The 572,500-nt window shown below is 37.6% G+C and overlaps 17 protein-coding genes across 37 annotated transcripts in view; 7 read left to right on the forward strand and 10 right to left on the reverse strand.

Moving 5' to 3' along the window:
* The window catches only part of pik3r3b (phosphoinositide-3-kinase, regulatory subunit 3b (gamma)), a 171,961-nt gene extending 88,962 nt beyond the window's left edge, over positions 1–82,999 (forward strand). The window contains exons 6-16 of one of the 3 annotated variants that reach the window (XM_039647714.2): positions 4,701–4,902; positions 9,006–9,091; positions 72,503–72,614; positions 75,902–76,000; positions 76,137–76,317; positions 76,869–76,994; positions 77,181–77,323; positions 77,408–77,584; positions 77,678–77,752; positions 77,858–78,028; positions 78,732–82,999. In XM_039647714.2, the coding sequence (XP_039503648.2) occupies positions 4,701–4,902; positions 9,006–9,091; positions 72,503–72,614; positions 75,902–76,000; positions 76,137–76,317; positions 76,869–76,994; positions 77,181–77,323; positions 77,408–77,584; positions 77,678–77,752; positions 77,858–78,028; positions 78,732–78,933 (1,574 nt within the window). In that variant the 3' untranslated portion in view covers positions 78,934–82,999. Of the gene's footprint in view, positions 1–4,700; positions 4,903–9,005; positions 9,092–64,819; positions 65,243–68,409; positions 68,548–72,502; positions 72,615–75,901; positions 76,001–76,136; positions 76,318–76,868; positions 76,995–77,180; positions 77,324–77,407; positions 77,585–77,677; positions 77,753–77,857; positions 78,029–78,731 lie in introns of those variants that run through there. The other 2 variants (XM_089134224.1, XM_089134225.1) reach the window with 2 other exon arrangements.
* An 80,652-nt stretch (positions 83,000–163,651) lies between these two features.
* On the reverse strand, positions 163,652–300,227 carry mast2 (microtubule associated serine/threonine kinase 2). 8 transcript variants are annotated; one of them, XM_089134227.1, is made up of 31 exons: positions 299,313–300,225; positions 299,118–299,225; positions 271,462–271,609; positions 268,709–268,854; positions 217,174–217,205; positions 193,314–193,405; positions 188,058–188,133; positions 187,396–187,416; positions 186,146–186,224; positions 185,056–185,210; positions 180,005–180,080; positions 179,308–179,517; positions 176,369–176,470; positions 175,363–175,495; positions 174,998–175,068; positions 174,806–174,915; positions 174,465–174,673; positions 174,221–174,359; positions 173,751–173,883; positions 173,485–173,650; positions 173,141–173,242; positions 172,814–172,936; positions 172,569–172,678; positions 171,899–172,053; positions 171,515–171,807; positions 171,046–171,255; positions 169,800–170,026; positions 169,589–169,711; positions 169,370–169,506; positions 169,075–169,259; positions 163,652–168,800 (listed from the first exon to the last, which is right to left on the reverse strand). In XM_089134227.1, exons 2-31 carry the CDS (start codon positions 299,196–299,198, stop codon positions 166,849–166,851), a joined length of 5,796 nt encoding a protein of 1,931 aa, XP_088990353.1. In that variant the 5' UTR covers positions 299,199–299,225; positions 299,313–300,225; the 3' UTR covers positions 163,652–166,848. The 8 variants fall into 8 exon arrangements, with proteins under 8 accessions (XP_088990353.1, XP_088990354.1, XP_039503616.2 ...); XM_089134228.1 differs by having other exon boundaries at positions 185,056–185,192; positions 299,118–300,227; XM_039647682.2 differs by having other exon boundaries at positions 271,462–271,606; positions 299,118–300,225.
* Positions 300,228–302,663: 2,436 nt separating this feature from the next.
* tmem69 (transmembrane protein 69) lies at positions 302,664–304,022 on the reverse strand. The gene is made up of 3 exons (XM_039647782.2): positions 303,894–304,022; positions 303,665–303,714; positions 302,664–303,449 (listed from the first exon to the last, which is right to left on the reverse strand). Exons 2-3 carry the CDS (start codon positions 303,707–303,709, stop codon positions 302,766–302,768), a joined length of 729 nt encoding a protein of 242 aa, XP_039503716.2. The 5' UTR covers positions 303,710–303,714; positions 303,894–304,022; the 3' UTR covers positions 302,664–302,765.
* A 727-nt stretch (positions 304,023–304,749) lies between these two features.
* gpbp1l1 (GC-rich promoter binding protein 1-like 1) lies at positions 304,750–317,931 on the forward strand. The gene is made up of 12 exons (XM_039647705.2): positions 304,750–305,126; positions 306,275–307,372; positions 309,172–309,285; positions 309,462–309,591; positions 309,682–309,998; positions 310,168–310,243; positions 311,168–311,364; positions 311,533–311,673; positions 313,389–313,544; positions 314,265–314,383; positions 314,964–315,066; positions 315,975–317,931. Exons 3-12 carry the CDS (start codon positions 309,226–309,228, stop codon positions 316,128–316,130), a joined length of 1,455 nt encoding a protein of 484 aa, XP_039503639.2. The 5' UTR covers positions 304,750–305,126; positions 306,275–307,372; positions 309,172–309,225; the 3' UTR covers positions 316,131–317,931.
* Positions 317,932–318,015: 84 nt separating this feature from the next.
* Positions 318,016–326,218, forward strand: ccdc17 (coiled-coil domain containing 17). Its single transcript, XM_039647704.2, has 14 exons — positions 318,016–318,448; positions 319,489–319,569; positions 319,648–319,701; positions 319,786–319,915; positions 320,608–320,749; positions 320,832–320,927; positions 321,680–321,813; positions 323,164–323,286; positions 323,471–323,631; positions 324,498–324,583; positions 324,687–324,887; positions 324,961–325,183; positions 325,311–325,421; positions 326,058–326,218. Exons 1-14 carry the CDS (start codon positions 318,236–318,238, stop codon positions 326,181–326,183), a joined length of 1,881 nt encoding a protein of 626 aa, XP_039503638.2. The 5' UTR covers positions 318,016–318,235; the 3' UTR covers positions 326,184–326,218.
* Positions 326,219–328,186: 1,968 nt separating this feature from the next.
* nasp (nuclear autoantigenic sperm protein (histone-binding)) lies at positions 328,187–334,196 on the reverse strand. 2 transcript variants are annotated; one of them, XM_039647731.2, is made up of 15 exons: positions 334,031–334,196; positions 333,283–333,321; positions 333,076–333,189; positions 332,882–332,962; positions 332,701–332,810; positions 331,837–332,445; positions 331,591–331,646; positions 331,433–331,509; positions 331,285–331,358; positions 330,974–331,162; positions 330,674–330,843; positions 330,351–330,419; positions 329,564–329,638; positions 329,103–329,231; positions 328,187–328,375 (listed from the first exon to the last, which is right to left on the reverse strand). In XM_039647731.2, exons 1-15 carry the CDS (start codon positions 334,066–334,068, stop codon positions 328,340–328,342), a joined length of 1,866 nt encoding a protein of 621 aa, XP_039503665.2. In that variant the 5' UTR covers positions 334,069–334,196; the 3' UTR covers positions 328,187–328,339. The 2 variants fall into 2 exon arrangements, with proteins under 2 accessions (XP_039503665.2, XP_039503666.2); XM_039647732.2 differs by lacking the exon at positions 329,103–329,231.
* Positions 334,197–335,093: 897 nt separating this feature from the next.
* On the reverse strand, positions 335,094–338,308 carry akr1a1b (aldo-keto reductase family 1, member A1b (aldehyde reductase)). Of its 3 annotated transcripts, none has more exons than XM_039647734.2 (9): positions 338,170–338,308; positions 337,427–337,522; positions 337,084–337,203; positions 336,834–336,985; positions 336,044–336,239; positions 335,769–335,968; positions 335,612–335,684; positions 335,442–335,528; positions 335,094–335,249 (listed from the first exon to the last, which is right to left on the reverse strand). In XM_039647734.2, exons 2-9 carry the CDS (start codon positions 337,511–337,513, stop codon positions 335,184–335,186), a joined length of 981 nt encoding a protein of 326 aa, XP_039503668.2. In that variant the 5' UTR covers positions 337,514–337,522; positions 338,170–338,308; the 3' UTR covers positions 335,094–335,183. The 3 variants fall into 3 exon arrangements, with proteins under 3 accessions (XP_039503668.2, XP_039503667.2, XP_039503670.2); XM_039647733.2 differs by lacking the exon at positions 338,170–338,308 and adding an exon at positions 338,001–338,146; XM_039647736.2 differs by lacking the exon at positions 338,170–338,308 and adding an exon at positions 337,653–337,774.
* Positions 338,309–338,808: 500 nt separating this feature from the next.
* On the reverse strand, positions 338,809–342,921 carry prpf38a (pre-mRNA processing factor 38A). Its single transcript, XM_039647737.2, has 10 exons — positions 342,708–342,921; positions 341,914–342,073; positions 341,706–341,827; positions 341,515–341,600; positions 339,887–339,997; positions 339,698–339,804; positions 339,566–339,592; positions 339,332–339,444; positions 339,162–339,210; positions 338,809–339,073 (listed from the first exon to the last, which is right to left on the reverse strand). The coding sequence occupies exons 1-10, from the start codon at positions 342,835–342,837 to the stop codon at positions 339,028–339,030; spliced, it is 951 nt and encodes a 316-aa protein (XP_039503671.1). The 5' UTR covers positions 342,838–342,921; the 3' UTR covers positions 338,809–339,027.
* A 75-nt stretch (positions 342,922–342,996) lies between these two features.
* On the forward strand, positions 342,997–355,198 carry orc1 (origin recognition complex, subunit 1). Its single transcript, XM_039647740.2, has 19 exons — positions 342,997–343,198; positions 343,842–343,960; positions 344,288–344,415; positions 344,513–344,685; positions 346,116–346,494; positions 346,582–346,813; positions 346,995–347,111; positions 347,226–347,288; positions 349,580–349,681; positions 350,050–350,284; positions 350,412–350,518; positions 350,917–351,018; positions 351,098–351,269; positions 351,351–351,458; positions 352,121–352,270; positions 352,381–352,500; positions 354,003–354,163; positions 354,300–354,387; positions 354,524–355,198. Exons 2-19 carry the CDS (start codon positions 343,863–343,865, stop codon positions 354,716–354,718), a joined length of 2,730 nt encoding a protein of 909 aa, XP_039503674.2. The 5' UTR covers positions 342,997–343,198; positions 343,842–343,862; the 3' UTR covers positions 354,719–355,198.
* Positions 355,096–365,130, reverse strand: mpl (MPL proto-oncogene, thrombopoietin receptor). Its single transcript, XM_039647742.2, has 12 exons — positions 364,446–365,130; positions 362,544–362,664; positions 362,148–362,317; positions 361,913–362,052; positions 361,691–361,832; positions 358,529–358,640; positions 358,272–358,435; positions 357,242–357,384; positions 356,963–357,122; positions 356,802–356,883; positions 356,609–356,696; positions 355,096–356,413 (listed from the first exon to the last, which is right to left on the reverse strand). Exons 1-12 carry the CDS (start codon positions 364,525–364,527, stop codon positions 355,964–355,966), a joined length of 1,854 nt encoding a protein of 617 aa, XP_039503676.2. The 5' UTR covers positions 364,528–365,130; the 3' UTR covers positions 355,096–355,963.
* Positions 365,131–365,236: 106 nt separating this feature from the next.
* tie1 (tyrosine kinase with immunoglobulin-like and EGF-like domains 1) lies at positions 365,237–382,551 on the reverse strand. Of its 2 annotated transcripts, XM_039647738.2 has the most exons (23): positions 382,288–382,551; positions 380,531–380,824; positions 379,841–379,951; positions 379,252–379,407; positions 379,041–379,172; positions 378,796–378,948; positions 377,898–378,026; positions 377,661–377,806; positions 375,889–376,033; positions 375,610–375,768; positions 375,349–375,486; positions 373,867–374,151; positions 373,406–373,696; positions 372,377–372,570; positions 370,300–370,510; positions 370,106–370,216; positions 368,492–368,682; positions 368,159–368,272; positions 367,876–367,946; positions 366,957–366,997; positions 366,762–366,858; positions 366,555–366,654; positions 365,237–365,906 (listed from the first exon to the last, which is right to left on the reverse strand). In XM_039647738.2, exons 1-23 carry the CDS (start codon positions 382,328–382,330, stop codon positions 365,835–365,837), a joined length of 3,384 nt encoding a protein of 1,127 aa, XP_039503672.2. In that variant the 5' UTR covers positions 382,331–382,551; the 3' UTR covers positions 365,237–365,834. The 2 variants fall into 2 exon arrangements, with proteins under 2 accessions (XP_039503672.2, XP_039503673.2); XM_039647739.2 differs by lacking the exon at positions 373,867–374,151.
* A 12,428-nt stretch (positions 382,552–394,979) lies between these two features.
* On the forward strand, positions 394,980–405,448 carry c8h1orf210 (chromosome 8 C1orf210 homolog). The gene is made up of 5 exons (XM_039647758.2): positions 394,980–395,116; positions 401,900–402,017; positions 402,363–402,813; positions 404,074–404,154; positions 404,261–405,448. The coding sequence occupies exons 2-5, from the start codon at positions 401,913–401,915 to the stop codon at positions 404,650–404,652; spliced, it is 1,029 nt and encodes a 342-aa protein (XP_039503692.2). The 5' UTR covers positions 394,980–395,116; positions 401,900–401,912; the 3' UTR covers positions 404,653–405,448.
* Positions 405,449–405,666: 218 nt separating this feature from the next.
* On the forward strand, positions 405,667–420,659 carry ap1m3 (adaptor related protein complex 1 subunit mu 3). Its single transcript, XM_039647760.2, has 12 exons — positions 405,667–405,917; positions 407,727–407,883; positions 408,013–408,080; positions 408,230–408,360; positions 410,273–410,420; positions 412,157–412,283; positions 416,933–417,075; positions 418,304–418,375; positions 418,644–418,802; positions 419,450–419,575; positions 419,656–419,731; positions 420,133–420,659. The coding sequence occupies exons 1-12, from the start codon at positions 405,876–405,878 to the stop codon at positions 420,153–420,155; spliced, it is 1,272 nt and encodes a 423-aa protein (XP_039503694.2). The 5' UTR covers positions 405,667–405,875; the 3' UTR covers positions 420,156–420,659.
* Positions 420,660–425,077: 4,418 nt separating this feature from the next.
* tmem125a (transmembrane protein 125a) lies at positions 425,078–436,628 on the reverse strand. 2 transcript variants are annotated; one of them, XM_089134233.1, is made up of 3 exons: positions 436,336–436,628; positions 429,306–430,091; positions 425,078–426,375 (listed from the first exon to the last, which is right to left on the reverse strand). In XM_089134233.1, exon 3 carries the CDS (start codon positions 426,309–426,311, stop codon positions 425,640–425,642), a length of 672 nt encoding a protein of 223 aa, XP_088990359.1. In that variant the 5' UTR covers positions 426,312–426,375; positions 429,306–430,091; positions 436,336–436,628; the 3' UTR covers positions 425,078–425,639. The 2 variants fall into 2 exon arrangements, with proteins under 2 accessions (XP_088990359.1, XP_039503711.1); XM_039647777.2 differs by lacking the exon at positions 429,306–430,091 and having other exon boundaries at positions 436,336–436,627.
* A 17,142-nt stretch (positions 436,629–453,770) lies between these two features.
* Positions 453,771–455,740, reverse strand: cfap144 (cilia and flagella associated protein 144). The gene is made up of 4 exons (XM_039647756.2): positions 455,536–455,740; positions 455,402–455,461; positions 454,899–455,002; positions 453,771–454,011 (listed from the first exon to the last, which is right to left on the reverse strand). Exons 1-4 carry the CDS (start codon positions 455,663–455,665, stop codon positions 453,898–453,900), a joined length of 408 nt encoding a protein of 135 aa, XP_039503690.2. The 5' UTR covers positions 455,666–455,740; the 3' UTR covers positions 453,771–453,897.
* Positions 455,741–483,615: 27,875 nt separating this feature from the next.
* Positions 483,616–487,833, reverse strand: dmrt2b (doublesex and mab-3 related transcription factor 2b). Its single transcript, XM_039647755.2, has 3 exons — positions 487,247–487,833; positions 486,342–486,438; positions 483,616–485,331 (listed from the first exon to the last, which is right to left on the reverse strand). The coding sequence occupies exons 1-3, from the start codon at positions 487,538–487,540 to the stop codon at positions 484,652–484,654; spliced, it is 1,071 nt and encodes a 356-aa protein (XP_039503689.2). The 5' UTR covers positions 487,541–487,833; the 3' UTR covers positions 483,616–484,651.
* A 53,150-nt stretch (positions 487,834–540,983) lies between these two features.
* The window catches only part of lrp8 (low density lipoprotein receptor-related protein 8, apolipoprotein e receptor), a 166,878-nt gene continuing 135,361 nt past the window's right edge, over positions 540,984–572,500 (forward strand). For all 7 annotated transcript variants that reach the window (XM_039647706.2, XM_039647711.2, XM_039647708.2 and 4 more), the window contains exons 1-2: positions 540,984–541,167; positions 541,999–542,118. In XM_039647706.2, the coding sequence (XP_039503640.2) occupies positions 541,074–541,167; positions 541,999–542,118 (214 nt within the window). In that variant the 5' untranslated portion in view covers positions 540,984–541,073. The remainder of the gene's footprint in view (positions 541,168–541,998; positions 542,119–572,500) is intronic.

Below are 572,500 nucleotides of genomic sequence, written 5' to 3' on the forward strand. Positions count from 1 at the left end.
GAGTGGAAAGTCGAATTGCAGTTTAATTAGTTCCATTTAGATTATGCAATAGTAACATGTTTGATTGATTGTTTTATACACCTAGTAGTTACATTTTCCGTCTTCAGATATACTGGCGCTGTTATGTGAGTTACTTAAACAAATTGCAAAATCTCAAGTGAAATATTACATCATACTAACTAATTTTAAATATATATATATATATATATATATATATATATGTGTGTGTGTGTGTGTGTGTGTGTGTGTGTGTGTGTGTGTGTTTAGTGATGCAGTGAACAAAAATCAAGACAATGACTCACTATAATGTACTTGGGACATTAATACATTTTGTATCGGGTCAGTGTGTCTTCAAATCTTATAATGCTAAGTCTCTGTAGGATTTGCCATATGGCATATTCAGCATTTTTGTATTAACCATTCTAAAAAAATCAATGGGCTATTATGGCAAATAAGCTTTTCTGGAAAGTCCCTTTGTCATGGGGTGCTATTAACAATGCCAAATCCTACCTCCCTCTTTCCTGGATACAATCCATTTAATTGTGAAATCAGGCATGCTTTTGTTTGATATCCGTGATTTAATCAACAAACCAATTCAAGATCCATCCATTTTTTAAATACCATGTTATCCAAAGCTCCATGAGTTTCATGATGCATGACTTAAGGGTAGAAAAATACAATTCATTTCAAGCTTTAAATATAACATGAAACAGCAAAGTATTGCTTCCTAAAGCATGACAATTTTACTTAGTAGAAGAAAAGTGCAAAAGGTCCTTTTTCGGCTAGATCTGACACCATTTAGTGTTTTTAAGTACCGTTGAGTGTCTAAGTCTCATTTTAAGAACATTACTCAGTGGTATCTCTCATGCCTTCAGCACTGGTTCCAATCTGGCTGGCCAGTAGCCAGTGTGCCCTCTTCCAGGAATGTGATTGGCTGTCTGCAGGGCTCCCCTTCCCTCGGTTGTGTCGTGCTGAGTCCAGATGGACTCGGCCAAGTTCCCAGCCGTGGCCTACAGCCCATGACGCTGGCCTTTATTGAACAGGGGTCAGTCTCTATTGGTAATCTCCAGGAGGCAGCACGGTGTGGGACCGTCCGGCTCCAGATTGGGGGGCATGGGTGTCTGTGTCTGTGCATGTATTACTGAGTGCATGCATATAACTTGCCGATAGAAGCCCTCTTGTATCAATGGTCAGTGAGTCCCAGGCCCAGGCCAAGGTCAAAGTAATGACCCGTTTTCTGATCGGCAGATTGTCAGACATTCATCACTCGACCCCCTGCCACCTGCCACCCACTGCTCATAACCTTTGGCCTCTCTGCACTTATCTTCTATAAGCACTATGGCAGAAGCGCCTTAACCAGCCAACACCTTAATGGCTTTGTTCATGGTCATAATTCATGCAGGAAATACATTTGGCAGGGTACTCAGTCTGTGTGAAAGCAGCTTTTAGGCAGTAATCATTGAATGTGTTGTGATTTACTGAATGTTTTGCAGGACTGGCCTATCTGCAAGCTGACACCCTTGACATAGAATGATGACTGTTACTATTACTTCAAAAATGAAAGGGAAATGAGAAAATAATGTGTACATCTTAAGGATAAATAAAGCTGACTGACTATACAATAATATGATTTATAGTCAATGTATGTGTTGATTTTTACTAGTTGTGATTTGTTGTATGACACTTTTTTGTTGTCAATGAGCACAAAAACAAAAATATAAAAAACATTTGTTTTATGTATTTAAACATATACATTTGTATTTATTTAAATGTAATATAAAATAAAATCATAAAATATGTACTTGTTTTTGGCTTAGAATTATAGTTGACAATGCTTTTTTCTTTTATTTATTTAAACATTATAACATAATATATTTATCATTAAATCTATTACATATACATCATATATACTTTGGTGGCTTATAATCATAGGTAAAACTTTACAATAAGGTTTCATAAGTTAACATTAGTTAATTATTTTAGTTAACATGAAATAAGAATTAAAGGATTAGTTCACTTTAAAAAAAAAAACTTTGCTGATAATGTAATCCAACATGTCCATGTCTTTCTTTCTTCAGTCGTAAAGAAATTAAGGTTTTTGATGAAAACATTACAGGATTTTTCTCCATATAATGGACTTCAATGGACCCCAACAGTTTCAACTCTACTGTTCGAGCTCGTTCATCAAAATGAACAAATCTTTTTTCAAGTCATTTCGTTCATTCAATGAACAAAATGAACGAAACGACTGAGATGGTCCTCACTGCTGGACATGAAATCCACAGGGAGGAGTCGGCTCCAGATCCAACTCCTCCCACCTTATATATACCTAAACCTAGCCCTGATCCCTAAACCTACTCCGTCCCCTGGATCTTGTGTACTGCAATGAGGTGCTACTGAAATGACTCGAAAAAAAGATTTGTTCATTTTGATGAACGAGTTCGAACAGGAGAGTCACAAACGCGCATCACAGAACAGAGCAAGGCGAGCATTTGTGCATATAAAACTTAAACTTTTTTATTTATTTTGAAATGACTGATCATTTCGCTAGATACCCTTATTCATCGTCTGGTGTCGTTTAAAGCCATTTAAAGCTGCACTGAAACTGTCATTTGGACCTTGAAACGGTTAGGGACCATTGAAGTCCATTATATGGAGAAAAATCCTGTGATGTTTTCATCAAAAACCTTCATTTGTTTTTGACTGAAGAAAGAAAGATATGGACATCTTGGATGACATGGGGGTGTGTAAATTATCAGCATAGTTTTTTTTTTTTTTTAAAGTGAACTAATCCTTTAGCAATACATGATTAAAATCAAATGTTATATTTGTTTGGTGACAAATGCTGTATTGTTAGTTCATGTCATTCATAATAGAATACGTGGCTTAGAATCAACATATCACGTATTGCATCTCTATAAATTCAATTCCTTCATGTTTGGAGTATTTGAACATTGCATGTAAGCAGGTAGTAAAGAAAATTTTGTTTAAAAGAGATGTAGTGTACCTTTTCTCTCAGTCATGGTGGCAGTTATTTGTCAAATGATTGTGACAAGAGTTATTGCCAGGCATGTATTATGAATAGCCGAGGTATCATCATTTTATTCTTAGTGAATTCCCCCTTATTTCTTTCTAGACTGGCTTATGTTTTTGTATTGATATCCAGATACCTGTTCCTTTGGCTGATGAAGACAAATATTCATTGAGTGTGAGGGACTTGGGGATGAAATGTTCATATCTTTGGTGTGCCACCAGGGTCCACTTTAGCTTAAATAAGCCTGAATCACAGATGCTAGCCTCTTTGCTGTGGGAAACCCCATCTCAAAGGAGCTCATCAATATGTTGGAAGCTGTCGAAACAACTGCATTGTCCTTGTGGGCGCTCATAGACAATATACTCGAGGGCAATGTTTGGCTAGCACTTTAACTCCTGCTTAGCTGACTTTTCAGTCCCAGGACATGGGTTTTGTGTTTTTATGTGCCCTATAATGTCCTTTGGTGCTGTTTGAGTTCCACCTATATTATTAGAAACACAGGATGATTAGCCTGTTTCTCCCTGCTGGTAGATTTTGTTACTGCATCATCTCATGCAGTGACGACTGTTCAAACGGATTAGTGCATTTCAATCTCAAATATTTTATGTTATTGTAAATAATTTACCAGAATTCGTTCTGTTCTCTGTCTGCTGCCTTTCCCATCACAGATCAAGATTTTCAGTAAGGGCTTTGGTTTGTTTTGGTGCTATCAGATCATAACCATTTGAATACCTCTATAAAAGTGGTCAACCAGGGGACCGGGGTCCGCTAGGGGGGCTCAGCAATCTTCCAAGGAGGCCCCAGGATTACTTAAAAGTATTTGAATTATTAAATTATTATTATTATTACATTGGCATAATCTAATTCTAATCACATCAGCACTTGAAATCCCTCCCTTTTCTTGAAGAAATTATTTATTGAAAGGGAATCTTCAAATGGAATCAGAAAAAGAAACATTAATATAGCCTTACTCCCAAAATATTTGAGATTCAAATGCACTGATACCTTTGAATAGCTTTTGATGGACTGGTGAAGGATTTTATGACATGGTGTGACAGTGCCTTTTTGCAAGGAAACGTAAAAAAAAAAAAAAAAGTTTGGCTCCTCAACCAACTAGAGTGAAAGGTCAAATGGTGGAATGGGCTGGGAGTTATATGTATCTTGGACTTTTCATTGAAAAAAGTTGTGTTTCAATACTTATAGTGAAGCAGTATGAAAGAAAGGCCAGGTTACACTGTCTTCGGAGGCTCTCTACTTAATCTACTTAATATCAGTATGACTCTTATGACCATGTGCAATAAATCTTATATTGAATCTGTACTTGGCTTTTCTACATACTGTTGGTATGGTGATGTAAATGTTAATCATCCAAACTTATCGAGTGTCCATGTCAACCAAGATAGTAAGATGTTCCAATGCTTCCTTTTCTATTCGTTATAGTATGCCTAAATTTAAAAGCAAACAGTATAGGCATTATTTTGTTTCAACTGTTGTAAGTCTTTTAAACTTGTAAGATGCCAGAATGTTGTGTATGCTGTTTGTTTTGTTTGTGTTTTTTGAATGATATGGTAAAAAAAAAATGCACTAAAAATTGCCCTTTAGGCTTATAATATACTTTGAAGTACTGAAAATAACTTATCAATATTCATCTTGTCAATTCTTTCAGAGACCCAAAGCATAGAGGAGTGTGGACAGCAGCTGAAAAGAATCCTTGACTCCCCCAGTGTGCCTCAGGCTAACCACCAGCTCCTGGTTCATCTGACCCGACACCTAAGCAAGGTGGCTGAAAGTCGGGGAGCAGCTCAGGCAAGCCCCAGGCTTCTGGCTCTGGCCTACAGCGAGGTCATCTTCAAAAACAACCACTTCAGGTACTGTCAATAACTTGTAGTAAACTGAAATCTACAAGTCTTTAAGCTACACTATCGCTTGAATGTTTTGAGTCGGTATATGTTTTAAATGTTTTTGAACGAAGTCTGTAATTCCAAGACAGTATTTATTTCATCAAAATACAGTAAACAGTAATATTGTGAAATATTATTACAATTTACAATTGTTTTCTATTTTAATTTAAGTTTCTATTTAAAAATGTTATATATTCCTATGATGGCAAACCTGATTTCAGTTCTGTTACTTCAATTTTCCATATCACAATACTTATTATTATCATCAATGTCAAAAACTGTTTTGCTGCTGCTTTTTTGACATGCATTTAAATGAGGATCCCATGATGAATAGAATGCTCAAGTAACAACATTTATATGAAATATTTTTGTAACATGTATTTCTGTCAGTTTAAAAAAAAAAAAAAATTTGGATTTAGTTGAATAAAAAATCGATTGAATGGTAGTATATATCCAGAATAAGGGGCTTTATTTGTTTGAGTGTTATGTGTAAACGTATTCATAACAAATTATCGAACTTTAATTACTGACTTGGCTCTGAGATAAGTCATTACTTTTCTGGGCTAGCTGCATTACAATTGAAAAAGGTTTGAGGCCGGAAAATAATGTATTATCATCTTCAATTTTGTGGTTGCTCTTGTGGCAAAAAAAAAACAGACACGGTACTATAAAAATGACCAAAGACATACATGCTCACATTTTACACGTGCATGTCCATACATGTTCTTTGTTTCAGCAGAAAGCCAAGTTGAACATATGTCAAAGCCTATCTTTATTCCCCTAGTTTAATTAAAGTGGAGCAGAAAGAGATGAGGGAGCTGTTATTTCTGATCTGTTCCTCAGCCCACTGTAAGGCAGCTCTTAATGGCTGCAGCTCCAGTACATCTCCTGAGAGGGACAGAACATTACATATAACAGATGGGAATGCTTATTAAAATGTGTTGCACTATGTTTCAATACCTTGTACTTGCCGTTTGAAGAGTACCAGGAGTGAATGTTGATAACTCATTATTTATGTAACCTGGCTGTTATTATGTACCAAACCTATCTAATCAGACTATAATAATACATGATGATATTTTTGACAATGGAACTGATGTTTGCCTATTTCCTCATGCTACAGGTTAAATTAAGCATTATTTGGATCCCTGTCATTCTTGACTATGGAAAAGAGGTTACCGAGGCCCCATAGAGACCCCTAAAAGTTACTGTGTAGAAACCATGGTAAAGCGAATATACAGTAGATGTTGGGTGTTCTGTACTAATCCTGCTTAATTAATTACTACATAAATAATCAGATTATGATTATGTTTGATGCAATTAAATAAGTATGAATAGTGACGATTGCAGCAATAATTTATGTGTATTCCGTTTACATCAAAATGTACTATTTACATATGTTTTCCTGTGTATTTTGTTTTAATGATGTCACATATTTTCACTCACTTTATGAGTACAGTTTGTTCAAAATATAAATTAGAGTTTGTTTTTCACACATATATGTAATTAATAATAATCTATAATTCTTCCAAAAAGTATGCCAATAGTAATTCTGTAATTATTATAATGACAATAATAATTATATCAGTATGGTTGTTGTCTATAATCATGGATCCTTAGGTAAAACCATATTGTATTTAATTATGGTAGAACTTTTATTTGGCAAGGACACATTCTTTTGATCAAAAGGGACAGTAAATACTGTTACAAAAGATTTCTATTTCAAATAAATGCTGTTCCTTTGAACTCTGTATTTATTAATGGATCCTGAGGGAAAGGATTTCCTCAAAATTATTTAGCAGCACAACTGTTTGTTTTAAATGTTTTAATTTTTCTTGAGTTCCAAATCGCGACTGAAGTAATAATGCTGAAAAATTCAGCTTCGCCATCACAGGAATATAAAAAGATTTTAAATTTATAAAAATAGAAAACTTAATTTGAATTGTAATAATACTACATAATGTTATAACATTTTGTTTTTACTGTATTTATGTTCAGATAAATTCAGCCTTGGTGAGCATGAGAAACTTCTTTTTTAGAAACATAAAAAAAGTCTTACTAACTCTAAACTTTTGAATGGAAGTGCATAGTACAGTGGTACCGAATAAATACCACTTTGATCTACTATGGCCTTTTCTTTTATGGACATTGTGATATCGGTATGGTACATGTCCAAATCCCATGATACTTTTTGGCTAGTATAACGTTAAATAGCTGGTGACATCACACCGTCTATGAAGTGTCCTCCTGAATGAAGGACTTTAGTCAGTGCACATAATAACGAGTAGTGTGCAAGTGAATAACTCAGTCAGCACATTGTAGTCCATTAAGTCGCCTCGCTCTTATTCGATTGTGAGCTGCTTTCTTGTTCCTCTGCCAATAGACTCCAGTGGGACTTTCCTTGCTGTTAGCGGCCTGTCAATTGTCTTATGGCTCTGGGGCAGGCAAAGGGAGAGGGGGAATGTGGAAGTGGAAGAAGGAGAGAGAATCCATTATGTCTCAAACAATCATTTTTGGTTTGTCATTAGCTTCACTCTCTACCTGAGGTCATTGAGGCATTACAAGACCTGGATTACATCTGAATACATAAGCAAATTAACATTCTCCTCTAAAAATCCAATCGAGTTCCCACCGTAAATAAAGTTCACCAGTTCGCCAAGTAGATCAGCTGCTGCATCTTATTACATGACCTATGTGTGTGAGCGATTATGACTGACTTGGTTCTGGATTTAAGTTTCACTTGTTTTTGATCTGACCTTTCCATGTTTCATGACTTAGTTGTATATCAGAGCATTTGTTTAGGTTTAACAACACTTTTAACCTTAACATGGCAATAGGGCTTTTCACACTGTGCTTAACCCCAGGTTATCGTCGTCCTAAATACCGATTTTTACCCTGGGTAAAGGAACGTTCCACACTTGTTATTTACATTTACGTTTATTCACTTAGCTGACGCTTTTATCCAAAGCCACTTATAATTGCTATATATGTCAGAGGTCACACGCCTCTGGAGCAACTAAGGGTTAAGTGTCTTGCTCAGGGACGCATTGGTGTCTCGCAGTGGATTCGAACCCAGGTCTCTCACACCAAAGGCATGTGTCTTATCCACTGGGCCATCGAAGCAGGTTAAAAGTTAACACTTTTTCAGTGTTAACCCCGCATTGCTGTGCCAAACTTGTACAGTGTGAAATGATGTGGTGTTCAGCCTGTTCTCATCCTTTAACGTCATATAGAACGCTATATGCAAAAACGGCGCTATACTACGCACATGGCACCCTTTATCGTTAATATAACACGCGAACCCAAGACGTTATAAATCCTTTAGCGTGAATATGACACACACACCCTACCCCACACCTAAACTTAGCCCTTACAGCGCGTGTTATATTAACGATAACGGGTGCCATGTGCGTAGTATAGCGCCGTTTTGTCATATAGCGTTCTATATGACGTTAAAGGATGAGAATGCGTTGTGGTGTTAGAATGTTAAACCTAGACGTTTAGCAACAGACAACCAACTGCGGGCTCATATTGCACCACCCATGGACACATACACATATTTATGGGTCTGGTGTGACACATTGTATATAAACAGTAAAGGAAAAATGTCAAATGCTGAAAGGAAACTTGACAATTTGAGTGAAGAAGAGACCATTTCACTCTTACCTTTGTAGACTGAAGTATCCATTCAGTTAACTTGAAAGTACAGTCGGCAATATAAGTTTGCAGCAATGTTAGAGCTTTTATGTAAACAGGTCACATGCTGCGTTCATCCAATCAATGACACTGACCCCGCAAATATGCAAATAAGAAAGTTAACCCAGGGTTTAGGAATGTACGATGTGAAATGTCAGCTAATGAATACCCAGGGATAAATTGTTAACCCCCGGGTACATATTATGAGCAGTGTGAAACATGAAGCAAGATAACCCAGGAATCAGTTTACCCGGGGTTTAGAATGACCCAGGGTTAAATATTTCAAGTGTGAAAAGCCCTAATATATACTTTCTTATTTACTTTCTCTCTCTCTCCCACTCTCTCTCTCTCTCTTTCTCGCTCTCTCGCTCCAGTGCGGATGTAAACCCAGAACACCATGTGAAGATTCTTGAGGCACTTATCACGGTTGGAGGCCTAGTGGAGATACAAGCTGCTCCAGGTAGGCCATTAGAGGTTCTCATTCCCTTTATCTTCTGGATTTTTGCTTTCTTGGATGACCTTTTATTTGTATACCTTGCATTTTAGTAACTCAACTTTGGAATTGTGTGATTGATTCTTATTTTTCTTGAATTATTTAAATTTAGATTTTGCTCAGAAAGAGTCATGCTTTTATGTCTTTGAGGATGGACATATCTGGAAGTAGTTGTGATGTAGTGTTGTCTGTGGATGTAGGGCAATAAATTGTGTGTGTGTGAAAGTGAGGTTGAGAAAAGTGATTAGTTGATGTGGGCTTAGTAAATGTTCATACTTGCACCCTTAGGCCCCATCCACACTACTGCGTTTTCGTTTAAAAACGGAGACCTTTTGCTACGTTTGCACCTCCCGTCCACACTAAAACGGGAAAAACGAAGACCTAAAACGGAGAAGTTTAGAAACGCTGCAGCTCCGTTTTGCGTTTTGAATCTCCGGTGGGCGTTTTAGTATGGACGGGACAAAACGGAGGTGTTTATAAACAATGACGCAGAGGCTCCCGCTCAGCTCTATGATTGGGTGTTATCAGTCATGACGTATCCTTCCCTGATTCGTCATTCACTGTTTACACCGGCACACGCATGCCCAGTGTTGGTGAAAGGTCACGTGATCCGCGTTTTCAGTCGTTTTAATGTGGACGGAGATCATTTCTAATACCCAGATAAAACGCTGGTGTGGACGGAGATCGTATTCGTTTTAATTCTCCGTTTTTAAACGAAAACGCAGTAGTGTGGACGGGGCCTTAGATTGCTGCTTCTTTACTCCACTCAGGCCTGACTAAAACTTTGTTGTTATGGATCTTCTGGCTCAACATGCCCTTTATGTTCCTTATGCTGTGAGGGTGGTTTCACTACAGTGAAACTATAGGCTGCAGAATCGCCAAATGACTAAAGAAACGTTACCAGTATGATGGTGTAAAACCAACCCGATCTCACGGGAATTCGTACGAATTTTACGAGGTGGCTAATTCGTAACAATTTGTACGACCTCACTCGTACGAATTAGTACGATTTAGCTAAATCGTACATATTTTACGAATTAGCCAATTCGTATGAATTCGTACGAATGACCTACCCCTGACCCCGCCCCTAAACATAACCGTCACGTGGGTTTAGACAAATCGTACAAATTTGTACGAGTGAGGTCATATGAATTAGTACGAATTAGCCACTTTTGAATCACTCGTACGAATTCGTACGAATTGGTCGTGAGATAGGGTAGTGTAAAACTGTACATTTCTTCCCTATTACCAACCACTGTGACTTATACCAACGACGGAAATAGGAGAGAGAGAGAAAATCCAGGGAGAAAAAGGGAGATGGAAGGCTGTGCTCAAGTACAGGAAGAGCAAAGCCCCCAAGAAGAAGAGACAATGAAAAGAGAGAAAAGCCCAGAGAAAAGAAGAGGCAGAGCAACAGATACAGTCTTCTTATATCCCTTGCTTGAACCCACAGTGAGACATTCAAACTGACCAATCAGCAGCAGACATCTTCCCCTCCGGCCCTGCCATACTACATGTGCCATACATACGTGTGATGAAAAACAGACCCCCGATGTACACATCTTGGCCTACGAGCCCTGATCATTTATCAGCACTTCTTGTGCCTTTAGGAATTCCAAATGGCCCTTCTGGTAAGGAAAAGGGGGTTGGAACAGGACAGCAAGTGTCATTGTTGATTTTCAACCTTACAGTACAATCCAAACATTGACTTTCAGTCATTGAACTTCCTGTAATAGGATTTAATGAATATAGACCTATTGGAAGTCTATAAATATTCTGGAGTAGACTATCCTGGGAGGTTAACATCAGCCTTTTATACAGTAATAAAGGAATAGAATAAATATGAATTAAACTATTTGGATGTTTTTTGGTTTGTTGGTCAGAATTCATTTTAAGAGGTAACTTTGCTCAACAAAATCTCTGACACAGAGGCTCAGTTTGGGATGAGGTATTACTTGGAGCTAATAAATGGACCACCCATGGACACATACACATATTTATGGGTCTGGTGTGACCTCTTGCTGTTGTGGAGACATAACTTTAGCTCTAAGGCAAAACGGGGGTAATGATATGGGTGGCAAGCCAAAGCTGAGTGTTACTTAGAGCTAATAGTCATGGTCAGACTTTTACCCCTAAACTATATTCAGTGATTTAATTTGATTGATTGTTATATACAATACCATTCAAAGTTTGGGGTCGGTAATGATTTTGAAAGACATGTCTTGTTTTCACCAAGGCTGTGTTTATTTACATATTTTATTCATTTACAAACATAAAAACTGTAACATAATGAAATATTATGGTTACACTTATTTTGATAGTCCACTTTGAACATTCTATAAACTATGTAACTTTTCAACTACATGTCAACTAACTCTTCTGTAGCAGACTGTCAGTAGACTGTTAGGTTATGGTTTGGTGTTGGGTGTATGTGGACTTGTTGTTGCCAAGTTACTTATAGTCAGTTGAATGTCTGTTGTCTAATAATTTTCTATTATAATATATTGAAAAAAAAATGTAGTCCTGGTAAAGCTGAATTATCAGCAGCCATTACTTTAGTCATGATCCTTCAGAAATCATTCTAACATGCTGAATAGATGCTCAAAAACATTTCTATTATTATCACTGTTGAAAACAGCTGTGCTGCTTAATATTTTTGTTGAAACCATGATATTTTTAAAAGAACAGCATTTATTTATTGATATTACAACATAATGGGTATTTGATGAATACAAATGGCCTATTACTTTCTTTTCTTATACCTTTTGAATGGTAGTATAATAACATTCTGTTTGAAATTGAAATATTAAAAACAATAAACATTTTTATTTCACATGCCCAGTACTACTAGCCCTCGAGCATCCTTTTAGATTTTTTGTGGATAAATAAACTCAGAATCTGCAGAGACTACAAAGCTCAGACTCTCCTTTCTAATGGTTTCATCATCTCTATGACTAAAGGCTACATTAACAGGGGTCAGAAGGCACAGAAGGCTAGATGGATGGCCTATGAGCAGAGTGAACCTCTTCACTGCTCAAAATTAGATTTTATGTAAAATGCAAAAGAGCAACCAGAGCAAAAATAAAAAGGTTAGAACACATCTATTCACATCATAACCCATCAACTTATGTATGACTTCTTTTTGGAGGCAGGCAGTAATGGACTTGGAGTGCTTTAGCAAACAACTGACTCCTCCTGTGCCTCCAGCTCTCCAGTTTGGCCTTAATGTGTTCCAGCTTGGTAAAGTTTGTTGGCAAAACATTGCGTTTAAAGAGCAATCTTTTGGGGGCCACGTCAGGCTCACTCTCTCTTGGATGGCTGCACTTGTCAAATGTTGATGGATTCACTGTGACTGTTAGCATGAGCTCTGGAGTGAAAGTGAGGGAGGAAAAGAAACGGAAAGTAGGCAAATTCAAGGAAGAGAGTATGACGAATACAGTTTAGGAAAGGTCACGTCCACACTCAAGTTTGTTTCTGTCATTGTCGGAGACTTCTGTTATTTTTTCTTATGGAGAAACAACAGAAGAAATGCAACTTTTTGAGTATTTTTAACGTGTACATAATGCATTTTATAATGCACAGTACTGTTCTTGCTCACCAAAGCTGCATTTATTTGATCGAACATACAGTAAAAACAGGAATATTGTAAAATGTTATTGCTGTATATGGCAAAACAAGCCAAGGATGAAATAAATAAACCAGTGATGAGGTTATTCACTTTAAAAGTTTAGTGTTTTATTTGTAATTTATTTAGGCAAAGTTGGACATAATTTTATTTTAGGCCATTTATTGGTTATAGACCATGACATAATAGTTATCAGCCAGACATGTAATATTGTTGCATTAATAAAATAAATGTGCATTTCATTTAATATTGAACAATGTATTCATTAAATTTATATCAGTGTGATTCAAAATTGAGGTAACACTTTAAGGTTAGTTTACGAATGCATTAACTAAGATTAACTAACATGCAGTGTTGGGGAAGCTACTCTGAAACTGTAGTTTGACAAGCTACAAGCTACAAGCTACTCGTACGTTAAAGTAGTTAAACTACAGTCAAGTTACCCTTTTGGAAAAGTAGCTAGCTACACTACAAGTTACTATCAAAAAATAGCTAGCTACGTTGAAACTACTTTTGCTTTTTGAACAACATATTATAAATATTATATTACATATTATTATTATAACATGCTATAAATTATATATTATAAATAACTGAATAAGTGTCTGATGAATGTTTTAATTAAAATATTTAGTGTTTAAAACAATGCAATACAATTATGATTTCATAGAGTATTGTTTTATTACACACAACACTCAAATATCGCAGACTGTTTGCCAAAAGTGCAAAATTGCAACAAATAGCCTACAACATTGCAAGAACTAAATATACATTCAACATAAATTGCATTTAGAACATTTTCTCAAAAATACCGATTGAACTTGGACAAATAAGGCCATGGGTAATTAACTTTAGTTGTTTCTCCATCATCCAAGTCTGCCGTCACCTCTGGCTCCATCATAATCATAATATGGGTGTGTCACTGTCAATCCACTTCTTTACGTCAGTGAACCGTTAGCCGCAAGACGCGTGATTAAACAACAGGTGGCGGTAATGGCAAAAAATGAGTTTGTAATCTAACAAGATGAAGAATATCCTTGCATCGGGCTGATTCGCGCAGGCTCGACAAACGCAATGTAGCTTTTGCTCGCGCTACACCGCTACTTGCTGCAAAAAGTAGTTAGCTACTGGAAAAGCTACACTGTTTAAAAAGCAACTGAGCCAAGCTACTGAAAAATGTAGTTAAGTTAGTAGTGTCGCTACTTGTAGTTAACTACTCCCCAACACTGCTAACATGAGTAATATATTTCTCACAATATTTATTCATCTTTGTTAACATTAGTTCAATGTTACTTCATGTCAGCTCAGGTCCATTAAAAATATTTTAAATACAATTACTATGTATTAGTAAATGTTGAAATTAACATGAACTAGGAAAAAATGCTTTGGAAGTATTTTTCATAGTTATTTCATGTTAACTAATTAATTAAATAATGTTAGGAAATTGTAAAGGCCTAAAGGGTCCCCATTGAGGATTATTACAACTTAGAGTTGTGTATACTAAACAGATCGACTGAGTTGCTTTTGTTTTTTACTCAACCACCTTCTTACCAGCTCTTTCATTTTTTTCTCATTTAGTAATGTGCTAAGTTTACACATTTAAATAAATATAAAAATAAATAAAATGTCTTTGTTTTGGCCGAGGGAGTGCTCATTGATGTTGTGCTGAAAAGTCCAATCTATATCTGTCTCTCTTTCTGACTATATGTTTCTCTGTCCCTCCTATGGCTTTCGTTTCCCATCACTCAAAGCTGTTCTCGGTCATGCCCTCAAGCACTGACTTTAACCTCCATATATACACGAGCACACATGCACACGTTCTCTCTTGAGGTCATGTTGCAGCCTCATGGAATTCCCCACTGGCTGACCCGGTGTCCCAGATGACCCTGTGAAAATGACCAGTGCTTTCTTCCGCAGCCTCTCAGCTGCACACAATCACATGCTTCAATGTACCATGTAATAATCTTTGAGCTGCTCACTCTGTGGCCTTTGTTCCGCAGCCCTTTTTTTTTCCTTGCTCTTTCTTCATCCATCTAGGGTCATTTGCAAGCACAAGCTCAAATTTGGCATTCTGCTTGGTCATACAAGCCTCAAGCCTGGTCATTATGGGCAGTCATAGAGCTGAAGTCTTAAGAGTAGGCAGTTAACATAGGAATAGATGAGATATTTTATAATGGATTACTTATAAAATAACTCTATATTTCATGTGGTATTAGCGTCAAGTCCTCATACACCGTGGACTGATTCTTTAAGCTTTGATGCTTAAAGGGATAGTTCACTTTGAAATTATTTTTTTATATGTTTTAGCTTACCTCAAGGCCATCCAAGATGTAGGTGTCTTTGTTTCCACAGTATTTTCAATTTTGACATTTTGACATCAGTTATACACTGGAGGCTAAGGTGGTCCACCAAAAAGCATGCTGAGCGAAGTCAAAATTAAACATGATTTAATGACTCGTAAATGTAAGTACACATTGATGACCTAAGACACGAAACGAGCTGTTTGTGTGAGAAAACGAACAGTATTTATATCGTTTTTACCTCTTGTAATCATAGCCATGACAAAATGATCTGACGGCACAGGCGCTTCGGTCTGCGCATGCGCCGGAACTGATCGCTTGCGCGCCTACGTCACTCTTTGTTTATACAGAGATTTCGGAAGTTTTACCTTTCACTAAACATATTTATATATACGGGAAACCGCAATGGAAGACGATTTCGATAATACGTTTAGTAAAAGGTAAAACTTCTGAAATCTGACGTCACACGCAAGCAATCACTTCCGGCGTAACATTGAATTGATTCAGTTTGGTTCAGTTGGACATTGAACAACTGATTCAGATCACTTGGACGTCACTGTGATTACACAAGGTAAAAACGATATAAATACTGTTCGTTTTTGCACAAAAAACGCTCGTTTCGTGTCTTAGGCCATAAATGTGTACTTACATTTACGAGTCATTAAATCATGTTTAATTTTGACTTCTCTGTGCATGCTTTTTGGTGGACCCCCTTAGCCTCCAGTGTATGACTGATAGACAACAACGGTTTGACTGAAAAATGTCAAAATTGAAAATACTGTGGAAACAAAGACACCTACATCTTGGATGCCCTTGAGGTAAGCTAAAACATCCAATGCAATACCGAGAATATAAATTGAATTTTATACTCCATGGTTATACTAAAGAAACGTTAGTCACAAAAACAGATAAAACAGACACCCCTCGTTGTGTTTATGCTTCTTTTTAACATTATATTTTATAAACATAACTATATATAAAAATACATCTAAACATATGAAAGTTTCGTTTCAAAGATGGGAGGACAGTAAATATTAAAGACTCTGCAGTAATCCCATTTTCCCTGGTTTTCCTCCGCTTTAATCTCCCCAACCGGAAACTGACGAGCATCCTTGCGTCAAATGCGTAACTTGTGCGTGCATATAGCCCATAGTAGCCTAGACTTGTTGTTTAACTACTGCGCTCTGTTACCGGTAGGCGTGGCCTCCTAGGTCAGCAAAGCAAGTGCATTCTGGGAGTTGTTGTTTTTCATCCACATAAGCCAAAAATACATTTTCTGGCTTTTCTCAGTCTAGAAAGCTCCAAATTCAAAAATAATTTCACATTTCTTCTACATAAATGACCCATTTTAAATACACATTCATCTTTCCAGAGGTGAAGTAATCCTTTAAGATGCCCTCTCTACCCCCCTTTCTCTCTCTCTCATTCCCTGGCTTTCTCTCTCTCTCTCTCTCTCTCTCTCTCTCTCTCTCTCTCTCTCTCTCTCTCTCTCTCTCTCTCTCTCTCTCTGATTACACCATTTCTTCATTAAAGAGATAGCAATCTCATTAAGGTTGCCTCAGTTGCACTCTAAAACACATTAATCTTCCTTAAAGGATCCCCTGCCTTCCCTTAGCACAGGGCAAATCAAGCACTGATTAATATGACGTGGCCAATCTTAAGCTGTTTAGCTAGTTTCCCTGCTGTTGATAAGGTGATCCGGAGAAAAAATTAGTCACAGCTGATGTGTGACGTTGTACTAGATTCTTTGCACATTTGCACTGTAAAAAACAGAAAAATTGCTTTATTTATTAATTGTTTTTTTCCCCCTGAATATCCCCAGGGAAGGTTGTATCAGATAGCTAACATCTGAGGATAAATTGCTCCCTAAAGTTTTGCAAAGTAAGCCCCCATAGACACACGCACAATCACACATTGTGAATCATTTCCTCTGGCGATATGCCACCTAATCTTACTCAAATATTTGATATGAAATGGCCAGTGTGGAAAGAACAGGCATGAAGCCAGGAGACTCATTACTGTCCATCTAATATTTTACACACATTAGGAATGATGGAATAACTTCTACACAAAGATAAAAATCCTGACACTGTCATGTTCTACACTAACTAACCATCCAACACAGACAAAAGAGACATTTTTACATTTTTAAAGTGCTATACTGCAAAAATTATGTATCTAGTTTGCTATACTGCAAAAGAGAAATATGTATCTAGTACATCTGCATGAATGCCTCATTTGAACGGGGAAAATGCACTTACTGCTAGTTCAAAATAGCCTAAATTTCCATTTAAATGTTTATTTTACACACATTTTTTTGGATGAGAACACTTTTTGGCACTGCACTACACAGGGTGCAGTTGTTCACCATCACTTTATGAGAACCCTAGAACATACTTCCTGGTACAACACTGCCAAGGGCACAAATACTTTACTGTTTATGTTTGTCTTGTTATCGGTAGCTGTGAATTAGCCGTTCTTATTTCCCCCTAGGTCGGTTTCATGTGTTTTTCTCCACCACCAAGTCTTTTTTTTTTTTTAAATGAGCAGATGATTTTAATAACAATAACTTTGTTTTCATGCAAAACAAATCATTTTACAGTGGCCTGATAGTTCTTTCTGTTATTCTGAGGCAGTGATTCTCCTTATGTATCTTGCTTACACACACATGAACTTTTCTCTGCCCGCTTAGCTCCTCTCATAAATGTGGTTGTGAATGAGAGGTTTTCCATAAAAAAGTTTCTCTAAAAAATGCAATATGTGTGTTAGGTATACACATTGTTAGGAATGGATAAAACCAGTGAGTCTGCTGATTAAAGAACTGACTGTGTAAACGGTGACTGACCCCAGGTCAGTATTAGTGTTAGGGCAACGTCAGGGTTTGTCTCTTTTAGAAATGCAAAGCTCATTACCATGCAGACTGCTTAGCATGTACGTACTTGATTCGATTGAGTATGGTTACGTTGAAATGTTGTGTGCGCACTTAATGAACTAAGAATTTACATTGCTTCCGCAGTCGTCAGCTTACTGCTTACTTCATTGCCTCTCATCCAATTATGTGTTTGCTCAGCCATGACATCATATGCTGTACGCACGTGGGTTTATTCGGTCAGAATTACAGAAAGAAACGATTTCCTAACATTCTGGTTGCGAACAACTGCGCATACCGACTTAGAAAAGGCCCAGTGGACAGTAGTGCATGAAAAGAGTAAGCGTGTGTTTGTGCATTTGCGAATGTGAGTAAGTGCATGTCACTGAAGAATTTATGCCACCATAAAAAGCATATAAATCCTAACACACAGCTATTCGACCTTGACTTTTTCTCTCCCCTCATCTCCCCCTCCTCTTTTTTTTTTATTTTCTCTGTGTCTTGCTGTCTCTTGAGGGGCAGAGTTGGAGAGACAATCCGGACCAATTAATATAACAAATTACTCACACACATGCATAAATGTCATATGCAGATACACTGGCACTTTGCCAACAAAGGGAATTGGCTGAAAATAAATGAGAAAAAACATCCTGGTTTCAACTTGGCAAAGAGAATTCTCTGTGCCTGAGGAAATTATGATTTTGGGGATGCAAGGGACATAGTGATTATTGTCCCCAATCAAATGTCTTTTGTGTTGAGACTATGATTATATATATATATATATATATATATATATATATATATATATATATATACGTGTAGTGTATTCCACTATAATGGACATACTAGGCACTTTTTGTATAGTCTGAGAAATTCACTGGGCCCTATTTTGCACCCGGCGCAAATGACTTTGTACACTGACACATGTATCATAAACTAGGAAATAAACTTGCACTCCCTGGGCGGGTCGGCGCAAAAAGGAGGCGTGTTTTTTGGCGCAAAAATTCGCTAGTGCTATTTTGCAGTTCAAGAAAACAATTGCGCCACTGACCAGAAAAAAAAAAAACCTAGTCTAAAGTCAGTGGCGCATTGTTCATAATGCTATTTTAAGGGCGCATGCTTGGCCATAATGTAGCAGGGCATACACTTTGATTCTCTCATCAACACAGATGCATCAGTTTTTTTTTTATATTTGGAAATAGTACATTATAACAAGGAAAAAATATTAACATGAGGGAAATTATTGTGGTGTCCATGAAGATGTAAAAAAAATCTTTTTTTTTTTCCCCCACCCACGTTTGTTTAACCGACGCTGATTTGGGTGGGTTTCTCCCATACCCATACAACGTCACTTCTCTGTCTTTCACTGCCCTGACAAGAACGTTGTTCTCCTTGGCTGTGAACCGCTCCTGGTGCGTGCCTCGTAAAATCGCCATAATAATAACAATCTGCCATGCAACATGCCAGCCCGTTTTCATCCTTTAACGTCATATAGAACGCTATATGCAAAAACGGCGCTATACTACGCACATGGCACCCTTTATCGTTAATATAACACACAAACCCAAGACGTCATAAATCCTTTAGCGTGAATATGACACGCAGACCCTACCCCAAACCTAAACTTAGCCCTCACAGCGCGTGTTATATTAACGATAACGAGTGCCATGTGCGTAGTATAGCGCCGTTTTTGCATATAGCGTTCTATATGACGTTAAAGGATGAGAATGTGTTGAACATGCGCACCTGCTGTTAAAGGGTATATTGGATGATGCTCTCATTGGTTTATTTCATGTTATGCCCAAACCACACCTTTGAATAATAAAGCTATTTTATACCAACCCCTTTTAAACTTGCGTCGGGCGCAAGAGTCATTTATCCCGCCAGTAAAATAGCAACAGCGCCCAAGACCCGCCCACAAAGTTACTTGAGTTTTGCGCTTGATACTTGCATTTCATATCGTTAAAATAGGGCCTACTATCTTATAGTGCTATATTTTACCATTTTTATCACTTACATGCATTTAATATCTTGTAAACTAACTTAAACATTTGACATTTTGTTGTGAAATTATTTTTTAATAACTTTTTTAACTGGTCTGCTAGGTAAATTGATCTGACTGACCAACATACATTAGGTTTTTGGTTGATAATTACAAAACAATCTGTAATGTTTTGCATTAAATGCCATCAGTCCTCCATTTCTGTAAAGGTTTAATAACTATTTATAATTTTATAATTATATACATAATTATAATTATATACATATATATAACTATTTATATTATTATAATTTATAATATATTATAATATATTTGTATTGGGAGATTTAAAATAAAATGGCTTTGCAAATAAAATCGTCAGAATATAAGCTAATACCATGGTACTTTATTGTAATTGTATCCATGCATGTGTTATTAGATTTAATAAATAAAATAAAATAAAAATACTCCAAGCCTTTCGGTCAGTCATAAATGAGGGTGTATGCTCCATTCCAAATTTCCAAGCCATCTGCGGCTTTCAGGGTGTTTCCAGTCAGTTTCATCAGCATGTGTCAACTCTAATGCTTATATTTGTTGCATCTGTTGGTTTTGCCTCGCTTCCAGTTTTAGCTCTGCCTTTTGAAGTATAAGGCCTTGTATAACTCTTTTCCACTGGGAATGTGTGGATGATCGAGAAAATGGGAGAAAGAGAAAGAGAGAGAGAGACTTCAGAGATAAGTGCAAAGGTGTCAAGCTCAAATTGAGTATAGATTCGGTTTGAATTTCCCGTACTCACTGGGGGAAAACATAAAATACATACTCTTTTATGTTTCAACAAGTTAACTTTGTTGCATTATATTTTAATAACTGCTGGGAAAATTTGGAATTCCTTTAAACACAAAGCAAAAGTTAGATTTTAGCATAATTCCGTTTTAGTTAGCAATAATAAGCCTGGCCTGTAGTAGCTTACATAGAATAACACTGAAGCCTGAAATATAAATGACAGGAAGTTGCCTTAAAACCCATGAGCCTTAGGTTTGACATCATCACGTGAGCGTGTCAGAAACTGGCATGTGAAGAGATGAAGGGTGAGATGGGAGCAAGCTGTCAAAAGATGTTTGCCGTGACATACATGTGTTACCTGAGAGGCAGGGGGGCAAGAGAGGGAAGAGATAAAAGACAAACTAGCAAGATTGGCACGCAAACTTCAGATCAGCATCGCGTAATGAGAAGCGGAGACTTTGTCCACTGTGACTGAGGCCCTAATGTGGCGTGATTTATGAGGCTCAGCCTCGGGCTGGGGTTTTATGGCTTTTATGTGGTTGAGCAGTGTGTGCAGCGCAGTTTATCAGGTCATCTGCACTGTCGCCGATATCATCTCACTCTAGCCCGCAGAGAATAATGGCGTGACATTATGGGCCTTTAGCAATCCCTTAGAGCAGGGGGTCAAGGTTAGCCCGTGTGAAGATGTGAAATGAGCCCTGATATTGTCCTGAGCTGAGATGTGTAGAAACAGCTCTAATTTCTGTTCACATTTCAATAAAATAGCTTCCTCACCTTTTCTCTCAAGGGGGTAAAGGTTTATAGGCAGCCGAGGGATCGTATTGGTCAGGGTGGCAAGATGGAAGCAGGCACACAATGACATATCAGCCTCACACACGCATGCATGCACACATAGAGCCCCTGAGACCTCGCTCACACAACCTCATAAACACCCATACACAAACACATATACGCGTGCATATATCCTCAAGTGTGGTCTGTATATATTTCCCTGACCCCTAGTGAAGGAGCATGGATAATGAAATTTGCTCTCAAAGGAGTAGTAATACTGGTTTTTATGCTGGTTGAGTATTTGGTATTGATTACTTTTTTCTTTTTATAAATTGTTGATATCATATTTTGGTTATACCTTAGGGAAATAAGTATATTAAATGTCGATCAGTCAAAAAAAAGTTAAAACACCAAAAAGAACCAGTTGCACTTCCATAGTTTTTTAGACATGATTCCATGGTTGTAGTAAAACTACTCACCTTTCATATGCTCAAATGTTAAAAAAAAAAAAAAACTTATTTAAGATGAATGTATTTTCTTTGCTTACTTTATTTTGATTTTGTTTGTTTTTTTAGTTAGTTAAAAAAACAAAAATGTGTAAATTTGTATAGACTAGAGGATAAATAAAACCTAACATGTAGAAAATGATGGGTATACATTCAGGGGAATTTATATGCACATCTCATCCTGGTTATGGAGCGAGGCCATGAGGTCATATCTGGCAGACTGGCATACAGCCCTTAGCTTAGACCAGCTGTCTGTTTCATACCTGCTGTCCTCAGACACACACACACACACACCAATAGCATGGATATGACCAAATGACCATTACTCTGCTCAGAGGTTTTCACCTCAGTGCCAAAGGTCAAAAAGATTTGACCCATGAGTTTCATGCACAGCCACTTAGTATCTATTTCTGACAACCTATAAAGCCTACCGGTATTTTCTCTCACCAGGGGTTTCTCTCTCTTTTATTCTATTGCTTTCCCACTCTTTTTTTTATCCTACTTGCAATGACAATCCAGCTGGGTTGAAATCAGTTGAAAGTTGGATTGTAAAATGTCTGAAAATGTTGCTTAAGATGAACATTTTGTGTGGGATCATTTTAAACCTATAACAAACTTTTTATGAAATACATTTCTTAAAGGGATACTCCACTTTTTTTTGGAAATAGGCTCATTTTACCACTCCCCCAGAGTTAAACAGTCGAGTTTTACCGTTTTCAAATCCATTCAGCCGATTTTCTGATATTTAGAAGAATATTAGTAAAAATTATGAGATTATGAGACCAGAAACTTTCTGGTTACTGATATTCTTCTAAATATCAGGAAATCGCCTGAATGGATTCGAAAACGGTAAAACTCAACTGTTTAACTCTAGGAGAGTTGTAAAATGAGCCTTTTTCCCAAAAAAGTGGAGTATCCCTTTAAAGTGTTTGAGCTGTAGTTTTTATTTATTTATTTTATAGCCTCACCTTGATTTTCTATTTCTCCGAATAATTCAAAGACATGCTAAAAAAAACATGCATTTAATGTGCGGTTTACTTGGGCCACTGTAGTACTGTTAATATGCAACACAGTAGTGCTTTTATATTCAAACACATTTCACACAGAAGTTGTGTTTCCCAGCTTCCTCATCTGTGGAAGTATTGAAAGCATCGCATCTGTTCTGCTGATGTGTGATTATGTAAGAACTGTAAGATCTTCTCATCTGATGTGGACTAAGCACAAAGGCCTTGGGAGGCAGTGTGCTGATATAGCATCACAGAGGCAGTTGAGCTCAAAATAAAAACGTCTCCCTGTGGGGTCTGAATGTGCAACATGATACTCTTTATTGAATGGCTTATTGCTGATGTAACAGAGACACTTTATCCCCAGCAGGCTTCACTTCACGAGGAGCCTAGAAGAATGTCCTGTCCATTATTTTGTTGTACAGTGCGTAGCACACCCAGCCATAATATCAATTATGTACTGCTCTGTTTATTGTATAAGCCTGTTGAGGACAGGGTGGATTAGGCCAGTGGCCTAAATAAACTGGCCTAAATTGTTTATTGATTATTGTTTGTTCATTGGTTTATTTAACCAGGGACAATATACATCAATAATACAAGGACCAGATTTAGCCGGATTGGCTAATTTTCATCCCTTCTCCCCTTAAATTTTCACAATATAAAAGTTTCATTAGCCATTAACTGTACCTGCAAAATTTCACACTTATCATTATATTACATTTACAAAAGCAATAAATGTGCTGTTAAACAATTTAATATGAAGTTAAATCTTACTGTAATTAATTTACATTTAAACTTAGTTTATTCAATCACTGTAATATAGCCTTCAAATATATTAAATGTTTTTTTGTTTTCTCATACGTCATAATCAAAAACAAAGATACAAATATTTGTTTCTCTTCTTTCTTGTGATGATTTTTTAATTAAAAGAAGCTGCCTGTTGCCTGTATGTACTTTATATATGAAATATATAATGTGTGCGTGTGTGTGTGTGTGTGTGTGTGTGTGTGTGTGTGTGTGTGTATAGTACTGTATATGAGAGAGTTTAACTTACTGCCAGGATTTTACTGTAAATTTGTTACAGTTAAATTGCTATATATATATATATATATATATATATATATATACACACACACACACACACACATTTTTTTCCAGTTTATTGATTCAAATTATGCTTATCTCAGTATTTCAACATTCACATGCACGTGAATATAGATTTGGAGGTTTCATTAAATGGCTGTTTCTCTGGACATCATTGTAATGCAAATCCAAATGCAGTTAGAGTTGGAAAAGGCTACAGATGTAGGAGCTCAAGGCTCTCTTATTGAATTAGCAAGGCAGCGCTGGAGCTCCATGGTGCATGGTCTTAGGCCTGCTCTAGGGTCTTAATCGGACTGGCTGTTACAGGGGAATTCTGCATGGCTGGCTAAAGGGATTCTCCTTGTGCTAATGAGTTTGGATTTTATTTCTAAGAAATTGAAAGAGGCTCCTTCTGAATCCAATCAGGGCTTCTGTCTGGCTTCCATAGCAGGTGGACAGGGTTTGTGCTAGGCATGGGTTTAAATCTGATAGGTTTTTGAAGGTGAGTGGCGTGTTGAAATGTATATTTAAATGCCATTTTCCGTCTTTTCATGAATTTTTGGTTCTTTTCATCTAAATTTCATGAATCTTTAGTTCGTTAGAGTTAGTTGATAGTTATTAGAAGAAGGTCCAGAACCGTATATCATGATGAAGTATAGGTTCATAATTAAAATGCTGGGACATTGTCTAATGACTATTATGTCTTTAGGCCAGACTAACATATTAGAGTGGCTGTAGTATTGCCAGCAAGTACAGATGTTGCACCAGCACCTGATATTCTTGTTTTACTGCACAAATTTGGGCAATTAACAATAATATTGTATATTCATAATTATGACAAATCATAATTTATCTGTTCCAGGCATCCAATCGTTAGAATCTTATTTTTATCATTTGCATAGATATTATTTTATTTTATTTTCATTTTTTTTATTGTTTTTTATTTCATTTTTTTTTTTACTATTTTATTTTATTTTGCAGTTCTACACACTTTTAGCTTATACTGTACACCATCTAGAGGAAAAACATTTTCCCCGTCATGTAAATCAAGAATTTAAAACTTTTTGGAAAGCACAGTAGCCAGTAATCTTAATATTGACCTGGTTTTCAGTAAATCAGTTATGACTACTGACTGAGCATAATATCATCATTCCAATTGATATTCAGATAAAGTTTATAATAGGCCTATGTAATGTTCCTATAATACAGTATGTGTGTATATATATTACAGGTTTTTTTTTTTTTTTTTTTTTTGACGCAATCTGTCAGAAAACAGCTGCATGTTGTTGATTGACTGTAGCCTTGCTTGACTGCCTCTTCATAAATCATGTTTCATTAAATTGTACAAATTACCTTTGAAACCGCTTTGCTTCAGAGACCTGCTGGCTGAAGACAATTGCTCAATTCAATTAAAGATGTCTCAGTCTTTAGCCTCTGATCTAGACCTGACAGACCAAGAGCAGATGTCAAGTCAAGATGGCAGGACAACCTTGAATGTCCCTAGATCCAAAGCTAAAGATATATAATCATTTTGGTTGGCTCATAGGCATTTAGGTTAGCAAAAGCCTTTGTGGATGCTATAGCTCTTTGTTTGGATAGATTTAAAAGTCGCATTTACTTGAGAAGATATGAGATTCAAGATAGCATTGCGCCTCATTTGCACTATGGCTTGTTTGAAGATTCTGATGCAATTTTAAAATCGAACACAAATGAAAGAATATCATTAAAGGAATATTTTGAGTTGCATTGCTTGGGTGATTGCATTTCATTACACTGATTTTCCTGTCTCTCGCCCAAAACTCTAGTAATGAATAATCTGACTCATGTTACTATCAAGGCTGATTACAAATTGTCAATATTGTCCCCTGGTAAAATTTATGAGCTTTTATAACTAGTGATTGTCAGGCAAAGTGAACTCAGATAAGACTTTAAGACAGTATTTCACTTTTGTCATGTCCATGCTTTCCATCTATTTGTCTTTAAGTCACTCCGTTTACACAAAAATTTAAATGATATTTTCCATGTTATCACCCACACATCATTCCAAACCCCTATGATTCTCCTTCTTTTATATATTTATAAAAGTGGTAACTGGCCACACGTCTCTTTCGCTTAGTCTTCTGTAGCCATGCCTTTGCTTGAGAAACGGATAAAAGGGCCTACGTGCGTGTATGGAACAACAATACATTTTCATTTGGGGTGACTAATCTTTTAATTTCAACACACAAACTGAATAAATAATTAAATGTAATACAGTACTACACCCATCTTTAATCTGAACTGAAATTAAATGTACTTCATGAGTGGTGAGTTTGGCTAACCAATTATTAGCCTCTGAGATCTCATAAAGGGATCCCTTAGGCCCCCCTCACTAAGCCCCAAGACCACAAGAAGAAAAAAAAAAAAAGATTAGAAAGCTAAAGAGAAAATTTGCCTCTCATCACATGACTGCTTATTTACATTAATTGATGGAGAGACGCATGTTGATATATGATTAATTACTGTAAATCCCGATTAGCACCCGAATAATTACTGAAACGATAACATGGTGGTGGAGAAACTGATTACGGTGGTAATTATGATAACCCTAGCTGCAAAGGTCCCAGTCCTCCCAGTCACAAATGTGTGTGTGTCATTAAAATGAAAGTTCAGAAGGGCTGAGAGTTAAAGAATTACTGTACTCTAATGAGTGCCAATTACATCAATGACATTACCTGATAATTATCAAACGAAGAACCCCAAGGCCGATTTGTCGAGTGTTATCAAAGATATGCCCTTTTGGAAACCCACATGAGTCAAGACAGAGACAAAGATTGTGTCTTCCCTGAGAAAGCAGATATAATTTATTCCCAAGCTTTGGGACATTTGAGTGTTGGCATTTTGGGAGTTATCTGCAGTCAAGATTCTTGCAGAATGTTGTGGATGGATTGGATTTTGTTTTAATTTATCTGAATTCCCAAAGAGGATCTTAACCATACATATGTTTTCCATACATTGGGGCATCTCTAAAAAACTAGGACTGATGGAAGTGATGATTTTTATATTAAAAAGTTTATGGTCTGTATTAATGATTTTGAAATAATTCTCCAGATCAATTTAATGCATTCTTGCAAAAGACAATTACTGATCCCAAACTTGTGAACGATAGTGTTTCACAATTAGTTATTAATATATTTTTTTTACATTCAATGTCATTTTTATTACTGATGATGGACTGTCAAGACAGTACTTTAAGCCTGCACAGCTCCAGTTCCTTTTTCACTGAATCTGCATATTGGTTAGGGGGCATTCTGAATTGTTAATTGTTTTATTGTGATATTTAATAGAACTAAATGAATGTGTCAGATTGATAGCCCTAGGGATAACTATTCAAATTTGCCACAGATGCAGGGCAGAACTTTCCAGTGGCTTCTTCATTATCATCTAGTGTAGTAGATGATTTAATGTATCTGGCTTTTCTGAAACCCGAGGCCCTTGAGCTGAAGGACTGTAATGCAGTTAAAGTGAACGAAAAGGCGAGCGCAATGCTTAGGGCTTTGTTAGTGTGGTTAAAACACGTGAAAAAAAAAAAAAAAGGACAGTCCCAGACTTTATAATGAGAGTAGTACCTATTCCATGAAACAGCATGGGGATTGTGATGGTCCTGACCCTCAGGACCAGATGAGATCGGTGGAAGGATAGAGGAATAGATGAGGGAAAGACGGCATTAGATGGCCCCCAGGCAGATCTCAGACTGGGGCTGCTTTCCTCAGCAGATTCTCACGCCATCTCTTTGCTCCACTTTTTCTCAGTTTCAGAGTCTGAGCTAACTTTCAGCAAAGTCTAATTTACCTCCCCCTCCTCCTCCTCCTCCACCATTCTCCAGCAGAGTTATATAAGCATGGAAAAATACGATCTCTATTCTCTTTCTACTGTGCTGCCAAGTAGCTGTATATAACTGATTATAAAATTTGTTCTTGTTGTTCTGTGCACAGTCTCCAGACTAGAGTCTGTCTGTGTGTCGAAATTTCTGCCTTTAGGCAAGAGTGTTTGTGCGCGTGTGTTTATTAGCTGAATAGGGATGAGTTCAACAAACACTGACAATCAATAGAAAAGTCCATAGGATATTTTTTTGTTTTGTTTTTTTTACTTTTCAAAGGTCTCGTTTGAACATTTTTATAGAGAATGATGCACTGAAATACAGGATTTCAGACAATGAAAAAATAAAATAACAAAAAAACATTAGAGAGAGCTATAGGAAAGTTTTAATGATGTTTTCCAAACTGTATATGTTTCTATTTTCTGTGGAACACAAAATAAAAAAAAATTTCTTACAATGAAAAAGTCAACGGTGTCGAATGTTATTGTTTTGGACCCCATTGACTTTAATTGTATAGGGGGGAACGGGTCTTCGCAATATTTTATTTGGTATTACACAGAAGAACGGAAGTCAGGTTTGAACGACGTGAGGGGAATACTGTAAATTATGACAGCATTTTCATTGTTAAGAGAACTATCCATTTCCTCTTTCACATTATATTTATACAAGGTGTGCATTTTGCCAGCATGTGTATTTCCTTTTAATTGAACCCATGACCATGGCGTTTCAAGTGCCATGCTCAACTAGTTGAGCAACAGTATGTGTGTTAGTAAAGGGACACATGATGCACCTTATGCACATATTGCGAAATGACAGTGCACTGAATTGCCTCCTTTTCAGATCATTTTTTAGAGGGAAATTATTTCTTTTATGATCACCTACAGCTGCACCCTTTTGGCATATATCATCCACGCTTTGATTTTTTTAGACGTTTTTTGGAACTTTGAGGGACTTCTGTGGTCGGCTTTGCAGTGGCTGTAGCTGAGTTTGCTTTTAGATTAATGGAAATTTACTCTGTGGTCTGTCATCAAAGCTGCTCTCTCACGCTGCTTGAACAGCAATGAGCAGACTGCCAGCAGCTCCTCGAAGCCAGAAGAACATCTTTCATGAAGGCCTCTTCAGACCTTCACTCCTCACTTCACTACTTGATGTTATGTTGTTTTGTTGTCATCCTGTCACCTCGCTATGCTGTTTATATGTGTTTTCAGCACATGTTCGGTGGTTAAAACCAAACTGTGGTTTGCCTAGTGGTACTATAAACATATCTTGGAGAATTCTGCTTGTACATCTATACGGTTGAGTCATAAAGAGAGGAAGGAGTAAGGAAATGTGAGGCCGCGAGAGCCGGGTGTGTTTCCAGGCGAACCCCCCTGGGATGCATCTATCGGCCAGCCTCCAGCCACTGCTTGCACCCACAGCTCAGCCACTCTCTTTGGGCAAGCTTTGGCAGTCTGCCTCTTGTCTCTGGTACTTTATTGATAGAACGCGTCTCCCAGGCCACACTCGTTTTGCCTAATGATGCTGTCAGAGAAGAATGCACTCCCAAGAAGCCACCAGTTCTCGACGTTGCACGCAATCTAACCAAAAGCTTTTTCATGCTGTGTTCTTCTTTTCTGGAACTTGTTTTAGCATATAGTGCTTGAGAACATTAACAAAAATTGATCATCAATTTTTAATTAAAAAAAAAAACTTAACTTGAGTACTGCTGGCTACCATCTACTCTGCAGAAGTTAACTACTGTAAAAAAAAAAATGTTTTCATGATTTGTAATCACAACATTTTTTCTTTTGTCAAATCAACTTAAATCATTTATGTAGTTCAGATAACAGAATATTTTGAGTTTCTGATGCTTAAATCAATCTCGTTTATTGTATTAACTCAATTTTTCCAGTTCAATGAACTTAAAATTTTAAGGCAACCAGGTTACTTCATTTTTTAAGTTAAACCAACAATATCTCAATAGGCTGTCAATTTTTTTTTTTTTTTTACAGTCAGCTAAGATAGTAACTATACTACCAGCTACATGGCAGAAGTAGTTTGCTACATTTAATCGTCTTCATATTTTTTATAAATATGAAATGTAATAAATTCTATTTATAATTAAACTCAGTAGTTTATGCAACCGCAGAGAGCTAAATGATTCAGTCTGGAATGATTTGAACCCAGTAGTGATTTGATAAAGTTATTCATAACAAAATGGACATTGCTACTTCTGATTCTGAACAGCCGTCAGAAAATATGACACATGGCATGGTTGTATTGTGCACTTTATCGTATTGATATATTGTTCAGGTTAAATGTAATAACAAGTGAGAATGCTAAAGCTATTAAAAATGTCTTGCTTTGTGTGTTTGTCTAGCCTGGCTAACGTCAGACCACATCTCATTGAGATCTGGGGAACACATTTTCGTATTTGAGGCGTGGTTTACGAATGCCCTGAGCCGTTTTTTTGGGTGCTACCAATGTCTATCAAATGTGCCTGTACGTAGCTCATAGCCAATCATTTCATACCAGATGATGTAGAGTGAAAGAAATTAGACAAGGAAGAAGACGATGGGTAAGAGATTTATGTGTACACGATGCCATATGTATCGAAAGGTAACTTCATATCTGCTGCCATGTTTGATCCATGTATAAACAAACTGCTTCGGTGTGTCGCATAGACGTCGTCATCGTCTTGCTGCTCCCTCCCCGTTCTGTGATTGGTCACCTCGCTGAGGCGAAAATCTGGTCCATAGTATCCAGGCTGCCTAGCAGCGTGAATAAAATCACGCTGTGCGAAGGCAGCATGGGGAAACCCAGGCTGGTGTTAGTCTTGATTTTTTTTAGTGGCAAAAATATCTACATATTTATTTGAAAAGCAAAATGACAAGAATAAATCTGAAAAATTGATCGAAATTACAGTAAGTGGCATTACTCTCAGAACAACAAGAAATATCTACCAATGGGTGAAAAAAAAATGGTTTGTCATTTAAATTAAAGGGATAGTTCACCTAAAAGTTTTGTCATCACTTACTCACTCTTAAGTTGTTTCAAAACTGTATGAATTTATTTCTTCTGTTGAACACAATAGAACATATTTTAAAGAATGTTGGTAAACCAGAGAGTTGAGGGCACCCAGAGACTTCTATACTATTTTATATCATACTGTGGAAGTGAATAGGTGCCATCAACTCTCTGGTTACCAACATACTTTATAATATCTTCTTTTATGTTCAACAGAAGAAAGAAACTCATACAGGTTTGGAACAACCTGAGGGTGAGTAAATGATGTGATGAGAGTTTTTATTTATTTATTTATTTATTTTGGTTGAACTATCCCTATAAGTTTATTATCCCAGTGTGAGATTTAAAATCTAATGTTGCTTTTTTATGTAAATGTGCCTAGATTTAAGCATATTTAGATATTGGTACTGGAAACAGTATAAATAATACTGATAAAGAAAAGAAATCAGTGTTGCAATGCTACCAATGAATTAGCAATGTATTAACTTTTAACTAATAACTATTACCACTGCTATTTGATATTACTGAAAAATATGCTAGTTTGGTAAAGCAAATCTAAAGTCATGCATGCATGTTAACAACTGGAAAGAGCAAGTCCTTTGCTTCCCAACCCCAAAATGTCCTGTAACAAGTTTTAGCCTTCCTTTCACCACACTGTTAGTATTTGAGATGTCTCGTCAGGGTGAGGCCTGGTCGGGAGTTAGACTTTTTGAAAAAAAAGGAAAAAAAGGAAAAAAAAAATCCCCTCAACCTCAGACTATTCAATCCTGGGGCCACTGTTCCACCAGCTCTTTCCCAGGCTGCACCCTCAATGACGTATTGCATTCACAGCAAGTGCTACAGGAATAGAATGTGGTGTTGCTTGTACTGTATACTTACAGAAACATACAGCTCAGTGCGTGGCTAGTGGTGTGCCAAGCTTTTCACTGTATCTCCCCACATTTATCTGGCTTGTTTGTTTACTTGTGGATTACACTGCTGAGGTCACCCAAGTTTGCATTGCATAAATACACCTGAAGGAAGAGGAAAAATCAACATTGGTGGTCAGTGTGAAACGCCTTATCTGTATTTAAGGCTTCCCCTGTTGGGAAAATCAAGCTTAAGCTGTGTTTTGGAACATGGTATATGGATTATATCTGTTCTAAACTTATTAAACATGCTGACCAGTCAGTTGTTAAAGGCACACTATGCAAGAATACCTTAATATAACAGCTTCAAAGTCATTTTGGTGGTTAACAAACTCATAGTAGTGGAGTGGAGACTGCACGCGCGCTGCCACGTAGCTGTTCACCTGAATCCGCCGAAATCTAAGCTGTTGTCCCGAATCCGTCCCTAATTGTCCCCAAAATTATACTAAAACAAAACCTTGTAGTTATTGTCTGATAAAATATAAAAAATGTCCGTGGAGGTTGAGTCGGCCTTCTAAAGATGTAGGCGCGCAATTTAGATATACATTGATAAACAAATTTCCATTCATTCGTTTCGTTGACATGGCTGGTGTACCAGAACCACAACACGCCATTTTTTAGTGGCAGACTAAAGACAGACTGTTGATCTTTGAAAAAAAAAAAAAAAAGTTTGGTTCAGGTTTGAAATTCATTATCTTTTATTATAGGCTATGTAGTCTAATATCAAAGTAGACCTACCCATAAACGTAGATCTCTTATTTAAAGGCACACTATGCAAGATTTGTACCTTAATTTTTTTAACAGCTTCAAAAGGCTATCAGGCCGTGAGTGCAGAGACGCTCTGTGTGAGTGGTATTTACGACAGTAGAGTTAAATACAAGTACTCCACAGCGACTCTAGGGGCAGCTGTTTGACAAAAATGGAATTCCTGCATAGTGTGCCTTTAAATGCCACGGTTTTGTCTACGGACTGTTCTTGTCCACCCACCAACTGTGACAGCTGTCGTTAATGAGTGACCTTAATATTTGTACTAGACTTTTTTTTTAAAGTTATATTAAACTGTCTGAAAAGTACACAGAGTTTCACAAACCAAGTATGTTTACCATGGTCCATTTCTGTATATAATAAGGAGTATGAACTATACATAATCGCTTTGTAGTAAGATGTCAGCATTTGAACCGCTTTAACGTTTTTTTGGTTTTTTTTATTTTTTTTATTTTTTTTATTTTACATTTAAGAAAGCTGAAATCCATTACTTATGTTTAAAAGTTTAATTCAACAATTTCTCTCCACATTTGAAGGAGACTTCGAATTGGGACATCCTCCATCCTCCGTTGAATGCTCCCTTCGTAAGGATGCACCCTCTGAATTGGAACTTAGCTTATGTTTCAAAACCAGCTTGAATATTTTAAGCACAACCTGATTGCTGTTTTTTTTTGCATATCTGAGGTGTTCTGCCTGCTGATAACCAGTCCAGATAAGTTGGAAATTCACAAAACTTTTTTTTTTCATTCCCAGTAGATTTGTGTACTGTTTACAGTGTTCACCTCAACTCTTTTGAAGTCTAACTTAGACCTGGTAATCGCCATGTGATATCTGCATTTTTTAAGTTACTAAATATTTAAATGTAAATTCTTTTTTTTTTTTTAAATAAAGAAACAAAATAACATTTGACATTGTGTTGAGGATAATTATTTGATTTTCTTCTTATCACCAAAGGAGATGAAGATGGCCTGGCCTCCTTATACAATTAACAATGTCCCTTCTTAATACCAAATCCATAGACCTTAAGTCAAATGGGCTTACCATACCAAAGCCGGCTGACATTTTCTATTACTGAGGATCGCTAAGATGGCAAATTACTTAATTCCATTCAGTCACAATGAACGATAATGTTAATCCATCAAGATCCAACTATTAATGGTGGAAGCCAACTTAACTACTAATGATCTTTACTTCTACATGTCTTGTTGGTGCAGATATCCAAAGACAATAAGAGGCTCAGTTTGAGACCTCTTTAATACCTTACCTTGAATACCATGAGAGAATTACTAAGTGCTAGCACTAGTCAATACAATTAAAGAAAGGGAGTGAGACAGCACACCTGCTGTGCATGCAAAAACATGCGCACACCTTTGCATTTGCAGTCCTGAAATACCCTCACAAGATTTCTCTCATTTTAACCTACCTAGCTTGGCTCTGGAAAATCCAGAATCTCACAATCTGATTATCCTCAAATGACCTTACAGGTAACTGATTTATGTTTGATGTTCCTTGAAGTAGTTCTGGGACAACAGGCACACACAAAAAATACTGCCTACTGATTCTGACTGTGACATTCAAAGTGAAATCCAGCCAATACTGACGTCTCTAGTATATCACACCACAAATTCTTCAACCAAGTCAGATCAAGAGCCTTAGATCTGAGAAACTTAAAGCGCCTGGATTTCTTTAGGTTCTGAAGTACTTACTCTTTTTATCTTTTTATGGCCTTTCTATTACCCAGGGGGTTTATTGTTAAGATGTGTTTACACAAGAGGGGAGCTGAAATGTTTTATGGCCCTGATAAAGGTTTATTACTAAAAAGCAAGGATATTTGCTGGCCAAACCTCTTACCATTGTAGGGTGTAGATATGTTTTATAGATAATATTCATTACATCCAACAAACTAATAAAAAATAAATCATAATTGTTTCCACTTGGAAATATTCATTCTTGTCCTTGTTTCATGCTCTTCATACACTTGTGCTATTACAAAATGCTATGCCTCTGAAAGGGAAAAAATACAAATTACAATTAAAATACAGTCCATAACTTTTTTGGGTTAACAATTATACAAAATCATTTTTGAGCTTGTACATAAACAGCCAGTGTTCAAAACTATCTGCTCGCCTTAGCTTGATTCAAAACGGTAAAATAATGTTTTTAATTCCAGTTGTACTGGTTGATTTCCATGGGAGATTTGAGCATGTCTTTGCATCATTACGTCACATCTGTACACATAAAGAAGGAGTCTCGGCTAGTATAGCTATATTGCAGGTGAGGATGTTGTAGGTGGGGATTTATAGCCATTTCTCACAGCACTTGATATAATCAGCAGTGACAACATTCATTCGCTGTAAAATGCAAATTTGGACTTTGATTTGGAATACTAGGATAATTTTAACCAAGGATAAATATCTCAAGGGCTTTAAATGTAGTCATGCAATGCTGATGTTGTTAACATAAAGGGCCCTATTTTAATTTTCTAATGTCAAGCGCAAAGTGCAAGTAACTTTGTGGGCGGATCTCGACGCTGTTGCTATTTGCTATATCGCTGTTGCTATAACCAGCGCCATAAAGGACTCTTGCGCTCGACGCAAATCTAAAAGGGTTTGGTCTGAAGTAGTTTCATTATTTATAGGTGTGGTTTGGGCATAACGGAAAACAAACCAATATGAGAGCATGATGAACAAGGTGTGCTCATTCCATGGCGCAATACTTTTATATCGGTGCACAAACCACCCAAATTAGCTTTGGTTAAACATGCATATAATAATTTGGGTAAAAGTATAAGCTTTATGCCTATTTTTCCCATCGTTATAGACACAACAATGATTTCCCTCGTGTTTTAATATTTTTCATTATAATAATGTATCATTTGCAAAAAGGAAAATGCATCTGTGTATATGAGAGAATCATCTACAGTGTATGTGCGTTGTTCACACTCTGTATTATAGTCAAGCATGCACACTTAAAATAACCTCTGAATGTACGCGGGACTTTAGACTACGTTTTTTTTCTGGTCAGTAGCGCAGTTGTTTTCTGGAAATGCAAAATAGCACCAGGGATTGTTTGCGCCAAAACACGCCCCCTTTTTTTGCGCTAAACCGCCCAGGGATCGCAAGTTCATTCCCTAGTTTGCCAAAGTGCGTCTGTTGAGGGAAAAGTCCACTTTGCACAGATTAAAAATATGAATGATGTATGCACCGGTGTACAAAGTCAATTGCGCTGGGTGCAATTTGAGAACAAAGTATAATTTGCTCGGTTTGCCGGGATATGATAAAGGATCGTTAGATTTATACAGCGCAATTTTTTTCAGTTAGTTGGTCAGAAGAACAAAAGTGGATGTTACTTGTTCGGATGACATTTTCCGGTAAAAATCGTATGTTGGTCATACTTCTAAAACCCCACCGGTGCGGTGATTGACAGCTGCACATTCTACTCAAAACATTGGATTCATCCACGCTGTGCCATGCCGAGGTACAACTCGCGTAAAGTTGATTATTCCGCGAATGACTGTAATTGCAGATTTCAAACAGAGATGGCGGCAAAGAGGAAAATGATGCAATAAACATGATGCAATTTTTTTTTCTTCATGCAATTTTTTTAAAGAGGCTGACAGTCTGTACACAGCTAACATGGGTCAACCACTAGATTGTCTGTCTAGACAAGGCTTAGCGGTAATGTACACTTGGCTTAGATGTGTCACATGGACCTATTTAATAGCTTCCCCATCTAATTTTCATTCAGTTGTCAAGTCAAAGCAAGCCGTTTAGATTTTATAAGGGAAGTTGAAGCATTTTCTATATTTATAATAGTATGTTACTTGTTTCTATAGTCTTGTCCCTTGACAGACCACATTCGATAGACACTGTCTCTGGACATTTTCTGACACTATCCTCACTGTAGAGAAAACATATGAAGAGTTCAGATGCAAAAGCCTCTAAATGCCATTTGAAATTTTCTTCTTTAATGATGATTTTTATCAAACTTGTATATTTAAGTTCAGTAATTTCACTTAAATGGCAATGATAATTACCTATTAATTGTTATTTAAGTGAAATTACTGAACTTAAATATACAAGTTTGATAAAAATCATCATTAAAGATGAAAATTTCAAATGGCTTTTAGAGGCTTTTGCATCTGAACTCTTCATATGCATTTCCTGCTTCACTGGAGCGTCTGTCTTTTACCACAGCTTGCGTGCATGTTCAACACCCCTCTACAGCAGAGCTGAGAGGGGTTCAGGACCATAAGGATTCATTGGACAGGAGATCCCAGAGCGGCAGCCATCATGCCAAAGTGACAAGCAAAGCCACTGCTTCTGACAAGCTGCACTGTGAACCAGCACAACTTGTCCTTGCCATGCAGTGTGTAAAAATATGTTCATGTGTGTCTGTGTGTGTGTGTGTGTGTGTGAGAGAGAGAGAGAGAGAGAGAGAGAGAGAGAGAGAGAGAGAGAGAGAGAGAGAGAGAGAGAGAGAGAGAGAGAGAGAGAGAGAGAGAGAGAGAGAGAGAGAGAGAGAGAGAGAGAGAAGGAGATGTTGTGAGTGGTTGCACTTCAGGCGAGGGATTCCATCGCGTGCTTTCTGTCCCAACCTCTCACGCGAGCCCAGACGTCTGGCTGAGAGCTATGGCTCCCCTCCTCCCTCTTTCCATCCATCTGACCTCCAGCTCTCTCTCTTCAGAGACTTCAAGCAGATACAGACAGGGCTCTTCATTTGATAGAAGGCTTTTATTGATCTATTCACCTGGTGGCACATGAATACCAAACACAGCAGATGCAACAAAAACAAATAATCTGAGTCTGCTTATATCAGAGTTATGTCTTACATATATCACATCTTTAACACGCCTTTAAATATTTTAATGTAGGTGCAATCTATGGAAAAAAGACAACTCTGTCCACAAGTTTCCAAGACAACGGAGATACTCTGAATTGATAGAACCTGGCCAAAGGTCAGAGGTTAGCCTGGGTTTTATTGCTGGCTTTTATCTTGGCTCTGAAGTAGATAATATTTACTACACCCAGCTGTTCTGTGTTGTGTGTTGTGTTGTGTTGTGTTGTGCTGTGTTTTCATGTTTTTATTTTAACTTTTAATTTTAGAAACACACACACAAGCATCGCCGTACTATTGACCAGACCACGTCTCAGATTCTAATACATTTTATGAATTAAACAATAGACAATATTGAGGATTCACAATGTTTTTAATATTAGGCAGTTCCTTTTTCAAACTTTATATTATAAAGATTGACCAGATAGCTGCGTCGTTATGTTGTCTGAGAGTCTTTGGATTGTGTGTGCAAAAAAAAAAGGCTTTTGTATAACATTCTCTCTGCTTAGAATTAAATGAAGAGTATCAGGTAACATTACTAAGGTTCATCTTCAGTACAGTATCCATTCATTGTGCTATTGTGGTGGATATCTCAGTCACTTTCCCAAGAATGGATTTACATTGCAAAATTATACCCATGGAGCCTTGTGGGTAATCCAAGCCTCGCTAAAAGACGTTGTCCTCCCTCTGAACCAGGCACAGAGGAAAACCCCGTCTTTTCGACTTAATTCCTGCATCCTAGGCGAAGGCTTTGGTTTGTGTGGGAAACAAAAGCGACCTACCATGTTAACATTCTTTTCAAATGCACCGAGATGTTTCTGAGGTATAAGCGAACAGGGAATCTAAAGACTTGTTTCACAATAGCGCATCTGAATTTCCTCCTCTGGCCTTGATCCTTGAGTGAGCTCTGTATAATACCTTTATACGCTACAAGACATATCATGTAATAGGCTATACTTTGAATGCGTGTGTGTGTGTGTGTGTGTGTGTGTGTGTGTGTGTGTGTGTGTGTGTGTGTGTGTGTGTGTGTGTGTGTGTGTGTGTGTGTGTGTGTGTGTGTGTGCGTGTGTGTGTGTGTGAAATGCAGGAGTCTTGTCCTTGTCACTGAACATCAGTAAAGCTGACTATGACATACAGATGTGTAACATGCGCTTTTATCAGTCCACTCTGTGTAATATTTTGAATAATATTTCAACTTCATAATGAATAATTTATCATTGTCCAGACCATGATTCCAGTTCCTGAGGGTGAAGTGTGTAATTTTGTTAATGTTACAATACTTTTTTTTATTCCAGCTATGGCATATGGCAAATATGACAGCTGTCAGAAAGACGTTTTTATGGTATTTCCCTTACTTAGCATCATAGAAACATTTACTGAAGTTTATTATATTTCTGCTTGTCGATCAATGAGAGACAGGGAAACTACTCTTAAAAGATTCATTACTTTTGCATTTCTATTCTGTGATACTAATGACACAGAAACGACAGACTTTAGCTTTATTAATGAAACATTTTGCAATCAATGTCATTTCCTCCATGACTTTGATAAGTTCTGCAAACATTAACTAGCACTTGTGTGATATTCGTCTTGATAAACTTGTTTTGTGTAAGAAAATTGGCTTGGGTAACGCTGTGCTTAACAGAACAGAAACAATCTTTTTCATTCAGTTAATTTGACCATGTTTAGCCCTCACTGTAAACCCAGATTTTATTTCTAATTAAACTTACGAGTGATCATTACTTGTTCTTTTATGTTTGGTAAAAACTTGCGGTAACACTTTATTTGAAGGGGTGTGCATAAGACTGACATGACACTGTCATAAACATGACATAACACCTGTCATGAACTTGTAGGAGTATTTTTGAATGTTTATGACTGTGGTCATTAAGTGTCATTCGGTAAATTCTGACACTTTTGATGCAAAGTTGACATTGTTTAAAATGTCTTTGTTATGACAACTTGACATTAACCAAGACAAAAATGTCTTTTTTATGACAACTTGACAACCAACCAAGAAATCATAACCTGTCAACAGTGCATGTAGCATTATATGACCCCTTTAAGGCCAATGAAAACATTCTTTGTCTATGAAATGTTTAAGCAACATATGATATCTTCTCTTGTGTTTCCTCGAACGCTAGTTATGGATTTTGGAGCAAACTTCAAAATCCATGAATTGTCTTGCTGTTATCCCCTGCACCACTCATTCCTCTCATTGGAAGGAGTCTTTTTTATTAACATAGTCCTTGATGGGGTGTTCAATCATGTAGCGCAACCCTGAAAACTCCTGCGAAGAGGCCCAGGGAGGTCTTACCGCTACGCCCTAACCAGTAGCCAGTAGCTCCTCTTTTTCCCCCCTTTCATTTGGAGCTGGAAGCAAGCAGAGAGCTTGATTAAGTCGATATAGCCTTGATGTTTTGGTTCCAGACGTCTAGCTTGCTCTCTTTTCCGTCTGCCTCCTACATGCTGTGGTATTATGTTGTTCAGGAGTCCCTATAGTCCCTCATTCTGATTCATCACTGCTTACCTACTAAATGAAACCTGTCATCATTCACTCAACTTAATATAATTCCAAACCAGTGTGATTTCTCTTTTTCCCTCGAACACAAAAAGGAGATAATTTGAAGAATGTTTTTGTCCATATCATGAAAGTCAGTCGAGTCCAAAACAACATTAGACTCTCATTTTATGGACAAAAAAAGAAAGACTGAAAGAAAAACAGAAGAAGAAAGGTTTGGAACAAGATGAGAGTGAGTAAATGATGGGTGAACTACCCCTTTAAGGCAGAACAGTTTAGAACTATTATGTGTTGTGTGAAAAATGTTCAGAGCTGTGGCAGAGTGGGGTTTTACTACACCTGCCAATGGTGTGTGAATTGGGAAATTTTACCAGCCAAAGATATTTCTTGCCAGCCCTTCAACAAACTATAATTCTGAACCATGGGGTCAGTTTAATTCCTAATAAAGATACAGGCCAAATTTTGGTCCCATATTTTTAGTATTGCACATGATCATCACAGACTTTTGCATCCGGGCCTAAATGTACCGACATCTACTGATACCATCCATCATCATTCCCCCGTCTCTCGCTCTCTTTCCAGAAACATTAAAGGCATAAAGCCTAGAAAATCATTCTACCTAATTACTTTTCTCTGAACAGAGGATACAGCGGGTCTTTCATTGCTCTCAGCGAAGGCTTTTAATGCATTCCAGGGGTCTAATTCCTCTGTACGAGGGGGCTTTGGGGAAGAATTGCCCTGTTATGTAAGATTCAGACTCTTGCTCTGAGGGGGGAGAAAGGGGCCGTGAGATTGAGGTCTGCGCTGGCTGTGAGCTTTACATCGGGTGAGTGGTAAAGTAAGGCTGACGCCCTTTAAGCTGATTAAGTGTTAGTCAGGCCAGTGTCCTGGTTTGAACCAGAGATGTAGGGTAGGGTGGGGGTGGGGGGATGGGGGGATGGGGGCTAACATCAGCTGTTCCCCCTAGGCGGTAAATGAGCACTGCTTCGTCCTACCAGACCACAAGACTATCAGGCCAAAGGGATGTGACCCACATGGAGTACTGACGCCAAAGACATAATGAGCTTGGTAGGTTGTGTGTCAGAAAGACAGTGAATTATGGCTAGTGCGTATGTATGTAAGCTTTTAAATTTAAGTTAATGTACGTCAAGACCCGTTTGAGTAAGATGGAGTCTGTATATGAAGGAACAGAAAGTCCATTTTCCATTACTGTTTCTTTTTTTAATAGTCTCTGTTGCAATACAACCCATGCTATCACTTATTCTGTGTGTGTGGGGGTGTAAACCCTACATTATGGGGACAAAATTTCTAGTCAAGTCACCACTTATATGGGGCTTTTTACAGTACAGATTATTTCAAAGCAGCTTTACTGTGGTAATAGGAAATTAATGCAACAAAGTTTTTTTGGCTGTAGGCTACAGCAACTCTAGAAGAAAGTCATTGTCTAGCATAAGTATGCTTTTGATTGATTCATTTCCGTTGTAAAAACCATTAGTTATTAACTTAGGGTCTGCTTACATGACACCGTTTTCAACTGAAAACAGAAACATTTGAATGCGTTCTGTCCATAATTTACACAACAAAGCGTTTTGGTAGTCTGAGAACGCAAACTCTGTGTATCCTTTTCCATCTGTACTGAGGAAAAATGTCCCCACAAAGATGGCAATATCCGAAATCCTTGTCCTTTTGGGGACATGTGTTGGTGTGTGAGAGAGAGTATCCATAGCTGCTCTTCTCATTTCCCCTGGGTGCTGGACAAACACTCAATAGTTAAGCCTGCTCACTGTATAAACCTCTTACTCTAAATGCTGTAATACACTTAAACGTATCGGTCACCTAATGTAACCTCTGTTCTCTCTAGAATAGGGAACGAGTTTTGTGTAAGTTAGCTTACGCTACGGGAAGGATTCATCTTTTCGAGATATTAAAGCCAAAAAATGATCAAAATTTTTGTATCCATTGTCAACACAGTGCAAATGTGTCAGATCTAAAATAAGTCTGAGTGTCCTGTCCTTCTTTGATACGAGAAAATAATGGCTGTAAAAGACTGACTCGCTCAGAGAAGGTGTGAACGCAGCATCAGAACCTGTGATCATTTTGATCGATGTGATAGTTTTGATACCGTTAAATGCCTTTCTGTTTTACAATTAGCAGTACTTCGTTTTTTTTTTTTTTTTTGTTTTTTTTGGAGCCCCAGTTTATCAGATCTTCTATCTTGTGTATATTGTCATTATTATTTCTATGTGGTCAATTCCTCAGCTTTCATTCCCAAATTGTATCATCTAGTTGCAGGACAATGCGAGATGATTAGTGAGTCCTCTCCAGGGTCAAGGCAACAGCCAGTCTTTATAGACTATATTGATGAGGTTATTTCCCATTTTAAATGCCTGTGATCCACCTGATAGGATATCAGTTACCACTATATAAACTAAGGTCTAAGGTAATTTATCTTGAGTTTCATGACATCCATAAACAGCATCCTGACAATCTCCTCATACTTGATGAGTTTGATAACGAAAAAAAAAGACATTTTGAAATGATACTTGAAACCAAAGCTATTCAAAGATTAAGTGTCACCTTGAGACAATTCATCCTCAGACCACCCCCTGTGTGTTTCCTGCCATTCTGATGCATGTCGCACACAAAAAATGGTTAGTGCTGACTGAAATCAGGATTTGAAAATGTGATGCTTGTTTTGTAGTTTTGTACCACAAAACTCATATATTGAGAGGTTAAAACAGTGAATTAAGGCAGGCGTCAGCTGCTCTGCACATGTTTGTGGAGCACGTGATGTGACGCCATCAGGGACAGCTGCCTCACACCATATAGAACTGTAGCCCCATAGAGCCAATTACCCTCATAACCTGAATGGCAGGATGAGTGTTTTTATCTTCAGACAACTTGAGGTCATTCATCTGATCTGATTGTGAAATGTCAGTGATTGCTTGTGTATTGTTATGATGTGTGTTCTGCAGCACACATGTTATTTGTATACATGTCATTTTTAGTGAAGGGAAACTCAGTTTACACAATGCTTAATGTAATGTCTTTCAAGTCCTTTTAAGGGTTTACATATAATTCAGATACTAGTTTAAAACAGCCTCTAAGTTTCTTGACAGCTCAGACGAGCACTACCCAGGTTTATTATAGGCTTGAGGGTTTTAAAGATGGCAATAGTAAACAAGACCTGGAAATAGTAAAAAAATAAAAAAATAAAAATAAATAAATATATATATATATATATTTTTTCCCCGAGTATCTCAGAGAAATATATATATATATATATATATATATACACACTGTGTTTTTGTTGTATTTCGAATAAATGCAGACTAATGCAAGAGATCCAAGAAGTCATACTTACATACATACAAAACAGAACTCACGCTACCAGCCTCGCGCCACTCTCATGTCCCTGTCCCTCAGCCTTGTCCTACTTGCCACAATATTACTTCAGCCACATGACAAGCTAGTGAATTAGCAGGTTTCAATTGTTGCTTTGCACAGTGTGTGACATTTATCTACATGTCACGCGGCTAGAGTTTTGACACAGAGTATAAACTCTGTCTAATTCTTTCTTTTTCGTTTGTTTGTGGTCTTTTTTTCCTATGGGCAGGTGCCTTTTGACTTTTGCCTCAAACTACTAATTACTGCTTATTAAGAGTTAGTTTGGTGCAGTAGTTGTTAAGTTTGGGGATACGGTAGGATTAAAGGATGTAGAATATGGTCATGCAGAATAATGCATTAATAAACAGCCAATATCATAGTAATAGGCATGCTAATAAGTAACTTGTAAATAGTGAGAATTGGACCCTAAACTAAAATGTTGCCAAGCACTTCTTGATGGATTGGAGTAGTGAAACCAGGGATATTAGAGAGAAGAAGGTGTTTTTGTGTTCAACACCCACTTTGCTGGAAGGCCTGTAGCACATCAAATAAACCGTCAAGCGATGTTGTTCGTGTGTGCCCAAGGTTTACTGCTTTCAACTTGCTTTTCTCTCTGTTTGAATCTCAGCCCTCATTCAAGCTTTTATTCTGTGGTTCCCTGGATTGAATAGCATGAAATGTCAGGCTGTGATGTCTGTGTGTGTGTGCACTCTTTGTAAGGGCCATAGTTGAGTCTCAAAAATCAATGTAGAATTTACATTCTGATGTCAGTCACTTTATCCTCCTGGCTCAAATGCAACATTTTCTCCCCCCTCTATTGAATAATATAATTTGAAATGGGTCCTCGTAGAAATATCTCATTGAATTGGCCTGTCGTGTGTGAAATCGCTGTAAATGAATGCCAAAGAGAAACAATAAAGTAGGCTCACATGATTCATTATATTTTTTCCAGTCCAGTCTGCTTTTTTGGACTTTAGGCGAGACAAGAAATGCTAATTAACTCTACTAGATATGAAGGATATTCATTTAAGTTTGGTTACTCCTCTCTCACGAAAGGAGGAGGGTTTAAATGAGGTCAAGAAGAGACATGGGACGCTTTCCACCTGCATATAACCAGCGGTGTTGTTTTGTGTGGGAGACAATGATGACTGAGCTGAGTATTATATGTAAAATGAGGAAAATTAGAGAAATGTAAGTTTGGAAGAGATTGAGGTATAATAGAACTTCTGGTGGATGAAAATGCTACCATGAAAGATTCCCAGATTTTCTATCGGTGCTGCCTGAGAGTTGGATGTTTTTGCAGAAACTGCTTGTGTTTTGAGTTTTACTTCAATTTGAAATGAAAAATCAGTTTTGCCTCTAAACGCGCAGCAACCAAAATGTGGAGGTAGAAAATACTCACTTTAAATGCTTTCTCTTGCTTTCACAAGTTGTGATGTTGGTCAAGGTTAAATATCAGTTTTAAAACAGCTGAACACACCTTAAATCATATGAAATGTATACATTTTAATTAGGGTCTGTCAAACCCAATTTCACGGCAATTCATACGAATTTTACGAAGTGGTAAATAAATCCTAATAGGTTTAGGCGTGGGCTCAGGGGTAGGTCATTCATACCAATTCATATGAATTGGGCAACTCGTATATGTAGCCTACGATTTAGCAAAAATCATACGAATTCATACAAAAACGGTTGTATGAATTCCTGCGATTTTTGCTAAATCGTACATACAAGTTTCCCAATTCGAATGAATTTGTATGAATGACCTACCCCTCACCCCAAACCACTGGGGTTTAGACAAATCATACAAATGTGTATGAGTGGAGTCGTACGAGTTCGTACGAATTAGCCACTTTTTACTCACTCGTACAAATTTGTACGAATTGGTTGTGAGATAGCGTTGGTCTGTCAGAGAGTTGACAGAACCTGAAAGAAATGTTTGATTAAATGCAAGTGAGCAGAATTATTTTTGACTCAAGCCTCCACATGCACATAAAGTACCAGCAAAATGTGTTATTCATTATTCTCTCAATATGTCCATATTGTGGTCCTACTTATTTTAGAAAAGATAAGGATAATGTATGAAAAGAACCTTTTAAGTGTTGTGGTAATTTAATGGTACAGTAATGATATCAGATGATACCATTACATCAGATGATGATAACACTTATACCATATTAATATGTAATTTACATGATACCCCAAGATAAACATGGTAATACCACGGTAAATGTAAAAAAAAAAAAATTCATGTTACCATCATGTTTGCGTTAGAGTAAGGTTGGATTTAGGGTTTGACTGATTTAGATTATGGGTTTTCAAATGCTAGAAATGTAAAACAAAATAAAATAAAATAAAAAATGGGAGAGTTAATAAGTATTTTATTGAATGTTAGTACAGTCTAATATTTTGATTATTTGTTTTGGCTGGATTAAAAGGACATCAAACACCAATTACTTTTTTTTTTTAAACAAATTTTTCTTTACAATAGCAAACATACTATTTTGTAAAAGCTATAAATGTGTCTTAAAATATAGCTGCCTTATATAAGTTATCATATTTGTGGGTCCTTTAACTGACTATGAAGTTGGGGAAATATTCATGTACTTCGAGCGTACCAGCATTGTTTCTATAGTTTCTAGGATTGAATGCAAAGAAATAGATTACTTTTACAGCGTTGCAATGAAAATAATGGCAGGGATGACAAGGCAGAATTGGTTTATCCTACACTGCCAGATCTGCTGCTCTTGCATTTGGTTTTAGTTTGCAGCAAAGTGTCCAAAGCAGCAATTATCCATTGACAGAAATCTGTGGCAATACACCAAGGCAGATGTAATCAGCCTGTTCACATGAATCCAAAAATAAGCTGTCCTGAAATATAAAAAAAAAAGTACTTATTGTGTCTAGTATGTCTTGCTCTTGAATAATGTATCTCCTTAATCCAAATTACCATTCACTAATCAAAATACCTGTTTTTTTTTTCTTTCTAAAGAACTCCACCACACTAACTCCTCTTATCAGCAGGCTTTCAATGTTTGAGATTAATCAAATATAGCTATAATCTGACTGTTTTCGGTGTTTGAATGCGTGGTGCAATCACTTGTCGGATTTGCATTATTGACCCTAGATCTCCATTGTATGCGTTTGATTGGGTGGATTACTCTGGCTATTACATAGAAAGATGGCCTTGTCCATCAAGACAGCCAGGTGAGCATATCAGCAGCTACAGTGACCCAGGAGATTTACCTGGTTAAGAAGTATCCCTTTTTTTCCACAGGAATGGAATCATCAAATGGTTCCTTTGATTTAGAATCCCATTGATAAAACGCTGGAATATGAATGGAGGAACAGATGAGAATTGAGATATAGTTGGTGAGGTGAGTGAAAAGCTTGAGGTGTCAGGGAAAGTGGAGAGAATGGGATGACTGGGATTCTTCTTCATAAACTGTGAATCTTTCATGGACTGTGGGTCTTATTGTAGTAGATACCTGGGTGAGTTGGGGAAAGTGAGTAGATGCATGAGGTTATTTATTGTCAATTAGACAACCAACGTCAGATAGGGCCTGTTTCTAGGCTTCATCTTTTGAGCATGAAGACCTGCTACATGAACGCTTCCCTGTAACAAATCAATTCCATGAAAGTCAATGTTTTGGACTCCACTGGCTTTCATTGTATGTGTAAACAACATTTGAAACATTATTTGGGGTTCTGAAGAAGTCATAATTTTGATTTTGGGGTGAACTATCCCTTTATGAGGATGTTATTGATCCCTCATTCTAAAGAATGCATAACCTTTTGCTAGTGTCATACTCTTTACAGGTTACAATAGTCATGATGTATAGTCTGAAATAATACAAAGACATCACCACACTAAAGCAGAGGTCATTTCCTACTCAGCTGTCACAGATAAACCTCATTCTCTTTTCACCCTCCCCCAGAGGCTCTTTTCCTGTGCCTTGGTCGGCCATTGTTGGCCTAGTGCATCTCGATATCAATTCCCCTCTCAGGGACAGATGAGAGAAGGTCAGGGGTGTAGGTCAACCCTCCTCACGCTCACTGCATAAATCCACCTCTGCCTATCAATTGGCCTCTCCATCTGGTTGTAAATAATGACGCTATTGTTGGACCAAATCATGTCCTGTGTCCGAGCGATAAGCCAAATATAGTTGTTGCGGCTTCCCAATGCCGGGTTTGAAGAAGTGCTACTTCCACTGGCCTCAGGATTTCTCATAAACTGATCAATCACCATGTAATAGTCATTTTTCAATAGTCAATCCTTTGTATGTGCTTCTGGTTAATCGAAGTTGTGCATTATTCAATTTTATTTGGCGGAGAATAAAAGCTATGTGCCTTTCTGCACATTGGCATATTTGAAGATCTGCTGACCTTACATGTTAAACCATGTATGTGATGCTCATAATTTCCATTGAAAGGGATGTTTGACCTTTTCTTTGATGCACAGATGTCTTGATGTGTGCATGACTGCGTGAGTGTATTACTGTAATGAGATTTATCCCAGGCTTCAGTTACAGACTTTGATCATTGTGAATGTTGCAAATATTGAATATCAAATGCATGTCCACCAAATAATATCTTTCATAACACTCAGAAAAAAGAAAAAAAAAACATAAGCATGCATTATCATATATATTAATAGCTAACTTTAAGATTTTATATATAGCCACATTCATTTCATTTCATTTTTCTTGATTTTCTCTCTCTTTTAGTCATCGCCCGCCCATCCCCCCCAACTCCCTTCCCACTACCACTCACTGCTCTGATGTCTGTCACTCACTCTTGAGATTTTCTACATTTTATATACTTGTACATCTGACTAATGCCACACTGAAAGATGTCACTTCTGCATAATTGTCATGTGTGTCGGCTGATATGGCCCCTCTGAGCGCACAAGCTCTTTTGATGGGGTGACGATAGGGAGAATGGGTTAAAGACTGGGTCATAGAGATGGAGGGTCACTGGGACAAAGACAGATGAGGAGGAGACCCTGCTGGCTCATCTTTCTGATGGATGCATAAAAAATAAAATGGAGTGAGCCTAAGCAATGCTCAAAATTCAAGATTCAAGAACTGTGAGTGTCATTAGCGTCAACAAATTCGGTAGACTATGTAATTAAGTTAGCCATGAGATACTCTGGTTAAAATACACATTTAAAAGATGTTGAGCCAACCACCTCTTGTTAACCTACGCTATCTCACGACCAATTCGTACGAATTCGTACGAGTGATTAAAAAGTGGCTAATTCGTACTAATTCATACGACCTCACTCGTACGAATTCGTACGATTTGTCCAAACCCACGTGATGGGTAGGTTTAGGGGCGGGGTCAGGGTTAGGTCATTCGTACGAATTCATACGAATTGGCCGATTCGTAAAATATGTACGATTTAGCAAAAACGTACTAATTCGTACGAGTGAGGTCGTGCGAATTGTTACGAATTAGCCACCTCATAAAATTCGTACGAATTCTTGTGAGATCGGGTTGTATTAACCCACACACAAGCCCCATTCTCAGAATCTTCTTCTTCTTTTTTTTTTTTTTAGCCAAGTGCAATAATGCACCATAGAACAATTTTTAATGCAATATAAACACATAACATAGCACCTTAAACATCTTTATTATCTTTGTCCCTCTCCCAGTGAATAAGCACTTCTGTTTGTATTGAAGTACAGTTCAAGTATATCCTGCAATTGTGTCTTAATGCATCTATCTAAAACTGTGTTCACAAAGTGCATTTAGAGTTTACCACTAGTATCTGCGCTTTCTTTTACAGTACAGTTACCCATGTAAATACTATGTACTTATTTTAGTAACTACAATTAATGGGTAATAACTAACCTTGAACCTACCCCTAAACCTAACCCTGCTCCATGTACTTACCTTATATTAGCCAGTACTTTCTAGGTAAGTACACTGTAAGTACTGTACTGTAAAAGGAAGCGTTAGTGTTCTGGTCCTTGTTTAAGTTTCAGGACAGCATCTCTCCAGATGTCTGCTCTGCGCCAATGCTATTTGTCAGTGGTGATCTTCAAGTCCCTTTTCTCCTGCCAGGTACTCTCCATGGCAGCCTCTTCCTCTTGCTTTGTAAGCACTTGGAAATCACACTTGTTCCATGATCTGTACCATAATCTAAACCAGGTGTTGAATTTTATATCTAAGTTAAAAGTAGACCATTCTTAAAACTGTGCTGAAGGAAGACAAACTTTCAGATTTTTTTTTTTTTTTTTTTTTTTTTGGTAGGCCATTGACATATAGGCCATTGATAGTAGGCCACTGATATTGTATTGTATTAACAGACAAGTCTGGTATATATGTATTAATAACAGCTATATAGAGATTTATACTGAGGCTAAATGGTATTGAAAAAAATTAAAAATATTTTACCCTTTGCACTATGCAGTGGCAGTTACAGAGATGATGTAATAAAATGTATTGATCACTTCAACAATGGAATCAAGTGAGTTTATATGTTCACACAGTGTAGTCTACAACATATATCAAGACGTTTGTATACTAGTACCTGTTTTTCTTTAACTGTACATAATAGAATCAACATTTATTTAAACATTTATGCATACTTATCACTTCAGTCACAGTTAATTATCCAGATAATCAGTCACGTGTTGACATATTAACAAACAATCAGTCTGTTATTTGGTGTTCAAATGCGGGTGAGAGATACAAAGGGCAAAGAGACCATTATATAAAGAAAATGTATTGCGTCTGATTTTGCATCTTACACATGCAACACATGGGCCACATGTCCTTGCTAAGTGTTAAAAGAGTCCGTTGACATGCAGATGTCAAGCACTCCAACACACAACGCACATGTATTGACTTGCACGCGAACAAAGGGGGCACAACAAACGTTAAGTGGCTTCCCAGCTGGACTAAGAAGGCCTTATTGGGGGTACTGCTTTACAAGTAAAGCAAGTATTATTACTTTTATCAAGTAACTAGTTAAGTAACGCATTACTTTTAAATTTACAACAAAACATCTGATTTAATTTTTAGAATAAGTAATGCAAGTTACTTTGTTTTCCCATTTTTCGACTGACACCTAATTCAGGAGTAAGTGCAGAGACGTTGAATACGCCTAGTAAACATGATGGTTATTTTAGTTCTAGACTAAATCTTAGCATTTACTCATCTCACTTGCACAAAAACAGATTCAGTATTCCTCAAAACTGTGAAATCAAACTCAGAATAAAATATAATACATATAATTTATGTATTTAATCTCACTTTATTAACCATACAGATGTGAATTTGCACCTACTTGAGGCTTATTCATTTTACTTTTGGTGTGATAGGGCCTTTACATTTGCCAAAAATAGAACTTGTTTTGTTATAAAAACATTTAAACAAAAAAAACAAGAAAAAAAAAAAAAAGAAAGCCCGGCCCAGAAGATAAAAAGAAATGCAAAAGTAACATAATGCATTACTTTCCATAAAAAGTTGCAATTTTGTAAAAATAAAATAAAAATAAAAATACTTTTAAAATTAACTTTTCCCAACACTGCTTTGATTTATGTACATCATAATCAGCTTTTTAGACCCTCAATTTACTGTATAAAACAGTGGAGGTAAAGCAACTTTGAAGCTACTCATAATTTGAAATGGTTCAACTACAAAAAAGTTGACAAAAAAAGAGAAAACTTAGATCCTTTTCAAGCTGTAAAAAAAACGGTAAACTACTGTGAAGTTACATATTTAAATATTAGGTTTTAATGAACCAAGTTAAATTACAAAGTTAAATTATTCAACATTTGAGAACTATATCTTTGACAGGATTTATACTTTTCACCTGGGCTGATTAGAAAACTGTTAAAAGGATGGTTTGGAACCAAACATTGGGGTTTGAGTTGAAAGGTGTGTTCTCAGCAGTGTGTTGGAGTGTGTGCATGTGTACGTACTTTTGTGCATGAGTGTGCATGTGAATGTTTACCATGCAGCAGATGCTGGTTGTTCCTACCCACTGGGCAGAGAGCAGATGACACCATAGGCCATCTCACCAGACGAGATCCCCCAAGGTAGGGTGTGGTATTTTTGTGTCCAGTCATACATGCATAAACATATGTATGTAGCCAAAGGAAGAGCATGACCCAGATCATTTTCAGTGTTAAAGCAAAATGATAAAATGGAGGGGAAATGTATATAATTAGTTCAGTTAATGCCACAGCAACTGAAAAAGCTGTGCATTTCCAAACTATTGGTTGAAACTTAATTTTTGTCTATGTTTTAAAGCAATCCTAATATGCCTTTTTTACAAAGTCTTGATTTACCGGTAAGTTTTGGGGTGTGCTTTCATGCTTGATTTCGATAAAGCCCCTCCTTCCGTGATACGAAATGTGCTGTGATTGGTTAACTGGCTCTGTGTGTTATTGTGTAGGAAATATCATCCCCCTTATCGTATCGGCGAGCTCCAGATTTAAATATCAATTTCAAACCAATTCTAGCCTTATTCAGAATTAAGAATGTTAACACACAAGAGGATCATGCAGATATTTGCAAGCATGGCTTTAATGTTTAGGAGTGGTATGTTTTTTTATTATTATTATTATTATTATTATTATTATTATTATTATTATTATTATTATTATTATTATTATTATACATTTTAGATTCAAAGTTATACACCATTTAATCATGATACTTGTTGGAAAACTTGCAAATAGAAATGCAAATAGAAATAATAAGGCATACAGAACTTACAATTTGTGACCCACAAACAACAGATTGCTCTGACAAAGTGGGTCATATTCTGAATTTATTTAATTGAAATGCAGACAAAAAATGTATAAATTTGCCCATAGTTAGGCTACTATGAAAATGTGCAGTCATTTGAGTCGTTGCCAATCAATTCCATATTTGAGTTAGTTTAGTTGAATAAAACTAAAATATCCCACACATACTGTAACAAGTTGACTGGTGGTTCCTGACTCTCTATTCCTCACCCATTGGAAGAGTTCAGTGAATTGAAAAGTGCTGCAATCAGCTGGCAGCTGGATAAGGAGTACAGTACATCTTTCAGCTTCCCTCTTCGTTAGGCCAGATTAATTCACACAGATTTTCCTCCATTAATCCCATTATGGCTAAAGCCTGAACACCCAAGCTTACGCATACACCCTCGGATCTTTAGTGATCCTTCTGTCTCAATTTCTCCCTTGCAACATTTCCTAATTATCTATCTGTCTTATGGTGTATTATTTTGATATTATTTAGTTCACAGTTGTCTAGGTTCACAAAGACCCCAAATGGAATTAATTCTATTATGCTTCCATCTATACAGTTTAAAATAAGGTTTAATAACGTTTTATGCATTGAAATATTTAAATCATAAACAAATGCTGTGTCTCACATGATCCTTCAAAAATCAATCGAATATGCTGATTTGCATATTAGTGAGAGAGACGCATCTTATTTTTTAATGATTTTTATTATTTTTGTGAAAACTCTCAAATTTTTCAGGATTATTTGATTGTGGCTGAGATGTGAGAGGCCATCTGGTTTGTGATCTGCTCTGTCTGACTGATATATTTTTTATGCATCATGCTTAAACCAGGATAATCATAGCCCAGATACTCTAGCAGATATTTATGCAGATTTTTTTCAAAATTATTTACATGATGGTTTTCATGATGGTTCCACGTGTAAATGCCAGACCCTGTACTTCACGAGGCTTGTTGGTTGGTTGGTTGGTTGGTTGGTTGGTTGGTTTATTTGCACAGGTCCAAGTGCTGTATATATCATAGTGTATCATGCTTGGATTTTCTTTATTGTCAAATCACAGAGGACACTTAAAAATTCTCAGCGCATGAGTACATCTCTTTAGCACTTGATGTCAGACCTCGGCAGACCCCAGTGTCATCTTGTACCATATATCCACGGTCCAATTTATCTTCATCAGGGAGGGTAAGTGACATGGCAGAACCTTGAATAATTGACGATGTGCTCTAATGATTGGCTGCCCAGTCAACAAAGCCGAGAGTGCACTGGGTCAATGAGAGCTGCGGTGTCAGTTGTCATGCTCTGAGGTGATGTCATTGCACCAGACACAGTACCCTGTAACTCTCAACAGAAAAAAAGACTGAGAGGTCAAACCAAATTGACTCTTGAAACAACACTTTGATAGGAAGCCTATAGTGCTTGAAGCATATCTTGTCCTACTACGCTTGTTAAAAACAACTTAAAAAGAAAGTTGTAACATGTTTCATGTATGTCATTTTCTCACTATCTTTTATATTTTTTGTGTGTGTCTGTGTCAATAGGGTATTTTATTCAGTTTACTCCCCATATGGATTCATGCCCAGGCATTATGGATGAAGTTACACTTCACATTTCCCATCTCATAAAAAAAAACACAATTTGATTAAATGCAGACATAAATCTGATATCATGTACCTCTAATTACGAATCCATGTGAGGTGAATGCAAGAGTTCCCACAGCTGGTTTGGGAACATTCACCAAAATGTCTCACAGATGCTCTGTGTTTGTGAATAATGGCGAAGCATATTAGCATGCTTTTTTCAATTTTAGACACATAATGTCATTTGTACTCAGTAAGATGCATGGACTGCTTGTCTTTTGACCAGAATAAATCTGTCCATGCACAAAAGCGAACCTTTCATTCTGTTATTTGTCTTCCTCCATTCCCTTTTTTTTCATTCAATAGCGATCACAAGTAAATCACTCTGCTTTTCTGGACCTGGAGAACAAATACAACTCCAAATCAGAAAAATTGGGACATTTTGTAAAATGCTGTAAAATCAAGAATATGTGATTTGTTCAGTCTATTTAACCTTAAAATAGCTGACAAAAAGTGCAAAGAAACGTTTTCCAATGTTTTCACTGACCAACATAATTGTATTTTGTAAATATGAACAAATTTTGATTTTGATGGCTGCAACACCCCCCCAAAATGTAGGCAATGATGACCACAGACTACTGTCTTGTATCAGACGAGATTGGGCAAATATTCCACCAGTAAAACTCCAACAATTAGTGTCCTCAACTCCCAATTGATTAAAAAGTGTAATTAAAAGGAAAGGTGGTGTGACATAGTGGTAAATATGTCTCTGTCCCAACTTTTTTGGGGGGTGTTGTAGCCACAAAATCAAAATTAGTTCATATTTACAAAATACAATCATGTTGGTCATTGAAAACATTGGAAAACTTTTCTTTGTACTTTAGTAAGTTAAAAAAAAAAATTAAATAAAATTAACAAATCAACCACCCACTTTTGGAAAAATAACCATTATATTTTAATTAAAGGAAATAAAAACCTGCTGCTTTAAGACAAAGCAAGTGCCAAATGATTGTCTTGGTTACCATATGTGCATATTGTAAGCCTCTATCCTTGGATTGCACCTGTCTTTACCAGAGTCTGCATTTCTGCCAACCATCTATGGCTACTGGGCAAACTTCATGTTGTATAATTAAAATTCATGATCAAAGCTAAAGTTTTATATAATGCCTTGTCTCCCATACAAATATATTTATGCTTCTGGCCCTTTCCATGTTGTTTTGATGAGTTAAATATTTTCGCTTTTATAGTTTAGACTTAGTATACTTGTTATGTTTTTCCACCCTATTTTTATTAATAAATATTCAGTGTGACATAACTTTCACTTAACTAACAGGATTTGTGACGTTTGGCGTTTTCTACATTCTTCTGTTATCCTTGTTATTCATCATCCCTGTTTTTTCCTGGACTTTTTTTTTCTTTTTATATTTAATATATGTGTTAATATAATATATATATATTTTTTTTTTATATTTAATACATGTGTTAATATAAACACATAAATATATGTGTTAATATATTTATTAATAAACTGTATATCAATACATATATATATACAGTACATACACACACATACACCATGACACAACAACTTTACTCCCATTCTCTGTATTTTCATACTTTTATAGTGCAGCAAATAGAATGGAACATTCTGTGATCCATTGTACTATTGAAACTTTGATCTCTTAAACTTTTGTTTATAAGTTATCTCTTCCATTTCTTTTGAAGTGTGTTATTGTATTAAGTGTGAATCTAGTGGGATTACATAATTTCAGGACCCCGACCCTTATCTAGGGTTTTAACGTGTCCGTTGATTGTAACAAGTTGTGTGCGTAATTAATTTTTCTGATAAACTTCAGTTCCAATGAGATTTCTTGCTAAAGTGAACAAACTATCCATCTATCCTTCTCTCCCCCTGGATCTTAGTTATAATTATAACCAGCACCTGATGTCTGTTTCATCCCTTGATAGAAGACTGAAATCAGTGACACACGCATATCAATGTATCAACTGCTGTGCTGATTGCCTTCAACTCCCACGGTTGTGTTGCTAGGCATTTGAATTGCATCCAAACTAAGAATGGAAAGATGCAAATGAGACTCCCCTTTTTGAATCAACAGAAGGATGCATTATAACTTGGACACACAATATTTCACACCAAAATAAAAACAATTCAGTGCTATCAAAATTTGCTATACCAAATTTAATCGACATTTATGAATCAGATTTTTACTGAATTATTTGTTTGTTTGTTTGTTTTCTTGCAGTTAAGTCACACATTTTCATGCCTCGTAGACATGGCTCTAAATATAAAAATATGGATTTACTAGATATAAACGCAGTGAAGTTGTTAATACAAGTGTTATAGGGTAACCCCTTCTTTTCCTCTGAAGAAATGTGCGGCCAACAGTTATTAAAGATTTGCGTGTTCTTTTGAAATTAAAGCCATCATTGAAGATTTTTTTCCTGTCCATTTTTCATTCTCAAAACATTTTTTTATCCAGAGTGGCTTACAAAGCTTGTTTCAGAATTGCTTGGAAAATGACAAAAGTATGAGCTAGTAGAATGATGTACTGTAGACACTATAAGGCAACAGAAAGGATTTTTCATCTTTCTAGACCTCAATCCACCTCTGAAGAGGCACACCCAGGTTCAGCCTCTAATCTTTTGATGGAGTCCATTCATTACTTGGATTCCAACTACAGCCTTGCCATTTTGGCAAAGGGTTAATTTATTTGCTTCTCAAGTTGACACCGTTTCATTGCAGACCTTGTTCAGCCACTTTTGTCTCATGACAGAATGCAAAGATCTCTGTTAAGGTTTCTCCTGTGTCGTACCAGAAAACAATGGCCTTGTTTATTGCATTGTTTTAAAACGCTGCTGCTAGGCGAATTGCAACTTTGAGTACACAGCTAATTTACATCTAAGTTTTTCATTTGTACTGCAACTATTCTTCAAGAAAACTTACAGGTATAGTGATAGTTTTCCAATCAAATACTTGTAGCACATTATTTAGTTTATGAAAGTACACTTTGATGTATATTCTCAGTAAACTAGTTAAGTAGTTCTCTTATGAGAATACTCTCGTGTTGCGTAAGCTAGTTTACGCTACGGGACAATCCCTTTTTCTCGAGAATACTGAAGCCAAAAATTATCCTTTAATTTTTTATAAAATACATTTTTGCAAGGCAGCTTGTGCACCTATTGGTCACTCTGTGAAAAATGCTGCAACCTATCGGTGTACTTGTCATGACATAAGCACCAATGAGGGTGCGGGCACCCTTGTGCGTCATGTCCTGCCGAAATAGTGTAATCATTCAAAATGCTCACGACCAGACAAATCCTTGCACAAAGGACTGGTTTATTTCACTGCATCTGAAAGACGCCTATTTTCAGATTCAAATAACCCCTCGCCACAGGCCTTTCTTGCGATTCACTTATTCAGACTTATCAGTACTGTCCTGCCGTTCAGACTTAAGCCAAGTTCACACTACAGGATTTTAAGCCCGATTTGCAAATCGTTGAGCTCGCCGACAGGTCAGGGTGTTATCGCGTGCAAATTGCGGGGGATTAGCGGGCGATGAACACTTGCCAATCTGTTAGTATGAAAGAGCCAACAACGCAGCGAAGACGCTCGCAGAAGCGTCGCTGAGCTCAGAAAAATATCTAGCATGCTAGATATCCAGAGCAGTCACGCGACTCAACCTCAGTGATGTCATGAGCTACAGCCAATCATCAGGTCACCGGGTAAATCTTATTTTTTCTTTTTTTGCATTTTTTTTTCTCAGAGCAAATCATCGCACAAACAGTGTGCAGCACTAGTTTCTGTCTGACATCCATATTGGCGTGTTCTTCTCTTCTTCGCTGGGTATTGGCGCGCGTGCTGTTTCACGTCATTTCTGGTTCGTTTTATTGCGTGATTTTTCGTGACAGAGCAGAGCAGAGGCATTTACACATAAACTTTCTAGAAATTATAGTGGTGATGAACGCCCTGGAGCGTTTTCTACCATTCTTAAAAGGCCATGATATTCTAGTCCGCAAGGGCAACATGGCGGTAGTGTCTTACATAAATCGCCATGGCGATCTCAGATCAGGGTGCCTTCATGCTCTGGCAGAATGCCTCCTGGAATGGACCCAGGCCAATCTGCCCTCGCTCAGAGCAACGCACATGCCGGGCCACCGGAATGTGGGCCTGGACAGAGTGCCCAGAGACAACGTCCCTACAGGGGAATGGTCTCTGCACCCATTGACAGTCCAGTTACTGTGGGACATGTCTGGCAGAGCAGACAGCGATCTCTTTGCATCAGCAGAGAACGTGCACTGTCCAATATTCTTCACAAAGAACAGGGACACGCTGGCCCTCAATTGGCCCAGCCACCCGCTTTACGCATTTCCCCCAATCGCACTGTTACCACGGGTGATCAAGCAAATCAAGGAAAGCAAGCAAGAATAGTACTAATAGCACTCTTGAATAAACGTATTTTACTTAAAAGAACACTCTAATATTCTGTTTGTTGAGTGTTTTCATCTTATCACCCCTGATATTTAGTTTTATACTGTTTAAACGTATACTGTTTACTGTATACTGTTTACGGTTAAACTGTTTAACTACTATTCACAACTCATCCATTCAAATTCTTCCAACGCTCGCACCCTATTCTCCACATTTGCAAAACTGACCAAACCTAAGGATAGTATAACCTCCACTTTCACTACAGACAAATTCCTGTCATCCTACCATACCAAAATCCATACCATACATTGTTCATTAACATCAACTTCCTCCGTTTCTCCCCTCCCTGAACATCAACTTACTCCCCTCACACTTGACAGTTTTTCCTCTTTCTCTCCTCTGTCTCCCTCTGACACCTCCAAACTCCTTTCAACTATGAAATTCTCCAACTGCCAGCTTGACCCGATCCCCTCACAGCTCTTTAAAGCCTGTCAACCAATCCTCATCCCTCTTATCACCAACATCATTAACACTTCCTTCATGTCTGGATCCGTTCCATCCCCACTAAAACTTGCGTCCATCACACCCCTCCTGAAAAAACCTGGCCTGGACCCTGACAATCTGGACAACTTCAGACCCATCTCCAATCTCCCACTATTATCAAAAATTCTGGAACGTGCCGTCATCACACAACTCCACCAATATCTCCTCCTCCTCGACCTCTCCGCTGCATTTGACTCTATTGACCATTCAGTCATCGGCTTAGATCTATTGGCGTCTCTGGCACAGCACTTCTTTGGCTAACCTCCTACCCGTCACCATTTTGTCTCTATTAATAACTGCAACTTCCACACCTCCCCTGCCAACTATGGTGTTCCCCAAGGTTCCGTGCTTGGCCCCCTCCTCTTCACCATCTATATGCTTCCCCTCGGTAAGATCATCCGTCACCATGGACTCCATTTTCATTGCTACGCCGATGATACCCAACTCTACATATCCACCAAATCCATCACCCCGGCTATCCTCTCCACCATCACTGATTGCATTTCTGACTTAAAGACCTGCAGGACGATAACTTTCTCAAACTAAACAGCAATAAAACTGAACTCCTTATCACCGGCCCAAAATCACTCCTTTCTACACTACAGAACTTCAGTCTTCTTATCGACGGACATATTGTATCCCCCTCCCACTCCGTTCGAAACCTTGGTATCATAATGGACTCCACCCTCTCTTACCGAACACACATCAACCATGTCACTAAACTATCCTTTTTCCACCTCCGCAACATCGCCCGTCTTCGCCCCTCCCTAACCCTGTCAACAGCTGAAATCCTCATCCATGCCTTCATAACTTCAAAACTCGACTACTGCAATAGCCTTCTCTATGGACTACCTACTAATCAATTACAAAAGCTACAATACATCCAGAACCCAGCCGCCCGCTTGCTCACCCACACCAAGGAACACATTATCCCGGTTCTTCAGCAGCTCCACTGGCTTCCTGTACGCTATCGTATTTAATATAAGCTCCTCCTCCTCACCTACAAGTCCCTCCATAGCCTGGCCCTGTCCTACCTCACTGAACTCCTGGTACAGCACCAACCCACCCGTCACCTGCGCTCATATGGCACAAACCGCCTCACTCAGATCACCCGCACAAATCGCCGGACATTGGGGGATCGATCTTTTGCCATTGCTGCCCCCACCCTTTGGAACTCACTCCCTACATCCATTAGAAACTCTGTTTCACTATCAAATTTCAAAACAGCACTCAAAACCCACCTGTTCAAACTAGCATTTCCTTAGAACACCTTTATTTATTTATTTATTTATTTATTTTATTTTATTTTTTTGCTTTATTTTGTCTTTGTCCCATGTGAAGCGTCTTTGAGTGTCCAAAAAAGCGCTATACAAGTGTGATGTAGTATTATTATTATTATTATTATTTAAACGGCCGTCTCAGTCAGTCTCAGTCGTGAACAGTCGGTATAAATAAACTATACTACTTAGTGCGGATTAGAACCCAGAACCTCTAACACGCTTGGCAAAAGTTCAGTAATAGTCAGATCTATGTATTTAATCACGTGAAAATTCTTACCACTAACAACATATATTAGATCTGATTAAACGACAAATTAAATAAACGTACTATTGTATACTATGTAACACGTCATGCTCTGCGTGAGTGGTATTTACGATGGTAACGTTAAAAACAAGTACTCCACAGCGACTCTAGGGGTCGCTGTTTGACAATAACCGAATTCTTGCATAGTTTCCCTTTAATCATCATCATAGCTTTTAATTTGTCTAGGGTATGTGGATTATGCCTGATGATACGATATACTATCTTTGTGTCTTGCAAACCGCTCTGGCTCAGGCGGGTAAGAGTTAAACAGCCCATCCTTTATCTGCTAAACTGGAGAATGCTGAGCAATGGTGCCTGATACCATGACAACCAGAGGGCCGTTCAGAGAGAAGGATAGCTGGGGGAGTAGGCGTGTGGAAAGAAAGGGATGACAAGAAAAGTAGACAGAGGAGAGAGAGAAAGGTAGAAAGGTGAAAGAGAGGCTGATTAAAACTTGAGAAGACTCTAGAAAGAGTGGCCATGAGGTGGAGAGTGACAGAGAAAGACAATGAGACAGAGGAAGAGGGCATGGGGGCGGGGATTGGCAGACGCAGGCTGCTTGTTACCGAGTGTCACCGGAGTATTGCATCAGTCCAAGTGGGATGCTCACATTGCAGGATGACATCACAGGAGCGCAGACTGCCTGCCACCCAGAAATGGAGACCGAGCGAGGCTGCCTCTGCCTTTACTAGCTAATAAGCCAGAGGGCTGGGTGGTGTGTGCTGCTCTTTTTTTGCAGAGTCATTAACACTTCGTTGTCATTTTTGGGCCTTTCTGTTGCACATGTGCGTGCACAGCCATACTAGTGATTTATGCATATATGGACCCCTGAGAATCCTTCCAAATCAGCATGAGGAAAAGCGGAGAACAAATACCAGACAGTATGCCTAATCGTTTAGCTTACATCATCCAAGACACATGACTCCTTCTGAAGAGTGCGCCCATTAGTGCATCCTTGTGGATAAAAGAGACTGATATCTAGTCATGCTTGAAGGTGTATCCGATAATAAAGAACTACAGTGTCTGTAATGTGCGTCCGGACGGTAATGAGCTTTGTGAATTACTCATATTTAGTCTATATTTATCATTGCGGACTGCAGCACTAAAAGGATAGTTCACCGAATGAAATTTTGCTTGTTGCTCACCATCATGTTGCTCCTTTTTTCGTGTGTGGAACGCAAGATCTGAAATTATCATAATATCCTGGACCACTTTAATGATAATTTAATTGTACTTTTTCATTATTTTTGAAAGCTTCAGTTCCCATGGAGACTAACTGCATGGAAAAGAGTGACCACTATAACTCTTTTTGTGTTCAATCAATGGAAGAACTAAAGTCATAGCGGGGTTTGGAATGACGCGAGGGAGTAAATGACAGAATTTTCATTTTTAGATGAGCTATTCCTTTAAAGAAACATCTCTAGTTGTTTTCTTCTCTTTTCTTTCAGTTGGCTTATGGCTTATTCAGAGAGACAGTGAGAGAGAGCCGCCTGATTCTCATGAGCTCAGCAGAAAAAAAAAAAACTAAAAAGGTGATCGCTCTCACTGTGTGTAATTTACAGTGGATTGAAATTAATTTCCCCTCCATGATATCAGCTGTGGAACAATGATATTGCTGCTTTCATCTCCTTTATGAATAATGTATAATGCACACCAGTGGTCACAACAGCTATGGGTATTGTGTGCCTCTCCAGTGCCGCCCTTATGTCTGTGTTAAATATGGAACAAAGAAGCCGTCTATTTGCATCTGAACTGAAAATGTACTTTCCACTCTAGTTGTTACAGTCACAGATAAAATATGATATGCTCAAAGCTAGTCAATACAGACACCGCACAGTCATATTATTGTCCCTCAGCAAGCAGGCCCTTTTATTTCAGCATGTCGTCAAAATGTCCTTCAGTTCACCATCCTCAAATCTCCAGGTCATCGATATAGCTTTACAACTCCTCTAGCTTTTCATTTTTGCTTCATTCTTTCATCGGGATTTGGCATTGTTTAGTTGGGTCTTGTAGTCAGGCAGATTAGAATATCTTTCTGCTAGTCATGCCTGCCTTTAGGATCACATGCACAAACCTACATGTGGAAAATCATTTCTACTAAGTAATCAGAGAAAAGAGTTAGAAGTAATAAATCCTTCTGGTAAATCGAATTACAAAAGCTAAATACCTGAACTTTTGGCATTAGAAACCAAGCCAAGCTTTTAAAACAAATAAGTAAATTTTGAGTTATTTGGCATCTAATCCATGTGTTAACTTTGAAGCAAACTACTGTATATGGGATTCTAATCATAAACAGTGACAAAATAAACTTTTAGCACAAATGCAAAATGGACAAATATTGATGACTCATCCTACACTACAAAGATAGTCCTGTTTGTCCAATCAAATGCTCTCGGTCTACACTTTCAAATGTATTGAAACCAGGTAGGCCTAATGAAGGAAACTCAGTATTGTATCATTTTTTATGTGTGTGAATTTTACTTTAATGCAATTTAATTAATACTTTAGGACTTATCAAACATTTGATTTTATGTTGCCATTCACCATGTCTAAGTTCATAAGTAATTAATTAAAGTTGCAGTGCACATAGTTGGCTATTTCTTTTCCTTTGTAACTCACACATTGGACCAGCTAAATCTGAATCCCCTGCAGTCTGCAGACATACCATAGAAACACTGTTAGTGTTTAGCTCACTGTCCAATAAGGGAGGCAATAGCAAGCCGCAGTTGGTTGTGTATTAAATTTTCTAAGGCATACACACTTTTCTGACACTCAAATCCGCATGGTCACGAGTGTCTTTCTCTGGTGTTGCAGAGGCAGATAGCAATACACTTTAATCCAAACCAGACATTGCAGTCTCTGAAACAGAGTGACCTCAAATAAATGCATCAGTCTTAAAGAGTTAGTTCACCCAAAAAATGAAAATTATGCCATTAAAGAATTACCCTCATGTTGTTCCAAGCCAGTATGACCTCCGTTCATATTCGGAACAGATTATAAGATATTTTAGATTTACTTAGTCTGAGAGCTTTCTATCCCTCCAAAATATATACACGGTATACTGTCCTTGTCCAGAAAGGAAATAAAGACATTTTCAAAGTAGTCCATGTGACACCAGTGGGTTAGTTAGAATGTTTTCAAGCATCGAAAATACATTTTGGTCCAAAAATAACAAAAACTATGACTTTATTCAGCATTGTAGGCTATTCTCTTCCGGTTCTGTTGTCAAGCCGTGTTCACCCCATTTTTGGGTGAACTAACCCTTTAAATTTACAGCTGGTATGGATGTAATTTAAATAGTACTGGCATTTATTACTCGTTTATTATGCATTAGGTGTAAATGATTAATATTTTCCCACAGTTTTATGGATTACTGTGGCTTTTCGGTTGCTTGTCATTGTTTTGGATCCATCTGCTCATACTGAACTGAATCATGGACAGTGACAATTAAGCAAGTTTGACATAGTTGACAAGGACAGCCTTTGTCAGGCACGAGCCATCTGGAGGGCCCTCTCTGTCCTTCATTAAAGAGATGCAAACATTGTGATCCTTTTTTTCCACTCTGGCCATAGAGAGGCATTCTCTCATTCTTTTTGATGGATAGATCACACATATGTGAACAGGGGCGGGGGTCGGCAGATTGCTACCCCCAAAATAATTGTTCCTAAAGCAGACCACCAAACATTGATGATATTTACATCCAGAAGTAAACATCCTTACCCAAAGGCAACAATTAGTAAAAATATTCAGGTTACATTTTGCATGTCTGGAGGAAGTTCACTTTTATTCTTAATATTGCATATTTTAAATGTATTAGGAGTGAGTGATAAATCAAAACATATATACACAACTGTGTTTGTGTCTGACTGAAAAAAAAATATTTGGTTAGTTGTTTTTATTTATTGTTAGAATTTTATTTTATTTTATTAATCAAAAATACAAAGTCAAAAAGATTTATTCCAGTTTGTATTTCCAAACACATGACTGTTGTTTCACCTGTGCACGGTGTCAATATCTCTAATAAACACGCTGCTATATTTTACATAGGCATATTAAAGCCTAATAATATCAAAATCTTTACTTCCTCCAGCAACCGTTCTCTCCATCAGTTTTGCGCCTCATAGTAACGGTTCGACCAATAGGATGTCGACTTCCGCTCTTTGAACAAGTTCATTGGATCACGAGAAATAGGCGGCTGCAAATAATGTACAAACTCTGACTTTGGCAACTAGTTGGAAGAGAAGCGCATTCTGATTGGCTCCCAAATCTGGAGTGTGCGTGCTCCACAGCACCTACAGTGCCAGTGATTCGTTTTGAGGAGAGTCCATTTCGTACCGGAGAAGGGGTTCCAAAAAATGATGTCACTTGTGAATGAAACGACACCGTTACAAACTTCGAAATGAGGAAAAATAATTATAAACTCGAACTTCTTTTCGTGTTTTTAATGATTTTTCATATTAATTACCCATTAAAACGTAAGCACGAGGAGAGTAATTTGCTCCACTCGTTTCCGTTTGAACCGGTTCCCCCCATGCTGTGTTTGCAACGAATGGACTCTTCCTCATGAAGTGAAAGGGCCGGTAGACCCGGTGAGCTGATTGAAAAGAAGACTACCGTTTCGTCATGGTAGGACGGAGTGGATTGTAGAGCTGGTATCTACTTTCTGTTCTGTCGGACTGTAAAGAGGTCTTTTATAAAACAAAATGCTATATCAAGTGATATTGGATGAGTGAAGCCTGGTGCTTTGACAGCTTTCATGACACGCAGTTACTCTGAAGCAGGCATTCAGACTGTAAAAGTTGAGCTCTCCGTTCAGTCAGAAGAGCTTTTTATGTTTCCTTCATTCGTGTTGAAAATTTGATTTTATGAGAACCTAGTCGATCACCAGAGGACTCAGAACATGTACAATACAGTGTGGACTACGGAGAAAGAAGATGACGACTGGAGGGACGTGATGATGCCCTATTCCACTGAATTAATATTTTACATTGAAATGGACCAGCCGCCAGGTACAGATATAGCATAATTAAGTTAAACTAACAGCACGCTTGGTTCACTCCAATAATGTAAAATCGTATTTCCTCACTCTGATATTGTTACAAACCTATAAGACGTTTTCCTCCATGAAGCACAAAAGGAAATGTTTGGTACTGACAGCCTCAGTCACCATTTAATTTCATTGTATCTTTTACCATACAGCGAAAATGAATGGTGACTTGGATGTCATTCTGCGTTTCTCCTTTTGTGTTCCATAAATGAATGTTGTTTAGCGTATGTAACATACTCAAATTATCTGACATTTCACTCGTCTATCTGCTTAGACAATTGGAGCTTGCATCTCTTCATTTTTGTATTATATTTTAATGTTATGTAAAATGAGTCGTGTATGGCTGACATTTACAATCCCCACTAGCTGCTAGTTCTTCCACAAAGAACAATTTCGCCATCTTAAAACCGTTGTTTCCTTGTCAGGTTCTCAGATTGTGTCTTAATCGTATTTGCGATTTGAGGATATGAATTACCATTGGCGTGTGCGTTTTAAATGCACGATAAACGAATTCTCATTCAGACAAGGAGGCCATATTAAATCGGTCTCCCTGCAACAGTGAACATCCCTCTATACATTTATTTTTAAATAACATTTCATCTGAATACGAAAGTTCTATCATTTTTTTTCCACACTTGTTGTTTCAAATCTTTTGCTTTTTTTAAGTAGAGCACAAAATAAGGAATGAGAATGAGTTTCAGTCCCCATTAACTTTTTTTCTTTTCATGCAATGAAAAGTAGTGAATGATGACTGTCGTCATTTTGCATATCTCCAGATTCTCCTTTTAGTTTAAAGAACTGTTATCCCTAGAACTTGTGTAAAGCTCTCTGTATATCCAGTAATATTGGTTCTGTAGATGATTTAGCCACGTAAATGGTTAAATGAGATGTTTATAGAGAGATTGTGTTACAGGTCCTGCTATAGGCTGTCAGTTTTTCCTCAGGAGATTTGTACGTTTTGCATGGCTCACCATAAATTGCATTGATATGCAAAATGTGGAGAGATCGAAATGCATTCTCTGAATTTGTTTGTCACCTTAATTGGTGTTATACAGGATTTTTCTGTGCTCTTCTCCCCAGCCTTTAAAGCAGAGAGGGGCTTAGACCAGTGAAGTTACAGAATTATATACAGAGTCCTTGTGGAAGCTTTTTAGGGGATCTTTTGGAATAAGTTTTCTCGCTTTCTGATTGTTAGTTTTGGTGTTCGGCCTTTCTTATTCACAGCCAGTGCCATTCATGTGTCATTTGTTAAGCGCTGACACCATTTTATTGCCATTAACAATGATGTCATAGACTGGAAACTGGATCCTATTCAGAAGTCACAGGCATAATTGACAATGGGTCGTTAATTCGCGTCGTTAATTCCTGCAATAAAGAGACGGATGACACTTTGGAGGCGTGAAATGGGAATGGGAAAAAGAGACGAAGATTTTGCATGAGGTTGTACTTCCGTGAGACCATTGTGAATGGTTTTAAGGTAGGCTGCATTAGATTTAAAAGCACAAAACACATTTTGTGGATTTTTTTTCTTAACCGTCTGTTCATGTGTAACATTTGTAGTTTGATTGTGAACATGGTGCTGTCTTTACCCACATGCAGTTAACTGTGTCTTGGTCCAAATGCAGCCTAATTCCAACAGTGAGCAGAATTTATCTTTTTTTTTTTCTTTTTTTTTTTTTTACAACATTCTCTGCGCTGTTCAAAGGAACAAAGCCTAACGCTCTGTTCTAACCTTCTCATTTCATAGAAAATGAGCTGTGGTGAACTGAACAGGTCTGGCAAGCAGGATTGTGGGTTGAATAGCCCTTCGATTGCTCTGCCATGGGGATGAATGAGCACAGCACTGTGTGATCAACCCACACATTAATCTTATCTTTCATTCTGTGCCACTGAACACAGGTTTATCAGATCTCTCCTTATTTCTATCAGTCCGTATGTCCCCGTGTACTGTCAATAGCCCCTCATTGACTTGTTATCTGCTTCTTCCTCAACTCGCGGCTCTTCATCTCTGAGACGCCGTTACAGAAGCACTTCAGGACTCTAAAATCGCATGGCCCGGGAGAAGATGGATATATAAGTAAGAGTGGGAAAGAAACGGGACATAGTTCCCCTGCAGATGTTCAGTAGAATATTTATTACAGCTGAATTGAGATGTGGAAGGCTCAGAGGTAGAGCCCAGTTATGTGCGTGCGTCTGCAAACAAGCAAGCAACTGCTTTGTTCCGTTGCAGTATCCACTGAGCACAGGTGCCATGCTGCCCCCAGGGGAAAGTTGGCCCCTGTCTCTTAGGGCCAGTGATGTGTGAGTGTAATAAAGGCTAGCGGAGCCGTGTGCTCTGGGTGGACAACAAAAGTGCAGCGACACCAAAGGGAAAGTCAGCTTCTGACATCCCTTAATGGCATTCGTATGACATAAGGGATGGAAATGTCACCGTATCTCTGTTGATACATGGTTCTTTCTTTGTTCTGTGCTGTTTCAGCTGGTTCAGTCCTGCATTTATTTGAGCCTGTTCATTCATAAAAGTGTACATAAAATAGAGTTTCTCTTTCTCTTTACATGCATGCACATAAAATATCTATATATATGTGTGTGTGTGTGTAATATATATATATATATATATATATGTGTGTGTGTGTGTGTGTGTGTGTGTGTGTACATATATATATATATATATATATATATATATATATATATATATATATATATATTGTATATATGATTAGAGTGGAGCAGAATGTGAAAACAATTCTCTATCTGTATATATTTTTATGTAGTCATAATGAAAAATTATACAGATGCATGCATACATTCACATATAACATGCACTAAAAAAATATTTTTAATCTGATGTTTGAAACGATGCAGCCGTGAAGTGGTTCAGTGTATGTGTCATATTTCCTGTTCGTTTCAGCGTGTGTTAGCGTCTTTGCCTTGTCTTTCTCTGGGAGGAGTGCTCTCCCACCCCCCTCCTTCCTATATCATTCCCTAGAGCTTTCGCTCTCTCTTTCTCCATCTCATATGGTTGTGTCCTGTCCACCTCCCCTCCTGCTTTCTCATTGGCTGCTGCCGATTTCTTCATTGAGAGCAGCATCTGAATTTAGGAGCAGGGATTTTCCCTCTGGCTTTAGTCTGAAAGGCAGTGCGAGGGTGGAGAGAGAGCGCGAGTGGGGGAGAGGGAGAGGGAGAGAGAGAATAAGAGGACTTGTGTCACAGACAGCTGAGTGCAGGCTGTATACATGCAGCTCAAAAAGGATCCCGAGGAGGACGGTAAGGGAGACACCATTCTTCTTTTCTTCTGCTTTTTCACACTCGCTGTCTTTGCTTTTGTCTCTCTTTTTTTTTTCTGTCTGTTCATGCTCTGAACAGACTGTCAGGGGAGCGCAATGACAATTAGTGTTTGTTCTATTGTGTGGGAAGTGTCCTGGATCTTGCATGAATGGAAATGTGCTTTTGTCAACATGAATTAACATAAGAATTATGCTTTTTCCATAACGTGTCATCCTTGATAGCTGTACTCCATTTTCATGTTTTGTGTTTTTTTTTGTGTTAGGTTGTTATAAGAGTTCAACTGCAGGGATTGTCTTTTAGTTATTTATTAGGAATGAACAGAATTAGCGGATCATAATATGTGCACAAAGCGTACCCGACGGACTATTTAAACCACCCATGTGCTTGGTGACACTTTTAATTCATTCCCCCTTGGATCGGGACGTGGCAGCCCACGCCTGCTGCTCTCTTCAGTGGCACTGTCATCACTCTCTGCCACACTTCTTTTATCATGCTAATGTACCCCTTAATTTGTATGTACAATTACCAAACTAAACTGTTTATGTGTGTGGTGCTGTCAATCCATGTTTGTGTTCTTTCAAAGTTTGGGTACGGTTGCTCCATCAGATGTCACCTGTAGAACCAGAAGTTTGAATGTATATTTTTGTTTCTGTGCAAAAAACACAACTGCAGTACAATGACCCCCTGAGATGATGTTTTGAGCCGCACGTTGCCATTTATGTTTGTGTCCTAAACAATGGATTGCTCGTCGTCGATTGCCATAGGTTTCACCTATGGATGTATAGTTTTCTTTGTTCAGACTTCCGCAGCGTTGCATTGCCACTCACTCCCCCTCCTTCTTTCTCATCCTTTCCATCCTCTGTCCTGGTCACATTCTTTTTCGCACATTGGCATTTTCATCTTTCATTACAAGTTTAGAAAATAAAATGATTAAAAAAAACTGTTTAACCAAGTTTGTTTTGCATTCATAGTGAAGCATGATGGGCTAGTTTAATCTTATATAAATTTGAAAGAAATACTTAAGCCTTTGTCATTTAAATTGACCCCTTTGTTCAGTTTTGCCGTAAATCATGATCGTAACTTGTTTGGATTGGTGAATGGTAGCTCTAAAAAACGACTGCAAGCTGCGAGTATGTGGGCTTTCCAGTTTGTGCCCTGCAGTTATGATATCTCTGACACTAACACACATGAGGTGGCTGCCATAATAAGATCACCTAGCCACATCTGTCTTTTGTCTTGCTTTCTTTATTCCATTTGCCATGTTTTCTTTCATGCTCACACACCAACAGTAGCTCACAAAGATGTGTGTGTAGTACAAAGATGGTCACACACTTGCGGAAAGAGCTGACAGTGAGAAAACTGGTAGGCATGAATTTGAGGTTTCAGACGGGCTTGTGCACCTGCCTTTTGGCTTTTGCAGAAAGTGAACGAGAAAAAGAGGGGTCACTTCCCGTTCTGGTCACTGTATCCCTGAAAGGAGCTTTGTGACGAAATTAATTATATAAACCTAAGGCAGACATACACTTCAGACATATTCATAGAAATGTTTGTGCTTCAGCTCACACGTTAGTCTTCAATAGTGAGATATTGAATCTCAGTTTATTGTTTCTCTAAATTACATTAGAGAATGGAGAAGGAGAGCCACGTGTGTATTTGCAAATGTAATATTAATATGGTGATTATTGTTGTGTTGGTGTAGAGGGAACAGAAGGTTATAGATTGTCAAATGACTGTTTATAAGATGCTATGCTGCACAAACGATCCCCTAACATACGGTGAGATTTTGTTACGCCATGTTTTTTTTTAGCTTCCAAAAATAGTTCTCACTTTTTCTATCAAGGCATTTGGCCAATCTCTTCGCAGACCAACTGAAATGTAGGAATGGTGTGTTTGTGTGCACACCTGCAGGAGCAGAGTTTGGGTGGGGATGTGTCTGTTGAGCTGGCTTTGCTTTGACTGGTTAAAGCTCCTCACCCCACCAGACTAAGGTGTTTCCTGTGGGCCAATGGAGGGAGGAGTTTACACAGTGTCTACTTTAACTCTTGACTACACTTATGCTCTCTTACTCCATAAACCTCCACTGCTTTTAATTAATGATGCTCTCAAAGAAAACCATACAAACCCCTCTTTCTTCGTCGACTGAAACTTTGGGGGGGGGGATACTATAAAGAACTTCACTCTGCAAATGTTATGAAGTAATGAATCTTAAAGGAGAACTTTTCGGATAAAGGAGAACTTTTTCTCTCTCTCTGATCTTTAACGATTTTATTTCTCATATATTATTTTTTTTTTCTTTTTCTTTATAGAAGGGGCCAGTTATGTGCAGAGCAGTGGGTCATTCCACATTGTGCCAGCAGTAGTGATTCATTAATTTGCTGGAGTGTGTGTTGCATGTCCCTGTGGGCTTTTATATCTGTGACTCACCTCCGGTCTATTGGACTTAAGTCTTGCCTCTTTTCATTCACATGCCAGATAGAAGTTTCCTCAGCTAGAAGGCCCCAGGGAATTCTAGAATCTGCTCTGACTTTTATGACATCCGTAGGTTCTCTTGCTCCGTGCCTTTCCGTTTTGCTAAATGGAATAGACCCCTCCCCTGTCCTGGCATAGATATACACCCGCTCTCACGCAGCCTTGTCTGTGCCAGGCCAATGACAGGTGGGTGACTCTTAACAGAAAGTTGACTGTTATAATGATGTGACCATATTTAAATTTATCATGGGAATATTCTTCATGAGCCATGTCTTCCTTAAGCAGTCAACTAGTATTTTAAATTATGTCTTTGGTTTCACTTAAAATCCTCCTGAATAAACCTGTGAATTGAGAAGAGAGTGGTGCATTGCTGTTTCAAGGCCACTGTTGCAAGTTTCAACTAGGTCAGGGGGAGGTTAGTTTGGCTTGGCGGTAGATGCAGGTCTTGAACACTGCTTCTTTGTGCATTTTAGACAGACTTGCAGCCTTTCTTTTTTTTTGTCTCAAGCTAGTAAGCCTTTGCCAGCTGCACCTGGCTGAGCATTTGCAGGTTTCACTGTAGCACTTGTGCACAAAAAACACGCAAGCACCTTTAGAACAGATTTAGTTCTCAAAGAAATCCATTAGGTTCATCCAGTTTTGCATTATTGGCTTTCTTTATTTAACTTGGAGCCAAAACTAAACTTACTAAGGTTGAAAGATTTACATCAGGAGATTAGCCTAGATGTGAGAAAGTATTCTGTGAAGATGTTGCACAGCACATACTTTCAGCAATATTTCTGAGTGAGGGCATCTTGATGCACTGCGTGGCTGAGCAGCACATTCTGGTGACGCCTGACCCACAAGATAGCAAGAGCAACATCAGCGTTAGCTTTCCAGCGTGCTGTTGCGGCAGCTGTTTGCTTTTGCAGTCAACAAAGAAGCATTTCACTCAAAAGGAGAGGAACCTGTTTACTATAGATTCAGTGAGTAGTACAAATGCACCACTGGCTAAGAAGGTCATTTGTTTTTTGTTTATACTTTCGTATGGGCCTAATGGAATATGATGTTGTTGCATTTTCCGTGAAAACTGATCTTTTGCGTTTTCAGTGGAAATGATCGCGTTTTCCGAAACAAACTTGTCCTACTGCAGATAATGTTAATGAGAATTAAAGGCATTCTATGGGAATATTGAGTGGTTCAATGAAGTAGTCTGTTTTTTGTGTACTCTGTGGCAAAATTTTGGATAAAGAGTGAGACTAGGATTATTGTATTACCGTTTTGCTCCAATTTGGGTTTTTTTGGTTGTACAAACTTATTAATGGGGATTCATTTTTTTGTGTTCAACCCAATGAACTAAGGACAGCCATACTTTAGCACAGACTTTTCATCTGTTAGGTCACAACTTTTTGATCTTATTCTTATCTTAAGGATTGATTATGACAAGATTTTCCTCTAAGATACATCTCTCTCATTTCTTCTGCAGCACTTCCTCCCAAGCCTACAAAACCCATGACACCCGTAAACGGCAACGGTGTGAAAGAAGCCGCCAGCGGCTCATTGCACGAAGCAGAATGGTACTGGGGAGACATATCAAGGTAAGAGTCACTTGATACTAGACTTCATTTCTCACTTGTTTGCATTTCTGTCTGTTCTGTCGATTAGCTCATAGTTGAACACATATGGCAGTGTGGATGTCAGGTGATATTTGGTCTGTGAAGTCATGAGACGGCATGCAGATCAGATGAAAATCTCTCTGGGTTCTCAGGGTGTTTCTTGCTCCTCTGGAAATGTCAGATTCTTTTCTTCCATTCCCTCCACCTGATGGCTTCCTTGTTGGTAGCCTGAGGTGAAGTCTCACATGTAGCTCTGGCATGTCATGTTGCTCATTCAGCAGTCTGCACTCTGCTGCTGGATCTCTAACAAGGCCTCTGTGCACAGCTCTGCAAACTTTTTTCTGTTCTTTCTTTTATGTGAGCTGGTGAACTTATTTTGATCTCTCCTTCTTTTGGCTCACTTATCTTGGTGGCATGTACGCTTTGCTGCAGCTGTACAAAATCAAAAAGGCAATGAAATGGGGGAGAGATGCAGGCTGCAGTGGTTTTGTTGCCATTACTTAAGGCGAGGGATTGAAGAGCCCAAATCTCCAAAATGTCTGGCCAGTTTCCAAAACAATCCATAAAACTCAGGTTTTTGCAGAATAGCCTGCTGCTTAGTGACCAGCTTTAGGCTCTTTTGATGTTGGGAGAGTTGAAATTCTGCTGAGATGCTCACAGATCTTTGAAGCCTTGCTATCCTTTGACTCACACAGTCCCTAACGCAGATAAACTTGAGCTGGTTTTAGCTCTATTCTCAGTGCTTTACTAGTTTAAGAATCAAAGACTAACTAGGCCCAGTCACTCTAGGCATCAAATAAAGTAGAATTCCAAAGCAAAGTGATACTGACCAAGTAAATTTCAAATGTGTACAGCCATTATGACGCATTTGAATAATGTATGCATCAAAATCTGTTATCCTGCACAGCTATACAAGTTTTTGGTTAAAGCAGTTGTTTTTGTTTTTTGTTTTATCCTGTAAAATGTCTTTAACTGATAATTTGCGGTGCAGTGGTAGTGTGTTGGAAGATTTGAGTTGGCAGATCATCAGATTTAGAACTACTGGACATGTTTCAGTTGAGTATGTAGTAATGGTTCTTAGCCATGTTAGTCTTGGTTTTGTTTTCTTCTATTTTTGACTTTAAAGGGATAGTTCACCCAAAAATGAAAATTAGCCCATGGTTTACTCACCCTCAAGTCATTCTAGATGTATATGGCATTCTTCTGTCAGACGAATACAATCGGAGTGCAGTCATGTCAGTTTTTGCTTTGAAGTCCGTATAAAAGTGCATCCATCCATCATAAAAGAGCTCCACACAGCTCCGGAGGTTTAATAAAGGCCTTCTGAAGCGATGCGTTTGTGTAAGAAAAGTATCCATATTTAAAACCTTAACCGTACAGATTTCACTTAAGTCTAAAGCACAACTTACTGTTATTTACTCTACGCTGTGACGCGCTACATCACAAGTTGCGTCAGTAGACTGCCTATGGCCAGAAGCTAGAATTTTACTTTGTAACGTGTTAAATATGAATATTTTTCTGGCATAAACTCATCGCTTTGCTTCAGGAGGCCTTTAACACTGGAGCCGTGTGGAGCACTTTTATGAAGGATGGATGGACTTGAAAGATTGTATAAATCTTGAAAGATTGTATTCGTCTGAAAGAAGAATGTCATATATACCTAGGATGACTTGAGAGTGAGAAAATTATGGGGTAATCTTTCATTTTTTGGGTGAACTATTCCTTTAAAGGAACTTTTGCTGATAATTTACTCACCACCATATCAGCCAAGATGTCCATGTCTTTCTTTCTTCAGTTGAAAAGAAATTCATGTTTTTGATGAAAACATTCCAGGAATTTTCTCCACTGGGTACCAAACGGTTCAAGGTCCAAATGAGAGTTTCAGTGCAGCTTCAAAGGGCTTTAAACGACACCAGACGATGAATAATGGTCTTATCTAGCGGAGCAATCAGTCATTTAAAAAATAAATACAAAAGTTTAAGTTTTATAAGAACGCATGCTCGCCTTGCTCGACTCTCCCGTTCGAACTCGTTCATCAAAATGAACAAATCTTTTTTTGAGTCATTTGGTTCATTCAACGAACAAAATAACATGTGACTATTAAATGGACCTTTTTCTTCCTTATCCTATTTTGCACAATTCATCTGTGCATTTTTATTTTGAAGATGTTTTTCTAAACAGTTGCTTGATCATAGGTGTTTATCGAAATTAAGGCTACATAACATGTTAAAAAATAAAAATAATTTTGTTGAATTATAGTGTCAAATATAATTGTGCTTTGCCCAGCACATCTAATTCATTGTCCAAATATCTCCTCCATCCAGCTGTTTTTAAATGCAAAAACACTTCCCAGGTTCTCCACTTTACTCTGGCATCACTACTGCTTGCTCATACGTTCAATGTCATTGGTGAACGGTCGCTAACCTAGTCCTTCATCTTTCCCCTGCATCTCCATACACTTTAATATATTGAAATCATATTGTAATACTTTTTGCACTAATGTGTTTCTCATGACAAGTGAAATTTCTTGTGAATGTTGATCTGATTGCTAAAATTATTGGAAGCTTCTCTTATCCAAACATGTTACTAAAATAGGGCATCTCCCCTTAATCGTGAACTTGCTGATACAGTGCAGCCTAAAAATGTTCCTGATTCCCACAGCTCCCAGTGTAGGAGGTTAGAGATGACTCCTCCCCCAGAAAGGTGGGAGCATTGCTTAGTCAAAGGCTCCTTACCTCAGCAGCCCATAATAGGCTAAATATACCCCCTCTCGAGAGCCAGGGTCAGCTGAGCTCCAGCATGACTAGGTTGTTGGCCGTCAGGAGAATGGGAGGAGAACTGAAAGTCGAGTGGTGTGACATTCCTCCCAGACCACCTAAAATAGAGAAGGGGGCAAAAAAGCAGGAAAGTCTTTGAAGCATGACAGCTCCTCCGCTGGTCGTCTGGAGGCATGTTTAAAGCGGCGGACTGTCTGATTTCAAGACAAGAGCTAGAGGCATCAGTGTACATGTGGGCGTGCAGGATGGGGTCAACAGTTAAACTGTTCAAAGATGTCTCGCTCTCTCCCAGACAGCATGGTCACACACTGTGCCTTTGCCCTCTGCCAGACCAAATACAGCCAGGCAAAGAGAATATTTTGTGTGTGCGTGTGTGTCATCACTTTCCAAAGAGTGAAGTACAAGCTCAAATTACTAATTGCCAAGAGCAAGATTTGATGTGTGGAGTATTTGCACCACTCACTCTTTTCTTTCGCCATCATTTCTGTGCAGGGAAGAGGTGAATGACAAACTGAGAGACATGCCCGATGGTACTTTCTTAGTACGGGATGCTTCGACCAAGATGCAGGGAGATTACACGCTAACACTAAGGTAACTCATATATTTTTTTATATATATACTGTAAGACTATATATAATTTTTTATAATATTTTTGAGACTACCTTCAGAACCTCTCATTCTGACTTTATTGATCCGTGGTCCAACGCAATCCCCTTTTTCCCTGCAGGAAAGGTGGAAACAATAAGCTAATAAAGATCTACCACCGAGACGGGAAGTACGGTTTTTCTGACCCGCTCACATTCGGTTCAGTGGTGGAGCTCATCAGTCACTACAGGCATGAGTCACTGGCCCAGTACAACACCAAACTGGACGTTAAGCTCATGTATCCGGTCTCCCGCTTCCAGCAGGTAAATGGGTTTTGGTTGTGGGTGGGGGTATCATATTTACAGCCTCCCTGCCTTTCCTTTTACCTCTTTGTCCTCCCACCTCACCCTCCCTCACTCCGGCCCTAAAGAGCGTGTTTGCTGAATGAATTGTGCTGCTTGTTGTGAGTGAAACTGCAGAGGCAGCAGATGCTTTTGGCATGAAATATTACTTTGTTTATTGCCACAGCAGCGCACCTCCTAAATAATTGCACACATCCACAATGTCGAAAGGCCATCCAGGCATTTATTTGTTTCCCCCTTTCTCCCTTGCCCTCCCTGTATCTTTCTCATACACACAGGTGCTCATTATTTAGGGGGTTCCACAAATGTAAGCCCTTGAGAGGCACTTACAGATTCCAAGATTTTTATAAATGATTCCTGGGAAAAAAATTCCTGAGAAATGGCTTTCACTTTGTAAGCAAAACCTACAGTATGTTTCTGCGAGCAGTCCTTTTTTTTTTCTTTCCCCCACCTCACTTTTCTCCTCTCAGCAATTCATATCAATAACAATGCATTTACTCTCGCTCTCTCAGGATCAGCTGGTAAAAGAGGACAACATTGATGCAGTGGGGAGGAAACTCCAGGAATATCACAATCAATATCAAGAGAAAAGTAAAGAATATGACAGACTCTATGAGGAGCACACAAAAACCTCACAGGTACGCCTCTTAGAACATTGTTATATGATCAATTGACAACCAACCAATTTTCTTCGGCATGTATGACATGGACACAATTTAGTTTGTTGCAGAAGCCCATTGATCAATTAACCAACTCTATTAAGAGCCACAGCCCTTTTGAGGTCGCATCACATACTATGATTTCTTTTTTTATTTGATTTGCAGGAGATCCAGATGAAACGTACTGCAATAGAGGCCTTCAATGAGACCATTAAAATTTTTGAAGAACAGTGTCACACACAGGAACGCTACAGTAAAGAATACATTGAGAGATTCCGCAGAGAGGGCAACGACAAAGAGATTGAGAGGTACGCAAAGAGTCCACAGTTAAGAGCTCTCTGTTTGTCAGCCTTGATCTGTGGGTTTACAAACTGTTCTTGTTTCTTTCTCAGGATCATGATGAACTACGAGAAGCTCAAATCACGTTTGGGTGAGATTCACGACAGTAAGACCAGGCTTGAACAGGACCTGAAAACGCAAGCTATGGACAACAGGGAGACGGACAAGAAAATGAACAGCTTAAAACCAGATCTTATTCAGCTCAGAAAGATAAGAGATCAGTACCTTGTGTAAGAAACCTTCCCTTTGTCAGCATTGTTGTTATGTTTGAGTGAACAGTTTTACTCCATGTATTAACACTCCTTTGCTGCTTTTCCATGCAGTTGGCTCAATCATAAAGGTGTTCGACAGAAACGAATAAACGATTGGCTGGGGATCAAAAACGAGAACACTGATGAGTAAGTTAAATTATCAAGTATTACTTTAAATAAATTTGAGATCACAGGTTTAGTGAATATCTGGCTCCATCACAGCATCTAACACATTTCCTCTCATAATCACAGCACCTATTTTGTAAGCGAGGAGGATGAGAATCTGCCACATTACGATGAGAAGAGCTGGTTTGTTGGTGACCTGAACCGAACGCAGGCGGAAGACTTGCTACTCGGCAAACCTGATGGAGCCTTCCTCATCCGCGAGAGCAGCAAGAAGGGCTGTTACGCCTGCTCTGTTGTGTGAGTATCATAAGATGAAGTATACACAGTGACGGGAGAGTTATTGCAATGAAACAGGAGAAACATTATTTATTCATGCATCTACAAAATGTGATCTTACCTCCCTGTCAGGTTTTTCTTTTAAAACATTTGTTGTTGTTTTTTGTCATTATGTGTCATGTTTTAGTTTATTTTACACACTAAAATGGCATATAGTTTTAGAAGACAATAAGGCTTTATTTCAATATAATATACAACAAACTTTTATTAAGGCCGTTTCAGTCTATAAAAGGTTTTTGGGTTTTTTTTTGTTCCTCCACATAAAGGTATACAAATCTTTTCAGCTTATTCGTTTAGGCTATTTTGTTGTTATAGTACTGACCTAGCATGTGAGAGGTACAGGTTAAAATCTGGTCTCCTATGTCTGGTCCCCAATAACTTGCCATCTTATCTCCACAATAAAAAGTTAGCATAAATAAAGTTAGATCTATTTTTCTCTGTCTGTCTTAACATTTAAGGCTGTACCTTTTCCCAGTTACGCTATACGCAACACATCAATGTATTGATCCCATTTGATTGTTCTGCAAGACCGAATCAGTCACATTTAGCGCTTTATTTACTTTGCTTGTCATTGAGCAAACGGATTGCTTTTTATCTTTGTCTGAGGTCAGATTCTGGTTCCGAATCACCTTGATAATGGGATCTCTCATGTTTCTGTCTGTAGTGTGGAAGGCGAGGTGAAGCACTGCGTCATCTACAGCACACCCCGCGGATATGGTTTCGCAGAGCCCTACAACTTGTACAGCACTCTGAAAGACTTGGTTCTGCACTACCACCAGACCTCACTGGTCCAGCACAACGACTCGCTTAATGTGCGGCTGGCGTACCCAGTGTATGCACAGATGTCCTCAGGCCCCCGGAGATGAAGACTTGCCCCCCGCCCAAAAAAAAACCAACAACTCTAGACTCATGGGAGGGTGTTCTGAACAAAAAAAAAACATACTAACAAAAAAGAGAGAAACACTTGCTGCAACACACACGTCAGCCACCTTGGAGTTATATATTTTTACAAGAACAATTTGGAGGGCATTCTTTCTAAAGACTGCTTGATTTGCACAAGGAAGTTTTAAATGTTTGTGAATGTGAAAAAAAAACAGAAGGAAGCAGAGGAGGCGAGTTTCAGGTGACCTGCGCTGCTACCTAAACTCCAGCTGGGACTTTTTTTACATGCTCCATTTTAGCTTAAGCTTCTTTTATTTTTCTTCCTGCCTTTATTTTCTCACATCCTTCCATTTTTCATTCAGTGTTTTTTTTTTTTTTTTGGTCTTTTTTTGTCTCCTTCTGTATTATATTTGGTTTGCATACTAAACTAAATAAGGCAGGAAAAATATTTAGTTTGTTTAAATTTCTTCATTTCTCTCTCTTTCGCTCTACGTTTAAAAAAGGCAAAAACTATGTAGCAAACAGACGACTGACACTTTCCAGAGTGTCCTCACAGTGACTGCTGCTGAATGAGGGATTGTGGGATGGTTTGGGAGGGCACAAGTGAAAATGTGTTGTAGTCTTAAAAAGAAAAGCTTGTTTTAAACTAACCTTTGAGGTGATTATTTTTTGTCCTCGCTTTCTGTTTGACTGGATTAGGTTGTCCTTTCTAAGCAGTTAAGATTGTTACAGTTCAGTACAGAGACCAATGTTGGCATGGGGAGGACTTTTTTTTTTTTTTTAATTTTGGCTTATATTAATCAAGTGGAAAGATGCGCAACACAAATTTTTTTACAAACCAAAATCGCATGCATAGACACATTCGACATAAAGCACTTATATAGAAATATGACCGCTGCACGTGTGTACACCAAATTTGAAATAAAAATTATTAATGTGTGGTTTTTAACTAATGTGGCATCTTAATGCTTAATGTCTGGTCTAGAGCAATTGGATTTGTGTAACTGTCAGACATATGTGCAAGAAAATGTTCTTTAGTAAGCGGGAGCAGCGTTATATCAGATGTGCTTTTGTACGTAACTTGGAAAAAAAGTGCAATCCAGCTTTTGATCGTAGAGATGTGGTCTGTCGGAGAGATACACAAACTGCTCTCAGTTGCATCAAAGGCGATAATCACTTGAACCTTTTGAAGAATTTCCTTTGAGAAAAAAAAAATTCCCCTTTATTGCCTAGTGCTTCTTTTTTTTTTTTTTTTTTAGCAGGTTGACTCGTTCTGTATCAGAAAAGAGAAAGTACACTTTTCATTGTTTGGCTGCCTGTTGGTTTTAATGTCGCACAATAAAACCTTTATGAAAATATATTCACAGTTAAATGCACAATATTCACTGTCGGTACGTCAGTTATGTCAATTCCATTTACTTTTTGGTCTTCTGGCATGCATATGTCCAGTTGAGAATTTCAGTTCACATTTTCTTTTGCTCTCATAGTTTCCCCACATTTTACAGTTTGGTCTTATGTTGCAAGCAGACTGTTACAGTTTTACAGGCCATTGACCAGCACAGACCCAACTCACCTCTCAATAAAAATGAAACAAAACTGAATAAATCTGAATGACATTATTTGTCAAAACACTCATGGCTTTTCATAACTATTTTATGTTTTGACGCATTGCAGCGAATTTGTGCAATCTCCTTTGTACGTTTTCGTATATTTGCTTGAGGCCAATTTGATGGTTGGTTTCTTTTTCTACATGAATGGTACAAATTCACATGAAATCGCCAAAGCAAGAAATGGTTATATTTTATCATGAGACCAGGTTGTTATTTGTTTCTGAAGTGTTCACTGTGTTATTTGAGAAGGAAAACTTGGTTAGTGGGTGAATTTTATGGTGATTGGCCCAAATAGAAAGAGCATTCTGTCAGATCAGCTGTTGAGATGAACATACAACCTAATGGAAACCACATGCAGACAGGGCAACGGATGGAGGTTTTTTTCCCATCCGCTATTTATTTAGTTGCCCTTCCTTTTTGCTTTTGCAAGTGAAGGGTTGATTTGGGATTATTGACAGGAGTCTGTGTTCTAGTCTTGTGTACTGAACCATCGCTGTGGCACGACCTGAACGCACTAACCTCGGCAGATCAGCTGCTTGATTTTGGTTTGGCTGTTTCCAAATACGTCTTTGGTGTTGCCATCATTTCTATGGACAGTTTTGGGTTTCTGTGTTCTATAGCATAGGTCCAGCTTTATTATCTTCATTTTATTCTATCCCCTAAATGTTTCTGAGGGTCAAATTTATGTTTTTGTTGTTGTTTGTTTATTTGTTTGTTTGTTTGAAGCTGGGGCCTTGAGCGGGTCCCTGTTTATTACTTGAACTCTTGCATCACTCACCATTGAATGTCTTTAATACATAGATACATTTATTAAAACACAGGAAATCCCTATTATGGCATGAATGGATTGAGTATAAAACGTGTGAACATTTACTCTTTAAGACTGGAACTCATCTTGTGTGTTTTGTTGAAAGTAAAGGGGTTTATTTATGTTCACAGAGCTCAAATATGATTATTGGAGTCCAATATAGCACACATCATATTTGAAAGTATTAGAGTTATTTACTAGGCTGGTCACAAGCTTATTTTATGTTAGACAATTCACGCCATGTTCATACCTGACATTGTTTGAAGAGCTGTTTGGAAAAAGAAAAATGTTTTGATCACCTTTTTTGCTATTTTTATTTTTTCCCAGGCATTGAGACCAAAGATTTAAGTTTGATTTGTTTTATTTTCTTGCGTTGTACTAGTTTTGAAGAGATGCATAATCTTTTTTCTTGTATTTCAATTGCCTTGCTTCCATGAAAACTTAATTTTGTGTCTTAGGTTTTGGTTTGCTATCGCTAGCCCTCGCTTGTCTGCTAATAACAATGTTTGTATTACTGTCCATGTATTTAAGGGTTCACTGTGGATTGGCTGGGGTGAATTTTTTGCCATTTTAAAACTGATGACAATTTGTTTACTGAAATTTCTCAAAGTGAACAGACTGGCCTAAAGCAATTTTTTTTTTTCACTCACTATTTGTAAAAGGTATACTTTTTTTTGTGTGTGTGTGCCATCATAGTTTTTCCTTGTCATGTAAACCACCTTTAAAGTCACCAAAATCAAGTGTTTCTATGCCTCTTTTATTTTAGTCTCGCATGCACAGACTCCAGCCATTTCTTTTTCTTTCTGTTTTGTAAAATTCATATAAAGAAAACAGACAACCCTATACCATAGAAATGTTTTGTTTGTTTTTTTAAGAGAAAAAAAAAAGTGATTTTCATTGTCTTCAGGGCAAAAAAAGAATGGGGTTTGTTGGCTTTTTTGTTCCTATACTATAAAAAGCAAGAATTCTTCGGGTTTTCGTTTTCCTTTCGGAAGATTTCAGGGACACAAAGCATTGCATTGGGAAATCGTATGAGAGACATACTTTTTTTGTATTGAAGTGGGAATGAGGGAAGCTCACACATTAGAACAAGCTTACAAAATCAACAGTGCATTGCTTCAAAAGCTCAGAGGGTTTAGACATGTACCAAAACAACCTTATTTGACTCGTAACTGCTCGAGTTTTCAGTTAAACTCGATACAAAGCAGGTGCTATGATTAGACAAGCTGGTTATGTTTTTTGTTTGTTTGTTTTTTTTTTCCAGACTGTTAACTAGCACTGGCTATTGCCCATATGTGCAGTTCTGCAAAGTTTTATTTGCAGTCAGGTTTGAATATGTTGTGATTCTCATTGGGAGTCTTTTGTGTTCTGACCACAGCTGTCCCACCATGATATCCAGCACATTTCTTATATATATAGGTATATCTATTAAGAAAAAAATAAATTAAAAAAAAGTTTTTCACAAAAAAAATGAAAAAGAAAAAAACACTCGCCTTCCCACTTTGACATACGTAAAACCCAGCATGCTTCTTTTGGTACTCTTGACTGTTGTTGTGTAAAAAATTTATAAATAAACAAACAAAAAAAGTAAAACTAAAAAAAAAAAAAAGATGTGGAACAAAAACTGTTAATTGTCTGTTTATGGTGTAGTCAAATATAAATTTTAATATAGCTTATGAGAAAAGACTGCTTTTTTACCTGACATAATTTGGAGCCCTTTGTTGCAGTGACTAAAAGCAAGATGATGTTTACAAAAACTGAGACAGAGGAGCTGAAGCAATAGACAACAGCGTGTTCAGTATCGTTTGCACAACCTGTACCGACTCCGTAACGTATAAATGCATCTCATCGATACCTTTAAACTCAAATGTTTGCTTTATGTCACGCTCGGATCATCTTATTGACCAAATACACTTTATTCTGCATAAAACTAAATATTTCCTTAAAACACCAGTAGTGTTTTTTTTTTTGTTTGTTTCTCTGGACTTTTATAGACTCAGCTTGAGCAATAAGCCATGGGCCCTCGATGTCCAAGTATACTGCAATGAAAATAAACATGTTGCTGCAGCTCCGCTTGAAACATCCTTCTATAACCAGTGTTTCATGTCTTATTCAGACAAGTTATGGCACAAAAGGACATGAGACACTGTAATCTATTATAGATGTCAGAAATCCTCTCTCTCAGTGTTTGAATATTATTGTTGCTTCACACTTATCAGTATTATTCAGTTACGATTTCCACCACAAAGCATTTTCTTGTATCTGTTTCAATAGTTTGTATTGGTTGTAGACTCTCCATTGTTATGAGGTGAACTCATGTATATATTCAATGGAACTCCACATTATTCAGTTCTCTTGCAGAATAAAGAAAATATTTTGTTCAAAATCTCTATCTCTGCACATTTTTTCTTTGGGATCAAAATATGGTAGTAATAGTAATACAATTGTAAATGTCTTATCATTATTTTAAATATGTGTAAATCCTTAAACTCTCTTCAGGTTTTAAGGATGCAAATTTGCTGGTAATGTACCAACTATTTTAGCTACAGTCAATATGAAACATTCTGCAAACTATTCATTTAAATTTGGTGCAATCTCTTAATTTAGTAATACAGTTTTTTCACAATTGCTAAGGCTATGTTTACACTTAAACAATTCTGAAGAGAAAACGCAAAAGCCTCATCACTTTTTATTCTGCGTTTAGATGAGCGTTTTGTGTGGGAAATCCGTGTGCAATTGGTGACGCAAAAGTGTGTGAAATTCAATGTAGTATGCACTTCAGGCGGCTAGGAGTGCATACTACAACAACTGCAAGTCCACGCGCCTGCGTACAACCTTCACTGTCAAGCAGACTTTGCGTTTTTACCGTTTACACGGGAACGCGGCGGTGGAGCGTTTTTAAGATTTCCACTCTGGAGGGTGGTTTCACTTTTTTGCGTTTTTAAGCCTCAAAAACGCAGTCGCCGTGTAAAAGAAATTGGGCACATCCGATAAAATATTTTTACATTTTCACCCGCGAGCGTTCTCGTGTAAACAGGGCCTAAGATACATTTCTTGAAACATTCACTCTTTTTCTCAGAACATTAAACCAGGGCTCTCAAGTGTCGCGCATTGATAGTGACAGTCACTCATTTCGATCTTTTGTTACTCACTCTTGCCACACAATGTATTTCTTACTCGGAAAAAAAAAATGTATAACATATTTATAATATATGTAATATGCCGCAGCGTCCAAACTGTATCTGTCAGCGCCGCTCTCATGTAACCATAAAGAGGAATCAAGCACGTCTCCCCTGGAGTTCTTAGTCGAGCCTGCCCAATCAAAAGAAAGAAAGGGGCTTCACAATTGCCCATCAGAAAAGAGCACTATTGTATCTGGGTAAGATTTAACGCAACAACCAATGGAAAAAAAAGTATATCTTGGAATTGTTCACGTGATTCTGTTCCAACATCTTCCGAAAGTTTCGTTTTACTTTCGTTTTACCCACAGAGGAAAGTACGGTGGCCGAGAGAGCTCAACACGCTGCAACTGAAGCAAACACATGCAAATAGAAAAAAAAACATGCAAATAAAAAAAAACATTAGTTTCACAACCCGTGTGTCCAAATACAGAAACGTGCTGCAAAAGTTCACAACACAACCAAATACAGAAACGCATTGCAAATAACACGGACCACAATGGAAATGTTTCCAGGGGAACCAAATAAGTGACGAACCCGGTTGGGACGTGCTTATTACTCGTGAGTACACATGTCAACCCTCACGATTTTTCCGGGAGACTCCCGAATTTCAAAGGCCCTCCCGAAAATCTCCCAGACCGACCTTTCTCCCGAATTTCTCCCGATTTCCACCCAGACAACAACCATCCGTCACTGAGCGCCGTTTAAGACCGAACAATAATAGGGGGAAAGGAAGAAAGAAGAGACCATGGCAAATAAAAAGAGAAAATATGCCTGCAAATTCCTAACTGAAAGAAAAAATTATTCACGTTCATCCAGGACAGCTCGAAGGGATTTCCCAGACCCCTGCCGATTTAACTTTCCCGGGAAACTCCCGTAATTTGCATGACCGAAAGTCCTTTATGAATAACCCAACCAATATGTTTGTCTAATGTTGACCAGTTGCCAAATGCATTATATTCACACAATCCACAGACCATAGCACACAACTGAAGTTATTGCATGCAGAGGCCAGACAGACTCACTGAGGCGATTGGCATGTTCTGCACATGGCACATACAATACAGTACTGCCAACAGTTCAACAAGGAGTGCACAGCTCTTAAAGGGGCCTATTCTTTATTCCTTTTTTTCTTTTTTCGACTATTCCTTTTCTTCCTTGTAGGCCAGAAACGAGAGTTCCTTAGATTTCCACGACGCATGCGCGAGAATTGCTATCTTTTTCAACTACTTCAGATCAGATCTCGCGCAAGCGTCGTGGAAATCTAAGGAACTCTCGTTTCTGGCCTACAAGGAAGAAAAGGAATAGTCGAATAAACTCGTTATTTTTGTTTGTTTTTTCGCACAAAAAGTATTCTCGTCGCTTGATAAACATATAGTTGAGCCACGGTAGTCACTTGGGATATTTAAACATTTTCTTCATTGACTTTCTGGGCCGCCAAGAGGCAGTCCCTTAGGAGCCAATGTGGTACTTATACAGCTCTCAAATTGAATCAAAAATATCTTCATTTGTGTTCTGAAGACGAATGAAGGTCTTACGGGGTTGGTACAGCATGGGGGTGAGTAATTAATGACTTAATTTTCATTTTTGGGTGAACTAACCCTTTAAAATAAAGTGTAACTGAATCATATCTGATTAATTTTAATATGCCTATTTTCAAAAATAATGCCAGGTAAAACCGGTTTGTCGCATGTCTGTGTCAGTATCAGTGGGCTGTGGAAAGCTGAATTTGTTTTGGTAGAGAAAGTTTGATATTATTCCTGGATTCCTGGATATTATTCATTTGGCCTTCATGCATGTCCAGACTGTTCTGACCTGCTTATGACTCTGGATCAAGGGCTAAGCTTTGGCTAAGTCCTCTGAGCCAAGTCTTTATCAGTCAGCACCGTGATACACTTTGTACTAAGATGTGTATCACATTAAACACAGCTGTAATTAATGATAAACGTAAACATCAAATTCAAGGTATCCGTCCAGCTGCATGGATGGTCTTTGTGATCTGATACAATCTCTGGATTTGTTCAGAAGCTACTTGAAATACTATGAAAACAAGAGGCTTTGTTGGCTTTTTCTCTGCATATTGTCCAACCTCAAAATTTAAATATAGTACATTATATGTAATAATGTACTATATTTAACCAGACGCTCTTATCTTAAGCTGCAATGCCTTACACAATATATATTTATATTTTTATGACTATTATTATAAAAGCAGCCTAACTCTCTTTAAGTGATTTTGCACATGAGCAAAGCTGCTGGAATAGACAGTGTTCATAATGTATACAGCATACCCAGAAGCAGTGGTGGAGGAAGTACTGAACCTCAGTACTTAAGTAAAAATACAAATAACCAGATAAATATTTACTTTAGTAAAAGTAGAAGTAACACAATGACAACCATACTTAAGTAAAAAGTAAAAAGTACCTGATTTTAAATGTACTTTAAGTATTAAAAGTAAAAGTACTTGCATAATTTATTTTCTTAATGTCTATTTTCTAATGATTAATAAAACATTCAATTCTAACTCATTCAACCTAATACTCCTATAATGATGTTCAATAATGATGGAAAAAAAATGTCACCATTTCTGAAACAAGCTTGCAATTAAGCAATATACACATCCTGCTTATCCTTACTATATGTTAATAACTATGGCAGTTAACACGATTAATTTATGGTGTAATTCTGAACCTCTTGGCTTTCCATAATCCTACCCAAACGTATATTTATTTATTTATTTATTTATTTATTTCAGGTTTATTTAACAGGGACAATGCACACTAATGATACATGATTAAATGTACAGTGTGCCAGAATTAGCCAGTAGGCTATTTTACATCTGCTGTCCCTGGACAGATCTTGATGTCACACCTAAAAAAAAAAAAAAAAAACAACAAAAAAACCATAAAAACAATATATCTAGGACAATAACTAAGGCCAAAGGTTTCCCCTATCTAAACACAATATAAAACAATGAGCCAGCCAACCACATTGGCATAGCACAGGAGACACAAACAAGCAAACAGATATTACACACGGTGTATATTACACACGGTGCGTTTCCTATGCATGTAAAAACTAATTTTCGCGTATAAATTGCACTATAAACGCACTGCGTGCGAGACGCATTTAGTGTGACCGGGTGGATATATCTAGAGCCTCCATTTTTGCACTCAGGTCTAAGGCCCATGCCCCTCTATCAGAATCCAGAGTTTCAAAAAGATTGGAGAAATTCAAAATTTCGACCCAAAAAAAAAAAAAAAACACAATGTTACCCCTGTCGCTCTAGCCCCTTCCAGAGCTGAGATATCGAAACTCAAAAATTCGGCCCGAAAAAAAAACGACAGTGGTACCCCTTACGTTTTGTTTTTTTTTTCTGGTGAAAAATTAAGTTTCTCCAATCTTCCCAAAACTCTGGATTCTGATAGAGGGCCATGAGACTTAGACCTGAGTGCAAAAATGGAGGCTCTAGCCCCTTCCAGAGCTGAGATATCGAAACTCAAAAATTCGGCCCGAAAAAAAAACGACAGTGGTACCCCTTAGGTTTTTTTTTTCAGGTGAAAAATTAAGTTTCTCCAATCTTCCCAAAACTCTGGATTCTGATAGAGGGCCATGAGACTTAGACCTGGGTGCAAAAATGGAGGCTCTAGCCCCTTCCAGAGCTGAGATATTGAAACTCAAAAAGTCGGCCCGAAAAAAAAAACGACAGTGGTACCCCTTACGTTTTTTTTTTTTCTGGTGAAAAATTAAGTTTCTCCAATCTTCCCAAAACTCTGGATTCTGATAGAGGGCCATGAGACTTAGACCTGAGTGCAAAAATGGAGGCTCTAGCCCCTTCCAGAGCTGAGATATCGAAACTCAAAAATTCGGCCCGAAAAAAAAAAACGACAGTGGTACCCCTTACGGTTTTTTTTTTTTCGGGTGAAAAATTAAGTTTCTCCAATCTTCCCAAAACTCTGGATTCTGATAGAGGGCCATGAGACTTAGACCTGAGTGCAAAAATGGAGGCTCTAGCCCCTTCCAGAGCTGAGATATCGAAACTCAAAAATTCGGCCCGAAAAAAAAAAAAAAACGACAGTGGTACCCCTTACGTTTTTTTTTTTCGGGTGAAAAATTAAGTTTCTCCAATCTTCCCAAAACTCTGGATTCTGATAGAGGGCCATGAGACTTAGACCTGAGTGCAAAAATGGAGGCTCTAGCCCCTTCCAGAGCTGAGATATCAAAACTCAAAAATTCGGCCCGAAAAAAAAAAAAACGACAGTGGTACCCCTTACGTTTTTTTTTTTTCGGGTGAAAAATTAAGTTTCTCCAATCTTCTCAAAACTCTGGATTCTGATAGAGGGCCATGATACTTAGACCTGAGTGCAAAAATGGAGGCTCTAGCCCCTTCCAGAGCTGAGATATCGAAACTCAAAAATTCGGCCCGAAAAAAAAAACGACAGTGGTACCCCTTACGTTTTTTTTTTTTTTGGGGTGAAAAATTAAGTTTCTCCAATCTTCCCAAAACTCTGGATTCTGATAGAGGGCCATGATACTTAGACCTGAGTGCAAAAATTGAGGCTCTAGCCCCTTCCAGAGCTGAGATATCGAAACTCAAAAATTCGGCCCGAAAAAAAAAACGACAGTGGTACCCCTTACGTTTTTTTTTTTTCGGGTGAAAAATTAAGTTTCTCCAATCTTCCCAAAACTCTGGATTCTGATAGAGGGCCATGAGACTTAGACCTGAGTGCAAAAATGGAGGCTCTAGCCCCTTCCAGAGCTGAGATATTGAAACTCAAAAATTCGGCCCGAAAAAAAAACGACAGTGGTACCCCTTACGTTTTTTTTTTTCAGGTGAAAAATTAAGTTTCTCCAATCTTCCTAAAACTCTGGATTCTGATAGAGGGCCATGAGACTTAGACCTGGGTGCAAAAATGGAGGCTCTAGCCCCTTCCAGAGCTGAGATATTGAAACTCAAAAATTCGGCCCGAAAAAAAAAAAACGACAGTGGTACCCCTTACGTTTTTTTTTTTTCGGGTGAAAAATTAAGTTTCTCCAATCTTCCCAAAACTCTGGATTCTGATAGAGGGCCATGAGACTTAGACCTGAGTGCAAAAATGGAGGCTCTAGCCCCTTCCAGAGCTGAGATATCGAAACTCAACAATTCGGCCCGGAAAAAAAACGTCAGTGGTACCCCTTACGTTTTTTTTTTTTTCAGGTGAAAAATTAAGTTTCTCCAATCTTCGGAAAACTCTGGATTCTGATAGAGGGCCATGAGACTTAGACCTGAGTGCAAAAATGGAGGCTCTGGCCCCTTCCAGAGCTGAGATATCGAAACTCAAAAATTCGGCCCGAAAAAAAACGACAGTGGTACCCCTTACGTTTTTTTTTTTTCTTGTGAAAAATTAAGTTTCTCCAATCTTCCCAAAACTCTGGATTCTGATAGAGGGCCATGAGACTTAGACCTGAGTGCAAAAATGGAGGCTCTGGCCCCTTCCAGAGCTGAGAAATCGAAACTCAAAAATTCGGCCCGAAAAAAAAACGACAGTGGTACCCCTTACGTTTTTTTTTTTTGGGTGAAAAATTACGTTTCTCCAATCTTCCCAAAACTCTGGATTCTGATAGAGGGCCATGAGACTTAGACATGAGTGCAAAAATGGAGGCTCTAGCCCCTTCCAGAGCTGAGATATCGAAACTCAAAAATTCGGCCCGAAAAAAAACGACAGTGGTACCCTTACGTTTTTTTTTTTTTCGGGCGAAAAATTAAGTTTCTCCAATCTTCCCAAAACTCTGGATTCTGATAGAGGGCCATGAGACTTAGACCTGAGTGCAAAAATGGAGGCTCTAGCCCCTTCCAGAGCTGAGATATCGAAACTCAAAAATTCGGCCGGAAAAAAAAACGACAGTGGTACCCCTTAAGTTTTTTTTTTTCGGGTGAAAAATTAAGTTTCTCCAATCTTCCCAAAACTCTGGATTCTGATAGAGGGCCATGAGACTTAGACCCGAGTGCAAAAATGGAGGCTCTAGCCCCTTTCAGAGCTGAGAAATCGAAACTCAAAAATTCGGCCCGAAAAAAAAACGACAGTGGTACCCCTTACGTTTTTTTTTTTTCGGGTGAAAAATTAAGTTTCTCCAATCTTCCCAAAACTCTGGATTCTGATAGAGGGCCATGAGACTTAGACCTGAGTGCAAAAATGGAGGCTCTAGCCCCTTCCAGAGCTGAGATATCGAAACTCAAAAATTCGGCCCGAAAAAAAAAACGACAGTGGTACCCCTTACGTTTTTTTTTTTTCGGGTGAAAAATTAAGTTTCTCCAATCTTCCCAAAACTCTGGATTCTGATAGAGGGCCATGAGACTTAGACCTGAGTGCAAAAATGGAGGCTCTAGCGCCTTCCAGAGCTGAGATATCGAAACTCAAAAATGCGTCCCGAAAAAAAAACGACAGTGGTACGTACCCCTTACGTTTTTTTTTTTTCGGGTGAAAAATTTAGTTTCTCCAATCTTCCCAAAACTCTGTATTCTGATAGAGGGCCATGAGACTTAGACCTGAGTGCAAAAATGGAGGCTCTGGCCCCTTCCAGAGCTGAGATATCGAAGCTCAAAAATTCGGCCCGAAAAAAAAAACGACAGTGGTACCCCTTACGTTTTTTTTTTCGGGTGAAAAATTAAGTTTCTCCAATCTTCCCAAAACTCTGGATTCTGATAGAGGGCCATGAGACTTAGACCTGAGTGCAAAAATGGAGGCTCTAGCCCCTTCCAGAGCTGTGATATCAAAACTCAAAAATTCGGTTAGAAAAAAAAAACGAGAGTGGTACCCCTTACGTTTTTTTTTTTTCGGGTGAAAAATTACGTTTCTCCAATCTTCCCAAAACTCTGGATTCTGATAGAGGGCCATGAGACTTAGACCTGAGTGCAAAAATGGAGGCTCTAGCCCCTTCCAGGGCTGAGATATCGAAACTTAAAAATTCGGCCCGAAAAAAAACGACAGTGGTACCCCTTACGTTTTTTTTTTTCGGGCGAAAAATTAAGTTTCTCCAATCTTCCCAAAACTCTGGATTCTGATAGAGGGCCATGAGACTTAGACCTGAGTGCAAAAATGGAGGCTCTGGCCCCTTCCAGAGCTGAGATATCGAAACTCAAAAATTCGGCCCGAAAAAAACAACAACAGTGGTACCCCTTACGTTTTTTTTTTTTTCGGGTGAAAAATTAAGTTTCTCCAATCTTCCCAAAACTCTGGATTCTGATAGAGGGCCATGAGACTTAGACCGGAGTGCAAAAATGGAGGCTCTGGCCCCTTCCAGAGCTGAGATATCGAAACTCAAAAATTCGGCCCGAAAAAAAAAACGACAGTGGTACCCCTTACGGTTTTTTTTTTTCGGGTGAAAAATTAAGTTTCTCCAATCTTCCCAAAACTCTGGATTCTGATAGAGGGCCATGAGACTTAGACCTGAGTGCAAAAATGGAGGCTCTGGCCCCTTCCAGAGCTGAGATATCGAAACTCAAAAATTCGGCCCGAAAAAAACAACAACAGTGGTACCCCTTACGTTTTTTTTTTTTCGGGTGAAAAATTAAGTTTCTCCAATCTTCCCAAAACTCTGGATTCTGATAGAGGGCCATGAGACTTAGACCTGAGTGCAAAAATGGAGGCTCTGGCCCCTTCCAGAGCTGAGATATCGAAACTCAAAAATTCGGCCCGAAAAAAAAAACGACAGTGGTACCCCTTACGTTTTTGTTTTTTTTCGGGTGAAAAATTAAGTTTCTCCAATCTTCCCAAAACTCTGGATTCTGATAGAGGGCCATGAGACTTAGACCTGAGTGCAAAAATGGAGGCTCTAGCCCCTTCCAGAGCTGAGATATCGAAACTCAAAAATTCGGCCCGAAAAAAAAAAAAAAACGACAGTGGTACCCCTTACGTTTTTTTTTTTCGGGTGAAAAATTAAGTTTCTCCAATCTTCCCAAAACTCTGGATTCTGATAGAGGGCCATGAGACTTAGACCTGAGTGCAAAAATGGAGGCTCTAGCCCCTTCCAGAGCTGAGATATCAAAACTCAAAAATTCGGCCCGAAAAAAAAAAAAACGACAGTGGTACCCCTTACGTTTTTTTTTTTCGGGTGAAAAATTAAGTTTCTCCAATCTTCTCAAAACTCTGGATTCTGATAGAGGGCCATGATACTTAGACCTGAGTGCAAAAATGGAGGCTCTAGCCCCTTCCAGAGCTGAGATATCGAAACTCAAAAATTCGGCCCGAAAAAAAAAACGACAGTGGTACCCCTTACGTTTTTTTTTTTTTTTGGGGTGAAAAATTAAGTTTCTCCAATCTTCCCAAAACTCTGGATTCTGATAGAGGGCCATGATACTTAGACCTGAGTGCAAAAATTGAGGCTCTAGCCCCTTCCAGAGCTGAGATATCGAAACTCAAAAATTCGGCCCGAAAAAAAAAACGACAGTGGTACCCCTTACGTTTTTTTTTTTTCGGGTGAAAAATTAAGTTTCTCCAATCTTCCCAAAACTCTGGATTCTGATAGAGGGCCATGAGACTTAGACCTGAGTGCAAAAATGGAGGCTCTAGCCCCTTCCAGAGCTGAGATATCGAAACTCAAAAATTCGGCCCGAAAAAAAAAAAAAAACGACAGTGGTACCCCTTACGTTTTTTTTTTTCGGGTGAAAAATTAAGTTTCTCCAATCTTCCCAAAACTATGGATTCTGATAGAGGGCCATGAGACTTAGACCTGAGTGCAAAAATGGAGGCTCTAGCCCCTTCCAGAGCTGAGATATCAAAACTCAAAAATTCGGCCCGAAAAAAAAAAAACGACAGTGGTACCCCTTACGTTTTTTTTTTTCGGGTGAAAAATTAAGTTTCTCCAATCTTCTCAAAACTCTGGATTCTGATAGAGGGCCATGATACTTAGACCTGAGTGCAAAAATGGAGGCTCTAGCCCCTTCCAGAGCTGAGATATCGAAACTCAAAAATTCGGCCCGAAAAAAAAAACGACAGTGGTACCCCTTACGTTTTTTTTTTTTTCGGGTGAAAAATTAAGTTTCTCCAATCTTCCCAAAACTCTGGATTCTGATAGAGGGCCATGATACTTAGACCTGAGTGCAAAAATTGAGGCTCTAGCCCCTTCCAGAGCTGAGATATCGAAACTCAAAAATTCGGCCCGAAAAAAAAAACGACAGTGGTACCCCTTACGTTTTTTTTTTTTCGGGTGAAAAATTAAGTTTCTCCAATCTTCCCAAAACTCTGGATTCTGATAGAGGGCCATGAGACTTAGACCTGAGTGCAAAAATGGAGGCTCTAGCCCCTTCCAGAGCTGAGATATCGAAACTCAAAAATTCGGCCCGAAAAAAAAAAAAAACGACAGTGGTACCCCTTACGTTTTTTTTTTCGGGTGAAAAATTAAGTTTCTCCAATCTTCCCAAAACTATGGATTCTGATAGAGGGCCATGAGACTTAGACCTGAGTGCAAAAATGGAGGCTCTAGCCCCTTCCAGAGCTGAGATATCAAAACTCAAAAATTCGGCCCGAAAAAAAAAAAACGACAGTGGTACCCCTTACGTTTTTTTTTTTTTTGGGGTGAAAAATTAAGTTTCTCCAATCTTCCCAAAACTCTGGATTCTGATAGAGGGCCATGATACTTAGACCTGAGTGCAAAAATTGAGGCTCTAGCCCCTTCCAGAGCTGAGATATCGAAACTCAAAAATTCGGCCCGAAAAAAAAAACGACAGTGGTACCCCTTACGTTTTTTTTTTTTTTTCGGGTGAAAAATTAAGTTTCTCCAATCTTCCCAAAACTCTGGATTCTGATAGAGGGCCATGAGACTTAGACCTGAGTGCAAAAATGGAGGCTCTAGCCCCTTCCAGAGCTGAGATATTGAAACTCAAAAATTCGGCCCGAAAAAAAAACGACAGTGGTACCCCTTACGTTTTTTTTTTTCAGGTGAAAAATTAAGTTTCTCCAATCTTCCCAAAACTCTGGATTCTGATAGAGGGCCATGAGACTTAGACCTGAGTGCAAAAATGGAGGCTCTAGCCCCTTCCAGAGCTGAGATATCGAAACTCAAAAATTCGGCCCGAAAAAAAAAAAAAAACGACAGTGGTACCCCTTACGTTTTTTTTTTTCGGGTGAAAAATTAAGTTTCTCCAATCTTCCCAAAACTCTGGATTCTGATAGAGGGCCATGAGACTTAGACCTGAGTGCAAAAATGGAGGCTCTAGCCCCTTCCAGAGCTGAGATATCAAAACTCAAAAATTCGGCCCGAAAAAAAAAAAAAACGACAGTGGTACCCCTTACGTTTTTTTTTTTCGGGTGAAAAATTAAGTTTCTCCAATCTTCTCAAAACTCTGGATTCTGATAGAGGGCCATGATACTTAGACCTGAGTGCAAAAATGGAGGCTCTAGCCCCTTCCATAGCTGAGATATCGAAACTCAAAAATTCGGCCCGAAAAAAAAAACGACAGTGGTACCCCTTACGTTTTTTTTTTTTTGGGGGTGAAAAATTAAGTTTCTCCGATCTTCCCAAAACTCTGGATTCTGATAGAGGGCCATGATACTTAGACCTGAGTGCAAAAATTGAGGCTCTAGCCCCTTCCAGAGCTGAGATATCGAAACTCAAAAATTCGGCCCGAAAAAAAAAAAACGACAGTGGTACCCCTTACGTTTTTTTTTTTTTTTCGGGTGAAAAATTAAGTTTCTCCAATCTTCCCAAAACTCTGGATTCTGATAGAGGGCCATGAGACTTAGACCTGAGTGCAAAAATGGAGGCTCTAGCCCCTTCCAGAGCTGAGATATTGAAACTCAAAAATTCGGCCCGAAAAAAAAACGACAGTGGTACCCCTTACGTTTTTTTTTTTTCAGGTGAAAAATTAAGTTTCTCCAATCTTCCCAAAACTCTGGATTCTGATAGAGGGCCATGAGACTTAGACCTGGGTGCAAAAATGGAGGCTCTAGCCCCTTCCAGAGCTGAGATATTGAAACTCAAAAATTCGGCCCGAAAAAAAAAAAACGACAGTGGTACCCCTTACGTTTTTTTTTTTTCGGGTGAAAAATTAAGTTTCTCCAATCTTCCCAAAACTCTGGATTCTGATAGAGGGCCATGAGACTTAGACCTGAGTGCAAAAATGGAGGCTCTAGCCCCTTCCAGAGCTGAGATATTGAAACTCAAAAATTCGGCACGAAAAAAAAACGACAGTGGTACCCCTTACGTTTTTTTTTTTGGGTGAAAAATTACGTTTCTCCAATCTTCCCAAAACTCTGGATTCTGATAGAGGGCCATGAGACTTAGACCTGAGTGCAAAAATGGAGGCTCTAGCCCCTTCCAGAGCTGAGATATCGAAACTCAACAATTCGGCCCGGAAAAAAAACGTCAGTGGTACCCCTTACGTTTTTTTTTTTTCAGGTGAAAAATTAAGTTTCTCCAATCTTCGGAAAACTCTGGATTCTGATAGAGGGCCATGAGACTTAGACCTGAGTGCAAAAATGGAGGCTCTGGCCCCTTCCAGAGCTGAGATATCGAAACTCAAAAATTCGGCCCGAAAAAAAACGACAGTGGTACCCCTTACGTTTTTTTTTTTCGGGTGAAAAATTAAGTTTCTCCAATCTTCCCAAAACTCTGGATTCTGATAGAGGGCCATGAGACTTAGACCTGAGTGCAAAAATGGAGGCTCTGGCCCCTTCCAGAGCTGAGAAATCGAAACTCAAAAATTCGGCCCGAAAAAAAAACGACAGTGGTACCCCTTACGTTTTTTTTTTTTCAGGTGAAAAATTAAGTTTCTCCAATCTTCCCAAAACTCTGGATTCTGATAGAGGGCCATGAGACTTAGACCTGAGTGCAAAAATGGAGGCTCTAGCCCCTTCCAGAGCTGAGATATTGAAACTCAAAAATTCGGCACGAAAAAAAAACGACAGTGGTACCCCTTACGTTTTTTTTTTTTGGGTGAAAAATTACGTTTCTCCAATCTTCCCAAAACTCTGGATTCTGATAGAGGGCCATGAGACTTAGACATGAGTGCAAAAATGGAGGCTCTAGCCCCTTCTAGAGCTGAGATATCGAAACTCAAAAATTCGGCCCGAAAAAAAACGACAGTGGTACCCTTACGTTTTTTTTTTTTCGGGCGAAAAATTAAGTTTCTCCAATCTTCCCAAAACTCTGGATTCTGATAGAGGGCCATGAGACTTAGACCTGAGTGCAAAAATGGAGGCTCTAGCCCCTTCCAGAGCTGAGATATCGAAACTCAAAAATTCGGCCCGAAAAAAAAACGACAGTGGTACCCCTTAAGTTTTTTTTTTTCGGGTGAAAAATTAAGTTTTTCCAATCTTCCCAAAACTCTGGATTCTGATAGAGGGCCATGAGACTTAGACCCGAGTGCAAAAATGGAGGCTCTAGCCCCTTTCAGAGCTGAGAAATCGAAACTCAAAAATTCGGCCCGAAAAAAAAACGACAGTGGTACCCCTTACGTTTTTTTTTTTTCGGGTGAAAAATTAAGTTTCTCCAATCTTCCCAAAACTCTGGATTCTGATAGAGGGCCATGAGACTTAGACCTGAGTGCAAAAATGGAGGCTCTAGCCCCTTCCAGAGCTGAGATATCGAAACTCAAAAATTCGGCCCGAAAAAAAAAACGACAGTGGTACCCCTTACGTTTTTTTTTTTTTCGGGTGAAAAATTAAGTTTCTCCAATCTTCCCAAAACTCTGGATTCTGATAGAGGGCCATGAGACTTAGACCTGAGTGCAAAAATGGAGGCTCTAGCGCCTTCCAGAGCTGAGATATCGAAACTCAAAAATGCGTCCCGAAAAAAAAACGACAGTGGTACGTACCCCTTACGTTTTTTTTTTTTCGGGTGAAAAATTTAGTTTCTCCAATCTTCCCAAAACTCTGTATTCTGATAGAGGGCCATGAGACTTAGACCTGAGTGCAAAAATGGAGGCTCTGGCCCCTTCCAGAGCTGAGATATCGAAGCTCAAAAATTCGGCCCGAAAAAAAAAACGACAGTGGTACCCCTTACGTTTTTTTTTTTCGGGTGAAAAATTAAGTTTCTCCAATCTTCCCAAATCTCTGGATTCTGATAGAGGGCCATGAGACTTAGACCTGAGTGCAAAAATGGAGGCTCTAGCGCCTTCCAGAGCTGAGATATCGAAATTCAAAAATTCGTCCCGAAAAAAAAACGACAGTGGTACCCCTTACATTTTTTTTTTTTTTTGGGTGAAAAATTAAGTTTCTCCAATCTTCCCAAAACTCTGGATTCTGATAGAGGGCCATGAGACTTAGACCTGAGTGCAAAAATGGAGGCTCTGGCCCCTTCCAGAGCTGAGATATCGAAACTCAAAAATTCGGCCCGAAAAAAAAAAACGACAGTGGTACCCCTTACGTTTTTTTTTCGGGTGACAAATTAAGTTTCTCAAATCTTCCCAAAACTCTGGATTCTGATAGAGGGCCATGAGACTTAGACCTGAGTGCAAAAATGGAGGCTCTAGCCCCTTCCAGAGCTGTGATATCAAAACTCAAAAATTCGGTTCGAAAAAAAAAACGAGAGTGGTACCCCTTACGTTTTTTTTTTTTCGGGTGAAAAATTAAGTTTCTCCAATCTTCCCAAAACTCTGGATTCTGATAGAGGGCCATGAGACTTAGACCTGAGTGCAAAAATGGAGGCTCTGGCCCCTTCCAGAGCTGAGATATCGAAACTCAAAAATTCGGCCCGAAAAAAAAAACGACAGTGGTACCCCTTACGTTTTTTTTTTCGGGTGAAAAATTAAGTTTCTCAAATCTTCCCAAAACTCTGGATTCTGATAGAGGGCCATGAGACTTAGACCTGAGTGCAAAAATGGAGGCTCTAGCCCCTTCCAGAGCTGTGATATCAAAACTCAAAAATTCGGTTCGAAAAAAAAAACGAGAGTGTTACCCCTTACGTTTTTTTTTTTCGGGTGAAAAATTAAGTTTCTCCAATATTCCCAAAACTCTGAATTCTGATAGAGGGCCATGAGACTTAGACCTGAGTGCAAAAATGGAGGCTCTAGCCCCTTCCAGAGCTGAGATATCGAAACTTAAAAATTCGGCCCGAAAAAAACGACAGTGGTACCCCTTACGTTTTTTTTTTCGGGCGAAAAATTACGTTTCTCCAATCTTCCCAAAACTCTGGATTCTGATAGAGGGCCATGAGACTTAGACCTGAGTGCAAAAATGGAGGCTCTGGCCCCTTCCAGAGCTGAGATATCGAAACTCAAAAATTCGGCCCGAAAAAAAAAACAACAGTGGTACCCCTTACGTTTTTTTTTTTTTTTCGGGTGAAAAATTAAGTTTCTCCAATCTTCCCAAAACTCTGGATTCTGATAGAGGGACATGAGACTTAGACCTGAGTGCAAAAATGGAGGCTCTGGCCCCTTCCAGAGCTGAGATATCGAAACTCAAAAATTCGGCCCGAAAAAAAAAACGACAGTGGTACCCCTTAAGTTTTTTTTTTTTCGGGTGAAAAATTAAGTTTCTCCAATCTTCCCAAAACTCTGGATTCTGATAGAGGGCCATGAGACTTAGACCTGAGTGCAAAAATGGAGGCTCTTGCCCCTTCCAGAGCTGAGATATCGAAACTCAAAAATTCGGCCCGAAAAAAAAACGACAGTGGTACCCCTTACGTTTTTTTTTTTCGGGTGAAAAATTAAGTTTCTCCAATCTTCCCAAAACTCTGGATTCTGATAGAGGGCCATGAGACTTAGACCTGAGTGCAAAAATGGAGGCTCTGGCCCCTTCCAGAGCTGAGATATCGAAACTCAAAAATTCGGCCCGAAAAAAAAACGACAGTGGTACCCCTTACGTTTTTTTTTTTCGGGCGAAAAATTAAGTTTCTCCAATCTTCCCAAAACTCTGGATTCTGATAGAGGGCCATGAGACTTAGACCTGAGTGCAAAAATGGAGGCTCTAGCCCCTTCCAGAGCTGAGATATCGAAACTCAAAAATTCGGCCCGAAAAAAAAAAACGACAGTGGTACCCCTTACGTTTTTTTTTTTCGGGTGAAAAATTAAGTTTCTCTAATCTTCCCAAAACTCTGGATTCTGATAGAGGGCCATGAGACTTAGACCTGAGTGCAAAAATGGAGGCTCTAGCCCCTTCCAGAGCTGAGATATCGAAACTCAAAAATTCGGCCCGAAAAAAAAAAACGACAGTGGTACCCCTTACGTTTTTTTTTTTCTGGCGAAAAATTAAGTTTCTCCAATCTTCCCAAAACTCTGGATTCTGATAGAGGGCCATGAGACTTAGACCTGAGTGCAAAAATGGAGGCTCTAGCCCCTTCCAGAGCTGAGATATCGAAACTCAAAAATTCGGCCCGAAAAAAAAAAACGACAGTGGTACCCCTTACGTTTTTTTTTTTTTTCGGGTGAAAAATTAAGTTTCTCCAATCTTCCCAAAACTCTGGATTCTGATAGAGGGCCATGAGACTTAGACCTGAGTGCAAAAATGGAGGCTCTAGCCCCTTCCAGAGCTGAGATATCGAAACTCAAAAATTCGGCCCGAAAAAAAAAAAAAAAACGACAGTGGTACCCCTTACGTTTTTTTTTTTCGGGTGAAAAATTAAGTTTCTCCAATCTTCCCAAAACTCTGGATTCTGATAGAGGGCCATGAGACTTAGACCTGAGTGCAAAAATGGAGGCTCTAGCCCCTTCCAGAGCTGAGATATCAAAACTCAAAAATTCGGCCCGAAAAAAAAAAAAACGACAGTGGTACCCCTTACGTTTTTTTTTTTTCGGGTGAAAAATTAAGTTTCTCCAATCTTCTCAAAACTCTGGATTCTGATAGAGGGCCATGATACTTAGACCTGAGTGCAAAAATGGAGGCTCTAGCCCCTTCCAGAGCTGAGATATCGAAACTCAAAAATTCGGCCCGAAAAAAAAAACGACAGTGGTACCCCTTACGTTTTTTTTTTTTTTGGGGTGAAAAATTACGTTTCTCCAATCTTCCCAAAACTCTGGATTCTGATAGAGGGACATGAGACTTAGACCTGAGTGCAAAAATGGAGGCTCTGGCCCCTTCCAGAGCTGAGATATCGAAACTCAAAAATTCGGCCCGAAAAAAAAAACGACAGTGGTACCCCTTACGTTTTTTTTTTTTCGGGTGAAAAATTAAGTTTCTCCAATCTTCCCAAAACTCTGGATTCTGATAGAGGGCCATGAGACTTAGACCTGAGTGCAAAAATGGAGGCTCTTGCCCCTTCCAGAGCTGAGATATCGAAACTCAAAAATTCGGCCCGAAAAAAAAACGACAGTGGTACCCCTTACGTTTTTTTTTTTTCGGGTGAAAAATTAAGTTTCTCCAATCTTCCCAAAACTCTGGATTCTGATAGAGGGCCATGAGACTTAGACCTGAGTGCAAAAATGGAGGCTCTGGCCCCTTCCAGAGCTGAGATATCGAAACTCAAAAATTCGGCCCGAAAAAAAAACGACAGTGGTACCCCTTACGTTTTTTTTTTTCGGGCGAAAAATTAAGTTTCTCCAATCTTCCCAAAACTCTGGATTCTGATAGAGGGCCATGAGACTTAGACCTGAGTGCAAAAATGGAGGCTCTAGCCCCTTCCAGAGCTGAGATATCGAAACTCAAAAATTCGGCCCGAAAAAAAAAACGACAGTGGTACCCCTTACGTTTTTTTTTTTCGGGTGAAAAATTAAGTTTCTCTAATCTTCCGAAAACTCTGGATTCTGATAGAGGGCCATGAGACTTAGACCTGAGTGCAAAAATGGAGGCTCTAGCCCCTTCCAGAGCTGAGATATCGAAACTCAAAAATTCGGCCCGAAAAAAAAAAACGACAGTGGTACCCCTTACGTTTTTTTTTTTCTGGCGAAAAATTAAGTTTCTCCAATCTTCCCAAAACTCTGGATTCTGATAGAGGGCCATGAGACTTAGACCTGAGTGCAAAAATGGAGGCTCTAGCCCCTTCCAGAGCTGAGATATTGAAACTCAAAAATTCGGCCCGAAAAAAAAACGACAGTGGTACCCCTTAGGTTTTTTTTTTCAGGTGAAAAATTAAGTTTCTCCAATCTTCCCAAAACTCTGGATTCTGATAGAGGGCCATGAGACTTAGACCTGGGTGCAAAAATGGAGGCTCTAGCCCCTTCAAGAGCTGAGATATTGAAACTCAAAAAGTCGGCCCGAAAAAAAAAACGACAGTGGTACCCCTTACGTTTTTTTTTTTTCTGGTGAAAAATTAAGTTTCTCCAATCTTCCCAAAACTCTGGATTCTGATAGAGGGCCATGAGACTTAGACCTGAGTGCAAAAATGGAGGCTCTAGCCCCTTCCAGAGCTGAGATATCGAAACTCAAAAATTCGGCCCGAAAAAAAAAAACGACAGTGGTACCCCTTACGTTTTTTTTTTTTCGGGTGAAAAATTAAGTTTCTCCAATCTTCCCAAAACTCTGGATTCTGATAGAGGGCCATGAGACTTAGACCTGAGTGCAAAAATGGAGGCTCTAGCCCCTTCCAGAGCTGAGATATCGAAACTCAAAAATTCGGCCCGAAAAAAAAAAAAAAACGACAGTGGTACCCCTTACGTTTTTTTTTTTCGGGTGAAAAATTAAGTTTCTCCAATCTTCCCAAAACTCTGGATTCTGATAGAGGGCCATGAGACTTAGACCTGAGTGCAAAAATGGAGGCTCTAGCCCCTTCCAGAGCTGAGATATCAAAACTCAAAAATTCGGCCCGAAAAAAAAAAAAACGACAGTGGTACCCCTTACGTTTTTTTTTTTTCGGGTGAAAAATTAAGTTTCTCCAATCTTCTCAAAACTCTGGATTCTGATAGAGGGCCATGATACTTAGACCTGAGTGCAAAAATGGAGGCTCTAGCCCCTTCCAGAGCTGAGATATCGAAACTCAAAAATTCGGCCCGAAAAAAAAAACGACAGTGGTATCCCTTACGTTTTTTTTTTTTTTGGGGTGAAAAATTACGTTTCTCCAATCTTCCCAAAACTCTGGATTCTGATAGAGGGCCATGATACTTAGACCTGAGTGCAAAAATTGAGGCTCTAGCCCCTTCCAGAGCTGAGATATCGAAACTCAAAAATTCGGCCCGAAAAAAAAAACGACAGTGGTACCCCTTACGTTTTTTTTTTTTTTCGGGTGAAAAATTAAGTTTCTCCAATCTTCCCAAAACTCTGGATTCTGATAGAGGGCCATGAGACTTAGACCTGAGTGCAAAAATGGAGGCTCTAGCCCCTTCCAGAGCTGAGATATTGAAACTCAAAAATTCGGCCCGAAAAAAAAACGACAGTGGTACCCCTTACGTTTTTTTTTTTTCAGGTGAAAAATTAAGTTTCTCCAATCTTCCCAAAACTCTGGATTCTGATAGAGGGCCATGAGACTTAGACCTGGGTGCAAAAATGGAGGCTCTAGCCCCTTCCAGAGCTGAGATATTGAAACTCAAAAATTCGGCCCGAAAAAAATAAAACGACAGTGGTACCCCTTACGTTTTTTTTTTTTTCGGGTGAAAAATTAAGTTTCTCCAATCTTCCCAAAACTCTGGATTCTGATAGAGGGCCATGAGACTTAGACCTGAGTGCAAAAATGGAGGCTCTAGCCCCTTCCAGAGCTGAGATATTGAAACTCAAAAATTCGGCACGAAAAAAAAACGACAGTGGTACCCCTTACGTTTTTTTTTTTTCAGGTGAAAAATTAAGTTTCTCCAATCTTCGGAAAACTCTGGATTCTGATAGAGGGCCATGAGACTTAGACCTGAGTGCAAAAATGGAGGCTCTGGCCCCTTCCAGAGCTGAGATATCGAAACTCAAAAATTCGGCCCGAAAAAAAACGACAGTGGTACCCCTTACGTTTTTTTTTCGGGTGAAAAATTAAGTTTCTCCAATCTTCCCAAAACTCTGGATTCTGATAGAGGGCCATGAGACTTAGACCTGAGTGCAAAAATGGAGGCTCTGGCCCCTTCCAGAGCTGAGAAATCGAAACTCAAAAATTCGGCCCGAAAAAAAAACGACAGTGGTACCCCTTACGTTTTTTTTTTTCAGGTGAAAAATTAAGTTTCTCCAATCTTCCCAAAACTCTGGATTCTGATAGAGGGCCATGAGACTTAGACCTGAGTGCAAAAATGGAGGCTCTAGCCCCTTCCAGAGCTGAGATATTGAAACTCAAAAATTCGGCACGAAAAAAAAACGACAGTGGTACCCCTTACGTTTTTTTTTTTGGGTGAAAAATTACGTTTCTCCAATCTTCCCAAAACTCTGGATTCTGATAGAGGGCCATGAGACTTAGACATGAGTGCAAAAATGGAGGCTCTAGCCCCTTCCAGAGCTGAGATATCGAAACTCAAAAATTCGGCCCGAAAAAAAACGACAGTGGTACCCTTACGTTTTTTTTTTTTCGGGCGAAAAATTAAGTTTCTCCAATCTTCCCAAAACTCTGGATTCTGATAGAGGGCCATGAGACTTAGACCTGAGTGCAAAAATGGAGGCTCTAGCCCCTTCCAGAGCTGAGATATCGAAATTCAAAAATTCGGCCCGAAAAAAAAACGACAGTGGTACCCCTTACATTTTTTTTTTTTTTCGGGTGAAAAATTAAGTTTCTCCAATCTTCCCAAAACTCTGGATTCTGATAGAGGGCCATGAGACTTAGACCTGAGTGCAAAAATGGAGGCTCTGGCCCCTTCCAGAGCTGAGATATCGAAACTCAAAAATTCGGCCCGAAAAAAAAAACGACAGTGGTACCCCTTACGTTTTTTTTTTCGGGTGAAAAATTAAGTTTCTCCAATCTTCCCAAAACTCTGGATTCTGATAGAGGGCCATGAGACTTAGACCTGAGTGCAAAAATGGAGGCTCTAGCCCCTTCCAGAGCTGAGATATCGAAACTCAAAAATTCGGCCCGAAAAAAAAAAAAAAACGACAGTGGTACCCCTTACGTTTTTTTTTTTCGGGTGAAAAATTAAGTTTCTCCAATCTTCCCAAAACTCTGGATTCTGATAGAGGGCCATGAGACTTAGACCTGAGTGCAAAAATGGAGGCTCTAGCCCCTTCCAGAGCTGAGATATCAAAACTCAAAAATTCGGCCCGAAAAAAAAAAAAAAACGACAGTGGTACCCCTTACGTTTTTTTTTTTTCGGGTGAAAAATTAAGTTTCTCCAATCTTCTCAAAACTCTGGATTCTGATAGAGGGCCATGATACTTAGACCTGAGTGCAAAAATGGAGGCTCTAGCCCCTTCCAGAGCTGAGATATCGAAACTCAAAAATTCGGCCCGAAAAAAAAAACGACAGTGGTACCACTTACGTTTTTTTTTTTTTTGGGGTGAAAAATTACGTTTCTCCAATCTTCCCAAAACTCTGGATTCTGATAGAGGGCCATGATACTTAGACCTGAGTGCAAAAATTGAGGCTCTAGCCCCTTCCAGAGCTGAGATATCGAAACTCAAAAATTCGGCCCGAAAAAAAAAACGACAGTGGTACCCCTTACGTTTTTTTTTTTTTTTCGGGTGAAAAATTAAGTTTCTCCAATCTTCCCAAAACTCTGGATTCTGATAGAGGGCCATGAGACTTAGACCTGAGTGCAAAAATGGAGGCTCTAGCCCCTTCCAGAGCTGAGATATTGAAACTCAAAAATTCGGCCCGAAAAAAAAACGACAGTGGTACCCCTTACGTTTTTTTTTTTTCAGGTGAAAAATTAAGTTTCTCCAATCTTCCCAAAACTCTGGATTCTGATAGAGGGCCATGAGACTTAGACCTGGGTGCAAAAATGGAGGCTCTAGCCCCTTCCAGAGCTGAGATATTGAAACTCAAAAATTCGGCCCGAAAAAAATAAAACGACAGTGGTACCCCTTACGTTTTTTTTTTTTTCGGGTGAAAAATTAAGTTTCTCCAATCTTCCCAAAACTCTGGATTCTGATAGAGGGCCATGAGACTTAGACCTGAGTGCAAAAATGGAGGCTCTAGCCCCTTCCAGAGCTGAGATATTGAAACTCAAAAATTCGGCACGAAAAAAAAACGACAGTGGTACCCCTTACGTTTTTTTTTTTTCAGGTGAAAAATTAAGTTTCTCCAATCTTCGGAAAACTCTGGATTCTGATAGAGGGCCATGAGACTTAGACCTGAGTGCAAAAATGGAGGCTCTGGCCCCTTCCAGAGCTGAGATATCGAAACTCAAAAATTCGGCCCGAAAAAAAACGACAGTGGTACCCCTTACGTTTTTTTTTTTTCGGGTGAAAAATTAAGTTTCTCCAATCTTCCCAAAACTCTGGATTCTGATAGAGGGCCATGAGACTTAGACCTGAGTGCAAAAATGGAGGCTCTGGCCCCTTCCAGAGCTGAGAAATCGAAACTCAAAAATTCGGCCCGAAAAAAAAACGACAGTGGTACCCCTTACGTTTTTTTTTTTCAGGTGAAAAATTAAGTTTCTCCAATCTTCCCAAAACTCTGGATTCTGATAGAGGGCCATGAGACTTAGACCTGAGTGCAAAAATGGAGGCTCTAGCCCCTTCCAGAGCTGAGATATTGAAACTCAAAAATTCGGCACGAAAAAAAAACGACAGTGGTACCCCTTACGTTTTTTTTTTTGGGTGAAAAATTACGTTTCTCCAATCTTCCCAAAACTCTGGATTCTGATAGAGGGCCATGAGACTTAGACATGAGTGCAAAAATGGAGGCTCTAGCCCCTTCCAGAGCTGAGATATCGAAACTCAAAAATTCGGCCCGAAAAAAAACGACAGTGGTACCCTTACGTTTTTTTTTTTTCGGGCGAAAAATTAAGTTTCTCCAATCTTCCCAAAACTCTGGATTCTGATAGAGGGCCATGAGACTTAGACCTGAGTGCAAAAATGGAGGCTCTAGCCCCTTCCAGAGCTGAGATATCGAAATTCAAAAATTCGGCCCGAAAAAAAAACGACAGTGGTACCCCTTACATTTTTTTTTTTTTTCGGGTGAAAAATTAAGTTTCTCCAATCTTCCCAAAACTCTGGATTCTGATAGAGGGCCATGAGACTTAGACCTGAGTGCAAAAATGGAGGCTCTGGCCCCTTCCAGAGCTGAGATATCGAAACTCAAAAATTCGGCCCGAAAAAAAAAACGACAGTGGTACCCCTTACGTTTTTTTTTTCGGGTGAAAAATTAAGTTTCTCCAATCTTCCCAAAACTCTGGATTCTGATAGAGGGCCATGAGACTTAGACCTGAGTGCAAAAATGGAGGCTCTAGCCCCTTCCAGAGCTGAGATATCGAAACTCAAAAATTCGGCCCGAAAAAAAAAAAAAAAACGACAGTGGTACCCCTTACGTTTTTTTTTTTTTTTGGGGTGAAAAATTACGTTTCTCCAATCTTCCCAAAACTCTGGATTCTGATAGAGGGCCATGAGACTTAGACCTGAGTGCAAAAATGGAGGCTCTAGCCCCTTCCAGAGCTGAGATATCAAAACTCAAAAATTCGGCCCGAAAAAAAAAAAAACGACAGTGGTACCCCTTACGTTTTTTTTTTTTTCGGGTGAAAAATTAAGTTTCTCCAATCTTCTCAAAACTCTGGATTCTGATAGAGGGCCATGATACTTAGACCTGAGTGCAAAAATGGAGGCTCTAGCCCCTTCCAGAGCTGAGATATCGAAACTCAAAAATTCGGCCCGAAAAAAAAAACGACAGTGGTACCCCTTACGTTTTTTTTTTTCGGGTGAAAAATTAAGTTTCTCTAATCTTCCCAAAACTCTGGAGTCTGATAGAGGGCCATGAGACTTAGACCTGGGTGCAAAAATGGAGGCTCTAGCCCCTTCCAGAGCTGAGATATTGAAACTCAAAAAGTCGGCCCGAAAAAAATAACGACAGTGGTACCCCTTACGTTTTTTTTTTTTCTGGTGAAAAATTAAGTTTCTCCAATCTTCCCAAAACTCTGGATTCTGATAGAGGGCCATGAGACTTAGACCCGAGTGCAAAAATGGAGGCTCTGGCCCCTTCCAGAGCTGAGAAATCGAAACTCAAAAATTCGGCCCGAAAAAAAAACGACAGTGGTACCCCTTACGTTTTTTTTTTTCGGGTGAAAAATTAAGTTTCTCCAATCTTCCCAAAACTCTGGATTCTGATAGAGGGCCATGAGACTTAGACCTGAGTGCAAAAATGGAGGCTCTGGCCCCTTCCAGAGCTGAGAAATCGAAACTCAAAAATTCGGCCCGAAAAAAAAACGACAGTGGTACCCCTTACGTTTTTTTTTTTCAGGTGAAAAATTAAGTTTCTCCAATCTTCCCAAAACTCTGGATTCTGATAGAGGGCCATGAGACTTAGACCTGAGTGCAAAAATGGAGGCTCTAGCCCCTTCCAGAGCTGAGATATTGAAACTCAAAAATTCGGCACGAAAAAAAAACGACAGTGGTACCCCTTACGTTTTTTTTTTTGGGTGAAAAATTACGTTTCTCCAATCTTCCCAAAACTCTGGATTCTGATAGAGGGCCATGAGACTTAGACATGAGTGCAAAAATGGAGGCTCTAGCCCCTTCCAGAGCTGAGATATCGAAACTCAAAAATTCGGCCCGAAAAAAAACGACAGTGGTACCCTTACGTTTTTTTTTTTTCGGGCGAAAAATTAAGTTTCTCCAATCTTCCCAAAACTCTGGATTCTGATAGAGGGCCATGAGACTTAGACCTGAGTGCAAAAATGGAGGCTCTAGCCCCTTCCAGAGCTGAGAAATCGAAATTCAAAAATTCGGCCCGAAAAAAAAACGACAGTGGTACCCCTTACATTTTTTTTTTTTCGGGTGAAAAATTAAGTTTCTCCAATCTTCCCAAAACTCTGGATTCTGATAGAGGGCCATGAGACTTAGACCTGAGTGCAAAAATGGAGGCTCTGGCCCCTTCCAGAGCTGAGATATCGAAACTCAAAAATTCGGCCCGAAAAAAAAAACGACAGTGGTACCCCTTACGTTTTTTTTTTCGGGTGAAAAATTAAGTTTCTCCAATCTTCCCAAAACTCTGGATTCTGATAGAGGGCCATGAGACTTAGACCTGAGTGCAAAAATGGAGGCTCTAGCCCCTTCCAGAGCTGAGATATCGAAACTCAAAAATTCGGCCCGAAAAAAAACGACAGTGGTACCCTTACGTTTTTTTTTTTTCGGGCGAAAAATTAAGTTTCTCCAATCTTCCCAAAACTCTGGATTCTGATAGAGGGCCATGAGACTTAGACCTGAGTGCAAAAATGGAGGCTCTAGCCCCTTCCAGAGCTGAGATATCGAAATTCAAAAATTCGGCCCGAAAAAAAAACGACAGTGGTACCCCTTACATTTTTTTTTTTTTTCGGGTGAAAAATTAAGTTTCTCCAATCTTCCCAAAACTCTGGATTCTGATAGAGGGCCATGAGACTTAGACCTGAGTGCAAAAATGGAGGCTCTGGCCCCTTCCAGAGCTGAGATATCGAAACTCAAAAATTCGGCCCGAAAAAAAAAACGACAGTGGTACCCCTTACGTTTTTTTTTTCGGGTGAAAAATTAAGTTTCTCCAATCTTCCCAAAACTCTGGATTCTGATAGAGGGCCATGAGACTTAGACCTGAGTGCAAAAATGGAGGCTCTAGCCCCTTCCAGAGCTGAGATATCGAAACTCAAAAATTCGGCCCGAAAAAAAAAAAAAAAAACGACAGTGGTACCCCTTACGTTTTTTTTTTTCGGGTGAAAAATTAAGTTTCTCCAATCTTCCCAAAACTCTGGATTCTGATAGAGGGCCATGAGACTTAGACCTGAGTGCAAAAATGGAGGCTCTAGCCCCTTCCAGAGCTGAGATATCAAAACTCAAAAATTCGGCCCGAAAAAAAAAAAACGACAGTGGTACCCCTTACGTTTTTTTTTTTTTCGGGTGAAAAATTAAGTTTCTCCAATCTTCTCAAAACTCTGGATTCTGATAGAGGGCCATGATACTTAGACCTGAGTGCAAAAATGGAGGCTCTAGCCCCTTCCAGAGCTGAGATATCGAAACTCAAAAATTCGGCCCGAAAAAAAAAACGACAGTGGTACCCCTTACGTTTTTTTTTTTCGGGTGAAAAATTAAGTTTCTCTAATCTTCCCAAAACTCTGGATTCTGATAGAGGGCCATGAGACTTAGACCTGGGTGCAAAAATGGAGGCTCTAGCCCCTTCCAGAGCTGAGATATTGAAACTCAAAAAGTCGGCCCGAAAAAAAAAACGACAGTGGTACCCCTTACGTTTTTTTTTTTTCTGGTGAAAAATTAAGTTTCTCCAATCTTCCCAAAACTCTGGATTCTGATAGAGGGCCATGAGACTTAGACCCGAGTGCAAAAATGGAGGCTCTGGCCCCTTCCAGAGCTGAGAAATCGAAACTCAAAAATTCGGCCCGAAAAAAAAACGACAGTGGTACCCCTTACGTTTTTTTTTTTCGGGTGAAAAATTAAGTTTCTCCAATCTTCCCAAAACTCTGGATTCTGATAGAGGGCCATGAGACTTAGACCTGAGTGCAAAAATGGAGGCTCTAGCCCCTTCCAGAGCTGAGATATCGAAACTCAAAAATTCGGCCCGAAAAAAAAAACGACAGTGGTACCCCTTACGTTTTTTTTTTTTTTCGGGTGAAAAATTAAGTTTCTCCAATCTTCCCGAAACTCTGGATTCTGATAGAGGGCCATGAGACTTAGACCTGAGTGCAAAAATGGAGGCTCTAGCGCCTTCCAGAGCTGAGATATCGAAACTCAAAAATGCGTCCCGAAAAAAAAACGACAGTGGTACGTACCCCTTACGTTTTTTTTTTTTTCGGGTGAAAAATTTAGTTTCTCCAATCTTCCCAAAACTCTGTATTCTGATAGAGGGCCATGAGACTTAGACCTGAGTGCAAAAATGGAGGTTCTGGCCCCTTCCAGAGCTGAGATATCGAAGCTCAAAAATTCGGCCCGAAAAAAAAAACGACAGTGGTACCCCTTACGTTTTTTTTTTCGGGTGAAAAATTAAGTTTCTCCAATCTTCCCAAAACTCTGGATTCTGATAGAGGGCCATGAGACTTAGACCTGAGTGCAAAAATGGAGGCTCTAGCGCCTTCCAGAGCTGAGATATCGAAATTCAAAAATTCGGCCCGAAAAAAAAACGACAGTGGTACCCCTTACATTTTTTTTTTTTTCGGGTGAAAAATTAAGTTTCTCCAATCTTCCCAAAACTCTGGATTCTGATAGAGGGCCATGAGACTTAGACCTGAGTGCAAAAATGGAGGCTCTGGCCCCTTCCAGAGCTGAGATATCGAAACTCAAAAATTCGGCCCGAAAAAAAAAAACGACAGTGGTACCCCTTACGTTTTTTTTTTCGGGTGAAAAATTAAGTTTCTCCAATCTTCCCAAAACTCTGGATTCTGATAGAGGGCCATGAGACTTAGACCTGAGTGCAAAAATGGAGGCTCTAGCCCCTTCCAGAGCTGAGATATCAAAACTCAAAAATTCGGTTCTAAAAAAAAAACGAGAGTGGTACCCCTTACGTTTTTTTTTTTCGGGTGAAAAATTAAGTTTCTCCAATCTTCCCAAAACTCTGGATTCTGATAGAGGGCCATGAGACTTAGACCTGAGTGCAAAAATGGAGGCTCTAGCCCCTTCCAGAGCTGAGATATCGAAACGTAAAAATTCGGCCCGAAAAAAAACGACAGTGGTACCCCTTACGTTTTTTTTTTTCGGGCGAAAAATTAAGTTTCTCCAATCTTCCCAAAACTCTGGATTCTGATAGAGGGCCATGAGACTTAGACCTGAGTGCAAAAATGGAGGCTCTGGCCCCTTCCAGAGCTGAGATATCGAAACTCAAAAATTCGGCCCGAAAAAAAAAACGACAGTGGTACCCCTTACGTTTTTTTTTTTTTCGGGTGAAAAATTAAGTTTCTCCAATCTTCCCAAAACTCTGGATTCTGATAGAGGGCCATGAGACTTAGACCTGAGTGCAAAAATGGAGGCTCTGTCCCCTTCCAGAGCTGAGATATCGAAACTCAAAAATTCGGCTCGAAAAAAAAAACGACAGTGGTACCCATTACGTTTTTTTTTTTTCGGGTGAAAAATTAAGTTTCTCCAATCTTCCCAAAACTCTGGATTCTGATAGAGGGCCATGAGACTTAGACCTGAGTGCAAAAATGGAGGCTCTTGCCCCTTCCAGAGCTGAGATATCGAAACTCAAAAATTCGGCCCGAAAAAAAAACGACAGTGGTACCCCTTACGTTTTTTTTTTTCGGGTGAAAAATTAAGTTTCTCCAATCTTCCCAAAACTCTGGATTCTGATAGAGGGCCATGAGACTTAGACCTGAGTGCAAAAATGGAGGCTCTGGCCCCTTCCAGAGCTGAGATATCGAAACTCAAAAATTCGGCCCGAAAAAAAAACGACAGTGGTACCCCTTACGTTTTTTTTTTTCGGGCGAATAATTTAGTTTCTCCAATCTTCCCAAAACTCTGGATTCTGATAGAGGGCCATGAGACTTAGACCTGAGTGCAAAAATGGAGGCTCTAGCCCCTTCCAGAGCTGAGATATCGAAACTCAAAAATTCGGCCCGAAAAAAAAAACGACAGTGGTACCCCTTACGTTTTTTTTTTTCGGGTGAAAAATTAAGTTTCTCTAATCTTCCCAAAACTCTGGATTCTGATAGAGGGCCATGAGACTTAGACCTGGGTGCAAAAATGGAGGCTCTAGCCCCTTCCAGAGCTGAGATATTGAAACTCAAAAAGTCGGCCCGAAAAAAAAAACGACAGTGGTACCCCTTACGTTTTTTTTTTTTCTGGTGAAAAATTAAGTTTCTCCAATCTTCCCAAAACTCTGGATTCTGATAGAGGGCCATGAGACTTAGACCCGAGTGCAAAAATGGAGGCTCTAGCCCCTTCCAGAGCTGAGAAATCGAAACTCAAAAATTCGGCCCGAAAAAAAAAACGACAGTGGTACCCCTTACGTTTTTTTTTTTCGGGTGAAAAATTAAGTTTCTCCAATCTTCCCAAAACTCTGGATTCTGATAGAGGGCCATGAGACTTAGACCTGAGTGCAAAAATGGAGGCTCTAGCCCCTTCCAGAGCTGAGATATCGAAACTCAAAAATTCGGCCCGAAAAAAAAAACGACAGTGGTACCCCTTACGTTTTTTTTTTTTTTTCGGGTGAAAAATTAAGTTTCTCCAATCTTCCCGAAACTCTGGATTCTGATAGAGGGCCATGAGACTTAGACCTGAGTGCAAAAATGGAGGCTCTAGCGCCTTCCAGAGCTGAGATATCGAAACTCAAAAATGCGTCCCGAAAAAAAAACGACAGTGGTACGTACCCCTTACGTTTTTTTTTTTTTTCGGGTGAAAAATTAAGTTTCTCCAATCTTCCCGAAACTCTGGATTCTGATAGAGGGCCATGAGACTTAGACCTGAGTGCAAAAATGGAGGCTCTGGCCCCTTCCAGAGCTGAGATATCGAAGCTCAAAAATTCGGCCCGAAAAAAAAAACGACAGTGGTACCCCTTACGTTTTTTTTTTCGGGTGAAAAATTAAGTTTCTCCAATCTTCCCAAAACTCTGGATTCTGATAGAGGGCCATGAGACTTAGACCTGAGTGCAAAAATGGAGGCTCTAGCGCCTTCCAGAGCTGAGATATCGAAATTCAAAAATTCGGCCCGAAAAAAAAACGACAGTGGTACCCCTTACATTTTTTTTTTTTTTCGGGTGAAAAATTAAGTTTCTCCAATCTTCCCAAAACTCTGGATTCTGATAGAGGGCCATGAGACTTAGACCTGAGTGCAAAAATGGAGGCTCTGGCCCCTTCCAGAGCTGAGATATCGAAACTCAAAAATTCGGCCCGAAAAAAAAAAACGACAGTGGTACCCCTTACGTTTTTTTTTTCGGGTGAAAAATTAAGTTTCTCCAATCTTCCCAAAACTCTGGATTCTGATAGAGGGCCATGAGACTTAGACCTGAGTGCAAAAATGGAGGCTCTAGCCCCTTCCAGAGCTGAGATATCAAAACTCAAAAATTCGGTTCTAAAAAAAAAACGAGAGTGGTACCCCTTACGTTTTTTTTTTTCGGGTGAAAAATTAAGTTTCTCCAATCTTCCCAAAACTCTGGATTCTGATAGAGGGCCATGAGACTTAGACCTGAGTGCAAAAATGGAGGCTCTAGCCCCTTCCAGAGCTGAGATATCGAAACGTAAAAATTCGGCCCGAAAAAAAACGACAGTGGTACCCCTTACGTTTTTTTTTTTCGGGCGAAAAATTAAGTTTCTCCAATCTTCCCAAAACTCTGGATTCTGATAGAGGGCCATGAGACTTAGACCTGAGTGCAAAAATGGAGGCTCTGGCCCCTTCCAGAGCTGAGATATCGAAACTCAAAAATTCGGCCCGAAAAAAAAAACGACAGTGGTACCCCTTACGTTTTTTTTTTTTTTTCGGGTGAAAAATTAAGTTTCTCCAATCTTCCCAAAACTCTGGATTCTGATAGAGGGCCATGAGACTTAGACCTGAGTGCAAAAATGGAGGCTCTGTCCCCTTCCAGAGCTGAGATATCGAAACTCAAAAATTCGGCCCGAAAAAAAAAACGACAGTGGTACCCCTTACGTTTTTTTTTTTTCGGGTGAAAAATTAAGTTTCTCCAATCTTCCCAAAACTCTGGATTCTGATAGAGGGCCATGAGACTTAGACCTGAGTGCAAAAATGGAGGCTCTTGCCCCTTCCAGAGCTGAGATATCGAAACTCAAAAATTCGGCCCGAAAAAAAAACGACAGTGGTACCCCTTACGTTTTTTTTTTTTCGGGTGAAAAATTAAGTTTCTCCAATCTTCCCAAAACTCTGGATTCTGATAGAGGGCCATGAGACTTAGACCTGAGTGCAAAAATGGAGGCTCTGGCCCCTTCCAGAGCTGAGATATCGAAACTCAAAAATTCGGCCCGAAAAAAAAACGACAGTGGTACCCCTTACGTTTTTTTTTTTTCGGGCGAAAAATTTAGTTTCTCCAATCTTCCCAAAACTCTGGATTCTGATAGAGGGCCATGAGACTTAGACCTGAGTGCAAAAATGGAGGCTCTAGCCCCTTCCAGAGCTGAGATATCGAAACTCAAAAATTCGGCCCGAAAAAAAAACGACAGTGGTACCCCTTACGTTTTTTTTTTTTCGGGCGAAAAATTAAGTTTCTCCAATCTTCCCAAAACTCTGGATTCTGATAGAGGGCCATGAGACTTAGACCTGAGTGCAAAAATGGAGGCTCTAGCCCCTTCCAGAGCTGAGATATTGAAACTCAAAAATTCGGCCCGAAAAAAAACCGACAGTGGTACCCCTTAGGTTTTTTTTTTCAGGTGAAAAATTAAGTTTCTCCAATCTTCCCAAAACTCTGGATTCTGATAGAGGGCCATGAGACTTAGACCTGGGTGCAAAAATGGAGGCTCTAGCCCCTTCCAGAGCTGAGATATTGAAACTCAAAAAGTCGGCCCGAAAAAAAAAACGACAGTGGTACCCCTTACGTTTTTTTTTTTTCTGGTGAAAAATTAAGTTTCTCCAATCTTCCCAAAACTCTGGATTCTGATAGAGGGCCATGAGACTTAGACCTGAGTGCAAAAATGGAGGCTCTAGCCCCTTCCAGAGCTGAGATATCGAAACTCAAAAATTCGGCCCGAAAAAAAAAAACGACAGTGGTACCCCTTACGTTTTTTTTTTTCGGGTGAAAAATTAAGTTTCTCCAATCTTCCCAAAACTCTGGATTCTGATAGAGGGCCATGAGACTTAGACCTGAGTGCAAAAATGGAGGCTCTAGCCCCTTCCAGAGCTGAGATATCGAAACTCAAAAATTCGGCCCGAAAAAAAAAACGACAGTGGTACCCCTTACGTTTTTTTTTTTCGGGTGAAAAATTAAGTTTCTCCAATCTTCCCAAAACTCTGGATTCTGATAGAGGGCCATGAGACTTAGACCTGAGTGCAAAAATGGAGGCTCTAGCCCCTTCCAGAGCTGAGATATTGAAACTCAAAAATTCGGCCCGAAAAAAAAACGACAGTGGTACCCCTTAGGTTTTTTTTTTCAGGTGAAAAATTAAGTTTCTCCAATCTTCCCAAAACTCTGGATTCTGATAGATGGCCATGAGACTTAGACCTGGGTGCAAAAATGGAGGCTCTAGCCCCTTCCAGAGCTGAGATATTGAAACTCAAAAAGTCGGCCCGAAAAAAAAAACGACAGTGGTACCCCTTACGTTTTTTTTTTTTCTGGTGAAAAATTAAGTTTCTCCAATCTTCCCAAAACTCTGGATTCTGATAGAGGGCCATGAGACTTAGACCCGAGTGCAAAAATGGAGGCTCTAGCCCCTTCCAGAGCTGAGAAATCGAAACTCAAAAATTCGGCCCGAAAAAAAAAACGACAGTGGTACCCCTTACGGTTTTTTTTTTTCGGGTGAAAAATTAAGTTTCTCCAATCTTCCCAAAACTCTGGATTCTGATAGAGGGCCATGAGACTTAGACCTGAGTGCAAAAATGGAGGCTCTAGCCCCTTCCAGAGCTGAGATATCGAAACTCAAAAATTCGGCCCGAAAAAAAAAAACGACAGTGGTACCCCTTACGTTTTTTTTTTTTTTCGGGTGAAAAATTAAGTTTCTCCAATCTTCCCAAAACTCTGGATTCTGATAGAGGGCCATGAGACTTAGACCTGAGTGCAAAAATGGAGGCTCTTGCCCCTTCCAGAGCTGAGATATCGAAACTCAAAAATTCGGCCCGAAAAAAAAACGACAGTGGTACCCCTTACGTTTTTTTTTTTTCGGGTGAAAAATTAAGTTTCTCCAATCTTCCCAAAACTCTGGATTCTGATAGAGGGCCATGAGACTTAGACCTGAGTGCAAAAATGGAGGCTCTGGCCCCTTCCAGAGCTGAGATATCGAAACTCAAAAATTCGGCCCGAAAAAAAAACGACAGTGGTACCCCTTACGTTTTTTTTTTTCGGGCGAAAAATTTAGTTTCTCCAATCTTCCCAAAACTCTGGATTCTGATAGAGGGCCATGAGACTTAGACCTGAGTGCAAAAATGGAGGCTCTAGCCCCTTCCAGAGCTGAGATATCGAAACTCAAAAATTCGGCCCGAAAAAAAAAACGACAGTGGTACCCCTTACGTTTTTTTTTTTCGGGTGAAAAATTAAGTTTCTCTAATCTTCCCAAAACTCTGGATTCTGATAGAGGGCCATGAGACTTAGACCTGAGTGCAAAAATGGAGGCTCTAGCCCCTTCCAGAGCTGAGATATCGAAACTCAAAAATTCGGCCCGAAAAAAAAAAACGACAGTGGTACCCCTTACGTTTTTTTTTTCGGGCGAAAAATTAAGTTTCTCCAATCTTCCCAAAACTCTGGATTCTGATAGAGGGCCATGAGACTTAGACCTGAGTGCAAAAATGGAGGCTCTAGCCCCTTCCAGAGCTGAGATATTGAAACTCAAAAATTCGGCCCGAAAAAAAAACGACAGTGGTACCCCTTAGGTTTTTTTTTTCAGGTGAAAAATTAAGCTTCTCCAATCTTCCCAAAACTCTGGATTCTGATAGAGGGCCATGAGACTTAGACCTGGGTGCAAAAATGGAGGCTCTAGCCCCTTCAAGAGCTGAGATATTGAAACTCAAAAAGTCGGCCCGAAAAAAAAAACGACAGTGGTACCCCTTACGTTTTTTTTTTTTCTGGTGAAAAATTAAGTTTCTCCAATCTTCCCAAAACTCTGGATTCTGATAGAGGGCCATGAGACTTAGACCTGAGTGCAAAAATGGAGGCTCTAGCCCCTTCCAGAGCTGAGATATCGAAACTCAAAAATTCGGCCCGAAAAAAAAAACGACAGTGGTACCCCTTACGTTTTTTTTTTTTTCGGGTGAAAAATTAAGTTTCTCCAATCTTCCCAAAACTCTGGATTCTGATAGAGGGCCATGAGACTTAGACCTGAGTGCAAAAATGGAGGCTCTAGCCCCTTCCAGAGCTGAGATATTGAAACTCAAAAATTCGGCCCGAAAAAAAAACGACAGTGGTACCCCTTAGGGTTATTTTTTCAGGTGAAAAATTAAGTTTCTCCAATCTTCCCAAAACTCTGGATTCTGATAGAGGGCCATGAGACTTAGACCTGGGTGCAAAAATGGAGGCTCTAGCCCCTTCCAGAGCTGAGATATTGAAACTCAAAAAGTCGGCCCGAAAAAAAAAACGACAGTGGTACCCCTTACGTTTTTTTTTTTCTGGTGAAAAATTAAGTTTCTCCAATCTTCCCAAAACTCTGGATTCTGATAGAGGGCCATGAGACTTAGACCCGAGTGCAAAAATGGAGGCTCTAGCCCCTTCCAGAGCTGAGATATCGAAACTCAAAAATTCGGCCCGAAAAAAAAAACGACAGTGGTACCCCTTACGTTTTTTTTTTTTCGGGTGAAAAATTAAGTTTCTCCAATCTTCCCAAAACTCTGGATTCTGATAGAGGGCCATGAGACTTAGACCTGAGTGCAAAAATGGAGGCTCTAGCGCCTTCCAGAGCTGAGATATCGAAACTCAAAAATGCGTCCCGAAAAAAAAACGACAGTGGTACGTACCCCTCACGTTTTTTTTTTTTTCGGGTGAAAAATTTAGTTTCTCCAATCTTCCCAAAACTCTGTATTCTGATAGAGGGCCATGAGACTTAGACCTGAGTGCAAAAATGGAGGCTCTGGCCCCTTCCAGAGCTGAGATATCGAAGCTCAAAAATTCGGCCCGAAAAAAAAAACGACAGTGGTACCCCTTACGTTTTTTTTTTTCGGGTGAAAAATTAAGTTTCTCCAATCTTCCCAAAACTCTGGATTCTGATAGAGGGCCATGAGACTTAGACCTGAGTGCAAAAATGGAGGCTCTAGCGCCTTCCAGAGCTGAGATATCGAAATTCAAAAATTCGGCCCGAAAAAAAAACAACAGTGGTACCCCTTACATTTTTTTTTTTTTTTCGGGTGAAAAATTAAGTTTCTCCAATCTTCCCAAAACTCTGGATTCTGATAGAGGGCCATGAGACTTAGACCTGAGTGCAAAAATGGAGGCTCTGGCCCCTTCCAGAGCTGAGATATCGAAACTCAAAAATTCGGCCCGAAAAAAAAAAACGACAGTGGTACCCCTTACGTTTTTTTTTTTCGGGTGAAAAATTAAGTTTCTCCAATCTTCCCAAAACTCTGGATTCTGATAGAGGGCCATGAGACTTAGACCTGAGTGCAAAAATGGAGGCTCTAGCCCCTTCCAGAGCTGAGATATCGAAACTTAAAAATTCGGCCCGAAAAAAAACGACAGTGGTACCCCTTACGTTTTTTTTTTCGGGCGAAAAATTAAGTTTCTCCAATCTTCCCAAAACTCTGGATTCTGATAGAGGGCCATGAGACTTAGACCTGAGTGCAAAAATGGAGGCTCTGGCCCCTTCCAGAGCTGAGATATCGAAACTCAAAAATTCGGCCCGAAAAAAAAAACGACAGTGGTACCCCTTACGTTTTTTTTTTTTTCGGGTGAAAAATTAAGTTTCTCCAATCTTCCCAAAACTCTGGATTCTGATAGAGGGCCATGAGACTTAGACCTGAGTGCAAAAATGGAGGCTCTTGCCCCTTCCAGAGCTGAGATATCGAAACTCAAAAATTCGGCCCGAAAAAAAAACGACAGTGGTACCCCTTACGTTTTTTTTTTTCGGGTGAAAAATTAAGTTTCTCCAATCTTCCCAAAACTCTGGATTCTGATAGAGGGCCATGAGACTTAGACCTGAGTGCAAAAATGGAGGCTCTGGCCCCTTCCAGAGCTGAGATATCGAAACTCAAAAATTCGGCCCGAAAAAAAAAACGACAGTGGTACCCCTTACGGTTTTTTTTTTTCGGGTGAAAAATTAAGTTTCTCCAATCTCCCCAAAACTCTGGATTCTGATAGAGGACCATGAGACTTAGACCTGAGTGCAAAAATGGAGGCTCTAGCCCCTTCCAGAGCTGAGATATCGAAACTCAAAAATTCGGCCCGAAAAAAAAACGACAGTGGTACCCCTTACGTTTTTTTTTTTTCGGGTGAAAAATTAAGTTTCTCCAATCTTCCCAAAACTCTGGATTCTGATAGAGGGCCATGAGACTTAGACCTGAGTGCAAAAATGGAGGCTCTAGCCCCTTCCAGAGCTGAGATATCGAAACTCAAAAATTCGGCCCGAAAAAAAAACGACAGTGGTACCCCTTACGTTTTTTTTTTTTCGGGCGAAAAATTAAGTTTCTCCAATCTTCCCAAAACTTTGGATTCTGATAGAGGGCCATGAGACTTAGACCTGAGTGCAAAAATGGAGGCTCTAGCCCCTTCCAGAGCTGAGATATCGAAACTCAGAAATTCGGCCCGAAAAAAAAACACAGTGGTACCCCTTACGTTTTTTTTTTTCGGGCGAAAAATTAAGTTTCTCCAATCTTCCCAAAACTCTGGATTCTGATAGAGGGCCATGAGACTTAGACCTGAGTGCAAAAATTGAGGCTCTAGCCCCTTCCAGAGCTGAGATATCGAAACTCAAAAATTCGGCCCGAAAAAAAAAACGACAGTGGTACCCCTTACGTTTTTTTTTTGGGGCGAAAAATTACGTTTCTCCAATCTTCCCAAAACTCTCGATTCTGATAGAGGGCCATGAGACTTAGACCTGAGTGCAAAAATGGAGGCTCTAGCCCCTTCCAGAGCTGAGATATCAAAACTCAAAAATTCGGCCCGAAAAAAAAACGACAGTGGTACCCCTTACGTTTTTTTTTTTCGGGCGAAAAATTACGTTTCTCCAATCTTCCCAAAACTCTGGATTCTGATAGAGGGCCATGAGACTTAGACCTGAGTGCAAAAATTGAGACTCTAGCCCCTTCCAGAGCTGAGATATCGAAACTCAAAAATTTGGCCCGAAAAAAAAACGACAGTGGTACCCCTTACGTTTTTTTTTTCGGGTGAAAAATTAAGTTTCTCCAATCTTCCCAAAACTCTAGATTCTGATAGAGGGCCATGAGACTTAGACCTGAGTGCAAAAATGGAGGCTCTAGCCCCTTCCAGAGCTGAGATATCAAAACTCAAAAATTCGACCCAAAAAAAAAAACGACAGTGGTACCCCTTTCGGGTTTTTTTTTCGGGCGAAAAATTAAGTTTCTCCAATCTTCTCAAAACTCTGGATTCCGATAGAGGGCCATGAGACTTAAACCTGAGTGCAAAAATGGAGGCTCTAGACCCTTCCAGAGCTGAGATATCGAAACTCAAAAATTCGACCCAAAAAAAAAAAACGACTTGGTACCCCTTACGTTTTTTTTTTCAGGCGAAAAATTACGTTTCTCCAATCTTCTCAAAACTCTGGATTCTGATAGAGGGCCATGAGACTTAAACCTGAGTGCTAAAATGGAGGCTCTAGACCCTTCCAGAGCTGAGATATCGAAACTCAAAATTTTGACCCGAAAAAAAAAAACGACAGTGGTACCCCTTTCGTTTTTTTTTTTTTCAGGCGAAAAATTAAGTTTCTCCAATCTTCTTGAAACTCTGGATTCTGATAGAGGGCCATGGGACTTAGACCTGAGTGCAAAAATGGAGGCTCTATGGCGACCAAACGTCACTGGTGAGACAAACGTGCAACGGACAGACTGTCAGATTATGTTTTGGCAGGGGAAAAACTGATCAGAAAATGTAATGAAAATGTAACCGAAGTTGTAGAAATGTAGTGGAGTAGAAAGTATAATAATTGCTGCAAAATGTAACGAAGTAAAAGTAAAAAGTATGCGCTAAGTAAAAAAGTAAGTATATTTATTCTACTTAAGTAAAGTAAAGATACGTGAAAAATGTACTTAAGTAAAGTAACAAAGTATTTGTACTTCGTTACATTCCACCACTGCTCAGAAGTTATTGTTATCTGGGCCTGGCAGGCAGGCTCATTAAACTTGACATAAATCATTGGAAATGGAGATGAGATGTGCTGACAGCTCATATTCGTTAATCTATAAAGGCCAAGGGGCAGCTGATCTTTACGTCCTTTATCAACTGCACTCGTCCAGTGGGAGCGTGGGGTCATTGGGAGGGATGGAGTTTGTGTCACCTTGCTAGAACTTCAGTAAACACAATAATAGCAAAATCAATAGCCTCTGTTCGATAATATCATGAGTTGATAGTTTCAGTTATTAAAAGGTGAAGTTTCCCTCAGACCTTATCCCAGATATTAATCTGTGATTTGATTGTTTTGCTGAACTCATGAAGTTTTTTTTTTTTTTTTTTTTTTTCCAGTGCTGCCTTAGCTGTGTAAATTTGATCGCTTTAAAGAAATGATCGCCTTTCAAAACTGTAACCTTTGAAAACTGCTACCAAGGCATTTTTTTCAGTTCTGTCAGAAATCATGCCGAGACACATTTGAGTCATCTCATTTCTCAACAGGCTATCGCTTTGGGCATGTACCCTGCCTTCAAGTCCTCTTTGGACGTTATCAAGTTAAAAAGTATCATCTTATTCACATGTGGTCGCCTGATTAAATGGCTGAGTCAGCTGAGGATCCAACAAAAATCACAGCACTATATAAATGAACTGCAAGAGAAAGAGCCCCTGGTGATATTGTATTGATCAAAATTGTCAATTTGCCTTTGTCCCATTACATATAAACTACATATAAACATGGAAGCATTTCAGCCAGTATTCAGAATCTATTTCCGAAAATTCCGGAAATAACAGAATCATATTATTTTCATGTTTCATTTTATTTTATTTTATTTATTTTTTTTGGTGCTTTTATTGATGTTGATTCAATAAACTACATTAAAGTCACTACATTAAAGCCACTACAAAAAAAAAAAAAAAAAACAGTATCAATGCAACAATTACAGTCTTATGGGGATGACTTCACAAAGGTAGTCTAAGATGTTCTAAGTCAGCACAGTCAAGACGTCATACAACTGACTCTTTTGACCATACGTCAACATCTGCCATTTTAGGGTAGCCTACCCTTAAACATCAGTTAGATGACGTTATTGAATCCTAACCCTACCCCAGACCTAAACCTACCCCGTCACCTAACTGACGGTAAAGGTAAAGCGTCAGTTGGATGACGCCCCAGGATTGTCATCTAACCGACGTTTAAGGGTACCCTAAAAAGGCGGATGTTGACGTATGGTCAAAGCGTCAGTTATATGACGTCTTGGGATGAGACTGTGTTATCTAAGTGCATGTAGACTGTTTATAGACCAGGTTAATATTTTATTACAGTCCATAATGTGATGGATTTTTAAACTATCTTTTAGAACTAACCATGTTTCTGACTCTAAATATCTGACCTTTAGATTATCTAACATTATGACAAACTCTTACCTGACTTCCCCTTTTAACCTCAAGACAAACTTTGAAACACAATGTACTAAAACGTTCTGTCCTGTGTTTTTGAATTGTTGTATGTTGTGTAGCCATACCTCTTTGACTGTGGTTGCATGAGTGTAAAAATAACAAATATGGGAAATGAAACTAGACAGACACATGAGACTTGAAACCAAAACCAGAGTTTGGTTCTACCTGGTAAGGGCTTGCATATGAATAACTAATCAAATTGTGGAGAAATTATGTAATGGTTCATGTCATTTTTACCTCATTATTCTATAAAAACTGTTGTATTTGTGTTGGAATTTGTCTGAGATCCTCCGGCCGCTTCTTCTTGGGGGAGATTGTTTAAGAAATTCTCTAGATCCTCCGGCCGTGATTAAAGCATTTAAGGGACATTTGCTGAAGTCTTCGTTTTGGGGCCACCAAAAGGCCATTGTCGTGTAAATGAACCTCCAAAATGCATAAAAAAACATTTATGCTTTTAGTTGAAAACTGTTGCATAATCTGCCCCTAAATTCTGACTTTACGTTCATCAGCAATTTCCCAGTGGGATAGCGCTTCAAAAGCATTTTGTCCTTGGTTTGCTGATTGGAGGTGAGCATGTTCAGAATGTTCAGTTGAAGAGGAGGGAGACATCCTTTAAAATTTGACAGTGATTAAATTGGATCAGAATGGTGCAGATAACCAGTTTAGTCACATTGAAATATCCATTTTATTTTATTTTTTTACAAAGTGATCATCTATTAAGCCTTCCAAATAGCTTCCTGCTGATTGCAATCAAATAACTCAATTATCTAATTAGTGATTGCATCATCCTTTTACCTAATGGGCGCACATTAGATCTCTCTCTTTCTCTCCATGGACAAGCAACATTCAGTCCTAATGAAAAAAATAACTTCATAGTTTTCCATTTCTTGATCCTTCCATTATTTCATAGTCATACAAAGTTTCCTTCCTTTTAAATAAAATGTTGACTTTGTTTTGGTGCCCGGCCGAGGCAGATGTGGACTGTATAAAGACAGTGTGTGAAGCTGCTATGACCATTCAATGACTTCCTTTCACTGACAGGTTATGGGTTTGGGAATTTGCTGCCAATCCTATCATATTTCCCTGCGAGTGCTTCAAATATCTGGCACAGGAGACTGACATAGAGAAACTGTATTTCTCCACATCCCTCCTTTGGTTGTGCTGACTCGTTTACTTAAAATATTGCAGATAAAATGCATGGAAAAGGGATGAGAATATCAATGTAGGAGACTAGCCTAACTAACTATAAGCAGCAGACGCTACTGACTTAATTATATCAAAACAGTGGTTATTGTTAACTAAAACTTAAACCAAAAATTCAATAATCGAAAAGTTAAAGTAAAATATAAATATCAGTTAACAAAAATTACAAATGTTGTCTAAAACTACAAAATTACAAATACTGGAGGAAACAATAAAAGCTTTAAAGAATAATATGTATTCATATATCTATAAAAAAAATCTTTAAAATGACAAAAGCACATAACAAAATTACTTAAACTTATACTAAAATTAAAAGAAGATACCGTTAAAATATTTTTTTTCCCAGTAAAAGGCCATTGTTATTGCACAACTAATGCTACATTGCTGTTTAATCTCTCTCTCTCCTTTCCTCATTTTAGAAAGTTCAATATTCTAATCCAGTCATAAAGCCATAAATGCATTGTTCATAAAAGTACCAAATGTAGTGTATCTAACTTTTTCATCAAACTAGTGAGTCTGCGCTTTTCCCGCTGAGAGGTTGGATGCTAGTTTCTATAATGATAGTGGACAGTTTTCGTTTTGACTGTATTTTTGGCTTCCACACAGATGATCCATTCAGTCTGCTTCCCCAGAAGTGAGTTCCACTGAGGGGGAGCTGCTGACTCTGCAGCCAGGAAGTACAGGTGACATGTGTCAGACTGTTCTGGCAGCCCAAGGCCTCCACTCCCAGCTAAGAGAGAAGACACAGTCTGCCAGATAGCAGCAATCATCTGAAGCCTCTTCACCTATAGCTCTCATATCTCTCAAACATCATGACAAGGATCTTTCCAGCTCCAGACAGACAACCTTCAGAGAAAGGTCTGTACTGAGCCTTGCTTGATGGGATGCAGACCCCCGTGTCCTGTCTGCTATCACAAACAAGGCCTGAGTTCTGATTAATGTGTGTTCATAAAACGAAAATGACTCACTGGTGATGTGACCGAGGGCAGTCAAAGCTTACACACATATCAGCACTTAGGGTATACACATTTTCCATTAAAGACATTACACAGAGTAGTTCACTCAAAAAAAAAAAAAAAAAAAAATTACACACTTTTATGTCATTCTAAACCTATAACACTTTCTTTCTTTTGTGGAAAATAATAAAAAGAATTTATGAAGAATATCCAGGTTGCTCTTTTCCATGTAACGAAAGGCAATGGGGATTTCACTGCTTGTTAGGAAGTGCTGAAAAAACTTTACTTTTAAAAACTATTCTTATAATTCTGCTGACTAGTATTCATCATCCTTGCAGCAATGTTTGTTCAGGCACACGTTTGATCTCATCTACACTTCATCAGGTTCTGGAGTTGGATGTTGTTGAGCCAAAAATCCACAGAAAAGAGCCTAGTTAACAAAAAACAGAGAAAGAGAGTGTGTAAAGGGGGGTGTAGAAAGCGAAGGGAAAGTTGGATGTTTATGTTGAGGGGCTACAGGTGTTGACAGCAGTGGATGAAGATGGTTGGAAAGCAGAGAAGAGAGCCAAGCTTTGCATATATCACCAATAAAAGGAAGAATAATCACACACTTACGGTTAAGACCTATGGGTGATACTGTGGAGGTCTGCTAATGGTAATTATTATTAACTTAAATGTGTTTACTTTTACATGATGTATTAATTATATCAAGTTGAGCCATATTTCAGCTAAAACAAAAAGTGTAATGTACGTTCACTTTTCTCTTGTGCTCATCAAAGATCCATTCAAAAATACAGTAAAAGTGTAATCTTGTGAAATATTACAGCAGTTTGAAATAACTGTTTTCTATGTTAGGCCTATGTTATTTAGCTTTGCGTGTAATGCGTGAATCGGTGGGCGGAAGGGGTTGATCTACTGCGGCGGGGGTGATGTTTTATCCTCTTTGATGCATACTTCCCCACTTTTAAAAACAAGTCGTTTGCTGGGGCTGGTGTCAATAAAAGCTTATAATGGACTAACAAGTTTTCAGTTCTAAAACTTACAGGATATAATATGATAACCTCTTAGATGTCAAAAGCTCAAAGAAAATGTGATTTCTCAGTTCATCGCCCCTTTAAATATATATATATATATACTTGCCCCAAAATTTTGAATGGTGGTGTATGACTGACAGAAGATTCTATTACTTCTGATTAATAAAAACATGTAAATGCATTGGTACTATAAAATGCTGCACTCCGTTTTATACAAAATGTAACAGGAAGTCTCTGCGGCATAAATTGAGAACCAGGAGGATGTTTAGAATGCTTTCTTAAGAGCTATTTTGAGAAAGCAGTATACGTTTGTTCTCAAGACTGAACCTGTCACCTGACTCTTGGGTGGAAAGTGGAGTACTATCCTCTGTGACAGTGTTTACATTAGGGTGGTGCTGGGTGTGTGAAAGAGGGTTAAATTACAGGATATGTGGTCAGGCCACTAAAAAAATCTGCAAAGTAATGTTTATAAATATAGCAGTGACCTACAGGTCCCTTTCAATGGCCTCCTTTTAACCCTGTGTTTATTTCAGGTCTATGATGTTGGCTTGCGGTGCAGTGGGCAGTTTCTGAATGAGGGCTAGTGTTCTTCTGGGCCGGGGGAAGGACTGTTACACTCTAACGGCTATGTTTGCCCACCCTGTGCTCAGGTTAAAGAAACTCTGGAGTATTTGTTCAAGCCATGGCCTTGTTTTTTTGATGCTACGACCTAGACCGCATGTTTGAAATAAGCTCTAGTTTCTCTGGCGGTGGCTGAAGTGGACAGGAAAGCCACAACATTATGAGAACTCGGCAGCAGATGTGCAGCTCCCATTTCAATGGTTTAATGAATGTTTATTTAATGTTAAGACCGGGCTGTCTATTCTTTCACTAGCTGGATTGCAGCAATGTGAAAGGATGTGCGAACAGTGTAACTGATTAGTTCAGGCATTTACGAGTGCTGTACATTGACACAAAAAACAGAATATGTGAACTTTTGCAAAGCTGAAAACAAACACAAAAAAAGCCACAAAACCCCTTTAATCTATTAGATTCTACATGTGACATTAAATTGTGGTTTTGAGTAACCAGTACACAAACTGACCTCACTATAAAGGAAAAATTGACTTTAGAATTAACATTGCACAACATTGCACTTTAAAGACTTAACGACAGTTACACAAACTTTCCTGTGATACACTAATGGAAGACACAAAGATGTCACTTTAGGAATTTTCCTTAGACCAAAATGTCAAAATCAGGGAAAGATTGAAGAGTGAAGGAATGGAACAATAAATAGAGGCAGGTTTAGACAAACACAACAGAAAGGGGAAATTTACCTGAAATATCCTGTCATGCTAAATGAAAGAGTTTTACATTTAGAAGGATGTGTACATCTACTCAGACAGACAAATAATATCTTTTTTTTTTTTTCTCAGAACTTGACACAAGGCATTAAGTTAGACCAGGAAATCAGAAAAAGAGAGAAGACAGACACTAAGGTGGGGCAGTCTCAATGTGTTAATTAATCAAATAAACACATTTTATTATTAGTAGTAGTATAAGTGTTATTTAAAAGTCGGACATATGAATAATAGTTTATTTGCAGTTTAATGAATCTATAGACATAATGTATGTATAAATGCTTAGTTTTATGACACTCTGTTTGAATACTCTGCATTGTGGGCTGCAACACATATAATGCAATACACTGATCATTGAGAGAAGTACAAATTAGCATTCCCCAAAAATACACTGATGTATCATATTGGCAAACTCACATTTTAACAAAGTTGCTTCAGTAAGTGTTCATCTCGAAATATTACTAACAATATAAAATTCCTTTACATTTAATTTATAAAAATCAGAAAAGTTTTTAATGCAAAAATATGTGTGTACCACAATCTGAAGGTGGGCATCTTTAGAATTATTATATTTATTAGGCATTTTATACTTGCTAAAAAGTATAAACTATCAACCATATGACAGAAGGCATGTAGAAGATTGTGAACAACAGCAAGTTTTTCATTAAAAAATTCAATTTGCTGATAATTTGGAGGCCTTAGAAATGTGCATATTAATATGATCAGTATGTGAAATTGATGGTAAGTGCATAAAGGATTAATAATTTACTATTAAATAAAAGTTTAAATTATGATACATATGCACAGTTTAAATTATAAAACTACAGTACATTCAAAATTCAAAAACATTCAAAAACATAGATCAGTAATATTGTACAGTGAGTATTTACAAAGACTCAATTGTTATTTTAAAGAATTCAGACAGCTGATTGTATTAAAACATTTGGATGTGTGTTTTGCAATATATCACTGTGTAAATGTATTTAAGAGCATCCATGGAAGCATGTTTGATAAGATATGACTCCATAGGGCACACATACTGTATATGCAAGTGAGTGTGTGCGTGTCAATCGTCAGCTCTTTCAAGCTCTCCCACTCCATCACTCCCTAATGGTGGACCCCACCCCATCAAGTAACACTACCTTTCCTTCACTCACAGTAATTATAGCTTGCGTGTACACACATACAGAATACACGCACAGCCCGCCACACTACTTCTCTGCCCTGAAGGAGAGAGGGAAAAAGCCAGACTTCCATGAGTATTTTTAGAATCTCCGGTTAGCAGGCCTAACTTCTGATGAAATGCATAGAGAAATAGAAGAGGGAGACTTTTCTTCAGCTAGTTTTAGAGTTCTTCTGAAAACAAGGAGCAGGATAGAGGAGAAACAGACTAAATATCAGTTTCATCAACAAAGACACACATTGTGCAAATACATAATGCAAACATCATCAAACAAGAGGCAATGGACAGAGTGGTTTACGAGGTTTTTTTCTTTGTCACAGTGTTTGCAGTCTGGGCCATATGACTGGATCACTATTGTGTGTCTCTGTGAGAGTGAGAGAAACGCAGAAAGGGAATGCAAACAGAGACAAAAGGCTCCACTGTCCCCGCCTGCTGAATCACCGGTTACACATCTCCGGATGAACCCGGACCGATCCTCTGGGCCAGAAGCCCAGCACAGGGGTCTGGAAGTGGAGCGGGGTGAGCTGAAAGGCTCCATACAGCAGTGGAGAGTGGCTGTGTTGGTTGGAGCCGGAGCCCATTGAAGAGCTCAGCTGACCCCACATATTCAGTCAGCCGGGCAGTCCTGCCCTCATCACACGCCTAGGTCACGACAACACCTGATACCAGCACAATGCCACTCTGTTACTGCCAGATTGGGTCCTCTATTTGTCTGTCTGTGTGTGTGTGTGCGTGCTCATGTCTGTTATAGCACAGCCATTTCCTAAATTTGCCCAATCATATGTGTCTGAATGATAGCATGTGTAAATGGAAATGTGCTGAATTGATAATTGATGGTATAGATCAGTGGTGTGAAACACATGGCTTGCAAGGTGGTAAGGGAAAAAAATTAAAGGTGTAGTGTGTAATGTATTGAATGTAAAAACAACGCTTGAACTGAGGTTCTAGAGCGATCTGTCAAGTCACATTTCAGAAAATCAAAACACCATTTATCATTTAACCCTTTCTCACCTAAGTTTAAAATATTCTAACTGACCCCCCACTATGAGTTTTTCAAGGCGACCGTTATTTAGATGTGTCCACGGTGACGCATCATTGCTTATCAAGTGACACAACGCAACCACAACACAGCGCTGAATGATTTTTTTCTTTTTTATTCCAAATATTCACAAATGTATTAGCTATAGCATGAAACACTGATATTCCGATTGTCAAATATGTGCAAATGGATGGGTTTTGTTGTTTAAACATAGTTGTAAAATTTACAACACGTCAATTCCTCCACTTCTCACGAAATACATGAAAGTAAGTGGCCGGTGAACGGGGAGAAAAAGTGAACAAATGTAAAGCTACTTACACAATGTGTATCTGATATGAATAGTCTTCTTATTATAATAGAAAGGATAATTATTGCCACTTCCATAGACATAAGTGTGTATTTTACAAACTTAAAATCGTTGTTTTGCTAGTACTTGTGTGTATTTAAATGTTTGAAACCTAAACTAAACATAATGTGGTTGAAAACACTCAATAGTTATGATATATGACAGGACTGAGTGCATCCATCTCTGGCTCAGCGCCAGCCAACTCCCGAAAGCACGTTTGAATTTAGCAGTTGATCATGTGATGCACTGACATTTCTAATCACACTGGTGTGATCGTACGCTCCGGGGACCAGCCAAGACTGTGTGAAAGGGTTAAATAAACAGAATTTCTTTATAAACAGAAAGATTTTTTGAGAATTTGTTTCTTATCAGAAGTAACAAAGCACAAAGCTCTTTGAGAGTATTGGATGGAAGGCCAGCTACAAATAATGTTAGGTGTAGGTAGGGATGCACCGATACCACTTTTTTGGAAAACGAGTACGAGTACGAGTACTTGCATTTCAGTACTCGCCGATACCGATACCGAGTACTTAATAAAAAATAAAAAAAAACATGATTTAAATATTTTTATATATGGGTTTTTAGGTCCTTGATTAAATTACTTGGGTAACACTTTATTTCGATAGTCCACTTTACTAACTATAAGTAACTTTTCAATTACATGTCAACTAACTGTCATTAGAGTATTAGTAGACTAGAGTATTAGTACGATCAGCTTAATATCTGATGACACTTTATTTATTTGGTCCCCCAACAGACATTCAACAGACTATAAGTAACTTGGCGACTACAAGTAAACTTATTCTCCTAATCCAAAGCCATTCACTTTGAAATTGTTCCACACCAGTGATGCACGGGTTGATCCAAAATGAGCGGGTGCCTGCGCCGCGGTCACCCGCGGTTACCCGCAGTTACGGGTCATCCAAAAATATTTTTAATGATATTCGGGTCGCGGTCGGTCAGGTCGTTTGGAAAAAGATGCCAATTAAACCTTTGTATTTATATAGTACTAGATACAATTTTCTATGAAATATATAGGCCGAATTTATTACTTACTGCGCATCATTCGTTACTACGCGGATGCGCAGTATCAGCTGCTCGTGCTCATCACTTCTCTCAGCTGTGGCAACAACATGTCTCAGTTCAGTGAACTGTTAGAGTTACTGGAGTAAAATATAATTCGGGATATTGGTTTATTTCAACTCGGAGGGACTGTCAGGCATGTCTGAAAGTGAGTAACTTTAGTAACTCGTGGATCAGCATTGACGCAAGACGTGAACTGATGCGAATGATTCAGTTCGATTTAGCGTACTGGTTCGACCGGTTCATTAAAAAGAACCGATTCGTTCACGAACCGGCCATGTCTATGATCACTAGTCTGCAGAGAGATGGAGGCGGCAAGAGAAAAGGTGAAGACTGGGGAGTGGAAGCTCCGCAAATACACAAATAGAAAGAGTAAGTGTGGGAGACATTTACCGAAATAATGAAAGATGATGACCAAAGTGCTGCCTTTGTTATATGTAGGCTACGTCTTCTTGCGATGCTGTGTTGTTACACGTTTATGACCCAATGACGCTACGATGAGCATGTACTACTTTTAAAAAATACGGTCAGGGTCGGGTACAATATTTTCTTACTTTTTTTGAGGTCCGAGTAGCGGGCGGGTAGTTGAAAACGTTGGTAGTGTGCGGGTTGTTTATACATTGACCCGCGCATCACTGTTCCACACGGCTGACATGTCTCCCCATCTCCCCGCTCTGAGCTGCAGCCGGAGCCTAGGGGTGGGCACTCGGCACCTGTGATTAACCCATTTCTCAGAACATGGTATCGGTCCCCGGTATCGGGGGACTTTTAACGAGTACGAGTACTTTAGAAAATGTGGTATCGAGGCCGATACCAGATACCGGTATCGGTATCGGTGCATCCCTAGGTGTAGGGAAAAAACACAGATCTGGCAACCCTGGCTTAAACTACAGGTGACTCACACACCTCTGGGGTTAAATCTTGCTCGGGGACACATTGGTGTCTCACAATGGATTCGAACCTGGGTCTCTCACACCAAAGGCATGTATCTTATCAATTGCGCCATCACCTCCCTAATGTAAACAAATTGTTCTTTTGAGTCAGGAATTTAGTTAACAAAACTAGTGTTAATAATTCATTCACGAATCAGACTTATCTAGTTCTCGACTCAATACAAGACCAAACAGATCATAAAAACCATTGACATCTTTGACATCTATGTTCTCTATGATGCTTTTGGGAAATTCCATCCTTTTTGGGAAATTCCATTCCATCCCATGTCACAAGCAGATAACAGCTCACTGATCATGCTTTTGAAGTTCATATTAATTGTGACTGCATAAAAAAAACACATCCTTATATTTTTTTTCAATCTGTGTTTTAAAACAGACAGAAAGTCCATTTGAAAGTAATGAAAATATCATGAGAGAAAAAGAACAATTAGGATAAATGAAATGGTCACAAAGCAAATGTATGATAGACACGCTTCTAATGGACTATTTTGTAAAGTTAGCACAAAACTAAGACTAGAATCAGTGTTTTTATACCCGCCCCATGTTTGTTGTGTTGGCAGACACTGACAGTGAAAGCCGTGATGCTTTCATTTAAAATTAGCAACAACATGTAGCAAGGTAAAAGGTGCATGGCCCCTTTAAGAACGTTTCTTCATGGGCGGAGTTGTGAAAGCGATTAGATTTTTGTTTGCTTTATAAGACCGGAAGCGCAGTTGTTCGCATGGGCTACGGGCTTTGTTCGCCGGTCGAGACTTCAAAGAAGGCTGTTTCCCCTAGGTTTCCCCTATCTAGATCCAACTCCTCCCACCTTACATATACCTAAACCCACCCAGGTCCACCCCCTGATCCCTAAACCTACCCAACTCCATTCCTCAGATCGGGATCTGACTCCACCCCCTGGATCTTGTGTACTGCAATGAGATGCTACTGATTGAAAGCGATGCCGTTCAACCCATTGGAGCATTGGATTTCCAGTTTTTTTTGCCACTGCTGTCTTTCCCCCCCTTGTTTTTTTTTTTTTTTTTTTTTTTTTTTTTTTTTTGGGGGGGGGGGGGTGTTATGTAACCCTTTTCTTTTTTTTTTCTTTTTTTTGTCTTCTCGGTTAAGGTCGAGTTATTAATTTTTATATTTAATATTGTGACACAGTAATTGTATGGCTGGGTATTGCTGCTGTTATTAGTCTGCATTGGGGCTGTTTAAACTATAATGGTAAGTTTCCTGAGCATCATTTTTTACTCTGAGAATCAACTAATTTGTTTAAGTCTTTTTTTTTTAAGCGGATCACTGAGGGGTGCTGGTTAGAATGTGGTAGTTGTCTCTTTTGGTGGATATTCTCTGAGGGTCCTGCATGTTCACTGTGTGGTGCACATTGTTTATTTTGTGTGTGTGTGTGTGTGTGTGTGTGTGTGTGAGAGAGAGAGAGAGAGAGAGAGAGAGAGAGAGAGAGGGTGGTGTGTGTATTTTCTTTTTTTAAGTCCCTGTACTGGTGAATGTCGCGGGTAATAGTGTGGGCTAACACCAGTGGCTGGTCAGTCCTCCTCGAGTGTCTGCTAGTTTTCTTTGGGTTTATTTTTGTTTCTTGTAGTTGGGATTCTCTATTTTAAGATTACCTCTCCGGTGTGAATACCCAGATGAAGAATTAAGGCCCACAATTGGGTGCGTAATTATTTTTGTATAATGCCTGTTAATAAATTGTGAATTCCGTTATTTGAGAAACATGTTTCTTTTGTTGATAATGTACACAAGGAATCTGTGTCTATAATTTAACTTAACTCTCCCTGAGAGCGATTTAGGGTGGCGTTGTCAATCTATGCTGGATTGGGCACCTCCATTTCCCATAGAGTTTATAGTGTCCCTTGCACCACTACATTTGGCGTAGTCGGCAGGGCTTGTGTGGCACAGAGATGTCACCCTTCTCTTGCAGTTTGTAAAAGGGTTTTTTTCTGTAGGGGAGTGAAAGACAGCAGTTGGCCAGCCAGTCCCTGGACAGGGCCCCATTGGACAATGCACGTTAATTCTTCCACCAGTGGTCATTGGGAAAGATTTTTTTTCACCAAGATGGATGATTAATTACAGGGATTGCAAGATCTGGTGATACAACTGAGGGTGGACAATGAGAGACTAATACAAGAACAGACTGAGGCAGTGGTACCTCCATGGTCAATTCTGTTTTATCTGATAGACCTGTTACTCCCACAGTTACTGAGCATATGTTGTATGTGCCAAGAGAATGAAAATGTTCATTATTTCGAGGGAGCCTGGGTATTGATGTTGCTGAGTGGATTGAGGATGTACATGCAAGTTTACGGGCTAGGCATCTAGCCCCAGTAGATCAAGCACATTTCAAGCTAAGAATGAGATACGGTTCAGATCTAGAGGGGAAAGGGAAGATCCAGAAAAGATTTTTTCCATTCTGCAAGAATTGTATGCTTGTTCTCAATCTTATGTTGCCTTGCAGGAGGACTTTTTCTGCAGAAAGCAGTTAGAGGGGGAATCCCTTAAGGAATATTCACATTCCCTGTTCAGTTTAATGGAATGGGTGGTCAAGTGTGCTCCCAATACCTAATTCTGCTGTTCTACTTGGGGATCAATTTGTTGAACATGTTAATGCCAATCTTTGTAGGACCTTTAAGCGGGTGGTTCGGGATAAACCAGTTTGCACCTTGCTTGATGTAAGAGCTGAAGCTATCTGTTGGGAACAGGAAGGTAGACCAGTAACTGATAGAACTAGGAGTTATTCAGTGCCATCTATTTATGCTTTGCAGATTTGAACCCTTTCATGTCAATATAACAAGCTTCGGTTATGGGTAGGTTTAGGTCTGGGGTAGTGTTAGGGTTAGACCACTAGGAGGCACCTTCTGGCCCATCTATATCTGCATTTCATATTGACGTTATATGGGTGCCATCTGCGTCGGATGTAGACGCAATTTCAAAAGCATCACCTATATGACGCCTTGAGATGAGACCGGGCTGAGAATTAAGTCCCATAATTTTTTTTGTTTTGTTTTGGGGTTTTTTTGTATGAAGCCTGTTTTTTTGTTTATATATATATATATATATATATATATATATATATATATACACATGTCGTATAAAGCCTGTTAATAAATTGTGAAATTTGTTATTTGAGAAACACGTCTCTGTTCCTTTTTTTGATAAGTTACACAAGGAATCTGTGTCTATAATTTAACTTAAATCTCCCTGAGAGGGATTCAGGGTGGCATAGTCAGGCTATGTTGGATTGGGCATCTCCATTTCCCATAGAATTTATAGTGCCCCTCACACCACTTCAAACAGGACACAATTTCATTTAAATTGTTCTGCTGCTGAGGCGACTGTCAGGCGCACAGTCATCTGTTCCTTTTTACATGAGGTCTTGACCCAGGTTTGCACACAGTATTGAGCCACTTGAATTATATAAACACACTCAGCAATAACACAAACACACATTTACTGTATTTCTCCAAACCATGTCAACTACACACACATAAATATATACATACTGTTCATACACACAGCTGTCCATCACACACTTCCAAATACTTCCACCCGTATAGTCAACTTTACAATCATTATGGCCTTATGTCCTAATGTCGTATCTTTGTGCCCTTGCCTATATCTTCCTATCTCACACCAGCACAGCCAACTAATACGGTGACTCGGACAGTCTGCGTCCTAACCAATTAGCTTTCCGTTGCTATGTTAGAGTCACATCTATATCCTGTCCATGAATTTCTGTACATCAGAGCTCAATCCTAAAGAGAGAGAAAGGAGAAATTGAAGTGCATCACAATAACAAAAAAGAGGGAAATGGAATATGAGGATGATTATTTATATTAGAAAGAAGTTAATTACATTTTTTCTCATCTCGATCAACGAATCAAATTATTTATAAATCAGTCTCCATGAATCACAGATTTTTTCCTCAATGTCCTGTTCACAGAAGGACTATGACCTAATTTATGTTATACTAATGCTAAAAAATAAATAAATTTTTAAAAAAAAGTTTTAAAAAAACTCATCAAACTTTTTGGATTTTGTTTTTGCCAATCTTTGTGGTAATATTTTAACATATAAATTAGCTTTGCATATATTTTAAAGGACATTTTACAAACGATTGGTTGTTTTTTCATTTATTACCAACGCATTCTCATCCTTTAACGGCATATAGAACGCTATATGACAAAATGGCGCTATACTACGCACATGGCACCCGTTATCGTTAATATAACAAGTGCTGTGAGGGCTAAGTTTAGGTGTGGGGTAGGGTGTGCGTGTCATATTCACGCTAAAGGAATTATAACGTCTTGGGTTCGCGTGTTATATTAACGATAAAGGGTGCCATGTGCGTAGTATAGCGCCGTTTTGTCATATAGCGTTCTATATGACGTTAAAGGATGAGAACGGGCTGTTATTACACAGGTCAAAAAGGTTATTTAAACAATGTGCACTATTCCCAATATATGTTTATTAACAAACAACAACAAAAATCAACAATTCACATATTCACATTCACATTACAATTCACATACAAAAAAAAGAACACAAGGTATAATGAAAAGCGTTGAGCAACAAACAAAAACGGGTGAAGGATAATGGTGGGAAGATCTGTGCCATTTCAGTCCACAGAAAGTTACAGGCAGGTGATTTTTTTTTTCAGGGATGGAGCTAAACTCTGTAATAAAGTGACCATCCAGGCCTGAAGTTGCCCATCTCTGACCTATAGTATAATTCAAAGCCAGAGGACAATGTTAGTTTGTCATAACTCGTGTTTCAAGGGATTCGTACCAGAGCTCTCCTCATCACAAGTACAATTCTGTACCAGCTGAGCTACCGAGCAAACTAGGTCAGAAAAACCGAATGTATGGAGCTGGTTATGAGATGCAAACACCTAACTATTCGTTGACAAATCATGCACTATGGAAACAAGTGTTTTGAGGTCATAACATAATATTTTGCAAGGAGCTGCATGAAAATAAGTCTTTATTAATCCATAATCTGGTTTGTATGAATTAAATGTGTTTACTGTTTTGCAACCTCTAGTGTTTATTTCTGTTTAAACTGCAGTGATATAGGCTATGTATTGGTATGTATTTTGCATTTTTCACTAATCAGACCCAAGGAACAGTTGTTATGTTTCTTCATAGCGTCAAAGGGAATAGTAGATTTGGCCGGTGAAATTCAGCCAACTTTATAATGCTCTTTTAACTTTTCTAGAAGAGAGTGATCTTGGAAGGACCTTTTATGGATTAAGACAGAAGAAAAAAGGGGGGAAAGTCACAAAATGGTAAAGATATACTTGTTGAATGCATATACAGTGATCCATTTTCCACAATTCATAGCAATATTATTGAAAAAAAAGAGGCTGTCAGTTCACTGAATTAGAAATTAGGTACTCATTAATATTCTCATCAAATGAGGCCTTTGATCAGGGTTCATGTAGAGGACATCCAGACCTCCTTTACAGAAGGGCAATTAGTTTAGTAATGCCCCTGGTGGGACGAGTGCGGAAGGCCTCTCTACACGGGGTCCTCTTCATTAGTGCGGTTATGCTAACTGACACTGGGTCAGCTCAACCAAGAGAATTTAAAAGATTCATGAGGCTGTTATGAGTAAGAATAGCTGACACTGGCAACAAGCCAGACTGTTTCTCTGCTGTCTCTTGTCGATCTCCCTTCGCCCTGCTCACCTTTCTGCCCTCTCTGAAAGTGTTTTGAAATAATTGAAGGTAAGTAACCCCTCAGTGCTTTCTACCTGAATATACGTGGAAGTACAGTAGGTGGACAGCAGCTCTTATGCTGTTGCACCATGGCTTCAAGGGCTCCCCCCCCCCAAAGCCTGACAGCCAGTCGTCTGGGCCACAGTCAACCAGAGTTCAGCCTTTTGAAACATACTGGCAAGGGATTGGACAACTTCCTGCCACACAGAGATGAATCAGGCCAGTGTGTCTCTTTGGCTCTGCTCTGAGAGATGGGGAGAGTGAAGAGAGAAGCGCAGAGGACCTCATGGGCAACACCTGGCAGTAGTGTAGTGTCAGTCTGACCAAAATGTGGTCAGACCTAATGGAAAACTGAGCGAGTTAGAGAGGCGAGAGAGTAAGAGGAGGAGCCTGTGACTTGACTTGAGCCTAACCTAGACAATTAAGTTTTTAGTTTTATCTACTTTGTGGAGTTGGTGTTTTAATCATGGTAATGCTGTAAATATTACAGATACTAATAATGATCAGCTCATTGCAAGACATTTAAAAAAGAATGGTTAGACTCAGTGGTGTAGGTAGTTTTTATTTATTTATTTAGGTGGAGCACTTTCACGTAGGGTTCTTCACTTTCCTATATATTCCCTATAGCAAACAGCCTTACCTGTGGATACAATTAAAGCCCGTCTTGGATCTTCATCTTCTTTGTCGTGTGTTAATACAGCCAGTTTGTGACAAAAATGTATATTAAAATCAATGAGACAACCATACTGTAGTGTTAAAAATGTATTAAAATTTTTTAATTTAGATTCCAATACAATAGTATTTTATATTGAGCATAAATTATGAAATCAGTAAATCTCTGCAAACAGCAAAGCTGTCCTGACCAAAACGATCTCATGAAAGAGTGAATCTATAGCACAAATTTAATTTCTTGTGCTAAATACGCCAAAAATGTTGTTTTTTTTTAACGTTTTTATATGATATTTTTTATATGATACACACTGTAAATCTCTTGGGTATGATTAGGGGTGGGGAGTGCTTCGCCCAATATCATATGCACGTGAAAACTGTGTGTCATATAAACACAAAAACTATTTTTAAATTAACTTTGTGGTATAGATAAACACTTTAATGAGATTGGGCTGTCCTGACTGCCCTGGGCAGGGAAGATTAGCATTACGTGTTAATATTTGGTGATGCTCTGTTCACAGCGAAGGTTAGCGTTACATGCTAATATTCTGTTCAATTCTCTGCTTTATCATGGAAGATGATATATCCTCTGTTTCTGTCAGAGAAGATTAGCGTAAAGTGATAGTAATTTGTGTTATCCTTTTCTCTGCCAAGGAAGGTTAACAATAGTTGATCTGTGTTAACAAGTGTTCCCTCTGTTGATCAGAGAACTTTTAGTGTTTTAGAGGTAATGCTTTAGATTACAGCCCGGAAACTATTTCGTAATTAAATCGATTTAACAGCGTAACCTTCGGTAATTATAGTGTACCTATAACATACTTACAAAATAAGTATAAGAGAACAATATTTTAAGTTTGGGGAATAAAGGGGTAACAACCTAGCCTGGCTAACGCCAGACCCAATTCTCGTTGAGACTTGGGTCTGGGAACCACATGTTCATTTTCTCGTATTTTAGGCGTGGTTTACGAATGCCCGGTGCCGTTTATTGGGTGCTAAGAATGTCTATCAAATGCGCCTGTCATAGCTCATATAGCCAAATGTTTCAATTAGAAAAAACACAAGTATTAAGAACAGTTTAGCATAGCGCTTGTACTTCACAAGTTTAAAAATTTAAAAAATTGAATTTAATGACTAAAGTGTCAACAACTTTAATCGGGTACGTGTGCATAGCTGAAAGTTATGCTATTAAAGCGGTAGCTGTATATTGATATTGAAAAGCAACACAACTTAGTGGCACTGTGACAACCACAGTAGGTAGTCTACAGGCATAATGACAATATGATATTAATAAATACCACTTACCATAAGTTAAATGGACTTTGTCGACGAAGATGCCTAGCAGGTTGGTACTATACAACTCCGTGGCTAGCATTTCTTGCCACTTTGCGCTCATCTAGGCCTCGGGACTGCCGAACAGAAGTTAGTATCGACAATTCTTTATCACATGTTCTTTCTCAGGACACAGATGAGCAGCAGATATTCCAAGGTTGACCGACTCCTGTACCTGGTCCTCCATTAGGACGATTAATGGCGAGACAGCAGTAACGACTGGGGTCTCACGAAGTTTAACGCCAAAAGCTGCTCTTTTTTCAAAATAAACTTGCATTCTAAACTACTTAATGAGCATTTCACCCATTTCAACATTAATCTTTATTGAAAGTGGATCATATATGTAGTCGAAATGTAAAATAATTTTTTGAATTTGGTGCCCTCTTAACCGAGAAAAAACATAAAATAACTGGCGCATTTTTATATAAAACAACAACTAACACAATGCACCACTTTGCACAGCTCCGCAAGCCACACCCACTAATCCAGAACCAATGCCAAAACATCAGAGAAATCACTCTTGTGTCTACAAGGCTAACGTTAGCTGCCAGCAGAGTTTGAAATTCATTTCAGACAACATTTCAAGTTAGTTGGCTGTGGCAAGCAGGATGAGGGATGTGAGAGCAGCGCGAGAGGACGGCGCGAGGCCGGTGGCGTGAGTGATAATGAAAGACCGACCGGTCTCATGTCTCTCACAGGGGAGCGAAAGTTCAGACTGTTGCCTCCGTTCAGGATATCCATTCCACAGTTTGCAGCTAGCTAGCAGACTAGCCAGCCCGGCGGGAATTACTTTTGGAGTCATTTCAGCAGACAACGTTAAAGCGCAGACATGGCTCATGAATTTCGGATATCTCCGCAGGTTGGATTGGGGAAATCCGATACGTGAATTACACTGCTATCGGTGCCGATACCGATACTGAATCGGATCGGCCCCATCCCTAAAAATAATGCAATAAACACTGAGAAACAAGACTGATTGTTGACATTGAGAAGTTTGGCTTAGAACATTTAGCATTAGTATTGAACAAACACATCAATTGTTATTTTTGCATTGCTTTGATATGTCTCCTCTGGTGAAAAATCCCTCCCCAAAAAAACTGCACAGGAATTTAGCTCTGTGCAGACACACAATACACTCATGCATGCTATTGTTGCCAGTTTGTGCGTCCATTGTGTCACATAATAAGACAATGTGTTCTCAATTATGCCTTTTTGGTTGATCATATCCATGCATTTCACAAACTGCCTCTCATAAATCATACCACATAAAAAACTCATTACCATGTTTCCGATTCATTGCATGGCTCACTGATCATAAAAATTCCATTCAAAGGACACTCAAAATCTGCCATTTCAACACATTGTCACCTTTAATTGGTGCTTTATGAATTGTTGAAAGAGTGGCATTATTTTGTAAGGTCACTAACAGCCTATAAAATGACTAAAGCTGTTGTCTGTGTCAACTTGAAAAGAAGTAAGGGCTTTGGGGCCTTTTCACAGACTAGATTATGCATTTCTACAATAATTAATACTATAAATCTAATATTTATTCATTTCTATCATTCATTGTTACATCGCCCTAGCTAGCATTAATATAAAAAAAATGCCGTTTAGACAACGTTTCGAATACATTTTTCTCTTTCTCTCTTCTAATTGCCTTAATCCATCTCTAAATCGTGTGCCCTCTTTTGTAAACAAATAGAAACACAATAGTGGACTTTTTGCTGTTGTAGCAAATAGGAAGGTCAAAGTTATATGCTATGGTCACCCTTTCCCATGCACCTCTATAGAAGTTGTGGTATGGGTCCAGATGGTGCTTCCTCAACCTCTAATTTTAGAGTGAAACATTTCCCTAAACTTACTGTACACAACTAATACCACTCTGTGACGCATTTGAACTAGTTTGAGATAGAAATGGCTGTACACTGAGCGGAATGTCATGGATTTAAAAGCCCATTACTTCAGCCATGAAATAAGGTGACTTGCCTCAAGGCCAATTAATACTTCTGCGTAGGGTGCGCGCAGTAGGTACGGCGTAGCATACGCAGAGACGCGTCCCATACCGCCTACCCTTCGCCGTAGCCTGACGCGCACCTCCTCAAAAATGTAACTACATGTCGTGACGACGTGGACCGCAAGATCGGTGATTGGTCAGCTTGGTAGCATCGCATTTCCTCCTACACATTTCCGCACGTACCTTCTCACGCATTTCCGTGCGTAGTGCGTACCATCTCCTCCGACGTCTTCTCTCTTTTCTGCCTTTCAGTTTTAGTAATTTCACTAAAATTAACTGTTTTTCCACCTCAATAAGCTCCAACTCCAACATGATCTGCTCTCTTTCAGGCTTGTAGTAACCTAGCCGCAACTCGAGGAATCTAAACAGGGGAACATTAAAACCCTCCGCCGCCAACTAGTGTTTCGGAGCAGAACTGCAAAGCAAGACCTGAACGCAGAAGTATAAATGCTCACAAAGGCGTCGCCTACGTGCGTAGCCAACGCCGTACACTACGGCGTACCCTCGACGCAGAAGTATAAATTGGCCTTCAGAGTTGGCTACACTTCAGAGGAAGCCATATCTCTTGTTGTAGTGATTCATACCCCACCTTTCACTTTGGGTTAACCACAAATTAGGAATCTTCGGGAGAGCATGCAAGAGGCCAGAAAGATCCATAAAGGGGAATTAAGTAAAAGGTAATTATTTCTCCATCAGATGCACAGGTAGTCAAGCTGCTGGAGCCATGGGGCGTAGTGGCACCGTTCCAACATTATCACAACTCACATGGGAAACACTTGAGAAATAAGGGAAGAGGCTGGTTCTTTATCTCTAGAGAGGAAGAGAGGAAAAAAAGTGGGGTCAAAGTGAGAAAGGAAAATAAAATAACGAAAACTTTTGGCTGTAGATATTTTCTGTCTTACTGTAGACCCTACCCCGCAATATCTTTAGTTACATTTCCCGTAGCTTTTTACGGAGCCCCATGTGTTTCCATTTAAATCCAGACTGTAATTGCTACTGAATAATTAGTTTGGGGTGTTGACAGAAAAGCAATACATACCACAGCAATAAGACTAGGTTGTAAAGCAAGGTTGCGGTTAGGAGAGACTAGATACGTCTAACCCTGTAATCACAAAGACTGCTTTTCAGCGAGTGATAATACAGAGAGGGTCAACCGAGGGATTAATTAAAATGGATACGGAGAGCTTTAAATTATACTTTTCTTTTATGGGCAATAAAAGCACATACATGCTGAGCTAAGAAAACCAGTTGCAATTACAACTTGAAATATTTGTGTTTTCGCAGCAGAGGGATTTATTTGCATGAGAGCAAACCGCAAACTGTCGATGTTAACACTCTGAGAAAGCAGCAAATGCACCATTCTGAGGTCTATGTATAAGCCAAAATCCTCCTGTACAGTCAGAGGTCTGTTCTTTTATCATTTCCAGCCAATGCTCTATATCTGCAGCGCACCCAGATTTTGTCTTCAGGGGATTTGATGAAATAAGATGGTTATTAAAATGATATCTAGCAAGGCTAAGAGTTCATCTGTCACACGCTAAAAACTCACAGAAGCTCATGAAGATGATATTCTGACTGGTCGGACCGCTAAACAACTCTGATCATTATATCGCAATCATTAGACAGCCAGGGGAGCGTTGCACACTTAACAACACTTAACTGTGTGTGTGTTTTATAATGGTTGTCTATTCTAATTTAAGCAGTAGACAGATGCCCCCATTATGAGACATGTTAGTGAAGTCAGATGGGAAGTGAACATCATGTCTATCAAGTCAGCCCTTTCTAGGTCATCTCCCCAAAAACTGCTTTCTTATCAAAGTTTCACACAAATCTTTGTCTTTTATCTGCAAACCCATTATTCTGGCGTGCACAGTCTTCATCATGGCAACCGCGTCTATCTTATTTCATGATTTTAATTATCCCCTAAGAGACTAAAGCAGTTTGTCGCAAGCTCATTATCAATTCCGCAGAGGGATCAGATAACCCCCTCGTTCACCGTCTCTCGCGTTCTCACTCACCCTGCCCAACTCCAACTGCTTTTCTCTGCCCTGTCACATTTTCCCCTCTCTAAATCTCAAATCAATGTCATGCACAGGCAGACAACTCAGGAGTCAAACTGCGGTCACCACACTCAAATGCATAATTTGAAACTGAAGGGGGTTGAAACTTCCAGTGCATTTCATATCCCAGCTTCTCAACTTCTAAACTTCATGAACTGGTAAAGAGAGGGAGGTGGATTTTTTTTTTTTTTTTTTAAAGTGAAGACATCTTGAGGAGAAAAGATTATCAAAACTGTTTTACTTAAACTTTCATGAAGTTAACTTTACACCATGATGTTCACACATCATTTTAAGAGCAGAAAATACGCTACCCAGATAGCAAACTGACATTGAATCAACGTGGAAATATGACATCGAAACAACGTTGATCTGACATTGTTTTGCTCATCGAATTAACGTTGAACCAACGTCAGACGCGTCATTCTTTAAAAACTAACGGAAAATCAACTTAAAATCAACGTGTTGTTTCAACGTTATGAAAGCAAACCAATTTTCGATTTTCATTTAGCTTTGAAGAATGCCGCGTCTGACGTTGGTTCAACGTTAATTCGATGAGCAAAATCAACGTTGTTTCAATGTCATCAGAGACGTCGTTTCCACGTTGATTCAATGTCAGTTTGCTGTCTGGGTAATGTTGTCCGGTATTTAACTTCTAATAATAATAATTGTATTTATATTTAATTTATTTATGTTTTGAGGCAGAATGTTGCTTTGTTTGACATTTTTGACAAAGGTTTTCAATGTGGTACCAGACTTCTGGATCCCACTGTAAATAAAAATATTAAGACTTGTGAATGTGTGATGGCAGACCACTCATAGCTGGGACGCATTGGTTAACTTCTTTGACAAGCTATCCAATGCAAAGAAACTTGAATTGTACCTTTTTTTTGTGGTGGATGAGATGAAATTCCAGCAGGTAGGTAAGTAGGTTGTAAGCTGAGCAAGGCAGGCTGCTGGTAGTTTTGTAGGTTGGTAGTATCAAACAAAGGATGGATTCCAGTAATCCAACAAACGATTGGTAGTAGATTGAAGAAAGGTGGTAAAAGGCACAACTTAAATGTCAAAACTAATGTCCAAGTAGTGTTCAATTGTGATTCAATAGCGTTTTGATAGCGAAGTAAAGAACTGTATGCTTTTACGTTCCAACAGCTTCCCTTGTTCTTTTCTTGTGTTTGAAAAAGTGAGAGGGGGCCATCTTTTTATTCAAACATTCTCACCAACTGTCAAAATAAAAGTCCCTGCAAAATAAACGATCCTAAATCTAACAAAACATACCAGTGCTCCAATAGCACAACAATTTAGAATAAACTAAACTCAAAATAGCTCCTACAAAAGTATTATTTATATTTCTGCGTCGGACCTATACGCCGGAGCCTCTATGCTATAGACTGCGTGTTGGTTTTTATTTATACTTAAGCGTTGGACCTACGCCGGAGACTCTATGCTATAGACTACGTGTTACATGTAGAGGGAGCTTGTGAAACCCGGGGAGCAGTTCTAGTAGACCAATCACAGCGCTTGCGTCTGCGTAGAATTGATGCATTGTGACATTTTTGAGGAGGTGTACTTCAGGATACGCCGAAGTATAAGCGCACTACACACAGTCTAGGCCTACTACGACGTAGCTACGGTGTGAGTTTGACGCAGAAGTATAAAATGGGCTTATGGGTACATAACTAACCTGGATTCCAGCCCGAACCCCGCCCACAACATTTTTTGGTCGGTAACTTCGGTCTGGACTCTATCCGGAGTAATTATGATCGGTTCAGAAATCGCCGGGCCAATCAAATTACCAGGGCGGGCTTTATACGGTGATGGACAGATGATCTGCAGTTACGTAATCATCCCGTTATTAAAGAGCGCTTGGGTTGAAATGGTTTCCCTCAAAGATGACTGCAGCTGAAGAATTGAGATGTATAGATTCCACTATTGCATCTGTTGTAAAAGAAATCGACAACTCTGTCAAAACGATCTCCATTCACACGGATTCACGAAAAATAACTAAAAACAACTTTACAAAGAAACAGCATGCGCCTACCTACAGTATAGACTGTTATACGCATGACATTACCTTTTACAAATTTGTGTTTTTGTTGTCTAAGTGGGGACAATGACAGTATAATATTCAAAAACTTCCACTTTGAAACTTGCCAAAATCCATAAAAAGTTTTATATTTTTTATTTGTTGTTGAAAACGGTGTAGTGTAAATGGCCCCTAATTCTATATCACTGGCTCAATATTAGAACACAAAGAAAAAAAGAATCAATGCAGTCCTCTAATAATATTTAGCTTAGTGTGACTATAAATACACCTTTGTGTTCAGAGTCCTGGCATGTTGACATTTGCATGAATCATTTGATTACTTATATTCAATACAAAAACACAGGCATTATGTATCTAACATGACAAAAGAATCAATGGAGATGGATGCTAGTGAGCTGCAGTGGGACATTAAGGATAATCTTACACACAGACTGTTCATAAATCACAGATGGAATTGCTAATCAAATCAAAGTGTGATGCACTAATCAAATCAAACTCTGTTTTAACTAACAGTGTCTCAAAGGCATCTCAAAATCATCTTAAAGGAGTCTTTATCGAACAATAAATGGGTAAAGAAGTGACAAATTTTGTGTACAAGCACCCCAAATGTTTTCAGTTCAGGCAATTTAGACATTATTCACCATCCTCCTCTGACTCCCACCGACAGAGAGAGCGGTTGTATTATTAAATGAGATTTATCCCTCCCGTCAGTCTGCAGAAACCCTGCTGCTGTTCAGGCTTGTGAGGGTCCAAACACTGGCACTGATGGCAGTAAAGTAAGCCGTTCCTGGCCTGCTCTGTGACAGGTCTCATGGTTCTGGGTCACTCTCCTGGGAGGAGCAGGAACCTCAAAGGAGGAAACATCAACAAAAATGTGTCATGAAAGCATTGACACCGTCTTAACTATACAAGGAGTCATCTTAATTACACAAACTGTTAAGACAGTCATCATAAATCTTCTTCAATGATTAATTAAGATACTCGCAATTAACACAGACTGACATCACAACCAGAAGAACCAGCAAATATATTTTTTCACTCAGTTCTGTGAATATAATTTTAAAAAGTTTTGAAAATATTCATGCATTTCTAATGAAAGAAAAAGAAAAAAAGCAAATGAATGCTGTCTTCCAGCTCTCTTCTCTTACTCTTTGTCTCGCTTTGCTCTTCCAGTGCTGATTGAAGAGGTGTGCCTGTGTATTCTCAGCCTCCATAAACATCCTCTCTGAGATGGTTTACTGGCAGCATACAGTATGCACACACAGCAGTAACACACAGCAGAGCCCTGAGCTGGAGCACAGATAGTTTAGAGAACAGGACACATGTCTGTGGAAATTATCAGAAGATTAATGCAAGACAAGTGTGTGCCACTTATATTCTAAGATATTATACGTGTTGTTTAGTCTGATGTTGGATAAAGGCGGTATGCTACAATGTCTATTTCCATCGTTTGCCTTTTATTCCAGGAGCTCCAGAGGTATACATACACTGCTGTTCATAGGTGTGGGGTGGGATTTTCTAAAGTATTAAGAAATTAATACTTTAGATGCTTTCAATTAATTAAAAGTAATAGTAAATACTTTGAATGTTGCAGTTTATAATAACTACATGCTAATAATCAGTAGTTAACAACAAATAGTTAGTTCATCATTTATATAGCATTAGACATCATCAGTAATTGTAATAGATTTCAGCAAGATACACTGTATGCAATGACATGATACCATAATTATGATTTCATTCTCACGAAAAGGTGCCACCACTGTTAAAAACATAGTGGTGACACCACAGTAATTTTTCTTTGCACTGTGTATTTAAATGTCAAGTATTCAAAGATGTCTTTACTTTCAAAGGAAGTATACTATAAGCAACAACATTAGACCTATTGGCAACAATTCTGAAAAAAACAAACTGATTTAAGATCTAGGGCTCTATCTTGCACCCGGCGCAAATGACAAATGGCTTTTCCCTCCACAGACGCATGTTGGTAAAGTAGGGAATGAACTTGCGCTCCCTGATAGCTGATAGAAGAGCAAATTTGACTGAAATAACTTGTTACAACCGAGGTATGCAGCAAAGCATTTGTGAAGCCATAACACGCACAACCTTGAGGCGGATGAGCTACAACAGCAGAAGACCTCACCAGGTACCACTCATCTCCACTACAAATAGGAAAAAGAGGCTACAATTTGCAAGAGCTCAACAAAATTGGACAGTTGAAAACTGGAAAAATGTTGCCTAGTCTGATGAGTCTCCATTTCTGTTGAGACATTCAGATGGTAGAGTCAGAATTTGGTGTAAACAGAATGAGAACATGGATCCATCATGCCTTGTTACCCCTTTGCAGGCTGGTGGTGGTGGTGTAATGGTGTGGGGGATGTTTTCTTGGCACACTTTAGGCCCCTTAGCATTGTTTCTGACCATGTCCACCCCTTTATGGCCACCATGTACCTATCTTCTGATGGCTATTTCCAGCAGGATAATGCACCATGTCACAAAGCTTGTGTCATTTCAAATTGAACATGACAATGAGCATCTTTGGGATGTGGTGGAAATGGAGCTTTGTGCCCTGGATGTCCATCCCACAAATCTCCATCAACTGCTAGATGCTATCCTATCAGTATGGGCCAACATTTCTCAAGAATGCTTTCAGTAACTTGTTAAATCAATGCCACATAGAATTAAGGCAGTTCTGAAGCCGAAAGGGGGACAAACACAGTATTAGTATGGTGTTCCTAATAATCCTTTAGGTGAGTGTAAATGAACTACTGCCATTATTCCATTTGGCCGGATGCTCCAGAGTGCTCCAAAGACTCTCTCTGCCATGATGTATGGAAAGTTGCTTTGGATAAAAGCATGGGCTACATGCCAAATCAGAGTCATATAGTAAATTTATATGGGGCACCAGACCAGAGTCACATGCTTGTGTAAATTTCACCTCACATGGGATATTCTCAGACTCCAGAAATCCTCTCTCTAATGCTAACCTTACATTAACCCTGATGAATCAGAGCAAACACGTCTTTATGTTAAAACTAAAGTGTTGATCTATAACCCTACTTTCTGACATGTAAACAGACTGGCTTAGAGATGAGCGTTCTGTCCTCAGCTGACTAGACTGTAGAAGCTCACTAACGTGCTAACGTATTGCTAAAGCCAAGAAATTCCAAAGCAAAAGGAAATTACGGTGGGGACTGGGGAGCACCGTTTAAGAGAAGAATAAATATCAGTCAGTTTCTTCAAGGGTATTGAGACTTGTCTAGCAATAGAAGTGATTGGAATGAAAGAACCATAATGGCCATCTTAAACTCTGACCTTCAGGTGTCAGCTTTCTCAGACAGCTCTGGCTCATCCTCAGACCCTAAGCCGCCCTGTTGGCATGCTACAGATTTAACTCCAGCCGATTAGCCTCTTACCTTGTCAGTTCTGTTAACTTATACCGTGTCAAAGACCATTAGTGGGATTTTGATTGTTCCAATGTACCAGTAATGCAGTGATTATAGTAATTAAAAAACAAGATTTGTGTAGCTTGTCACAGGTGATCTTTGCTTTTTCATATTCTACGTCATTTAGTATTTTTAGAGAGACAACTTTGTGCTTTGAATAGAAATCATTTCCACTACCTAACAACACAGACATAAAGGAAACGAACCTAAAGAAACTAACAAATCCATTTGTGAATAATTAAAAATTGAATTTTTGTTTGTTTGTTTACAAAAAAAATTCTGAAATGATTCTGATTGTTAAAAAAAAAATTCTGCACCATAAAAAGGTTGCATTAACTGAACATTTTCCATCATTTACTGATTTTTTTTTAAGTAGTGACAGAAAAATCTGACGGCCGACCGTCATTTTGTCAGATCACACAGAGGATGATCTGTAGTAACTAGTAACTGTAATTTCCACCCATGTCCAGTTTGAGGCGAGTGTGCTCCAGTTTAGACTCCAGAACAAAATTAAAACTGCCACGAGAATTTGTCTGTCCGAGGCAAAAATGCAAAATCTAATGACAGTTACCTCTGCGTCAGTCTCCCTAAATGCATTTGATTACGCAATATGCACAGATGAACACACAGATTAAATCCATGTTATAAAGTTAGAATGTTATAGCTGTCACAGAACGCTTTATAACACCTTGTTCTGGTGTCATTCGATCACTTTCTCCAGAGTACTAAGGCCCTGTTTACACGAGAACGCTCGCGGGAGAAAACGTAAAAATATTTTATCGGATGTGCCTTTCGTTTACACGGCGACGGCGTTTTTGAGGCTTAAAAACGCAAAAAAGTGAAACCACCCTCCAGAGTGGAAATCTTAAAAACGCTCCACCGCCGCGTTCCCGTGTAAACAGTAAAAACGCAAAAGTTTGCTTGACAGTGAAGGTTGCACGCAGGCACGTGGTGTTGTTGTAGTATGCACTCCTAGCCACCTGAAGTGCATACTACATTGAATTTCACACACTTTTGCATCACCATTTGCACGTGGATTTCCCACACAAAACGCTCGTCTAAACGCAGAATAAAAAGTGATGACGCAACGCCGTTTTCTCTTCAGAATCGTTTCCGTGTAAACATAGCCTAAGACTTCCTTTCCCTTCTTCCCTCTCTGCACTCATCACGACCCAGCCCTGCTGAATTCCCTCGTCATCTTCAGCATTATCACCTGTTTCTCCTTATCCTCCCTTTATATGGACTGCTAACCATTTTGTTCTCTGTGAAGTATTGATCTGCCAATCCGTCTGTGTCGCACATTTCTCTATTATTGTCACGAAACTGCTCAGAGACACGGCGGTTAAGATCCAAATGCAGCTTTAATAGGGACAATCCAGACACGTAATCCAATAAACAGGCAAAGGTCAAATACACAGGTGGGCAGTCCATACAAACAAACAAACTAAACAGGCAAAGGTCAGACGCAGAAGAATAATCCAAGAACAGACAGGCAAGAACTTCAAAAACCGGGAAACAGGAAACCAGGGAGAAACGCTCAGGAATGCAGTGTAACAACATACAAAACTTTGCAGTGAGTGAATGTGAAAACCGAAAACTGTCTTATAAGGGGTGAGCTAAACAAGGTAATGAGATACAGGTGCAATCAGTGATGAGTCTGGGCAGTGAGTTATGAGAAATGTAGTTTGTGAGGGAGTGATAATAGTCTGTGTGGTGTGCCCTCTGGTGGCTCTCAAGGGTACTCCAGCTAATGACCGTTACAGTTATCTCCATACCTTCGATCTCTGACCTGGACTGTTTGATGAACTCTCGAAACTTCGCTGCCTGTCCTGACCTTAGCATGTGTTTCACATTGAATATTGGATCGGTCCCCTACTAATGCCAGCCTGAGTATTATACTTATGCCTGCCTGAGTTCTTTTCTATTTCCAGTTTGAGTTTATGTCAGCTTTCCTCGTTTTTGTTACCTGTATTAATAAACTTCTGCAAGTGGCTCTTACTGCCTCAGCCTCTACATCACAGAATTCTTCACCATCACAAGATCCAGCAGACTTTCACCGCTTCCCCAACGAGGATTCCTCTCAAGCATCTGGCCACACATCACTCTCTCACCGAGGAGCATGTGAGGTCCATTCAGGCGTTATCCCCGCAGATCGCGGCCACTAATCAGGCTCAGGCTACCGCTGCACCTTCTCAGCCATTTGTGAGTACCTCTTCCAACAATCCTAGATTGTCACTTCCCAAAAAGTACAATGAATCACCCACCACGTGTAAAGGTTTTCTCATGTGATGTGAAATTTATTTCAACCAGTCCCGGGAGCACGTCACCAAGCAGAGCCGTATCTGTCAAAGAACGCTTTACAACACCTCCTTCTGGCTTTTGAAACCAACTGTTACTCTGTTTATTTTTTCCCCCTGTATATATGGTATATAGACATACTTGGAAGTTCTAAGGAGTGGGTGCCTTTTTATTTATTTACTGTTAGTGTGACAACCCTGACCAAAATCGAGTTGTTTCTGGGCAGCTAGTGAGACGTCAGCCTTGGGCAATAAAATAGCCAGAAAGAGAAACAACCCTTCTCCACTTTGGATAACTTTAGTGTGTGTGTAAGAGGATTGTTCACAGCTAGTTTCTACAATAAACAGGCCTATAACCAGCTGACAACCACAGGGCTGAATACAATGTATGATGACCTGAACAGAAACATAAAAATACAGCTGCTAAACAAAGAAAGGTCATAAAACAATATGGTTGTCAAGAAACTATAGGTGAACAGAAGGCCAATTACAGACTATACAGCTAAATAATGTTGAGTGCTTAAATAATGTTTATCGGCCATTCAGAGTTCAGAATTGTCAGTATATTTGCTAATGTTATAAAAAACCAAATCAAACAACTAATTGTTAATGTATTGACACAAGATTCTTGGACAATATTGCCAGCCACTAATTGATTTGGATCTATTTGATTAAATAATATGTCTTGTTCTATAATTATTCACCCCAGTGTTTCTCACAAAGAGTCTATAAACCTGTGACGTCATGAGTTGCTATTGAGAATGAGGAGTTGACGTCATTGCACAGAGCCCCTCCCCTTTCCGCCATGTTGGTTGGATTCCCACGCCAAAACAGTATTGTTTACGAGTGTTTTTAGCTTGGTAGTAGAGGAGGTTCACTGTTTTACCATGCCTGGAATTCACTGCTGCGTTAAAAAACTACTCCAGTACCTCACACGATTTATATGGAAAACATAGGAACAATGGAATACAGTTTTTTAGGTTACCGAAATGGACAGAGCATCAGGGAGAGTCTCTGACCTGACGAGGAGACACCGGATTGCTTGGTTTGCTTTTTTTTTTTTTTTTTTTTTTGCTTGGTATTGCTTGGATTGCTTTAGCCTTTAGTATACGATTTTCACTGTTTGCTGTGCATTAACGAACATATGCAAAAGTGTTGTTTGAGTGCCTGTTCATTACTTTTTTATTTCATTGAAATAAATGTTTGGAACAACTTGATATGGCTTAACAATATTTATTGAGAATTGAAATATATAGGCTACATATATATTTGGACAACATAAGTTTCAATGACAACATAAGTAATAATAATAAAATAATAATAATACTGTTATTAGTGCAAAAGAACAAATATATTGATGCTGCTTCTCCAAATACAGCTGTTTGTTCCTGTAAGGTCCCTTTTCTTTCGCCTTATCTTTTTGCATTGCTTTACTTTCTTCCTTTTATTCTCGTATTCTTAGATCCGTCTCTGTCCTGCCAAAATAATAAATGCGCAAAAATTTAAGAGCTCTGGAATGTTTAGTCGTGTCTATGGGTTCTTAATTGCCTTGCCTTGCCTTGGGGCGTCTTTTGACCATACATCCAACATCCGCCTTTTTAGGGTACCCTTAAACTTTGGTTACATGACGATCCCGGGCCGTCATACAACTGACGCTTTACCTTTAACGTCGGTTAGGTGACGGGGTAGGTTTAGGGGTAGGTTTAGGTCTGGGGTAGGGTTGGGATCCGAGAACGTCATCTAACCGACGTTTAAGGGTACCCTAAAAAGGTGGATGTTGACATATGGTCACAAGACCATGTCTATATTGCCACTACCTAGTCTAAATTAATGTGGTAATAAAAAGGGTAAAATTTCTATTAGGTCTACTATGATTGCCAAGACAGTGATAAACCTTAGAGCAGGGTGAAAAAAAAAGATATGAAAAGATAAAGAAAGATGATTGTAAACTGTGATAGATACGAGGAGGCTTCAATCAAAATTCGAAACCTGACAAGACAAATATACTGTATGCACTGCACACACACACACAATATACCATTTAAATCCATGCCGTAACACTCTGCCTTAAGAAGTTTGACGGTAGTAACTGCAGTGCTGACTGCTGATCGAAAGCTACTGCAATTTAACACGTACTGTAGCACATAATACACTGTTACAGGGACCCGTAATAACAACAATATGAATAAATCCCAAGTCCTGTCCATTTTGATTTATGGACAAGTCCTTTATTAGTCCAGAATAAACATTTACATATATGAATAACATATGAACCTATGAATAATTAACATATGAATAATTAACAGACTCATTTATTGCGGCCTTCTAAAGATGGTCAGGGTACTTGCATCTCTAACCTTCCTAGTGCTCAGTGGAACATTTGGGCAGCATATAATACATGACTTTCAGCACAGCATTCATCAAAAACACCTTTTCTGCATTTTAATTTCTTAGAATCAGTGACACATTGGATGAGGTGATCTATCTTGTTCGATGGAGGGAGGCAAAGAGACGAAGACATGAATTCTGATGAGTGGCGGTACGGGCTCAGAGGAGGGTGTGTGGATATGCGTGGAGAGGCCGAGGTAATTAGAGGTCTTTTAGAGTAATTATTCAGTCATAACAGAGGGGATCTGAGAGGAGATGTTTAGTCCAGACCTCTCGCGTGAAAACACTAAGGGACATACACTGATTATACACCATTACTGGGGACAACTCGCGCTGCAAATAACCTACAGATGTTTATGCTGATTTCTGTCTGTCCATGCGTGGATTTATGGCCATTCGTTTGAAAGCGTTTCACACTGGACATACAATGGATTTATAGATTTTACAATAGATTTCAAGCACAACCCAGAGCAAAGCTAAACAAAAAAGTTCACTAAGGCTGCATTTATTTGATCATATTTTGTTTTTGTTTTTGTAAATACAGAAAAAACAGTATTATTTTGAAATATTATTACAATTTGAAATAACTTTTACAAATAACAACTCGTCCATGTTGGCAAATCTACATAGTTTGGCTGCTGCTACCAAGAGAAAGATTTTGTGTCCAAAATACTACATTAAAAAAAAACATGTGATAAGATTGTCCCCTAACTTTTAATATTTTTGTACATATTATACAATTTTGCTATATGCATGATTATGTTGTTAGTTCAGAATTTTTATTCCGCATGAGTTTAGTCTGCATAGTGATAATCCTAAACCATTTAACTGCGCTAACTTCATTCACGGTGACGATCAGACAAACCTCTCTGCCCCACCTAAGAATGATAAGTGGATATGGGGAGGAAGTTAATTCACGGGGGCAGTAGGGTAAAGACATCACAGGGCAGAATGAACGGAAGGAACACGATGAAAAAGTAAGTTTTTAAAAAAAGAACTTTGCTGGCAGTTTCACAAATTTACAATAACAACAAAAACTCTCCTTTTGGAGATACGTACAGGCCACAATAATGAATGATTGAGAGTCAATGCAAAAAATAAAATTAAAAAAAAAACTAAAATTTAAATGCATTTCATTTCCCCTTCAAGTGCTTACATTGTGACATGGGTATGCCATACTGTAGCCTGTTACAGATGATTAGCACCACAGCTTTTGTTTTTATACGGCAGAGAGAATCCTGTGGAAGCCTTTCGTCTGCCATCTGCTGGTTAGGGCTAAGTGGATGAGGTGATAATCCATTCACAGTCAATGCATTTAAGAAGAGCACAACAAGAGTAGATTTCCATATTACAGCTAAATGTGTTACTGGTGTCCTACAAGATCCTTCACAATATTAAAGTGGTGAGTTAATGGAAAGAGAGGGGGATTTAAGAGAGATTATGACAAATGAATGATAAAAGGAGAGTAAAGGACAAGTAAAGTTTGAAATGAGGAATGAAAAAGTGAAAATAGATGATGCAGAAGTGGGAGGGTGCATTGAGAATGATGATGCACCAGAAAAAGGCAAGAAATGCCCAACGCATTCTCACCCCAAGGCGTCACCTTTGACCATGCTTCAATATTTGACGTTTTAGGCGCCCTTTAGCGTCACTTACATGACGCGATCCTACGGCGTCATCTAACTGACGCTAAAGGAAACCGTCAGTTAGAGGACGCGGTTAGGTTTAGGTGTGGGGTGGGTGTAGGGTACACGCGATCCTAGGGCGTCATCTTATTGACGCTAAAGGGCGCCTAAAGCGTCAGATATTGAAGCATGTCCAAATGCTTCCCAATGCGTCAGTTAGGTGACGCCTTGGGAATGAGAATGGGCTGAAATGCCAGTGTTTTTAAAAAAAAAACTAGTTACGTTTCAATGAGATGCCTTGATCCAAGCTTAGTCTCTTTTTTCTTCTGAAATTACAAATAACACTTTAGAATACAGTTCCATCAACAGAATTAAAGTGAAAAGCATGATAACTTTCTAGAAGTGACTGACATCATTGTAAGTTTAGAGTTTAGAGTTCTGATAAGAGTTACGTCCTAGTACTAATTATTCAGTATTACTCAGGATCATTGTTAAGATAAGAGTAACAGTAATGACTCAAGAGTTACCAAATCCATGGAGGAAATTACTATCTTAAACCTTACAAAATCTCTAAAGCTTACAATGATGACTCAGACTTCAGTTATTACAGCTTTTCACTTCAGAATACCGTTCAAAATAATGAGTAATTCCTTCTGAATGATTTCGTAATACTTGAGTCATTACTAGAGGTTTACCATGACCTTCACTTTAGAAATAATTGCATTATGCATTAGTCACATTAATTATGAACCTGTAGTCAATTGGAGATGAGAAAACAAATAGTAGTTACTGATTAGCTTATAGTAAACTATACCACATTTAATTAGTACTTACTAATCATTAATCAGAGTTTAGTAAATTGTAGTTACTAGCATGTTAATATTGAATTACTCATTTTTCCCTGTGTATTATTCTTTAATGACAGAACAGTAAAGTGTTACCAAATTATGTATTATAAGAGTTGTTCGGCTCTCATGAGCTTGAGAAGCAAATCAAATATTCTGTGTAATCTGTTTGAATCAAGAGACATCTTCTAACTAGAGAAAAACATTGAAAAAATAAAACTGTAAAATGTTCTTTTATTAAATACTTGCAACCTATTCAAAGTGATCTTCACACACACACCCCTCATATGTTGTGTAACTATGTGAGAAAAAAAATCACATAACACTTTTTTTCTGTTTGTGAGAAAATATTGATTGCCCCTTTCATTTTAACCCGGGGCAAAATTGAATTCTCTGCTTTGAAAATATTTGCCTCCCTTAAACAAATCAATTAATCTGTCCCTCCTGACTTACTCTCTGACTCACTGAAATTTTCACTCTGTTGTATGAAGTGGCCAGCACTTAAGAAAGCAGCTTTCTAACCCTATTAAGTTCTTCTGCAAAAGCCTGTTATTTGGACTCCATTCAACTATATAAAAATGTTGGGATATATCCAGCAAACTCCTCCCTGACATCTTTACATTACATTATGTAATGATCTGGGCACCATGACTGCTCCAATTACAAATCAGAACAGCGGTTTATACTCACTTAAACAAGCTCTACCTAAGCTTTAGAAGATACAAGAAATAAAGGGTGGGGTATTGGGGTAAAGAAGGGAATACTGGACACTCAGAATGCAGGGTCTTTGTTCTTACATATGCAGTTACATGTGTTTCCACAGGGGGTCAGCAAAACAGCCACACAAATATTGTCTAATACTAACGCCGAAGTATGTTTAGCCTTTAATTTTAATTCTGTTTCATTTATATTGTTCTCTACCTCAGTTAAACGGCATTTGTGTGGATGGATGGATGTTTAAATAACACAATGAAGGTAAATACTATATCTAAAATAGGCTAATTAAATAAAAAGGAGACTGGAGACTGAATCAAATGTTACTGATCTGTCACTGAATGAGAAGTACGGAGTCTGTCTTTGTATGTCACATGACTCAATCAAATACTGCCCTCCCATGGCTTAACTGTGTAACCATCAATACAATGCAAAGGGGATTATTATTCTTTGTTGATGACATAGTTTGACACTAAAGGGCACTGTGGTGTCTCTCTCTCTTTCAAAACCAAAGCACTGAAAAGACTGCTGTGTATACAGCATGCTTAAAGGCTGCACTAATGCTGTTTTCACATATAGATGAATAGATGGAGAAAAGACAAGAACTTAAACTTTCTTTTTCAGTACTGAAGTCTGAACTTAGACCTTCATTATAGATATGCAGCAAGTGGGGATTTTCAAAAACATAGAACCTTGATTAATTATTAATAATCTCGAGACTGCAGTCTCGGCCCAAACACTGTTGATTCTCTGCCATCAAATTTTAATGTTCTACCAGCCCTGTAATGTAGAAGATGTTGTGACCAGAGAGAAAATAAAATAAGAGAGAGAGAGAGAGAGAGAGAGAGAGAGAGAGAGAGAGAGAGAGAGAGAGAGAGAGAGAGAGAGAGAGAGGGAGGAAAGAGAAGGGTTGACTGTTAGAGGCCACTGCAAATCTCAAGAGATACAAGAGCAGGAGCATCTGTGTTTCTGGGGCCAAGAAGTGAAAGCGAGTAGGGAGACCACCTGCAGGTGTGTTTGAGCATATGTACCTGCAGGTGTGTATGTTTTAGAGGGGTTCCTCTCTCACCTTTCCCCAGGGAGCTGGGCTCTCGTGCAGGGAAGACAGGATCTTTTATCTTGGCTGATGTCCCAATCAATCAGAGTGACAGTGATGGAGACCCCAGTGGCCAGACCCTCATACAGACCCAACTCTCCCATCTGTCATTATTAACCCCTACTGAGGGAGAGTTTTGAGACTTAACCACAACTATTTATTCATTCAACATGAAAGAAAAACAAAGGCATTTCATGAAGATTATCTGCACAGTTGTTCAAAGGAGAAAGTCAGAAAAAAACAGAATGTTCATCTAATAATGACGTACAACTGCTTACTGTGTAACCAAAGAAGTGTAGAAAAAAATCTGAAACAATTTTAGAATTATAGATATTTTTACATCTCAATTCTGATTGGTCAATGTTGGGATTCCTGCTGTCAAAAATGACCTCTGGCACTGAGTAGGCTAACAGTCGTCACGCACTCCCTCAAACCCACACTCTATTTCCTGCATTTGGCCCGTGTCCAAGTAGTGAAGACGGCAAATGCATTAGAACATTTGATTATCAGATGAGACACACTAGTGTTGCAAAAATACAATTGCTTACATAGCTTTATTTTGATTTTCAATACTTTGCATTTTAAAATAAACTTATAATTGTCTGTTCAGTAATGTTCAAAATTGTGGTGCTAATTAAGTGATAAAAAGCCGTTGCAAATGTTGTACAAAATACACATAGCGTACTCGTCTTTGCACCAATAAAATGTGCAACACTTTATTTTTTACAACCAAATTATGTGTTGTATCTAATTAATTTAACTTATACAGTGGAATGTTTTTTTCTCGAAATCTCGCAATTCCAGCCCGTTCTCATCCCAAGGCGTCATATACTGACGCTTTTGCCAATGCACATCCTTTAGCGTCAATATGAGATGCAGATATATATGGGCTAGAAGGCGTCTCCTAGTGGTCTAACCCTAACACTACCCCAGACCTAAACCTACATAACCGAAGCGTGTTATATTGATGCTAAAGGGTGCCGTGTGCATTGGATGTATGCATTGGCAAAAGAATCAGTATATGACGCCTTGGGAATGCGTTGGCAATTACATAAGAATTCTCACTGAACATAATGCACAATGGGATACTCTTTGCCTCAAATACCACTCCGAATCAGTATTCGAGATTTTAGTTTAGTGTGAGTTCAGGGCACAGCACTTTGGCATTTTTTGCGCACTTCCTTCCTCCAAAGTCCATTTTTGTGTATACCACTTTTTGAAAATCAGTGAAAAATTAGTATCTCTAATCTGAATGCATTCGGTCTGAATGCAAGGATGTTCTCCCTGCAGTATGTATTTCCATACCTCCTTGCACCCAGCTCACGCAGACATCACACATCATAAGCGTGTTCAATGAGGCTATGCAGACAGGACTAGACACACCGTCACTGAGCAATGCAAACAAACAGCACCTTTCACAGTTCCTCCTGAACCAAAACAATGAGCATTGCTGCATTCACGCCATAACTACCTTAATTAAGAGATGGCAACCATTGGCGTTCTACTTATAGCAGCCATATCACCCTATAGCCCAAGACTGGTTGCCCACTGAAGCTAAGCAGGGTTGAGCCTGGTTAGTACCTGGATGGGAGACCTTCTGAGAAAACCGGGTTGCTGTTGGAATAGGTGTTAGTGAGGCCAGCAGGGGGGCGCTCACCCTGTGTTCTGTGTGGGTTCCAACGCCCCAGTATAGTAATGACCAAGGGGGTAATCCATCGACCGGAAGTTGAAGCCTCTCTTGGGAGCTGACATCTTGTAGCAGAAGTTCACTTGCGTTAGCATTCCCATTGACTCCCATTCATTTTGGCATCACTTTGACAGCGAATAACTTTACATCTGAGGTGTTTGAAGACCCATTTGTCCTTTATTTATTTCTAAAGAAACACGACAATGTATAAATAGCTACATTACCTTGTAGCTTATGGCCCGTGGAAAGCAGTTTTAGTGAAAGTAGGCTAATGATTGCGTCATACCCACGTGACTCTCTGTCGCACAGTAGAGAGATTACCTTATGGACATGAGAAGAAGCTCGCGCGCAATCGGGGAAACATGGAGGCAAAATGATAAAATAATTAATCAGAATACCTAGCAAAATTGTCTCCTTCTCCTAGCTCATGGACAGCTCCCATTCACACTCTCCGCCTCTGCATGTTTCGGAAGGGAATGATTCAGATTTCTCATGCCACAGCACTAGAAGACAGACGGGTCACTCACGTCACATCTACGTGGTCAAGCTCTGTTTGAGTCTGCGCGTCAGGGACGGAAGTGCTAAAAAATTGCCAAAAACAGGCTTCAATCATCTCAACGGAGTTCCAATGAGATCGCTCTCATTGAGATGTTAAACCTTCGGATGAGATGTTAAACTGAGGTCCTGACTCTCTGTGGTCACAAAAAATCCCAGGATGTCTTTTGAAAGAGTAGGGGTGTAACCCCGGCATCCTGGCCAAATTTGCCAAGTGGCCTGTACATCATGGCCTCCTAATAATCCCCATAGATATACCAATTGGCTTCATCACTATGTCTCCTCTCCACCAGTAAGCTGGTGTGTGGTGAGCGTTCTGGCGCACTATGGCTGCCGTCGCATCATCCAGGTGGATGCTGCACATCGGTGGTGGTTGAGGATTCCCCCTTTTATGTAAAGCTCTTTTAGTGCAGAGAAAAGCGCAATATAAATGTAATGAATTATTATTATTATAGCAGTTCACATCCTCTGGCTCGGATTTATGCATTTCTATTGAAAACTATCAACGATAAAATTAATCTGCATCAGTCAAGTAGTACAAGTCAACGGTCTTTGAGTTATATTCATTATTATTGTTACGTTATGTGCTTTAAAACATGGGGTAATTTAACGCCTCCTCTCATGACATTTTGCAGAATCTGCTCTGCCTGTGCTCGTTCGTGTGTTTTGGAGGAGGTGTGGCTTTAGTGAGATAGCTCTCGAGGGAGGGTGAGATCTTGTGCTTTCAAAGTCTCCAAAATGACCTACCCAACCATTAACTATTGAATCATTCATGTTCACAGTCTGCAATATATTTCGTTTATTTTAGGTTCAAGTCTTTTTAATGACCCTCCAGCCACAGTTCACTCACAATTTCTTTCAGATCCTTCCTTTCGCCATTTCCTTGGCATGCAGTTTTAGCCGAGCTGAAATCCCAATGCAATGCCCCAGTCTATTTCTCTTCTCCATGAGCTAATTTACTGCTCTCAGCAACTGAAATTTCACACTATTTGCCTGGCAGGCAACATCAAGTCTGCACACTGTACAAATTATGTTGTACATTCATCACACAGAATAAGGCTCATTAAACGTGGCACGTGGTACCGCAGAGAGCAATTACCCCATAATGCAGCTTCCACCTGCCATTCTTCTATGCCATACTATAAGCAGGTACAACTAATTGCTGACATCTAATATCAGGTTGAACTTATCCAAGCATTTATTATATCCTATTATCTAGAGGAGGCAAGTAAGTTTGGAGGGTAAACGCTAAACGTGGCTCATGCTCGTAAATAAGACACAATGATTCATGTATCTGCATTTTAACTTGTCACATTTAAATTTAATCAATAGGTAGTGAAACCTCTCCTTTCCATTTCTTCAAGAAATTGGAAAAAATTAATTCTGAAATAGGGGAGAATTATTGCCCCCCCTGAGGCCTTGCCCTCCTTCGCTTTTCTTCTGAAATCCATTTGGCCTGGTCCCCCCATTAGGCTGGCTGTCAGGCAGTGGATGCTGGGATGGGCGGCTGCGTAGAGAGAGGCAGGAATGGAATGAATTTACCCGGTCATGTAGAGCGGGTGTCAGAGAGCGACTCAGGCAGCAATCCATCAGTGGCACCAGCGTCCTGTCAGGGGAGGGGTGGAGGAAGCGACACATTGGGTCATCAGAGGATCTTCATTCTCCAGCGGTTTACATGCCAAAGGGACGTGATAAGCCAGGGGTCTGAGGAGCATGGTTGAAGTGTGCACATTTTAAGCCTCCTTATGGAAAACTGGTAAATGAAGGCAAGACAGGGTCCAATTATCTTCTATGGTGGGCAGCTTTTAAGCAAGCCAGCACCTTTGACCTACTTGTCTTTGGCCTCAGTGCATACAACCCATCTGAGAGGCCTGAAAACACATTATTGCCGCCTTGTCAGTGCTTAGGCATGGCACACTATGTCTATTAACATGGTGTATTCATCCTGTGAGGACTGATTCATTAAGGCAATGAATTCCCTGAAACAAGCTTATGACTGGTGGGTGAGCAAATACCTATAATAACTGTCCATAGGGATCCAATCAACATGCTTAAATGAAGGGGAAATGGAGCTGGGAGTGAATTCCTCGATTCTAAAAGCTAAAATATGTCCCGATTTCTTACTCCACATTTAACGGATTCAAATACAACTGCCTGATGGAAAATGCCACCTTTCTAATGGATAGACTACATTTTTTAATGAGCCAAAAAATATCCAGATAAAATTTCATAGAACTATAAACAAACCAACTACTTTAAATATTATTCTTTACTCAATATATATTGTAATAATATGACAAGGACAAATACATATTTTTTCTATATTTCTTCAAGTTCCGCTAATGCTGATGATTATACTTGATATTCATTATTGCAGTACTGCTGACCATACTGCAATGTTTGAGTAGCCTGACACTAAATCAGTTTGGACGGGAGTGTGTTAAAAACTAGCTTGAATACCCCCATTATTTTTTGCAATTCTATTTGGTGCTAACAGTTAGTTATGCTCATTTAACAAGCATGACAACATTGTTTAAACCCTTTCCAATAAATATCTGCAAAGCTTATGTGAATTTTACAAATGTATCTTTAAAAACCAACGCATTCTCACCCCACCTTTGACCATGCTTCAATATTTGATGCTTTAGGCCGGATTCACATATAGCGCCTAAAAACGCGTAGAAAACGCTGGGCGCGCCGCATTCTCTATTTTGCAAAGCGCCAGGGCGGTTGCGCTTCAGTTGGTTCTTGTCACATGACCTATTGTGTGCGTATGGTATTCTGAAAAGTTGAGATGTTTTTATCTCGACGCGGTGCGGACGCGCATGGAAAAAAGGAGCGCGTCGCACCGCGACCGCACCGTTTCCATTATGAGCGCGCATACCGCGCGTCTACATTTGAAATAACGAACTTGAGCGCGCAAAAGACGCGATATGTGAACCGGCCCTTAGGCGCCCTTTAGCGTCACTTACATGACGCGATCACACGGCGTCATCTCATTGACGAGTTAGATGACGCGGGTAGGTTTAGGTTTGGGGTAGGGTTACACGCGATCCTAGGGCGTCATCTAACTGACGCTAAAGGGCGCCTTAAGCGTCAGATATTGAAGCATGGTCAAAATGTTAGGTGACGCCTTGGGGGTGAGAATGGGATGTTTCATTTTTTTTGCTAAGTTTATATACTGTAAATAGAAAGTATACATTTGTTGTTAATTGCAACATCCATTAGGCAAACCCATTTGCATCAACCTAATGCTCTATATCTGTGAATAAATGCAAACCAGAGTTAAGTTACTTAAAAAAAGCTTTATTATTCATAAGGTAGGATTAACAACAAACATGCGTCTTGCCACAATAGAAAATTGTAAGATATTGCACTGGTTTAACTATAGAAGTTTTTTTCTTTGCCCATTTCTTTTCACTTCTGTCTGTACAAGCACACTGTCTCCTTTAGTCTTGGACAAAGCGAGACTGACACATCGACAGTGCCCTAAATACATACCACTGTGTAACCATAATTGAGTGTCAAGTCTTAAAATACAAATAATATTTAGTCATCATCCCATTCATCTATGCGTCATGTCTAAGGCAATGGCCATTGCACACCAAATAACTTCTTTTCATAATAAAGACACTCAGAACACTAGACTTAAAAATATTTACATTAAAGTGAACCATCTCATCTGTGCTGGTCAAACACAAAGACACACAGACATATTGAGAGGGCAGTGGTTGGATATGGAGTCTATATGGTCAGATGCAAGTCGTGTGTGTATGTGTGCTCCAAAGGTTTTCGTTCATATAGAGCCGAGCTATACCACAGGTGAGAGGTGGCGGGTGAATTTGCTCTAGACGGTGTGTGAGATTACATTTCACTATCGCGTGCATGGTGGTATGTGGCTGCGGGACATTGATGGATGACCACCGCAGGCATTCTGATACCTGACTTTACCTCACCAAATAGCCCAACCATCATCATTATCCACATCACGTACACGAGAAGGCAGTTAGCGCTCACTTTCACAGCCCTCAGCAGCTCACAAACCCAGGGGGCAGAGATGAATTTGACGTATTTTCACACGTAAGAAAATTACAATGCTTTCTTTTTCGTGAAAAGCACATATATAAATGTAAAGCAGGTCGTCAGAAACTACATGTAAAAAAATAAGATACTAGGAGTGAATGGAACAGTTACTTAATGTCTTCACACCCTGTAAAATCTCAAACGCAGTGCAGCCAGAAAGTAAATCACTAGTGGTCTGCTTTCATCCAAGGAACAAAACATGCCTGAGCACTTGCGCTTTACGACACATTATGTAGACATAATACACTAGTGTGCCATTTACAAACGTTCTCTCAAGGTTTAACACATGTAAACATTTAAGGACAGTTTCTTTAAGCCCAACAAACTTAGTTTAAATGGAGATTTAAGTTCTCTGGGTATGAGAATGTAACTTTGAAGTGGGATTGAGTTGTAATTCATCTGTTTTGGATATAATGGTTAAGGCCTTGGTCTTTTTTAATAACAGTGTATTTATGCCTTGGCCACTAGTGTGTAAGATTGATCAGTGCTCTCTAGACGCAGCAGGGCAAACATGACTGGTGTTAAACCGGACTGCCCACAGATGCATTTTCAACTTGATCCAAATGCCATTCTCGCTACAAGTGCATTTTTGTCACTGATCATGGTGATTTAGGTTCATCAGGAATTAAGCTTCAGGCAGCAATGCGATCAACAGCTCCATTCCCTGAAGAAGCATAAATGTGCAAGACATCCATTCACATTTTATGTGGACAAAACATGAAAAAGGTTAAAGTGTAATTGTACTGTACATACCATCATCAAGTGACTTCAATCACAATCAGTCATAAAGTCTAATTTTCCATATGGGCAGGTACAGAGTAGCACAGTAGATTGGAAATAGCCTAACTTTTGGAACTGACTTTCTGAGTAACGAGACCCCTATTATATTAGTGGCAAGTGTTGAACTTTAAACATGTGGTAAACTGAGCAGAAACACAATACAGATGATTGGTTTCGATTAGAAATGCAAAATGTGGTTAAAACAATTATAGTTCCACAGGTTAAGCTTTGAATACAATATGGTGTTAACACATTGTATTGTCAAGATAATATGAAAGCGTACCACTGTCTCATTCACTGGTCAAACCCCTTAAGACCCAAATCGAGTCTGGGATCTAACTGGATACTGTATTTATTGGTTTTCATATTAATTACACACAAAATAAAAAGGGTTTGTGCAAATACATCTTTGCCTGGTATATTTCAAATAGCCGAGTCAGACAGAGCTGATATGGCAAAGACAGGACACCAATTAAAAACAAACTCCCATTATTTAGGGCATAAAACTAACAAAGAAGACTTTTTTAAATATACATTATATAAGAACTCACACACAAACATACTCTATACATAGGAGAGCACGCGCACACAGACACGCACACACACAAAGTCTGAAAGGAAAGGGAAAAAAAATCAGGAAAAAAAATTAGGCAAACAAATATACAGACAGCAAATTGGTCCAAATATTAAAATGAGAGAAAATAAAAATCACGCTGAGAAAGAAATAAAATGGTCCGCTTGGAATTTTGAACAAGGAATAAATGATATAATGATGTGCAAGTTACTTGGTCTTGCAGTAATGTCTTTAGCTACGATATGTAGCTTTATTGGGATGTGAATGATGGCCAAAAATCACATGATTCATTACACATAGTAATTCTAACATCTTTAATTCTGATAAGAAACAAAGTGACATGTAAAGATGTAATTCATGCCATTAATGACCATCATTCTTCCACAATGTATATCCAAATTTCAGTTACCATGTACAACATTAATAATGGCAGTGCCTTGGGAAAATCTCAGGTCGATTTTTATAGACCTACATCTCACAGCTGAAAAATTAAATGAGCGAGAAAGATGGGAATCGCAGTTTGGTTTTTCTTACATACTACACGTGTGATGAAATCAACCTGGTGTTTGTAAAAATTGCTCGGGATACGCTACTCTTATTGCTGCTATGTGTCTTCCTTCAAAGATGAACAGGCAGAAAGAAATACAAGTGAAATGTTGAGGTGCTTCTTTAAGGCACAACTATATCTACTACAACAGAATATTCTTAACGTAATATGAAGAGGTAATACACTAAGTGGATAGGGTTTCTAGCTCTCAGGGTGCAGAACCACACATTTTTTCCAAGTTTTCTAGCTGCTGAGAAAAATTCTCAAAAAGGAGGAACAAGAAAAGCACAACCTAACAATTATTTTGTGAATGACAGAGCATAAAACTCTCTGAATTTAAGCTTTTGGGCTCATCTGTAAACACCTCTATCTCTCCCTTTGTCTTGCCTTTTCAAAATCTTTTTACAGGGATACTGAGATTAAACAGGACAACTACTGTGTGTTAAAATGTCTGTTAATAGGCAAGTTAAATTAAAGCTGGAGAAAATCTTTATGCAGGGCTGCTACGTTGTCTTGTTAGATTTATCTCGTGAAGTAGTGGAATTGGGCTTTCCCTGGGCCCGTGATTGTGCTTCAGACCTAGGCCTTGGTGTGGTGCCACTTTGTGAAGTCCCTGGTCTTTCCTGATTCTCTTCCCCTGCTTGGGAGTTTGGAGGACCTGGCCTTTTTGAAGTCTCTTGGACCTCTAAAGACCTTTGAGAAGTTGAGGCTGGCTCAGATTTGGATAATGTTTGTTTAGAGGGAGACTCAGTCAGCCTTGGAGGCTGGGAGCCAGAAGCAGCAGAGGGACTCAAGCGGTCAGGAGAATCAGGACGCTCCAGACGACATTCTTTTATCTTTGGGTGGTTGGCATCTACCTGGGGACGCTGGTCCTTTGTTCGCTCTAAGGCCTCTTTAGTACCTCCGATGTTGAGTTTGACAGGGCCAAGTACACTCTTAGCAACAGTGGCCAGTTGAGACACAACTTTGTCCATTCCGCTCTCACAGGCAGTGGATGCAGAGGCGGTAGCAGCAGCAGTGGCTGCAGCCTGTCTGCGGTTGTCGGCCTCCTTCATCTCCTTAGTGATGCCTCCGGTTGGTGTGGTAGCTACAGGGGTATCCCAGGCTACTCCAGAAGCAGTGCTAGAATCCATTCTACCACTGGTTTTGGACCTGGGCTCAGAAGTTTTGAAGGTCCTCCGGGGATCCAATGGAGGTGTGGTAGGTTTGACAAAGGGGTCTTTGCTGACAGAGGTAAAGGCGCTGCCGTGGGTGGAAAAGGTGCTGGACAGAGGGCTGGGTTGGAGTGGAGAAGGCCTAACACTACAGTTGTGTACCTTTGACTCTTTCTTTATTGAGTCCTCCGCTAGCCTTGAACTGGGGTCTTGGGCCATAGTAGAGGTTGTGGGATTCTGTTCTGGGGGCTTGGCTGGAGCTTGCATTGGCGGTGAGGTTGAAGTTTGTGTCTGAGATTGAGTGGTACTTTGGCTTTGTATCTGCAGTCCTTGACCAGGCTGAGGTGAGCCTGGTGGTGCAACTGTTGAGGGCAACAGCCCCAGTGTTGGTGGAGCTGCTGGTCCATTCCTGATGGTATGGGGAGAGGCCATTACAGTAGTAGGCCTCAAGATATGGCTAGGAGGAACGTAGCTTGGCCTGCGTCCATCCTGGCTGTCTTCTGACCCTTCATCTTCCTCATCCTCTGAGGAATCCACCTCGTGGATGGCATCTTGCTTTTGAAGAGACTCGCGGCGCTCAGCACGGTCCTGGCGTATAGCAGACAGCTTGTCTTTCAATTTACTCTTCCCAGGAACAAGTCCCAGAGTTCCAGATTCAGGACCTTCTTGACGACCCAGTTTTCGAACTGAACTCTTCTGCAGGCTGCCCTTTTCTGCAGGAGACACTCTTCCTCCCATTAGAGTCTCACTGGCTGATTCCTGCAGGCTCTGTAGACTAGGGTCTCGCTGTAGCATCTCCTTTTTAAACTCTGAATGTGAAGTATCAAGACTATGTTTGCGGCTGGCCCCAACTGGCAGTTTTTTATCAGCAGCAGAGGAAGGAGAAGGAGAAGAGGATGAAGAAGAAAGAGAAGCTGCAAGTTTCTCAGCCGACTGGACACGTTTGAGCAGAGGAGAGCGAGGAGGATCCGCACTCTTAGGGCGGGATATCTGTCTTACTAAGGGAGGCGAAGAGTGGAGTTTGACAGGGAAAGACTGGCCAATTGAAGAAGTGAGAAGTGCGTGGCTTGGAAGAGGTGAAGGAGAACGCTGGGGGGAAGTGTTCTGAGGGGTGGGCGATGGTGTACGAGCCAGAGGGGATAAGGGGATGTTGCCTGCGGACTTCCGGCGGGGGGAGCGGTACTGGCGCTGCAGTTTGGGGGCTAGACCATGCAAAGAGCTTGGTCTGATCTGACCAGAACTGGCAGGAGAGTTTGGCACACTGGAGCTAGGTGAGCTACTTTGAGATGAGTTCCCACCAACTGCATTAGAGAAAGAGAGGGTTTGAGATTACAGATTAACTATAAACAAAACAAATATGGAGATGAATTAAATTATTTTAGAAATGATATTGATGACGTCATGGGGAACTAATACAAAATATTTTAAGATGCTGCAATTTAAAATTAAATGACAGGCATGGCGGTATGTCTATCAAAATTGCAATGACAGTAGTAGGTCTGTATGATGTATGTAATACTTAAAATGCTGTTTGCTATCTTCATTACAGTATGTATATAAAGATAAAGGCTTTACCTGAGTGGGCAGAGTCGGGTGTGGAACGACAGCCCTGTGTAGGTGAACGAGGGGACATGTGAGTGGGAGACCCCGGGACACTGTCGCCAGATGAGACCGAGCGGTTTAGAGAGGACAAGCTGCGACTGGTGTGGAGAAGAGTAGCCTGCTTGGTGATCTTACGAAACAGGGAGTTTTTCTTTTTACTGTAACGGATAACCATATAAAAACCATTACTGGGACAGTAAATGAAAGCCTGAGTTATTTAAATCATTGGGACAGAAGTATTTTCAGGATGGTAAATCTTATACATCACCTTTCTTGTCCTTCTCTGGTTTTAGTTCTTTTGTTGCGGCGGGCCATTTTGGACTTGTAGCTGGTTTTACGTGCAGGGCCAACCTTAATAGATGTATTCTCAAAAGGTGTAGCAGAGATGGACACCTTACTACCACTCTGCAAAAAAAAAAAAAAAATATTCTGAATACCAATAAATTCAAAAGCAACAAGGCTCATCAGATTATGGCTTCCAATGTACCTTGAGAATGAGCTCTACAACTTCTGTGTGCACAAGTCCATGGACAGGCTCTCCATTAACATGCGTAATAAGATCTCCCTCTCTTAGTCCAGCCTCATGGGCAGGTCCTCCAACCTCCACGTGCTGCAAAGCAATATGTTAGAGCACTCAAAACCACAAATTGGTACGGTCTAACTCCATCATGGAGAACAATTGTAACTGCCGTACTCACCCAGACCATGTGGTGCACAGTATAAATGTCTGTGTCTCCCATGTAAACCCTGATGGCACGCAGGGTAAAACCATATTTCTTGCCTGCTCTGTGAATGACTATGGCAGGTTTAACACTGCAGACAGCTGGGGACAGGTCTCGGCTGGGAGAGGAGTCACGTGACGAGGGGTTGGAAGAAAGAGAGTGAGGGGACATGGGACTGGCAAGAGGAGAGGCACCATGGTGATCTGAAAGAGAAGAAAAAAAAAGACTTTGAACATTAGTGAAAGTGTGATAGCCAATCCAGTCAAAAAACTGTGAATTTGACTAGTAGGACATGTTCCATGTTGGTGTCAGCAAAAGGGTTTGGGGTTTTTCAAAAGGGGATATGATCATGTTTGCTCTAGTGCTGTCAATTTAACGTGTTAATTTAATTTATTTGTTATGGAAAAAATAACGTGCTAATATTATTAATGCATTTAATGCACCAGCATAGTTCATCTTACATTTTTATAGTTGATTGGTGATGAACATAATGCAGGGCAACAACTCACAGTGTGATGTAGCCTATAGAATGCAGGTAATGCCTCTAAAATTCAAGATTTCAGGGCAAAAATACTCCTATATATATACTCCTTTGCTCAATTTTGCCAACAAAATATTAACTATAAAGGCAGAGCAGAACTGTTGTGCGTCCTTGAGCAAAACACACAATTGTTTCGTTTCTGAATTATGTTTTAAACAAATCAATCGGGTAAACCAATGTTTCAATGGCCCATTCATAAAGAGAGCCATTTACTTAATTCCTGAATGAATCCGTTTGGACGAATCGAATGAATGACTCAATGACTTTAGAATTTAGACATTTACCACAACACACTGGCAGTTTTAGTTTCTTTAGGGTATAATTTCACTAAAATGTTTTTTTTTTTCATACTTACATATTAATAAAAACCCATTAAAGGAAATTGTCATCATTTACTCACCCTTACAGTTGTTGAAGCCTAAAAGGTTATGTGTAATACATTCTATGTTGAATCAAATCAAATATTTGTTTATTTTTTGTAATGTCTATTCGATGCTTTTCTCATTGAACACAATTACGGCTTTAACTTTTGGGGGTAATTTCTCAGCCAAAATTGATTTGCGATTAATGAGATTAAATTATTAATAGCATGACAGCCCTGGTTTGATCAAGGACCAACAACATGTTGATCTAGAGAAGTCATGTATGGCAAAATCATGAAGACCAATCATATTGACTTACCAGAAGGAATCATTAGTGAGAGGGTAGTTGCAGAGGCTGATTTGATGACTTTGTTAAGTGGACGTGATGCGTGTTTCTCTGTATCTCCTGATAGCAGTCTGTGGCGAGCTCTTCGAGCCGCCAAATCACTGATGGCTTTAGGAGTAGAGTTTTCATAACTTTCAGCACTGTAGCGAGAAGCTCGATCCAACACATCAGCAGAACTACCAGCTGAAATCACATGCATGCACATAAATAAAAAATGAGAGATGTCAGAGATATGTATACAGAAAATGGCAAACTATCAGAATGATTGAATATGGCGTTACTTGAAATCATAAACCCCAGTCAATTTTGCACCTTTTTACGAGACATTTTTATGCCTCATTAAATCTTTGACTTGTCTTGAAAATCTTTTGAACATTTTATTATTCTTTTTTTTTGGTAAAGCTAGAACATTTACTCCCAAGAGTAATTTATAAAGACTGACGTGTGAGAGTGGATTGGCTGATCTGGCTGGAAGTGGAGCCTGGTGTGGTGGGTGATTCATCTAGCCTGAGCTCTCTCTCCACAGGGAGCTCTGGTATGGCCTGAGGCAGATCTTCCACACGAGGGCCCCTCACAGGGGTCTTCCTGCCCCCAACACCGCCATCCTCTTCACTGGAAATGGCGAATCGAGGCATTTCGATGATAGCTGAGCAGCAGCGGCGACGTACAGTCAGAGGTGGGCTGGAATCACTCTCAGTGTGAGATGACTCGGAAACAGAGAGACGCTTCCTTAAGCTGCATAAAAACCAAACATGTTTATGACACAATGTTGGACAAATAGGTTTTGTTATTTATTTATCAAATTGATTTGAGGTGTTTCACTCACATCTCAGGCGAGCCAACCAGCCAACTCCGGTCTCTAGACTTTAGGCCACTGAGACTGTCGATCCGCTCTCCTCCTTCTTCACTCAGACTGCGCTTAGTTGGAGGAGGGGTGCGCTTCTCCTCATGCAAGGAAAGACGCTCCATACTACTATATACCTGAGATAGGGAGATCGTTGGGGAGAGATGAAGTTAAAAAAGAAAGAAAAGAGAGAAACAGAAGCAAGACTCAACTTTAAAAACACTATAAACTGTTTAAGCCATTAGACTGAACGTATAATTAAGCAGAACAGATACCAACACTAGATTATGATTACAGAAGCCATAAGTTGTTTTATAGCAGATACAAAAACTGTAAACTGTACTGGCAACCACAAACAGTCCACATTTAATAAAGGTAATGAAGAATTTCAGTTGTCCTCTACAGGTTATTATTCAGGAAGTGACTGAAATGGCACCCCTATCGCAGTACTAACATTGTTAAAGTGCAAAATTATGTTTCTTTCCATGCTGTCCCATTTTTCTTTATTTTCATATGCCCTATATTCCACCCTGCTTTTAAAGTACCTTACTTAGCAGAATAATTGTTAATTTTTATTATTATTAATGAATAAACTATTAATTGAACATCTTATATCATTTTGTAATGAGTGTTAGCATGTGTTGCTTCACACCTTGCTAAATCGTGGTGAACAGGAGGAGAACTGACGGATCTCCAGATGGTCATCATCATTAGTGTCATCCTCTTCCTCCGAGTCTACATGATGATACCGATCTGAACGTGCTAGAGGGTTAAAGAAAGAGATCTCAGATTGTGTTTTAGAGAACATAAGTCCATGTGGTGTGTGCTGCAGGTATGGAAGAGAGTAAAGTATCTTGTTATAAATTTTACTCCATTCCCTGCTGCCTGAAGACGTACTGTCAAAGTAGCTAGTGTCATCCTCCGACTCCAGCTGAGGAATGAACTCAGCCTTCTGCCTCAGGAGACTGTTCCAGTCCAGATCAGTAAAAAAGCGGTGCTGTTTCACCTCAAACGCACTCCCTGTGAGACAGAGAGAGAGACGATATCTTCAAATATTTTTCAGAGAACAGAGATGTGGGATTCTTCTCAAGATTTTCTGCTCAGGTTTATTCATGCACTATTAATCAGCACATCAGTCAAGTCACTCCTCTAAGACTATACCAGGGAATAGATTAAGGAGAAGTCAGTCTGTTTAAGTAAGTGTGAGTTTGTGCGCTAGAACACCTGTGCCCAGACGCTCCAGAGGGTTTTGCCGCAGTAGTTTGGAGATGAGATCTTGAGCCTCAGGAGGCAAAGCTTCATCACCTTCTGGCCAGATTATCTCATCTATTGAACAAAACATACAAAAATCATCAACAACACAAATAGGTTCACAGGTCATATTTCAAATAACACAGACTGATTTAAGGATTTTATGAAGTTTTATTTTTCAAAATGAACTATTGGGCTGACTAGAGAAAAGTAGTCTAGAAACTGATAATTGATATCACATGCCATACCAGTCTGTATAATGTAATGTTTCTCATGATTACATATTTTTTTAACTTTCTTCTAGAAACGATACTTACCACTGATGACTTGTCCAAACAGTTCCTCAGGGGTATCCCCAAAGAAGGGAGCACAGCCCACAAGAAACTCATACAAGATGACTCCCATGGCCCACCAGTCCACTGGTTTACCATAGCCTTGCCTCAGAATGACCTCAGGAGCAATGTATTCAGGAGTACCACACACCTGAAAAAGAAAGAGTTTTGAGAGCTGCAGTTCCTTTTAAATATATAAATAAAAAAACTGAAACAACTCGACAAATCACAGTCCCAGAGGACAGTTGTACCTGTTTATCAAGGAATTCACGGGCATCTTTTTCAATGTGGCCCTCATATAGATTGGTTGTTAAGCTCATTAAACCAATTTTGGACAGGCCGAAGTCTGTCAGTTTGACGTGTCCCATTGAAGTAATCAGGAGACTGTAGAAAAACAGGAAAAAAAATTTCTGACATGAATGAATGTGAAAGTCCATCCATCCATCAATCCATCCATCCATCTAAAACAAATGCTGTCTAAATCAAAGCCAACTGATCTGTTACAGCCTAAGGAAACAAGCATGCCAAACGAACATGTTTTTTATATTCTCCGAGAGTTAAATAATAAAAACAACCCTGAAGGAGGTCTTTGACTGAATAATAGTGATACTTAAAGATTTTCAAGCTTCAATAGTGTGTGAGATGTTTATTTTTTTCCCCAATACAATTTAGAATAGAAAGTCAACAACAAACAGGGTGGTTTGGTGTTGCATTTTCTTACTTGTCAGGTTTGAGGTCTCGGTGCACAATGCCATAGTTGTGAAGGTATTCCAGTGCTAGAACGGTCTCAGCAAAGTACATACGTGCCATGTCCACAGGCAGAGCTCCAATGTGCTTCAGCAAAGTGGCACAGTCCCCACCTGTAGACACACACAAACAATTTCAACTACAGCATCCCTTTGGGGTGTATCCCATATTGAAGTCATCCATGAACATAGTCACCCTCCACAAAGAGTACTTCTTACCCTCCACATACTCCATAACCATGCAAAGATGTCTCCTTGTCTCAAAGGAGCAGAACATGCTGACAACAAAAGGGTTCTCTGCAAATGTCAGGATGTCTCTTTCCACAAAGGCCTGCTGGATCTGGTTTCTCAGGATCAGGTTCTGCTTGTTGATCTTCTTCATGGCAAATCGCTGACGGGTCTCCTTATGCCTCACCAAAAACACAGCCCTGAGTGGAGGGAGGCATGCATCACTTCTAACTGCCTCCTTACCCAACGACTATTAAAGAGATGACATTCTAAAAGTGTAACACCTTACACCTTTTAAAATCCTTTCTGTAGCTGAGAAATTAAACTCTTACCCATAAGCTCCATTACTGATGAGTTTAATGGTCTCAAAGTCTTCCTCACGAGGAGGTTTAGTTTTGGACTGAGGCTGAAGCTGGTGTGGCTGTACGGTGGCTCCTCGACTCTGCATATAAACACAAGCATTTGGTCTTAGTTGAATGCTAGTATACAAAGTCGATAGAGTTATTGAATATATTTTTACTTACGTCTGTGGAATCTGTCTCTGTCTCGGGGGTTTCAGGGTTACCACTATCATAGCTACTCAGCTGGGCCATTTCTAGAGAGCAAGAGTGAAAAGAGGGAATGAAACGAAAAAGGTGTCATTGAGAAACAACACAAATGTTATTGTAGCTCCTGATAAAAGACTGCAAAACCAATAACATCAGATTTGCTTCATACAGTCCCTAAAAAGCATTTGAACACTTACGCCACACTTTAAAATATATGAATGACAATTCATTAGACAATTATATGACTTAGACAATTCATTAGGGGGTGGGTCTCTCATAACATTTTTAAGTGTAGCTTAGTGTTCAAATGCTTTTAGGGTGATTGTATGTAGCATTCTTACCCTCAAGGGGGTCCCTGGTGAGGCCCAGCTGGCTGATGATGTACCTCGGGATGTCAGACTTGATGCCTTGACCTTCTTTAGCATGACCTTCAGCAGCCTCTAACAGGTGGTAGAACTCCTCTGGATTAAATTCCTAGACACATAACACAGGGAGAAATAAGTCCCACTCAATCATTATATTTATTTGAGAGATCTGGAGTAGATCGGATATCAAATACTTCAGGACAAACATTTCAAATCATGATGAGCTTATTACTGTAATATCACTTTTTTATTATGTATTAATAACAGTCAAATATCTATAAATCACCATATTTATAACTCTTTTTTTCTACAAACATTTTGGTCAAAAATGTCTTCTTATTCAGGGATATTCACACAAAAAGATGAAACAATGTTACATACAGTATGTTAACAAAACATAATTTTGAAATTAAAGAATGTAAGGAAAAAAAGAGCCAAATTAAGTGCCAAAATCAATGTTATTTATTTAAGGAACAGTTTGGATATTTTGTGTGTGTTTATTCAGGCAGGTTTGTCTCCAGGTGTCACACTGAGATATTTGGATGCATTGTGCGTACATGAAGCAGAACAGGTTAACAGCTCATTTACTCTCTCAGCTGCAGGTCCTCTATCAGTGCTGAGCTGTACTGTATATGTTGTCATACCACTGAATGCACCAGATTACTCAAAATACACATGTGACCACAACAATGCAGCTCCATGTGGAAGTCAGAGGAGCTTTTATGTTTGCATGTGTGCAATTTTTTGTTTTTATAATGCACTGCAGCCTGCCATGATTCTTTAAACAAAACAATGAATATCACACATCATTGTGCATTTTGAAGCTTTGTAGTTTGGTCTTTATTCACAAAGTAAATTTTAATTAATTATGCGGTACTGGGCATGTGCTTCATTAGTTATGGAAAAGCAGTTTCCTCTAAAGCCTCGCTAAAACTTATCTCAAAGATTCCCGATTAGAATCCTTTCAAACATCAGTGCTTACCAAACACTCCAGCAGACGGGCAGGCCGGGCGATGACTATCATCAGTTTCTTTACCAGCTGGGTGACAAACGTCACCTCCCCACTTTCTGAACGCTCGTGAGCCTGGCAGTAGACAGAGAAGACAATAGTTTTGGAATAGCATACTAGCACACTGTTCAGTTTGCAGCATGTATACTGTGTACTACATGACTAGAGCACCTAGTAAATCTGTCAGAATTAGCAGTATGCAAATTACAGAACACAATGCAATGTTAAAATTGACCATCCATTTCCACTGAGACAATTAAGCCAGAAGCGATATCAATCACTCAGTACTAGAATAAAAGATATTTTATTCTAGTACTGAGTGATTGATATCGCTTCTGGCTTCTGATATCGCTTCTATTGATTCTAGAATAAAATATATTTTATCCTACAGAGAGAGTGCATAAAAAGTAAAAGCGTAAAAGGAGCGGAAGCAAGATCATCAATTGGGTAGAGAATAGCTGTTTAGAGTCGATGGTTAAACAGTCGGCTGATGATAATAGAGCCATCTCTGACAGACAGCACAGTCACCTCAGGGGATGTCTAATCAACCTCTGAATTATTTATACAGGTAATGAAACCGCCAGTGAATCACACACACTCAGGATAATAAAGGGTCTCTGCACTGAGTAAATACACTATAGAGTGTCATAAGTAACAGAAGTGAGAGCTGTAGGATGAGGGAGGGATTTAGTTTAGCTCACCCTAAACTAGATGCTCTATACTCAGCTATATATAAGGTCAATAGAAGATTCCCATGGTTCCTTTAGGGCCAGACGTCATGGTGACAGCCAGGTCACTAAAGTGACCCTAACTTGAAATTGGCTCCTGTGGTTTTTAATGATGCAACCATGGGAGACTGAATGTTATAGACTGATCATTTAAAAAGGTACAACTAATCTGACCTTAAGACAAATGTCCATTTAAATAAATAAAGCCTATTCTTGAGGACAAAGAAGAAAATGCATTTGAAAAAATTCTGGTCAATAGTCCAAGAACAAAAATGAGAAGATGAATGAATAAAACTGTTACTATAACATCTTTCAATAGGAATTGGGGAAGCATGATAGATAGCATGAGCCAATATTTTGTTGAAATGTCACAATTGGTCTAAATGAGATATTAGCAAATATTTAATTGTGCACACTAATTTCATCCTATTTTTGCATTTAGATTACCTCTGCTGTCATTTAGATAATACTGATAATTATTAATTGACATTATTAAATTTGACGTATCACAAAATGAACATTTATTATATTAATATATTTATTTCTTATATACATGATTTCATATCTTTTAAGTAGAATGTTGTGATGCCAAGCAATAAACAATATGGATTTTATTTTTTGCTTTTTTCATTTCCTTTAAAAAAAAAAAAAAAAAAATACAAAATAGCATTACATTTTTAATTCTGGCCATAATATCAAAAACATTATTGTTGTGTTGGTATCAGTCAGAATTTTAGGTAACATTTTTTTTTTTGTATTACAGTGTCCTTATTACATTTGTTACATGTACTTACCATAATAATAACAGTAAATTATGCATAATTAAATGCAACTAACCCTCAACCAAATCCTAATCTTACCCAAACCCTGTAGTTGATTAATATTACTTATATGCATAATTACACTGTAATGACAACTTTAAATAAAGTGTAAGCGAATTTTAAAATCAGTGCATTCCTTATATGGGTAACTAAAGTCATTACAAATAAAATAAAAAAAAATACTATGATTCAGAATTCAAATTTGAATAAAATAAACCCAAGCAGGTTAATTATACACATTAAAATAGTCTAGTTACAGTGCATGTTTTGAGTGCTAAACTGTCAACAAGTCTTAATATCAACAACATAAAACAGCATCTGAGACTATGACCTTGACTCAATGCAAACCTGGAAAGTAAAAACAATCATAAACTCAACTGTTTGATCCACATGGTTTCTGAGCGTGCTCTGTTCCCAACGCTCTAAAACGCGCTGAAGAACCTCCTCTTCCTCCAGCCGCCTCTGCCACGAAACGCAGGACATCCTTTGAGCGAGCGAGGAAGCGTTAAATGGAGAATTTGGGAATGCTTTTCTGAATTCACCTGCTGAAGATGCGATTTATACCGCGTCCCTGTCTGGCCCACCTGTCACCATTGGCTCCCAAACTAAACCAGCCAATTAGCAGGGGCTGGATGATGTCATCCCTACTCGCCTGAATGCCAAGTATGTCTGCGGCGATAGCGCGGCGACTTGCATGAGATCACGATGTGCGCATTTTTGATTCTGGCAGGCAACAGCAACTGGATGGTTATGGACAACCAACCGAAAGAGGGGAAAACCCGACCTAACCCCTCCTTCCAATCTCACTCTCTCCCTTTCTCTCTCTCTCTCTCCCGCCTTGTCTCTCACTCCCCGCACCCCCTTCTTGGGTGCCTGGAATACTCATCCGTCACCAGTGGTGGTTACTGGGGTGTGAAATTAAATTCAGGAAGGTGCTGCACCCCCCATTCCAATACACAACAAACACACACACACTCTTGCACATTCCTGCACACATACGGTTTGTGGGATCAGTATGGGACCTCTGGGAGTCATAACGCTGGCCCTGTGGCACTGTAACTGAGCTAATCAAGTCATCAATGACATCTCCTGACTAATGCAGATGTGACAGGTGACCACAGACTCAACAGAATAACGAACAAACATCAGGAAACACACATGTGATGGAGTTCTTTATGACTACCCAGCAGTATAGAGATGACCTCTGGCCTGCTGTGATGACATCATACTTAGGCAGACATGGATTTATGGCTAAGGAACAACAGAAAGGACCTCACTGAAGCTGTGCATGACAAGGAGTCAATACTCTTGAAATACATGCTTCCAACATATTCTCCACATGTGGCTGTCTTTGCATACTCACATCCTGGTGTAGCTTCTCAAGGTTCTCCTGTAGCTCGTAGAAGTAGCGGGAGGAGATGAGACCCTCGCGGGATTTGTCCAGACAGTCCCGAGACAGTTCGATGACCTGGTGGTGGATGAAGCTCAGGACACCGTCAGCTAAAGGCATGACTTTGTCAGGGGCTGATGAGGATATGAAATCAGCCAACCGTTCCTCCATCTGAGCAGTAGCCTGTGGGACAGACAAATCCTAGTTCAGCAAAGGCCAAGCAAAGGAGAAACAGAGGCATCCAGCCACCCATAATGCCCTAAATCCTTTAATTAACAAAATAAAAAAGAAAGTCAGTTTTGCCATTATACTTTTTTCTACAGTTATAAAGCAACAGTGAGTGATTTACATATTTATTTATTCTTTGTCTGTACACATTTATGCTAATTAATGTCTTATTGTCTAATGTTTATTTCATATATTGCTCATTTATTAATAGCACCCTTATCAATTCATTTGTAATTATTATTACTATATCATTAATATTTTTTTATTACACTTATTATTCAATTAACATTCTGGCACCAGTAAATATATTTGTTCTCTTTTCTGTCACTGTGTGTATTAGTGCTTTAGCAAATGTCATGTCAATAGTAGTTTAATGTGCGACAATGAGACTCTATCAAGTGTATTTGAGTTGTGCAATTTCTGCGTCGGTTTTAGACCTCACCTTAGGGAAACGCTCCTTGTAAACATGGTTCATCATGATGATCTCATGGTCAAATGATATGGGTGAGCGTCCAGGGCTGAAGAACAGAAGAAAGAAATACAAATGAGTGGAGAAAAGAATTAACAAATGGGACTTACCTTACCTTTCTTTTTCTTGTTGATCATATAGTTTCAACCCAAATGCTCTCTCTCTCTCTCTCTCTCTCTATATATATATATATATATATATTTGTAATCTTATGTGGATGTTGCACTGGAGCACCTGTATTTTCTGACATAGCCAACCTCATTCATGTCAAAGGATCATCTTCAATGAGAGACGCTCCACAGGGAATATTGAGTGATATGGCTTGTGTAGATATACTAGTATGTGTGCGTGCGTGCATTTTATTCAGGGACACAGATTACAGATGCAGCTGGGACCACATGAGTCACTCCGGTTAGTAAAGGTAAGCTGGTCATGTGACCCGAGGATGAGGTAATGCTGTCGTCATTCGAAAGCTTGCTCTCCCTATTAGCCCACCTGATTGAATAAAAACATACTGACCATCGCACATCTGGTTCACCTCCAGGGTGCTGTTGAGAAATGCACCAAACACACACTTGCACACTAAATTGGCTCGTCATCTACAGATGTGTCAATAACAATATGAGACAGGTGAAAAATATTCTAGTCAAATCTTCAACTTACTTGAGAGCCATTTCAATCAAAAATTACGATCTGACCATGACTGCGGTAAAGGTTAACTCTGACAGAGATTGATTCGCAGCTGAAGGGAGCTGCATTAACAATCACACTGAGAATATTTCTCCTGCTGAGTGACGTAGAGAGAAAAGACGAGGGAAAACGAACATGCCTTGGAGCGATCCTCTTCTTTTATTAAATAAAGAATTTACTGTTTGCACAGAATCAATGTGAACCTCCTGCGGCGCAATAACATTCTGCATTCAGACAGATGATAATTAGTGAATGTAATTATTTTTCTCTGATGGATGCAAAAACACCCTTGCAGCCCCAAAAAATCATGTTTTTGAGAAATGACCTTGAAAAAAAAAAAGATTCTAGTTATAGTTTTGAGCCACATTGATTTAACTGAAGTAATGTTCTGTGCAGGAACATAATGAAAAAAATAGAGGAAATAAAGAAAGGACAGCTATTCATATACGATTTGTTATGGGAGAAAAGAATGTAGCATTTGGGTTAGAAATAATAAAAAAAAGAGTGATAAAAGGAGAGGAACCAATTCCTAAGTATGCACTTTGACATGCCAACAATTTCTTTTAAAGGGACAATGTGTACTTTATGTATTTTATTATTTAAAATCAATATTTTTATTCATATATATGTCTTCAATGGTGTATAAATACCTCTGCCAATTATCTGACTTATCCCCGTAAATGAAGAAATTATTATCTTTATATACATGGGACGGGTAGGTCCACGGACGCTTCCATGTATTTCCACCATCTTGAAAAACTATAACAGCAGAGAGGGACAAAAAGTATTAGCCCAATGCGTTTCCACAACGCATTTTCGTTCAGAGCCAGCGTGACATAACTGAAAGCAGCAGAAACGGAGGAGCAGAGCAGCGAGATGTGCTTGTCACTGCCCCTTTAAAAGGCTGCATTGCAAATCGTTGTCACAAGAAAAGTCCAAAATAGATCGTAAAAGGAAACGTGACCGGAGATTACAAAACACACAAGTTAATTTCGGGATAGCTTTTTCCAGGTGGATAGAGCTAATGCAGGAGAAAGATTTCAAAAGAGACGCCAAAGTCCTGCTTTCTTCTCAACAGGTCAATGTTACAGTCTTAATTACAAGCTTTTTTCATTGTTTGGTTGTGTACTTCGACAAATGAACAATTATAGTTAAAAGTTGATGAAATCTAACAATGCACATACTTCAACGAAAATACAACGAATAAAGGCATAACTACTTACTACAATAGTTCATGTTTTTCACAGTCAGTAATTCATATTGTAACATTCGTTTGTTCGTTGTGGCAAGTTGCTGTTTGAAATAGCAAACCTGTTCACCCGAACACTCGACCAAGTGCTATTAGAAGACATCCTGTCATAGCTTTTTGGTACATAATGGCTACCGTAGATGCAACGCACATTTGAAAAAGCGAGGTGCTGGAGAGCACAATTCGTTTGAATGCAAAATACATTTTCACCGCTAGATGGGAGAAATTCCTACACATTGTGCCTTTAAAGCTCTTTGAGGATTGAGGTGTTCTTACTTTTCCAAGAAATTTGGGCTTTATTGCTTCAGAATATGCAGGAGTCCTAATATATTCTACATGAAAGCAAGTATGTCGTATGTCAAAAAATTCAGTATTTACAAAATAGAAAGCAGACAATACCTGGATAACCTACTACTTCTGTTATAGATTCTGATGTGCACTTTACCATCCCAAAGGTGGAGAACAGTGAAGTGACGTCAAAGGTTACATGACAATACCAACACGGCAGATTTAAATGTTTTTGAAACGATTTTATGCTCAGCAAGGCTGATGCAAAATACAGTAAAATTGTAATATATTTTTACAATTTAAAATAAACACTTTTTATTATTATTTATGTACAAATATATTGAAATAAAAGTAATGTAAAATTCTTAATGAAATTCATAAATGTTCAAGAACTTTGTTTTGCCTGTTATTTGTCACTCGCATCACCCTAGTTGGGACACAGGTTTACAATAAAGGACAAAATATCAATATTGGTTTGAGTAATGGTAAAAAATTAAATTTATCTGAAAAGAATGTGAAGATTAACTGAGAGAGATGCTATCACATGGAACAAAAGAGAAACAAAGGAAGGGAGAGCCAGAGAGAGAGGGGAGAGGATGAGTGTGAGTAAATGTGTCACAGTTGAGCACAGAAATGACCTCTAAATCCCTCCGAGGTGCTGGAAACCAGGGAAATCAGCTAGTTAATTGGCCGTGACAGAATGGTCTGCGCTACACACACAATCAGATGACATCACCAACAAAGCCATAGATGCCGCCATAGTCATTTTGAACACATTCTGATATATTATGCATGTTAATTAAAAAAAAAGAAAAAAGAAGAAGAAGAAGAAAAAAAAAAAAAAAAAGAAATGGCTTGGCTAGCCGGAAGGAATCCAGAATGTGTCCGTTGTATTTTGGCACTGAGCCCTTTATTAAAATAATATTCCAATTTTTTTAGCTACTGCTACCAAACCATTTGACATATGGATGATGGATGGTGACCACTGCACATTGAGCTCATTACTCATCGACTGTGTGTTTGAGTGAGTTAAAAGATGTAAAGAGGAAGAATGATGGAGAACCGTAAGTGAACTCTGCATGAAGAAGCGTCGCTGTCAATTCTCTCTGCATGTCTGCTGTCCAGGGCGTGAAATTAGCATAACATTGCTACGTTCCCTCGTCTCTAATTAACCAGTTTGAGCTTGACTGCAAATCCCCTCAACCTCTTCCCTCATCCAGTCTTTTCATCCTTCTCTCCCTTCTTTCAACAGTAGAAATGGATAATCCTGGGAAGCGATAATCTGTAAAATGTGGCAACAGCAACCCTCACTATCTCATCCAATATTTATGGATCTAATTCTGGCGTGCTGAACCCCCTGCTGAGTGTGTCTAGATACTAAAAGAGGCAAGGCCAGTGTTCCCTGAATAAGTCATCTTAACAGAAAAAAGAGAAAGAGCCAAAGGGGAAGGAGAGCGAGGAAGAGAGATGTGTTTACAGATGAGAAGTTCATGAAGGAGGTCTCTTTTTTAGCATTCAGGAGGAAATGATTTAGTCTCTCAGTTCCTGAGCAGAAGTTTGAATAACTACTAGAGTCATCATTCAATTAGAGAATAATTCAGGTCACATTACACAAGAAAAAGAGAAAACATTTCAAAAATGTTTTACATACATACATATACAGAGGTTAACATATTTATTAAACCACCACCCAATGCAAGGTTTGTGCAACAGCTGCCCTAAACTAACAGTATTAGTGATCACAAAAATCAATATTTATGTTTCTGTAATGGTTAATCCACCAGTATGTGTAAGCTCTTTAGTCACAGTTGGTCAAGTCAAAGTCCGGAATTGAATCCTATTAAACAAATTTTTGATTTAATGGATTCAAAAAAGATTGCACAAAAGTTTCTTCAAAAGCAAATCTTTGAGAACTAGAAACTATTTGGAATAATTCCAATAACATCAGAGACTGTGGAAAAGTACAGAACATAAACCAAGGCCAAAAGACAGCATACACAATATTTTAATATTAAAAATATTAAAATATTTTCTATTTCACATATTATGTAATAATACAAGTTTTGTGGTTATTATGTGTGAATAAAGACATTTTTAGGAAAATAAGTTCGACAGATTCATAATTATATTTATCTTTATAATGACAGGCGGTCTAATAAATTGGTTAAGCACTGTTTATTTTTGATATTTTTTGGGTATTATTTTCATGACAACTGTGGACATTTCTCCTCTATCATGCTCATCAACCATGGTTGTAATTTTCATTATTGTGGTGACTCCTATTACTCATTACTGTTATACAGTTTTTTTATTTAATCAGAACAAAGGCAGTAAAACAAATACTACATATACAATTATAATTATTCTTTTACAGTTATATGATTTTGTTTTCTTTTTGCTTTACAGTAATGAGAATTGGTGGAAATAATGGTCATTTAATTAAATTTTCATTTCATTTCAAATTTACAATTTGCATTATTCTGGGGTTAAATATGACATGGAAATTTTATTGACGGGCAGAGAGAGGGATGAAGAAGATGTGAAGGCAGAGGGGTAAAGAGGCATCAATGTGAAGGACACAAAGGCTGAATTATTTGTCTTATAGAGGATGGAGTTAAGAGTCTAGAGAATGAGGTGGCAGAGTCCTGTCAGATCTGAACATTTGGCCTTTAAGAGTGAGTGAGTGAGTGAGTGAGAGCCTGAGGGCCCAACTGACATCACACACACTCACAACATCATAACCACTTGAAAGGCAACTTTTGATTGCTGTGAAATGGGAATCTGTACGTGTTTGTACCTGAGACTGCGGGAGCGCGGTCGCATGGCCGGCGATCTTCTCCCGTCCTCATCCGTGATGCTCTCTGAGCTGAAGTGTTTGGTGAGGAAATGCAACTCGTCTGCAGTGGGCTGGAAGGGCAACTGGTGCAGCTTCTCCTGAGATGAACATGATGACTGTGAGAAGCAGAGAGGGAGGGATTACAAGGACAGAAGGCATTGCATAGGCTGCCCTGACTCTCGTTTGCCGAAAAGTTGTTGATTGTTAGTCTTTGCAAATAATTTTTCCTCAAAATATTCAGGCCAAAAAAAGGGAAAAATATTGCAAATAAATAAATACATTTAACTATAATATATAGTTTTTTCTAATATATATATATAAATAAATATCTATCAATACAAATATTAAAACTAAGAGAAAATGTCCAGGTTATATTTCAAGTTAAATAAAACAAAAAAAGTTACTAGTGATATTATTTAACTTCTTGTTAATTTAATACAAAAACAAACAAAAAAAATCTTATAACTATATTACATGATGATAATTGCTATTAAAATAATATGGCACAGCAACAAAATCTTAATGACCCTAACAGTAGGCTTTATTTTCATTATAATATATATATATTTTTTTATTTCTGGACATTTCTTATTAAGAGTTTTTTGTGGATTTTGACATTTAGTTCTTAATCAGAATTTTTTCCCCTTATGTTTGGAGTTGAATAAAATCTCTGCAGCCTTCGGAATAAAAATTTGGCCTGAACTAGAAAATGTATTTTTATCTTTCTGCAGAGACTTTAATGGGGCTTGTGCGGTTTGAACTGATTCCCCAATGAAAGCAGCAGCCAGACTGAGTTACAGTCAATTTTGGGGACAGAACACTTTTGAAGAGAATGCATTGATATGAAGCTACAGGCTTTACTTCAGGCTAAGGGGACCTGCTTTGTGCCAAAAGTTTATCCCACTGTAGGGTCAATAGGATAAACCTTCCGGGCAAGTTAAGGCTTGGGATCAAATGCAATACCAAACAGTGAGGTATTTATCTGGGGGTTGGTACAACACGAATGGACTACAGAAAGAACATGAGCACAAACACAAACACAGATACTCACCGAGACTGTTGAGCTGGGGGTGTTGGTTCCATAGCCAGAGGATGGCAGAGAGGCGAGAGACCAGCGACGACCATCCGTCCTAAAAGTGTGGATGAGGGGAAAGGTGAAAATCTGATCTTGACTAATCACTTCTAAGATTCTTGCAAGTATCAGGACCAGTAAGTGGAATGATGGCTTTTAGCACACAACAGCAACACGTTTGATATATCATTCAAGCACAAACATCGATGAATGATATTAGGAATTTAGCAGAGAGTAAGGGTCCCTTCACTTGGACACAATGAATTTTGCATGATCTATTTGACCCCTGATTACAATGTGCAAAATATATACAAGACATAATGATTTTAATAATCACAGGTACAACTGTAGCAAATAAGACATTAAAAAATACAGTAACATTTAAAAGTTTGGGGTCAGTAAGATGTTTTTAAAGAAATTAATTTAGCAAGGATGCATTCAATTGACCAAATGTGACACTTAAGACATTGCTTATTCATCAAAGAATCCATCAATATGAAGAGTTGTTCATGTCAAGTTCATATCAAATTCATGTAATGTTTGGTTTTCACAAAAATATTAATTAAAACAATGTTTTTCAAGATTGATAATAATAAGAAATATTTCTTGGGCTGTTAAATCATATTCGAATGATTTCTGAAAAAGCATGCGATACTAAAGACGTGTTGAAAATTCCCTTTTTGCCATAACAGTAATATAATATGCATATTCAAATATAAAACAGTTATTTTAAATTGCAATGATCTTTCACAATATATCTATTTTTTATGCAGAGACTTTCAAAAACATGATCTTACCAATCCCAAACTTTTGAATGGCAGTGTACATCTTGAATTTAAATAATTTTGATATGAAAATATTGCACAAGAAAACATGTAGCCAACATTTACATCTTTGAATATATATATATATATATATATATATATATATATATATATATATATATAGAGAGAGAGAGAGAGAGAGAGAGAGAGAGAGAGAGATGGTATATTTATAATTTAACTTATGCCAAGAAACTTGTGAAATATTTTTGAAGATTGTATATCAGATCTAAGCACACAGTCAAGCTGAACTAGTTGGGGGATGATTAATCATTTATCATTCCAATACATAAATTAAATTGTCTGAGATCAGCTCTAATGAAATGGAAACATGTTGTTTGATGTAAACAGCCATGTTGAAAGCAGACACAGGAAATGATGTTGTAAGGGAAGCGGTGTAATTATTACCTGTCAGCCCTGTGTCCATGGCTGTATGGAAGAAAGTACAGCATTAAAAAGAGATGCTACTGTAAAGGCATCAAATCTAATGTGCATCTTTTACTTTCTCATGACCATCACTCACACTAGCAGATTCAGCTCTGCCTTTCGGTAAATGTGGAATTTGTGGTGGACTTGTGTCTTTAAAGTTATTTTGTAACATTATTGTGCTGTACTTTGTCCATTAGGTGGCACTGTTGGTCCATGAGCATTCTGGACTGGATGACACAATGGTCTTTGCTCTATGGCTGAAATTCAAACGAATCCTTTTAATTAAGCCTAGGGTCATCAGGCCTATGTGTTCTCTCCCAGTCGTTAAAGCATTACCATCTTTTGCTGCTCAATTACCAATGCAGATTTACTCATTACCATTCTTGGTGTCATTATTCAGAGCCACAGTGAAGGATTATGGGATATTACAAATGAATTGAAAGTGGGGTGCTTAATAACCAGCAGATGAGAGGCAAACTAGAAACACAATATTTGCAAGATGAACAAAGAGATTACTTGCTCAGTACTTGCTCAAACATGATAAAGACTGCATATTTTTTATTAGAACTTACCTCACAGAATGTGAAATATTTTACAATTAAATGTTTTGTTCTATAAGATGCTGATAAACTGTGACTCACCTGCGAGCTGGCACAAAAGAGAAGTGGGCCGCAGTGTTTGGGGAGAAATTGCGAGGACTGTCCAATGGGCTGGATCCTGAAAAAGACCAAAAACTTTACATTTAGGGAATTATTCACAACAATTAAGCTCAACTACCTATTATCACTGGTACAAATAAATACCGGAAAAAAGTGCAGACTTCATACTTCAGACCATTAGGCGACATATCATGCCCATCATAAGTAAACATAATTGACCTATGGTTCTTAACCCTTTTTCATCAAAGCCCTTTAAAGATAACAAAACCCTTTAGAAGAGTGGGCTTCCTATGTAGGCTGTGTTGAGACCAGAGGTACAGGGATAAAACACACTTTGATCACAGGTCTTTTCTTTTCTCCTGCACAGCTCTCTGAGAATAGATTAATGAGTAGAATGTACAAGCACTGTGTTTAAGTGCTTTAGAAAACAGGACCCCTTAAAAAGGCCTCAAGTAGAGTGATTTCAAAATGAATGTTATAAAATGATTTGCAGACCACGAGCAAATGATCCTTTATTGATGAATTGATTCATTGATTAGCTCAAATTCATATTTAGGCACTTTTGCTAAAACATACTTTATTTCTATTCCAGTGGTATTTAAATGGCAAGAAGATTTCATAGCCTGGGCTCACAGTATGATGTATTTTTAAGTCACAATTTAGGATAGATTATATTCAGTAGAGCAAAGCTTATAGATTAAGACATGCATAACTGCTATGACTAATACTACTAGAAAAAAAGCTGATCTAAAAACCACTATTCCTAGTCATGTGTGAATTAAGAAGCACAGATCCAGGCATCATCAATCAATCCAGTCAATCCGAGCAATGGGGTGTTCCTATCTGGACTGTCTACAGCTCGAGCCACAATCCCCTGTGCATTAATCATGCATTAATGCATTCGTCAAGCGGCCTGTGCCAAATATTAAATATTAATGAGAGCATAATTCTTTGTCAGGAAGTGACTGTAGGAACAGCTGCGCACAGCTGGACTGGGACAAGGAGCAGTGTGGATCTGTCACGGAGATGCATTCATTTAAAGGAAAATCCCATCACAGACAGTGTAGGAGAAGGCAAGGCATAATGGTGTGCTACACAGCAAAACATCTGCTTATTTTTTATCACGAAAACTGAAGAGGATGAAGGGTTAGCTGAAGAGAAGCAGACTCTTTCTCATACGACACACAGCTGAGAGAAGAAGACCAATCCGCACCCTGTTGAGTTACACATGCTACGTTCACACCACAGATAGATGTGTACAGATCAGTTTTTTGGATGATAGTGTGAAAATCACAGAATCCTGTGTGAAAATCTTGTTTTCATGTGTGAAAATAAACAGCATACTAACAGATTTTTAAAAAATGTGACTTTATGAACACAGAGGAATAAAGGCAACGTTTTCATCAATCTAGCTCGACATCCTTCATAACGGCATGCTTATGTTATCCTTAGATCATTCATTATATCAATGTATATATTGCACAATATTAAGTACTGCGCAGAAAAATAAAATAAAAAAACGAAATAAAAATACAATTAAAAATGATATATAGATCAAATATTATTACACTTTGATAAATATTAAAATACTAATGCCAATGAATATAGTAAATAAATGTATTAAAATAAATAATAATAATAAAGGAAATCACATAAAATTATACAATAACATTTATGGATAAAAATAATTCATTTTTATTAAATATACAAATGAATAATGTTTAAAACTTACAGAGAGGAAAATTAAGAGCTGGAATTTACAAATAAAATGATGCTGGATAAATGCCATGACACCAGGCTTTGCTTATAACCTGGTAACAGGAAACCAAAAACAGTGCTGCTACATATCTAGTTAAACATATATTTAAAAATAAGATGTTTTGTAAACTTCATCTCTTTCACACAGCGATCAATTATGTTCTATACAGATGAATCTAATATGCTTACTGAAACAATAGTGAGTGCTTTCCAGTTCTTTCAGATCTATTTGTCTTAAGTGTAATGATTCACAAAGCACTGAGTGCAGTATTTAATTCTTGTGCTGCTGGTGTCATAACCTGGCAAACAGCTTCCTGAAACAGACTGTAATGTGTGCAGTGTGCAGTGCATACCCCCTGTTGATTGTGCTCAGTTGAGTTTGAAATAATTTAGCCTCCGCCGCTTTTGTTGGCAATCACATTAAAATGCTGCTAATGGCTTTGAAGTGCTTAAAATGAAGCAGTCTTTGGGTTTATGTTCCCTTTTAGATTTAAATATTGCAAGCACACGACTGCAATTGATGCAGTATGGACAAAAACAAACAATGATTCCTCATGTGATTTATATCAGGACAGAGCACTTCAAAGTACAATATTAATATAAAAACCAGAATCTTTATTCTACGATGCTAGTGTGGTGACAAACTAAGAAATGTTTTGTCTCTTTACGCACTGTACTGTGTGTGATGATGGTTTAATCCAGTAATTCAGTGAGAAGATGGAGTTGACAAGCTGACGTCAATGATTAGGACTGCAGCACTATTTACCATTTTAAGAGCCTGGCGGAATAGTGTGAGCATGATCTGAGCGCTTTATGTGTGCTCATGACTGGAGATCAGTTATAAACACACAATCAGTCAACTCTTTAATCTCTCTCTCCACACACGCAAGAGAGAGAGAGAGAGAGAGAGAGAGAGAGAGAGAGAGAGAGAGAGAGAGAGAGAGAGAGAGAGAGAGAGAGAGAGAGAGAGAGAGAGAGAGAGAGAGAGAGAAATACCAACTGGCTTTGACAGCTGATCTCTCCATTTCTCTTTCATGAGGGGATACACCCACCAGAGCAGCAGCACCTTTACTAAGTGTTTTTTCACTAGCTCCAGCTTACTGTGACAACTGCTGTGACACCAAGGCTCGAAATTGCAACCATTTTGGCCGCATATGCTCCCCGGAAGTAATTGCTGAGGTGAGACGTGTTTTAATTTCTCGACAAAACATCCGCTAATTACTGCACAAAATGTGCCTGCTGTGAGCTGACACAGTGGCCGGTCCACAGTTCTATCCCAAAACCAATTAAACTTAATCTTTACTTTCTTAACTTTAAAGCCGATTTTAGGTTGGTTAATATTAGTCGTCAATCACTCCCTTTCACTGCACTCCGCTGTCATGTGACAAGTAGCTAAATAGCATGCAAAATGTGATGAGCTGAAGAGATAAGATAAAAAGAACAGTTAAATATCTCATAGCCAGCACTTGATTCATCTTGTTTAACTACTAAAACACTCCTAACATTTTAGGTGTGGTGCTCCTAGCCTTTTAGTAAATATAAACAAAGCAGGAAACTATACCATAACTATAATTCACTGTAGATATGGTCTTTTGTAGCCTGTGTTAGATTTTGCAAAAATAAATAAATAAATAAATAAATCATATCGTTTTTCAGTTAAAAGCTATATCTTGGTTTATTCTGACCACAAAATACCTTTCCTACATTATAAAAAGGTCACTATTTGGTTATTACTGGCAAATCCTTGAAGTGTTTTAAAATGAAGTTTCTTGACTGATGGCTTCTTTTGGCCGCCCATAGACTCTTATGAAATATTCTTTAGCATTCTTACATAGCATTCTTTGAAATTACTATTTAAATCATGATATTTTAACTTTGGGGTTACATAGAGTGCTGGCTATTTTAATGATCCTTCTAACACATCTAATATACTTAGAGTGCTGGCTATTTTAATGAACCTAACATATCTAGTACTTCATTTTATTTTTGATTCTAAACTGTTTTAATTATTTTTATTTCTTTTGATTATTTTAATTTCTTCTATGTAAAGCACTTTGAATGACCATTGTGTATGAAATGTGCTATATAAATAAACTTGCCTTGCCTAATGTCCAATTTTTGCTAACTGCGTTCTCCTCATTTGCAATTATGTATAATGAAAATATCTGCTTACAAAGTCAATGACACCACAAAGGCAAATGAGAATCACTCATCAGCATGAAAACATAAAACAATCTTCTCCTTACATAAACACTCCTTACATTTAATTTGTGCACATGTATAACACATGGATTTGATTATGCCTCATGTTTTACAGGCAAAGGTTAATAAAAAACAAAACAAAAAAACATCTCAAACAAGAATGACATAATTCCGACAAGACGAAAGGCAAAAATCTTCCAATCCACAAGGAGGCATCCAGAAGAGAAATTGCATTACAAAATGTCAACTGTCAATCTATTCATGATGCAGATGAATTAGATGAGAAATCCCTGGCCCACATTAGAATTACTCCATGGCAAACTGAGATGGTTGCTATGGAGATATAATGTAATATTTTGTGAACAGCTGCCACACAGCTTTCCATTTGTATGTGACAGGATGAACAGCATGTGTGTCTTACTTGTCAAGTGTGTACAATTTGTATGGCTCTGGTCCAGACTCTAGTAAAGTGCCTACTGTCTTATGTGGCCAGTATTATATATATATATATATATTAAAGGGACACTTCACCTCTGGATAGATGAATGTGTATATAAAATGGGTCATTTATGTAGAAGAAATGTTAAATAATTTTTGAATTTTGAGCTTTCTAGACTGAAAAAAGCTAGAAAATTTATTTTTGACTTATGTGTGATGAAAGACAACAATGAATGAATTCAGTTAGATTGAAACAAAAGTTGTGCATGTAAACAATGAATGGTGACTGCAGAAAGCAAAAGCTGAATCCCGGACATCAACGGCCGGACATGTCCGGGACTTTACTACTCAGCTTTCTCCACAGAACAAGAGCCTGCTAGCTTAGCTTCCAAAAAAAGATGCCTGACACTATTGTGTACATTCTGTGAGATCCCACCCGCTATGGGTGTGTTGAAAACATGCGGAAGAGCCCCTTCTACTGACTGTAGTCTTTAGCCTCTAACCAAAAAGTACATAAATCTCTCATCTCAGGGGGATATGAGGGTGGAATGCATGGTAATTTAAAAATACTACAGATTTTCTACTAATACAAAGCCTAATGTTAAATCCTGAAGTCTCCCTTTAAGCTACAGTACTTGCAAAGAATTCTGCGATCTGTGGAGGATGCAACTGCTGTCTTAGATTTTAGTCAAAAAAGTTATCTTATTCTTACCTATTGTTTGGAACAGACTTTACATTGGGAACTTAAAAGGCCTAAACATGTATTTTTTGGGTAAACAGCTCAAAATGGTTTAAAACACATCTCATATAAGGAAGAGAAAGGTACAGTATATCTTTTACCTGGGTGTCCATGCAGTGGAGAATGGGGTCGAGGCAGAGTGGGAGAGGTGCTGGATGTCACTATCAAACTCTTTCTGTTGCTGGTCCGACAGCTGTAAAAAAAGAACCAAAAATACACTTATTCTCGTTCACTTATGCATAATAATGACTAAATAGATTAATTGTGCCATTGTGCCAAAACATTAATTAAGAGGACAATCTTTAGATCAAATAAATTGTAAAAACAGACATTGTAAATTATTGAGTTTGAGAGTATGCCCATTAAAAAAGATAACAGACAACAAAGAACAGAATTGCATCCCCTTTGAAATGGCAGTGGTTTCAGACAGTTACTCTCTTATTCAGGTCACACAAACCTGTCTCATTTTATGAGGCTGAGAGTGCACAGAATTATCTGTTCTTTTTTAGTCTAACGTAAATGCTAAAAGCCCCCGGCTCAAGCTGACAGGGGGAAAACAGCCACCTACAGCTCAAATGAACCTTGAGACCTCCAGCTAGGACTACACAGCCTTACGCTCCATTGAAGAGAGGAGAAATGACCGGCTGAGCCTTCAGAACCGCAAGACGGAGAGCAGTGTGGTGAAAAGTAAAGGATGAGTGTTCTTTAATTCAATGTGAGCAAAATGTTGACACAAAGGGAACGATCAAAAAGGCAATCTATCAGAGAAATCATGATACTGCTTTTGTGTGTGTGTGTGTGTGTGTTCATATTAATTGAAACTCAAATTTATGCAAGCGTGTTTGATATATGGATCAAAGTTTCAGACCCCGTTACCAGTGCCCGAGTACCAGCTTCAGCCCGGCCCTGATGGCTGTGGGTGCTGACCTGTGTGCAAAGATTCAAGAGTTTGAGCAGGTTAACGCCCCCAAAAAAGTCACACAAAGAAAGGGTTAAAATAAACCTGACAAGCCCCCCCCCCCTTTTATACAGATGAAGTTTGAAGCAAATCAGGTAAAAATAAGAGGGTGATTTTAAAGCATTTTTAAAGTGACAGTTGACACAGAAGTGACACCTGCTGCCAGTTGGTGGCACTATAACTTTGACTCATAATAGTCCAATCAAGTGATCAGTCTCTTACATGAGACTGTTTCATTAAGAAACAATGAAACTGATGTTTCATTAAGATCAGTTAATGTATTCTGAAGTTATAACACACTTCCTGTTTCATGTTTCTTGCCATTATTTAGTTTCCTCACCACGGCAACCCGTTCGGGATACCAAAAATCCGCTGGCAATTTTTCATCCTCAATGTCTTGACTTCATGCTAACAGAGTTTCGTGGCATTTGGATCAATTCTCTAGGAGGAGTACTTTAAATTCCATTGCATGCGTTTTCCAAACAACCCTTAATAGACGACTTCCTGTTGGGCCGGGGTAAAAAGTAAAAGTACGAACTGGGTACCCACTGGGTGTGTGCGTTTATAAAAACAGAAATTTGCAACACACACTGCAGGAGATGGTCCATAGCTGTGAGCTTTTCACACATTGTACAGTATGTTACCACTGTTATGTGACTTTACAGACCATGACAATGACATTAAAATTGTTTGGTAATTTTCTGGCATGAATGCATCTTGGTCCAAACAGTGTTGCAGAAAGAGTAACTATGACAGCAGAGACCTGCACCACTTTCACAGTGGCAGCCATCATTCAGTGTGTAATGGAGGTTCAGAAGTGAGTTGAGTCACAGCAGGAGACACGGAGAGAAAGTGAGGGGTGGGATAAAGAAGAAAAGCGAAAAAGCAGGAGAAAATCAATGACTCACAAGCTAACGCTGGCACATTAATACTTAAAGAAAGGCCTTTCTTAATGCCTGATAAGAAAGGCTTTCTTTTGGTGCTGGCTTAAAGATATATTTTTTTGAGAAGGATGTTAGGTAAAAGATAATTAGAAAAGCACGTTGATTTTGTCTGCCAAGACATGCATGCTGACTGCAAAGTGCTTAAAAAATGTTTACGATAAAAAAACTCACATCTCCTACTCACAGAGGGGCTTATACTGCATCAATTTACTCTACAATAAAGACCTAACAGCAGCATACTCTGAGTTGAGCATTGATAGACTGTGTGTGTGTGTGTATGTGTTGGGGGGGGGGGTCTACAGAAGATAATTTATGCCATGAAACTCTTGCAAAGTAAAAGACACTGACTTGCGATCCATAAACACGTCTCTCAACTACTGTATGTGATCTCTCAGTTTGAAGCGTCTGTAATAGGAAAGTGATGCATGCTGTCGTGAATCATTTAGTGACCCGCCTTATCATAAAACAAGAACGCCCAGTCTCATGAATAATTATGAGACACTGTTGAGTCATAGATGTACTATAATGTGAGAAATTATGCAGATTTTAAACCTGGTAGACGACAAAGATTTTAAACCCAGAGACAAAAATATTGCAAAAAGCTCAAAATTGACCAGTTGTGAAATTCAACTGAACAAATTCTTACACTGTACACATGAAAATATAGTACGGCTGGGCAACGATTAATTGCATCCAAAATAAAAGTTTGTGTTTACATAATATATATGTGTGTGGTGTGTATAGCTATTTTGTATATATAAATACACACTCATGCATGTATATATTTAAGAAATATTTGCATGTATATACTTTATACAGTGGTGTGAATAAGTGTTTGCCCCCATGCTAAAGTTGCCTTAAAAGAGGAATAAAAAAAATCATCTTTTGGATATTGATCTTAATGCCTTAATTAGAAAAATGAGGAAAACTCCAACCTTTAAGGACACAAATTTTCTTTGTGAATGAATAATGTATCAAATAAATAAATGTTTTTCCTTAAAATACAGGGTGCATAAGTCATTGCCCCCATATGTTAAATTCCCATAGAGTCAGGCAGATTTTTATTTTTAAAAGCCAGTTATTTCATGGATCCAGGATAATATGCATCCTGATAAAGTTCCCTTGGCCTTTGGAATTAAAATATCCCCACATCATCACACACCTTCCACCACACCTAGAGATTGGCATGGGTTACTTTCCATAAGATCATCTTTCAATGCAAATCAAACCAGCTATTAGGCTAACTGAAGTAAAACCATGCCAATCTCTAGGTGACAACACTTATTCACACCGCTGTATATATTTATACAGAATTAATATTATATATAAATATAAATATTTGATATATTAACAACACATTTTTCTTAAATATATTGTCGGGATGTGGTTTCAACTACAGCCGCCTGATGTTAGAATGCCACACTGATTTGTTGTCAGAGGTCTAGTTGAATACCATTACCCTGAGTCGTTGCGTCAATTTATCTGCAGATAGGCCCGGGAAAGGATGGAATAACTGGAGTACCATGCAGGAAATCGTTGAAGGTGAATTTATTGAGGACAGCTGTCTCAGCACACGTGCTCCAAATCAAGTTCAAAAATAAACAAAAGAAATCATCAAAAAATAATCAAAATAAACATTACAAAACATAAATAAAACATGCTGAAAGCAGCAAAAACATGGCATCAAATCCAGCCTCGAGGAACAAACCTCTGACAATCACGACACATCCTACAGCATTGGACTGTACTAGTACTGGCACATGGCCCGTCTCTCCCCACTCAATTAGCCTCACTCCTTTATATATGCTATTTTCCCGCCAAAACTAGTGGGTCATACCAACTGTAGGGGTCGAATAACTCCCCTGACAATGGAAACATTCAATATCAGTGTTCTTGCATATAAATCCAAACAGATACATAATCACAAATAATATCCTTAATCAAAGATAAACAATATGAAAACAATTATAACATTAAACAAAAAGACAATGTAAACAACAACACTGTGAACGGATGTTCACATGGTGATAACCTACAGGTTCATCATCACACACCCCCCTTCCTCTAAACAGTCACGACCTCAGGAGTGACGTGACAAAAAGTCAGCCATAACATTAAGCACTCCTGGTCTATATTGGATTTCAAATTTAAAAGGTTGCAGGGATAAATACCATCGTGTTATTCTTGCGTTAGTGTCTCTCATTCTCTTGAGCCATTGCAATGCTCTGTGATCGGTCTCAAGCACAAAGTCTTTACCAATCAGATAGTACTTTAACGTGTCCAAGGCCCATTTGATGGCTAGGGCCTCCTTCTCCACTGTGGAATACTTAGTCTCTCGGGGAAAAAGTTTTCTGCTTATGTACTGAACTGGACGACGGTTTTCTCCTTCCCCCTGTAACAGTACTGCCCCCAGTCCCAACTCAGATGCATCCGTTTGTACCACAAATGGCAACTCAAAGTTCGGACTTTGTAACACAGGGTCTTTACATAAACAGGACTTAAGATCTTGAAAGGCACGTTCACATTCAGGTGTCCACTTGACTTTAGTGGAACTGCTTTTCTTTGTAAGTTCAGTCAGTGGTGCTGCTCTGCTGGCAAAGTTAGGTATAAACCTTCTGTACCAGCCGATCAAACCTAAAAAGGATCTGACACTTTTCTTCGACGATGGAGGTGCACATGACAAAATTGCTTGTAGCTTGTCCACTTGAGGTCTCACTGAACCTCCTCCAGCAATGTATCCCAAGAAAGAAACTTCCTGTCTGGCTATCTGGCATTTCTTGGCATTTACCACCAGACCTGCCCGCTGAATTCTGCATGTGTATGTATTTATATTTACAAAATAGCTATACACACTACAGACACATATATTATTTAAACACAAACTTTTATTTTGGATGCGATTAATCGTGATTAATTGTTGCCCAGCCCTAAAATATAGTTTAGAGATTCAAAACTTTTCAGGGATTTACAATAAGGACTTGCCCGGGGCCAGTGTGAAAGACACTTGGACAAGTTGACGGAACGGTCATTTGACCGACCAGGCCAGTGCTGCCTGAATAACTGTAATAAGGGTTGATCTATATTATACAGTTATTTTTGTTCTGTTGTATTTATTATAGGCGAGTGTGTGAGTGGATATCAACATTATTTGGCAAAAATGAACACAAATTAAAATACATTTTGCCATAAATTGAGCTTGAATGTGAAACTCCATGAGGTATGCTACTGAAAAGAGCTGCACGTTCTCATTAAAATATCATTCAATCAATAGATAGTTGGGGTGGGGAAACATGGCAGCAAAAATCCCTGGTGCAATTTACATGCTAATAACATGTGCCGCTGTGCAGGATTCATGCATGCGAAAAGAAAGTTATCCCTTAATTACAGCAATTGGAGAGAGAATTGCTTCCTCCTAACATCAAGAAATGTCAATTCTATTTGCGAGCAAACTTGCTTGTTTTCATTCCCATCTGAATTCATTTGCATCTGTTTGCACTGATTAAGCTACTTTTGGACTTATTTGAGTGAAACCGGATTTGTTTTGGGCTGTTTTGAATGACATAATGTTTGGTAGAATTTGTTTAGGTTTGGATACAATTAACGACTATGAATCAGGTGTCTCCAAGCTTGTGTCAATAGATTTGTTTTACCATCTGTTTAACAACAAATGTTGTGCATTTTTTAATGCATCTTAGTGAATAGAGGCACTGCTTGTTTGAAATATTTGTTCACTTTACATCAGTTTAAATGGACATTGTATCTCTCTGAAAGTGGGCCACCTGAACTCAGCAAAAGATAATCCACTCACACACTCACTTATCCTGGATTAGATTTAAAAAATATTCCAGTAAACAGCTACCATATAAGAAAACACTTCTGCACACATAGCCTTAAATGAGAGATGCTATATTAAGATGTTTTTGAGAGACTGTCAGACCTCTTCCACTCTATTCATCCGATCTTGATTACAGAAAAGCCTCGGTAGAAGAGTCTCGGTAGATAACAGGAAATTACACTCCCCTACACTGCTGGGTAAGATAATGCCAGCTGAGCTGCCTTTACTTTGCCCTGCACACCAGGCAACAGAATAACACTGTCCAGACACATCCTGACAGTTTTCCAGCAACGACAATTCATTTTTCCATTCTTGCTAAAAGCAAAAAGAAATGATTACAGCCACAGGGTCTGCAGAGTGCTTCAATCAAATTTAAGACTTTTTTAAGACTTGCACAAATATGATTAATACTAGAGCCGACCGATAAAGGATTTTGAAGGCCGATACCGATACAAATATTTTTGGGTTTTAAAATCCGATATTCCGATATATCGGCCGATATTTTATTTATTTATTTTTTTAAACTGGACATGATAGTCACAAATTTTGTCATGCTTATTTGAGTTAAGAGAACTGATGGGGATGTTCTTTTAATTGTTATTCAAGCAATGTATGTATCGTGACCAACTCAACGAGTGTTGCCAACAGGAACGGTGTAGAGTGCCCTCTGGTGGACACTATACAACTCCAACACTCAACATGACATGGTTCAAGCGTGTTTCGTCCGTTTTTTTATTTTATTTTTGAAATATTCATTTATCAGCCATTATAACTGCCGATACAGATAGTTTGGAAAATGCCTAATATCGGCCGATAATATCGGTCTGCCGATATATCGGTCTGGCTCTAATTAATACTGAATGTCCATGCAGAACAAACCTACTTACAAACCTAAAAAAGAAAGAAAGAAAGAAAGATAGATAGATAGATAGATAGATAGATAGATAGATAGATAGATAGATAGATAGATAGATAGATAGATATAAAGAAACAAATAACATTGGACTTGTAATTATAAATAAGCCTGAATTGCACAATCTTACAACCATTTACAACATGTAACAATACTATAAACACCATGATGTAGATACTGTCATAATTTATCAACAGTAAATATTAAACAATACATTTGCATATATGATTGATATTCATTATTTGTGAACTGTTCTGCAACCGCAAGCATATAGCCTAGAACCTCACCACGTTTTGACTTTGAACATGTACGGTAGTTTATACATTTATTTGATTCAAATTAAGGTTAATAATGAAGTTTAATAAGACTTGTTTTATGTGATTTAAAACAAAGACTTGAAAATTCATTACATTTCATTTAAGACATTTTAAGACAAACGAGGGACCCTCCAGCTAATCATAATTTGGGGACTTTACTGTGAGTGGAACAGAAATCAATGACTTACAAAATGTCTTGTCGGATAGATAGGAGACAAAATTAGATTTAACATAGACGAGATGGCATTTATCCCTTGTCACTTTTTCACTTGTCGCTTAATCACATTGTGACAGTGCTATTTCACATCTGCACATAAAAGCATTGAGGACTATGACTTAAATTCTCTTTGAAATGACAGGTATTTAAATGTTCTTCTAATTGCATTGAAAATTCTAAACACACCTAAGTAGTTTGATACGCATCAACAGATGGTGAGTAATATACTTAGATATGCACAAACAAAATAAGTATAACATAAAATATAAATATAAAACATTATTAAAGACAAGTAAATGGTCTATAATACAATACGAACAAATAATCAAACTACAAGCACACATAAACAATAGAACTAAGATACAAATAAAATAAACAATCCAGGTTTTTCAGGTAGATCTAACAGTAGTTAGATACAGATTATAGGTAGGCTACAGAAATTTAAAGTAATCAAATGTAAAATAAAACTGCAAAGTCTTTAATGTATAAATTACAGATTAATCCTTACAAAAGTTATGCGGTCAAATGTGAGATGTTTGAATGAACGAAGAAATGTGAATGTTTCTCACTAGATCTCGCAGCGATGTTATTACTTAGGTGGCGAATTCAAATGTTTTCTTTACTGGATTTGGCTATGTAGTAACAGTGCTGATGATTAATGCTGTTTAGCATTTTAAAGGTTTATCCACCTTATAGACTGAAGAAAACAGAGTGGTTTTCGGTCTAAGGCTCACACTGCGAAATGTCATGAGCTGAATGGTGTAATTGCCATGAGCAGATGCAACGAGCCAATTAATACTGAACACTGCAATTATGAGCAAACACCTGCTAACCAAGTGCTTGAGAGAGGGAAAATAATCAAATACACAAATGCATTGCCTCTTTTAAAACAAGCTTGACCCGATGAGGTTTGGCAAGCATAATATAATGGAAACAATGGGAATAGCATGTTTCAAGAGAAGCAAAAGGGTAAGACAGAATCAATGCTGGCCAGAAAGCCAATTACGACACTGATCGTTTCTGCCTTGAGTTTCCTTCCTGTAATCAAGGTACTATCAATATTGTGCACAGTCATTTTCGTTTTAAATTAGACCAATTTTCTTCTCGAAAGATGGGAACATGGTGGCCCCAAAGCTGCCACATGTATACATATTACATTGCCTGTAGCTTGTCCGATGTGGATAATTAAAATGAATACAACTGTCTAAAATACAATGAATCATTGACTTCAACCTTCTCAGATGTGCCTATGAAGGCTTTCCACAGGCTAAGTGGCTATATTTAATGCTGAAAATTGTGAGAGAGAAATCAATCGAGCATTCTATATCATCAAGGAAGAGTACAATTTAACAGTCTGAACATTCTGAAATTGGTTCTGCTGAATGTTTCATGAGATTCATGTGACTATAATGAGAATGCTGAAGGGAGCCTGGGCAATATGAGACAACAGAGCGAGATAATCAAGGGATAGAATGATGAATAGAAAATAAGAAAGTGTAAAGAGAGATAGAATTAAAGGTCCTATTCTTCGTGATTCCATTTTTCAAACTTTAGATAGTTTGTAATGTTGCTGTTAGAACATAAATAATACCTGTACAATTATAAAGCTCAAATTTCAATGCCTATACGAGATATTTTATTTAACAGATGTCCCATTTCAAAGCCTACAGTGAACGTCCGCTACTTTTGACAGACGTCAAACATCTACTTTTGACAGAACATCGGAATAGACAAAAAAGGGGGCGTGGTCTTGTTGAGCTCCCACGGAGAAGAGGAAGAGTATCGTTTGTAGAGTGTGTTTGTCGCCATGTTGTCGAGAGGCATTTTCATGCCACAAGGCAGTAATAATTTCATGTACAGTCACATAACAATCAACTTTTAATAAATAAATTATTGTAATGCACGGCAATGATTTCTTTTACACAACATGGCAGCTTGTAAGGCTATTTTCATGGTAAAAATTAAGTATATTTATATTAAGTTGTTTGGATGAAAACAATTTAGAAAGAACTAAACAACAAAAAATTATTTAATTAGGAGGTGTTACAGTACGTTTTGTATTTCTTTGCAGCAGATGTTTTCAACCTCCGTTGGCATTTTGTTGCAGTTACCACATGTACACTTATAAAACATATCTTACTAATCAAAACCCATGCACATGTGTAACTAAGGTAGAAATAAACAATGGACTTTTTAAAAAAATTCAACAACACCATTGTTAATTCGACAGATGGAAAAAGAACATATGCCACAAGTTTATATATATATATATATATATATATAAACTTTATAAACTGTTTATAACAGTTTATAACATTTAACATTACAATTTAACTAATTAAAAGTATGACAACTGCTAAACTTACCACTATGAAACATCCTGCAAAAGTCGTGTTTGAACAGGTTCTAAACGATTCTCTTCATCTCTGTTCTCCGGATCTGATTCAGGCTCAAATTAATGTGGTTATACGTAGAGCCAGACCGATAAAGGATTTTGAAGGCCGATACCGATACAAATATTTGTTGGTTTTAAAATCCGATATTCCGATATATCGGCCAATATTATTATTATTATTCTTATTTCAGAAACGCACAACAAAATATTAACAGATTTCCCTAACATTAGTTATTTGTAGTTATTTATGAGTTTTAACTAAAATAATATGATAATGCATTTTAAAAAGAAACTTGTTTCTATTGTCTCAACAGAACAGAGGAACATCAAAATATATTAAAGTTCTGATAAATAAAATAATAATTACTCCCTACATTGCCTTATAATTATAAGCTACCTTATAATTACAATGTCAGCTTGCTTATCCCTTTACCTGCACTTTGACAACACTCATGACATGGTTGAAGCGTGATTCGTCCTTTTTTATTTTATTTTTGAAATATTCATTTATCGGCCATTATAACTGCCGATACCGATATTTTAGAAAATGCCTAATATCGGCCTGCCGATATATCGGTCTGGCTCTATTTATACGTTTGACATTTTTACAATAACAATCAGCGCATGCATCTCCAATTTATGATAAGAGGTGTGACCTTTCCGGGCAACGTGCGATAAGCTGCTGTCGAATCACAACACAGGAACAATCAGAACTCGTAACGAATTTCTGAAGCAGGGACTTCATAGAACAAGGAAGTCATCTGTTATGAACTGCTCCGAGACTGGGAGATGTAGATCCAAATGCAGCTTTATTAAGAATAGTCGTACAGGCAGGGTCGAGAATTGGCAGACAGGACAATGGAGAATAAACAAAGGGAATCCAAGAAACAGGCAGAGGTCAGGGCAGGCAGCAATAATCAGAATCCAAGAACAATCCAAAAATCAAAAACCAGAAAACAAACACGGAAAACGCTCAGAAATGCAGACACACAGTACAACAAGACTTCGCAAACACTGAACGTGAACACAAGGTATATATAGACACACTAACAGGATGAGACACAGGTGAATGCAATCAGTGAATGAGGTACAGGTGAATGTGATCAGTGATGATGAGTCCGGGCAGTGAGTTCTGGGAAATGTAGTTTGTGTGAAACATAGTCTTATCTGGAGTGCCCTCTGGTGGCTCAATAGGGCACTCCAGCTGGTAACCGTTACATCATCAGCCCATTTATTGGACAGTGAAAACAGCGGTATACAGATAAGTAAATTGTAAAGCACAATCAAAGATTAAAAAAAAAACATGAAGAACGGAAGCTTTAAAGATTTAGTTATTACATTCCAAAGTGGCTGTGACAGCATCACATGGGCACAACAACTTACTGTTGAAGGACAACTCCGGCGCAAAATGAACCTTTAGTCTAACATTGTTACCAAGTCAACCGTTATCTGAGATTTATTTTCATGATTGCCGATTGTAAATAGTTTTATCTCTAAAAACAGTTTAGCCTATAACGCTAGTATAATGCTAGTATATGGGGCATAGAGTAATGACAAATAAAAATCGCTTGCTATACCACTAAAAAGGCTCAAAATAGCCCCACACTAACACGACAGCATAACAAGGGTCCCTACATTCAAACCGAAGCATTGAGAACTTTGTCAGTGTCCATACAGTTTAATAAGCAGATATTTTATACACACAGTAAACTTCGCGAATACAGGAAGAAGCCATCTTGGAAAAATAGTCTCTACCAGTCGATCTACGAACGCCGATCCAAGTGCGCTGGTGAGATGTGAATAAGGTGATAAGGTGAGCGCGAACAGTAGGCTACGTGTACATATTTAAGAGAAGTAAACGGTTTGTGTTTGTGTTTCTTCTGGAAACAACGGACCATATGAGATTCTGCACAGTTCAGCACACTTGCATCGGCGCTCGTAGATCGACTGATTGAGACTATTTTTCAAAGATGGCCTAATCCTGTATTCGCGAAGTTGATTGTGTGTATAAAATATCTTCTTATTAAACTGTATGGACACTGACAAAGTTCTCAATGCTTCGGTTTGAATGTAGGGACCCTTATTATGCTGTCGTGTTAGTGTGGGGCTATTTTGAGCCTTGTTAGTGGTAATAACAAGCGATTTTTATTTGTCATTACTCTATGCCCTATATACTAGCATTATACTAGCGTTTTAGGCTAAACTGTTTTTAGAGATAAAACTATTTACATTCGGCAATCATGAAAACAAATCTCAGATAACGGTTGACTAGGTAGCAATGTGTAATTAGACCAAAGGTTCATTTTGCGCCGGAGTTGTCCTTTGAGAGGCAGCGTGAACATCCTGCTTAACTTTAGATTTCCACTGTGTAACATGTTACCTCTGGGAAATTCCATAGTGGAGTCATGTGAGTTGATGCATGTTGACAAGTGAAGTGTCAAGACTGCAGCTAGTTCGGCATGACCCCAGAGACAGAGGAAGAGGAGACTGGTGAGTTCTAATAGCTTCTCGCACACGCAAGAACGTTTGTATGAGCGGTCAAATGCACTTCTTGGTCAAAATGTTCATGTTAGCAGAAAAATGTGTAAACAGTCCTTTTTCTTGTGGTTGCAAACAGGCAAATTTGGACCAAGCTGTTCAAAAGTTTAGAAAGATTTTTATTTAATGTTTTTAAAAAGAAGTAGCTGAAGAATATAGCTGTGAGCAGCGATTGCGGGCCCAAGCCGCAATACATTTACTATATATTATACCATATATACTACACACACACACACACATATATACAAATATATATAAATACAGAAAAAAATATTGTAAAATATTATTGAAACTTTAAATAAATGTTTAATTTTTAATATATTTGAAAATTAAATGTTTTGTTTCATGGTAAAGCTGAATTTTCAGGACCTTTTACTCCCGTCAATGTCACATGATTTTTTTTACAAATCGTTCATTATTCTGGCAATACTTTACACTAACGTTCATTATTAAACATTAGTTAACATCAACTAAAAAATAACAACACTTCTACAGCATTTAACTAATCTAACATTAACTAATGTTATTAAAATCAAAAGTTGTATTTGTTAACATAACATTAGGTAATGCACTGTGAACTAACACGAATAAACAATGATGACCAATTGAATTTTTATTAACTAACATTAACAAAGATTAATAAATACTGTAATAAATATATCGCTCATGGTTAGTTCAAGAATCATTTCTCTTCAGTCATGGAAAATGTTGTGCTGCTTAAAATTTGAAACAGAATTCTTTAGTAACATTATAAATGTCTTTACTGTCACTTTTGATCAATGCATCCTTGCAGAATAATGGTAAAGTATGGAAGTATATGCAAGTCTATTTGATTTTTAAAATGTATTCTCTGCTACACAAAATTCTGATTGCTTAGAAAGTAACAAGACACCTCTCGTCTATAAGATACATGATTCAAAGTCTCATTCATCCTTTCATACATCATTCACACCATGACTCTATACAGCACACAGTGCACAGCTCCAACCTCATGGCCACTAAATAAGTCAGACTTTTAGCATCATTGTGAGAATGACACTATTCACAGAGATAGACGAAGAGCGGTCTCACAGTAGCAGCACTGTTGCTATGCAAGCACAGTGCCCTCCCCTACATCTGTCTCTCCAGGCTACAGGAAGACAGGAAGAACACAAGCAGGGAAGGATGGAACGCAATTATAGGTGATATCTATCTAACTCAACCACAAATTTGAGCACATCTGCGTGAAAGTTCACTCCGACATGGTAGGTCAGAGCATAACTGCCCAGTCCCATGCATCATTTTATGAATGACCAACCTTTCCTCGCCTGCGTGTTTGGGTGCATGTCTGGCCACGTCATAATTTGCACTCCTGGTTGACGGGCGGGCGTTACTTTTACGCACATTGACGAAGAGGAAGGAACATTGTACGATGTGCATGTAGAGTGGCTGAAATGAGCGTGATCACCAGAATGCACAACAACAACAGTGAGAAAAATCACAGAGCACACATACATAAGCAAAACCACAAGACTGCCTGCAGCATGCCATCAATTACAGCTCATATGACTAAAAGAACAAGTTACCTGACTAACATGTTAAGAACAAACAGCAAGTACAGAGACAGAAAAAATGGAAATGGAGAGCTGTACCTCTTGGATCGGCGGAGCATGCTTCTCTCTGGCAGAGAGAAATTGGAGAGAACGGTCCAGAAGGAGTCAGACATGATATCGGTGCGCTAACATGGCTGTCATCCAAAGATCAAATGTCATAAAGCGGCAGAGAAGCGAGAACAGCAAGCTAAATGAGCATGCACTAGATGATGTTCCTATAACTGCTGCTGCCGGCAACCTGTGAAACATCTACAGCTGAGATGCTGTCATGTGCTTTCTCTCTCTCTCTCTTCTCTCTCCTCAACACCCTCCCCTCCTCTCTCTCTCTCTCTGTAACTTAAATACACAGCAGCACATGTATAAAAATGCAGCCAACTCCAAATACAACCTCCAGATTACCTCCAGAAGAGTTAGAGTGTGAGACTGCAAGTAAAAATAGAAATTTTGAGAGAAATAGTTACATTTTTTTATTGCTAGATGATCTGTCAACCAGAACTGGCTGAATCTGAGTATTCAATACAGCATCCCTGGAAAATGTGACAGGGGATTGAAGTGAAATGACAGGGGATTAAAGTGCACACACACACACGCACACACACATATGCAGAATTATTCGGTCAAATGGTGCAAGCATATAAGTCAGATTTTCTGTACTGTTCACGCGGTTTAGTCATTAGTCCAGTAGGTCAAAGGACTCAACTCAAGTGAAAAATGAGGAATCAAAAAGATAAACAAGGCTGTTGTAAATCATAAGTAATGCAGTTTTGCAGCAGGCTAGATGCAGACAGGCATGGGAGCACTGTGTCACCTTGAGCTGACCGACACCATGGGCTCAATCGCTTCAGACACACATCAAAGAACAAACAGCTAGGGGGAGAAAACATCTCCACCCAACACCGGTGGAGGCAGGCAGTAGACAGTGCTAACATTGGTAATACAGCGATACCATACTGTACTGTATATGAGGGGGTTTTCTCTGTGGAAGCAAGGAATTTTTTTGGCTTCCTCAAAAAACAGAAATTAAAAGAGAAAATGACAGTGTGCAAAAACAAAGAAATAACAAATAGGCTACTAATAAATTTGTGCACAAAAAAAAGTCCAAAAGTGACTCATAAGGATTAAGGGTTAGGGTTAGAGTTCACCCCAAAAATGAAAATTCTGTTATTATTCACTCACCCTCATGTTGTTTGAAACCAATACGTATTTTGTTCATCTTCGAAACAAAAATGAAGCAGTATAAAATAAAAGAATAAAGATAAGATAAAGATAATCAAAATCTCAACCTTTTTGAACTACCTTAGTTTATAACGAGATTGTAAAACTTATTGTTTTGCCTTTTTTAAACCATATACAGTATATACATACAGTACATACATTCATACATCAAGTTATATTTAGTTTTACTGCTCAAGGTGCCCCCCGTCTGTGGCCTGTAATGCAAAAAATAAAAATAAATAAACAAATCAATAAATAATGGCTAATACTAATATGGGCACCAAAATGTAGTTCATCTGTAATGGTACATTTACATTTTTAGAAGATTGTAGTTCTTATAGTGTATATCTATGGTTGATCATGACAATGAAAATATTATTCGAACTGATCAGAGTCAGACGATAGTAACAGAATTGGGTTTAATTTACGATATTGGGCAGCTAGTCAGAGTATCAGAAGAGAGAAACAAAGTCTAGACAAAACAAAAAGGAGCTTTCATTCACATAAAAAGTGGAATGAAGAAAACTGAGTGTGATGTGCAGTGAGAGGAAAGACCCAGTGATGGAGAAAGGGAATAAGCAGCAGTCTTTGGAACAGTCCCCTGCCTTTCTCTTGAATGACCTGTTGAGTTGAGCTCTTAAAGGTTTTAAGACTTGATTTCCTGCAGCTTCACTGTTGGTCTAAACCTGTGGGAAACAGTAAAAAATAGCCTTTCCACTCATACGATTACATCTTTTAGAAATGGGAAATGATGTCTGGTCAAGCCAATACACATGGAAAATTAGGCTTCACAAACATTCATTTAGAACATTTTCTATTATTGTGACCATGATCAAGAGGATGGACAGTGCAAAGTAAAAAAAAGAAAAATGCTGCCTTTAAAATAAAAGCAGACTGTAGTGATTTCCTCAAGATATACTGAATGTGAATGGAGTTTCCACACAGCTCCTGATCGCTGTGCCCTCTAAATAACCTAAAACGTGTCCTTACAACGCAAAAAAAGCAAAAAAAAACATGCACACGTTGTGTTCCAACATTGTGAACGCAGATATTCTTAACTGAAAGTTTGAAGAAAACCCGATAGCAGACTGTGCTCAGCAATTTGTCAAACAAGAGATCAGTGATGAATCAAGGTGAACACACAAACACTTGTAGTCAAATGGGAGAGAACATGGAGTTCTGACATTCCAGAGCAACTCATTAGTGCAAAATCACTCTCTTTCTTCTCCACAGGCATTCAACACACACACACACACACACACACACACACACACACACACACACACACACACACACACACACACACACACACACACACGTTAATGAGCAGGGCTTAAACAAACCATATCAAAGCTTTGGCAACCATATTTGCTCAAAATAATCGGCACAATAAGGCTGGGCGATAACGCAAAAAAAAAAAAGAAAGAAAATCAAGGTGAACACACATGAGGATGGCAAAATTGGAATATCACATAAAACATAAAGCATCATTTACTGTACATCCATGCCCACAAAAATGCCACTTCCTGAGAAATTGGTGCAAAATATCAGTGAAAAAAAGCTGCTGCAATCGAAGAAGCCAATGTGGCTCTTTTTTTATACAACATAAATGACTTGTATCTCAGAGCACTTTCGGAACAAAATAAACGTTATCTTGCATTCGGATGTGTTTGAGAAAGCAATCATGTGAGACACTTCTGGAAGGGAATATAACCAAATCATTTTTGATGTAAGACTTTGGCTCAGGCATTTCAGAATGATCAAACCAACATTTGAGATGCTGTTCAATGAAATTGGTCTGCTGGTTAGTCCAGTTATCGAATCGCATCCACTGTTGAAGCAAAGTCAGTTTACACACAAAGAAAATTTTAAGCTTTTAAAAAATATAAATGTTTAATAAACTTAAAATGTAAAATTTAATTTACAGAGTGAAACACTTTTTGTGCTGTTTGGACTTACATAATAAAGAGAGAAAACACTTTTCACTGACATTTTGCTCACAGATATCGTGATGTATTACAAGATTGTCTAGCAATATCGATTATCGCAGAATTACTGTATCATGTTATCTTATCGTGATTCGTGAGCCATGTATCATGTATCGTATCGTGACGTACATTGCCACCCCTACTGTACAGCCAAATAGATTTTTTACTAAACAAATCCAGTTAAAAATCAATGTACTGCATGTTTTCCACTAACTTCTTTACTAAATTAACACAAGGAAGCTTAATGGCAAATTTAAAAGAACATTGAAATCACTTCAATGATGCTTAAAGCTGCAGTCCGCAGTTTTTTCCTCTTTGTCGCCAACTCTGTTCGAAATCTGCAATTGCAGTGATTCGCGGAATTATCAACTTTACGCGAGTTGCGGTTCGACACAGCACAGTGCGGATGAACACACTGTCATCAATCTCTGCTGGCATTCAGAATCACAGATTATTCTTTTTGGAAGTATAATCAACATAATAATTTTTACCGGGAAATGTCATCCAGTAATATCCACTTTTGTTCTGGTTCTGACATCGCGCTGATTAAATCTAAAAATCAGTTATCGCGCAAAACCATGCAAATTATACTTTGTTCTCAAATTGTTGATGTTAACAACATCAGTATTGCGTGACTACATGTAATATCTTTCTGATATTTATCATTGTTTTATTTATCATTGTGTGAGTGAGTGAGACAGACTATTCACCCGCCCAAACTCATTTTTGCCCGCAAAATAGATTGCAAAACCGCTCAATCTGCAGGCTGCGCCGCTTAACTGGATGTCGCAACAAGGGAAATGCTAATATTCAAGCATTGTTGGATAGGAATTGGATCATATTTTTTTTCTCCCCTTCAATCAAGCGTTCTGGGCCAGTACGGGCACGATACCGATGCTGTGGATTGGATCGGGACATCGCTAGTAACCTGGGGTTAAGTGCATTGCTTAAGGGCACAGTGCTGAAGGCACCAGTACATGCAGCCTTCCAGTTACCCACCTTGAGCATTTAGCCACTAAACCACACCACCCCATTACAAAAACAGATCAGACAAAATAAGAACCACATGATGCCTAGTTTTCCAGCATGCTGCTGTAAAGGAGGTTGGATCAGGAGCAAGTTCAAGGGCAAGGGCACTCTTACCTCCAGAAGAAGGGGTTGGCGCTGGGGGCAAGGACAGGGGCAGACGAAGGCCCCTCGGGTCCGCCCGGGGACGGAGGGAAGAGAGCAGAGGGGGATGAGGTAGGGGAGAGGAGATGCTGCAGGAGGCTGCTGTTGCCATGACAACGGTACTGAGCAGTTGGCCAGATTCTTTTAAGTGAATACAGCAAGAGAGGAAAGCAAGGAGTAATGTGAATGCGTGTTTGACCTTATGAGTCTGTGAAGGGCATGGAAAGGTAGGATTGTCCTACGGCAGTTTATAAACATGACCAAGGCAAAGGCTTAATATCACACTGTCACAGTTTCTGCCTCAGTGTATATGTCCACACTTTAACAATCCGTGAATTGAACACTCCCTGCCTCTCAATTCCACTAAGACATGTCTACGAGCTTGAGTTAAACACATGGCAAAACAAGATCCTGTTTTGAGTTGATTGCATGACAGTCAGTTGCCCTGATATTCCTGAGAGAAGCTGCTGACAGGCTGTTCCAGCAGTTCAGCACACGCACACTGAAGTTGAAGCTGGTTGGCACTAGGATAGGATAACAGTTCTGTCAGACTCTACTACCACCCATTGCTTTGGGCAAGTTGTCAAAAAGAGAGAAAGGGGAGAATCCATTCACATTTATTCTTGCTACATCAAGATGTTGAATATATATTTGTTTTGTTTACAACCTACAAAATGAGGAATACGTGGTTGGGGTACAGGTTCTTCCTTTTGAAATGGCTAGACAGAGCATAACATAATGGAAAAGACTGCAGGTACATTGGAACAGGCTCCAGCACCCCTGAGACCCTACAGACAAGCAGTTTGGAAAATGGATGGATGAAAAGATTTTTTCTGGAATCCATACAGATGCATTTTGTTTTGTTTTGACATCTCAATGTTAACAGAGCTTAAAGTTAGAAAAAATAAAGAGATCAAAAATAAGTTATAAGTATTAAGGGGTCACTCTACAGTTGTAAGTGTATAGACCAGGTGTGCCCAACCCTGCTCCTGCCGATCGACTGTCCTGCACAGTTTATCTCCAAACCTAATCAAACACACCAATTAAGGTCTTTAGGATCACTTGAAAATTAAAAGCAGGTGTGTTTGATTAGAGTTGGAGATGAACTGTGCAGGACAGTCGATCGACAGGAGCAGGGTTGGGCATCCCTGGTATATACCATCTAATTTTTTTTTTTTTTTTTATCACCATGCTAGACTAAAACTTGGTTTTCATGCAACAGAGAGCTGCTTCAGCCAGCCAAGACACAGATGTTCTCTCGGAATGAAGTAAGAGAAGCTGACTGGGCATAAGCTGGCATTTGACATGACTAAATCATGCACAAACGTGCACACTCTCTGCTGAGTGAAGACTTCTCTTCACTTATATTTCCCTGGGTCTTTCTGGTGTTCTGCTGGGTTGTGTTTTTGAGGCTGCAAACTGAGCTACGCACTGTGGCTGTCAATCAACGAGATGAGAGCTAGAAATTCAGCCACCACTCAGAGCATGAGGGGAAAAGCAGGTATCAGGTTCCCAGACAGACTAGCCAAGGAGGTCAGATCCTGCGGTCTGTTTGTGCAAAGCTAATGCTGTGGTCATGTTTAGAAACCTCAACCGATGGAGTTCATTCATTGCAAAAATGAGTGACAGTCAGCTGAACTCAAGTAAAAGTTTGAAACCAAGGAAATAATAAAAGTTATATAAACAAATACAAACAACATTTATTGGCTCATACTAGGGCTGCACGATTATTCAAAATAAAACCAAAATCGGGAAATATCGATTTTCAAATTGCAAATGCTACAATTTAATAAAAAAATAAATAATAATAAAAAAATGTATATGCACTCATTGCGCCAATATGTTTCAGAGGCAAGCACAGCACTGTTCCTCTACAAGTGAGCAGCTCATGATCCAGTGTTTCATTATTTCAGAGCGGGTCGGTTTGCGGTAAATGATGCTCAACATGAACTCATCTCTGCATCTGCTGTGGTAACACAGTCTCAACCCAAGAAGTCATATAACTGACGTCTTGGGACGTCTTTTGACCATACGTCAACATCCGCCTTTTTAGGGTACCCTTAAACGCCGGTTACATGACGATCCCGGGCCGTCATACAACTGACGCTTTACCTTTAACGTTGGTTAGGTGACGAGGTAGGTTTAGGGGTAGGTTTAGGTCTGGGGTAGGGTTAGGATCCTATAATGTCATCTAACCAACCCTAAAAGGGTACCATAAAAAGGCGGATGTTGACGTATGGTCACAAGACGTCCCAAGACTGCGCTGGCTGTGGAGCACTTATTAACAAAAGAAAAGCTTAAAGGTCTCCTGAAATAAATAGGGTTGGGTATCGTTTGAATTTTAACGATTCCTATTCCAATTTTGCTTGTCAATTCTTTTCAATTCCAAATTTCAATTTCAATTTGGTCTTTCAATTTCAAGGAATTTTGCCTGTGGTTTAAAAATACCACAGAAAAAAACTAGCCTAACTTCATAAATATATATATATATATATATATATTGCAAGCATTATTAAAAGGCAAGTAAACACTCAGTAAGTAAAAAAGAAAGAGTAAAAAAAAAATTGCAATCGCAAAAGTGTTTTAAGATTTGCAAGTACAGAAACTGTACATCAAATGTAAAATAACACTGCACTTTATAAGTAAAATATACATTACAAATACAGTTAAAAAAAAGTTATTCAGTCAAAAACTAGTGAATCTGTCTTTTGTTGTTTGATTATTGTTATTATAGAGACGCAGCAAGAATAATAGGCTGCTGTCACTTTAAGAGCTGCACGGATCCAATATACTGTTACACATGAAAACAGAAAACAGAGTCGTCTCACGCTTGAATTATTTAAAGTAAAATTGAAATACTCACAAAGGAAATTGATAAGAGGAATCAAAGTTTTATTTTTTGGGGGAATCAAAGCTTTTTTCAAAGCACTATTAATATATTATAGTCATATTGATATAAAATCGCAATGCTTTGCCAAATTACATTCACAATTTTTTATCAGCAAAAAAAAAAAAAAAAAAAAAACCCGTTAATTTTTGTTTCTCAAATCGTGCAGCCTTAGCTCATACTTGTGATCTAAATAAACTCTTACTGTAAATGCAGGTTAGGGGCTCCAAGTCTTTCCTTTCTTTTCTTCATGTTCATGAGTATAATAGATGGACAAGCAAAAAAAAAAAGCCTTTACTCAGAAGTGCAACTGGGAACAGTCCAGCGACAGGTCGCAAAAGAACTACATTGCGTGGTGTAAAAGTCTGTTACCAAACTACCAACTCTGATTGTGAAAGTTTCAGCAATTCCAGCCATACTTCCTTTATCTCCTTATCACAAACATCAACTGTCAAATCACAATGTGCCTTCAAGTCTTAGCTAGTCCGCGGCCAGAGCGAGTATCCACTTCAATCATGACGTTATTTGTTGTTAAACGACAGTCCTCTGGATGTGTAGTGTCTAGGAGCGTTCTGTCTTTCTGAGCACTGTAAGGTACCATAACATCAGTCTGAAAAGAGAATGTTAAGACTGTAACAATCCAAATCCTAAACAAATTAGAAGCGTCACTCTCCTCTGAGCTCTACTTTTAGTGGGTACATATGCTGGCAAGACAGTCAGAGACACGGAGACACATCGAGTAATGGGGGAGAGGGCATTCTTATGATATCACAAGACCCTGGGGGAGGTGCAGCTGTTGCCTCTACCTCACACCGGTCCATCTCTGTATACACATACACAGTTCTGAGAAGCGAGAGAACAGCAATGACCTATCAACTGTTCCCAGACAAATGCTTCTGGCTAAATGTAGCCTCAAGGAGACAATAGGCAGGATCAAAGAGCAGAGGATCACCTGCACGAGAGTTAAGCCTGACCGGTTCAACACTGACACACACCGCTAAAGGAAAGCAAATTACACTGACACATGATCCACAGCTCTGTGTGAGTATGCTCAAAAGGGATAGATCACTTAAACATGAAACTTTACTTATGCTTTACCATAATTTCTCTCTAAATCCATATGACTTGCTATTTTCTGTGGAACACAAAAGGAGACATTTGCACAATACCAGCTCCAAAAATGACATAAATAAATACTACGGTCATAAAACTACCATAAAAGTAGGGAGGCACTGATACTACATTTTTGGTACCAATATCAATGAATCATTTTACATATTAAACTCTACAACATTTTAACTAAATAAATTAAAAAAACTTAAACTTAAAATTCTAATAAAAAAAAAATCTGCATATTAAAGTGAATTTAGACATCACATTCACAACATTATATTGTACATGCATGAAGTATAAAAAAATAATTTTGAGATATGTTTCATTTCATTTCATTTGAGATATTTCATTCAACAGTGTTAAACGTTTGTATCGTTTATTAAAGTATTTTTAATATGCATGTATAGTTTAGATTTGTTTAATGTTTTTATAGTGAAAGGGTAATCTTATGGTGCTTGTCTGCTTTGTTTTTTTCTGAGATTGACACATTTTTGCAAAAAGTTGCTTTATTGTACAGTATGAACTAAAGCAGCATGAACATTTTGTTAAACATCTCCTTTTGGGTTCCACTTAAAAAAGTAAGTAATACAGGTTTTGATTGACATGAAGGTGAGATTTGAATTTTCATTTCCCCATTACAGGGTTTCCACATCAGAAAGTGAAAAGGTGAGATGAAAAGTAAGGAGATACGAGGGGGGAGTCAGAAAGTACCACAACCCTAAATGAATGAGGGCTAAAATGAGATTTCACGGACAAACAGTGTGGCTGAATAGAAGGCTTGATTTGATTAAGTCCTGTAATCCCGTGGCGGGTGGAACAAACTCGGTGAACCCTCACAATAGCCAACATTCTTCCTGCCCCTGCCAGTCACTCTGAGCAATACAAAGATGAGAAAAACAAAACCCTTGGCCTGTGTGCATAAGAAAGAACACAACAACAGTATGCCCACACACAACCTATGCAGCACTCTATATTGCATCAACATTTTTATCTGCTCACCCCTATTCTCATGATGCTGATAATGCACCTTTGTATGATTGGCTGTATAAAGAGCACATTCTTTGCAGGCAGTGGGTTAAAAATAAATACAAAGAGAGATATAGATAGGTGTGCTGGAAAAGGAGCCGAAATGCCCAGCTGTCGGAAAAAGCCTCTAGTAATCTGTCTGTCACTGCCCTACCAGTCACCTACGACCCCCATGACCCAGTCTATGTGCAAAAAAAAAACAGTGTTGACACTGTGATCTAAGAATGCTAACCCAACAGATACAGCAGTGTCTGAAATATTAAACACACTGCCTTATCAGCCAATATCCACACACGTAGGATAAATGACTGCATAACATCCTGACTACTAAGATGCAGCCATCTGGTCTATTTTTGAAGGCAAAATAGATGTATCCTTTACTCTGTCGGATAATCCACAATCCTGTACATGTGGTTCAGTGATCAATTTAAAAAAAAAATTGTGGTTCAGTGATCAATTTAAAAAAAAAAAATGTGATCTCACAATATTGGAAGTGTTTGTACTGAACATACGTCATATTTAATAATTTGAATTTATCAGAATTATCTGGAGTATCTGCAACATCATTAATACACAATAACTAAATGAGTTGGTATGTAGAACAACGAAGACTTCCGCAGAGTCTTCCCTGTATTCTTTAAGCGAGAGATTTACGTAACTTACAGAACATACTAAAGTGCAATTAAAAGATAACTACACACCTCTTTGTTTAATGGGCATAGCATCCTGTTCAATTTTCACTGTTCATTTTTTTTTTTTTTGTACAATTTCCCAAGGTCAGACTATTCACAATAGACCAGGTTTTGCTATCCTCATTCAGAAAAAAAAAAAAAAGACATTCTCAAGTACTCACAAACTGCCTCTTCTGGGAAGACTCAGCTCCTTCTGAAATAAAGAAAGAGAAGAACACAAGATTAACTGTAAATCAAATGAATGTGTCTTTGTCACAAAGCAAAGAGCAGAGATAGTGAACTTGAGCACAAGATGTCATGGAAAACTAAATTGCATACAGACACTAAACCATCCACCAGGTGGCACAATTCAACTTGGGTCACAATGAAACAGGCATATTTAATTCTTAACAGACTTTTCTTTAAATATTTGGCTGTGTTATATTATAGTATATATATAATTCAAATAATTATTGAGTGGAATAATGGCTTGCATCCAACAATATGAGTTTTGTTTTCTCCCATATTGAAGATAAATAAATTAATTAATTAAAAACCACTAGATGGCAAAAGTGAACCATTATTACACACAGCCAGATTTTCCTTAGAGCACTTGCATGCCTACTGATAGCTGGACTAAGAAAAGATAACTGATATCTGGTCAGAGAGGACAGACACAGAATAAGGCCATACCATCTTTCATAGTTAAATATTAATGTTAAATATATAATATAAATATTTTTAATTATATTCGATTCAATTCAGATTTTTTATTTATTTGTAAAGAGCTTTTCACAATAAGCATTGCTTCAGAGGAATTCTCTCTGATTTTCAACAGACCCCCCTAGAATCCTCTTGTGGTCCCTGGACCCCTTTTCAAAACCTCATTTGATGTGTGGAGAGTTAAATCTTTCTATAAAAACCAACTCTGAACATTGTATTAGCACTCTTACCAGATAAAGAGCCACCCCAAACAATAGCTTTTAGATAAGTCGTTACATTTAATTAAGGGCTGTGTTAGCAACACGCAACATCCATTAAAAATGTGGGTGTATGGGCAGAGGCCACATGCGTACTGATCCACTGCGATTACTGATTCAACTCATCCAGTTACGCAACACAAGCGTTTGGTAGTGAGTACTTTCTCTTGACACCATATTTCCTTTCATTTGGCTTAGCTGTCACTTTAAAAAACAGCAGTCTTCAAGTCAGAAGTATACTGTATGCATATACAACTAAATATAGCACATCATATTAGGACTAGGAGCAACTTGAAGTGATGATTTCCATGTTTCTCATGATCATCTAGAAAAAAATATATGAAAAAGAAACATAGGGGTGGGTGACACATCAGCTGAAACTATAAACTGGCAGAAATTTGGCAACTAATAGAACTTTTCCAAGTACGCTGTAAGAAAAAAAAAATAACCCAGAAAAACAGATTATGTCCTGCCAGAAAATTACCAGTACCTTTTCAGTTCAGCCCTAAACCATGACAAAATGCAATTCATACATTAAAATGTGTATACGACCAGTAAAAAATCAATACAGAAAATTCCTTTAAAATTTTCACGGTATATTTGGCTGGCTGTGGCTGTGTGTGTGTAATATTTATTATTCAAATAAAACTATAACATGTATATTATGCATAATTATCTATTATCTTTTTTTTCCAAAAATGTAATCTCAAAATCTTTATTAAAAAATAAATAAATAAAGATTTAAAAATATAATATATATATATATATATATATATATATATATATATGTGTGATATATAAATATATACTATACTATTACTATATATATATATATATATATATATATATATATATAATTAAGTCTTGTCAAGATCAAAATAAATGTTTTGAATTAGTTTATATATCATGATACATATCATTTTCTCAAATATGATAGCTATGATTTCAATTGCGGCTGTCAATGGAATGCTAAAGACATGTTCGTTCAGAGAATGAGTCTCTTCTTAGTACAATCTCTGGTGAAAGAGCATTTCAAGTGCACTAATAAAAAAAAAATCCTTCAGCCTCACACTGAAACCAGCTCTTATTACTGCAGGGATATTTGACAGAAGTGGAGAAAGAATAGACCAGACAAATGCAATATTGTACCGACCAGAGGAGAAACAGCATGTAAAATTCGTAGAGGATAGAGAATATGAGAGAGTGATCGAGCTGTAACTGTATTCAGAGCGTGTCTATAAGACATCTGTCTCCCCACACCGGTGGAGGACTGAGCCAGGGAACCTTAACGCCCCCCTGACCCATCTGCAGAATATGAATAAAGCAACTTCTCAAAGTGCAGCCTTAGCAAAACATGAGCCTACTTTTTAATTACCAACTCCACCGATACAAACCTGATATGCCTAGAGGGTTCATGGCAGCTTTTCCTGCTTTTCATGTCAACTTGAAATCACTTTCCCTCTGTGCTGTCAGAAAAAGTGCATCTCTCCCTCTCTCTTGACCTCTGTAGCCTCTCCTCTCCCTCTCTCTCTCTCTCTCTCTCTCTCCATAACAAGCCTGAAGTGCTCATCAGTGCATTTCCACTGCTCTGACCCAACTCAGGTATGGAAGCATCAGCCTTCAAGCACTGTAGATGGACTAAACCTTGTTAGCTTGGGTGTAAGATGAAGTGAGAATCTACACTCGTTGCCAAATCTGATTAGTTGTGGAGCAAACCAGTCCTGCCTGATATCTGGATGGTATGTATGTGTGATAGTGTTCAGGAGAACTGTGACAGGAGTGAGAGCGTGCCATAGAAATGTTCATGCCTATTATCTACAGATCCGCTCTGAACGTAGAAAAAAATACGACAAAGCCAGACTAAGGCTGGGTTTCAAAACTTTGTAAGCTGTCTACCGAGCATAAGCAGTACTTTTTGAACTACTTTCGGGACATCAGTGTACAGCCTAAGTTTTGTTTGTCTCTAAAACAGAAGCGAGAAGTTTGGAGTTCACTCTTCTTACAGTATAATCACCGAAGTTGTCTTTGGATCCCTTACGGATGCCCTTTTCCTATTTCCTAATTGTTGTTGTGGTTGTTTATTTAATGACAGGTTAATCGACATTTAATGTGTCATTTTTATCAATTAGATATGGAAAAATAATGCAAATAAAATTATTTAAGGCATTTAATGCACACGTCCCACCCCAGATCTGCGTAGGTCATTTTACATTTTATACAGTTAATTGGTGGAAGACGCAGTTAGAATGCCCCTTAAATTCAAGATATCAAGGGGAAAATATACCCTATATGATTAAAGTTAATAAGTTAATACTGTGTTATATTTTATACACAATATTGTCTGTTTTTGCTTGATTTTGCCAACAAAAATATGCCTTTAAAGCCAGAGAAGAGGAATTGCTGTGAATCTCCAAACACACAGTGGTGTTTAGTTTTTGAATTAATCCGCATTTTGAGCGAATCAATTGGGTGAACGGATTATATGGCACATTCATAAAGAGAGCCATTTACTTCATCCATGAAAGAATCAGTCGTTTGAACGAATCGAATGAATGAATGAATGAACGAATGAGTCAATTACTTTAGACATTTACCGCCACCACTGGCAGTTTTAGTTTCTTATTTAGAGTATCACTTCATTCAAGAAAAATTATTTCATATTTTGTGGATAGTCTCTTTTCAAACCTGTCTGACTTTCTTTTTGAGAACATAAAATACATTTTAAGGAATGTTGGTTACCATTTTTTTCTGTAAACATATCTAAATACCAATTCAGATTATTATAAAAAAAAAAAAAAAAAAAAAAAAACTTGGCCAAACCGTGTGTGTAATAAATGCTATGCTGAATCTAATAAAACATTACTTTCTTAAACTACTTTTTATAATATATATTTGATGCCTTCTCATTTCACACAATAATAACATTATCTTTTGGGGGTAATTTCTCAGCCAAGTTTGATGTGCCATTAATTTGCGATGAATTAGATCGGAATTAATCGGCACATCATGTAATTAGATAAAAAATGTGAATTGCTTGTCAGCCCGAATTATTGATTGCTATGAATTGTATTATATATGACTAAAATGTTTGAATAACTGTGATATGAAAGCCAATTTGTGATGTTACTTGTAATTCTAAAAACAGAAACATCAACATATTCAGACAAGTATTTCATTTTTTTAAATACAATCTGAAACGAATGAACTCTGTTCTGGCAGACTGATTCCATTAAGGCATATGGAGGGTGGGGTCTGAGGGAGACCAGGGAGCAGTTGCTCTGCTACACAAAGCTACACAACAACAGCATTCTGGCCAAGGCTCTGTCATTGCCATGGGCTAAAAGGCCAGGCAATGAAATTAGCCAGAGTGACAGTTTGGAGCAGACCCCCTGCTCTCCCACAAAAGCAATCTACCCAATGGAGCCCATTAATATTTCTTAAGTCCGTCCAGCATGACAGGAAGCCGTACTGCAGGGAAATGTAATCAGTGAGATGGGCCGAAAGCAGCACCACAGTGCTTAAATGGACTCCTGGAGACAGTTAAAGCCATCAGTAGCAGCAGCGAGATAAGCATCTCTGTGTTTACACTGTTATAAGAGCTTACCAGAGGTGGCCGATTTCAGGGGTTAAACAGTGTGTCGCATCAAAACCCGCACAATTTTATTGTGACCTTGGGTAGAGTTGAACCTGACGGAATCCAGTTATCCTGGGCAACAGTTTTGAGTTTGACTGACAGCTATACATCTCTCCCCGATTAGTGCAGACTTGTGGTGTGCCCTCCAGGATAGATTTCAAGCTAGCAGAGCTTATTACAAAAGCCTCAGAGCTCTTGAGGCTAAGCAGCCATACATTAAGACAAAACACACACTGAACATTCGTTTAACATCATTATGATTTGTTACAGGCAGAGTCAGGCTCCACTCATATCAATCTGACCCAGCAAGAGCACAGTACTCAATAATAATGTAATGGCAGTGCTAGAGCACTGAAAGCACTTTCATAGTCTCTTATGAAACTGCAGTAAAAACATAATTATTGTGAAATAATTACAACTTAAAATATTTTATTTAATTTTTATAACATTTAAAATGTAATGTATTCCTGTGGTGATGCAGCTGAATGTTTAGCAGTTGCTACTTTAGTCTCCAGTGTCACATGATCCTTCAGAAATTATTTTAATATGCTCATTTGATTCTCAAGAAAAAAAAATTCTTATTAGTATCAATTTTGAAAACAGTTGTGCTGCTTAATATTTTTGTGAGACCCCATCCATTACAATACTTTTTTTCAGGATTATTTGATTAATAGAAAGTTCAAAAACAGCATTTATTTGTAACATTACTTATTTGTAACATTCAAAATGTTGTTAAATGTAACTTTTGAACAATTAAATGCATCCTTGCAGAATAAAAGTATTAATTTATTTTTAAAGAATCTTTTGAACGGTAGTTAAAGAAAATATTACTTATTTTCCTTATAATCGGTATCGGCTACAAAAATCCCGATTAGAGCAAACCTAGTATGTTTGCCTTGGTGAGCACTGCAAAAGAAAAAAAAAGATACAGCACATGTGAGGTTCACGCTGACACTTAAAGCATAAAGAATTGTTGACAGCTGTCAAAGTGCTGCCCTGTCCCAAGCCAAGTACAGTGTCCAAAAGCTTCCACGATGGAAACAGACAGCTCTGGTCAAAAAGTCAGAGTTCACTAGTTCCCTTGAGACCAAACCAGGGACACTGGACAGCCTCTGACAGGCTGTGTGTGGGACATCAAGACAGGACAGGCACTCAACATGTCAATCATGCCAGCTTTTGTCATGCCAGTGAATGGCTGGCATATTCCCTCAAAGGAATATTACAGATGCAGGAAGATAATCCAGCTGTGTACCAATGGCGCACGGTTTTAAGATCAGTTAGCATAAAAAATGGTGGTTCACAGCTTCTTAAGCATTTAGGAAGTGCATGAAACTGGTGCAAATTCAAGCAATCAGACAATATTTCATGTTTAATGCACTGTTGTTGGGAGCAGACCAAAAAAAATTCACTGTGAGCAGAAATTGAAACTATATAAAATTACCAAAATACCCCGTTGCTTTTTGCTCGAGAAGCAAGAAAGTGATTTATTTTATTGTGTGCGGCTTTATTAAGTCACACCTGGTTAGGACAAGGTGTTAGAGAGAAAGATACTAGCACGCTGCCACCCCTGGACACGTTGGCGCAGCCTTGGCCGATTTCATTACGCAGGACTAATGAACTAATTACAGTGGACCCAAGAGATGCCTTGCTCGTTGAGTTTCTGGGGAAAGGACAGAGTTACAGAGCTCCTAAAAGCTTAGCAACTATAACCAAAAGCTTTGCTGCCAAGAATACAACTTAGAAACCAACAAGTCCTCCATTGCTTCCTCCCACTATATTTAAACAATAAAAGTTCAAGAAGGGTATAGTATAGTGATTGCATGAAGCAGGTCTGAGGCTGTTTGATTGTTTTATGGAGTAAATGGGGCGTCGCACTGCCTGTCGAGACTAATTGCTTGCAATGAACAAGCAAATGAAACTGATGGGGGTGAGAAAGGGAAAGACAAATCAAAGAGTTTATATGTAGCCTACTAGGAGGATATTAATTAACTGGGTCATTGTAACAGATAGAACAATATACATAAGAAGGAGAGTGTGACGCCTGTGGCACAGCAGACATCATTATAATGAGTGACTGAAAACTGTTGGGCTATAACAGAGGATGATGGCCAACTGCGCCAAACAACATGGGGAAAACATCTATTGAATGATATTGATACATTTAGATTCATAATTTACAAGTTCAGAATATGAGAGTTGTTTGTCCATGTAAAGCTCGCCATCATGATGCTAGAGTGTTGTAGGCGGTAACTGGAAATTTGCTAACATCTTGGTTTACCATAGTCAACATTTACCTTAAGATGCATGGAATAGACTGAAGCCAGTTGCATGTGAGAGAACTCGGTGTTTTCCGGATGTAACTCATTCATATTAATTGAAGCTGTTGCTTGGAGTATGTAGGGCAAGGAGATGGCTGAGGCGGGGCCACAGGGGAAGACAGGATGCGCATCAGCTTAGGTACAGGATAGGAAAAAAGTAAATAAAAGAACAGAGGGAGGCCAAGCGGAAGGATGCGGAGAAAAATGCTGTGAAATACTTCTGTTAGACGCAGCTGCAGGTTTTAAGAGATGCCACATCATCATCATCATTACATACAAAGACAACTTGGCCAGCCTCCCGTCATACTACATGAGGCCTAAACTGGCGCAATTAGCAGTCGTAATATACAAGGATCTCCTCGTGTTGTTGGAAGGAAGCACCAAGTAATTATCCCTACTATTGTGGTGCGCCTTTGGCAGAAGAGGACGTCTAACCCTTAATTCACTCATTCTGTCTTTTCCTGCGCTCCCTTCACTCAGATGCTAATCTAGCGATCAGTCAAGCTATTCACACTGACTATCAAACTGTGGAAATAAAAAAAAAAGAACATGAAAAACCCCCACTAATCCTAATTAGAATTTGCATATTCAAATTAAATCTACATTCCTAAGTGAAGATTATGGAGAGTAAAGAAAAACACAATGCTGGTGTGGAGATTGGCAGATGTGTTTTTCTTTTTTTCTTCTATGAAGAATTAAAATGCAGTAATGATGTAGCCTGCCAAGTGGGAAGCGTATTTGCCGCTTCTGTTTGACAGCTATGTTGCTTTTACCTTTATTTGGACTTTAACGCTTTAAGCCATCGCCAGCACTGTTTTTTTTTTCTACAGATCATTATACATTAGCATCGAGCTAACATGACAGTGCTGGAGCTACATTCTGTCAGATCTCTCCACAAACATGTAGCAGCAGGCTGTCTCATTGGTATATATTGCCGGCTGCGATATTCAAAGAGAGCTCATCGGTCTCCTACATACATGGTGACAGTAGTCACCCCCCCACCCCCACCCCCACCCCACAATGAAGACGATGGAGCTTCAAAACACAATGTTGAAAGGATTATTCGCAACCATGCATTACCCTCACCACGCTGGGGTTTGAACAATACAGTGCTGCATGTGGTTTGATCATGCTAATATTCAGTACTGTTTTGCTCTAAGTGACAGTTGCAGGAATAGAACATTGCATTCGTGAGTGAGAAAGTAATAATAAAAAAAAAAACTTTTGAGGTGCTCAAACATATTAATGAAACCATAAGGCAGCAGGAAGAAAACTGTAAAGCCTGACCCATTTATGAATCACTGACAAGTCAGTGCTGCACTGATAAACTACAAAGCAATCAGTTATTTGTTGCATTATATGCCTGTCATTTTTTGGCCGAAAAAGAAAAACTGACAAAAATAGGCTATATGACGCCCTGCCCCTCAGTACCCTCATATATATATATATATATATATATATGAAGAGTTCAGATGCAAATGCCTCTAAGTGCCATTTGAAATTTTCTTCTAGAATGATAATTTTTATCAAGCTTGTATAGTTCAGTGATTTCACTTAAATGGCAATGATAATTACCTATTAATTGTTATTTAAGTGAAATTACTGAACTTAAATATACAAGTTTGACAAAAATCATCATTAAAGAAGAAAATTTCAAATGGCATTTAGAGGCTTTTGCATCTGAACTCTTCATATATACATATATATATATATATATATATATATATATATATATATATATATATACACACTCACCTAAAGGATTATTAGGAACAGCTGTTCAATTTCTCATTAATGCAATTATTTAATCAACCAATCACATGGCAGTTGTTTCACTGCATTTAGGGGTGTGGTCCTGGTCAAGACAATCGCCTGAACTCCTAACTGAATGTCAAAATGGGAAATAAAGGTGACTGAAGCAATTTTGGGCATGGCATGGTTGTTGGTGCCTGAGTCTATTCACAATCTGCTCAGCTACTGGGATTTTCTAGGGTCTACAAAGAATGGAGTGAAAAGGGAAAAACAAAGGAGAATGTGCCAACTGATTCAAGCTGATAGAAGAGCAACTTTGACTGAAATAAACACTCATTACAACCGAGGCATGCAGCAAAGCATTTGTGAAGCCACAACACACACAACCTTGAGGCAGATGGGCTACAACAGCAGAAGACCCCATCGGGTACCACTCGTCTCCACTACAAATAGGAAAAAGAGGCTCCAATTTGCAAGAGAACCAAAATTGGACAGTTGAATACTGGAAAAATGTTGCCTGGTCTGATGAGTCTTGATTTCTGTTGAGACATTCAGATGGTAGAGTCAGAATTTGCCGTCACAGAATGAAAACATGGATCCATCATGCCTTGTTACCACTGTGCAGTCTGGTGGTGGTGGTGTAATGGTGCGGGGTAGGGCTGGGCGATATGGAGCAAAAAAAAAATCTCTCAATATATTTTGCTATATCTCGATATTCAATATATATATATCTCGATATCTTTACAAGAAAAACAACCCCCCCAAAAACTACTGCAAAAACAAATATGCCAAATACCACAGTCTTTTTTTATTGAATTGCAAGGAGATAGACAGTTCATGTAGGAACAAAGTGCTTCTGTAAAATAAATAAATAAAAACATTTATAATTTATTAGAAATAATATATAATAATTTATATAAATATATAAATTTTTCCACTTGCTACAAAACAGTTTCCCTTCTCCTCTGGGAGAGAAATGAAGTCATATTTGTCCCATCTTTATCTCTGACATTCTCCCACTATTCCTCCTGTCCCCCATGACTAAGAGTCTGAGTTCATTACTGGTACGCGAACAGACACTTCTCCGGTCGTCAGTACTCGACTCCCAGGTGCTATCAAACTCCCTGACACAAAAACATCTTCAATTCACACTTCTGGGATATCCGACACCCCCCATAAACCATGAACACAATCCACACACACACTCAGCACAAGCGTCTACGCACTAGCGAAGGAACCTCATTTGTCTTGGTCAAAGAAAACAGCTACAGAATTTTCCTGAATAATACAACAATTACTAAAATGCGCCTCTCAGGAAGACAATGAATGAGCGCTTGTAGTAGAAAATGAACACAAGAAATGAAAATAAATCTCACAGAACATAAAGAAAATCAAAATATAATGAGAAGAGAAAATAGACTGGGAAAACAATAGAAGATGGAACCACGCCACACCCAGACAAATAAAAGAGCCAATGTAGAGAAAGAGCAATCAAGGCATGGAGCCCGTATGTGTTATGGATGGCAGAAAAGACGCCAGATACACAGAGACAAAAGGAGCAATGGTGCTCATTACTAGCTGAAGGAGAAACGGCTGTGTGAGGGTAGACTGAGGTCTGGCTCCCCAGAGAGGACACCACACGAGAGGCAGACGATCAAAAAACGCCCCCAACTGTGCGAACAGACAGACAAGCAACCAACATACTGCTATTTTGCTGTGCATTTGATTAATGCCTACTGAGAGAGGTGCTACAGCAGAGACGACTTCAAGTGCCAGACAAAAGGAAAAAAGAGGGATAGAAGCCAATGGAAGCAGAAAGAAGAAAAAAAAACAGAGAAAGAGAAGTGACAGTAAAGGTATTATAGTTATCATCAAGAGAGAATTGTTAGTTCTAAGTGTACTGTAGGAAAGGAGTACATTTTCCTCATTTTGTCCAAACATGTTGTTTTTGTGAAACTGAGTTTGGAAACAATATTTAGCCTACAGCCAAGTATAGAGAGGGGGGTGTCCAGACACTATTCTGGAAAGTTACTCTATTCTTCACCCACAAACCAATAAAAACTGATTTAGATGCACTAACTAAATATCTGTGGCAGGCTTTTAATAAAGGCAAGTTTTTTTGTGCAGCATGACTTTGATGAAGTGTCTAAAAAGCAAAAGCTTCAGTAGAGGACACACTTTATTTACAACATCTCAATTTAACTCTTAAGTCAAAATAAAATAAAAATGTACACTATTTACTTTCTTAACACATGTCCCTGATCTTATTGTTAATGATTCATTAGAGCATATCATTCCAAATAAATTTTGTGAAAAATAAATGTTTGTGTACGTAATCTTTCATAAAAATGCAATGCTTCACTCGGGCTCTGAAATGACCTTCCTTTTTAGTTGACGTCATCTAGGTTGGCAGATATAGAAAATTATGTTAATCAATAGCCATATAGATAACACATTTTGAGACTAGTATTGTAGCTGATGCAAAACATAAAAGTTATGGCAATAGTAAATCATTTATTTAACAAATCTTCCTCAATTGACTGTAACCTTGATCAGAATCCATTTTGATACTGTATATGGACCACCCACTTTTCACAATTCAATCAATTCCTGATGAACAAAAATCAAGCCATTTACTTCTTATTGAATATATTGTTACACTGTAAAATGTCACATGACATAAAATTTGCTAATGTTAAATATTTTATACTGTTTGTGATTTGTGATTATGATAGTAACCCATTTGTCATTGATTTAATGTCTTTTAGTGTCTATCTTACTGTTTTATCTCTAAGACAAGGGGGACAAAACAGATTAAGCCTGAATTCATTACTGCTAAGTAATACTGTCTGCCGTGAAGCCACCAATCCAAGTCTGGGTTTGTGTGCATGTTTCAATCTCTGGCAGCTGAGTCCACTCTCTTTCTGGCACTTTCCCCTTCACCCCCCTCCCCCCTCTCTCCTCTATTCCGTCTAAAACGATGAGCTCATGCTCTCATGTTGGTCTCAAAATGAGCTTATTGCTGTGCCCGTAATGCATGTATCCCAAGTAGAAGCATGGTGAAATGCATATTTTAGACAACATTGTCTGAAATCACAGCCATAGAGCTTTAAAGTACAGGTCTCAACCATCTTGGAATAAGACGTGGCTTTACTGTACTGACAGAGCCGCCAAAAGTATACAGCACAACAAATGGATGGAAAGTTAACGGAATCTGATTGCAAAAATTTATGATCTCTCGATTAGTCTTTCATATTTATTCTCTGCCTTTATTTGTTAAATCAATATCCATTATTTTCCTTCCTTCTTCCTTCATTCAAACACAGGCCTTGTTTGTCTTGGTTAGGAAAAATCAACCACAAAAAAACGTCACAAACTCAAATGTCCTCTTTTGCTATTTTTTCCCCACTGGACGCTGATAATCAGTTTATCATAAAACAGCCTGATCATATTACAAAAACATGCTAAACAAGTTTCAGTGAAGAACTTATTTTCAGGGAAACAGGTACTAGAAAAATACAGTGAAAAGTGTTTAGAATGCACTGTACTGTTATGAGGATAGACAAAACTAGGACACAGGGATCTCTGCAGTCTGAACGACCTTAAAGAGTGAGCTTTCTTCAATCAAAGTATGGTGCAGTAGAATAATATGACTTCCACAGTGCTGGTGTTCATTCGAGCATATCTCATTCAGGCCGAAAAGAGGCTTAGGACAACGTCTACAATGGGAAACGTACATCCATTTTAAACAGCTATTCTTAGTGTATACTAAGTGACTGATGTGCTGAAACCGACAGGCTTTTAACCTTAATTATGATATCAACCTATTCTTTGGGGTAATTCAGTATTAAAAGAGGAATATTAATAGTAATGTAAATCTCTGGGGAAACTAGACTAATGCCCATTCTAATACATTGCTGAGTCATCAGAAACTATCCCTTTAGCTTCTTGGTAAGCGGCTGTTCTGGTCAGAGTGCGGTCATGAGTTATTTAGCTGCTCAATAGCCATGACTGTGATTTTTACGGTGAGAAAATACAGTGCTGCATCAGTATTTATTCACAGAGTGTCAGTAATGCCTCCAGTCAGGATCTGACAGAGACAATAAGAAACACAATGATGAGATTGTTTTGAAAATTAAAGATTAGTTCACTTTAAAAAAAAAAAAAAACTTTTGCTGATAATTTACTCACCCCCGTGTCATCCAAGATGTCCATGTCTTTCTTTCTTCAGTCGAAAAGAAATTAATTTTTTTCATGAAAACATTCCAGGATTTTTCTCCACATAATGGACTTCAATGGACCCCAAGGATCAAATGACCGTTTCAGTGCAGCTTCAAAGGGCTAATTTCAAAAATAAATAAATATGTTTAATTTTTATATGCACAAATGCTCGCCTTGGTCTGTTCTGTGTCTGTGATGCGCGTTCGTGACTCTCCTGTTCGAACTCGTTCATCAAAATGAATCTTTTCGAGAGTCATTTCGTTTGTTGAATGAACCAAATGACTCGAAAAAAGATTTGTTCATTTTGATGAACAAGTTCGAACAGGATAGTTGCAAAGCGCATCAAAGAACAGAGCAAGGCGAGCATTTGTGCATATAAAACTTTAACTTTTTTATTAATTGTTTAAATGACCGATCGTTCCGCTAGATACGACTCTTATTCATCGTCTGGTGTGGTCTAAAGCACTTTGAAGCTGCACTGAAATGGTCATTTGGACCTGAAAAGGTTGGGGACCATTGAAGTCCACCTTAATTTCTTTTCGACTGAAGAAAGAAAGACATGGACATCTTGGATGACATGGGGGTGAGTAAATTATCAGCAAAAGTTTTTTTTTATAGTAAACTAATGCTTTGATTTTGTGATGAATTTTACCTTCTAAGCTTAAGGTTTGAAGAGCACATTTATAAAAGAGAGCAGCAATAATTGGGGTCCAATTAACATGACCACAACTGCCAAATTTCAATGAATTGATAATGTGGATGATTTTTGGTGGATTTTGGTGCCAAATTTCATGTAAATTGCACAAATGACCTCAGAATTTGTTGCATTACTCTAGTGCAGGGGTTCCCAAAATTTTCCATTCCAGGACACACATAGACCAGAATAATCTATGACCAAAATAATTTTAAAGCATGAATGTAGGGTAGGAGGCATTAATTCTCTTTAGAGAAGTTTTTTTTCCTTTGCCATAGTATGACATAAGTTTATTTGCAATACAAACTTATGGTTCATTTTCAAAAAGTTTGAGAATTTAAAATAGCAGCCTAACGGCTGTTGAAATAATGTGCAGAATACCGAGTAGTTTTTTTTCTGCTGCCTCAACTGATTTACCCAAAACAAATTTAAAGAAATGAAAAAGATTAAGAAAGCTTAATCTTAACCAAAGTTTTAATATCCCACAAAAAAAAATCAGAATATAAAAAAAAATAGATTAATTGTGTTATTTGACAGTATGCCCAGGACCTAGAATTTCAATAGTAATATTTATGCTGCGAGTGTTGTTAAACTCATTGTGTTGTTCAGCGCAGAAAACGCATTCATCCTCATGTGTATACATTTTAAATACTTTTTATATATATTTTTTCCTTATTCATTGGTAGGTATCAAAATGCATGCAAGGGAACACAAAAAAACGCACTCTTACGATGACCTTATCTCTGAAAGGCAACAGCGCTGTGTTGAACAGACAACAGAGATTAATGCGTTTCCCAAATTCATCGTATGCCTAAGTAGATCGTAGAACCATTGCAATGGTCTCTACAATCAACTTAGCTCACGATGCTTCTGGCAAATGCAGCCCAGACCTGAATCAGCCTTTCGTGACATTTGAGAATTCTCCGGCGTAATGCAATCTCATGCAGAATGCAGTGCAGTGACTGGAGTAAACGAGTTTCTTCTCGTTAATAATGCGCAACAAACTGCTTAATGAACTGAAGCCGCTCTGAGACGGTGAAAATTGTTCTCACAACAAGTTGCACGCACGAAACACAATAATGAAAAATGTATCTAACTTTAAATCGCTCTAAGCAATATAGCGATTTCTATTTAACGTTGGTTCATCGTGTCACTCATGAAACATAAATTCAGCTGCAGCCAATATAGTGATTGTGCGAACCAACTCTTTCCAATCTGCGAATCGCAGTATGAAAACCCCTGGTCCAGTGTGAAGATCATTCATATCAATTAAATACTGTACATCACATCAAGCAGACAAAAGAGAAGCACCGCTTTTTAAAAAAGTTTTATGCTAAATATGGCTGTAAATGTTGAAAAACAATGGGAGAATTTCATAAAATATTGAAAAATGTAACATTGAAATATACTGGCAAAAGGGTACTTTTTAGATGGCCCTAAAAAAAAAACTAAGAAACTATATTTTTTCTAAGGAATAAGCACTGTTTACAAACCTTAAATGTTAGATTTTTTTTTTCTCTTACCTGCCCAGCTAGAGATGCAGCCAGTATCGATTCCTTGAGAATGCACATTCTGACTCCATACCAGCTCACTGACCGCCTGCAGGCTAATGGCTTTCTGTTCTCATCACTGTCCATTGGAAGCATCCTAGAGCAGGCCATGGCCATAAGTGACCAGCATGCTCTCCAAACACCAGCCCTTCACCATTCGCTTTAGAACAACTGTGCCTGATTAAAACACCTTGAAACCTTTTTGACCACTTTAATTCTGCTAAAGTAAAAGCAGATTACTTGATATGCCGCTGTTTTTTCTAACACAGCCCCAATACCATAATTCCTTGCTGAATTAGAACAATTTCCTTCAATAGGCCTATTGGTAGTCTGCCAGTAAACAGATTAAAAACACAGACAAAAAGAGTAAAAGTAAGTGGGAACCAGGCGGCTGAGTTTTTTTTTTTTCTTTATTATTATATTTCACTGGTATTGATTTTAGTACTGACATTTTTTGAACAACAACTCTAGAAAACATAAAAATAAGTTGATCCAGTTTGAAGAAAGGTGGGACAACTATTTATCAGTGCCAGCAGTTGAAAATGAATAAGCATACAAAAGTGGGTCATTGCGTCAGGCCATTGTGGTTGATTAAAAGCAATAGGAGTCAAAATGTGTCATTACAAAACTGAACTACCACCTAAAGAGCTCACCCCCCAAAAGCTGCACCATCTCCATCACCTTCTTTTCAGATTCAATACAGCCCACAGGTACAATCTCCAGATGTCCGAGATCCTCGCCTATAAACGCACCAGGGCATAAGAACAATTTAACACTCTAACCTGTCAGGAAATAAGAGAAACATAAAGATATGCCAGCGGCATATCTACGCTCCACTCCTCCAGATCTCATCTGCACCTGAAGACCAAAAACCCTGACACCATCACCTCTATCTCTAGCTCATCAACACAAACAAAAGAGTTAGAGAACAAAGACCTGCATTCTTAGTGCTAATACCTTGACAAAGGGTACAGTTCACCGATTAATGGCCTGAAACGGCGAGGTTCAAATTAGGTAATGTCTTCACAACACATATTAAGCAATATAGTGGGATCTACCAGTTTGTTAAGTCACACAAGAGCATGTAACACGCAAAACTGAATTCCTGTGGATACATTCACCCGAGTAATCATGAGGAAAAAATCAAGCCTGCAACATCACCACAGATAAGAGTGAAGAGCAAAACAAAGCATAATCAGATTTTCCCACTCACAAAAAGGTTATTTATTTCACTTCAAATGAAAATCCACTTCTAAGCTGGATGGACATATTAATTCTAAAGGTGAATTTCCAAAAGAAAAAATTTATAAATAAAAGGGAGCACAAAACCTGGCATTATGTAACAGGACAATATCTACTTAACCTTTTAAAATGATTGAAATTCTAAGCTAAGTGTTTAAAAAGGCTATATGGTTTCATTTATTTACAGTCACAGCAAAAAATATTCAGATAACAGATATTTTTTTACTAATGAGTGCAGAAGTTCATTTATGTAAGTGAGGATAGCAAATTAAGGTAAATTATGACAAAGTATATTCCAAAATTCTTCATACAGTCAAATTATTCAGACACTTTGTCCTGAACATGTTTTGCTTTTATTTTTTCCTTATTGCTTTTTACCTGAGAGACTGAACAAAATTAAGCTATAACTGTGTACTTAAATTGAACAGATGACCGCTATTAAACCCAATTCATTTGTGAGAGTCTAACAGAAGAATGGCCAAAACCAGTGAAATATCAACTGATTTGATAACTATGAGTTCGTCATATTTTATTACCATTTTCTAAACTATAGTGAATAAACTGTGATAATGTGAGAAATGTTGAAGGTGTCTGAATAAATTTTGGTTTTACTGTATGTGTAGGTTCATTTATAATGCTAGACAAGGTTTCTTGCATAAAAAAAAATCATCATTTAGTTTTACATGAACATTTAAGCCATTGACCAACAACATTTTTGTTATAACTTCTTTACATTGTGGTTTACAATCTGATATAATCACAATGGTAGGGCCGATACCATTTATTTCAATAAATGTTTTTTTTTGTTCTTATTTAAATAAATATATACACTTTTACAAAATACAATTTATGTAAACTATAGGGATCCCAAATAATACATTGTAATGCACAACAATTAAATACATTGTGAACAAAGAGCTAGTTAGAAATAAACATCAGCCAACGCAATACAATATTTATCTATGAATTGTTTTGAGCAATAAATTGCTAATAAATCACACACATGTGACTCCATATCCCAATATGCTACATTGTATGCCAAATATGAACAGCCTACATAGAGTATAAGCTACATTGTCAGAAAAAAAAAATTATTCTTATTCATTAACAATTGATGACGTGTTACACGTCATGCCTAAGTGCCTAATGAACAATTTAAATCTGTGACCAAAGAGTGTTTGATTGTCAGGGGCATGTGGATGACCACTGACATTGAGGAAAAAAATGTAATAGGTCTGGGGACCTCAGGAGACCACTTAGAAGCATTACGGAGGATCTCATCCCATAAACACTGCCAAATGCGGCTTTCCTGGGCATTGCGTCTCTCACTGGCCAGCCATACTGGGCTCGGTCCCCATGTGACTAACTGCCCAGACCACTTAAGAGCATTAAGGGAATGCATGGCTTAAAGCCATAATGACCTATTCATCAGCAATCAGTCAATAAGTTCGTAAAAAAATATGGATTTCAAGGAGCCCCAGAGAAAAATGTGCATACATTATTATCGTTCAAAAGTGTGGGGTGAGAAAATGTTTGAAAGAATTGTTCAAAAGTGACAGTACGGTTTTAGACAGTAAAGACTTTTAAAACAGGTTGTTACGAAAAAAATCTATTACAATTATACGCTGTTCTTTCAAACTTTGGATTTAAAGTACAGGCCTACTGAAACAAAAATGTATCATTTGAGTAATGTCTGTAAGTAATGTCTGCTAAAAACTCAGATTTGCCATCACAGAAATAAATTAAATATTTAAATACATTAAAAATAGAAAACGGCGATTTTAAATTATAATAATATTTCACAATATTAAAATTTTTACTGTGATTTTTAAACAAATAAACAGAACCTTGGTGAAGATAAGACTTTTTAAAAACATTTAAAAAAAAAATTACTAACCACTTTTGAATGATATTATTTGTGTTTCTAGTGGTGTTGTTCAGATTCTGCTGATCCACTCAGAGTAATTGTAGGAACAGGATATGAAGTTAAATGAGATGTTACAGTAGATAGCGGAATAAGGCCGCTGCTTCATCTCACTGTCCGGTTCTGGCAGACAGAAATCCCTACAGTGGATTTATCGAGACAAACCCTCCCGCTGCACAGCTGAGTGAACAGACACAACACAGAGTTCAACTCAACCACATCCAGCCCCACAGCCAACGGGCAAAAACACAGACACCCTAGCACAAAAGACAGCATTGAGCGCAAGAACTGCCAAGTGCCTTAAAACCTCCGCTATTACCCACAATGGAAGCAAACTGTGCCTGTGCTGCTCTTCAAAAGCAAAACGCATTTCCAGTGAATGACACTTCAGTGCAATCCTGCACCACTCCATTTCACAAGTGTCATTTAAATATTATCCAAATTATAGCCGGACATTGTCATTTCTCTTTTTATCTTGTTTACAAACATCTTATCTTGCCCACTGAAAACCCCTGCGGACAAGGAGCTAAATTATACAATCAAATAGTTTCTCAAATAGCAGTCTGAATCCTGCACTGCATTGTGTAGCTAACACTGAGTTTAAATTAGAGTTGATACTAAATATATGTATATGAGATATGAAAAACACTCTTATACACCTCTTGACATGTACTTAGAATTAATAGGCTATGTTCTCAAATTCAGCAGAGCAGTCGTCATCTACTTGGGTTAACTAGCAGATGGACTTACTGAATGCAGTTACACAACACACTCTTAAACTGTTCCAATATTACAAAAAAAAAAAAAAAAAAAAACAACTGAAGGGTGTAAAAGAGGTGGGTGGGTGTGCAAAAAGCCAGGAATATTTGTTGATGTGTGCGATTACATCCCAGTTTAGCATCTGCGTCAGATGGTTAAGTGTTGATGTGTCTTTTATATATATATATATATATATATATATATATATATATATATATATATATATATATATACACACACAAGCTTGTTTTTTATTGGTTCACATTCTAGCTCAGTCTAATTCAATCATTGTTCAGCTGTCCAAACAAAAAGTTTGTACCCATATAAAACACTGAGTCATGATGATGACTATTGACAGTTCCTGTAATTCAAATAAGAAAGGAGACTAAGCTAGTAAGCAAATTATTTGAAAAATAGGGGACAGAACAGCAGATAAGGAAAATGCTGAATTTAGCCATGAATTAATTTGAAATCCCTCCCTGAGCATGGTAATATGTTATCACCGAAACACATTCGAAAGGTGCTTGACAAAACTGGATAATTTGATCCCAAGGCAGAGTTTTCTTGCTTTCTGCAGTGCTTTTTTTAAAATGTGCTGACACGGCAGTAGTGAAAAATAAGAAATGAAGCAAACCTAAAGGATAAAATGTGACTAGTCACATATATGAAACTCGGATAAACTGGAGAAATACTTTCAAACAAGTTTTTAAATAATGTTAGAAGTATCATTCATCCTTACCTGAAGGCCTCTCCGCCTTAATATACTGGAATCATCCATTTTAACTGTCTTGTAGCTGGATCTTGACTTTAGTGAAGTTGTCTCACTTTCCTAATCAAGGATAAAGTCTTCTACCCAAGAATTATCAGAAGTCCATGAGACACAAATGATCTGACAGAGACCAGGCTTTGGATATTAGTGCTGAAAATTTGCTCTTTGTTGATGTCATGCTCATCCACAGCAAAAACAGATGCGATCATCCTATAAGATTAGCAAATGACATTTGTACAACTTTTCCCACTTGCCACAAGTCTTGTTTGTATTTTTTTCTCACCGAATAGCATCTGCTATTCATGAAAATAACAATGCACTCAATTTGACAGTATATATTTTCAACAGGTATTTAAAAAAATGGAAAAAAATTGAAGAATTTGATTCAACATGAGGACACTGAAATAGTCACTTGAGAGTAGTAGAGCATTTTAGCACATGGCTAACAGTCTTTTTCTCCGTTCACTGTTTGCTTCAGGCAGTTCAGAGAAAGAAGTGCTTTGAGAACAGCGTGTTTTTGTGCCTCTCTGTATCTTCACTTCCTCAGAGTGAGGAATGGCTGGAAAATAAGCATCTCCCGGAAAATCTTCCTTCACTCATCCAGTCAGTGATCTCCACTATCATCCAAACATCTTTTCATCCCAAGCTAAAGGAAACACAACAAATGTATTTTCCTGTACCTCTCCTTCACCTTACTCGGACACTCTCAGTCTCCAGAGATTCGCAGATATCTTCATATCTATGGAAACTACAGCCTCTGCATAACCGGGTAACGGTTAATGATAAAAATGGCACCTCGAGGGATGAAAATAGAAAAATATTCAGGCCAGCGCAATCCTCCAGAGATGCAGAGTAAGTTTAAGGGGCAAAAGACTCCATTAAATCAACCAAGTTAAGTTTAAGCCCCAGTGCATCCAGTAATCAAGTAGGTTTATTCAAATCATCAAGTTAGTTGTTTATCACTTGTTTATCACCCAAGAGTGGCTAAAAGTGGAAGGGCGGAAGCAAGCAGAGAATATTTTCAGCCTACACTCTTGAGATAATCTGGAAACAGTCAGTAGCAGCAGCAGGAGGAACGCAGGCACTGTCTGCCCACTGACAGCACAAGGCAAACAACAACTCCAGTCAGAGCCGCATGGCTGAATCCCATTCCATTCGGCCGAGAGGCCTCGGTCTCTCATTCGCCAGGAAGGCAGGCGGATGACAAAAGCCGTGCTGGCAGAGCTGTCTTTTCAGTGGCAGGTGCAAACAGATGCTCCACTCACGCTGATTTTTCTTCGCATATCTTCCCGGCTTTATTCAGCTTCCTTGGCTCAGCCTGATGAACTGGACTAGAGCCAAGATTGGTCTCCTGAAAATCACTGAGACCGAGAACAAGATAAAAATTCCATGCAGGAGGAGTGTCAGTCAGAATTTCCTCATCTTCACCCCGGTCAAAGCACTTGAAGCGGTCCGCTGTTTGTGAATGGGCTGCCTGCCGGAGGGGCTGCAACGGTAGAGTCACAATCCAGTCACATTCAATCTTGTCATTTAAATCTTCTGTTTGTACCGTCTTCTATCAGTGCACATGCAGGTGGTTAAAGAAATTAAATAGCTGTATTTCTTTTCTTTGCTTGTGCTGTACATTAAAGCACAAGCTTCCGTTTCTCTTTCTCTGTTCCTTGTAAGCTGTCCTCCTCCTCCTCCTCTTCTCAGCGCCTCACCGCTGAATGCTGCTTTATCTGTCCTATCAGCCAGCAACACATCCAGCCAGCCAATCAGACGCACACAGGCTCAGAGCTATTTACATAATATGAATGGGGGAGCCAAAAGGCTCCACCCCTTCACTCCCTTCTCTGCCATTCTGCTCACAACACTCTGCTTTACCCCAAAACATAAAAGTACACATGCACAAAAATAATATTTCTCTACTTTTATTATTCTGCCAACAAGCACAAAATGATCTATTCTTTGTGCCTCTCCTTCCTGTTCAAATAGGAAGAAAAATAAGGGAGGCTAATATCAGTATATTCGGTAATGACAGTCTAATGAGATTGTGCAGGGCTTTCCTTCAGTACAGTGATACATTAGCAGAGGCTGTGTTCATCTCAAGGGACTGCAGGAACAAAAGCAAGAGGGATTATCGTCCATAGGCAGAACATCGCCATTGCCAACACCATACATATATATATTAATCACCCACCTCTCCTCTCTCTCCTTGACGTCATAGAAACATAACAGGCAAGATAACAAACGTGAGCATAGGAGAAAATGTATGTGTAGTGGAGAGAAAAAGAAAGAGAGAGAGAGAGAGAGTAAAAGAGAGAGAAGCTGTCCTCCTACGCACACAGTGAAGAGCGGACAGAGAGTCATTATATGATCAGGTGAGTGCCAGAGGGAAAGCAAATTATGTGTTTGGGTATTCTGTGTGAGTAGTCTTTGTAGTAAGATCACTCACAAAACCATGGCAACTAAGTATGCATGCAGGCACTAAATACAATGAATAATCTGAACTCTTCATTCACAAGTAGATTTGCAAAATATATATATATATAATTATTACTAGCTTTGTAATTTGTAATGATTAATTCTGTAATTACTGTACTAGGACTGTCAATTTAGTATGATTAAATACAATAAATAAATAAAACTATTATTAAATCATTTAATCATGCTCCCTTAGCTACACACAAATCACAGAAAGAATTTTCTTAAATGACTTTAAAAAAAGAAAGACAGAGGGCAGCAACAGCCAGTGAAGCTGTGGAGTTATTTTCCACTAGCCTGGCTAACGTCAGACGTAGTCTGGGAACCACGTTAATTTTCCCATATTTGAGGCGTGGTTTACGAATGCCCAGAGCCGTTTATTGGGTGCTACGAATGTCTATCAAATGCGCCTGTACGTAGCTCATATAGCCAAAACGTTTCAATTATACCAGATGATGAATGTAGAGCGAAAGAAATTCGATGAGGAAGAGGACGATGGGTCAGAGATTTATGTGTACACGATCGTGTATGTATCCAAGGCTGCATCGAAAGGTAACTTCACGTCTGGTGCCATGTTTGATCCATAGATATAAACAAACTGCTTCGGTGTGTTGCATAGACGTCGTCATCATCTTGCTGCACCCTCCCCTTTCTGTGATTGGTCCCCTCGAAAATGTGATCTATGGTACCCAGACTGCCTAGCAGCGTGAATAAAATTGCGCTGTCCAAAGGCAGCATGGGGAAACCCAGGCTAATTTTCCACAGCAACAATTAATCACTAATATTACTTTGTTGTTCTTCTTTAAACTCAAAATTTAAGAAAACACATGCAAAAGGTCATGTGATTCACCTTTTCTTTTTCTTTTTTTTAACAATATGTTTTCACAGGACTTATGTCTATACATGGATGTAAACACAGATGGTGATGGCCCTGAATCTATGAGAGGAGAAAGAATGAATGGTGATTAGGTGAATCACAAAAAACAAGTCAATGACTGACTGTCCATTAAAAAAACAATTTTATATCTCTTGAAGAACTATTCCCATTTTTATATCTCCAGGCACCATCCAGTCTAGTTCACTATAAACTCCAGAAACCTCTTTGCAGAATTGCTTGGAATAAACTGTCCAGCTAAATAAGCAAGATAAAGCAGCCAAAGTGACCTCATTGCGCCATTTACATGCACTTGTATATGAAGAGTTCAGATGCAAAAGCCTCTAAATGCCATTTGAAATTTTCTTCTTCAATGATGATTTTTGTCAAACTTGTATATATAAGTTCAGTAATTTCACTTAAATAACAATTAATAGGTAATTATCATTGCCATTTAAGTGAAATCACTGAACTTAAATATGCAAGCTTGATAAAAATGATCATTCTAGAAGAAAATTTAAAATGGCACTTAGAGGCTTTTGCATCTGAACTCTTCATATACAGTCTGATTTATCACATTTAAGTTCAAGGGTTAAAGGTCAAGTCATGGACTAGAAAGGTAACATAGCCCATTGCCACAAGTCTTATCAATGAACTGTTCTCTGAAAAGTGGGCACTATCTCATGTTTAGTTACTCAGTAACTGAAATTTTGCCAGTTAGCCAAAGGTGTGAGAAATGAGGCATCTGCTGGAGGCAGTTTACATTATAAACATCTTCAGGAACATCTGAAGGGCAGTGTGAGACATTGGGTCAAGTATTTTTAGCCAATGTTAGCATAGCACAAGCTGATTTATGCATCTAAATCCAGATAGTGTAAGTCAATCCATACAGGTCTGTAAACATTTTATGGAGCTCCTTAACATGCCACTTAAATACAAATGACAGATTTATTATAACACATATGTTCTAAATGTGATGATGGTAAAGTCAGAAAAGAGGGGGGCTGGATCTAAATGCAGATAAACTCATTTTAACAAATATAAACCCAAAACATACAAGAAAAAAGCCAACAAGAACCAGAACTGAGAACTAAAACCTAACAAAGAACAATGAAAGGGCTATATTGCTGCATTCACACCATGTTGTAATTACGAGATGACATGTGACTTTCTACACTGAGCCGTTCACATCCTCAGACTCAGAATTAAGCATATCTACGGCAACACTATCAACGGCAAAATGAATCTGCAACATTTCGGTGGTAGAGCGGTCACATGGTTAAAGTCAGAGCTCTCCGAAAATTATGAGTTCTATAAGGACGTAAATGCCGTACAAGTCGAAATCTTTTTTACGCAATTGCAGTAATTCCGATAATTCCAGTATGGAGTCAACGTACCCTATATATATATATAGGGAATAATGGGAAATAGGGAAAACCTGGGGATGATCAAGGAATTAATCAAAAAGATACTACTACTATGGTGCAAAAGAAAAACAGTAAACAGGAAAATAAACATCCAAACAAGACATTAGATAGGTTTCCATCCAGGCATTTTTATGCAAAGTTTGGAATTGGGAGTGTATCCCACAATTTGGAATCAAAGACTCGATCCACATCTCACCTAGGTCACCACTGAGACAGAAGAGTCGTTTTACCTTATTATTGTCAGGAAAGGAGGATTCAAATGAATTGCTGTAAATATACATTACTAATGAGCCCGCTTTATTGCAACATCCTGTGAGGCTTCAAGTAACTGTATTATATTACGAATGTGATTCTGGCTCAGTTACACTCACTAGATCATGGCATGAAAAGCTGATGTATGACAAATATCCAGACTGTTCATGTAATAAGATAGTCCTGACCTAGCACACACTCCACAACACTGCTCCTGTTTCAAATCTGAAGCTACAGGAATGTTCAAAAAAAGCATACAGCCATAAGGCCCTGTGGTAACTGAGAATGATAACTATTTTATCATGCACACAAAGGGATAATAGCATTATGTTTATTATAAGCATGCACTGCATATAAAAGCGAGATGGAATAATCAATGTGCTATCAATGTGTTTATTGTTGATCAGCTGGATATTATTCTTATTTATTTATTTTTTTTTATCTCAAATTGACTAATCTTTTCCACAATTAATGTGTATGGCCCACATTTATCTGAAAATAACTTCGGAAGGCATGGGGTCCGGGTAGTTAAACCGCTTCATGATCACTGTGAAAACTGCTTCCCTAAATTAGTAGATTGGGATAAAACTGGTATAAAAGCATAATTATTTCACACTGAACTGAACTGACATTCTGATTGCTATGGAAACATTAAATCATGGTTCAATTCTACATGCAATAATACAGTACAAAATTGTGTTTATGTATACAGTATTGAATATATGGAATAAACTACATTTTTATACAAACACAAACAGATGTATTAATAAACTAAGTTTAGTTGTAGCAGTTCCGTTCTGTCACACATAAAATTACATGTGAACAAGTCAGCATGTTTGTAGACTACAGTTCTCATTGAGGTGAGAAGTGATGTTCCTGCGCCATTCGCTGGGCACATAATGAGGGAGTCGGGAAGGGCTAAAAGCAAACTTGACAGCAGAAATGGATGCCATTAATCTAGTGCGCCATTACAAATATGTGATATATACCACAAACAAAATCATTTAGACCGACCGCAGGGAGAGAGGAAACCAAAAAATAATTGAATTCAAAATATAGCAACAGGAAAACATTCTGTAAAAGCAAATCTTATTCTGGAACCCTCAGGGTTATAATGTGTGTGCCTATTGAGAACTAAACCCCAAATTAATGATGAACACACACATTAGCATTTAAGAAAGTAAGAGCGTTATAAAATAATAATTTAAAGACATATAACATGGCAAAGATGTCATCTGCCTCATTTATAAGCAAAAAGGTAAATGTGAACTTGAGCTGTAACGTTAGGTAAAATGTAATTGTTTAACTATATAGATTAAACAGTGCACTGAATTGCACAGTTTGAATTACCAGCCCAATGAATCTCAAATGAATGTTCAAACAAAACCAGATGTCATCTGATGCCACTTAGCGGTCTCATGGTGATGAGGGACTTGCTGAGGGCAGGTTCTGATTAGAGAGCTGATCAGACTGCGGTAGAGAGTGTTATCAAGGGCTCAAAAAAGAGGGGGATGTCACAAAGTTATCTGTGGAGAGCAGGCACAGGCTGCTTCCAAGAAATGGGATCATCAGGGGCACTAAATAATGAGTGCTGAACAAGCTTCAGGCTAAAAAAAAACCAACAACTCCTAAACCATCTTTTTAACTTGGTCTTAGTTTTGGTAGTCATGGGTGAGTGTGTGTGAAGAACAGGTGTACTATCTGGAAAATCATATTCTACAGTCTTAAAATTACTGAAATAACCATCACATGTCCTGTAAACCTCATTGAAAAATTCATGGATTTAATGCAATGTGGGGTGGGGCATGGCTGCTAAATCCAAAGACAATGTGTGATGCAGAATGAGGGCTTTGAATGCTCAAGAATTACTCTAATAAACACAGACGATAACACAACTACCATAGTTTATCTTCAGACAATGAACAAAAGGAACAGAGGGCTTAAATACAGAGGGGAAAATAATTAACGGAACATTAAACAAGTGAGAACAAATTAGAAATCATGACAACTAATGAATGAACAAGAACACAGGCAAAACAGGAGTAATTAAAAATAATCGTTGAGATTATTTCCCCAGGAATTATTTGTCCTGAAAACTTTTTTTTATTATTATTTAGACATTTACGTAACCTTGTATTACTTAATCCTCTCAATCTGGGAGTGCTAATCTGACGACACCGGTAAACATGTACAGTGGAGTTTAGTGATGTCAGAGACTATTTATATAGAGACATGCCACTTCCTCAATCCTTAATACAAGTGTATAGGGAAAACCTGTAACACCAAAGATGGCGGTTGTATGCAAATGCTGTTCTGACTCTCTGCCCATTCATTTAGATAGAGCCTGGTCTTGTTAAGTCTGAAATAGCTGCCCGGAGGCATTGCCAAGATGGCGGTGAGTGGCATGACTTGCCTAAAAGGACTTTGGTGATGTTAATTGTGAAAATTTGCTCTGATTAAGGTGTCATACAGCCAGTCTATGTTCCTTCACGGGGCTGGCTGTGACTCTGTGACGAACTGTAATAAATCGAAACATGATTCTAGATCATATTGTTTGCGATCCTAGTTGGTGAATAAAATGTGGTGCAACCTCTGTGCTACTATACAAAGTACAAATTAAACATAATTTTGAATTCTTAAAAAGGAATTTCGAATATCGTTCCTTACGGTCTGCATGTTTTAATTTGTAAGTATTGATTTTTCGCTTAATGTTTATAAATACTGCATATTTGGACATACACACTTAACCTTTAATAACCTCCTTCCTTCAAGTGCGCAACTCAGGAATGTTATTGAGCAAGACTTAAACAAACAAACAATCAATAGTTTCACAATGATGTAAGCATTTTGACAAACAGAGAGAACATCCAGATAAAAGCTTATGTGATAAACTTTATCTCATCACCATTGAAAAGCTTGTCATTAAATTCAAAAGCTGTCAGTCAGCTTCCACAGGCAAGCAGTAAAAAGTAGGGAAGATGTTTAACAGCACCAATAGCATCTCTCCTCAACACATGCACAGTAATGAACATTTAGCCTACTTTTGCATGACTATTTACAAAGAACAATTCTGTTTCAACAAAACATTCTCATAAGGGGAGAGATTATCATGTTTGTGAGACGAAGGCCAGCAGGACACTCTTCTTAAAAAACCCATTAAAGGAGAACTCTGGCGCAAAATGAACCTTTGGTCTAATAAAACATCGGTACCTAGTCAACCGTTCTCTGAGATTTGTGTTCATGATAATTGAATGTAAAGAGTTTTATCTCTAAAAACTGTTTATATTATAAAGCTAGTATATGGGTGCATATAAGTAGTAAGTTAATACCACTAACAAGGCTCAAAATAGCCCCACACTAACACAGTAACTTAATGAGAGTCCCTACATGCAAAACGAAGCATTGAGAACTTTGTAAGTGTACAGACAGTTTAATAAGAGGATACTTTATAAAGACAGTCCACTTTGTGTATACAGGCAGAAAGCCATCTTTGGAACACCATCTCGATAAGTCGAACCTCGAACGACGTGCCAAGTGAGCTGAACTGTATGAAGTTCAGTGAACTTCTGAACTGTATGAACGGCGTTCGTGATTCTACAAGTCGAGACTGTTTTCCAAACATTAACGAGTGATTTCTTTTTACTTATTAAATGCCCCTATATCTTAGTGTTATATGCTAAACAGTTTTAAGAGAAAAAAAAGCTTTCTATGCCGAGAAAAAACAAATGAAGAGAGAGGTGCAGGGATGACGTTTTCAATCAGACATTTTCAGTGGTGGAGGAAGTACTGAATCTCAGTACTTAAGTAAAAGTACAAATAACCAGATAAATATTTACTTTAGTAAAAGTAGAAGTAACACAATGACAACCATACTTAAGTAAAAAGTAAAAAGTACCTGATTTTTAAATGTACTTAAGTATTAAAAGTAAAAGTACTTGCATAACAATTTATTCTCTTAATGTCTATTTTTTCTAATGATTAATAAAACATTTAATTCTAACTCATTCCACCAAACACTCCTATAATGATATTCAATAATTATGGGGAAAAAAAAATTGTTGTCACCATTTGTGAAACAAGCTTGCAATTAGGCAATATGTACATCATGCTTATCCTTACTAATTATATATTAATAACTATGTTTGGCAGTAAACGCGATTCATTTATGGTGTAATTCTGAACCTCTTGGCTTGCCATAATCCTAACCAAACGTATATTACACACGGTGTGTTTCCTATGCACATAAAAACAAATTTTCGCGAAATCTCGTATAAATTGCACGATAAACACACTGCGTGCGAGACGCATTTAGTGTGACCGGGTTGATATATCTATGGCAATCAAATGTCACTGGTGAGACAAACATGCAACGGACGGATGGTCAGATTACGTTTTGGCAGGGGAAAAACTGATCAGAACAGGTAATGAAAAAGTAACAGAAGTTGTAGAAATCTAGTGGAGTAGAAAGTAGAATAATTGCTGCAAAATGTAACGAAGTAAAAGTAAAAAGTATGCACTATTTATTCTACTTAAGTAAAGTAAAGATACGTGAAAAATGTACTTAAGTAAAGTAACAAAGTATGTGTACTTCGTTACATTCCACCACTGGACATTTTATTTTTCATGGGCCGAAACCCAGAAACGAGCCTTTTAGTACGATTTCTTCATCCTGAAGTCAATGTTTTTTTGTTTGTTTTTTTTAAACAGGTTTTTGGTTAAATATTTGAAAAAAGGACTGTGATTAACACAAGCTCAAGATATTTTCACATTTTATTCTATGACATCAGTATTTTATCACCCCTTGTGATTTTTGAAAGCTTTTACTTGTCTTGAAAAAGGCAGTTGCTAACAATTTGCTAAATGGGTCATCAGGCAGGACAGGTCAACTTTTTTTTAACAGCCTCACTGTCTTTCTAATTCAGGTCTTACAAACTATTAACTACTCAGATATAAACATCTTTTTAAATAAAGACATGGTGGTGACGCTGAAGTCTTGCAGTCATAGTGTAGTTTGTTTATAGCCTGTGTTTAGCTTTTTATTTCTGACAATTGTATTCAAACTTCAAAATTCATAGTTGTCTTCATTAGTGAAGATTATCATAATGAACAAACCATGTAAGATTCATAAACTTTTGTTGGTCACAGAGCTCATTTTCAACAATAATCTAAAAGCCAATTGAAAAAACTCTATTGTGTCTGATAAGGAAACTAGGGTGATGCTAACTTCAATGTTGTCCTACAAAAATAGCACTGCAACACTCTATAACTATCCACTTCAGCTGCCTATTTATCTACATAAAAAAAAAAATCAACCACATACATATTGTAACATCTGCTTCACACTGATGTTAAAGCATGGTGAGTTTATCTGCAAAGTATATGCTCAGGGAGTGCATGTTGCAAGTTTTCAGTTACTTGCAAAATTGTTCCAATCTAGTACCTAAACAAAGATCGTTTTACTGCTCTCAAACCTGCACTGGGAGTTGTATCACTAGCTAAACACTTTCTTCAAGGATGTTCTTGGGGTTGGTAAGCATCCAGTCAGAACATCAATGCCAGACTTCATCCACCATAAGAAAGGCTCATCTTATCATTGCTCACAACATAAAGACAACTTATTCATCTACCGAATGCAGTGGGGCAGTAGCCTGGTTAAAACCAAAGCATTCTCAGTTGTAACTGAGTTATGGTCTGGCAAAGCTTCATAGACAAATTATTTCCAAAGGGATGTCACCAACGAACGTAGCTCAAAAGCCTCTGGGCGCAATTGGATAGACCTAAAACCAATCAGAGTGATGAAGGAGATGACGTATGCAGAGCGACGTTCATCTGTTATATAACAAGAAGTTTGAATAAATGAACAGACACTGATTAGCAACTTGCTCCATGTTTATTTAAAATGAATAGGATGAGAACTAGAAGTGAATGTGCTTTTCATTAAATAAAGCACACACAGTAAACAAAACCTTAACAAAACAAAAAAAACAAAAAAACATACATGAGGCGTACATGCTCGGGCAGATTCGGCTTGAAGTCGTTCATCTTTGGATGCGGAGCCACGCGTGCTGTTACAAAAAACCTTTGTTTCTTGCGCACCGAATGCCTCATTTTTGCCACGCACACACCTTCACCTGTCGCATTGAGTATAAACAAGGCTTTACTCCATGTCAGCGCATGCTGACTTATGTTCCACAGAAGAAAGTAAGTCAGACATACAGGCTTGAAACAACACGAGGAAAAAAATCAGGACTCATATCCACAAATTTCATATTCCAAGAAATTGGTCATTATAATCATATACAAGAATCCCATTTAGATACTTTATCCTTAACAACATGTGTATGATAATTTGAGTTCAGGCTAAAAGTTATAAAAAAAGAAAATCAGACTTGATCAGAATCAACTAATACTGCATAATAAACAACTATGATTGTTTACATTTTTATATATTTCTTTCCCTAACCTTTTTTACAAATAAATATAGCATTCAACTCAAGTAAACTCCAGAGCTGAGCTCTTAGGTTAAGCAAAAGCACAAGAATGTGTATCAGAGCCTAAAAAAACAACTCAACTGGAGAGCTTACTAGTGTCTCAGGGTGTTAGCCAAAGAGAGGACCGAAAACCTTACTGGCAGGAAAATGCATCCACATTAAATTTGTAGCAGAGGTGAAAATGCAATAATTATTAATGGCTTAGAGCGTGAGTCAATAGCAGCCTGTAGGACACTGATAGATTGGCAGAGAACAGTTTATCTAATGCACACACACACGGTAATACGATGCAATATTACATATATGCACACACAGTGTAGCATCTTATTACCTCCAATGCCTTTATATATATATATATATATATATATATATATATATATATATATATATATATATATATATATATAAGTGTAGCATCGTATTACCTCCAATGCCTTTATTTATATATATATATATATATATATTATATATATATATATATAAAGCATTGCAGGTAATAAGATCTCAGAGGATGAATGGATCAATACAGCTCAAATAACCACACTGGAAACTGTGCTGGGTCAAAAAGATTTCAGGAAAGGGAAGAAAGACGGAGAAAGGAAATACATCTGATGTACAAATAATACTGAGTCTACAAAGCAATCAATAAAGTATAGATTATTCTCTAGGTATCAATTCTATACACAGACTGAAAATAAGGAAAAGAATACAAATCGAACCAGCCACCTCAACTGAACTCAACTAATCAATTCATCTTCAATCGATTTCAGCCCAAATTCCGGTAGGTATGGCACCCGACAAGAAATGAAAAATGAAATGAAATGAAAAATCTAATTATTTGGCAATATTAATGAATATTTACAGAAAAATGGCCCTGGGACAGAATCTGCTGAAAACATTGAGATTTCTATCTAGGCAACAACAAAAAAGATCTGTCTGTGCATTTATGGGAAGTTTGTGGGGGTTCGCATTCACCATCATTGTATTAAATGAGATGCCTTTTAGCACAAGAACAATCCTTACAGACAAGCAATGGAAGTGACAAGACAAAGTATGAAGTCATTTTATTGGAATGCCTAATAACTCTCAATTAATTAAAACTCATCTATGTATAAATCATGTCTATAGATAAATCACAGTGCAAACTAAACTTTCACATGTGCAACATTGAAGACACAGAGTCTGTGCTCATATTGTACAAGATCCACTGAATAGCCAACCTAAATTAAATGTTGACCCAATGGGCTTGAAACAAAAATTCTATTCTAGAATATTCATAAAAAATATTCTATTAGAGTCACAAAAACATAATCACTCATATTTCCTTAATATAATGCAGCCTGAGCGATGAGTCTCTTTCATCATCCTGCCGCATAGAAAATAGAGCAACTCAACCAACACTCGTTATGGTTCTCCAGTGAAAAGCATCACAGAGATGCTTTTATTCCGTACTGCAACATTGTAATAATGTAGCAATTTTCCTACAACTGAAAAGCCTAATAGGAGAATTATGTTTGTGCATAAGCATCCAGGGGGATGTAAATGAAAAAGTGGAGGTTGTTTTTCTCATTGTCTGATTTTTATTTAATGCTTAGACGTTGGGCGGGCTCATAAATGGTGTGAAATCTCAACTTTAAACTTTAAGCGCCTCTACAATTCTGGATGGTAGTTCATTTGACGAGACTTTTCAGGAGCCAACTCTACATTGAACCAACCGCAGCTCTTGTTCCATAAAACTAAATTAAACCAGCAGCGAGTAACATGGCCAAAACTGACACGGCACTGTTTATTGTGCAGATTACAAGAGAATCAAACAAACTGTCCCAATGGGGTGAGCTAATATACACAGTCTCACAGTGACAATGAGGCACAGGGCTGGCTGCTGTATTGACAGACAGTCTGAAGCTACAAGCGGGTTAATTAAAAGGGAGACATCAGTTCCTCCCTGGCTGATCCAGACTTGACTCAATCAATCACTGTACAAACTCAATAACTGTTTTTTTTTCCAGCCCATCATATCCTGTTTAAGAGCATATGATCAAATAGGAAAGGAGCTGGACACTGCCTCAGTATATTTAAAACCATATTTAGATCTAGCATCCAAAAGCGATAATGAATAATGAATGAGGGTGTCTCAGCTGAAAGTAGAAAACCACAGGGTCAGGCCATCCTTAAAAATATTTTGGTTTGCAGTAACAGCAATTTTTTTTAAAAAAAGGGTCGGTAGGTAGGTCTATATTTTTTTTCCAAGATTCAGTGTAAAAAAAAAAGGTAGAATTTTGGAGATGGTGATCGTGAATTTAAAAAAAATGCATATTGTGACGTCACTGACTGGGTCTTCAAACTGTGCATCCACCGCTAGGTGTTAATGCAAAATACGACCAGTTACATTTTAGGCTAGTCACAAAATGTATAAAATATCTATTTGTTATGCATATATACATGAGATAAGCAAAAACAAGTACAAACACATGGTCAAACAAAGAATACAATTAAACAAAGATACAAATTAGCCTATATACACAGTGCTTTAATTTCAGGAAGGTCTAAAATTAGCTACTTTTCAGTTAAGTCTGTCGCTCTCTCTGAAAAGAAATTTAATTTAGCTAGTAATCAAATGTAAAATGACACTGCATAGTTTATCATAGTTACATTAATGCTTATTAAAGTTTAAGTTATTCATTCAAGAGCTGTGAGTGATTTGTATCTGCCTTTTGTTGTTTGATTCGCATTGGCTCAATCGTCACGTTTATTAGACTACTGCCCCTTTAAGACCGAATGCAGAACTCTACTGTAATAGATGACTCATCATTTGAGATGACAGATGACATCATTTTCTCCCAACTATTTACGTCCAATTAAGACATAAACTGTGTTTAAATGAATCTCAGAGCAGGTCATTTTATATTTTATGTATATTTGATGGTTTAGATGCGCACATGAAGCCCAAAATGAGGCAATAGCCTACTTTTCTTGTCTCGTTTTAGTGCATTTCGGAGCGCGCGTCGTGAACAACGTGACGTCTCTTGCGCAGACTTTTGTGCTTTTAGTAGCTCTTTTAATGATTGAACGCGTCCGCAGTTTAGCAACAGTACAGACTGCATTTTACAACAATCACCGATCGTGCTGATTCTGACGGTACGTTTGGGTTTTAGGAAGAAATGACAGCACAACGCTGTGAAGGGAAGGAAGTTGCGCTAGACAGAATGCGTCTGTAATGGTTTCATCTCAAATGTCTTCTTTTTATAATCTTTGGAAGCGGAAATCTAAAATATAATTAGAATAATATCCCAGATCTAAAGTGTAACCACGTTTTGTCCTCATTGTCACTCATTAAGCAGGGCTGTCGTGCTGCGCGCGCTGTGGCTCCGGGTGAGAGATCGCTCTCTTCTGGACTGCGAATAGCAAAATTGCATCACAGACAAATTGTTTAATATTTTTATTATAGAAATGGTTGATATTCAGCCCCGTTGCCCTTTTAATACCGGGTACCAAGCGGGAACACTGAAACGAGCGAACGTAAGCCATATAGTGACACGCGTAACGTTAAACCAATGGTGTAGACATAATCTGATGACTATGACGCCACGGGTTTTTATTTAAGAAAGAACGTAGCCTACGTTTGTAGGCTATGTAGACACAAGCAACTTTCACAATACTAGGCTAACTAAAATATAATACATATTATTTTATTGAATTTGAATTAGTCGTTTGAAGAGTAAAAAAAAAAATCGGTCGGTCTGAACGCAGGTTACAACCGGCAAGTCGGTCGGACTAAAAGGAAAAAAAAATAAAAAATGGGTCGGCCCTAAATTGACAGGGTCGGTCGGGTTACGGCAAACAAGAATATTTTTAAGGGTGGCCTCAGCAGGATGTTTAGAAACCTTGCTTTTGTCTTCAATAAGAATCAGAAAAGCATAACAAATATTACATTATATATTCTATTATATATAAACAACTACAGATCTTTCATTTTTCCCATTGCAAATTATATTATCAGCATCATTATATTATAACTCAAATTTGTTGAATTTCAAATTTGCTAGTCTCAGAAACTGATATCCAATTCTCCTATTTGATGCGACTACCTAGAACTATGTAAATCCATAAAAGGTCAAGGCTGGATGCGACCAGACACGCAGAGGATTCAATCCGTTTAAATAAATAAATAAATCTCAACCACCAAATATTGCAACTGATTGTAAGTGAGAGTGACACAAAGAGCAACAGAGAGAGGGGGAAAAAAAACTAAATGTGAATCAATTCACAAAGAGACAACATTCACAACAGCCCTGACAGTTTCCAGGGCAACCTTCACATGGCTTTTATACATGGCTGTGTTGGTTGAAAAAATAGATCTGATATATGAGTGAAATGGCATTCAGGTAGAGCTGACCTCCAATAACCACCTGATGCCAAAGCACAGACAGCAACCAACAAATATAAATGACATGCAGTAGAAAGAGAAAGTGTATGTGCTGCTGATACAAGTGGGAATCAAAAGGATACAGTAGTTCACCCAAAAATGAAAAGTATCCCATGATTTACCCACCCTCACTTTAACATTATTGGTTTGTGTTAATATGGGTGTATCAATGGGTATGGGAATATAAGTTTGGCTACATTGTGATCTTGTTGCACATTGAAGAAGGCACGCGCCGAATCACGTCTGTGCAAATAAAAATAAAAAGAATATACTGTATGCTTAGAGCGGGCTCTCTCTTATTTTTCATATTCTAATCATTCAGGCCAGCACTCTTAAAGTTTATTAGTGTATACTGAATGAAGCCTGCTCCTATCCTCACTTACTTGGTATTCACCCTCAAGCCATCCTAGGTGTATATTGCCAATCTTCTTTCAGACAAACACAATTATTAGTTATATTAAAAAATATCATTGCTCTTCCAAGCTTGATAATGGTAGTGAATGGCGATCCTGATTTTGAAGAACAAAAAAGTGCATCCACCCATAATAAAGTTATTCCATTTATTCCAACTCCAGGGGGTTAATAAATGCCTTCTGAAATGAAGCGATGCAATTGTAAGAAAAAATATTCATATTTAAAACTTTATAAACTAAAATAACAAGCTTCCGGCAGACGGCATACGCAAGTCGACTTGCACCAAAAGAGTCACTTCTTATGCAATGTATGACATAGGATCTAAGAGTGTCCGAAGCTTTGACGCCTCTCGCGGTTCAAACAAACAGGATTGGTCAACAAACTCCAGCTCCTCTTCTCTTATATCGAAATCCTCAAACGTTACTCTTTAAAAATGATCATTTTAGACTACTAATTCATGAACAGTTATATGTTTTGCTCTATTTTATGCGCTTTTCTTGCACAAACACATCCGTTAGCTTCAGAAGGCCTTTACTAACCCCCTGGAGTCGGATGGATTACTTTTATGATGGATGGATGCACTTTTCTCGGCTTCGAAATCAGGACTGCCTCAGTGTTCAATGCTATCTGCTTGCCGTAGCTCGATTCAAAGCGGTAAGTTTGTAATAATGTTTTTAATTCTAGTGGTACTGGTAGAATTCCGTGGGAGATTCGAGCATGTTTGCGTCATTACATCCCATCTGTACACCTAAAGGAGTCTCGGCTAGTAAGCTATATTGCGTGTGAGGATGTTGGAGGTGGAGATTATAGCCTATTCTCACAGCAATTGATATAATTAAACTTATCACTTTGATGGAGGATCCAGAAAGGTTCAAATGACAATCAGTGACAACAGATTCACCTGCTGTAAAATGCAAAAGACTTCCTTTTGGACTTCGGAATGGCGACAGAAAAAAAAGAGACTGCAAACCGGACCCATGCAAAAACAAGGATACATATCGGAAGGACATTACATGTAGTCACGCAACGCTGATGTTGTTAACATTAACAATTTGAGAACAACGCATAATTTGCACGCTTTTGCGTGAAGCTATTTTTAGATTTAATCAGCACAATTTACAGCAATGTCAGAACCAGAACAAAAGTGGATGTTACTTGTTCAGATGACATTTTCCAGTGAAAATTAATTAATTCATTCATTTCATTTTATTTGGTTTATCATTAACAAATATACAGCAACAAATATTCAACTCATCATAAACATAACTTTTGATTAAACCAAAGGGTATAGGCTGAAGCTCAAGGCTTATTGACGCCTATCCCTCTCAATTTTTTACAACAGTCAAACAGTGCTCAGTTTTCTTCTTGCAACACTTGAAACAACAAAGTCATAGATTTTAATTACCCACACCTATCTATATGTAAATATCATCTTGTTTCTTAGGAGCCGTTTAAATCCACTTATTGTTTGTGTCAATTTTAGATCTGTATGCAAACAATTCTATAAATTCACTCCTCTTACAGAGATAGTTCTACATCTAGTATTTGTTTGTAACTTCAGTTTTTTAAACAAACATATTCCTTTCAACTCATACCTACAATAACGTTTCTCAAACATACTCAAAATTTTATCAGGCAGCATTTTATAATACACTTTATACATTATCAATGTAACCTTGTAATCTACTAAATCATAAAATTTTAGAATGTTTAATTTTAAAAATAAATCATTGGTATGATCCCTATTTTGTGATTTTGTAATAATACGTAAAGCTCTCTTTTGTAAAATAAAAAGTGGTTGGGTGTATGTCTTAAACGTATTACCCCAAATCTCCAGACAATATGTTAAGTATGGAACAAATAATGATGCATATAACATAAATAATGCCTTCTTATTTAACAAATTCCCAATCTTATTTAATATCGCAACTGTCTTTGAATTTTTTGATTTTACAAAATCAATATGCTTTTTCCACCCCAATTTACAATCTAATATAACACCTAAAAATTTTATTTCATTTACTCTTTCTATTTCCTCCACCCCTATTCTTACTTTCACGTCAGTTACACTATTTTCACCCCAAATCATAAATTTTGTTTTACTCATATTCAGTGACAGCCTATTAATATCAAACCATTTCTTAACCTGTTCCATCTCCCTTTCCACATTTCTCACAATGTTTTTTAAATCTTTCCCAGAATAAAAAAAATTGGTATCATCTGCATCTGCATCTAATTCAGTATGTTGGTCATACTTCCCAAAAGAATAATCTGTGATTCTGAATGCCAGTATCAACACCGGCGCAGTGATTGACAGCCTTACACTCTCCTCAAATATCGTGTTCATCCATGCCGTGTCAAACTACAACTCACATAAAGTTGATAATTCTGCGAATCACTGCAATTGCAGGTTTCGAACAGACATGGCGACAAATAGTAAAAACTGCAGACTGCAGCTTTCATACAACTCTGATTGTATTTGTCTAATAGAAGAATGTCAAATACACCTAGGGTGAGTATATCATGGGATCATTTTCATTTTTGGGTGAAAGCAACAAAATCATTAAAGCAACCAAGACAAAAAAAGCCTACTATAGAGACCCTTTAATAACGGTTAACAGTTTAATTTGGCAATAGATTGATGTCAATATTAAGATTAAGAGATCTAGTTATATCAGTGCTCAATACATCTGTCTTAACCCCAAATTACCTGCAGATATATTGAATATTAACAACATACTGTTAACTCCTGAAGATTTTGCTGCCAATTTAACAACTCACAAGTATGAGAATGTTAAGACTGATGTTGTACTAGTGTGTCTGTAATCAACTTGAGCAACATAAATGGTGTTAGATTATAAATTTCAATTAACCTCAACTCAACCTGTCTGTTTTGTACAAATTAATTTGGAACTCTGATTCAATGATATTTGCATCACATTTACACAAGGTTTTCAAAACAGTCATTTATATAAATCTCCTTTTAATCCATTAATAAATAGTACCACTAATAGGGGTGTAACGGTACATGTATTCGTATTGAACCGTTTCGGTTCGAGGCTTCCGGTTCGGTACGCATACAAACCGAACGATTGCTTGGACCATTTTTCTTGCCGGCAAAATTCGTGCTGACGCGGCCAACACAACGTTGCGCAACATCCAAATGGCAAGGGTAATGAAAGCAGAACGAAACTGCGCTCCTCGTTATGTGCTTCACGGATCGTTTATCAGTTCGGACCAGCCACATCTGTGCAGCGCGAGCCGATCTCGATCAAGCAACACTGTTACTACACCGCGCTAAGAGATCCGGTAAAGAAAACATTTGAATTCGCCACTGAGGTAATAACATCGCTGCGAGATCTAGTGAGATGCATTCATCTCTGTCATGGAAACCAGGAGAAACATTGTGCCGCGAATGAACTAGTACTTTACGTCCACAGACCAGCAACATTCACCATGGATTTAATATAGTAACACTAACTGTAACCAGTTTGGCTGGAATGGTGAAATGCTTTCAAGTACTTCACACATCTTTTTCCAGCACTTCAAAATTCAAATATTATATAAATAAATATATATTTAAATGTTATTTTTAATGTGATGACCAAAACATTATTTGTTCATCCTTCAAAGATGACCCCTATTTATAAACCTGAAAGTTTCAAGATCTAATATTTTTTCTTTAAACAAATAGGAAATTTCTCTGGCATTTCTTTCTTTTTGCTGTATCGAAAACGTTCCGAACCGTGACTTTAAAACCGAGGTACGTACCGAACCGTGATTTTTGTGTACCGTTACACCCCTAACCACTACTACTAATTACATTCATTTTTAAGCCACACTACAAGCATAACTGACAGAAAATTGTATTTCTAGAACAGCTGTCTTAAGATTTGACATATCAGTTACCTGCTAAATAAAATGTTTCAAGCTCAGGGTCTGCTGAAAAGAAAAGTGAAACCTATCAAATCAGTGTCAATAACTAATAAAACTGAAATAAAGATGCAGACAAACAGAACGCCAACGGGTTCATACATGTACAGTGATATCATTCACCCAGCCAAAGGTTGCCACAACCCAGTCAAGACAAAGCCTTAGGCTCAGACATTAATCATCTGCCAACATCGACTGCTTTGTGCAAGGAAACCAATTCTAAGAAAGCCTGTTTAACAAATGCTAATTGAATAGATATTTCCAAGACAGCTGCATTTTTTGCCATATAGTCAAGCCTTTTATCACAAGAAAGCAAACAGTGTACATATTATAGCACATTGTACATGAAGTAAATACACAGATCCTTGAACAGATGGGTAGTGAGATCAGCAGGTGAGCTGAAACAGACATTGGTTCTTGCCTTAAGGCAGAAACACAGTCCACCACTGACAGCAATTAAACACCCTCCCTGAGCACCCAGCTAATGCATTTCAAATCAAGCTCTCACAAAAACCATATCAAGCATGCTATTAAAATACATAAACACTTTACACAACACTTATTTTAATTGAACCACACACTAATTGAGCCTCATGCATTAAATGGATGAATGCAAAGAAACAAGGTTGCAATGGGGCAAAATAAAAACATCTCAAAAGCAAGGCAAATGTAAGACAACAATCCTAGAGATAAGGAAAGAGAGAATACTACTATACTATGTCAGTCCAGCTCATAGCACTTGTTACGCCTCTTGAGAGGTATGAAACGAATTTCAAAACTGACAAAACAAGATACCCCAAGACCTAACGGCTCGTTGGAGCAGAGGGATGAAGAGTGTATGATATTTATTTAGGCTGGTGTTAAACCAGTAGGGAATAAAGAGGTGTCAATTGTCATGGATAACAAACGCTGTAAAGAATAGAATCAACAGTTTTCTATTATTATTCTACAGACCACTGAATATTTCCCAAAAAAACTATTTTCTATTTGAAAATATTGTAAAAATGTCATTAATTCCTGTGACGGCAAGTTGAATTTCAGCAGCCATTACTCCAGTCTTCAGTGCGTCACATGACACTTCAGAAATCATTCTAATATGCTATTGCACAAGAAACATTTCTTCTAATCATTAATTTTGAAAACAGTTCAGTAATAATCTAAAAGGTGCTCTAAATGATGGTGGGTGACGTGACGTCACTTCAAGACCTTCTCTCCCACCCCCAAATCCTCATTGTCAGTTTTTAGCTGGAATACTGTTTGCCATTTTTCGTGGTGCACGTTGGACCAGTTTGTGCGAAGATGTTTGCTATATGTTTTGGCCTAAAAAAAAAAATAGCTTAGAGAAGCTTTAATATTTTTGTCGAAACACTAATACATGTATTTCAGGATTCTTCAAATATTAAAAAGTTCAAAAGAATAGCATATACTTGAAATCGAAATATTTTGTAAGATGGCATTTAATCCTTACAATCACTTGATCTAGTTAATTCATCCTTGCTAATTAGTATTAATTTTGTAAACAAATTTTACTGACCCCAAACTTTTGACTGACTGTGACACATATATACACAGGTTTTTTTGTGTTTTTTTTTTGTTTTGTTTTTTTTAAATATGCTTCACCTTTCTGTTATTTGAAGTGTAAAAACTACATAACACACACAAAAAAAGTGTTGTGCCTTATTTTTTGTACCTGTCAATCTCAGAGTCTGTCAGTAACACATGATCAAAGAGCATGAATGCAAACCCTTGCTACAGTATGTTGTCAAGTATAGCACCTGCTAATAATATGTAGAAAATGCACAGCACAAACCATCAAATCCTCTGGCGCGCTTGCTTAGCATTAAACACAAAGAGGAAAAGGAATTCATTTAGCAATGTGACTTGTTTAAGTCCTCCAACAGCACTGGAGCTCATAGTCCTTAAAGAACATACATGGGAATAAGCAGAACAGGAACAAGAGAGCTTGCAAAAAAAAAATGAAAACATTGACAGACTATTATTTTTGGAAAATGAGTTCCCGGGAGCCAAGAGTGATGTTGTGCTGAGCTTATTGACTCTGTGCTCCAAATGTGCACTGATCTCAAGCAGACATGTTTAATTTTTCATATGCATCTTAATTGCTATCTGGACTCAGTCAACCAGAATCTCACCGTGGGCAGGAAGAAAGACAAAAGGGCTGTGTGAGTCCTGTGGAGACCTGGGTAATTAACTAAATTTGGATCAACTCGTTTGAAAAGAAAACAAGTCTCAATCAAAATGAATTCAAAAAAATAACTGCAACTAAAACAGACATATAAGCTTGCATTGGTAAAGCTTGGATGTTAAAGACTAACATAGTATTCAGAACTGGCCCATATGAGGTCGATAGCAGTCATTTCAGCTAAAGAACTTGTCATATTCAGACCAATTAAAGTATGATTCCTGCCCAGAGAGTCCTGAGTTTTAAAAGGTCACAGCTTTGACAAATGAGGATAAGAACATGTTAGAACTAAAATATAAAATACAGCAAAAGGAGGTTATGACAGAGAGTGGGAAGAAAGAAGAGGACTGAGGAGGTTAGAAATTAAGCGTATTTTCAAAAAAAAAAAAAAAAATTTTTTCAAAGTATTAGCTTAAAACGAGGTCTGTTCTTGGGCCTTTAAATCTTTTAAAAAGATTTTAAGAACATGATGGTAAAAAAAATGAACAAATACTTTTTGAGAGATGCAAAAATGAAACATTAATAATGAATCAGATGGTCTGTTATATAAAAAGTAACAGTCTGCTTAAAAGAGTTTAAATAAAGAACACCAAAAACAAGAACTACAGCACCTATAAAAGCAAAAGGCATGATGCAAATTACAGAAATTACAGTAGAGCATGGCAATAGAGTATATTACACATGGGTTTGATACCCAGGGAATGTATGAACTGCTAAATGTATAATGTGCAATTCATTTATTGGTGATTGCACTGTACTGGCATATGTTACTGAATTTTAAGAAGAAAACATTACTATGAATTGTCTCTTTTTCAGTATATGGATAATGTTTAGTTGGGCAGGTTGTTTTTTTGGGACTATAAAGAATATGTAGCCGATAGCCTATGTAAATATACGTGTGTGTGTGTGTGTGTGTGTGTGTGTTTGTAATATACACATATATACAATATACAGATATTAATTATTTAACATTAATTTAAAATTAAATTTAAAATTAAAACATTGGAACTAGATTATCTGTAAAATAAACATTTGTAAAGTTTTGATTCTGTAGTCCTATTATGGCTTTTTTTTTAAATAAATTGTTAAAAACATGAATAAGAAAGTAAATACTGTAACCAACAGTGCACTTAATAATATCCTTAGTCTATGGGAATCATATTTTGTCCAATAAATGTCAATTAAATCTAATTTTACACACAGTGAATATAACAAACCTGGATATAGAACAGCATAGTTTGTGTCAGTGCTCAGGCAGCACTGTAAAAATAGAAGTCCTGCTTTATCAGTCAAAGAAAAACATGCCTGATTTTCTCCTCTCTTATGAATATACATGATTTTTGACATTTTGCTAAAGCACTACTATTCAATTCATCAAGGATAAAACTGCACTTATGCATTATGTAAAGATGCACAGTACTTTCTCATTAAATATTGACTGACTAACATTTAGTGAGGCTAACATAATTAACATTTCACAAAAAGCAAAAAAAGATGCTTATCTACTGTAAATGACAGTTAATCTGTCAAAAATGAAAATGTACACTCGCCTAAATGATTATTAGGAACACCTGTTCAATTTCTCATTAATGCAATTATCTAATCAACCAATCACATGGCAGTTGCTTCAATGCATTTAGGGGTGTGGTCCTGGTCAAGACAATCTCATTAACTCCAAACGGAATGTCAGAATGGGAAAGAAAAGTTATTTAAGTAATTTTGAGCGTGGCATGATTGTTGGTGCCAGACGTGCCGGTCTTCATAATCTTACTGGTATTTTCAGAGAAGATAGAAGAGCAACTTTGACTGAAATAACCACTCATTACAACCGAGGTGTGCACCAAAGCATTTGTGAAGCCACAACATGCACAAACTTGAGGCGGATGGGCTACAACAGCAAAAGACCCCATCGGGTACAACTCGTCTCCACTACAAATAGGAAAAAGAGGCTACAATTTGCAAGAGCTCACCAAAAGTGGACAGTTGAAGACTGGAAAAATGTTGTCTGGTCTGATGAGTCTCGATTTCTGTTGAGACATTCAGATGGTAGTGTCAGGATTGGGCGTAAACAGAATGAAAACATGGATCCATCATGCCTTGTTACCACTGTGCAGGCTGGTGGTAGTGGTGTAATGGTGTGGGGGATGTTTTCTTGGCACACTTTAGGCCCCTTAGTCCCAATTGGACATCGTTTAAATGCCACGGCCTACCTGAGCATTGTTTCTGACCATGTCCATCCCTTAATGGCCACCATGTACTCATCCTCTGAGGGCTACTTCCAGCAGGATAATGCACCATGTCACAAAGCTCAAATCATTTCAAATTGGTTTCTTGAACATGACAATGAGTTCACTGTACTAAAATGGCCCACACAGTCACCAGATCTCAACCCAATAGAGCATCTTTGGGATGTGGTGGAACGAGAGCTTCGTGCCCTGGATGCGCATCCCACAAATCTCCATCAACTGCAAGATGCTATCCTATCAATATGGGCCAACATTTCTAAAGAATGCTTTCAGCACCTTGTTGAATCAATGCCATACAGAATTAAGGCAGTTCTGAGGGCGAAAGGGGTCAAACACAGTATTAGTATGGTGTTCCTAATAATCCTTTAGATATGTGCACTTTCTGCCCATAAGACATTCTCAAATGACATTGGCGTGATTTAGATCAGATATTTAAAAAGCGTTAAAGGTGTTTTTTCCCTCCAGGTACACAATGAAATCTTGTTTTATTGTTTTGCGTCATAGATCACAATCTGGGCCAAATGCAAGGAACATCAGATTAAAAGCCTGAAGATAGAAACAGAAGGTGTGTAGCAAAAACAACTGCCAGACCCAGACCCAGCAGGGAGAGTTTACAGTAAAAAAGCTAGCAGCACAGAAACAAAACAAACAGATCCCAGCAGCTCTATACCGCTGCCATGAGTGTCGTCACATTGGGTAAGTTGGCAGCACAGTGAAGGGCCTTTCAAGAAATTATTCATAATTGCCTTTTGAATATTTAAACCTGTAGTCACTCACTTCAGTTGTTTGTGACCTCAATAGACGCGTTTCTATTACCCTTCAAATTGTGCAAATTGAAATTGCGAATTGAAAATACGCACAATGGAAACAATTTATTGCAAAAAAAAATGTTACGCTCGCATGAGGAGGTTTTTCAGGCAAATCGAAAAAGGAATATTACGCAAAACTGCAATGGAAACATTTACAGTCACCTGTGTTTGGGATCCGTGTAGCCAACGCAAATAATAATAATAATTATCCTTATATTAATATAACATTTATTAGGCTACATATTCAAGTCAAATGTCATTCATAATACAGGTTACACAATAATAATACAGGGCTAAGATGATCAGAAATAAACAAGATTTTGATGCATATCAAGTTTTTGCGGTGTGTGGAGCGCGCATGGCAGGGAGGCACGGGCGCGAACACTTGCATTTTCCTATCAACAGTGGAAACAACTTAAAATACTCTAGCATTTCTGGTCATAGGGAAAATAATAATGCATTATTCGCAACTACATTTATTTGTGTAAACTCAAAATAACAAGAAAACGTGCTTTTGAAACATAAAATAAAACAATCAGGCGCGGTTTCATGGTCTCTGTGAACTGGAGCGTGAGAACTGAAACAAAATATAGCCTATGTAAAATAAAGCTTGAAATGTCCACTTTAAAATTAACAAATTCGAATCGAAAGCTAATAGCCTACATGTACCTTCTGCTTATGTAAACCGTATGAAAGGTGCATTTCTCTCATTAGCGTAAATGGAGATATGTTTTAGTCGACAATGATTTAGAAAATAGTTTATTAATAAACAATTAAAATGCATTGTTATTTTTTCATTATTTATTTGCACATTTATCATTAGCTTATAACTCACCTATAAATCACCTTTCGGTAGGCTGTGGTTCCAGAGACATATATGGCTCTTCTCATTCAGCACTGCAGGAAAAATATCATTTCCAGGTTCTAATTTGGCTTTAGAAAACCAGTAATTTAAATATATATATTTGATTTGACTTGTGAATCATTTTAATTTTTATTAAAGGGGCAAAAAGTCATGAACAAAAATCTGAAAATCCGTCAATTATTTATTTTTTTATTTTTTTTGCGCAGCATTTGGTTTGTACAGTTGATTTTTTTTTTTTGTTGTAAATACAACAACTGTTCATTCTTCATTTTGCAAAATTGATTAAAAAGAAAGAAATTAAAAAAGGAAACTCAAAAGGACACAAAAGTACACCATATGGACAGAATACGAGACAGTTCTTATTAAATTCATAAAAAAGAAACAATAATTACAGGAATAGGCTACTGGATTCTAAACCTTAAAGAAATACCACAATCAAGACGTTGGAGCAGAAATGAGGGAGAAACATCTAGAAACTTCTTAGGCCATATGTGCTGTTCGCAGTACAAGGGTCTTTCCCTGCCATTAAGCTAATGCATGGATAACATACCTCGTCTCCTTTCATTAATAATAATAATAATGTCTAGAGCAGTGGGTGTGATATAGTCTATAAACAGAGCTGCCAACTCTCAAGCATTCGCCGTCAGACTCACACAATTGACCCTTTTCACACGCTCTCACACCACACATCCATTTTTTCACGCAGAGAAAAAAATTAAAATAAATAAATAAATAAATAAATCGAGGACAAAGAGACAAGAGAATTTCTGACAGAGAAGGTAACTTTTGATATGGAACAAATTCTAAGCTCTCAGATTCTGTCCATATTTTTACAGTATTCAAACAATAAATATCGTTTTGGTGTTTTAAATGTGACATCGCTGCAGCGCCTCAGTTCAAATGGCACGTGATACAGTAGCCTACAGCTTAGTTTCTTTTGTTTTCACCCCAAAAAGAGGTAGAGATGACAGCAAAAAATAAATAAATAAAGCATGGAAACGGATTTCAAAAACCCATTAAAAGATTTAAGTGATAAAGGATTGACTGTGTATTCATGAGGGCCGCAGCTACTTATGTGGCCCTCTGAACACTTATAAAAGCTCCATTAACCACACTAAAGACCAGATTCCATGGCAAGAGAAAAACAAAACCCCATTTAAAATATACACAAGCACGGCACAATTTAAGTCTGGTATCCTCTGTAGAAATGTCTTTTCAACATCTATATCTGTTCTTCTTTAACTGATAAAACACAATTTTAGATTTCCATGGCAGACCAGCTCTTTATATCTTAATATAATATTTGAACAAAAAACTAGAACAGACAAAAAAGAAATGGCAGGCATGAATTACAATATCTCCTACAGCACTAGAACAACCCTCCCTGCCTTTTTCCCCTGCCTATATGCAAATATTATGCAAATATCACGGTATGTCAAAAGGATCTCTGGCTAGTTTGCCAAATTGGTCTAGATATGATGTAATTACCCCTCCTAATTATGGCGCTTGGTTAAAAATACCTGAAACACTTCCATGATTAAGTAAAGTAGAACTAAACTAAAAAGAACACGTGAGAGGAGCATTCGCGGTCAGTTTGACACACTCTTTATTTTACTATTTGTTTAAGGTACAAAGTAATGGAGCATTTTATACACTGTTGTGTTTCTTTAGAAACAAATAATGGACAAACAAAGTCTTTGGACGCATCAGATGTAAAGTTATTCGCTGTCAAAGTGACACCAAAATGAATGGGAGTCAATGGAATGCTAACAGCAGGTGAAGTTCTGCTACAATGGCGGCTCCCGTGAGGCTTCAACTTCCGGCTGATACATTACCCCCTTGGTTTTCCCAGGATGTTTTCACGTCCTGTCCTGGCTGTTTTTTTATAAAGTGATGAAAATGTCATTCCCTGTAAAGTATAGCTTTGGTCGAAAGAATCGGATTTCCAACAAGGAGCATTCATATGGACTAATACAGATCTATTAAAATTCAACAATTATGTTTTTTTTTTAACAATTATATATTAATGTGTATATTTGCTATGTGGTTGCTAAATAGTTGATTTTGATTGCTAGGGTATACTGGCTGTTTGTTTCCAACTCCAAGTCAAAAAAAAAACATTCTCAAATCTATTTGTGGTCTCTAGAAATGACTCGGGTCCTCTTTCAATGTAAATGTATTTTAAATACTTGCTGTTTTTTCAAATCACTAAGCACAATGAGTAATGGAAATTCCTGCACCTTGTCTGCCCCTTGGGGTAAACTTAATGGCAGAAAGAAACATCTTTTGAAAACTGATCAGATGAATCAATTTGCATAATCAGTAATGCTTTATGTCAGACCCCCCAAACCTGTGCTTGCCCAACACACACACACACACACATCATTCCATATTAGAAGATAAACACCATCTGCCTGTCCTGCATGGTTCCCTTTAAGTCATTCCATCCCTGTGTCTTTCCCACACCTCTCACAATAAAGCCCCACAGTAGCAGCCTGGACCTGAGGATTACGCACAACATCACCACAGGATAAAACAACCCTGGGTCATTTCCTTCACCACACTGTCATTCCTATGAATAAGTAATAAGAATAACATCTCACTTGCATGGCTGCGAAACTATAGAGATTTATATGCGAAAATATACAAGTCAAAGACGAGATACACAATGCAAATTTTATTTTGCACCATCATACCTTTTAATGTATGAATAATTAAATATTTGCATCAATGATCCATCAAGTTCCAAATAAAAAGAGAAAGTAAATGGATACAATAAAGTATCTTTCATATATTAAATATGCAATTTACTGCATTATCCAAAAGGTAATTTGTATAATTTATTTTTACATCAAAAATAAGTACTATTGATGTATACCGCGACAGGTATATAAAATACTGATATGGTTTAAGATTTTGGTTAAACTGTACTGGCCATTCCTACTTACCTTTATGGTCAACGCCAAAATATACGTTTAGAACACAATTTCCTAATAACCAAGTATGCATAGCTATGAAGAGTGAGACAGAGTCCACAATAGTCAAAAAAAACATATAATTATTTATTAGGGATTCACTGATACCACTTTTTCCCGAACGAGTCCGATACTGATAATTTAATTTTTGGTACTTGGCGATACAGAGTACCGATACCTGTATTTTCATTGGATTTGTCATTTTTTAATTTATTGGGTAGAAAATCCAAAATAATACAAAGGCTTAGTTGGCTTAATTTGTTCAGGAAATATATATTTCCTTCAGTTACTTTCATGCTAAATTAAGCCTGCTGAAATGTATTGAGCTTCTGTTACTTTCACTGTTCATTGTTTTGCTCTATCATATTTTACATGATAGAGCAATACAATGATTATCAATACAATTATCATATATACACGTCATCAGTGTCTAACGTCACCTGCGTCACTGAACGCGGATTGACAACACAACCGGAAGAGAATACAATGCTGGATAAAGTCGTAGTTTTTGTTATTTTGGGGCCAAAATGTATTTTCGATGCTTCAAAACATTCTAAATAACCCACTGGTGTCACATGGACTACTTTGATGATGTCTTTATTTCCTTTCTGGACAAGCACAGTATACCGTGTATACATTTTCAATGGAGGGACAGAAAGCTCTCAGACTAAATCTAAAACATCTTAAACTGTGTTCCGAAGACGAACGGAGATCTTACAGGCTTGGAATGATATGAGGGTGAGTCATTAATGACATAATTTTCATTTTTGGGTAAACTAAACCTTTAATAGCACAGTGCATATTTAGAGCTGCTCCAGCAGGGCTCAGAGTGAAATACCACAATTCTCTATTCCAATTTTGATACCACAGCAAAACTACTAGCCTAATTAATGTAAATTTAAAACATTAAAGACAAGTTAACAGTCTGTAATAATATAAGAACAAATAATCAAATTACAAATAGAATAGAACAAAGCAAGATCTAAAAGTCGCATAGATGTTTATAAAGTTACAAAAGATATTTAATATTTATGCAAAAAGGTTATATTTCCTCTAGCAATTTCCTAGAAGCTGCTTTATATATTGCACGTCATTTGTCAAATAGTTTGCAAACATAACAAAATTTCCTTTTAAAAACTCAATCTACTGCTGCCTCATGAATGATATTATCCTCATGATGCTGCTTGCTTGATGCATATATGAATTTATCATCCAATGGTTATTTGTCAAAACAAAACAGTGATGAATTCGATTCACATCAACAGGCCTTCCAATTATGTTTGAGATATGTTGATGCGCAAACAAACTATATTATCCTTCATATCGCAACACAGTTCAAAAGAAGTTTCCTAGCAACTTCAAATAACCGTGAACTATTACAACTTAACATCAGCATGCTACTATTTGCTGCTGGCATATAAATCCTAATAAGCAGCAATTAGTGTGTCCATGGGTTCTCTTTCAAAAGACAAGGCCTTTAAAGAGGACCAGCTGAAGCACAGGCATATTAATTACCACTTTATTAGGACACTCCGCAACACTGCAGTGCTGAGTATATTTTCATCCATAAACATAAGGGCTGAGATAATAACACCGCCCATGTGAAGCACTTTACCCATTCAAGATTTGTACCATTTAGTTCTACATCAGTGGGCAGTCAGTGCCTCTGTGTGTTCAGGACGTGGGCAATGCTGCCACCTGAAGGTTAGAAACAACCATGAGCATGACAGAATTGTCTGCATTATGTCAAAGGCTAGATTTCTAGATGTTCAGAAGCAGTGAGTAAAAACTACTGAAACACTGTGACTTAAAGTCCCCCGTGTAGTAAAGATCAAGCTTTTAATGTTGTTTGTCTATGTGGTGTTTTTAATATGCTTTGAGACAAACCATTTTAAAAATTCATAAGTCAACACCATTGCTGATGAAACAGTGAACCGAAGGCCATAAAAAACGCATGAACAATAGATCCAAGATGGGTTTTAACTTAAGGGATAAAATTATTGACTACATAATATATATATTGACTTAATAAATAAGCATGCCTTTTAGTATTAGTATTGCCCACTTTCATTGGTGTAGTACCAACCACAGACAGCAGATGTAGCTATGGCACTAGGCTTTAGACTGCATGACAACTTCATGGTAAATCCATCTTCTGCACATACAGCAGGTACAAGATCGTTTCAGATAAATGGTTATATTGCTGTAATTCATACACACAGTTTCTTCACTTCTAAACCTTCATAAACAAACACAATATAGTATGCCAGATAAAACTTATGATGGCAAATTTGCCACTGAGAGTCAGACTATCATTCTTAGAAATCGATTTAAACCAAGTATTATGTGACAATGCCTTGTAAAATTATTTACAAACTCAACATTTTTTAAATCATCAAATCAACACATTTTCACTTGCATTTGGGTAATTGTGGACCCTTTGTTTGTTTGTGTTGGATGGAAACAGATAAGAGGGTGTGCTGCATGTGCACTTACCAGTCCCGCAGTGAGAGAGGGGGCAGACTGGCCAAAGGACTGACTCCTCATGCGGACCAAGTTATTGGGTTCTCCTGCGTGCTGCTGCCAGGCCAGCTGACTCACTCCTCCATGCATGCTGCTGGACAGAGGCAGAAGCTGCTTTCCTGTGGCACATCAGAGAAACACAGAATCAGGACATGGTCTGTACTATATACACATGTCTGCATTCTGTGGTTAAGAACCAAATCAAAGCCAAGCTACAGATCGCTCATCAATTTAAATCTACATCTTTTATATAATGTGAACAACGTTCTGCAGTATTTCTAATCACTTATTAAATGTAAACAAATTTGTGGTATTGATCCACTTAAATGTACCTAATGGTTATCTCCTAAAGATTCTTGAATCTTGATTGTGTTTTGAAGGTGTCGTACAGTAGGTTTACATGCATCCAAGGTCAGAAAATATTATTTTTCTCATAATTGCAATCACCTCTTTTCTCAGTGTCTGAAACAGTTCCATCAAGAATGTTCCATCAAGAAAGTCTCTCTAAACCCCTCACTTCCAAGAGTGTACAATCTACTCTGCTCTGATTGGTCAGATGGCCCAGTCTGTTGTGTTTGGTATATTGCTTACAGCGCCTCGAAAATAAAATGACCACGTGAAAGTAGACATTTGCTGCGTCCCAATTTACCTACTTATACTACGTCCTAAAAGTACGTACTCTTTTTGTGAAGAAAAAGTATACTTTTGAGTGTGTAGCAAAGACGTAGGCAAGCTTTAAAACATACTACTTCGTCATCTTAAAACGGACAGCTCCGTCGCGTGTATCCAGTCAATGTAAACTCCCGTCAATCATCTTGTCACAGTTAAAATCCTCCATTCAATCTGATATAATGTCTTACCATTTCAGAGAGAAATGTTGCACGTTGATCTGCCAGTCGTGGGTCTTTCATGCAGAGACTCTCCTCGTGTGTTTGCAATTTGAATGTAATGATGCATTAAAAAGTTATTGGCTATAAACATATCATGCCAGACTTGCATGTCTGCATGTCTATAAGTCTACAACACTTGTTCAACACTTTTCACTCGTGTTTGTAGCTCTAACCGTATCCTCGTCCAACGTGCGATGGGTTGTGGGTAATATCAGCCGTTAGAGTGTGCATCGATCTGCACTTCGGATTCTGATTGGAAATAGTAGACCACCCAGGTCTCTTTTGAACACTCATTTCAACATACTATGATTTGGGAGGTACTAATTCTATTTTCGAATACTATTTAGGACGGATAATATGCAAATTGGGACACAGCAGAATTGAGGGCAGCCAATGAAGACCATAGGTGACATTATACATATTTGTTACAAACCTGTTTGAGCAGGGAGTAAAACTGGAATTATAATGACACGTTTCAGGGAGTTCAGAATCGGTTCTTTCTTTTGTGAGACAATAACTCCCTTTGTTATGTACTCTGATCTTTGAAGAACTTTTACATTCACAAACAGCTATATTTTCATACTAATTAAAAAGGTAATATCCAAAAAAGACAAATAGAAGCAGTAAAGGCCAGATGTTCTTTCTTCTATTGAGCAACAAGATGTTCTTTGGATCATTCTCAAACATGCTGGAGAACATGATCATAAGCTTTGTATCTTTAGAAACCCAGTCATATTTTGTAATGGTGATGGTTTATTCCCTTATTTTCTGCTGCTCGAATCCGATGTTCGTGGCTATCTTTACGAGCCGCAATATAGTGAAGAGCAGCTGAGGCTGATGGAGGAACAGGAGGCGGCTGCCTGTCGCGGTCGAGGATCCCGAACTGGCTCGAGCTGGGCGGACTGCTGGTGCATGTGTAAACTATGAACACAGATAGAGTCCGTCTGCTGCAGAAAATTTCAACAATGGCAATTTCTCCTGAACGAAATCTCTGAATCAAACAGGCACACGGACATTTGTGTTGTGATGCGAACAATTCTAGTTTCGCCTGACTGAACATCCAGGTATCATGCAGTAATACACCATATAGACATAAATACAAACAAGGAGTAATTTACTAATGAGTTTGCCAATGTAACATTAACAGGGTTTGTTGTAGTGGGAAGGAGGAGGCGGGAACCAGCGAACATTTAAACATTTTCATAGTAAAATTAACAAATAGAAAACAAAACTATAAGCCATCAGCCCCTCATTGACGACTGCTGTAATGTTACACACAACAGAAACAAAACACATTATAAAATCAGGTCTGTTTCTCTCTCGATCTGCCGTCGTCGCTCCTCATTTTATGCTTTTGTTCTCCTCCGTGAGAGACGCGAGACCAGTGTGTCTCACCAGTGTCTTTCATTATCACTCATGCCAATATTTTGTCCTCAAATTATTGTCCTCTTACGTCCCTCGCCCTCGATCGTCCTGATGGCCACAGCCAACTAACTAGAAATTTTGTGTGAAATGAATTTCAAACTCTGGTGAAAGCTAACGTTAGCCTTGTAGACGGAAGAGTGATTTTTCTGTTTTTGTCTATTAGTGGGTGTGGCTTGCGGAGCTGTGCAATGTGGTGCATTGTGGGAGTTGTGGTCTTGCATACAAATGCAACCTTCGGTAATTTTCTGTCTTTTCTTGGTCAAGAGGGCACCAAATTCAAAAATTATTTTACATTTCGACTACATATATGATCCACTTTCAATAAAGATTAATGTTGAAATGGGTGAAATGCTCCTTTAAGCCAAAGGGGGACATACAAACTACTAGGTAAAGTCATTTGAGGTGTCTCACCAGTGAGGACGCCGGCCATACTGCTGCGTCGGGCTCTGCTTTCATCCTGACTGAGCTGCCGCTGCAGTTTGGTCTTTCCTGCAGCAGGAGACAGGTCGGGGTTACTCAGCTTCCTGAACAGCAGGGGAGGCGGTGCTGGTAGCTCCTGCTGAAACACATATAGATTTGTTTTTTTCCTCTTTTCAATGACAAACAAGCACATGCAAGCATTTTAACATGCCACAAGTGACTATTGAACTTCAGAATATATGAATAGAAAAAAGATGCTGCAGTACAGTTGTATAGTTACACCCAATACTTTCACAGAGTCAACTCAAAAGCGATAAATTGATTTAAAAAGCTGCTTCTTCCACACTGTGGTACTGCATCACAGTCACACGGTAAATAATAAATCTCAAAACAAGGGCTTGCTGCCAAGATGCCAAGATGCAAGTGGGGGGAAATAATCCATTCAATAGCGATTCTTTAACGATTCTGAATCAATCCAAATTCAGAAATTCAGAATAAATTTACAAGCACATACTAAATAGACTGCTTATTCATTCGAGATTTACAAATCTATGTCTTGCAAAATGCAAACAAGCACCATCCAGGAGTGAATGTTGTTAAGTTTATTCAATTTATAGACATTCTACACATTTTTTTCAAATGCAACTGTGAGATAGAATGCAAAAGGGCGACATCATAATATAATAAAAAAATTCAAGGAAATAAATTGTGTTTTTCATTTTTAAAGTTCAAGGCAACATGGAATAATAACAAAAAATATATACAACACATGTATTTTGCCTTTGCAAAGCAGAATAATTAATCAGAAAAAACCCATAGGTGTATCAGAAATTAAATTGTGACTCCCAGAATCGTATTGAATCATAAGGTGCCTAAAATAATTAAATTAAAAACCACTAAAACTACAACAACAAAGTGAAGCGGTCATCAACACAAGAATTATGATGACAAAAACAATCAAATTTAAAAGGTGAAAAAGACGCCTGCAAATTCATTCAAACTCGCTGTGTTCTTCATCAGGATGGGAAACAGACGTTGCCATGGAAATCTGGCAAGAACTCTGCACTGGTCACATCCTCTCTGTGGTGTCACGAAATTCCAGAAACATCTGGAAGGCCTGTTTGTATTAAATACGCAGTGCTCATAAAGTCACACCACAACGTTCAAAAGTAAAAAGCCTCAAAGCAAACAGTGTTGTCACTAGCTCACACACACACAGAGAGTGAAAAAACAAACCAAACCCAATCCAACCAGTGACCACTGGAGACGCACACAAAAAATGACCCTGAAAGAAAACAAAGGGCAACAAACAAGTTTCACAATCACACTCAAAGTAATTCACCACCACTCGAAGGTTTGTCAGTCATTTAAAAAAGTGAGAGAAATTAATACTTTTATTCAATTAATACTTTTATGTCAAGTGACATGTTTTCAATACTGATAACAAGAAATGTTACTTGAGCACCAAATCACCACAATAGAATGATTTCTGAAGGATCATGTGCCACTAAAGACTGGAGTTATCGATGCAACACAATCGATGCAGAAAATCAATCCCGAAACTTTTGAATGGTAGTGTACATTAACTCACATTCAGAAGCAACACAATTCTTGCTTCACAACACAAACACAATCCTCTGCATCGCTTACCTTGTGCATGTTTAAGCGTTCTTTCTTTTCTTTTAATTTATAGCAACAAAGGTTCAGACAAAGCTACATCTTTAATATGCTTTAAGCCCCTGAAGTGCAGCAAAATTTACAGCAAAAAAAAAACATACATTTACTCCACACTGCTTTAACCCTCATCAAGCAAGTGCACACTTAATCAAATGACAGGCTAGATGATGAAGCCGTTGAGAAGTCCTCCCTGAGATGACAGTATCGGGGGGGTGACCATGACGTCAGTCTGGAGTCCCAGGGCTAATCAGATGAGGATCAGGGACACCGGTGAACACACGTGAGACTCTCACCTGCCTCTGTTGCAGCTTAAACATTAGCCACTTTTCTAACAACGTGCCGGGTAGGGCCAATAGCCTCGGAGTCGGACCTCAACTAGGGCTGTCGGCTGTCACGATAACCGCAATATTGTAATACCGCATCATTGAGAAGTCAACCGCAGAGGAAGCAAGCAAGCACAGAAACCGTGATATTCAAGTGTTTTCTTTTTTTCCACAAAGCTACGCCCTTCTTGTTTTACACTTTGCGCATGTGTATTGAATGTTAAATAAGTTATTGATAATAAAATTCGGTTTACCTTGGTTATTTGTACAGAGGCTCCTTGGATTTGCACATAAAAGCCCAAAAAGTGACAGAGTATGAGAGAGAGATCGACTGAGCGTGTGCACTTGCCTGAGTCTGTCTTTCAAGTCATATAGATATAGCTGTCAACATTGAACAATGAAAATAAGGGAGATTTCCCAGAATCCATCGCCAAAATAAGGGATTTTTTTTACATTATAAAGAGCATAAGAAACAAATGAAAAAAATATTTTATTCCTATGTTATGCTATGACCTCTGTAGCGGACACCAGGACTCGATTGTTTAAAAAATGACATGAAAATATAAAAAATAATGGAAATTTTTTACATAAACATCGTTTTTTTTCTTTCTTTTTTACTTTTTTTTTGCCTGGAAACGCTTCCAACACGCTTGCGTGTCGCGTGAAAAATAAGCATCTCTGGTTCTATTTCTAGCATGCACGCGTTTGTGCGTGTCACGCAGGCAGTGTACAAGCTCTATTCTGTTAACATGGGAGCCGAAATAAAAACCATAGACAGTAAAATAAAAACAGGTCACGCCACGCAGCTGAGACGCACGCAGCCAGTTTGTCTCTGGCCAGCATGCGCGGCGCTGCATCCGAGTATGAACGACTTCAAGCCGAATATGTCCGAGCTTGTACGTCTCACACAATCAGAGCGTAAAAATACGGGATGTTTTACGGGACAATACTAAAACGGGAAGACAGCGGGAACAGAGATAAAATACGTGAGAAACCCGTTTCAACACCTTCATTACATCTTTAAATGAATCAGCGTTTTTTTTAACGGGTTTGTTGAATTAACCAGTTATTGACCCACTCAAAAACAGTCCCTTGTAACAATGTTACTGTGCTGAGTGACAGCCTGTCTAGAATGTACAGAGATGAGCAATGCTAAAAACTAGTGAAATATCAGCAGAAAGCCTCTCGCCAAGAGAGATTTGAGGATCAGAACTAACAGTTATACATACAACAATAGCCAAATGAGCTTATTGTCAGGTTTATGTTCTGTTATGTGGCCCCTTATTTTGACATGCTCTTCTGTTTAATTCACTTCCTGTTTCAGCACTCTGTTTAGTTTCGGTTTCATTGGTTACTGAATATATCCTCGTTTTTGTGCCCGCAGACCACACTGTAACACTTATTTGGATAGCAAAATTAAATATATGTAAATAAATTACAATAAATAAATAAATAAATGGTGATAATAGCACATATTAAGGGAAATTCCTTCCTCTTATGCTTTACCAAGGCTTCATTTACTTTATCAAAAATACCATCATTCATATTGTGAAATATTATCACAATTAAAAAATAACTGCTTTATGTTTGAATATTTTTTTATATATAATTTGTTCCAGTGATGGCAAAGCTGAATTAGCAGTAGCCATTACTCCAGTCTTCACTTCTGTCATAATATGATTTTTTACAAATCATTCTAATATACTGATTTGGTGCTCAAGAAATATGTATAAAACAGTTGTGCTGCTAAATATTTTTGTGGAAACTGAGATACAAAATTCGTTGGTAAATAGAAAGTCCAAAAGAACTTTTCGGTCAAATGTTTTGACAGAGTATGAAAGGGAAAACCACACAGTTAACTCATGACCTCAGAATCTAGAGGCCCTAATGACTCTCTAGTGAACGTTGAATGTTTATACCCAGCTCACGTTGTACACTTGTGGTTGGGCTAATTTCACTTCCCCAGATGTTTTTCCACAGGTCTCCTCTAATCAATCTCTCTCACCCACTCTCACATCTAGGCATCCCTATCCATTTAGACCCAATCAGACTGACTGATGGCAGCTCACTGCTCATGCCTCAGGATGGATCTAGTAAAGAAAGCTCACTGATCACTGATAAAGACAAAGGAAAAGCATTGGCTTACCACTGGAGATGCCGGATTGGTGATTGGGTTCAGTCTGATCAACACAAAGTTTAAGAATGGACTTGTATTGCATTGTATTGTTTTGTATTGTAAATTGTGAATTTGTGACCACCATCAATAAATAATAGCAATTATCACAGAATAAACTCCGACAGGGTAATCTCTGACGCAAAGCATGGGGGTCTTGCATCAGCCTGAAGGGGTTTATTCTGCGATAACAACCGGCTCAAAGTACATTACCCCGCTTATTACACTGCTACTTACCACATAAGTTAAAGGGACACTCCACCGTTTTTTTTTTTTAAATTGGGGTTATACACTTTCTACCCTACTGCCAGAATACTGCCAGACTAAGACGATCCACTGAGACAAAAATTCATTTGCCCACCTATCTAAATGTAAGCGAGACAGTGAATAAACCCAATTTCAAAAAACGGCGGAGTGTTCCTTTAATAATTACACAAAATATTGACATGAGAAATATTTCTAGCAAGCGGCAGGTTCAAACTAGATAGACATTTAAAGGATACGGTACAGTCATAACACTTATTACACAGCATTTCGCCACATAAATAATTATGGTGATGAGAGATATTGATTTGAGATTAAACTGTTTACTAAAATGTGTTATATTTAAACCATCAACATTATACAGCCATTCACATGCAGACAGAAGTGTGAAATGCAACTGTGTGGATGTGATTGATAAGAGTTGTCAGTGCTAAGCACAGTAAAAAAATGAGCGAGTTTCAACTGAATCTAAACATGTCATAGGCTATGTAGCACACCGATTTTGTTTATTGCACAAAGCATCATTAAATGCTAAATATTAATAGTAAAAAATGGCTAAATCCCTGCTAACGGAACTGTTGATTTGATAGCGAGCAAAAGGATGGTAAGTCATTTCTTAGCTGCCGAGTCTGATGAGAAAACAAAACATGCCACACGCAAACATGCCAACCGCAGACCTAACAAAACTAATTGGTTAGTTTCTACGATGTCACACTCTATTGCCATGCCACCAGCAGGACCTTTGCCCCGGAGAAACTGTGATTACAGAGCAGTGATGACTTCACTTCAGAGTCCAAGTGTAATGTTGCCTTGCCATGCTTCTGTTGGTTTATATAAAACCCTGAACTAATCCACAGACAGAGTAGCATTAATGCAAGAGTAACACCATCAGGATCAAGTAGAAGCCCAGAGCGATTACTTAATACCAGATCTCTTTGATTTCCATTCAACAGTTAAGTTTTATCTTAGTGTTAAAAACTGCTTTGTAGCCATGACTGCAGACAAAACAATGCACTACACTACACAAACACTAATGCTCATTAAGATTAATTCAAGGCCATAGCAAGGGAATAAAATTAAATTTAAAAAAAATTAAAATCAATCCCTGTCTTAAAAAGAGACTGGCTTTGTACTCATATGTAAATCGTGTAAAGCAGTTTTGTCCACTGATGCACTAATATCTACTGTCACACAGTATACATTATACCAGCAGGTCCCTACACACATTTTTGGTTGTGAGGTTTTCATGTCTGACTTTCTAATCAAAAAGAGGATTAGTTTGAAAGTGCCACAATGGAAGTCAGCCTACAAATGTCTTGCCGTCTGAAAAAGAGAAAATATTTCAGCACAGAAAACATTAAAACCATTAACCTTGACAAATAAATAAAAAAAATATTTAAGTTGGCATGGTGGATAAATAGATAAGTAATTTAAGATTTAAATAAATAACAGGATGAGAGAAAATGTCATGCACTTTGATTTCAGTACAGATATAACAATACAGGTAATTACAACAACACATGAGAAACATGCAGTTTTCAGCATTAGCCTTTCTTGTGCTCCCCAGTGCTTCATCTATGTATTTTGCTTGGGTTTACCAATTACTCATAAACTGCAATGAAATGCACATCTTTTTCTGTAATCCATCAGCTCTGGAAAAGCATTTTCAAACCTAACAATGTTTGTCTATCCGTGATTCACTCTTGGTTTTCTCTTTCCACCCACTCCCCTATCTAACTCCTGGCCACACCCTGTTCCCCACAACACTGTTCCCATGAATGCCAATGACAAAACATTGCTCTAAGACACACAGGTGACACTTACAAAATGTCCTTAGGCAAACAGTGACAAACAATGGATGACATAACACTGATGGAGGCTAAATGATTATTTGAATATGAACACTTATGTACATTTAATTAAAAAAATATGTACTCCAATTTTTTTAAATATTTATTTTTTGCCCCAAAATTTAAGGCAACACATTTTTTTAAAAATCTGTAAAAAAAAATAATAATAAATAAATAAAAAAAATAATAAATAAATAATTTCCCTGACACAGCTGATATAGTCAAACAGCCTTCAGCTATATCCATGAAGCAGAGCAGAATCCGCTGCGGTACAGAAAATAGCTCGTAAAACCAGTCAATCCCTCAGGAATACCAACATAAACACTCTCACTGCCTGGAAGCCTGCCATCCTGTGATCTAAGAGCTACTGGCCTTTCTGTTTGCCCAAGCAGGTGAGGTGTGCTATATAACCAATCTGAGTCCACAGACACAGCTTAAACATTTCAAAAATGAGATAGCTGGTTTTTATTTTCCACACAATGTCAGTAGCAATTCACATCAAGCAGAATAGATTTTATTGTAGATCAACTGCTTTTTTCTCATTTATTTCCATTTTTACATTCAGTTAAATCTATTGTTCTGACCTCCATCCTTATATAACACGCCCCATTGCTTTATATAAGAGACACCATGAAATAAACAATTACTATGGCATGGTTATTTGGAAAATTTGGATTTCTGACATCATAAACTCGCAGCCAATGAATAAAAGTTGCTGAGTAAAAAGGGCAATTTATTTTCGAGAGGGTGGAAAATGGTCATGTAAAACTACATTAAAAATGTTTTTGGTGCAAGAACCTTCAAAAATATTATAAATGGACCTAAAAGGAGTGATAAAACCTCTTTGTGACACTAATCATTTAATTTTTAAACTCAGCAGAAATTGAAAACGGTACTAATGCATAGTGTCCTTTACAGTGAAAGATGATCGGGAACAATCCAAGCTGCCATGCTGCTGAAAATTAAACCTTTATGGAAGGAACTAAAACCAAAGCATCTTCCTGAAAAAAGACAGAACTTCTGCTAACAAAAACAGCTTTAGACAGTTCATCTATTTGTTACTCTCCATTTCTTCACTTATCCAGGCAAAAAATTGAAAAGAAAAATAAAATAACTGATGGCCTGAACGAACCTTAATCATCTCCAGTAGACCTAAGTAATCCTCAAATCCTCAATCTAATCCTCCCTGCCTCAACTTCCAAATGAGATTTGACTTCTCAACGTATGTGCGTGCCCACGCTTCAAATGTAATGCCTACTGTACATGTGAACGCAGCCAGAAACACAATGTCCCATTAGTCAGTATGAAGGCTGTATGCTGATGTCTTCCAGATGTGCTGTAGGTATTCAAGCTCTGCTGAATGAAAGGTTGGACGTTTGTGCAGTAACTCCATGGAAATGACAGGACGATGTTCTCATTCGCTGGGGCTGTGCCAGGGTGTCGGCCCGCCTAGCCAGCTGGGATGGCCTTAAGAAGTCATTCAAGAAAAAAGTGATACTAGCATTAAAATGGAAATGCGAGAAAATGCAAGGCCAAATTGCACTTGAAAGAGGCCTAGTTTTTGACCGCTATAAAAGTGTACTATACAACATACACCAGTTTATAAAATATTTTTTTTTATATTTTAAGAAATAATACTTTTATTCAGCAAAAAAAAATGCATTATATTGATCAAAAGTGACGGTAAGGAAAAATTCAATTTTACAAAAGATTTCTGCTTCTCCACCATTGACGGAAATTTCCGGCTTTTTACTGTTATACAGTAGGGGACATTTTATACTATGACACATCTTCTGAAAGAGTACAGAATCTCCACATCAAAAGACATGTGAAGAAGAAGCAGAAACAAGCAATAGCATATGTAAAATAATGCGATCATCAACATTAAACAGCATTTAAATCAATGAATAGTCGACCCAGGACGAGGTATAGCACTGTGAAGCTTTGGGAGGTGTTGATGGACTTGATCTATTCTACTCCTTCTGTGTTTTGATCATCGTTCTGAAACTGATCTGGATAAAGTCTTTGACAAAAACTTGAATTTCTCAACTTTTAGCTCAAATTGTTGCTTTTTTATTAAACTTACCCACATTCAATTTAGGGCTGAGCGATAAAACGATATCAACCATACAATATCAAGAGTTCGATATATGTACGATAATGTTTATGTTCCAAAAGCAGAACGCAACTCATTTGAACTGCACGTGCCTCGCGGACTGTTTATCAGCTCGGCTCAAAGTCCAAACGGCAGCGCAGCGAGAGCTCACTAGAGCAGATGCGTTTAATCTGATCGGCCTCGGGAGATCCAGTTAGAAGCGATTGAATTCAGCGATGAAATGTCTCAGTGATTTAAACCAGTAAAGGCAGATGAAACAGCGCTGACGAACAGGAACAATACCATAGAAACCATAGAAACCATGCCTGGGGATGGGGAAATCCATTCCCTCGAATTACTGAAGCCTGATTTGAATAACTCTTTGCTTGCAAAAGTCAATGGCGCCCACGCCCTCACCTGATTGGCTGACAGTCCTCAATATAGGTAATGCAGGGCGCCAAAACCATCACCTATATTAATCTGGAGCCTATACACCGTGGATTCACGCAATCAAGAGTTGGCAACGTGCAATATCCTCTCTTGCGTTCCAGCGGATTCTTTGCGAGAATTAATGAATTTGCCGCATGTGAGGTGGTCCCATCGACTTCCCGGACACACACGAGCCGTGTGTGCTGTGTCTGGGGCGGGCTCACACGGAGGCGGCGCTCAAAGGATCAGGTTGTCGGGCCTGTGAGGAACTACCGATCAAGATCCTTCGCTCGAGGCTGACTGTTACCCGTAACGGTAGCCTATTACTCCTGCCTCTCCCCCGCCCACCGCCTTAGAGCGGCAGCCCGGGAGACTGCAGAAAGCTCTGTCTATGGACTCTGTCGAGGAGTTCGACCCAACGCCCATGCCGCCCTCACGTGTAAAAACCCCTCACCTACGTTGAGGCCGGTTTCTGTGGCTGATGTTGACTGAGATGCGCGATGCTGAGAAGCAGCTGCTCCTGGATGCACAGGTAAACCCGTTGAGTCTTTTCGGCGTTGCGATCAAGGCCTTTTCTTAAATAGTATGTTGAGACCTTGAAACAGTCAAAGATGATGCCTAGATGGTCTACCAATTGTTTGGTCTACCAACCAATCTGAGCCCATTGCGTATTTTTGAGGGACTGGCTTCATAGAACCCGGAAACCATCAGACCTTTTTTACAAAGACGGGACAGAGCAGTGTAGAATAAAGGTAAAATATATTAAAAAAAAAATTTATATAAATTTTCGTTTTTTTTTAAAAAAAAACGAAGCATGAATACATGTTACAGTGCACCCCACAAACACAATCAAGCCTTTGAAAAAAAATTGTTTTACCACGCCTTTAAGAAGTACTGATAGGTTTTCAAGCAACTGTCTGCTCCCATTTTCACAAAATGTCTATGGTTGCACCCACAGCTTTTATGCATCTATGAGAAGTAATATGTACTTTTAAATAAAAGTAAGAAATACTTTTTTTCACCCCTTTAAGAAGTACTGCCAGGTTTTCAAGCTACTGTCTGCTCCCATTTTCACAAAATGTATATTTTCACAGCTTTTATGCATCTGTATCTTCACTAACTAGTGATAGACATGTCGTTATCATATTAGCACGTCAAAGCTAGACACATAATGCACTCATGAAGCAATTTAACTAATGACAAAATATTTGAACGTGTAGTTGGAACAAAATTCCAAATCAAATTATTAATGGAACTGTAGCTACTAACTATAGCACCATCAAAACAAATCTAGTTTGTCTTTAAAATAATAAAAGAGAATTCCCAAAGAGAGCTGAATTCAATGCAGCTCTTCAGTCACATAGCATTTTTAACATTTGTCTTCTAAGCCGTTTCTCACACAAAGTGTATTTCCTTCACACACACACACACACACACACAAAAAAAAAATGGTTGTCAAAGAAAGCTTACTGCATAAAACTTGTCAAATATGACTGAATCACCCAGGGCTTTACCTCTGAACTGTGAAAGAACTCTCATCAGAGCTCAAACTGTCAAGCACACGAGTAATGGTTCAGCAATGCTTCTCCTGGCTTATGTAATTTGGTGTTACACAGTGTAACATGACTCTGCCAGTTCTCCAGTTGAACCCCACCACCCTCTAACTTTCCAAGCCAAGACAAACCAATAATGCTGCGTGCAATGGAGAAGTGAGAAGACAGACATTGAGCCAAGACCTGAATGTGAACTGCAAAAGACTGGAATTAACTTATTCAAAACTAGAACCAGGCTTATCACGCCACTGCCTTGTAACACATGCCAAGTTTTTTGGACCAGTTCTCTGTGAGAGGAGGTCTTGAATGATGAGAGTTTATGAAATTGTTAATGACTATTACTTAAATGTTTTTTTTTAAAACAAAACAGTAAAAAAAAAACAGTAAAATTGTTAATGGGTGTTTTATTGTTATACTGTATAAAAATACACAGTAAACCATATTACATCCATTACATTTGACCATTTATACTGTACGAACCAGAATAGGCTACGTGCACAAGCGTAGTCACGAACTTCCGTTATGGGCTCTATGCACGGCGGTATTTCCGGTGAAGGATTAGGGATGCTCGATAACTTCCGCCGATCGTAGAGTCCAATGCAATACAGAGAATTTATATTGAATTTTATACTCCATGGTTATACTAAAGAAACGTTAGTCACAAAAACATTTAAAACAGACACCCCTCGTTGTGTTTATGCTTCTTTTTAAAATTATATTAAATAAACATAACTATATATAAAAATACATCTAAACGTATGTACGTTTCGTTTCAAAGACGGGAGGACAGTAAATTTTGAAGACTCTGCCATAATCCTGTTTTCCTCGGTTCTCCTCCGCTTTAATCTCCACAACCGGAAATGGACGAGCATCCTTGCGTCAAATGCGGAATTTATGCGTGCATATAGCCCATTGTCAGAAATCGGCATATCAGTTTCCGGTCTATGACTGTTCATCCGCATCCGCTAATAAACATATGAGATTAGTGCTGTTGTACGGGGGGAAAAAAGAGTTCTTAAACACATCTCATTTTCTAAGAACTGTAGGTGGATCTAACGCCCGTTTCACACATACCCTATATTCACATTAAATTTGAAATGCAAAAAAAAAAGGCAAGTCGGCTGCTTTTGTCAATTTTTTGTCAATTTAAATTGTTTGCGATTTTAATATAGTAAATATTTCACCACTTGCTTGAGCAACTTATAAGTATAAGTAATTAATGGAAAAATAGCCCTAACTTATGTTGTTTAAATTGTGTTTAAACATGCGTACAAAGAATCGCAATGCTGACACAACTTAAAAAAAAAAAAAAAAAAGTTGCATCATGACTTCTGGATTTTAAATGAAAATAGTAAGTATGTGTTTGTGGTACAGCCGCGGATCAGTTATTCACTGCAAATGTATCACTGTATCCACCTACAGTTCTTAGAAACTTAAATGTGTTTAAGAACTCTTTTTTCGTACAACAGCAGCACTCATCTTGTTTGTTTAATCGCGGATGAGGATGAACAGACGTAGACCAGAAACTGATATGCCGACTTCTAATAATCTGACAAAAGTTTGTGACTACGCTTGTGCACATATTGGAACATAAAGAACGGTTCACTCTTCATGTATTCATCTTATTTTTTATATGTTAATGTGTTAAGTTAAAGCTGCTTTCTGTTTCAGAGGAAAAGGATTACTCTTCTGACAGAAGTCTGGACAGATGAGGAGATGAAAGATGAGAAAAGAGATTGAGAATGATTATTCTTCAACAGGATGTTTTAAGAGACAAAAATCAGATTTACTATAGTTCTTCCAAATAGACTTGACATGCCAAAGTAATAAGCACAAGGTTTATTCCACACATGTCTGTGAGAACTGATTACTGGAGAGGATTACATAGAAAACAAATTCAAGTCACTGTATAGCCGAGATCTGAGTTTAAGGCTTAGTACACCCAAAAATGAAAATTCTGTCAGTATTTACTCACCCTCATGTTGTTCCAAACCTAACAGGTCTCATTCCCCATTGACTACCATAGGAAAAAATACATACTATGGTAGTCAATGGGGAATGAGATCTGTTTGATTAAAACATTCTTCCAAATATCTTCCTTTGTGTTCAGCAGAACAAATAAACACAGAGAGGTTTGGAACAACATGAGGGTGAGTAAATACTTACAGAATTTTCAATTTTGGGTGAACTAACCCTTTATACCATAAACAGCCCCTGGTGGAATCTGCACACTTGTTCAGCACTCTTGGAACTGATTTCTGCAGAATAGATTTATAATAGGGATGCTAACTTCAGGCAATGATCAGTTACTTGTCGATAACTTATATCAATAAAACGTATTGATGGTCGATTAGGCAAGGTCATCAGAGTCTCTGTAGTTTTAAAGTGCATTCACTTTATCTCATACGCAAAATGAGCAGCAGACACAAGGAAATATAAAGCACACCATTACATATTTTAAATGTGTAATGTATTATTAATGTCATAGGTAGGCTAGCCATTTATTTCCAAGCATTATTAACCAAGGGTCCAAAGAACCTGCAAACAAGTTGTTTTACATATTGTGTAAACACCGCACTAACAGTACATATAATAAACAACAAAATGTAATATGATCCTGGTTGACGACGTGTGATGAATGATCTAAGGCTGTTTCAGGCCCCGTCCACACTACTGCGTTTTCGTTTAAAAACGGAGAATTAAAACGAATAGGATCTCCGTCCACACCAGCGTTTTATCTGTGTATTAGAAATGATCTGCGTCCACATTAAAAACGGCTGAAAACGCGGATCACGTGACCATTCACCAACACTGGGCATGCGCGTGCCGGTGTAAACAGTGAATGACGAATCAGGGATGGATACGTCATGACTGATACACCCAATCATAGAGCCAAGCGTCAGCCTCTGCGTCAGCGTTTCTGAAGTTCTCCGTTTTGTATGGTTTTGTCTCGTCCACACTAAAACGCCCTCCGGAGATTCAAAACGCAAAACGCAGCTGCAGCGTTTCTAAACTTCTCCGTTTTAGGTCTTCGTTTTTCCTGTTTTAGTGTGGACGGGATGTGCAAACGTAGCAAAAGGTCTCCGTTTTTAAACGAAAACGCAGTAGTGTGGACGGGGCCTCAGTAGAACCTCATTGCAGTACATGAGATCCAGGGGGCGGAGTTGGATCTAGATCTAAGGGGTGGAGATGGATAAAATAAGGGTTAGGGATAAGGGGGTGGAAATGGGTAGGATTAGGGGTGGGGTTAGGGATCAGGGGGCGGAGATGGGTAAGTTTAGGTATATCTAAGCACTTCACCACACTGGACAAATAATTCTATTTGACACTGTCGCAAAACATGCACAAACGCAACGTGTTTTGCAAACATGTTGACACTCGTACGTTTTTCAATGAGCCTGGGTTGCGTTTACCAATGTTTTGCAAAGTTACAAGCAAAAACGTGGCGCAAACATAACTGTTTACATGTGTATCTTCTCATACAAATATTTGGTATAGTTTGGTTGTTGTATTCTGCTAGTTAAAACACTTTCAACGATATCTGTTATGTACAGTGATTTTACAGTCCACATTTTCATGCAAAGCAGTTATTTTTTCATGCTATAAAAATACAGCACAAATATGTCAGAAAATTTAAAAGCACTTATTAAGGAATAGTCATATTCCCTATATTAACTGTAAAACCAAGCTACTACACTTTAAAACAACACCTAGGCTATTTGTCTTGGTTAACCATGCGGTACAACTTAGTCACCATCCCCATTTAAAACATTGTAAAATATGTAAAAGGGAGCTGAGACTGGCTACTTATTAATAGCTGGAAACATCAAATTAGTCACAATATTTATTGTACAAACACGCAAGGAATTTTAGGAACATTGGACTGTTCCAATTCAGTCGTAAACCGTGTCGTTCTGTAAGCACAGATTCTGTGTGGGCCTGTTCATAAGCACAACTGCAGCTCCAGTGTTTAGAGAGGAGCTCTGTGAGGACAATACAGTTATTAGATGCTCCATATGTGAATAAATAAGTACCAGAAGAATTAAGCTGGGACACTGCAATGATTTGTGCAACATTACAGGTTTATGATTACCCGGAAGGCAAGTCTCAAGTTTAGCCACATTACCCACATCTGAAACTCTCTGAGGAGTGAAACACAACTGGGAAACAGGGCATTTGTGCTCAGAGGTTATTTAAAGGAGATTATAAAGATTGGGCCACATATACAGTACAGGGGATCAGAAATTATCTCTGGGACCAGAGAAGAATGGAAAGCATGATGGTAAACTGGCATTCATTTCTATACAAAACGACATTAACACAGAAATATTTGCTAAGTACTACTATAAGTAAAACTACTACTAGTAGTAGTAGTGTGGACTTAATAAATTAATTATTATTATTCATTAATAATAATAATTATATAATCACCCTAGGGCCATCCACCACATTTCAAAAAGGTGAAGCCATATATTTAGAGCACAGCCACTAATCTGTCTTTTGCAGCTGTGAAAAGAAGCACTAAATTCAGACCAACAAGCACCCGCCCATTCTGTCCCAAATACAGCGTTGTAAGGTATAAGCCTATAGGACCTAAAGGGGGAGATAAGGTCACACTCAGACATCCTGTTACATGCCCACTGTATTATCCATAATATTGAGTGATGGGCTAGTCAATGTTACCTGCAAACTTAAAGCAGCAGTCCACATTTTTTCCTCTGTCGCCATCACTGTTAGAAATCTGCAATTGCAGTCATTTGTGGAATTATCAACTTTACGTGATTTGTAGTTCGACACAGCGCGGATGAACACATTGAGCAGAGTGTGCAGCTGTCAATCACCACGCCAGAGTCGATACTGGCCAGTTCCAATATTCTTTTTGGAAGTATGACCAACATAATCATTTTCATCTGAACAAGTAAGTAACATCCACTTTTGTTCTGGTTATGACAAAAATCACTTATAAGTTATCATATCACGCAAATTAATGTTAATGTTAACAACGACAGCATTTCGTGACTACATGTCATGTCCTTCTGATATGTATCCTCGTTTTTGCTTGGGTCTGGTTGCAGTCTCTTTTTTTCTGTCGCCACTCCGACGTCCGAAAGGAAGTCTTTTACAAGTCTACATTTTACAACGGGTGGATCTGTTGTCACTGGTGATTGTCGTTTGAAACTTTCTGGATCTTCAATCAAATTGATATGTTTAATTATTTAAAGTGCTGTAAGCAAAGGCTATAAATCTCCACCTCCAACATCCTCACACACAACATAGCTAACTAGCCGAGAATCCTCCTTTCTGTGTACAGATGTGACAAAGACATGCTCGAATCTCCCGCGGACATCCACAAGTACCACTGGAACTAAAAATATTACTACAAGCTTGCCGCTTTGAATCGAGCTACAGCAAGCAGATAGCAGAGGTCAAAGAGTTTAAATTAATGTTTCTGCCAGAGGCGTGCTCTGACCATGATCTAAAGAAACGGGGTTAAGTGCAACAAAATGTCACAAGCTATCAGTTCTGAATAAAAGAACAAAGTTCATTGGGCTTCAATGGAGTTCATAGAGTAGTAAATAAATGAACAATAGGATTACTAATAGGATTACTATCCTAAAAGTGATCATCTGTTTAATTTCAATTTCAAACATGCAATCATCAATCAACCAATAATAATTTTATTTGGCCAATGTTAAATAACAAATCCAGATCAAGTGGCTATTTGCAAATAATGCTGCATTTAAATTAAAACTAATATTGCTAGGGAGCATACAAAAAAAATTAATACAATTAAAAAGACAAAACAAACACAATAAACCACAAATATATGTAATAGTAACTGTAATGTCCAATGTTTTTGTTAGTAATATTAAAATAATTCTAGTTCTTACCATGTTTCTTTGTCTGGAATAGTTTACTTGTATCTTTGGTGAGAAAAAAACACACACACACACACACACACACCAACAACCAGCTCCTCAGATAATATCAGAATTGGATGATCCTACTTTGGGAAATTGAAAAATTGGAATTGGCACAGATTGACTTATCTTTCTCAAGAAAATGTAATCCCCAGTCCAGTGTACTGTTAAAAGTATAGGAAAACAATGAGTATTTATTTATAGAGCTAGCTGGAGGGGTCATCACTTTCACACCAATCAAAACACTTGGCCCAGAGCATCACCCCCCAACGTGTGATGGGTCATTACCAGGAGAAAAAAAACCTTTGGATGGTCCACTCCCCACTGTGCTCGACTGCAATGCCCTTTCACTGAGCTAATCAAGGGAAAGTTCATAGGCTGACTAAGCCAGAAGCACAGCATCACTGTCTACAACAGATTCATTACAGTGGGAACTGGACACAACAGTTCCAAACACTGGACAATGAACAAACTAGTGCTGTCAAAATATTCGGTACCAAGTCAGTACTAAAAAATTTTAAACGTCACGGCGTCACTACTGCCTCACGATATCATGACATAATTCATGATACAATTCATCTCCGAGAATCACTTCGTGAGCATTTTAGAGTTTTATTTGAGAGAAAAACTATTGTCATATCATACATGCACAGAAACCCAAAGGTCTTCACGGCAATCCGTCAAAATAAAAGTTTGGTTTAACTTTGGGTAAATTGACAGAAATAATTATATTAGGCTACTGTACAATAGATTTAACAATGTCTCGATTAATTAAAAATACTACTACTACTACTACTAACAATAATAATGTGTGCATAGAAGGTTGCTTATTTTTCACTTGATTGTTTTATAAGCAATATTTCTCAATAACATCAATATTTTCATTTAAACAGCATGTAGCCTTCGAAGCTTTCATAAATTCATAATTTTCATAAATTTCATAAATGAAGTCCAAGTTAGGACATGGAGCTCTTGCATCTCAAAAACACCACACTAATATTGATCCCCATTTTAGTTCTCCTTGTTTGTCCCAAAGTCTGCTTGCCATGGTCTATGTTTGAAAGAAACAAGATCTGCGTGCCACTAAACAGTTGTCCACTTCTGACGCCATGGTTACGTCATGGCTACGGTAGTATGAACGGAAACCGAGGATAGCGCAGACATTACGTCATTGACAGGCGACATTTTATTCCAGGACAGCCACTTATTTAAAATTGGAATTTCTCTGAAATAAAAAAAAAAAACTGAAATTGTAAATACACAACAGCAGGAAATATATCACACTGTGCAAGTGATTTTTGGATATTTTATTACAACATTCTTACATATAGTACCTTTAAGGCAGCGGCCTTTGAATCTGGAGAGAAGAACATTTTTGCCTCTGGATTGTTACTTGACTTCAACATGAGTCTGCAAGTAATACACAGACATTCTATTATATTTTTGCAAAAAAAAAATTGAAAAGAGTCAGTGCGGTTGTCTACAAAGCCGACCACTGTTAATCACATAAAGCCAGGCAAACAATTAAAGCAGAGAACTGCATGTTTCTATTCATATTTGCTGTAATTGTAGTTTTCCACAGGACTGAATTAATGCTAAACTAAGTGCACTGAAAGTGCTAAACTAGACAACTGAACTGACATGTAAAAAGAAAAGGTCTCCCTCTGAAGGATTTTGCTACCCGTCCATCAGAATCTGTGACAATAGATAATAGGTCATGTCTTTTCTCATTAACATCAAAGTGTCTGAGGTTCTAGCCTAAATGATCATCAAACTTAAGTAGGAATCAGAAATGAGATGGCTTTGCAGCTCTGCCAGCTGAGCCCCATGAATACTGACACATATCAGCATTTTAAATGTCTTTAATGCTGCTTTTCACTATGGAAGGCACTCAAATTAACCCTGACATTTTAATAGCTATTCTTGTGTTACAAATATTTAAATTATCACAGAAGTACTGGGATATAACTTAAGTTTATAGTTCGGTTATAAACACTGATGTCTATGGAAGCGATCAAAACACTTTACTTTCTCTTTCAGATTGATGACAAATACACTTTTAACAGTTACATTTGTAGCCAGGTGGTGCAACTATGTAATCGAAACAACTGGTATTAGAAGCGCCAAGTTAATTTAAAATGGTGTATTCTCTTCCGGTTCTGTTGTCAATCCACGTTTACAAGTCTGCTGTGACGCTGCTGAGGTGCATCTGGTGTGTCTGTGTATTCGGGTTCAAATAAATTTGAAAAAAAAATTTTAATTCCCTCCATTCAATCTCTGTCCACCAGCAGGATTAAAAAGAAGGGCAACTTCAAAACCTCCACAGAAATTAGAGGGCGATGGAGCATGACACTCCAGACTCTCTCAAAATCTAGTGCCTCATTGAAAACCCCAGCCATTAAATTGGATTTTACTTTGCATAAACTGATTAAAAAAACAGCCTGTGATCATTTTCCATTCTATTTCTACATAAATTATGCCCACTGGTGATAAGACTTCACCATTCTCATCTCATTAGTATGAGCTGCTGTATGACCCTCATATCATAAATTGGAGCCATGAACTTGTGAAGAGTTTTGCATATGTTATATATATATATATATATATATATATATATATATATATATATATATATATATATATATGGTGAAGTCTCTTCCATTAAATGATTCAGAGCTAAATCTCACACCCATTTGCTTCACCATGCATGCCTCCAGATATTAAATGTAAGGAGCACACAAAGCAAATAGAAAAGCCAATAATCTGGAACAAATTCTTACTGCAATCATTAACTGAATAGCTGAAGTATAGGGTGGGATTTATAGCCTTGGTTATAAAATTAAAATAAATTAAACTGGTTTATTTAGTTCTCGTATTGAAATAAAAATAATATGTAATATGAGGCCTAAAAAAATCATTGCAATGTATTTTGGTGGCTGTCAAAATATTTTCAATGCAGCAAAAAACAAAACAACAATGCAGACTGTGTGTGTGAATACTGTGTAAAACAATGCAGTTTTGGTTATAGTACATTAGTAAATTGAGTTCAAACACAAGCTCACTAAATCTGGGCCCTGTTTGTAGCTTATCTCTTTTCTACGACCCTTAGTACATTTTTATCATTCAACAAACAAATACTATCAATAAAATTGTATCTCAGCCTTGATTCTTTTAGTTTAGCCTATTCCCTTTAGTCATCAACAACTACTCAGATTAGAGTCAGGTAAGATTGATGAGCACGGGGGAATGTTTTCCATGTAAATGTGTGTGGTTTTCCCAGTTCTCAAACAGAACATTTAACTGATTTGTATACAAACTACCCAAATCCATCTGTGTGGCCAAACAAAATGTGTAAGAATATGGGTATGTGAGCCTGTGTGCTTGTTGTTAACATACAAAATTCAAACAGGAGGAGGCTATTAGTCTAACATCTACATAAACTAACATTGACAATGAAGCAGTACTCTACAATCCAACTCTAAATGCAAGTTTAGAGTCACCCAGCATTGTTTTGATTTGTGATACACATTCCAGCATCTTATGCTTGATAAATCTTGATATTTATTTTAAAGATTTATATATATCAAAAATTATAATAGGTGGGAAAAAGATACACTGTCAATGTAATATTTTAGTAATTTGCTTTACAACAATGACAGGACAACAGCACAACAAGAGTTGTGTTTGTGTTGAGGTGCACAGGAACTCTTTGCGCAGTACAGAGTCGGTCAGTCAGTTAATTGTTTCTGCATCATTACATTCTGCCTGTGGACATCATCAATTCCAGCCTTGCCAGAACCACATAACATAGAGAATCACAACCAATACCGATTTGCACACATAAACATGGCGAGGACACACAATAATGAACACTGGATGTACAGTTGTGGTCAGAATTAATGGCACCCCTGCTAAATATGATCAAAAATGGCTGTAAAAAATAAATCTGCATTAATTATCCCTTTGATCTTTCATTGAAGTAAAAGAATTGAAAGTAAATCACATTTACTTCTCTCCTGCTTTTCTCAAAAACACGCTGGCCATAATTATTGGCTCCCTGTTATTAAAGGGTTTGTTCACCCAAAAATGAAAATTCAGTGGCTCAATCTTAAGTTTATCAAGCAACGAGAATACTTTTTGTGCACAAAAAAAATAAGGACTTCATTCAACTATTCATTTCCTTCCCCATGGGTTCCCTTGAGATTTCACATAGTGCAAAGCTTCTAGGTTGTCCGTCACACGTAGGCTCATTATTGGCTGACGCTGGTCGTGTGTGATGCATGACGTACAACCTTCATAATCAGAACCTCATCATCAAGTCAGCTGTCACTTTAGCATGAGGCCCTGTGTGGTCACACACTTGGCACAGCCTTTGAGACGGTAAGTAGCATTAGCTCCTTAGCCTGAGCAAACTTGATCAGATTCAGCAACCACGCAATGCCCTGCCTCTTTGTCCATTTTTGGTTATCCGGGAGTGACGCACGGTGCCAAGATGGTGACAGCCGGCTCCGTCCACTTTAGGCTTAAAAAATGCTCTTCAGAAACCTACGGGGTGACGCCACGGACACTATGTCCATATTTTTTTACAGTCTATGATGTAGACCTGCATCTCAAAAGAATTATTCTCTCCAGTCTGTCTGTGTTTGGCTTATTATAGAACGGATTAAGCAATCCCAAGTGCTGTAATCTAGAAGATTTTTTTAATTACACATGGTGTGCATATTCAGGGATAAAGGAAGCTGTCGAGTAGCTGTGCCTCGGAGTGGTTTTCATCTGTGCCACCAGCTCAAACAATGTGTGCTCAGCCATGATAATGATGGTGCTGGAGAGCTTTTCATTTTGAGAAATGACTGATAACAGAAGAAGGGGAATGCTTCACGCAGGACTAATTTAGAGAAGCGTAAAATGTAGGAATAGAAGTAAAACAAAGAAAGAAACATGTGAAAACATTTATTTGGCACCTTGATTAGTGTATGAGGTAACTGTAGGCTTTGCTATAAAATGATTAAAGGTTTATATATTGATTTATATATTTTTTCGAAGACGTCTCCATAGTTCTAAGAAGTCTTTGAATGGCATTGCTCAATGTGCTAAGAGGGAAGAAGGGCAGGTTAGGTAACCCTAGGAAACGAAACACTTTGGCTGTCTACAGTCTAAAAGAAGCAAAGACAAATCCTTATAACACCAAGTAACAGAGCACTTTACAGGGAATGCAGACAAAATCCTCCGAAAAACAATAACTTTGTTGAAAACTTGATTCCAGAAACAATATTTAAACTGACCATCTAAGAGTAAATTTGGCATGTTATTATCTGGCCTATTTTATTTAAAGCTGTTTTATTTAATAAATAAAACCTGCAATTATATAAATAAAATAAAACAGAAAAGTGAATCCTTCATCAGTGAACAGTTGTAAATGATAGAAAAGTGTAGATGAAAGAATGTCAAAAGTGCAGGGACTCACTTTAGGTGATATTAAAATAAGCTCTAAGTTTCGATAGCACCATGTGCTAACTTGCGTCATATTGTCTAAATGATATCTGGCTATTACTAAATGCTAGCTTGATTCTCAAATAGTTGAGAAATAAATGCTACACACAAAATATGAATGCATTATTAAAATTAAAAATTAAAGAAAGATGCACCGATACTAAATTTCTCAGCTGATATGATTCAGAAGAATATCTGCAAATACTGAGAGTTTAAATTTTCTTAAGGAAAAAAACCTCTCCCAACTAACTTGACAACACTATTATGTGGATTTTAACTGTGCTACGAATGATCTAAAATTACTGGAACAAAGTAGATTGTTCAACAGGAAAGCAAAGAACGCCAGGATGTTTTTTCCAAATATTGATGGTCCTATACACCCATTAAGAAGGTAAAAAGTATCAATGGAAAAGACACTCACTTTTTTGTCTTTATTTCTTACAATAAAGTGGTTTCTTTAAAGAGCCCCTATCATGGATTTTTGAAAATGACTGTTCATATAGTGTGGAATATAGCTCTAAGGGAATGAAAACGTCCTGCAAAGATTTATATCTGAAAGTGCACGGTATATAAAGTTATTGTCTTTTAAAAGTGAGAGTCGACTCTGAGTCTATGAAATGAATTGTTTTTGAAACGAGTCGTTAGCTGTTACATCGTGACGTATAGAGGTCATTGGCCGCGCCTAGTTACTGCACGCGCAGACGGAAGTGTAAACTTAAAGCCTACACATTCAAATACTTCATCATAGCATCATGTCGAGAAGACGCTGTGTTCTACAATGCAAAGATAGTTCAGCCACTTTGTTTTCATTTACCAGGGACGAGCATGTGAAGAATCGGTCGTTAGAGTTCATATTTGCAAAGATACCACAAAAGTATAGCCCGATTGTGTTCTCATTTTAATGACGAATCATTCAAAAACATAAATTAATTCAAATTTGGATTCGCAAGCAGTTGTTCCTGAAGGAGGGCTCAGCTGTAGATGGTTAAGCTTCCTCCTCCGAATCACAACCTGTAAGTATTATTAATAATTGTTGCTTTTATGGGTTTTGAACGGTTTTGTAGCATCGGGGCGCGAGCAGGGAAGGCGCAATAAGTATGTGTGTGCGCAAGTTACGCTCAGTGCAGCTTCTAGGTCTCCAATGTCAATTTTTTTTAAATATGTGAAATGTTTGTCGCTGTTATTGGAGTTGTGATAAAGAATAGAGCGTCTAGTAGTACTGCAGTGCTTTATCAATATGTTTATGCGTTATGCTAACAAACAATAACTTACTGGGTCTGTCATCTGACCAATCACCGCCGATTAGCGTCACGCAAAGGAGTGGTTTGGAAAAATAAATCGTTGTACGAATCATTTGGGAGTCGGTGAGCAAATCAGTTAAAAATAAATGCATATTAAGTGTTTTTTATCCTTGCATGCATGTTAAACTGTTTTTGGGAACTCCTAAAACAAAAATAGGAACATTTCAAATGCTATGATAGGGGCTCTTTAAGACAAGGAAAAATCTGAAAATTCACAAAAGCGCTCTTTGCCCTTTCCACAACAAAAAGATTGAACCACTCCCCTCTCTAGTGACTGGTAGAACAGTCAGTGAGTCAGAGTGCTTTCTACTGCAATAAAGCGCCAGTCCACAGTTTTTCCTCTTTGTCGCCATCTCTGTTCGAAATCTACAATTACAGACATTCGCAGAATTATCAACTTGTATCAAGTTGTATTTCGACACCACACAGCGACAGCGCAGGTGAACACAATGTTTGAGGACTGCTGAAGAGACAATTTCGCATGGGTCCGGTAGCAGTCTCTTTTTCTGTAGCCACTTGTTCGGTTGAAGTCTGAATAAAGTGTTGTGCATTTTATAGTAGGTGAATCTGTTGTCACTGGTGATTGTCGTTTGAACCTTTCTGGATCCGCCATCAAATTGATACGTTTATTTTTATCGAGTGTTGTGAGAAAAGGTTATAAATCTCCACCAACATGCTCGAATCTCACGCAGAAATCCACCAGTACCACTGGAATTAAAAACATTACAAACTTACCGCTTTGAATCGAGATAAGGCAAGCAGATCGTTTTGAATACTGGCTGGTTATGTATTTTCTCAAATATGTATTTTGGATAATTTTTAACCCGCAAAAAGCTACGGACTGCAGCTTTAAAACAGCTCTTTTTATGACCTGTTGTCCTACAAACACAGGCTCCTGCTTGTAGCATTCTTCTTCCTTGTCTGATCTACCTCATAATACAGTGCAAATCTCAGTTGATCCCAGTTGTGAGCCTTGATAAGACCTCAGACCGGCCAGTTAATAACACTACCATCAAACAGCACCGCCACAAGCAATAACAAAGCACACATTTAACTATTTTCTATTTATATAACATGTTATGGCTGACATGTTAAGCTTCAGTTATATTCTGGAGAAAAAAAGACATATCTTTTGTTTATTAATCACATTCACACAGCATCTGCACATAACAGAAAGGTGTTTGTGATGCATTTTGAACTGGTTGGTGGAACTAAGGCTGTGCCATAAATTTTCAGAGCTTGTGAATGGATCAGTAATTTCATGTCATTTATGATTGCAGAGTGAATTGGTATGTTGTGCTCCATAAATCCTGGCATGCACCACTCTTTTAAAGCCATGCTAATTTTGAATTTGATTAGGGACAACTGGACTAATCACCCCAAGTCTAATCACCCCAAAATCATCTGGTCCTCATAACTAAATATTTTGGGCCAATATTTGAAAATATATATTAAATGTATTAGGATTATAACAGTATTCACACCAGTAAGCACAATATTAGTCATCAATATTTTCCTGGAAGAGGAAGTCTGTGAATTTTAAATGTTTATAACTTCTAAACGTTTTGTCAACTAATAAAAGTGCACGGTATCTTTGATGGCCTCAAAGATAGACCTATACTAAAAGACCACAGAACTTCAAACTTCTATTTTCATTTCACAGAGTTTTAAATGATCCAATTCAGTTGAGACCAATGAACACCCCTAAAATAAAGGCTGAGCACAGCAGAGTGAGAAAACGCCCTGCTGTGTGACTAACAGCACACAGCGAAGGGACAATGTTCCTACTTTCTTTGACTCTCAGCACCATCTCTACATTTATTATGTGCATGTCTCCATTTTTCCTATGAGAACAACAATTTATCACTGCTTCTAAACTCAATGCTAGCAGTGTTTTTGGCCATGACACATTAGTGTTAAATACACATTGAATGTGTTCACACTGTCAAACATGATTTGCTTATCAAGGTAAAACTACCAGTGCCATTTTTACATCTAATTATGAAATCACCAACTGAGCAGAGTCTGTGTGGAAACAGTGGGGAGAGAGTGAGTGAAAATGAGTGAATATGAAAGATCTGGTTTTAATTGGACAATTTACTTTAATTGGAAACCACACAAACGCACTTGATCAGATGGCATGGCATTTTAAATGATAGTTCTGCATATTCCAATGTCTAGTGAGTGACAGCATATTTTCCTTTTGCTTCACTGTCTATTGCAGCTCCATATTAAACCCTTCACTGACTCATTAAATGCACAGAAGCAATTTACCAGTTATAGATTCACCATGTCATAAAGGTTAGTTAAAGGATAATCCAAATGCTCTCTAATGAACTACGACAAAACTATTCAAGGCTATGTCTACTGACGCCACTCTCCATAACCTCATTAGCAGACTGCAGAACACTGCAATTGATTGAGGAGCATCTAGCACCATCCTTATTGATGCAGATGCTACACCGATCAGACAGAAAGCTCTCAACAGCAATGTTAAGGCTCACAGTACAGCACTGGCCTATTTTAGCCCTCATGTCACGTCAGTATAAGAGTTAAGAGCTTACATGCCAAAAGGGAATTAGTATTCAGCAACATCAACAACATGTTGTAACCCCATTTTCCATTATCTAACCAAGTCCGGTTATGTCAGTGCATCTCTCAAATTATCAAAAATATTTATTCAAGTAAATGCGAGGATGAAAAGCTGATTTGGGCTGGGATTTGCTTATGTAACAGCTTTTTGCACCAGCACAAGCCATCTGTGCTGCTTGTCAAAGAGCTCTTAAAACATAGTTCATGTCTACCAGGGAGAGGAACTCTTAAAACAAAGCTGAATACCACAGATGTTTAGCTCACCACTGAAAGGTTATAAGAAAAAAACTGAGCCCATGAAGTCAAGAAACAGGAGCCAAACCTTATAAGATGTGCATTCCAATTCTGAATTACAGTAGGACTGGACAAAATATTTTACTGCACAAGGAAGGAGAGCATTCAAAAGAAAGAATCGAAAGGGTGCTGTGGAGTTCATAGCAATATCAATAGTTTGAACAGTGCACCTTCTTGATAAGTGCACTGTTTTGCATTGCAACTGCACAATTTATAATCCAGTTGAAAACTTCCATAAACCTAAAGCATGGACTATGGTAATTTCTTCTTTTTTTTCCAATATGTTGGAAGATATTTTCTTTCAGGTGTTATTTTCACATTCTGTCATGTTGGAAATGAATCGTTTACTGTAGGCTGATTACTAAGCATACATTTTCCCTCAAAAATCTGAAACTTGCATGTCAGAATACTTGTCAGGTGGTTTTATTGTTTACTCTACACCATGTCTTGCAAACTAAGCACCTGCACTTTTGGACAAAAAGCCATGCAGCACGTTAAAGGGGCAAAAAGCATGGAAATACAGGATTTTACGTCTCAGAAAGTGCAACAAAAAAGAGATGATCTCTGCACTCTAGGTCACTGTGCCATCCAGGTCAGGTTAGAAAGAAAACTAATGGCTCACCTGACCTGTGCCACTCCCTTTACTGTATGTCATCAGGCAGAACAGTGAATAACATTAAATACAAAAACAAAACAGTCACATAGTGACTAAATTTGACTTCCTCTTAGCTACAACAATGTGACTGGTATAAAAAACGTGCCAAAAGATCAATAGGAGCCAAACATTTTAATAGTTCAAAAACAAAATAATGCTTGACCAGACTGATGCTGTTCAAAGACTGTTCAATGTATGTTCAAGAAATTTGGATATATGAGAAACTCATGTTCACAAACAACTTTAAGATCTCACTATTTCTTACTTAAATCTAGTCGGTACTTCTCTGAACAATCTTGGAACAATGTCTTGCATCATTTCTCATTGTATGCCCTCACTAAGGATTTTTTTTTTTTTTTTTTAATTACAGCCACTTTGAATTTCCTTCCAGTGTCACTCTGTCCTATCACCGTCAATGATAACACAAGACTCACATTGTCAGAAAACAAGGAGCCAATAAAACTCTTGCAAAACAAATATGATGTGGGTAATAAACTTGAGCAAGTCCCATAAACTTACTCGAATAAGTGTACAAAGCTAATAACAGACAATAGAAACACACATAAAACCCATTGTGCATTGATGATGTCCTGGGTGTGTATTGTTTTTAATAATATTCCATCACTCTGAAATATAATGCAATGGAACAAACTAGTCTTAGCTATATAAAATAATTTAAACAAAATAAAAAAGACAGTTAATTCATCATCAGCTGAAGTAAGTACTACACACAAGCAGGCGACCTTACACTTTTTATCTGTATACTACTCCTGCTTTCACTATATCCTTGATTAGGGATTTTAGTAGCTAAGAAATGGTTCAATGCCATAATGCACTTGACCTGTAAGCAGATTCTTCACGGATGGTCTGAATGAATGCACTGCGCTCATTATGCATGGCAGCTGCGTCACATGCACCACTATCTAAAAGGACTGCATTTGTATTGTGTTACGTTTACCGTGCATTTTAAAATAAACATGCAATGTATCTGTGTTAAAACGGGTCCACTTTTCAGTGCAAGATCACTCACCTCGTCTTTCCCTTCAGTGCTGCTCTCCCGCTGCTCAGAGGTGCAGAGTTTCCTTTTGTTTTTGCTCTCGGTTCCCTTCATTCTGATGGATGGGGGTTGAGAGATAATCTACAATAGTAATGTATCGATGAATCCGATGGTCAGTGCATTATATGGTGAAACAGGTCTAGTTCTGATACATGATGGTGACCAAACCTCTCCTCAACGTTGGTCCACAAACACAAAGACAGTGACAGCAGGTTCGACACCGTGGCTTTTGTGTTGATCTCTCGTCTCGACCTTAAGTAACAATCCAAGTTGCCATGACAGCCCATCAGTTTTCGCTTCCAATAAGCTACTGTCTTCAGTTTTATGCAACTAAACTATGCGAGTTTAGCGCGGCAAATCAGCCGGCGGAACTCGCTAACTTAGCTCGCTAACTGTCTGATGATAAAGTTTGACAACATCCGCAAAATAACAAAAACAAAATGGACTGTTTATAAACATTACGTTATGTAAATAAACTCGCCGGTCTCGTGTCTGTCAATGTGAGACTATTACGACAGGTCACCATTTCGTTAAAAAAAAGCCGCGTTTCCAACGTGGTTGTTGCAGTTTCCAATGACCCAGCTGATTTGTCTTCACTGAAAACTGATAGTTTAGCATTCCATAGTTACCTCGGGCATTAAAAAAACCTTAGGCACCGCGTTTTGTTTTTTGTTTTTCATTCAGCCAACCGCCAGACTGACGACTGACGAGATAGTTTTCCGCGAAGCCACAACACAGCGCGAGCTCAACTGTTCATCGTGTCTCTCGTGAGTCAGGTCTAGAGCCGCTCGCGAGCTCTGTTTTGATAAGGATCATTATATCATGCGGGCACGAAGCTCCGCTTTTCTCCTCCAACTTCACTCTTCAAACCAGGCCGTAGCAGGTAAACGGCTCGGAGGCAGAAATAATTGCTAATTAAAGCCGGTCCATGTCGTTGCTTTTCTCCGGGGAGGAAACCTAGCAGCTTCCTGAAGCTCGCATCGAGTGAACGACGGTGGGTGCGCGCCAAATGCTGATCTGAGTTCAGTCTGTACGAGCAGAGTCTAAGTGGGGTGTCTCGCAAATACACTAGAGCGCTGATCTCAGTTCAGTCTGTATGAGCAGAGTCAAGTGGGGGAGTCTTGCATTGCACACCGGAGGGCTGATCCTCCAATGGTTAAGAGGGCAAGAAAAAAAAAGAGATGGAGAAAATATCGTTTTTTGGTGAAATACGACTTTACTTAGTATTTGCTGCCATCTGCTGAGACTAGTGGTGCTTTTTCGATAACAATTATTACATTGTAATTCTGCATTACACGTCTTTGATTGAGAGGGGGGATTTTTTCTTATTATTAAATATATTACATTATACTCAATGACAAGTTCGCCATGTGTGATTTATGTGGACTGAATGTGTCACAATAGGGAGCACTGAATTCTGTATTGATGAACGAAGCAATATGGCAGGTTTTTGGCTTGTATTATAAAAATTGTGATGTTGGAGGAGCGTGGGGCACCTCAAAAAGAAACATGAGAGAAACAATCATTTTAAATGTGCAACAGTGTATTTTGGTAGATTCTCGAAAGGTGGATCTCTTAGAAATCTTAGTTTTTTTGTTGTATAGTTGCCAACAAATAGTGTACACTACAGTAAAAAAAAAATAGATAAAGCACTGAAAAACTTTCAGCAGTATACACTGTAAAACAAAACGAGCTAGGGCAACTCAAAGCTTTTAAGGAAACCAATTGCCTTAAAATCTGAAACCTTTAAATTAACGATATTGTATTTAATTAATTACTAATTGTCAAAAACGCAAGCACTTCTGCATGTACTAAAGAAATAAGCAAATAGCTGTGTCCCATTTCAAAGGCCACCTTCGAAGGCCGATTGCGTCATTGAGTCACGACGAAGGCTGTCCCATTTTGAAGGTTCCTTAAAATGTGGCCTCCAAATGCATCCTTCATTGAATAAACAGATGGATCCTTTGTGGCCTTGTCTGCCCCAGAATTCATTGCATTCCAGTGACAACATTATTATTTATTTATTTTTATTTTTTTTTGAGAGAGAGAGAGAGAGAGAGAGAGAGAGAGAGAGAGAGAGAGAGAGAGAGAGAGAGAGAAATTAACAAATTTCTCTTTTACTAAGTATTGGGTTTCAACTGACTCGAAAATCTAATGATACAAATGTAAATAATAATAATAATAATAAAATAAATAAACTTTAAAGCGGTTTAAATGTTGACTCATTATATATAACTTTCATTTAACATAACTTTCAAACATGTCCAATAGCCTACAAACATTACTGCCACTCATCAACTGCACAAGGTAGCTGTCACAGTTTCTAGGCAACAAGAACACTCCTCATAGGCGAGACCATCCCATTTGACAATTCTCAGTCAGATCTTCGCGCCCTTCAAAGAATTACAGCCAGAGATGGGCAGAATTTTAATTACAAGTGTACGGCCGTCTGCTGGAAGCTATTGTTTTAGTCGATAAAGTTTTAAATATGGATATTTTTCTTACACAAATGCATCGCTTCACTTAAGAAGGCCTTTAGTAAACCCTGGAGATGCATGGAGCACTTTAATCATGAATGGATGCACTTTGATGGACTTAAAAAGACATTCAGCCATTGACTCCCATTATAAAGCATGGAAGAGCCAGGACATTTTTTAAAAATTCTGAATGTATTCTTCTGAAAGAATAATGTCATATACACCTAGGATGGCTTCAGGATGAATAAATCATGGGCTAATTTTCATGTGTGGATGAACTAATCTTTTTAAATCAATGTAAAGCCGCCTTTCCACTGCACACGAAATTCGGACTCTCGGAATTCGCCACCTGGTGGCAGACTGGCAGTCGTAATGATCTTTTATTATGACAGCATGCGGCAACATGTACGTTACAATCACATCAACACTAAACAGTGATATTCTGCTATTCTATACTTACATGTAAGGAATGGAACAGATGGAACCTGATAATATTCTGATCTGACCTATAATGTTGCCTGAATCGTAATCATAAGCTGTTCGTTCGTTGGTCAGGGAACTGCTTTTGTTTGTATTTTCAAATTACTTTTATTTTAATAAAATATTTTGTTTTAACAGTATTTTGTATTGTATTTAAATACAATTGATTACTCTAATTAAGTATTAGGATTTTTTTATGTATTTGTGCCCACCTGTGATCACAGCCTTTGCTAAATCCTCACCCTAACCACATCTACTCTTTAGCACTACCACCCGCCCCTGACATAACAGAAACTCCTATAAATTCCAACAAAACAGAACATTAAACACTAATTCTAATCTATAAACATACAATTCTAATTTTATTTTACATAATTTTAAATATTGACATTTCACAATCTAACTGGCAGTGTGCAAAGTTATATTAAATGTCAGGAAAAACTGTCCATTGTCATTTGAATTCATTACTGGAATTTGGCCAACCCGTCAAAAATAGAAAGCCAAATGGATATTTTATCAAAAAAAGTGAGAGAATGGAGTCAGAAATGAAAACAAAGAAAGATTCAGTGATTCAACATGGTGTAGATTTGATGCAAAACATTATTAGTCACTTTTAACATGTTTTATAACGATGGACTGACATTAGCCAACAGTTATGCCTAAATCATTTATCAGGGAGATACTTTTTCTCAGGATAAAACTGCTTAATGACAACAGTGCCTATCAAGGAGAAAAAGGCAACAGCTGTGAGGATTGTCCTCAGTGCTTTAAACCAGCTGGGGTATGTAGGCATGAGGGACAGGTCATAATGCAATGATATCCCGAGCCCCATTACCACAAGCACAGCAGACTGTGTAATGTCATGGGAAAAAAGGAGTGCTGTCCAAGCAATCAGACAAGGAACCACGCTGTTGGCTAAATTGAGCCAGTCAGGTTTTGCTGGACTTCCAGAAGGTAAGGCGAAACCCCAGCGTACCCCACCAAGAAAGGAAACAATGGACGCTCCGTATGCAACTTGAGCAAATGCAACTTCGGGAAGATACTGTTCCGTGACAGCCATAAGTAGAGGAGCGGATACAAAAGGTATTAGACCAGAAAATCCAAGAAAGAGGGCCGGCTTTGGAGCTTTCTTTAGGTCTCTCATGTCATAACGAAGCAAATCCAGTTCTCTTGGTGGACTCTCTTCCTGTGGCCGTTTTTTCGGTCTCTGACCAGACCAGTGAAATGACTGAACTCCCAGAACGGCACCAGCAACATGTCTTGGGGGCAACTGTCCATGTAAACCTCTAGTGAACCGTGTTGAACAATGAGTGGTCCATTGCCCTAAACAGGCAAACTTTCTGGACACCTGAACAAAGAACAAATGTGAATTAAAACAATTTCTTCCATCTTGATAAGGATTCTCTTTAAACAAAATTCAAATAAAATACATAACATGTAAGAGATATTACATTTAGATAACACGGAGTGTTATTCCTGACGGAAACACGCATAAATATATAAACAAAATTAGAAAAATTATAGGATAAAAAGAAAATTAGACGGGTGAAATGTTTCACTCACCCCAAAGTTGCCAAGGATGTGACGTCCGATTATACTGGCCAACATTTTACCTGCAAATCAAATAAATAAATGACAATATTAATCAGTCGTTTACGGACAGTTGCTGTCTGGAATCACATCGGATGCCAAGTTGGAACTGAATTATACATTATAAAAGCTAAAAGCGCACAAGCAGTGGTTTAATATCTTATGTCAGTAACAGTATTCGATTAAACGTATTAAAACATACCTTGATTTCATACTATAACGTCCTAAAATTATAAAACATAGATTTAGACAGCAGAAGGTCATTACAAAGCGTGTGGAAATGTGAAGCCAGACACATCCGAACACGCAAAATGACTGGAAAGTTCTTATAAAAGTCCTACGGAAAGAGTCCGGATTGTATTTAAATTCCAATTAAATGCATTAATGTGATGGAGTCTCATGAGAATGGAGTGTAAAACAAATGGAGTTTCATGTACACTTAACTAAATTTAATTAAGTATTGCATTTAAAAATGTATATTATTTTTGGTCAAGTGTGACTGAAAATTAATTCAGGAAGGGGGGGGGGGCAGTGGAAGACAGATCAAGAGAAGAAAACTGGCACAGAGCATTGCACAGAAGGATTTTTATGTGTAATATAAAGAACAAGACAGCGACGTGTTGGACATTATCATAGCCATTCACAGTTCGAATTTATTTATTTATTTATTTATTTATGATGTTTGTATGAATTTACCTTATTTAAATCCACTAGATATCAGATGTTATTATTTAAAATATATGCAAGAAAAGTACAAATATAAAGGCTTGTTTACGTATTATTATATATCAAATTATTATTTTCCAAATTAATATATATATGTGTGTGTGTTACATTAGCCTTATTTACTGAACGACATACTGTTTGTGCAACAAAAAAGGAATGTGCTGTTTACCTTATTTGGTATGTTGTGCACATCACATTTTGGTTATTTTTTTAATTATTATTATTAAATAGTTTTACATTACTTCACGTGTACAAATGCCTGTGAACTCAGACACCGTGGACTCAAATGCTTTCTGGTAGAGCTCATTTGCATTTCCGCCCATTTTGCCATGTTGTTTACATAAGTTTTTGTAACCATTTAACTCCAAAATATATTTCACGAGTACAATTGCAACTTGCAAACCTAAAAAAGTCCGCGCACTGTGTGTTTCAAGCCCTCTCAAGAGACTATTTCCATCAGCTGGCTTGAGCTGGGGCAGAAATGTTATGACGCGTCGAGCGCTCTGTGCTCTGAGATCGATTAGCTCGTCTGTGCAGAAGTAGACAGGAACAAGCTAGAGACGGATTGGCAAAGTCGGAACGAGTGTGATTAAAAACACAAACAAAATACATAATCAGATATACGACAACCTCCAAATGTCAAATTGGCTTGACAAGCGGCGCATCGTTGTCTTTGATTAAGTTATTGGGATAGACAAGGGATCAAAAGGTAAGCGTATAACGAAATGTTTATTTGGTTGGTTTGGTGTCGAGAGGGAGCCATTTTACAACACTTTATTCCTGCTCGGGATGCTAGCTTAGCCTAGTTCGCGCCGTGGCTAAAACAACACGTATTTCGTCACAACACAAGTCGGAGTCGTTAGAATTCCCCCCCTATGTAACGTTAGCCGTCTGATGAAGCCTAAAAGTTTCTTTGCTTTGAAAAGTTTAAATTTAACCAGTCACCGTGGGCTAAAATGTTTATGCACACATCGAATGGCCTACTATGCTAGCTGTGCCGTGCTAGCGAGTGTTCAGCAAGTAGTAAAACGAATGACTATTTACTCGTAATTTGCGAAATTGTCTTGGTATGTTGAACTAACGTTACTGTATGCGCCAGAACGTTTGGGCGAGCATAGTAAGTAACGTTATTGGTTTGCTATTATCACAAATATTTATCCTCAAAGTCATTTCTACTTCATATCCTGCAGCTAACTCTTAACCCTGCTTTTAGTTTCCCTCACTTTATTTTGTTTTGCATTACACAAACTAATTGTTTATCTTACTGTAATGTTAGCTAGAAAATGTATGGCCATATGTCATATAAAGGGTATGATTAGCCACGTTAAAAGGGTAGCTCACTCAAAAATGACATTTATTTTCATAATTCTCTCTCTCTCTCTCTCTCTCTCTCTCTCTCTCTCTCTCTCTCTCTCTCTCTCTCTCTCTCTCTCTCTCTCTCTCTCTCTCTCTCTCGTTTCAAACATGTATGGTTTTCAGATGAGCAAAAGAGATGTTTGTCAGAATAGTAGACTCACAGCCTCAGTCTTCACTCTTCAACACGCTCTTTTTCCATGTAGTATAATAAGTCAGTTGTTACAAAATATGTCATTCTGCCTATTATCATACATTTTCTTCTAAGGGAGAAAAACATGCATGTTTGAAACAACATGTTGATTATGGATGAGTAAATAATGAGCAGAATGCTTATTCCCTTTAAAGTAGCACATTTGTAACCTGTCAAGGCAGCATATTGCCCTGCCAAACTTTTTTATGCTTTGGTGGTTGTTTCAAAGACAGCATTTGGGACATATGAACATGAATTTTGGTCTATTTATATGACATAAATTGATCTAAATATTGCTTGCTATTTTACAGAATTGGTCTGCAGATTATTTGTGAAGATCTGGAGGAAGAAAGACCTGTTGGATTTGTGACTGCAGGATTTTAAGAGACCCAAGATTTCCCAAGATGAAATAATACAATCTGGAGTACACCTGTTATTTCACAGTGAATGTTTAAGGTTTGCTTGCACCTGGACGCTTGTGTTTTGTCATTGAGTTTCATTTGAATCACCAATGCACGGTACATCGTGTTTAACCAGAATCTGTGCAAATTGGCTTCAAGTTACTCGCCTGTGGAAGTTTCTTCTGATTTGATGATCTGGAAGATTGGAAGTGTTGTTAGGAGGCAAATCATATTTACTTCCAATTTTTTCGGTAGCCTAACGTGATATTGGTTCACCAGCCATTTATCAGCTATGTGGGCCGATAATTAAAGATGTCAAGTTTTCATTGTTTGGTTCACTGAAGCATCCAAAGTATGAGCTGTTGAAGGCTAAAGCAATTCTCATGACTTTATAACATAAAGCACTTCTAGCTATTGTGATGTGACAAATCAGCCCCCCTCCCCTTTTCGCCCTGACGTAGCACCTTCGCTGTTTTGATGAGGTGAATATATTCAGATCACCACTTTCCGCAAACCAGCATTGTGTGGTACAAACCCACTCTCCGTTTTTTTTGTCGCTGTGTGTCTTCAGCCGAAAATGAGTTCGTAAAGGAGTTTTTGAGTGTCCGAGCAGGCACACCGTGCTGCCACCACAAGCCCCCAGAATAAGAGACTGGACTTGTATCCGGTCGCCCTGAATGCACACTGTCATCGTCGGTGAACTAAGGGTGTCGTGGAGGGTCACTCTGGCATTACAGATCAAACGCATACGCTACTCGTCCACAACTACACGCCATTGATCAAAAACAACACGTCACCATCTTGTCCATCACCTAACAATTTTACCTTGGGCTGCACAAGTTTCACTTCCATCCCCTTCTTTGCACTTTCCTGGAAACTGGAGTTTGCCTGTGGCAGGAGCTGTGGTTGTCCTGAGGCTTCAAAGCCTGTGAAAGTGCGTCGGTTGGGCCCTCTACACAGACACAGCCAAGGACAGGGCCATCGAACTACAGAGCCTTTGTCTCTGGGGTAAGAAGCCACAACATTTAGCCAGAACGTTCCTTGATATTGTTTATTTTGCACTCTGAATTAGTTCCCTCCATTCAGTACAATTAGTTGTTTTCAAGTTTGTTTGTGATAAATCTAAACAAATACTGTTGTTCACATCAAGGCCAAGAGAAAAGAAACTGCTAGCTTGTCTTTAAAAAGACATGGAATATAAAAATGTAAAAAAATGTGATGACACTTTACAATAAGTTTTCATTTGTTAAAATTAGTAAAAGTTTTAACTTGCATAACCTAACCATGAGCAATACATTTGTTACTGTAAATGTTGAACTTATCATTAACAAAGATTAATAAAGTTTAAGTGCAGTTTAATATTAGTTCATTAACTAATGAAAACTTATTGTCAAGTGGTACCCATTTTTTCACCTCAATGTTTAAATCAAAATGTTTTTACTTCATCATGTTATTCCACTTAAACCCTACCCGTCCACTCAAGTGATTTTCTTATAGGTTCAAATATGTTGGCCAGCTCCCTCACTCTGTCTGTATATGCTGATTTCACGCAGCCGCAATTTTTAAATGGCTTCGGTGGGGAAAAAACGTAAATGGTGCCTTTAATCATAGAGAGATGTGAATGCAATGGCGTATTGTTGTGTTTAATGTAGAAATGAGTTATTCTAAAAATGTACACACATTTCTTTCGTACTTTAGATAATATACAGTGAAAGTCATTAATAAATAAAATAATTTTAATATATATAATTCAGAACGTGAAAAAAAGCATGAACGAACTGTATACATATCCTATATTGGATATTAACATCCAATATTATAAATCGCGGCAGCAGCTTCAGGTTGGTTGTCCAAGGCATTGTTGTCTATCTGTACCTCAGGGGTTCTTCCCACCGGAGCCTCGCTTTAGATTTCAAAATGGCACCTGCGTGAAATCATCGTATAGAGCCAAGGGACATCACAGTTGTGATTTCTAAAGACACATTTTTCAGTAATATCTTTCAAATTGTTTGGCATATTTTATACATGGTATTCCAAACATATTTTTTACATTTAAAGCATTTTAAAGGTAAAAAATATGTTTGGAATACCATGCATGAAATATATAATGCAAGATATATAACTGCAAGCAAGCCATTTGTGGGTTGATTTCTCTGAAATGTGGAAACACTGGCCCTGTCATGTTTTCAAAACATAGCCTATTCTCTTCAGCCTGACTTCCCAACATTGGCTCAACCAGTGACATGAGTTTCAGGTGAAGACTTATCTGTTTTCCTGACCTTTGGCTGATTGGGGTTACATTCCAAAATTGTTTGAAAACCATCATTTTGCTGCTTTATTGCTGCTAATATTTTACTTTTTTCACTTTATGGAATATTGCAGTACTATAAATATTGCAGCTTACTATAAATGATTTATCCATGCATATCATTATCATTTCATATGCCCTTGTAATCTTTTATCAAAAACATTAATGTCCTCGCAACAACATCAAGAATGATGATGTTTACACTGACCCAAATGCTGGGCAATTAATGGCCAGATGAGTTTTAATACTTCCCCTCCACCAACCTGTCACTCACATGCAGAAATTAGCAAAGGACAAGTATCCAGTCAAAATAAAATTCCACCCTGCATTTTTAAGGTAAAAAAGCTGTTTCGATCAGATATAATAATACTTAATAAAAACACAGTTGCAATTTCCATGTCATGCTGACTTTAAATGTGTTTGCATTAATGGGATATGGGAGGTATTTGTAGTAGATTATGGTGATTGGTGACGTGATGTTTGTTGCTTGCATTGTCAGTTCAGGCCATGAGGTTTGATGCCTCCATCCACTGACGGGAGACACTGGACCTAAATGGCGCAGCATGACTTTGTTCCTGCCTGGCTTAACTTCTCCACGCCTCAGCCCGCCAAGGTATTGTAATGGATTGTTGACTTTGCATTGACTGTGGATAAAAAAAAAAAAAATCAGTACAGCTTTACTCAAAGGACTCTCTTAGCTCTCTTGACCCTAATCATTCTTTTCTAAAATAAGCATTTTAAAGTAAAAACTGTCTGTTAATTTTTATTTATTTATTTATTTATTTCCAGTCCCCTGCTGCCCCCCTTGAGAAGCATGGAGAGCACTTTCCCCGCGGAGACAGCCGGCCGGGAGTTAACCGTCGCAGACACAACTCCTCTGATGGCTTCTTCAACAATGACCCACTAAGAGCCCCTGGAGGTTGCTGAACACACATCTAACTTCCTCCACATGTAGAGTTAACCTGCTTTTTGACCTGCCCTGTGTAATGGCTATTCATTTTCTCTTCAGGTGATGGGTGGCAGCAGCCATCTCTATTGAGGCATGACTCTGTAGACTCTGGTGTTGCGAAGGGGAGTCAGGGGGGATTGGGAGGCGGACCAGGGTGGAAGGAGACCCCCAGCTGGCATGGGGTACCGAGGGGCCAGGAAGGTCCTCACCACCACCATGCTAGGCATATCAAACGTGGTGGAGGTGAAAGGGACCGACAGGGAGGCCACCGACAACGTAATGGAAACTTTCATCCACGCAAAGGTGGCTCATATCAGGACAGATATTCTGATGAGGAGCGTAATGATGACAAACTCAAGTTTGTTGATGAGGATTTTGTAAGTATTTGCTTACTTGCGTAGTGACTGAAGTCACACCCATACCAGGCATGAGTTCACTGCTTATGTCATTAAAGCGGTTTACTTATGTCATTCTTTAAATGCCTTTTAATGAGTTGACTGCATAGTTAGTTTGCATTCATGCCTTCTGTTTTCATATGAATTTTAGCCCTCCTTGAACCCAGAGACGACTGGAAAGCCAGCAAGTCAGCCTCGTGCTGTCGGAACTCCAGCAGGAGTATGGGGTAAAGTTGCTTTTGTTTATCGAGTCACCATGTTCCAGTTGCATAGAGTTAAAATTAAGGATGTGCACGAATATTTGAATTTTCGATCTGTAATTATTATTCGAAAAATAAAATACTATTCAAATTTTACTACATTCCTTTGCTGGCCGTAAATGCGTAAATCCATGATACATCCCAAGCACTAACTCACAGTTATAATTAAATGCACTGGGTGGCGCTGTGAAGTGTGTTTGGAATTACTTAAATTATCTTACTAAATGTAATTACTTATGATCAAGTTAATTAATTTGAGTTATAATAACATCACCACAATGAGAAATCACATGAAATTCAGATGGTGGACAGCTGTCCATCACGACTGCAGGTAAGCACAGTTGGACCCTGCGTGATGCAAGATGATAACTTATCTAATAGAGACTTATACTTCCTTTAAGTTTCGTTGAGGGAAACTGGTTTAAAAACAGAAAACGCAAACTTAGAAGTTAGAACACTGTTATTTTGTCTCTAAAACGTCTGTCAACAAAGCTCCAGATATTCTGTACGATATCTGGCGCAATCTGCTTTATTAGGCTTTTTTTTTTTCTGTTCGTGCTACTTGAGCATGCTTTTGTTCTTTAGATTTTTTGTTTACATATAGGCCTACTGTTTAATGTTTTCAACTAAAAGAAAACTTTTAACATATATTGTAAGCTTGTTGTGTATATTGCCTAATAATCAGCTTGTTCAGAAATGGTGACAAACGTAAAAAAAAATAATAAACTTAAAATAACGTCTTCATTAAACGTTATTTAAATAAACGAATGTTACATTTTTATGAGCCCGAACATTCGAATGCAATATTTTTGAAAAATGCCCATCCCTAATTAAAATATTGTTATTTGTTATTGGTTTGTTTTTAACATTTTTTTGCAACTTCTTTTACAGAGAACCCCCCTAGTGCTAAGCAGGCTATGTCTAAGATGCTGGTCATTAAGAAAGTGTCTAAGGAGGACCCCAGTGCTGCTTTCTCTGCTGGCTTCGCCAGTGCCGGCCCTCTGTCCGCCAATGGTTCTAAAGTCCCCATCACTGGACCCAGTGTCTACAAGAATCTGGTGCCCAAACCTGCCACTGCCCCCACCAAGGTACTGAGCTAGGGGATTTGAAAATAGTACTTGCATGAAGTTTGTAATCTGTTAGACGAGCTTATTGAATCACATTACTTATGGTGAAGTTTTTTTCTAATGTTGTTTCTATTATATTAGGGCAATTGTCTTTTTTCGTTTAAATAAAACCTTTGTCTTTTTTTATAGTCTGGACCATGGAAACCCAATGGAAGGGAAACTAAAGTGGGTTTGCATTTCTCTGGACGGGATTCAGCCTTCACCAGCCCTGTGTCTGTGACCAAACCTCTGACACCCGTCAGTGCACCTGCCCATGGCACTTCTAAAGAGGTAAAGGCTGTTTTTTTTTATTAGTAGGTTGTAGGGCTGAACAATTATGGAAAATAATCAAATTTTTTAGGATTGCGATTTAATATGCGATTACTTTTTAAGTTCTTTACCTTATGTATTAGTCGACAAAGACACGCAATAAATCATTGTAAAGTAGGGAATCTTTAGGCAGCTCATGATCCAATCTACTTTTTTTCTAATTAATTAATCTTATTAACACTTAAAATATTATTACACGTATTTAATTTCATGTGTAAAAATACATACTTTAAAACTATATATATAAAAACATTTAATTAATCCAATTACATGTTCAGAATTTTAAATAGGCTTTATAAACTAATATAGCTTTAAAATATAAAAGCTAGTAAATAAAGAGGAACAAAAAAAGCATTACAAGCGATAAACAAAGAGTGCTTTCATTATTTAAAAGTAGGCTGGCTGAATGTTTTTCATTTAAGAGCTGGAGAGATTTTCCCCATCAGTTTAGATACGATAAGCTGCATTCACACTAATGCATATATCTCTTTTGAAATTGTAGATGTGGTTTGTCTTGTTGGTTTAAGATATGACTGACCGTGTTTACATTGATTTCGTGTCATAAAAGCATTTTGAGATGCAAGTACATTTAACCAATGAGTAACTCACAGCCACATGCGCGAGCGCTCTTTACAAAGTGCGCGTAAGTATTTTAAAATGAAAGCAGCCTCAGTGATTTTCATATTTTTAATATATAAGCCAACTGCATTCCAAAATACATACATAATGCCTTCGTGGAGCATTTATAAGGAAAATTATGGCGGCCAAGACTGCACACTGCAAGCGTAACGTTATATCACCAAGTAAAGCGGCAAAACCTGTGCAATGAAGCACGCGAATGTAATTCGGTTAACGTAAACCCCGAACTTTATGAAATATTATGTGCATATGTGATATTATCACAAGTGCAATTAATTAATTGGGATCCTACACACAGTTTTATAAATGAGACCCCAGGATTGGACAAAGAGGACAGTATGGAGTATTGTTGCCATAGCTCCAAGAAGGTGTCCTCCATTGCATAGTTCCAGCAGGCAGCACCAATACCATCATCTCTCTTTCGTTTTGCCATGTTTAAAAGCTGTGTACGAAAGAGCTTCTATGCTCCTATTGGTCAATGTCATTTACTGTTCAATAAACACCTTTTACCAAATCAATAGAAGTCTGATTTTATAGGTTTAATGTGTTCAGTCCATTTACTCCATATTCTAAAAGATTCTTCTGTCTGGATCTTTATAGATTCCATCACTAAGGTGGCTCTGTTTTCTTGTAGCCTTTGCTAGTTTCATGGAGAATCAACATCAGTTTCTTATCTTTGTTGTTCCACCCATCAAGTGAAATATTATCAACATTGGAAAGTTTTTTGTGTGGTAAATTCTCCCTATAAAAAGTTCCCTTTAATCTCTTGCCAATAAGGAACTGTTACCTGATATTCCTAAATATGATAGTGGTTGGCTTTATGTCAACAATTTCTTTCCTTGTATCATTGTACAATTGTGGACATATGCCAAATACACAAATAGATAGTGATTGAACGAAAAATGTTTACTACATAATCTCTGCATTCTCCAATATTCGTTAAACACCAGAATGTTATCTTGTTTATCCATAGGAGAATATCAATAATCAACATGTCTGCTTACCCAGCATTTATATTTATCTCTCTCTCTCCATAGCCACCCTCCAGCACCACCCCTCCCATAGACATCACCCCCTCAAGGCTAAAACTGATGCGCCGCAGCACAGACCGTAAGAGTGAGTTCCTGCGTGGACTAAAGGATGAGAGAAATGGGGATATGAGTGACTGCCACAGCCCAGGAGCTCCAGCAGAGGTGCAGATGTTTTCATCTCTGATCTGCTGTCTGTTATTTTATGATTGGCGCAGATATTCATGCTTACATCAGTTACATTTTTTTTTTTTTTTGCTATTATTTTAGCCATTTTTCACATCAGCTATTCAATATGAATGATTATAGTGTTTCTCTGCTTGAACATGATGCATTAGTTATTGCTGATTTTCATGGTTTCAATTTGTATTCATTAAGCCAGTGTAATATTGATATTATATATATTTTTTTATGTATTAATATATTTTGAATTATCTTGTTTTTATGTTTCTAGTTCTCGTTTTAGTTTAAAAAACAAGAATAAATATATATATATTTCATTTAGGTTTTAGTTTTACATCTAAATTTTAAACTTTATTTTATTTCAATTAACAAAAACACTTTAATAGTGCAGGAAAAAAAATCCAAGAACACATCTAGTACTCAAAAAAGAAAAACTATGGGTGCTCTGGAAATATTTAGTGGATATTTCCTTGCAAAATAAGAGCTTACATCCAGGCACTGTCATAGATTTTGGTATTAAAAGCCTTAATTAGAGGGGCTACTTTTTTAGAAACACTAACGCAAACAGGCCTTTATCAGGGTGTAATAGAAATAGTTGTAGTTAACAATAACAACACTTCACTAAGCAGTTGATGGATTTTGTCCTGCCTCAAATTTGTGTTTGCTAAAGCCTTTGTTTGTGATTTTTATCTTTGTGTTTAGGGAGAGGGAAGCACCCCTGAACTAAAAGAGTTTGGCCAGAGTCATGAGAATGGCATCTCCCACTCTCTCAGTGACTCAGACCCAGAGCACTTGTCCAGCTCTCTGGAGGCGGAGCACAGGTCAGAGCAATCTCATACACAAACACTTCAACACACTGGACACATATAAGCTCAGTTCCAAAACCTAGTGTTCCGTCTACATATGCAAATGACTTCTAATTGCTTAAATGGTATGTCAGAAGTGATGGATTTGGAATGCTTTACATGGGCAACTACATATACAAATAGCATTTCCCATGCATGTTGCCAAGCTAGCACTGCAAAATTCAAAGCATAGAAATACAGTTTTCATTTTATGATAATATAATGCATTTTTACTTTTTGATAATGGAATACATTTTTTTTTAATCTTAATGCATTTAATTAATTTTAAAAAAAGCAATTAGCTTATTTGCAAGCAAATTTCCCTTGGTTCAACCACAATAATTTGTTTTCATTCAGTTCATTGCAGTTTATTTGAGATTTGATTTCCTCTTGAAGGATACTTTCAATGCCATCTTTGATAATTTGGAAGCACACATAAGATGTAATGCTGCCTCCATAGGCAGCACGCTAGGTTTTTAAACAGAGCCACAAATTTATCTGCGCAACAAGACAACATCCGTAATCCATGTATTCACACGTGGATCCTCTCTGACAGGTTGTTGAAGGCTATGGGATGGCAAGAATACCCAGAAAATGATGACAACTTCCAGCCCCTCACTGAAGACGAACTCAAAGAGTTTCAAGCTAAAACTGAAAAGGTATGAGAAATGCATATGTGATGCGATCTGGGAAAACCCACCACATGGTGAAATTTGACATATTACAGGGTTTGAGACCATATGAATGCTGGGTTCAAGCCCTTTCCAAATCTGTTTTTATTTCTCTTATCGTTTGTCTGTAACAAAAGTTATGGTTATCTGAAGTCGGCTGATCGCTATGATTTTCAGAAATTAAATTTTGAGAAAAACAGGTTTAATTAACGGTCACGTCGTCAGACAACTGCCGCTCCCTTTTTTTATTGCCTTTTTTTTTTTATATCACATAGTAATCATCATAGATTATGCATCATTCGAAAGCTTACGAACTTAAAATTCAACCGTTTTGAAATTGGACAATTGAGAGGCAGAGGCAAATGAGCAGCTTCAAACTCTGTTGTTCTGGCTCCGCATCACACCACATGATAACGCTGGATAAAAAAATAAATAAATTAAAACTTAATGTTGTAGTTCACCCATGACTGGACTTTATTCTGTTATGTGGTTTATTTTGATAGGTGAACTGTCTTTGTAGTGTTAAGAGAAGGAGAGCTCCGATCCGCCTGCGTGTTCTTAAAGAGAAACACAGTCTTTTCGGCTGGCCATTATAAATCGCTATTTTTCTGCACTAAACTAGTGAATTTTCCCAAGATATATTCAGAGATGATAAACAAGATGTTATAGAATAATAATTTAATAAAAACCCAATTTTGACAAAAAACTGACATTCAACCAGCGGGTTTGACATCCGACGGGTTTTCCCAGATCGCATCACATATAGTGTCACTTTTATTTTTATTTAATTCTTTGCTTAATTAAGTGCATCATGGACATTTTATAGTTAACGTCCTCAGTGACTGACTATATATATATTTATATATGTATAATTATGTGTGTGTGTTTTGTGTCAGATGAAGAAGATTGGTTTTGGGCGTAATGGTGTGCTCTTGAAGCCACGTAATGTGGCCTTGCTAACCTGGAGGAACACCCCAAACCCTGGCCTGGAAGAGGGCTCCGAATCTGAGACAAGCAGTAGCAGCCAGACCTCTGATGATGATGATACCTGAAGTGGCTTTAACCACCACTCCCACATTTCCCTTTCTCTCAATCTGTCTCGTCCATCACACCCAGTTATTTCAAACTAAAAGAAGAAAGAAAAGATTATTTTCATGGACAAGGAACATCGGTCATATCCCAGGCGGAGAGAAAAAGGAATCACTTGTCACCTCATAGGCGATATATTTGTTTGATCCCCCCCATCCCCCTCTTTTCTCTCCTCGTCTGCTTTTTGTTCTTTATCCTGAACTAGAAATGTCAAAGAAAGCCACATGCACCCCTCCACCAGATCTTTTTTTGTTTTGCTTGGGAAAAAGACTAATTCATAATAATAACACCAATTATAACCGTGATTTAACGTGAAATATGACATCATTCTGAATGTTCTATAAAATGGCTTTGACACCTTTCTAAAAGCTTTTTTTTTTCCTTTTCGCGAAAACAATTCGTAGCATTAGTGTTAAGATGAAACAATCATTGTGAGCCGCTGACTGTCCCTCATAGAAATGAACTCAAGCCAGTCATCCCTGCAGCAAGGAAGAACTAAAGCAACACTGAATGGACTGTCACATGCAGTCTGGCAGCTAGAACATCAGTCCATTTCTGGCTCCAGTTTCAGCGAACCCTGCTCATTTTCACGCTTCTCATTCTGCAGAATCATACTAATATACCTGATTTCATATGTCTGCCAACTACACATGTGAGAAAAAAACCTTAAAGCTTGTTTAAAAGTTAGTTGCAGAAGAGATTGTTGGGAACTGGTTTTTGAATAAAGGTAAAGTTTGGATGGAAGGGTCTATGTTAATGTTGCATTCTGGTACGCCAGATGAATATACAGATGTTCAGTTCACTAAGGTTCGGTTTTGTTTTGGAAAAATTCGAAAAATCATAAACCGACTGTCTTTCTGGCCCATATATGGTATAAAGGTTGTTTTTTTTTTTTCCAGAATAACCTAAAAGCTGTTTTATTTAAACCATATTGAAATCCTGAACATTTCCGAGTTCTATAAAAAGCGTTCTCGTGCTTCTAGAAATAATGCTGTGGCAATCATTTTCAAAGCTTTACATTCATTGCATGTGGATTGATAGGGGTATTGATAAGGTATTCAATAAACACAAGAAAGGTTTGATTATCTTATTCCCTCACAAATCCCAAATAAATAAAACAAATCTACCCAATGGAATAGAAGGCATTAAACATTTTTGAGCTTATGTAATGTTTACAATGCAGGAATTAATCCGATGTCTGGTTTGTAATGACTGTGAACTTTCTTCGAGCGATTCAGTAAGATGGCTTGCACTTTTTGTTCTGCTATGTGTTGTTTTCTTAAAGCGTTCATTTTGGGAGCTGAGTTCTATCCCTGCTGCTGGCAGTGAAGTAGAGATCCATCTTTAAAAGTTCTTTGTTTCATGAGGGACTGCTGGTGTAAATTGTGCATCTCCTTTTTTTGTACCTTGTTTTTTCTGATAGGGTATAAAATTGCTTTATCACAGATTTAAGTTTCTTTTTTAATTTTGGTACAGCTGTAAAAATTCCCACATAAATAGTTTTTTTTTCTTCTTCTTTTGTTTGCATTATATTGTTTCTGCAGCCTTGATATTCAGGGTGGATTGTAAAAAAATATAAGAATAAAAAAATGTGAGTTTTGGAAGATTAAGATTATTTTGATAACATTATTTACAGATTTGAGAAGGTGAAAGGTGTCCTGTATGGGTTTATCTGTATGAGACGAAGCAGGCATAAACTACTGCACCACAATGAAAAGATCAGAGAAAAGAATTGTAATAAATATTTTGCATCAGTTTGCCAAACATGTCCAGCCTTTCGTTTTCTGCTGAAACACTTGAGAATTTTTTTTATATGTTTTAGAAGAGCAAGTTAATGTTAAAATATGCATGAAAAAAAAAATATTCAAGGGTTTGATTCCTCTTGCTCTTTTCTTCACCACTCCCCTTTCTCCAAGGTGATTGTAACCAACAAACAAAACTTCAGTCAACAAATACAGTACATGTAACTTGAGGCAGACGTTCCAGGTTCCAATACAAGTATATTCCTATTTTATTTTATTTTTTTACATTTTGTTTTAAGTTTAAATAGGGAGTAATTGTTGGAGGGATGGAAGGTTTGGGGCAGTTAATTTGTCAGAATTGTAACATGGCATTTCATTCTGCTGGACTCTTGGATAAACACAAAGCCAAATTCTGCATTGGCACAGACTTAAAAGATCCAATAGCTCTGTGGAGAGGACAAAGGAGATCCACACAAACAGAAAACACAGCTCTGAAGACGGTGCATCCCAAAAGGGCAAGGACACCTGATTTGATTGTTGTAAGTTGAATATTACGTGATTATTCCAACAACAAAAAACGTTTAGTTAATTTATTTACAATATATATAATTTGAATAAACAATTCTATATTGTTTTCCATTTTTAAGTCCCTTTACACACTAATGTTCAAAAGTTTTGGGTCAAGATTTTTATGAAAGTAATCTAAAAGGATGCGTTAAATTGATTGATAGATTGATAAGACATTTTTCTTGAGCACCAAATAGCATGTTAGAATGATTTCTGAAGAATCATGTGACACTGAAAACTATGTAGTAATGACAATTTAATTATTTTTTTAATCAGAACAGTTAAAGGAGTAGTTAAAAAAAAAAAAACTTTTTCTGATAATTTACTCACCCCCATGTCATCCAAGATATCCATGTCATTCTTTCTTCAGTCGACAAGAGATTAAAGTTTTTGATGAAAACATTCCAGGATTTTCTCCATATAATGGACTTCAATGGGAACCAAATGGTTCAAGGTCCAAAAGACAGATTTAGTGCAAACTGTTCAAAGGGCTTTAAACGATTTCAGACGTTGAATAAGGGTCTTATCAAGCGAAATGATCACTCATTTAAAAAAAAAAAAAGTTTTATAAGGTCAAATGGTCACCTTGCTGAGAATGGTCAAAATGAACAAACCTTTTCCCGAGTCAGCTCGTTCATTTTGTTCGTTGAATCAACCAAATGACACACAAAAAAAGATTTGTTCATTTTGATAAACGAGTTCGAACAGGTGAGTCACAAACACGCATCACAGAACAGAGCAAGATGACCATTTGACCTTGGACCGTTTGGTTCCCATTGAAGCCCATTATATGTAGAAAAATCCTGGAATGTTTTCATCAAAAAACCTTAATTTCTTTTCAACTGAAGAAAGAATGACATGGATATCTTGGATGACATGGGGATGAGTAAATTATCAGCAAAAGTTTTTTTAAAAGTGAACTAGGCCTACTCCTTTAAAAACAACTCTTACCTACTCCAAAATTTAGAACAGTAACGCAATAATACTGTATGTTTGCTTGTTCCATTGGCAGTTGAAAGAACAGAGAAAGTGCCCAGTGGATCAGAGAAAGAGTTCACAGGAAAATACTGCTCTAAACAAACTCACTGAAGAGGTACAGGACCACATACAAAGATGCTAAATCTCACGTTCAAAGAGGTTTTACGCAGCATCTGATGATCTTCTGTTTTAGTTTCAAAAACTCAGGATCTCATTTGAACACAACCAGCCCAGAAGACAGACAGAGGTTAGTTTAATATTCTTTAAATCTTTTTAGATTGGGAATAGTGTTCGTATTATCGGTATTGGACATTGTGTAAGTGTTCTTCAGGTCTCTGAGGAGCAGGGCTCACTCCAGCAGAAAGCTGATGAACAGAGGGCCCTTGACTTATATAAAGATCATGAGCAGAAACTGGCTGAGATCAGGGCGCGCAACCATCAGCTGGAGAAGGAGAGAAAGGGTAAGCTGTGGAATGTTAGGAAGTAGCTATAGTTAAAAGAAAGCACCACTCTTAAAATAAAGATTCTTATGCTTTCACAAAGAACCTCTTACATCAATGGAACCATCACATTGCACAAGGTTCTTTATGAATAAAAAGTTCTTTAGTTTATTAATGTTCTCCACAGTAACGCAAAAATGGTACTTTTCAAAACTGTTAACTGAAAGATACCAGCAAATTCTCATCCAAGGGCGTCATATATGAGACGCTTTTGACATTGCGTCTAAATCCGATGCACACGGCATGCTTTATTGTCAATATAACGCTTCAGTTATGGGTAGGTTTATGTCTGGGGTAGTGTTAGGGGCTTAGACCACTAGGAGGCGCCTTCTGGCCCATATATATCTGCGTCTCATATTGACGCAAAAGGGTGCCATCAGTGCGTCGGATGTAGACGAAATGTCAAAAGCGAGCCCCTAGTGGGGAAAAAAAATCTTTTTTGTAAACGTTTTCACAAGGGAACGCAAAAGCATTGACAAATATTTAAACATAATTAATATGTGATAATGACACCTTAAAATAAAGTGTTGGCTAAGCAAAGTTTTTTTTAAATTGTTAACCGACTTTGCCATCCCCGTGTTCTATTTTTAATAAATGTGTTCATAATGTTAATGTTCATTTGTTCTGCACTATTGATGATGTGTTTATCCCAGATATTGAACAGAGGCTTGCCGAGCTCGGTGGGCGGGAGAGGACGGCTCATCTAGAGGAAGCACTGCAGGAGCTGAGGAGTCAGGAACAGAGGAACGAGGAGGTGCTGCATCAGCTCAACTCTCATATCAACTCAATGAAAGGGTACGAGAGAGTGGAGGGGAACCAAGTGTTCCAAGAAGCTAGCAATCACTTTATGCATGTTTATACTGTGCTGATATTGTAGGTTTAATCCAAATGAAGTCCAATCTAACCCACCAGAGGAGAAGAAGACCCATGTCTTGGTCTGTTCTTTGGATGGCCCCCTTTCCGCTCAGATAAGGTCTTTTTTTAACTCAAGGTTTTTGCATAATAAAAGAAGTGAGAAAAACGGTAACACTTTATTTTGATGGTCCATTTTGAACATCCTGTTGACAATAATTAACTTTGCAACTCATTAGAGTATTACTGTAGACCAGGGGTGCCCAACCCTGTTCCTGCCGATCGACTGTCCGCGGTTCCAGAGAATGTCACGGTTCATCTCCAACCCTAATTAAACACACCTGCCTTTAATTTCCAAGTGACCCTTTCCAAGTGAAGACCTTAATTGGTTGCTTCAGGTGTGTTTGATTAGGATTGGAGATAAACTGTGTAGGACAGTCGATTGGCAGGAGCAGGGTTGGACACCCCTGCTGTAGACTGTCTGCTTAATATCTGCTAAATTAATGTCGGCTTAATAACTCTTTATTGCTCCTCCAACAGACAATCTACTGACTATAAGTAACTTTGCAACAACATGACAACTTATTCTATCCCTATCCCTAACCCTAGTACTCTACTAACACTCAGAGTTAGTAGACCTGTAGGTGCAACGTTTCTGAATGTGTTAAAGGGACCATCCAAATAAAATGAAACCAGAAAAAAAACATGTACTTACATTGAAAGAAGTAAGGGGACAATAATATTGACTGTGGCCAGTTATGAACTGAAAAACCCTAAGCAACATAATCACTTAAGTGCCTAGCAGTCACCCAATACAAGCACCATACCAACCATTCCGAATAAGACACTGTGGTGGATTTCTTTTTGTAACAGAGCTTTGCGTCTGGCATACATGCAGTCTGGTGGTTCTGATCCAGAGGTTCTGGCACACATGCACGACCTTCAAGCAGAAGCTCTTACACTGGAGCAGGCAAGACCTAGAGCTGACGGCAAGACAAAAGGAAGAAGTGAGCAGTAAAGACAATGAACTGTGGCTGCAAATAGTAATACACTACCGTTCATAAGTATTCTTAGTTTTTTGTAAGAAATGAATACTTTTATTTAGCAGGGATGCATTATGCATTATCAGAATTGATCAGTAAGACAGTTACATGGTTAAAAAAGATTTCTATTTTAAATAAATAATGTTCTTTTGAACTTTCTATTCATCAAAGAATCCTAAAAAAAAGCGATCACATTTCCAACATGAAATATAAATCAGAACAGCTGTGTTCAACATTGATAGTAATATTAAATGTTTATTGAGCACCAAATCAGCATATTAGAATGATTTACAGTGAAAACTGGAGTAATGGCTGCCAACCACAGGAATAAATTACATTTATATAATAAAATAGAAGATAGTTCTGTTAAATCGTAATAGGTAATATTTCACAATATTATTATTTTACTGTATTTTAGATCAAATAAATGCAGTGTTGGTAAGCATGAGACTAATTTCAAGAACACTAAAAAAATCTTACCAACTCCAAACTTTTGAATGCCAATGTCGGTTTGTCAACTGTTAAGAGTGCAAGTAGTTTTCACAAGCTCGCCGGCCCATTCAGTCTGTGTAACTCTTTTAGTTTATTCTTAGCTAAAAACAATTAGTTCTTTCAAAAATATGTGCTCATTAATGTATTTTTACTTTGTTCAAGTAGTAAAGTATTCTTGTGAGTGTATAATATGCCATTGAAAATACATACAGGTAAGGGGTTAATGGCGTAGACATATACGCATACACGCAGATACACGCGGATAGCTCAAATGCGTAGAGATAACACGCCACCTGACTCGAAAGTGGCGTATATGTTTACGCAAAAGTCATGATGTCATGTTGCATGACAATATGCTGGCTGGACTACTGTTGTCAGTGATATAAGTATTTGAAATTAACGTGATTTCTTAATGTCTAGTGACATATTAGGGTCATTTTATAATTATTTGAAATACATTTCTTACATGCAGCTCCTTTATGAGTTAATAGTAAACAAACTTGGCTTGTTGTCCTCAAAGGAGGCTCAATCCCTGAGCTTATGTGCAGAGGAAGAATAAGAGAAATATAGGAGGAGATGGGGAGGAGGTGCAGAGACCACTGCTTATATATGTTCATGATTGACAGGACTGAATGTTTAGCCTCCTCCTGAACCTTCTCTTGGTACTTCATTTCATTTTTAACAGTGATATTTTATCATTTAATGCACTTACATACATATATTTTTAAGTGTGCGGCTTAAGCGTCTGCATACTTTGTTGTACAGTTACAATACACTATTCTTTCAAGCCCAAGGGTCATTACTCGTTTCTGTCCCAACCAGGGATGAAGTCTCCTCACAGAGTGTTGGACCCTGATGTTCTTGCTGTGGAGCAGGGGAACCAAAAGCTTGAGGAGGAAATCTTCAGAATCCAGCTGGCAAGGGAGAGGCACAAAGGAGAACACGGTACCTCTGTACCTCACATGATAATAAAAATAAAGTGATGTGAAACTTTTCATAGAAAAGTGTTCTAATTTGTACTCTTATACTATAGACTAAAAGTATATAAATATTTGATATTGCTTGAATATTTTAAACATATCTGAATACTTAAATACATTATTTGAATATTTGATATTATATTGATCAGGGCTCATTGATACCCAGAAGGACCACATCCATCAAATGGCTAGCCTCCAAGCTGATATCTCCTTTCTAAAAAGAGAAATAGACAAGGGGCGAGACAGAAGACCACCCCATCCTATGTTACCTGGATCTTCTATGGCCCACTCACACTCTGCTCTGACACTGGTGGGCTGACAGTTAGCCAAAGCTTAATTCATTGTGTTACTTGTATGTTGAGTGAATGTGATATTTACGGATCCACAGAATTCTGTCTAATACTATTTTAATGGAATGTCTATAACCGATGAATGGCTGATATTAAAATTCTATATTGTATTAAATAAAGCTAAATAAGTAAATGAGCTGTTTTAAATGCTGTAAGTAAATTTAGGCATCACAACAGTAAATATAGACTGAAAAATGGATATTCATTTTGAAATTTGCTAAAGATTCCATTTAGCAATGCTATCAATATTAGTGTTTTTAAAGATTAAATTTAGGTGAGTGGTAGATGATGGCAGTATCCAATAATACAAATATTTCATATCAGCCAATAACCAATGTGGTACCAATATATTATTCATTCCTAATGATATGAAAACGTTCAAAAGTTTGGGGTCAGTAGATTTTTTTTGTTTTGTTTTTGAAAGATCTGTTATGCTTATTGACGACTGCATTTATTTGATCAAAAATACAGTAAAAACAGTGGAATTATCGTAATATTGTGAAACATTTTAACATATTAGTGTAATGTACTGTATATTACATGTAGTTATTTACATGTATATTATGTTATATGGTTTATTCTAGTGTCACATGCTCCTTTAAAAACCATTCAAATGAACTAATATAATCAATGTTTACATTTTTCTGACACCATAATTTTTTATCAATAGAAAGGTCAAAAGAATAGCAATTATTTAAAATTTTGAAACATTTTGTTTACTTTAATTTTGTTATTAATTTAATCATTGCTGAAGAATTATAAAATCTTACAGGCCCCAAACTTTTAAACTGTAGTGTGTGTATATTTTGTTTTTACCAATTTGCAGGATCAGAGTTCAAAACATCATTCATTGATGGGTTTCCATGCAACTGATCCGATGCAACCTCTTGGTCCAGCTCCTTATGATCCTGTGTAAGACAAATTTTCTCTCGGGTTACTTTTCTTTTTCTTACTTAGTCCCTATAGATGAATACACATAACACTAAATGCATTACAATTGTCTGAATGTGTTTAGGGCTGGCTTTGTGATCTTCTATGACCTGGTGATAGGTTTAGAAGCTACTTTGACATCAGTGCGCTTGTTGGAAGGGTTATACTGTAATGGGGAGAAGTTGGGACAGACCACCCTGATGCCGCCAGTGCAGTGCCAACCATTACTCTCCACCAAGAGTCCTGGAAACTATGCCATACTGGCTGTTAAACAGCCTGTGCCAAGGTAGTTTGGTTCAGACATAAATATGGACAGAGTGGATATACGTTTACATGAATGAATTTGTGCTTCATTTCAGAGTGCAACCATCTCCAAATCTCGCTTTGGTCTTGGAGATTCAGACTTCTAGAAGTCTCCAATTGTACAACTATGAAACTAAGGACTTGGTTACTTGTGGCTGGGCTAAACTTGAACTTTTTAATGAGCACAACCAGGTGCACAGCGGTCACTGGAGGCTTCCCTTCCGCTCTCTCCCAGTTCAAGCGTCCCTAAGTCCAGTTCAACTGAATTCTGTGTCACGAGTATGTTCACCAAATATTAAGAGATTGAGAGACTCATTAGACGTTAGAAGTTTTTGGTCTAGATTAAATGCCCATAAAACTCTAATTTAAATCAGACTAAACTGTTTTTTTTTTTTCTTTCTAAAAGCTGGGTAACGTGGAACTCTGTCTTCGGGTTGCAAACGCTTGTCATGGAGATGTACAGACTCTTGCAAAGATTGACATCAACAACACCAACCAATACAAGTACCCATCAATGGTATGCAAAATGTTTGTCAAGATATTTCATCTTTTTAATAGCAAAGCTTACAAAGGTTTTAATGAGCCTATACAGCAGGGGTGTCCAATTCTGCTCCTGGAGGGCCACTGTCCTGCAGAGTTTAGGTTCAACTCCAATTAAACACACCTGGACAGCCAATCAATGTCTTACTAGGCATACTAGAAACTTCCAGGCAGGTGTGTTGAGGAAATTTGGAACTAACCTCTGCAGGACAGTGGCCCTCCAGGACCGAGTTTGGGCCTACAGCTTAAAGGGTAACTAAACCCCTGGTCAGAGCCTGACTCCACCCACTGGCAATATTTGGAGGAGGGGGGGCGTGCACCTGAGACGCATCTCTTTGTATGGAACTTGCCTACGTCACCAACAACCGCTGTGTCAGTACCACCGCAAACATCCAATAGGAAAATTCAACTGCAGTAGCCACCGTTCAACCTGAAGAGGGCAGCACTAAGACGTTTTTACGCCATATATTGTAGAAATAGAACACTTTATAAACAAATGCCAAAAAAGTTACTCGAATCAATGACTGGTATTAATAAAGATCCATTCTTACAGATCATTAAGTAAAAAATGTTGGTTAAGTGTTTAGTTACTCAATAAATGTGTCTTGTTTAGGTGGTCTCAAACACATCTGCAACCCTGGCAACGCAAGAACCATCTCACACATTACAACCCTCAACCAATCCTTTACCTTCATCACTGCCACAGACAGATCATGTCGAGGAGTCCAATTATATTTGAATGACTTGAATTGATTACTGTACAAATAAAGTCTGCTGTAACTTCACACAAATTGTATTTCAAATGACTATAAACAGATCACACATCTGTTATGAATTATTGCATTTTTTTAATGACATTTCATTTACTTGTTTACATTTGTGCGTTTTGGCATCACACTGATCTAGAAACAATTATGCATACCCAGAGGTTGGACAATGAAACTGAAACACCTGGTTTTAGACCACAATCATTGTTTTAGTATGGTGTTGGCTCCTTTTACAGCCAATACAGCTTCAATTTATCTTGGGAATGACAGACAGTCCGTCACAGTGGCCAGAGGGATTTTGAGCCACTCTTCTTCCAGAACTGTGGCCAGGTCATTATGGGATGCTGATGGAGAAAACATTTCCTGACTTGCTCCTCCAAAACACCCCAAAGTGGCTCGATAATATCAACATTTGGTGACTGTGCAGGCCATGGAAGAACCTCACTTTCAAGTTCATCAAACCTTTCTGGCACAAGTCTTGCTGGGTCTATTGGTGCATTTTCATGCTGATTCATGGCACCCCCCTTTTAGGGTACAATGTTTGAACCACTATGTGCACATGGTCCTCCAGAATGGTTCTTGTCAGTGACGCGACCATCAAGGATAGTGGCGAATGCCATGATACTCCAGCCCAAGTAACCAAAGGATTGGCTATAGCAGCCCGGCTATGAATATCGACTCCGTTGAGCTCCCGATCAACAGGATTGGTGGAAATAGGGGAATCAATGTGAATGTGTGCAATTAATTCTGCAGTGAGTTGGGCAGCAGTGGTTTTGCTTTTTGGATACAATCCGGGCTAGTACCTGGACACCCCTTTCAGACAGCTTCTTCTTGTTGGATGTGGTTCATCCTACTTGGGGGCATGCAGACATTATCCTGGATACCATAGTCTCAATACACCACAAAGATGTGCTGTCCTCGTCTCAGATGAGCCAGCAAGTCGTGCACCAACAATTTGCCTTCTTTTGAACTCTATATCTCCCATTATATTGTGTTGATTGCATTATTTTATTTACAGCTGTGCTAATCTAAATCTCCAACACTATATTGGCCAGTTTCATTGTCTAACCCCTGTAAGCAGGGTTTGAAATTAACACCAGTAAACACACCAAATAAGGGTGAAAATCCTGTGGCAGATAATGCATGAACAGCAGTTCAAAATCATCAAACCACTTACATAGCCATTCATTAAAATGCAATGATTAAAGACAAAGACTTACATACTGACATCACCCTACAAGATTGAGTGTTTCTCAGTAACAGGCTTTTAGGACTTAAATATGCTTCATACAGAAATAAGAGATTGCACTTTTTTTTCTCTTAAAGACCTTAATTCAAACTCATTGACACTACTTTGTTCAGTCTTGAAGTGAACTTTTTCCTATTGAAATTCTTGAAGTTTCACTGTTTGACTGTTGCCTTCAACTTACAAGTGCAGAATGGTGACATGTCCACAGCCCGAGACCAGTTAGCCTAGACCAGTTTTAGCCACCAGAGCCCTACAGTATAGGAGACATTAAAAGGGCATTTTTTCCAACCCATACAAATGCATCATGTCGAAGAAACCCTAGCGTTTATATTGTACGCATGCATGCAAGTAAACTTAATAAGTTAGGATAATTTAATTACTCTTTTGATTGGCATCCACTCAGTAAATGCAATTGAAAGTAAAAAAATATTTCAGAATCCAAGATGTGACTGATTTGGTTTATTTTGGCTGGTATAAGTTCTGAATGGCTTAAATTAAGCTGGTGAAGGAAAGTTAACTGCAAACCCTTGTATGTGAAGACTAAAGTATTTATTTAAAAAAAAAAAAAAAAAAAAAAAAATGAACAGCACATCCTATACCTAATAATTTAACTATTGAGGAGTTTGTCCAATTAGTTGGTTCCATTGGAACTCTGGTTGCATTGAGCAGAACATTCTTTACAAAAGAAACAGGGGGAGGGGTGGAGATGGAGGAAGAGCCCACATGTTCACATATGCAAATATCCTTTATTGAAAGTTTACTACAATTATACAAAAATTGGACAAAGAAAACAGGTTATTTACAGAACAGACAAGTTGTTCATGAGTATGATGCAGGCATGCTCTGCTGGTTGGAAGGTAAGAGGTCAGAGGAAGTCCATCACGCTGAGGTCTCCACAGAGGAAGAATTGGCTGACTACAAGAGAGAGAGAGAAAAAAAAAGGCACTAAATTGATGTTGCTCAAACCCTAGACAATTCTCCAACCAACAGATTAAATGTAAGATCAAGAATTGAACATCCTCAGACGCAGGACTTCACTAGTATAAGTACATGAGTAAATATGCACTCAGATGAAGTCCTGAAGTTGTCTCTTTGACAAGATTACAACTCCATTTTAGTTTTAGAAACTTCACAATTCCAATCTTGATACTACAGTAAAAATTAAGCCTAGCCTACCTAAAATAAATGCTCACATTTTTAAAGCAATGACAACACAAATAATAAAAACGAGATCTTTTAAAGTTTTTCCTGGTAGGTAGTAGTATACAGGTAAGAAACAGACTACTACAGAATGTTTAATCAGTGTACAAACAAACACTGCAGTCTTCACTGTATTAGACCTACACAGACTCTTAATGCTACAGTAAGCAGTCAAGAGCAGAGCACAAGATGCAAAGGAGAACTTGCATTTGTTGTGCATGTGCACAGACAAACCATTACACTGAGTAAAGAATAGTTCTTTCACGTCTCAAGTATGAATAGTTTAAACTCACTTAAAATAAAAATTGACAAGGCTTAAGTGTGAAAATTATCAACTTTCGATGCAGTAGTGACAGTTTCTGTCCACTGTCCAGAGCATCTTTCACACTTATGGTCAAGCCCTGTGGCCCTATTAGAGGAAACAGCAAGCCTATCAACTCGCCTCCTGCTCCATTTTCTCCTGGACTCCATTGCCGTTGTGGGCGGAGTCATCACTGCCATTAACTGAGGTCTCCTGTTTTGTCTTTTTAGCATCACTGTCCTTTTTTGGACTCTCCTCGTCTGGTTTCCTCTGTGCAGGAACAAAGCAGGACAGAACACGTACTTTATTTTTTGCGCTGAACACCTATTCTCTACATGCTACTCAAGCAGACATTGCCACTTCACAACCATGCCAGATCTACAATATGCCAAGCCACAATATTGAAGCAGTCACCACAGAAACACCGAGCAACACCAAATCTCATCTAGTTGGAAAATTCAGCTCATGATCCAACATGCGTAATTGCAATCAGCAAAGCAGATGCTCCTTCAAGGGCAGACTACTCATGCAATCCAGTTAATGCTAGTTTATCCACCTCTACTGCAAAAGGTTAAAGCAAATTGCAGTGGATGGATACCAACCTTTTTGCGGACAAGGTGGGAAATATCAGATGCAGATTTTGAGGAAGACGCACCATCAGCTGGCTTCACAGGAATCTGAAATAAAACGGGCATTTTAAGGTTGTGCAATATTGGTGGTTGACTGATATATCAGCCAATATTTGACACTTAAGTTATCAGCACTGGCAAATAAGTGTCCAAATCAGCTAAGAAAACCAAATCTTTATAATCTTGATATCAAATTTCTTACATCATATGCATGTATATGTCCCTGGCTGTGTCTGAATAGCCCCCTATATGGTCCAATGTGGGTACAACATAGTAACACACGGGTATAAATTAGAGATGGACCGATGTGTCGGCCATTGATATTTAACAGGAAATTTGTTAATTTTAAAACCAATGGAAACCGCATGAAAAAGGCGATTTCGATGGTTAATTAACTGCATGAGAAGGTAAGGAGTTGCATAATGCAACATTTTTCTCATAATGCAAAAAAAAATATATATATATATATAGCACATCCATCTCCACATAATGTACAGCACGAACTACATTCACGCAGAGGAAGAGTTACTCACAGGACACTGCAATTAACTAAAGTTCATTATGCATGTGCTTTAAAGCCTTGCCCATGCGCTTTTCTGAACACCCAAAGAGCAGAGGCACTTAAAAGCCTGCCAAACACCGTTTAGTTAATGGACCAATTTATCTTTCAAGTCTTATTGCTCTAATACACAAGGTTTACATAAACAGTTGGTCATGTCTAAAAACCCACGCACAGGAGGTACACAAAGCATCAACACACCTGACTAGCAGTAGATGAAGATGGGCCACCATTTTCAGCTGGAAAAGCAGATGACGTGGATGCTCCTGCCTGTAACAAACAAGTTCCAAACTATACAGACACTCTTAACTTTAGCTTTTACTTTATGGCATCTCCATTTGACTTTTTTATTCTTTCATACTAAGAGCAACACTAGGGATGCATGCTATAGCAGTTATCATATTGATTATAGGACAAGTTAAATTATCAGTACTGGGCAATGAACACCACAAGCTGATATTGAATAAAAAAATAAATCAGCCATTGAACAAGATGCATTAGGGTAATAGCATGAAGCAACTCACAAGAGTCTGATGGATGGCCTCAGAAGCCACAGCAGCAGTCCTCTGGCCCTCCTTAGCATCTTCAATCTTCTCAGTAATTTCTGGCAGTAACTGTTTCAACTCCTCAAGCTCGGTCTTCTCCTTTGTTGCCTCTGCACCTTCAGTCTTGTCTATCACTTCCTGAAGCATAGCTGGTGGAACAGGGATGTGGTAATCAATTAAGTGAACCATGCTTGTTCGTGGCAACTAATGTTATCAGCAAGCAGATCTTTAGTTAAGAAGAATGAAGACCAGCAAAAGCCCACTGTAATAACATCATACCAAGACGGCTCTCGATGACTTTGATAGATTTGGAGAAGTGCTCAATGGCTTGGCTGTACTGGGCAGTGTAGCAGTAAGTTGTGCCCAACTGGTAATGAGTCTCAGCCAAAAGACGGCTATGAGAGGGAAGGTGTTTCAGCTGCAAGGTTAAACACTCATTGAAGTCCTCCAGAGCCTGGCTGTAGTTACCTACATGAATAAAAGTGGAGACTTGGTGAAAGATGAAGTGTAATTTTTTTCTCCCATTTTAAATAGTGGCTTGTGGCATCCAAAAGGGTCCTTAAATAGTCCGCTACTCTCTACACACACACCTGATTCAGCTCCAACTTCTCCAAGTTTCAGGTAAATTTGTGCTGCCATTAGCTGATCTTCTTTGCAGTCTTTTCTACAAAACAGAATCACCCGTGTTTTGAAAGAAGTTTGATCAAATGCAGTTGATCACTAGAGGTAAAGACATACCTTTTATAAATCACCTTTGCGACCTCAAGCATCTCCCAGGCCAACTGCAGGTTGCCAACTTCATCCTCCTCACTTTCCTAAAAACACAAGGACACAAATAAGCCACTAAATCAATGAAGTGTGGACCAGGAAAAAAAATAAAAAAATAAATTACCAACCTTATCCTTCGAGTCACCCTCGCCATCCTCATCATCGTCGTCATCCTCATCGTCATCTGAAACAGAAAAATACGTTACCACCGCCAACGATTTAATGTGAAGCCCATCACCATGCACACCATCAGAAGTGCTGCAGCTTAATCTAAATATTCTGTGAATTTACTAGCATTTAGAAGTAGATTCACCAGGTGAAAGAGTCGTTAAATACTAAAATCTTGTGCTCCCCTGACTACCACACTTCACTACCTCCACCATCCTCTTCCATGGGTTCTTCAGTATCTTCGTTTTTCTCATCTTTTTCAGCCGTTTCACTGTTTGACAAAGTGATGTCTTCCTTTTTAGAAGCACCTTCATCTACACCATTTGCCTTAACATCCTTGTCAGCAGGTTCCTCATTTTCAGCAGGTGTTGCCTTGTCTTCAGCTAGTTTCTCATTTTTAGCAGGTGTTGCCTTGTCTTCAGCTAGTTTCTCATTTTCAGCAGGTGTTGCCTTGTCTTCAGCTAGTTTCTCATTTTCAGCAGGTTTTGCCTTGTCTTCAGCTAGTTTCTCATTTTCAGCAGGCTTTGCCTTGTCTTCAGCTAGTTTCTCCTTTTCATCAGGCTTTGCCTTGTCTTCAGATATTTTCTCATCGTCACCAGGTTTTGCCTCATCTTCAGCTAGTTTCTCCCTTTCAGCTGGTTTCGCAGATTTAGGTGATGCTGCATCCGCTTCCTTTGGCACTTCAACTTCATTCTGCTTATCTTCTTGGTTCTTCTGCTCACCTTCCCCCACCTCCGTTTCCACCTCTGACTGAGTTTTGTTGTCCGCTGACATGGCATCATAAACCTGTGCTCGAAGCTCATCTCTGGTTTCCTCTGCATTATAGTAGAAATTGAGTGAGATTTCTAGGTTACAGTGGATATACCTTTTGACTGGAATAATCCAATTTTCAATTGTGCTTTATGCTTTCATTATATACTGGCTTGAGCAGAAAATTGACAAGTCCATTTGGAGGTTCTTTGTGCAGATGTGATGTCTAGCCTCGAGCATGTATGAAAAAAACAAAAAAAAAAACAAAAAAAACAAAGTGAGCAGTTTTAACCAACAAACAAAGCTCTTTAAATACGAACCATCCAAGTTGTCAGCACTTTCAATCTTGGAGTCATTCTGTTTCTCGCCCTCTTCAGAGGATTCTTCTGGGACTCCCTCTAAAGCATTACCAAGCACAGTATTCTCCATCCTAGAAAAAGTTATTAACGTTAGCACAAGTTTGTTAAAAATAATCCATTAAATGCCAATTAATTCAGATACCTGGCAAGCTCCAGAAGGGCCTTTCCACACAAGAAAAAAGCTTCTCCACATTCATCTGCAGTGTCTCCATACTTCTCAGCTCTTAATGGGGGGAGATGAAAATGAACACCATAATAGTAATTAATTGGGATGTGGCATACTCTACATGGATGACACATTCTCCACTTATAATACAGGTTGTTTTCACTACTCACAGCATGGCACAAGCCTCCTGGAAGACACTGACTGCCGCCACAACATCACCCATCACTAAGTGCCGGTTGCCTGTGCCAATCAGCTTCTTTGCTTCCTCAGTAACATCGACGGAGCTGCAAAGTTCACAAATATGTGTGTAACGAACCTCAATAACTTTGTTGAAATTAGCAAATTAATAAAATAATTAATTCTAGATACCAACTCACCTGTCTGCAGCGCTTGAGGAGCAAGGTTCCACCGCCATACTGCAAAAAAAAATTAAATAAATTAAAAACAAAAATAAGTCGAACAACTGTAAAGTATTGTTCCGTGTTAAGATTATTTCTAACGGGAGAAAAACTTCAAAGTTTGCTGAGGGGGTGGGAGATGTTTGGAGCAGGAGCACAAAAGTTAGCGCGATGCTAAGACTAACATTAATATTAAGACAGTGTCTAGACATTAGAGCAAAATCTACACGCGGACATGAGTGGCACTTAACTCCACTGTTTAATTTTAGAATAATACCCAAAGTGGGTCATTTATAGAGTTTGTGTCGTTACCGCCACCTTTTAAACTTAACGCTGGACTTCAGCGCGTGTGCAGCCATTTCATTGCCGCGCCAAGCTCACTGACACTGGCGGACCGTGAACAAAGCGGGACTCTACTAATTTATGATGTAACTTATAAACAAGTTAAACGTTCATATTAATCCTGCTCCCGCCAACAGAAAGCAGCCAAACACAACACGGTGACGGGAATCAACGGTGATGCCATCCCGTCGCGTGCGACGATGTCCGGGTGCTGGAGAAAAGCGAATTGAAGCACGAGCGCGAGGCATTTTTCCTGACAAGGACGCAGCTGCTGCAGCTTTGTTATAAAACGAAACCAGCCAAAACATCTTACTTTGACTTCCTTTAACTTATCGGTTTACTTTCCTGGTTTGAGAACGCATTTAATTTAAACATGATAGTTTACCTTTCGGCAGTTGAAGCAGATGCTGTTTCCTCGGGCATCTTAATGCGTTAAATAAACTACGCCGCAATGTACTATTGGATGATGTATGTGAAGATGGCAGGTTGTGAAGCTGCTCCTGAATTAGCCTTTGTTGGCGCCTTTAAATACGGATACAAGCTGTACTTCCGCTGAACTACGACCCTCCTGTCACAAAAACGCGGGAGAAATCATTTAAAGGGCAAGTAACGTCGTTAACCGCTACAGCTCTAGTCATACTGTCTATGGCTACAGTAAAGAGGAATGAAAAGTCTATTTTTATCCAGATTTTGTGAGTTGTATTTCGCAGTTGAGGTCAGTTTGAAATTAAAATAGACTCTGTTCACTTTCTTAAAGCACGTCCCTAGTGTTATTGTGAATGAAATATAACGTATAGTATTTTTTTATTAGCAGCATTATCTATATTCCATTATTCTATTGATATAGCAACTTTACTTTTCAGCTGTCCTTACAGTAGGGGTTCAAATTGTTTTCTCTTTCCTTTTTACAATCTAATATTTTTGAATTATTTCATTGTTACACTATCTTTTCAAAGTCATTTTATTTTATTTTATGTGTCTGGGTGTCTAAATTTACTATTATTATTTTAATTTCCATTAATCTCAATTAAATGAACCAAATAAATTCGGTTCATATTATACTACCATGATGTTTTTGCAATGATTTCACACAGCAGTAATGAGTTTTTTTTAAATTATAATGCTTAATTGTCATGCAAATAATGTCAAAATAAAATAAATAACCTTAAATGACTATTTAACCTTAAAGGTGCATATATATATATATATATGTGTGTGTGTGTGTGTGTGTGTGTGTGTGTGTGTGTGTGTGTGTATGTATGTGTATGTGTGGCCCATTATTTTCATTATGCAAAATAGCAATTTGTTGTTTAATTTTGTAGGGGTAATAATCAAAGACATGTTTTTGACAGGTTTCATAAAATTGACCTGTGAATAGATCTAAAATAAGCCCTTGTTCATAAATGTCCATTCCATGTTTGGCAAAAACAAACAAGCACATATTTCAATATGTAACAAAAACATTTATTGTGTTTATATGTACACAGGGTAATGAATGGACATTGGTGTCAAGGCACAGAATCTTGCAGAAGTGTGCGTTAATAGGGGTCATTAAAAGGGTAGTGAGGATGTCCTGCGTCTCGGGGCACAGACTTATCATCAACCTACAAAAAGTAAAAAGACAAAAACACTCAATTCAATTTAAAAACAGGATAAAACATACATAGTGTTGGAGTGCCTTTGATTTGGCACAGTCTTAAATGCAGAAGATTCAGCATCAAATTTACTTTTGAAGTAACCTTTTTGTTACTGTAAAATGTAGTGCTATGTTGTCGCTTTATAGTAATATAACTTACAGTAATGGTTGGCACAATGTAACGCCAGCCTCTGTGCAATGCGGTCACTTGACTAATTTCCTCAGGTTCAAGAGTAAAATCAAAGACCTGTAAATTAGCAGAGCAGTGCATTGTTACAATACAAGGTCATAAACAAAGAGGTGGAAGAATCAAGAAAAACTTTCAGAAACCTGGATGTTCTCTTTGATCCGAGACTGTGTAATGCTCTTTGGGATAGTCACAACTCCTCGTTGAGTTTGCCATCTGCCAAAATAACAATGAGGAAATACTATGTAATATTCGGTCAAGAAATATGAAATATGAACTAGTGCAAACACATGAATTTACCTGATGATAATTTGTGCAGAAGTCTTGTTGTATTTTTTGGCTAGCGCAGAAATGGCTGGTTCCTCCAACAGAACAGGTTCCTCTGGATGCTTCCAGGCTCGGTCAGGAGAACCTAGCGGACTGTAGGCAGTCATCACCAATCCCCGATCCCGACAGTGAGCCAACAGCTCAACCTGGGCCAAGTATGGATGGGACTCCACCTGCAAAACACTATTGTTACTCTACCAACTGATATAATAGGCCAAATAAATGAGGACATCGCATTTTCTTCTGACCTGTAAAACGGTGGGTTTGATGCTTGCAACTGCTAAGATGTCATCAATCTGCCTGCTGTTGAAGTTCGAGAGCCCAATGGCCCTGACAAGCCCCTTTCCCACAAGTTTTTCCATAGCAGCCCATGTAAGCTTGTAGTCTATATCATCATACAGCAAAGTTCCATCTTCCTTCCTAGGAAAAGAGGTATCACCTCGTCTGGACAAAAATAAGAGGAATATTACACTGGCATCTGGGAAAAGGCATTAAAGGGATAACTATTCTGATATTTTATACAAGAAGACATTTTGAAGAATGCTGTCATTCAAACACTTTCAGTTCCCATTGACTTCCATTATATAATTTGACCATACATTACAATAGAAGTCAAAAGGTACCGAAACTGATTTCTTTAAAAAACCAGCATTCTTCAAAATATCTTCTTTTGTGTTACACAGAAGAAAGAAAGTCATACAGGTTTGGAATGAAATGAGGGAGTGTAAATGATGACGGAATTTTCCCTATCCCTTTAAGAGCACTTTATAGTTCATTCCCCAAAGGAGATAGGAAAATGTCACATGTCTATTGTCAATAAACAAGACACCCTAGATAAGACAACAGTAGACTTTCAGAGTCTTGCACCCTTTCAATCTCCTTTATTAATATTTTTTATCATCTTTAATTTTTACTAAATTAACACACATCTTTAACATTGTGTTTACTATATATATATATATATATATATATATATAAAATATATATATATATATACACACACACACACACACACACACACCACAACCGAGTGCTTACTGGAAGGCATATGGCCAATGGATGAGGTAGAGGTCCAGGTACTCCAGTTTCAGGTCTTTTAAGGTCTTTAACAGAGATGGCTCCACATCATCTGGATGGTGTTTGGTGTTCCACAGTTTGGAGGTAACAAATACATCCTCTCGCCTGATTCCCTTGAAAGAGGACAGAGGTTGTAAAGCACAAATGATTCCTTTATATATACAGTAAGTGTGAGTATATTTCATATATGTTTTCAACATAGTTGCCCTACTTTTTCAGGCCCCATCATTTCCTGGAAAGCTTCACCGATCTCTGGCTCATTCGCATAAATTGGAGCACAGTCAATGTGCCGATAGCCAGATTGCAAAGCCCAAATGACTGCCTGTTTTACCTGGAGATGACAACATATTTATACAAAATACTTATTGAAGTTATACATTCAAATCAAATACAATAATTTGTGTAAATGTGTATTGAATAACAATATATACAGTAAATAAATGATACATCAATGAACTGTATATCCTGGTAAATTCGCCCTCGTCTTCAAAACATCAAGATTCCAATTCTGTCATGATTACAGTTGAGCTGATGTACTAAATAAACACACTCACCTGTCCAGGTTCACTCTTCCATGTCCCAAGTCCCACAAGAGGCATCTTACGCCCAGTGCTGAGGACAGCAAAGTCATTCATACTCATCCTGTGTGCCTTCAGAGAAAAGAAAACATAGAACACAATATGAACAGTGTTCAAACAGAAGAAAGCATGGAATAGACTTTACTATATTAACTTTTTGATTAAATGTACTAGTAATTTAATCCAAACCCTAAACACTCACAGAAAGGCAGCAGAAGGCCTATGGTGAATGAATGCTAGCTACGGACTGAGTGCTCAAAAAGTCAGGATCAGAATGAAAGGAAGTGTAACATGCTGACTAATCAGCTGACTTCCACATCAGCTTTAGGAGGATATTATAAAACACCCTGAACTGCATTTTTGGGGAAAGCATATACTTTGGGTTTGCACATTTTAGAAAATTAATAATAAGAATGTGTTTGAGTCTTTGCATTTCATATAAGGGAGGTTGAATCATGTCAATTTCATTCACCCCAGTCATTATTCTATAACAGTTTCCTCAAGATTTTCAAGTTAGTGCAGTAAATCATTAAACAAGTGGTTAACGTACCACTCTTCGACAGTAAAACTTGTGACAATGAAAGAGACGAAGAACACGTTGAATATGCTGCATTTCTCTCGGCAAAATCAGGTGATCCAAAGTCCAATGTGGCTTATCATTACGAAGAATGTCAGGGAAAGTTTTAAAAAAAAAATATATTATTGGTTCAGATACTTACTGTGTATGAATATGATAAGAAAATGTCTCCACTATAAAGCTATCCAGTTTGATTTTTTTTTTTTTTTTGAATATTTTCTCATAACGTAGACGTTTTTACTTCCCGTTCGCTGTCATCTAAAAACACCCGTCAAAATAAAAGTCTCCATAACAACAAACAGAAACTCTTCAAATTTGCATTTAAATAATTTCTTTATCGAAAGATTGCATTTCCTAGTTTAGGTGTCAGTAATACAAATTAAAATCTACACAACATAATAGAGAAAATAAATCCCATGTCATTTTAGTTATATAAAAATAAGAGGATTAATCTAAAACTCATTTAAATGTTTCTATGTGAAAGTAAATCTAAGTGAATATTTAGTCAACTACACTTTGCACTCTTCTCCCTATCTTTTATTTAGCAGATTACCCAATTTTATATTTACAAGAAAATACATATTTCATCTCCCCCTGAAATTAGGTGCAAAGTGGTTATGCCCAAGCTTCTCTTTGCTCAATGTGTTCAATTCAATTATAGAATCAAATGTACCTGCAGAGAATTCACCAAATTCAGAGACTGAAATCATATACAAAACTAATAATGAAAACAAATTTTCTTGTATACAGTTTAAATCATCTTTATAACAGGAGGCATTGAAACGACAATACATCAAATGTTTATTTTACATGGTACAGTTATTTCCGAATGAAAAAGAAAATTCATGGTAGCCAATTTTAATTAAAAGTATAAAATAGCATCAAAAACCACAGAATAAGGTCAAGCTTTTGACGACAGAAATTGTTCTGTTTCTCCATATAATTCAAAAAAAGCACACACATAAAAAAAAATCTATAAAAACAGAAAGAAAAACTGAGATCACTCTTTTTCTCTTCGACTTCTCTTGTGACTCTTCTTCGACCGACTAGAACACACAGAGATAAATGCAGCATTAAAACAAGAAAAAACTATAATAAGTAATAATGAAGACAACCATTTAAATTGAGCATTACCTTTCTGGGGACTTTGAGTGACTGCGATGCCGGTGACTTCTGTGGTGACCTGAAAAAATAGACCAATATTTCCCTAATGACCAGTTTTTCCATTTACTGTAATCATTTTTTAAAATAACAAATTGTGGTGTCTTATTTTCTTTGTGTACTTCAAAACAGCTTGACTGTACCTGGAGATTTGGAGCGATGCCTTCTGTCCCTGGATCTGCTGCGGTGTCTACGGGGACTTTTGCTTTTGCTTTTACGGTGGCGGTCCCGGTCCCGGTCACGTCTGGGTGATGGGCTGAATAAATGATATATAAAGTAATCAGACAAATGTATTTAAATCACCAATAATAATGTGCCAAACCAATAATGAATATAAAATACATTGCCAACTTCTGAATTGTAATTCCATTACATACCTTCGTCTTTTAGGTGATCTGCTCCGTCTAGAGAAAGACAATCAGAACACAAATTATTCAACTGTTCAGTTATGAATATTACCCACATGAAATAATGATTGCATTTAAATGACAATTAGCACAATCACTTACCTTCTGGGTGAGCGGCTGCGTCTGTAGCGTGGAGATGGAGACCTGCGTGGCCGATCCATATCTCTGTAACTTCTTCTGTGAGGCTCTGGTGTCTGCACTCTCTCAGGCTGCAGGACACGAATGGTTGTAGAACAATTATATTCACAAGATATAATCAGTTATTGTAAGACATTGTGGGTTCTCTTTTACCTTCTCTTCTTCATCATCCTCCTCTTCACTGGTCTCAACCTCATCCAGGTCTTCTTCCAGGGCACTAATACGAGTATCCAGTAGCTCAGCTTCCTCCAAAACCTGTCTCTTCTGTGAAGAAAAAAAACAACAGCAAATGAACAAGCGGACACATTATTTCATGACATATTTGACTCAGTACACTTCCTCTTAAATTCACATTAATACAAATAAAATGTGAAAAAGAAAGTACACCCCTTTGAATTCTATGGTTTTATGCATCAGGACATAAAAAAATCCTTTGGTCTTTAACCCTCTGGGGTTGTTTGTTTCAGAGTCACACTCATACAAAATGAAGAAGCCATGCGTGACAAACTAAGTACACCCATGATTTTATAGCTTGTAGAGACACTTTTAGCAGCAATAACTTAAGGTTATGATTTTCTATATGACTTTATCAATCTCTTCCATCGTTGTGGAGAAATTTTGGCCTGCTGTTCTTTACAACATTGCTTCAGCTCATTGAGGTTTGTGGCCATTTGTTTATGCACAGCTCTCTTAAGGTCCTGCCACAGCATTTCAATTGAGTTTGGACTCTGACTGAGTCAATGCAACACCTTGATTCTTTTCTTTTTCAGCAATTCGGTTGTAGATTTGTTGGTGTTTTTGGGATCATTGGCCTGCTGCATGACCCAGTTTGGGCAAAGCTTTAACTGTCGGACAGATGGCTTCACATTTGAGTCTAGAATACTTTTGTATACAGAGGAGTTTATGGTCGACTATATTTGGTTTTCACCAAATAATAGATTTTAGATGCAACATCGCAAACCTAAGCACAGTGCTGCTATGTTCTTTATACAGAGAAGAGGTTCTCTTTTTATGTTCTTCTAGCAACCCTTCCAAACATATTATACTTGTCCTGTCTTTGTCGAATTGTACTGCCATAAACTTTAACATACTAACTGAAACCTGTAGAGTCTGAAGTGAAAACAATACCTTGAGAGGTAGTGGCTAATCTTTTTATTTTATCACTATTTTTTTTTTTTACATGTTAATCACAGAGATCACAGAAATGACCGTTCAAAAGACAAATGAGGTGCAGGAGTATTTTGAATTAGTAATAAAATGGAAAAGTTTTATGCAAGCTGTCTGTGCTATGTAAAACTGGCATAATTCCACTAGAGCCACATCTAACCATATATTTAGGACATACACGTAGGTGTGATAGTCGAAGCAAGCAAATGCCCCTCGCGTATTCACTTAAACCCTGAAAAAAATAACTGGGCTTCAGAATCAGGATCAGAATGAGCTTTATTCGCCAAGTGTGTTTAGCGGCATTTATTATGGGATTTGACTGTTTGATTTATAGATTGTTTCAAAAAGTCTGTAAAGGATTTCTTACTTTTAGACTAGTCAGTTACAAAACTTCAGTTTAAACACTATTTTGAATAGGGTCCTTTCTAAATTCAAATTTTGTCTTGTGGACTATATGTAACAATATTTAATGTAAAATATCTTATGTTAAAAAATAACATGCAATTTGCATGATCCCTTTTATGTTGTTAAAATAATTAACATCTTGCAGATTCTGAAAGGTGTGTGTAAACTTTTGACCACGTCTGGCACTACATGTATGAAGTACAACCAACCTGAAGTCTTGGAAGGATGATGTCGCACATCCGCTCTGCATGAAGAAGCTCATCTATGAACTCATCGACATGCATCAACTCAAACTCTATGTAAAGAAGACACATTATTTGCATTTTTTTCCGCAAGGAAAAAACTTTCAATGCATTTACCCAATTAATATTGAAATGTATTTATAAAATAAACTCCTCACCTCCATTTCTATTCTGGCTTTTGATTTTTCTGTAGTCATTGTATAATGGTTCTAAATACTTGTAGCAATCCACAGAAGTTCCAGTCAGGCGCATATACATCGCTCCAAGCAAACGGACATACCTGGAGTGGGGAATAAAAGCAGTACAGTAATACAAAAAGAGTAAATGCCAATTAATACAGATAAGAATAGTAAACTACACACTAACTTGAAGTCCTCATTCTTGATGAATTCCACAATGATGTCCTTTTCAGGCTGAATCTGCAGCATCTTTAATGTCAGACATAAGAATGGAGTAGGCTTGATGTTTCCTCCATAGACACCACCAACAAACTTTAGCTCCATTGCTTTGTCCACCACAAGCTCAGCTACATTTTACAGAGGGGCAATAACAGGGACAATTAAAAATGGTGCTTGGAACATTAATTCCATAATACCATTCATATGGAAATATATCAAGTAAATGTTATATAACAGATCATAACAAAATAAAGGATACTGCAGCATGATATACATGAACTATTAAGGCCTCTAAATTTTCAGTATGATGATCACACTATGGTGTAAAAATTGCTGTACACAATCTTGTAATTGCCTTCTTTCTTCTAATTGACAGTTCTCTTTGTTGTGAAATCTTTCATGATTTTATAAAGTAAACATAAGAATAACTTTTTTTATATTGTTAATAATATTTATACAATTAAAATAAACATCAAATTGATAAACATTAAGTTACAGTATTACATCTAACCTTTTTAGCCATAATTATATATAACAGAATCTGCACCAAATTTTTGGTCTGCACCAAAACCATGTTTTCTCAATACAATGTATGTTTTTCCCCACTCCTCAAGCTTGAGCTTCATCATTATTCATACTATCTGGGCTATAAATTCATTTTATTTTTGTAATTTTATTTTTGTAAATAACTGCGTTACTCTTGTTTGGGATGTAACATGAACAAATACAATATGCAACGTTAGTCCGGCACACTTGTCTCACCTGTAAGTCCAAAGCATTCCTCTTTCCAGTACTTAGACTCATATATGCGTGTACGTATAATCTTCTCGACAAGATACTGAGGATTTGTTCCATGTATACTATTGGCATCTTTTACCGTTCTATTTGCCATTGTGGCTTACAATTTTAAACGAACAAACGAATCAACGATACACTAAAATGCCATGGAGAAATATTGACGAATGACTTCCGGGGGAAAAGCGTGCGTCACATCCCTAAGGTCAAGCGATATTTTACTGTCCAATCAAAAACTATTCTACGTCATCTGCGCGCGAAAGAGTCGAGGACTAGGAGACTGGACTGGAGTTAGCTGTTTGATTGTGTTCTCTGTCCGCTTTGCTGTAAGATGCTTTTAACTTCATGCCTATTTACATTTTAATTTCCCAGTTTCAAAGTGAGACGGAGACGCAAGTGTTTTTATTTATACGTTTAATAAGAACGCCTGGTAACGTTACTGTTCCAAACATCAGCTGGTGAGTAAGAAAGAGAGAGGCGCTGGGGATTTAAAGTTGTGTCATGACTCATGTTCATACGGAACGATTTTGCTATTTGATACTTTAAAATAAAAAAAGATATTTTAACAGTTTGATATGTATTTTTAACTTTTCCATATTTAGCCTTTCAAATGAAACAGTAAAAGTTAATAGCTTAGTTTTCTGGTTACAGCTGGAAACTTCTGTCAATTGTTTTACGTCAGTTGGTGAAGACCCAGTAGAAAATTGGAGTAAAGTTATTCTCTTGGATCATATCTCAAGCATCCGTAGGAAAATATTTCAGTTTTTAAATTATTGTAGGCTATATAATAATATTTTGAAATTCTACTTGAATTGTGAAGATGACGTATTTAAGCAATCGTGATACATTAACAGACCCATTATTTAATATATATATATATATATATATATATATATATATGTGTGTGTGTGTGTGTGTGTGTGTGTGTGTGTGTGTGTATATATATATATATATATATATATATATATATATACACACACACACACACACACACACATATATGAGTGAGCTTGTGTACTGTATGTTTATGTTGCCATTTGTTACTGTTTTGACTATAGAGTACATAATAATTAGGTCATAAACCAATGCTGTGCTTTACAGACCTAGTATCAGATCTGCACCATGAGCCGTTACATCACAAGACTGAGAATGAGAAGAACATACAAATGGAATGGTAGACCAGTCGGCGAAGACAGGAAGCTAAGAAGGCAATACTATGAGTATGTGCACTTATCACATTTTCATCATCACTGAGACAGACGTGCGTAGATAGAACTCTAGAGATTTCTCTACTTTAAGGGAAAACTTAAGAAATTAGGGAATTTAAGATTGTTATTTGATTTTGGGGCCTTGAAAGTAATTGAAATTGTATTGTGTATATTAAATTTATTGGTTAAAGTTCAGTTCAAAAATGTCTCATTGGGTAGAAATTGGTCTTTCTGAGAGCAGTCTCTAAAATGTTTCCAGTGAGCATAAGCAAAAAAGGTTATATAACCCAACCCCGGATATAACAGCAGTAATGCTTGCTTTCTTTGATCCCCTCACAGATCTATGTCCATTTCTGTGGATGGAAGGACTGAAGATTCAACAGTGTCTTTAGGCCAGTACATTTTGATTGAGGGTGATAATGATGACAATCCCTTTGTGGCGCAACTTCTCAAACTGTACACTGATGGTAGGAGCAGGTCATGTCTTTATCCAAAATATGTATATTTGCATGCTTTCTGAGTCTGACTATAATCTGTATTGGTTGATGATATATTTGTACCCAGATTCAGGAAAGAAGAAGACTGCTGTAGTGCAGTGGTTTGTGCGTATGTGTGAAGTACCTCAGAACAAACGCAAGCTCTTGGGCAGAGATCCCCATCCACAGGAGGTATTTTTCTACCAGGACCGCTCTTGTGAAAATGAGGTTGATGGAGAGACCATTCTTGCAGCAGTACAGGTACACATGGTATAGCTCATCATATTTTTAAACAGTGAATGCGCATTACATTAGTACAATCAGTAAGTCTTTGCATGGTTTCAAATTATTTATTTCAAAAATGTTGTCCTCTAGAAAAGTAGTTGAATTCGTGCTGTCAAATCGATCAATTGTGATTTATCGCATCTGACATAAAATATTTTGTTTCTATAATATATGTGTGTGTATTTATATTTATACACAACCATATATGTAAGCAGAGAGAGAAAGACTACAATTCACACACACACATATATATAACACACACACATATATATATATATATATATATATATATATATATATATATATATGTATATATGTTCAATGCGATTAATCGTAATTCATCGATTTTATAGCACTAATTTGAATTCATTTTATTTTATGATAACATTTCTATAGGGTTTATATACATGGTATAACGTTTGTAATAATTATGATTTTTGTTTAAATGTTAATGAAAGAAGTCTCTTATGGTCACCAGGGCTGCATTTATTTGATATAAGATACAGTAAACCAGTCTTTTTTTTATTGTAAAAATATTTTACAATTTTACTATTTTTTTAATTTAATATATTTAAACATGCAATTTATTCCTGTGATGGCAAAGCTGAATTTTCAGCAGTTATTTATCCAGTGACGGACGCATGTTTCTTCACACATCATTCTGATTTGCTGCTCAAGAATCATTCATTACTGTCATGTTGAAAACTGTTGTGGTGCTTAATATTTTTGTGGAAACTGTCATACACTACATTTTAAAAGTTTGGGATAAGATCTTTATATAAAAAAAAAAATAATACTTTAATGCATCAAATTGATTAAAGTGACAGTAAAGACATTTAGGTAATATTTTACAATGAGGTCTCATTTGTTAACATTAAATAACTGCTTTAGTTATGATAAAGTAACAATGAACAAAACAGCATTTATTAATACATTTTTAAAATAAAAAGTTGTATTTGTTAACATTAGTTAATGCACTGAGAACTAACAATGAAGAACAATGTTAACAAATGACACCTCATTGTAAAGTGTTACTGACATTTATAATATTACAAAAGATGTATATTTCAAATAAATGCTATTTTTTAACTTCTTTTCATTAGAGAATCAGCAAAAGCAAAAACAGTTTTCAACGTTGATACTTAAACCATTATTAATAGTTGAGCACCAATAATAATTGATGATAATTGAGCACTAAATTAGCATATTAGAATGATTGTTGTGATATTTCACAATATTACTGATTTTTTTTATCAAATAATTTCAGCCTTGGTGAGAAACTTAAATCTTCATCATTCCCAAAGTTTGACTGTCAGTGTATCATTATACCTACATATTTAATAAAAAAATAAAAAAATAAATAAAAATGTATATTTAATAATAATTAATGAAAACTCTGATTCTAGATTGAGTATGTCCCAGCTGAGGATCCTTTCCCAGAGGGCAAGAGCAAAGACACATTATTTGTCAAACTCTTGTGGGACACCAAGTCTTTCAGAGAATTAAATCCTGAGCTGATGCAGCCCTATCAGAGCCCTAAATCCCCCCCACCATCTTCCCGGGCCTCTCAGGCTCGTGCTCTTCCAACCCCGGATCCAACAATAATCAAACGGGCCATGTCAGGCACCCTCACCCATGGTAGCATGAGCACCGGCAAAATGAGCACCAGTGAGGCGGAGTCTCTTCACTCTGCCTCCAAACTCTCTGCAGCTAAAGCTCTCAGTGCAAAGAGGAGAGGCAGAGCTTCCTCTGGTCCACATGTTCGCAAGAAGCTGGACTTGTACAGTGAGTGCCATGCATCCACATACATTATGCTTTTAATTGTTTTAATAGAACTACAATGAATTACAGTTTTTCTTTATATTATGGTAGGTCCAAAAAAAAACATGTCCCGAGATGATGTTCTGGGGGAGATTCTTGATGTACACACACCTACTGAGAAGATACTGACGTCTAAGTTGAACACGTCTCCAACCGGCCGCATCTCCATTTCCATTAGATTGACTCCTTTTAATCACAATGAGGAGGAGCATGTCTCTCCTCTGTCATCACACAGCCCTGATAAACCCAGATTGACTGCATATGACAAAGACAATGACACTAGGTAAATCTATTTAGATTTGAAATTATGTCTTGGTTCTCTTTTGATCTATCATTTTAGTGAATTATCATTTTAGTTAGAAATAAGCAAACTAATTTTGTTCTTTGTATGTTGAAGATGGTTTAATTGTCCTATATTACTGAAAAAGTAAAGTCTATTTATAAAAGTTCTGCTGCCCTCCTAGTGCTTTTCTTGGGGTGCAGCCACTTAGGGATGATGATTCAGAGTCACTAATAAGCACAGGCAGGACTCCCCGGAAGAGAGAGGCAACCCCCAGGAGAGCAAGTCTAAGAGCCCTGAAGTGAGTCATGTTCCTCTATCCCTGCACAGAGGGGGTACAGACTCATTTTTTGCTGATGTGAGTGTAAAATGATCCATAGAGTAACCGTTATATGTTTGTCTCTGTTCAAACCAGGGCAAGAACTCCATCCAGCAGGAAAGATTCAACTGCTCTCAGAGAACCAGCACTGGCTTCTTTGTAAGTGTTGGAATAATCTGTCATCATATTGAATTTAAAAACTATTGAGTTCACTACATTGTGAAATTAGAAGTGAATTTCAGCTTTTACGTTTGTGTACAGATGTTTTTATAGGTCAAAGAAAAAAGTTTTAACCCTTAAATGCATGAATGTTTTGGTTCTTTAGCAACCCAGTTCTATATCTAACACGGATGAATTTCAGTTTGTCGCGATAATAAAGAACTCTCCTGATATTAGAGTAACAATTAAATAAGAATAAAATAAAGCATATTTTGTTACCTTTTGTAGCTCGGAAGGGTTCGGTTAGATCAGATATTTTATACCATCATCACTGTCCTTGTCAGAGCTCATTTCATTTCCTTATACATTGAGCATCTGTAACATCTTCAAAATCAATATTTTGATTGCTGATAGCTTTTTCACCAGATGCATCATCAATTGACTGACACTGATTGATTGCGTTCAGTACTTGCTCTGCAGTAAATCACTGAGCCATTTCAAGTTTTGCTGATGAAACTTCCTATTCTTTTGTTTTCTGTCTACAGTAATCTGTCTAAATTAAATCTAAATTAACCCTATGCTCTCCATCCACTAGCATTTTCAGGCATTTCCGATGTTTCTGTGTGAATGAGAAACTTCACCTTACTGCACGTGTAAAACCTCACAAAAGCTCACTGAGATGATACAGACGGAAACATAAATAATAGTTATCACACAATTGTTCTGACAGGATCATTTTATTTAGTAAAATATCTCACCATTCACTGATGTGTCCAGGTCGCACTCAGTCACCATATGTTTCTAAAACGCAATTGCTCTCATGTATTTCCGCAGGACAGAAAATGTGAGTAAATGTTCTGTCATCTTTGCAGGACTGAGGTGAAGAGTGTGGAAAGTAACGTAATTTAGCAACAATGTGAAAATGAATAGCACATATTATGTCATACTTTTTAAATAGCTCCGTTTTGACGGTCTACACTACAACTCGAAAACTGCGTTTTTAAATTTAGCCACTTTAGATAGTGTTTTCAAAAAGTTAATTTTCATCAATAAAAACGCTGTCTAGTTGTGGATGGAAGGCCAAAACTCAGAGAAAAAGATTAATTTTTTAATTTCAATTAAATTTATACATTTACACAAATTTTTCATCTTAAAAAAAGTTTTTTCTGTCAATTGTTAGACAGTTTTGTTTATTGTATATTACTGTTCAATTTGCCTTTGAATTACATTTTCAACCAGCAGGGAGCAGAAAATAACAGTTAAGATTGTTATCATACAGTAAATCGATGGTGCTTAACCATAAACAGGAGGCAAGCAGACAAATTTCCTCAAGAGGAAAAAAACTCTGAATGCACACTTAATATTTTCTGCTTGATTTCACCATGTTTCTTTATATTATATATGTTAGTGTAAGTTAAGACTTTCTGCTGGATCACTGTTACTTATGAGGCTCACAAGCTGTTGATTGGAAGTAAAATAAGGCCAAATGTTTTTTAAACAAAAAAAGATTTTTGGATTGGACTACTTGAAAAGATATGCATTATATTATCTGCGCTTGCATTTTAATGTCAAATCTGTCAAATGACGGAGATCGCTGTTAAATCTGTTCCTGGGAAAAGTAATGTTTGTAAAAGGAACTACTTTTCGTTACCAAATTTTCAGGAGAAGCGCAATACACTACATTTTAACCATAAAAAGTAGTTGCATTACACACAACACTGAGTTTTAATAATGAAAATGTGTGTGAAATGTTTTGAATTTAAATATTCCAACTCCGGCACAAAATGAACCGGAGTTGTCCTTTAAATAAACAACCATATTGGATTTCAGCCTCCTAAAAAGAAAGCCCTAAAAGTACAATGAATGCAGTAAAATACAAGCACTGTTAATCCAATGCATAGTTTTTTCAATTAGTGCAATTCAACAAGCTTTTTCGTCTCATTCGGCCTTATTTTACTTACATACTGTTGGACTGCTAAAGGTTCCAGCATGATACAATAAGTTAATAAATAAAGTAAAAACCTTAATTGATGACAAGAATATAATGAAACTGCTTTGGCTTTTAGATTGCCTATAGTGCCATTTGAACCCTTTGACTTTTCAATTTCAAAAGATTTTCTTATCAATATGTCAATTATCCAGACCAAGCTCTTATGTGATCTTACAGTAGTAAGCGAGTGAGAGATTGTGGTTAAACATGATATGCGTGCATACACACTACTTGTCATGCTGTTGTTGTTTTTTTAAGTCTTACTCTATATTTCTTTATATGTCTGTGAACAAACTGATAGAGCTGAAGAGGAACATGAAGAGTCACCCATCCAGACTGCTGCTACTCCTCGCTCTAAGAGGAAGTCTGCCCAGCTGGTGTCCTCCCGCATCAGAAAGCAGCTGTAGGTATTTTACTCGATTGACTTGAGCTGTCAGTCAATTGAAATAAAATAATTTTAATAATGCTGATTAAAATAATATAAATTAATTAAATTAAGTAATATAAATAATTAATGATCATACATTCTCTTTCTGAGAAAAGCTGTAAAATTTACAGGTTTACAGTTAACCGCAATCGAGTTTCTCAATCAGGCTTGAGGCCATTCACACAGGATGCCTACTTGCATTGTGGCTACTGTTTTTAATTACGCAATCTGGATTTTGTTTTGCATCTAATCAATCTATTGAAATAATATACATGTCAATGAAACATATTTAGGTGCCATTTAAAGTGATTATTTTAAAGGGATATGTGATTGTCTTTTTAAAGAAATTTGCTACAAAACAAGGTTGACCTGCAGTCTGATGGTGAGGATGGCAGTGATGACGATTGCTTCGTACCTACTAAGATTGACTTGAAGAGTAGCAGCGATGAGGAAGAGGAGGCAAAGATTGACAGTGAAGATGAGCTTATAGTGAAGAAGCGCAGAGGCTCTCGAACACCCCGGCCTACAGAGAAAACCCGTGTCTCTGCTAGGACCCCACGTAAAACACCCAGCAAGAAGGTAAAAAGTTGTTTTTGCTATACTTAGTCTTCCTGCTAGCAGATAATGTTCCTTAACTGAACCCATGCTGCATTTCACATGAAGTTAACATTGCATGGCAAATAATTTATATTTTATTTAATTCCAGACTGCTCCATCCACTCCACGTACACCACGTAATGCCACTCCCAGCATACCTAGCAGGAGCGCTCCAGCCAGGAAGCCAGGGAATGTTCTGGAAGAAGCACGGGCACGGTAGGCAACAGCACAGACAAAAGTACCACAAGGCCTATCAAAGTTTAACCAGCAGAGAGAGAGACTACAGAGTTCAAAAGTTTGGACTCTTTCTATTCATTAAAGAATCCTGGAAAAGTCACTTCTGTTTTCAATGCCGAAAAGAAGAAATATATCTTGAGCACGTTTCAAAACAGAATATTAGGATGATTTCTGATAGATCATGAGACTTGAGTAATGGCTGCTAAAAATTCAGCTTTGCCATAACAGGAATATTACATTTTAAAATAGAGCAGTTATTTTTATGTTGTAATAATATTTCACTTTTTTTTTCACTGTTTTGAGATCAAATAAATGCAGCCTTGGTGAGCATAAGAGACTTTTTTTTCAAAAGCATTTCTTTCTTTTTTTTGCAATAGTTTGCATGTTTCTTCTGTCCCTGAGTCTTTGCCATGTCGAGAACAGGAGTTCCAGGACATCTACAACTTTGTGGAGAGTAAAGTCATTGATGGCACTGGAGGGTAAGATTCTGTCATTAAGGTATAACTAACTCATCTGTAAATAATAAAAAAGGTAATACATTTCTTTTTACTTTTGCAGGTGTATGTATATCTCAGGTGTTCCTGGTACTGGTAAAACTGCCACAGTACATGAGGTGATCCGGTCCCTTCAGCAGTCCTCTGAACAAGATGAGATCCCTCACTTCCGCTTCATTGAAATAAATGGCATGAAAATGACAGACCCGCACCAGGCTTATGTACAAATACTGCAGGTCTGTATGCTGCCTCCCCTTTCTATCATTTTAAAATTCTTTCCTCATTATTGTTATATAGTATTTTCTGTTCTGTTGTAGAAACTGACTGATCAAAAAGCAACACCTGATCATGCAGCCACCCTACTGGAGAAACGCTTTAGTGCTCCTGCACCAAAAAAAGAGACAACTGTGCTTCTAGTAGATGAGGTAAGACTTTTGTTCCTGGTGACATTATTAACCACAAACATGCCCTCTGTTTTGCCGATTCGCTAGTCTTACCTGGCCTAGATCAGTGGCTCTCAAACGTTTTGACTCAAAAAGCCCCCTGTTTTCCAATATTATATTTAAATAATACATATATTTATTATTATAATAAATAATAATTGCATTATCCCCCATATATAGGCTATGATATTATCCCCCATATAGGCTATGATATTTTCAGTATTTCTTCTGGAATTGACAGCTTCTTGTTTTCAAACAGATTAAATTGACCACAATTGATTCTATGATTTCAGAGTTTCAAGAGGTTATTGGGGAGGGGGGCTTTTATGCTTTTTAGAATTTTATTTAGTTTAGAGTTTGACAATTTATTAATTAATTAATTTATTTTTATTGTCCTGCAGGGTCCCAAAAACCAGCTTAACTACCTTAAGCTTGTTTGAACCGTTTTTTTTTTTTTTTTTTTTTTTCCCCCAGAGTATTACTGGAAAATCTTTTTGTCAATCAGATGATGATCTTTAGCTTGATGTATTTAATTTTCTTGGTCTTTATTTCCACTTGTTTCCTGTCAATAATTGGTTAATTTGTACTTTGAGGAATAATATATTGCCAATCATCGTTTTAATCAATATCTTTCTTTTTTCAAGCTTGACCTCTTGTGGACCCGTAAACAGAATGTGATGTATAACTTGTTTGATTGGCCAACAAGGCGCAATGCTCGTCTGGTGGTTCTTACCATCGCAAACACTATGGACTTGCCTGAGAGAATCATGATTAACCGGGTTGCCAGTCGACTGGTAAGAAAGACCATTTCACAACATTAAGATGCCATTCAATTATGATTTAAATTACATTGGCCAATGCAAATAATGGAAATGAAACATGAATGTTGTTTTATCACTTTCAGGGACTGACAAGAATGTCCTTCCAGCCATATACCTTTAAACAGCTACAACAGATCATCACGTCAAGGCTAAACAGAGTAAAGGCTTTTGAAGAAGATGCTCTTCAGCTAGTCTCAAGAAAGGTAGGAGCACTTTCTTATAGGGCTGTGCAAAAATTTCGATACATGTTACTATGGCGATATTTTTTTTTCACGATAGTGTATCTATGTTTCAACCTCTAGTATCGATATTTAAAAAAAAAAAATATCCGAGTGTGTATAAAAGAGCGCATGCATACTAATGCTCGGACACACTCGCTCTCTCTTGCATGCAGACACCGGTCTCCGTGACGCATCCAGTTGTCTCTCATATACGACCAATGTCTCAGAAGTTAGTGGGAGTGAGACAATAGAGAGCCTAAGTCCCTCCCCTCCGCTTCCGGTTCATGGGACCTTATTTCGGAAAAAATATGTATGGTAGTCAATGGTGAGAGACAACTTTTCTTTTTATTCTGTCTGAACTGTGCCCCGAATTACACATATGATGTTTGTCAATTTTAAAGATAATTCTGGAAGTCAAGAAAGTCGCAGTTTATCATAAAACAGAACAGTAACTTTTCGTTTTATGTGAAAATCGCTCAATGATATACATCTCCCGGGAACCGAAACAACGTGCAAGATCCGTTGCTCGTATTTGTGCAGTCTGCTACTAAACGCTCGGGCATGACTGCATAATGGCATAACGTTACAATTATAACGTAATTCTATTGAAAAAAATTACACGTTATAGCTTCAATAAAGTTGCTTCATTCATTGAGAGAAAATATGCACCATTGGGGTTTGTAGTAATTACGTATTTTCTTATCTCTTATATCTCAACAGTTTTACATCAAACTGAGCCTTTCTTGACTTTAAAATGTATTTTTTACATTGACAAACATCATGTGTAATTCAGGGCACGATTCAAACAAGATCAAAATATTTGTTGTCTCTTGCCATTAACTATCATATAATATTTTTCCGAAATATTATATCGTATCGTGACCCATGTATCTTGAGGCCCCTGCAAATACCCATCCCTACTTTCTTGTGAAGCCATGAGGCATTGTGGGTTACGTTTTAAACACTCTAGTAGTTTCTAGGGTGGGACAAAATATAGATAGGGCAATATATAGTTGTCCTTCTCCCATTTGATATGAGAATCGACCACATGGCGCCAAATATCGATATTTTAATTAATAAAATAAGATGCTCTAAATAGATTTCCCTGCTCCCAGTGTCGCTACTTCATGGCTCCTCGAGGTTGCACTTAACACATGATTAGGGGAAACGTGAACATAACTTAACTAGCCTAAGAAAAATGTGTTTTTAACGGGATGGTGGATAGCAGTGCGAGTAAATAATAGATACACAGCCACGTTTAAGTCCGAAGTCAACCAGCAGCCGGGAATGCAATGTTTAAAGTTAAATGCAATGTTTTGCAAGGAACTGTATCTTGAGCCATGTATCGTATTATATCGTATCATAATTTGAGGTACCCTGTAATTCCCACCCCTTGTAGTTTCTGTGCTGTTCTTTGGCTACTAGGTTGTGGTAATAATCACATGTCATTCTGAATCAATGAGAGATTATTTGTGGTCTTCTAGGTGGCAGCGCTTTCAGGTGATGCGCGCCGTTGCCTTGATATCTGCCGACGGGCCACAGAGATTTGTGAGCACTCTGGAAGTAGCAGTGGATTGGTTGGAATGAGTCATGTGATGGAGGCTTTGGATGAGATGTTCTCCTCTTCCTACATCGCAGCCATCAGGTAAAAAATAAAAGGGAAAGAATATGAACTTTCCACAGCCCATTGTTCCTTACAGAAACACGTTCATGCTGCTCCAGTTGTTTGGTGATAAGTAAAAGAAACTGATTTTATTCTGCTTATTTCAATGTTATTGTAGGTGTGCATCTGTTCAAGAGCAGCTTTTCCTGAGGGCTGTTATTGCAGAGTTTCGTCGACTTGGCCTGGAAGAGGCCACTTTCCAACAGGTCGCTAAATTGCTAAATGAACTCATTTATAACAGCCGTTATTCTAAATTTGATCCTTATATGATAAGTGCAAATTTATTCTTCAAGATAATGTTTTAATGCCTGAATTTAACTTGTTGGTTTTTTTTCGCCACAGGTGTTTGTTCAGCACCAGGCATTATGTCGGGTTGAGGGTTTGCAGCCGGTGAGTGTGTCTGAAGGGCTGGCGGTCTGTCAGAGGCTGGGTTCTTGTCGCCTGCTTCTTCTGGAGGGAAGCCGCCTGGACCTGCTGCTCCGTATCAGACTCAATGTTAGTCAGGATGATGTGCTTTATGCTTTGAAGGCTGACTAAATCTCAGCCCTACTGTGACCTAGCAACCAGTGTGGATCAACTTAACCTGACCACATCTTTGGACTTTCAGTGAGCAGATTTTGAATGAGATCTTGCGTGGTGCATTACAGGTAAATTCTTATGAACTGAATGTGAGCTATTGTATTAAAGGTTCAAATTAAATTATAGATTTTAATGCTTAAAATTATACATGTGTAGTTCTATAAGTACATTTTAAATGTGCCATTTTTGTGTATTGTATTTGTACCTTTTTGCTTCAAATCATGTCTTTCAGTTGGCTCTTTAATGTCTTTAGAGCATTTCACAAATGCTTTATTCTAAAGCAATATTTATGCATTTTAGTGTGGCAGAGTAAGAATCACACATTTCTTGTTTAGCATTTAATGACGGTCATGTTAAAATGTACAATTTTCATTCAAAGCACCAAAATGTTTTTACTTGTTTGATGACTTGATACAATAAAGCTGTTGACTGATCAGACCACATAAGACATTAATTGGTTCTGTAATCAAAAGTACAATATTACAATCATTACAATTGGAAATATTGCAAGCATAACGACTAAATGTTTATCACAAATATAGCATAAATGTATAACACTGTTGCATTTAAAGAATATCTCTATATAAAGGTCACATGCTAAATTACCAACAGAAAAAAACGACTATAATACTTCATTAAATTAGCAAGAGACTGGTGTGATGGGTATGCTAACCAAGTTTGTGTGTTTAAAAGGCAACTTTTGCCATATAAACCTGGTAAAATTTGTATGGTGTCCCTTTAAAGACTCAGAAAAGAAAAATCTATCTGGAACAAACCCCACCCACAGGAATAAAAAGACGACATCCAACTAGAAAAGCAGTCCTACAAAATTAAAATTTAAATATCAGATATTTTGACTGAAGAATCAAATGTCATGTCTAGTTTTTGTTCCTGAATTTTGTGGTTTGTTGTATGATGAAATTTCCATCTTAATGATGGTTAAAGTTGCATTAAGCAATCTCCACTTCAGACCTTCTATAACTTTACACAAGTGCTCTGTATAGTGAACATTGTCTGTTTCTGAAGGTCTCACAGCTGAGGTGAATTGTCTGTTTCTTTTCTCTCCCAGCTGAGGTGCTTTTGAATTTGTGAGAAAAGCTTCATCCAAAACTATATATATATACATATATATATATATATATATATATATATATATATATATATATATATATAAATTCGTGACTTTGATTTATCAAAGATAAATTACCCTGACCCTACACTTGCCGTGATCTCCATATTGGTGTACTGGTGACTGGCTGAGTGATATTCTTCAAGCTCAGACTGTTCTGCCAGAAGGAGATATGAATGGTTGAGGATATTTGTGGAGCATTCTGGGAAGGTGATAGAACAGTTACTTGGGCAGGAGTGTAATTTTTCATTAGTCACATGAGATGAAGCAACATCGCTGTACACATAGTCATTCCCCGTAAAGCATGGGATTTTATCGTTGTTCAAAATCACATAATCTTGAGCCATCTCCAAATCCTCTCTGAAATTCTCCCCATTTTTTTCACCAGATAGTAAGCCATGCTTAGATGTTGAAAGACAGGTAGACTTCCTCATGGGTTTGACCGTAGCTTCCCTCTCGGGCAGAATCTCCACCACTGATGTAGCAGTGTCATCATCACATTGCTTAATGTTAAAGGTTGGCTCCTGAATTGAAGACAGTAATATGAGAACATCTTGTATAAAACCTGTTAAAGTTTTCACTTGCAATTCTTCAAATTGCCAGAGAAAAAAAGGTTATGCTGTATATAAAAAATGCTGATGATAAATAATGATACATTTAAAAAGTTGTCAGTTAAACATTTTCTCAAAGTAAAAATTATCATTTAAATTATCAATTACCCAGTGTGATCCACTGATATCATCCAGGAAGCTTTCCAGCACCTTGTTAAGGTTTGGGACTGATGGCCACAAGGACTTCTTGACCTTACTAAAGCAAAGAATTAACCATATATTTTATATCAGATGTATATTTTTTGTCATAGCGCAGCATAAAAAGTAATGTTCTAAAATAATCAACAGAGAATTAGATTACCGGAAGTATCTGGAGAAGAAAAAGGTCATTGCAGTAGCAATGATGATCAGAGCCACTGGTATACAAACAAGAAAGATCCACTCTGTGATAATAAAAGAAACGGTTTAATGGGTTTTAGAGTTGTGATGTATTTTGTTCATGACTGAGTCAGAAATTTCTACCTTTGTCTAAAGGTAAGAGGACAGTGAGAGGTTTTGACCAGTCACTCCATTCTCCACTGTACACAGATCCATTGGGTTTGGCTCGGACCTGGATGGTGTATTGGCTCCCTCGGTGCACATCCAGACAAGTGCTGGTCTTTGAACTGAGTGCTGTAAAATCCTACCACAGAACTTAGTTTCAACATGTGTTATGCAGCCAGTTAACAAACCTTCAAATTCAAAGCCATTGAATTGTTCTATCCACTTTAAATATATGAAATTCATACGATTTAAACTCACCTTCCACTCACTGTCTCCTTCACGTTGATAACGGATCTGGTACTTAAGATACTGGGAGATCTTCAAAAAAGGTGGATCCCATGTCAAACAAAGCCTTTCTTTCTCAGGGTTTGCTTTCAGACCACCTGGAGGCCTCGTCTTGACTGTAAAAAACAACAACGAAACCGATCAATTGGCCTTTGACATGATGTCTATAGTAATTAAAGAAGAATTAGTAACTAAAATGAGCTTTTCGAGTGCATTTTTGTAATACTACTCATACGAATAGTATGGTACAATGCTGGTCCTGTATTAGATGCCAAGGAACTCTGATATGGGGGTGACCAAGAGATGATTGCAACACTTTTTGCTATAGTTTCTGCAACTCTGTGGTTTTCATGTCGAGTCATGTGTCTGACACCACTGATATAATTTTCCTCAAACTTGCACTGGACCCCACCCCATTAATGAAAGTACATGAAAACATGAACATCAGCATACATTTCACAAGTTCACACTCACATATAATTAGAGTGGATAAGATTAAATGCGTATTTGGCGTGCTCTCCAGGGGGGAGGGCTCCGAGCTCAGAGTTTGGCTCGAACCCAGAGTACTCCCCTCAATGTAAGTGTTTAGGACTGGAAGTGTGGAGAAGGACGGTGGAGGGATGCTGCTAAACTATCGATGGAGTGAGGTGAAATTGTTGAATCTATATACCTCTTATCAGTGATTGCTGAGTGCACTCCACTCGTGTAAATTAACTGAACGTGCTCCTCCTGAACTTTGTTTATAATAAAACATCGTTCTGTACATGTATGGTTCTTCACTATGGTTTTTAAATGGACTTGGTTCTTTCCCCATTTAAAACAGCAATCAAAATGAAAAATTAGGGAACAAATACATAAAGGACTCCCCTATTAGCATTTATTCACATGGTAATGACTGGTTAACATATTTAATAGTTCACTCAGTATAGGATGTGTTTTAAAAACATGTAGTGGACAACATCTGGTGGCTAACATGACTTTCGGCCATTTCTTTCACACTTACTGCTGCTGTTCATTCTGAAAGTCTCTACATAAAAAGTCCGACCATATGGTTCCAATCCCGCACTGAGGTAAAACTGATAGACACTGGATTCCTGGCCATTTAGGACACACTGGTGGACACCGTTGTTGTCTTTGGAACACAACTTTGAAACATCCCATGAACTTCTGAAACACAAGACAAGAAGAACTACAGTTAATGAATCAAAGTAACTGCTTTCCTTTGATTTCTGTAAGAGAGGACATTAAAAATCATAGCACCTGTTCATTTTCCTGTAGTGGAAGATGTATTTGCCGTCATCATATAATTCTCCTCTCCATTTGCATAATGCTTGACTCAGATCAGGAGTGTGGCACCTCAATTCTATGTCACCTGAAAATAAGCCAGATACTGAAAGGTGATTGGACGTTTACTGTTATTTTACCTTGTACCTTTCTGTGTTTGTAATTATTAATATAGTTCACCTGAAAATGAACTTTCTGTCATAATTTACTTGCTCTCATGTTCCAAACCTGTATGACCTTTCTTCAGTAACACAAAGGGAGCTATTAAACAGAATGAAAGCCACCAGTCACTTTTTTTTACATTGGAAAAAAAAAAAACAATGAAAGTGAAATCCCAAACATTCTGTCTCTTCAAAGAAACAGTCATACAGGTTTTTAAAAAGATGCGAGTGTGCAAATGACGAAATAATGTTCATTTTGGTGAGCTATAGCTTAAAGACTTGAATTAGGAAAAGGAGTTGCTTGTATAAAGCTAAAGAGAATCTTTATTATTGATTTCATTGCCGACAGTGTCAACAAAAAAGTATGGATAATTAAAGTCCCTGTAAAGTCAAAATTAAGTTTGTGTTCTGAGTTTGTCACACCACAGAAAAATGTGTAATTAGCCACACAGCCAAATTTGAATGATAAAAAAAGTCGGAAAGTACATAAAATAAGCTATCAAAATCATGAAAAAATGAGCAGATTCTCTGCTCCCAAAACGCTGGGGGCGTGTCCACTGGCTGTGCTGAAACCACGCCCACTCACGGGAAAGCTGTTGACGGTGATATTAGCTGATTAGCTTTTGGAGACGGGAGGATGAAAGCTGAGGTGGGAGATCGTCGTTTCGGCCCCGTTCACCAGTAACAGCGGATTATCAGTGAATTATCAGTGAATCCAAGTTGTCTCTGAGGAAAGTTTATAAAACGATCCAGTGTAAAATGATCACTACAGAGGCGGGTGTTGGCGGTGATCAGCTCTTCATCAAGGTAAGGTTAGGCTCTCTAAAAACCTCTTCTTGATGTGATCGTTTTAAAGGGAAATTAAATGAAGATACCGATCTGTTTTGTACATGATCAAATCCAGGTAGTAGCCCATGCATGTCCGTGTCGAAGGCATAGCTAGCTAGAAAACTGTAGGATCAGTTGTAGTAACTAATAGTACTGACAGTCATTAGCGATTGAGCGGTGAATGCGAATGTGTTCGGGGAGTGTGTGTGGAGAGAGGGAGATCCAGTGCGTCACGGAGCCCCGTTTTAGCCCCGCCCAATTAATCCGTAAAATTGCGATGGTGAAAAACTGTTTAACGGTCTAACTCCATATTTCAGTACTTCACAGTTCACAGACTTTGTAATATGTTTTAGCAATACGTATGTAACATTTATAATGTGTTTAGAACTTTTTTGTAGAATTGACTTTACAGGGACTTTAAGTTATGCTATAATGCTATAATGTCATTGCATTATAATACGTATAAAAACATTAATTTTAAAACCAAAGTGATTCTCTTGGACCTAGACACCTTTAATGTTAATTAGCCTATGGCCTTGTTTTATTAATCGTAATCCACTCACTAACGGTTATTAGGAACACCTGTTCAATTTCTCATTAATGCAATTATCTAATCAACCAATCACATGGCAGTTGCTTCAGTGTATTTAGGGGTGTGGTCCTGGTCAAGACAATCTCCTGAACTCCAAACTGAATGTCAGAATGGGAAAGAAAGGTGATTTCGGCAATTTTGAGTGTGGCATGGTTGTTGGTGCCAGATCTGAGTATTTCACAATCTCCCCACTGGGATTTTCACGCACAACCATTAGGGTTTAACAAAGAATGGTGTGAAAAGGGAAAAACATTCAGTATGCAGCAGTTCTGTGGGCGAAAATGTCTTGTTGATGCTAGAGGTCAGAGGAGAATGGGCCGACTGATTCAAGCTGATAGAGAACAACTTTGCAAAACTTTGATATTCACATGGTAGAGTCAGAATTGGGCATAAACAGAATGAGAACATGGATCCATCATGCCTTGTTACCACTGTGCAGGCTGCTGGTGTTGGTGTAATGGTGTGTGGTAATGTTTTCTTGGCACACTTAAGGCCCCTTAGTGCCAATTGGGCATCGTTTAAATGCCTCGGCCTACCTGAGCAATGTTTCTGACATTGTTTCTGACCATATCCATCCTTTAATGGCCACCATGTACCTATCCTCTGATGGTACCTCCAGCAGCACAAAGCTCGAATCATTTCAAATTGGTTTCTTGAACATGACAATGAGTTCACTGTACTAAAATGGCCCACACAGTCACCAGATCTCAACCCAATGGGCTATAGACACGCATAAGTCCCGCATGTGACGCAAGAATGCTCGTCCATTTCCGGTTGTGGAGATTAAAGCAGAGGAAAACCGAGGAAAACGGGATTATGGCAGAGTCTTCAAAATTTACTGTCCTCCCGTCGTTGAAACGAAACGTATGCGTTAAGATGTAATTATATAGGTATGTTTATTTAATATAATTTTAAAAAGAAGCATAAACACAACGAGGGGTGTCTGTTTTATCTGTTTTTGTGACTAACATTTCTTTAGTATAACCATGGAGTATAAAATTCAATATAAATTCTCGGTATTGCATTGGACTCTACGATCGGAGGAAGTTATCGAGTATCCTTAAACCTTCACCGGAAATACCGCCGTGCATAGAGCCCATAGATAGAGTATCTTTGGGATGTGGTGGAACAGGAGCTTCGTGCCCTGGATGTGCATCCCACAAATCTCCATCAACTGCAAGATGCTATCCTATCAATATGGGCCAACATTTCTAAAGAATGCTTTCAGTAACTTGTTGAATCAATGCCACGTAGAATTAAGGCAGTTCTGAAGGCAAAAGGGGGTCAAACACAGTATTAGTATGGTGTTCCGTAGCCCATATAAAAAGCTCTGATTAGTAAAGTAGCCTATTCATATATTTTTGTCTTTTAATGTTCTGATTTTGCATATACAGCACTTTGGCCAATCAGGGTTGTTTTAAAGAAAACAACTTTGCTTTTTTTAAAAAAAGAAAAGAAAATTAAATGAAATTAAACAAGTGGATTTTTTATCAGTCCACCTGGAAACAAGCTGCTGGCTACAGTTCATAAAATACACATGCTCTTTTCAGCTCTCACCTGCTGTTTGTGGCACCATTGCTGTTACAGGACTTGACCAATCACTCCAAAACACGTTTGAAGCACTAGGCTTCGCTCTCACTTGCACTGTGCAGTTTTCTCCTGCGATCAGAGAGACTAACTTATGGGGGGGTTTTGACACCTGTGAGGAGTGAATGTAGAAATGAACTGTTTCTAATAGCTATACAGTTATATTTCAAAAAGTGTGTGTGTCAAACTCACCTGTCCAACTGTGTTTGACGTGTGTTTGGAGCTGTAACGAATTTCATACTGTGACCTCAGTGTTTTTTTCCAATTAACTGACAATTGGCCCACCTCCCCAGTTAGATTAAGGGATATATTTGATGGAGGATACAGTAGATCTTGGAGGAAGACATAAGCAGATATATTTATTTGATTTCATATACGTACTAAATGAAAACTGGAGTAAATTCATAAGAGGTTCTGTAGCACTTACGCTGATTCTCCACATTGACAGTGCGATTGTAGACGGTTATGTTGGTGTCTCTGTCTATCACAATGAGTTGGGTGTCGATATACAAAAAGACACCACTCGATGGGAATGTACAAACATACAGGTCCTTCTCCTCATGAATTTCTTGTTTCACATCACATCTTTTTTCTTTTCTGTTTGACACAAACATTTTTGCTTGAAACTGGTCTGCAATCACCAATTAAAGTGGGATGTCCCCCCCATCCCATTTTACAGATGATCTACTGATTACTAATTACAAATGATAATATATAATAATAGATATGTAGCCTAATGAAATATTTTATGAATATCTGATATCATATGCAATGTTATATTTTTGAGTTTTATATAGAAGATGAAAGTACTTAGAACTCTTACTGATCAATTATGTAAAGGAAATAATAGGACTTTCCAACAGGTGCTTCCCAAAAACAAGTGAAGTCATCTTGATGCCTGGTGAAACATTTTGGGTTCTTATCCATGGCCAAGATATCAAACTCTAAAAAGAAGAAAACCGTTCCAGTTACAGAACTGATCAAATACATAGTTTCAATGCATGTAGCATTTTACACTTTGCTTTGTAAATACAACCTCAACATTCATGTCTTGAATTACGGATATAATGTACAGGGGCCAATGAGCACATTTGACCAGGATGCCAGGGTTAAACCCCTACTCTTTTTTTTTTCCAAAGGACATCTGGGGATTTTTAATGATCACAGAGAGTCAGGACCTCGGTTTAACATCTCTTCCGAAGGACACTGCTCTTTGACAGTTCCCATCAATACTGGGGTGTTAGGACCCACGTAGACCACATGTTGAGCGAGCGCCCCCTGCTGGCCTCACTCACACCTCTTCCAGCAGCAACTGGTTTTCCCAGGAGGAATCCCATCCAGATACTGACCAGGCTCAACCCTACTTAGCTTCAGGGTGATGTAGCTGCTGGCATATATGTAGGTAACATTTTAAAATAAGGTTCTATTAGTTAACATTACAGGGTTCCTATTTTCATTTTCAAAATTACATACTTTTTCAGACTTAAATTTTCAAACCTCTCTGTAGATTTCCATACCTTATTTAACATAAAGGGTTCATACAGCATTATTTTCAGCTTTATATTTTGTATAAAATACAGTAATCTGTAAATATTGTTCATTTTCTCAGGTTTTTTTTTTCTTTCCATTGTTCTTCTTGAAGTGATAACATACAGAGCCCCTAAAATAAAATAATAAAAGAAATATACAGACCTTTTCATGCCATCAAGATACTGTTGGAATTTTTCGCATGCTTACACATTACAATTTTTAGCTTTATATACAGTATATTATATTATTCCTTTGTGCGTCACTGCCATCTATGAATTGACAGAGATCTATTAGCTCGAAATTTGGCTTTCCAAAGGGGAGTTCCAAAATATCAAGTAAAATATCAAGTCCTAATGTCCAATTTAATTCATCCTTTGTGGGCAGATCGAGAAACCATGACATGAAATAGGCTGATGGCTCAATATGGCTGTGTGCATTGAAATATTTACAAAGACCATAAAAAAAGATTGTCATATTTCAAAACATTAGGTTTGCTTTAATGCATACTCCGTGGCGGCCAAGAAACCAAACAGCAAAATGGACTGATGGCGCAATAGGCTCAAAGCGTATATGATAAGTTTAATGGTTTCTCGTGCCCACACAAAAGTGTTACAGGCTCTGTAATACAGAGAATTTTGCACCTTGAATTCATTCAGTTGTATTTGACAATCCCAATAAAGAATCTAAATAGCTGCCATGAAAACTTATTTTCCAAAAAAAAAAAAAAAAAAATCTTATTCATCATTTAATCATTGAATTATTTATTTTCTTTTATAGAAAACAAAAAGAGGGCAATAGTCTGGAAATGCAAATATTTTTTTCCATACATTTCCTGGAAATTATTCAAATCAAATTCCATATTACAAACTGCGTAAGAACCCTGACTATTTTTTAACATGAACTAATAATGAACTGCACTTCAACAGCATTTATTAATCTTTGTTAAAGTTCATTTCAACATTTACTAACACATTATTGAAATCAAATGTTGTATTTGTTAACATTAGTTAATGCACTGTGAACTACCATAGCTGTATTTTTTATTAACTAACTTTAACAAAGATTAATATATATATATATATATATATATATATATATATATATATATATATTTAAGTGAAAAATACAATATATAAAATATTTATAAGTATAAAAAAAAATCACCTAAAATAAAATCTGACCAACTTTGTCTTACCTTGCTTTGATAGGAGAGACACTAAATGCACCTGTTTGATCAGACAGGAAAGGAAAATCCACCATGTGAGCCCCAGATCCATTGTGTACACAGGGGGTCCATACACAACTCTTTTCTAAAAGTGTCTAGATATGTTAGTGTTTAGTCCTTAATGTTTAAAGAATAGGGTGGGGAGGTTGGTAGGTGGTCATCTGACAGGGCCCAATGCAATAGGAAGTGGTTGGACTGAGGATTGAGGCAGGCACCCAGACTGACAAAGTGCCTCCTTCACACGCAAATATATACTCAAGCGCTGGAACAACACTTTCAAGATAACTCTGCTATCTTAATGTTTTTATATTAAGTATAAGTTCATTATATTTACATAAATTACTAATGATTTTCCCTTCTTTATATTAAATGAATAATGATAATGATATTTTTTTGGTGGGATTCAGAAGTAAACAAACCTTTGAAAAAATGTATAGGCATGTGTGCCATACTAAAAGTCGATTGACCACTAAAACCGATTAGTTAATTACGTAGATAGATTACTATTAAATGCAATACTTGACTGTGAAGTAAGGAGGGATGTTTTGTGTGTGTGAGTTGAAGGAAACTGAGTTGCCATACCCTGACTGACAGATCTTAAGCCTGTGGCAGAACAGGAGGAAATACTCTTGACAGATCAGCAAGCTGCAGCAGGGAAAGGGGCCTGACCTCAACCCCACTACTTGAAGAGAGTGAAAGAAAAAGTAGTTTCTGTTCCTATCAGTGGAGTGTCTACAGTGTCCAAATGCCTCTGTGATGAGTCCTGTCACCACAATGATGCTTTATTTATCAAATTAAACATTCTCTAACATTCTTTAAATGGTTATAGGATGGCTATAGAATGTTATACATGCGTCATACGTAAAAAAAACATCATAAAAAGAGCTTAAATCTTTAGTGGCTTTCTATGGTCTGATAAACAACATAAACATTATGTACAGAACTCACTCAAGGTCAACAAATGAGTTACATCGCTTTCTCAAGTGCTACATTGAATAATACTGGTGCTTTTGTCCATTTGATGTATGTCCATTCCAACAACCTCCCAATAAAATGATGGAAAAAGAGTTCAATTCATGGTCCAGATCCCCACAGACCCAGCGTGCTACATCTGTAGCTTATATCGGTTCCACTTCCTCTTGAGCAATCCAAGGCCAACATGTCCTGAGAGATGAATCCTAGAGTCACAGCTCCTTAGAGTGTCCTTTCACAGTCTGTTCTCTATAGTCATGTGGTCTTGGTGGAGTGTCTCTTTGAACGATGGAACCTGGCCACAGGGGAGTGACAGTAACGCAAAGCCCTACTGTGATGCGCCTCCCTTGGGCTGTGCACCCTTCTTGGGTCTGGGGGGGCTGGTAGTCAGGCCTCTTCGGCTGTAGCATCTATTCCAGCATAAGTGAAGTTCTCAAAGAGAGCCATGTTGACATAGGCCTAGATGAAAGAAGAGGTTGGTTAATGGCATATACAACTGGACCTGAATTAGTGCTCATATTTGTGACAATATAAACCGCCGTTTAAAAGTTTTGTGGTCAGAATTTGTTTTTGTTTTTTTAAAACAATGAATACCTATAAGCCTATTTCGCAAGAACGCGAAATGGTCAACGGCGATATAAGTTTACAACAGATTTCTATTTCAAATAAATGCTGTTCTTTTGCACTTTCTATTCTTCAAAATATCCAGAAAAAAAGAGTCACGGTTTCCAAAAATAAATATCAAGCTGTTTTCTTGAGCACCAAATCAGCATATTAGAATGATTTATGAAGGTTCATGTGAGACTAGCTATGCTTCCATCCATATCTTTGTATTCATATTTGAATATTGTTTTATTTTTTTAATGTGCAACACAAAACTCACATGACTTTGCCTCAACAGTGGATGTGATTGGATAACTGGACTAACCAGTGGATAATTTTCAGTGGACAGCATCTCAAATGTTAGTTTGATCATTTTGAAATGCCTGGGCCAAAATCTGTCATCCCAGAAGTGTCTCACATGATTGTGTTCCCAAACACCAGGCATCCGAATGCAAGATAACATGACAGTGTTACAAACGCAAGCATCAGCCTGTTTTTCCTTACCTTCCTAGCCTCTTGCATCCGATTGAGCTGGACAGATATTTGTGAAAATGGTGGTCGCTCATAGGGTCTATCTCGCCAGCACTGCCTCATAAGTTCATACCTGTATGGATAATTGTCATACAGGGGATTATAATTACAATGATTAATGCAACAACAGTTGATCAATATGGAAAGTAGCTACCAGAACACATGAACATCTGTGCTTACACTTCATCATCACAGTTCCTGGGCTGCTCCATTCTGTAGCCCTGAGGAAGCTTCTCATAGAGCTCAGCACAGGTCATCCCACAGTATGGAGTCCCACCTTGAGGAGAACAGATGCATAGCCTTCATCATGCTAAAACAACTTTATAATGCATTGAGGAGGTAGACAATTTATTCAAACTAAATGAGCCAACTTACCTAAACTTACAATTTCCCACAGAAGAACTCCAAAAGACCACCTGGAAGCCCAAGACAGATATTTAAATCAAAGAATAATCAAGATTAAAGAAGAAGCTGCATAATTATTAAAAGGATAGCGGGTGATGTGACGTTTTAAAAGAAATGGTCCTCATGGCGAGAGACTAAATGCAAACGCTAACATCTATTTAGCCCATTTACATACCAATGATTTATCCTCTTTGTCATCATAGTTTCCCACTTTGAAAAACGAGTCGTTTGCTGAGCCTGGTGTCAATAAAAGCTTTTATTGGACTAACAAGGATGTTTTCAGTTCTGAAACTTTCTGATATTCTTATAATATGATGACCTCTTATGTCAAAAGCTCAGGGAATTTGATTTCTCAGTTCATCACCCCTTTAATGTTAATTTATGTTGGGGTACAATTAAGTGAACGGAAAAACTCAGTTTTGCGTAACCCAGTTTGGAAGTGTCTGGCCTATGCAATCAAACTCCAGGCTTTATGGGAAATCCATAACAAACCGATCTACAGGATAAAAATGTTTGTATGTCATGTTGTTTTCGAAATGTTCAGTGTGCTATGTTCTCAAGTGGGTAAAAATAGTTCGTTTTGATAGAGGCACTGTGGTCTTGTGGAGCATGCAACTCTAAATTTGAGCTTCCTGGTTTGTTATCAGTTCCTTCCTTCTTATTTATCAGTTGCCCATTACAAATAGAGAAGGATGAAGGCATGTTAATTTGGATTGAAACTTTGGGATAGCATATCACTTGGTGTTTTAAATATTTAATAGACAAAAAAAATGTTTAAGTAGAAATTAAAGGGTCAGACACTGACATTTAAAAGTCAGATTAAAAGGCATGAGATGTTCATAAGATGTTTATCTCCGCAAAAACCACACAAATTGTTCATTGAACTTACACATCACTCTTTGTAGTGTAGACACTGTAGTTTAGTGACTCGATGGCCATCCATCGCACAGGCAGTCTTCCCTGAGACAAAGAAGGAGCAACTTTTAACCAGTTTCATGAGTCATTTTTGCATTTCAGCCAAATTATTTTATATGTAAGTCCACCAAAACATTATTTAAGAGTGAACCTGATTGATAACATAAAGGATGGATAAACAATGCACTCTAGAGGCTAAGTGAGGAAGGACCAATGAGTTTTATCATCTAATATCATCTCATAGATTTAGTCCTCACCATGGTCTTTTTGACATACACCTCCTCACCACGCGAGAGGCCAAAATCTGCGATTTTTGCTACTAGGCTTTCTCCCACAAGTACATTTCTGGCGGCCAAATCTCTGTGGATGAACTTTACACACAAACAAGATAACCAGACACACAATTAGGACATACTGTATAACAGAAAAAAAAAAGAGATAAAAAAGGCGACATAATCGACATTGGCCACATTAAAATTAAAAGATACAAAAATGTTAAATGATTAAACTGCAACATTACGGGCAATGAATATGACACTTGGACTTGCCCATCCACATATGTCTTCTTAAATATACACCTCTTTTTATACCTGTTTGTCACTAAGGTAATGCATGCCAGTTGCTACATCAGCAGCAAACTGCAAGAGCTGCTGGGAGGTGAGTGTTGAGGCAGTTCCATGCTCCTTTGCAAAGGCCGGATCGGTCTCTAGGACACGACTCTTCCTTAGGAAGTCCAAAAGATTCCCATAAGCTGCATATTCAATGGCAATGTAAAGGTAACCTGTGGATGACAGAAACTTTCACATGTCTGCACAACATATGGCATCTGAGCCCAATAATGCTCTTTGACAAAAGTGATATGAAGCCTTATTAACATTACCGTGTCAAAGGCTCCTTAGAATTTCTAAATTCAACTCTGCGAGGCACATTTATATTATCCGACCATAGTTCTACACTCACCGGCCACTTTATTAGGTACACCTGTCCAACTGCTCGTTAACACTTAATTTCTATGCAGCTAATCACATGGCGGCAACTCAGTGCATTTAGGCATGTAGACATGGTCAAGACAATCTCCTGCAGTTCAAACCGAGCATCAGTATGGGGAAGAAAGGTGATTTGAGTGACTTTGAACGTGGCATGATTGTTGGTGCCAGAAGGGCTGGTCTGAGTATTTCAGAAACTGCTAATCTACTGGGATTTTCACGCACAACCATCTCTAGGGTTTACAGAGAATGGTCCGAAAAAGAAAAAAACATCCAGTGAGCGGCAGTTCTGTGGGCGGAAATGCCTTGTTGATGCCAGAGGTCAGAGGAGAATGGCCAGACTGGTTCGAGCTGATAGAAGGGCAACAGTGACTCAAATAACCACCCGTTACAACCAAGGTGGGCAGAAGAGCATCTCTGAACGCACAGTACGTCAAACTTTGAGGCAGATGGGCTACAGCAGCAGAAGACCACACCGGGTGCCACTCCTTTCAGCTAAGAACAGGAAACTGAGGCTACAATTTGCACAAGCTCATCGAAATTGGACAATAGAAGATTGGAAAAACGTTGCCTGGTCTGATGAGTCTCGATTTCTGCTGCGACATTCGGATGGTAGGGTCAGAATTTGGTGTCTACAACATGAAAGCATGGATCCATCCTGCCTTGTATCAACGGTTCAGGCTGGTGGTGGTGGTGTCATGGTGTGGGGAATATATTCTTGGCACTCTTTGGGCCCCTTGGTACCAATTGAGCATCGTTGCAACGCCACAGCCTACCTGAGTATTGTTGCTGACCATGTCCATCCCTTTATGACCACAATGTACCCAACTTCTGATGGCTACTTTCAGCAGGATAATGCGCCATGTCATGAAGCTGGAATCATCTCAGACTGGTTTCTTGAACATGACAATGAGTTCGCTGTACTCAAATGGCCTCCACAGTCACCAGATCTCAATCCAATAGAGCATCTTTGGGATGTGGTGGAACGGGAGATTCGCATCATGAATGTGCAGCCGACAAATCTGCGGCAACTGTGTGATGCCATCATGTCAATATGGACCAAACTCCCTGAGGAATGCTCCCAGGACCTTGTTGAATCTATGCCACAAAGAATTGAGGCAGTTCTGAAGGCAAAAGGGGGTCCAACCCGTTACTAGCATGGGGTACCTAATAAAGTGGCCGGTGAGTGTATGTAATACTAGTAGGTGGCATACTCACCTCTGTTCTCACAGGCACCAATGAGATTGATTATGTTTTGATGCTGTCCCAATTTACACAGCACTTCTAGTTCACCGGCAAAGTCTCGATGGTCATTCTCTGAGGCGAACTCTGCAGGTGCACAAAACACACAAAATCACAATCATGTAAAAAGAGACCTTAGCTAACAATGCTGATTTGGCTTGTTGTCTTACCCTTGAGCATTTTAATCGCAGCACTCATTTTTACACCGTTTTTTTTTACCATCGCCTTGATGACCTGACCAAAGTTCCCTTCTCCAATGACATCCTCAAACTTAATGTCCTCCCACTCCAATATGGGATAGGTGAGGGGCTCTGGGGAAGGCTTTGGTCGTCGGGTCAGTGTGAGAGTCCCTGAGTTGAACTGTAGGATAGTCTCTTCTCCCTGAAATTGCATGTGGTGACATTTAATTTTTTTTTTTTTTTTTTTTTTTACTGTTTACTGTGCTTATTATTATACTTATAGTCAAATCCAATTAAGGTCAGTAAATATAACTGTCATGCTCACCAGCTGGAGTGCCCTTGAGAGCCACCAGGGGGCACTCCATCACAGACTATTATCATTCCCTCACAAACTCACTGCCTGGCCTACTGCCTATATAAGCCTGGTCTACTGAGGCTGTGTTTACACTTGACATTAACATGCGACCTGAGTCTGGATGTTGTTCACGTTGAGAAGACAAGGGTAAATGCACTTCTGATCGGAATTTTATCTGATCAGTGTATCCAGATTCAGAGGTAGTTGAGAAGACATTCTGATCGGATCTCAGTGTAATGTAAATGCAATCGAGCCATCGTGTCTGCATTCACGGGTGGACGTTATTTAAATCCCCCGATTCCCTGTGTGGCTGTCAGAAAATACTGGCCAGACGCAATTTAGACAAGAAACTAAACTTATTTGAACCTTACAATAAATGTCAATCTTTAAAACAGTTTATTTAGACTTACATGACCCTATGTGTGTCATTTTTCTTAATGAAGAGCTGCATGCTGCTTTGCAGAGGAATAATCAGAATCTGAATTTTTAATGTGTTGAATTTTTTTTTTTTTTTTGTGACTTGTTTAAGATGATCAACCCAGTTATTATGGAAGTATTTTTTTCGTTAAAACAACTTGAGATCTAAGACTGGAGCATGCACATGAAAGTAAAATGAGTTGGTTTTATCTTTACTCTTAATCTGATGTTGTGCCACAGACCTAATTTAAATATTATGCAGAAAACAGAAATCCCATCGGTTATATACAAAGGCTACTTAACGTGAACAAATATAAACGCGCCAACAAGTGTCCGGATTGGCTAATGATCCGATCAGCTTGATCGGATCACGGTGATCGCATGTTAATGCCAAGTGTAAATGCAGCCTCAGTCAACACTGCAATTGACCTATGGCTAAGCCACACCCTCAAACACAATGAGCCAATCACAGTGCGCAGCTAACCCAATACACTCAGGCATTCTCTGCTGCACGTCCATTGAAATGTATAGCAGTTAGTCAGTTTTCATTCATTTTTTCTTGTCATTTTAAGTTTAAAATGGTCAAACGGTGTGCATGGGGTACATTCAACTTCGACACTTCCGAGAGGCTGGGCAACGGTGTGCTCCGTTTGAGAGGATTCCAGGGAACGCAGTCCTGTAAACTTGGGTTTAGGCCACATTAGTTCCCAAGATGAAAATAGAGGAGAGGATGATCATTTGAAATTGATAAAAAGGCGAGCAACACTATTTATAGGCAAGATTTTCGCGCTAGAACGCTTGTTTTTCAGTGGGAATGCAAATTAGATTAGCATTTAACCATGAGCACAAAAGCCACACCACACAAATGGCTTTTAACTGGTTTATTTCGTTAGAAAACATGTCCCTATAATTATTAAGTTCTTTCCATCGAACAGTTTCTTACTTTCACATTTAAAAGATTTCTTGAGGTTAACTTATACCCTACTTGGTCAGTCTGCAAAAATAACGATCGACATGCTTGTTTGCGGCTCCTTTAAATAAAGCTTTAAATAAGACCAAGCATTCGATCTACATCAGAGGGTCCAAGAATATTTCCATGGCGTCGTTGACAGGGCGGCAAGAATGAATTTTGCTACTCTCGCCGGCGGCAGTGTGAACGCACAGTATGTCAACACAGATTTCAACATATATAGGTTGTAAAAAATATTTTGCTGCCATTGTACACACAAAACAAAAATCAGTAGTTAAAGTATATAATAATAAAATAAAGTATAAAATAATAAATTGTCCACTCACCGATCCAGACTGATAGGTGAATGTCCGTCTCCGTTTAAGGACAGATTTCCGAATGCAGAAGAGAGCCAGGAGGGCCAGGAGAATGGTCGCACAGGTTACACCCACTGACCCAACCACAGCCCAAAGAAGCTGATGATCCTCAGTCATTGGCCGCCCAACATGTTGAGTGGTGGGAATAAAGTTGGAGAATCCAACTTTGAAATGAGAGAGAACATTTTAGGAGAGGATTTACAGTAGCGGTTCACAAAATTCACTGTTCAGTTCGATACGATACAGTGGTGTTTTCGATATAGCAAAAAGAAAGAAATGCCAGAGAAATTTCTTTGATTTTTAATTTTTAATTTATTAAAACTAAAACATAAAGTGATTTTTTTTTATTTATTTTTTTATTAAAACTAACATCATAAAGTATGATCTTTTTAAATTTTGAACAATGATGGAGCTATACTTGTCTCTTCTAAGCAGCATCTAAAACAAAAACAGCTCCTTATAAAAAAAAAAAAGTGCAATATTGTAATAATAATTATTTCCGGTTTATTTTAAGTTAGCAAGTCTCCAGATTAACATTTGAGGGGAGCAATTTTATTCATAATGTCGAAATAATAACAGGAGAAGTTTGAATGCAAGCTCACTAGATCTCGCAGCTATGCTATTAATTTGGTGGCGTATGCTTTCAGAAAGAAATGCTTTCTTTACTGGACCTCTTGGCGCTGTGTAGTGACAGTGTCGCTTGTTCAAGATTGGCTCGCGTTGAACTCACAGCGGTCCGTTAAGCACAAATTGCATGTTGCGCAAGTTTCATTCCGCTTTCATCATGTTTGCCATTTGATGTTGGTCAAAGTTGTGGTGGTCACGCCAGCACGAATGCTAACAAAATTTGCGTCGGCAGGAAAAATGGTCCAACGAACCATTCAATGAATTGAAATGCGTTCCGAACCGAAAGCCTCTTACCGAGCGGTTCTCTGACTACGTGTACGTGTATCGTTAAACCCCTACTTTCTACCATTCATTTTTTTTCTGGTCTCTTACCGTCTTCACGTGTCCTGGCCTGTACGAACTTGCTCCACTCCCCTGGCGCCTTGGAGAAAGCCCTCACCCTAAACTGGTACAACGTGCTCCCATTGAGGGAGGTCACAACTTTCGTGGTTTTGTTCCCATCGTCTGTGTCCACCCAAGGGTGCAAGCTGCCCTGGCCCACTGGCTGGTACTCAATGCTGTATTTCACAATGCCTCCATTAGGGTCCTCAGGAGGCTGCCAGCGAACCCTAACTGCATTGATGGACAGGGCATCTGCATGAACGTTCCGAGGGGAAGAAGGACCTGGAAAGAGATCATACACAATTTTCCCTGTTCAATTTCATTTCACACTATGACACACTTATAAGTTTGTTCCTTTCTACCACACCCTGTCTAGTGTCTAACATTAATGTCCTATTCTATAGTCAGCCGCCTACTTGCGCCTACTTGGGGTCATGCAAGATTTCTGTTACCCTGCTTATAGATGTGAATATGGTGTGGCTTTGAAGGGGGCCCATGGCTGCCGCAGTTTACCAGCCGGACGACCACTTGGTAGTCCCTGTGGTACTCCAGGTTGTAGAGCTTGATGGAAAGAACATTAAACAAGGTGGTTTCCTCCCACAGCTTCTCTCCGTGTGGTCCGTAGAGCTCCACTAAAAAGCCAGTGGCCTTGGGGTGCCTGCCAATCAGGGACCACCTGATGGTGGCATTACGGCCCTCCAATGAGTTGGAATCAATCTCCGGCCTGGCCGTGGGCTCTAGCGACACAGAATACGCAATCAGAAGCTGTGTGCCGCAGCTGAGCTACGTAAAAACTGAACTGCTCTCAAAGTCAGTGCTTGAGTCAAAATTGACTGATAATCAACAATCAAGATATTGTTTATCTAAAGACGTGTTTCCAGTCCGTTTCTCCAGATTTTGTCGAAATCATCCAACACGCCATCTTCTCCCCAAAGAATCCCACTGTTCTTCTCATTATAAGGTAAGACGGGGGAAGATGTTCCTACCTTATTTATTATCTTGACCATAGATGTCATTTAATCTCATCTGAACACATTTATTTAATGTTTAGACACTTAATATTTTCATCAGAACATTTATTCTGTCTGAACAGTTGTGATTTGAAATGATCTAATTATTTTCATGAAATAATGATCAAGGACTTTATGTTAGATATTAGATGGCCGTTTATTAATGGGTGATTTGTGGACGCCAAAAAAAAAAAATTTGATAAATTTGTAATAACTTTTCACTTAAAAAAACAAGCCCAATATTTGTTCAATTAGACTCTGTATTGTTATCGATAACTAAAGCCATTGAAAATTATTTTTGGAAATTAAAATAAAAGCTGAATAGAATAAAATAAATTATAAACATTGGATAAGAAAAGTTGTCTTGGCCTCTAACTGAAATATGTTTTAAGTTGTACGAAAACTACAGTAAAACTGAAATAAAAATGTATTAAAGCTATATAGAAATAATAATAAAAAAAACGAATAAAAAGGACAAAAACACAATTACAAATATTTTAACTAAAAATTAAAGCTGATTACTAAAATTGTAACTAAAAATGCAAGATGATTCAAAATATTAATAAATACTATGATAGTATATAAATTGATAATAACATCATTACCTCTGGGGTAAGATGTCACCCTAAGAAGTGGCATTTTGTTGCTGATGTTTTTATTATTTCATTTAATAATTATTATAATTACAATCATTCCATTTATATTTATCATGTATTTTATATACATCAAATGTTTTTTATATGTATAGTTGGGACAAGTTTACTGGAGGCTTTTGTGGTGTGCCACAGGTAGGGGGTCATGTACATTGTCATCCTTTACATTCTAAACTGAAACTCATCAGTAAATATGTTATTAAGGGGGGGCATTTACCCCATCTTTCCCTACAGCCAAGTCATTTTTAGTTCTAGTTTGACTGATTCTCACCTGGACAGTCAGTCTCCATGATTGCCGCTGGACCCAAAGGACCCTCTCCTCCGTTTCCTGGACGAGTGAGTTGTACACGGACATGGTATCTGGTTGAGGGCTTCAGGTTCGGTAATGTGATTTGATCGTTGCCATACACTTAGTTAAAAAAAAAAAGATCATACTGTATGTCAAAGACTGGTATAGTATATTAACATGATTCTATATGAGAATTAACCTCATGGGAATTCCTAAAAACAGAAGTAATTTACAATTCCTCACCTATGATGGAGGACCAGGAGTCTTCTGCATCCACTGGTTTGTAAAGCAGTTTAGTGGAAATAATGGGACCGTCACCCATGTAAGTGTCCACTGGCTTTACAACCAGTTGTTTGCTACTTCTCGACAGCAGTTTAGGAGCTGTGGTTGGGTAGGGTGGCTCTAGTTCACAACAAAGTGAAATTTAAGCGTCTTCAGCTAGAAAGAACATCACTAGAAGAAACCGATTTCTAAAATGATTAGAATTTATTAGGATTAATAAAAAGGTAAAATGAATCTCACCTTTAACAGTTAAGGAAAACTTAAAAGAATCCTGCCCACCATTGGTGGAGACTCGACATTCCCACAAACCATTATGCTCTATAGACAGCCGTGGGATCTCAAAGTGAGCTGTGCTTTTTATGGAGTCCATGTTAGTGTGGGACGCCTGAGGAATTAGTAAAAACAGTAAACAATCAAAAAGATTAGAAAGATAGACACGGAAATACTTTCTAAATTTTCACTTTACAAACATTCTTTCTTTAAACATCTTATGCAAATTTTTATTACCCGTCAGGCAAAACTTTACTTAAAGCCTTTATATATAATGCATTATATAAGTATTGTAAAGTATGAATTTTGCCTTGTAATATTATAATACTGTACTTATGTAACAACTTTAGAACATATAGAGCATTAAAACACATGACAAACAACCAATTTCAGAATTTACAAATATTGGTTTGTATTATTATATGTATATAATATTATTATTTTTAACATTGGTTGCAATTATTTATTAAAAATATATAATGCATAATGCACATTAGGCAGTGGTGGAGGAAGTACTGAATCTCAGTACTTAAGTAAGTAGTACTTAACTTCTTCAATTATACCCCTGGAAAACATTTACATAGGTTCTTATGTTATTAATACAAATAACCAGATAAATATTTACTTTAGTAAAAGTAGAAGTAACACAATGACAACCGTACTTAAGTAAAAAGTAAAAAGTACCTGATTTTAAATGTACTTTAAGTATTAAAAGTAAAAGTACTTGCATAATAATTGATTCTCTTAATGCCTATTTTCTAATGATTAATAAAACATTTGATTCTAACTCATTGAACCTAATACTCCTATAATGAGGTTCAATAATGTTGGAAAAAAATTGTTGTCACCATTTCTGAAACAAGCTTGCAATTAGGCAATATAAGCCATACTCTTACTATATGTTAATAACTATGTTTGGCAATAAACGCAATTAATTTATGGTGTAATTCTGAACCTCTTGGCTTGCCATAATCCTAACCAAACGTATATTACACACGGTGTGTTTCCTATGCATGTAAAAACAAATTTTTGCGTATAAATTGCACGATAAACACACTGCATGCGAGACGCATTTAGTTGATGTATCTATGGCAACCAAACGTCACTGGTGAGACAAACGTGCAACGAACGGACGGTCAGATTACGTTTTGGCAGAGGAAAAACTGATCAGAAAATGTAATGAAAATGTAACAGAAGTTGTAGAAATGTAGTGGAGTAGAAAGTAGAATAATTGCTGCAAAATGTAACGAAGTAAAAGTAAAAAGTATGCACTATTTATTCTACTTAAGTAAAGTAAAAATACGTGAAAAATGTACTTAAGTAAAGTAACGAAGTATTTGTACTTCGTTACATTCCACCACTGACATTAGGAATTCCTCTTAATGCATTACACATAAAGGCTTTAAAGTAATAGTACACCCAAAAATTTAAATTTTACTCACCCTCAGGTTGTTCCAATCCTGTATGGGTTTCTTTCTTCGGTTGAACACAGACAGTTGATGGACCCATTGACTTCCATTCTATTTTTTGTCCTAATATACAAGCCAATGTTGGCCGTCAACTGTCTGGTGGTTACCAATATTCTTTAAAACATCTTCTTTTGTGTTTAACTGAAGAAAGAAACTCATACAAGATTGTAGCAGCTTGAGGGTGAGTAAGTAAAGACAAGATGTTCATTTTCAGGTGAACTATCCCTTTAAGTAGTAGAGTTAACAAACTTCCTATAATTATGACTCTTTCACCTTAAGAACGGTGCTTTCCAGCTTGCGTAGCTCGATACTCATATGGCTAGGCAGCGGATGGCCTGTTGCAGAGCATGTGATCTTGTGGCTGGAGTTCAAATTTCCCTCCAGGTAACTGGCCATATCCAAAATCTCTGGAACACTATCTGAAAGAGGGATAAAGTTAGACAAACGGCGCCAAGAGGAACAAACTCTATAGATTTTGGAGTAGATGGACAAGTAGTCTTGAAAACTTACCTGATTTCTCACAATATTGCCCTCTCCAGCCTATGGGACATTGGCAGCCAATGAATCGATTGCATTTGCCTTTGTTCTGGCAGTTGCAACTTAAAAGACAGTCAGCGCCATACATTCCTTCAAGACAGGCTATGAAAATAAGAGCATTGACAAGTCTGTTTTTATAGCTTACACCCATAAACATGAAAACAGGCATTTTGTAAGAATTCAATAAGACATGTTTTAATGCCTGAGCTCTGACTACAAAAAGTTTAAGTGTACTGTAAATGTTTGTGTAAATAACAGTATGGAAGCCAGATTTGTATGCTATTTGAGACTCACAACTGAAACATTATTTCTCAAAATTGTGACTTTTATCTTAAAATTGCAGCATTTGTGACTTTACCTCACATTATTTCACTTTATATTATGTCATTATAACCTCTCCTATTTGCACCTTTATTTTCACAGTTGAAGATTTATTTATTCTAAATTGAAATACTTTCTTTTCTCATCTTTTACAATGTGAATATCTAGTTTTGAATTAGAGTAAATCTGATATAATGTTCTATTGTGACTATTTCTCATAACTGTGACTTTGTTTCCTGTAATTGCTATTTTATTATATATTTCACAGTGTGACTTTATATCTTACAGTGTGACTTTATTATTTTAAACTTGATTGATCTCACTCACTTTTTTACTCTGAGGTGGAATCTGGTTTCAACAAAGACTAGAACAAATGCACAGACCAGTAAGAAATATTTATCTTGGTCAGTTTGATGGAAGGTGAATTTTTACTGGCAGACTCCAGCAGCACCTGTTTAAACTTTAATGCACAACTGAATCCTTTCTGCGAAGTCTAGATGACACATGGAGGGAACAGTTATTATATAAAGCGATTTCATGTTAAACTCACGTTTACGACAGCGGTCTCCGTGCCAGCCGCTGGCACAAGAACAGCCGTAAGGATCAGTGAGACAGAAACTCAATCCCTGGCATCCATTCCCATGCCCGACTGGGGATATACAGGATTCCTGGCAGTTCCGACCAAACATTCCTTCTCGACAGGCTGCAAGCCCAAAATTACAAAAATGGATTTGCATGTTTAAGTTCTTAAATAGACAGTCTCTGATCAGTTTCATAGAAATGGTTTTCATTTACCTGTCTCACAGCGCATTCCCATAAACCCTGGAGGGCAAACACAATCTCCATCTTTGTCATGGCACACGCCTCCATTCAAGCACTCGGGACAGTCCTTGTCACAGTCGGAGCCCCATTTGTTCTTTGGGCATTCTGTAAAATACATAGGTAAGAAAATAAAGCAATAAAATATAAAATCCAAAGACTTATGATATGATACTGATTAGGATACCACGAACGATGAGGCGCATCCAAGCACTATAAAGAGCACTGTCCCCAACATAGCCGGCACTGTAAATCCCTGCGTTGCTTTCATCAACTTTCTCCAGATCCAGAACTGCTGTGCGGTTCTGAACATCAGCAACAGGAGTCATGTAATAGTAGTTACCTAAAATAAATCAGAATATACTTGCAAGTAAATTTCTTATTCATTTACTGATATTTATATTTACATTTATTCATTTAGCTGACACTTTTTATCCAAGGCGACTTACAATTGCTATATATATCAGAGGTCGCACGCCTCTGGAGCAACTAGGGGTTAAGTGTCTTGCTCAGGGACACATTGGTGTCTTACAGTGGATTCGAACCCAGGTCTCTCACACCAAAGGCATGTGTCTCATCCACTGCGCCATCACCACCCCCACCACTCAGTTGTGATATAATATATGTATATGTATATATGTGTGTTTGTATGTATAACATTTAAACATATTCTCATCAACTGCTGTACCAATAAGCTTTAAATGTTGCATGCATGCTCTTTGGAAATGTATAAAACCTTGTGAAATCGTAAAGAATAAAATAAAAGCTATACTGACCATTGAATCTCCAAGCAATGTCTCGTCTTTCTGCTTGAATGACATCCATGATTAAAAGCACTGTGTCTCCTTTACTGGCTGTCAGAGTGATCCTCGCAGGTCTAAAGTGACCTAATAAGACATAATAATAAAAATAGTAGTACTCTGGCGTGAGATCCCATTTTTAAAATCTTTTCTTCATTCTGATTATTTTTGCCAAACTGTTTAGGTTTTAAAGGGATAGTTCATTCAAAAATGTCATTAACCCACTTTTTAATAACAAAGTTCCAGAGGAGTACGTTCAGATAATCAACCAGTACTCTAGGTTCGGGCCAAATTCTCAGAGAGCTCAGAGCTCTCCCCTCGGACAGCATGCCAAATACGCATAACCTTTACTGATAATCTGATTTTATGTATGTGTGAACTCCTGATAAACATTTACTTTACCTTAACTTACATTACAACATTACATTTACTCACCCTTGTGTAGTTCCAGACCTGTATGATTTACTATCTTCTGCAGAAAATAAACCAGATATTTTTAAAAATGTCATACAGTCAGTCAGTGGGGTTCAGTGTTGTTTTGGACCCCGTTGACTCTCATTGTACGGAAAAACATTGTGTTCTTTTGTGTATTCTTTTGACATACTTTTTAGTTTTTGGGTGAACTATCCCTTTAAGTTAAAGATTTTTTCTCTGGTATAGTCATACCTTTGCTGTAGTTGTTGATAAGTGTAACATTGGCAGGTTGGTCAGAGCCCCTTTTTGATTGACAGCTGAAAATCCCACTGTGGTCAAAGCCTGTAAATCCAGTAGCCACCACTTCTTTAGTATGTGGCCTCTGCACAATAAATTTAGGAGTATCTGCACGAAGGACAATGCTGTTGTCCTTTTTGATGCTCAGTTGAATGCCGTCTGTGTCACGCTCTCCAGAGACGCAGGATAGGCGAAAATTGTGAGCAGGTGTGGCCCCGTTAGATGTCATGGTGAGATCCATAACTGAATCTGGTAGAGGACACATTTCATACAGATGAATGCAATTTAATATAATTGGAAAATACTTGGTAGAGAGATAAAATGAACATCATTAGAAAGTTAATATTCTCAAGTATGAAAATTATACTTATTCAGTACAGTTTCTAATTAGGATAACAAAATAACAGCAAAAATGAAGCTAGTATATAGTGGAACTTCCACATTCCTGCTTAGACACATTTCCCCCCTGGATTTCTGCCCCTATGCCCTTCTCAACACAAGAACAATATCAGGAAACAAAGAAGATCCGAAGCTACCATTCCACCACGAATAGACGAAATAATGAAAACATGTACAGACACTATTTACTCCAGTGAATATTTCTCAGGGCAGGTTTATTTTTGAAAGGCAATTTACAGGCATATGCCTTTAAAAAATAATTTCTGTTATTGGCAAAGAATTGACCTGCTGAATTTCTACAACTTAACATTAAACAACCTATTAAATGCTTTTAAGTAATTAAAACAGTAAACCAAAAATGAGCCATAAAATGAAGCATGGTCTACACAGGTAGGCTACAATACAATAATAATATAGTAATAATAATTATATTATTATTATTATTATTATTATTATTAAATAATAATATTGACATACATGTATAAAATTTCAAATGTGACATCAATAAAACTGACTTGCCCTGATTTCTAAATAAAAAATACCTTCGGCCTATAGCTGCCTTCCTAAAATAGTTCAAACTTTCAGTTAAAGCTATTCATTATATGTGGCCTCTGCACAATATAATTCATTATATGTTGGCCCATATGTCAGTTTTAGTGTGTGTTGTATTGTGTTTTGTGAGCATAGAATTGCCACAAAAAAAAAAAAACATTTGTTTGTTTTATAGTGTATTGTCAGGGTAGAATTGAACAAAATGATTCTATAGGCTATAAAGATGTTCTAATCTAAATATTTGAAACCAAAACCACTGCTAATGAAAACAACCATAAATGCACATTACAATAACTCACATGAACAGATTATTAATAACTACTGCTTACTTATACTTCTATAAGTAAGCAATATATAATTTATATAACTTATATAGGGCCTAACTTATATTGCTTATATTACTATACCAAGTGAGGGAACTTCAATAAATATAATGTATGGTTGTATGGCATTTTCCACCATTTTATTATCAAACTAATCACCAAGATTCCCAATGATGACCAAATTACTAAAGATACAAGTAGGCCTATAACTGTTAACTTGGATTTAGTGGCCATTAAGAAAAAGCTCTGATATTAAATTATATGGTTTTACAAAAAGTGGTCTGCAGTAGGCCTGTGTGGTGTTTTAAATGGAAACTATTTTATTATAGTTATTTTGTAAGGATTAGAAGCACACGGGTATCTTATGTAATTTTAAGTGAACCAAAAGAGCAACGGCATTTTTTTGGCAAAGAGCTTGCAGATACAGTCGCAACTCACCAGAGATGTGGACGAGGCACAGGAGGCAGATTAAATGCAGCATGACTAGTGTCTTGTGTTCTCTCTCAGTTAATCCGTTAAAAATTCTCCAAATACAGGATATGTCATTCCAATGGGATCTTCCAGCTCGACAGGGTTATCCATGCGTTATTGCGCATTTCTACGAATCGATCAATGTGAATGTACGTGTGCAATGATTTACTCTACGCGTGGAAATCTGTGCTGTTCACATACTGAAAACTTCACTCTTCTGTCTTCTCCTCAGTCATACTAGTTTGGGTGGGAAAGGAAGGAAGAGGCGTTGAGAGAGAGAGAGAGAGAGAGAGAGAGAGAGAGAGAGAGAGAGAGAGAGAGAGAGAGAGAGAGAGAGAGAGAGAGAGAGAGAGAGAGAGAGAGAGAGAGAGATTGTCAGGGTACTGTAAGCAGGTTCTTTAAGCATTTTTCACAGAATTTCACTTATACAAAATTCAATGTGTCTGTTGATCTAGTCATACATCATGATGACCAGGGTTGTTCTTCAATTATACCCCTGGAAAACATTTACATAGGTTCTTATGTTATTAAGCATAAAAATACCATTCAAAGACCCATTCAACTGAAAAGTAAAATGACAGAAAAAGTCAACAAAAATGTCCTGTAAACAAATTGACAATGAATAACTAAATGCAAAATTGTTAAGACAACATAAAAAATGAAAATTGAAAATGCATATGAAACACGAGAAGCACCATCATTTTACTTTATAGCATTGTATCATTTTTATATTTATCTATTACTTGTTTATAGTATCATGAATTTAAAGTGCATTTATTGTTGTTGTTGTCACAATTACCCACATGGTTACCATGGCACAGTGTCAATAGTTTTAAATGTACATAGATACCTTTTTTATACAAAAAGGAAAGTGCACCCAAAGTACCATCACATCTCAGAGATTAAATGTGGACTGATTTTGAGGAGTCAGGTAATCTCACTTAAAGTGACAAATTAAAGGAGTAGTTCACTTTAAAAAAAAAACTTTTGCTGATAATTTACTCACCCCCATGTCATCCAAGATATCCATGTCATTCTTTCTTCAGTCGAAAAGAAATTAAGGTTTTTGATGAAAAACATTCCAGGATCTTTCTACATAAAATTGACTTCAATGGGAACCAAATGGTTCAAGGTCCAAAAGACAGTTTCAGTGCAAACTGCAAACAGTTCAAAGGGCTTTAAAGAGGCTATATGCAGCCTTTCTCCCAAAGTAAATGTAACAATACCCTTTTTATTTGACCATTTATGACCAAAACATCTCCTGAGGAGCATTCTGACACCTTGTCCGCTCACAGTGGGTGCACCTATTAGCCTGTATCCTACTTTTTCTGTCGGGTCGGACTTTTCCCGCGCTGTCTGCTTATGTGACGTCAAGCGCGTTCATGTTAAACGTTTCAGATCACTCTGCCACCACCGCTAGTCAGCCTACACTCGCAAGCAGAACACTTTATCTCAAACAATGTTCTTACCACTGCAAACATAATGTTGACCTCCTTGCAGCAGATAACTAGTGAAGTGTGCACGTAAAACCACGCGTTGCGAGAGCGAGCAGAAAGGAAGAGCAGTTCTGTTTTTTGGCCACAGGTGTCAGTCGCGAGTTTAAATTTCAGGAAACGCATGCAGCCTCTTTAAATGATTTCAGATGATGAATAAGGGTCTTATCAAGCAAAACGATCGCTCATTTAAAATCCTCTGTTCTGTGATGCGCGTTCGTGACTCTCCTGTTTGAACTCATCAAATGAACGAAACTTTTTTGTGTCATTTGGTTCATTCAAAGAACTACATGAACGAGTTGACTCTGGAAAAGATTCGTTCATTTTGATAAACTCCTTTAATCTTATAAACAGAGATTACACACCTCAGTGCACTACACTTCCCAGCATCCCTCATGTTTCCCACCTGCACATTTCAGCCATCAGCTGATCACCTACCTGCACGTCATCAATTACCGGGCACTAATGATCATCACAGCTGTCTGTCATTGTCTTGTTATCATCTGTGTATTTAGTTCCTGCTTGTCTACAGTTCATTGTCTGGTATTGTTTGTGTGTTGCATGCTGTCTCGCCTGTTGGTAGTGTTGTTACTTATTTAACAAACTTGTTACTTTTCAATGATCTCCGTCTTCATTGAATCTAATCGTGTCATACTCATGGTCATATTTTCCTACTGAGTGATTAAGCTCCATGCTGCTGAAGGCATCTTCTAACTACTCACGTTAGTCATAGCCAGGAAACGAGAAACAATCCCTGACTGTGTGTTTTGTCTAAATGTTCAGTCATTACACGTTTAATTGCAGAGAAAATGCCCACCGCCGCACGTCTACATGCCCATTTACACCGTCTTTGCACACTTCACTAATTTGTGGATGGATGTTTTTTTAAATGAGCGCATATGTTTTCTGTCTGTTTCTTGATAACATCGCACAATTGAAGCTGACATGGATTGACATTGTTCTGACTTTCCTGTTTTCTACTCCAAGAGCAAGGGAAGGATAAAAAAAAAAATCATTTATTTTTCTGCACACAGATAATAAAACAGAGTTTATTTGATTTTTTTGTGCTGATTTAGACCAGCCATATCTAATGTGTTACTGTTTTTAGAAGTGCTGTCTGAGGCGGAGGTCTTCTTGCTTTTGTGTGCACTGTCACCTTTGCTACACATTATCAGCCACAAATAGCAGGTCACACTCACATCCTGCCCATTTGCTCACCGAAGCGAAACACCTCTACATTGTTCAACAAATTTTATAATCATCGTTTAAAATGGAAAAATTCAATGTAGATTTCTATGCCACTTACATGCACAGAACGCTTTTTAGTATCAGTATTCATGTTAATAGTAGAAAGAACTATATATATATAAGAGCAATAATATGATTTCCATTGTTGCTTTTGTAGTTTCATTGTATCCTAGTGTTGTGTCTTGGCTAGAATGTGTGTGTTTTTGGGGCGTATGTGTGTTTGTTTATACATACTGGCTGATAAAGCGCTGGAAGTGTTTGGATGAGGAAGCCGCACGGGAAAGTAGTGGACACTGTGTCAACATTTTCTGTAGCTGTGTGGTGCCAGGGTGGAGAGAAACAAGGTACTTAGAGGCGCTAGATTTAACCTCCACACTCCCCCCAGACTGCCGCCTATTGTCCCAGCCACCTTTTGTACTCCAGTAGTAATTGCTTTATACTTTCTTATAAAGTGATGATGAATGTTGATTATTTTCTCTTGTCGGCAGACAAAGACTCAAAGCATTTGTCCTGCCTTGTTTTCCACCCTGAGGTCAAGAGACAATGCACACACCGGTGGCCAGTACACATGTAAAGGAATCAAAAGTCTTTATGTAACTTCAGTGCTCAGAAGTTTTTCCTGAGCAAAACTCTCCACCACAACACTATAGTGGTTGCTATGTACTGGGATCTTACTAGGACACTGCTAGGGTGTTCTGTGTGGTTTCTTTCTGTACCAAGTGAAAACACCCCCAAGTGAGAGCAAAAACAGTAACACGTTCTTAAACCTCTAATAATCGGTAACTTCATAAAAGTTTATAATTTATTTAAAGGGATAGTCCACCCAAAAATGAACATTCTGCATTCATTTACTCAGCCTCATGGCATTTCAAACCTGTTTCTTTCTTCTGCAGAACTTAAATTAAGTTGTTTTGCTAACCAAACAGTTTCAGTTGCCATTGATTTCCATATGGGCAAAAAATACAAAGGAAGTCAATGGGAACGGGCATTCTTCAAAATCTCTTCCACAGAAAAAAGAAAGTCATACAGTTTTTTGGAATAACATGTATGGCTTTTCTTTTCGGGTGGACTATCCCTTTAAGCAAGTTCAGTAGTGGGAATCTCACACATAAGAATAACTAGCCTGAATCGTAAGTGTTATTGAGTAGGGAGGGGACAGCTGTGAGTGTTATTAGATGCATTGTGGCTATGTGAGAAAGTTTGTATTAAATTCCCATTTCCACCCATTGTGAACAGAGCTGGCAGGACTCCACACGCACTGCATTGAATGTGGAAGTGTGAGAGTGTGAGCTGGCGATACAGGAGCCGGTCTCATGGGCATCTAGCCCTCTTGAGGAAGCTCAGCATGGGACCTTTACTGCTATAGGTGCTCCATTATACCCTTAGGTCAGTGTCGGAAGTCCTCTTGTTATAGCGGGGGTGAAAATGACAGAATCAAGCATTAAGCCTCTCTCTGAAAATTCCCACACATCTTGAAGTGATGTCTGGTTAAATGCTCGTGCAAATTCACCACAGGCCTGATGGCACAATCATGTCAAAAATTCCATCTGGCATGGATGAGTTAACCATTCAAATGTGAAATAATAAACACAGTGGTTTGAGGGAAAGAAGATGTCTTTGTGTTTTAACCTGGAGATAAGAGGATCTTTAACATATAGGGTCAAGGATAGGAAAACTGGAATAGGAGGATGTGGAGTGTGTACGTACAAGAGAAAGAGAGAGAGAGTAAAAAACAAAGGAAAGGGAAAAGAGGTGAGAGGGCACATCCGCTCCTCAGCTTTTGTCTCAAGAGCGTGTGTGTGTGCAGAGACATCTTCACCCTGCACTGTCTCAATTCATATTTCCTTTCACTCTAACAGAAACAACGTTCTTGTAAATCTCCCTATGGATTGAGCATCCATATCAAGCATTCTCTAACTCTACTTTTTAATACTTTTCTTGTCTAAAAACTTGGATTGGCTAAGAGATAATTAATAAAATGTTTGTTAAACTCATATTTATTGAGAGACTGGATGAAATAATTGTAATTAAGTACTGTTTACGTAAACAAAAAATATATAGTTAATTCAGAATGATTGGTTGATAAATAAATGAATGATTAGCAGTAACAGCACTTATAAATCCCTTATATAAATTTAACATAAAATTATTTATAAATATAAACACACACACTACCGTTCAGGCTTCTATAATACTTCTATAATACTTACATTTAGCAAAGATTACATTAACCAAAAGAGACTTTTTATTTTCGGTAACACTACAATACGGGTGCACTAATATGCATTAATTCATGCTTAACTAATGCACAGATAATCATGAGTTAATGTATAACTAATGAAGAACTAAACCATTAATTAATGATTACTGCATCAGCAACTAATAAAGAGTCTATATGATTAATAGATTAAGTAATACATGAATTGCTATTAATTCAATGTGTCATTGTGTATTAATTCCTTGATAACATATTTTATTAACTAATAGTGTAAATGAATGTGTTAATTACCACAATTAGTCAAAGCTATGCACTTCAAACTTCCAGTTGTGTGCTTTAATTAATCATTAGCCAATGATTTGCAAAGGTATCATTATGTTATGACTTTACTTGTTGAGGCACATCATTATTAACTAGTCATTTAGTAATTGTAGTAATTTGCACATGAATTTGCACCAACAATGAAGTAATTAATCATGTATTAATGCATATTAGTACCTGTCATATTATCTGGAAGTTGAAATACAAGGCTTTGGCTCATTCTGGTAATTAACATATTAATTAACACTATTGGTTAAAAAAATGAGTTATTATGGAATTAATCCACAATTACATATTAAATTAAAAACAATTCATGTATGAACTAATACATTAACCTTACAGACTCTTAATTAGTTCCTAATGTGGTAATCATTAATGAATAGCTTAGATAACCATTAATTCAGTATTATTTGTGCTGTAGTTAAGCATGAATTTATGCTCATTAGTGTACCCGTATTGTTGTGTTACCGTTTTTTTTCCTTTCGTATGACTTCAGCTGTTCATCATTGCTTACATGGATAGCATTGTCATTTAAATTGTGAATATATAAGACCTTATCTAAGAACAATAAACAAAAGTCTAGCCTCTCATGCATGTCGACCCAGGGTGTGGTATACAGTGGAAATCCATGTTCCGCACACAGCAGGGTATCTCACCATGGGTCCAGCTCTTTCGGTGCCATGCATAACATGGCATGGAGAGAGGCAGCGGAGGTCAGTAGGGGGTCACTACACAGACTGAATTTGGAGAGCACATTGGAGAGGATGAGTGAAAGAAGTGGAGCTTCCTGCTGCTGTTAGATCTGTTACAGCTGTGTTTGTCTTTTCTGACAATGTGTAATTGAATGATTTAGACTGCCACTGGCATACGCTTAAAGTGCAAAATCACAGAGGCAGCCAAAATGTGACTCCATTATGTTCAACATCAACAAATGAATATGACCAGCTGAAAATGATAAGTGTACAAGTTAGGTGAACATATCTGACCCATTTTCCTCAATCAGAACAGAATGCAGTGTCAGATCAGATCTGTTGGTTTCAGATCTGCATTATAATCAAAGGAGAGGAAGTGATAATCAAAACAAGAGCATATTTTTATTACCTGACAACATTTTTATTATATTTTAAATTGTGTTATGTGCCTTGGTGCTAACTGTAGCTCTAATGCAACTGTTGCACGAGGAGCTACTCCATTCCATAAACTCATTTGTTAAAATAATTCACATAAGGTCCGTCCTAAGAATGTGTTTTTTTTTTTACTTCAGATAATAGATGGATTAAGGTATAGTGGGACCAATGTGGTGTAGATGGTCAACAGTTTTAAACACACATACATGCGCGCTCTTAGCTACTATGCCAGCCGCAATTGAAACCAGCTTCCAGAAGAGATCAGATGTGCCCCTACAGTCACATTCAAATTCAGACTCAAAACACATCTGTTTAGCCGTGCATTTACTGAATGAGTACTGTGCCACTGTACGTCTGACTGATTACACTGTATTTTATTTTGCATCCTCCATTTTATTCTAAACTGAATTCAAATGGCACTGAGATTTGGGTAAAAGAGATGAAACCATGATGATAGCCTGGGTCTGTGGTGGAGTAGTGAGTTTGATATGATTAAACTTGAGGTTTTGTGGGGTGCGGATTGGATTGATTTCATTCCTAGAATTTCCACACAAATGGGTTTTTGGGGTGCGAACTGATTGGGGCAGTGAACTCGAGGTTACCCCGTTAGTCAGTCCAAGTGCTCCTCCACCTGAGACGTCCAATTACTTAGGCATGTGAAAGAACACAACAGACCATGTATAAAGTGTAATCACCATGGGTAAATGTCACAGTAAAACTGGAAGTTGTAAAAAATAATTATGTGTGTGTGTATGTGTATGATACCTTTGTTTTGCCAAATGAGAAATTTATCTATGTATGATCTTTTCACTCGTTTAATTAATTTTATAACTGTATCATATCTTCTCTTTTAATTTATTTTATAATGGTTTTAATTTTCCTTGATTTTATTTTGTGATTATTTTAATTACAATATTATAATAACAATTATAATCATTTCATTGGTGATTATAATAATTTTCCTTTTTTTAAAGCACTTTGAATTGCCAGTGTATGAAATTTGCTATATAAATAAACTTGCCTTGCTGGCTTGTGTAGTATTTCTTGTTTAAATTAATATGCATGCATTGGCGTTCATTTATTCATTTTTTTTCTCTTATCCATGAGGACCACAAGCTGGACTTGACTTCAGACTTAAAGGTCACCCAAAGTGTAGTTTTTGCTTTTAAATTAATTATCCAGAATATTTGTATCCAGAGAATACATCAGCAGCGTCTAGGTCACCAGCGTCACTGCGGACAGAACCGGAAGACAATACAATGTTTAGTAAAGGCATTTTTGTTATTTTTGGACCAAAATGTATTTTTGATGCTTCAAAACATTCTAACTAACCCACTGGTGTCACATGGACTACTTTGATGATGTCTTTATTTCCTCTCTGGACAAGGACAGTATACCGTACACATTTTTAATAGAGGGACAGAAAACTCTTGGACTAAATCCAAAATATCTTAAACTGTGTTTAGTAGCTGTAAACTGTGAATGGAGGTCTTGCGGGCTTGGGATGACATGAGGGTGAGTCATTTTTGGGTGAACTAACCCTTTCAGACTGTAATGGATTTTCCCTACTAATAATACTCACTCTAGTTGGCCAAGTCTTACACTTATACCCTAGCGCGTCGGCTGAGTACTAAACCTATCCTATAGGCTATCCTAGCACGTCTACACATCGACGTCGGCTGAGTAATAAACCTATCCTATAGTCCTAGTGACATTCGCAAAAATATCCTATATCCTCAAAAACAGTTTGTAAGGGGTTAACATTTCAGTCAATCACGTCTTACAGTAAAAGAACAGAACGTTCAGTTCATTTTCAAAGTTACATTGACCAAGGTTACATTAAGTCAAACGTTTGTTAGATAGTTATTTCATATTGAAAGTTATTTTATAGTCTCATGGCTACATCCTGAAAAAAAAGGAACTAAGATTTGTCTTGTTTTATTGTTAAATTTAGATTGGAAAGTTAGTCACATTGAGACAAAAAAGCAGAAGTAGGATAGATTTTGTCACATGATAGAAATATAAAATCAGAACTTGGTTAGTTAACAAAATTAAACTTATCTATTAAAATTGCTGCGACAAGACATACAGTATATGTTAAGAACATGAAATAAACTGCACACTATGGCCGAACAAAGACATGAGCATGAAGTATAAAGAGCGACAAATCAATCGTAGAAGTACTATGACCAAAAAAGTAGCCATTCTGTGCAGACATGAGATGATACAATGAAAAGAGTAAGACGTGTGCATGAGTGTGACACAGAGCGCGTTTAGAAGCAACAGTGAGTGGAGACTCTGTGACAGGAAGCAGTGCTGCGGGAGCTGATATGTGACCAGGAAACTGGCAGGAATCAAACAGTGAGCATGCAGAAACAGGAAGAACCGCTGGTCTCCTGTCTGCTGAGTGTTTGCTCAGCCCACCACCCAGTTCCCATGAGACCCACTGGAAAACAGCTCGAGTAATGGACACTCGCCTCTGAACCAGTGTGCACAGTTCCTGCTGGTAGAGTGGTGAGCATGCATCGTTCAACCCTAAAGCACACTTCTGCGCAATGCCTCTTAATGATGTCCCAAACGATGCTAAAATTACAGAATCAATCATGAGAGTCCTATTGGTGATTTTAATGAATGAACTGTATTGATGGCCGCTGCCATCAGTTTTATGTTTGAGTGTTCATTTGACACAAGTATTTTAAAATTGCACAAAGCAGCACTCACAGCAGTGGTATGCATAAGAATGTACCCTGTTGTACAGCATGTAGTTTCATTCCCAGAAATTATTATTGCAAAGATCTTGCACTGACAATATAATCTCTGTTGTATTACTTACTAATGTATTTAAGTTGGACGATTCTGAAGCACATTTTTCTGTCTAAGAACAACAGTTTCCTCTAATTATATGCCATACATCTTGTAATGTTTTCAAATTGATAAGATTTTTTTTTTTTATACACATGGCCACTGCAAATTACAACAAATAAGTGCTGTTGGGTAATATACTCAGGTAAATAATCTACAAATTAGAAAAGAAAAGAATAAATAAGAAGAGAAAAAGTCATCTTGTTTAAATGTATACCATTGAAGTAATTGAATCAGTGAAAACGCAAACTGATAATAACTTGCATGTTCTGACCTGTTCCATTGATTCATTGAAAAAATCCATTCAAATTATTAATTTCCAAACTACGTTGGTTATTCTTGTTAAGACTGTACAGTACACATAATTTTTTCTCAGAAATATTGTCAATATAAATATAGCATTGTAGCTGTTCACAGCCAGTTACCCATGCAACAACTAAAACAGTATTTTTTTTTTTTAAAGTGCTACCAAGTTTTTACTGAAAGATATTGTAGATGAATCAATAGCGTTGCTCTCATTTTAGCGATGATAGTGCGGCCACATTAGAAATATTTCAGTAAAATTTTGGGGGCAAAAAAGGTCAAAGGTGTAAAAAGTTATTGTCAAAAGTGTAGTGAGGTATAAGTACAGCTCACACAAGTTGAAGTGTGTGTTCAAACAAAATGCATGGCTAAGCAAAACATTTGATAAAATGAAGTGATAAAATCCTTGATTAGCATAGCATTTGGACAATTCACTTCTCTTTTGCAGGGAACTGGGTTTTCAGCTCCCATTACCAGAGGAAATGAGTGTTTTTCAGATGCCAATGAGGAGTGTGAGACCCCCTAAGTGATCGGATGTATGGGCTTTCCCAGCTAAACATTAGGTCTGGGACATGAGATGTCTGGGTAAAATTTCAAAAAACATTGGGGATGATTTAGGGAAAATTATAGAGGTTAGCAAACATATAAGAAAAACAAATGCATTTACGTTTGACAGATGCTTTTATCAAAAGCGACTTAATCAGAAATATTGGTTACACTTTATTTTGATACTCACTTTAGATGTTCAACTAACTTTTTGACTACATGTCAACTAACTCTCATTAGAGTATTAGTAGACTGTCAGTAGACTGGTAGGTTATGGTTAGGTGTTAAGGTTCGGGTTAGGAGAATAAGTCTACTTGTCGTTGTCAAGTTACTTATAGTCAGTTGAATGTCTGTTGGGGGACCAACAAAAAAAAAAAGTGTTAGCAGATATTAAGCAGACAGTCTACTAATACTCTAATGACAGTTAGTTGACATGTAGTCGAAAAGTTACTTATAGTTAGTAGAATGCCTAAAGTGGACTATCGAAATAAAGTGTTACCAAAATATTGACACCCTTGGTATATGATCAAAGATGGCTGTGGAAATAAATATGGATTGTTGATCCTTTTGAGCTTTCATAAAAAAAAATAATAAAAAAAATCACAATTCACATCGATCACATTGTTCAAAAGTTCACATTGTTCATTGAAGTAAAACAAGTGCAAGTGGGGAGAAAATCACATTAAGGAAATGGTTTTCTCCAAAACCGTTGGCCCGATTAATGGCACCCATAGAAATGATTATGAGTAAAATATCTCTGAAGTATATTTCCCCTTTTTAGCTCATTTTTTAGTGACTAAGAACATGAAATTATCCAGCCATGACTTCCTGCTTCACAGGGGTATATAAGGAAACCCAAAGGCCAAATTCCCTTAATCATCCATCACAATGAGTAAAACCAAAGAAAAGGTATTAAAGAATATTAATCACCAGCACCTGCACGCCATCTGCTCATCACCACAAACACTTATAAGCACACACCTCACTCTGGCACTTTGTCTGGTCTCTACATGTATGGACTCCCCTCAATGTCCTCTCCTACCTTCCATGCATCACTGGCAAAATAACCTATCTTCGCCTCCCAGAGACAGAGTGTGTCTCAATCTGATGCTTTCCTGCAATCACTTACCTCTCTTCCCGCACCGGTGTGTGCTTCCACCATCCTCCGCTCCATCATCCACGACCTCCTCAACCATCTAAACAGAAAACACTGCCAGTACAGTATCTCTATTCATCATTACTGACATTTACCTTTAAAGGTTTCTGTTACTGCTATTTGCTTCATATTATCAATAAACCTGTTTCTCACCTCTACCAACTACCATTATTGTTTGGAGTCTCTGTTTCGTAACACTTGGAAGAGGACATGCGTCTATTTATATATCTTAATGTGTGGTGAGAAGGAGAGTTTGAGTTGCCAATGACAAGGATCAGAAAATAGTCGAGTCTTGGGGTCAGAATGCCTAAAAAAAAAATAATAATAATCTAATTCCAGCATTCCTAACTCCAATTCCAAAGACCCCTATTCATAATCTGGTGTCGTTTAAAGCCCTTTGAAGCTGCGCTGAAACTCTCATTTGGACCTTGAACCGTTTGGTTCCCAATGAAGTCCATTATATGAAGAAAATCCTGGAATGTTTTCATCAAAAACCTTAATTTCTTTTCGACTGAAGAAAGAAAGATGTGGACATCTTGGATGACATGGGGGTGAGTAAATTATCAGCAAAAGTTTTTTTTTTTAAAAAAAGTGAACTACTCCTTTAATAATAGACATGCTCTCATGCAAAGAGCAGTAACAACAGTTTAAGTGCCAAACACGGACACCTTGACCATTTGTGTCTCCTATTAGAAAAACTGTCCCCTATTAGAAAAACTGTCCATTGTTGTGGAGCTCAGGTTGTTTTTTCCTGTTAAACAGAGTGAAGCCATCGCAGCTGTACTTGTACTTGTAAAGTGCTGTGTTTCTCTATTCTTCCTTTCCTCTTGCCCACATGCCAAATCTTCATAACAGTAACAAAGTTGGCTTTAACACTTAATAGCCTACATATTTTAAAATATAATTAAAACTCTTTTAATTAATAGCTACCCATTTCAACATGTTCAAAATGGTTAAATATTAAATATAATGTTTAAAATGTGTGATCAATTTGCGTGAGATGTATATTATTTCCATAATGTAATACAAATAATTATAATGCATAACATGCAAAGAATCCTGTCTGTTTTATGTATGATAAATAAACACTTAGATATTTACATCGAGTTCAACAAACAATGCAGTCTGTGTAGTGTTGTAAACTGTACAAATGATATAAAAACATTCTTTCAACATAAATTTGACATGAAGTACGACAGTGTCTGAGAACTAAATTGACCACCAACTGCACCGAACACTTCAAGTTAAGATCATTTATTCTTGCCATCAGTTCAAAATGTCACCTGCAAGGTGATAGAGAAAAAGCAGTGATCCATTCAACATTCAGTTACAAATTAACTTTCTCTGAGAATGGCATGCTAAAGACACACCTCCCGCAACCTTTGCACAACCTACCTGCCATTTCCTTAATCTTGGAAATGGCTAACAAAAATGAACCTGTCCATGATAAAATGTGACCACTGAAGAGAAAAAAACAAACAGTTTAGACATATTCTTAATAACAAGAAGAGCCAAATCTCAGGTAAGTTGCCTCACTGTGCACTTTTTCCACTAAATTCTGATGCTTGCGTTCATCATTATATATGTATATGTTTGTTGCAGCTTGTAACATGACAATAGCATTGCAAAGTCCCATGTGTGCCAAATCTTGTTGACATGAATGAGCAGGAGGATAATATCTTTTAATACATACTTCTAGGTTGCTAATGTTATAACATTCCTATCAACCCTCATGTTATTTTACATTCTGTTGTCAACCACAACATGCCAACTGCTATAGGGAAGGTAAGGTGGGCTATTATGAGAATCAGTAGTCAACCGCACCTACTTGCTAAACTGACGGATAAGACTTAACAATCTTGTCTAATGTATGACAGGAACATTTGAATAGGCTTCATCCAACACTTATTCTATTGTTATATTGTGTATTGCAATAATGCTGATTAAAAAAAAAAAAGACATAGGCCTATATTAATGATAAACGCAAACTTAATAGTTGTAAAAAAAAAAAAGCTAAAATTTCACAAACTTCATGCAGGTTGCAATTTAACTGATGGGTCAAAAGCTGTTGAACAGCATAGTTTTCAGTCACTTTTATATGCGACGACAACTATGCAAAGTTGTTAGTGCCCAATGTAATCAGTAACAAACAACGCAGGACGGTGTGTATGTATAAACAAGATCTTGGGGAGGTCAAGTGAAAGACTCATCTTTGTGGCGTTTATGTTTGGACCCATACAGTGAGGTCTGCGAAAGCATCTGTTAATTTACAAGTAGCATAAGAAGATAAAGGACAACTAAAGGACAACTCAAGATCCAAGCAGTCCAGATACTTCTACCACACCTTTTCTGAACCTATCTTACTCGCTTTTACAATGATATAAACACATAGAGACTCTTCCTTTTGGCTGGCTTTAAAATCCTGCAGGACAGGTATGCTGTTATGGGGGTGTCCTGAGAAAGGAAGAGATAAAAGTGGCTCCTTTGGAGTGTTTACTGCCAGCAGTGCTAAAATGAATAGTGGGAGAGTGAGGGAGTGAGAGGAAGGGCCCTTATGAAAAATGATTGAACCCTCTTTGAAAAGCAGCCGCTGTGCAAGTCACAAGGAGATAAGCAGGAAATGCTGAGAGCCTGAGAAGTGAAAACTATAAAGCACTATTTATTTCATACATATGCAGTACATAACACAACTTTAATGTTTTGGTAAACTAGTGGCTAATTCGTATGTTCTCATTTGTATGTTTTCGTATCAGCCTATATCCACTGACAGTGTTTAAGGGTGGCCATTCATGCTTACCTTTTTTCTAAAAATCACACTCTACGAATTCATACAAAATCAGTCATGCTTTCTAATGTGATCGGTGTCACAGTCATGTTTAGTTTTCACTGTCTTGTTTAGTTTTAGTCCTACATAGTTTTCAATTAAAAACTGTTTTTTTTAAATATATTCAAATATATTTATTAGGATAAATTCTTCGCATCATTCTTTGGATTATATATACAGTCAACCTGTGATAATTGGGTTGTTTATTCTTCTTTAGTAAAAAGAAATTATATATATATATATATATATATATATATATATATATATTATTCTGCTGTATGATACACTTAAAATGGGAGTTAATCTTTAATTTCCAGGAAAATTGATTTAAAAGACAGTAGTGAAAATTATTATTGGATTTATGATTGATTTTCGATCTTGCATATGTGCAATCATTAACTACCCAGATTTTGTTTTTGTGTTATGGTCATTTGAACAAGTTCCTTGAAATGCATTGTAGCAGAACACATTGATTTTATTGTTTTGTACAGCCATTTTTTTGTACTTTATTGCCCTTATTACAACTTATTATGTGACAGTTGCAGCATAGGCTACTGTGGTTAAATTTGCACAATGATGACTAAACTTTACAATTGACCATTGTCCTATGCAGTCTGGGGCCTGTTTCAGAAAGGAGGTTAAGTGAAAACTCTGAGTATGTTAACTCTGAAATGAGGGAAACTCTGGGTTTTGCGTTTCAGAAAGGGGGGTAAGTTAAACCTGAGAAAGCAGAGTAAGTCAAGCCCGTTTCTGAAAGAGAGGTAACTTATACTCGGAGTCAGTTACCATGGTAACTTACTCTGTGAACCTAACCTGGTCAGGAGCAGGTTTTCTTCAGTAAACCCAGAGTTTCTTGCGGTCTCCTCCCCTTTTTTAAAGAGGAAGTGCTGTTTAAACACCAACAATAATAAAAATGTATTTACACATTCTTTAAAGAATATATATTGTTTGTCCATGACTAATTGACTAAATCTGTTTTGCAGCACTTTGCCAAAAAATAAAAGGATTTAAAACGTTTGGTAAACTTTTTTTTTACTTGATTACCACCGTTTTTGATTATATATTTCTATTAAATCATTAAAAAAAATTGGAATAAAAAACATTTAATAGAACTTTTTTTTCAAACATAATATAATAAGTTATTAATGATAAAAAATAAGATGTTAATCTTATAATCAATTATTGAAGTTAGTTGATGAGATATGTTTTATTGAACAAATGTTTAATTTATCTAACTGTCATTTTAACTGATGATAACCGTAATTTAACAATGCAGTTTATATATTTAATAATTTTTTAATACCATAAACCGTGATATTAACCGTGATAAGACGGTTCTCATACTGTGAAACTCTCCCCACATGGGGGAATCCCCCACCCCCACTGTTAAATAAGTTACTCAGCGACTTTAACTCATGTTTTAAATTAACTACTTTTTACTTAAATAGATTTTTAGACTGGTATTTTTACTTTTGCTTAAATAAAAATGTATCAAAGTAATAGTAGCCTACTTTAGGTTGAACAACATTCTTCCAGTTTCACCTCTTGATATTATAACAGTAAGTTACTCTAAAATAGTTATGAATTATTAACTACAAATGACATCTTCAACGGTGTAGTTAGATTAATGTAATAATTAGGCTACTATCTCTAGAAAGTATTGGTCTACATAATTGCTAAATCCTATATCAACCTAAACACTTGAACAATACAAGGAGGAGAAACAAGAAACTGCCCTTTTAATTCTTTCAAATTAACAATATACAATTGCATGAATTATTTTTGAATTGGTCAAAGTGTGTAGAGGGAGAAGGTTACATAAAAAATATACCTTTTAAAATGTATGTTAAATCCACTATTGTTTTATACTGAATTGGTCTATAGTTTATGCAGTAGCCTATGTAATTGCATCATATTTTATTTTAAATTACAGAATAATTAAGAGTAATCCCTTTAATTAAATTACAATATTTAGATTACTTGGTAATTAATCAAACCCAATGCTTAACCCTGAGTCAGTCAACTCAGAGTTGATTGAACTAACTCATTTCAGCTGTTCTGAAACCGAAAACTCAGAGTTTCCCATCTCAGGGTAAGTCAACTCAGAGTTCAAGCTTTAACTCAGAGTTGGTTGAACCTCCTTATTGAAACGGGCCCCTGGTGTCACAAATCCTAATAACATATTATTGTCATGATGTGGTTTTGTATCTTTGTGTTTGTATTATTAGTGGTTCCCTGTCTATTGAGTTTTCCAGGTGTTTCCTATTGTCCACGCCCCCTTGTTACCTTGTTAAAGGGTTAGTTCACCCAAAAATGAAAATTAAGTCATTAATTACTCACCCCCATGCTGTACCAACCCCGTAAGACCTTCGTTCGTCTTCGGAACACAAATGAAGATATTTTTGATTAAATTTGAGAGCTGTATAACTACCACATTGGCTCCTAAGGGACTGCCTCTTGACGGCCCAAAAAGTCAATGAAGAAAATGTTTAAATATCCCAAGTGACTACCGTGGCTCAACTATATGTTTACCAAGCGACGCGAATACTTTTTGTGCGAAAAAACAAACAAAAATAACGAGTTTATTCGACTATTTTTTTCTTCCTTGTAGGCCAGAACGAGACTTCCTTATAGATTTCCACGACGCATGCGCGAGATTTACGATCTGCGTACACAGCTTACACTACTTCAGATCGCAATTCTCGCGCATGCGTCGTGGAAATCTATAAGGAAGTCTCGTTCTGGCCTACAAGGAAGAAAATAATAGTCGAATAAACTCGTTATTTTTGTTTGTTTTTTCGCACAAAAAGTATTCGCGTCGCTTGGTAAACATATAGTTGAGCCACGGTAGTCACTTGGGATATTTAAACATTTTCTTCATTGACTTTTTGGGCCGTCAAGAGGCAGTCCCTTAGGAGCCAATGTGGTAGTTATACAGCTCTCAAATTTAATCAAAAATATCTTCATTTGTGTTCCGAAGACGAACGAAGGTCTTACGGGGTTGGTACAGCATGGGGGTGAGTAATTAATGACTTAATTTTCATTTTTGGGTGAACTAACCCTTTAAGTTTGCTTGTCTGATTATTTAAGCCCTGTGTTTCTGTCTTAGTTTGTGAGTTGTTGTACGTGTGTTGTCGGCGTTAATCGCTCGTGCTTTTGAGTTATGTATCTGAGTCTTTGTCTACGTATGTAGTTTGTCTAAATAAAGCCTGTAAACTGCGTTTGGATCCAGCCGCCTTCCCGTGTTTCTGCCACACCACGGTACCGGCATCACAGAACAACTCACCACGAAATGGATCCAGCAGTCATCAGCAACCGGGCTCTGATAGAATACCTGTCATCTTTCTTGCAAGAGGGCCAGTTGGTTCAAAGGTACGCGAAGGATTTCCTGACCATTTGCCATCTAGGAGCGCTAGATGATATCCAGCTCATGGACCTGTTTCGGAATGGGCTGGATTACGAGATCGCTCGATGGATGCCGCGGGACCTTACCAACTGGACTCTTGACAGGTATATCGCTCCGGCTTGTTCCTTGGAAGACCTCTTCGCTACTACACGCTTATTCTACTCGACACCTGCCAAGTGTACTTTACCCGTGAAGCCTTCGTCACCTTCTTCGCCACTGGTCCAATTCAGCCAGGACGAACCAGAACTGCTTCCTGACGAATCCGGGCTTCACGTGTACATTAATTTGACCGGGACTCACGTCAGCACAGCCGAGCCCGCGCTTCGCATGAGCCCCGACGAGTATGCACTTCACTCAAGCCCCGCGAGTGAATTTCCAGTTCATGTGAGCGAGTCTTCTCCAGTTCATGTGAGCGAGTCTTCTCCAGTTCATGTGAGCGAGTGCGAGTCTTCTCCAGTTCATGTGAGCGAGTCTTCTCCAGTTCATGTGAGCGAGTCTTCTCCAGTTCATGTGAGCGAGTCTTCTCCAGTTCATGTGAGCGAGTCTTCTCCAGTTCAAGTGAGCGAGTCTTCTCCAGTTCAAGTGAGCGAGTCTTCTCCAGTTCAAGTGAGCGAGTCTTCTCCAGTTCATGTGAGCGAGTCTTCTCCAGTTCATGTGAGCGAGTCTTCTCCAGTTCATGTGAGCGAGTCTACTTCAGGCCCAGCGGGTGAATCTTCAGGTCCAGCAAAACAATCAAGCCAAGTGAGACGCCGCCGCAGGAGGAGAAGGAGGACTCCTTTAGTTCGCCAGACTCCGGTGAGCATACCTCTGCGCCTCGCCCTGCCGGCCCCGCCTCGGCGCCTCGCCCTGCCGGCCCCGCCTCTGCGCCTCGCCCTGCCGGCCCCGCCTCTGCGCCTCGCCCTGCCGGCCCCGCCTCTGCGCCTCGCCTTTCCTGCAGCCTTCAAGCCCCGGTGGATTCCCATGGATTTCCCCAAGTATTTCTTTGGGGGGGGGGCAGTGGGTACCTTGTGAGGGCCATGGAGGCGATACAGACATGTCCTTCATCTTGTCCTGCACTGCCGTGGTCGCCCGAGGGGTCTTCACCGCCGTGGTCTCCTGAAAGGTCTTCACCGCCGTGGTCGCCCGGTCCTGCTCCGCCCTGGCCGTCGCCCGGTCCTGCTCCGCCCTGGCCGTCGCCCGGTCCTGCTCCGCCCTGGCCTTCGCCCGGTCCTGCTCCGCCCACGCTCTGCGGCCCAGGCTCGCCTTGGCTACCTCCTGGTCCCGTTCCCCTGCACAGGCCTGGCCCTCCGTCCCTCCCCCAGACCGCCTCCGCTTCACCGCCCACCTGAACTTTTTGTTGTTTTTATGGGCGTCAGGAGCCGCCCTTAGGGGAGGGGCTCTGTCATGATGTGGTTTTGTATCTTTGTGTTTGTATTATTAGTGGTTCCCTGTCTATTGAGTTTTCCAGGTGTTTCCTATTGTCCACGCCCCCTTGTTACATTTTTAAGTTTGCTTGTCTGATTATTTAAGCCCTGTGTTTCTGTCTTAGTTTGTGAGTTGTTGTACGTGTGTTGTCGGCGTTAATCGCTCGTGCTTTTGAGTTCTGTATCTGAGTCTTTGTCTACGTATGTAGTTTGTCTAAATAAAGCCTGTAAACTGCGTTTGGATCCAGCCGCCTTCCCGTGTTTCTGCCACACCACGGTACCGGCATCACAATTATATATATATATATTGCATATTTAATACCCATTTGTTTGCTAAAAAGTTAAATAATGTATAAAATTTAGCAGTTCAGGCTAAAAAAAATCTGCTTTGTGTTCTGATCGACCCATTCATATATGAACACATACATTACATAAACAAAACTTTTGTTAAATGCAATTAATCTCGATTACTCGATTTGACAGCACTAATGTACTGTATACATATGTGTATAGTATAATAACATATTTACAAACTTTTATGTTAGATGCGATTAATCAATTTGACAGCACTAAAAATTATATAATGTTGTATATTTTTAAAGTTGCAGCAGAACTCAAACTCTTGAACTAAACGCCACTTCTGTGGTTGCTATTAAATTGTGATTTCTACAGGAAGTAGGAAAACATGGGGTCTGCTGCGCACACAGTGTGTGTGCTCCTGTGTTTTGGGGTCTCAGGATCATGCTACACACTCCAGACCGTGGGCCCATGTACAGTCAACAGAGAGACGGTGAGGAAAAACAACACACACACACACACACACTGGCCTCTTTTGTTCCCTGAGCCAGAGCAAGTGCTGCTACATCAGGAGTATCCTGTTTGTAAGCACTTGTTTCCTGTTTTTGGTGACAAGAGGTTTACCCAGTCAGTAAGAAAAAAAAATTAAAAGTTTCTTATTTGAAACGACAAGTGGGTAATCTTCTCTTTTTATCTTTTAAATCTTCATAGAACAGAGCAAAAATGATATTTTATGTAAAAGCAGTTTTTATCCTCACTATTTCATTGGAGAAGACTTGTTTGGTGCTGACTCCAGAAGTAAGTTTCGCAACCATATAATTCTTAATTCTTTCTCCAGGCTGCATTTGACTGCAGTGGGAAAACACTTACGTCGGTACCACAGCACATCTGGATGAATGTGACCGAGTTGGACCTGTCCGACAATAAGTTAGACTTAACTCACAGTGACGGCTTCAAGCGTTTGAACCTCTTCAACCACTTGCTCAAACTGAACCTATCAGGCAACTACCTCCCCCTACTGTTAAAAGAACATCTTTACAGCCTTTCTTCTCTTGAGGTACTAGATCTGAGTAGGTGCAAACTGGCCGCAGTGGAGGCAAACGCTCTGACCAGCCTCTCCAGATTACAGATGCTCTTTCTGGGGGACATTCCATCTGCTGCAGTTCGAGACCTGAGATTGAACCAGTTTGGTCAACTCGGAGGAGAACTGAATATCAGACAGGAAGTGGGAAACATAGTAATGAGGATCAGACACTCAAAACACATGACACAGGATCACCACAATGATGGTATGAAAACTATCGTCTTGTATACTTTGTTCACTACTTGGGTCAGTGCAGACGTATCGTCTAGGTTCTTTTCCTTTTAAATATACTCTTTGATTTCATTATGGTTACATAGGCTATAGATTTTTTTTTTTTTACCATTTTCAAGAAAAAGGTTTTTTTTTTTAATTACTTTAAAAATGTCATGTCATAATAACCATCGAGTAAAATGTAATAACCATCCTAATCATTATTTTCAAAAATGTTTTTAAATATTGAATCCATAACACGTTGTTATCATGAATTTTAAATCTATAAACATGATAACATTTTTGGCAAGTCATGCAAAATGACATTTAACAATCTGAGCTAACCTTGCTTTGTTATAAAAAAGGTAAAATGATCTGTTATTATATTTTAAAACTTACTGACATTGACACACAGTCACATATTCCTAGTTTTATCAGTTTTCCCTACCACTACGGTAGACAACGTTTTTGGTAACACTTTACAATAAGGTTAGTTAACATTAGTTAACTACATTAGTCAGCATGAACTAATAATGAACTGCACTTATACAGCATTTATTAATCTTTGTAAATGTTAATTTCAGTATTTACTAATACTTTATTCAATTCTTGTTAACATTAGTTAATGCGCCATGAACAAACATAAACAAAACAATGAACAGCTTTATTTGAATTAACATCAATGGAGATTAACAAATACAGTAACAAATGTATTGCTCATGGTTAGTTCATGTCAGTTAATACATTAACTAATGTTAAATAATGGACCATATTGTAAAGTGTTACTATGTTTTTCAATTATTAATATGCAGTGAAGTAATTTTTGTTCCCCATAGAAATAATAATAGCCAGCAAGATTATGCCAAACTACTTTATGTTTTCTTTTTTTCTCCATTATGTTATCACAACAGTTGTATCACCCTGCCATTTTTGCCCCCTCCAAAATAATACCAATTAAAAACATTTTAAAACAGCAATAAATAAACAGCTCATCATAAACAATGTGTATTCCAATAATTATAAGTGAATTGTATTTTTGCAATGTTGCACTAAATTCAATCAAGAAATGAGGGCAACCCAGTCACATCTTACAACCATTTCATGTAGTCATGTATTTCAAGTATTCACTTTCTCTGCATTAAATACATTTTATATGGACAGAAAATATCTATTGGAGTGCCCCAAGACATTTCTTCTTGATTGAGGTATGCAAATGGACATTTACAATCATTTTAATTTTTTTTTTTCATGGCAGGATATTCTAAGGATGTCAACCGTGGAGCCTTCCTCCGTAAACTACTCGTAGTGGAAACAACCTCAAACATTACAAATAATGGTCAAAATCTTTTTTCTTTATTAATGTAGATTATTACCTGTGAACTCCTTTGTAATTCCAACATTCAGCGGAGACTCAGCTAACCATTATAATATATTTTTTTCAGGCTCAAATGCCATTGATAATTCCAAAACCTCTTCAGAGAGCTGGAAGGTCCTTGTGGCTGTTCTGGTGTCAGCTATCAGCCTCTCCGTTCTTATCGCTGTGATGGCTAAATGCAAAGTCGTGCACAAGTATCTAGCAAGCTACAGACACTCCAGGCTCAGCGAAGTAGATGGTACGAGTCAGTGTGACCCTGCCAACTTTGAGGTGGGATTCTCAACCCATGGTGGCCCAGGGACTCGCGCAGCTGCACATACTGATGACATCGAAGAGGATGACGATGGGTTCATTGAAGATAACTACATTCAAGCAAGTGAGAGTGAGAGAGCCACAAGAGCAGCAGCGCTGACTGACGATGATGATGAGGAGGAGGAAATTGAATTTAGTATTGGTTAGCCACATTAAGTCGACTCTTATTTTCGTAAACTATTCATTGAATGATTAATTGAGAAAATGAATACAGTGTCCCCATTAATATTTGAACACTTAAGCCACATTAAAAGACGTATGACTCAGAGAACGATTAAAAAGCCACTTGGTGTAATGTCTTATATCTTATAACGAAATAAAATTCATACATTTGTATATAGATGTCCAAATAGTTTCTAGGGACACTTTATGAAAGTTTTTGAAAATGTATAAATCAGACACATTTATAATAGCCTAAGTTAAATTACATTTTAATGTAGGCCTTAATAGCCTATGTTAAGCATTTTATACAATATTTGTTAACATTGTTAATGATAGTTATTATAAAAATTAATTTTAAATCATGATGCAATTTACCACCCTCATGAATCATATTAATAATAATTAACCTTTAATGAGTTGTCCTTCTTGAATTTGCATTGACTATTCCTTGCGTTCTGGAAAATATACATTTTTTTTTCTTGTGTTTGTACTTGTACTTGTTTCAATTTATTTCAGAATTAAATGTTTTTTATTTTTCAATGTTTTTCTTTTATTGGCCACTGGGCGCCGCCAATATCTATTGCCTAGATATAAATGATTATAATTTTATTACAGTTTATAAATGGCAGGCCTATAGAGGTTATAAACACAGCGATATTTTTCACATTTTTAACTAGCTATATGGTGTTGATGTAATGTGTGTTGTGGTTTTTATTTCTTTTATTATTTGTTTTTTACTGTGAAGCACTTGTGACCCTACATGTCTGTGAAAAGTGCTATATAAAGTTTACTTACTTACTTATAAGACAAATTGAACATTAAATGGCATCAATATTATCCTAGCATGTTTTGTCACCTGAAAGTAGTTGAAGCTACACCGCCCCTATCTACATTGCAATCGAGCGACGCGTCAAAACTAGAACAGCGTTGGTTAACTATATTGTTTTAATGGCTGGTTCTAGTCATAGACATAATGTCTATGGGTTCTAGTTTGGACGCGTCGCGTCTCTCACAGTTGAGTGTACAGCACAGCAACAAGCTCAAGCGGCACAACCGGTTAGACGCCTCTAAACCCGGAAGATGCGTGTGTGAGGGATGGGGAAGGGAATAAGGGACGCTTCATTTTTTCGAGTGATTAAACTTTACCAGAATTGACGAAACTTCAGGACCTGTCAGTTACTTCTTGTCATACAACAACTTTGATAACGATGGCAGCGTCCGCGATCTTTATCCTGGACTTGAAAGGCAAGGTAAGAGCGCGTGCACCTGTCGGAGGAAGGTCGAACATTTCATTCTCTCAGCAGAGACTGTTTCAGTTTATTTGAAACCTACATGGCTACAGATAATTGAGGTTTAAAGATCAATTGCAAAAGTAAATTCTATGTACTTACTCACTTCAACGATTTTAAAACAACTAGGCTAATGATGTCAAAATGGCACAAGACAGAAACACTCCACATCATCACTTTTAAAGTGACCAGCACTTTCACTCAAGGAAGTTGCACTGTTCATGTTTTACATTTATTATATGTAAATGCTGTTGCAACAACAAAATGTGGCTTATATTTAAATTTTGTACATGTCCTATAGTATTTTTAATCCAACAATTACAGTATACCTCACCCCATGGAAGTTTCACAATGACAGCTGCCTCTCCTTGGACTTTAAAAATGACCAACATTAATTTAATGACCGAATTTAATACTCTTATGGAAATTCGATCATATTAATTCGATCTGACTAATTTTTGAATTGTTTGTCATAAATAAACAAATAAACATCTCAGGAAAGTGTTATGGGGTTTCAAATCAAAATTTCATACAAACACTGTCGTGTGTAAGACTATACGACCACACAAGACTTAAATCATGTTTATCAGGCATTTTGGGAGACAAACAAGTGAACAGGGAAAGAAATTCAATTTCAATATGAAGAGTTCAGATGCAAAAGCCTCTAAATGCCATTTGAATTTTTCTTCTAGAATGGTCATTTTTATCAAGCTTGTATATTTAAGTTCAGTAATTTCACTTAAATGACAATTAATAGGTAATCTTTATTGCCATTTAAGTAAAATTACTGAACTTAAATATACAAGCTTGATAAAAATGATCATTTTAGAGGAAAATTTCAAATGGCACTTAGAGGCTTTTGCATCTGAACTCTTCATATTCCCATGAAATCATATTTTTATGAAAATATTGCCAATTACTATTCCCATTATTGTGCTTAGTTTTTTTCAGTACATGTTGTTTCAAGAACACATTAATATGCAAATTAGTTACAATGTATTGATACATTGTATAAAATAGGGAAACCCGCTTTTCCACATATTGCATAAAGTAAAATGGTATATCATTCTGTATAATTCTGTTATATATTTCTTAACATATCTGAGAATCATCTTTATAAAAAGTTTTGTATAAAAAATCCTCTAAACCTAAAAATGGCTTGCCTATTAAAAAAAAAAAATAGCATTGTTTTTACCTATGTATGTTTATTTATGTCTTTTATTTAAAGAAAATTAGCCCTGGTGTCCTCAAAAGAGGGCATAGCATAACATGTAAATAAAATATTTTAATGTTTATATATAATATATAAGAGAATATAAAGATATTTATAGAGAAGCTCAGATTACATTAGTTTGTAATGGGTGGATAGGATTGTTTCCATGAAAACGGATCCTCAGGGTCTCATTGGAATGGATTACCTTCCAATATAACCCTGGATTTTGGCAGTGCTGATGAAAGCACTCTTGCCTCTGCCCTAGAGCAATCCAATATCTTCATCTGAAGGAATACCTTAACACCAGCCACGTTAAAGTGAGATTTCTCTTATCCTTTAGGTATCACCCTAATACTTCTTAATGCACCAGTAAAGTGCAAAGGTTAAGCATTTGATTTGATATTGGTTGATAACTCTTATTGATTGTGCTGTAAACATTTTCTCATGTTGGTTTGACTCTATGCAAATAAACCTTATACGGTAAGAGTCCTTTTGGCCTTTTGGAATTTATTACAAGTGTTTACTTTTAAGCTTTCAACTTTGTTTCCATCTCTAAGGTGCTTATATGCCGGAACTACATGGGCAACATAGACGCCAATGAGATTGACCACTTCATGCCCATAATGATGAAGAGAGAGGAAGATGCAGATTTGTCACCAGTGGTTATTCATGGCTCCACTCACTTCCTCTGGATCAAGCACAGCAACCTGTACTGTATCCTCCATATGCTTGTAAATGTAAAAATATAATCTTCCAATACTTTTGAGAATATTTTTCCTACTGTTGTTCAGTAACAGTTGCGTGAATTTTTAGCGTATTAACCACTTAACAGATTTTACTCAGTGGTTGCAGTAACAAAGAAAAATACCAATGCTGCTCTTGTATACTCCTTCTTGTACAAATTAGTTGAGGTAAGTGAGTTTTATATCTATAAACATGACAATGCTTCAATAAAACCTTGCACAGCACAATCTTTTTGTCTGTGTAAACAATCCCTTACTTTAATATTGCTTATACATTGTGTAGTTAAAGTAATCTTGTTTTGACCATTTGTTTGCAGGTGTTCATTGAATATTTCAAGTCACTGGAAGAAGAGAGCATTCGAGACAATTTCGTGACAGTGTATGAGCTAATGGATGAAGTCATGGACTTTGGATTCCCTCAGACCACTGACAGCAAGATCTTACTAGAGTAAGTTTTGACAGACTCACCATTCAACCATCACTCCTCAGAGAACACTATTCATCCTTCACTAACAGCGCAATGAGGCATCGCCATTCATTATTCAAGCTTAGTGCTATTCATAAGTCACTGTATATGCTTTGTGCAGAGAGGACAGTTTGACAAAATGCAGTAAATAGTTTTTTTATATTACACAGAAAGATGATTGGACCAGAGAAATGTAATGTTGTAAGCATAAAGGGACATTTTAAAATGTCGCCATAAAATTCAAATTCATTCTATCTATTTTCTAAAACAATGTTATTGGTCTTAATGTGAACAATTCATAGATGCATATGTTACATTTTGAATCATAATTTGAGCTCCCAGTGGAACTACAGACTTCTCTCTGTCTCTTCCAATGGTTTATCCATTAGGAAGATTAAATAAAATTCAAAATGCAAAATGTGAGCTTGTGTTAGCTTAAAAACATTATTAAAACAAGCTGCTTTGTTTTTTCATTGAGAGGGTTAATATCACATGACCAGCCGTCTTTCACTGTAAAAAAAATATTGATGGTTTAGCTTAAAAAAGTAAGTAACCTGGTTGCCTTAAAATTTTAAGTTAATTGAACTGGAAAAAGTGAGTTTATACAATGAAGGAGATTAATTTAACCATCAGAAACTCAAAATTATATGTTATCTGAACTAAATAAATTATTTAAGTTGATTTGACAAAAGAAAAAAATGTTATGATTACTACACTGTAAAAAATATTGTTGGTTTAACTTAAAAAAGTAAGTAACCCGGGTTGCCTTAAAATTTTAAGTTGATTGAACTGGAAAAAGTGAGTTAATACAATGAAGTAGATTAATTTAACCAACAGAAACTAAAAATAATAAGTTATCTCAACTAAATAAATGATTATAAAGTTGATTTGACAAAAGAAAATATGTTGTGATAACAAATCTTGAAAATATTTTTTACAGTGACCATGTTACAGTACATTTACTTATACAGCATTTTTAGCTGACATTCGGGGCATTTAAAAATCGTGAACATAAAAGAAGAACATGCTAAATAAACAATGTAACAGGAAAACACAATATACATTTTCTTGTCCAGCATATGATAAAAGGATAAAGAAAACAAAAAACAAAACAAAAAAACATATAATTTGTTCTTCATAAACATCTTTCAGTTTTCTAAGTGCTTATCAGTTTCTTGGCTTTGCAAGCAACCACTTAGCGGATAGCTAATTATTGCTAGCTCTCACTGACAGCAACACAATACCCTGTCAGCTGGGGACACTTGAGGTTTGAGCACACACACATACACATCTACAGTTCTCAGACCTTGTTCTAAAAACAACACTGATGTAGAATCGATTTGGAATGAATGAGTAAACCTATGTATTGAATATTTAGTGGTTTGTTTTGGTGTTTTAAATAGGATGCTAATGTTCATCAGGGGTGATTGAACACTCACTCGAATGTTAGTGTTCACACTGAATTATTTTATCATGCGTGGTAAAGAAAACATTACAGTAATATGAGTGAAAAAAAAAAAGACAAACAAGGTCAGGTGTTTTTCGGTCTGTCTGTCTCCAGGGGCAGCCATGTTCTTCTCATGAGTCCTAGTTCTCTCAGCATTCTAACACCAGAGGTCTGTTTACATACCTACTGACGTTACTTGCTTCACTGACTCCTTTTAATTGAAATCTAATTAGATCTGTATAGTTAAGCCTGTGACAGATTGACATCATGACATAATAATGTTCATCACATAATAAAAGCTGGCATACACTCATGGGCTGATATAATAATTAATCTGCATAATATAAGATAATGATATAAATATAAATACTTTTATGCTGGCTGTTGTTTTCTTAGTCATTGTTATTGTTACCGTGATCTAATGGCCTTTTTAAACTTCCACGACAGGTACATCACCCAACAGGGGCATAAGCTGGATGTGGGAGCGCCACGGCCCCCAGCTACAGTAACAAATGCTGTGTCTTGGAGGTCAGAGGGCATCAAATACAGGAAAAATGAAGTCTTCATGGATGTCATTGAGTCTGTTAACCTATTGGTGAGCTGATTTAATTTTACTGTAGGGACAACGTTCCTCAATCAACCAATCAGTCTTTAGGGCATGGTTTAGGGTTGAGGCTTCAACACTACTCTTTTTAACCTATGATTCCCTATGACTTTAGGGATGTTTAATGGATAGGGTTGGGAATAGGGACTATGTCGTTCCAGGACTAACAAAAGATTCAGGAATACATTTTAATTGACAAAATTACAGTCACCGTAAATGCTGCTCATATTAATTTTAAATATTATATTAATAATGCATGGGTGCCAGTAATTACTCTTGTCCCATTAGTCCTTATGAAATTTCAACGTATGAAATTTGTTCGTACACTATCATTCAAAAGTTTGGGGTCAATGATATATATATTTTTAATTTCAAATAAAAGGTGTTCATTTGAACTTTCTGTTTATAAAAAAATCCACAGGTTCCACATCCAAAAATAAGTCGTAAGTCGTGAGTCGTACAAAACCTTTCTTTTTTAATCAACTTTCTTTGTACACAAACAATGATTTCAATGCTCTAGGTCATTTGTAGAGGCCCTGGTGATACTTCGAGAAGAGTTTTATGTTGAGTCGAGCCTTCTCAGAGTTTTTAAAAACAGTGATTTTGATGCTATCATAGAAGTGCCCCATGTACTCCCATTCAAATGAAAAAAATGAAATGAAAATACAGTCAATCATAAAAGTGGATTTTCCATTCTATGTTTTTGCACAAAAGTTTGACTTGGGTAGATAAACAAAAAGAGTCTAGGTTCAATTTTGGCGAGAGTTACTCTTTAAAGATACAGTATGTAATCAATGAACATTTTAAAAATATTAAAATTTAAACTGTATTTTAAATTGTAATGGTACTTAACACAATTAGTTTTACTGTTTTTTATCAAATAAACGCAATGAAAAAAGAGCAGTTTTAGGTAAATAAATTGCAATAAATACGATAGCATAACATTCATTATTATTTATTTGAAAAAGTTACTTGTTTTATAGTAAAAATATAAAAATGAGCACAAAAAAAGCACAACTTTCCCCATACTGGATAAGTTTTGCTTATTCAGTAGAGACATCAAACAACCCACGCTATCGCTCCATCTTCCTACTGTATCTCAGGCGACCTCCTTCATGTTTTCAGGGTCAAGGGTCAAGTCTCCAGACTTCCTTAGATCGAGAGAGGGAGGAAACAGCTGCCGTCTTTAAGTTCTTGTTGCCTTTCTTTTCTGCTCCTTAACTCTCAGCCCCCCCGAAACTGGATTGGCTTTTGATGGATTCATTAGCCCTTTTCAGATTCAGGGTCTAACTCTGGCAGACAGAAGCTCTGAGCAGCACCTCTCTTCTGATTAAGAGCTAAATCACGTCTCATTGCTTTCTAATTCTGCATTGCTATTCATCCGTGCAGCTTTCTCGCTCTGGCTTTTTCTTGCTCTTGTATCTGAGAGCCCTCAGAGGTATTGACTCGATGTTGATTTTTTTAGATTTAGATCTATCTTCCAAGTCCAGCTTTTATGCTTTTAATATTTTAGCATAATACAATATATTACATTCTCATATTCGTAGTTATCACAGCACACATCAACCCTCTCTTTGAAAACGCATTATAGCACAAATCACACGGTTACTGCCTTGCCCGACTGTGCGTAATAAGTTGTAGGTGGCAGTAATGGTGATGATGCAATATCACACCTTGCCACTCTTGATTGTGCTTTTCATTTGTCTTCTCTGTTTTATTTGTTATAGGTCAGTGCTACAGGCAGTGTTCTACGAAGTGAGATTTTGGGCTGCATCAAACTCAAAGTCGTTCTGACAGGCATGCCCGAGTTAAGACTTGGACTCAATGACAAAGTTCTGTTCGAGACCACCGGCCGTGAGTACACACAACTATCAGTAAACTGAAATGCATGTAAAAATGCAGCTTAATTCACACAGACAACGATAAGTAAGCTGATTCACGCGCTGTTGCAGTAGCAGCATTGGCTCAACCAATGGCATTAGTTTGGGGCGTGGAAGAAAACAGTTTTCAATCATTATTTTTACCTTCTGTTAACACAAATGGTGACCAAAATTACACATTTCAGTCTTTTTATTGTAGTGCAGAAAGTGACCTAATTCCCAGTACTGATAGTCAAGAAGTCAATTGATTGTCTTAACCTATTTTATAGTAAGTGTCTCTCTCATTTGCACTTGTTAGGTGAATTCCATTCATCTGATTCTCTTGGTTAATCTCCACCCCAGGCCTAACCCAGCGGGTGTTAGTTTCACAGTAGACCAGGATTTAGTTGTGCATTCTGCATGTGCTCTATAAATGCAGCTATGCGTCCTTGAACATGAGCGATTCAACAGAAAGGAAATCTCTATCAAATTGAGCAATGATATTCTGCTCAATTAAAGGTACACAATGTAACTTTTGGCCCTTTAGCAGTTAAAAAAACAAAACTGCATGCATTTTGCGGAAGAACATAGTTGCTTATAAAACATTCACTTCTAGACATAATTAGTTTAGATGGAAAGGATATCAAGACTAGATGAAGATGATTAAAAGACAGTTCAATGCCTTACTTGTCTGTTGAGCAACAACAACGTCATCTCCGCAACGTTTTTACAACTTTTCAAATCACTCAGTTCTTGCTATCTTCGAAAAGTCAGGCTAATGTTGGTTCTCATTTTCTCCATTTATTACGAGCTGTCGTGTTCTTTTTTTTGCCAGCAGACTCTTTTGCAAGGTTTTGTTCAAGATTTAGTGTGCTCCATGTCAACCTTTCTCACTCATTGTGACAACTAACATGTGCCACTCCCATCTGCATCAAAGCAGCCAGAGCAGCTTTTCTCTATTTACGGATATGACTAGAGACGCATGGACGAGTGACACAAGTTCGCAATTTCGTGTGAAAAGTATCCCGCTCAGTCTAAATTATAAACACTTATAACGGACTCACCATGAATCAGGTTATGACAAAAACATGCTTTGGAAGAAGGATTGATGGGGTATTGACTTCAATTGATTTAAATTTAGTTAATTAAAAAAAAAAAAAAAAAAAAATTGTTATATAGTGCCCCTTTAATATCTGATGCATTTTAGATGCATTTATCAACTAAGCTGTGCTGCAGCTTGCCAACATTTCTCAGACATTTCAAGTCACATATAAATTTTTACTTCTACAGGAAGTAGTGTTTTATCAGATATGGTTTCAGGGAAGTGAAATCAACCTACTTGTTTCCTGTACACTTCCCACTATAAAGTTGCGCTGTGCTGAAGTTAAAGGCGCCATTCTGTTCTACAGTTTAAGGCCTAATATATGGCAAGCCATTTTGACATTTATTTATTCCCATGATATGAATTCTTGATATAAACAATACAGTTTTCTTAAGAAGAATCTCTACTTTTCTTAAAAAAGAATCGCTACTTTCTAAAAATTAATCAATACTTTTCTTAAAAAGAATCGTTACTATTTCTTAAAGTGAATCGATACTTTTCTAAAAATGAAACGATACTTTTCTAAAAATGAATCGTTACTTTTCTTAAAATGAATCGCTACTTTCCTTAATGTGAATCAATACTGTTTTAAAGCGAGTCACTACTTTTCTTAAAGTGAATCGCTACTTAAAAAGAATCGATACTTTTCTTAAAATGAATCACTACTTTTCTTAAAAAGAATAGCTACTTTCCTTAAAGTGATTCGATACTTTTCTAAAAAGTGAATCGCTAGTTTTCATAAAGTGAATCGATATGTTTCCTAAAAAGAATAATTAATTTTCTTAAAAAGAATCTCTACTTTCTTAAAATGAATTTCTACTTTTCTTAAAGTGAATCGATACGTTTCCTAAAAAGAATCAAACGCAGACGCTATCGCAGCAATAGCCGCCACATATACCTTGAGTGTGGATGGGGATCTACCCTCATCCAAGAGCTCATGTAGGAAGGAGAGAACCTCCGACACCCCTCAATCTTGTGGATCCAGGTTGCAAGCTGAGCATCAACCTGAGAACACTGACCACTTGGAAGCATAAAGCCGTCTAGTAGAGGGCGCTCTAGCTTGCGTAATCGTGTTTAACACTCTGTCGGGGTACCCGTGATGACCCACACATGCAGAGCCCAAAGCTCAGGTTGTGGGTGCCAAATCGTACCCCCGACCCTTGAGAGGATTTTAAGTTGATGGAGAAGAGTTTTCAAAATCAGAGAAAAAAGGCCTAATGTGTGTAAGTTAGTAAATGGTCATCAATCATTTTTGCCGTGCACACCTTTGGGCTCATGCGGGACGCGTTGAGTTTAAACAAGGCTTTACGCTTTAACCAGCCCAGCCACAGTAACAGCTCATATTAGCCAGCTAAACTTTTACTACCTTGTTAGAAAAAACTATATATTTGCATAGTTTCATGTGGTTCTTCTCCCTCGCTGTATTATGGGTTTTCTGTGGGGAGAAATGAGCTGGTTACGTTTGTGAGACAATCAGCTGATTACTATTATTATATTATAAGACACTTGATCCTCACCTGACTATGGCTTCGTAAACTTTATCCATGATGTGGTTTATAATGAACTGTGGTACAGAAACAGTGACAAATGTTAAACACTCTTGGCTTTCTCTGGCTATTCTCTGCTGTCTCAGATGACGAGTTGTTTGTCCCGTTCTAGCCACCGTAGCTTCTTCGATAGGGAGGGCTGAGCAGTGGGAACCGGAACACTAGATGTCGCTAAAAAATACACACTGCACCTTTAATTTTTGATATCAACAATAATGTCATTACTCGTACTAGTAAGACATGTATTTCTGAAAATGTGATATTGGAATTCCAACTAGTAAGAAATCAATTCTTAAATAGACAATTGAATCCATATTTCTGCAAGTGATGATGTCATTGTTGATATCAAGAATGAACATTTTTACTAGTGGATATGTAAATCCTGATATCAAAAATTGTTCTAGTATAAAAAAAAATGTTCTAGCCATTGATAAATCTATCTAAATCTATCTAATAAATAATATATCATAATTATATATATATATATATATATTATAATTATAATTATAATTATAATATATATATATATATATATATATATATATATATATATATATATATTATAATTATAATTATAATTATAATTATAATTAAATAATTATAAATCTAATACCTGGTGTCAAGCATTAGGATTTTATCTAGTGAAATTTTTATTGTTCATATCAAGAATTCATATCCTGGGACTGAATAAAAGTAAAAATGGCTTGCCATACTAAAATGAACCCCTGAATATCTCTCCTCAGCTCAGCAGAAGAATGAAAATTAAACAAGTGAAACACTGCTCTCTAGAGCCTCAACCCTGAAAAAGCAGTTTTTTAATTGTGAAGGTTAAAATATAGGACATTGTCTTCTTTGTAATAATGTTGATATGAAATGATTCTGTAATTAAAACATTTTCATATTATTATTTATTTATTTACCAATAGTATTTAAAGGAAAAAAACATAGCAAATTATATTTAGGATTATATTTTGTGTAACATTTTGATTTAATTTTGAAAAAAAAAGTGGTTTGTCTTTCTTTTGCTTTAATGACAGCAGCTCCTAATTTGAACTTGACAAGTTTGTGTAAAACCTAATATTCATGTTATCCAGCATGATTTGACAATATCAAGAGTCTTGTGCTTTGATGGAAGCAAAAAAAAAATGTGACATTTTGTACATAGTTCAATCCATCCATCCTCCAAACCGCTTGCTCTCTGTAGAGTCGCAGACATATATATTTTACAAATGCTATATTTTATGTTCTAATTATAATAATATAATATATAGAACATTATCTTCAGAGCACTTTTACTGCCACGTCAAAAGATGTGTTCCTAAAAGTGTACCTCTGGTTCTGAACACCAATCACTTTCTCCGAAGCCTCTGCCTGTGGACCCTGGGGAGCCAATCAGAGAGCTAAAAGAGAGCATCCTAACCCCTTCCCGACCTTTAGTCCCTGCAGTTGATGTCATCATTAGGTGCTTCAGCGGCTCCCAGCACGTCTCATCTGTGGCATAGGACACAGACACCCAAAGCTTCTGATCTGACCTCTGAGTTCCAGCTCAAACCTCTGAGAGCTCTTTCATGTTCCACTGTAAATGTCACTCCTGGATAGCTGGAATACATTCATAAATATAAAGAGAGGCTCACGCACACTCACACACATTCCTGCTGTGAGAGTGCCGGTGAAATCCCACAGCTCTGTGCTATTAGTGAGTTTTGGGGCTCAGAGGCCCTGACTCATTAAGAAGCTCTTCTGTAGTCACTGGCTTTCTCTTTGCTGAGGTCAAACAAATAAACTACCTTCACACTTACCTGGGTACACAAAAGTGCTATTGTTTGCAATATCCAGGAAACACATTAGAACGTTATGTGTGTGAATATGGTGCGTGCTTGTGCAGCTTTCATCTTGATGATCTAACTTTGCACAAATTATAATCATCAGCAACCAGTTTTCTTATATAAGAATTCACCCTGCTCTTTCTCTGACCTCTGTTTCTCTTTTTCTCAGGAGAGAAGAGCAAGTCTGTGGAGATGGAAGATGTAAAATTTCATCAGTGTGTGCGTCTCTCTCGCTTCGAGAATGACCGGACTATCTCTTTCATCCCACCAGATGGAGAATCCGAACTCATGTCTTACAGACTCAACACCACGGTCAGTGCTGCATCTACACTAGTCTCCGATCAATGAGTTTAGATATATTTTGTCAAAGATAGATATTGTCATAATAATGTTTAATAATTTAGAATGTCTAACGTTTATCACGAGATTAATGTATATGTGAATGCATTATAGTTTTTTTGTGCCATTGTAATGATGAGGTCTGAGAGAGCTTTAATTATATAAAAACACAAGAATCAAAGAATTCGAATATGATGAGAAAACAAGAAAGGAACTTCAAAGCAAAACCCATACAAAGAATTTGAAATTAAAAGAATTTGAACTTGAAAGAGCAAAACAAAAACATGAAACAAAGGTTATGTTTGGAACAGCATAATACTCTTATTATTTCTGCCGTATACTGTATGCCATGTAAAGCATTCAAATGTATCTTCTACTCAAGTGTGAGCAATAAACTTACACTACTTTTTTTACTCATAATTTGCTCATTGTTTAAAGAGATTTTTATGCAAAATTGACTTCAAATGTAAACTTTTTTTTATTTCAAAGATTACAATTGACAAGATAATCTGGACATATACAGTATACAATATATGAAGAGGTCAGATGCAAAAGCCTCTAAGTGCCATTTTAAATTTTCTTCTAGAATGGTCATTTTTATCAAGCTTGTATATTTAAGTTCAGTGATTTCACTTAAATGGCAATGATAATTACCTATTAATTGTTATTTAAGTGAAATTACTGAACTTAAATATACAAGTTTGATAAAAATCATCATTAAAGAAGAAAATTTCAAATGGCATTTAGAGGCTTTTGCTTCTGAACTCTTCATATACAAACATTTAATATTTTGGGGTCATTACTATTTTTTATGTTTTTGAAAGAAGGCTCTTTTGCTCACCAGGGCTGCATTTATTTGATCAAAAATACAGTGAAAACTAATAATGTGAAATATTATTACAATTTAAAGTAAGTGTTTACAGTTTGAATGTATTCAAATGTATTCTTGTGATGGCAAAGCTGAATTTTCATCAGCCATTGCACTAGCGCCATTACTTCCATGTCACGTGATCTTTAGAAATCATCCTGATATGCTAATTTGACACTCAAGAAACATTTCTTATTGTCTTCAAAGTTGATGTTATGCTGTTGGAAAATATTACTGTATTTAATTTATTTAAGAAGATTACATTTCGAAAAGGCAAGTTCAATAAGTGTCAGCGGACTCACTCCTCTCCTGTCACTCCTCTGTCCCTGACAGGTGAAGCCTCTGATATGGATTGAGAGCGTAATAGAGAAGTTCTCTCACAGTCGAGTAGAGATCAAGGTTAAGGTAGAGCTGCACACATAAACACAATCTACACACTCCACTGATTCTTGCTTTGCCTCCTGCAGCACACTCCCTGGTTCCAGTAATTAGCTTTCAGGGTTCTGTCCTGAGGAATGGCTCAGAGTTTACCTGAGCTGTGTCCAAAGACTTGTCAGATTCTGACATAAACATGCTTTGTCCTATTGCCTTTGCCATTACTTTCTGAAAGTGTACTTGGAAGTTTTACTAGGGAGTGTGAAGTTGTGCTATAGTTCCTCCATCTGTTCTCCAGGCCCGCAGTCAGTTCAAGAGCCGCTCCACTGCCAACAATGTGTCCATCTTAGTTCCTGTTCCAAGTGACGCTGACTCCCCCAAATTTAAGACCACCACAGGCCAGGCTAAATGGGTTCCTGAGAAGAGTGCGGTAGAATGGAACATTAAGTCCTTCCCTGTAAGTACCATACATATGATTTGCAGGGTGTTGGGGATCTTTGTGTTGCTGCATAAAAAACAAACAAACAATTCATCACCTCACATTTTTGGTGATTTCACAGAGAGTCTGTGTACTAAATGAATGTAAATGTAATGAAGGCAAAAATCGAAGGCAAAAGCCCATAAAAACAATACAGAGAGTGAGAATGTATGCAAAATAAACGAATGTATGCAAAATAAACAAAGAAAAAGTGTGTTCCAAAGGAATATATAAAAAATTAAATGCTTCCCACAGACATCAAACATAGTACAAGCAAAGACATACTAAATTAATAATTTTGTGCCTTATCTTTACCATTAGAAAGTTGCAAAACCATTTTTTTTTCTAAGACAGACAGACAGACATGTGGGACATTTAGGCAAGAATGTTTTTCAAATCTGTGTAATGTCTTTGGTATTTGAGGCTTTTAAGTCTATAAGTCAGTCACAGAGTTTTGTGCTGTGGCATTTTTGAAAGGAGAGGAAAAATTCGATCAACCATGGCTCAGAAGACTCATTTAGAACCGAACTGTTAATTAGGACTGATGACTGAAGTGAGGATTTTTGCAATGTTAATTAGTCAGTTAGATGTGTCAAAAACTAATGACGTGTCTTTACTCGTTGAAGGGTGGGAAAGAGTTCATGATGCGAGCTCATTTTGGACTGCCAAGTGTGGAAAGTAATGAACTCGAGGGCAAGCGACCAATCACAGTGAAGTTTGAGATTCCATATTTCACTGTGTCTGGCATTCAGGTGCAACACACATTCACCTCACAAAATATTCTTTGATAATCATCTCTATGCGGTAGACTTAATTTTATTTACCAACACAGGTGCGATACTTAAAGATTATCGAGAAGAGCGGATACCAGGCATTACCATGGGTGCGTTATATTACTCAGAGTGGAGGTGAGACACATTCAGAAATTCCCTCTTACACACACACACACACAGTCATTCGCTTTCTCAAATATCATTCTGATATAAAGTTTACCTTCACCCTGCATTAAGAGTTCAGTGAACATGAGCCTTACTCTGTATTCTGTCTCACACACACACACACACACACACACACACAGTTTGAAGTAGTGTAGACTATCAGTTTTCTATTTGCATCAGCGACACCAGAGGAGAGAGTCACTCTAATCCTTCAGCCCTCTTGACTTATTCATAAGAAATGCAGAGCAGACACAATAGAATTCTTCAGATATATCCAAACACCTAAATGTCAATAACATATTCAAATGCCCTTAATAAGTGCATGAAAGTTTGAGTTGTGCTTTTCTGACTTGCTTGAACATTTTTGACAGATTATCAGCTGCGGACCAACTGAGAGAGGACAGCGCCTGGGTATGTTGTGTGTTCTCCCTATCCTGTTTCATCAGCAAGACAACTACTGCCGTACACACAGCAGTCAGGCGGCGGTTCCCTCCCGATTGCTTTTGTCTGAGATCAGGTTTTACAAATTAAACAAGTCAGACCGCAAAGTTACTGAGAAAAATTGATTTTGGAGGTCGTGTTACAGAAGCATCCTAGAATCTACCTATACACGGTCTATTTAAAGAGATTTTTTCATATCGTTCCAAACCATGTATGTATTTCTTCTATTTAAACGCAATAAACAGATTTTTTTTTGTCCATTCAATAAAAGTCAGTACGGTCCAATGCTGTTCATATTTTGGACCCCATTGGCGAAATTATAAACCAATGCAATTGAAATGTTCTAAATGTATTCCAAATAATAAGAAAAAAATCTTCTTTGGGTTTTGGATATTATCGTTAACTGAAATTAAAACCATAAAAAACATTTTCATTTCTTGACTAAAAAACAAACAAACTTAAGCTTATTTTATTTCAGCTAATTGCAAAAGAAACATTTATCATTTTCATTTAGTTGAAGTTGAAGTACCAGAATAATTAAAACTGAATAAACTAAAATTTAAAGGGTTAGTTCACCCAAAAATGAAAATTTTGTCAGTAATTACTCACCCTCATGTTGTTCCAACCCTGTAAGACTTTCTTTCATCTTCGGAACAGAAATTAAGATAATTTTGATTAAATCTGAGAGCTGGATCACTCCTCCATTGGCTTTTTAAGATTTTGCCGGCCCAAAAAGTTATGAAAGACATCGTATAAATAGTCCGAGTGACTACAGTGGCTCAATCATAAGTTTATCAAGCGACGAGAACATTTTTTGTGCGCAAAAATAAACAAACAAAAATAACGACTTTATTCAAATATTCATTTCCTTCCCTGTGGGCCTCGAGATTTCACGTAGTGATATTGCGCAAAGCTTCTGTGTTGCACCGTCGTTACACATAGGCTCGCTATTGGCCGACGTTGGTCATTTGTGTGATGCGTGTGACGTACAACCTAGAAGCTTTGCGTAGTTTCACTACGTGAATTGTCGAGGCCCACAGGGAAGGAAATGAATAGTTGAATAAAGTTGTTATTTTTGTTTATTTGTTTTTGTGCACAAAAAGTATTCTCATCGCTTGATAAACTTAAGATTGAGTCACTATAATCGCTCGGACTCTTTTAACGATGTCCAGTAACTACTGACAGAATTTTCGTTTTTGGGTGAACTAACCCTTTAATAGCATCCATATAGACATACTTAAAAAAAACACTCCCACTTTATATTAGGTAAATGTTTTACATAGTACTTATATTAATTACCTGAATGTAATTATATCTGTAATTGATTTCTGTAATTACATCTAATTGCACTGAGATAAGAACACAATGTAAAGAGTGACAAAAAAACTAATAAAAATGACCAAAACACAACAAAATAACAAACTAAAATTAAAATAAAACACAGAAAACATAGAAATCAAATCAATTACACTAAAATAACACTGTAGGGTGAGTAAATGATAACATAAATTTGGGTCATCTATCTCTTCAACTTGTTAGATGTTAACTTAAAGCTGCTTATTTTCATTTCTGCTGTAGGTGGAGGGACTATCTCTCAGTGGCATATGATCTTATGTCTGTGGAGCTGTAAACACAACCACATGCCCAGTGAAATTAATACCTTGTGCTCAAAATCAATGATTAATAAGGCTGCGGCCTGTTAGGACAGCACAGTAACACTATATTTTCACCACAGTGGCTCGGATCTTCATCTTTGGTTTAGGTTTTTTTTTTTTTTTTCATCGGTTTGATTTGGTTTAGGTTGCTCACTCAAAATACCACAAATGCCTAGATACTTTTAAAGGTAAAATAAAAAGTGGAAAAGTGCTTAATGGCATTACCATGAACCTATAGCAGCAAATAACTCGGCTCCATATTGATGCTGGATTAATTATGATTGTGTTTGTGTTTGTTTCTTTAATCCACTGCAGTCAACACACCTGATCACACACACGATTTTTTCTATGTCATTGTTGTACGTGTTCACAATGGGAAAAGTCCTCCTCGATTTCCTTTCATTCGGCATGCATTGCAATTGCATTAGTTGTTTTATCAGTGCGACGTGTGTGTGTGGAATAATGTCTGCCACCTCTGCAGAGGCAGCAGAATATATTATTTGTCATGTCAAAACAGCTTTCTCCCTCGTTTATTTACCAAAGGTCAATGGTGTGACAATATCCGATATTTATTTCACACTGAATATGAAATATGTATTTTTGATCATTTTTTATTGACAACTTTCTTTGCTCAATTGTTACACTATACTAAAGGTCATTGTGAGAAAATAAATGGATTTTTGTTTTGGCTAGCATTTTTGTGATTACTTTCTGTGCTGTGTGGAAAGGCACATTTTTTTGTTTATTCACTGATGGATATTACAGCTATTTGAAATAAATTGCTGTTTTATGCAGTGGTATGGGTGTTGTATGCATTGCTTTTTTTGCACGCCTTATTTCTTATCAGTCTCAACACATTACAAGCTGATAGATGGGTGACAATGGGTCACAAAGTCAGCTATTGTTTACATGGTGACTGAGCAGCTGTTGCACAATAGTCAGCTTGTTGTGGATAAGAACAGGCATTGCCCTACACGACCCAGCCACCCATGATTACGGTCCCCCTCAGCCCATTACTGGCCCTTTCAGAATTTACTTCTGTCTTCACAGGACAGGGTATGGATGATTGACTCAGCTGCATGGTTTCTCAAACACAATACCTCAAACAAAAGGGACCAAACTAAAAATATTTAAACCAGCCAGTTAGCTTCCTGTTATTTTAAATATATTTTAAAATAATACACAGTAGTGATTTGTAAAATAAAGGATTGGTTTGCGAAGAGAACCGTTTGTGATGAAAAAAAAAATAGTTCATCACATCACCCGAATGAAACAACCACAAAGTCGATCATCAACCTCTGGTCTAGGGTGTCCTAGTGCCATGTGCACTGATGGACACCCTAAGGCTTATGCTTGAACATGCTGTTCTTTATGGACAAACTGTGACTAGCACAGAAGTCTAATAACAGAACTCCGCTCAGGTTCAGATCAGGGGGGCCATTCCTCCCAATAACGCCACTCCAGGTTTTCCTGTTGTTGTCCACGTGGGCGTTGAAGTTCCCCAGTAGGAACACTTTCCAGCACCCCTCCCAGGGACCCCAAGATGACCGGGTACTCTGCACTGCCGTCCGGCCCATAGGCACTCACGACAGTGAGAGGCCTGTCCCCGTCCCGAAGGCGCAGGGATGCGACCCTCTCGTTCACCAGGGTGAACTCCAACACATGGCGGCTGACCTGGGGGCCTATAAGCAAACCCACACCAGCCTGTCACCTCTCACCATGGGCAACTCCAGAGTGGTAGAAAGTCCAGCCTCTCTCAAGCATTGTGGTTCCAGTGCCTAAGCTGCGCGTGGAGTTGATCCCGACTATCTCTAGTCGATATCTCTCAACCTCCCGGACAAGCTCAGGCTCCTTCCCCACCAGTAAGGTGATGTTCCATGTCCCTAAAGCCAGTTTCCGTGTTCAGAGATCGGGTCATCGGGGCCCCGCGTCACTCATTCGGGCTGAGTCTGGCCGGATCCCATGGGGGGAGGCCCAGCCACCAGGCGCTGGCCTGGCTCCAGGGTAAGGCCCCGGCTACGCCATGCAAGGCGACGTCTCGGTCCTCGATTTTTCTTGCATTATATTGGGCTTCTGAACCGCTCTTAGTCTGACCCGTCACCTAGGACCTGTTTGCCTTGGGAGACCCTACCATGGGCAAATAGCCCCGGACAACATAACTCCTAGGATCGTTCGGGTACTCAAACCCTTCCACCACCAATTTCAGAATAGGAAACTTGTATTTATGATAATTCCGATTCTGTGAGCCAGCAGGTGTCCTACACTCTAAAAAATGCTGGGTTGTTTTAACCCAATTTTGGGTAAAATATGGACAAACCCAGCCATTGGGTTACATTTTTAAATTATATTTTTAACCCAATTGGCTGGGTTTGTCCATATTTTACCCAAAATTGGGTTAAAACTTCCCAGCATTTTTTAGAGTGTAGCAGAACAACCACCAGTATAGCTCATAACATTTAGTACACTGACATAATACTAACTTTTTCAAAATACTTTTTTAAAGCAATCTTTGAAAACCATTTTTCTAATTGCTTTGTTTGAAATAACATTTGGTTTGATATTTTGGTTATACTGTAAATATACTGACATTTTTGTATAGACTTTATGCACCAGAGAAACGTGGGCGCTGCCATCTTTAGAATATTGTCTTTGAACTTCCGTTTTTGCGGTGGCTCTGTATATTTCTATGGCATCGCTGTCGAGGAGTAATTAGCTGGTGAAATGGATTTACTTATTGTAGAGTTAACAAAAGTTATCATGAGCATTGTAATGTTTATCATAAGCATTGTAAAGCAGATGTCTTAACAAATGTCGACCGGGAATTTTTACATACCTATGCAAGATCGCTGTGAAAATACAGACCGGAAGTCAAAAGACAACGAGCACAACGCTGAAAAGGGGCGGGGTCTATAAGGTCTATAAATGTAGCTTAGATGTGTCTGAAGTTTAATGAAGTATTTCTCCAAAGTTGTCAAGACAGAAGAGCCTGAATGTTTGTTTATTATGCATACAAATTGAAATAGATTTCCACTAAATGGCTACAACCTACCATCTGTTTATCTCCATCTGCATGTGAATGTTTTTCATAAGCCCTTCAGAACAAAATACCAATAATTTGCATCAAAGTGTAAATCAACTTCTGTGTATTTTTACAAGAAAAATAGCCCTCTTTATTTGATGTAAACATTTTAAAAAAGATAAGAAAACTGTGCTCACATCCTCCAGATTGACATTCTGATATTTTATTTGATCCATAGTTTCGCCTGCACAAGTTGTAGTGTAAAATCACAAGCATGCAAAATGACAGGCGGTCGATTCACGCACGCACACACACACACACTCACACACGCATACATATCAGAGGCGCTGAAAAGCTGAAGACATCTCCAGATGGACAATCACTCGGTATGCTCACCTTTGCTCGCATAAATTAAGCCATCACACATACAGTACACACACACAGTAATGTTGTTGTCCAATAGCATTAAAAAGAAAGCAGCATGTTTTACCTAAAATCATTTCATTAAAGATCAAACTTTAGATTGTTTTTGTGCTTTTGAAGTACTTTTTACTGTACTTTATTGGAGTGAGGCATAAAAGTTTGTGCCTAAACCCTCAATGGTTTAATGTCTGAAACCTTGAGCCTTGAACTGTAAATCAATTTGTTTGTGAAATGCAATTGTAAATGTCACAGGTGATTAGTTTAATAAGTGCAAAGTTTCTTTGAGAGCATTTTAGTTCCTCTTCAGTAAAAGAATGGCGTATTTATTTTGTAGCCACGTTTAAATCAGATGAGCCAGACTCGAAGCAGTCTCTCTTCTCCTTGCCTGCATCTGGCCTGAAATGCTGAAGATCCCCACTGTCCTCTCCCACCGTCTTTGTCCCTGCCCTGTCCTCTCTAAGAGAAAAACAACTGCGGCATAAACGCTGACCACTAACACTGTGAAACTCCCACCCACCAGCATCACCACCCCAGATATGTACATGTCATTCAGCGCCTTGCCGGGTTTGGGCATGTGATAGGCCAAGGCCACGTCTAGGAGCACAGCTCCACAGATGAGTAGAGAGATTCCTGTGATAAACATGATGATGACATCAGATAAACCGCCGCTTTTTAGCATGTTGATCCGGCGCCTGCTGCGCACGCAGTTCATGTCCTGGACAGCAGAGCTCAGCAACTGCTTGAGGAGGACGGCCAGAGCGAGAAGGCATAGAGTGGTTCCGGCGCCCAGCCGCCACTCGCTGGAAAGGCTGGTGGTGGTGGAAAGAAGGCCTACGCCTCCCAGTCCGCAACCTAAGATCAAGGCCACTGAGGCGCAGTAGCATAATAAGGATTTGCGTGGCTCATTAAACCACCAGAGCTCCACCTGCTCCTCCAGGAGGTTCTGCTGGATGCGAGCCGGGTCAGGATGGGGGTGGCCCCTCGGAGGGGAATAGTCCTCCAGCTCTGACATGATGTTTGCTGCTAATGGTGGTCAGGACAGGTCCCAACTGTGAAAGGACACCTGGCTAGAGTACCTGGAAAAAACAAGTTGGGAATTAGTTAAGAAGATGCCATGTATACAGTTGACAAAACATGAAAAAAAAAAATCCTGTTCAATTCACAATAAAAAACTCACAGTGACAATGTTTCAGGCATTATGTAAATTCATTTTGGCCTGTATATTTCACAGTTCTTAATTGGCTAATTAATTATCATTGTTATTATGCTGTAATAAACCAACCTACTTGAATATAAAATTGGAATTTTTACCTTCAAAGTAAAATTAGGATCTACCTTCAAGTAGTAAAATATAACAACGTCAAAATGCCACGCCATGCCAAATTGTCAAAATGCCATCAGTGATATATAAAATAATAATAATATAAGCAATAAGGAAAGGCTGTGCTGTATCGTGAATAAGTCACGGCATAATCGGCATTGGCACGATGCGAAGCGGAGTAATACATATATATATATATACAGACACACACACACACTCACACGTATACATATATTTTAACACAAATATTAAAGCCAAAAAAAAATGTATCAAAGTAACTTTCATGAAGTAAAATCATTAAAAGCCCTCCTTCCACGGGAAAAAAAAATAGTCCCTGACCAAATGAATAAATAAATCATTTTTACTGCATTAAATTATATTTAACCAATTAACAGGTTTTACTTTAGCATTATTACATTCTTTTCCCAGTCAAAATTATAAATATAAAAAATTTGTACAGATTTTTCAGTTCAAAACGGAATTCTGAGCGGTCCCATGCAGTCAAAAGCACCAGAATTAGGGCATAAAGACACTCCCCAAAATGCAAACTTTTACTGAACTTTGCAAATATTATGTTAATTATTCAGAGTGGGGTTTCAAAACACCATTCTGGAGTCAGACCAAGCTGCTTAATGATTAAAACGCAGCTTTATTTATAAAGATTCTTCTTAAAATCAATTTATGATGTAGTCAAACAATGAAAACCAGGTTTAATTTAAACACTTGTGTTAAAGCCTGTTGATGACCACGGGGAGATGTGTAGAGATAATAAAGATTTAAAGTAGTTAGAGAAGACAATTTCCCTTCTGCTCAGCGGCACAAGCCTTAATTCCGTTACAAATGGCCTGTCTCTGTGGTCCCAGTGACCCTCAAGGTTGCAGGACAGACAGCTTGTCTTTACAATCCCGTAAGTGGCTTTGCCTTCACAGTCCGCACTGCTGCACCAGGAAACTACATTGTATACATTATAATCACAGACCAAGACAAACTCTATTTCTCTTTATTCAGGACCAGTGTCATTATTCTGTAATGTTTGTTCAAAATCAGTCTCCTCCCACATGTGAAGCCAAAGGGGTTGTGTACATGTACGTTTGTCAAGCTTTGCTAATTAAGTCCCCGTGGAGTTTCATATCACTGACATACTGCTTCCCTGTGACTGAGGTGAGGCATGAAGAGGAAAATGTAAAACAAGAAAGCCCATGAAAACAAAAACAACAAAGTCCATTCTAAGATTACAATGATTGTCAGAGATAAATCACCTAAAATGAAACTTCTGTCATTATATACTCTCAGGTCATTCCAAATCCATATGGATCCTTGCTTGGAATTAAAAAAAAAATGATTTTAAAAGGTGCATTGTGCAAGTTTCTGAGTTTTTGCAGAACTATGCCTCCTCTGGCAACAAGCAAAACTGCAACCAGAGGTGTGCACGGCACGCTCATTGACCACATATACGCACGCTTGCACGAGCTGTTCATAACCAAAGGAGCATCAGCCGCACAAATCTTTTGTTACCGTCATAATGTCTTCAGAAGTAATAAAGTTATAAATCTGCAAGTTTAAAGGAAAGGCATTTGAGTAAATTACACACTTATGTGTAAATGGTAGTAGAAAATTTTGTTTTTTGTTTCCATCTATCTCCATGTTGAACTGTTTTATGCGCTTACTGTATCCACTTATGATTGTATTATTATGAAAAGACGTTCACAAACAATTTAAGTTATTACTTTGTATAGGATCCCGTTTGAGCCCTAGAGCAGACCGGAGATCTCTCCATTTGTTTAAAGCCTTCCCGATGTTGACTCTCGTCTTATTCCGACTCCTGGCACTAGACAAAAGTTTTCTTTTCTTTGTCTTAAGTGGAGTTTGTGTTGGGGTTTTGAACGAACTACAAGTCGGTCTCTTTGAATCCATCTTCTACTTTTGTCGAAAGTTGACTAAAGTTGTATCGCTCGAGTTGTCTTCGCTGAAACGGAGAATGGCGGCGAATACACAAACCTGCCAGACATAGCCAGGTGAGCGTGAACGCGCATGACGTCACACCCAGTCTCAAATTCCGTGCTGAATCCCTCTTAATTATTTTACTGTACAGGATTATTGAGATTATTATGTTACACACAAAGTTATACAGTCATCGGAAGTCAACTTTGAATATAGTCAAATGGACCACTTTATCATGCTTTTATGTTTCTGAAAGTCACAATTTAGGTGCTATTCCTAAAATAATTAATAATATTTGTTAATGTTTCTTTTACTGCTGCCCAGAAAGCAAAAATGACATCAAACACAGCACTGTATTATGTCTGCCTTCCCAGTTGTTATAGACATATGGCAGTTTAACCTGCATACCTGGTTTACGAAAGCTCTTCAAGCCTAAGTAGACACAGTCTTTTGAATCTTTTATCAAAATATGAAGGTCATCTTGGATGAGTGCCTTATGTTCAAGTAGAAGTGTACTCATCCTAAAGAATTATAAAGTATATGCGATAAGAATGTGGCGGTTTATCATTCACTGGTGCATTCACTTTCAGTCATTTCATACACTTCAACAGAGTGTGGGGAGAGAAAGGACAGCAAGGAAATTTTCCTCACCTCAAATCACTTTAGGGTTAGGACTTGCTTATTATTTGTGTCCTTCACCTTAGCTTATACTTAAAAAAAAATCATTTCTAATAATATACTGACTTTCGATTTTGATATGCAGCGGCTCCTTGGAAAGTTTTCCTCTTTGGTTTTGTGATGTCGCTGACAGGTGCAGTCCAGACTCTAGAGTATATTTATAAGATAGGTTTTTATTATTACACAACCAGGCCAACCAGAAAACTGAAAGTGTGCAATTGTTAGTTGTAATTTGTAATTATTATTAGTCTGATTCCTTTAGGCTGACATGGTGTCGATGGAAAAACCTTCTAAATTGCTGATCTATCAGTGTTGTGGCCTTGGGCCTGGACAGCCGTCCAACTTAGCCCCTGATTTAAAAAAAAAAAAATAGAAGTCTACTGCCAGTTTGCCTGCAAGGTCTCTCTGAGGTTATTTCATAGGCAAAATGTCTCTAGCTGTCAATGCATGAGTGATCCACCAGGACAGAGGTGTTCAGCTTTAGTAGCCTCCTGACAGTGTTCCTCCTCCTCTTTCTTGGCTTAAGTTGCTGTTGGCTATTGAAGTTTGGTGGTTTTCTTGAAGATTTAGAGCAAACTGCATCTTTCCCGACAGGTGTGAATGCTAAGCATTGTGGCAGGCCAAGCGTACTATTCATTCTCTAGTCAAGCGGTACACTGTTGTATCTCTGACTGCAAGTCTCTGATGTATCTGCTAAAGAAGCGTTCATAAAGCAGGCTCTTGTCTTGTCTCCGGTCACCATACAACAGCTGATGCCTTGTCTAGCATACTCTTCTCTGCCTGGTTGCTAGACAAAAACAATGGAGCAAGTCTCCGTGTCCTTCTCCAGGCCAGGAGGAAACAGGTCACTATCTGTGTGGAGACAAAAGAAGCAAAGAATGCCAGCTTGATAGGAAGGGGATGTGTAAAGGATATGCAGTATGTCTAATTCATCAAAAGCAAATTGCTTTTGATTGTCAAGGGAGGATACGGCCATGAAAATCTCAGCAGGGGTGGAACTTGCCTTTTCCATATGGGGGTCTCTTTGCGGCAAGGTGGAACTAGATGGAAAATGTCCAAAAAAAAAAAAAAAAACGTTTCCGTAGTCATGTCTGTTAACTTTACCCATTGAAAGCTCACTATATATTTGCTCCAAAGCACCATTTTCAGGCCTCATACAGTAAGTGCACACTCGCCACGATGTTTGTTCCAAAAAGAAGGGAATTGAATTATGTTGACCAAAGAAACAACATTCCAAGTCAACACTGCCTTCACTGAGTTGTCAATCCCATAATACACTGCAACAAGTTCGGTGAAAAACTAAATCCAAGATGGTGGATGAAGAGAGAAATGAGAGAAATGTTAACTCCATCTGAATTAGCATACTTGCCTACCATATACCCAGCTAACAAAAATATGGTCAAAGTACTTTTTGCTAACATTCCCATTAAGTTTTAAAAATTATACTTCTGAATGTTCTCAGAATGTTTAAATCGCAAAGTTTTAAATGTTAGCTGCCTGCATCTGAATATCCACAGTTCACTACTATATTCCTTGCTAACAAAAATATGGTCAAAGAACTCTAAAGCCATGTGTCCACCAAAGCATTTTCCCACACGCCTGGCGTTTCAATTTGTTTTCAATGGGAGCTCTGCGTTTTTTAAACGCCATGAGCGTAACGAGGCGCTGAGCATTGTTTTTTTTTTCGCGCCAACCGCCCAGCATTTTTTACTGGTCGCCGAGAGTTGAAAAATGTTCAACTTTGGATTAAACGCAGTGCTCATCACTGCCACTTTTTACCTAGCCGTCCAATCACAGTGGAGGAGGGGCGGGACTAAACCACGCGGACCAACTGTCACAACATTCTTTCTGTTCAATGACATCAACCAGCAGAGCTAACTAAACAAAATGGATGAAAAATATTTTTTTAATATCAAACAAATTATCTGCGAAATCAGTTACAAGTAAACTTTGCTGCAGATATTCTGTATCATAGCAACGAAACGTCTCAACGGAAAAAAACGCTGCGCTGCCAAAACGCTCTCAAGCACCCAAAGCACGGCATCTTCAGCAGAGCATCTGGCGTTCTGCAAAACGGCAAAACACACCAACAAACAAGTTGGCAGTTGGATTTCAAATTTTATGAAGTAACTGTCACGTTCACACTGCCCCAACAGACACCAACAAACACTGATTGACTATGGTCAGTCAGGTGAAAAGAAACTATGTCTGACGCCGACAGGGGTACTGATCAGATAAAACCCAACAAGCCTGTTTTTTTTTTTTTGTCTGTGCGGTGTGAATTGGCCTTTAATTCCACTCATTAGTATTAAATAAGAATCACACGATATTTGGTATAAGATTTGGGTTTTGGAGGGCCAAGAGTGTGTTGTTACTGTTATGCTTCTTGCAGCCCCTCTCTCCTTCTTGCTTAATCCACATTTTATCAGCCTGCACACATGGCTCAAGTTACTGTCAGGCATAACCTCAGGAACAAACCGCAAACAGCAGCTGGCCAAGACCCTGCCTTTAAAGCTGTATAAACCACCCTTGATTTTTCAGCCCTAATCTCTTATTTCAACTGAGAAATACTCACTTATCTGTTTCCGACTCTTTTTCAGTATCTTGTCTGTCTCTCTTTTTTTTTTTTTCATATGTTGCACTGTTGTTCTGGTGGCTGGGGAGGGATAGCCTTTTTGAAAAGCACAGCTCTGGCTCCCAGTGCTCTTTCTATTCATCATAAAAGTTAACATATGTCATGTACCTTATTCCATCATTTCACTTCAAGACTCAGTGGTGTCATTACATCCTCTTTTTCCATCAGTACACTTTCCCTAAAGAACACTCCTTCATTCCAACCCTTCACTGCAGCTTACCGCCACGTTCGAAGAGGCAAACTGAACACAAAATGACAGAGACAGATTACTCAATCTTACTCTGCACAAAATCTCAATGTTCTCTATGTATGATTAACTCAACAACAATAGCAGGGTATGGCTTTTATGGGTGTGTAATAGCATAGAAACAACATGAGTCACATTTCTCAATAAAGACTAGAATACAATACATGATTTTTGCCCCAATTTGCAGTTTGGACACATCAATGCTACTTGAAGTCAGAGCCAGTATGCAGATTTTGGGTAGTCTAAAGTCTTGAATACAATACACGACTTTTAAAATTGAAAAATATTTTAAAACACTGGGCATCATAGTGACTTTGTAAAAGGTTTGTAAAAGGAAACACTCTGCATCATAGACTAAACAACTGAGGATCACCCACTCAGATTATCGCACAGAAACATGCGCCTCGGCTCAACCCCCAAACCGGCTAAAAATATCAAACATGTTTGATATCCTCCAAGTGGATGGAAGCGAAAAAATTGAAAACTAAAAAAAGTATATGCCCTATGTCTATGTAATCATTTACAAAGTCAGCAATTATAGCGTCGTGAAGCAACCCTCAGAATCGGATATTCACAATGGTAAAAATAATGATTTTAATGAATGTAATGCATGCATGAATATATCTACACAAAACAAATGACCCTAAATACATCTCAAATAAAAACATAGTAGATTTTATAGAGCTAATCAATATAAATATTGATTTAATTAGGCTATTATAAAATATTTGTTTCTGCTATAGTTAATTATAACCAACATTTTACAGAAAGAGCGTTTACAGAAAAACATTAAAGAGTTAAAATATTGGTAATTCTAGCCTCAAGCTCATAGTTTTTATTATAATACATCACTTCCGGTTGGCCGGTCGCATACGGTCTAGCCGCAGAAGTTATTTAAACGGATCCAAAACTCAAATCGGATCCGAATCCGGAACTCCTCGCAGCTCCCGTACGACTCTCCATTAGAAATGAATGACTTCCGGTCCGACGTCGGTCATTTGTCGTGTGCAGTGGAAAGGCGGCTCCAAGGGTGCAATTTTGTCTGGTAAGGTTCTGCATTCACTGTTGGTGCTTGATTTTCCTGTTTTGGGCACAGCTGCAATATTAAAGCTGCAGTCCGTAGCTTTTTTGGGGTTAAAATTATCCAAAATACATATTTGAGAAAATACATAACCAGCCAGTGTTCAAAACGGCTTGCCTTAGCTCGATTCAAAATGGTAAGCTTGTAATAACGTTTTTAATTAACAGTGGTACTGGTGGATTAAATTTATCAATTTGGTGGAAATTTGGCGGATTCAGAAAGGTTCAAACGACAATCACCAGTGACAACAGATTCTCCTTCTGTAAAATGCAAAAGACTTTGTTCAGATTTCGGAGTGGCTATAGAAAAAAATAGACCGTAACCAGACCCATGCAAAAACAAGGATTCATATCGGAAGGACATTAATGCTGACTTAGTTAACATAAGAATTTGAGAACAAAGTAGAATTTTTTAACGGTGTTGCCTGATTTTTAGATTTAATCAGCGAGATTTACTGCAATGTCAGAACCAGAACAAAAGTGGACATTACTTGTTCAGATGACATTTTCCGGTGAAAATTATTCCAAAAAGAATAATCTGTGATTACAAATGACAATATCCACACCGGGACGGTGACTGACAGCCACACACTCTCCCTCAAACATTGTGAAACATCATCACAACTCGTGTAGAGTTAATAATTCCGCTAATAACTGCAATTGAAGATTTTGAACAGAGAAGGCGATAAAGAGGAAAAACTGTGGACTGCAGCTTTAAGCACTAATTACATCACCAATTAACAGGCTCGTCCACCCAGCTCCACACTGCTGACAAAAGGAAAAACATTCACCTCTCTTCCCGCCTACCTCTGTATCCACAGCATCCACAATGTTCAGTTCTGGCCTCTAGGACAGTAAAAATGTGAGCATAGTCCATAATGCAATAGAAAAAGGGCAACTATTCAACTTGGCTACTGAGCTCCACTCTGTGACCTGACCTCCATCTGTGACATAGACACCAGCCCGGTTAAGACCTGGACCTACTCTTTCACTCTTTAGGGGCATGGTTTCATTCTCACTGGCTGTCTCTTGTGTGTCAGAGAATATTCTAGAATATACACTCTCGGGATGTTTGGATGTTGCTGAGTGCTGTCATGCACCTGTCGTTTTTATGATCTCTGTGGAAAGGATGATGAGGAAGGAACCTAGAGTGTGTTGGTTTGCTTGGCATCTGGAAGCATAACTTTGAGATTCCTTACTTTCTCTGCAGATGCATGTCAAAAAATCTCTATTTTAAATCCAAATATAGATGTTCATCCTTTATTTTAAAACAAAAATGGACTGGTAAATACTATTACTGATATCAGATGTGTTACCATGATGGAACTGAAAGAACATAGACCTATTCATCTGCCGTTCTATTTACATTACATCACTTGATACTTCAAAGAATGCAAAGGTAATATGATGGAACTTTGGTACTTTTCTAGAGTTATTTGAAATGTTTATTTGTACTTTCTTTGTCCTATTTTGTAATGTCTTTTACCGGACGACTATAATTATGTCATTGTGTGTGCATGCTCAACAATCAAGTCACAATAAAACAATAAAATGTCATAAATGTCATTTTATTTTCTATCCATGACATCACATTTTTTCAACACCACCAGTGTAGCTGACATTAACAATGGTTAAATGGTAGAAAGAGCATAATTAATTACTATCTTTTTCTCACTACACTATTACCCTGTCACTGTAAAGCACTGTTCACACTCTGCATAGAAAGGGCACCTAGAGTATTAAAATAATTTGCTTCACTTTTATTTTATGATACAGAACAATTTTAACTATACAGATGGGAGACATTACCTTTCTCTACTGTTACAGTTCTGCAGCTCCTCTTTAGTATTTTGCTCTCACTTGACTCATTTTAGTTCCTCTTTAAAGCACAATATACTTAAAATGGACACTATGTCTACAATAAACATTATCTGATCATTCTATTGCTTCCTCATTCCAAATGTCTAATACTGGACAAAATTGTTTTTGATTATATATGTTGCCCGCCGGTTTCTGGTGTTCTTCAGAACAAATTGAGTGAAGATTTATTTTGGTCAGCTCAGAAATAAAATCAGAAATGGCAGCATGTGACAATGACACTCCACACTTCTGAAACTACATAAGTTGTATGTAGTTTTCATATTTGTCCAAAATAATAAATTAATTACTTTTATAAGATGTGAAGAAAAAAAGAAATGGCATGTATACTGGAAGTTTGTTTAACTGCAAAATGACTAGCCTAAAGTGCGTGACCTGCTCCAGGAAATAAGAATGTTATTCATTATTACTCAAAAATGTTCTCAAGTATAGGCTAATTAGATAATAATGCTAAAAATGTATTTAAATGCATTATTTATTAGCCTATAAGAGAAGTTTAATAATTATGAATATTGTATAAAGCTGATGCAGTATATACAGCACTTAAAAAAAATCATGTAACACTAAAAGCACCAGTGATTATTCATATATTTACATTTAATTTATCATGATAATACATTTTGTGTGTTTAATTCCATATATCCAGTAGGTTATATGGGTGAACAGTTAATTACAGTCCTAAAGTGATGTTTAGGACTTATTTTCTGTATCATAGCTCTGGGACGCTTTACTGTTTTTATCACTCAGTTTGACATAGGACCAGAAAAAAAAAAAAAAAAAAAAAAAAAATCATACAGGAACGAAGTGGCCAAATGTTATAATCACTCCAATCTCAGTCCTACTGTAGTAATATCCGCACAACATGTCTGAGTACAGCACTCTTACTTGTGCGATATTAGTTCATTTGTAGGCAATATGATTCCCTGTCAATTTTTTAAAATATTATTATTATTATTCTTTTATATGCAGCAATTAACAAATTTGAATAAATAGCATACACATTGTATGTTTCTCAGTCTATAGATGCTATAAACAGATTTGAATATCAACCCTTCATGAATTGGTTTACAAAATGTCCTTTTGCACGTTGAGACGATTTTCAGAAGTTCAAGTCCTAAAACTCCAGAACAAAGTGTCCTGCGTTGCTCTATCAAGGTGTGGATCCTCTTATCTGTCATATGTAGGCTATAACAAATACATTTCTATTCAAACCAAAAACAGTACGAGGGCGTACATCAAAACGCTTCCGTTCTTACCTGCGATGCGCACCATCCCGAACCACATCAGCCACAAATATACACAGCCAGAAATACACAGCCGGTCCTTCTGAGAGGGGAAACGCGCTCAGCGAGAAGAGACGTCAAGTTTAATGTAAGTCTCGCACAGTAATCCCGACCATATCAGGTTGTCATTGCGAATGGCGTTGCAGGTGCACTGCTCGTTCAGCCCGGACTTTTGCCCTCCGCTCGTAGGAGTGGTCTCTCCTCTCATTGCTACTCTGATCGCGGAGCTTGTAGTTCAGCTGGGGAGTGCGTGTGTGTGTGTGTGTGTGTGTGTGTGTGTGTGACCTCGCCGCTCCCCTCCAGTGGGACACCTGCAACGATAAAGCGTCTAGTCCAAAGGTCTGACGTTAAATGACGCCAATTGGAAACACCAAACAATTTTCTGTATGTTTGTTAATGCTGCGTCGCGTTTCACTATCTGCGCGACGCGACAAAACGCGCTTACCTGGAAATCGTCGCGGAGTACCTGCTCTGTTTACCGGAAAATCTTGCATGACCAGTGCTTATGACTAGATCATTCAAGGTACTGATAGAATTTAGTTATTGAGATGGTAGTTTTTCAAGTAATGGTGATTGTTTTAAAGTCGTTTTATAAATCTTAATATTCAAGTTTATTTTTCATTTACTGATTACCAGCACAGTTTTTATCAGACAGACTACAGATATGTTTGCAATTAATTTATGTGATACACTTAAAGTAGTTATTAATGCGAAAACAGAGCCAGTAGCACCTCAATGCAGTATATGAGATCCACAGGGAGGAGTCGGATCACGATCCAAGGGGTGGAGATGGGTAGGATTAGGGTTGGGTTTAGGGATTAGGGGGCGGAGTTGGGTAGGTTTAGGTGTAAGGTGCTTAATGGTGCTGCGAAATGTAAAGTTGTTTAGATGCTGAGAAAGTCATTACGCCGATAGCAGTTTAAAAAATGTTCATGTGGAGCAGTTTATGTTGACTTTAAAGTATTGCCTTTTTATTTGCACTAACACAATTTTTTATTTGCAATTAATCTGTTCTCATTAGCTACAGTAAATGATTTAAACCAACTGATCTTGGATTGAACAGCAAATTATTTGATTTAATTGTTAATTTGTAAATGATAAACACCTAAATTATATGCCATTTCTTTTGAAATTTTTTTTGATATAATTGCAATCATTTCCTATGTGTGTGTGAAAGAGAGTCACATAAACTAAATAGTCCATTCTCTTGTTCCAAATGTTTTAAGCTCTAGTTTTTCTTACTGATTTATGTGTTTTTTGTTTTTGTTTTTGTTTTTTACTTATTCATTTGTAAGGATTATTAATTTAAATTTGATGGAATTTTACTATAAATTGAAAAGCATAAAAAGAATTCAGTGCAATATTTGCTTAAATACTATAAAATAACTAAAATAACTTTCATTCCCCCTAAGTTTGGTCCAGGTAGCACTAAAATATTGCTTATTTGAAATGGTGACACCCAGTGGTCCAGTAAGGTGATACATTATACAAGCATCAGTCAATGTATAGGGCATGACCACAAACCACAGAAGTCATTTTTTCCCAGAACATTCGCAATGAACAGACACATTGTGGTCTTCCTCCCATATGTAAAAGCTTCCTCGTTGTGCTGTTACCCCAATGACAACTGGTGTCTCAATACAGTCAGAAAAAGTGCACCAACTGCAGTTTGGGTGTCTTTTTGAATCATTAGTCTCTTATTATAGGCTAGTGCATATTTGACAAACCATGTTGTATTTTTGTTTGTCAGTCAGAGGTGTCCTATTGCATATAGTCTACAAAACATCAGTGGTGGTATTAACAAAGTAAAAATACTTCGTTACTTAAGTTTTTTTTTTTTGGTGATCTGTAGGCTACCTATTTTACTTGAGTATGTTTTATTTGCATCTACCTTCACTCTTACTCCACTACAATATTAAAGACAAAGTTTACTTTTTACTCCAATACATTTCCCCATGACCGCTCCAAGTATTTATTACACTTGCCAAAACATTGATAAATTGGGTTTTATTTTGAAAAAAAAAAAAAAAAAAACGACCGCACAAGCTCTTTGCCAGCATAGGCTACGCTCACAGCAGTTAGATCGCTATTGCGAAGTTAAAGAGATGACCTCAGAAACAGGTGCAGCTCTTGCAGTGATCACAAGCAATCATCACAAGATTTCCAACAGGGATCACCCATGGCCATATCTCAATGATATGTTCGAAGTCGAGGGGGATTCTTATCGTCTGAAATGTCTTCTTTGCCTGCCACGGGTGAATGAAATTTCAGCCTTCGAAACTCTGAGTAAACATATTGAGGTGAGTTGACGTTAAAGCAACACTAAAGATTTTTATCTTCTTAATCGGATACTTTTGTACTATGTACTTTTTGGACTTTCTACTTGTACTGGGGTAATTTTTTATTTAGGTATATACTTTTACTCAAGTATAATTCTCCAGGACTTTTATCACCCCTGCAAAACATATTGCAACATATTGCAAAACTCTCTCTTATAGCCACTAAAATGTTCTTTCTTTATCTTGTGACTGATGTTGTCTTCGCCACCTCATGCTGCCTGATGTAGGCCACTGATCTTTTGGATCTTTGATGTTGTCCCTTAGTCTCTTGTACTCTTGGGCTCTTGGGATGAAGCTTACATATTTATGAAGGTCATTCATGAACCTGTGCACTATAGTCTCTCTTCATCATGCTCCTGTCAAGGGAAGGTAAAGATACATGCACACGCTGTGCATCATCGGTGACGTGAAGTTTTGAGTGATGTTCTGCTCTTGGTGAGCATTTCTGTTGTGGAAAGAGTCCAGTTCTTGCTCCATCCACCTAGAGGAAAGCAGCCCAAGCATCGATCTTTTTCTCCGCCATTAGTGCTGATCTATTCCCCCTCTGCCTCAGCCCGGGTTCATTTGTATTCTAATTGCCGGGCTTGAAGTGACATGCTACGTTCTGTACAAGGCTGTTTTCTGTCAATTCCATGCCAATATACGAGTGAAGTGCTGTCTTCAGCTGCTTTGATGTTAAATGTGGCATTTGAACCTTAAGGAGGTCACATATATATTTGTGTATAAAATATGTTGCGTATGGTGTTCAGTAGGACATGAGTTAAGATTGAAATTGGACAAAACTTTATATATATATATATATATATATATATATATATATATATATATATATATATATATATCACACTTATATAGGTACAGTCTCTGCAAAAACCATATTCTTGTTCTAGTCCTCATCAAACTAGTCCAACTCCAAATAAGACATGCATAATCCAACAAAACAAATCCTCTGATGGCTTCTCAGGCCAGTTCTCTGCCCAATCGCTCCATAAGCTTACCTTTATTGATTTTTTTTCTCTGAACATTGCTTTGTTAATTTAGATAGATGATGTACAAATGTTACCAAGGTAGCATCGTCTAGCTGGTTAACATACAATATTTTTGTTGAAATCTCAAGGGTGAAATTGCTTGTCTTAGAAGCATCAGTTAGTATGGATTGAAAAGTATTAAAAATAATTTTACTAAAAGTCTTGACTGATGAAAAATCATGACAGGTCAAGTAACAATCTGAACTATTTGGCAAAACTGGGCCACCCAGAAGAAACACTTATTGTCGTGCCCCATTTATTTTGAATTGAAATAAATGAAATGATCAAATTATAGTCGATGATTTTGGATTTCTGTCTTTGATAACTGCCCTAATTTCATAGCCAATTATGTTTGTAGCTTTCCTCACTCAATCCAATTTGTACCCAAAGATGATAAAGCCCAGTCAAAGTCTGTGATATTTAAAAGACAAAGTCAATTTTGCCTATATGTGATACTGAGCACAGAGTGTGCTCTCTTCTTTCTCATAATGCTGATGATAAAGTATGGCGCGTCTCTCGCAAGAATAGATGCATGCAGAGTGTCACACATCAGTTGCGACACATCAACAAGCTTGTGTCGGCAGTTATTATTCATGGACAGCGCTGTGGTTGACGTTGAAGGCTTTGAGGAACGAATAAAAGACAGGTAATAGATGTGCTCTTTCAAATGCTTTGTGAGAGAGATACGGAGACAGCTGTGTTATCTTAAAACGAGTGTGCGTGTGCGTGAGAGAGCGAGGGATTATTAAAACAGGTGTGTGTCTCCACATGCTGATGGTGTGTGATTATTCATTACTTGCGGACTTGCTGCTATCTCTGCTGAGAGCAAGTCCCAGAGTCACCTTGACTGAGCCTCATATAGAAATATCACACTTATTATAACGGCTACCGTGGCCTAACCTATCCAACCAATGAGAGACATGAGGATTCTACTTGATATTTGATTTAAACAAACAATATGATTTCATACAATGCACATGCATGCTTGTATATCTAAATATACTGCCCTAAAAGGGCATTTTTTTATTTCTCTGTCAAGGTGAGGATGCTTGCAGTTTGTGCTGCTGGTCATACCTCAAATGTTCAGTTTGTACATTCGCATCACTGATCCCTATTTATGGGCTGTTGAACTAAAGAAAGACATGAGACCGTTTGTTCGCAGTCCATTTATCTCTAAAATGTTAATTATGGTAAATATTACCGCTCAGGGACATATAAGCAGCTATTGTATGTGTTGTTTGACAGTAAGACAATGATAAATGACGCTGTGAAATCCATGTAACTAGATTTTTGTGTGTGTTGCTCGCAGTGCTTATCCATTGCATACATTGATCGTTTCTTGCTTCAGCTCAAATTTGAGAATTTATAGTCATCCAGAATTAAAATTCACACTGTGTGCTCTGGTCCCAGATGAACTGTGTTCTTGGTCAGCAGATATGTAGGCAGAAAACCCCTTACTCACATACTTTGAAATGAGCTATATAATGTATTGAAATCCTGATTTTAGAATAGAACTCCATGTTGTTTCCTAATCTGTAAAATGACCTTAAAAACTTTTTTAACAATAGAAGATGTGACAAAAACAAAACGTTTCATAAAATGGTAATCCTCACTTTTCAGTGGTCTGACCAAAAACGGCAGACTGACTGAAAATGCAAATTAAGTCTCTGAAGGTGGTTACTGTACAAAGCAGTACTTGCCTATGTGGAGGTAAGATGAAAAGAAATGTAATTTAAAGTGAAGACAGTCAAGATGTAAACACTTGTATAACATGAATGGCCTATTTTAAGGTTCGAACAGCTTTTAATGTTGCTGGCAAAATTAAAGCGAATTTGCAGGTATGTACAGTATTAAACTTATAAGCAAGCACAACATAACTTCATATTTGTCTGCATGAAACGTAAGTTTCGATAGGCTTTTCTTCCCTATTGTGATATCTAAGTGAAACAGATTCTCGAACAAGCAAAAAGGTAAGACGGGACTCGATTTTGTCAAGGAATTGACCCTTCGCTAAGCCACGCTTGAAGGGTCAATTGATTTGATAGTTGAATTGTTGTGGTTTGCTATTGCTGTGATGTCATATGAGTGACAGTTTGTACCACATTCACTTCATTAAACGTGTCATCAGATAAGAGAAGAAGAGATGTCATTGCAGGGGGGTAATTTTGATTAAAGATTTCGAGGGCACATAGTCATTTCTAATAAATACTGCAATATAAATAAAATAATGATAATAACAGTCAATTTCGATCTCATGGTGACTTTAAGAGACTTCCAAGAATCAAGCATTGGCACCGGTCACAGTTTTTAATGTTGCTGGCAAAATTAAAGTAAATTTGCAGGTATGTACAGTATTAAACTTATAAGCAAGCACAATATTTGTCTGCATGAAATGTAAGTTTCGATAGTCTTTTCTTCCCTATTGTAATGTATATCTAAGTGAAACAGATTCTCGAACAAGAAAAAAAGGTAAGACGGGACTCGATTTTGTCCAGGAATTGACCCTTCGCTAAGCCACGCCTGAAAAACGCTACTGGCCAATCGTGTCTTAGCAACCGTAACTAGGCGTGGGAGATCTGGCAAGCTTTCGAGCGAGGGAAACATGCCAAAGCATTGTGCGTATGGATTGTGCAAATCTGATACCCGGTATCCTTAAAGTTTGGACGGGGGAGTGGAATTTTTTTCCTTTCTGAAAATCTAAAAGCCGCGGGGAGAAATGATGGGCGTGTTCAATCAGTGTGGGAGACCCATTCATTCACAACTAAATGTCGACAGGATTAACAAAAACACCTATTGCTTGGAAATATCGACAGTTCTTTGGTCATAATGCATTTTAACGTAAAATATGACGATTAAAGACAAGACGGAGGCTCAATGACATAGTTTAAAATATATTTCAGCATTTTGTTAATTGACTAGACCGACTAAGTAACTTTAACCCAAGCCGATCGCGGTTCTCCCGGTGTTAGTGTTATTCCATAAGATTTATGGATAACCTGTTTGATTTGTAATTATTAGTACTATTTTCACATTTCACTTACCCTGCTGTGCACGAACATAGCTACTGTAGTTGTTCCTCAATTTGTGTGTTTCCCATTTGAATGGTTAGCATATTAGGGGGCTGCTGCTTGCGCTGGGACTATTGGCTTTAGCTTCAATTTTTTCTATTCGGTTTTTTATCTAATCGGTTGCATATTATGTCATGGATATATCCCTCGAATGGAATACTGCAGTTCCTTTTGTCTTGCTCTCTCAGACATTTAACATGTTCGCCAAAAAATTACTAATTACCTCATTGGGAATGTCTGACACCAGTGCATACACTCTGTAGTAGATGTGCCAGCCGCGAAAGCTTGACAGGCGTAGCAACCGTAACTAGGGAGGACGGGGCTTAGCGAAGGGTCAATTGATTGGATAGTTGAATTGTTGTGGTTTGCTATTGCTGTGATGTCATATGAGTGACAGTTTGTACCACATTCACTTCATTTAACATGTCATCAGATAAGAGAAGAAGAGATGTCATTGCAGGGGGGTAATTTTGATTAAAGATTACGAGGGCACATTAATTAAAAAAAGGTGTTAGTCATTTCTAATAAATACTGCAATATAAATAAAATAATGATAATAACAGTCAATTTTGATCTCATGGTGACTTTAAGAGTCTTCCAAGAATCAAGCATTGGCATTGGTCACAGTTTTTAATGTTGCTCGCCAAAAAAAAAAAAAAAAAAAAAAATCAGAACACACTGATATATTTGAATGACCGTCAATGGTGGAATATGCTTTTTGCAGCCAGATGTTGATGAATCCTATCAGCGGTGGCTATCCTTGACCCCTTGGTCTGAGTAAATGAAGGAATATAGTGGCAACGTTCACAGAATGAAAAGTCACAGAATGAAAAAAAAAGTACAAAAATCTCTTTTATTTTGAAAAATCAAGGAAAATTGGATTGACCTTTAACACATTCAGGATGATAAATGATAATCTTTAAGATCTCTGTGTCATTCCTCAGGCTGGACTGTATCTCAGCTGATATGTATGTCCTGAATCTGTCTTTCTTCTTTCTCCTCCATCTGCCCCTTTAACAACTCAAACCTGGATACGTGGTCTTCCTGACAGTGTGTTTGTTTGTGCGTGAGAGAGAGAGTAAAGGGCTGTGAGAAAGACTGCATGCTCCATTACTGCGCAAAGCCCGTAGGGGACGGGGATGAAGAAAAGAAAATGATGATAATATTGAAGGTAAAGGGAGAAAACAAGAAACAACTACGCAAGCAGAAAACTAGAAGGATAAAGAAAAAAGTGAAGAAATTGAAAAGCGTGTGGGGAAAGAAAACCCAATATAGACAGAGGCAAATCAAACACTGACAGAGGGTAGAGTTTATATTGAGGACAGTTCATCCATAAACTGGACACTCTTTAAATCTTAATCTCAAAGCCACATCTCAAAGTCTAAGGCATCCTCCTTCATGCAGACTGGTATCACTTGCATCAAGGGATAATAAGGTAAAGTTATCAGAAGCTGGAGAGTAAAATAACAGTGATTACAGCCCGGCTTTCATCACTCTGTCTTTCATCCCGTCGCTCTCTCTAGCCCCTCCAGATTTATGGAAACCGACGTCGCATTTCCTTCGCGATTGTGGTGATGTCCTCGGCGAAATGCCAGCGTTCTCTTGATTAATGTGCCTGCTCTGTTCCAATCAGTGTCACAGTGGGAGGGAAATGCCATGTGTTTTAAATGGCCAGCTTTCACACATGGGCCGGTTTTATGAGCTTGGACTCCCACGGACTTGCACAAACGCCTGTCGGAGACGGCTTGGGTGTGAAAAACAAAAACGACAACAGAAGATTGCAAGGTAGATGGCAGCAGCCTGTTAACCAGGTAACTCTAATAAACATATATTCACCATTGTACTTTAAACCAGGTTTGACATTCATTCTGAATTTATTTGATACGTTTATACGTCCACGTTTGATGTTCCAATGAACTTTTCTCCTTTCTATTTGTTGGTGTCAGGTCAAAGTAACTAGTTTTTTCTTTAAAAGAGGGTCATGCACAATACTACATTAAAGGAATTGTTCACCCAAAAATCATTTAATCAAGTTACTCAATTACTCAAGTTGTTCCAAACCTGAATGAATTTCTTTCTTCTGCTGAACATGAAAAACATTTTGAAGAATACAGATATTTGTATTGTAATAATATTTTACTGTCTGTATAATATCTATTTATTTTATTTTTTATTGCAAATTAACAAAACAGCAATACGTAAGGTAAGAAATCAATGACACGCATATATCAACAAATCAACAAAGTGGTGTATGTAGGCACACAAGATCCTTTCTGTGACGCAAGTATAGATAGGGGCAATCCGGTAGTGTCAGTATAATTCTAGTGAAGGTAATAATCACCCCAATAATCACGAAAACAACAATAATAGCTTAATATTAGTATTAGTGAAGGGAGTATCAATGAAGTTTTCACAATTATAATATTCATGACAACAATAGTAGCAGTAGCTCTAGCAATCGGCAACAATAGTGACAATAGTACTAATAACAATAACAATACATTTAGTTCAGTCAATAATGTCACTGTACATTTGCTCTAACTCTAGGTCAGGGGGCCAATCCACAACTGCCAGTGAGCACAACCGACAGACCCCCCAGACATCTACTCTCGATTCAATAACCGATTCCCCTCCACTGCCACCAGCAACACCCGAGTTTTCGTCTAAAAAGCACACCGGGGCACCACAACAGGCACCTCCAAACCAAGCTTCCCCAGTCTGTTTGTGACCTGACATAACCAAGTGTTATGGGTGGTTGGCCCTCTTGCTGTTTTTTTTCTTTTCCTCTCTTTTTCCATGGCTTGGACCAAGGTGTGCACTGGTTAGCTCCCCAGCCAGAGACACCACATCCAACCCAGGTATCAATTCAATAGAATTATTTTACATGAGGGAGGGATTTGGCCAGAGGCGGTGAAGGAGAAAGGCCAGTCAGTTCAACCACTGAATCTGTAATGATTATGCCAAAAGGACATGCCAGTTGCACCCACCAACAGCACCTAGAACAGACGCCCAACCCAGGCCATTTATATTTCAAACAAAATAGTAGTCATATTTACCTGATATTTTCTGAATTGTTATTTACATACGAAGAGAGAGGAAGGGAAGACTAATAATTCTATAATAATAATACCAATATCATCATCCCTACTACCACCATCTTTAATAAAAACAAATAACAATAGTAATAATATGCAGATTTTAAATGAAATAAAAGTACAGCTTATCGAACATCCACCTGGATGATGCGACGGCAGTCATAGTGCGCCAGAACGCTCACCGCTGGTGTGTACCAGCTTACTGGTGGAGAGGAGACAGTGATGAAGCCAATTGGTATAGATGGGGATGATTAGGAGGCCATGATGGACAGAGGCCTCTGGGCAAATTTGGCCAGGATGCCGGGGTTTCACCCCTAATCTTTCGAAAGTCATCCTGGGATTTTTAATGACCACAGAGAGTCAGGACCTCGGTTTAACGTCTCATCCGAAGGACTGTGCTCTTTGACAGTATAGTATCCCCATTACTACACTGGGGCATTAGGACCCACACAGACCAGAGGGTGAGCGCCCCCTGCTGGCCTCACTAACACCTCTTTCAGCAGCAACCTGGCTTTCTCAGAAGGTCTCCCATCCAGGTACTAACCAGGCTCAGCCCTGCTTAGCTTCAGTGATATGGATGCTGGCAAAGATCATGACTGAGAAGAACATGGTCCACAATAGTGGCCCTTGTTTCATCAGAAACAAGTCTACAATCTTGGGCTTCTGCTGTTTTGCTTCCATACCATTCCACCACACATTCTTACTCCTCTTCCTCTTTGTGGCTGCACGACATTTGTTTCCTTGTTCTTCATTTGTCAGAATTTGTAACACTGTGCTGTGCTCTGTCTATATATGATTTCCAGTTGAAGGTTCATGTATTTCTGAGCTATTTTAGAGAACGTTGGAGATCATTAGTTCATCTCCCTTTACATTTCTGTAACGAATTTCCACTGAGGCAAGTTGTAGTGAGAACCCAAGTGCAGTTTAATTAAACAAGATCTACATGACATGAAAACTTATGTAAGGAACTAATGCTTTGAGGGGTCAGAATATCAACAGGGAACCAGTATAATATAAATAATATTCTCAAAATAATGAGAAATTGCTTTTATGATGTGCACATAAAGTGACTAGATGTTGTGGAGGTTGAAAAAGTAGTTTTTAGAATTTCATTTATGATCTGAGGAATGCACCAAAACAACTGAGAAAAACTGTAATTTTTTATATTATTATATTATATTATATTATAGTATATTATATTATATTATATCATATTATATTATACTATACTTCTGTACTGTGTCATTTGGTCATTGGTGACCTCCCTAAGACGCCTACAATCTAGCCGAAAGTCTCATTCGATTATAGTCTCTAAATAATTCTTATCTGAGTCATCAAAACTTCTTTCGTCGCCAATGAATGGCTAATAATTGGTGATCTTATTAGTGTTCAGTAGCCTTTAGCTGAGGTGAGCATTACTACAATTAGAGTTTTTCTTGTCCTGTGTCCATGTACAGCCCTCCAACGCTCTCCAAAAAGGATATCACGTTAAATTAGCTTCTGTAACTGGATAGTTTTTCCTCTTTTCTTTATATTAAGAAAATCAAACAATTTGAATCTGTAAGGAGTTAAAAAGTCCACTCAGCATCAAGATGACTAGACTGTAGGTCTTAACATTTCCTTTGATTAGTCACATCAGCCACAATCAATTTGTCAGCAAAGGGGTGACTGTCTAAATTGATATCTCAAGTCAGCACCAATATGCTTTATCTGAAAAAGGAAATGTATTTCACTGCAGCATCGAGATGCTCAATAAGGTCTTAAAAGGTTAATTAGAATTCTTCCTAGATTTTTACTCATTCTGATCCTAATGATCAGAAAAGTTCTTTTGCCCCTTGTTGGCAATGCATTTGATGTGATTTATTGAATGTATAGAGACGATTGAGTGCTATGCTTTCATCTGTAGCCACTAAGGCCTACATTGTGTAGCACTTCAGTGAACACACAACAAACTCATTTTTATCACTGTTTTCTTGTTCTTTTTTTTTTCTCTGCTTGTGTGCATCTAAGTGTATCACATTAGATCACCAACTGCACCGGCAGCTTGTTAAACTGCTTTTAGCAGGTATGATATTTTGTAGTACATATAGTGACTGAGGGATGAAATTATTGAAATACAGCAAAAGTAGGCCTTCCCATTGGATTTAGTGTTCCACAGAAAAATACAACAAATCCAAAAACCTGGAAATATCAGGAAATTAAAAAAATTGTGATTTTACTGAATAGATATTGGCAGGTGTTACGTGTGTTGCTTTCACGCCATGTCGCAATTACTATAATTTTGATATGACAACATACTCTGAGATGTGTCCCCTGAGCAGGAATTATGCGCTTCTATGGCAACATTATCAACGCCTAAATGAATCTGTAGTGGTGACATGGTACAAGTAGGAGCTTACAAGTTGTAATTACGAGCTTTACAGGGAAGTGAATGCTTTTTACAAGTTGAAATCTTAGAATTGCAGTAATTACGACATGGTGTGATGTCTTGTTGGTTTGCCCATGGACTTATGCTGAAGTGTTTCCTGTTCCTTGTGCCATGTTTGTAGTCTTTGGATGTCCTTTAGTTCAATGGTTCCCCCTGTTCATTAGTCTTGATATTCCCAAATTTGACGTGTTAGATTCTTAGCATTTGTATTTAATCCCTAGTGTTTCTTCTTTTTTATGGTCTTCCATGTATGGATGTATTTTCCTGTGTCCTCAGTTCTGTTCCTTCGATTTTTAGTTTCTGATTTTGATTTGATTTTGTACCTTTACCTTGATTTATTAAACACACTGCATTTGCATTTGGAGTTTCCAATACTGATTTTTTTATCAGTTTAAATATATAAGGCAGCCCATCTGTTTTCAACATTGATAATAATAAGAAATGTTTATTGAGCTCCAAATCAACATATTAGAATGATTTCTGAATGATCATGTGACACTGAAGACTGGAATAATGGCTGCTGAAAATCCTGTTTTGCCATCACAGGAATAAATTACATTTTATAATATATTCAAATAAAATAAATAGTTATTTCAAACTGCAATAATATTCAGTAGTACTACTGTTTTTATTATATTTTTGTTCAAATAAATGCAGCTTTGGTGACCCCATGCCTATGACACTTTGCTGAATTATGGGAGTAACTTCTGTTAAACTATAAACTATCAGCAAAAGATTTGCTCAATAATAAGTATTTTCAAAAACTAGGTACAATGATATGACTAGGGTTGGGTATCGAGAATCGAGTATTGATTGGAACCGAGACTAACTTTTCGTTTTTCCCGGAATCGTTCAAAAGTTAAAATTTCGATTCCTAGTTTCGATATTCACAGTCCGCTGAGCGGAAGAAGAAACCGCTGAACAACACCAACGAAGAAGCATCTACCGGAAGTGTTGGCATAACCACGCGAGTCGAACATAAGTACCTTACGTTGGCGATCCAAAGTGTGGCTTCACTTTTCTAAAAATAATGAAATCTTGGCAAAATGCAAAATTTGTGACAAAAGGAGTATTTTTACAGAAGGAGTATTTCCTTCAGAAAGGATTATTTCCTTCAGAAAGGCCGTTGGTTAGCAAGGTTAGCTAAACTTTTTTGACCCTGCCTCTTAAAAGAATCGGAATCGAGAATCGTTAGGAACTGGAATCGAAACAAGGAATCGCAATCGGAATCAGAATCGTTCAAATTCAAACGATACCCAACCCTAGATATGACATTATTCTACTAAGCCTTCAACCATCGAACATTAAATGGACATTTAAAAGTGTAAAAGCATTAACAAATTACTGGTACAGACTGAATAATCACTAGTAATAGGATAGGCCTGTCTGTATTATGTAACTCGTTGCCTTAATTAACAATGTTAATTAACTGGAACATTAAGAGATACTATTTCAAAGTGGTTTCCATCATTTGACAGACAATATTGTATTTACTGGATTTAGAAACATTCCAATAAACACTGCTAATTGGGATTAGAAGTGAAAAGGGGAGGCAATTACATTTTAAAAGCATCCGAAAACAAACCAGGAAAGAGACGTGAGGATTTGGGGAGAAAAACAAGCAATACTTTGTACATTCCAGTGAATTATTCATGGGCTATTTCGTAAATTAAATCAGGAACAGACCACAAATGCACAGTATATGTTGTCTTTTTCATACATTTACAGTGGAATATAAAGGAAAACAGAAAGTAATCAGGAGGAAAGAACACAGCAGACTGAAAAAAGCTCTTGCCATACTGTAGATATTCTGGTAACACTTTAGAATAAGGTTCATTAACTACCTTAGTTAACATGAACAAAAAATGAACAATACTTCTACAGCATGTATTCATCTTATTTATTAATTTCAACGTTATTAAAATCAAAGCTTGTATTTTTTAATACACCGTGAACTAACATGAACAAACGATGAACAGCTGGACTAACATTAACAAATGTTAAATATTGCTCATGGTTTGTTCATGTTAGTTATTGCATTAACTAATGTTTTTGATCTCTACTAAGCCACATTTCCCTTTTATCTGAAAGTGTCTTAAATAATGAATCAGCTGTATAGTTAGTCACTGAAACATTTACGTGTATGCGTTTAAAAAAAGTTCTCGCAGACTCAAATTCAGATACTACTGGTTTCAAACATCACAACATTCTCACAAGGTTTTGCTTTGGGACTGTGTTGATATGAGAAATATGATGACAGAGGGAAAAAATGCATAGGGCTATCTTTCAACATATCAAATTGAAGATTTACACACTGGGGCATTTGTTGTTTTACAATACAACCTTATATTACTGTGTTTTTGTTTTTTTTCACAGCAGGTTGTGCAGCTTTTTTCTTATAATACAAAAGTATTAAAAGCAGGCATTCTTCTGTATTCTAATATGTATCTGTGCCTCTGAGCGACGGACACAGATCTCAATAGCCCACTATAGTTAGGAACGCAGTCAGGTTGAGCAGCATCAGATCGTGTCTGGGATGATTAGTTCATCTTACATGACTTTGGACCACTGACAGTGTCAGGCTCTATGGCATCATCTCTGTCTCGATGGAAATTGCAAGTTGAGGGTTGCTGACTGTACCTGAAAGCTATTTGCTGTATCTGTGGGCAGCATCACACACTAAACTGGTGTCTGAACTGAAGTCCAGCTTATTATGCAGTCAAAAAAAAAAAAAAAGGACTATTCTAATGCTTTTGCCTTCCCCTTAGCAAATCTAACTCACAATTGCAGCCTGATGTCTTGAACCATCCTCTGGGAATGTTATGGTCCTACGCTATCTCACGTCATTAAAAAGTGGCTAATTCGTACTAATTCATACGACCTCACTCGTACGAATTCGTACGATTTGTCCAAACCCACGTGATGGGTAGGTTTAGGGGCGGGGTCAGGGGTAGGTCATTCGTACGAATTCATACGAATTGGCCAATTCGTAAAATATGTACGATGTAGCAAAAATCTTCGTACAAGGGGTGAGGTTGTACGAATTGTTACGAATTAGCCACCTCGTAAAATTCGTACGAATTCTCGTGAGATCGGGTTGTATGGTCTTAGAACATAAAAAGGGAACATTCTACTAACATTTTGCTAATACAATGTTCGTGTAACCAAAAAATGTTCATAAAACATTTATAAAATTTACGTTTTGAACATTCACAGAAGTAATATTTCCGTAACTTTGGAACCGAAAATATTGTTTACGTGTCAGCTTGAAACTGACATTTAATGTAGTCTTTTCCTCATTATTGTTACATATATCTGAGTAAAATGGCTTGCTGATTTTGTCCATCAGGAATCAATTTGATCGTTGGATTGTTGTAGTTTGCTATTGCTGTGATGTCATATTAGTGACAGAATGTTCTACAAAACACATCATTAGAGAAGAGATGTCACTGCATGTGAGAGGGGAAGTTATTTTGATTACCAAGGCACATGAATTTAAAACAAAATAATTTGATTTCAGGGTGACTTTAAAGAAAGTAAGCTGGGAACATTCTACTAATGTTTTAGCAAGCGTGTACAGTGTTATCATGTATAAAAACTGGACGTTTTGAAAGTTGACAGAACTTTTGGAAAACATCTTCCATAACCTAATAGCAATGCTGAATGCATTCCTGAAACATACAAATGTTAGCCAATAATAAGCTAGTTAAATTGTATCTTTACTGAAATGTTTCTGTTGGAATATATGCACTCTGTATTGTGGAGTTTGGAAGGCTGTCTGTTGATTGGTTGCATGGAATGTCTTCACCAGCAAGCAGAAGCTGAGAGTATGGCTAATATCTGTAGTAACACAGGACCCTTTGCTGTCTCATCAGAAATGAAATGCATTTTGCTTTGAGGTGAAGACATCTTTTCTAAAATTACAAAGACCCAGTGCTGTTAGTTGAGGAACCAATTTATGTTTGTTTTTTCCTTTGTTGTATGTGTTTGGGCAGATTGGTGTGTTTTATTACCATGTTTCACTGGTGCAGCTGTGCTAATTGATGATGAGTCAGCACTGACGAAGGCTCATGACTGGCCTGGGAACCTATTTTATGAAGGCAGACTAAACACATACTGTAGATTGACTTTCTCTTTCACCAGAGATATAGAGTAGCACTCAAATGGCTTCAAAGCTCACGTTAGGCTATTCGATTTGTCTACGTTAGTTGACTTTACCATCATATATAAATGTAATGAATTATTATTGTTATTATTATCTTATTGACGAAGCGGGTCAAAAGATACAACCGAATGTTGGAAGCACAACTATGTCCTCAATCATTCAAACATCCGTAGACAAAACAGGTATGCAATGTTGGCTATACTGTAATACTTACTGTAATGCTATATTTAGTCCTCTTGTATTTTACATTATACAGTAAATATACTTTATAGAGACGTCATGTTACACACACACAGATCACACACACGTATATCTGTATGTATATCTCTCTGTGTGTGTGTGTGTTACATTTTGCATCTACAAAGTACAGTATATGTAACTGTATATTTAACAGTATATTATGTTATTACAGTATATATACAGTATATTTACTGAATCCTGTCCATGCAGTCTCTTGCAATTAATATCTCACATATTTTTGGTCATTGTCATCAAAATCGTAGCCCTAGTTTTAAATCTGAAAATACCAACACACTGTTATAATGACAACATGACTAAGCATTTTTGACTATCTTGTTTGTGAACAATGACACAAGGACTTGTCATTCTGATGGCACTGATATGTTCATTGACATACTTACTTTTGATAGATGAACTAAGGATTTTGAGTAAGTTACAGGCTTTTGCTGGTAATCCATTGTGTGGTGCTGTTTGTACGAATTGTTTTGAGAAATGCACTTGCAAATCTTAAGAATGATTCAAGATATGTACCAAAGCGACTGAGAACAACTAATATATGTTTAGATAAAAAAATTAAACTTATTAAGCACTTAAAAATATATTTTACAACACACTGAGCATTGAGAAAGAAGCAACAAAAATATGATTGTATCTTTATATAAAGAGCTGTATTTCTTTTCGGGGGAAGTAATGTAATAAATCTTGCCCTGAGTGGCCAATACTTTAAGTGTAATAAGCTCCAATAGCCAGTGGATTATGGTCACAGTTATGGATTTTTCTTGTGAAAAAGGCATATTTGCAAAACAAGCTGTGTGAATCCTGTTTCTGTATAATATGACATTATCTAAGATCGATTAGATATGAATTAATCTCTTTTGCTTACTATGCAGAGATTCTGCTAGACAGGAGCAGTTACATTCATAGTGATGAATGGTGGCCATTTGACCCACTTTTACATATCTCCAGATACACGACTGAAATTCTAAACACACCGGCTGTGTCTTCAAATCGAATGAGCTGCCTTGCTATAGTAAGAACACATTAGTATTTGTACATTTAGTGTTTATTGTGATAACATAGGATGCTCACTTTGCAGTGCTCACAGATGTATTCAGACTTGTTTATCTGCATTATTCCTATGGCATCAGGAAAATATAGCCTAAACTGTCGTGTCATCCCAAATTTTTTGTCTGCTCCTTCAACCGCCAGGCAGCATCCATGTATTTAGTGATTTCAGAGTTCTGCCGTGGAAAGTTTAATCTTCTGTCACTGCGATCTGAGACAAGCTGAAGTGTTGCACAAAAGAGCTGATTAGTAGGATAATTACGAAAGATGTTTTAAATTTTATACTTTACAGCTGATGGTTAAAGTACATACATACTGTAATCTTGGGTATACTATGATATGCAAATTGGGAGTAAATCCACTATGGGGTTTGTCAATTACAAAAAAAACAAAAAACAAACCGGTTACACTTTAGATTAGGGTCCAATTCTCACTATTAACTAAATATTAACAACAGCTTTTGCCTCAAACTCCTAATTACTGCTTATTAATAGTTAGTAAGGTTGTTTAAGTTTAGGTATTAGGTGGGATTAAGGGATGTAGAATAAGGTCATGCAGAATAAGGCATCAACATGTGCTTTCTGAGTAATAAACAGTTAAATTACTAATATGCATGCTAATAAGCAGTTAGTTTATGTAATGACAATTAGACCCTGAACTAAAGTGTAACCAATGTTATTTAGCAGTTAGATTTGGAAGCAAAAACTGCCAGATTTAGCTGATTAATTAAAATAAGATTTTTTTTATGTACATGTTAATGTTAGTTAAATATTAACTAGCAATGAGCAATACAATTTGTTACAGTGTTTATTAATCTTTGTTAACATGTTCATGTTAGTTTATGTTAACTTAGGTCTATTAAATAATATTAACACATTGATTCATGCAAACAAATGTAAACTAATTTAACCATATTGAAAGTACCAGTAAATACATCTAATTTGTATCCTAAATATTAATATACAATCTAAATATCTTGAGCCAAACAATAAGAGAACATTAATGACTATTTTAAGATGGATAGATGGATGGATGGATGGATGGATGGATGGATGGATGGATGGATGGATGGATAGATGGATAGATGGATAGATAGATAGATACTTACTAAAGGGGTGGATATCCATCCTATCTCTTGTGCTTCAGTCTGAGGGTGAGAGTACTTCTTTGTTGGCTCCAGGCGGGCCCCGTGTATGGCCTGGAGGAAAGCAGCTGTACAAAAAGATTTTGTCAATACACTTTACATATTTAGTTAAGTTTCACAAGCTCTTTGCCTGCTACTTGGCTTGCTGTCCGCAGTGGAGGAGCTCGAGCTCTTCAACTTGAGTTTAGATATAGAATTGTGAATTATATTGGTGGATGTGGAGGGATGCCAAAACAGCTGATGCCACCATGGTGAGCTGCGGCTTATGCTGTTAATTGAAAGATTAGATGGGTTCACTCCTCCCGAAATTACAGTGTGAACTTCAGTTTAGAATTTAAATGAGTGGGACGACTTGTATGTGAATTATATGGTTATATTTTGTGGCTCTAACATAACTATAGTTTGGCGGCAACTAGGCTAACATTAAATTCTGCTACGTCAAATGTAACGTTAATTGAAATACTTACGGTCTTCCTCTTCCTTTCTGTAGGTGATGTTGGACATGGGTTTGTCAGTCAAAATGTGCACTGAAAAAAACAAAGAGGCTCTTTTAAATATTTAGTCAAAGTTAACAAAGAGACGTGTGAAGCTCTGCACTCACGTTTCTTTAAGGGGTTGATGTTAAACTCCGTGTAAAGCTTCTGGGTTCTCAGCTCCTTCGTTATTGTCTCGACATGAATAGCATTCTGGTGAACTATGTCCACGGGCTCTTTTTCTTTAGGTTTTGCCATATTGACCAAAGTGTTATAAATTATTTTTCAATTGCGAATGTTTGCTGGTATGATCCCTCTTCTCCAAGAATTGTGTTACTTGGCAACCGTAAATAAAGAGCTAAATGCTATGATATGTTTTCTCCACACGAGGGCGCGCAAAGTCCAGCAATTAGTTTGCAACAGAAGTTCAACATTATTGTACTTTCTGTCCTAATGTATTTCAATGGTTGCCAACAGGGACCATTATCTAATTGCGATTGAGAAATGAATGAAGGAATGAATGAATAAAAAAACCTTTTCATGTAGTGCTGTTTAATGTGCAAACTGTGTTGTAGTATAAGAACCAAGAATATATTAAATTAATCATATTTTGTAGAAAATGTAATCAATCAATCTTTGGCAAGGGAAATGTTCAAATTAAATATTCCAAAAAAATATCCAAAAAATCCAAAATTAGCCTATAATAGGCCTATTTTAAAAAAAAATATATTTGAAATATGAAAGTGTCCATCATATGCATACTTAAGAATCTCGCCAGAAGTAGTAGGTCATCCGGGTACTTTTTGCCTACATGAGTACAGTTAATTTGGAAATGTTTGTCACATTCTGTTTTTCACCTACTTGGGGCATGTGATTTCGGATGCAACCGAGGTGGTCGGAAGACTTAAACTGCTCAGAAAAAGTGGTGCAGAGAGGGTGTCATCCTGCAAAGAACGAAAGATAAAAAGTGCTGAGTGTGTCTGTGAGGGAGAGCTGAGATATATAATTTCTAAATATAGAAATATAATATTAGAATAGAAAGAAATATAAAATAGCTTCTACAATTCAAATGTGCAACTAAACATATTTAATGTTCGATATATTTTTAAACATGTATATCACATAAAATGTAGGCTAGCTTAGTATCCTGCGGATAGTTTAGGTGCGCGGCCCTCCTAACCCTCCTTAGACCCTCCCCTGGGTTTTATGTAGGCCTAATTTCCCCATGTTTGCTCTTGTTTCTAAATAGGCTATAAAATGGTGCAATTATTAGCATTTTGCTCTTTGATATTGTGTCTCTTGGAGGATTAAAATTCATTAGTACAGTCAAAACGCTGGCGAGTAATTTTGTTCTGCACATTACAACCACATGTAATGTATAGTTGTGAACTTATTTTGTATCTATTTATATGTTTTACCATTTTATTAACAATTCTTTGTTTTAAAAATTCTTTCTGAATTGTTCCTATGGAGGCTTAAGAACGTGAGAAAGTTTCCAGCACATCTAACCATGAGTCCATGCTATGTCTGTGACTAGCAGTCATCCATAACCACAATCTGTGCCAAAATACAAAAACACTTTACTCGCTCAAGGCCTATTGTCTACACGCACACCAAGATAATTCTCTATCACACAAAGGGATAATGTGAATGTGTATGTGAGTGTTTGTTCAGGTGTGAGGAAGTATATGTTGAGGTTCAGATAAACGCTACCATCATTATGTGTAGCCCATCTTCAACTGAAATGATGCTGAAATGATTCCCTCAGTCACACAGCCAGAGAGAAGCAGCCGCAAAATCTCGATCTGCTAGAGCTAGATAAACCCCAGGAGTCATACACCACCACTGATGGCACTGATTATACTGAATACACTCGCCATCACTGGAGACGCCACCTGGTCATGGGAAACTCTCTTGAAAAATCAGATTGGCACTGCTTTTTAAGTGTTCCCTCAGCCGGATCAAAGTTTCAGCAACATGTTTTCTGTTTATAGGGCCATGTAAAGCATTCGGGGTGAAAAATGAGAATATGTACCTAAAAGAATACAACCGTGAGAGGCCAAGTCTCTCTTAAATCTCTGTGTTTAGTCTTTAAAAATGAAATTGGGCTAGATTGGTTTGATATAAGGACATATTGCAGACTGCAAGCATTGGCTGTTTTGAATTCATCCTGAGTTTGCTCCCAAGTGATCATTATAGAATGAACAACATCAGGTCTAATCACGCTGGATTTATTTTGATCTTTCCCACAAACCAATCAATTCCTAATAATTGTCATCTGCAGCCTATGCCGATGCATGTAAAGTGAGCTTAGTGAAATGTTTAAGGGGGAGCACATTAAATAGCTTTAATTAAACAGCTTGACAAATAGCTTGAGTTAAATTGTTCTGCAATTTAGGAGAAGCACAGACCGAGCGTTTGAGCAAGATTACCTGCCTGAAGAGAAATACTGTCTCATTTCAGGCTGTTAGCAGAACAACTAAAAGCAATATGCAACACAAGCCGAAGTCTTTTTGGACTTCACCTCCTTTAATTTAATATATAGGTGTTTTTTTCTTTCTGTCAGATTATTAACAATTAATAATTAATTTTCACTCATATGCATTATATAGGTGAAGATGTACCACTTATAATTTAGTAATTTTAATATATGCATTTTTCTATTCTCTTTGACATAATATACAATTTATCGTGACACATTTTTGTGTAAAAACATTAAATTACTTTTTGTCCCTCAACTTCCAGTACGCCTTGTTAAAATCTTGATCATATGCCCTAAATCACATGACGGAAGTGACGTCATTTGAGGGAACGCAACTCCTCGGACAAAGTAAGGATCATGAAAGATGTTATTTGTTCTTATACACACTGAAGCAAATTGTGTGAATATGTGGTAAATGTCTTCATTTTGCATGGTAAATATTATATCCATAAACAAAAATTTGCAAAATGCATTCCAAAATGTAATCTATTTTTAATAGAGATTAAATCGCTGAGTTTAAGTCACTTAAATTAGTTCAAAATAAAAAAGAACGAAATGTTGTTAAACTTTATGGAGGAATTCTTCGTATTGTAATTAATGCCCCTACTTAGTTTACCAAATTATATGAACATTAAAAGTGTCTAGGAAAATAAAGAAATATTGTGCTTTTTTTATGTATATTTATTTAGTTTTTATTTGTGTTTTTTTTCTTCCTCTCCTTTGTTTTTGTTATCCCTGTTTATTTGTTAAAACATGTTTCAATATATGTGATCTGTCACGTGAAGCATTCCTGTTATATACTGTATTTTGTACTTGGATTTATTTCTCAATTAAAAAAAAAAGTAAGGATCAGTCATTAAATTATCTCTCTTTTCCTCAGTTATGTCCGCTCCACCCTGTCAATTTATACTGGATGTGAAAATATTTTTTTTTTTTTTTTTAATAGATTTTATGTATCTAAATGTTGATCTTCTCCTAGCATGTTGTTCTTTCCTAGCTTATTAGCGTAAAACATACACTCTGCTATGGTCCATTACACATTGCATTATGGATATGGCATGCAACAGTGGATTGTGAATGTGAAATGCCAAATATTTGGTCAGGATTATGAGGTTATACTAGCCTGAGTTTGACCAGTGTATAGACAGACATATTCTTCCTCTGACAAGACTATAAAATAAGCTGCTGTATAGGAATAACCCATAGAAATAATACATTTTCTTTATTCATTGAGTTATGTTATTTTATGAGTAGTACATAATCTTAACAAGGACTGACAGGAGATCTTCATTTTAGATTTTTCTGAAAAGAGAATAAATTAAAACACTTTATGCTTGCTTTATTTTTTTGTAACATGATCACCTGCAGTTATTAGTTTGACATTTGTTAAATTAACTGCATTGACTTACATTGGCACTTGGTGTGTTCTGTTATCTGATTGGCAAAAATACTGTCTGGTCTTCACAAGCTTATCAAGTGTCTGCACTCTGAGTTGTGCTCCTCTGTCATCGCCCATAGACAGCTAAACATAGAAACACACACTTCTCTTTGTTGTCACTGCTAATAGCAATTTCAGCGAGTATGTCACATAAAACATGTGTTCCTGCTTTTCCTCTATCCCCCTGGCCTTATAACATAACAAGCGTTATTACTGTAACTGTCCAGAGGAATAAAGAGAGGGTAAGGCAAATACAGAAACAGCTTGCTGCTTGTCTCGCATTCTTTCCTCAAGTGGCTTTTGTTTGGGAAAAGGATCTATCACATGGGGATTTGTCATGAGTGGGATCTGAGCAGTCCTGACAGGTGAGAGAGAGGAAAGAACCGTAGAGCGGGTTACTTTGATTACTTAAAGAGCATTTGATCAACTATAGCATGCTCTCCGTGGCTGCTGTGCTCTGTCTTCTGCGTGAGAGAGTTTCCAGAGTTCACTCATTAGGACTCCTTATCAGACAGCAGTGTCTTAATGGGATTTTGATGGCGGTAAAGGTCAGTGGCCACAGTATATGGCAAACTGAGCAGGCTTATTGTCCCTGTAGCTTTATTGGTCATTTTATAGGCAACTAGATTTTCAGTCATTGATTTCTATCTATTTTTTGTAGCTGGCTTTGATATATTTCAGTCATATCTATCTATCTATCCATCTATCCATCATATCAGTTTCTTTTTTTGTTTTAATGATTCACTTCCTTGGAATAAGACCAGGCTATTAAGACTAGTCTCATTGTCATTAGAAAGAGCAGAAATCAGAACAGGCATTCCCTCCTTTCTGAGGTGACGAGCCAGCTAAATGTCAGATCTGTCTTCAACTACCACTTACTACTTGGCGACAAAAGACGGATTGGATTTCTTTGGAGAGGCCAGGTTGTGTTTGCAGAGTATCATTTGGGAGTTGGGCCTGTTTGGGCTTATGTCCAGGGTAGGTGGTGGGAGTAAAGAGGCTGTTTGGGTGTTTTGTGAGTATGACAGATATTAAGGAACCAGTCCAAAGCCGAGGATCAGTGTTATCATCGGTTCATTTTTCCACTTGTTTCCCTGGAATGCTGGTAGTGGCTGAAAATTCTTAACTGACAAATGGACAATTATATAAAATCAACTCAACATCAGATAAAACAAACAAAATTGCAAAATATCTTTTCATAACTAATTACAATACTTTAAAATAATATGAAAAAAAAATTAATTCATTGAAATGTTTTTTTTAAAGCATGTCATGTTGTCATATTGTTTTTTTAAATTATTATTATTTAAAGTGCAGACCCTTTAAAACAAGAAAAGAATTAATTTGTAAAATAAATACATGCAATTAAAGACAAAAGATTATTATAAAAAAAATTTCTGAAAAACAAAAACTCAAATAAATTTAAGATCCTAACGATATCTAGGCCTACTATGTGTTTTAAAAAAATCTAATAATTTTGTATTTTCTCATGACAATGATTCAAAATCTACTTGGTTACTCACGTAACCTCAGCTCCCTGAGTTAGAGAATGAAGTATTGCATAGCTATACCCAGTGGGAAAACTCCTTTTTCTTGATTTACTAAAAATCATATGTAAAACGCATTTGAAGCTGCTCAACTTATATATTAGTCCCCGAATTCGTCATTATAGCAGATTTATACAACTGAAGCGACAACTAGCCAGCTGCAGTGCGGCCGGCTTAGCAATACTTCGTTCCCTAACTCAGGAAACTGAGGTTACGTGGTAACCAAGTAGTTCCCTTTCGAACGGTCACTTCGTATTGCATAGCTATACACAGTGGGAAAGCTATGCAAAACTCTGCACTGAGGAACTGTTTGCCACTGCAGCTCAGGATCCCTGAGCATACAGAACAAGCCGTAATCCTAACATGTATACATTAGACCAGACACTGTCAGGTCTAAAATAAAACATCTGAGTCAGTAGTCACCAACATATCACACTAATAAACGCAGACACTGTTGGGGTTAATAGTATATGACAATACAACCAGCCAAAGCAGGTTTTATATGTATGTGAAAATATAACCAGCCAAAGTGGGTCTTATATATATATATATATATGTGTGTGTGTTTGTATACCATATATATATATATATATATATATATATATACACAGTTTACCACAGACAAACACTGAATATTACAATAGAAAGGATATATTGTCGTCGCCGGATAGCCACAGGTGAGACGGCGTCAGGAGAAAAATGGCTGAGAAGGCGTAGTCCGCTGAGATTATGCTCGCTCAGGCTAAAAGGCTTGTTCAATATCGTTAACTTTGCAAAGAATCGTTGTAAAATCGTTAACTTTGCAACTACATGTCAACCAACTCTCATGTATTAGACTATCTGCTTAATCTGCTAGCTTTTTATTGTGATGCTCCTCCAACAGACAATCTACTGACTATAACTTTGCAAATACATGACAACTTATTCTTTCCATAACCCTACCAGCCTACTAATACTCCACTAACACTCTAATGAGAGTTAGTAGACCTGTAGGTGCAACATTACTTATAGTCAACTGTAAGTAATGGTGACTATCCAAATAAAGTGAAACCATAAAATCTGCAATAATGGCGAATTCAGGGAATAATATATGACGCTCTATGGGCTATAGCTGTGCAGCTGCAAATGCGTTTTACATATAGGTTTCAGTAAATCGAAAAAAAAGAAATGGAACAAAAGAACCACTGACAGCACATCACTTACTGTAGCACAGTAGCTTCCACCCATATAATTGAGACTGATGGGCTCATTAAATTCAAAGAGACTCATAGATGCCCCATTAAACCTTTTACTGTGAACTCTTCACTTCATAGGCTAAAAGTGTTCCAGACAGCAAATTCCTGTCCATCATATTAATCTGAATAAATCATACATCAATAATCCCTTTATCTTACATAGCAATCTAAAAGAGAAGGGTGAGGAAAGATCATTTAAAGTCATTGTGTTAATGTAATCAGTTGCCAGGAGTTGAATGATTTGCTATTTAAAGGTGAAAGCTGATCAATTGGTTCAGTGCCAGTTTCTCCATAACATTTGCAGATTACCTACCATGGTTTTACAGGGAAATTCTGCACTAACATATGCGCGTAACTTGACTATAATGTCATATAATTGTCCTTTTGTTTTCCTATCCTTTTGTTCCTGGCTAAACAATGGTATTTAGAAAAATCAATTTTCTGGTGATAATATACTTCCTCTTACAAACAGAACCATCAAATAATAAATAACATGTGTGAACATATTTTCAAAGAGAGATGGCAGTGTTTTGTGTCTCGCTTTTAGAAAGAAAGCAGTGTGTTGATTTGCTTAAAGGGATAGTTCACCTAAAACTTAAATTCATCATTCACTCATCCTCAAGGCCTGTCAACTATTTGGTTCGTCATAATATCTTCTATTGTATTCTTCATAATATCTTCTATTACATTCTTCACAATATCTTCTATTGTATTCAGCAGAAAAAAATAAATTCATGCAGGTTTGGATTTGGAATAACTTGATGGTGAGTGAATGATGACAGAATTTTCATTTTTGGGTGAACTATCCCTTTAAATGTCATTAGAAAGCTTGTACAGGGAGCTTTGGTCTTGGGCAGATTCTACCAGTTTGCTAACAATCATACTTCACACCTGGCAGTAACACTTTACTCTCTGTCTGGCAAAAACTGGCATTAGTTTCTGGTACTCTCTTTCATAATGATCATATTAATAAAAATAAAAAAAAAATCCCCTTGGATAACTCAATTTATTTCAATCAACAATGTATATTATATACATTTTATATACATTTTATTTCAATCAACAATGTATGCAATGTATATATGTGTGTGTACAAAGTATATTGGACAACATAAATTCAATATGTAAATACTATTTTACTTATCCCATAACATGCTAATGGGGGCAGTATGAGGCATGTTATCTCTAAAGTTGTTCAGCAATGTTCAGTAGTTTCCTAAATACTTTTTTTTTTTAACTGTGCCTACATATACTGGCTTTCATGAATAAACTGAAATGTTCATAAATAACCAATAAATAACATTAATATTAAATATTAAATATAAATATGCACTGGAGTAAAAAGGTTTGACCTTTAGCCAAAATCTCCCTTATGCTTTTAAACACAAGTACTAATGAGAGGCCCCACTAAGTGATGACTGACCATCAGTGTTTGGGGTCTCTTCAAACCCTTACCCTGCTATTTCCAGGGTCAGCGGCAGTGTAAAACAGTTCAGACTTGCATGCCTGGGCGTGAGCCATGCTGTGAATATGTTACTGATGTGAACGTTGTTCTGGTCTGCTCTCAGAAGGAACTAAGAGACACAGCTAGACTGATCCCAAACTTAGGTGGCGACTTCACATGCAGTATGTACAGATAAGAGCACAAAGGCTCCTCTCCTCTATCCTTATCCAATGTTAAAACAGCAACGTCTGCACCACAGAAGTGATGCCAATCACTGCATGTCACTCCCATGGAGCCCAAATGGTGATCAGGTTACACTAAGTGAAGCCTCCACTTATTGAAACACTTTGCTCAAGTGCCTATGATTTGTTCAAACATGTTGACTAACTCCTTAAACTTCTTCAAACTACCAGAGTGGTGTCTTGGTGGTGTGTTTATCTTGGTCGTTGTGCCTGTCCTCATTACAAAGTTGGTGGCTTCAAGGTAAAGTTTACGTGTGGTCTGGCATGATGTAGAGGATCTTGTGTAAAGTGGATCACTCTTAGATCTTTCTTAAGTCCTTCTTTGTAAACTGAAGTTGGAGGATCTCCTGCAGTGGTGGTCCGTCAGTGGAAGCAAGGGAGGCTGGGCCATCTGTCTTTTTGTTCCAGACAGGCTAAGGGTTTGTGTATTATGCAAGGTTGCCCTAAAAACACAGAAAGCAATTCAGATTGTGCAGGCATGTATTCGCTTCCATGTCTTTGTGTAATATTGTTTATTCCCCATGCATTTTTTTACTTTGTTAAAAAATGTTAATGGTTATAGTGTTCATAGGCTTTCTTGTTATTCTTTAAAAAGACTGTCTTTGCATGATCATTGGCTGCAGATTACATAGTAATGGCAGTAGAAGATGGAGACAAGCGACTGTCTTTGAGTTATTGTATCATTCATTCATCCAATTGGTTTGAAAACACTTATTAGTTTAGGAACGAAACAAGTGAATTATACTCGTAAGAGAGTCATTGAATTATTCACTCTACCCATTCATTAAAGCTACACTGTGTAACTTTTTTAGTTTATTCTTAGCTGAAAACACTTAGTTCTTTCAAAATATATGTGCTCATTAATGTATATTGACTTCGTTCAAGTAATACAGTATTGTCGTGAGTGTATAATATGCCATTGAAAATACATAGGCCTACGGGTAAGGCGTTCTAATGTTGGTCGCCATGCTGCCCCTCCATCTTGAAAGTACATTAGCCAAAGAGGGACATACCCGTTAATTCAAGCTTCGCCTTTCGCGTTTACGTTTGAGTTAACAATCATGGACGAGGTCGAACTGGAAGACAATTTAATCTTGGACTACAATGGCCACCGTAGGAGTTAAATCAAAATGGGAATTGAGAGGAACAGAAACTAATATTCACTGGATGGTCATATACCTTTTCACCGCTAGATGGGGGTAAAAATCACACAGTGTAGCTTTAAGGAACACACAAGCGTCTCTTCATGAGCAAGTTATTGAATCCTTCATTCAACCGATTAAAAAATGTGTAGGAATTTCTCCCATCTAGCGGTGAAAATGTATTTTGCATTCAAATGAATTGTGCTCTCCAGCGCCTGGCTTTTTCAAATGCGCGTTGCATCTACGGTAGCCATTATGCACCAAAAAGCTACTGTATGACAGTACTTCTTCTAATAGCACTTTGTTGAGTGTTCCTTTGGGTAAACAGGTTTGCTATTTCATCAAACAGCAACTTGACACAACGAACAAACAAATGTTACAGTATGAATTACTAACTGTGAAAAAACATGAACTATTGTAATATTTTTTTTTTTATTGTAATACAACCTATTTTGGACTTTTATGGCGACGAGGATTTGCAATGCAGCCTTTTAAACTTGCCGGGGCAGTGACAAGTGCCTCTCACTGCTCTGCTCCTCCATTTCTGCTGCTTTCAGTTATGCTGGCCCTGAACGAAAACGTGGTGTGGAAACGTGTTGGCCTATACTTTTGTTCCTCTCTGCTATTATAGTTTTTTAAGATGGCGGAACTACATGGAAGCCTCCGTGGACCTACCCGTCCCATGTATATAAAAATAATAAATTCTTTGTTTATGAGGATTAGTCAGATAATTGGCAGAGGCATTTGTGCACCATTGAGGACATGTTTATGAATATAAATATTGATTTTAAATAATAAAATACATAAAAAAAATACATATTGTCCGTTTAAAACCTGATGCAGGATGGAACAAAACACAACAACCGTGTTGCTATTAGATACATAACATGCACTGGCTTTGTTTGGAACTATTTTTACCGGAGCAAAAATGGATGAAGTATAACTGGCCAAATGTAAGTTAATTAAAATTAACGTCTTATTGAACTGTTGTATAAAATATGGCACTTCATATCAGAATAACAATGAATCCTCATGTGAATCCAATCATTGCTCATCTTTTTTAACAAATCTTTCACTCCCAATCGAGTCCTAAGTGCCCTAGCAGGACAGTATGGCACAATAAGATCACAAAGCTACTGTAAATGGTTTCATACTGATTACAGGTCTGTATACGGTGCAGAGTGCAGACTGATGCAATTTGACAGTCTCTCAGGCAGTAATTGGCAGTTATAAACACAGAGCTGCCTTGTGCCATCACTCCAGGTTCCTTTCCACTGCAACCCCGAGGAACCAATCAACACTTACTTTAATGTGCATGAAAGAGGCTGGTCAAAGTGCTATACATAGTCTTCTGAAGATTGTGTCTTTCTGAGCACAAAATCCCAATTTTTCAGTAGTTTGAAACATGCCACATTAAATAGAAAAATTATGCATGTTTCAGTGCAAGTTAATAAAATTCTAAAGTGGTTTATCATGGCTGAAAATCATTTTAGAAAAAAATGAGTATATGGTCTGAGGTGTAAAGTGGTTTAAATCGTTGGTTTAAATAAGTTTTTATCTAATAATTTATCCCAGGGCAATGAATGTGTAGCTTAAGTAACACCTACACCAGTCTTGAGAGACTGGTGGTTTCAGAAGATCTTTAGCGTGGGAACTTCTGTCAAACATATCTGAACAGTAGCAGAGCATCTGCTCCCGAGCCCTCACTAGACTGGGGTTTGGACTGGTGCTCTCAACCACAGCCTTTAAGGGGTAAGATGGATCTGAGGACCATTATTATTTACAAGAAGGCTGCAGGATAAAAAGGTCCGGTCAGGCCAACGAGGGCAGTCTCTCCCGAAGTCTCTAACACCTCATTAGAGACTGTAATGCTAACCCTGCCACCTCGTGTGTTTTGGGCGCAGCGGTCTCTGGCAAGCACATACTGTATCTCACCCCCTCCAAGGAGGTTCCCAGACCGGTCAGTTTGGTTGTTCCCACCTGTTCCCTGCCGGTACAGCATCTTGAACTACATCGACGATTGGTTGATTCTGGCATGAAAGATAAAAGAGTTGGGGTTATGGATAAACGCCAAAATGTGTGTGCTTTCTCCACTACAGAGGACCACGTGGTTTGAGACTTAATGTTGATGCAGGCATACCTCTCATCTGAATGCATAGAGTACATTCTGTCGGCTGTGAAAAGAATAAAGCTATCAGTCACTCACTGTGAAACCGTTTCAGAGACTGTGGGGTCTGATGGCAGCAGAATCCAACGCGATACCTTTTGGCCTGTTTTACATGAGACCCTTGCAGTGGTGGCTCAGGACGAAAGGATTTTCCCCGAGAAACAACCCCTTTTGCATGTTCAGGGTCATGCAGTGAGGCTTACGTGTCCTAGTTATGTGGAAGAAGCCCTGGTTCTTGTCCCAGGGTTCTGTGCTGGGAGTCATTGTCTTCGCTTAACACTTACGACTGATGGTCCAGGTCCTGGTCCTGGATCACATGGTCCTGAATCAACATTCCTGTCCCAAAATGTAGTCCTTACCCAATCCCTACCCCTAAACCTAACCCTACCCATAATTCCCCTAAAATCAGAGTGTAATGAAAGGTTAATAACACTGATGTTTAAGCAATTCACTCTGGTTCTAAGCCTAAACTTGACATAAACTGTAAACTCAACACTATCTCACGACCAATTCGTACGAATTCGACGCATGATTAAAAAGTGGCAAATTCGTACTAATTCGTACAACCTCACTCGTACTAATTCGTACGATTTGTCTAAACCCACGTGATGGTTAGGTTTAGGTGCGGGGTAAGGGGTAGGTCATTCGTACGAATTCATACGAATTGGCCAATTCGTAAAATATGTACGATTTAGCAAAATCGTATTAATTCGTACGAGTGAGGTCGTATGAATTGTTACGAATTAGCCACTTTTTAATCATTCGTCGAATTCGTACGACTTGGTCGTGAGATCGGGTTGGTAAACTTGTCCCTCAAATCTGATTGGTTGATTGGAAAGTTGATCCAGGACCAACGAAGATGTTGATCCAGGAACATGTGGTACTTTGTGAAATCACGTTTACCGACCTACACAACAGTTGTGACAATTCCTCTTACAGTTTAGAGAATGTTAAGTTTGTTTAAAATAATTAGCTAAAGTGATTGAGCTAGTTATTGATTAATTAATTAATTGATTGATTGATTGATTGACTTATTTATACTTTGTTTGTTATATTTACAATCGCTGTTTCTGTTATTGTTATTTTTCTTATAGAATTTTAACTTAGTCCAGAACACAGAAAATATGACTTGGCCTACATAGACTTTTCTATCTTTTCACTTCAACAGATATCATGACTTTTTTTGCCTGTTTCCTCTGAACCAAATGAAAGTTTAGAACAACCATTGTTACATATCTTTTCATTCTCTGGAGATGTAAGGTTTTCTTCTCTTTGGGAGATTTACTATGATAACATCAGCACACATCAACGGGTGGAAAGATCTAGTATTCCAAACAAAGACGCACATCAGTCAAGGTTGGACTGGAGCTATGACGAAACAGAGACAAACACTCAGTTCTGTTTGTGTGTGTGTGTGTAGACGTCGAACCTGACACGCATACTGACAATCAGGGTGTCATCAACACTCGAGGGCCCCCTCACAGAGTAAAGCATAGAGAAACACTAGATTAGATTCCATCTGTGAGAGTCTGATATCCAACAGTCAGGAACGAGTCCATACAATATTCTACTTATCAACAAAGCCAAAGATTAATTTAAGTCCAACACTGTGATATGGAACAAACAATCCCATTAAATGACTTGTACAGTTGTGTTTTTGCCACAGGCTCGGTTTTACAAGGTAATGGAATCAATAACTTTTAATTGTTTCAATTTTCCGCTTGATTTTCTGATTTCCAATCTCATACTGTTGTTTTTGATTTAAAAAAAAAATGTACCAAATCATTTCTCAAAACATATGTCAAATTAAAAGTCTTGAGTTATTGGCATTCTCAATGCTGAAGTTAATAACCAAATGCTAGCCTGAGGGCAAAACCTAGAAAGAAATATATAAATGCAGGCATAGAATACACACACACACACACACCACAGACTATACTGTCATGGCAATGGAGTATTAGTATGTCAACCATATTGATTACACAGCAGCAACTGTGATTGTGTGACACCATAACTGCATTTTGGCAGGCAGGGGGCAATGTGAAGGATATCAAACTACCCTTAAAGGGTAGTTCACAGTACTGATGAGTTAGAACATAATTGTTTCTTGCAGAAGCTCATGACACACTGTAAAAATGAATATGCATTATCTAATCAATAAAATTGTGGCAACAGATTACATGCAATATTTATAATTAAATTGAACAAATTAGAATTGAGTATTAGTTAATCAAAATATTCCTTAAAAGTTAATCATTTAAAATGAGTAAAGTTTACACCAAAAAATGAAACAAAAATGTCTGAATAACAGACAGACGTCAAAGATTAAGTATTTTACATGAAGACACCTGATGGAGAAAACCGTCATTTTAAAACAAAACTAAAACAAACACTGAACACCATAATGGTGACTTAAACATAATTTAAAAAAAAAATGTTTTACTCATTTTAAATGGTTAACTTTTTAATGAATTCATTTGATTTAATAATATTTCTTATCTGTTGACACAATTTTTTTTTTTTTGATTAGATAAAGAGCATTCATTTTTACAGTGCACGAAAATGAACTTCACAAGAATTGGGTTTGGACTGACATGAGGGTGACAGAATTTTAATTTCTGGGTGAACTTTCCTTTAATATCTGTCAATTTCATCCATTATGATTAGTAATCATGCTTGATGATAGCAATTTGATAAATATTGTGTAAAGCATTGTGTTACGTTTGGAAATTAAAGTTGTTGAATACATCTAATGGTATATGGGGTCGAGGAACTAAACCTGCCCCCAAGTCATTGTAATGGAAACTAAAAATAAACACCTCACCACTCGCTTGAACTCATCTTAGGTGTCAAAAGTAAACATATGAGAAGTGCAAAATGAGCTGCCTCAGGAAATCAAAATAATTATGCATATAAAAAAGACAGCTCGGCCAAGCCACTGCAGTGTTGAACACCATCAGTTTTTCAACCACTGTCGGTGGAATGCTGGCCTGTGTGAAGCCTCTAAAAATAACTTAAATAAAACCACAATTTGACAGAAGTGTAAGAGTTTGTGCTCTCTAAGACTTCATTTCCTCTCCTTTGGGCATCCTGGCAATCAAACTCTTTTTAGAAACCATCTCTTGACTTGATTTTCATCCTGAATAAATGTTGGTCTTTTTTTCTTTTTTTTTACATCTGATATGCACATTGAGTGCAAGTCTATGCCAAAGATGAAAGGGGCTTCAAATACTTCCAGAAGGGATACACAAACAAGAATTATTTCATCATCGACATATTTTGCTGTTCAGATATCTCTAAAATATATTTTAGCGATTGCTAGAATTTTTTCCTATTCTTTCTTTCTGTGTAAGTGATGATGGCATGTTGAGCATACAGGCTGCTGCGGGTTATTCCCAGGCTTTTACAATGTCATGACCAAAACAAATTACGATTAAGTGTTTAAGAGCCTGCCGAGTGAGAGCTGAATGGATGGATTCTTATTTAACCAGTGATGGAGAAATAATGGTGGTCAGACCTTCAAGGTCTCTATCAAATGATGACATGTCTGCTTAGGCTGTATGAATGTGTATGAAAAACCATCCATTAGCTTAACTGGGAAAAGTGTTCATAAGGGAAGCAGTCATTGTCCACAGGCTAATCTCTTTGAATGTTAATGAAGTAAGGCTAAACATTTGAAAGAAATATTTAAAAAAAAAAATGTTTTGAGCAAACATTTAAATGAGCAAGCATTCACATAATTCATGCCTGAAGATATTCAGCTTAAATTAGTTATTTTGTCTCTCTGTAAGAAAATAGAGACAGATAATTCACATTCAAAATATATATTTTTTTAAATGCAGTTAACATATTTTTGATTGATCACCTTAGCTCAACTGATAGGCTCTATATATGACACACCATACTCTTATCAGAATACCATGCATGGCAGATTTGTACTGGTTCACTGCCTGGTCAGAGGGTGGTTGCTACATTGGGGAAACCTTGTAATGAGACCTTGAACCTTACTCAATGCGCTGAAGAGGCAGATCAAGTGGGCTTGGTCTTATTTTATAGCAGCTAAGCCCTGCTACATGGTCACATCAAGGCCTGGAACCCACAGTATGTGAATCCAAGATTTAGCCAACAATAGGACTTTTGCCACTGTGAGATTTCCATGTCCACTTGCTTTGTCAATTTATTTCTCATATTCTCTTAAAATAAATTAAATTAAATTACTATTTAAAAAATCTGTATGTAATTTTAGGGTTAGTTTTTTTACCATAGGGTATTTTGTGTCTTTCTTTTGTGTTTTCAGGGATTTCAAAGTAAATGTAAAATGTTTTCAAAATGAACCGAGTAGAATTAAATCTGGTCATTACATGCATCTCTGGAATGCTGTCAGAATTTTTTAGTAGCTAAAAATAATTTTTTTCTTGTAATATAATACAATAATTTCATCTTGATCAACATGTCTAATTTTGGAGGAATTATTTCAGTGTAGTCTTTTTTTTCTTCTTAACGGTTATTTAACATAAAAAAAAACAGACTAAACTATAAGAAAATGGCTCTAAAATGAGGTCAAATCAAATAATAATCATCATGAATTACCTTTAATTACTGTATATATTGTGGGTCAGTAACATTTTTTTCGTTCAAAGTGTCACCAAGTGTGCATTCATTTTAAGTTAAGATGAAAAAGAAAGTATTATCATAAAACTGCACAACTTGTATATTTAAATATATTTTCAAATATAAGCTGAATTATCAGCAGCCATTACTCAAAACAAATATGTATATATGGGAGATTTTTGTGTTCCAGTGACTTTTGCAAATATATAGGCTATATATTTAAAAAAAAAAATCATGCAATAAATCACATAAATATGCAGTGTACATCCTAAAATCATTTTGTCTTATACAGTAGGCTACCTGAATGCTTGTTAGCACCAATAATGACATTTTGACTGAAAGATAAAATTCCTGAAAGACAAACAAGCTTATTTGTGTGGAACTGATCCATCCAAGAAACAGGTTTTGGCTGCACTCAAGTTCTCCTCACACAGATCTGTCAGCACACAAAGGTCAAGAGAGGAGATTTCCTCAAAGGTTAAAGAGAAACATTTCCTCAGTGTGTTTCTGGCGAACTTTACACTTTTAAATGATATTACTTTGTAATTGAGACACATATTCAGTTCTGACAGTTGTTTGATTCTTTTGCTATTATTGACAGCATAATCCAATTGATGCATATTAAAATGCATAGGTTTGTTCTTAATCTTTTTTTTTTCCTTATTGAAATCAGATACAGTGTCATAAATGTCACAATGGCATCAATTCTTTCACCATAGATAAGAGCATGCCTTGTCCCACCTGTCAACAATCCAGTCATGACCAGAATGTTTTGGGCTTCGTAACGGTGAAACAAGATAGACCCATGTGTAAGAACATGTTCAAAGCACGTACTTTGGTCTAAGATTTCAAACATTTGGCAGTACCCCAGTGCGTGAAACCTGGTAAAGTTGTGTCGGTCAGAGCTGCTAGGAGCACAGTAAACTTCCATGTGCCACTAGGGACAGGGAGGGCAACATTTTTCCTATCCCAACTCAGAGAACACTCTCATCTCATTTCTGCCATTCCCTCTCTATTCATTTCATCACCTTCCCTTGTGGCAAATAGACCGTCCCCCAGGTGCCTGTTTCCATGTTGTAAATGTTTTGTTATCCAGCTTCCGCAAACATTATGTGGAATTGCTGGTGCAAATTGCTCCACTCGTTGATTTATGTTCTATTTGGCTGGCTGGAACAGTTCAGGGTTTGACGTGCCGAGAGCATCTGGTGCCACAGGTTAATTGAGGGCGATTAAGGTGATTAATAGCTTTGTTTGAAGTAAAAACACGAGACAGAAGGGTTTGTGTTACAGGCAAAATGTTCTGCTGGGGTAGAAGCCATCAACAGCCTGGGGGGAGAGGAAGCCACAGTCGTAACAAATGTTAGGGGAAGGCAGTGGTGAGGTTGGTGAGTATAGCCTGAGGTATGAGATACAGGTGAAAAGCTCCAGGCCAAATGTTAGCTAGTAATGGAAGCTAGTGCGTGAGCTGCAGAGGAAAAAGCAATATTGACTCGAAGGCCGATTCATATAAAGAGACTCTCTGTTTTGACTCCATTTTTTCATTATTATCTCATGAACCAGTTCTGGCAGAGCATGTGCTTTCAAACTAGTTTTCAGTGGTTTGACACAGTTAAGGTATTTAGAGTGTTTTTGAATGATTGGTATGTAGTAGGAAAGTTTGACTTATTCAAATAAAGGGTATTTACAGTACTTGGCCACTGCACGCATTTTTACAAATCAGCTGTCCATCATAAAACAACCAAATTTAAATGCCCTCCAAGACACATTTGAGACAGATTACCTGGTGGTTTGAGAGTGAGCCTACAAGGTACACTTAGTAAGTATTTAGACCTAAATTTAATATTTATGTGTTTGAATTACATATAAATTTTCCATCCATTTGGATTAAAAACACAGTTTCAAAATAAACTAATAAACATAATGAGATGCATATTTGTCAGTCGTATAAATTAAACAGATATTGAACTGGTAAGATTTCTGGGTAACACTTTAGAATACGGTTCCTTCGTTAATGAATAACTACACAGGAACTAATAAGTAACACAATATTAACAATCTAGTAACTATTATTAACTAACAAGAAACTCTGATTAACGAACTAGTAAGTAATAGCGCACAGACGAAAGTGGTAGTTCACTATTAAGTAATCAATAACTACTATTTTTTTAATACTTCCCAGAGAACTACTGAAAAAGTTTATTAACAATCTAGTAACTACTATTAACTAAAATAAACTCTTATTAACGAATTAGTAAGTAATAGCTCACAGATGAAAGTGTTACTAGATACTTATGTGGGAGTTACTAATTATTTGGATTCGTATTATAAAGTGAAGATCATTGGAACTAACTAGTAATTACTCAAGTGTTACTAAAGACATTTTCTAAAAGTATACTAAAGTTCATCAAAAATCTCAAATGTTTGCACAAATCATGACCAGATCATGTAGTAACACTTGAGTAATTACTAGTTAGTTCCAATGATCTTCACTTTATAATACGGATCCAAATAATTAGTAAGTAATAGCTCACAGATGAAAGTGTTACTATACTTCTGTGGGAATTACTAATTATTTGGATCCGTATTATAAAGTGAAGATCATTGGAACTAACTAGTAATTACTCAAGTGTTACTACATGATCTAGTCATGATTTGTGCAACCGTTTGAGATTTTTGGTGAACTTTAGTATACTTTTAGAAAATGTCTTTAGTAACACTTGAGTAATTACTAGTTAGTTCCAATGATCTTCACTTTATAATACGAATCCAAATAATTAGTAACTCCCACAGAAGTATCTAGTAACACTTTCATCTGTGAGCTATTACTTACTAATTCGTTAATAAGAATTTATTTTAGTTAATAGTAGTTACTAGATTGTTAATAAACTTTTTCAGTAGTTCTCTGGGAAGTATTAAAAAAATAGTAGTTATTGATTACTTAATAGTGAACTACCACTTTCGTCTGTGCGCTATTACTTACTAGTTCGTTAATCAGAGTTTCTTGTTAGTTAATAATAGTTACTAGATTGTTAATATTGTGTCACTCATTAGTTCTTGTGTAGTTATTCATTAACGAAGGAACCGTATTCTAAAGTGTTACCGATTTCTGCAGTCATTTCTGCAGTCAATAAGTCATGTTTTAGTTTATTTGCATCTGCAGCATTTTTATTTATTTTTGCTGATATTTCCATTAGTAGTGGAAAGTGATTTGTATTTTTATTAGTCCTCCTCAAGTCTCAATAAATATGTTAATGGTTTTGTAGTATACTTCGTATGAAATCAATATAATTGAAATACATTCTGGTATACGTTTTTTTTTTGTTTTTTTTCCCAAACCTGCTGATGTCTTCACTTATTCAAGTCAAGTCAATTTATTTATAGAGCACTACATAAACACAACATTTGTTGATCCAAAGTGCTTTACAGATGGTCAAATAAGTTAATAGAGAAAAACAAATAATAATAGACTATTAAAAAAACATTTCTACATACACATACAAATACACGGTGTAACATAGATGGCATCACTCAAATGCAAGAGTATAAAAATGAGTCTTAAGACGTGAGAAGGTCTTTAAAATTGTATTATACCCCTAGATTTTTTACACTGGGTTTTAAAGGGATACTCCAGCGTTTTTTCATATTAAACTATGTTATTCCCTTAACTAAGACGAGTTGATACATACCTCAATAGCTCTGGCGCGTGAGACACTTTGATCGCACTTAACTTAGCCCAGTTCATTCAATATGGGCCAAGCAGAGAAGCGACCAAACACCGGTGACACAAAATAAAACATTGCGCTTTTCTAAGCATGTGAAGGGGAAAACTATATTGTATGGTGGAATACCACAACAAGTGCTAGGGAGCACTTCGACTCATATATTGTGTCACCAGCCTAGGTCGAGTTACACTACTCGTAGAACTGTATTTAAATAGGAAAAACGTGGAGGTGTTTGGTCGCTTCTCTACTTGGCCCATATTGAATGAACAGGGCTATCAAAGTGTCTCGTGTGCCAGAGCAATTCAGTATGTATCAACTTGTCTTAGTTAAGTGAATAACATTTAATATGAAAAAACGGTGGAGTATCCCTTTAAGGGAGGCTAAGGGAGCCTACTTGTCAGAGTTGTATAGCTTGTTTTCACGTGACGTCATGCCACTGCGTTGCCATGGCGCGAAATGCAGATGGAGGGCAGGAAGTGATTTTCTACATTAAGAAGCACTATAACACTCAAAATACCTATGTTTTGCGTTGTTTATGGTTGCTCAAATCGATCAAACCATGAGCAGTTTTTATCGTGTGCCCAAAGTTGTTGTTCATAAGGGGGGAAAATACAAGAAATTGACAGAAAAACACAGGAAAAATGCCTTGCAAACCTACAGTACGTCTGCGGTCGGGAGGAGCCGAATGGGAAAATGCCTGTGTGTGTGTGCAGTGATCACTTCGTCAAATGTTTTTACATTACATTATTCAGGTGAATTACATTATTCAGGTGTTTAAATACACTTATGAGGCTGTTCGTGTAGCCTAACGTACCATTTTCCAAACTTTGTAAAGTCAAAGTATGTCTGTAAGACGAGTTAGTTGCTGATATACAGCCTCGATGGCAGGCAAATCTCTCAATTCAGTTGAAAATCGGTCCTCTTCATAACATAAGGATCACGTCCAACATGTTTCGATTTTCTGTTTATATATTTCTCTTGTAATAGCGTCTAAAGTAGTACAGTACGGATTTTCCTCCATCTCGTCCATTGCGCTCTTCACTCCTTGCCCTCCATCTCAGCCCATTCTCACCCCCAAGGCGTCACCTAACTGACGCCTTGGGAAGCATTTGGACATGCTTCAATATCTGACGCTTTAGGCGCCCTTTAGCGTCAGTTAGATGACGCCCTAGGATCGCGTGTACCCTACCCCCACCCCACACCTAAACCTAACCGCGTCCTCTAACAGACACTTTCCTTTAGCGTCAGTTAGATGACGCCGTAGGATCGCGTCATGTAAGTGACGCTAAAGGGCGCCTAAAACGTCAAATATTGAAGCATGGTCCAAGGTGACGCCTTGGGGTGAGAATGCGTTGTCCATCTGCATTCCGCACGTCAACACAATCACGTGACTGCAAACCACCTATTGAGTGCAGCTGGGCCTAGCAAAAGTACCTCAGATTTTTGGTGTTTAACTGCAGGAAATTGTTAGCCATCCAAGTTTTCACTTCATCAAGACAAGAGAGAAGGAGTTGTATAGAGAGATCATTTTCAAATTTGATTGGAAGGTAAAGTTGTTGGTCATGGGCATACAACGCATTCTCACCCCAAGTTTATGCTATATTTCTAGAGAATGGAACCCAAGGGAAGCATAAAGAGTGAAAACAACAAAGGGCCAAGAATAGAACCCTGGGGAACACCATAAGGGACTGGTGCAGTAGGTGAAGTAAACGACTCGATATAGCAGAGCCTTTACAGAAGCATGTTTAAAAGACTCAGGAAAAACCCCACTAGACAAAGAACTGTTAGTTAAAAGTGCAGGGCTAATAGTGTCTAACACCTCTCTAAGCAAATGGCTAGGCAGTACTGCACATCAGATTGACAGTATGTAAATTTCATTTTAGATAGCAATGCTCTTAATTGAGATTGAGACACTGGTTTAAAACTAGTAAAATTACTAGAAGGAGAGATCAAGGGAGACATTGACTGACTTTTGATAGGTGGCAAGACGATCTTTTGAAATTTGAGATTAGATGAAGGCTTAGTGCCTTTAATTTTAAGATTTAAGAATTTATATATCTGCATTACATTTTTTTTGCTCTAATTTGTTGATTTTACATATGAAGAGTTCAGTTGCAAAAGCCTCTAAATGCCATTTGAAATTTTCTTCTAAAATGATCATTTTTTTTATCAAACTTGTATATTTAAGTTCAGTAATTTCACTTAAATGACAATTAATAGGTAATCTTCATTGCCACTTAAGTGAAATTACTGAACTTAAATATACAAGCTTGATAAAAATGATCATTTTAGAAGAAAATTTCAAATGGCACTTCTGAACTCTTCATATTCTCTTTTGATGGATTTATATAAATAGACAAATAAAAGGTGTGATTACGTTCCATAACTGTATGCAGTAAACACCAGACTTGCCATATGATTGCAATATATATCCAGGACTATTAGAATGAATTGCATCCCTTAATCCACCCTGCGGTTTCCGTTACTCTCAGAATTCACAGCATGGATTGTGGTGTCTGTAATAGTAATCCAGTTAGAATAAATAGCCCTTAAACATGGTGTTGTTCTTGGCAGGTGAGCCATCTGTACAGCTGCAGTGAATACAGGGTTTCTCTGCTTTATCACACCATCTCTCCACTCCTTCATTCTGCCAACTCAACACAGTCTCTTTCTCTCTCACTGTCTTTCTATCCATCTGGTGCCTTCTCAGTCTGTCTGTTGCTGCCTCTCTTGCTGTCTCTCTCTCCACATGTCCTGTCTTTGCTCTAACTGCCTCTTGGTTTTCTCACTCTTTCTTTCTGCCAAGCCGCTGTCATTTCTCAACCTCCCACATCCTTCTGCTGCCCACATTTTTTACCCAGCATCATCAGTAAAGGTTTATGTGTAGATAACCCTTCCTCTCCTCCAGTGGAGTCCGATGCTAGTGCAATTAATCATACATAAGTAGGTGCCAATACTTCTGAATGCCATTTTTATGGTGCAGTGACCACATAATACGCAGGGGTGGATTGGCTTTCTTGGGTTCTTGGGTATTATGGCCATCCAGTGGTTTGGAAATGTGCTTAAAGGCCAACCAGAAATAAGGAGGGTAAATACTGTGTTAATGGTTTCACATGGTTGGGAATGGGATCACAGTTGTTTTCATCTGTATATTACTTTATAACGCATTAAACTCCCAAGGCGTCCATGCAAGGTGTCCATCGCATACCCGAGGGAGAGCAGCTGAAACTGGAATAAGAATTATATGCTAAAACGCTTAACAAGAACATGGATACTCTGCGAGCCTATAGAAGTGTCTAAAAATATTCAGAACAATATACATGATTAAGAAAGAAAGCTAAATTAAAACCAAAAACAATAAAAAATAATTTCAGAAATAACTTTATACCAATTCAATTGACTGCAGAAATGTACCAATAAAAACCCATGTATATCTCATATAGTTCTTCCCAAAATTAAAATTCTGTTCTTATTTACAATATGTCGTTCTAAACCTTTATGACTTTCTAGCTTTAGGTAAAAAAAAAGTGAGTGGTAAAATAGTTCCAAAGTAAAAAATAGCACTATAAAATGGTTATACAGAGCACTTTTATAATGGTCTTATGTTGTTTTACATACCCCCACTCATTCTTTTCCTTTGTATGGAAAGGCATTCTGTTGTATGGAAATCACTAAAGTCACATAGGTTGGGAATGACACAAGGTAAGTGAATAATGACAACATTAATTTATTTTCCTTGTAATTACCACAATATTGTATTAAAATGCCCTTTAGCTAATTTATTTAAGGTTCCTAATTTTGTTTTGGAGGTCTCCTGTAATAAGTTTACATACATTCAAGGTCAATACAACACTTTAAGTATTTGATAATAAACATTGCAGCATCACTAAAAATTGTTTTAGACACACAAGTGTCTAAAAATTGTTTGGTAAAGGATTGACTGTCTCTAAACCCCTCCTTCCTGAGAGCCATTCTATCCTCTGATTGGTCAGATGGCCCAGTCTGTTGTGATTGGTCTTACTGCACTTGTTGGAAATGAAATCCTTTACTATTTCTAAATTTCAGCTCCAGAGGCTTCTTCAGCACTGGTATACACAGTCACAAAGAACAATAGGGGGGGCATGTGGCTCAGTGGTTCATGTAGGTTGTCTACAAACCAGGTTGGTGGTTCAATCCAAGTGTCGAGGTGTCCATGACGAACTAGATGGCACCTTGCATGGCCGACACCGCCGTCGGTGTATGAATGAATGTGTGAATGGGTGAATGTGAGGCAAATGTAAAGCGCTTTGGTGGCCATTGAGTCTGTGAAAGCACTATATAAATGCAGTCCATTTATCATTTACCATTCCAATAATGATGGCGTTGGTTTACCACATTAAAGCCTGAGTCCTTATCCTTTGGAAAAAGGCCTTATCACAAAAAAATAGCATCTTATTGATGTATACCGACTAAACGAACCAAACTCTTCTAGGCTTCAGATACAAGCAGGAAAGTATGACAAGGAACACCTGTGAACAACGATCAGATGATCAACAAAAGAAAAGACACATGGCAGGATCACATGACAATCAGGGAATCACAAGACCGATAAGAACAAGGAACAAGACACAAAACCCACAAGGTGACAGCAGTTTTTATTTGTCGCCAAACTTTTACAGTTCCAGCTCTATAATCCTTTTTTATAAGTCTTCCAGTGTTTATAGAATTTCTAATTTCTACTTCTACGAGTCCACATTTCTCAATGAATGACAAATAGTTTGAACCCGAAGAGTTTGCTGAGTATGAATGAAGACTAATGGGCAGAGCATATTGAATCATGCAGAGTAATGGCTCTGGAGATTTAACATTCAAGAAAGTCTGTGCTTTGTGTTAAATTGGAAAGGTGGATTTTAGGAATTAGGCGGCCCAGGAGAATGTAACAGTATAGCTACACAGCTGCTGCAGTCAGCACAGGTTCGGTGTTGGCTCCAGACGAATGCCACAAGGCAAGAGTCTCACTTTAGGGGACATGACTCCTATGATGGAAGTGGAGAAACCCTTTTCACCCAACAGTAATGTTTTAAGTGTGTAAAATTTCAATCCCACAGTTGGGCTCTTTTTTAAAAAAAGTATGTCTGAACATATATGTATGTGCTGGCTGAGAGATTGGTTTTTAAATTTACAGAGACAACATTTAGACTGTAAAAGAGAGCTCAGATTTTCTTGTTGATGAATCAGTTTGTATCGTGTTGCTGGCAGATCGCTTATTCTACAAAACAACTTCTAACAGGTTTACAGAAATTCTGTTTTCACCTAAATAGTCAGAATATAGTGTAAAAAGATCCTCTCTAAATCTGTTGCTTCTGCATTTGTGACCGCAAAGACCTGAGAAAAAAGCTAAACAGATTTTCACACAAGCTGGAACAGTTTGAAATATTCAGTATTTTTTGCATTATTAAATGCATATCCCAAGTTGTGAGGTATTTTGATACTGCTTAGGTAGTTTTGCAGATCCCTCAATGCTGAAAACAATGTCTTAGCCAATGTTTTTTTTTTTTTTTTTTAGAAAAACTGAGAAAATATATTAGACACTTTTAAATAAAACTGTGTCGAACACACAGCTTTTTGGCACTGGCTCCTTCATAGTTACCCACAACAAATACTTACATAAAAATCAAGACTGTAGAGGTTCTCTGCCTTGTGGAAACTGTCTGTTTATCCCAAGGCCAAAGACACATGACACAAGAGAGTTTTTTATTGGACGCAGCAGGTGAGCGGCAGAGGCCCAGCCCACCCACTCAGAAAGAGACACCCCCTGTTTGGAGGAAGAGGGGAGCCGTGTAACCCAAGAGCAGTGGGGCATGCAGGGGTTTTTCAGGGTTATGCATGCCAAGTGCAGGGTCTCGATCTGGCAAATTCTGCTTGAGTTGGGAGCTGGCAGCAGGATCAAAGCGGCCCTCTTGGACCTTGATACTAAATGTTGTTGATACCATGTCGGGAGAAAGAATATGCTGATATATAGATTACACAAACAAGTTTGGGTGACTTCATGGTAGGGCAGACTGTGAGAATAAATAAACCTAAAATGAAAAGGGTTTGGGGTGCTGCCTTAGAATAACAATTGTGTCCATTGTTAAACTGTAATGTGGAGTCTAATTGCAAGCAATACTACAAGTGGATTCTCTTCAAATAATGACATGTCCAAAAATCATGTTTCTGGGGTCTGCGTGTGTGTATATGGTTCAGGTACAAAACGTCCACACTAAGTTGGCAATATCCAAAATCCTTGTTCTTATAGACCATTTCACAAGATGTAAACAACACTGGTCCAGAAGCACTTCCTGTTTCATTTTTTTAACACTACATAAAAGCTGGGATAAAATACAACCAACAGAACATTTAAAACTGAATCAAAAAGTTAAACAAACATCCTTAAGATGTTTTCTTTACATGTGAAATAAAGAAAACAGTTACAAACTGAAACAGGAAGTGCTTCTGGACCAGTGTTGTTTACATCTTGTGAAATGGTCTATAGGGACATTTGTTGGTCCCCACAATGAAAACATTTAAATCATAATCATGTTTTTTCGAAATCTATAAAAATGCAGAAAAGTTTTCTGGTTTAGGAGATAGAATATATAATTTGTTCAGTATATCATTATGTCTAATGTGCCCATAAAACATAAAAAACACCTTTTTCCTGAACACCAAATCAGCATATGAGAATCATGTCATGGAGACTGGAGTAGGGCTGCTGAAAATGTAGTTTTTCAATCCAGAAAAAAAATTACGTTTTAAAATAAATTCAAATCAAAAACAGTTATTTAAATTATAATAATATTTAACAATATTATACTGTTTTTACTGTATTTTTGATCAGGTAAATGTAGCCTTGGTAAGCATAAGAGAATTCTTTTAAAAAACATTGAAAAATTATTATCGATTTAAATTTTTTTTAACAGCAGTAATGTATTATGTGATTTAGGGAGTATGCAAATATGTTTTAAAAAATATTAATATGGCATTGTTTTGTACTCTCCATTGCTTCTCACTGTTTTCTAGTAACTGAGGCTTGTAGTATAGATCATGATTATCATTTGAAAATGCTAATGCTTTTCTGCACACCTCATCAGGTTGTTGTTGTTGTTGTTTTTTTAAGTGGACCACAAGAGTGCTGAGATTTCCCCCTCAGCCTACGGTTCCTCAGGAAGGCTCTTAATGTAAAGCCCCTATCTTCACTGGAAGATGTGCTGAGATATAGAGACAGACACAGTATTGAGCATGATGCCATCACAAGTTGACGCCACATGGTCCAGAGTTGTCAAAACTATCAGGGTTCCATATCTCAAAAACAGAAATGTAAAAATAAAGAAAGGAAGAGAGGATTTATATCGTTTGTGAGTTCAACCCAGTCTACGGGATAGCGATACACTCCCAAAAATATTGCACAATGTTGCTAAGCCAGTGCATGTACTTGCCTATAGAGAACTGAAAGGAAAAAAAAGTTTTATGAACATCCTGATTAAGATGTAGAAAGTAAAAAGGGGGGGGGGGGGGGGTGGTGAGATATACTGAATAATTTGTTCTCCTGAGCTCATATTAGAGTTGTTCTACCTCTGAACCTTCAGGCACATGTGTCTTTCTGCTCGCACGTTTAGTTTTACACTTTGAGTTGGTTCTGTCTGAGAGTTCTTTTCATTGTAATTTTTTTTTTAAATTAAAAATATTTTATGAACACCGCAGAAACAGTTCAAAGCGCCTTTGTGGGAGCCTGTGTTACTTAAATACACAGATGTGCAGGCATCACTTCAATCCAACCACTGTATAAACTATCATTAATTCACATTAAAGGAAGAGAAAGAGAGAGAAACTAATCTTTTTTTAAGTACTCTTTCATTTGATCCTCCGCCACCTCTGAGTTAACATCAGACTTTCATGTTTGGAATTTAAAAATATGATTATTTTTTATTTTTTTAAATAGGACTAGTCATGACTATTTAAATTCACAAGAAAGAAAATCGCAATGTTTTTCTTACAGCATACAATTTACTAAATATTTTAATGTAGAGAACTGGAAAAAGAGAGTATAAAGGTTAGTAATAAGCATGAATATATTCTACAATATACTATGTAACAATTTCACATTATTAAACATTATTAAAAGGATTACAAAACGTTTTTGGTAATAAATAAATCAAATATGTTTCAAAGAGTTTTATTAAACAAGATTATTTAGCTTTCCAGAGCAGTGTTGGGGAAGCTACTCTGAAACTTGTGTGCCAAGCTGCAAGATACTCAATTTAAAGTAGTTAAACCACTAGTATGGCTACTTCCACTGTAATAAGTGATCAGTTGACTGAACTTAAAAAAAGTGAAGAAACTCTTAACATTTTTAAGTAATAAACTTAATGCGTAATTGAAATAATTAAGTTGTGTGAACTTTTATTTATGATGTTTATTTACTTAAGAATTTTAAGGCAATGGGTTTCCTCACTTTTTTAAGTTAAGTCAATTGATCACTTATAGGCTATTTTAGGGTGGCAATAAAAAAATAAAAAACACTATTAGATTATATAATTTATCATTACAATGAGAGTAGGCCTATTAATCTGGCATATTAAGCAGTCAAGTTTAATAGTAGAAGGATTTTGATTCATCCCAGTAACTTATATTGATTCCTTTAACCTAAAAGTTCAGCTTTGTATAATAAATGACGCTAAATGCAACGGGTTTGAAGACATAATGCACTTCTGTGCAAGAATGGATAAAACTGCATATCATTTATGAACAGGTTTATCAATTAACTCAAATAAATCAGACTTCTCAACCTTGCTAGAGAGAGAGAGAGAGAGAGAGAGAGAGAGAGAGAGAGAGAGAGAGAGAGAGAACGAGAATGAGTTTGATTATTTCCTCGTCTTACTTGATACAGTATAAATGTGATGTGTAACAAAATGTGCTGAAAAGTTATGTAGCATTTTGGCACTCTACCCTGTTACTAGATGAAAAATGTAGCTTGTCATTGGAAAATTGACATTCAACAAATTGACAAATACTGTACCTAGAAGGTAATGTTAATTTAATATAGAACATGAAATGTATACAAAATTATAGTAACTACAAATTATAGTAAGCAAGATTAATAAATGCTGTAAAAATGCTATTGTTAGTTCATGATTCCTAGGTTAACAAACTGAACTTTACAGTAAAGTGTCAGCTTTGGAAAAAATGATTCTCATCATCTCATGAGCAATGCCTCTACAGAAAAGGGTAATGGTCGTGTTACTGTTTTTTTGATGGGGTCTTTATTTGCACCCTCCACAGAGTCCACGTGTCCCAATGACCTGCAGCATTTGTGCGGTGATTTAGCTTGTACCAGCATGTTTGCCATATTCACTGAGGGAGGGATGTCTTGCTTTGACATTATGTCAGCAACTACAATTTTTGGTTTGACAGACACATCAGAAAACCCGCTGTCCGGCATGTTTTTAAATATGTTGACACCTGGGCTTGTGCTGTAAGGCTGAATCGTACTGAAAATATCCCAGTTCTCACACACTCTTAGAGAGATGCTGTCTGTCAGTGTGTCTGTGCTGCAGTCCAGAGTCTTGGATTTAAGCACTTGCTGACGGAAAGGGAGATCACAGTCAGTCAAAGGTGGGCCGCTTTTAGACACAGGCATGTACGTGGGCATGATTGGGTCTGACAGTGGGAAAAAATAGGGAGAGGGAACGGAGGGCACCACAGCCTGGAGGAGGAGCGCAGGCAACTCTTCCATCTCTCTTTGCCTCAGCTCTCTTTCCAGCATCACAGTCTCCAGCTCTTTATCAGCAAACGCTCTCCTCTTCCTCATCCGAACACTAACTGGGGGTTGGTGGAGTCTCTTTGGCCAGTCCTCCAGCACAGGGGGCTTGTAGCCTACAGTGTGACGGACGATCAAGGGTCACATTTAAATCTATACATTTTAGAAGAGTCTAGCAGATTAAACTGTTTTACATATATATACTGAGATACTTTGATGAAACACTGAAATATTATTACAATATAAAATAACTGTTTCTATTTAATAGATTTTAAAATATAATGTATTGCTGTGATGGCAAAGCTGAATTACTCCATGTCTTAAGTGTCACATGATCCTTCAGAAATCATAATATATTGATTTGGTGCACAAGCATATTTTCTTATTATTATCAATGTTGAAAACAGCTGTGCTGCTTAATATTTTTGGGAAACAGTGATACATTTTTTTTCTGAATTATTTGATTAATAGTTTGTATTAATAGTTTGAAATACAAATCTTTTGTGACTATAAATGTCTTTACTGTTACTTCTTCCGGTTTTCTTATAAAAGAAAAAGCAGAGCTATTGATGTCAACAATAAATAGAAAGCATGATAAGTGCTATGCCATTTTGTACAATCTTAACTATGTATGATTATATGGTTAGTTCTCTGTGCTGACCATGACCATATCAAAACAGTTTATTTTTTTTGTTCTGACACATTTGAGCACCACTGCTCAAATGCATTTACTGTGAAATTGTGTACAAATCATATGAATGAATTAAAATACATAGCATAGACATATCAAGTTATCAAGTAAAAAGTAGAACTTCTTTAAATATTCTCACTGAACAAAAACACATTAAGTGTATTCAAATTTATGATGACAATAAAATCACTTTGACCTTAATGTTGACAGTGAGAAAAACACATCAGGGAAACTCAAACTCCAAAGCAGTTATATGAGGCATTTTTTTTAATTCCTCTCTCCATTTGCATAATTTTAATTACCTTACATAAACATAAACAGATTTATTCCCAACAGAGTCTTCTGTAGCATAACGGGTGAACTAATCCAGTTTCTCCCGATGTCGCCTTTCAGGGTGCAATTGTGTTAATGAGATGTGCGTTAATTAAGGCTTACCCTCTAGAATACTCTTTGCCAGGAGACTAGGTGTCCTCGTGTAGCGCTGGTAAGCTGTGTGTCGGAGAACAGAGGTATTTTTTTTACCTTTTTTGCCCTGTCAAAGAGAATGTACAACACAGCATTAATTCATGGGATAAATAAAGACTCCAGGGGATCTCTTGTTTTTCAAAAAAAAAACAAACTTTTAAATAACTGCATATGAATTACTACTCAAATGCAATACATTCAGGTTGCTTGCTCTCAATCATTATGTGACAAATTGATAAAGATAAAACTTTATTTTGTAACAATAGTATCTTTTGAAAATCGCTGTAAAGCATTTTTGCATTTGGAGATATATGTCACAGTTCAACAAGATCCGAATTACCATACAATAGTTTGAAGTACCAGGGTATTCCTTGAAGTGTTTTAAAGTATTTTGTAAATACCACTGTACTGTAAATGAACAGTATAATTCAGTTTCATTTTATGTATAATGGTACCATGTAATACCAGTACACCATGATATTGCCACAGTATTTTCTTATAAGTAACTTCTATGTAACAGACATATCTTTTTTTTTCTTTTGTAGAAACATGATTACGCATTAATACATAATTATATGTATTAGTATATAATTTAAATATGACTCGATATATACATAATTGTAATTTAAAATAGCCTAATATATACATACAATTCTAATAAATGAAATACTTGTTATATACTGTATGCTATATATAACCTATAATTTGTAGTAGCCTATAGGCTTGCTAAAAAGTTTGAAGTTCAGGTCTACAAGGCAAGTACCCAGATGCTCAATGCTTCAACAAAACACTGTCACTTTGTTTGCAAATAACAACATTTTTAGTTCCACCGGAGCACACAGAAAGCTTTAAACTACCCTGCTCAGCGAACCAACCTCTGTGGCCTGCTGTCTCCGGAGGGCGACTTGTGCTGCCATCACTCTCTGTCTCTCTACGACCAGCAGACAGTTCGCGCACTGACAGTCACGCCAGCGACACAAGCGCTTGTGGCCCTTGAGGCGCGACACGACGCCGTGATTCCTGCAGCGAGCGCACTTCGGGCTGCGGCTGAGCCTGCGCGGGGCTGGAGGAGCTTCACCCGTTCTCATCCTCTCCTCGTCAATGTCTTCAGCACATTCCGCGTGGAGGGGATCAAGGCGGGTCACATGTGAGTCTCTGTCACTGGACATTTAAAAGCCGTTCTCATGAACCGACGCAGCTCATCATATGCAAACGTGATATTTTCCAATTACGCAAGCAAAGGAAAGCCAAGAGTTTTGAAATTGTAAGCCATTCAGCTGTGCTGGTGAATCTGGCTGTTTGCTGGAAGGAGCCTCTCACCTTGCCAGTGGATAAAGCTGCTGTCGGAATGAAGCAGTGATTGATCTCATAGTTACAAAGTTTCAGCTCACCATACCCACTTCTCAATATTTAACTTTCCTCGTTGAGTTGAGTTGTGAGTTATTGACAACGTCACGCGGTTAATGATGATGCAACGCAAACTCCTCCTATCTGCTCCTGTTGGGCTGTTGCCTTTATCAACACAAGACAAAGGTTTGTATCCCACTTTATGGTCCCACTTTATGATTTTTTTTTCTTTCTGTATTATGGTTTTAAAAGGGTAATTACAATAACTTTTTTAACACTTTTTCATAGTGTGTCTTTAATTTAATTGTGGTAATTTCTAGTGTTGAAAAGTACAATTTTCCCTCTAAAGTAAATACATAAAAGTGCTAAAATCAGAACAGAATAATTTCATTAAACAATCCATAATTTCACATCATATTAATAACAAAGAATCTTTCCAAATTTAATTTCTATTGCGACAATATATTTTTTAAAGATTCAATGTTTATTTACTAATAGCTAACAAGCGAAGAGTAAACAGTGTTCCTAAATGAAGAATCATTCATTTACACTGTATACTTAACCCATTTAGTCCTGTCACACGGAATATTTTAAAAGTAGGCCTACACACTCGAGTATTCAATGTGAATTGCTGCAGCCTCATTCTTCAATGTTACAGTAAATATTGTTCCAGCTGTTTTCCAGCCCAAAATGCTAGATTATATGTATAATTATAATGAATTGAACAATATAGGCTAATAGAAGGCTATTTTATTAGCCATTTAATGTTGGTGTGTCATGGTTAATGGTAATTCCCTCACAGCAAATATGCATATTTATAATTGAATTAAATAACATTTAGTCCCACTCCACAATTGAGTGTTCTCCCTCGAGCAATGCTTTTGAAATTCCATTAAAACGCACTGCATTCAAATCTAGGACGCTTCTGGAATATAAACAGTATAATGTTCAGCAGTCTGCAATAACTTACAAATCATGTGTCCAGTGTTATTTTTGTACTTGCAATGTTATAGTTTTAATGTTCATCAAAACAGTAGTGAATATCGTTGTTTTCATTTAATTCTATACCACATTTGTCTCTTCAATATTTAATCAATTAATGCACAAATGTATTCTTCTTTTACAGTCAACAAACATAACTTTGTTCTCTGATTCCTAGTTCTGGATTTTAAAGACACATTATGTGCTCTCTCATCTTCACTACTGTATGTGGTTTGTGCAACTCTTAGTGGACACTGAGATTGACCTCTGCGACGCCCCCCTGTGGACGCACTTTGTATCACAGGAACTACTGGGCATTACATATTGTTACCTTGGGTGCCCCCCTCTGCTATATACAAGTAATCGCACTCAGAATAAAATATTATCATCTTTGGCATATTGTTAGTCTTCACGTTGATGAAATTAATGTTGTTTATGTGTATACCATTCATATTTAGGTATGATATTCACTCTATGGTAATACTAATCTTTAATCAGCATTTTATAATTATGGGTGCTGAAAATGATTTAAACACACACACACACACACACACACACTTTGAATGCTATTATTAAAGGGTATAATGCCATTTTAATACAAGTTAATTTGATTCTTTAGGGTCTAAATGAAAAGTTTGTAATATAATTTAATAAAAAAATTCTCATTAGTATTGTAAGAAAACACAAATTTTACCTGGTCAAAAACAGCTCTGTTTTCAGCACGCCATATATTGCATATGCCTTTAAATGATAATGAGCTTCGCTGACTCCGCCCTTTTGTTCTGCAGTTTTGACAACGCACGTGGAGTGATGCCAACGCACGTGGAGTGAGTCTCTGAGGACACATCTGTGCAACCTTATTTTGAACTGGACCTGGAACAAGAAGACGGCCTCAAAGAAGTAAGTTGACAATTTAGGCTTGAACAGGACGTTTTGGAATGTTTGGTTAACGTAATGTCACTATGATCTATCTTTGTTTACTGGCAGGGTAGAGTAACTTAGTGAGATGTACGAACGCTATGTGTTTACTGTTGTATACGTACTCAGTTTGTAATAACATAATAAACATAACGCGCTGTTCATTATAAACATGGGATTATGAATTATATTGAGAACGTCGTACATACAAAAACATGCCTTAATGTACCCTGAGTGTAAACCCTAGCCGCATTCATGGTTAAGCGTGCAAGCGATTTGCAAAGATAAAATATACAATTTTACACTCACTTCTTCTGGAGGTGCAGCAGAGACATAAATTGTGGGTACCGATTTTTTTCAGGAGCAGCTTCTTAGCAAAACCAGCTTTATAGTGATCCTCGTTTATAAAGCAATCTGGTAAAAAATGATTTGTGCAAACATGAAAGCATTGTCGTTGCTCGTGGGGAATATTCCCTTAGAAAATAAAACTCAGCCATTGGATCTTCAGCGGTTCAGATTTAGGAACATCAAAATGACTGTGTTCGTTTTTACACCCAAAAACAGAGCACCACAATCGCTAAGACGCCATTCTGTTCCAGCGTATCAACAATGGCGGACTATGATGACGGCTCGCTCAGGGTTAGCATGTGTTGAAACGCTGCTGTCAATCAACAATCCTGGGAGGGGCATCCAACCATGTGACGTCACAAAAACGAACGGGTCATGAATTTGAGGCAGGGGAAAACATATAAGGAGATTAAAACAAAAACACTGGATGGATTTTTATCATTATATGATGGTTGTGTACAGGCACTGCCAACACACATTTCAGTACAATCAACTTGAAAAAGTGCATTTACCAATATATGACCCCTTTAATATTAATATTCCCTGGCTCACATTCTGTATATTATTGCACCTATATAGACAAGCCATCTTTAGAGGCCTTTAAACCTGTCAACAATATGAAGATGGTAACGTTTTCTGCACCATTGACAGCTAAGAGCAAATTAATTGTAATCAATCAATTAAAATCAATTTGTCAGATAACGTTGACAAGATGATACCTTTTTCTCTCTTTTTCACATTAATATTTCATAATTGTATAATATGCACATCACTTTGTTGCATTTTTGGATTGCTGTTGTTTGGGTGTTGTTTATTTTTATTTATTTAATTTTTTTTGTATTATCTTTTCAAACTGTCAGTTCAATTGTTATCTCATGAATTAAATTACACACAACATCATTCTGAAATGGAATCATATACACCTGCATTTTGTTTGCCAACATACACTGAGACAATTTCAGCTCACTAAAATTGAAAACTGAGGTTTATTTGCTGCCTTGTTTAAAAAGTGAAATCAAGGTGCTAAAGTTAAAACTTTTGCATAAAAGTATTACGAAGTAATACTAAGCCCACTTTGAATTTCATTACCACTAAAAAAATCTAGAAATCTAGAAATGACAGATCTTGAAAATATAAAAGATAAATCATAAATTAAATAAATGAAAACACAATGCTTTTACAGTGTGTTTAATGCATAATCTGTCAAAAATAAAATGTTCAACACACTAGAAACTTTCATTATGGTAAACATAGACTTTTCATCCTTAACATCCTTAATGTCTTTTACATGCACATTGGTTGGATTAGTAGGAGAAATATTGAAATTTATAAATTTAGTCCAAGTCCAAACTGGGCCTATATGACTAGGAGGCCACCAGATGGGACCAGATCTTAGTTAGTCAACCCTCTGGTCTAGTTGGTCAAACCTGGCTGTCTATCTGGCATGGGCACATGTGAAACCTTTCTTTACACATGCCAATGAGAGAGGCTGGAGGGGCAAATCTGGAGCCCGTGAAGAACTTGGAAACGTGTGTGCAGTAGCAAGACTCGTGCTCTCCACGCCGCCTGATGAAATGCTTAATGACCTGAAAGGAATCCCAAACCCCCTAAGTCAATCGCCGCAGTCTGAAATGCAATGTTGATGCTTGATCCACTTATTTATTTTACTTTTTACATTTTTACTTTTCTTCTCTCACTCTGTTTTTCTGTTCAACAACATCCACAGGGCTTAAACTTTACGCTAAGAATTCATGACAGGAGAAGTTGGTGGGAAAAGGTCTTCAAGGGCTTAAAACTTTCTCGGGGTCAATCTGCTCGGAAATCAGAAATGGATATTTATTTTTTTATGGTATGTATATTGGATTTCAAATATTAATCCATGAATATCATTATTCATTTCATTTGCCCTCATAATCTTTAATCAAAATACCTTCCCCTCCTTCTTACAATGCATCTCTTCTCTTCTCTGATGAACTCTTCTCTTTACTCACGTGAACATGCTGTCATGAGTTTGAGTTCACAGCAATAGCAAACCACAAAGATCCAATCGATTTCCGATGGACAAAACCATGTCCCGGCCTACATTTTTTTAATTTAATTTTTTTGTTATTCAAGAAGCTGTGTAACTTGGATACTTGTCACAACATGAAAGAAAAGACTACCACAACATCCATTTCTTGTCAACTTTAACACTGAACGACTGTAAAAAATGCCACTGTTAAAACCTTTTGTACAGTAAAAAGTGGTTAAAGGCACACTATGCAAGAATTTTACCTTCATATAACAGCTTCAAAGTCATTTCGGTGGTAAACAAACTCAGAGTATGGTAAATCATCCTATAGTAGTAAAGCTTGGGGGGGACGCTGCTGGAAAAACCAGCAATGTAAGTTTGAGTGGAGCGCCCCCGACAAATCTCGTGAGAATCACAACATGCTTTACGGCAACGACATCACACACATCAACCACAACATGAAGCACGAAGACACTTGCGCGCATTTCAGACGTGATACTCGACGATGGAAAAAGCAAAGAAAATGCGTACGGAAGAGACTAGGAAAAGAGAATGAGCCTCTCTGCTCAACCCGTAAATAAATGCATCAATCCGCAATTTTTTTGAGTTCTTTAATGGTCTAGTGGTAGACAAGCATGTCAGAGGTTACAGTTTCTACGTTTTTTTTCTCTCATCAAAACGATGGTGGTTACAGTCTATATCAAGCAGGGACACGTTTTTGTGCATTTTATTTTGTGATTTCACTGGAATGAATTGAGAGTCTCCACAACTGTGATAGATTTGAAAATCGCGTCTGAGTGAAGACTGTGCGCGCGCCACCACAAGAGACTCTATGTATCCATGACACTGATAGCAGCGGACATGAGTGCTCAGCTTGAGTTCAAAAACACATTTTAGCGCTTATTTAATGCAAAAAAAAAAAAAAATGCACACTATGCAAGATTTGTACCTCAATATAACAGCTTCAAATGGGTATCAGGCTAAGTCCAGAGACCAGTCTATGACAGAGACGCTCTGCATGAGTGGTATTTACGACAATAACATTATATACACTTACTCCACAGCGACTCTAGGGGCCGCTGTTTGACAAAAACAAAATTGACAAAACAAAAGTTCCCTCACAGTGAAAAACTGCAATTTATCTAATGAGACGTTTTTGGAAGAGAAAAACACGAGATTTACAATTTATAGCAAAAAAAGTAACAAGACATTTGTTTTTTCTTCGTTTTTTTGTTCTCAGTTATGTATATTAGGGTTTTATGATGATACATTCATTTGTTGCATTATTTTAGTATCTTGGGTGTTACCTTGATTTTGTTTTGTATTTCTGTGACGTCTATTATTACATCAATTTGTGGAAAAGTTACTGATGAACTTTGATTCATGATGTGGGTTTTTGTGTTCTTTTCAGTATTTTTAAACGGTAAACTTAAAAGTGTAAACTTAAAGGACAAGTTCGGTATTTTACAATTAAAGGGTTAGTTCACCCAAAAATGAAAATTCTGTCACAAAAAAAACCTGTTGGAAAGCATAATTTGGAGTGATTTGTGTGTGAGCATATCAGTGAACACCCCAGACGAGTGAGTTTCACGTCTTTGTAAACTGAAGTTTTATGCGTTTTTATGAAGGATTGTTCATACAGAATTCGAAAATTCTCGTGTCAGCAGCATTTGTCTAAAAAACAATCCTAACCATTCTATTTCATCAGAAACAATCTTAAAACAGGGCTTTAATTGTAAAATACTTGTCTTTAAGTTCAATTTGTAAAATGTAATATGATGTTACTGTATTTTTATCGTAAATTTTTGGCAACAGCTACCTTTTTTTACCTTATACTTTATACCTTATACTTTTTACTTATTGTGTGAAAGGCCAGAATTCTCCAATACATTATACAGTAGAAATGGGAAATATTAAATACAAAAAAAATGTAATTCGCAATTTACTTGTTGTCTCACTTTACCTGTAACTTGTATTCATCCCATTTTTATGCCGCAGTCTTTCTAAAGAAACACACTTAACATCACATTAGTTATGAATGCATATAATCTTAGCATAATTTCTTTCTGCACTCTTGGTACTGTATGTGCTCACCGCATGTGTCCACAAATGGAGGCAAAATCAGTGTAATTATGGCTTCTCTTCCAGTTCCAGCAGAGTTTGACATCTCACAAGATACATTCCACCATCTCTAATGCAACCACTGATAGAAGAGAATGAGAATCTGATGAAAAGGCTTCTTCGTGTGACAGAAGGCCGATGAATTTATGCCAGATTCAGCACAGGTTAATGAGATCTATACTAAATGTAAAAAGCAATATGCAAATACAAAGGATCCCTCCACTGCCTTGATAAGGGATTCTTCACACAGAATCTGATCTGTTGGTCTGTATCCTGTGTTTTGTGATGCACTTCTGCTCTCTGCTTCTCTCCTGGCTTTGAATTAAAACAGCAATGGCAAATAACAAAACACCGTACAGTCAAGCACAGGTTGTCTGGAGTTCTGGAGTTGTTATACAACATGAGCAAATGGCAGCGACTGTCTGAGAATTAAACAAAGACTGAGTGCTGAAGCCTGAAACCCCTCCCTTATATATTTTCACAGCTAGTCTAACAACAAGCAATATGTGAGTATTTTGCATTGCAAAACATATCATTATGCCAACCCGAGATTATTCAAAAAGAATCAGCAATGGGGAGCAATATTAAACGGCTTTAATATAGCTTTTTTTATACCAGACACAAACAAAACAACAACAAAGGTACATTTAATTAGCACAACATTTAAAAAAATCAACATAGTCTTTGCACACATTCTTAAAATAATTCTGAAGCAATTTAAAGTCAGACAGACAGGGGCAAGAAACATAAATAATAAATATTTATGCATTTTATCAAGTGGTATGCTAAACATAAACACAGGGGACCGGTTGCTAGATAGAAGAATTATGATAATTAATCTCTTCTTTCTCTTTCCTGTTGTTTTCCTCATGTTTTCCCCATCTTCCCTTTAAATGATTTGTTCACTCACAAATAAAAATTGTTAAAGGGGTGGTTTACTTTTTTTTTCTTTGCATGGTTCTGTTTATGGGGTGCAATATAACATGTATTCGTGGTTGTTCTTTTCTTAAAAGTCTTATTCTTATTTATTCAACTTTTTTTCTTTTTCATAAACTTTTTTTTAACATAAACACCTTTATTGTAAGCCGTGCTATCCTCTGTCCTCTGAACGACTGGTTGACTTCCTGATTCTATGAAACCACTCCCTCAGAAACAGGCAGTGGGCTCAGATTGGTTAGTTTGGGCCGGTGTGTGGTGATTGGCTAAACTGTCGCTCTCGTTGTCCGGAAGGTTAACGCCATTACCTTTACGGGCGAAACGTGCATGCGCTCCAGTCCAATCATGTAAATAATGGTGTCGATACTGCAGTGTCAATTTGAGGCAGAATCAGACCGAGAAAGGAAAAGTCTCAGGCCGTGTAGTATGAGTGCTCGCTCTTGTGTTCGAGCACGTGTAAGAGCACAAGCTCTCTTGTAAAAATTGGTTGCAATGTGAAACATCACTGATAAAGACCGCTAAAAAGTACATATAGCACCTTTAAATATATTTTCTTAATTGAATTATTTCTGTAATACGATAATCTCGGTTTTTTTGTCTTTATGTCTTTTTCACAAGGGTATTTATCCTTTTACTACCATTTTACGTCCTGTGTGATTAATTGTTTCAATCTAATTTCATCACAGTTCTTCATATTCTCCACATGTGCACCTAACCTTGAAAGAAAGTGTAGTGCATGGGTGGAAGTCAACAGAAGTGCCTGTGCCAGCTGTTGTAATTAGCATGAGTCCCGTCGCACCACGCCAACCCAGCCCACCTGTTTTTGAATGCTCATGTTTTCCTGCTAACAAGGTAAATGAAAGATAAACAAGATTGGCTTGGACTGAGCGAGTGTAAATGAAGATTGATAGGTGTCTCCTTTATAACAGTCCAGACAGTTCCAGAGTAGATTAGCAAAAAGCAAAAGGTCAGAATGAGGTTCATCTCCAAGACAGGAGCTTCACTCTGCTGGCTGCAGAGAGAATGATATTAAATCATTTTAAAAAGTAATAGTGACAGATTTTTTTGAGACCTCCAGTGTTCCTTTGCCCCTTTTTTAGACTTTCCAATTGTTCTCTAGACCCAAATGTTTTAACATAAAGATCCAAGTCTTCAGGAATACAAAGAAGATTGTTTTGGCACTAAGTAAAATTCATTTTTCCATAAAGCAGGGAGCTGTTGATAACTTTTGACATTTTTGTCTTTGACTATATTTGTTTCATGTGCCCTTCAGGCTTTTTGGGAATGCCAGTGTTAACCCTGGATAATCATTCCCTGCTTAGCAGAGCTACAAAGACTCCTCTTTGATGGAGAACTGCACCTGCGTCCTCGCTCTGCCTGGTCTCTGTATTTTAACTGTGGAGCTCATAGTGTGGATTTCCATCATCATGGCTAAAACTGCTGGGTTATTATGGTACAAGAACAGGTTGAATTAGATTTAAAAAGTCATTTTAATTTGTGCGAGCTTGTAGAGTAGAAGTACTGTAGGCCTAAATTATAGCGATGTAATTTTTCTGTCATGTTTTTCAGTTTTGTCAGTGTCTCTACTATGTGTGTGATGCCCTTTTTCACCTAAGCTGTCAAACTTTGTCTGCCTCTGCCTGGTTTGGCTCACCTCCCTCTTTTTCTCTCAGTTTGTGCCTTTTCTCTAGTTGTCACTCTCGCTTTGTGTCCTTGCTTAGATTTTGTGCACAGTTTTAATCACCATCTCCTTGTTCGCCTCTGTGTCCTGTTTCTCTCCTTGCAGACATTTCCTGTCTTTCCATTACCAGCCTGTCATTTTTTCTTGTTATAATCATAAACCTTCACTAAATTATGTGTGTATGAATGCAGTAGGAAAATGTTGTAGGAAAAGTAAACTTGATTTAAGATCAAAGCATTCTACTCATCGAAGAATCCTGATTACATACATTTTATTATATTGCATTGATAAGAAATTTTTCTTGGGCTCCAATTTAGCATAGAATGATTTTTGAAGGATCATGTGACACTGAAGACTGGCGAAATGGCTGCTGAAAATGAATAAATTACATTTTTAAAAAAATGAAATTGAAAAACTTTTTTAATTATCAAAACATTTCATAATATTACTGTTTTTACTGTGTTTTTGATTAAATAAATGCAGCCTGAGCCTATCTTTCAGAGACCCCAAATTGTTTAATGATAGTGTATTTTGAGTGAACAGATTTAGATTGTTTATTTTATTTATACACTATTATTAAATATGGGACAGCAGTATAAATATGCCATCTGTAGTGGATGCTCAACTTGAATTGAAAGAACTAGTGTGTCAGATACGCATGTTGAAGAAATTAACAGGTAAATCCTAACGTGTTTTTCTTTTTTCATAAATGAATTGGATACATCATCCACTTGACCTGATTCTGTCACACTGATTTTGAGTCCATCCAGCAACAAATTTGAACATGGTCTTGAATGTGTTGTAAGCAATTTGGAATTTTGTTTTACCGAGAGGACAAGTAAATCCTCTCAGTCACATGCGTTTCATCTTCACATGAGAGGTCTTTTCAAATATCTAAAGAGCGAATTTGTAATTTTCTTTTATCATGAAGATGAAATTATGTTTTTATTTTATCAAGGATATTTCCCTTTGACTAAGTACAGATTTCATTTTCTGAAATATAATGGATTGTTCACATAATTCAAAGTTTTTCAAATTATTGTTAAAATTGTGTGTTGTGCTGTTGATTTCATGGCATTTCAGTTTGAGGCATTTTCTTCATCATTACTTTTTAGAGATATAAAAACCAATAGCATGTCTGATGTCTTAAAGGTTCCCAGTTTATATTATTCTTCCTCTATATCTAAGACTTCCCATCCCAGCTCTATTGTGGGTGTATGAGTGAAGTTTAATTATAGAAAATATGCTAAATTGTCAATTACACACTTATCACTAATAAACATATCTTATTTTTGTGGAGAATATTGATTAGATTTACAACGATAAAATGACACAGAAGATGTCAGCTTCTGTGATGAAGCAAGCGCTCCCAGGCAGGGGAAGGTGTGGCGATGGGACGCAGTTTCTCAGGGAACAAGGGTTACAGTCGTAACCTTGAGGATGTTCCCTTTCGAGGGCGTCAAATGACACTTTGGGGGAACGAGTACCCACTATGCCACAACGCGCCCTGCCTGTCCTAGTGTGAAGCTGGAACTCTGGATCAAACTCGCTATGCTAGCACATCCGAGGATGGCAGCACAGATGAGCCATCATCTCCAGAGGACTCCAGCTCACCTTGTGATGCGGCGATATACATGATTTCATCAGCTAGGGGACCAACTGAGACCGCATTTTCTGTATCTAGTTTTTAAGTAGTAAAATCATAAAATACTCAAAAATAGGTTTTTGTTTGTTAGGCTATTAATTTAATTATTAATTTCTTTATTTTATATTGCATCATTTTTACTACAAATGGTTCAAATTGTATTAATATAATTACTGCATTCTTAGAAAGCCCTGTATTTATGGTGTGATTTGAAATCCAATGCTAATTTTTGTCTTCATGTATCACTCCTTTATAACTCAAGCACATTTTGGGACTATAAGACACTGACTCCCTAGGCAGCGTGATCTATTACAGTGGATCTTTGAGTATATAATGGGTGTGACACAAAGTCAAAAGCACAGTTTAGCCAACAGCGGGTCACTGTGGTTAATTGCTTGTTAGAAACTCTGTCAGTCACTGTATTTCTCACACCGCTCTGCTCCGCCTCTGTCTGGGAATACTTAATAGATTGCATTTGTGCCACACTGTCGCCTGCAGCTGCTGGACCGTGAACTAACCAATCCGGCGAAGTCTTCTAATGTCACATGACTAAGCTGCTGGTGATGATATGCTATGCATCACAATTGAGTGGCCAAGGCTGTCTAATAAGCTCATCTCTTGCTCTGTGAGCCTTATTAGTAATTGAGAGACAGCTGTAATAACACTGTGTCACTATCGTTCCTCTGACTCCATTATTCTCACTGGCTTCTAGAAGTTAATGTATTGGTGGGTGAGATGAGTGAGAAGTGGTTTTAGGATGACTGCAGGTGACAGCAAATAGAAAAAATGAGCGAAACTAAGTTTGACATCTACTACAAAAATACACACGCTGTTATAGTTGCCCCGAAGGACTTATAATAATGGCACACTACATGTTGGTCATATTGGAACATGAAAATTGCCCACAAGTGGTTTCATATTCTTAATGAGTGTTATGTGAAACACATAGTCTGCTACAGTATGTTAATAACAAGATCCACCTTTATTGCCTCTCGGACAGGTTTAAGTCTTGCAGTGTGCAGCACACAGGCTGAAAGCCTCTCTGTGGGAAATCATATTTTAGAGAGTTGATGTTGATGTGTTTTTCATCAGCCAGTCCCTGAAGGGTCTCGACACAGAGAATTGGATTTAGAAACATTTGCTGACTGAAATAGTGTTACCAGTCGGTCCCCATCACACTAACCTGGGACTTAGAGAGCCCAAGGGAATGGAAGCTTAATATGATTGGCCAGGCCACCATGTCTATGATACATGTCCATAACCTTGAGTGCCTAGACTTGAGGTTTTGGATCAACACTTGAGAGTTGAAACTTTGTTGAAGCATGCAGTTGGTTTGAGAGCAGTGCAGATATATGTGGTTTTGTACTTTTATAAATCTGTGCATTAAAACATGTTGACCTTAAAACTCGCACGGAAGTGTGTAAGTCGGATTACACCAGTTTCTTGTGGCAAAGAATGAATCATACGATTCACTGTCCTTCAAAAAGTAAAAAGCGCTTAGGGAGCTGTTGGTATGGTTTTCGGCAACATGAATCTGCCACTTTCGCAGACCTGAGAGGCTTGATGTCTCCATCACAGTAAAAAGGTTGAACATTCCATGCTACAAAAGTGCCCTCCAACACCTACTAGCCTTTGTGTCCTCAGAAAATGCCAGGGAAGTGGGGCAGAACAATCTTCCCACTGGCAGGGGTGCACAATTCTCTGACTAAAGTGAAACGTCTATCAAAGGATTCTCTCCCACATCCACAAAAACAGATTTGTTGGTCTTCAAAAGGATATTAAAAAGCTATTCTGTAGCCTAACTTCTTTTGATTTTTAAAAGTGAAAATCTCAACTTTCATAAACTGGGGCTATTGGGCTGTTTCCTGCAGCATCATTTTATGTTCTTTGACATCTCATCCCCAAAAGTAATAAAAAAAGCTACCCAATAAAAGCTGGAGTTTTTGAAAGGGCTAGGACTATTAAAGTTTGTATGAGATATGACTCGATAGAAAAGTTGAGGTGATTCCTTTGAAGTGAAAAATTGGAAGGAACTGGTAATAAATGTCCTCTGGCCTATCACATCTCGCTATGACAAAGTCATTGACTTGCACCCATTGATCACAGTCAAAAGTAATCTAATGCTGGGGCATGAAATGATGTCTTTGTTTGAGGGAAACCATCCTTCACTGTGATAGTAATTGAAGCTTCTTTATTTGTTTTTAGGAAGTGCTAGATTGTCATCACTGCCAAAGACATCTGGGGTTGTATTTTCCAGCTGAAGAGAAGGTGTAATTTTAAGACAACAGCCATCATTTTTCGTAAGTGACACTTTAAAAAAAAAAGTCTTTTTTGTTTGAATAAAATACTGTACAGCAATGATTGCTCCAGTCTTCAGTGTCTGGTGATCCTTCAGAAATCATTCTAATATGCCTTTTGGTTGTACTGCTTAATATTTTACATAACACTTTACTTAAAGGGGTGTGCATAAGAATAACATGACACCTTCATAATCACGACATGACATATGTTATGAATATGAAGGAAGTTTTATGCATGTTTGTGACAACTATCATTAAGTGTCATTGGCTCAGTTATGACATTTTGAATGCAAATATGACATTGTTTGAGATGTCTTTATTATGACACCTTGACATAAACCAATACATCATAACCTGTCAGTGTCTTTATCATTGAAAGCTTGGCATTACTAAGACAACACAACATGTCATAAACATGACATAGCAGATTAATTATCAAATTTAAGAAACCATCTAGCTTTATGGGTTAACATTACATTAAACTGTCAGGTGGTTTGTTTTGACATTGGCTGTCATGAGGCCGTTATAACTTTTTATTGACAAATTCAATTAGTACCACTGTAGTTGAGGCCACAAAAATATTTATGTCACAGTTATAATGGCCTTATGACAGCCAATGTCAAATCCAACCACATGACAGTTTAACATTTTATGTCAAGTTGTCATGACACTGACAGGTTATGAATGATGTTATGGTTTATGTCAAGATGTCATAACAAAGACAATCTCAAACAATGTCATATTTGCATTCAAAATGTCATTATTGAGCGAAAGACACTTAATGACAGTTGTCATAAACATGCATAAACCATATTCAAGACATATGACATGTTATGGTTATGAAGGTGTCATGTTAGTCTTATGAACACCCCTTCAAGTAACAGCTAGAAACAGTGATAATTTTTTCAGGATTCTTTGATGAATAGAAAGTTCAAAAGAATATAATTTATTTAAAATTGAAATCTATTACTGTCAGTTTAGATGAGTTTAATGCATCCGTGCTAAATAAAAGTAAGAATTTAAAATAAATAAATAAAAAACATACTTTTCTTTACTTTTATTTAAAAAAATCTTAGTGACCCCAAACTTTTGAATAGTAGTGCATGGAATTGTTTTTTTTTTTTTTTAAATTGTGTGGTATATAAAGAAATGTGGCATAATAGATATCCATGATTGTTGCAATCTATCTTAATTGGTGCATTTTAAGATGCTGTCACTATGTTAAGTTAAAAACAGTTCAATAGTGAGTAATGTCTGCATGTTTTATACATTCTGTTGGTTTCCTGCCTATCTAAGCAGGATCCATCACTCTAATATCTGTCACTTTTTGTCTCACACAATCAGAATCAGATACCAACCCCTTTTTCTTCTATCCCTTTCTTCATAGACTTTGAGAAATTCTGCAACCTGAGCTTTCGAGAAGTAAAGGAATGCCTCATTCATAATGAAGGTAGTCGAACTCCCCTCTCATCCTCACAGCCAGCACTCACACATGTATGAAACGATTGCAGATGTCATTGAGAGCGGTGCCATTATGTTGAGCTGGCTAGGCAATCTGCAGTTTAAGGGCACAGGCGGAGGCTTATTCATTTTTCAGAGACTTTAAGTCAGAACACTCATTAGTGAGCTATTATAGAGCCATACCACAGAGGATGAGTTGTCTCGTGTGGTCCTTCCGCTTTTTTTCATGGCAGCATCTGCGGCTGCATTATGCTCTTGCTCTCTCCTTCACTCTGATTCCACTGCAGTGCTTCTTCATGCAGATCCATTAATGAGTGCCAGCAGGGCAGATGGTGAGGGCAGCTACAGATTGAGTTGGGGTTGATAATGGTTGCTGGTTGGTTTGATGGTTTGCTGCGTATTGAACAGTTTTTGATGTTAGAGTAAAAATTATTTTTAAAATATTATTCTTCAACGACTGAAATTATTCATGACGTCATTTAAAATAGATTATCATATCTTTCATGGACATACTATAAGTCCGGTAACATTTACTGTAAATGGAAAGATCACCTAAAAATCTGTCATAATTTACTATCTATCTTATTTATCTAATTTACTTAAGATATGTTTAATACAACATGAGAGGTTTCTGTTCCTCCATCATATAAAGTGACCGTATCTCTTCACAATACTTGGATTAAAACACTTGATTCATATGGATTCGTTTTATGATAACTTAATGACTAAGTTTTAGTAACATGGCCTTGGAGATTTCTTTTTAAAATTTATTTTTTGTTTTTCAAAGATTAACCAAAGTCTTATGGGTTTGGAATGACATTGGTGAGTAGATTATGACAGAATTTTCATTCTCGAAATATCTCTTTAATAAAGTTGTGCTTGTGGCTAGACTAAATTTGTCATATCTAATGACATTGTTGTTGTCATTAGCGCTTGGAATTTTTCCCAAACAGTGCACCTAACCCATAATGAAAAAGATATTTGCATATTAAAACGTAATCATAATATGTGATGTTTGATAATGGAGGAAAATCCTTAAAATTAACTTTATTTACATGTAAATGAAAAAGTATAATGGCAAGATAGGAGAGAATATTCTCCCTGTTTATCTCCTGGTTTTCTTCTGTTGTTTTCAGACTAGAACAAACTCTTTTTAAATTGATTTGAAATGCTTAAAGCACCTGTATTGAAATAAATGGACAGACACCTGATGTTTATTACATTTGTGTATTAAATTATTCTCTTAGTCTGAGTTAAATGGTTTTGAGTGTGGCACTATTTTTTGTCTACTCATTTTTCAAACCAAATCATTTTATATTTTGCCATGATATGATTTATTTTCTGCCTGTCATTCATCATAGATGTGATGTGGAATGACTGAATAAATAATTTCTTCATTATACGTATATTGTTCTCACTTAATACACTTTCCCCTGAGAGACTGAATTCCATTTCAGATTGTATTGGTTTATTTATTTATTTATTTTTGCCAAGTGCCAAGTCCTGTTTGTTTTCTAACACTTGTCTGTCTATATAAAAAACTGAAGAAAAAAAAAAGTGAATATTGTATAATCATACCAGAAGGGAATGGTGGAGGTTGTAGCCTGTAACACAAAGCAAATCACTGTCACACAAGTGCTTCTGGAGTTAAGGCAGCTTGTGTGTGTGTCAGAGTTTGGCATAAATGTCTGAGGGCAGAGACATGTCACATTTTATGACATTCAACGATATTGTTGTGTGACTAGCAATCCAAAGTGGCGTGAATAGTTTTTCTTGTTTGCCTATCCTACCAACCCTAGTGCATGTGTGTGTGTGTGTGTGTGTGTGTGTGTGTGTGTGTGTGTGTGTGTGTGTGTGTGTGTGTGTGTGTGTGTGTGTGTGTGTGTGTGTGTGTGCGTGTGTGTGTGGATTTGGCTATACCTGAGGGTCAAATTCTTGAACATGTCCTCATAAATATAGTGAAAACTGACTTGGGGACATTTGACTGAAGTTATCTCACATAGATTATAGTATTTAATGTGATGCCGGTCCCACCCAAACATGTTTTTGAACTATGTGTTCTCTAACTACAATCTCAAGGATTTCTGGCAATTACGCTTTAGTGCACATTATAGACTAAGTGATACATTTTGTTCTAATCTGAAGGTCAGCACGTTCTAACAAAACCCATAACATGGTTGTATCCAATAACCATTCAGCTCATAATACAGACACAGACTTAAAAAGGCAAGTCAATGAAAGTCAACATTTTTTTATTAAGGTAAGTGATGATTGAAGCATATGCTCAAGGCCATCTAAACGTTTTCTGGTAATTATACTCAATCTATGTCCCTACAAAAAGACTCAATGAAATAGATATTTATTCATAGATATGTACACTCATAGACATTTTTTTCAATGTGCATAGATCTTTTCCATACTATGAAAGTTCACAGGCATCACATGCTGTCAAGCTCAAAAAAGATTAAAAAAATGAAAGCACAATAAAAATATTATTGATAGTGAATAACAGATATAAAAAAAATCATATTTGACAGGCAATGATTTATGAGACACTCAGGAGCCAATGACGTCCATTGGAGTCCAACTACTTTTATTATGTCACTGTTTTGCGTTTCTGTGTTCCACGGGAAACTGGCGAGGAACAACTTGAGGGAGAGTAAATAATAATAATAATAATTATTATTATTATTATTCATATTTCTTTGTAATATTCTATTCTTGAACTTAAATGTTTTTAGGGCCCAAGCCCTGAAAGGGCGAAGGCCCTATTGTTTTCCTTAGGATTATTCTTTTCTATTATTATTATTATTATTATTATTATTATTATTTTTCTTACGACTATTCGGGCACTTTTGGAGCCCTTAACATGCTCGAAAACTCTTGAAACTTTGCACACGGGTCAGAACCCGCGGCCATCAGAGCCGGGCTGAAGATGGTACCCGGGCGTGGCAGGGGGGCTCGTCAGCGCCCCCTGGAATGGGGTCCGAACACTTGGTCCATAACTCAAACACGCTTGCATGTAATAATATGAAACTCAGTACGCATGTTGATCTCATCGTTTCATCTATACCTCGCGCTTTTACTTTTTACCCCAGCCCAACAGGAAGTCGGCTATTGAGGTTTGTTTGTAAAACGCTCGCAATGGTATTTGAAATACTCCTCCTAGAGCTTTGATCCAAATTCGACGATACTGGGTCAGCGTGAAGTCAAGACATTGAGGATGAAAGCTTGTGTGGGGATTTTTTATATCTCGAACGGTTTGGCCGTGGCGAGGAAACGAAATCATGGCGAGAAACGTAAAACAGGAAGTTTGTTATAACTTCAGCATACATTAACTGATCTTGATGAAACTTCAGCAGTATGTTCGCTGTAAGAGGACGATCACATGGATGTGACTATTGTGAGTCAAAGTTATAGCGCCACCAACTGGCAGCAGGAAGTGTGTCACTTTCAAAATGCTTTGATATCACCCTTTTATTTTTACCCAATTTGCTTCAAACTTCATATGTATAATGTAAACATACGGCAGATGTAGACCTGTGAATGGATTCTTGATATCTTTGAAACTGTTGCCGTGGCGACGCATCAAACTTTACCCTTCTTTTAGGATGCTTTTAGGATGCTTTTGAGACCCTTAGCATGCTTCAAAATGCATGAAACTCGACAGACACATCACATTTATTAGCCAGTAGACATGTGCAAAGTTTCAGAAACGGGCGTGGTGAGGGCTCAGTAGCGCCACCTTTTGACAAAAGTGGGGTTGTTAGTTTTATCTACAGTTACAAAAATCGGTATGTATATTGTACTCCTCGAGCCGGACAACTTTCTAATTGACACTCATTAGCTAGGACCCACAGAAAGTCAGATATGTTTGTTTGAATGTAGAGAAAATCTCAGAATTTTGCCAGTGTCTCAGTGTCCCTCTGTGTGAGTGAGAGGAGGGGCGCCTGTCAGGTTAATTTTAACCCTTTATTTGCTGTGTGCGACTTCTCTGGCATTTTCGGGGGCCTTAACATCCTCGAAAACTCTTGAAACTTTGCACACGGGTCAGAACCCATGGCCATCAGGGCCGGGCTGAAGCTGGTAACCGGGCGTGGCAGAACGGCTCGACAGCGCCCCCTGGACTGGGATTCGAACATTTGTCCATAAATCAAACACACTTGCATGAATTAATATGAAACTCGGTACAATTATAGATCACATCAGGCCAAACAACTTTCGTGCTCTAAGTTTTATGACAGTTCAAATGGAAGTTATTTATGAATTATGAATTATGGTTTGTTTGAATAATTGTCCTAAGAGAAATACATCAAATCACAATGCATGTGTTTACCAATCACAACCAAACTCGGTGTGCATGAAGTCAAGACATTGAGGATGCTCAATTCCGGACGGATTTTTGATATCTCGAACGGTCTGGCCGTGGCGAGGAAATGAATTTTATGACTAAAAAAGGACACATAAAGTGTGTTATAACTTTGCTCAATTTACCTACAGTTACAAAACTTACCACGTATATTGTTCTCGTCAAGCCGATCAACTTTCCAATTTAAAGTCATTCGCTCTGAGCAACAGAAAGTCAGATATTGTAGTTTGAATGGATTTATTTCCCCTGCGATTCTCTCTCTCTCTCTCTCTCTCTCTCTCTCTCTCTCTGTGTGTGTGTGTGTGTGGGTGTGGGTGTCTGTGTGGGGAGGGGAGGGCTGTTGTCTGTGTTTATGTGTGTGTGTGTGTGGCTGGCTGTGATTTTTCCTACAAGTCCTTGTCTCTAAGTCCTTGTCTTTTTGCATAACAATTTTGCATAACAATATTTTTAAATGACAAAATAGGCATATAACCCCCATCTTTTAAATGTATAGATTGCTTTAAATAAAAGTAAGATTGAATTTGTAATTGAAGTTGAATCAATTTAAAATTCATGTGCTATATTTCAATATATTTGTTTTCCTTAAGATTTTAAAACACTAACTTCATTCTTATCTGAATTACAAATATTTGTTTCTGTATAAAATAATACTCTGACTAAAAACACATCAAATGTGGTATTTTTATTTACATGTATTTATGTGTGTGTGTGTGTGTGTGTGTGTGTGTGTGTGTGTGTGTGTGTGTGTGTGTGTGTGTGTGTGTGTGTGTGTGTGTGTGTGTGTAAAGTGCAGGGGTTTTTTTAGATAAAGTAGAATTTCTATAACTATGTGTTGAACTAATAAATCACTCTTGTGTGTGTTAAACACAATCTACTTAATACAGACAACTTCATTATAAAGATAAATAACAAATCCAAAAAATATATGATTATAATCTATGACAAAAAAGCCATTACAAACTATATTAATGGAAAATACACATTGCTCTTTGTATTGTTGTAAAATATTCATGAAAAACAAGATAACAAAAATCAAAAAGATAAATTATTTTAGATATAGCCATGTTTTAAATGTATAGCAGAGATGTTAATTGAGGCAGCAACATACAAACTTTCTAGAACAACATGGACCTGGATAGCTGGTTTTTATGGAGGACAGTGAAGAGGAAGAGGGTGCAAATCAAACAGCTCATTCTCAGACTACACAGCAAACAGCTTAAGTTTTTAGTGCTTTGTTTGAGGTTTTTAGTGCTCTGTCCTATCTATTATCAACATATAATAGATGGAACAGAACAAGAAAGGCAATTAATAATCTGTCATTGCGTCACTGCATTATGATATGAAAGGCTCAGTACAGTGTGGCACAAAACGCTTATGCGCATCCCGAGTGGAGAATGATGCGCTTAAAGCCACATGGAGTTACAGCGCACAGCGCATCGAGTCTGCATTGATGCAAGCTCTACAATACACTTTTTTTTGATAGTCAAAGCGGGGGTTACGTTTTTACACGTCGTACAGAATAACCCTAAAGGCACCAAGGTGGCGGTGCCACCGGCTTTATATTAAATATAAATGTAGCTGTGAGCAGCGATAAAGGGCCAAAGCCGGCGGTACCACCATCCCGGTGCCTTTGGGTAACTAAAGGCATCGGGGTTGCGGTGCCACCGGCTTGGGCCCGCAATCGCTGCTCGCAGCTATATTTTGTTTTTGTTTTGGCTTCATTATTTTTGTCCATTCTTATGGTGGCTAATACTATTAATTTGTGTCTTAGGGATGTCTCTGAGAAAGAGGCAAGATTTATTAGATTTATCTAACAGCGATCAGAGAAGTAGGAAGAGTTTGAATGTTCTTGTGTGTAACTGTGTATATCTTTTAGTCCGTAAAAAGTATCGAATGCAATTTGGAATCTAGACAAATTGCAGCAAGGGGGAATGTCAGTATCTTGCCAGTTTGCCACCTTCCTTCCTCCAGGAATCAATTATCTGCAACTCCCTCTCAATCCCTACACCTGAAGGCAGGACGAGCACAACACTGCATGCAAATTTACTATGAAGTTTACCATTTTTATTTTCTAATGCCTTTATATGTGCTATTAGAAAAAAAAAGTGTCAACACTCAGGTGCAGGTATAGCTCATTCAGACTTGTAATTTAAAAAGATTAACTTAGATTAGAGGGAATTAATCATTCATTTTATAGGGAATTTTGACAGAATCAAGGCAGAACAAATGAATCGTTAAGCTCAATTGAACGGCAGTAACTATCAACCCTGCATACCCTGGATATTAATATCCGAAGTACAGTATATGTGAAAACACCCAGGGTATTTTGCTGTCAGTACTGTCCCACTGCTCCACATTTTGCATCATTAATTTGAGCAGACAGGAAAGATTGGTGGTCTACACTGGAGTTTCCATTGCTGGTGTAGCTGCGTTGGCAGCCCGTTCTCATCCCAAGACATCATAACTGACGCTTTTGACCATACGTCAACATCCGACATTTTAGGGCACCCTTTGTCAGTTAGATGATGCTATCTAATCCTAACCCTGCCCCAGACCTAAACCTACCTGCATCATCTAACTGACGCGGTAAAGCATCAGTTGGATGACGCCCTAGGATCGTCATCTAACTGACGTTAAAGGGTACCCTAAAACGACGTATGGTCAAAAGCGTCAGTTAGATGACGTCTTGGGATGAAAATGTGTTGGCCTCGGAGTCAAACTTCTGGATTTGTTTACCCCTCAACGGCGTTCAAGATTTCAAAATGGCCGCCAGTGGAAAAAGCCGAATGAGCACGCTAGACAGCCTGCTCTAGGTCTGCTAGCAGCTTCAATGCGTTGACAATGAATACAAAAATTAAGGATATAATAATAATAATTTTTTTAAAAGTCGGCACACCAAGGCTACAAAACTGCAAAAACTTAATAGTGGATACAGGAAACGTTTCAAAAAGACACATACTGTAGGCTCATTGTCAGTTTTGCTTTACTGCTAGAATCATTTTATTATGACTGTTGATTTGGAAATCGGCACTTTTGGTCAGTTCTGGTCAAGTTATTACTCTCTGATTCGCTCTCCTACAGACTCTCAGTCCAAATCAGATTTTTGTGCATATCCGATTGGAATCCAATTCGATTTGTTTGATTTGAATCCTATCATATTTAGCAAGTGTGAATGACATAAAATAACATGAAATGCAAATTTTACAAAGCTGTTTTGAGGTTTACAATCCAATTCAAATTGAAATTTTGGAAATCCGTTTCAGTCTGACGTCTCTAATCTGATTTTGCGTGGTTTAAACGCCTGTACGCATGTAAAGATGACAGCACGGAATAAAGCTTGCATACCTGCTACATTTCTGCAATTGGCTTTATGCCCAGCAGCACTACTTCCTGAACTTCAGCCAGCTTCTTGTTTCCTGTCTGCCATTATTGGCCAAATTGATTAATTCAGGTGTGTCTGATTATTGTTGCCATAACTACTGAGGTCAAGCACACCTGAATTAATCAATTTGGCCAATAATGGCAGACAGGAAACAAGGAGCTGGCTGAAGTTCAGGAAGTAGTGCAGCTGGGCATAAAGCCCATTGCCTCAGAAGACATAGTCCAGCACAGTTGCTACACATTTTCATGCTGTAAATAAGACAACATCTGTATTGCATACCCCTCCACACTGCTGATGTTGTTGGTGTTTTTGCCATATACCAGCCCGATCTCATGAAAGTTCGTATCTATGGCACGAATGTCATTTCTCGTGGCATTTATACGCCAAAAACAGTTTTTGCGTGTATTTGGCACGCGATTTTCGCGTACATATGATACGCACTTTTTTGCGTATAATACGCACGAACTGCCCACCCCCCTCCCCCCTAAACCTAACCCAGGGTTTTTTAGTGCGTACCATATACACGAAAAAAACACTTTTAGCGTATAAATGACACGAGAAATGACACTCGTGGTATAGATACGCATCTTCATGAGACTGTGTTGCATATACAGTATTGCTAACACAACGTCATTGCCATAGAAACCAATGCAGATATTACGAAAAACAAAAGAGCACGACGGAACACACAAATCAGATCCGAAACATTTACGATACACAGATTAGATCAGATTCCAGTTGGATACACAAATAATCGGATTTGGACTGACCGTGTGAACATAGCCATATTCAATTTAATGCATTCATGTTTTAGCCAATTCTTTTAGGGGATATATAAACCCTCGGTCTAATATTGCTCAAAAATCTTTAACTGCTAACCGAATTCTGGTTAGACTAATAAAATCTTCATTAAAAAGAGGACCTGGCCCCAATCACGAGCTGATTTGAATTTGGCCGCGCACAAGAAGTTGCCCAGGGCTGTTTACCTCCCCACCACACACACAGACACACTGATGACCCACCAGCTACAAACAGCGACTGTTTACTGGAGCCTGGCCAAACACATATGTCACATTTGTTTTCATTTGCAGTGACACAGACAGTCTAGGCAGTCTCTCTCCCTGACTTTTTGAATCCATCAAACCTATTATAGAGCAATTTAAGCCACTGTATGAGTTTGACCTATTGATTATGACCTTCCATAACAGGAGAATGGCACGTTTCGCATTCATCTTGGTATTGCTGTTTCACTGTTAATACTATCTTTCACCAAGGAGATATTATATTGTGATACACTGGGATGTACTGAACTTTCACTGCTTTTTGATTGATCTTAAATTTGTGCAGTTTAAAGATAAACAAGCGCTTAAAAATTAACCGGCAAATTTGTGTCGAGAAATGTTCTAATACAACGCTTTTCATTCTTTACATAAGAACAGCAGCATACTTTGTGAGGTCACATCCTATTGCCCCTTGCATTTTATGTTTTTAGAACAGACTGAAAGCATTGTGATTGTGATGTATTCATCCACTTATGTTGACCATTCAAATTCTGTCTGTGTTTCACAGCAAAGCCCTGGAGAGATCACAGCTTTTCTGTTTGAAATGGAAATTGAGCCTTTTAAAAATGCACAGCAGATGTGGAGACTGACACCGGTCAGGTCAGCTCATCTGATGGAGGAACAGTGGCTACGTTTTGGGAATGTCAGGTTGATGTGGAGAAGTCAGAACAGAGAATATTGACCTTTATTAATCCTGGAGTCATTTTTGGCCACAAACATTTGCTCCCTATTGTTTTGTCATTCCTATTGAATGTGTCTGTGGCACAATTGTGGCACAAGTGAAAGGCTTTGAAACCTCTGCAACTTCAAATGAATGCAAGGCAATACATGAACAGATGGATCCAATCTGAAACCGAGGCCATGTGGTTGCTTTTGATGCAATTCAGAACAAGGCCAGAGCGAGAGTCTAGTGTGCGACCTGCTCCCTCTTGAGGTTTTTATTCAATTACAACATAAATATGTGCATTTTAAAAAGTGTAAATAAGTTTACTGCAAGGAGAGAATTGTCACTCCATATAGAAAACAAGCAATTTATGTGGAGATGTATTCAATAACTGCAGTACTATGTACAGATGTGCCCTTTTGCTTCCAGATGAAATTCAGAAGCAAAACAGCAGCAACATCAAACAAAAAAGGCACAAAAAGAAAACTTTTCTGGTAACAAAATGAATAATCATGTACTAATACCTGAATTAATAATGACTTTACTATGAACTAATGATGAGTTAAGACATGTACTAATGAGGAACTAACCTTAACTAGGACATGAGTCATGTGAATTCCTGCATGAATGTCTTAACTACACGTTAGTACATGCTTGTTATTGCAACATTTCAGGGTAAACTAAATCAAACTTGCTCTAGAAAATGGACACATTTTGTGTCACAAAATAAGAGAACCCTGACTGATTAACATCCAACTGCATTATGATATGAAGAGTTCAGATGCAAAAGCCTCTAAGTGCCATTTGAAATTTTCTTCTAAAATGATCATTTTTATCAAGCTTGTATATTTAAGTTCAGTAATTTCACTTAAATGACAATTAATAGGTAATCTTCATTGCCATTTAAGTGAAATTACTGAACTTAAATATACAAGCTTGATAAAAATGATCATTCTAGAAGAAAATTTCAAATGGCACTTAGAGGCTTTTGCATCTGAACTCTTCATATAAAGACAGAACACCAATCCATAAAATAACCATATAAATAACCATCATCTGTGCTAACACTGATTTTAATTGAAAATTGCGTCTGTTAATGGATATGTTAGTGTATTTCACTCTTGATGGCAGCAGTGGAATGACTTGAGACAGAATGAGATTAAATTGTTTTTAATGAATGCATCATCGTGTGTTCAATAAGTAAGGTTAAATATACACATTGCAAGACATCTAGTGTCATTCGCTGATGTTTGTGACAGTTGCTGGTGTCAAATTTACGAACAATTTTACATTGTGCTCTTTTAGTACATATTTCTTCTGATCTAGAACATGTTTGATTTAGTTTACCCCGAAATGTTAATTAATGCATTAATTAACAAGCATGTAACTTGTAGTTAAGATAGTATATGAAGAGTTCAGATGCAAAAGCCTCTAAATGCCATTTGAAATTGTCTTCTTTAATGATGATTTTTATCAAACTTGTATATTTAAGTTCAGTAATTTCACTTAAATAACAATTAATATCATTGCCATTTAAGTGAAATCACTGAACTTAAATATACAAGATTGATAAAAATGATCATTCTAGAAGAAAATTTCAAATGGCACTTAGAGGCTTTTGCATCTGAACTCTATATTCATGCAGGAATTCATATGACTCATAAAACTACGTAGTTCCTCATTACATAATATCTTACATCATCATTAGATAGTAAAAGTAATTATTAATTCAGGTATTAGTACATGATTATTCATAAGTGTTACCACATTTCTTTCAGTGCAGATAAAGGAAATAAAATAAAACCATTACAAAGAATTAGTATACATTTTTTTTAAATCTTCCTGACCTCAAACTATATTATTATTAACTATATTAACTATATTATACCTGGCCTAAAGTATATTATAATATAAAGTGTATCATTTGTAGAGGTTTCCATAACTAAAGCAGCATGTTGAGATAGCATGGTTACTTTGTTGCTCACCACTGACAAGGTGATATCTTACTCCAGGCAGATGCCTCAGGGTGTCTGCACTTCTTTTTTGAGTTCATGCTTTAGAGATTACTCATAAATTCACATTAGCACAAAATGAATAGAATTTTAGGCAAAATCAGGTCACCTCAAATTTCCCAAGCAGAGCATGTGAGGTTAGTCTGATTTCTGCAATGTAAACTCTTGGCTAAACTGCTGTGTAATCTATATGAGTATCACTGATGTCTTCTGATTTGCATATGCTAATGTGCATTGCATATATCACAATTTTTTTTTTTTTTTACTTGGGCTAAATGGGGACAAAGTGTTCTGTTAACAAGGCTATTTTTTGAATGCTTATTCAGAATTAACTTATTGTTTATTCAGGCTGAATCAATTGTTCACAGGTTGGATCAGAATGCATTCATCATATTTAATAGTGTTTTAACTAAAATGAAAGTATATTTATATAATTTAAGGAATAACTAACATTATATAATATTGTTACATTGCTACTGTACATTTTCAAATTGGGTAAAGATCGTGGGGTTACTTTTATGTCAAACCTGATATTAAACATGATTAATCATATCGCACATTTACTGTTAAATGAAGGATACCTCTCACACTAAAATGTGCTTCTATGGGTCTGCTGTTGATATTGTCTTTTTTTTTTTTTTTTTTTTTTTGCGAACTTTAAATTTCCCTGCTTTGACATGTCCTCTAATCTCTGAAACTGTGAATTCCCTTTTAAATAACTGCTTTTGAATTTAACTGGCACAGTTTGACAAGATTAGACTTTTAATATTCTATTTGAAATCTTTCAGAACCACATATATTTTCTCTTAATTAATGTTGTATACACAGTTAAACTCTTTCATTAAGCTTGGAGCTAAGCATGTTTCAGCAGTGGTTTGTCTGGTGAATTGAACATTACAACTGACCTTGACTTTCTGCATCCAGACCTCAGTTTTCAATTTTTTTTGGGTGAAATGCTAATTGTCTTGTGCACTTCAATGATGCATGCTAAGCTATGCTAAAAGTGGTGACACCAGAACCGGAGTTTGGCTGAATGGATTCAAAAAAGGATTCACTCAACAGTTTAACTCTGGGGGAGTTGTAAAATGAGCGTATTTCCCCCCAAAAAAGTGGAGTATCCCTTTAACACTAATATGTCAAATTGGTGCATACTTACTTAGTGCCACATTTGTATATTTGTATATTTGTATATTTGTATATTTGTATATTCCTTTCAGAAAACCTCCAATACAAATCAGTTGTCTTAATTTGCTGTGTTTAATTAGGAGAAATTATAGAGATCTATTCTTTTTTTTTTACCTCGTTCAACTGTTGTGATGATGCGGCTGAAGAAGTAGGGGAAAGGAGCAGGATCCAAATGCAGCACATTTTTTTAAACAAACTATAACAGACTAGATAAAGACTCAGACTAGGGAACTGAACAGTTAACATACACTAAATCAAGAACTCACCCCGACTGGACTAAAACACAGGGCTTAAATATTTTTAATATTTAAAGTTTAAAGCAAGGCTTTTGTATTAAAGAAAAAACAAGTTAAACAACAAGAAAAATATTATTATTATTTGTAGTGTATTATGTATTGAGTAGAGCTACTAATCAGTCACTAATCAGTCTTTTTGTTACTACTAATCAGTCTTTTTGTTGCTGTTTTTTTTTCATCCAGAGTCATTTTATGTTCTCTCTATTGGCCTCGTTTACTCCTATTTTCGTCTCTCAGCACTTGTTCACAGCTCTCTTTTTTACAGTAGAAAGGCATAGTCGTCTCTGATGTGAGTGGTGATGGGGGAGGACGCTCACTGTATCCCAGTGCAGCGTGTCAGATGAGTTATTGATGACATCTCTCCATTTGTGAGATGAGCGAACCTCAGAGGTCCTCTTCACTCATCCATTACTGTCAGCCCACCCCATCATCTGCCCTTTTTCTCTCCCCTTTTTCTTTTGAGTTATACCTCTTGATTGTACTCTCACCGGTCAAAGGTACAAAGGGTCCAGCCCCTCCCTCAGCCTCTGCGCAGAATTCCCCCATAGAAATAGACTTGATAGCCATACGGATGAGGATGACTTGTCAAATGACTGACAGTGAAAGGGTCTCAAAGGACTATGGATCATATCTGAAGCCTGACTCTTTGACAGCTCTTTTGGTCAGTGGATTTCATAAATTTGTCAAAAAAAAAAAACTGTTGTGAGGAAATATCAATGTAATAAAAGTATTATTATAAAGTGTTATAACATATTAAAAAGTAATAAAAACTTAGCCTGTTACATTAATTTCCTACATTATATCTAAACATACTTGTGAAGCAAAATTGCATGAGATATCAAAGCTGATATTCTACACTCTAAAATTGATGGGTTGTTTTAACCCAACTTTGGGTCAAATATGGACAAACCCAAACATTGGGTTAAAAATGTAATTAAAAAAATTAACCCAATGGCTGGGTTTGTCCATATTTGTCCCAAAGTTTTTTTTAGAGTTATATTATATCTTGTAATAAGTTTATTTTTCTTACCCCTTTCGCATTTCTTTAAAAGTCCCCCTGTAGTCAATCATTTTATCCCTTAATTCTCATCTTTGATCACCAAAATGACATTAAATTTCCTTGAAAAAAACAAAACAAAACTATTCATGCCTTAAAGCTTGAATGTAACTACATTGCTCATTTAGTATATGAATGCAAATTAGCCTTTCCTCCGCTCACTCACACTAGCTTAGAGATCCACACGTTGATATGACTGGTTTCAAGATAGTTTGTGACATCAGAAAAAAAAATTGAGACTGTCTTTTGTTCACTGCAGTTTTAAGGAGAAAATACTGTTGACTCATTTGTACATTTGTCTTAAAGCATATTAAAAACACCACATAGACAAATAAACAAAATAAAAGACTAGGGGGACTTTAAGGCTTTTTATATTGAATTATATCTTGAATTAAGTTTCATTTTCTTACCCCTTTTGTTTTAAATAATATATTTTTTAATTATATATCGATTTATAAGGTTTAAAAAGTTTATTTTTCTCATTTATATAGGCCTATCTGACATTTTGATATATCTATTTGACAAGCAAATAAGAAAGTTATGCTTAAGAAGAACAAAATGCGAGAGGGAAAGACAAATACACATTTGTTTGAAGAGAATATAGAATTAATTAATCTTTATCCCTTTGGCATTTTAAGGTATTAAGATATTATGGATTATATTTTCTCTCTGAACTATATTAATAAATTTGTTTTCTTAACTCTTTTTAATATGCTTTGTTTTCAGAGAATTTTTATTGAATTTAGTTAATTATTCTTAGCCCTTAAGGTTTCTTGAATCTTAATTCAATAAGTATTCTTTTAGTGGAAAACTAAAAACAAAAATGTGATATATGCATTCAGTGTAGGCTCCCACACACAGAGATAGCTTGCTCAAATGCAAGTAATTTGTTTGATTAACAGTAAACTGTTCTCTATTTTTCTCTATTTTCTCTGTTTCTCTCTATTTCCTCTTAATGCTAATAGAAAGAGCCTTATTCAGTCCACTATTTCCATAATGCTGGTTAAATGGTCTCCGGTGGTGATATTGGCCTCTGAGCTCCAGCAGTGTTCACCTGTTTGAGAGTCTGTCTCCATTCAGCGGCCGGCCTCCACCTGACCTTGCACATTGCATGTTTATGGATGGGAGACGGTAATATGCAGAAATCAAGCTGAAGCGCATGTTTCAATCGGTGTTTGTTTTGTCAGTGGAATTTTTAGGCACATTTTAAAACACTTGTGAATTTTATGCCAAGGCTTTGTTTACATTATACAGATACATTATAAATTAATTTGGGGTGTAGGCATTTAATTATTACAATACTGTGGAAATCCTCCCTGAATGTTTAATTAGGAGCTTTGATTTATTTACTCCCTCGTTATTACCTCATTAGTTCATAATAATGATAGCTGTTTTGTGTAGAAGCTTACATATACAGTATATACGAAACCAAGTTTGAAGTCATGTTTTTAAGGAAAAACAGGACTGTGTGTGTGTGTGTGCACATCCAAAAACCTTTAACTCTAATATGTCAACCAAATGAACCAAAAATGTTGAACCTGGCTTTATCCAATCTTCAGGTTTATGTTCTGAAAATGTTTAGTTTCTGTGTTCCCATTTTCCGCAATCTCCTTGGTTTTTAATTAGCCTAGGTAACACCTATTCCTTTTCAGTCAATCATTGTCTGGTAAATTCTATGTTAGAAGTGGTTGTGTTTACTATTTCTCCAACTATCTCCAGATTTTTCAGTTGTGGATTTATTGATTAAAGACTTTTGTTTCTTTACTCCTTTATTGTGTGCATCATTACAGCCACTGTGATGATAATATGGATATTTGGACATAACATTTCAGAAAACATGTCATATAGTCATACAAAATTGTCTTAATGCACCGTGATTAGTAAACTGAAAAGGATGAAAGGATATTTCAACTGAAAGATATCTATGTTCTCAAGTTATTTTATTCATTGATTTCAGGTAAAAAAAAAAAAAAGTAAACATTTTATTGGAGCCAATTTTCATGTGTTTTGATTTCCAAAAATATAGAAACTTGTTGAATGATGTACATATTCTTTCAAACATAAGCCTAACATGAGAAATGTTCTCTGTTGTAAAAAGTGTAACCACTATCTCTGGTCTCCCTTATTCATCATATTTTGATGCTACGAACTAGAGAAATGCCCTTCAATTGCCGGGATAAAAGCATACTTAATGCTCACACTCCAAAAAGTGTTGTAGAGCCTGTCGTGTGGGGAATATTCTGATTGAAGAGCTCCTCCACTCCAGATCTTCGTCGCCATGACAGCACTGTCCCATTCCAATTGGATTATTCCCCTCTGTGCCCAGCCTGTGGAATGAGTGCGGGTATGTCTTACCATTGATTGGCGCTTCACTGTGTGTGTGCGTCTTTGTATGTGTGTGTGGGCATGTGTGTCATGGTTTTAAGACCAACTGAGCCTCTCTTTTTGGAGTGTATGTCTGAATTGGAGGGTTCCTTCTGTTTGCGTCATCCCCATCTCATTGTGAACAATGCATTGCTCAACACCTGAGAGGACTGATGCATGATATCTGAAGGCACTTATTTTCTTCCTCCCTCACTACTTCTCTCTCTGTTTCCCTTTCTCTGACTTTTGGCAGAGTCTATGTGTTTACCATATGCATGACGGATTAGACATGCATCTAAAGAGGAAGATGGAAGATAAACAAAGTATTTGGGTTCTCCCCTCTGGAGAAACGAGAAATAAAAGCACACCAACCGCATCCAAACAAACCAGCAACTGAACTAATCTGAGGTATGGCCAGCCATTCCAAATTGCCAACAGCAGACAGACAGTTTTTTTATGTTTAGACAAGACAATGGTAGGATGACTGTTGAGTGTGCCTGCACTGTCAACAAGCTCTCTGCAGCATTGGGGGGACATCCAGCAATGTTTCAGCTGAATGAATGGTGTGTTAGATCATACAGACCCTTTCCAAATGCAAATAGTTGATGCATGTCAGTAGGCTACTTGTTGGAATTACAGCTATTGAGTTAAAGTAGTGAGTTAAGCAAGCAATTTAACATGAAATACAAAAAGAGGGGCATTTTCAGGTAGGCTATAGACCTTATGCACCAGAGAAACGTGGGTGCCGTCATCTTTAGAATATTGTCTTTGAACTTCAGTATTGTTTGAAACATCAGAATTGTTTCAACTTAAACCGTAGTTGAAAAGAGATGGCTACATACTTATACTTGAACATCTGTGATACAGTCTTTCAGGTAAGCAGGATGTCCTTGCTCTAACCCGACACATTCTCATCCCAAGACGTCATCTAACTGACGCTTTTGACCATACGTCAACATTCAACGTTTTAGGGTACCCTTTAACGTCAGTTAGATGACGCGGATAGGTTTAGGTCTGGGGTAGGGTTAGGATTAAATAGCGTCATCTAACCGACGTTAAAGGGTACCCTAAAACGTCGGATGTTGACGTATATGGTCAAAAATGTGTATATGATGCCTTGGGATGAGAGCTCTTGGCTGCCCAGGTCGAAGTGAGCTAAGACAGGTGGTGTGGTAAGCTGCGACTTTAATTTTTGGATGGTGTCAGAGCATCCTGCAGTCTAGTTCCATGGCTCCTCTTTCTTAACTGGCAAAGTGGTGGAAAAAAAAGGGCTGTCATGACAGGACACAAGACTGGCTAGAGGCAGAGGTGGGTTCTGGGATTTTGTGAATTGCCTCAATATTTGACTAAAGAGGGGCGATGAGAAAAGAGGTCACAGTGCTTGTATCCATCAGATGTGAAAGGCTCAAATCACCTGCAAAACAGTACATGTCCTAAATGCTGCCTGGCCAGCTGACACATGCCATCTCAGTGAAGTCATTACCGACAGGCAAGGATCACTTTTGTGATGCAGGAGCCCTTCAGCCGTTGATAACAACACCCTTCAGCCGTTACTTATTCACGATGCAGCACAGCCTCTCGTACCTTATTGCTTACATATATATTAGGGGTGGAGCTGAACCCGAATACGGTATTCGGAAATGCACAAATAACTTTTTTTTTTTTTTTTACGAATACTTAAGTCGAACAAATACTTGTATATTTTAAAAATATTTGTATTCGGGAACAAGAAACTTTATCAAAAAGCTGTGTTTCCTCATGAGACCGCAATGCGTGAGTGAGTGAGTGAGTGAGTGAGTGAGTGAGTGAGTGAGTGAGTGAGTGACGTTCAGGAAGAGGCATCATATACACATACACACATATCATATACATATGATATGTGTGTATGATGCCCAAGGCATCATATACACATACACACATATATATATATGTGTGTGTTAGGGGTGTGCAAAGCAGCATTTATATATATATATATATATATATATATATAAATGTTGATTGAATAGATAATTTGAACTTGCCCCTCACGAATTTTGTTAATGAAACAATTTTGTTTAAAGTAAGGAATTTCAGATGTATGCTTTGTTTTTGTTTTTAATACATTAATTATTAATTCAATAATTTCAAATCCTTGCAAATCCCAATAAGACCATCCTTGCTAAAAACGTTCATGCAGTTAAGTTGGAGCTGGTTGGAGCTAGGCTTGCTGCAATAGTCAGTGTTACACACCGATTACATCACTTACTCACGGCGGCACAGCGCCCCACCGTCATTTTGGTATTTTATAATAATAAAACTCATTTAGTTCAGTTAGAGAACAGACACTACAATTAAAAACTGAACGTGTCTGCTAAATTCGCAGCACAGATCAACAGCAGGAGGCAGATTTAATTTATCACGTGACAAGACTCGAGTGAGGAGAGCTGACTAACAAAAGACAATGACGAAAGATTTGGTTTCAAAGCAAAATGTAAAAGCGCCTATTTGGCAATATTTTGCATTTAAACCAAATGCTAATAGGGAACCTCCAAATGGTAAATTGTAATTTTGTAGTTGTTGGGTTTTTTATTGAGGGGGTGAGGGGTGTGGTTTGCTTACAGTGCCCACCATTCGAAAGTGAAAGTAAAATGTGCTTGGCCACATGGGCTTTCATTAAGAGTATTTATGCACTGGCACGGAGCAGAGGGAACGTTTTCCGTTAATCCCTATGGAACTACCTTCACACTCACTCAACTTCTAGCTATAGGAATTAATTGAAAATGCTTGCTGGAAAGAGATTGACAGATATGAGCAGACTGCTCTCTGTTTTAATGGTGCCTGAGGCTCAATGATTACACTTCGTGAGCTTAGAATTATAAGGTTCTATCTCCGTTTCGGTTAGTTCTGAGATATTGAGCATCAAAGTTTTTACATCCCAGCTGGCAAAACTGTTATGTAGTACAATCTTCTATTATAGCTTTGTCTATTAATCTTTTTTTTTTTTTTTTTACAAAAATAACACCACACAGGCATTAATAAACACCTAATGGATCAGATTATGTCAAAAACTCAATTTTGACAAAAAGTGGAGATAGAACCTTATAATTCTAAGCTGACGACTTATGGAGATAAACCCATGAATTGCACAAATAGTAATCAATACTATACCAGTAGTCGATGAACAATAAAATGTAAAGGGAATGTATTTTAATAAAAAAAAAATCGTACATACTTCACCTTTAATGAATCAGCTGAGTGAATGATTGTCACTTGTCTCAACCTACTACAGTATCAGTGTAACCTGCAGAAAGAATGCTGCAAAATCCCCACACAGACTCAAGCTCATATGTGAGCTCTGAATGAATCAAATCTTAACATTTTCAATTACAGCAGATTTTGTATCCGACATAAAGCCCATCATCTTTAAGCTCTTTCTTGTTATCCTTTTTCCGTGCTTCCCCTGAATTTGTACTGTTTCACCTTCCTATCCCGCCCTTGGACCCCGTTCTAATCTTCTTTGTTTGTGTGTTGTGCTGCCTCTCACCCTAGAGAAGACCAATCTATCAACACACCAGAAACCTGTTTATGTTTGTTGATGAAATCTACATAAATTGACCAAGAAACCTCACTTTCTTCAACCTGGCATATACATTTTCTTGTGATTATTATGATTATTATTTTGCCAACAATAACTTGTTCTTGAAGGGTGAGTGAGAGCATGGGAAAATTACACTGATCTCATGCAGTATGGAATAACAAAAACATTTTTTTTTGGATAGTATTTGACTAGATCCATTTCAGATTGTAGCCATTGCTATGTCAGAATCTGAACTATAGATGAGTATTTTTTTTTTGTTTGCAAACTGAAGCCTGCTGGTTTTACTGTAACCCCCTGGAGATAATTCTCAGTAATTTCCTGCCCTCCATGTCATGTATTTCCTATTGAGACTTTTACAAATAGAGTGCAAGATCTACTTTAAATGAGTAGTTAACTTTTAAATAAACTTTTGCTGGAAATTTACTCACCATATATTTCTCCATATAATGGACTTCATTGGATACCATATGGTTCAAGGTCCAAATGAGAGTTTCAGTGCAGCTTCAAAGAGCTTTAAAAGACACCAGACGATGAATAAAGGTCTTATCTAGTGAAACGATCAGTCATTTAAAAAATAAATAGAAAAATTTAAGTTTTATAAGCACAAATGCTCGCCTTGCTCTGTTCTGTGATGCGTGTTCGTGACTCTCCTGTTCTAACTCATTCATCAAAACAAACAAAGCTTTTTTCGAGTCATTTGGTTCATTGAATTTAAACGAAATGAACGGAATGACTAAAAAAAAGATTTGTTCATTTTGATGAACGAGTATTGTTTAAAGCCCTTTGAAGCTGCACTGAAACTCTCATTTGGACCTTGAACCATTCGGTGCCCAATGAAGTCCATGGAGAAAAATTCTGGAATGTTTTCATCAAAAACCTTAATTTCTTTTCGACTGAAGAAAGAAAGATGTGGACATCTTGGATGACATGGGGGTGAGTAAATTATCAGCAAAAGTTGTTTTTAAAAGTGAACTAATCCTTTAAATGTCTACAAGACGAGGACGGAGAGCAAAATGTTATGTTCAGGAGTCACATATTTGTGTGCTCATTATGACATGGAACTAAAGGATCCAGATCTCATTTCTGCTGCTAAACATAAAAATGTTGCAAAGCAAATATGCAATTATTATTATACTAATGGAAGCTAATGAGAGATATTAACATGCATTGGAAAGATTTTCCTGCATGCAGTTGTACTGAATCTTAAATGACTTTCCCTGTCTCCAGAGTTTATTTGGTTTGAAATGATTATAAATAAGTAATTATTTGTTCCTTGCAGCTCATTGCAATTTTAAAAAAAAATCCTAGTATTTTGATGTTAAATCTCCATTTGTTTAGCAGAAATAAATTGGGCGGTTTCACTACCTGAACCTCAATCAACAGCAATTGCACCGAACAGACTCAACAGCTATTTCCTCCATTGCCGCCGCCAAACACCCGCATCCAGGACTGCACCCTTTCTGCCGAAGCTCCAGGCTGAACTTTCCAAATTGTGGATCGCTCCTTTCTACGTGAGAGTCCACTCCCATGTCTCCTCGATGCTCTCACAGGTTGACGCTTATAATAGAGAAACTTCTGTGCAAGGGGTCCATAGAGCATCACAGTCCCGCCCACAGCCGGTGCCGGAAGTAAAAATTCACAGCGCAGTCTCATCCCAAGACGTCATATAACTGACGTCTCAACCCGATCTAATGACCAAGTCGTACGAATTTGATGAATGATTAAAAGGGGCTAATTCGTACGAATTCATACGACCTCACTTGTACGAATTAGTATGATTTTGCTCAATTTTACGTACATATTTCGTACGAATGACCTACCACCTTACCCCGCCCCTAAACCTACCCATCACGTGGGTTTAGACAAATCGTACGAATTCGTACGAGTGAGGTCGTATGAATTAGTACGAATTAGACACTTTTTAATCGTTCGTTGAATTCGTACGAATTGGTTGTGAGATAGGGTAGGACGTCTTGGGACGTCTTTTGACCATACGTCAACATAGGCCTTTTTAGGGTACCCTTAAACATCGGTTAGATGACGTTATCGAATCCTAACTCTGACCTAAACCCAACCCGTCACCTAACTGGATCGTCCCCGGATCAAACCCCGGATCGTCATGCAACCGACGTTTAAGGGTACCCTAAAAAGGCAGATGTTGACGTATGGTCAAAAGACGTCCCAAGACGTCAGTTATAGTATATGACGTCTCGGGATGAGACTGTGTTAAAATTCAATACAATTTCTCCATTGACAGTTGGGATATAAGCCATTAAAACGTAACCATACATGGTAGACTTAAAACCAGCTACGGTTGAACTAAGTGATTGTATATGCTCATATAAACGCCAAAAGTTAATGTGGCATTTATCTTGTTTTAAGATAAATCCCATTTATTCGGGATGTATTGGATAAATACTTCATTACCCACAATCCTGAACAATCCCACAGTGATGCATCTGATTGGTGGAAGTCGTGTAACGTGTCTGAAACCCCGTGAAGGCACATGAAGACTGACGATCGCGTAATGACGTAAGGCTAAGTTCATTGGTCGTACCTCAGAGATGACCCCGCGCCATTGGATGTGCAGTTGCCCCAGCACAGCCTATGAGCGAGCCAAATGCTCAATGTTTTAGCATGTGCATACTGTAAGCTTCAGTAAATCGAGGAAAAGGAGTTTCCCTGCACATTCACTATATAAAATTCACTGGAGGAAAAAGTTCATGTGGCCGTCGTCAGATTTGGAAGTCACTCAAAAGGCTCTTTCACTGTGGCATTCAGTCAACTTTAGTGAGGCGCGGTGGTTTATAGGATGAGTAGTTCCTTTGCTTGGAAATGAAAATATGTACACAGGCTTGTACGCTTGACTTTTTGGGGATTTTCTCTTTGTTTTTTCACTCGAAATGATATGTTGTATGCTTATGAGTTCAGCTGTAGCTGTTTATCCTTAAATATAATACTTTTTAGATATGGATTTTACAAAATTTTAATGGGAAATGTGATCTATAGAGCCAGTACCTTCTTTTTTGAGCGAGTCAGGCTTTTACAGCCGTTACTTCCTCGTACCCAAGAAGGACGGTGCCCTCAGGCCAATTTTAGATCTGAGATATTTGAACAATGCTCTTATGAGAAGACCATTCAAAATGTCCACAACCAGACAGATCCTTGCACAAATTCGCCCCAGACTGGTTTATTTCTATAAGATGCATACTTTCCGATTCAGATAATCAGGATTTTGTTAGTGATCATCACATATTTTCATTGCAGGGTTGAAAAAACTTCAGAAATGTTGCCAATGAAAAATGCAATTATAAAAATAAAATTAATATTATTAGCTCAAAAGTGTAAAAAACATCCTCATGATCAAAATGTAGGGTAATGGTCAGATTATTATATTTTTTCAAAGGATATTCTCATGTATACACAGTGATGTTTACAATTTTTTTTTATCTCTAAGGATTTCACTTTTTGGCAGCCAGTTGTAGGCCTGCATTTAGTAAATCATAGGTTAGGATTATGGACTGGATGATAAATCCACATGTGGAAAATTTATCCAGTGATCAGCCTGATGCTATTTATGTCCTGCTAGAGTTGAGCAGAGTGAATGTAAAACATTGATGCTATGTATGTGTCCTGTGTCAGCATTTTGAACTACACTAATGAATCAATTCATTCATGTAGCACATGCAGTGTTATGCATATTGTTAGGCGCTTTATTAACGAACACAAACCTGAACCATTGAAAACAATTCCACCCTGCTAGTATATCCTCTCCATTCCCTCCCAAAGTCCAGCTCTTCTGCTCCTTGCTGGGCTTTCTGTTGATAATTCATGCAGGCTATAATTTATAACAATATACTGTTTTCCTCTCACCAGTTTCTGAGGAGCTCTGTTATCGTACTAGCCCTGGTTGTTTTTCCATTGAAATCTGAAGCCTGCATGTCCTCTTATTACACCAAGTCATAATTAAATGTCAAATCCAAACAATGTCAGAGTTTATTCGAGAGAACAATGTGAGGACACTATATGATGAGGAGATTAAGAAGTTTCTGTACATCATACAGCCACATGCTTTGCCAGCTGTTTGATCAAACCTCCACTGTTGGATTTGCTCTTACCTTCTCCAGAGAGAGAGAATACTTAAGCTTTATCTGTTAAATCAGGTTTATTTTGTTGTGTGACCAATGACACAATTTTGCGACACTGACAGTTTAATGAAAATGTATCATTTATAAGGAAAATTATATTTTTTCTGTGGCCAATTGTTACTCTAATCAACTAAATTCTTTATCATTTTTGTTTTAAATTATTATACATGTGGCAGGAGAGATTAAGGATTTTTTTCCTGCCCTGATAGTTTCGCAAGTGTCTTTATCTTTCTTATAATTAGCAATACTAAAAATAGTTGTGTTGCTTAATATATTTGTGGAAACTATTATTCTTTTTTCCAAGATTATTTGAGGAATTGTAAGTTCTGAAATTCACGTGGCAACGTTTTGTAATCATGTAATCATGCAGTAAATTAATAAAAATGACAGTAAATTCATTAGTAAAAGATTAGACATTTGTAAGTTTGTATATCATCAACGCATTCTCACCCCAAGGCGTCACCTTTGACCATGCTTCAATATTTGACGTTTTAGGCGCCCTTTAGCGTCACTTACATGACGCGATCCTACCGCGTCATCTAACTGACGCTAAAGGGCGCCTAAAGCGTCAGATATTGAAGCATGTCCAAAAGCTTCCCAAGGCGTCAGTTAAGTGACGCCTTGGGGGTGAGAATGGGCTGATATCATTTGTAACATTACACAGCCCATTCTCACCCCCAAGGCGTCACTTAACTGACGCCTTGGGAAGCATTTGGACATGCTTCAATATCTGACGCTTTAGGCGCCCTTTAGCGTCAGTTAGATGACGCCCTAGGATCGCGTGTACCCTACCCCCACCCCACACCTAAACCTAACCGCGTCCTCTAACAGACGCTTTCCTTTAGCGTCAGTCAGATGACGCCGTAGGATCGCGTCATGTAAGTGACGCTAAAGGGCGCCTAAAACGTCAAATATTGAAGCATGGTCAAAGGTGACGCCTTGGGGTGAGAATGCGTTGCATTACACATAACTTTATGCGTCCTCGTGAAAAAACAGCCCATTCTCACCCCCAAGGCGTCACTTAACTGACGCCTTGGGAAGCATTTGGACATGCTTCAATATCTGACGCTTTAGGCGCCCTTTAGCCCCAGTTAGATGACGCCCTAGGATCGCGTGTACCCTACCCCCACCCCACACCTAAACGCGTCCTCTAACTGACGCTTTCCTTTAGCGTCAGTTAGATGACGCTGTAGGATCGCGTCATGTAAGTGACGCTAAAGGGCGCCTAAAACGTCAAATATTGAAGCATGGTCAAAGGTGACGCCTTGGGGTGAGAATGCGTTGGAAAAAATGTTTTATATGAATTTTTGAATTTCTAAATATTTGGAAATAGCTTCTTTTAAATCAACTTTTTTTTCCAAAATCCTAAAACTTTGTTTATTTCCAGGTTTAAATTAGATTTTGTCATGCAGATTTGTCAGACATGTCACCCCACTGTACTGCCTGCACTTCAGAGATGATCCTACGTACTTATACAAACAGATGTAAACACACAACACCCTCTATTCAAGTTATCATGGTGATGTTATTTGTATTATATTAATCTTTTAGGTTTCCTTTGAAACCTGAAGGCCATATCAAGTAAACTTGTATGTACCAGGCTGATACAGTTTGCAATTTGTGCACATGTTAAAAATAGTGGTTGCAGAGAGGATGAAAGGTCAAGAATGGTGGGCGAAATTGTTTTTGCATGGAAACAGTCCTCTATATGTATGCAGTGGAGCAGACTTGTGCAGTGGAGCATGAGTAAAATAAATCATTTGGCTATGATGTGGCATTTATTTGCACATAAGTCTGATTGTTGTCGCCAATACACAGAAAGGTAATCAGTTTCTTGGTGATACAAAGAGATAGCACTCAGATTCCCTGGGATATATCCTGGAGGACTCCTGGAGGAGCAAATCTCATGAAGAAAATGCAAAGCAAACAAAATCTTGTGGATAGCATAAAAATAATTGTAGGTCTTTCCTCATATCTATGGTTACTGTCTGACTTTATTCCCTAGAAAAAAATTTAATCAGACTGAAGTGAGGCAGAGTATTTTTGTAGGCCAAAAGGATTTTTCCAAAAAGGATTTTTTTTTATGTTCTATGAGAAAATACATTCTCTCAACTTTTTTAGTCTCAAATATTATTATTTTTTGCTATGAAAACTTTCTCTCAAATATTTTTTTCCCTCCTGAAATGCTTTTTTGCTATTAGTGTGATAACTTTTTCTCTTAGATCATTTATTTTCTCGCATGTAATAAAGACACAATCCTAGCTCCATATTCAGCACCAATCTAGTGAGTAGATGAGTTTACCTGTTCATCGTGATGATGTTGAATGACCCCAACAACCTGGGGTACAGTAGTATTGTGTATCAGACATTGTCACCTTAAGGAATTTGAATTGCATTTAAATGAGTCATCGGTGGTTCAATTATTGTGGTGCATTAAAAAAAAAAAAAAAAAAAAAAACGTTGACTATTACATACCTTGGGTCAATAGCGACCCTTTTTTAACAAAAATTAATTCGAAAACAGACATTTTTTTTTATATTTGTTTTTCTTGTTATGTTGTTTATAATGAATAGATTGAGGATGTAACACAGTAATTACTGATGTCTAACTGTAAAAAAAAAAAAAAAAAAGGCAGTGAATGAAGTTCCAGGTCAATAAAGACCTGAGATGCATTTAAGGGTTAACCTAGCACATCAGACATTTCACCAAAAACCCATTCACTTCAATTTATTCAAGCCCATGCATTCATTTCCAGGTTTTGGCCTACAAAAATATGTCATACCTGCAGTATTGCAAAAAAAGATAACATTGCAAAAAAATAATAATAATAATATGAGCTTTTCCTCACCATGCGTCGTAAATACATTTTTCATGCTGTTTCGTACACTGAAGCTAGCCATGTTGTCACAGCAGGAAAAGCTAAAGCTCAGTTTACTATCGATTACTGATATGCTACACTCCATATGACTTTCCAAGAAAGGTGAAGGAGAGGAATCGCTCACAGCATGGATGCAAACAAGGATCTGGTTCATTTGGTTCATTCATTAGAATTGGTTCACGGCCAGCTCTGAGCTGTTAATAGAGGGTATGCGCGTGACGTCACCGTTGGCCGGAGTGCCTGCAGTTACTCACAGTGAGTGGCAAAAAGACTGAGCGGCTGTATTTGTTATCAGCGTGAATGTCGCGAAAAACAAACATAATACATATGAAGTGGGAAAGAGCTTTGCGATTGACTGTACAACTAGATTTGACAAAAAATCAAAGGTATACTTTTACAGACTGCAATAGAAAGAGGAGCAAATAGATCGCTGCAATTCACAGAAACAACTGGACTCCAGTCAGCGAATGGTGGATTTGCAGTTATCATTTTGTGTCAATATGCTGAATCAATTAAATATGTATCATTGCATATTCTGCATTATTAGATGTATTTTAAATAAACACTGACCAAAAAAAAAAAAACTATAAGTTTTATGGCTGGACGATATGATGATATATAGAGTCTACGTATATATAACATGATAAGTGATCACCCGGATTTAGACATACCTCTATTGTATTTATATAAAGCGTTCAGGCAAATTTATGGTAACACTTTAGAATACGGTTCCTTCGTTAATGAATACACAAGAACCAATGATACCCCTTTTCCACCAAAAAAGAACTGGTTCGGAACTGGTGCTGGTTCAAAGTTGGTTCGGAGTTGGTTCAACTTGCGAACCCGTTCAGAACCTGTTTGTTTTCCACTGAGTAGAGCGCCCAGGGAACGACGTTGTTACGTCACTGTGTACGTCGCTAGAAACGCTTGCAAGTACATTACTTTGGGATTATCTCTAACTTGTATACCAAGAAGGCTTTAAAAACAATTGAAATATGTAAGTCTTTTAACCTTTTCGTTTGGTATGTAATCTTTTCTGATAACTTATGTACCACTGCCTTGTCAAACCCGCCCCAGCCCCCGACGTAAGCATGACGTGGTAAAAGAACGGTTCTAGTCCAGCAAAGAGTTTGTGCCGCTTTGGAACCAGTTTTAGTAAAGTGGTACTTCATACTTCTTTGGGAATAACTAATTATTTGGATCCATATTACAATATACAGTAAAGTGAAGATCATGGGAACTAACTGGTAATGACTCCAGTGTTACTACATGATCTAGGCATGATTTGTGCAACAAAACACAAGTCATTTCAAGCGTTTGAACTTTAGTATACTTTTAGACAATTTCTTTAGAAGTATGTAGTAACACTTGAGTCATTAGTTAGTTCCCATGATCTTCACTTTAGATTACAGATCCAAATAATTTAGTAATTTCCACAGAAGTATGTAGTAACAGTCATTAGTTTGTTCACATAATTCTTCAGTTACTAATGAAAAACCAATAAATGTCACTCTCAAATCTTGTGCAAATCTTGTGAGTGAGAACACCTCCCCCGAAAAATTGGCCCCAGGACAAGTAAGGTCCTGGCAACTGCATTTAAAAATTCATTTCTTTCAAATTATTCAGTTGATAAATAGACAGCATAGGCAAATTGTTAACAGCTTTCCCAAATCATAAGTCTACTATTACAAATTGATAATGTAAACAACCTTGTGTACAGTCGCAGTTAAAATGTTAATGTACTGTAGTGCTAGTCATTTGTCCTGCATTGGATATTGATTAGCTTTGCATGAATTATGAAAATTTTCAGTAGTTCTCTGGGAAGCATTAAAAAAATAATTATTGTGTAATAATTAGTGAAGTACCACTTTCATCTGTGTGCTATTACTTACTAGTTCATTAATCAGTTTCTTGTTACATAATAGTAATAAACGTTTTCAGTATTCTCTGGGAAGCATTAAAAAATAGTAGTTATTGATTAGTTAATAGTGAAGTACCACTTTCATCTGTGCACTATTACTTACTAGTTTGTTAATCAGAGTTTCTTGTTAGTTAATAATAGTTACTAGATTGTTAATACTTTGTTACTCATTGGTTCTTGTGTAGTTATTCATTAACGAAGGAACCGTATTCTAAAGTGTTACCAAATTTTCTTTAGCCTATGTTTAGGTCTGCTTTTATTTCCCCGGTGTCGAAATCTGGCAAACATAAATTCTGCGAAGAACCCAACCTTCCAAAAGATTTTGATTGTTCTGACAAATCAATACATGGCCCTGCTGTTTTGGTTGTATGTGCCTCCCAAGCTGTTGCTGCAGCTGGCCTCTTAGCTGGTGGCGAACGAGAAAATGCTAAACTTCATGCTTCCTACAAAAACTGTGGCGTGATGGTGTTCTAGCAACACGGTGAAGAGCTGAAGAACAAAGAGGTAATGACGCATACGACTGGATTTATATGCTGTGGGCAGGTATATAAGTGGTAGTCCCGCCTTTCAGGTGTTAAAGGTGTCTTCAGCAGATGGCACTAGAGCCTGATATCCCATGTGTTGTTCCGAATTGACCAACTGAATGGGAACTCTTTATACAGTGCACTTGCAGATTTAAAACTTTGATGATTTCATTCACTTAGAGCTATGTTACACACTCCATGATTGGTCATTTTAAAAAATCCATAATAGAAGCCCTTTAACAGCTTTTTTTTTCTATATATGTTTACTGCTTAGTTTATTTTTACTTGCTTACTATTTTATCATTTTTTTTATTGTAAAAAACTGTGTAATATGATGTATTATTTTAATAGCAATAATTCATTCTTATATTACATACCAGCCCGTTCTCATCCTTTAACGTCATATAGAACGTTATATGACAAAACGGCGCTATACTATGCACATGGCTCCCGTTATCGTTAATATAACACGCGAACCCAAGACGTTATAAATCCTTTAGCGTGAATATGACACGTACACCCTACCCCACACCTAAACTTAGCCCTCACAGCACGTGTTATATTAACGATAACGGGTGCCATGTGCGTAGTATAGCGCCGTTTTGTCATATAGCGCTCTATATGACGTTAAAGGATGAGAATGCGTTGGCCATACACAATATGAAACAAATCATGTGGAGCAAAATAACATTATTCATTACTTTTAGATATTATGCCACATACTGTGTGTAGCCTCATGACATAAGTTCATGAATAAACATAAACGATTATGGAATCCTGCTCTGTTGGCAATAAATCTGTGTCACACGGGAAGCTTAAAGTGCGAGTTCTGGGACATTCTTTTGATTTAAAATGTAACCTAAATACATGTACCCTTGACTATAGTATTCAAGATATTTCCCAGGGATTACTGAATGAATTAGCTGTAAATATATTCCACAATACATCTTTATTTTTACCATATCTGAGAAAGGTTTCCAATAGCATTGAGAATAACTTGTCATTGCCAGATATGAAAGCACATATTTTATCCTGTAAACAACCGCTCTCATCTTGCTAAAGGTCCCTTTTAATGCTCCTACGTGTTGTTTACAAGCCGTGAGAAGTAATATCAGTGACAAGCCTCTCTTGACCCCAATTTCAACATCTTGATCCCCATTTTGCACCATGTGTGAGCCATCTTAACATGGACGTAAGGAGAAGCAGTGCGTAATTGACCCCATCTCTAGCTTTCTAAGCTGGCCTTTGTAATCCTTTCTGTTTGTGTGCAGTTTTATAGAATAGCTATTAAAGATGGACCCTTCATGACCCTCTTTATTCCCCCCCCCCTCCCCATCTCAATGGCTTCTTGTTTTCTTATTTAAGAAACATGAAGAAAAACTTAAGAATTTAAGAATTCAAATTCTTAAAAATAATTTTAATCCATACAATCTGAATCATACAACCTGAACAACCTGAGTCGATGAATCACTGTAATCTGAGGGATGTATGTGAGAAAAATACTTGTATTTTAAACTTTTTAAACTATAAACCATATAATCCGAACTTCTCAAATCTCAAAAGTTCTCAAATATTTTCTTAATAATGCATTAAAAAGGCAGTGTTCTTTTGTGCTTCCTATAAATGCTGGGTTGTTTTAACCCAACTTTGGGTAAAATATGGACAAACCCAAACGTTGGGTTAAAAATGTAATTAAAAAATGTAACCCAATGGCTGGGTTTGTCCATATTTGACCCAAAGTTGGGTTAAAACAACCCAGCAATTTTTAGAATGTATAGATTACCTTAATAAGCATTCTTGTTATTTTTATATTATAACACTCATTTTTTGCACTTTGTCACGTGTTTAATGCACAACCACATTGCAACACCCTCCAGAACACCATATCAACACTTCATTGAGAAATATCAAAATATCAAAAATCATTGAGAACAAAGAATTAACCTCCAGTATAATTCTTCAGTTTTTCTTCTTTGTAGACTCCCTTGTCATCTTTCTGCCTGTGGTTCTCAGCACACGGATGTGAACTGAACTGCCATCTCACCACCAAGCATTCACCCCTAACCTCTATTTCTTTCTCCACCTCTCCATTCTAGATTTCCTGTTCAGTTCAGATGTAAGTTCAGCAAGACGTCATTCATTCTTACAGACAGCTTTTTCTCCCCTTCTCTTTCTCCTCTCATTTTTTCTCCTTTGTCAAGTTGGCTTCCTTATCTTGGTGGAATTGTAGATAAATAATTACACATAAGTGAGTTGCTGGGGTCAGACAGACCTCTTTGGCTCTATTACCTTGTTTTCACAGTATACTGTGAAAATGAAATGACCATGCTTGGAAAGAACACAACATCAAGATTTGTTTTAATTTTTGAAATCTGTCACGGTTCTGTCACTACAGTTCTGGTTATTCTTGGTTTTGTGACAGAGCTGTGACATGCCCGGTCTTGGGTTTATGTTATGGTCTTGTTGGTTGTGAACACATGGCTATCATGTGATTTCTGTGTGCCTTGTGCTCTTGTTAATGTTCTTGCCCCTCCCATCTTGTTATCTCGTTATTGGTTTATTTGTCCCACCTGCTTTCCCTCAATTCCCTCCTTGTTTGCCTTCCTATTTAGTCTCCCTGTGTTTGTTGTCTGGTGCTCGTTCGTTGTTAAATGTTACCTGAGTTTTGAGTTGTGTTTGTTCTATGCCTGCCGTGCCTTGTTCTTGGATTTTGTAGTTAGTTCATGAGAACTAGTTCATTGTTTGTTTGATTTATGTTTTATTTAATTAAACATTACTTCTCCTCTGCATTTGAGTCCTCGCTCCATTTCCCACAACCCACACGTAACAGAACGAACGAGCTTCGGCAATTGGAGGCAAAGGTGTGGGACTTTGCCCAGAAATTTTCTGCAGCGGCAGAGGGATTAAATCTTGGTGATGCAGCTCTGAAGGATCTTTTTAACCATGCCCTTGATGACCCAATCAATTTTGAGAATAAGAGAGATTTGGGGGAGTTTTCGTTTGAGGAGTTCATAAGACTCTTAGAACGTCTTACAGATCCTCCTGGTTCTGTCAGATGGGAGAACCCTTCTTTGATGGTCCAGGAGGACCCGAGTCTGGGGGTGTTGGTCCCGAGTCCGGTGGTGTTGGTCCCGAGTCCGGTGGTGTTGATCCCGAGTCCGGTGGTGTTGGTGGTGTTGGTCCCGAGTCCGGTGGTGTTGGTCCCGAGTCCGGTGGTGTTGATCCCGAGTCCGGTGGTGGTGGTCCCGAGTCCGGTGGTGTTGATCCCGAGTCCAGTGGTGGTGGTCCCGAGTCCGGTGGTGGTGGTCCCGAGTCCGGTGGCCCGGAGGAGAAAGGCCGCCTCAACGACTTGTCCGGCGGCTTCTAACACAGAGACCATCCCGGAGGTGACGGCCATCCCTGACGTGCCGCCCAGACACCCTGCTCTGCCGGCCCCGCCCAAGCAGCTCGCCCTGACGGCGCCGCCTGAGCTGCTCGCCCTGACGCCACCACCCAAGTTGCTCGCCCTGACTGTGCCATCCATCAAGCCTGAATCTGTTCAGGTCAGGTCTACGGTTCCAGAGACAGTTCACGTCACGTCTGCCCAGACGGAGTCGGTTTATTTTGTCGCTGCCCAGCCAGAGACTGTTCAGTTTCCGTTTGCACAGTCGGAGATTTGTCATGCCCCGTCTGCCCAGTTAGAGACTATTCACGTCCTGTCTGTTTGGCCTGAGATGGTTCCTGTTTCTGAGCTGTTGCCTGTTCCTGGACCAAAGTTTGTTTCTGTCCCTGTGTTTGTTTTTGTGGCTGTGTTTGTTCTGGTGTCTGTCACTGATCCGAAGCCTGTTCCTGAGCCGGGGTCTGTTTCAAGGCCGGTGCCTGTTCCTGAGCTGGTGTCGATTTCCTGATCCAGTGTCTACTCCTGAGCCAGCATCTCCGCCGTGGCCGCCCGAGGGGTTGTCTCCGCCGTGGCCACCCGAGGGGTTGTCCACGGCATGGCCACCCGAAGGGTTATCTCCGCCATGGCCGCCCGATGGACTGTTTTGTCCTGGCTGTCCGATGGTCTGCCTAATCATCTTGGCCACCGTGCACAGCCTGGTCCACCTTGATCCTTGCCAGGACTCCTAAAGCTTGAGGGTCCTTGGCTTAACCCTCCTGTCCCTCCCTGGTCTAGTTTTGGACTTTTGTGAATTTATTTATTTTGTTTTACTCCTGTTTGCTCCTGCCGTGTTCTGTGCCTGCCGTGCCTTGTTCTTGGATTTCGTAGTTAGTTCATGAGACCTGGATTTCTTTGTTTTGTTTGTTTGATTTATGTTTTATTTAATTAAACATTACTTCTCCTCTGCATTTGAGTCCTCGCTCCATGTCCCACAACCCACACGTAACAATCTGTCATCATTCACCATGTTGTTCAAAACCTATATAAGTTTCCTGTAGGTTATTTTTAGGTTTAATTTAATAACCCAAGGAGAACGTTCTGGGAACGTTCCCTGTAGGTTATTTTTAGGTTGATAACCTAAGGAGAACGTCTTGGGAACGTTCACTGGAGGTTATTTTTAGGTTCTCCTAAAAGGAACGTTCCCATAAAGTTTCTAGAACAATCCCATGTAAAGGGTAAAAACGCAAAAGTCTGCTTGACATTGAAGGTTGTACGCAGGTGTGCGGACTTGGTGTTGTTGTGTGGCAGTGCTTCACATCGCCACCTAGCCGGATGGAGTGCATACTTCATTGAATTTCACACACTTTTGCGTCACCATATGCATGCGGATTTCCCACCCAAAACGCTTGTCTAAACGCAGAAGAAAATGTGATAACGCAACACCACTTTCACAACAGCATTTTCTCTTCAGAATCGTTTCCTTGTAAACTGAGAGTGAATGTTTTATGGTCCTTGCAGGTGATAGGATACAGGTGATGGGGATTAGTAATCAGGGGATACTGAACGGGGAAGTGTCTGATTGGGTGAAAGGGAGTGCGGTGATGATGATCGTGGTGGAGATGGAATCCTGACTGTAGGGGATTATCATGCTTCCGAGTATCATGGGCGGGATTTGTCAACTTTGTGCATGTCCACTTCCAACGCAGTTCAACAATGGCTGAGACGAAGGCTATCACTCACTGCTGTTCCAATTTGTAAATCTAACCAACAACGCCAATCCTACGTAAGTTTTCATGGATTCCCGACTGAATTGAGTATAAGGAAGAACTGGATTAAAACTTTAAAATAAAACAAGGTAGCACGTTTGTTTGCAGCCGGCACTTTAGTGAATCAGACTAATTTACCAGGGATGCCGTTTAAATAAACTTAGTGTAGTCCGTCATCAGTTCGCCAGCGAGATCGGTCATTCAACGGAAGTGGCAGTGCACTGAATCCGGAAGTCCTACGTATCAGCGTGATAAGAAAAGCTCTGCTCTTTCAAAAAAATACTTGAACTTGAATTTAGCACATCTTCTTTTTCCTTCTTACTTATCCAATCATGTCATTTCTTCTCATTACATTACATAACTTTTTATATCAGTTTCTAATGGAAATCTAAAAAAAAAAGCACACAGATCTCATAAAGCCATTTCACTGTGACTTAAGCAGCATATAAACATATTATTTGCCAACATCAATAATAAATAAATAAAACACCTGTGCAATGTGGAAAGGAAGAGAGAGAATTTAGTAATACAGAATAAGTTGCTGCATTTACCCCGTCTTTGAGAATCTTCTCTTTTACAAGTCAATGTACCACTTGGATATAAATAGAAGATGTGAAGAAGATGTGAAGTTTTTTGAGAGTCACATAATGACTAATTACTCTTTACCTGCAGGAAAATTATGTCATGATGCACAGTTGGTGCATTAGAATCCAGTAGGATCTAATGGGTTCATAACTTTGGCTCATATATTTTATGAATTTCAGGTTCACTGTACTTTCGTCAGCATTGTAGTATATCAACAGCATCTGTGACATGCTATGGATTACCACAGAAGATCATATTGACTCCAACATTTAAAAAAAAAAAAAAAAAAAAAAAACATTATGTGCTAACATTCTTATGTTGCTCCAAACCGAAAGTATCTTGTTTATGGAAAACAACAGTAAATGAATATGAAAAATTATACTTCATGTATAATTCATGTTTCCATGCATTTTAATAGAGACTGAGACTGGCAATTGAATTGTAGAGCAAAATAAGTATGGACCAATTTTCTTTTTGACTCATTGTATTCATTGATTTTTTGGTGAAGTAAATACTAATGAAAAAAACAATGTAATTTACATTAAAAAGTTAGTTCAGGCAAGAATGAAAAAAAAGTAAATTCCATATCAGTCCTTAATTCAAGCGAGTAGAAATGAAAGTGTAAATATCAACTCAATAAAATTAAGTAAAAATTACTCAACTTTTCTGATACTGGGGTTCCCATCATGCACTGGACCTTGAATAATTAATGAGGTTCATTTTTCACTGGTTTCCAGCTTTATTTACATTGTTTATCATTAAATTTTTGTTGTCAGTATTAGTAACTTGCCATTTTGGGACATTTTGAGTATTTTTATTTATTTATTTATTTTTGCTCAAAATGACACATTCAAACACAAAAACGACCAATCAAATGTTATACCGCCATTGTGTATTGTCTAACAAGTATTGATGTCTTTGTATTCACATGATGCTAAACATCTGACATGATGTAATATAAATTACTTTGGTGATCTAAGTAAAGCACATACTATAAATGACTAATAAATTTCAACATTATTGTTTAATTGAAATGTAATGCAAAGGCAAAGGAAATAAATGTTAATCAACCTTTTAGTTAAAATTACTTATTTTCTGTAAAGTTTACTTAATTCCATATTCCAAGTAAATTTAACTTTAAGATTTCTAATTAAAGCCACTGATAAATATGACTTAGCAAAAGCTAGCTTTTTTCAAGTAAATCCTACTCCAAATTTTTTTCAGTGTAGTTGTAATTACTATAACAAAAGTTATTGGAGTCAATATATTTCAAAATTGCACATTTAATTCAAAGTGGTCTTTGTAATTGTATTGTTTGTTTTTTTTTCAGTGTAATTGCATAAAAGAGAGATCAGTACAATTCTTCAATGTTTATCCTTTTCTGTTACACAGACCTTGCAGGGATGGGACTAAATGAGGGTGAATACATAACATAATATTTATTTTTTTTTGGGTCAAATCACTTTACTGCTAACTTGTAATATTGCTTTAAGTTCTAGAGCCTCACTATGATTCAATATGTCTGAAATAGCACATCTTCTCATACTATGGTAACAGTGAGAATTCATGGAAGCAAAAGCATGAGTTGAGTCTGAGGGATAATAAGGGCTAACACTTTCCAGTCTGATTGGCAAAAGTAATGAAGGTGAAGTGATTTGTAAAATACCTCATTACACTCTAATCAATGGAATATTCAAACATCAGCGGCTGGAATCTAACTTCCAAACCACACAAAAATAGACTAAGCAAAGCACACCACGTTAACAACCATACACTTCCTCAAAGAATGCCCTCTTTAGAACCTTTGTCTCTAGGGCAGGGAAAAACCATTCAGGCATCTCCGGTTGTTTCTGCTGTGTGGAAGTTCTGCACTGTCATATCTTTTGATGTGGGCCACTGGCCAGTTATCGACTGAACATCTCTCTGTTTTTTGGGTCAGCAGCTTGGCAGAGAGCAGTTCTGGTAGTTTAGGCGAGTTCTACCACTGAAAGAGAGAGAATATGCAGATCACATCAGCAGACCTACGCTCTCATGTTGTGATGTTCTCACAATTTTTCAGTTTTGAAATTTTCTCCCTCTTCCCAGAAATAACTCAGTGACCAGTCAAAATGTGATACCAAAAATCTAAATTTTGATGTTGGCCACTACAAGTGATTAGGGTAAAACATTTTTAATTTGGACTTCATACTTTCTCAGTTAATTAATCACAGTGTGCAATTGATTTCTATTACACATTTTCTAAATGTTATGTTTAATTATGCAAATTGGCATTATCTAATTAAATATGCACAAATGTATAAACATTTTCAAAACAGAAATGTGAACTTTGGAGTAAGCCAGGTTCAAACTTATTGTTTCATTTTGTTGTCGTATTAGAGTTGAATGTTTTTACCTATCACAGGAAAACAGAAAAACACACATTTTTTAGAATTAAAATGTTATCATAAATCTGCTGAATATGTTACAACTTTCAGAATATAGATAGGAATAAAACTGGAAAGTCTAGTGTGTGTACTGTCAGACTACAGACAGTCAATCTATGAGACAATAGCTATTATGATTTGGGTTTCAGTAAAATCAAAATTGTTCTGACTTTAGTTCTGAACTAAAATGCATGTCATAGAGAATTTGGGTTAAATTCTCCTTTACGTTACGATTGATGATTATTTTCACAACAGAAAATGAGCTACGGAGCTTCTTCATAGCAGAAACTGATGCTAGAAATGCAGTAAAAGTAATCTTTATGAAAGAACCCACACAGAGGAAGCTGTTTCTAACAGTAGATTCAGTACATGTGAGAAAAGAGAACTGACTGATGGTGATGCCTTCTCAACTGAGAAAAAACATTAAACTTCTTTCTCTCTCTTTCCCTCTTTTTTCACACTTAAGAAGGGGGAACAATTTATCATAGCACTGCAATCCCGACAGCTTCCTGTTTATAATGCCAGCCAGTCCCTGTACCCCTGAAACAACTTTCTAGAGACTAGAATCTAAAATGCGGTAATACAACAAACATGAATTATATAACGTAAAATGTAACAGAACACAACAACGGACTTTGTTAATGATTAAATAGCAAGAAATATAACTTGATAGATAATATAAATAAATGTTATGGATCTTGCAGGGATTTCTGGGAATGCACCTACTATTTACTTACTGTACATTTACATCTAAAAATATTTTCTATTTTACTCTAAAAACATTTACCAATATGGCTATTTATTTTCTCTCACACAGTAAATTAAATACAACAAAAGTGCAGCACCTGTTATTTTTTTCATAAACATTCCCATTTTATTTGTTCACATTATATATAGGCCGACATTATCGGCCGATATTAGACATTTTCCAAACTATCGGTATCGGCAGTTATAATGGCCGATAAATATTGGAATATCGGAAACCAACAAATATATTTGTATCTGTATCGCCCTTCAAAATCCTTTATCGGCTCTATATATATATACTGTATAGCCTATATACATTTTTTATTTTTTTATTCTTTTACAAAAGTCTCAATCTATACAATTATTTGTACTCTACAATGCCCACAAATCTCTTCATCTGTTCAACTGTGTAGAAGACTTTACAGTCTATGGTAGAAGACTGTTGGCATGTTTTGTTTAATTTCTCAAAATCAACCCCGCCCATACGTTCAAGTCATCACGCATGGCCCCGCCCTTCCGCGTAGGCGTCATCGATTCAAACTGGTGTCGAAGCAGAGTGAAGCTTGGAGAGCCAGAGCGCAGACCGCACGGAGACAGGAGGTAGACACTGTACAGCACGACCTTTTTATATTCCGTATGAGCACAGCGTCTTTATTTGTAAAGATGTGGACGGCTATTGGGAAACTGCTGCTTTTACATATGATACTCGTGGGCTTTCTGCTGGTGAATGGTAAGTGTCTGCTCCACGCTGACAGTCCGCTGTTATGAATGTAAATTGATGCTGTAGAAACACCGGCGGAGCCGCGTGCATCTACTTCCGATGACGAGACATTATTTGCGCGCTATATCACGTTAATCTCTTTATACAGCTTGTATTTTTTTAAGAAACGACAATTTGATCAAGTGCATGTTGTTCTTGTCCTGCCGTGATCGCCGTGGGCACAATAAGAAGGAAGTATTTGTCATATAAAATGAAATTATAGAAGTAGTATTAGTACACAATTGAAAGTAACCCATGCGCAATAGCGCAACTTTACTCTCATTGAATATGTCAACAATTTAGATGTGTTTTTATGCACACGTGTCATTTATCCTTTGTAGCCTAATTTGTTTGTGATACATTTACTGCAACCTGTCATTTTTACTGACAGTATTGTTTGACAGCTGTTAACAGAACTTTGCATAAAATTATGTAGGTCTATACAGAGACTTGTAAAATAAGAAATTAACTTTTTTTTTTTTAAAGTTTGAGCTGTCTTTGTGAATGTGATATGTGCAATATATTAATCTATAAAGAATTATACATATATTGTACATACTGTAAGTGTGTACAATATATGTGTATATATCCCCAACAATTTATTTTGACGTCTTTTGTGGAAGTGGGTTAAAGTAGAGATGAAACAAAATATTGAAAATTGGGGAGGGCAAAGTAAAAAAAAAAAAACTTGGCAAAAATGTTGGTCGAACAGTGTCTGTGGTAATCATTGCCTTTAGTTAATAACTTGATCTCCCCCAAAATTTGCACCCTGTACTTACACACAATTTCTTAATATGACAGGAACTAAACCGGACTGTGAAAGCGGTCAGTTTCAGTGCAGGAACGGCAGATGTATCCCGACTCCATGGAGATGTGATGATGATGATGACTGCTCGGATAACAGCGATGAGGAAAACTGCCGTGAGTAATTTGAACCTCTTTTTAACAGGTGTCTTATATAGCCATGAAGGTGTTTCTCTTTCAACTAAGGTCTTAAAAAACTGTTTATGGTACCAGAAATGCTCACTGGTTTTGAAACCACATGCATAAACTTGTCACACTGTTTCTTTGAAAAGACTCCAACTGTCATGGGTTGTTCCTTTAGGTACCTCTATACTGGAATTTTTACTTTCTATTTTTTTGATGCTTTGTAAACATCACACACTGTATACATAAGTGTAGATTACAGTGTTCGTTTTACTGTGTAGTATGTATCAGTAATAGACAATGCACTTAAATTTGTGAAGCTGCTTATGAAGCACACATTATTATTGTAATTAATAAGTGACATATTATTATGTCTAAAATGAACATTGTGCATGGCATATTTTGAGCGTATTATTAGACACAGACATCCGGTTAATAGCTGTGAATGCAAGTAGGACTTTGCAGAAAGGTTGACCCGGGCTAGATTGATTTTTGCAGGACTTGCTAATGAAAGACAAACATATAAATTGTAATCAGCGAGTTGAATGACTTAATTGAGCCGCAAGGCACAACTGCCACCAAATGTAATTATTCCCTTGTATTAGTCACAGTATTAATTGCAAGTGCATTAATTATCCTGGTTAGTTGATGAATATGGTAAAGTGGAGTGTTCTGAGGTGCAGTGGAGATTTTTTTTCTGAAAACTGATGGAATTTAAATTGAACTTGCTGTTACCTTTACGTATTAATACCATAAAGGGACAATCTCACAAATCTGCACTGCATTCTGGACAAGTTGATCAAATAGAGTAACACAGTGTGTTTTAGTCATGTTGAATGTAGGATTATAAAGGTCATACTTCTATTGCTCTTGTTCCGTATTTATTAAAAAAAAAAAAAAAAAAAGTGGTGCTGTGTGCCGCCTGCTAAGCTTTCTAGGGCAGGAATGGTTGTTGCATTTATCAAGTAGGAGAAAGAGACGCCTCCACCTTGTTCCCCAAACATGTGAATTTACACATCAGGAATCACTTGCTGGGAGTTTTTTCTGTGGCTTTTTATTTTTGCTTATTTAGATGACCAATTTTTATTAATTATTTTATTTATGGTATATGACACCACCTTATATTTTAATTTGTTCCTGTTTGATGTTAAGAAAAATCATGAAAGTGAGAAGCATTATGCTCAGATTTTGTGCCATTGCCAACTATCATTTCCCCAGGTTCAGGTTTGTCACATTCACCTGGTGTTTTCTTGGCTTCGGTTATGCATGTTTAAATGGATTCATGCAAAGGTGCCCCATTTCATGTGGTATCTCCAGCAGGCAGGGTATCTGTGGGGTTACTCCCCAGGTAGAAGTGCTCTCTTGGGCTGTCAGCAGGGTTGAATGCTCCCCTCTCCCTTCTGGATGTTTTTCTGTGGACTTGGACAGACTTGGACATTGAATTAGAATAATACCTTAAGGATTGTGCTTTGCACTCCCCTCCCAGACACAACCTACTCACGGAATTGGCAGGATTCCTCTTTAGTTGCCCATGGAGACCGTAATAGCAACACTTCACAACACATACTGCTCCCTCTCCCTTTCTTTCTGTGTCTTTTTTTTTTCAGTACCAAATTCTAATCACAGAGCTTTGTGTCTGAAGATGAAGTGGGCTCTTCGGTAGAGACTGGCTTAGTGGCTAGAGACTATTTATGTGTCTCAGGATGGCCTTCAGTCTTAGATGAACGTCACACGGACATTGATTTATTACGACATGAATCAATGTTGACAAAACGTTCTTATAGTACATTTTATAGCAATAACTCCAAAAATCCCAAACTATAAAAGTTTTTTTTTAGCCGGGCAATGTTGATAATGATTTGTTTTCTTACTATTGGTTTTGGGCTATGATACAAACATATTCCCTGTACTTGTTTGTGAACAAACAGAGAGAAAATAGCTGAAAGTAGTCTTGTGAAGAGATTAAGACAAATCGGAATGTGATAATCATAATAAGTGACAATAATGATTGTAACTTGCAAATTTGGAGATAAAAGACTCTTTAGAGTTTGTTTGTACACTCAGATTATTAAGAATCTTATGTGCCACCTCACTCAGAAATATGACTAAAATAGTTATATTGTGAAATATTACAATTTAAAATAACCATTTTCTATATTTTAAAATGTTGTTTATTCCTGTGACGGCAAAGCTGAATTTTCAGATGCCATTATCCAATATTCAGTGTCACATGATCATTTAGAAATCATTCTAATATTCGGATTTGGTGCTCAAAAAGCATATATTATTGTTATCAGTTTTAAAAATAGGAGAGTATTTTTAAACTGTGATCATGTTATTTGGATTCTTTGATAAATAGAAAGTTCAAAAAGAATAGCATTTGTTTGAAATGCAAAGCTTTTGTAACATTGTAAATGTTTTTACTTTTACTGTTTTATCACTTTTGATTAATGCATCTTTGCTGGATAAAAGTATTCATTTGTTTAAAGACTTTTGAATGGTGGTGAATTCTTTTTGGCAGCAGAAATGTGCCAAAGATATCTTGCAGCCTCCAAAAAAAAAAAAAAAAAAAAAAGATTTTGAGTTTTGACTTGGGTATTTTTTTCGTCACTATTCTTTATTGTATATTTTGTTTCGTGATAAATTTATATTCTATGAGGTAAGACATCACAGGGAAAAACCTGACAGAGGTGACAGGCCATTTTATTTTTTTATTTTTGACTCGTATTGTACACGTATTGCGTTGCAGCGGAACAGATTTTTAATGGCTATTTTTAAGTAACCAAGTGCTTCACTTTCACATACATTTACCTCAAATATAACAAGGGGCCGCTCCATATCTCTTTTGCACATACAAACACCCAAAATCATTTATTTTTCTCTCAATCTCTTAAAAAGAGGTCAAAGAGAAGAACATAGTTCAGAGACATAATCAGGTATCCTGTCTATGGACTGGTTATTGAATCTGCTAAGATAATGAGCCTAACCACCTGTATCACATGGCATAGCGTGCTTCTGAGACACAAGAGATGCCTGTCGGAATAATTTCTAATTTTTATATTAAATGGCCGTGCAGGGATACAACTAACATAGCTTGTCTGTGTTAGTAATAGGGTTATGTATTTCGTGTAGCTATTAGACTAAGCTCTTGTATTACGTATCTGAATGCACTCCTTTCTCTTTCAGTCCACACACACACACACACACACACACACACACAGTACACATGTGAAGCGGAGCTAAATGAGTAAGCAAACACTGCTTTTAGTACAATCTTTTCCTGGTACTGCTTTCCAAGTATTGCAGCACCTTGTGAAGAGGATCTCATTTGTTTACTTTCTTTGAAGTAGGAAGTATATTCCTCATGGAAATGGAAATGTGTGTTTTTTTTGTTGTTTTTTTTTGTTTTTTACAAAAATATGCAGGTTTAATAAGACAGTAACAGTCAACAGTTAGTAAAATTTAACAGTCAGTATTTTTTTTTTATATGATGTGTACAGTCATGCAAAGTGATTCACTGTACGTTCAGACCTGTGTAATTATGGGGCAGATGTCACTGTGCTGCACCCTTCCTTCCCTTCACTTTGATTTTATTTTATTACACTTAAATTTTATGTTTTACATCCCCTTTCTTGTGAATTAGTCTTGGGGACGTTTGGGAAAGAGACCTCAAACTATATCGATCTTGTTGTTGTCAATCAGCAGACTTCATGCTTCTTCTTGCATTCCATCCCCAAAAAAATGTTCACCCAAAAATTAACATTCTGTCATGTCATCATTTATTCACTTTCATGCAATATGATTTATTTGACTGATAAACAGAATGTTTGTGTGATTAATAATTAATTTTTCACTGATTCTCCCTATGGTCTGTTAACTGTTGAAAACTGGATCAGTTCAATTCTGATCAAAGACTGATTTCGGGATCTGGATCAACTGATTCATTTAAAAAGATCAGACTCCAAAGAACGATTCATTCTCGAATTTGGCATTGCTACTTTTCTAAAGAACACTTGAGCTATTGTGAATGTAGTCTTGGAATAGAGCATTTTTTCACTTTGTCATTTTGGACCTCAGTTCTCAGGATAATCTTCATAAATTAAAATATTTTGCTCCACAAACAAAAGAGAAAGTGAGTAATTCAGGTTCAGAACGACATAAGGTAGAGTAAATGTCAATGTCACGATGCTCCTCCAAATCGTACTGGCAGAGAAATCTCGTTGCTGCTCGAAACCGGTTAGTGATGTGGTAATTATTGCTGTTTTTTTTTTGCCCATGGGCTTTTTTGTTTCATTAAAATGATCAGAAAGCACGCATTGGTCCTTTTGTGAGATTGAGCATGTGATGGCAGTTATTGTGAAACAAAGACCCAGGTGACCATGAACTGTGTATGCGCATAACATAAATCCAATTAGTGCCTCTCCATGTGCTGTGTGGATATGCCAGATCAGTGGGGTTATTTGAGTTCAAGGGCAAGAAGGTCCCGTTTGTGAAAAAAACCTCTTCAATTTACTAAACAGAGGCTTGTTTTTTACCCAAGTAGCACTTATGCCAAAATGATGATGTCTTGTTTGAATGTGTGAACATTCATTAGCATGAAGCATTCAGTCTGTGTCCTCTTGAAACTGCCACACTTTCAACATTCTCATGCATACATGCACAATTCTGAAGCTTTAGAGAGTATATAACTTGGATTTTCTCTATAATGCTGATATATTGTGAAAATTTCTTCATTAAAGCTGCAGTCCGTAGCTTTTTTTTGGGTTAAAATTATCCAAAATACATATTTGAGAAAATACATAACCAGCCAGTGTTCAAAACTATCTGCTTGCCTTATCTCGTTTCAAAACGGTAAGCTTGTAATAATGTTTTTAATTCCAGTTCTACTGGCAATGTCAGAACCAGAACAAAATGGATGATTCTTACTGATCATACTTCCAAAAAGAAAAATCTGTGATTGTGTTTCAGTATCCACACCATGCTGTGTCGAGGGTGTTGAAGTAATAATAAGTATAAAGTAATAAGTAATAACTCTCGTAAAGTTGATAATTCCACAAATTAACGCAATTACAGATTTCGAACAGAGATGGCGACAAAGAGGACAAACTGCGGACTGCAGCTTAAAGGAAGTGTAATAGAGCTAAGGAGAGTGAGAGAGGATGAAACTAAGAGAGACAACGAACGTGTTTTCATCTTCATATTGTGGATATTGCCTGGATATTGTGAATAAGCTTTTCAGGTGAATTTCATGAGCTACTTACTGATATGAAATCTTGGGTCTCTGTTTGTCACATTCCCCACCCCCACTTACTTACTGAGAGCAGACACATAAGGAGAGAAAGAAACTGAAAAAGGAAGAGGTGAACAAAAATACTGCCTCCAGCACACTCAGTAGCCATTGGTGAAGGGCAGCTGAAGTGGTAATAACACGTTTTTTGTTTCATTTATCTATTTTTTCCCCACATTGTATTCTTGTAGATGGGTTCCAGGTGGTCTCTGCTCATCAAGCTGTACGGTACAATCAGCCATAGGCCAGTGATTCGTTTGGCAGACCTGTAAAAAGAAGAGAGTGTGTAGAAAGAGGATGCTTCTTCTCGCGCATGGTACTAAATGTTAGAGCCAGACTGATATATCGGCAGGCCGATATTAGGTATTTTCCAAACTATTGGTATCGGCAGTTATAATGGCCGATAAATTAATATTTTAAAAAATAAAATAAAAATGGACGAAACACGCTAGAACCATGTCATCAGTGTTGGAGTTGTATAGTTTTTCCACCAGTTTTAGTTTTTACATTGCTTAAATGACAATTAAAAGAACATCCCCATCAGTTCTCTTAACTCAAATAAGCATGACAAAATTTGTGACTATCATGTCCAGTTTTTCTGCTGTTAAATAAGCCGAGAGTGAAGGCCATTGGACACTGAGTCCGAAATTCGCATCTGAAATTTTCGCACGTTAAAAAAAAATTCGACCTCACGTTATGTCAATCACGCTTGCACACCGCCTCCGAAACTTTCGTCCATCATAAAAAAAATTCGGATCGGCTACGTTTTTCTGCGTTTTTTTTTTGCATCCACAGCCAGCATTTCGAGAGGTTTTTTGACAATTTCAGGTCCGGGGGTGCTCGTTCCGCACATCATATGCGCAGTGCTTTCATTTTCAGTTTTCAATTCGATCAAGTGTTTATGTTCTCTTCTCTCAATTGGATTATGAAAGGAATAACCTTCCCTTTCAATCAGATTGAAATTTCGGATCGTTTAATGTGTGATTGAGCAGCCAATTCGATAACTAATGTATTATTTGGGCACAACAATATATAGCCTAACCTGTAGCCTATACAGCTGTTCTGTCTACCCAGCGCTTCCAACGGGCGCACCTGCCCAGCGCTTGCACGTGCGTGCGCGTGTGCGACGTCTGTGTGTCCATACCTTAGACATACTGACAGTCTCTGTTCAGAATCGATTGGTTCATGGAAATTGGTGGTCTTGTTTTTAAAATGTGGCTCCAGAATCACAAGCAAAGCATCAAACTGTTCCACTGACATTCTGAGGTAAATTTTGAATCGCTCAGCATAAATTCGCAACTCCTTGATATGGATGCAATATTTTCTCTTTCTTCTCGAGAGGACAACAAAATCATCCTCACTACTTGACGAATCCATTTTGTATTTTTGCGGGGGTTTTTTCCCCCGCAAAGGTTTAATAAATACGCATCGGACTCAGTGTGCAAGCAAGGTTTCTGTGCGTGATGAATTTTAAGGCTGGCGAACACGAAAAAACGCATACGAATATTTCGTACTCGGTGTGCAATGGCCTTGAAGCTGAATTAGCTAGTAATAGTTACGTTACATTGTTACAGTGAGTGTAGTTGACTGACTGTCCTTTTAACTTCTGACAATGTGACTGAAGTATTTCTATAGCAGGTGACAGTTATAGCAATGAGATGCAACATCTCTCCTTGGCCATTATCATATTATTTTAGTTAAAACTCATAAATAACTACAATTAATTAATATTAGAATCTGTTAATGTTTTGTTGCGCGTTTCTTTAAAATATATATATATATATATATATATATATATATATATATATATCGGCCGGTATATTGGAATAACGGATTTTAAAACCCCAAAATATTTTATCGGTATTGGCCTTCAAAATCCTTTATCGGTCGGGCTCTACTTAATGTCAGACGTCCTACTGGATTTTGGTTTTGCAGTAAGGGACAATGTATAGAATAGAGTCGTGCAGTGATATTTACATAAATAAATATTTACAGTTATATTTACAAATTCATTCATGTCATTAGTAAATAAAGACTTCACAGTACCTTTTACTAGTTCCATTTCCACAGTACCAGTTCTTCTTTCTTTTCAGGCAATGTGACAAGCGTTTCCCTTGATTTGCAGTCTTTATAGGTTCAATCGCATTATGGCAGATATAAATCCTTTGCAATGTCAAACTTTATCCCAGCTCATGTGTGTATGATATTAATTCCATTTTTTACTACTTTATGAGCAGATTTCTCTAAAAATCACATTGAAATCTGTCCTTAAACGTATAATTTGGCTTTCTTTTCAGAAGGTACACATAACTTGGCAGTTCTTACCCTTTGTTCAGTGAGCAAGTAAATAATCCAAAATTATTCTACGAGGAGTCTGACTATTTCAGTTCGTTGACTCGTGTTGTTGTTGTGCATGTTGTCACTGTGTTTTATCAAGCAGCACCAACACAAAGCGTAAGTCTTTTTTGTTGCGTTACATATAATTCACAAGCTTGTTCATATAAATAGCCTAGTGTGTGTGTGTGTCTCTGTGTGTGTACCGTGTACGTATGTATTGTTTGGTTTGGTACTGCAAACTCCCAAAATCCCAGTTCCTTTTTGATCAGTCCATGTGCCTGCTAGCATACGTCTATGACTATCTAATCCCTGCCAAGATTAGTGGAATATTTCAACATGACTCGGCTTTATTTACATTTATGTTTTTCATGCTTTCTCTCGCTTGTCACTTTCCCAATTTTGCTTAAGAATATCCGAAGAATACCCATTTGTGCACTGACAGACATTCTCCCAATGTGTGTAAGCCAGTATCAGTGTTTGTGTGTGGTTTTCGGTCTCACAGCTTCAGCGATTATATTCCTTTTGAGTTTGTCTACAACTTGGCTAGATTTTTCTCAGTCTCGTTTATTCACACGGCTCCTTAGTCCATTCTCCTCAGTGTTTTCTGTACTCTGTCAGCTGTGGAAATTGAGCTGAAAAGTGTCTTAAATCACTGCAGTGCAGCAGGGAGTGGTATCTGCTCTAGCTATGATCCTCCGTTGAGATGAGGTTGTCAAACGACTTTCACAGTTGTATTTACGACATGAAGAGTTGGTGTATATTTTATGCTGCTCTCCTTGCTGAAGGATAGAAATTGATGGTTGAAGATTTGGTATTTTTTCTGCACTTTTATACTCTCTCTTAAGAGAGAGAGAAGTAGAGTAACTTGACCTTACTTAATCTTTCAGTGGTGCTCTGGAACATTAATTCGATTATTACACTCTAACATACTGCACTGTACACACATGGTCAGATCCTTTTTTATCAGGTTGCTTGAGTAAACTGCCAAGAGAGACCGATGATTCAATAATTTTTTTCATATTATGGCCGGTAATTGGATGATATTACAATTCTATAATATTTTATATAAATAAATAATAAAACACTGGAAATCAAATTAAAATGCTAAAAGTAAATTTAGGCATCACAACATTACAGTATGCATATTTTGATATTTCTCAAATTAAATTTAAATTTAAGTGTTACTAAATTATTAATGTTTTTAAAGATTTATTTGAAATAGGGCAAATGAAGATTCTCAATTAAATAAAATATCTGTAATAAATGCAATATGGTACTTATATATTCTGATATGTTTTGCATCCCTATTTGCGATCTGTCTGTGGTTTGAGAGTGTTGGGAGGATGTCGCTAGTCGTGTTTACATTTTTGTGCCGCCTACTGAGATTTGTTTGTGTGTGCATGATTGCGTTATATTCTACCTTATGTGGCACAGCATGGCATCTTCTTTAATGTGTCTCCTGATTGTCATTTAGTCGAAGGGGAACAATTCAACTTTCTCACACGCAGACCACCTGGTTAGAAAATGTGGAACTTTGTAGTGGATTGTAGAAGATAATTACTGACTGTAGTGAACAAGAAAAGGAGGATGTTTTTTAGTCTTTTTTTTTTTACACTGTAAAATAAATAAATAAATAAATAATACAAATAAAACGAAAACCCACTAAAATGTCAATTTAGCTTTTATTGCGCTTTTAAAATTTAGTGCTGCCAACCTAGTTTGAAGAACACATTTTTCAACAACTTTAAGGGCACTATGCAGGAATCCCGTTTTTGTCAAACAGTGACCACTAGAGTCGCTGTGGAATACTTAAATTTAATGTTACTGTCGTAAATACCACTCACGCAGAGCGTGACATGGCGTGTTACATAGCATACAATAGTACATTGTGTTTAATTTGTCGTTTAATGAGATCTAATAGATATGTTGTTAGTGGTGAGAATTATCCCTATGAACTTCAATGGTCCGGAGGCAGAACTTTTGCCAAGTGTGTCAGAGGTTCTGGGTTCTAATCCCTAGTAGTTGTACAGTTTTCCTCATCAAAACCGATTGTTTATTAGTGGTTGTATTTCAAGCAGGGACACGTTTTTTGAGCATTAGGTTTTGTGATTTGTTACAAATATAGAGAGTCTCTCAGTCTCTGCAACGGATTGAATACGCGCGTCATAACAGAACACTGTCCATGCCTCTGGGGGGGCGAGAAGGCCACCATTCAACCCGAAAGACGTCATATAACCATTTCGATAACTCTGAAGCTGTTCAGTTAAGCTAAAAAAAAAAACTGCATTGAATCCCTTTAAACTTAAATGTTTAATTCAATAAGTAAAGTGCAATACAAAATATATAATAAAATAGGTTACAGGTCTTTTTTGTAAAACTTTTTTTTTTTCTTTTCATTTATTAATTTTATTTATAAACATCAAACAAATCTTTGGATCAGATTTGAATAAATTCACTTAAACAGACAGTCAAACAAACTCACGAAAAGGTAACCTTATTCATTTTTCTTAGGAAAAGCTCAGCTTTTGATGAGGAGAAGGGCCTCATGAAACTGTTCAAAGCCCTTCCTTCTTCTTTTTTTACTCCTTGTGTATCTTCCTCACTTTGCCCATCCTCCCATTTTCAAATTCAAAGCCCCCAGTAGGTCCTCAATGTCTCTTTATCTCTTTGACTCTCCAGCACAGTGCTTCCCATGTTCTCTCTCTCTCTCTCTCTCTCTCTCTCTCTCTCTCTCTCTCTCTCCTTGCCAGCATGGTGGGACCCATCACCTCCTCTCTGCCTTTTCTTTAGTTTCATTTCCGTGCAAGCGTTCCTCCTGTTTGCAAGCACCCTGACACTTCTCCAATAGCCCCGTCACCATGCAAGATTAGTGTGAGGCCCCAAGTCTCCAGGCACAGGTCACACCAGTAATAATACGATTCAGTGAGTGAAAGAGAGATTGTGTGTGTGTGTGTGTGTGTGTGTGTGTGTGTGTGTGTGTGTGTGTGTGTGTGATTGTGTGTGTGCGTTTACATTTTTTTGGTGTGTTTTTGCATGCATAACACTGATTATTTGTGTTAAGTTTTCTGTTTAGCCTTGAATAATACACCTGCATAAAGCTTGGTGAAATTTGCTTTTATAACTGAAATGAAAGACTTGCGTAGTTGTTGATCTGTGTAAACTGCAAAGCATGTCCTTTCCCTTAAGGTTCTTAAGTTAAGCATGCTGCTACAGTTTAGCTAGGAACAGACTTTACACAAGGATTTCAAACAGCATAAGTAGGGCTGAACGATAGATTGAACTGTATATTTGTGATGATTGTATTGACAATAAAATAAACCCAAGCAACACTGTGAATATTGCAATGATTTAATCCACTTTTTATTTGGCCATTAGGTTTCCCAAAAACTACATTTCCCTGAATCATTTCATTTTTTTTGTTTATACAAATCGATTCAAAGCTGTTCAACAGTTCATTTGTGTTCCGGTATCCGGTATGTTTTTTTTTTTTTATGTATTGTGTAGATACATATTTTTTATTGTTATTGATGCGTAATAAGCATGTCTCCTCTGTCATAAGGATAAAAAAGTCACATCAGTATAAATGTTAAATACTAAAAATAAAATAAAAATAGAATTAACAACAAGAAATAAAAGATTCATATAATTTACAATTTTTAACTAGATTGCCCACCTTTCATAGCTATAACAACAATTGAACCATTGGAAGTAGTTTCAACACATTTGTTTGGGCATTACATATAGATACAAATGACAACAGTACAGTAGTTATTGTCGAGTTTTTTTCATTATTTTTTTTTTATTTAGATAACACAAAATCTTTACTTAGATCATTTCATTGAATATAAGTGTGTGTGTGTGTTTGTGGAGTGGACTCATGTCACATGTGCATCACACTAGAGGATAGGGCAAGTTCATTCATGTCTTAGTTGATGTCACAGAACCCTGTACACATTTATTTAAGCATTATTTAGCATCACTTGATCACCTCAGCTTTGGTTATGTGTGTCCCTATTCATTTCTATGGTATTTAAATTAGTAGCTCAGACATTTTACTAATTAGCACCTAGTAACAACATGAAGGTAAATGATGACAACATTTTAATTTGAGGTTGAACTAGTGCTTTGAAGCCCAGTCTTAATGAGCTTTGAGAGCAGAGCCCAGGTGGTGCTTAGCCACTTTAATGAGTGCAGAGCAGGTCTGTCCACTCCAGCCGGACCTCTCAGCACGACTGCAGAACAAACTTCAGAGCTACAGCTAGTCAGTATGTAGGCTGCTCTGTTTCAGTAATTAGATTACCCTGTCTGATCTTTGCTGAGGTGAGAGCACACTGATCTGGCTAACATGTCGGTTTACACTTTAGAGAATAGACAGGCTGTCTATTGATTTAAACTTTTTGATTTATTATTTACATGATATGCTGATTTATTCATCAAGTTATTCACAATGAATCACAAATATCAATAAGAGAAAAGTCCTCAAATTTAAAAAGTGCCAAGATGACTTTTTTTTTATTAGCTGTCATGTGGTAGATGGCACATTTTGTGTTATGTCTCACTGTTTTTCTGTCTCACACAGACTTAAAAGTCAAATTAAAAGTAGTTGACTCTTTCCCCTTCATTGAGTGTTTCCTGTAATCCATGTGTGCAATCCTGTTATGGATCTTCTGAAATGGTATCCTCTGATCCAAAAACAAGAATTCCACGCAAACCAGGAAAAGTAAAAGCTAACGTGATCATCAAAAATATAATCAACAGCATATAAATTAAAACTCCTTAACGTTACATAGAAAAATGTTGAACCCACTAAGAGACAGTGGTGGAGGAAGTACTGAATCTCAGTACTTAAGTAAAAGTACAAATACACAGATAAATATTTACTTTAGTAAAAGTAGACGTAACACAATGACAACCATACTTAAGTAAAAAGTACTTTATTTTAAATGTACTTTAAGTATTAAAAGTAAAAGTACTTGCATAACAATTTATTATCTTAATGTCTATTTTCTAATGATTAATAAAACATTTAATTCTAACTCATTCAACCTAATAGCCTACTCCTATAATGATGTTCAATAATGATGGAAAAAAATGTCACCATTTCTGAAACAAGCTTGCAATTAGGCAATATACACATCATGCTTATCCTTACTATATGTTAATAACTATGTTTGGCAGTAAACAAGATTAATTTATGGTGTAATTATGAACCTCTTGGCTTGCCATAATCCTAACCAAACCAAACATATACTACACACGGTGTGTTTCCTATGCACGTAAAAACAAATTTTTGCGTATGAGTTGCACGATAAACACACTGCGTGTGAGACGCATTTAGTGTGACCGGGTTGATATACTGTATCTATGGCAACCAAACGTCACTGCCACTGGTGAGACAAACGTGCAACGAACAGACGGTCAGATTACGTTTTGGCAGGGGAAAAACTGATCAGAAAATGTAACGAAAATGTAACAGAAGTTGTAGAAATGTAGTGGAGTAGAAAGTATAATAATTGCTGCAAAATGTAACGAAGTAATAAGTAAAGTAAAGATACGTGAAAAATGTACTTAAGTAAAGTAACAAAGTATTTGTACTTCGTTACATTCCACCACTGCTAAGAGAGGTGTACGATAGTGAGAATTTTCAGACCGGAATAAACTCGTGACAACACTGGTATTGCCAATATCGGATGGGGGGTATTTTGAAGGCACGCTCGCTTTTCATTTTTAATTTTGAATTCGCAATCACGTGTAATCTGTGTATAGTCCTATAATTCGTGGGCATCAGGGAGCCGCTTTCAATATGTGGGGGCCAAGTTTGACACGTGCGCAGTTAGGGATGGGTATCGTTAAGGTTTAAACGGTATTACTACTGTTACCAATAGCTACTGCTTATCGATCCAGTACTTTAATGGTATTGGTTATTTTTGTTTACAGGGTTTTTTGTGTTTTATAAATATGAGATAAAACACGATAAGCAATTACAAAATACAAAAACCTGGTTAAAAAAAAGTATACAATAAAACAAAGATACAATTTATATACATAGTGCTTTAATTTGAGGAAGGTCTGCTAATATCACTGTTCATGTATAAGTAATATGGCCAAAAAAGAAATCTAATAAAGTAATCAAATTTAAAATAACACTGCATAGTTTTAGTTTATCATTGATAGATTAATTCTTATTAAAGCTGAAGTTATTCATTCAAGAGCTGTGAGGGATTTTTCTCTTTGCCTTTTGGAGTTTGATTCGCATTAATAGCGCACTCGTCAGTTGGTTTATTACAATCTTGCCCCTTTTAAAGGGGTGGTATAATGCCCCTTTTTACAATATGTACTATAAGTCTGTTGTCCCCAGAGTGTGTATGTGAAGTTTTAGCTCAAATTACCCTACAGATAATGTTTTAAAGCATATTATAATTGCCCCTTTTTGAGGGTCAGTAAAAAAAACCGTGTTGTTTCAGTTGTGTCCCATTAAATGCAAATGAGCTGCTGCTCCCGGCACAGAGGGCAGATCTAATAGGCTACTGATGCACCATATTTTCTTCCAACTATTTACATCAATTTTAGACATAAACTGTGTTTAAGTGACAATTTTGACATTTTGTATATTTGATCTTTTAGACTGGCACACAAAGCCCAAAGTATAATTTGCTCTTCTCGTTGCAGAACGCCTTGGAAACAGCGTCTCTTGCACAAATTTTTGTGCTTTTAATACCTCTTTTTATCTTCAAACGTGTTCCGCAATTTAGCAACTGTAGAGACTGCACTTTACAACAATCATTGATTGTTCTGTTTCTGACTTTAAGTTTGAGTTTTAGGGAGAAATGACAGCGCACCGCTAGCCTGGCTAATGCCAGAACACGTATCATTGAGAATGAAACGTGGTCTGGAAACCACATGTGAATTTTCTCGTATTTGAGGCGTGGTTTACGAATGCCTAGAGCCGTATTATTGGGTGCTACGAATGTCCATCAAATGCGCCTGTGCTCCCTCCCCGTTCTGTGATTGGTTCCCTATTTCAGGGGAAAATTCGGTTCATGGTATCCAGACTGCCTAGCAGCGCGAATAAAATCCAGGCTAGCGCACCACTTTGAAAGGTAGGAAGTTGCGCTGGACAGAAGCGGCTATATTTTCCATCTTTTTACCTCGAATATCATCTTTTTTTATTATCATTGGAAACTAAAATCTAAACTAAAATTAGAATCATTATATCACAGATCTAATGTGCAACTAACCACACGTTTGAATGTTTAGATCTGTCATCCATCGTCACTCATTAGTGCTATGGCTCCGCGTGAGAGAGATGTTTCTCTCTCTCTCTCTCTCTTCTGGACTGCGAATAGTAGTACAAAAATGCATCACAGACAAATGCTTTAATATTATTGCATATAGAAATGGTTGGCGGGATAAAATTTGCAAGATAACTCCTTTTATAGCAATAATAAATAAGTATTTTCTTAATTTCACTAGTACCGACTTTTGTCTTTTGTCTAGTCCACGAACCCTCCTGATGATGGGCTTCAGTGTTCTTTTAGGCTTCAGTGTTCATCTTTTCCTCCTTGTTTCATATGCTGCATATAACCTCATCTTTCAGCTCTTTTTTTTTCAGAGCCTGCAGCAATGTGAATGTTAACAGAGTGGGTTAAATGCTGAGGTCTTAACTAATTGTTATTTTATTCACCATTTACCTTTTTGTTCTTTCCTTCGGTGGAGATATGGACATGGCAAACGAGCAGGAGATTTTGCTGTAATTAACTTTCAACTCCGTTACTCTGATTAATTATTTTAATTTTCACTTCTCTGGCACTCGTAAATATTAATGATTGCTCAACATCTTCCTGTCAGATACTGAAATGTTTAAGAATGGTGAATTCACTTCGCAAGGACCTGTTTTTTTTTATTATTCTTATTTTTTGTAAGTTGCTAGTTACTTTGTAACTTCAGAAATGAGATGGAGAACAAGAAAAGAATTGGACGCTTAGGGCATGAAAAGAGAGCCAAGGCCTTCATCTCTCTGCAGAAATGTCCAGAATGTCTGTTAAGCCTTCTTTGGAAAGTAACACTAATGTTAGAAAATTAGCTTCACAACCCTTCTAAACGATTCTCTTTAATCTGTCCAGCAGAGGAGAATATAATTGCAGGTTTATCAGCCAGATTGATTCACTTCGGCCCCAAGTGAATTTAGTACTCGTTTGGAGGGTGATGAAGAATATGACAGAATAAATTGGCTGCAAATAGGAGCAAACTAGGTAAATACAGTTAGGTGAAGCCTGAAACTTTATTCGGTGTCATGGACTTACATGCATGTGTTATATTGGGATGTAAGTGGACTGGACTGAATAGAAGCCTGAGTAAAAAATAATAGGTACCTGTTAGATTCAAAGAACAAAGAAACATTGTGAAATTTAAAGATAAAATTACACACAGCTACCTATCACTATTAGCTTTTTAATTTATTTAAAAAAAATAGGATTTTGGACTCATCACATGAGCATGTGGATACTTTAACTAGATGTTTCTCTCAGATTTGTTGTTGTATTGACCTACTGCTCGAAAATGTCGTTGTAGTCAAGGATTAGTAGCTTCTACATCATTAGAGATGTAGTGGACACAAAGTGATGCCTGATGGGTAATCATTTCTCCCTGCAAAAGAGGCCCAGAGATATCAAGAGACAAAGTTGGCTAATTGAATTAAATTAATGCGGAGGCTTAAAAACCACTTATTAAATTACTAACCGGGGAAGCCGTACTCATGATGGCTGCTCTGCTATCTCTGCTGTCAATGCTTTTCTAATGAAATTGACCGTATTTACTATCTCCACCCAGATGGTAAACACTGAGACGTTTGGGTGTGTGTTTATGTGAATGTATGTGTGCATGCACGTGCGTCAGAGAAAATAGGATGACTGTGAACCATTTTTAACCCTCTGGGGACTAAGCCATTTTGGTCCGTTTTCTCTATTTTTACATTTGGGCTTATACATCTATATGTAATGGAGATGGAACAGTATGTGTTTGGTATCTATGGATTCAGAAGACGCTAAGATAACATAAGCATGCATGTAATGTGTTTATAAAGGAAGTATGAGTGAAAAATGTACAATATACTAGAGAATTTCAAAAACGGAAATTTGATTTGTCATTTATTTCTGAAAATCACACGACTGAACAGTTTTTGAACAAAAATATATTTGTCAAAGCCTTTGCTTGACAAACATGTGTAATTGTTAAATAAAATGTGTTAAGAACAATTAAAAATCTAAGCAATCCTTTCTCCTCGTCACTCTCAGTAATTGTTCCAGAGTCTGTTCCACCGTAAATCGTTTACTGCTTGCCATCATAATAGTGCTAAAATAATAAATAATTCTAATTGTGTATATATATATATATATATATATATATTATAATTCCTCTGACTCTCTCTCTCATATAAATCTCAGCGCGCTCTCGCTCCATGAAGCCTTGTTTTTACTCGACGTGTCTGTCGTCTCCTCCACCACTCAACGCTGTTTCTGTCATATCCCTTACTATATAGTACCACCCCTTGCAAGGCTACAGAGTCCTCCGATTTGCTTGAATACGTAATGGTAACCTTCTCCTGATTGGGTAAGAAAAATATTTCTCCTTCAGCAATTTTTGGCAAAAAAGACCGCACCTCTCTATCATACATATTTTTTAAGATAAGTACACATTTGTAAAAGTATGTCATTTTGGGCTGTACCACCCAATCCGTCCCCAGAGGGTTAAACTGAATAAGAAATGGTTATGAAGAAGACACTGCTGATCAGCTGACTTTCAGCTTGTGCATCTGTGTGCGATTCATTTGTGCATTTGATTGAAACCAAAGTGTGATTCAATTCTTCAGCGAGAAGAGAAGCCGAAAAGAAATGTTTGTTGGCGAGGTAATTCAAAACGACATTTTGTTTTTTTACGCGAGCGCGTCAACGACAGTAGTCATGAGACAAAATAAATTAGTGAACGGCCCTTTAAGATAACAATACAATTTGGTCTTTAAGAACAAAGTTTTAAGGCAGTGACCTTATGGGCATGAATCCAGAGAGCCCTTTATTTCACTACACTGCCTGTAGTGCATCATTGATTATAGACTGTAGAGAGTCAGTCTGTGATTGAGACTGTCACTTATAGACTGGCACAAGGCATGGTGGACTGGATGTCCTGTTCATTATCTCACACCACCTGTGTGTGTGTAAACTCAACTCTTCCCCATACTGAGCTTGTTGCTAAAGGGTCTTTGGTTGTGTTGATAATGGTGGGGAATATCACACATAAGTAGGGCTGGGTGGTGTGATGGAACTGTGAGAAGTTTCAACTAGTAGTCAACAAGTTTTTAAGCCATTCCTAGAGCCTCTCCAGCACTGCACGGGGGAATCCAAATGTGCAGCTGGGAAGGCTGCAGGAGAGGTTTGAAAACCCCTGTTCTTTACTTTGTATACCCAAAACAAAATTGCAAAACAATTTAAAACATTAATACATATACACAGCGTGCTATTTGTGTTGTGTGCGTGGTACCTTTTAGAGAGTTCCTGTCTATGCAGAGTATTTAAATTAAGTCACCTACAAGTAGAGCTGCTCGATTTTATAATTAAAAGATTACGATCTTGATTCAAACTCCCATGCGACAAGTACAATCACAGCATGCCGTCTTACAAATGTGATATTGATTTTTATACAGCAGGTTAATGAACAAAAGGTTAAAATTAAGGGCCAGATTTACCAAACAAATTAGGACAAATTAGTTTGAGAATACTAAACCAAAAAAGCGCAGATGGCCGCGGAAAAATATGTATGATAGATTTTCCGCTGCACAACAGGCAAATTAAAGAACACAGATGCAGCCGAGTCGGATCCATAATGACCAATGCAATCTACCAAAAGCAGCGCAAATTAGCGTCTGGTTTAAGACATGCTTTTTTTTGGGCGGTAAATAATAATAATAAAAGATAATAGAGTGCCGAAGTGATGACGTCACTTTGTAGGACAACCCGGAAGCTAGCGGCGCATGGGTTCCCTCGGTCGAAAAGCAATGCATTTTCCCCATAGACTTTTGGAAAATCGCAAAAAATAAGATCTATGTTTAACAAAGGGTTGTGCCCCTTACACGTTTTGTCTAGCAAGATAATCTTTACAAGTTCATCCAAAATGTATACATTTTGAAGCCTGTATAAAGATTTTAAAAAACACCATCAGACACAATAAAGTTTATTGTTAAAGCAGGTTATAACTGTGTGTCATAGATCAAAACGTGAAAATATTTAGAGGCTCTGTTCACCACAGACCTTATTTCAGGCGATTTAGCAAAAACCCATTCAAAAATCCCATAGGCTTTAGAGCGAGGGAACCGTAATGCTGAAATGCTAACTCACTTCCGCGTTTTGGCCTACAGAGTGACGTCGTGACTTCGGCACTCTATTGTTCAAATCCCAGTGAATTGACTTGCACAAACCTTAGTAAATGACCTTAGGACTCAAATCACCAAAAACCTCTAAAACGCATCTGAAATGGAAACTTATACAAATGCAATAAGGCCAACCGCAAAAATAACCCTGCCCACGCCTCTTTAGTGCTATTTTTGTGTTTTTAGTAAATCCAGTTTTTTAACACCAAAAGAGGGTTTGTGCTGGCACAAACTTTACTAAATCTGGCCCGAAGTCACTTACATTTTAGACTCGAAAAAATTGCCTGTTTTTGCTCCATTTTGCCAACGTAAATAGTTCCAAACAAAGCCACAATACTGTTCTGCGTCTCTGAGCAACATATGGCGGGGAATTAATCAACTTTTTGAATGAATTGGTTGAATGAATGATTCAATGACTCACTCATAAAGACCTTATAATGCTTCGTTCTTGAATGAATCAGCCGTTTGAATGAATCGGTTGGAATCTCAATGAAAAAGACTGTTAAAAATGTATTTGATCCTTGTACAATTCATTCAAGAAATTACTTCAAAAGTGCTGATTTATCCAGTAATGAAACAAGTTAAGTATTTGAATCATCCAAACTGATTTAAAAATATAAGTAATTACAATTTCTTAAATATTTGTAAATAGACATGCAGTATTTAACATTTTCTCAGAAGAACCTCTCTTGTGAGAATCTTGATCTCTATTTGAAACAAACAAACAAAAAAATGTGATCCTCAATTTATCCACAATCGTGCAGCTTTACAAGAAACCATGAAATGTTTGATGCCATAGTTGCCGTTTCTACTCAACTGCAGTATCCAACTTTATGGTGCAGTGCATGGACTGTGCTATAGGAGTTGCTGTATCGATTTGTTGCGCATTTGTTTAAAGCTGAACTATGCTGTCTATGTCGGTCATATTGCCTTAGATCACCAACTCTCATTGGAAAGATTGTTTAAAGATGTTTTGTCTGCTAGCTGTCAGTAGGCCTGTTGCAATTTAATCACCTTATTGGAATTATTTGAAAACCATAATTATTGAGCACACTAAATGTCATACACTCTAAAAAATGCTGGGTTGTTTTAACCCAATTTTGGGTAAAATATGGACAAACCTAGCCATTGGGTAAAAAATGTCATCCAAAAATGTAACCCATTGGCTGGGTTTGTCCATATTTTACCCAAAATTGGGTTAAAACAACCCAGCATTTTTTAGAGTGTAAGGGAATTTTAAGTGAATATTAAAAATAGCATGCTTGTTCTACTTCTAATATATACTTTTGCATCTGTAAATGTATTTCTGTTGAAGAGTTTGTTTACTCTTTATCAGGTGTGTGTTTGTCTGCTGTAACACTATATTTATACTGTAAACTTGATGTTAATAAGCCCTCTGAGACACTCACTGATAGATGGAAAGAGTTGTGATGCGAAGATAATTTGATTCACTTTGCCGCACAATAGTGTCAATTTTCAAAGTATGAATATTACAGTGATATTTTGCGCTTGCTCTTTTTCTTTGTCTTTTTCTCTCTCTCTCTCTCATCCTTATCGGTTTCCCACAGACAAATCAGTGGCTTTAAACAAATGAGAGGAACCGGAAAAAAAAAAGTGTGTGAAAGGAGCAAATGTGCAGGAGGAGGGCTGAGAGTGGAAATACATTAGGGTCGCTTGTGGGAGGTGCAGGTGCGTTTTGGAGGAGAATGTTTTAAAGAGCCCCTAAGATAGCATTTGAAATGTTCCTAATTTTGTTTTAGGAGTTCCCAAAAACAGTTCAACATGCATGCAAGGATAAAAAAAACACTTTATTTGTCTTATAATATGCATTTATTTTTAACTGATTTGCTCAACGACTCCCAAATGATTCGTTCGACGATTCATTTTCCCAAACACCTCCTTTGAGTGACGCGAATCTGCGGCGATTGGTCAAATGACCCAGTCAGATGTTCTTGGTAAACCGTAGGCAGAGACTGTCGGCAACGGAACACCCATAACCAGGATTATAGCTTGTCAAGTGTTGAAAATTGTATATAGTGTGTGAACAAACGTGTAAGAAAAAGTGCACTTTCCACACGGTCCCTTACTCGCGTCTCCGTCAAAAGCAAGCTTTCCCGGTGAAACACATTGCGGCGGCTTTTGAGGGGCAGTGCTTATTATAGAGCGAAGTCATATTTGGCTAAGTCGTTTAGGAGGTAATTGCCATTTTTCAATGAATGTCTGGTGAATATCAAAAACAAAACTAACTTTAATTCGCTTAGAAGCTGCTAGTGTACACAACACACAATATAACTATATTGTGCATGCTACAGAAAACATAACAGCAAACATTATTAATATTACTTACAGATTGTGATTCGAAGGAGGACGAACCTGATCCATATACACTGGATTGCAAATATTACTCGTTGCAAATATGAACTCTGACCACTGATTCTTCACATGCTCATCCTTGGACAATGGAAACAATTGGCTGAACCGTCTTTGCAATGTAGAACACAGCGTCTTCTCAACATGATGCGATTCTAGACGTCACTTCAAGTCTGCGCAGTTGTTGGGAGCGGCCATTGACCTCTCTATGCCACGGTGTAACAGCTAATGACTCGATTCAAAAACAATTAATTTCATAGACTCAGAGTCGACTATCACTTTTGAAAGACAATAGCTTTATATATACGGTGCACTTTCAGATATAAATCTTTGCAGGATGTTTTCATTCCCTTAGAGCTATATTCCACACTACATGAACAGTCATTTTCAAAAATCCATGATAGGTGCTCTTTAAGTGTGCTTGTGTTTTCCAGTCAGAGCTATTTTAAACAGAGCTCTCATGGCGTGTATGATGCTTACTCACGAATCAACATAACACACCTGCTACAGGCAGAGATGAAAGGAGAGGGTTGTGAGGAAGTGACAAGCAGAGGAAGATCTGTCTTCTTGGTTATACCTTGCCGTGTTTTTCCAGCCTTATTCCCACATGAGTTTTTCTCTCTCTTTATCACTTCCTCCCACTCCACCTGCCGTGCGTGTCTTTTGTAAAAGCTTACAATGCTTTCTGGGGGTAAGGGGCCAAAATTCCAATGTTCCCATCTATAAACTAGGGAGCGTGTGAGAAAAGAACGACAGATTAAAGAACGAGAGGGAAAAAGAAAAATAACTCTTCTTTTTTTCTGGTGGCGGACTTGGGATGCATGGCTTCTAGTGACCCAGATACACTCTCCCCATCCCACTGTCCACCTGCCAAAGACAAGCTTTAGCCAGTCAAAGCAGAGGCAAAGAGAGGATTTGAGTACTAGAACCAATCGTGTGAACAAGTAAGGGGCATTTTTTTTGAGAAATGTTGTTGATTATTTATTACAACAGCTTAAAAACATGTGATTGATTAATGTGAATTAAAATATGTTGAAAATGGCATGTACACTAATGCTAGTCAAAAGTTTTGGGTGAGTAAGATTTGTAAAAGGAAAAAAAAAGTCTCATGCTAACCAGTTCTGCATTAATTAGATCAAAAGTCTTTGCCAGTGGCACATGATCCTTAGAAATCATTCTAATATATGCTGATTTTGTGCGCTCGAGGTTGAAGACGGTTGTGCTTATTATTTTTTTCAAGATTTTTTGATGAAAAGAATGTTTTTAAGTACAGCATTTGTTTAAACGACCTGTTACGACAATGTAAAATTATTTGATTGGATTAGCACATTGTTATTCCTACTTTATTGAAGTATTAATTTCTTTGATCGAACCATATTCCAGTTTCAATTCCACAGCTAAAACTACTAATACAAAAATTTAAAAGATTTAAAAACAAGTAAACAATCATTAATAAAAAAAGAACAAATAGTTAAAGTAAAAGCAATAACACAAATAAATAAATAAATAAAACTGCTTAAAATAATAATATAAACTAAATGCAAATAAAATCAAACTAGGTAAAGCAATTGAATAAAGTAATCAAATGGCTCACTGACGTTGACGACATTGACTCTTTATTAACTCGAAATTTGTTACCGAATGGCAAGAGTTTTTTTGATATTCGATGGTATCGAGGCAATTTAGTCGGTGCCTAAAAAGTATTGAACTCGATACCCAGCCCTAGTCGTATACGTTTGTGCCAATGATAAATCATGTGGGAGTCTACTCAAGCTTTCACATCCATCTTTTCACCTTTATCACAATACATTATGTAACACAAAAGCAATAGCATTTGATAAAAGCAAGATGATAAGTTATAACTGTAATTAAACTGAACTATACTTCCATGCAACATATATTCTCTGGCTCATGGGCATCTTACAACAGTTCCATGTGGAAAGTATTTTATTGATGCCTTTGCAATGAAAGAAAGATTGTAAGGAAAAAAAAAATCATTTTGTGATGTTTTACTGACTAATTAGTTGGAGAACGAGTACTCTAATTTTCATGCATTCCCAAGTTTATACCCTTGAGAGAAGCTCTGGGCCAGACCAGAGAATATATATATTTTTTAGTTTGCAAATGCCTGGAACATGGAAAAGCCTAGTCTTATCCGTACCTTCGGTCTTTCCGTCTGTTTGATATGTGTGTGTGTATGTGTAAGTATTTATCTTGGCTGTAAGTTTGTGTGTGTTTCTTGTATGTACGTTTGCAAAATTCAGTATTTTACTTCTTTCAGTTAATTAAATAGAATTATAGACACTCCAATTAAAAGTGTTATCATTGATTATGTACTGTATATGTTTGCCTTGATTTATAGTACCACTTATTCAGGAACATTATCTGAATGTCTGTTACCTGAAGTGATAATAATAAGTTAGTGTTGTTGTTGTTATTATTATTATTACAAAGCCAACTTTAATTGTTTTACATATTTCAGATAATTATATTCAATTATATGCATTCCAAGTTTCAACACATATTGGGTTTACCATGTTTACCTTGTTGAAGCTCACTTATTCAGCAACGTAATAACATACCTAAATGCCTCCCCTCTCACTGGACTGTTCAAAGTTAAAAAATAATTGGTTATTATTATTTATGGGTTAATAATAATAGGACCTGTTGAAATTTGTCAATGGTGGCACTGCTGTTATTGTCTTCTCTAATGGGTTAATCCATTCTGCTGTTTTATTCCAAGCTCTAAGTCAATTTAAATAAGTCTGTTAAATGAATATACGGTAAATGTTAGTATAAATGATAGTGAGCTTTACAGGAAGAATGCTTACTGCAAACAATCTTTCAAACATTTATCCTTTTTTTTCATAAAAAGTAAAAAAAAAAAAAAATAAAGGATCATAAATCATATAAGGAAACCACAATGCATTGCGATATTGGCTGCACCGTGTGTTTTTGGCAAACTGAGCTGAGACTTTTTCTCACGCACTGCCCACACAATCTTCTCTTCCTTCTTTCCTCACTTACCCATCTGTCGTACTGTGAAGAAGAGACAGAAACATTCAGATTCAGCACACAGTTGGTTTAATCAGCTATTTCCCCACCTCAAGAGACTTGTGATTATGTGCGTGTGGCATCCTGTGCGATTGGAAAGCGAAGAGTTGCACTCGTACATATCAAACCTGATGTCCTGCTGCTTTCAGTCGAGAGGCGCTGCACTGACGACCGTGGCAAAGGAATGTAGCATAGAATTACTATTCAGACTCACAACTATGGATTTAATAAGAAAAGGATATAACAGTCAGGATTGTTGAAGAGCTAGAGATGTCTAACAGCCCTCAGTTCTTCAGTCATCACATCACAGCGATGCAGTTAAACAAACACTGCAATTGTGTATTCTGCTTTGTGTATTTCTATGTCCATATCCACACACATAGCAAAGGCTTGTGTCCAACATGTAAAGCCCAGTAATCCCGCTTCCATAGTGTTTAGTGGCTAATTACCCAACTCGGTCTTGTCTCTTGGAGGATAGAGAGTATTAGCTGATCATTTGGCTGCTGTTTCTGCTCTGGGTGGAGTCTGTCTACATGTTAAAGGACAAGACTCTGGGTAGCTGCCCAGTGTTTAATTATTCATAAAGGAGTAGAATGCAAATGATTAGGCTTGATTCCAATATAACAACCATCCTCTGACATTGATAGGTCAATAACTTGACTTATTTCTTTTGTTCTGTTAATTTATTCAAAAGTATATGAACCCTACAATAAACATGTTTTATGTACCCTACTATAAACATGTTTTATGTTTTTAATAGTAATATTATTTATTTGAAAATAGATTGTTATATACTGACACAACTGTCACTGTTTATTAATATTATTATATTTTATAAATATTTTATTCATAGTTTTAATGTAAGCATAATGTTGTTGTTCTTTGCTCATATATATATATATATATATATATATATATGAAGAGTTCAGATGCAAAAGCCTCTAAATGCCATTTGAAATTTTCTTCTTTAATGATGATTTTTATCAAACTTGTATATTTAAGTTCAGTAATTTCACTTAAATAACAATTAATAGGTAATTATCATTGCCATTTAAGAAATCACTGAACTTAAATATACAAGCTTGATAAAAATGATCATTCTAGAAGAAAATTTCAAATGGCACTTAGAGGCATTTGCATCTGAACTCTTCATATATATATATATATTTATATATGTGTATGTATATATTTATATATATATATATATATATATATATATATATATATATGTATATGTATAAATAGTGCAATATCACACAAGTGCTGTTTTTGTTCCAATTGCACATAGTGCAAATGTGATTTATTGATTTTATAAATGGTTCACTAAATAAGAAGTTAATATTGTGTTATATTTTAGGCACAATATTGTCTGCTTTTGCTCAATTTTTTTCAATGAAAAAATTATCTACAAAGTCAGAGCAGAACTGTTATATGTCTCTGAGAAACACACAGCAGTGTTTAATTTCTCAATGAAATTTCCATATCAATAAAAAACCCATGACAGGTTCACTCCAAAATAAAATTTGTCATCTCTTCCCTCATTGACGTTAGTACATATACATTTACTCTACTCACTAAACTAATTTATCTGTATCTGATTTATAACGAGTAGAAATCTGTAAGAAATGTTTCGACCCATAGAGAAAATAACTGCTGAAAGTGAGCTGTTGTCAAAGCAATAGTACTTTGGGTAGAGATCCGAGTTTGAGTCCTGGTTCGAGGTTCAGGCTTTCTCAAGCTAACATCAAAATGTGTTTCCTTAAATTATTTTAACATCACAAAGATAAGAAATTCACACTTTCATTAGAAAAAAAAAATCCCATCACTGCATATTTACAGTACAAATCTTCTCAGTGAACTACAATAATGAAGGTAAAAGGTTTAATTTATCAAGATTTTGATTAATTTTACAATGTTCGAACTTTACAATTCGATTAATTCACAATGTGGTGATTAATTATATCCATCCATTCATTATCCAAACCGGTTGTCCTGTGAAGGTTCATGCGGATTATTTTATTTTATATTTTTTTTATTACATTTTATTTTATTAGCCTACATTTACAAAACTTTGTCACTGTTTATTAATATCTTAACCATTTCAAAATTAAAGTCATATGATCTGTAGGGCTGTGTTGTTGAATGTCTTTAATGTCCACTTGCCTGTCAGAAGGTGCTTTAATTAGCCTCACTAAAAGTTTTTCCCCACATCTACAAATGTCACATTGCCAGATCAGTTCTGAGGTGTCTCTGCTGTCCAGTTTGCATTCAGACTCACGCGGTCTCTTCTCACTCCTCATTGGCTCTCTGACTCTCTCAATCCAGCTATTGGATGTAGGTGTAAACACTGCCAGACAAAGCAAGCTGAACCTGTGGCATCCTTCCTTAGAAAATGTGTTTGACTCATCCATGCATGTCATCACCATAACCAGACACAACAAACAGCCAACCTCCTGAACCACCTCTCCTGTTGTCCTCCTCGCTGTGTCTTTCCTTCCCTCTTTGTCCCTCTCAGTTTGATCACTCTCACTCATTACATCGTAATCTTCCAGACTCTCCTTTGTGCCATCAATACCTAATAGTGTTGGATCGATGTCACAAATGGCTTTATTATGTCTTCTCAGACCCCATGTCATCAACTGAATGAATCTTGAGTTAATGAATGTTCTTAGTCCTTAAGGTTAATTTATTTATGCTTTGTGTTTGCATGTGATGTTTAGTCCTTCAGTCATTCTTTCTCTTTGACTGTCTATCTAACTATTCCTTGTTCTTTCGCTTGTTCTGCCTTTTGCTTTTTACTCTGTGTTATTTGTTTGACCAGTCATTCTGTCTTTTGATTGTTTCACCAGTCTGTCATCCATTCTGCTGTTTTGTCATTCATTCATTCATTCATTCATTCATTCATTCATTCATTCATTCATTCATTCATTCATTCATTCATTTATTCATTCATTCATTCATTCATTCATTCTGTCTATATGCCTTTCATTTGTTCTTGTCTGTTTGTTCATTTGATTCCGATTGTTCACTCTGTCTGTCGACCTGTTTGTTGTATTATCTAACAGTCTGTTTTTTTGTTGTTCGTTCAATTTGTCTGCCTTTTGTTTGTTTGATTGTTCTGTCTGTCCATTGTTTGGTTATTTTGTCTTTCTGTCAGACTGTTGTTGTTGTTTTTTGTCTGTTTGTTTGTTTGTCGTTTGTTCTGTCTGTCTGTCTCTTGTTTGTTTGTTCTGTCTGCTGTTAAGTTGTTTGGTCTATCTATCTACAGCATATCAGTTTGTCTGTGTTGTCACTCTGCCATTCCTTGTATCAGGCGAAAGTTGTGTCAGTGCATACAGTATTGTGCGAAAGTTTCTGTTTGTGTGCATAGTGAAACATGAGATGAGCAATGCTGAGTTAATTATTCCAGCTCTCCTCGAGGAGCACAGTTAAACGAGTTTTGAAAGCAGGCAGTGGCGGGTCGGTCGGATGCGTTTTTGACACTGAGATGCCTCTATAGAGTAGGAATGGAAGTTGATATTGTGTTCCCCCTCCAGTCCCCTTCATGGCAAACCTGTCCTTTGAGACATCATGTACTGCACAACCCCCCAAATTCCCAAAGTCAGGACGTCCTCATTCATAATGGATACTCAATGACTCTCTCTGCGCTGGTTGGTGCCGTTGAGGTTCAAGCCTCTGGCTGCAAGATTGTCGCAGATCATTAGTAGACATTAATAAATTCCACGCCTTCAGCTAGAGCGAAGAAGTGTTAACACCGTTTAGACGTCATCATTTACTCCCGAGGGCAGTGACTTTTAATTTCATGTTCAGTTATGGCACATTAATAAAGGATAGCTACTCTGGCATAATTATTTTGCATGACTAATCAGAGAAGGGATAATGAAAAAAAAAAAAACAACAACAACCAATGATAGATTTTCATTTATTTTAAGTTTAAATTTAAAATATGAAGTACAATTACACAACATAACTCAGATCCGTAGCTTTTTGTTTACTACAAACTTACTTAAATGATCTGCAAATGCGTGTACAGAAAAGTGAGATTAGTGTTGTCCAAATTATAAGCCAAGTATTTTTAGTGAATCAAAAACTGTATTAATTTAGAATAGTGTGCTATTCTTACCATTTCTGCCATATTTTAAAGCCATTCAGTATAGTTTGTTTGTTGATACTTTTAATGAATTATTCAAAGAAATTCACAAACTCACAAATTACCAGAATTAATCAAAATGTACTGTCAGAGGTGTTGTTAATTGATTAGCATACCATTCATTGCTACAGCTAGCTGATAAAACATTGGTAATTATAACATATTAGTCAAGACAGTTTATCTGAAGCTTTATTAAAAAAGAGGGATATCCTGATTATAATACATGTCTTGACCACCATATGTTTATAGTGTGATATTAGCTTTCTACAATGTAATTTCCCCCTTTTAATCAATGGAAGCAATTACTGAGAAACAGAAACTGTTGTCTGCATAAATTGACTTCAATTCACGTTCAATGAGGATCAGTTTAATGGGAAGTTCTGATGTGTAATATGCTAGGTTCTCTATCTGTGTATCGCCCACTGGGTTTCCATTGTTGCACCACTGCACTCCAATTTAGCCTGTGAAACCCTAGATTTATGACCAGGCAGGCTTTCTCATTATAGATAACTAATATTTGTAGTTTTGAGTGCTTGTACAAAAAGGTCACAATCATTTGAGCCAGTTCAACTCTTATGTGAAGCTACAACCATCTTATAAATTAGCAGGCTTTGTGCAATTCAGTTCGTTGTGAAACGCAACTAAAACGTTTTATTTCCTCCTTAAAAAGCATTTTCTACTTGAAGTGCTTGTAACCAACATGGGTTACAAGCACTTCTGAGTCTCAGATAAATACCTGCCAATGACTTCAGCTAAGCAGGCTTTATTGAGGCACTGCTTATTCTTTCCTTATCCTTTGACTATTTATCTATTCACATTACCCTTGTGTCTTAGAAGCCTGCTATGTGTTTTTTTTATGAGGCCTATTTGTTTTTCCACAAGAGCTACAGCCTTTTGTTGCTTGACAGAGGGTGATTATTCAAAGACTGAAGCGGTGCAATTTCTCCTGCATTCTAATACACATACACCACCATTAGGTCGCATTAGTTGTGGGCCACAGGACAGCAAATTATTAGAATCCACGATGAATGAGTTGCGAAGGAGAGACAGTGTTATTTCACCGAGCTCTTTGGTCCTCATGGGTAGTGAATACTCAAATGCCAGAGGATGGAAGACAAGAAAATAACTAGTTATAGACTGTCCAACAGACTTAAAGCAGTGGATCTTTTAATTAAGTCTGGATCATGTTTATAGATGCCTTTTCATTATCGGTTTAGCGTTTCTCTGAATGAGAAAGGCTAGTACAAAGAAACGGCAAAGAAAGACCAGCTCTGAAGCCTCTTACCTTTGTTGCTAATTTACATGCCAGTGTACACATGGTCAAGTGGAGGCCTTTATACACATTTGGCTAAAGTTCTCTGAGATTCGTACCGTAATCCTGGAAAATATGTGGGGCCTTTTTGAGGTAGTTTGGTTAAACCTATTCACCTCTAGAATTTCGATGTGAACAATGCATTTCATTACTGTTTCGTATTGAAGTAATTCTACCCACCAGCCAAATATTTTAAATGATTTGGTGTACAGCATTTGAACTTGGGCAGTCTTTCCTGTGCAGGCTTGTACATTAAAAGGTACATCTTGGTCCTTCCTGCTGTAGAGTCTACTAGTAGAGCTACAGTATGTGTCATGTATTTGGTTGGCAATCTTTTCCCTAGGGTCATATTGTGTGCTGAGCAGCTTGTTGCAAGTGGATGAGGTTGGCAGCCTGTCAGCATCCTATGTGCCTTCCAAGCCTTCTTGTGACCTCAGCATCTCCCTC

Source organism: Pimephales promelas, chromosome 8 (assembly GCF_988280905.1).
Source record: "Pimephales promelas chromosome 8, fPimPro1.hap1.1, whole genome shotgun sequence".
Taxonomy (NCBI): Eukaryota; Metazoa; Chordata; class Actinopteri; order Cypriniformes; family Leuciscidae; genus Pimephales; species Pimephales promelas.

Bases quoted from the DNA above. Each gene is read 5' to 3' on its own strand.
- mast2 (XM_089134227.1), bottom strand. From the start codon at position 299,198: ATGAAGGGAACCGAGAGCAAAAACAAAAGGAAACTCTGCACCTCTGAG. The intron at 175,069-175,362 runs GTAAGAATGCTA...CTTGCTCTCTAG, and splicing joins CACCAGGGACCCCCTTGAGG to AAATGGCCCAGCTGAGTAGC. The intron at 174,916-174,997 runs GTAAGTAAAAAT...GTTTATATGCAG, and splicing joins CAGAGACAGATTCCACAGAC to AGTCGAGGAGCCACCGTACA.
- tmem69 (XM_039647782.2), bottom strand. From the start codon at position 303,709: ATGTTGGCCAGTATAATCGGACGTCACATCCTTGGCAACTTTGGG. The intron at 303,450-303,664 runs GTGAGTGAAACA...TTCTTTGTTCAG, and splicing joins ACATCCTTGGCAACTTTGGG to GTGTCCAGAAAGTTTGCCTG.
- gpbp1l1 (XM_039647705.2), top strand. From the start codon at position 309,226: ATGGCGCAGCATGACTTTGTTCCTGCCTGGCTTAACTTCTCCACGCCT. The intron at 309,592-309,681 runs GTTGCTGAACAC...TTTTCTCTTCAG, and splicing joins CCCACTAAGAGCCCCTGGAG to GTGATGGGTGGCAGCAGCCA. The intron at 314,384-314,963 runs GTCAGAGCAATC...CCTCTCTGACAG, and splicing joins TCTCTGGAGGCGGAGCACAG to GTTGTTGAAGGCTATGGGAT.
- ccdc17 (XM_039647704.2), top strand. From the start codon at position 318,236: ATGGAAGGTTTGGGGCAGTTAATTTGTCAGAATTGTAACATGGCATTT. The intron at 323,632-324,497 runs GTGGGCTGACAG...ACCAATTTGCAG, and splicing joins CACACTCTGCTCTGACACTG to GATCAGAGTTCAAAACATCA. The intron at 325,422-326,057 runs GTATGCAAAATG...TGTCTTGTTTAG, and splicing joins AATACAAGTACCCATCAATG to GTGGTCTCAAACACATCTGC.
- nasp (XM_039647731.2), bottom strand. From the start codon at position 334,068: ATGCCCGAGGAAACAGCATCTGCTTCAACTGCCGAAAG. The intron at 333,190-333,282 runs GTGAGTTGGTAT...TGAACTTTGCAG, and splicing joins TCCTCAAGCGCTGCAGACAG to CTCCGTCGATGTTACTGAGG. The intron at 331,647-331,836 runs GTAGTGAAGTGT...TTTCTGTTTCAG, and splicing joins CATGGAAGAGGATGGTGGAG to ATGACGATGAGGATGACGAC.
- akr1a1b (XM_039647733.2), bottom strand. From the start codon at position 338,063: ATGCAGCATATTCAACGTGTTCTTCGTCTCTTTCATTGTCACAAGTTT. The intron at 336,986-337,083 runs GTAGGGCAACTA...TCCTCTTTCAAG, and splicing joins AAATGATGGGGCCTGAAAAA to GGAATCAGGCGAGAGGATGT. The intron at 335,969-336,043 runs GTCAGAAGAAAA...AGTGTTTTGCAG, and splicing joins TCAAACCCACCGTTTTACAG to GTGGAGTCCCATCCATACTT.
- prpf38a (XM_039647737.2), bottom strand. From the start codon at position 342,837: ATGGCAAATAGAACGGTAAAAGATGCCAATAGTATACATGGAACAAAT. The intron at 341,601-341,705 runs GTGAGGAGTTTA...TTCTTTACATAG, and splicing joins AAGCCAGAATAGAAATGGAG to AGTTTGAGTTGATGCATGTC. The intron at 339,445-339,565 runs GTATGTAATGGA...TCATTTATTCAG, and splicing joins AGATCACCTAAAAGACGAAG to CCCATCACCCAGACGTGACC.
- orc1 (XM_039647740.2), top strand. From the start codon at position 343,863: ATGAGCCGTTACATCACAAGACTGAGAATGAGAAGAACATACAAATGG. The intron at 346,814-346,994 runs GTAAATCTATTT...CTGCCCTCCTAG, and splicing joins GACAAAGACAATGACACTAG to TGCTTTTCTTGGGGTGCAGC. The intron at 354,388-354,523 runs GTCGCTAAATTG...TTTTCGCCACAG, and splicing joins AAGAGGCCACTTTCCAACAG to GTGTTTGTTCAGCACCAGGC.
- mpl (XM_039647742.2), bottom strand. From the start codon at position 364,527: ATGGATCTGGGGCTCACATGGTGGATTTTCCTTTCCTGTCTGATCAAA. The intron at 362,053-362,147 runs GTAAGTGCTACA...TCTTCCTCCAAG, and splicing joins TGTCAATGTGGAGAATCAGC to ATCTACTGTATCCTCCATCA. The intron at 357,123-357,241 runs GTGAGTTTAAAT...GTTCTGTGGTAG, and splicing joins AAGGAGACAGTGAGTGGAAG to GATTTTACAGCACTCAGTTC.
- tie1 (XM_039647738.2), bottom strand. From the start codon at position 382,330: ATGCTGCATTTAATCTGCCTCCTGTGCCTCGTCCACATCTCTG. The intron at 370,217-370,299 runs GTAAGACAACAA...GTGCACCTGCAG, and splicing joins TGCGATTAAAATGCTCAAGG to AGTTCGCCTCAGAGAATGAC. The intron at 368,683-370,105 runs GTGAGTATGCCA...TGTCATCCACAG, and splicing joins TGGTGCCTGTGAGAACAGAG to GTTACCTTTACATTGCCATT.
- c8h1orf210 (XM_039647758.2), top strand. From the start codon at position 401,913: ATGGGGTCTGCTGCGCACACAGTGTGTGTGCTCCTGTGTTTTGGGGTC. The intron at 402,018-402,362 runs GTGAGGAAAAAC...TTCTTTCTCCAG, and splicing joins GTACAGTCAACAGAGAGACG to GCTGCATTTGACTGCAGTGG. The intron at 402,814-404,073 runs GTATGAAAACTA...TTTTCATGGCAG, and splicing joins ACAGGATCACCACAATGATG to GATATTCTAAGGATGTCAAC.
- ap1m3 (XM_039647760.2), top strand. From the start codon at position 405,876: ATGGCAGCGTCCGCGATCTTTATCCTGGACTTGAAAGGCAAG. The intron at 412,284-416,932 runs GTGAGTACACAC...TCTTTTTCTCAG, and splicing joins TCTGTTCGAGACCACCGGCC to GAGAGAAGAGCAAGTCTGTG. The intron at 417,076-418,303 runs GTCAGTGCTGCA...TGTCCCTGACAG, and splicing joins CTTACAGACTCAACACCACG to GTGAAGCCTCTGATATGGAT.
- tmem125a (XM_089134233.1), bottom strand. From the start codon at position 426,311: ATGTCAGAGCTGGAGGACTATTCCCCTCCGAGGGGCCACCCCCATCCT.
- cfap144 (XM_039647756.2), bottom strand. From the start codon at position 455,665: ATGGCAAAACCTAAAGAAAAAGAGCCCGTGGACATAGTTCACCAGAAT. The intron at 455,462-455,535 runs GTGAGTGCAGAG...TGTTTTTTTCAG, and splicing joins CATCAACCCCTTAAAGAAAC to TGCACATTTTGACTGACAAA. The intron at 455,003-455,401 runs GTAAGTATTTCA...CTTTTTGTACAG, and splicing joins CAGAAAGGAAGAGGAAGACC to CTGCTTTCCTCCAGGCCATA.
- dmrt2b (XM_039647755.2), bottom strand. From the start codon at position 487,540: ATGTCCAGTGACAGAGACTCACATGTGACCCGCCTTGATCCCCTCCAC. The intron at 486,439-487,246 runs GTTGGTTCGCTG...TCTCTTTGACAG, and splicing joins GGAGACAGCAGGCCACAGAG to GGCAAAAAAGGTAAAAAAAA. The intron at 485,332-486,341 runs GTAAGCCTTAAT...GTCACACTGTAG, and splicing joins GGCAAAGAGTATTCTAGAGG to GCTACAAGCCCCCTGTGCTG.